Source organism: Denticeps clupeoides, chromosome 4 (assembly GCF_900700375.1).
Source record: "Denticeps clupeoides chromosome 4, fDenClu1.1, whole genome shotgun sequence".
Lineage (NCBI taxonomy): Eukaryota > Metazoa > Chordata > Actinopteri > Clupeiformes > Denticipitidae > Denticeps > Denticeps clupeoides.
In genome coordinates, this window is record NC_041710.1 from 11,706,617 (window position 1) to 12,233,830 (window position 527,214).

At 41.8% G+C, this 527,214-nt stretch overlaps 32 protein-coding genes, 1 long non-coding RNA gene, 1 other non-coding gene and 1 pseudogene across 78 annotated transcripts; 18 read left to right on the plus strand and 17 right to left on the minus strand.

Annotated features, from left to right (window-relative positions):
* The first annotated feature begins 912 nt into the window (after positions 1-912).
* Positions 913-3,740, plus strand: spmap2 (sperm microtubule associated protein 2). Of its 2 annotated transcripts, XM_028975242.1 has the most exons (8): positions 913-1,025; positions 1,339-1,429; positions 1,505-1,554; positions 1,636-1,702; positions 1,795-1,912; positions 1,997-2,141; positions 3,243-3,340; positions 3,476-3,740. In XM_028975242.1, the coding sequence occupies exons 2-8, from the start codon at positions 1,368-1,370 to the stop codon at positions 3,617-3,619; spliced, it is 684 nt and encodes a 227-aa protein (XP_028831075.1). In that variant the 5' UTR covers positions 913-1,025; positions 1,339-1,367; the 3' UTR covers positions 3,620-3,740. The 2 variants fall into 2 exon arrangements, with proteins under 2 accessions (XP_028831075.1, XP_028831074.1); XM_028975241.1 differs by lacking the exon at positions 913-1,025 and having other exon boundaries at positions 1,168-1,429.
* A 1,398-nt stretch (positions 3,741-5,138) lies between these two features.
* Positions 5,139-16,323, plus strand: LOC114787570 (interleukin-31 receptor subunit alpha). Of its 4 annotated transcripts, none has more exons than XM_028975218.1 (15): positions 5,139-5,315; positions 5,658-5,729; positions 5,853-5,970; positions 6,610-6,785; positions 7,070-7,230; positions 7,523-7,688; positions 7,919-8,001; positions 8,796-9,030; positions 9,747-9,941; positions 12,588-12,689; positions 13,355-13,501; positions 13,591-13,716; positions 13,785-13,881; positions 14,041-14,122; positions 14,600-16,323. In XM_028975218.1, the coding sequence occupies exons 1-15, from the start codon at positions 5,258-5,260 to the stop codon at positions 15,134-15,136; spliced, it is 2,355 nt and encodes a 784-aa protein (XP_028831051.1). In that variant the 5' UTR covers positions 5,139-5,257; the 3' UTR covers positions 15,137-16,323. The 4 variants fall into 4 exon arrangements, 3 of the variants coding, with proteins under 3 accessions (XP_028831051.1, XP_028831052.1, XP_028831054.1); XR_003749424.1 differs by having other exon boundaries at positions 5,253-5,315; positions 13,591-13,712; positions 14,600-14,651; XM_028975219.1 differs by having other exon boundaries at positions 5,253-5,315; positions 13,870-13,881; positions 14,600-14,735.
* Positions 16,324-17,859: 1,536 nt separating this feature from the next.
* Positions 17,860-35,968, plus strand: plpp2a (phospholipid phosphatase 2a). The gene is made up of 7 exons (XM_028975238.1): positions 17,860-18,116; positions 18,243-18,342; positions 30,748-30,899; positions 31,248-31,510; positions 31,625-31,682; positions 32,313-32,489; positions 33,570-35,968. Exons 2-7 carry the CDS (start codon positions 18,279-18,281, stop codon positions 33,717-33,719), a joined length of 864 nt encoding a protein of 287 aa, XP_028831071.1. The 5' UTR covers positions 17,860-18,116; positions 18,243-18,278; the 3' UTR covers positions 33,720-35,968.
* A 983-nt stretch (positions 35,969-36,951) lies between these two features.
* tle2c (TLE family member 2, transcriptional corepressor c) lies at positions 36,952-48,660 on the minus strand. 4 transcript variants are annotated; one of them, XM_028975235.1, is made up of 15 exons: positions 48,073-48,655; positions 46,120-46,232; positions 45,025-45,088; positions 43,518-43,562; positions 42,468-42,530; positions 42,124-42,198; positions 41,608-41,785; positions 41,504-41,520; positions 41,030-41,134; positions 40,783-40,824; positions 39,878-40,030; positions 38,077-38,199; positions 37,649-37,954; positions 37,248-37,367; positions 36,952-37,142 (listed from the first exon to the last, which is right to left on the minus strand). In XM_028975235.1, the coding sequence occupies exons 1-12, from the start codon at positions 48,094-48,096 to the stop codon at positions 38,077-38,079; spliced, it is 1,002 nt and encodes a 333-aa protein (XP_028831068.1). In that variant the 5' UTR covers positions 48,097-48,655; the 3' UTR covers positions 36,952-37,142; positions 37,248-37,367; positions 37,649-37,954. The 4 variants fall into 4 exon arrangements, with proteins under 4 accessions (XP_028831068.1, XP_028831069.1, XP_028831067.1 ...); XM_028975236.1 differs by having other exon boundaries at positions 37,248-37,954; positions 41,608-41,782; positions 48,073-48,660; XM_028975234.1 differs by having other exon boundaries at positions 37,248-37,954.
* A 1,495-nt stretch (positions 48,661-50,155) lies between these two features.
* Positions 50,156-63,298, minus strand: chico. 2 transcript variants are annotated; one of them, XM_028975244.1, is made up of 7 exons: positions 62,529-63,298; positions 57,013-57,110; positions 56,070-56,133; positions 54,857-54,901; positions 53,982-54,044; positions 53,784-53,858; positions 50,156-53,322 (listed from the first exon to the last, which is right to left on the minus strand). In XM_028975244.1, exons 1-7 carry the CDS (start codon positions 62,553-62,555, stop codon positions 53,098-53,100), a joined length of 597 nt encoding a protein of 198 aa, XP_028831077.1. In that variant the 5' UTR covers positions 62,556-63,298; the 3' UTR covers positions 50,156-53,097. The 2 variants fall into 2 exon arrangements, with proteins under 2 accessions (XP_028831077.1, XP_028831076.1); XM_028975243.1 differs by having other exon boundaries at positions 50,156-53,325; positions 62,529-63,294.
* Positions 63,299-71,463: 8,165 nt separating this feature from the next.
* Positions 71,464-98,992, minus strand: gna11b (guanine nucleotide binding protein (G protein), alpha 11b (Gq class)). Of its 3 annotated transcripts, none has more exons than XM_028975230.1 (7): positions 98,763-98,992; positions 81,259-81,443; positions 80,444-80,598; positions 76,827-76,955; positions 73,900-74,029; positions 73,289-73,442; positions 71,464-72,679 (listed from the first exon to the last, which is right to left on the minus strand). In XM_028975230.1, the coding sequence occupies exons 1-7, from the start codon at positions 98,896-98,898 to the stop codon at positions 72,489-72,491; spliced, it is 1,080 nt and encodes a 359-aa protein (XP_028831063.1). In that variant the 5' UTR covers positions 98,899-98,992; the 3' UTR covers positions 71,464-72,488. The 3 variants fall into 3 exon arrangements, with proteins under 3 accessions (XP_028831063.1, XP_028831064.1, XP_028831065.1); XM_028975231.1 differs by lacking the exon at positions 76,827-76,955 and adding an exon at positions 77,563-77,691; XM_028975232.1 differs by lacking the exon at positions 98,763-98,992 and adding an exon at positions 84,201-84,275.
* Positions 98,993-101,767: 2,775 nt separating this feature from the next.
* Positions 101,768-101,839, minus strand: trnad-guc (transfer RNA aspartic acid (anticodon GUC)). Its single transcript has one exon. It is a non-coding gene; the product is annotated as a tRNA-Asp (tRNA).
* A 57,972-nt stretch (positions 101,840-159,811) lies between these two features.
* LOC114787573 (C2 calcium-dependent domain-containing protein 4C) lies at positions 159,812-162,267 on the minus strand. Its single transcript, XM_028975228.1, has 3 exons — positions 162,208-162,267; positions 161,955-162,128; positions 159,812-161,150 (listed from the first exon to the last, which is right to left on the minus strand). The coding sequence occupies exon 3, from the start codon at positions 161,117-161,119 to the stop codon at positions 159,848-159,850; it is 1,272 nt and encodes a 423-aa protein (XP_028831061.1). The 5' UTR covers positions 161,120-161,150; positions 161,955-162,128; positions 162,208-162,267; the 3' UTR covers positions 159,812-159,847.
* A 4,451-nt stretch (positions 162,268-166,718) lies between these two features.
* LOC114787578 (ubiquitin-conjugating enzyme E2 R1-like) lies at positions 166,719-172,250 on the minus strand. Its single transcript, XM_028975240.1, has 5 exons — positions 171,500-172,250; positions 170,027-170,113; positions 169,333-169,430; positions 167,846-167,980; positions 166,719-167,340 (listed from the first exon to the last, which is right to left on the minus strand). Exons 1-5 carry the CDS (start codon positions 171,683-171,685, stop codon positions 167,118-167,120), a joined length of 729 nt encoding a protein of 242 aa, XP_028831073.1. The 5' UTR covers positions 171,686-172,250; the 3' UTR covers positions 166,719-167,117.
* Positions 172,251-172,498: 248 nt separating this feature from the next.
* Positions 172,499-183,527, minus strand: LOC114787569 (uncharacterized). Of its 8 annotated transcripts, none has more exons than XM_028975215.1 (10): positions 182,876-183,527; positions 182,594-182,652; positions 182,407-182,497; positions 182,224-182,286; positions 181,388-181,678; positions 177,041-177,241; positions 176,674-176,754; positions 174,859-175,905; positions 173,490-173,658; positions 172,499-173,262 (listed from the first exon to the last, which is right to left on the minus strand). In XM_028975215.1, exons 1-10 carry the CDS (start codon positions 183,150-183,152, stop codon positions 173,142-173,144), a joined length of 2,400 nt encoding a protein of 799 aa, XP_028831048.1. In that variant the 5' UTR covers positions 183,153-183,527; the 3' UTR covers positions 172,499-173,141. The 8 variants fall into 8 exon arrangements, with proteins under 8 accessions (XP_028831048.1, XP_028831047.1, XP_028831046.1 ...); XM_028975214.1 differs by having other exon boundaries at positions 182,855-183,527; XM_028975213.1 differs by having other exon boundaries at positions 181,388-181,675; positions 182,413-182,497; positions 182,843-183,527.
* Positions 183,528-183,626: 99 nt separating this feature from the next.
* LOC114789363 (uncharacterized) lies at positions 183,627-194,196 on the minus strand. 5 transcript variants are annotated; one of them, XM_028978718.1, is made up of 14 exons: positions 194,086-194,196; positions 192,926-193,232; positions 192,470-192,572; positions 192,217-192,361; positions 192,049-192,131; positions 191,823-191,930; positions 191,580-191,698; positions 190,850-191,015; positions 190,606-190,703; positions 189,580-189,645; positions 188,781-189,482; positions 188,381-188,544; positions 186,858-187,648; positions 183,627-185,392 (listed from the first exon to the last, which is right to left on the minus strand). In XM_028978718.1, exons 2-14 carry the CDS (start codon positions 193,011-193,013, stop codon positions 184,138-184,140), a joined length of 3,888 nt encoding a protein of 1,295 aa, XP_028834551.1. In that variant the 5' UTR covers positions 193,014-193,232; positions 194,086-194,196; the 3' UTR covers positions 183,627-184,137. The 5 variants fall into 5 exon arrangements, with proteins under 5 accessions (XP_028834551.1, XP_028834552.1, XP_028834548.1 ...); XM_028978719.1 differs by having other exon boundaries at positions 188,381-188,511; positions 190,850-191,024; XM_028978715.1 differs by having other exon boundaries at positions 190,850-191,024.
* Positions 194,197-195,485: 1,289 nt separating this feature from the next.
* Positions 195,486-198,909, plus strand: LOC114788442 (putative zinc finger and SCAN domain-containing protein 5C). 2 transcript variants are annotated; one of them, XM_028977021.1, is made up of 4 exons: positions 195,486-195,848; positions 195,935-196,068; positions 196,996-197,086; positions 197,390-198,909. In XM_028977021.1, exons 1-4 carry the CDS (start codon positions 195,632-195,634, stop codon positions 198,400-198,402), a joined length of 1,455 nt encoding a protein of 484 aa, XP_028832854.1. In that variant the 5' UTR covers positions 195,486-195,631; the 3' UTR covers positions 198,403-198,909. The 2 variants fall into 2 exon arrangements, with proteins under 2 accessions (XP_028832854.1, XP_028832855.1); XM_028977022.1 differs by having other exon boundaries at positions 195,486-195,845.
* Positions 196,509-196,662, plus strand: LOC114789400 (uncharacterized; annotated as a pseudogene).
* Positions 198,910-200,887: 1,978 nt separating the features above from the next.
* LOC114788435 (GTPase IMAP family member 8-like) lies at positions 200,888-206,861 on the minus strand. The gene is made up of 8 exons (XM_028977013.1): positions 206,782-206,861; positions 206,273-206,348; positions 205,209-205,898; positions 204,423-205,127; positions 203,441-204,139; positions 202,630-203,337; positions 201,714-202,412; positions 200,888-201,266 (listed from the first exon to the last, which is right to left on the minus strand). The coding sequence occupies exons 2-8, from the start codon at positions 206,307-206,309 to the stop codon at positions 201,139-201,141; spliced, it is 3,666 nt and encodes a 1,221-aa protein (XP_028832846.1). The 5' UTR covers positions 206,310-206,348; positions 206,782-206,861; the 3' UTR covers positions 200,888-201,138.
* Positions 206,862-207,569: 708 nt separating this feature from the next.
* LOC114788443 (zinc finger protein with KRAB and SCAN domains 4) lies at positions 207,570-209,582 on the plus strand. The gene is made up of 2 exons (XM_028977023.1): positions 207,570-208,335; positions 208,469-209,582. Exons 1-2 carry the CDS (start codon positions 208,062-208,064, stop codon positions 209,422-209,424), a joined length of 1,230 nt encoding a protein of 409 aa, XP_028832856.1. The 5' UTR covers positions 207,570-208,061; the 3' UTR covers positions 209,425-209,582.
* A 107-nt stretch (positions 209,583-209,689) lies between these two features.
* On the minus strand, positions 209,690-218,270 carry nectin4b (nectin cell adhesion molecule 4b). The gene is made up of 11 exons (XM_028977018.1): positions 217,887-218,270; positions 216,677-216,859; positions 216,331-216,498; positions 215,783-216,061; positions 215,391-215,505; positions 213,594-213,745; positions 212,249-212,414; positions 212,081-212,156; positions 211,915-211,977; positions 210,943-211,095; positions 209,690-210,828 (listed from the first exon to the last, which is right to left on the minus strand). The coding sequence occupies exons 1-11, from the start codon at positions 217,930-217,932 to the stop codon at positions 210,496-210,498; spliced, it is 1,734 nt and encodes a 577-aa protein (XP_028832851.1). The 5' UTR covers positions 217,933-218,270; the 3' UTR covers positions 209,690-210,495.
* Positions 218,271-219,819: 1,549 nt separating this feature from the next.
* Positions 219,820-222,057, minus strand: fcer1gl (Fc receptor, IgE, high affinity I, gamma polypeptide like). 2 transcript variants are annotated; one of them, XM_028977027.1, is made up of 6 exons: positions 221,847-222,057; positions 221,339-221,427; positions 221,214-221,240; positions 220,751-220,783; positions 220,587-220,650; positions 219,820-220,278 (listed from the first exon to the last, which is right to left on the minus strand). In XM_028977027.1, exons 1-5 carry the CDS (start codon positions 221,899-221,901, stop codon positions 220,597-220,599), a joined length of 258 nt encoding a protein of 85 aa, XP_028832860.1. In that variant the 5' UTR covers positions 221,902-222,057; the 3' UTR covers positions 219,820-220,278; positions 220,587-220,596. The 2 variants fall into 2 exon arrangements, with proteins under 2 accessions (XP_028832860.1, XP_028832859.1); XM_028977026.1 differs by having other exon boundaries at positions 219,820-220,650; positions 221,847-222,056.
* A 296-nt stretch (positions 222,058-222,353) lies between these two features.
* LOC114788441 (vang-like protein 2) lies at positions 222,354-230,517 on the minus strand. 2 transcript variants are annotated; one of them, XM_028977020.1, is made up of 9 exons: positions 230,370-230,517; positions 229,835-229,979; positions 227,440-227,562; positions 226,812-226,902; positions 224,867-225,492; positions 224,618-224,754; positions 224,355-224,490; positions 223,668-223,914; positions 222,354-223,146 (listed from the first exon to the last, which is right to left on the minus strand). In XM_028977020.1, the coding sequence occupies exons 3-9, from the start codon at positions 227,508-227,510 to the stop codon at positions 222,880-222,882; spliced, it is 1,575 nt and encodes a 524-aa protein (XP_028832853.1). In that variant the 5' UTR covers positions 227,511-227,562; positions 229,835-229,979; positions 230,370-230,517; the 3' UTR covers positions 222,354-222,879. The 2 variants fall into 2 exon arrangements, with proteins under 2 accessions (XP_028832853.1, XP_028832852.1); XM_028977019.1 differs by lacking the exon at positions 230,370-230,517 and having other exon boundaries at positions 229,835-230,205.
* Positions 230,518-231,678: 1,161 nt separating this feature from the next.
* ncstn (nicastrin) lies at positions 231,679-239,002 on the minus strand. The gene is made up of 17 exons (XM_028977014.1): positions 238,837-239,002; positions 237,701-237,802; positions 237,475-237,598; positions 236,695-236,813; positions 236,319-236,464; positions 235,996-236,146; positions 235,657-235,769; positions 235,403-235,555; positions 235,106-235,210; positions 234,884-234,961; positions 234,475-234,644; positions 234,200-234,302; positions 233,929-234,027; positions 233,688-233,775; positions 233,281-233,447; positions 232,953-233,168; positions 231,679-232,848 (listed from the first exon to the last, which is right to left on the minus strand). Exons 1-17 carry the CDS (start codon positions 238,892-238,894, stop codon positions 232,726-232,728), a joined length of 2,115 nt encoding a protein of 704 aa, XP_028832847.1. The 5' UTR covers positions 238,895-239,002; the 3' UTR covers positions 231,679-232,725.
* A 1,316-nt stretch (positions 239,003-240,318) lies between these two features.
* Positions 240,319-244,680, plus strand: LOC114788438 (zinc finger protein 883-like). The gene is made up of 3 exons (XM_028977015.1): positions 240,319-240,708; positions 241,551-242,234; positions 243,241-244,680. Exons 1-3 carry the CDS (start codon positions 240,432-240,434, stop codon positions 244,263-244,265), a joined length of 1,986 nt encoding a protein of 661 aa, XP_028832848.1. The 5' UTR covers positions 240,319-240,431; the 3' UTR covers positions 244,266-244,680.
* Positions 244,681-245,892: 1,212 nt separating this feature from the next.
* On the plus strand, positions 245,893-249,724 carry LOC114788439 (zinc finger protein 184-like). Its single transcript, XM_028977016.1, has 3 exons — positions 245,893-246,257; positions 247,119-247,826; positions 247,951-249,724. The coding sequence occupies exons 1-3, from the start codon at positions 246,008-246,010 to the stop codon at positions 248,886-248,888; spliced, it is 1,896 nt and encodes a 631-aa protein (XP_028832849.1). The 5' UTR covers positions 245,893-246,007; the 3' UTR covers positions 248,889-249,724.
* A 1,153-nt stretch (positions 249,725-250,877) lies between these two features.
* rab12 (RAB12, member RAS oncogene family) lies at positions 250,878-259,910 on the plus strand. Its single transcript, XM_028977024.1, has 6 exons — positions 250,878-251,355; positions 253,073-253,133; positions 256,832-256,970; positions 257,091-257,180; positions 257,381-257,485; positions 257,763-259,910. The coding sequence occupies exons 1-6, from the start codon at positions 251,133-251,135 to the stop codon at positions 257,868-257,870; spliced, it is 726 nt and encodes a 241-aa protein (XP_028832857.1). The 5' UTR covers positions 250,878-251,132; the 3' UTR covers positions 257,871-259,910.
* Positions 259,911-263,929: 4,019 nt separating this feature from the next.
* Positions 263,930-310,154, plus strand: mtcl1 (microtubule crosslinking factor 1). Of its 5 annotated transcripts, none has more exons than XM_028976423.1 (16): positions 263,930-265,139; positions 267,994-268,218; positions 268,608-268,766; positions 288,855-288,914; positions 289,377-290,864; positions 293,739-293,876; positions 294,806-294,931; positions 295,434-295,652; positions 297,110-297,265; positions 298,808-298,975; positions 299,532-299,780; positions 301,317-301,634; positions 302,188-302,264; positions 303,100-304,756; positions 306,856-306,914; positions 308,737-310,154. In XM_028976423.1, the coding sequence occupies exons 1-16, from the start codon at positions 264,339-264,341 to the stop codon at positions 308,969-308,971; spliced, it is 6,135 nt and encodes a 2,044-aa protein (XP_028832256.1). In that variant the 5' UTR covers positions 263,930-264,338; the 3' UTR covers positions 308,972-310,154. The 5 variants fall into 5 exon arrangements, with proteins under 5 accessions (XP_028832256.1, XP_028832259.1, XP_028832260.1 ...); XM_028976426.1 differs by lacking the exon at positions 306,856-306,914 and adding an exon at positions 306,359-306,418 and having other exon boundaries at positions 308,737-308,874; XM_028976427.1 differs by lacking the exon at positions 308,737-310,154 and adding an exon at positions 306,359-306,418.
* A 3,974-nt stretch (positions 310,155-314,128) lies between these two features.
* On the minus strand, positions 314,129-328,537 carry acss2l (acyl-CoA synthetase short chain family member 2 like). The gene is made up of 19 exons (XM_028976670.1): positions 328,373-328,537; positions 327,992-328,193; positions 326,003-326,094; positions 324,698-324,801; positions 323,688-323,760; positions 323,455-323,530; positions 322,846-322,930; positions 322,567-322,704; positions 322,226-322,396; positions 321,990-322,123; positions 321,320-321,452; positions 320,763-320,819; positions 320,506-320,586; positions 319,236-319,344; positions 317,156-317,224; positions 316,612-316,788; positions 316,372-316,446; positions 316,121-316,262; positions 314,129-316,014 (listed from the first exon to the last, which is right to left on the minus strand). The coding sequence occupies exons 1-18, from the start codon at positions 328,509-328,511 to the stop codon at positions 316,135-316,137; spliced, it is 2,043 nt and encodes a 680-aa protein (XP_028832503.1). The 5' UTR covers positions 328,512-328,537; the 3' UTR covers positions 314,129-316,014; positions 316,121-316,134.
* A 1,188-nt stretch (positions 328,538-329,725) lies between these two features.
* On the plus strand, positions 329,726-335,056 carry ndufv2 (NADH:ubiquinone oxidoreductase core subunit V2). Its single transcript, XM_028977096.1, has 8 exons — positions 329,726-329,858; positions 330,598-330,660; positions 331,057-331,119; positions 331,469-331,585; positions 331,830-331,998; positions 332,285-332,394; positions 334,586-334,662; positions 334,888-335,056. Exons 1-8 carry the CDS (start codon positions 329,817-329,819, stop codon positions 334,979-334,981), a joined length of 735 nt encoding a protein of 244 aa, XP_028832929.1. The 5' UTR covers positions 329,726-329,816; the 3' UTR covers positions 334,982-335,056.
* A 2,035-nt stretch (positions 335,057-337,091) lies between these two features.
* ankrd12 (ankyrin repeat domain 12) lies at positions 337,092-370,107 on the plus strand. Of its 2 annotated transcripts, XM_028975802.1 has the most exons (13): positions 337,092-337,526; positions 356,757-356,866; positions 357,055-357,205; positions 360,273-360,344; positions 360,909-361,055; positions 361,164-361,367; positions 362,513-362,655; positions 362,916-363,063; positions 363,185-367,746; positions 367,835-367,933; positions 368,068-368,211; positions 368,373-368,468; positions 368,622-370,107. In XM_028975802.1, the coding sequence occupies exons 2-13, from the start codon at positions 356,807-356,809 to the stop codon at positions 368,805-368,807; spliced, it is 6,012 nt and encodes a 2,003-aa protein (XP_028831635.1). In that variant the 5' UTR covers positions 337,092-337,526; positions 356,757-356,806; the 3' UTR covers positions 368,808-370,107. The 2 variants fall into 2 exon arrangements, with proteins under 2 accessions (XP_028831635.1, XP_028831636.1); XM_028975803.1 differs by lacking the exon at positions 360,273-360,344.
* Positions 370,108-370,801: 694 nt separating this feature from the next.
* On the plus strand, positions 370,802-378,787 carry twsg1a (twisted gastrulation BMP signaling modulator 1a). Its single transcript, XM_028975804.1, has 5 exons — positions 370,802-370,847; positions 371,064-371,206; positions 377,288-377,387; positions 378,045-378,305; positions 378,463-378,787. Exons 2-5 carry the CDS (start codon positions 371,078-371,080, stop codon positions 378,642-378,644), a joined length of 672 nt encoding a protein of 223 aa, XP_028831637.1. The 5' UTR covers positions 370,802-370,847; positions 371,064-371,077; the 3' UTR covers positions 378,645-378,787.
* Positions 378,788-380,294: 1,507 nt separating this feature from the next.
* On the plus strand, positions 380,295-388,502 carry ralbp1 (ralA binding protein 1). The gene is made up of 10 exons (XM_028977104.1): positions 380,295-380,389; positions 381,486-381,791; positions 382,596-383,033; positions 383,258-383,607; positions 383,797-383,958; positions 384,500-384,631; positions 384,823-384,933; positions 385,097-385,218; positions 385,401-385,521; positions 386,709-388,502. The coding sequence occupies exons 2-10, from the start codon at positions 381,545-381,547 to the stop codon at positions 387,069-387,071; spliced, it is 2,046 nt and encodes a 681-aa protein (XP_028832937.1). The 5' UTR covers positions 380,295-380,389; positions 381,486-381,544; the 3' UTR covers positions 387,072-388,502.
* A 582-nt stretch (positions 388,503-389,084) lies between these two features.
* rab31 (RAB31, member RAS oncogene family) lies at positions 389,085-395,353 on the plus strand. Its single transcript, XM_028977248.1, has 7 exons — positions 389,085-389,298; positions 389,854-389,933; positions 390,629-390,710; positions 392,145-392,216; positions 392,375-392,481; positions 393,310-393,419; positions 393,862-395,353. Exons 1-7 carry the CDS (start codon positions 389,263-389,265, stop codon positions 393,957-393,959), a joined length of 585 nt encoding a protein of 194 aa, XP_028833081.1. The 5' UTR covers positions 389,085-389,262; the 3' UTR covers positions 393,960-395,353.
* Positions 395,354-396,437: 1,084 nt separating this feature from the next.
* On the plus strand, positions 396,438-414,592 carry vapal (VAMP (vesicle-associated membrane protein)-associated protein A, like). 2 transcript variants are annotated; one of them, XM_028976918.1, is made up of 6 exons: positions 396,438-396,603; positions 407,791-407,943; positions 409,209-409,312; positions 409,921-410,001; positions 412,066-412,245; positions 413,501-414,592. In XM_028976918.1, exons 1-6 carry the CDS (start codon positions 396,546-396,548, stop codon positions 413,660-413,662), a joined length of 738 nt encoding a protein of 245 aa, XP_028832751.1. In that variant the 5' UTR covers positions 396,438-396,545; the 3' UTR covers positions 413,663-414,592. The 2 variants fall into 2 exon arrangements, with proteins under 2 accessions (XP_028832751.1, XP_028832752.1); XM_028976919.1 differs by lacking the exons at positions 396,438-396,603; positions 407,791-407,943 and adding an exon at positions 407,954-409,010.
* On the minus strand, positions 414,374-428,823 carry LOC114788384 (protein APCDD1). Its single transcript, XM_028976917.1, has 5 exons — positions 428,390-428,823; positions 424,407-424,590; positions 423,321-423,852; positions 416,660-416,981; positions 414,374-415,995 (listed from the first exon to the last, which is right to left on the minus strand). The coding sequence occupies exons 1-5, from the start codon at positions 428,565-428,567 to the stop codon at positions 415,532-415,534; spliced, it is 1,680 nt and encodes a 559-aa protein (XP_028832750.1). The 5' UTR covers positions 428,568-428,823; the 3' UTR covers positions 414,374-415,531.
* An 18,652-nt stretch (positions 428,824-447,475) lies between these two features.
* LOC114788883 (uncharacterized) lies at positions 447,476-453,244 on the plus strand. 3 transcript variants are annotated; one of them, XR_003749584.1, is made up of 8 exons: positions 447,476-448,771; positions 448,939-449,133; positions 450,022-450,193; positions 450,772-450,798; positions 450,895-451,239; positions 451,332-451,402; positions 451,569-451,737; positions 452,837-453,244. It is a non-coding gene; the product is annotated as an uncharacterized LOC114788883 (long non-coding RNA). The 3 variants fall into 3 exon arrangements; XR_003749583.1 differs by having other exon boundaries at positions 447,477-448,771; positions 449,009-449,133; XR_003749582.1 differs by having other exon boundaries at positions 447,901-449,133.
* A 4,477-nt stretch (positions 453,245-457,721) lies between these two features.
* On the minus strand, positions 457,722-485,586 carry epb41l3b (erythrocyte membrane protein band 4.1-like 3b). 12 transcript variants are annotated; one of them, XM_028975900.1, is made up of 24 exons: positions 485,434-485,586; positions 476,743-476,846; positions 475,654-475,818; positions 472,527-472,631; positions 472,410-472,452; positions 472,239-472,314; positions 471,840-472,058; positions 471,439-471,526; positions 470,366-470,410; positions 469,163-469,315; positions 468,978-469,075; positions 468,664-468,839; positions 468,292-468,470; positions 467,324-467,899; positions 466,558-466,611; positions 466,391-466,423; positions 465,820-465,885; positions 464,793-464,981; positions 464,153-464,221; positions 460,841-460,933; positions 460,508-460,606; positions 460,310-460,390; positions 459,648-459,763; positions 457,722-458,466 (listed from the first exon to the last, which is right to left on the minus strand). In XM_028975900.1, the coding sequence occupies exons 3-23, from the start codon at positions 475,705-475,707 to the stop codon at positions 459,653-459,655; spliced, it is 2,607 nt and encodes an 868-aa protein (XP_028831733.1). In that variant the 5' UTR covers positions 475,708-475,818; positions 476,743-476,846; positions 485,434-485,586; the 3' UTR covers positions 457,722-458,466; positions 459,648-459,652. The 12 variants fall into 12 exon arrangements, 10 of the variants coding, with proteins under 10 accessions (XP_028831733.1, XP_028831726.1, XP_028831729.1 ...); XM_028975893.1 differs by lacking the exon at positions 485,434-485,586 and adding an exon at positions 485,218-485,421 and having other exon boundaries at positions 476,743-476,879; XM_028975896.1 differs by lacking the exon at positions 485,434-485,586 and adding an exon at positions 481,701-481,833 and having other exon boundaries at positions 476,743-476,879.
* Positions 485,587-487,433: 1,847 nt separating this feature from the next.
* LOC114788839 (transmembrane protein 200C-like) lies at positions 487,434-492,523 on the minus strand. Of its 2 annotated transcripts, none has more exons than XM_028977764.1 (2): positions 492,301-492,523; positions 487,434-489,502 (listed from the first exon to the last, which is right to left on the minus strand). In XM_028977764.1, exon 2 carries the CDS (start codon positions 489,467-489,469, stop codon positions 487,964-487,966), a length of 1,506 nt encoding a protein of 501 aa, XP_028833597.1. In that variant the 5' UTR covers positions 489,470-489,502; positions 492,301-492,523; the 3' UTR covers positions 487,434-487,963. The 2 variants fall into 2 exon arrangements, with proteins under 2 accessions (XP_028833597.1, XP_028833596.1); XM_028977763.1 differs by having other exon boundaries at positions 492,189-492,522.
* A 27,474-nt stretch (positions 492,524-519,997) lies between these two features.
* LOC114787796 (leucine-rich repeat-containing protein 30-like) lies at positions 519,998-521,665 on the plus strand. Its single transcript, XM_028975673.1, has 2 exons — positions 519,998-520,381; positions 520,916-521,665. Exons 1-2 carry the CDS (start codon positions 519,998-520,000, stop codon positions 521,417-521,419), a joined length of 888 nt encoding a protein of 295 aa, XP_028831506.1. The 3' UTR covers positions 521,420-521,665.
* Positions 521,666-527,214: the final 5,549 nt, after the last annotated feature.

The following is a 527,214-nucleotide window of genomic DNA, read 5'->3' on the forward strand; positions in this document are numbered from 1 at the left end:
CATCTGGCACATTCAGTTTGTATTGGTTGTGTGTGGGTGTGGAGGGAATTTTTTTTCTCTCTCGATTATGTAGTCAAAATATCTACTTCCTGTCAGCCACCAATCATCCAGACCAAATGATGAGAGGTCATCATCCAGTATATGTTGACATGTCACAGTTTTCCATGGAAAGGTTTCTTTTACGCCAGGTACAGCTAGGAAGGGAAGCATTAAAAATCTGTGTTTGTACTCACTTTTGCCATCATTTATTCATGATCACTATTCTGCGCTACTTCGTAGAGCTGAGGCTTGTTCAGAAGTCCATTACATGAAGAAGGAAAAAAAGGGATCCAAACCCGGCAAGGCTTTTATTCTCCTCGTTTTTTGCTGAGTCTGACTTGGGGTTTGCTGAAAAGACTTGGGGTTTACTCCACTAAGTGAAGCCTCCTAGGCTGCATAACTTCATCTGGAAAGCAATTATTATCCCATAACAAGAATGGCTAAAAGCAACTCCTAATGGACAAAATGATCATAATTTTGTCTTAAATTACACTGTTAAAGTGAGTGTTCTTCGCCACAGTGCTCCTTTGGGCCTCTTGGTGCTCTACTATTTTTCTGAGGGTTAAAAGTTACATAAAGCAAATAAAATCAAACCCATTTTAATACAGGTCATCTGTGTGTTACAGAAACAAAATCTTTACTGTTTTATTAAGGGTGATCAATCAGGTTTTCCTCTTATGTTGTTTCTTAATTTGCGTAAAAATGCTTTACCAGTAGGGGTAAAAAGAGTGTCTCCCACTGGAACCAGGAAACAAATAAAAGGGTTTGGCAGTATGACCCCTGACCTTCACCTCTGACGCCCTTTTTGTTCATCATTGTTCCTCCTCGGCTATTCAGTGACGTGATGCTTTGTCTTTGTTTGGTTAACCGAGCTTTGACAGGGACCCATCTGCCACTCTTTCTCCTGTAATAATGGCCTATCGGACTGAAGCGCATCGATTTCCTGCTTTTGACACATTAAAAACCGAAGATTAACACCAATATTGGTAGGTCACGTATACACAAACCATATATCGCGCTGGTTAGCGGGATAGACGTTCCGCGAGGATAAAGAGTGGTTCCTTCAGAGAACTGCGTCAGGGTTGCTATGGTTGCACCGGTCCGAACACACTCTTATGTTACACAGAAGCTACAGCGCACCGGCCGGCCTACTCTTGCTGACCGAAGGAATCGTTTAATTTGAATAGTAATTAAAAAAAAAGGGTGGGTTAATGACTGTGTAAAATGCTTCCATAGAGGGCGAGCTTGGCTCTTTTTCTTTGTGCTTGTGTGCCGCTGTAAAAACTATTTCCAGCGTAGCCTACAGGCTGTCCTGCAGTTTTACCTCCATGGCGACACGCGTGGACCTGCTTGCTCAACCAAAGCCGAACCTGCTCAGATATCCTGACAGGTAGGGCCGGTTTCCATTTCCCGAAGCGGCATTTCCATCGTATTGGTGCTGACAGGTCTGCCTGTGCTTTGGCAGACGCTCCGTGTATTGGCTAGATCGACTGCCCACAACTGCCCACAGGTTTGGTAAGATGCACCATTTTTATACCTCACGTCTGTTTTCCTGCCAACACCACTTAAACGTTAAAAAGCTGCTGTTTTGTGCAGAACTGACCCCTCGCTGGTCCCAGCTGTCTGAGCCTAAACGCTTCCACCCCGGCCTGCAGGAGTCCAGGTAGCCCGCACACTGCACGCAGGCGTCGCCCGGAAAAGGCCATACGAGCTTCCGGCGGGTAAACGTGTCCTGTGCCCCCTCTTGCCCTTCAGGCGCCCCCCAGTGTGGGAGGTGAGCGCCGCGGCTCTGAGCGCCCGTCCCTCGCAGCGGGTGTGTCGACTCGCGTTGCCCCGCCCACCGGCTCAGGGTTGGGAGCCTCAGCGCCCCCTGGTGGCCACTCTTAGTTTTGTCATTCTTCTCTGCAACGAGTTTTCATTTGATGCACTGAACTAAATGGCTTTTGTGTTGACGTAGCTGAACGTGGTGGTGAAGACAGCGGTGGCCAGTCCCAGGATATGTCAGCTGGCGCAGCCGAAAAAAAAGCCCCAGGAAGAGTCCAGGATGCCAGCACCCACCATGCCGTCTGGCTCATCTTCCTCTCGAATCCGACAACTGGCCAGTGAGCAAAGCCTTTTCAGTTTATTAATGCGTGGTAATGGGGTTGACCTTCAGCTGTGATGAGCTGCCAGACATGCAGGGATCTCATTCACTGGGGATCTCACCTCTGTTACGTCCCCATCATGAGAAGATGACTGCACCGTCCTCAGTGACTGTATAACTTCTTTAAATTGTCTGTACATACGGATTTCTTCAACTTCCTTGAAACTGTTATGATGGTATAATTAAAAGGGAGTCGTGGTGTGAGTCTGGGTCACCAGACACTGCCAGCAGCCCTTTGTCTGCTACTCGTTACTGAAGAGCACCCCTGAAAACACAATTCTGTTTAAATGTAAAGGTTAATTATGTTGTACTTGCTGGCCTGTATGGATAAAGGTCATTTTGCAAACTTTTCAATTTTTCTTATTTTAAGAGCACATTTATTCTTAGTTTCTTAGACAGTCCATACAAACCAAAGATGATGTAATTAGTATAAAGGCAATAACCCTAATACAGTTAAACTGGATATGGGTAATAATGTATTGAATCAGGTAGTTAAATTAGCTAAAATGTCATTGTGTCCCACTAGTGTAGAAAGCCTCACTAGTGGGTGGTAATTTGTTCGTTTATTTTTTCGAAACGAGGCAATCGCTGCGTTTCTGCCTCATCGGCTTTTACTGCTTCTGGCTCACACCCTGTCTCTGCTGCATGCAGTGGAGAACCACCACAAGCCTCGGGTGGACCTTGGGCTCATAGTCGCAATGTTCCACCCCAGGCCTGGCCTGGTATACACTTTTTTGGGGCAGTGGTGGAGCAGCGGTTAAGGAAGGTTAAGGTTCGAATCCCGATCCGCCAAGGTGCCACTGAGGTGCCTGTCAAGGCTGCCCACTGCTCACACAGGGTGATGGGTTAAATGCAGAGCACAAATTTCTCTGTGTGCACCGTGTGTTGTGCTGCCGTGTATCACAAGTGACAATCACTTCACTTCACTTTCACTCGTGCCGTGCAGAACGGGATAGAAAGGGAGCTCACATGGGAGAACAAGCACACTCACTCATCGTGTTTGCTTAGACTGATGATTCTCGACAAACATCTGAACCCTTACAACCTATCTGTCCGTTAGGGCCCAAGCCCGACCACCCTGAGTACCGGACGAACAGGCCAGCAACACAGCCGGTGACAGCGGCCGCGCGGAATGCAGTGGCCAGTGAGCGTGTGCAGGTAGCTTCTAAACCGACGTGGAGCCACAGTGTTATCTTCACTTTTATAATTCTTCTCCGGACGGCACAGAAGAATGACAAACGCTGCATAGCTGGTACATTATGAGAGGGTTGGCATTTTCTCTTCTCACCGTAGGTTCTGGCTCAACACAGATTCCATCACGACGAGGTCAGAGGGAGCGACCCCTATGCCATAAGCCCGGCAGCACTGACCACCTCCGCCTCACCACGGGTTCTGGAGCTGTGTGTGCCACTGGCTCGGAAGTGCAGGAATCAATGATAAAGAGAAGGAAAGAGGAAGCAAAGTGTGAAACTCATCTTTTGTGGCTTGTGTTGCTGTTACCCAACACTCTTGTCTTCGCTGTAAAGAAAATAAAGATCAGACGAAACACTGCAAGGGAGTTACTGTGGAGAAGTATTGTTTTTTTTATAGTCACCACAATGAAAGTTCTTCTTCTGCAAGCGTTGCCGCAGCTCACCTAGGAGGTTCTCTCCACAACAACATTTATTTCTTATATAGCCCAAAATCACATACTGTATGTCTCAATGGGCTTTGACAGGCCATACAGATGACACCCCCCACACTTGACCCTTCTGCACACAAGGAAAAACTCCACACAAAGAGAGGGACCCCCTTCCAGGGTAGAGTGAGTCTGCAAGTGGTGTCAGTCCAGGGTTTGTGATGGTTTGTCCAATAAGAGAAAAGAATCCTACAGTGGTAGATGTGGAGATGTCCAAAGTGTAGTCCAGTTTCATGGTGTACATAACGCATCCATTATGATGCTACTGGTCCAAGCTTTAGTTGTTACGGTGGTGGTGGCTGTGCTGACCCTCTGCTTCGTTTCATGCTCGTTTAGCAGAATTTTTTTGCTTGTCTCTTCACTGGGTCTGTGTGCTTGATTCCGTGTCGGAGAGAATAAACAGAAGCAGCGGCAGGTGGTGGCATCGTACGACCGATACTGAAATGTGGTCATAGTGGTACATTGGTGCTACCAAGGTCAATTTAACACTGTCTGTGCTTAACAGGGTGAGTGTGGTAAAGTGGACCTAATAATTGACACTGTGTCAAACTTTAACAGAAGGCCCGAGAAAACAGATTTAGATTTAAACACTGAGACTGTGTCTGAGTCCCAAACGCTGACTGGCAAGCCATTCCACAACTGCAGAGCTCTATATGAGAAGGATCTGCTCCCAGCTGTGACCTTCTGTACTTTTGGTACCAGTAGTGACGTTGATCGAAGAAGGCGTGGCGGGTCATAAATACATTTAATTCAGGTACTGCGGGGCGAGACCATTTAGAGCTTTATAGGTGAAAAGTAGGATTTTGTAGTCAATCCTAAATTTGATGGGTAGCCAGTGCAGTGATTGTAAGACAACAACATTTATTTCTTATATAGCCCAAAATCACATACTGTATGGCTCAATGGACTTTGACAGGCCCTACAGATGACACCCCCACACTTGACCCTTCTGCACACAAGGAAAAACTCCACAAAAGTAAACTCTAGGAGAGAGAAAAAAGAAAGGAAGAAACCTTGGGAATGAGTGATACAGAGAGGGACTCCCTTCCAGGGTAGAGTGAGCCTGCAAATGGTGTCAGTCCAGGGTTGGGATGATGTGGTCAAATTTCCTAGTTCTAGTTAGTACTAGCTGGAGTTTACTCATGCACCTACCAGAGCATCCAGACAGTAATGCGTTGCAGTAATCTGGAAGAGCTTTTCTGCGAGAGAATAAATGGTGTAATAAAACAATGCACGCGTGCGTTGAGTAAGAGCCAGAACTGCGGGGCGAATTAAGGCAGAGGGAGTTCGAACACGACGCAAACTCGAAGGCTTATTTCTCCGGAGAAATTACCGCACGCCGCCCTCCCCACCCCGTCTCACACCGCCGCGGTAAAACGTCCGACAACCGGGCTGAGATGAACCAACTAGTCCGCTTCCTCATTCAGGCAGGACCAGAGAGGACCAGACGTGGCGGTGACTTTACTTTTTATCTTATCTTGTTATGTCCAATTCATTTTTTTCTTATTGTAACAGACTTATATTAGCACGATGGATATAAAAAAAAGTTCAATTACACACTAGTGGCGTTGCTGTGGGTGTGTGTGTGTGTGTGTGTGTATATATATATATATATATAGAGAGAGAGAGAGAGAGAGAGAGGTGCTTGTAGGTGTTTTTTTTTAAATATCATTACATACCTTTTCCCTTTATCTTATGAACGTGCCTGGTGGATACTGACATCTACATGAGAATGCAGGGTTATCTGTGGTAAACTTGAAATGAGCTACATTTGGTTTTCTTCATTTTCTGTTTCAGCGACGATGATGGGCTGGATAAGCACTGGACTTGTGCTGCTGGTCGTCAGACTGTTCCAAGCGTCAGATCCAGGTACGGGAGTTTACCTGCACTCGCGCAGAACACTTTTGATTGTCTCAACAACATGCTGTGCATTACATTTTTCACAAATCATATGCGATTGTTCATGTCCTTTCTTCATCATGGTCTTTGCAGAATTATGCAGACGACCCACTATCCAATACTGCGTTTTTCTGGAGCATGCAAATGTCACCTGTCACTGGGAGCCAGTAGGACAACCTTTTTCCACAACCTACACACTGCAAGTAAACATGTAAGATCATAGCAACAACCTGTGACTTTAAGTACCAGGTTTTATTCTGTGTGGATGGTTAAAAAGCCCTATGAATAAAAATGACAAGTTCAGGTCCCAGTGACGGTTGATGAGTTACGCCGTTCAACTGATGAGTCAAGCACTGAGGACCTCTGCAAGTCAACATGAACTTTTTAAATAACCCTATAAAATTATTCATCTTCCCTAATCTCTGCCTGTCTAGCCACCTCAAGGGTGTTTTTACTCAGTGTTTTGCCATGAACAAATGAGCATGTTTTTTAATATATACTAATGATTGGACTCATTTAGATGCTGTAAGACAAGCACCATAACTCAGCCAGTGCATTTTAATTTCACCAGTAGAGCTGTGAGGTCACATGTGGGCTTTCACTGTTGTGTGTGTGCGTGTTACACTATGAAGAAAATAATTTTAATGAATCCTGGAAGATTCACTGCACATTAACAAGTGACAGAAAATGATTTAGAAGCAGGGTTACTAGTAGTTGCATTTACAGTTATTAATTTTATCTTGTTGTAACTGTATGTTAGGGTGCTGTGGTGTTAACTAAGGATAAGACGTAACTCAGAAGAAAACACAAGCAGGATGTCATCATTGTGTCATCTCTGTGTTCTGCACAGAACCAGTAGTTTGGGAGGTCGCACCTTTAAAGCACTGGAACCTTGTGTCACAACAGAGACTCACTGCTCTGTGAATATAGAATCTGTGATTCATGAATATAGCATGGATGTTTTGGCACGTAATTCCCATGGTGTCAGCCGGTCACCCAGACATGATGTCTATGGCCTCAATGAAGGTACTACACCATTCACAATGATTTCAGTTTTTTTCAATGAAAATGGTTTTGCTTATCTCATGCACACAAAATATGTCTGAAGCTGTGATCACTATTATATTTTAAAGACTGCTGCTATAGACACAGCAATGGTCAACTGGCAGTGGCTGTAATCATTATAAAGATGACATTTTATGCTGTAATGCACACAAGGATTTTAGAACTATATCTAATATTCATCTAATGGGGACTTTGCTCCCTCTGTATCTCCTGCACTGTGTCGAGCTGACTCTCTTTCTTCCTAGTGAAGCTCTACCCGCCCACCTTCACCAACCTTGCTCGAGTTCCAGGGAAGCCCAAGTGCCTGGACCTGTCTTGGGGGAGGCCACAGTCGTTTGCCCTGTCTAAGCCGGAGGTTGAGAGAGGCTGCTTAATATTCCAGCTGGAATTTTATTCATCTGGAGAGGCATGCATATTTAATTTCTACTCATAATAGCATAACTAATGTAAAATCAATGCTAAAGCATGCTGAAGTGCTTAGTACCTGCTGTTTTTTTTTTATTCTGGTGCATAATTAGGCTGTGACCACTCTTAGGATTGATGGCTTTGCCATTTTGTTAAATCACATGGCAGATTTGGTTCATATCGGTTCATCTGTTTCTTTTTTTTTATCCTCAGAGCACTGATAAGACCTCCTCACTGTGCTCACTTGTGAACAGATACAGAACGTATGACTATATGTTTCTTCAATGTTGCAGAACCATTCTCAGGTCATCGAAAGAAACATATCCGGGTTTGACATCGAGCTATGCATATTCCGGCCTGGAACTGAATACAGAGTGCGGATGCGTTATCAATACATAAATGCCAACAGACACTGGAGTGACTGGACCACATACCAGAGCAGTTCCACAGATGAGGCCGGTGAGAATGTGTGTAAATTAAATACTTTTTCACACATTTAGGTAAAAAATGTTTTTTATATTAATCATAAATAACCTCCTATTTCAGAGGAGGGGGCATATTATTATTTAGCCATTGTAGCAATGTAAAATACTGTATTATTTATTCCTTGTTTGTTTTTGATGATATTTCTCTATGGCTGAGGTCTCCATCCCTCCATCTCTTATTTCTCCTCGCTTTCTTTCATCCAGCTCCCAGTGCAGCTCCTCAGGCATGGTGGCTGATTGGGTCAAGCGACGAGAGAGGATGGAGAGATTTCACACTGATGTGGAAGGTAAGATATCTCCCTCAATATCTTCCAGACTATCTGCCAAACAAACCATTGCATCATCAGTAGATCTGTGTGTTTCCTTGGTGTGCTGGCCTTCTAAGGGGTGTTTTTTTTCTATTTGAATCAGTAGCATCTTACCACTCACCTATCTCAAGTTTATTTCACAATTTTGCTTCAGGAAATGGGTGCTGTCACAGAAAGGCATGTGTAGAGTTTATTGCTCAACCTAAATATACTTTTAAGCTGTTCCCCTATGTACTGTTATATTAAAAGACCATTCAGGACACACTTGTTCTTTTATTCATCTGTCAACTGTCTTTTATTCATCTCAGGAGGAGATGAATTACACTCCTTACACTCCAAAAACTGGAACTAATACACACATGGTGCATAAATGTAAAAAGATATTATAATCTGAAAGGTATTATAGTCTGAAAACATAATTAGTCTAGGAAGAGTTGTAAATATTCTTGTCTGAGTAAAGGACTCCTGTAAATGTAATACCTTTATAATCATTATTTGTAGCAGATTGTTATTGCTTTAGTTCCTTAGTCCTGGTGGTTCTTTACAAACCTTTCTGCTGTAAACTGACATATATTGTGCCTGCAGGGGCACAATATTCTAGCCAAGCTCTGCTTAACGATAATGAGTTTCTTACCTGCACAATCATCTGGAGGACCTCTGTTGCACTGTATAAGCAGGGTTCTTATGGTCATTAAAAACCTGGAGATTTCATGTGGTTAACATCAAAAGAGTTACTACAACGCCAATGTGTTGATGTTTTTCTCCGTCCTCAGCCTCTTCCTGCATCAGTGGCTAATGGCTATGTACTATGGTACAAGGTGCAATGTTGGCAAGACCAGGACCAAGATGGGCATGATGTTGAAAACTGTGGCACTGTAAACCACTCCAGCTACTCCTGTAAGCTCTCTCTTCCACCGGAGTCATGCACTTGCTCCTTGACTGCCTCCAACTCAGCAGGAACCTCCCCAGAAGCCAACGTTCGGATCCCAGCCTCCATAGAATCCACAGGTGACAGAATATGGATTTCACAGATTTTGTCCATTGGCATATTAGCAGAGCAATTTAATCCTGTGCTCTCAAACCAGTCACTGACTTTTTAGAATTTACAGAGGTGCTTATTGCTTTGGGAACCCCTAGAATATTTAGTATTTCTGCATAAATAGGGCCTGAAACCCCACTTGATTGTCATACAAATGCATATCTCAAATTAAACAAATGAGACATACATTTTATACTTGATAATGCAAATCATATCTGTGGTTACAAAAGGTTACAACCAGACTCAACCAATTCTAACAGAAGCCAATTGAACACACCACCACGTGGACAAGTCAGTAGTATACTGGAAAAATGTTTTGTAGATAGATTTTTTTGTTTAGAGAAGGGAATATGCTGCAGTCCAGCATAAGAACCTGATCCCATCTGTGAAACATGATGCTGGTAGCTTTATGGTTTGGGCCTGTTTAGCTGCAACTTCCAGGATGGCAGGATGCCATCTTTGCTAAAAGTTACTAATTCATAGTACGGCTTAGTAAACATTCAAGCCGTTCTGAAAAAAAGTTGTGAAAAAATAGTCATACATTTGTCTCATTCGTTTAATTGGGTTGTTTTCAACAACTTATTAGGATGTTTTAGGTCACATTTAGGCCAAAATATAGAACATTCTAAGTGGTTTACATCATCTTTTTAAGAGAACTTCAGTTGTAACTATTGTCCCAATCTAGGCTCAACTATGTCCCTGTCTGGACTCCATGTCATACCACTGGACGACCACAGGATGGAAGTGACCTGGACAGTTTACGACACAAGAACTGATCAGACAGGCTTCATAATACAGTGGTTTCCTGTAAGCCAAGGCCAGATGGACAACTTGTACTGGGAATGGCAGAATCCTGCTGCCAGGGGCCTGGTGATCACAGGTTAGATCATTGTCTAGTGAGTGCATTTATCTGTTGTTGTATTATTCATTTGATGGTGATTCCATGTCTTGTAATTGGTATTACTTAACTGTAGGTTTTTTAATCATGTTAGTGTAACTGAAGTCGGACAGTGAGTTTGTCAATGCAATCGGCATATATATATTTATATATATATATACACACACACACATACACACACACACACACACACACACACACACACATATAGAGTTTACACACACATATATTCATATACAAATTTGTCCTGTATATATTGTGGTTTGTACAAGAAGCATTTCTGTCTTTAGAGTCTGTGTCACATATTGGAACCATGTGTTTTGTTGCCATTTGTCAAGACTGAATGTGTCTCAGTTGATGGATGGATTGATTACAGCTCTGTACATTCCAGAACATGTAGTATGGCTTGGTTATGAAGGAATAGTTGAAACCTTGAAAAATGATGTCCTAAGTCATTTAAAACAAGATGATCTGTGTCACACAACAATCCATAAAACAACTTATACTGGATAGATTTTTTATAGTCATACCTATATAATATAAAGTATTTGCAAATAGTGTTGTGAATACAATATGCTGTTATTCTTGTATGTCACTTTTTAAACCTAATGTATAGAGGCTTGCGTGACAGCAAGCAGCATGCCTCAGACAAGCATACCAATAACAAGAGACAGGAAATTGCATAACAGCACTCATATCAGCACACAATTTCAATGTCAATCTGGTTTCATCACACATAGTCTGGGTGATATATACAATATATTCAATTTATCTTGGATGTTCCACATGCAATGTAGTAAATTACTCATGAACTAAAATCCGAATGTTAAACAGACTGCATGTACTTTGCTTTTGAGGTTTGCTTCTCTGCTTCACCATTGGTGGTAGTAACCTAGTGGGTAACAGACTTGCCTATAAACAAGAAAACCCAGGTTCAAACCCCACTTACTACCACTGTGTCCCTGAGTCCCCTGAGGGGACTGTCCCTGTAACTACTGATTATAAGTCACTCTGGATAAGAGCATCTGATAAATGTTGTAAATGTTAACTGTAAAATGCCCCATCAAAGCTGACGGCCTTGCTCTTCTGCAAAACCAGACTTGCATTTTGAAATATTTTGAAATATTGTTCAGTTTCAGGAATTATCATAAACCTGTATATGGTAATGAGCTTTTTGTCCACTCAAAATTCTGAACTATTAGAAATAGTGCAACTCCTTACTCTCCAAAAACGTTTTTACTGTAAAATTCACCTTGGAACTTTGCCCGTGTGCACGTAGATTTGTGATGAATATGGACATTTTCATGTAAAAGGCTGACCAAGGCTGAATTTTAGAAAGAGACTTCAGATATAGTATTAGGGGACAAATAAGACCTATATAAATCCATGTCATGGGACCTTTAACAAGTGTCAGCCAGTTCTCCACAACTGCAGATCTGTGCAGTTGTTAAGCTTTGATTGAGATATTGCAATATCATTTATATGCCATATCGTCCAGCTCTACTTGTTTTTTCATTGGATGGAAGTGCTTGCAGTCGCTTATCCTACAGCAGGCGGTAACCAATATGGCCTTCAGCACGTCAGTTCATGGTGCAAGTTCTTCAGGCACAGAGGGCAAGATGATGAATGCATCAGCTTAGCACTTGATTTGATTATTTATTTCTTCATTCATTTTGATTCAGTGGTCCACGGTTGGCATCTCAGTTGTTTGCTGAGATGTATGTTGAGACTGCAAGAACTTCACTATGCTCTTCATTTGGTTCTTAGTGATGAAGTGCTGACAAAGTGTTTTATGTTTCTTTTCTCAGATTTATTTTCTTAGCTTTACAAAATATGGCTTTTGTGGCATTTATTACAGCACTAATATGAATCTTTTGGCAGCTCCAAACTGAAAAAGGATACATTTTGTTTATCAGCTTTCTGGTGGCACACTGTAGGAGAACACTACTCACTACATATGTGGTGCAAATGTACTGCAGTAGTCAGCTTAACTGCGAATAAGGAACTGAATCCTTGTATGCAATATGTGGGCGTGTAGTATTCTTAGCCATTTTAGTTATAGACTGGAAACAATAACAGCACATACCTTTTTTTTTTTTTTATCAAAAACATTGAGTAGAGTAACAATATATATGTTTTGAGCACTAAGCACTAAACAATAAATAGTTGTTCATTTTCCTGTTTTAATATTAAAACAGAACCCAACCCCAGATTTTTATGGTAAGTTATAGAAATTTAATATGAAAGAGAAGACAATAAAAATGACTGAATAAGTAAATAGATTAAAAAAAACAAAATTTCCTGTCACCTTTACCCCCCTCAAAGGGAGGGCAAAGTGCCACAGCCAGGGGTTCTACTGCCAAATCAAAAATAAGTGAACTCAAAGGATAGCCTTGGCATGGAGCCCTCAGTGGAGTTCAAAAAGTTGTAATTGTTAAAAGTTTGTAAGAATTGAGCCAGTGGGGCAGAAATAAAGCAGCCTAACCCATGCAAGAAAATGTGGTCCAAAATTGAATTTTTTAAGGGTCGCAAATAAATAGTTCCAATCTATTCAGTCAAACAGCTTTCCTGCATTCAGGCTAAGGACACATTCATACAGCATTTATTGTTTTCTACATGATGTTTCAGATGGGATACACCCTGAGGTGCCCTACGATGTGTCAGTCAGAGAACTACATGGAGCAACGGCTGGACTGCAGTTGTCAGTGGTTGTTTTCACTCGCCAAGGAGGTACAATCCTTTAAGAAACATAGAAATCTTGGTTCCTCTTTACATAATCCGAGTGTAAAGTATCACTTAGAGCAATCTTTACAAAGGAAAATGCCTCAGATTATTACATTGTACCTAAGGAAGCACACAAATGGGAGTTTTTGTTTTTGTCTGGTGCTGTACACATAAGAGATTGAAGTTTGGCGTTTCTGAATATTTTCACATTAAAACCTGCCAGAACATTTCCTTTCTTCATGTGTCACCAGCCATTCTGCAGCGTTTGCAGTATTTAGAAGATCGGGCCTCTTGGTTGGCAGCATGTGATGTTTCCTGGTGTTCAGTGAGGATAATGGGGATCATTATCATTTCAGAATTTTGATGAGTACAAGTGATTTCAGAGAACCGGAAATGGAAGAAACAGAGCGAAGGACAGATGTTTAAATGTAGAATGAATGTGCTGATGAATAATTCAATTTGCACCAGGCCATAGTTGAAATGGAAACTGTTCAACTTGTTTGGTCTGTTCCATGTTGCATACCCCTTCATTTGTAGAATTTTGATGTTTTTTCTAATGAGGAGTGATGTGCCCACTGCCCACTTGGGTTAAATGCAGAGGTGACATTTCATTTGTGAGCAAATAATCACAGTGATGTCCTGAAAGTGAAATTCTGTTCTGTGTTGTGCAGAGCCATCTGCTGGACCAGCACTGCAGGTTCAGGAGCTGGGAGAAGGCAGCGTGACGTTGCAGTGGCAACAATTGAAGATAGCAGAGCTTCGTGGCTTCCTTCGTAACTATACACTCACTTACATCAATGCTAACGGACAGGCCAAATGTAAGAGACATCAGGTCCTCATATGCTTTATTGTCGAGTGGACTAATTGATAAGAAGAATAATTAATGGCTGTTTCTTGTCTTCTTCAGATGTGACTTTGCCAGGGACGTTTACACAGTACACACTTAGAGGTCTGTCTGGGGAGTACAGAGTTTACATAACGGCCCACACTGATGCTGGAGCGTCACCAGGCCCCTCAGTCACTGTACTTGTAGGTGAGTTTGCAAGAAAGACACTGAATTGCATTGAATCAAAATTAATTAAATTAATTGAATTGACACAGATAAAGCTGGTTATCTGGCAGTGGCCATACTGTGGTGTACACTTACCCCTGTCTTTACCATTCTGATTGGCTACATGTGTCTAAGGCTCAACGTTAGGTAAGACAATTTATCAATTCTTCTAAAATTACCTCTTGAGAAACGTGAAACTGGACTGTTGATATTGAATATTAACCAATTACTTAGTCTTGCATCAGAGCTCACAATACATATTGAACTAAAGAGTTGACATGTCGTCTATGTATCTTATCACCCCAGAATTAAAAGGTTCCTGTGTTCAAAAGTTCCTGACCCATCAAAAAGCACTCTGTCTACCTGGATTCCAAACATCCCTCAGCAGGTACAGCAAATGATCACTGTCCACACAACTCAAAAATACATTCAGTCAATAATTTTCATAATTTGCATTATTCAGATTAATACCAGGGTGGTATTAGCCTAGTGTGTGCCTATTAACCAGAAGACCCAGGTTCAAATTCCACTTACTACCATTGTGACCCTGACAAGACACTTAACCTTAAGTGTCTGGATAAGGGCGTCTGATACATTTAAATAAATGTTAATATATTTAAATAAAATTAACACCTATTTTTCTCCATAGTGCATTCCATTTTTAACACTTGAAAGAACATTTAAAATAAATATTAAGTAAATATTTATTACCATATGGTCACTGTATTCATGTAAAATCATTTGGACAATTATTGAAATAGTCATGTAAAGTGCCTGATTTAAGCAAAATCCAAAATGTTCAGTTTAGAATAAAATTATAATTTATTATGTTGTCATGTTTAGTTGTTCTGTCCTTTTCCTTTAGGATGACCTGAAAAATGTCAATGGAACAGTGGACAGTGTCAGTCACATCAAACTTATCACATATATTAATACAGAACTGTGCTCTCAGGATGTCCTACAGCCTGTCAATACAGAAATTTGCTTTCATTCCATCCACCAATCACCAGTTGGTTCTGAACAAGGAGATCATATGATGCTCAGTTCATCGTTCAGTTCAAAGCATGGATCATGGACTATCCATCAACCATTACTTGGAGAAACACACCTCCACAGTCTACATCGACCATCAACCAAATGCTGCAGCTGCAAAGTGACCGGTCCTGCTTTTCACTACAACAACATCCCACACGCACACGTCACTGAGGTGGAGGAATCAATATCTTACAATACCAACACGCTGGATTACGCCCTAGATGGACCTATGCTCGCTTATGTGGAATCTTGCCACTGCATATACACTGAATATGTTTCATCTGCATTTCTACCCACAAAAAAGCAGCTAAACGCAGGCATTAAGGAGGAGGAATGGTCAGCATGTGAAGATTTCCCAAATGTTTAATATTTTTTCTGGTGCAAGAATATTAATATCAAAAATATGAATATTATAAAAATAATATGAATGTTGCATGTGTATTGTGCATTTAACTTAATGATGCTCAGATTAAAACATCCAGTGTAGTCCAGCTGGGCCTAAATGCACTAAGTGTGGGTTTTATTTGCTAGTGTAAGGTCATAGGTGTCCTCAGGTGTTTCATAAATGAATATATAAAACAAGAACTAGATACTATCTTTAAATATGTTTGTGAGAGCTGTCAGTCATCAGGCTCCTCCTATTTTGAAACTCTGTTAATAAAACATCAATAAAGTTCGTGTTCTGGGTAACAGAAATAATTACACTCTTCCTCGAGATTCAGACAACCACCAAACGGTTCTTTCTTGTTGTATCTATTTGCGGAAATCCCGAGGACACCTTAGCATTTACCAAGTCCCACACTGCATTAGCACCAGTTTCAAAACAGCTTCATAGTTTCTTGGAATTCTCTGACGAGCATCATGAGAATTAGTTGTGAAAGTGCATCATAGTCATCTTGGCTTCCATGCTGATACAGTTTTAATCAGGGTTGTTATGTTTACTCATAGTTCATGTGTGTGTAATGAAATGTGAAGGATTTGGTACATGAACGTTACCATTAGAGGCCAGTTACTCTTGTTTATATCATTCATGTCCTGTATGAAACTTGAAAATGTTTCCTTAAAATGTTCAGTGGTGGCAAAAAAAAAAATGTTAAATGCATTGTTGGTTTTAAACTGTGACGCATAGTACGCTGTAAAAGTTTTTTCAGTTATTTTATTTGATTAATCGAATCTTTTCTCATGTACAGATTTTCAGCATCCAAACTCATTTTAGCTTCTCTGTACACCTTTGCACAGTACTGTAAATTAAGTGTTCCATATTGTGAAGCCTTTTGGTTGTATTACAGGAAGCAATGATCAAAGACGTGCAGGGAATGTGACGGTGCCTGCTTGTCCAGTTTTTGTATTGTGATTAGCCCCATTTGTAAGTAGGCCTATTCAAAACACAGCTGACACAGCAGTCTTGCTAGCTGATTCGTGAAAAGGGGAAGAAAGAACAGCAGGTTAAAGCCCTCTCCTGACAGACTGATCCATTGGGCCAGGGCCGATGTGAGCTGGGTGAAGGGCCAAGGGCTCACCACCAGCTGGCCTGTCTTTCCTGTTGTTTACACGTCTTTTGTTTGAACAGACTGGCATGTTAACCCTGCTGCGGTGTCAGATAGGCCCTCTGCCCAGATCAGTCCCCTGTGCACGGCGCACCGCGCCGCCTGCAGCTGAAAGATACAGGTCTGTGGATGGACGAGTCCACCCCCTTCAGCACGTGTGTGACATAATTGTGAAACACCTAACGTTTTCAAGGTGAGGGGGCAACTAAAGAGAAATTAAATGTAGGCTCAGTTCATGCAGATGTCATCCAGATGATGCATGGAGCACAATAGGTGCACCCCCCCCCCCAAAGGGACGTTTGAATGTGCGCCCTCTTGTGGTAAGAAGTATTACTCACGCTCACTACAGGCAGCTAGACATTGGTGGAGCGGCTTTAAGCAAAATGTATAGATGGTATTGCATATGTGCACAGGAAATGCTTGAAATGTAAATGTTACTATAAATAAATATTAAAAGATATGTGAGGCAGTCTGTTAGTAGATCATTATAAACATCAGGTCTTGAATGAATCATCTAAAGCATTTGCTAAAATATAGATCAATATAACCTAGGCTGTCCTAGTTAAGCTATCAGAGTAACATGTCCTATATGTTTCCAGGCATTTGATCATAATAAGGAAGGGGCTTCGTTATCATAAGGTTGCAGGTTCAAGTCCCCATCCGATTGCACTGAGCAGAGCACCGTCCCCTGTCATGGCTGCCCACTGCTCACCAAGGGTGATGTGTTAAAAGCAGACATTTCGTTGTGTGCCCCGTGTGCTGTGCTGCAGTGTTCCACAATGACAATCACTTCATTTTCTCTGGAACCTACAGCCCCTGGTACCTCATGGCCCAGAAGATCACCAAAGCAACTGAAATCATCAGTGATGAAGCTAGAGGTATCAAGTTATCAATCTTAACACCCCAAAAAATAGACTAATATCTTAAATAAAACTATAAACCAACTGACTTCCACCCCCTGAATTACTCATGTCAAGTGAAAGGATTTGTGTTTTTTTTTTTTAGTGGTTCATCGTGATACACAGGATGGTACAGCATACGGCGCATGCAATGAAATGTGTCCTGTGCATTTAACCCATGAATGGTGCCCACAGTGCAGTGTTTTTGGGGCTGTACCTTGATGGTACGGAAACATCCTGGTTCTGTGTCCACTTCCTTAGCTGCTGGGCAGGCTAATTTGCAGTTTTTCCATGTGTTCTATATTTGGGGCTTTTCTTCTGTGAGAGTCTGTCTAAGCTCATCGAAACACACTATTTGTGATACTGAGCTGTACAACACACACACACATTTAAATTATTGTTGATTACAGAAACGTTTTATATTCCTTGCGCGATCACCACATATTGCTCGGGCAATGATATACAGTACAGGCTCCACATATGTACATAAGTACACATGTGTTCATTCATAGTTTTGATGCCTTCGGTGAGAATCTACCAACGTAAATGGTCATGAAAATAAAGAAATCACATAGAATAAGAAGGCGTGTCTAAACTTTTTTTTTTGGGGGGGGGGGGTCCTAAATTCTCTCTCGCTGGAGTTCTGGACGTGTGGATCAATTGTTGTCGGTTGTGCCAGAACTCTGCCTGCTGGTGACACGGTCGAATTTGGGAAGCTCTGCGCACACCCACACCCACACCCACACACCTCGGCGGCTTCCTCCGGCCACTCCACACCGCGGGGGGTTCCTGTCTCTCGGGCCGACGTCCAGCCTCACGATGCCCGCAGCACAGTAGGCTGGACGCACTGGGCGCCGCGCTCGTCGAGCCTGCTGGAAATTTCCACTCCCACCCGGCGCAGGTAGGGACGCCGAGGCGGAACAACTCGCGCGTCTGGTTCCGAGTAGCTGCGTGTGCTCGGCTCATGCGGCGTGTGTGTGTGTGTGTGTGTGTGTGTGTGTGTGTGTGCGCGCTGCTTGTTCTCTAGCTGTACGTCCTGGAGGCGACCGGCGAGGAGCGCGGCATGATGACGGGGCCGAGGAAGAAGAAGATGTACATCGCGGTGGACCTGCTGTGCGTTTTCGCGGGTGAGTGTAGCTCCGAGGTCGGCCGAACCGCTTCCCCGGCAGGTCTTTCTCCAGCCCCGCCGTACCTGTCGCGTCAGCTCCGCCGTGTAAACGGCGCGTAGCTTTCCAGGAGGTGGTTTTTTAAACTCCTTGTTTTTTTTTTTTTTTTAATAACTTCTTTAATACAGCGTTGCAACGTCGTGTTGGATGTTGTGCGTTTCTGACGAAAGAGAGCTTCTGCTCAGACGTTACGCAAGGTGTCTCCTGACCTCACCTGAGCGCCGAATTCATGCCATATCCGGGTATGGCGGACATATGTGACATTTCCCCGACATTCATGAGCGTTAATAAGCTGGAAATGGACGTTTCGGTCATAAAGTACAGATTGTTTTATGCTGCTCAACACTGAACTCGTTAGTCGGGGTGGATGAAACGTAATCTGTTAAACAATATACTGTTGTCGTGGCCCGTCGAAAATATAAAAAAGCTTTTGTTTTGTTGTCGTTGTTAAGATCGTGACATGTCTTTTGTGAAGAGTGTTGATTGTAAGTAAGTGTTTGCGTATCTTGTTGACCGCAGTGCAGCGTTTGGCCACTTGTTGATCACACAGAGCAGATGGTGTTTGGAATTTGTGTAAAAGTTACATTCTTTCCTTGCGTTTGAGAATTTTTCTAGTCCACAGAAAAAAAGGTCGCATGAACATCTAATTGTCTTGCGCAAAGCATGTCCTGTGTGGTGTTATCAGCCGAGGTTTGAGAATTTTCTCATTCAGAATTACTTAAAAGGATGAGTAACACATTAATGGCTGACAGTGTGTAAACTCTGTCTGCGTGTGTAGTAGTAGTAGTTTGAAACCTTGTGTGTGTAGTAGTAGTTTGAAACCGTGCGTGTGTGTAGTAGTAGTTTGAAACCGTGCCTGTGTGTAGTAGTAGTTTGAAACCGTGCCTGTGTGTAGCAGTAGCAGTAGTAGTAGTAGTAGTAGTAGTAGTAGTTAGAAACTGCGTGTGTGTAGCAGTAGTAGTAGTAGTAGTAGTAGTTAGAAACCGCGTGTGTGTAGTAGTAGTAGTAATAGTAGTAGTTAGAAACCGCGTGTGTGTAGTAGTAGTAGTAGTAATAGTAGTAGTTAGAAACCGTGTGTGTGTAGTAGTAGTAATAGTAGTAGTTAGAAACCGCGTGTGTGTAGTAGTAGTAGTAATAGTAGTAGTTAGAAACCGTGTGTGTAGTAGTAGTAGTTAGAAACCGCGTGTGTGTAGTAGTAGTAGTAGTAGTAGTTAGAAACCGCGTGTGTGTAGTAGTAGTAGTAGTAGTAGTAGTAGTAGTTAGAAACCGCGTGTGTGTAGTAGTAGTTAGAAACCGCGTGTGTGTAGTAGTAGTGGTAGTTAGAAACCGCGTGTGTGTAGTAGTAGTAGTAGTAGTTAGAAACCGCGTGTGTGTAGTAGTAGTAGTAGTTAGAAACCGCGTGTGTGTAGTAGTAGTAGTAGTTAGAAACCGCGTGTGTGTAGTAGTAGTAGTAGTTAGAAACCGCGCGTGTAGTAGTAGTAGTTAGAAACCGTGCGTGTAGTAGTAGTAGTAGTTAGAAACCATGTGTGTAGTAGTAGTAGTTAGAAACCACATGTGTAGTAGTAGTAGTTAGAAACCGCGCGTGTAGTAGTAGTAGTAGTAGTAGTTAGAAACCACATGTGTGTAGTAGTAGTAGTAGTTAGAAACCGCGCGTGTAGTAGTAGTAGTAGTAGTTAGAAACCGCGTGTGTAGTAGTAGTAGTAGTTAGAAACCGCGTGTGTGTTGTAGTAGTAGTAGTAGTAGTTAGAAACTGCGTGTGTGTTGTAGTAGTAGTAGTAGTAGTTAGAAACCGCGTGTGTGTTGTAGTAGTAGTAGTAGTAGTTAGAAACCGCGTGTGTGTAGTAGTAGTAGTAGTAGTTAGAAACCGCGTGTGTGTAGTAGTAGTAGTAGTTAGAAACCGCGTGTGTGTAGTAGTAGTAGTAGTTAGAAACCGCGCGTGTAGTAGTAGTAGTTAGAACCACGTGTGTAGTAGTAGTAGTTAGAAACCACGTGTGTAGTAGTAGTAGTTAGAAACCGTGCGTGTAGTAGTAGTAGTAGTAGTAGTTAGAAACCGCATGTGTGTAGTAGTAGTAGTAGTAGTTAGAAACTGCGTGTGTGTTGTAGTAGTAGTAGTAGTAGTAGTAGTTAGAAACTGCGTGTGTGTTGTAGTAGTAGTAGTAGTAGTTAGAAACTGCGTGTGTGTTGTAGTAGTAGTAGTAGTAGTTAGAAACCGCGTGTGTGTAGTTGTAGTAGTAGTAGTAGTTAGAAACCGCGTGTGTAGTAGTAGTAGTAGTTAGAAACCGCGTGTGTGTTGTAGTAGTAGTAGTAGTTAGAAACCGCGTGTGTGTAGTAGTAGTAGTAGTAGTTAGAAACCGCGTGTGTGTAGTAGTAGTAGTTAGAAACCGCGTGTGTGTAGTAGTAGTAGTTAGAAACCGCGTGTGTGTTGTAGTAGTAGTAGTAGTTAGAAACCGCGTGTGTGTAGTAGTAGTAGTAGTAGTTAGAAACCGCGTGTGTGTAGTAGTAGTAGTAGTAGTTAGAAACCGCGTGTGTAGTAGTAGTAGTAGTAGTAGTAGTTAGAAACCGCATATGTAGTAGTAGTAGTAGTAGTTAGAAACCGCGTGTGTGTAGTAGTAGTAGTTAGAAACCGCATGTGTGTAGTAGTAGTAGTAGTAGTTAGAAACCGCGTGTGTGTTGTAGTAGTAGTAGTAGTAGTAGTAGTTAGAAACCGCATGTGTGTAGTAGTAGTAGTTAGAAACCGCGTGTGTGTAGTAGTAGTAGTTAGAAACCGCGTGTGTGTAGTAGTAGTAGTAGTAGTTAGAAACCGCGTGTGTGTTGTAGTAGTAGTTAGAAACCGCGTGTGTGTAGTAGTAGTAGTTAGAAACCGCGTGTGTAGTAGTAGTAGTAGTAGTAGTAGTTAGAAACCGCATATGTAGTAGTAGTAGTAGTAGTTAGAAACCGCGTGTGTGTAGTAGTAGTTAGAAACCGCGTGTGTGTAGTAGTAGTAGTAGTAGTTAGAAACCGCGTGTGTGTAGTAGTAGTAGTTAGAAACCTCGTGTGTGTTGTAGTAGTAGTTAGAAACCGCGTGTGTGTAGTAGTAGTAGTAGTAGTTAGAAACCGCGTGTGTAGTAGTAGTAGTAGTAGTAGTAGTAGTAGTAGTAGTTAGAAACCGCGTGTGTAGTAGTAGTAGTAGTAGTAGTAGTTAGAAACCGCATATGTAGTAGTAGTAGTAGTAGTTAGAAACCGCATATGTAGTAGTAGTAGTTAGAAACCGCGTGTGTGTAGTAGTAGTAGTAGTAGTAGTTAGAAACCCTTTTCTGTCTGGCGGGTGGCTGTTGCATATTCCTGGTATGTTGGCTTTGTACGTGCTGTATGAACGTTTTGTGAGAGAAGAACCTGAGCTGGAGGGAACATGTTGCTTCTTGCTTTGTGCTCGCTGGTTCAGTGTTTGAGTTTTTTTTGTGAAGAAATAATGCCCCCATCTTCCGTTTCTTGCTTTTATTCTACGTCCCAGTTTTGTATCTCCAGCTGTCAGATCTTTTGGGGATCTGGTGTAGAAATGTAAAATAAGACACCCCCCCCCCCCCCCCCCCCCCTTCGAATGAATAAATACCTCATGACCCCCCAGGTCTGATCTACACAGCATAACAAAAGGCCCAACCTCAAACATATCAGGACAGAGGAACCACAGGAAGACAACTCTTCAAAAGTCGATTATTTTTTCTCCTGCTCTTAATCGGCTCTGACATGTCGGTCATTGTCTGCTTTTGAAAGGATTGTGAAATCACAGCAGGGCTGTGGGCTGCTTTGGCTCTTTTGTGTTGCTTGGCCACAATGACATTTTAACTCAGATTAAATGTCACTGTGAGCTCCACCCCTTCCTCGCGTGAGGCACTTTTAAGCAGACGGAGTCGCACGTATAGACTTCATATCTGTTTGAGAAATCATACCCTTATGATTGTGTTGAATCTTAGTAATTGTACACAGTGGCATTGTGTTTGTTTGAGCCTTGTGTTTCCCTACTTGTTCTATCTAAGTGTAGTTGAAATAGGTGTAGTTGCGATTAGTTCCAATTGGAAAAACCTCCCTACTAGCTGTCCCCTTGTGCAGAGCACCGTCCCCACACACTGCTCCCCGGGCGCCTGTCACGGCTGAGCACTGCTCACCAAGTGATGGGTTAAATCTTTTCATTGTGTGCACCACGTGCTGTGCTGTGACATTGACAAAAACCATCACTTTCACTTTATTCACTTTAAAATGAAAGCAATAAAAAAAAAAAAAAACACTGTAGTAAAATGTAGCGGTATATAACACATAACAAAAAACGAAATTATGACCAATACCAGTCCATCCACCACTTAGGCAGTAGACAAATATGTATATAGGGTTGGACTTCTGCATTAAAAGACACATTGAGTCCTTACAGTCACACCTTAAACAAGAGTTGTTGTTTTCCCATCATCCGACCATCCCACCCGACAGAAAAATGTGAGGAATTTCTCACATGGTGCCAGTGTGCAAATAAAATATTAAGATTGGGCAACATTTCACAGACTCACCCATGTGAGGGTTCGAGAATAGACCCCGGCCTTTCTGACACTCGCTTAGTCCCTTATTAACATTGCTGCTGTCGGCGAATCATGGCAGAACTGTGCCTACTGGGTAACACGCTCGCCCATAAGACAGAAGACCCGGGTTCGAACCCCACTTACTACCGCTGTGTCCCTGAGCAAGACACTTAACCCGGAGTGCCGCCAGGGGATCTGTCCCTGTAACTACTGATTGTAAGTCGCTCGGGATAAGGGCGTCTGATAAATGCCGTAAATGTAAGATGTATCACAAGGATTTCCCGACGGAATCCTAGAAACGTTATAGCGATTTCCGGTACAATCTGTGCTACTGTGTGCCATTTGACTTTTTAAGATTCTAATTGTTTGCAACCAGTCAGCGCATCTGCCATTGAACAGCTGAGGCGGGTGTGAACAGGAAGTGGGAAGAGGGAACATTCCTGCCCCACCCCTGTGCCGGTGCACTTTGGCGTGGCGGCGATTGGCAGGAGCGGTTAGTGACACGTGCTGTTTGAACAGGACATCTGTTGTCACGTCATTATCAGTGCGTCTGGCGGCTTTATTGTTCACGACATCTTCCGTTACTGAACCTGCTCTTCGTGTGTGTACTCTGTTTGGATTTGGACAATTTTCTATCTTTCTTTAGAACAATTTGCAGTCGTTTTTTGTGTCTATTTCTGTATGTCAGTATCTGATCGCTTTGGTGTCGTGAAAGGCCTTCTGGGTGTAATAGCGTGTTGTAGCCTTTCATTTAAATGCTGTGATTTACTAAATCATTCATCTTTGATCTCTTTTTTTTTTTTTTTTTTTTTTTTTGATCTCATTTTCTTGAACTTTTGCACCTCCACCCAGCTTATCACATTTAATTGCCGGGCCGAAGGTCATTAACACGGTAATCAAATGTTCCTGTGAACCCCCACTTCCTGTCATGCGTGTGCGTGCGTGTAAATAGAAGCAAGGGAAGAATGTGTGGGCTGAGATGTTTCATTGCCACCTTATCCTGCTCTAACGGTTGGTTCCCAGATCTGTGTGTGTGTGTGTGTGTGTGTGTGTGTGTGTGTGTACACGCCACATTCCTGTGAGCTCAGTCTGATGTCGGCTTAACCTCAGATCGCACTACACACTACTGAACACTCGCTATGCGTGAGAGAATGAGGTCTGCCTGGGGAGAGAGGGTCAGGGTGGTGGGAGGTGGCCATTGAGGTTAAGATGACTGATCTGAGACTGCGAGCAGACGAGTGGGTGGGGGGTAGTTTGTTCTCTCAGCACATACCTGCCGCCCCGCACTAGTGTGTCAGCTCACACCCAGATGCCACAAGTTACCACACAGACACTTGTTTTGCCACACAACCCGCCCCCACACACAAAGACCCCTTCTTGGATTAAAGAAATACACAATCATTTTCTTAGGAAAAAAACCCCAAACATTTCAAATACGTTCAAGTAAATGTAACTTACTGGTTTTGAAGCATAATGTAATAACGTTCACATGGGGGTTTTATGATGCTGCAAATCCACGCATCACACTTTAATTACTTCATACAAAATCTGCCCACGTTCATTTTGCACACTTGGCTTTTTATATATATTTGTCTTGTCTTGTTTAAAATATTCTGAATATAACTTTACCTGTAACAATTTTCTCCACACCCCATTTACTCAAGGAACAGCCACTTTGAAGCATTTTATGTTCCTTCGTTGTCCCTTGTTTACAGTGTAGTTATAGTTTTGATAGGTAATTTTGTTTAGTGTAATTTATCTTTGCATATGCATAATCTTCTTATTTATTTGTATCAATACAACCTGGAGGCATGTACGAAACACCATTTCGATACCCTGTATACTGTGTATCTTGCTGTATTGACAACAAACCTCTCTTGAATCTTGAAAATTAAACCCTTTGTAGCTGCATTTGTAAATATTACCTTCTTAAATAATACTTGTACATAATTGTACATAATTTCCTGTAGCTTTTTTCCAACATGATAATACAACATGTCGACATTGAAACGTCAATAATTACGAATCAACATTGTTTACTAATTGACTGCTTATTTCAGGCTAAATAAACATACACCCGATTATCCTGTTCCACAACTAGTTATTGCCTCTGTGTCTAAATAATGTGTTAAATACAGCAATCCATTGGCTGATGGAGAGAGAGAGAGCGATATATAAATTTTTAAAGGTTAAAATTAGGTGGACCCAAACCTCTGGCCTGTACTGTGTTTAAACATCGCTGGCATGCACCAACATGCACCAACTATCATGTTCATGTGGAGAGAAAGAGTCTATATAAAGACCATTGTGTGTGTGTGTGTGTGTGTGTGTGTGTGTGTGTGTGTGTGTGAGAGAGATTGAGAGAGAGAGAGACGTTAATGACGTAAATGTCCTTTGTGTCACTTCACTGTGTACTATTCAACAGAATGAGAGGGAGCGCATTGGGACAGTTTGTTTCTTTGCTGTGTTATTGATTTGAGAAACAGCGCTACCGTCTACTCCCTTTTTGCCCTGAAGGCAGAATGGTGTTGTGAGCAGAAAGTTCAGTGATCCAAGCACGTTCTGTCCACGCTGTCATGTCCAACATGTTGCAAAGCTGTGCTGGCCAAGCCGTGACCTGCTGGTCAAGTTTATTTCCTCCGAAATGTGCCGGCTGGATGCCTTTCAGCCTCTTCTCACTGCGGTTGAAGAGGAACGTTACTTCCCCTCTTTTCTATCCTCATTCAACCCTGAACTCTTGAGTCTTGCAATGAATAGCTATGATTGTATTTTACTTAAATGACACTCTGAAGTATATTTTAAAGATTATAAACATTCTCCTAACAGGATGTTGTGATATGGACTTTCTCAGAAACTGCAATAATCAAGCATGTTCCCACAGAAAAATTCACAAGATCACATTTTGGGTTAAATGGAGACATCATCATCTTCATCTAATCCATCAGTGTATAGTTTAGACAGAGTAGTTCCTGTTTCAAACCATGTAATTTAGGATTAATACAGAAGTATTATAGATGCATTTTGGTGTCCATGGCACATGGTTAACTTCCTTAAAGCCAAACCCTGATACCATTTGACCTTTGAACCCAGCTTTGTGGTGCCTTTCTTCTATGTTATTATGAAGGACATTCTGGTCACCCAGCATCTGTTGGTGGTGGTGGTAGTGGTGTGTGTTTGTGTGTGTGATTGTGTGTCTAGGACTGTGCTTTGTATTACATTGCGGTCCAGGTTCCTCAGATTCACAACAGTTCCAAAGTTCATTTGACAGCTCCGAGTTATCCCTGCTGACCCCTTCAATATTAGTCCGTCTTCAATAGTGATAGTACCAGCTTGGAATCATAGGCTTCCACATTTTGGCTCTTTTAACACAGGCCTTTCAGCAGTCCACCCCCTCACCTCCTCTGCACCTCATCGCTGGTATGTGTACAGGCATAGGGAAGAGTCTTGGGAAGAGGCTTATATTTTAAGAGGTATAAAAGTGAAGTGTGGAACAGAGAGTAAAACTGTGGAAAAGCAGCTGAGAGACTCGTGTTTCAAATAGCAGCATGGGCTGCAGTGAGTGTCCGCTTTCTTTCTTTCCCACACTTTCACTGTGCCAGTCATCTGAAAGGAAGATGGAAAGTCTTGCATCAGCTGCCTCGCAACTGGGAAAGATCCCATTCCTGTGAACTTATTTTCTGTTGATGATTTTTCTTCTTCGCTGACATGCAGCCCTAAGAGGCGTTACGGAGTACAGCGTCAATGACCTGTTATGTCAAAAGTAGATCCTCATGCATGGCGGGGCATGGGCTTTTACCATTGTCTACTGTTGTCATGCAGGTTGGCCAAATATGAAACAGGATGCATGTAATGATGATTTGCTGTGTTTTTATTATTAAATAATTTAAATTTACCTTTGTGTCCCCTGTGTTGGATGAGGTTGCCCAGATTTGTTAAAATCTGAATATGTACAAAAACACAAGTACTTTTGACAAAAAATCAATGGCATATGAATGGCAAACTATTCTCATTTATCTGCACATGAATAGTCAGGCAGATATATGCAGCGACTGAGGAGAAAGCAAGGAATAAAACAGCCAAAACACTTTTTTTGTGAGCAACATAGAGGGGATTAAAAATGAGCAACATAGAGGGGATTTCTTCTAGTGCCTTTATGGGGTTCTGCAGTTGGTCAGGTTGGAGGTCGGGCTAATATGTCAAAGTTTTCTCCAAAAAAGCCGCTTTGCTGTCCACACGGATATGCCGAAAAGAGAAATTTACTCTGGAACCCATTTTAGAAAATAACTGCTCTGATGAAACTGCCTATGTGTGGACACAAATCTAGATCAGATAGAAATTCTACCATTTTAGAGAAAGTTTTCTTTTGTGGACAAGGCCTAAATTCTCATTTTCCAAATAAATACTGTTCTCTAATTTAGTTTTTCATGATCAAGCAATTAAAAAAAATTTTCTTTATCAAAACAAGAGTTCATAAAGAGTTCAAAACTCTTGCAAATTGAAAAGTCATGTGACCAAACACGTCACATTCGACTGAAGTGAGACTTCAGTCAGCTCGCAAACTTTGAGAGAATGAGTGTTGCCGATTCAATCCATGTACTAATCATTTAAATCGCAGCTTTATGCATTCATGTAATCGCACAGACTGACATCGCGATTACGATTGGATTAGAATAATCGTGCAGCACTAGTCTAGAAAGTGTAAAGTTTTGTATTTAGGTTATCGGTTTGGCAGAAATTAGCCACAGTCTGCTTTACCAGTAAGAGTAAAAGTATATGTGCAGGAATACTGTATGTAGATTTCAGACTGTGTAGCCGCTACTACACCAGTACCAAATCTATGCATTTAAATGCTTGTTTATGTTTTATGTAAAGTAGTTTCTTCAGGCCCCTTTTTAAAAAATGCATTACTTCCACTGCTTTATTTATTATATTTCTTTCAGTGTTTGTTGCTCTTTGTTTCTTATCTTTTCTCTCCAAGGTATTCTTTGTAGTCAATTTCCTCCTTTTTAAGTGGCTCAACTTTCTTTGTCACCAGTACTGTAGTTTTGTTGCTTGCCTTGCCCCGAGCATTACTTTGGCTTTCTCTACACAAACTGCTATTCCTGACGAACCTTTATTTATTATGTCACTGTACAGATTAACCATTGGTGCTGACTCATGTTGTGCTCACGTCTTTTACACCAATTTTACTTAGTGTTTCTCTTCTCATCAGTTTTACCTAACATTAAAGTTTTTTTTATGTAGCCAAATACACTGATGAACCAGATAGTTATTTTCAGTTTTTCAGTTAAGTTTTTTTTTTTTTTCCCTAATAATCGTTATTGCTGATAAAGTTCCATTGTCTGCACGGGGTTTTGGTCAACTTGGCCAATGCAGTTGTTTTGAACAGTAGTTCAACACAGAAAACGTACCACAGCAAAAATGAAACTGATCAGATTTCAAGCAGTAAACGATCACCATTTTGGCAAGGGTCTAAGAGAAGTAAAACCGTTCCTGGCAGTGGGGGTGCTAGGGAAAATGCTGAGGGGCAGCCTGCCTGTTCAGTATTGGGTCCTTTAATGTTCTTCTGATGCTTTCTTAATATCGCAGTGATGACTACAACTGTGCACCTCCTGAAATATTCCAATAAGGCAACAATGCAATGGAAATATTCCACTGACAAACATATTTGCCTGTCCTGTGTTAGTGTGTTCATGATGAGCACTATTCACACTGTTAAATCTTTTTGACAGGAACTGTGTCTTTCAACAAGTTGCACACACCTCCCTCTCTGCTACTTATAACTAAATAAAACCTTCACTCCCTTCAAAGTTGGAACCAAAATATGGTCCATGCTCTTTATTATTGGACAGAGAAAATTCTTGTTTGACAGGCCAAAATTAAGAGACCTGCAGGAATGTGGTAGGATCTGGCCCAGTTTCTGTAGAAAGGGCTTTCTTCCAAATTTGGTCATTTAATGGTTTTTAGTTTCAGGAATATACTCGAATGGATTGTAAACTTCTTATTCATAACTTAGAATGCAAGATGAAACTGTATGTGGGTGCAAGGCCGTGATTTCACGGCAAATTGATTCAGACATTAAGCTGTGCTGGCAGGTGTAGAGCTGAGAGCTGAGCTCAGTCAGGCTGCTGACTGTTAGACCCTGTGGCTAATGAATTGCTTCATACTTTCTCTTTTGAGGAATACAGCTTTCTCATGTAATCAGTGTGACCTCGGAGCCTCTAACAACTCGTGTACGGCTGTCCCAGAGCAGATACATTTGCACCTGTGAAAAGGTGTGGTTTAACTTCACCGTGCCAAATCCCATGCCATACACTTGGGTAAGATTTGGTAGATATTGTTAGAAACCATGATAGGAGTGTTCTTTATGACATTAACTGACATTAAGAACCTGGAAATGTCAAGATACACTGTCATTTAAGTTAAGCTTTTCAGGGTTGACATGAATTTATTTTAACAATATTTTGGTAAATTTGTAACGTATGGTCATGAGTAATGGAGAAGTCATGGAGATTCTTTTGTAAAATTGTGTAAGAACCCTGAACTGAGAATTTTTTTACCTCATGTTTGCCTTTTCCTTTTGCATACTCCCACACTGTAACATATCTATTGTCATGTGATCCAGGTTCTGTAGGCGGAATATGAGGAACAGGGAGAGTGAATGCTGGTGCGATTGTATGTGTGTTGTGTATCACTGTTTATCTGGCCTCTAGTAACCCCAGACATTTTCCCTAAAGCCACCAAAATTCCTCCCCCTCCTCCCAAACCTACAGGAAACTCCGATTTCTTCCTCCTTGACATCTACTACATCCCGGGTGATAAGAGTTGATTGTGTTGACCTGAGATGATTTGTTAAAGGAAAGGATGAACGAGCAGGAAGACTGCACACTGTCATGCTCTGATAGTGCAGAGCGTCTCGGTAAGAGCTTGGCTGTCCCCTTGGATTGTGACGACTGTCTTCCTTATCTCTGTGGGAACTCAATAGTTTTGAGGTGTTCTCTGCCCTAGGGGTCCTGCCTTATCTATCCTGTCCCACAGTGAGAACTGACCAAAATGTGCGTTGCGTCAATCTGGACATTCTTTGTCAGAGACCGGAAGCGTAGCGGGTTGCTGCCTGTCAAGATGGTCATTGTTCCAGAGTGAATCCAGTGGGCACCAGAGGCTCTGTGAAAGGAACACACTCTCAGTTTTATGGCTTCCGGAACAGCAGATTCCCGAAAGCTCTTCATTGTTTTCCCATTTGTTTCAACAGACAGGCTTGCAGTTGAACAGAAATGCTGGTGCCATTTCTGGTACTATTGTTTGTCTTGGTTGAATGTCAGCCAAGTAACCTTCTCCCGAAGCATTTCTGTTTTATGACACAAAATGGAATTGTGTGCTTTTCCTTGGCCTAAAAAGAGCTTGAAGCTGCTTGTTGTACATGAACACGTGCATAGTTTCAAGTGACTCACGCTGCTTCTCTTCTGTGAACCCTCTCTTCTCATAAGGCTTTCATGTGATTCAGCTTGTGGTCTAAAGGTGCAAATTTAATCAGTTTAGGGTCATTTATTTAATGCCTAGTTTTGTGAAATCAATAAAAAAAAAGGATAGAATATCTGCCTAAATGAGAGAGACCCATAATCAGCAACAATTAGTCTTGAGTTCCTATGGAATTACATCCGGAACAACCAAATTTCAGAATGTTTGCTAGACAAAAAAATGAATGAAAGTATGGAACAAAGGCTTTCTGTATCTGCTTGTGGTGGCCCTAAGGGGGACTGAAGGGGTTTGTGTCTAGATTTTTCTGATAGTCTGATACCTTCTTTCTTCTACACATTTTCAGCTGCCATGCCGTTCATCATCATGACCATTGTCTTCCGGCCGTACCAGAGGGGCATTTACTGTGATGACGAGAGCATCCGATATCCCTACAAAGCAGACACCATTTCCCATGGCATGATGGCTGCTGTCACCATATCCTGCTCCATCATAATTGTGAGTTTAAGACACATTAATGATTGTTTACCCTTGACCAACCACATGAACATGTACATGGTCAGCACTGTTAACAGAGTATGTTGTAATAAAAGCCTATCTGAGGTATATTTGACTTTACCTTCCTGTCATGTAGTCTGGATAAGATCAGCTGGATTCATGTAACATTTTAAGTTGTATTTTTTTTTCCACTTTATGCTGCTCTGGCCATAGTCCACTGACTTCACATGTAAGTTGCAGGGTCTGGTCTATGCCTGTTCTTCACAGACCAGTGGAGGAGATGGTATTGTTTTAGTTACGGTAGATCCATGCCAGGTGATCTTCCACTGTGGTCTTCCTTCTTCATAGATAACATCAGGAGAGGCGTACTTGGTGTACAGAAAGAAGCTCCGCTCAAATTCCCAGTTCAACCAGTATGTGGCAGCCCTCTACAAGGTGGTGGGAACCTTTCTCTTTGGCGCCTGTGTCAGCCAGTCTCTCACGGACCTCGCCAAGTTCACTATTGGACGGCCACGGCCCAATTTCATGTCTGTGTGTGCCCCGAAGGTTTGCAATGGATACATGCTAGAGATCAACTGTACTGGAGCTCGACGTAATGTGACTGAATCCAGGTACTCGCCCGTGGGGTGATTTAATATCTTCCTGAACAACTTGCACGATGCATGTTCATTATAGTGCAGATTGAATGCTATTGATGTGAGAATTATACTATCTCTGTATTCCAGGTTATCGTTCTACTCTGGACATTCCTCATTTGGCATGTATGCCATGCTGTTCCTGGCGGTGAGTGTCTTTCTAGTTTAAACTAGATGGTGATACCAGTTCTGTGTCACTAAAAAGAGCTAGAAATATAATCTTGAACTAGCCGCTGTCCCGGCACAAAGGACCAGAGCGACTGCTATGCTCCACAGTAAGCACGTGTTGTTGTCATGGTGCTAAAAATATTTTAATATATTTGGAAGGGTCAAAACTTTCCATAAACATTAGAGCATACAGCATTTTCCCACATGCAGAGAGCTTGGTTGTTTTTGCTAAATTTAACAGGCCTGTGGATGCTTTTTTTCCCACTACGCCCCATATTCAAAATGTGGGAGTTGTCTGGCACACACCTCAACCTGCCAGGAATTCCTGCATCTCCTGTAAGCAAGCTCTAGACTCTGTGGCAACCTCTGTAGTTTTGTGGTTTTCCTCATTCTTCCATCATGTATTTGTGTTCATCTACTGTTCATCCAGGATACATCTGCCTTCTGTACGTTGCCTCAGATCGTGGCCATCAACAAAACCACATACAATACAAAGAAATATAGAATTCCGTTGTACACGTGTAACTTATAAAAGGTGACAACATGACAATCTGACACAACCATAATGCAAACATAACCCATGTGAAATTGTTTTTGTGTGTGTCTGCAGCTGTATGTCCAAGCACGTGTGGTGGGTAAGTGGGCTCGCCTCCTCAGACCCACCATCCAGTTCTTTTTGGTGGCATTTGCTGTCTACGTTGGCTACACTCGTGTGTCTGACTACAAACACCACTGGAGCGATGTTCTTGTGGGACTCTTGCAGGGGGCACTTATTGCTGTCCTCAATGTAAGTGTTCTAGTCTGTGAACCGATACAGACAGATTTAATTAATTATGTGGTCCTGATCATATCTAGGTAGGGTTAGCAGTTCAGTGGAACATGTGAGAACTGCAGAAGGGTCCAGTGTGTAGTCTACTACATGCATGGATTAAAGTTTCCATCGCTGGGACTGATTTCTGTCAACTGAGTGCACTAAATTCGTTCACATACCAAACGTGTCCAGTGTGGCGCTATGCTCCAGTTCTGAAAAAAGAACTGGATTGTGGGGCAGTGGTGGCCTAGCAGTTAAGGAGATGGCCCCGTAATCAGAAGGTTGTGGGTTCCGCCAAGGTGCCACTGAGGTGCCACTGAACAAAGCTCCGTCCCCACACACTGTCATGGCTGCCCGCTGCTCACTGAGGGTGATGGTTAAAAGCAGAGAAGCAATTTCCTTTGGGATTAATAAAGTTAATAATAATAATATAATAAATAAATAATTCCATTAAAGGGCAGCAGGCAGCACAGCCAGCTATGCTGCAAAGTGATGCTCCTCTGCAAACATATTTTAAAACAATATTATTGATTTTTGACCTCTACAAATTGTGACATTTTAACACAGAACCAATCGATGCATTTAATCCAAGATGAAGGAGAGGAGGTTTATAGCAGCGATTATAAATTTATTATAATGACAGAAAGAAAAATGTTGCTGTAGGTCTCAAGGTGTGTGTCCGTGAATGTTCTTTGTTGTTGGCAGTATAGAAATCGCATGTGTTACCTATAGACCTACTTTTAAATTTATTAACTGTGATACGGTATAGTCATAGAACCCATAATGTGGTAGGATCGTGAGGGTGGTGCTCTGTAATGGTGTTAACCATGCCTACGTTTCGAACATTTGGTTTTTAAAGAATGTGGTAATTTTTAAATAATTACAAAATGGCTTTAAAACACCCACACCCAAACCTTCACCATTTGAAGGCCTGACATCTCTGATATGTCCTGTAGGCAGAACTTTAAGGACCTGAGTTGACTAACCATAGCTGGTGCTAGTCTGTTGCTCTGAAATATAAGCTATATATTTTTTTTCTCTTTGAACACAATGCAGGTTTTCTACGTGTCCGACTTCTTCAAGAAGCGCCAGCCTTGCTGCCAGGACCAAGAGAACAATGAAAGCGATGAGCTAGAACGCAAACCCAGCATACAGGTTCCAGCAGATATGGAGCGCAGCAACCATTACTACCCAGGGAATGTGTGAGGAACTACAACACACCTTCTCAACCCTAACCCCTAAACCACTGGACTGTCTGATTTACCACCACCCAGACATGCGTGCATGACACACCAGCAGGGGTGCAGCTAGAACGATCACATGCCTCGTCACTCTGAAGTCATGCTCAGTACCCTTGTTATGTATTCCAGTGTGTGTTAATGAAAGGACTTGGCTGGCACACAATTTTAAATGTATATATATTTTTTAGCTAGTTTTTTTTTAAGAAAGCACCAATATGTGACTGCAGTGAACTTAGAAACTATCTCAGTTGTGTTTGCAAAATGAGCAGCTGATCATACCCCACATTTTTTTTCAATATTTTAGTCAATTGATTTACTAAAGTTACTGTGTGTTCAAGTTGCGGTGTGGGGTATGCGTGCAGCTGGCAGGCGATTGTCTTCACATTGCCGTAGAAAGGACTGAACACAAGATCTCAGCATTTCAAAAATATCGGTTTTACTTTAACCCAACATCAAAACGTGGAGATTTCACTGAAACGTGGTGTTTACTGCAGTTATACTCCATTTACATCACATGTGGACAAGTCACTCCTTTACCCTAACAAGCATGAAATATTAAGCATTAATCTGGTATCAGCATATCCACAATCAGAATCATATAAATACACACGTGTATCAAATCAATTTAACAGTGGCATCAAGAATTCTCATGTCTTCCAGACCTTTCACGTGAAATTTCCTTTGTCCCAGTCGAGGTTATTTTAGACCAACTCTGACTGTCTTCTGGTTTGTACTGTAGTCAGTAATCACTAGATTATCATAGCTGCTGTATGTGTACATACTCTGACTGTAGTTTGTGAAAATGTGAAAGCGTCTTCTTCAAAATTCTGCATAGATGCCTGAGATGCATTCATAGTAATTTAATCCACATTGCCCTTCTAGAAACTGCAATATGCTCAGAGAAACCTGAAACAATGGCGTGATGTGTGAAGGTGCTCTTAAGACTTCGAGGATGTTTGGCTGTACGTGTTAATACAAAAGAAGAACATGACCTTCAGACAAAAGTGAGAAGTGAAATCTGGGATGGGTTATGATCAACAGCCTACTGCTCCTGTAAATCTTTTCACTTTTTTTCAGGTTCTGTTTCTGACACTAAAGTGTGTTACAATGTTAATGTTTTTTTCTTTTTCATCTGTAATTTAGTCTTGTAGCAGATATTTTGGCAAGTTTGGACATTTTTGTTGTTGGACACTGTTATTGCTATTAACTTGCAAATCGTCTGACCATTTCTGCATGCGGGATGGTCTCAGTCAGAAAAAATTCTCTCCATTAACCCAGTAGGCCATGCCAGGAACCACTGTTAATAATTCGCTTCTTCATCAGGCCGATGGATTGAACACCCGTTAGAAGTGTAGACACCTAATATCTTCCCTGTGATGTCTCAAGTTGAAACAATGACATTATATATTGTATTAGACACTGTTGCATATTTATTCTAGCTCTTTCCTGCCTTATACAGAGACACTAGGTTTTGTATCTTTTTAACAGTGAGACACTTCTTTTTTTCATTCTAAGAAGCTGAGTTGTGCCTGAGAGTTCGTGCCGAATGTGCTCCTGTAACGCACTTCAGCTCAATACGGAGGACCTGCAGCTGCCCAGTCTTTATCTGTTGCTTTCTGGGATGCTGTATATAGCATTGACCTTCACTGTATTAGATATTAGATCAGATCTTTGTTCACATGACTGTGTATTGTAAGCTGTCAGCGTGTACCATATCATTAGTATATGTATTTTGTATATGAAGTTTGTGTTCTTGTTATTCTGGCTGCATAAACCTAAAAATGTACTCATTAACCTGGCTGCGTTGCCCTCAGGGTTGCAGTTACATATCCATTCACCTGTTCAATAGATATAATGTCAAAATCGCTTTTAAAAATCCACTTTTTCAATTAAATAATTTTTTAAAAAGCAATTTTTGGATCAGTGTTCCACATTTACCAGGGTCATGCAGGTTAAATGTTATGATTCCAGGGTGGTGCAGGACAATTTAATTTGAAAAAGCACACACTGGCCAAACAGCTTTGAACAACTGAGATAAAGTGAGAGCAATGGTTCTGATGTTCAGTGCTTTCTGAATGCTGAGCTGCAGTGCCCCTGTGTGACCGGTATTTTCCTTACAAGCCACTGGAACGCAACGCATCGTTACAAAGCAGCAATTGTAGCTGTAGTGCAAAGACGGGAAAATACTGTCATATTAAAAGTGAAATGATGGTTGTCAATTGCTATTTCATTTGAGTGATGGTGAGTGAAAAGGCCACAACTGACTCAGAGATCTCTCACTGCCTCCTAATTCTTAGAGAAACACTTTCATCCCTGCACAATATCAATCACATTGTATTAAATATATATATATATATATATATTTTTTTTTAAACTGAATTTAAGGACGCAAAAAAGAAGACACAATGCATTAAGAGGGTATTATAATATAATGACCTGCCCAAAAAGAAACATTTGCGGCTTCTATAAACACTTAGAATGAACACAATTGAGGTGTTAACTCACTTTTACAGACTAATAAAGATATTTTGTAAACCATATTCTGTTTTATTCCAACCCATCTAAATAAATATGCCCAAGTCGCATGTGAAGTTGCTCTAAGTAGCAAATACCTAGATTTTAACATTTTTGATTTATTATCTCTGTACTTTAAGTGCTGTATTATAAAGCTTGATAAAAAAAAAAAACATTTATTATAATCATTTTCAATAGGTCACACCTACACCACAGAAGGTGCTACAACATTTGTTACTTCCAGTCCGTCAGTCATATAAAAGTTACGCAATGACTAGGAGTGCAGACTTTTCATTAAAGCTTCAAAACATGCTCGCATGCAGCTCACCGGGAGGGAAATACAGGTGTAAAGGAGCCGCCCGTGTACTTTATTGCAAAATGGGGCTCTTCAAATCTGGCCCTTCGTTCAAAAAAAAAAAAAAAAACGTATCAGGTTTATTCACAGGTATAATTAAAGGCCAATGAGGGACTATTTAAAGAGCCCTGCTGTTATAAGTTGTATCTTGAGTGATTATAACTACAACAAACAAACTAGAATAATTATGACCTTTAGTCAAATATTACTTCAGTGTTACTTAACTGAATTATCCCAATTTGTGAATGAAGAGTGACATTTGAAACCATTGCTCATTGTATATACAGAAGCCGTGGGTAGAAAACGAAAGACTCAAAAAGCTGAAGGCATAAATATGGACACTGGCTGGTTGAGTTTTTTTTTTTTTTTTTTTTTGGACTTGATGGCCAGACAGCAGTTCTCAGGTGAACTGGGTAAACTGGTCCCACCACTGGGCGGGTGAACTGAGGGAGCCATGTGCATGTCCCTGGGATTCCCACGGTGCAACAGGTCCACCATTCGCAGTCCTGAAGGAGGATCCTTACAGTTCAATGAGATGAAAAGACACATTTTATTTACACCACTGTTCACACTGATTATGGTAAAAGAGAGAGCCTTAATATTAACACTGTTTATGAATCTTACCGGATCTGAACCTCTGCGCACAAGGTGGGAGGTGCACATGATGCTTGAGGAGAGCAAGCCTAATAGGTCCATTTGGAAAGTATTTCCATGAGTAGATTGCATTGTCATACATTTGATTGGCTGGAAAGAAAGGATGGGCGGGGCTGCACTTAAACATGGAACTATGAACAGACAAAAAAATGAGGCAAGCACCCTTAATATATATGACACTAGTGTCTGCTCTTTGTGTAATGGGCACAATTCATGAATTTTACAGTGTTTTGTCGATGGCATCCAGACATTTCAACCGGTAAACATGCTGCTAAAAGAATTCACTATGGTGCTACTGTATGCGTAGTGCAGCAATATCATTTTTTCTACTTTACATTTTGAATCCAAATAGCAGTATAAACCTGGTTTACCTTGCCAGCCAGGGCCATTATAAGCTGCAGCGTTTGCATTTGTCTCCTTTGCATGTTAATCTTTCAGCGTGCATGAGAGTGTGTATGTCTGTGTATTTGTGTGTATATATTTCTAGAGGAATCCATAAGAACGTCTGTAACAGAGAGCAGTATATAGACGCTGATGGTATTGCTGGATGGTGCTAGATTTGGGGTTGGCGTGAATGTAGCGTCTAGAGAAAGGCACCGAAGACTCCCCACACAGAGAGAGAGGGGGGGGGCATGTGAGGGGACAGACAGCGGCTCCTCCAGCCCTCCTCATTCACTCTAACAGCAGAAAGAGAGAGAGAGAGAGAGAGAAAAAAAAAAAACATAGTTGGACCACACGAACATAAAAAGACCCTCAGCAGATGGTCCTTCTTGCTTGTCACAGTCAAACATTCCCTCACCTAGAGGGAGGCAGGGGGAGGAGTGCGCTCGGGACGGGAGGACTGATGAGGAGGAGGCACTGGAGGAGGAGATCCTGGTGTGACAGACACACCACTGGAGGGAGAGGGAGACCGAGTTGTCACCTGAAAGAAAACAGTGATGGGAGCTAAAAAGTGGCTGTCCAGATCACAGACTCACCTACTTATACAGTCCCTGACAAAAGTCTTGTCGCTTATCTATTTTGTAGAAACACCTCCTATTAACCTGACTTTTAATTAATCAATTGGTGTTAGAAATAGCTCGTATCAAAAGCTAAAACCCTACTTAATGATGTTTAATGCATTGAAATGAATTAGTTTCACTGAAAGTCAAGACAGAAAGGTCCAATTTGTCGCCTGTACAGGAATTGAACAAATTTACCGCAAATATAAAAATGTGTCATCAAATTTAGTGGTGCTGTGAGATCCAAATTTAACATCTTGTATGACTTCCATGAGCTTGAAGGACTGCATCCCTGTGGTTTTTGCAAGGATTCATTCAATTTATTGATGAAGTCATCAGGAGTAGCAAAGAAAGCAGTCTTGCATGCGTCCCAGAGTTCATCAATATTCTTTGGTTTCGTCTTCCATGCTTCCTCTTTCATCCTACCCCACACATGCTCAATGATGTTCATGTCTGGTGCCTGGAGCATCTTTATCTTCTTCGCCTTGAGGAACTTTGATGTGGAGATGAAAAGGTATGTGATGGAGCACCATCCTGCTGCAGAATTTGGTTGGGAATATAAAAGGTAGCTATGATTTCTTGGTATTTCAGACTATTGATGTTGTCTTCCACCCTGCAGATCTCTCAACCCCCCCATACTGGATGTAACCCCAGACCATGATTTTTCTGCCTCCAAACTTCACTGTTTTCTGGGTGAATCTCAGGCTCCAGTAGGTCTCCTGCAATATTTGCGGTGACTGTGGTGTAATTAAACAAAAGATTCATCTGAAAAATCCACCTTCTGCCACTTTTCCAGCATCCATCCCTTTAGCAGGCTGTGGGCCTTGGCCACACATTTTTTTTTCAATTGTCTTTGGTTTAGTGCTGGAGGCCATTTCAAGACAGAATCCGACAAACTGTTGTGGTTGACACAGGGACTTCAGGTGACCAGGTGTCATGGAAAATAGGCTGGCCTTGGATTTCCGAGCCAACAAACGGTCCTCTCGAGCAGTTGTCTTACGGGGTCTGCCTGACCTGGGCTTGTCAAAAACGTCTCCAGTCTCTTCAAATCATTTTTTTATCCTCTGTACTTGACACTGAGACACATTGAAGGTGTCTGCCACATCAGCAGTGGTTCTGGTCTTCAGCCTCTTGATAATCAACACTTTAGTCTCTGGGTGAATCTTAGGCATGTTTTCAGAGGTCTAGATGCAGTTAATGTGAAGGTCTAGTGTACTGGGCTTCTTTTTATACCCACCTGAGACCTAATTCATCCCTTATTAGTCACAGGTGAAGCTCATATGACAAGTGACAACACTTATGTCTTTGCAAAACTTGACTCAATGGGCTTTACCAAGCTTTGAATATTAGAATACTTTTTTGACAGTTTTGTTTTGCGCTGAAACATTATTACAAAAGCTGTTGGGAATAAAATGAGCCATTTCTTGTAAAAAAAAATCTTGATTAGAAATATATTTCAGTAGCAGGTCAATTTGTACACAAGCGACAAGACTTTTGTCAGGGACTACATCATTTTACATAAAATGAACATACTGCTGCAAAAGGCTTAATGAATAGAAATGTATTAAGCCTTCTTCTCTTAAATCGCCCTGTGCATACCTGACGAAGATGTCTGCTACTGGCTGCTGTAGGTGATGGGGTGGAGGTGGAGGGCTCGCTCTGGCTATGCGGCTTCCTCCTGGAGGAGGGCGACCCATCCATACCATTGCCATTTGTTGGCGAAGGAGGGATGCCTGTCTGAAGCCTGGAACCCTGGGAAACCACACACACCAGGACAATCATGGCGTATGTGATTTTGACCCATCAATGATGTTACATAAAACATATGGCATAGGGCCATATACATATATGTCTTCTGGATTTATACACAATAAACAGACAAGAAGAAGATAACTAGCAAGCAGAGGAACAACTATCTACCCACCCAGCCTTCTTTTATAAATAGGGGAGGAGTCTACAGGCATGACTGACAGTTCTCACACACCCTACGAATGATTTCTAGTCATGGCCAAAAGAGAATGACAAAAATACTGGTTGTATTTTGCAGAGGGACTTTGCAATTCATCTGATCAATCTTCATAACATTCTGGAGTATATGCAAATTGCCATAATAATAAAGGAAGCAGCAATAGTTCTGTCATTCTCAAAACTTTTGGCCACGAATGTAGACAATGCATCACATCATCTCCAATTTCTCTGTTCTTTTTACTGCAATTGTCCTTGTGCACAGCAGTAGATTATAAGCACTTTAATTCTGATTTAATTGTTATATGTGACATTAGCAAACTGCACTATGCCTTATAAACCACCAGGAAAATGTGCCTCTTAGACACAAATGTGCATGCATATTTATATGGATTCCCATGCACAAAATATAGAATTTGATCTTATCACATGGCTTGCATTCTATGTATTCATGTTTGATGTAATCCAACTTTTCATGGATAATTACATACATTAAATATGTAGATTACAATCCGTGTACCCCACCCCTAGAAACTTACCTCTTTACTCAAGTCAGCATCAAGCTTATCCCTTTCAACATCCTGTGGAATAAAAAAAAAACCCAAAAAAAACAAGTCTTTATGATGCAAAGTAACTTTTTTTGAAGCATGAACCACTTGATGTTCTCCTCCTGTCTATAGTGATGAGAGTGTGTGTGTTGGTGTGTGTGTGTAATGTGAAATAATCTGCTACACAGGAAGTGAGTCATGGTACTGGGGAAATATGTTTAAAACAGGAGCATCTTACACTGCGTACTGGAGCGGAGGTTCTCTCATCACCTGCTGTCCTCCTCCGAGTGTCCCCTCTCTGTCTCTCTTCCACTGGACTGTGGAGTGGGGACGCTGACTTGCTCTGAAGTGAGAAACACCCCCATTGAAAGAAGAATGACAAGATCCAGTCCTTGTTCCAAAGGCTCACCTATCCTCACAAAACTGAGGCAGAAATCTATAGAATTCACAATCTACAACATTCATCAAAAGGGTAAGTGTTTTTGTAACGTATATTAATACAAAACTTCCTATCCATCCTCCAAAATTTCTACCATGTCAGAGTTGCATTGATACAGTATACATTTTACAGATCCTAGTCTGTTTTGATTTTACATTTTTATAGAATTTCTAATGAAAGAAAAAATAATTCAGATCCAAACTGGACCAATATTGTATGTTTGAAATGCCCAAGGACAGGCCTAAATAATAATAATAAAAAAAAGACACTAACCCTTGTAGATGTTCCATCTGAAACAAACAAATATATATTTGTCAGAAAAAGGATGAATAAAATTTGCAGCTGCTTGTAAACACGGTATCCAGGTATGCCTTCACCTCTCAGGTCCTCAGATGGGGGGTGTGAAAGGTCATCTTTTGCAACAAAGGGCCCTGAGAAGCCAAATGCTGTGGGAAGGGCAGCTAGACCTGGACTGGTCCCCAGAGCGAACCCTGTGGCATGAGGTGTTAGTGGGAGGCCAGGTGCATGATGGGACAGGTGCTGGAGTTGCTGCTGCTACAGCACAAAAAAGAAATAAATGTGTTAATGCTATACTCACCTAAACTTAACTCTTGTAGCTCTATACATACACACATACCCTAGAAGAACTTTACAAAACAGAATAACAGATGCCTTTGAATACTGATACACTTGATTTGTTGTGCTGCTTGAGATCTGTTTCCACTGAACTAGACAGTGGGTAAATAATCTACTTTTTCCACACAGATTCAAATATGATTCAAATAGACAGACTTCAGTACTGGACATTTCAGAAATATCTTAAACATATTGAATAAATCCAGTATGCATCATGCAGTAAGCACACACACACACACACACACACACACACTTACCCCAATGATGGCATTGAGTTCGGCCATGCTGACGTGCTTTGAGCGCTCCACTGCCTGAGCCACCTGATGCTGGTGCTGAAGAGAGGTACAGAGAGAGGAATACTTCCAGATATATTTACAATATGTCTTCATGTATCCAACATTCAGCAATCGCGAGGAAAATCTTCCTGCATCACACACAGTAGCAGTATGTGAGTGTGACCTTTTGTGTGTGTTATCTGGTTGACGGCAGATTATTGTGATTATTTATACTACTGCACAGAATATTAAATCTATAACGATTACTTCCACAATTTCTGGAAAAAGAAGAGTTTAGAATGGTGTTATACAGACAAATCACTCACCTCTTGGGAAAGGAAGGGTATGATCTGAGAGCATATGGCACTGAGTCGCTTCACTATCTCTGCCTGAGGACGAACACACACACACACACACACACACACACACACACACACACACCTTTAGCATTAAGTAAAAGATGAGTTTTTATGAACCAGTGCTTTCATTTACTTTCTCCTGCCACCCAGGGGCTTCTAGCTGCAACTGTAGTTGTAAGATAAAGACACAAACACACACGCGCACACACACACGCTCTCATTTATACTCACTCACATGACTTTCAGCTGTCTTTCCCCTGACCTACATAAACACTCAAATCCCACATATTTACAACAGATGGCCTGGAAATGGCCTGGATTATTGGTGTGTGTGTGTGTGTATGTGTGTGTGTGTGTGTGTGTGTGTGTGTGTGTGTGTGTAAATGTTGTGCATCCACGGGTGTGTCAGTGTGTTTGTAGACCCAATATGCTCACATCCAGGCACAAAATTAAAATCCTCTTAAGAACCAGAAAAGAGCATAAACACTGCAACAGAATCTTTGTATACGATCACACAAACACACACAGTAATAACCCCCCCCCCCCCCCCCCCCCACACACACACACACACACACACACACACACACACCAGGCCCTTTTGACAGTGCAGGAATAAATGGCCACATTTGCTGTGACAGATAACAGAGCCAGGTGGACCCAGGTGTCTGCTGGAAAGAGTCCGTCATTAAAAATGAATCCCAATAAATCAGATGACTGATCAAACTGGCATGTTTCAGGCCAGCCTTGAATTTCCACAGCCTGCTGCCGCCTGCCGCTACAGGCCCCACCTACTGACAGGCTGGGACAACTCCTCATATTTATAATGGGTAGAAACAAGGCGTAGGGAGGATTCATACGTATGTGTGGAAAAAAAGAATTTCATTTTGTTTATTCCAAAACCTATTACAGCAGCATGACCTTTTACGCGGCTCCAGATTCAATTTAAAATGTCAGACTTACTTTAATTTATTTCAAATTAATTAAAAATAAAAGTAGTAGGAGAAGGACTCCTCTTACCTGCTTTTGCATTTCAATGTTCAATCCATAAGACATCTCGTAGTACTGCAGAAAAAAAAAAAACAATATATATATATATATATATAATTATATTAATTATTCCTGGTTTAATCCTATAGATAATCTCTCTCTCTCACACATACACCTCATTGTTATTACAGGTTCCACAAACATGTAGTTGTCAGCGCAGAGCCCCCAACCCCAGAGGTTCTGAAATGAAACCCCAACGGAGGTCCACTGCATCGTATTTTTTGACCTCAGTCTGCACCGCACCGCTGGCTGCACTGCACTCCCGGTGGTCAAATTGCATCATGTTCAATAATTCGCCTGAATGTGTTTTAGATGGAATTGATTTTACATGCTTACCTACCCACAGGTTTAATAAATAATCCAAACATGAATTATGGGCTGACTGTAAACTGTTGTCAAGCATCAAAACATTTCACTGGTTGCATTAAAGAGTTGACATTTTCCAGCCACTGAGCTGCTACTGCTTTTAGCAAACAGGCCTGGCTGCACCCATCTAAATACACACACACACACACACACACCTACGCAAAAGATTAGTTGAAAGTAGTTTGGGGTTGTTTGCTTCAGAATTAATTCGAGTCCAATCATCTGTGTACCGGATGGTGTGGCATGATGGATAAGTATCTACCTGTACGCTGGAGCATTGAGGTCATTAACCTTGACCAAATCTTCAACTCTTTATTGTACCGCTCTCCAGGCCTTCACCAAGCAAACTGCCTTCTGATGCAGCCAAATATTTCAAATTTTGAGTCGTCAGTCCAGAGCACCGGCTGTCATTTTTCTGCACCGCAGTCCCTATGTTTTCGTGCATTTTTGAGTTTCTTGGCCTTCTTTCCATGTCAGAGGTACAGCTTTTTGGTTGCCACTTTTTCATGAAGACCACTTCTGGCCAGACATGGTGGAGATGGGTGTACAGATGGGTGTACCTGGGCCCCGTTGGTTCGTGCCAGTTCTGAGCTGATGGCAGTGCCATCTTCTGATCTGCTATTTCTCTCTGTTTCCTTGGCCGACCACTGTGTCTACAATTCTCAACTTTGCTTGAGGAGAACAAACCCCGGTCTGTTTTGAAATCTTTCTCTGGAAAAAACCCTGCTGGTGCAGTATAACCATCTGATCTGGCCACGGCATGTGATCTGTCTTCCCCAACCTCACCTTGGCTGTTCGGCTCTTTCCGTTTCGTGTTTAATGACTGTGTTTCAATCTACATGCAAAGCTGAAGGCAAAGGTCAGTAACATCTAATAATGAGTATGATAGAGGTATTCCTTTTGTTTGCATTTTGTAAATGGTTGAAATTTTTATTAGATATACGTTTACAGCATTTCCCCCCGCACACCTGCACAGTACTCTACATATACGTGCATTTGAAAATTCTGAAAGGCCATTTAATAATTTCATTGTTTTAATTATGGATTCAAATATAACTTAGAGGTAAATCCACATAACAATGTTTGTTAAGTGCTGGAAAAAGATCTGTACCATAACAGAGTGTCTCTGCATCTCAGTCTTCTCACTGGCCAGTTTCTCACACTCCATCTTCAGACTGAACACAGATAGAAACAAAACATATTGAAAAAGCACCGAAAATTCAACATTTGCCATAAGTAAGTGTACCAGGTCAAGGCATACAACTCTTTCTGCAGGCCTGCCTCATACCATACTCACTCCTACTGGGTGGAATAAATCACCCTGCATGGTAAGGAGCTGAAAGTTTGTCGTGCTAAAAAGCACTCAACTGAATTTGATCAGATTTTAAAGGTCACAATGAATGTTGCTGAGACGTGGGCTTTACTCCGTTATTTCCAACCTTTGTACACTGTGTTTGTGCAGCAGTTCAGACCAGGGTGAACATTGCTGTTCACAAGGCACTGGTCACCAAACTAGGGCCCGCCAGCCATGTCATTTTGCGTGATCTACTGCAATTCCACATGGGAGCCAAACTCCATTCAGTTGTGTCCAACTAAATTTCTCCCGGTCCGTGACTCTTACCAGTACACACGACCATGCAGGGACTGCAGAGTTCACGTGGTTCACGATTATAACCAGGAAGTGAAAGATCGGTTAATTCAATGCTTTTGGCATTTTAATTGGATTTTTTTCCAGTTTGAATGCTTAAAGTTTACATGTTTATTTAATTATACCTATTTCTTAATTAGGCTGCAATTTCTGTTGATAGCATGGCAGGATGATGCCAATATAATATAATATCAGACTGCAATAGGCCTTGACTAAATCATTAAATGTAATATTCAACAAGGTAGACCCGGCAAAGATCCAAGACATTTGAGGACCGTTGCACTATAGAGCGAATAAAATATGTTAACAGTAACACACAAAAAGTCATAGAATAATTTTCATCCTTAATGTCAAGAAATAAAGAATATAACAATAGTCTAATTACAATAGGACTTTGCATAATGTTGTAATTACTACCTGTATCAATTTTATTCAGCCATGCACTTATATTGATTCACAATGAATAATGTACTATAAGGTGGAATAATAGTGGAAAAGTCTGGATAGCAGCGCTGACGGGTTCTAGCAGATTCCCACAATGAAGCGATCAAGGCTGACCTTGCTCCATCGTACCTGTGGTACTGGGCCTGGAAGAGCTGGAACTCTTCTTTGATCCGATCGAGGGTCTCCAGGACCGTGAACTTCATGTGCTGACCAGGCAGCAGTGGAGCCTGGGGCGAGATAAACTTTGATCAACCGTTGCTCCGTCGTGATCGCGCCAACTTTCAGGTAAAATAAAAACTAGAAGAGTGTGGGACTTTTTTTTCTTTTTAAAGAGAGAGATGAAGAGAGTGAGCTTCTCCAGGTAAGTAACGGAGTAGTAAAATAACACGATCCACACAACCATTTCCTAAAGCCACTTATCCATGTCAGGATCTTTGTTAACTAGAATCTGTAAAATCACACACACACACACACACACACACACACACACACACACACACACAAGTCTGGCCGCAATAACTAAATTACATATATGTTATAAAGGAATAAAAAAAAAAAAAAGTCATAAACCTCATATTTTTCTCTATTTCATATTTCATGTCTAAAGAAGGACAGCAAAATAGGATCCCTTTTACTGAACAATCTGTTTGAAATAAGTGTACACACACACACACACACACACACACACACACACAGAGTGCATGTCAAACACACCAAATGTTTCCTCTTAAAGGACGAAAAAGAGAATGTCAAGTGGACGTTCCCTAATTCAGTGGTAATTACGTGCCGCGCCACAGCGGCAGCGCCGCAGACACGAGGCAGTGCAGGACCAGCGTGCCGTGAATAACCGTCTGCTGCTGAAATATTTAGCTCACAGTGCATGACTACACAAGCAGCGCGAGGGCAGGACGGTGCCAGCAGTCTCCCAGAAGGCGCGGATGGTGTGTGCATGCGTAGAAATCGGCATGTTTGTGTTTATATCAGGGTGTGTGTGTGTGTGTGTGTGTGTGTATTCTGGGAGTTCAGACACACACGCCCTCTACAGGACAGCTTACACGATACCGTGAGCGATGGCTGCTGACTGGGTGGTGAGGAAGCAGAGCGCAGACACGGCTGATTTAGTCTGAGTGACTAATCTCCCGGCATTGTGCACTACGGCCACACAATGGCCCCCCCCCTCGGCGAGATCAGGGGTGGGGGTGCTGTTATTTTTGTGCCGTTTTTTTAAAGCATTAAAGGATTTAATGTATGGATAGAGGATAAATGCCAGATGGCGAAGGATAACAGCACACACACACACACACACACCCCCTCTGAAGCCCATATGCCTTGTATAATCATAACACACCCAATAGAGGAGAATGAACACACACACACACACACAGACAGCAGTGATTAAGGTCCCCACTGCGCAGCTCTTAGTTTAAATGACCCACGAATGAATAAATAAGTAAACACACGCTCGTACAAAGCACCGCTTCATCATGGTGGCCGCTGAGACACAAAAGCACAACCCTGCGCTGCCACAGGGGCCTCGGCGGGACGCGGTGACAAACACCTGCCTCTCGCCGTGACACAGGGCCCTGCACTGGTCGACTCGGGAGGCGGCCCGGCGGAGCTGGAATCAGTGGATGCTGACTGAGGGACATCCTGTGCACCACTATATTCAGGGTGTGTGTGTGTGTGTGTGTGTGTGTGTGTGCCCACTGGTTTGATGCTCTGAGGCCTACTTATCAGAAGTAATTAAAGCGATTTTCTTTGCAGTTGGATGAAGGGATAAAGCATAATCGTATACGTGCCGGGGACACTGCAATACCTGCAATTAAGCATATTTTATGCCATTTTACTGGTCCAGTAATGATTGTAATTGTTGAAATATCCACAGCACGCATTTGTTTTTTTCCCCTCAAGTGAATTTAAATACTGCACCGGGGTGTCGTTTGCGTCAAACCATCGGCAATTACCGATCGAAACCATGACCCTGATTACCCCGCGGTAACTCTCACCTCCGCGTAACCCAAGACCCGGGCGTAACCTTACCAGCGGCGGCGGCCGAGCGACACTCACCTGCGCCCGCCCGTGGGGATACATGGTGTCAGGGCGCCGAAGTACCGGGACCCTCGGGACGCGGCGCGGGAGGAACTTCTGCTTCCTCCTTTTCCCTTTCGTGCGCTCGTCGGTGCAAAACAGCGTCGACGGCGGCGGCGGCGACGCGAAAGCCAAATAAATAAAACAAAAGACGGAGAATCACGGGCTGGTGTGGCGCGCGCGCCCGTGGCGGAGAAAGGCTGCGCAGCGCGCGCCCGCGTCCTCCTCCATCACCGGAACAACGTAAACACCGCACACGTCCGGCGACCGACCCCGCGTCTCACCGCTCGGCGGGGATCCGGCGGCCTTTTCCAGCGTCGGAGACCCCAGTGCGCGTTACGCCGAAGCCTCGGAGCCGCACATGAACCTGGCGGCGAGCTAACGCGCCGTTTAAGGTGGCGCGGCGGGGTTACGGCGGCTGGCGGCCGACGGAACGGGACAGGGTGCCCGAATCCCCGCTGGAGACGGGGTCGGAGCGCTTCCGCCTGAGCCGAATTACCCCGAGGTGCCGGCGACGTTGATTAAAGGCATTTTTCAGAAGGAAATAAAGAGGTTGGAGTGTTAATGGGTCGCGGAGACCTTAACGCATCTTTTTGGCTGAGGTCTCCAGATCACCTCTCATTCGATAAAAAGGGAAACGCGACGACCCAATGGGGAGGGCTAGGACCCACGTTGGGCGATGACGTAGGCAGGCCAGCGCGCCCAATCGCCTGCGCCGTGGACAGGACAACGGAATTCTGGTCCGTGTAGTTCTCTTCCGCCCTCGGAGGCGCAGTCCCGCGTCAACGGTTGGCGTGTCGGTCACCTCCCGTGCCGCAGCCCACCACAGACAGCGACACGACCACCGTTCAGCGGTTCAGACGAGCATCACAAATCTGCCAGGCTGCCATGTTGATATCCAAACTGTCGCATTTCCATCCTAATGGCTGCTGTGGGCAGAAGCAGGTTATGACATCACCCAGGCACGATCTTTCATTAAATCTGCGAGCAGGGCCTGACACATCTGATTGCTGGGCGATGCGGTTGTATTTAAATTTGTTTTACATGAGAACAAGTGGCAGTCACAGAGCGGCTCCGTGGGGATCACGAAGCAGGAAACACGAGGAAGTGAACTTGGATTTAATTTGATTTAACTAGGCTGCAGATTACTAGATGGGTAATCGTGGTTTAAAACAAAGACGATGCGTTTACAGATGTGGAGCGATTGCCATCTGCAAGCGTGGCTGAAGGTGACCACAACAAAGTCAGCGCGACTCAGAATAACAAGACTAGTCCACCCTCCTCGGGGATGAAAGTGGAATCCGCCACTTCCCCGACCGACGGGGAGCTCGGAAATCTAACAGATAGAAAAGGGAAATGAGAGAGAGAGAGAAGGGCCGACGCACAAGAGGAAGCAGGGAGGCCATCTTAGACGAGCCCTGCACAGAAGCTGTCACAGTCATCCACGGATAATGTCTCTATAATCTAACTATGACAAGAGATGGGAGGGGGGGGGGGGGGTGGGAGGAGAGGAGGAAGGAGGCATGAGAAGGAGGGAGTAACCAGTGTTGAGAGTTCTGAGGATCTGGATGTGCACTAGTGTATGTGCGGCCCTGGTGAGTGGTGACAGCGAGAGCGATGGCAGCACATACTGCAACCGCTACCACGTGGCAGTATTCATACTGTCGAATATTACATTATGTAAAACTGCACCAGTCGTCGGGTCGGCCCATTGTTCGTTATTTGGAGAAGATCTAGAAATAGAACGGGCCGCACATCCCCTCCTCTGATAAAAGGAAGGATCTGACTGTTCCTAATTTGGACAGACCCTTGCACTTGTCTCATTTTCGCCCTGCATGCCTGCAGCGGTAGGTGATTTGTAGAAACCAGACATTCATTTTAGAAAAAAAATAATAAAAAAAAAAGTTGGTAAGAGTTGATAATGAAGGTCTTTATACCATTCAAATGATTATTAAAACTAATACAGCAGGTTTATTGTAAAAGCTTCAGACTTGCTGTGGAAACAAATAACAGATGAAACGTGGAACAAAAGGAATGTGACGAAAAAGATCACAAACACAGATCAACATCCACTGAATCTTTTATTTGTAAGGCACCGTAAATAATTCCTTACTGCTGAATGTTCCATTTGTTTATACTAATTTTTTTGTACTTTAATTTTTTTCCACTTTTTGTAAATGAAGCTATAATATCAGGTTTCAGAACACAAACAACATACATTTTTGCCAAGTATACACTTAAGGTTTTACATACAACACAAAATTAGGATTTAAGAAATGACCTTTACAAAGCTCCAAAAGGCTGCAACGCTTCAACACCATCATCATCACTGGGGGCAGGAGAAGTGGGAGGATGAAGAAAAAGGAAAAAGAAAGTGGGGGAGGGTGGGAGAGAAGTCATTTATAGTGCTGCCCCCTTCAGGTAGCACACCGGTACTCAAAACACCACTACAGAAAAAGTCCTCCATGGAAAAAAAAAAAAAGAATAAAGAAAACCACACACACACACACACACACACACACTCACGCACCCACCCACATACGCTCATGCGCACACACAATAAAATGCAGTTTTTGTACATACAAAAATGTCTTTTAAAAAATTATATGTATATTGATATATTTATATATGTATAGAAATTGGCCCTCCACAGCTAAACAAAACACACGTCATCATTCATTAGTGCGCTTGTGTCTGATCTTTCCCTGTTCGCCCACAGATCTGTTTGGCCGCATACATATACATCTAGCGCAGCCTTGTAGACCAAACATTATGTATACATCAAACATCCATAAAGAGTGTGTTAACAGTACAGAACTGCTGTATCATGTTTGTGAAGAATTAGAAACAACGCAAACTCACAAGACTTTGCGTCATCAATAACTGCTCCGGTTCAGTAAGCCACTGGCAACTATATAGTTTATAATGCATTATAAACTCTTTATGTAGCTACAAACCAACTCAAACGAAACAGATCGTCTATGTATACTTTATATTAGTGTCACTAAATGCACAATATGACCTGTTGTGTATTATCGGCTAAAGAAGGTTGGTAAATCAAGTGCATTGATGAGAAGCAATAGAAAGCAAAAGTGATTTAAGAGAGACTGACAGAATCCCTGTGAAATGCTCAGGGGGCACAACTGTTCACCCCGCGACCCCAAACACACACGCCGCTTTTTAATGTAATGTATGTAATGTATGGCTACCTTCCTTTATCTATCTGCGCACCACGGCTTGGGGCAAATGCTTTTGAAGCGCTAACACCTCACATACACACACACACACACACACACACACACGGGAACCTGATGTGTTCACTGAGGCAGACATGAAAGTCAGGGGACTGAGAGCAACAGCAATTAAAGTGAACCAATTAATATATATACACAAACAATTCATCTCTACAGGGCTTGAAGGAATGACTCAATGACTGAATAAATGTTGGATTCAAGTACAAAAACTTGTCTGAAAAATTCCGCTGTACCTTCAGTAATCCCCCCCTCCAAAAAAAAGAAAGTGAAAAAACATTAATCTCAAGACTGTTATGGAAAGAGTAAGTCCCAGATATACACATTTGTGTGCGCACACACAGACACACACACTATAAACATCCCCATTTCTTTTTACACCGTCAGTGTCCACTGACAGATTAGAATTTCCTTTCTCTTATTTCAAGGGAAGGGGAGATCAAAAGGGAGAATGTTATGTGCTTTCTAAAGGCAAACACCGCTCTCTCTCCATACTGCCACCTACACCAGAAAGGACGCCGTTTCATATTCACACAACTACATTGTTCTTCATGCCTTTCAGATAAAAGCTCTCATCTCTTGTGAGCGTGTAAACTCCGTCTTCTCCGTCATTCTGATCATGGGTGAAGTGCTCTCTAACAGCTCAAAAAGGCAGCAGCGTTACTGGCGACATTTTACCATAAAGGCCTGGTTGATTCAATTGCGCTGTTCAACAGTTCAGGTCTGCCCTCTGCTGGGCAAAAAAACATGCATTTAAAAATAAAAAAATGTTGCAACCCAAAACGAACAGGCCCAGCAAAACCTTAAAGAAGGTTTGAGAATCTCCTTCAGCACTGCTGTAACGTATTCCGCATGATGCCCATTTATGGCATGTTAGATTCAAAATAAAACACCATATGATAATTTTAGGCTCAGATCCGAGGTGCTGCATACCCATCAACAGCAGGTCGAAGCAGAGCTGAATATTCATAATCCCTCACTCTTCACCGCTCAAGCTCACAGTATAGGAATTAAGGGGTCAAGCTGAGTAGTAAGAAATACAAAAAGGTGCTTTTTTTTTATTTTAGGACCTTATCTTCAGACATTTTCAAGCCTCCCTACTCACTTAAGAGGAGCAGCCTGGGTTTGTTTTTGGGTTCATTTTGTGCCTACAGGATGTCAGAACACTTTGTATCAGAGGCAACACGTGGCTCAAGAACAGACATCCCACAGTGATGATGGGTGCCATCTCCTGCTTGTTCAAACAAAAACAAAGGGAAAAAAATCTAACACTAATCCCTCTCAAATAAAATGTAGATCACCAATCAATCAAGTGTGTGTTAACATAAAATAGATGGGGGGTGTACACACACACACACACAATCCTTACAGAAATTACAAATAAAGGGATGGGAGAACCTTTGGGAATCAGAAGGAAATTTTGGAGAGAACCAAGAGTGTCTGTTACTAAACATGAGACAACTAAGAAAACGTTCAAATTTTTAAAAGTATGACCCCCCCCCTACACTCAAGCGCATGCACACACACACACACACACACACACACACACACACACACACACACACACACACACACACAAAAAGTGGCTGGAAGGTGCTAGAGCAGAAAAACATACACACGCACATACACTCCACCCCCAACAGAAACAAGTGCAGAGAAGAGGTTCACACACTTCTTCCTAACCACTCTCCCCCTCTTCCCCTCCTCCCTCCCTCCCTCCAGCCCAGCGGTCAGCCTCATCTTTGTGCCCGATTTAGTCGGACTTGTCTCCATCCTCGTCACGGTGGTTGTCGGGGGCGTCACGGGCGCTCTTCTCCTCCTTGGCCAGGTGGGCCTGTGAGGCCAAGATGCTGGAGAGGGAGAAGAGACCCCCACTGGAGGAGACGGCTGGCAGGGTAGGTGGGGTCAACCCCAGGGGCAAGGGGGTCATGGGCAGAGCCAATCCTTGCAGCTGGGAGAGCTGATGAGCCTGAAGCTGCTGCTGTGGACAACACACACACAGGTCAGAGTAAACAGGCAGCGCACACGCGCGCGCACATACACACACACACACACACACACACACAAAACATTAAACATCATAGCATGTGGTGACTCCTACCATTTTAAACATAAGTGTCTCAGAAATAACTTATAATAAAGCATACAGTCACACATATGCATGCACAACTGACAACCAGTTCAACGAAGGCAACAACAGATGACTAGTTGTCACAGCGCCCAGTGAAACGAGGCCTCTGCTTTTAAACCATTCCTCGAGGGAGCAGTGGGCAGCCGTTAAAGGTAAGCAGCGTGTGCGTACAGTTCAGAATTCTAACCCGCAACATTCCGATTACCGGTCAATTTCCTTAACCGCTAAACCAACCACTGCCCCCTTTTTAATGGTAAGCTTACACTCTTATACTGCCAAATATACACACACAGCAGACAATTAGCTACCCGAATGATGGAGTTCATCTCTGGAGGGGTGACCTGCTTAGCCCGCTCAATGGCTCCCAACACCTGCTGCTGATGCTGAGAAAGTGAAAGAAAAAAGGGAGCAGGCATATTACAGCAGACTGTGTGTGGCGCAGCACACTGCAGATAAAACGCGTGCAGCATCCCGATAAATCCCGCCCCTCCCGGAACAACCCTTACCTCTTGTGACAGATAGGGAAGCACCTGGGCACAGATCCCATTTAATCTCTTCACAATCTCGGCCTGAGGAAAGGCAGCAGCAGCATTGGTTAAGCTCGGAGGTTAAAAGTGCACAACATAAGCAGTGTAGGGTGGTAGTAGCCTAGCGGGTAACACACTAGGAACCAGAAGACCCAGGTTCAAATCCCACTTAATGCCATTGTGTCCCTGAGCAAGACACGTAACCCTAAGTTGTTCCAAGGAGACTGTCCCTGTAACTACTGATTGTAAGTCACTCTGGTGGGCATCTGATAAATGTGGTAAATGTCTCACGACACTTGGGTGATGCTTGTGTCTAAGAACCAACTCCAACGATGCCCACACCCAGTTGACAATGATTGTTTATCCCTATGGCAGCTGCCATTTATTTCTGTTCAATGATTTAAAGCAAAACCAATTTACACAAAAGTGCCATTCATCTAGATGACTAGTAGCCACCTGGACTACACTACCTACTCAATGGAATTGAGACTCAAGCATCATTTGCATTCATGACGATCCACTTTTATAAAACACTTGTGGGGTTGCACAGAATGCCCATTAGAGGTCAGTTCAAAATAAAAATAATTTCATTTGATTGCGAAATCTTTCAGATTCTCATTGTAGTCAGCACCTAATACCGCTTAGGTGTGGAGTTAGGGTTGAAACATAAACCTGTAAGATAGTAGACCATGAGGGACAGGGATGGGCACCCAGGCATGCCAAATTACATAGGAGGTTTGTTATAAAAGCCTCAATAAAACAATAGAATAGAAAAAGGCAGAAAGAAATATTTACAAGTCATGTACAAAGACAGAGCACACAGACACAAAAACGATGGCACGAGATGCCCTTACCTGTTTGTGCATTTCAATGTTGAGACCGTAGGACATTTCGTAGTACTGCAAAGAGAGAGCCGATATAAGATTACGCTGAGCAGCACCTTACAAATGACTGTACAAAGGCTGCCCATTCACTCAGCAGATGCTGCACGGTGATAGAGCTGGAGCCCAAAAGACACACAATAAAACACATCGTATTATTAACAGCCAGGCTTCTACACTCCTTATAGTCAAATGCAGGACTGGGCTCTTTTCAGGTGCAGCTGGGGGGAGGGGTGTAATTTATTACTGTGAGTAGGTGATAAACAGGTGATGTCAGCCTCGGGGGACCCCCCCCCCAGCCCCCACCAGACTCTTCCTGTCACAACATGGTTATAAAGCACAGGAGGGCTCATAATCGCGGCTCCGTTCACTGATGACACTGGCCGTAATCCCATTAGGGGGTAACAGTAGAGGGAGACGGCACTCTAGGCACAGGAGGAGGGGTGGGATGGAGAAGACTGGGACACGACTGCTATAGGTTTGTACATGATGTGTTAGCACACAATTTTCCGGTTTTACTTGTAGGGAAACGATTATTTTAGTCACTTTTCCAACATAACTACTGTAACTGTAGATGACCGTTGCATAGTTTCGCTTGGGCAACATGTGAGAAGCTCCACAGGACACGCAATGGCAAAAAAGAGTGAGTGGTATAATCAGTCTTTACCAAGTCAGAAAATCGATTTTTTTCTTTGGACACAAGAAGCAAGTCTTCAGTTCTCATTCATATAATCTTTTTCAATATCACAAAATATATGGCAAAATAACAAAATATCGCATTCTGTCCCCCCACCCACACATTATATGCAACCATAATCCATACAAGTGATTAATGCCTGTTTGAAAGAAGCAGGAATAGGCAACATAAAGGGACGAAAAATGGAGATAACAAGGAAGAGCTAGTGATCACAGACAAAGAACAAACTGATAGGCTAAAAAGGAAAAAAGCACAGAGGGGACAAATGGATTGTGGGTAATACAGGATTGAGAACCCAGCATTCAGGGCATGTTACAGAAAACACATCTCTCACACACTGCCATCTGGAACAGTGGGGGTCTCTCACTCGCTCACTTTTAACTTCCAGCTAACAAAGTTTGCAAGAGGTTTATCATGATGATACAAAGCAGAGGAAGACACTGGCAGATATACAATTACTGTATAAAAAAGGACTGTTTTGGGACTCACCATTATGTAATGTCGCTGCATCTCTGACTTCTCACTGGCCAGTTTATCACACTCCAGCTTCAAACTGGAAAAAAAGAGAAATATACAAACATAAAATTACTAATAATGAACAGTAATAGGTTTTGTCTTCATATGTTTCATTTGCTTCTAATCTCTGTGAAAGCACTTTGACATTTGTGTATGAAAATGGTCTATACAAATAAATGTGAAAAAGGCAAAACCAGTCTGGTTTTACATACAAATTACCATAGCAAATATTGCTATTAATTTGTCATTAGCTGATGTGTATTGAAGCTTTACCATACATGCTATTCAAACATAAATAAAACGTGAACACTACAGCAGTAGACGCCATGTAGCTGCAGCCATAAAAAAATGTGTATCTACTGTACCCCTCATGTGCACACACACATACACACACACAAATGGCTCAAATGCCTCCACTTCTGCTGTTCCTTATCTTTCATTTTCTTCCAAAAGAAAAAAAAAACAGGATCACTCTGTTGCCATGACAACCAGGTTCCACCCTCTGCAGTGGATGAAAGCGGTTGATGATTGGCTGTCTGGGATCTCGTCTAAACTGTGACTGGTAGAGGCAGGTCATGGGAATGGGAAAACGCCACACTGACATCTTAATGCAATGCATAACGCTGTGCTGTAAAGCCGAATGTTATGCTGATCTGTGTGGTCCTGGGCAGTATCGAATAAGAATAAGCTCTTTTTAAGAGGAAGCAAAAAAAGTGCCAGGCGTTGTGACATTCAAACATAAAAATATATAAAACTATTGAATAGTCTGTTCGGTTTGGAGTTACACAATATAACCACTGTTTTCTCAGATGTGATTTTAGTGCAGATAAACAACTGCGGTGACATGCTTAAAGCATTGTGGATATCTTCCGCAATCTGTGGCGCATTCTGCTGCATGGTGCAATTCATTTGTTACCTATGGTACTGTGCTTGGAGGAACTGGAACTCATCCTTGATGCGGTCACAGGAGTCTGAAGTGGTGAACTTCAGCGGTTGGGATGACTGAGATGAACCCTGAGGAAGAAAAATAAATTTACAACCAGAACAGACTGATCTCAGATTTTCATTCTTAAAAGAATATTGTGCTTGAAGTGCCTTCATTCCATTCAGCAGAAAATGAAAAGCTGTACTTTTACGCTGTAACCAATTTTGAACGGAACCAGTTTAAGTTTGAGTTTCATTCACAAGATCACATTTCCTTAACTACCACCCATAACCCCAAAACAGACGGTTTTGGATCACACCAATAAGAGGAAAACGACTGACTGCAGAGTGAACCGCACCGACAACACAAACGCCACACTCATCCTGTTGAAGGAAACTGATTTACTTTGCCAAGAGTTACACCAGAGGACCAGAAGGCTGCTAATCCAGTTTGGGAAGGGGGAGGGGTGGAATTTCAATTGAATTAGAATGTGACTTTGATTGTTATCGTCTGGAAGCGCAGCAGAGGCAAGCATTCAGTCGCACCACCCCCCCCTCAGCACTGGCAATGCCACGCAGAGCCACGCTGACCTCATTAAAGACACGTTAAAGGGAGATTATTCCACTCTGATCACTCCAAGTGAGGCCTGTGAGCGTACACACACAGACACACGTCTCCTTTTGTTTGAGCATGGAGAGATGAGCATAGTTTAGGGGGATGTTGAGATGAGGCAGTGTGTAGATGTATGTGTGTGTGTGTGATTAAAAAAAAAAACACATGGTCTACACTGAAATAATGTTATAAATGTAATGTGATAAAAGCATGTGCATTTGATGTACCCCTGGTGGTGTGTGTGTGTGTGTGTGTGTGTGTGTGTTTGCATTCTCAGACTGAGAAGGAATGCCATTGCTCATTGTGTGTGGCTTCACGCAGACAGACAGAAGCTGCAGGGCATCTACATCAGGTGCCCCCCCTGCCAGGCTGCGTTATTCTGACACACTGCGCCCCGAGGCATCTCTTTCCCTGTCTGTCTGTCGGTGTAGCAGAGTACAATATGGTCCAGGACTTCAACTTCTAGGGGGGTATCAGGCATACAGAGCAAGAATGACCCCTGAATGGTAAACACATAATCAGCGGTGGAGTTATAGTCATTATAGTGTATTTCGTTGTCACTCTAGTCTGTAAAAACAGTGTCTAAAACTATAAAAATCCACCAAAGGACAAAATATATAAACATACATATACATACACACACACACACATATATATATATATATACACATATAATATCTCTGCCCTTTTTAATGCTAGAATGTCATTTTCTCAGATACACCTTATCAGATCATGCTGAGAGAAACATCTCTGGTCCCTCTTTCTAACAGCACCAGCATCTTTTATTAAAGTGGAATGTTCGAACCCTCCTCCTCATCACATGAAAGCTAAACAAACAACATCTTCCTCCTCAAAAGGCCTGAAGGACCAGCGGAAGCAGGCGTGGACGTCTGTGGGCACTTCATCGCACCTTAAGCATCCCAGCTCACCAAGATCATGTTCACCAGAATTACAGGAATAAATTCTTAATGTTCCCCTGCTGTGAGCCAGTGTTTTTAATTGATTTTCCATGACTGGGATTTGGGTGGGGGTGGTTGGAAAGGGTGGGCGTGCTTTTCCAACACCGCTATGGATTTTGAACAGGACTCGTGCGTTTGAAAGAACCATATTGATTTTACATGGAGCTTCTTTTGTGTTGCAGCTTGGAGGATGGTTCACAGCCCACTTTATTATCTTAGCCCCCCCATACACACACACCCCTTCCCTTTGTGTGTGTAAAGGGCAGGGGTGTGTCAGAGTGTTTGAGTTATGGAATCACAACAGTAATTCAGTTCCCTCTTCCTCTATTAAAAATCAATTAGATCCCTGGGCACACAGATCTATACGGCCCGTGACCTGCGACCCTTGCACTCTGCGGAGGTCAGTGCTCAACATGGCTGAGGTTTTGTCATGATAATGAGTAGCATTGCACTGAGTGACCCAGACATCTGCTACAACACACACACACACAATATGTTGATCAGAAGCCCAAGGCTATGATTGTGTGTGTGTGTGTGTGTGTGTGTGAAATTTCTATTTATGTGAAAACAAATCTTTGTGCAGTTAACGTCTGTTAGATGTGAAGTATTTATCCTCAATTAGTGTGTTAATGTGTGTTCGTGGGAGGAAGGACTTAAACACACACCGGTTAACTAGTTTAAAAAAATGATAAAAAATAAAAAGTACAGTACAGCTCAGAGATTTACCTGCCGTGTGCAAGAGTGAGGTGAAACAGAAAATGTCTTTGTGGCCGCGATGTGTTGCGTGGGGTAAATTGTACAACACTGTTTGTATGAAAATGTTAGCAAGGGAAGGTGTGTGTCCTTCAAAACATGCAGATAAGGATGTGTGACTGATGGGAGTATTCTCAATTGCGTGTGAACCAGTGCCTGCGAGTACATGGTCTGTGCTGCTGGGGGAGGGAAACTGTTTGTTTAGTCAAGGGAGAGAGGTGGTGCCAGGGCTTGACCCTTGCACAGCAGGGAGCCAGGAGTTAATTCCGCCTTAATAACAATCACCAACCCTCTGTGTGTGTGTGTGTGTGTGTGTGTTTGTGTGTGTGTGTGTGTGTGTGTGTGTGTAGCTGGGGTGCGTTCCCTTACTGAGCACCAGGCAGCTGTACATTTTCAATCAGGACACTTTGCTGGTGAACACTGCTGATTTCTGATGGCATTTTAATGCAAAACTGTGCTCTTGATTGTGCCTCAGTGTTTTGCAATGCAGTGGTGGAAAAGAATGTATGGAGAGTGTGTGATGAGTGAATTCAGCTTTTTCCCCCCACCAGCAGACAGACAATGAGCAATTTCTAACACAGCTGGATGTTTCAGCTGGCAGGTCGGGAAGGAAGTGGAGATGTTCAGGATTCATCATCAGATGAAGTGAATAGATGAATTAGGTGTCGACCATAACTGGGACGCAGCGAGCATGATGGTTATGTTAAGATTGTAACATGTTGTCATAATTATGAGTTGAGCAGCCCCATTTTTTATGATGGAATGATAATGAGATCTCAATATTCCATCACTGGAATGATATTTGCAGAAAAGAAGCAAGTCACATAATGACAATTACTTCTTTATGTGAACAAAGAATTGATTCTGCACATTGATTTGCAGTGCAGTCCAAGGAGGCGTAGCAGTTCAACCAGTTCTACATCTCTCTATTGTGCTGAAAATAGCCCATCAAATGGGTTTTCAAAGCAGACCCCTGGAAATGAAGGGCCACAGGGCAGCAGGTGAGCTGTGGCAGCATGGTGAGCGAGGCAGGGGTTACTTCATATCAATAAAAAGAGCATATATAAACTGTTTGAAGAAAAAAAAAAAAAAAAAAAAAAAAAAAAAAGAGCAATAAACATACCATGCCAATTTCCAGATATTTATTCAGGCAAGATAATATGACAGCATGCACCTTCAAACAATGTAATTCAGTAATATTGCGATATTGCAACATAAATATAATCAGTTACATTACTTTAGCCCAAACACTTTGAGCAAAGCAAATTATGCACAATGTATGTAATTCCAACAAGGATTCATATTTTAATATTTCTGTATGCTATACCCTAAACTATTAGAAAGCATTTGTTCATTATCATAAACCAATTAACAAAAAGAGCTGCAGATACCAAGCACATTTTCATGACAGGTACAGTGATTTAAAGGAAGCTAAATCTGTCCAGAGCCTATTGCAAATTTGTTGATGGGAGACCCTGGCTTGTCAAATCGACACTATTCTGTCTGCTTAATTAACAGCATTGTAGTTCATCTCACATATTACTTATTAACTCCCATATTTCCATCTTAACTGCAAACATCAGATTATGATACAGCTCCATATTTGCCACCAGCTAATAGCTTTTTTGCTGGAATGTCTCCCAATAGCAATAGGGGGATGGATAATGGGCTCCACCAGAAATCAGCATGAGTCAAATATTTAAAATCTAATATGTAGTGATGACTAGACTAGAGCCATGATCAAAGTTTATAAAAGGACACATGGTCCAGTTAGATTAAAACATGGAGGCAGGAATAGAGAAGAGCTAAACTATCTACGCTACATCTTCTACAACGTCATCTTCTGATGAGCATGCAGACCATAGTTATATAATTATAACAGATTTGGAACTATGACTTGAATGCTCTTGGGTGCTAGAAAAGCTGACTATGAAGTTAATCACCTGACCATATATATATTGCTAAAGGGTTGCAGCACTGGGGGTAGAGATTTGTCTTTCGTGCAAAAAAAAAAAAAAAAAATCTTATGTTAATATCAAATTGAACCTTTGTGCCTCTAATACAACATTCAAGGCTCAATCTGGGACATTGGTTGCTAAACCCAGACTGAAGACACAGTTGAGGATGCTGGTCATTGATCAGTAGCTGTGCTGTCGGCATGTGCTTTTCATCTTTTTTTCCATTCTCCATCACAGAGCCATAAATGTGCAGGTACTTCTATTTCATATTGCAATCTGCTCAATTTGGCAGTGTTAGTCAATATGGTTGGTGTTTTTTTTTTTGACGAATTACGCAGAATACACTGCCTCAAAATAGCAATGAAAAGTGAACAAGTCCGGAGCCACTGGATAAAAAGTACTGGCGAATAATCTCAGATTAGCCTGATATCATAGCATTTGTATTGTTTGTATTATGTCCACCCTTCACCCCACACTAGTCCGTGAAGCCTTTTTTTTAACGTGTCTCCCACACTTCAGCCACCGTGTCAGTGGGTAAAATTGATCAACGGCCGGGGAATCGAAGTCCCAGGTCACCACCACCCACGGGCCCTGTTGTCCCCTGGTACCTGTGCCGGCACGTGACCGCGCACCACGTGACGTGCTGTTCCCTAAACAACCCTGATCACCTCTAATCGCGTGACGCCGGGCATTAACGCGGGTCGATTCGTTTGAGTGGAAGGTGTCGTGCCACTTTTACCCGGGCAACGGTGCCAGAACACGCACACGTACGCAAAACACACGCCTTCTCTGGCCAAACAAGTCGTTTCCTGCCGCCCTGCGCGTCACAAGACGAACTTTTCTGCGGGTTTCGCCGCAGCTCATTGTGGCCCACATGGCCCAGGTCACCCGGGCAGCCGGTAGGCCCACAGCCACAGGTAGCGTGATAGCAACGTGGTACAGGAACCTCAGTATCGTAACACAGCAGTAAAAACGCGGAATCCTTAAAGCGATCAACAACAACAAAAAAGTCGGCGTTTTATTAAGATTCAAAATAAGATTATTTTCCGCCTTTAAGCTCATCGCACCAAAGCAACGCCGCAAACGCTAAACGCACAAAAAAAAATGAACACGACGAGGGTCCAAACCAACAGTGGGGCAAGCGAGTCCGTGTACAAAAGGTGCAACAGCACACACAACACAGCACAGAAAAGCAACGAGGCTGATGCGGAGTCGAGTTACTCACCGAGTGTCTGGATTGTGGAAACATCATGTCAGGTTATTTTCAACAGTATGGCGACGGTTCGAAAGCGAATTACAGGATTTGCGCTCCTCCAACGCCGCCTTCCCCTTTTCGGGCCGAACGACAACGAGGGGGAATAACGCCGTGCTTCCTTCCACCGACGGGGAAACAAAAACGCCGATGCGCCCCAAAAAAATGGTGTTTAAAAAAATCCCGCTTGCCCCGTTGTCGGTAATCGCTCCGGTTAGCCGCGAAGCCTTGTGCTAGCCGGGTCGAAGCGCGACTGAAATGGCGTTCGGCGTCTGGATGCTGGGAGTCTTGTGACAACTAGCGCGCGTTAGCTGATGCTAAGCCCGTCGCCCACAGCATCCGCACGGTTTATGCGTGTGCGAGTGCCCCGTGTGTTTTACAGGCGGGCACCGAGCTGCATGGCTAAGGCTAACAGGCTGCTCCCAGTCGCCGATGTCTCCGCGCAGTCGGGCTGGGCTTCGTCCAAATAATAATAATTAAAAAAAAAAATCCCTCGTTCACCCTCGAAAAACACGACAGCCTCTCCGAACGTCGGGTTTGTCGACGGCTTTTCTTTTCTTGTTGTTTTTTGGGGTTTTTTTTTTTGCTCACGACACGACGCGCCGCTCGGCTATCCCCCCCTTTCCGCTCCTGCGGCTACAAAATGAACGGGACGTCGAGGAACGAGCGCCCCATGTGACGCGGGACTGAGGTGGCGCTCGCCAGGCCCATTTTAGATGTCAAACGTATGAAATTACAGTTTGCGGAAGTGTCGCCGTTTAATGTGCCCCCGGTGGAGAGTGTGCGGAACTGTGGCGGCGGGGATGGGGGTGACGAGGGGGCAGCAGCGGCAGGGACACAAAACAAAGGAGCTCCGGGCTGTGTTTTGTTGTATGTTGGTGCTACGCGAACGCCATTACAGTACTTTTTTTTTTTATTTTGCATGAATTTTTTCCTATTCATTGCAACAACAACGAAAATTATCCGCTTGTACTCGAATAACCTTGTTCATCTTTATGAAGTATATGGTGAAAACAATGCATTTCCCTTCAACCACCTTGTCACAGATGCCCATATCACCACAACACTAGCAGTTTACGTCAGAACGCATTATTGCCCCACTCGGTGTTTATATCGACATATTGGTTCACATGTAGAGATGCTACTAACATTTGAATTAAACAAGGGATGTTTATTCCTGTGGTGTGCAAGTCTGGGTACTTTTCGAATGTCCTTTTTGCAGCATGACGTCTAGCTGTGGCCCTTGTGATCTGCAGCAGATAATGCAGATCTTCTAGCCTTTCCTCCACCAGAGTGGAGGAAACGCTCCACTAGAGCGGTGGCAGTGGTGGCCTAGCGGTTAAGGAAGCGGCCCTGTAATCAGAATCCCGATCCGCCAAGGTGCCACTGAGCAAAGCACCGTCCCCCACACACTGCTCCTGTCATGGCTGCCCACTGCTCACCAAGGGTGATGGGTTAAATGCAGAGGACAAATTTCACTGTGTGCACCGAGTGCTGTGCTGCTGTGTATCACAATGACAATCACTTAACTTTATAGAGTCAGGTGTGAATCTTATGTGGTAATCAGAACCAGGAACTACCTGCTAGAACAAGGCTGGGATTGGAGTTGGAGGGCCAGGGTTGAAGACGATGGGCAAGGTCAGGGGGTTAAGGAAGCCAAATGTAAAACTATAATGACCTTTTTAAGGTCATAAGCTTTCATCAAAACAAAGACCCTGCATTTGGGCCATCAACTACATTTGTCCAAGGGCTAGAGGTTTCATTGGCACACACTGTGATAGACAGATGCTCTTCTAAAATACAATAATACAATTTTAGCCTTTGTCGCTAGATTCATACTGGATAAGAGAATCCAGAACAGCTGAGAAGGTGATTGGCTGTCCAGTCCTTTCCTTAGACTCTATTTCAAATTACTGCCTTCTGGGAAAAGGTTCAGATCCAATAGGTGTAAAACCAAGAACAGTCTCCCATACAGACGAGTCAATGTCCTAGTAAGAATACTCATTCTGGATATCTGAAATGGAATTCTGGATATCTGAAATGGAACGCCTAATAGACATAAATGGGAAATGTGACAGGAATTTTTCTAGGAACATTTTCCAGTTCTGGATATCTGAAAATTTGACTAGGCAGAATTAAATTATGGATATCTACAATACACATTTAGTTTAGATCTCAAAATCGCTGCTGTATTACAAGATGTCTTAAATGTAATTAGTTATTATTGCAATTGTGAATGTTTAAAATGCAATTAAAACTAGTCAGTGTGTCATTTTAGACCTTTCTTTTGGCATTCCGATGGGATGAGTCTTTTTTTTTGCTAAAATTGCATAATATCTATTTGTGATTAGATATCTAAAATATATTTGCGTATCCCTGCAATTGCTTTGTGCCTAGTTATAAGTGTAATTGATGGTTTTAAAAATATAATTTATACTTGTCATAATACAAATTGTGGATATGCTTAATGGTATTTTTAATAGTGACAATAGTGACAATGTATTGTTAAGAAAATTCATTATGGAATATCACTATATCAAAAATGTATATTGTATAAGTATAAACTGAATTGTAAATATCTCACATAAGCATTTGTCCCAGTAAAAATGTTACTGCAAATGGGTAGAATACTCATTCTGGATATCTAAAATGTAATTTTGAATATATAAAACAGACAGTCCAAAAGTCATGAATGGGAATGTGATGTCATTTCTCTGAGGAAGAATAATGTAGTGGATGTCTGAAAGGGAAATTGTGGATAGGTTCATTTCGTATTGAAACACATCTAGTCTAGTCTTCTGAAAAGTTCATTTTGACTAGAAAGAATTAAATTATAGATATGTGCAATACATATCCATTCTACCTATTAAATGTTAAAAGTGCTTGCCATATGTATGGTGTGGGTGTGGCTTTGAACAGTGAATGAAAATGGAATAATAAGAAGCAAGAGGTGTGGTGTTTGAATAAAATCCTGTGAAAAGTATTAAACCCCCTGCAATAATAAATTCTCCGTATTTATTTGGCTCACCAACTGCCATGGAAGAACAGGAGTTAGCCCCAGCATTTTATGTGTTGTATATATATTTATTAACATTGGGGGATGGGGGATGGGGGAAGGAAGCACAGAGACGGGACATTATTGAAACAATGATTTATTATAAAAGGAAGGTACGATGGCCAAAAAATAAAACACAAAGGAGGCATGTGGCCATTGCCAGGAACTGAACTCAAACACATCAGGCAAGTTTCAGGTTCCATGTTAATGCAGCAGCGTCTGTCTGCTGTCAAACAGTTCCTTTTAACAGGGCCCTAACCGTGGATGCCTAATCAGCGGCGCCTGTCCATGATTAGAGCCCTGCTGTCAGACTGAGTGGTGCAGGCTGTGGCCCCAGCTTCATTTATTTACAACATGCAAAACACTTTGACCAATCACTGAAACTAATTTCAGCAAATCATACAGAAAAGATAGACCGTAAATTTGAGTTTGCTGAGCGCTTACTTAGTTGGGTCGAGCTTGCGCACTAACACAATAGAAATTAATTTATAGCCCTGCCCTGTGTGCCCCGGCAACCATCTGGAACACAGATCGGGATTCAAACAAGCAATCTTCTGATTACAGGGCCGCTTCCTTAACCTCTAGGCCTCCAGACAGAAATGTGAATTGTTTAACTGTATAACTGTCTGTCATTTATTTGGATCTTTGTCAGACCTCTACCGTAAGACCTGTAAAACCTGGATGTTTCACTTGAAGGCTGAGCTTCTGCAGGTGCAGCTCTTAGAGCCACTGAGGCACGCAAACACCCTACAGAGCCAGCCTGTGGCATAGGCGATATTACCAAATGTTGAGAGCGCAATCCATCCAGGGGGTGCCATAAACGGAGGAAGAAAAAAAAAAAAAAAAAGAATAGTTGGTATAATGAGTCTTAAAGTGAAAAAACAAACCAACATGAATTTACCCGCTTAGCAAAGCCTATTAACTAGTAGTTGTAATAAGTGATAAGATTTTATGCATGGCACAGACAAATAAATGTATTCTTTCACAAGTCTGAGCAATTAAAAATAAATACTGAAACACTCTTATTCCATCTGACCCCTTATAATAGATGGGACTGGGTGGGGCGGGTGCACGGTGGTGGTGTGTTTAGTGGATTGTCATTAACTTTAGAGCCCTCCGTCTAAAAAGCTTTCAACAAGCTCAAGTTCTTACGTTTTTGCAGCTGGTTTAAATAAAGGAATGCATATGTCAAAGCTATTTTGTTTCTCGTGAGTATATCTAAACTAGCAGTAGAATTTATTGTGATGCAAGGGGGGACCAACTAAAATCTTGCCTAGGGCTCCAAATTTGTTAGTGCAAATCACTAACAAATGACATGCAAATCACTGTTATTTATAGTAAACTTAAGAAAACCTATTTATATTATTTGTCAGGCTAATAGCAATGAAAGCATTACCTGCGTTCAGAGTAGAGAGAAACAAGAACAAGACCATAAGCAAGTATAGGAACAAATTTATTTAAATTTAAAACAGATACTTTTATTACTTTTTTTTTATTTTTTAGAAGGCGGCTATGAAAATCATTTTCATGTTTGAATGAGGTTCAGGCAACAGTGGTTGAAATTAAACAATACAAAAAAGAAAGAAAGAAAAAAAAAAAAAAAGAAAAAAAGAAAAACACAATATGGCGAGAATGTTGTACATCAATAACCAATATATCCCTATTTTGGAGGGCTCTGTATCAATGTATTTTCTGAAACTGACCCTCCCACTCAGACAAAGAGCACATGCATTTTTAAAAAACACTTTTTACATAAAATTAAAAAAAAAGGAAAAAAGAAAAACAGCAGTTCCCGTCTTCAACTCTCAGACACAGAAAGAAGTTGTTGCTCACTTATTAGTGTTCTGCTTCTTAAAAAGGGGGCATCGTGAAATACATAAGTCCACTCGTGATCTGGACAACATTGGCACTTGTGTGGAGGGATAAACTCCACAAAAAAGTGGGGATTGGCACTCAGTATCATACATCATTTACATTTGGTATAATTACAAAATAAGAGGAGAAACAATTATTTAATACACCACTAAACATTTAAATTGTCCTGTTTCAAACAGAAAAAAAGTATAGAAGAAATAAAAATGAGTGGTCCTAAATGCAATAGTGTTCAGGTAATGTCATACAGGAAAACAAAGAAAATGTAAAAATAAAAAAAAGTCGTGAATTTTTGTTAAATCACGCCTCACCATGACTATTATAGATCTGCTCAGGACCAGCACACCTGCTGATTTGAAATGCAGACCTACAGGGAGAACAATCCCCTAAATCTGAAGACAGGCTGTATATCCCCTGATCTATACCAGACACTGAGGGCTCAGTTCAACCAGGTTGTTTTACCGCCAAACGAATCTGAACTCAATGGCCATTTGGCCAAACGACCAATTAAAGTGTGCTTTGTATTTTTAACCCCTGCTGTCAGTTGGGTATGGTTCAGTACTCCACCGAGCCTCATCCACCGCAAGCCCTCCCAAGACCTGAGACAGGACCCTCTTTTCACCAACCTCAGCATAAATTATGGACATTTTGAGCAACGAGACCTGCCTACATCAAACCACTTAAATCAAACCACCCTGCTCCTGCGTGGACCCACTGGCTCAGTGAAGAACTTCTCACCTCTATGTTATCTGATATTAGTTATGGTGCCATGACCGCCCTTGATGACAGATGACTAATAAAGCTGCTCTGTGGTTCAGTGTGAATTTAGAGTGTGCAAGTGTGGTTTAATGATGCTTCCTTCTCCCCTCAAGTCAACGCCTAAAGAGTCAACACTGTTGTGGGGAAAAAAAATGTCTACACTGTTAAGCCTCAACTGCTGCAATCGTGCCCAAATGAGTTAATAAAGTGCCTAACAAACCCCTAAGTTCTTGTATGCCATCCCTGGTTCATATAGCTGTTAAATACGGAGATTTAGCATTTTCAAGATAAGGATTCTCAAATCCATTTCCTAGACATGCACAGTGTATAGGGAATCATGTCTGGCATCAAGCAAAAATACATAAAATGTAGATTAAAACAGGAATTGTAGAAAGAGTTAATGTGGATATGTGTATGTGAAGGTCGGTGATAGGATGGTGATAAGATGACTAGGATCACTGCCTCTGCTTAGTCTGGTGTCATGTACAACATGTCAACTACACCAGTCAAAAGTCACTAGGTATCTCCAGGCAATCAAATGTTAAATAAAGTAATAAAAAAATACTAACATTTCTAGGACGTCATAGAAACAGCCTGACTATTTCACCCCCTAGTTGGTATGGAACACTGAGATGTTGCCCAGCCACTTTGCCTAGTGGAAGGAAGGCCTGACACTTAAGCCCTGTATTAATGATGGCCTAAAAAAAAAAAAAACACACACACACACTTGGCCTGCTCCCCTACTAAGCCAGACTGCCTCTCCCAACAGTCTCCATATTAATTATAGTATACCTGGGGCAGATTTTGGGCAAATATTAGAGCAGCATTTAAAGTCAATGACATGAATTTGGGAAGCCGTCTTTTAAACGAATAGCTTATAGCCAAAAACAAATAAAAATAATAATACAAAAAAAAACATCAGATTCAAAAAGACCCAACTGAGCAGTGGTCTTAACACTGTCATCAGAACAACATTAGCTAATTATTTAGTGAATACTTCAAAGGATGTTTGGCAATAAAGATGTATTTCTCCACCGACTACCAAGGTTTCATATCTGTTTGCCTAATGGGCAGAAAGTGCCATTTTACCAAATCTAAAAAATCTAAATAAAAAATGGATGAGTGTCTGGCAAAATTTCTTCCTAACCTTATTTTAAAGACAAATACAATACTTGGAAAAACAGCACCAACTCTTTTTTTCTCTCTCTCTCTCTCTCTCCCTCTCTCTCTCTCTCCATGTTCTGTCCAATAAAGCCCTAGTTTGATACCATGGCCATATACACCCCCACCCCCAGCGGACTAAATTGAAAAGCAGTAACCTGCCCCTGCCTCTCCCCCCTACAAGAAGGGCAGCTTATGGGTGTAGGCATTTAAAAAGTAAAGTGAAACTACCTTAATTAAAAAAAAAAAATCTAAATCAATTCAAATAATATACACAAGCAGAAAACCACACACTCGGGTCTCAAAATTTTGAACTCTAAACCTGTGGTACCATTGACTAACCTCCAAACACACCCCCCCCCAAAAAAAAAAAAAAAAAAAAAAAACCCAGGCATACAGTACATTGCCAATTTCCTTCAGTGCTTGTACCAACCCTACGTTCCACCCTTCTCCCCTGATGCCCTCTGCTGATAGCCCTTGATGAAAGATGAAATTATGAGGTCATCAGTATAAAAAGCTTAAAACAGCAAAACGCTAAGTGTTCTATCTGCACATCACTTACTTGCACAATGAAGAAAACAAGCCATGTTATTAGAAACATCAGAAAACAACAACTGCAGAAAATAAAAACACATGTAAGCAAGCATGGACCTTAGTAGGTCACTAATCACTGTTTAAAAAGCAGTCTATTTTTTCATACGGTACATTTCCTATGCTTGAATGAAGCGCTGCGTCAAAAACCCGTGAGGAAATCCATACTGATTAAAAATATATATATGTATATAGAGATATATAAGAGGGAAGTGTAAATACCATATGATAGGACATGGTAGGAAAATGGAAAATAGGAAAAGTTTATGGAGAAAATGTAAGTGGGGAAAGGGTAAAAATTGCAAAAATCCAAAGTTTTTACAGCAGTTTAGACTTAATTCTCCATCTCTTTTAGTGAGTGGGGAGTACTTCAATCATGAAAGAGGAAACAATAGCAGTCAAATCATCAACACCTTCAAATATGGTCCATAAATTACATAAATAAAAATTCTAAATTATTCTTAAAAAAAAAAAAAAAAAATTGTACTATATTGTGGAGAAAGAAAAAAAAATTGTCAAGAAAGTTTACCGTCCACCACTGTCAGCTGTACTCATTCTTCAAAACTTCTCCTTGTTTTGTTTTTTTTAACTGCATTCTTGCTGGGTCTGTTGCTCATTCACTACAGCCCACCTACACACAGCCCTTAAGTACAGTGACTTGTACATCAATCGAAACAATCATAGTGAACAAAACAAAGAGAATCACAGTATCAATAATATTGTAATTCATGAAAAGGGAGAAAAAAAACAAAACAAAAAAAACACAGTTACGAAAATGTTTTTTTTTTGCCAAAGATAGTGTACCACAGACTTTTTGTACATACGCATTTGTGTATACGTATTTACAAATATAAATATACACAATCGATTCACTTCTGCAGACTTCAGCGCAATTATGGCCCGCCCACATCTTCTCCAAGAACCCGACAACACCCCACCACCCTAAATCACCCTTCCTCTGCTTTCACTGTTTAAGCTTTTATCAAATAGATCATGTATCTTCTATATAATTAAAAATTAATCTACAAAAAAAAATAATAAACCATTAAACTATTGTGCATCTGGACCGTCCGATGCCCCTCTACTCCAGAATCCCTCAGGAGGGTAACTGGAACTGTTTAACCAACCAAATGTTAATTCACATTCTAATGCCACAGGCCCAGATTAAATATATATAACGCAACAGATGGGTGAGCTGACGCCGCGGGAGCAGAATGGAAGGAAAAATGGACAGGAAGTGCACCGGAAAGAGGGAAGGGAAGCAACGCAGCCATTCTTAAAACATACAGAAATATGAAACAAAAATTACACTGTCCTTTTTTTTCATTTACTTCAGATAATTTTTTATTTGCACTTTTAAATATAATTATCTTCATTTAGTTTCCTTACCCGTTAAATTGTATTTTTTTTTATCTCAATTGCCTTTTTAATTTTCTGATAGCAGTAGAAGTAGCAATAGTTACTATTATGAAAAGTTTTCTTTAAAACAATCTCAGCAATATACAGATTTTTTTTTTTTTTGAATTCTTTTTAAATGTTGCTCCCTCTCATGCGGCCTCCTCACATTTATAAATATATTATTTTTTTCAATTATCATTAGCCTTTTTCTTTTTCCTTGTACGTTTTTCTTAGTTTTTTTTTGCATTGTGATGCTCACACTTGTAGATACATTCATCAATGCAAGCTGAAGACCTTTCTTGAGTGCAGTGGATCCATGTGAGCACAGAGAAGACCACGCCGCATAGCTGATGAGACCCCAGGAACCCTTTTGGCCCAGTGACTTCTCCACACACACACACACACACACACACACACACGCAAGCCCTTTTGGGTGTCTGGCCTTTGTGTGTGTTCTCCTTTATTTATGTTTAGATTTTTTTAAGAGCCTTTTACGCTGAAACTCCCCCACAACTCAGGGCAGGATTGTTTACACGAGTCAGGCGCTGGACAGGTGGGTGCAGGGGGTGAGAGTACTGGTTAAAGGTACAATGATGGGGGAGGAAATAGGTTTTTTTCCAGTTTCCATGCCATCGTTTCCAGTCAGAGCACCTTGTAACCTAGGCCCAGAAGCACACGGTGACCATTCCAATATTCCAATATTCGAGGCCAGTCAGTGAGACCTCAAGGTCCGACACAAGCAGATGAAGCTCCAAAAGTTGGGGAGGACAACAGAGCGTGCGCTACCCCTGGTTGACTGACTGGGGGTGGGTGTAACTGTCAGCTGCCAGCAAGGAGGAGTGGAGTTGGCAAAAAAAGAAAAGAAAATTGGGGAAGTCACTGGACAGCTGAACACAAAGTTCCAAGAGGACCATAATGGTGGGGGGGTGGTGTGTGTGTCAGTGTGAGTGTGTGTTCTGTTTTTCTACATGTAGGTATAGTGTGTGCACATTGAAGCGGTCTGTGTGTCTGGTAAGTGTATGTGTGTGTGTGTGTGTGTGTGTGTGTGTGTGTAAATATATTTATTTATATAGGTATAAGCGGTGGACTTGTGCAGCTCACACTAGGTTGTACTCCTTTAGGTTGAGCTGCAGGATGGTATCTTTGACGGCAGCAAACACAAAACGGATGTTTTCTGTGTCGGTGGCGCAGGTGAAGTGTGAATAGATGATCTTGTCGCTGTCAGGATTCAAGTCCACAAACATCTTTAGGATGAACTCGCGTGCTGCCTGGGCATCTCGCTGTGGACCTGCAAAGCATGGTGGGGTATGATGTGAAAGCAAACATAACCTTATGCAAGAAATCATGACTTTCATCATCCGAAGTAAAACTATCTTTACATATTCAGAAATCAATCACATTCTCCATTTTTTTCTTAAAGAGTGTGAATGTAAAATAAATATTTTTCCATTTACATTACATTACAGCTGAGTTTAGCAGCTAAATTTAGCTGATTTTAGCAAAGTCATGCAAATAATTGTGATTAATGATTTTTTTTTTTCATTCTGTTCAATACACACACCTTGACTAAAATATAAACAATTTATAGAGAATAGATGTGCAAACATGATTATGGTGAGCTGAATATTGTAAAAATTAAGACAGGCCTAATCTAAATATTCCCCTTCCTCTAGTGGAAAGCACTGCATTGAACCTAAGACATGTATCAGAATGGAAAACTGAATACAAAATACATTTTAAAATGGCATAAATAGTTAACTAAATATAAATAACTAATTGAAGGTTGACTAAATAAAAAAAAAAAAAAAGAAAGAAAGAAAGAAAAAAAAAAAAGAACACAAGTGATACCCATACAATGCACAAGAGGGTGCTCCAGTCATTGTGTTCTCAAACTCACCATCAAACTCGGGGAAGTAGTCCACCAAGTGGGAGTAGGTGATCTTCTCCTCCAGCAGATCCTTCTTGTTGAGGAACAGAATAACGGAGGAGTTTTGGAACCACGGATATGTGATTATTGTCCTGAACAGAGCCTTACTCTCCTCCATACGATTCTGAGAGAGCAAAAAGAGAGAAATTACTGTGAAATAGAAGATTCCTTCTGTACAGTGCAGTCACAAACTTCATTCTTCCTATTTTGACCTGGGTGGTAGTTGTAATGCAGGTACACACTTGCCTATGAATCAGAAGACCGCAAAGTCACAGGTTCAAACGCCACTTACAACCAGAGCAAGGAACTTAACCCTGACTGTCTCCAGGTGGGACTGTCCCTGGTTGTAAAATGCTCTATATAAGGGCATCTGATAAATCCAATAAAAATGTCAAATGACAGGAATAATTTCACCCAATTCTACTGATACGTTCTGTTATTAGCACAAAAAGCACCATAGTTGGTGCAGATAAATTGTGCCATATTGTGATTCTAAATCCAGACAGTTTAATATAAAAAAGTATAATACAGTACAAATCAGTACAGTACAGTACGTTTTTTTCTGTTTTTGGTAAATGTACCTCATTGTCTGACTCCACCAGGACCTGGTCATACTCGCTCAGTGCCACCAGGAACATAATGGATGTGACATTCTCAAAACAGTGGATCCACTTCCTCCTTTCAGAACGCTGGCCTCCTACATCCACCATTCTGAGAGCGAAAGAGAGGTGGAAATGAAGAAAAAGCATAAAGGCAAACAGGGAGGAAAAATTGAGAGATGTAATGATGATACAGACAGAGTGTTAACTGCTACAGAGGAGTTGCACCATCGCAATACTTCCAATGAACTAAAACTGCATTTCATGGTTATCTGCTCAATTTCCTAGTCAAGTGTGATTTCCAGTTATATAAGTCAATAGGACAATTAAGAATAATATTAAGAAACTGCCATGAAAACTGCCTTTACAATGACTGTAAGATATATATGTATACAGCATAGTAGCAAAAAGAAGTTGAGGAACACCCAATAACCAGTTGTAATTGGAATGTTATGAATAAAAGGAGGACAAAATGCTAAACACAGCAAAGATTTTAATTCAAATAAACTGACAGACCAACCATGCACATAAATTATATATAAAATCTAACAAAACTGAGACATGTTTGAGAGTGGCATGTTTCCAGGTGTTATTACATCCATGGAATATTGGAACATGCTAAGAACTGAGAAGTCAGACATCTCATTGAAATTCTTCTTTAAATGTGCAAAGCAAACACTGCAAAAATGTGCAAAGCAGCAAATTCAAACTAACTTATTTTACACTAAGTGCAAAAAATGCACTTAGAACATACCAGAAATTAACATTGTTTTGTTACATACAACACGACTATTACTTAAGGGAAAAAAATTAATATAGTTGAATTAACAGTTTGTCCTCTTTTTAATGTGTGTGTGCATTTTGAAAGGAATATTTTCAAGTGTCTAAATTCCATCTACCCATCCCTCTATGAACTGGACTGACTGGGAGTGTTTCATGCCAGCACGTCCACACAGATCTGATTCAACATTGTCAGAGATGGCGTAGCTAAATCAGGTGTGTCTGTGCTGGGTGAAGAGCAAAAATTAAAATGGCAGCACATGCACTCCCTGAGGAACAGTTCAAGAAAAACTGTGTGCAAATGTCAAAAAGAGGCAGCTAAGTGCACACTAATGAATTCTACAAATAAAAATAAAAGGTGCCTGTGTATAACCTGTTTTAAAAAAAAACACCACAGCAAAAGAACACATGGATGAGAGTTTTTAATTTTTCATCACTGTTCTCTGCTCAGTGACTGCATGGTTCCTAATGCTTTAGTGAATTCAGATTCAGGTCTCCCTTGAATTTTGTGCCCAGTACAGAGGATAAACCAAGATCACAGTCCCAACCTCCCAAAACCATCACCACCAACCCCAGACTGGACCTTTTCCACCCCCAGGTTCCCGTCCAAGTGCAACAACACATGCCAAGCGGAAGAGTGAACAAGTGCAGTACTGAAGAGGTCCATTGGGGAGAGAAAGGAAAGTAAAATAAAGAGAGATGGTGCCTAGTTTCTTCAAAGACGACCGTGTGCAGCACAGTAAAGACAGCCATCATCACAGAGGCATAGTGACTCACACATACAGCGACAATCCTGTCATCGCTCGTTTTGGATTGATGAAGTGCCTTGAAATTGCCAGGAAGTGTCTACAAATGACGAGGGTCCAATTATGTATATAAAATAGGTTTTTGTCCAGAAAAGACTGCGATCTTCAATAATTCACTGAGGGACAAAGGAAAGAAATGTAGAGAACAGGACAGATGTGGAAACAAGGGAAAGAAAGGAGGGCAAAAGAAATAAAAGAGAAAAAAAAAAAAAGAGAAAAGAAAAGGCATCTGGGCCCTCTCCGATCGGCTCTACAGCAGAAGAAACCATTTATTTAAACTAAAGTATGCTCGGCAGCGCCCCCTGGTGGGCCCACGCAATCGGTGCTGCAGGCGCTGGCAGGCCCCAGCGGGGTTTTGACAAACGAGGCCCTGCAGGAACGGTGGCCCAAAATAAAGCTCCTTCACATGGATGACCTCAAAAAAAAAAAAAAAAAAAAAAACCTGTTGCCAGTCTTGCGTGCCCTACTTACAAACATGGCCGCAGTAATGTAGGACACACCAACAGACTCCAGCCTCACTCCCAACTTTAGTGTGGAGAAGAGACGGGGGGTGCAAAGGAAGAACTGCACATGCTCAGTGCGGCACCAGAGGGAGAAGAGTCTCATTCGAGGTCAGGCAAGAAGGAAATAAGAAGATGATGCTGTTGCTCATCTGAAACGCAAGTCCATGTTTCATTGTTTAAATGAGTACAGAGGAAATACACTCAAACACCTCTGGTTTCACGTTTTAAACAATTTCCACAAATGTGACCAACAAACATTGCCGGTCATGAGATTTCCGTATGTCACCAAACTCACATTCGGGCTCTGAAAATTCCGGTGTTATGGATCAGCTGGTGACCTAGTCTTGTAAATATTTGTTTTATTTTCTCTTTCTGCTGTTCGAGATCTGTGCAGTGTCAAAATAAGTTAATTCATGTAAGGCATGCTCTTCCAGTTTTTGAATGATGTAACATTTCCACAATGTGAAACTGACCAAATGTTTTCTTCCTAAAAAAGATCATCATAAGTCTGTTACACATTTTTTTCAAGCGAAATGGTAAGAGAACAGGAAAGTGCTTCTGGATCCTTAGGTTCTTTCACCTAATTCCTTTCGTTTCTGAAAACCCATGAGATGTACCTGATGAACCTGAGAAGTACCTCTGTGCTGCAACTAGTTTGCATTAAGCTGAAAATGAACTAGGATTACCTTGTAAGATAAGTAGGTTAATTTTGTAATAAATTAGAAAGCGAACTGGGAACAGAATTTTGTCCACACCCGCCAAACTCTCGTCTGACGCAAACACAAAGAGATAAAAATGTCTCCATTTTCTTTTTTTCTACCTGAAAATGATGCTTTGCAAGTCGAAAGGGTACTCAATGATGCCTGTGGTGGGGATGCGCACCCTGAGTACATCCTGTTGTGTGGGCAAGTAGGAAGAGTCGGCGATGCGATCCAGATCGCTTAAATAGCTAGAGAGAGAGAGAGAGAGAACGAGGGAGACAGGCACAGAGAGAGGGGAGGAGAGAGAGAGAGAGACCATATAGAAACAATGAAACCAGTTAGCCAGTGACGGGGGTCAGTGGACACCCGTCCTCCTGTCCCTTTGTAAGGGCAGGTGTGGTGGGTGAGTCTCAGTGCCGGAGGAGTTGGGAGGAAGGGCTAAGATATGCACCACCGCCACCAACACCACCTGACCTCCTCTCAACTCCAACCCTCTACCGGAGTCCCCACAACAGGCAGACAAAGATGGAGGGCGGGGTCTTGAGTACATCAGTATTTGACCTTCAGTTTCATCCATTTCCTGCTTCTGAAAGTTCAGGTGTTTCTGGACTTTGCAAATTGTTTATGTAGATTGAACCGGAAATAACCAGTGCCATATTAGTTTTCCTAAGTCACTTGCCACAATGAGTGACACACTGTGTGTGTTTCTGGGTGTGAATGTGTGTCTCCTGACCAGCCCTGCCCATCTTCACAGTGTTGTGGGGACTCTCTTTAGTGCTCACAGCAGCAGCAGCAGCAGCAGCAGCAACCGTGACCGAGGTGGCAGCAGCGTGGCCAGCTACTCGCTACCAGTACCTGAAGATCACATTCTCCAGGTCAAACGGGTACTCTATGATGCCTGTGGTGGGCACACGGACCCGCAGAACATCCTGCTGGGTGGGCACATACCCCGGGACACTCACACGTTCTATGTCAGTAAGGTAACTGTGGGATCAAGGGCAGGTTAAACAAATGTAGCACACACACTAAATACATACCAAATTAAATATGCAACATCATAATTTAACACGAATACACATACAAAAGACATCTCATGAATACATATACAGTGGCATAAAATAAACTTAAGCATCTTTGCTAAAAATGGCTATTACTATTAGTAGTTAAATTTAGCATGCCTTTTTTGATTTTTGGTATTTTGCACAAAATACAAATCTTACAAAATCAAATCTTGCTTAAACAGTGTAGTCTTGCTTAACTATTAGAAAATGAGTCATCTTTATATCTTTAGCTGATCAGTTCATCTTCTGCTCACAGTGACAGACATTTTAAGCAAAGGTGCTCACATTTTCCCGGACTGCATTATAATTTATAAGATCTTTTTTTCATTGTTATACAAATACCTCACCAATACAGTATGAGGATTCTGCTGCCAAAGCTTTTATTTGGGAAGAAACTGCACTTTCAATTGCTTCAGTGTCTAAGGTGACAATCAAATACCTGTACTTCTATGTTGGGTTCTAATGATTACTTAGCAATTAACTAAAATCAGAAAAATTAAACCAAATGATATTTACACAGATGGTTCATGTGATTGCTACTAACTTTATTTGGTCACTTTTCTTATAGTGCAATGGGGTTATGAGCTAAATGAGCTAAACTGGTTTCTGTTCCACATGTTTACAATTTCAGTTTCATTTCAGTAGAAATTCCCTTTACAAGGGAATTTACAGCAGCAAACATGATTAGACACGTGTTGGTCTAATCTTTCATCAATGCTGAAATTCTAATTATGCTATTAAACTTATTAAACAAACATTATTAAATTATCAATACAATTCTACCTTATTAACTCAAAATAAACATCTTACTCACATCTACTTCTTAAATTAAATTGAGCCATGAATCGATAATCACTAATACAGAAACGTAAGACGAAATTCCCAAGTTGTATATTGTATTTAACACTGAACTGCTTTTAGACTTAAGCAAATAATGTAAGTCTTCAATATACATACAATACAGGCCAAAAGCTTGGACACACCTCATATAAATGCGTTTTCTTTATTTTCATGACCATTTACATTGGTAGATTCTCAGTGAAAACTCCATGTGTTCATGCATGGTTATGTACACAGTCACCGGACCTGAACCCAATCGAGATGGTTTGGGGTGAGCTGGACTGCAGAGTGAAGGCAACGGGGCCAACAAGTGGTGGCAGTGGTGGCCTAGTGGTTAAGGAAGCGGCCCCGTAATCAGAAGGTTGCCGGTTCGAATCCCCATCTGCGAAGGTACCACTGAGGTGCCACTGAGCAAAGCACCGTCCCCACACACTGCTCCCCGGGCGCCTGTCATGGCTGCCCACTGCTCACTCAGGGTGATGGGTTAAATGCAGTGTGCACTGTGTGCTGTGCTGCTGTGTATCACGTGTGACAATCACTTCACTTTCACTTTCAAGTGCTAAACACCTCTGGGAACTGCTTCAAGACTGTTGGAAAACCATTTCAGGTGATGACCTCTTGAAGCTCATTGAGAGAATGCCAAGAGTGTGATCAGAGTAATCAGAGCAAAAGGTGGCTATTTTGAAGAAACTAGAATAGAAAACATGTTTGCAGTTATTTCACCTTTTTTTGTTAAGTACATAACTCCACGTGTTCATTCATAGTTTTGATGCCTTCAGTGAAAATCGACCAACGTAAATGGTCATGAAAATAAAAACACATTGAATGAGAAGATGTGTCCAAACTTTTGGCCTGTACTGTAGTTGAATCCAAGGCTTTAAAAACTGAGTCAACAGTAATGTGTTAATCCCTGCAGGGTCAACAGAGACCCCGTAAGAGCCATGACAGAGCTGTAGCCGGGCCACGTGTGTTCTTCAATAAAAGCACTGTTCGCAGAACATTTCAGATGAATGGATCCCCCTAATGAGGATTGCCACTCTGATCACTTCACATTATCCTTCCCTGGAAGAAGCAAATACATATTTATTAATGGGAGGGGGTGTGGTAGTGGCGCCACTGGATCATTACAAGCCCACAGACAGGGGGCGCCTCTTGGCACATTATAACAGACTGCAGCTTCAACGCTCCAGGCTACAGACAGAAGAGGCTCCCAAAACACCAGACTTAAGGTCTTTGTTTTTTTTCTTGTTAATCTTAATGTTGTCCATAGAAACACGGAAATTTCTAACTGTTCCTGGACCTGTAGCAGAATGTGACAAATTATTGTCTCAATGCAAAAATAAGATGTCCTTTTCCACGTTTCCTCAAAACTCTCTCATTTTTCACTTAATCAAGCTCAGGTAGGCTGAGATGTATGTGACAGTGAGAGTGATCTAGGCTAATGGTTCTCTTTAAACAGGAACAGGAAACTAGACTAAACTGATACCCAACATAAATATGACACCAGCGCCACTGCATTTGTAAACAGAGCACCTGATGTCTGTACGTGTGAGTCTGTAACTGAGGGATATGTGATAGTGTGTGTGTGTGTGTATTTGGAGGGGGTTAATTAAAATTTAATTAAAAAAATTACCACCAACATGCTCCAAAAGCCTTCTAATGTTAGTGGTGACAACTGAGAACAACTGATGACCTGAATCAAGGGCCAGCTTGCTGAAATGACTACTAGGTAAGTAATAAGCTTCCAGTCCATGTCAGGTTTAAACTAATGGAACTTTATTTGAGGAATGTGATATAGTAGCAGGACGTCCAGGAAACGCTACAGAAACACTTACTATTTGGTGGAGTCTGACAGCTGGTACTCGCGCCTGCGGTCATAGGCCTCCTGGATGCCGGGGTCAGCCCACAGCATCTTAATGGAATTGATATACGGCTGGTCGAATGACGACACCTTCTCAATGTCCACCTCCTTCACAATCATGGCATTGGACTGAAGCAATACACATATAAACACAGAAACATCACTTACTTACTGCACACTTATTGTGAAATCTAGAACATTTTTACAAGAACAGAAAAGGAAAGAAAGGTTTCTGCATGTCTAAGCATTAAAACCCACACAGTAGAGGAACACTCTACCAGCTCTACCAGTGAGCTCTGTATTTATCTAAAGGCATTGCTGATTAAGCCTAGTTCTAGTCTCAACAAGAAAGTGACCCAAAGTGTTCTGTTTAGGGAGCTCTCAGATGAAATTATATCAGGGTGGTAGTAGACTAGTTTGTAACACACTGGCCTATGAACCAGAAGACCCAGGTTCAAATCAAACTTACTACCATTGTGTCCCTGAACAAGACACTTAACCCTGAGTGTCTCCAGGGGGACGGTCCCTGTAACTACTGATTGTAAATCACTCTGGATAAGGGCGTCTGATAAATGCTGTAAAATGTAAAGCATCAGGAATATATTGGGAATTTGCTTTCTACAGAAACAAAAAGGAAAGGATGTGTCATAAGACTGTCACCACTCAAAATGTTTTAATGCAGCATATAAACCACAATACCATGACACAAATCCAAAGCTGCACATAATGTTTGTTTACACTTGCCCTTACAGTCAGGAAGCAGCACCAAGCTGAGCTGTTCCTCCTTACCTTGTTCTGCTCATATTTGTAGGGGATCTTGAGGGTCTCAGCGGCACGGATCATGGCCTGCATCGAGGTGAAGATGTTCTGGTAGACCAGTTTGGTGAAGCTGCGTTTGTCCTCATCTGTGTAGCCTGCACCATGGATGATGCGCATCTGTTTGATAAAGGTGCTCTTGCCACTCTCACCTGTGCCTGTATAACCAAGAAAAAAAAAAAACTGCATTACTGATGAAACTGCTTAACCACATTAAATTGCAATTGACTTTTAATGTTCAGAGGGCCCAGGTGCCATTTCTTTTTTTTTCTAACAGCAAAGACAATGGAACAGGAGAGCTACTGATTAGGAAAAGTGGTGTCTTGTGGTGTAATGTCCTATCAAAACAAGAAATTCGAGCTAAGATGGCACAGAACGGTGTTGCTATGGCCAGCGACGACTGAAGTTCAGTGACTGGAGCTCTGAGTTCATCACAACAGGCAAAAGAGGAAACCAATCATTCAGTCATGCAGTCAAATCGATTTGCTTCATCCCCCAACATCCCCAGGACTGAGACAGAACTGTGATATAGCAAGAAACAAAAGTGGCTGTACATCTGAGTCAGAGGTTGGGAACAGAACTTTACTTGGAGGCATTTAAACTGTTAGTGAAAAAATCTTGCTGATTATGTATTCCCTTGTACATTTGTTTTTAGAGTGTGATATAAAATAAGGATACAAGTGGTTAAAATCAGATAATCAGACCACAAAGAGCTGAACAGTAGGCAAAAGTGCATAGAGCAGGCCTCAGTTTCCCTGTAACTGCAGAATTCTCACACACGAATGCAAAACCAAAAGTCTGTAATGTGGTAGAGACCGAAACTACACTGTGGTAGGAATGCTGCTACGTTGGGTGGCTTTACCACGGTAACTGTCTCTCTCTCTCTCTCGCTCTCTATCTCTCTCTCTCTGACACACACAGACACAGATCAGTGTTAACTGCATCCAAAACGCGCACCAGACAGCAGAGAAAAAAAAACTTCCTGCTCTCTTCCGCCTCCCTCCCTCCCTCCTTCCATCACCACACTGCCTCTCATTTCCTTACATAATGTCCTTCTCTGGCCCAGCTGGACTGACTGTACCAGTTCAGCACTGAAGCAACAGCGCCCTTTTTTCCAGGTTGGACAGTCTCTCTATCTCTCACTCACTGCTCTTTTGTGGGTGATTGGGACTAAACTACTGTAAACACATCAGTGACAACAGCATGATTAGAGATGTTCTGCACCAAGGCGCCAAGCTTTCCAATTGAAGGCAAGATTAAAGAGGCTGGAGATGTTTGATCGGCTCAGTTCAGCAATGACAGGTGGGCAGGAAGCGCTTGGCTATACCACTGACAGGTCTGTGGTGAGAATGTGAACTCTTTTTGCCAGCACTCAGCAATTCTTTGCCAAAAATTGATCAAAAAAACATTTAGCTTTGTTGCAAGTGTCAATAAAAAAGGCTACTGTGTCTTTACACAATATTTTACATCCTTTAAAATTGATTTTGTTAATACGAAATGAATTGTATGCTAATAAGGAAAGGAATAAGGAAAAGGAAACAACAGTTAGAAGTTAAGTAGGTTGTGGTTTCACACGTCCAAGATCAGGAGTTCAAATTACTTTGTGTGGCATTTGCTTGTTGCCATTGGCCTCCTCCAGGTATACCGGCTTCCTCCCACAAACATAGTGACCAGGCCACTTTTTTTCCCAATTAAATTGAGTTCCTATGGAACTTAAACAATGGCAGTCATTTAATTTCAGGGGCTTAAGCTCCAGAGTTAATTAGATTGTTGTATTGTTGTGCTGTTGAACATGACATTTGTGAGTCGATTAACACAGTTCAATGTAACAATAATTTCATTACATTTCATTTGCCTCGTGCAAGTGCAGGCTACCAGGTAGCAATACATGCATCATTTCTAACATAGTTCCAACATTACCACCTTTTGCAGAGACTGTTATCGCAGGCGCTGTTTGCTCATGGCTATGCTATCTTAACCCTGCATGCCTATGAATTTTAGTTGCATAGGTCGTAAATTTTTTTTTTCATGGAAATATTTGAAAGTAAAAGTGAAGTAACTGTCATTGTGAAACACTGAAGCACAGCACACGGTGACACCATGAAATGTGTCCTCTGCTTTTCACCATCACCCTTGAGCAGTATGCAGCTATGGCAGGCGCCAGGGGAGCAGCGTGTGAGGAGGGTGCTTTGCTCAGTGCCACCACTGCCCCAGTGAAAAGTTCCCACATTTTTTTTATTCCCATGAAAATACTGCTTTCCCTAATCCTGTCCAATGTCTACGCAGGATGTATAAATAGTGAATCACATTGATTGTAAATGAACGAATACTTTACCTAACTAGGCTACACTGTTAGTGTGGTAATAACAGTTTGCCTGTAAGTCTCATGAATGATGCTTGATTACAATTTCTAGTGTGTGAGAACAGCCGGCTCTGCATGAATATGTGAATATGAATAAGAAGATTCAGCAGATTCTATGTATATGCCATATTCTAACTATTATTCAAACCAAGGATAAGCCTCAGAACTGGGATTATTGGTTCACTGTAAACATTCATGCACCAGAGCCTGGAACAGGAACCGTGCCCACAGGCAGCAGAGAAGGTGAGTGTTTGACCAATTAAAAAATTGTAATCTACAAAAAATATATATATATTTTACTGACAGCCCTAGTTACACGAGCGAGATAATAAGTAGATGCTCAATGTCTGTTTGTATGCATAGGGATTGATATATGACACATTTCAGGTAGCATACCATGAAAATTTTGATATCAAGGATCAGGGGTGTCAAACTCGTGGCCCGCAGGCCACATCCTGCAAGATCACCGAATATAGATCCGCGATTATGGCCTGGCAACAAAAACGCAGACAACACACAAACTACATATCCCATAATGCAGCGGTTACGTTACCTTGCCGAACGTGATCTTTAAACCACAGCTGAATCGTACAGGAGCAGTTCCCACGTCAACGGCAAATGGATTGTGAAGCAGCTTGAAATCCTTTTTTCGTGCTTCAAAGTCACCAAAACACTGCGTGAACTCAGTTTGTCAGCAAAGTGCGCACTGCATTTAGGGATCCGTGACCTGTGCGCCACCAGCGCATCATATTGCCAGGTCTGAACAACAGATCTATACAGATCTAGAAGTCAGACTGAAGTGCGTGTCTAACACAAACCAGGCCACGCCTCTACACAGTAGTCTGAAAAAAATTCCAATTCATAAATACCAAAGAGCTCAGCAAATTAAAAGGTTTGCAAAGCAGGGAAAAGTAAATCCGTGCTGTTCTAAGTAGCAATATTCCTGTTGCCATGGTGACATGTTCCCGATTTGTGTTACATCAGAGAGTAAACACAGAGTTGAATCTATGGCCTTCGTGTGACTGATACACCTTTATGTTTCACTGCCAACCTGGCACGACGGCAAGCATTTCCTCTCTCTCTCCCTCCCTCCCTCCGCCGTCGTCGCCGTTAAGAACTTTCGCTCTTGGCTTTACTTAATTATGAATGAAATGGTTTGTGTTAGAGGAGGCGAGCACAGGGACAATGGCATCCTTGTGCGGGGGATTCACAAAACTATAATTCTGGGGAGAAATAAATGAAATGAAATAAACCGATTACTACGAGCCGAGCATCAGGCTGAGCTGCATTCTGATGTTCAGACATGGTTGATGCAACTTAGCGATGCAGTCTCATCCTCAAGTTGTGTGCGAAGATGAAATAAACAGGGTGGTAGTAGCCTAGTGGGTAACACACTCGCCTATGAACCAGAAGACCCGGGTTCAAATCCCACTTACTACCAATTGTGTCCCTGAGCAAGACACTTAACCCTAAATTGCTCCTGGGAGACTGTCCCTGTAACTGCTGATTGTCTCTCTGGATAAGGGCGTCCGATAAATGCTGTAAATGTAAATGTAAAATGTAGATGAGAAATGGTGACAAATGAAAACAGATCAAAGCTATTCAGCCATAACAAACATGACATCTGAAACACTACAGGTCTGTCTCATTTATCTGAAGCTGTTGAAACTCTTTAGAGATGGTTTCTAAAATATTGTTCTCAGATGCATCCATTTTGCATTACTTTTAATATAACAAAAAGTCCAATCACACCTGATCACAGTCGACAGTAATTCAAAATTTCAAATTAAGGGCTAATCATCGGGATTAGCATACTTTTTCCAAAACATTCATTAAATATTTTTTCCATCAATTTTTAAAAAAATAAAATGTGATGTTTGTGGTGCTCTAAGTTATAGTACTGACAAAGTGGTCACATAAGTGAACTGAAGATTTTGAACAAAGACGCACATGCAGTGCTGGCCACGCCCTACCCTTTTGTAGAAATGTTTGATGCTATATTCAAATGTTTTTTTATGTGTCCTGACGAAATTAAATTGAAGCTAGTCTAAGTCACTGTTTTATGTATCTTTTGAGTATATTATGTATTATTTAAAATATGCATTTCAATTAATGTTGTATAATCTATAGTGATGGCACATTAGTTAAAAATTGGCCTGAGGCACCCTTTCGCAGACTCGATGCAGGTACACAGCCAGAGACGTCTGGGTGTCAAGCAGGGAGTTTCTCAGCCGTGCCCGTCCTGCTGCTGAGGGCTGGGGTGAGGAGCGGCAGTGCTGCCCGTCTACTCCGGACCACTTTAGTAAGGAATAGAATTATTCAAATCTCATTCATTTCGCGTGACCCTGTCACAAGATCTGCCACCCCCCATAACCCAACCCCCTCATGCACTCGCGCGCCCCTCCCCTCCCCTCTCCACCACTGCATGAGTGTAACAGCTTCCTGAAGTCAACTCCTCCGCATCAGACCTTAAATTGCTCCTCTGGTTTCTCCTTTCTGTCTTTTCATCCCTTTTCCCCCTCCTGTAATGACCCAGAAACAGAAGGGCAACTTTTTATAGTTTCTATTCAATTACGCTGACAGCTGCTTCCTTTCGGTTCCTAAAAACTTACAGAAGCAAAACACACATCAATCCGAACAATTTCAGATATTAATGCAAAGGCTTATAGCTAAATACTAAACACTCTCATTTTCACTCTGTTCAATATATTAACAATATATTAATGTCCTTAGCTTTCAGGGATAGGAGACCCTGAACTGGACGGGTGGTTATTTACAGAAAGGGATGTCCAACTATATTACTATAAAAAGCCACGCTCTGTTTATAAGGGATATAGAAGAACGCTGAGATTGTAAAGGACATTCAGCCTTTTCTTGTATTGTAATGAATCACCCAGTCACATAATCACAGCTCTGCTACGTATCAGCCTTATAAGAATAAAGGTGAAAGTCATTAAGAGCATCATTGGCAGGTGCAGGGTACAGTATGTTCAGAAACCAGTTTTCTGAAGGATGTCTCTGGACAACTCACACCCACCATTCCACCAGACCCCCCCCCCCCCCCTCCCTCCCTCCCTCCAAATATCCTCTTGCAAGCCGAGGGCTCTCACATACGGGAAGCGGCACTTGCACAGAATGTGGGTCTGGCAAGCTCCGTGTAAAGCACCGAGGGGGTACGGCAGCCTGGCCTCGATAAGGCAACTGCAGCTCCACCACCACCACCACCACCCAAGCATCGCGGCTCAGCCTGATTTAGATACTGTACCACCATCCCACAAGTCCCGGACAATTATCTGCCAATTACCACTCTGGGGTGGAATTATTAAATTAGGGAATGAAAAAAAAAGAAAAAAAGAAGTGGAATAAATCTACAGCCTTCAAGTCATTAGAGAGCCTCGCCACTGCGTGGCAACTGCAGAAAGAGCCCTTGTGTGTTCAAACAGCCTAATGCCTATGTGGCCTAAAGCCGTTCCCAACTGAAAGGTGAAACCTGAACTGTTCCAGTTCGGTGTTCCTTGTTCCTCACCAAGGAACATAGCAACTGCCTGGTAACCTCTGTTTGCTCTGCTCTACCTTTTCAAACTCAGCAACTCATGTCTGTAAACGTCTGCAACGGAGGGCATAAAGCTAACACCAACGTGTTTGCAGACGCTCGCCAATGAGCGCCTACAGGAGCGGGCGCAGCAGGGAGCCATCGCAGCGCCACAGAGATTGAGCCGGAGGGGGACTTTCACTCTCGCTCAAAATCTAGTTTTGGTTCTGTCTGACAAACAGCCAGCAAATACAGTTCCTTTTTCCTCTCTCCCTGATCTACACTCTGCCTGCGAGGAAAGGAGGCCAAGGAATGGCGGGCGCGCTCTCGCAGACACGAGATATCATGTGGGAGGTGGGATTTCAAATGTATGTTGTTGCCGTAGAGACCGACCTATTTAAGAAATATAAATAAATTAAACATAAAAATCCCTACTGCCACACACACATTTAAAGCCACAGCAAGTGGCAGGGAAAACAGGGTCAATATTCAGCAGCGAGAACAAAATCCTAAAAAAAAAGACCTTCATGAACATGAAGAGGGAAGTTGACACTCAATGCACCGGTTCACTGTTCTAGGCACAGTTTCCTGGGATTTCAGACTATTTGTACATGTCCACAAGTATGGGACTATGATTTCAATTAACCCCTTTTCCTATTCAGTACCAGCCACTCATCATATGCTTTCTGACGTTTTAAAAATTCACTGCAGTCCAATAACATCCCCACCGCCAACGGCAGGACAAATGCAGCAAAGTTAGGTCAATGCTTATAGTGCTTTTTGCATGGGTGCCTGCAGGATATGCATGTACCCTGATCCATAGGCGCTATCACCGGATCCATAAAATAGGTTAGTTCACCAAGTTCAAGGGCACATTGCTCTCATAACAGTGTACCTTCATGTGCTAAAATTATCTGGTGAGGAAGAATACCCATGAAAGGGGGTTAAACTGGCTGTAAAATATTTAAAAGACAGTTCACAGCCAGGTGTGATGGTGCCTCTCGTACATCTCAAAGAGAAACATGCATTTCACACAAGCCTAGTGTCACATAGCAGCATGCAAATCTTGAGGTGAACGTGAAACCCTTTGCAAACGGATGCGGTCACGAGTGAGGACGAAGTGACTTTCATTCATTTGCATTTTTATAGCTTGTCCAGTTGGGTCTTGGGATAATGGATGATACAATTCAAATTAAATGCAGTTCCTAAAAAGTGACTTTCCATGGATTTGCATTGGACAAATCACAACCATGCTGACATCCATGTTGTTGTATAACTGACTGAATCAATGCTAATATTGGTACTAATAGTAAAACAATATTAGGGATGTAACAGACTTACAAATTTAGGATATTCAGATGGAAGACTATTCAAAATAAAATGATTCAGGCCACCCAAACAGGCCAAAAATGGGCATCTGTGGTTGTTCTCTCATGCCTGATGTGAGGATACTGAGAAGTCTGTCAACTCATTCCTTATTTCTACATTTGTTGTTCACTAGCCAAGTTAAAGGGAAATGTCAACGTTCGGGAAGCACATGAGCATTTTGCTCATAGATAAGTTTCTGTTTGACTCACTCTAAAGAACGAAGGGTCTAATAATACATTAAAAAGTAGTGCTAATTATAAACAAATTAAATGATCATTTGTCCGTGCTAATAATGTGAGAAAAAACAAAGACAACACCAGTCAAAACTTGCTTTTGGTCCCTACAGCTAGATTTGTACTGAAATAGAAAGATATATTCATTTTTAAATGTGATGTTATAGCACTTTCAAATAATGGTGGTAATCCAGATTCCCATTTACTGGTAGTACAGGATATTTATACATCAGTCATCCGAACATACGTAAGTACAACCTGCCTAACCTGTTCAGCAGACGTTGGAGCCTTCAGAAGCAAGACTACTGAACCCTTGAACCCCACTTAAACACAAAACACACACATTTCAGCACTGCCAATTCAACGAAAGCCATACTGGAGTTTACTAACATACGTCTTTTCGAAAAATGAATAAACAGTTAATGTGCCAAGATGTACAAAAAGACACGTATCGACTGCAGCGGTTCAAGTCTTCGAATTTTCCTCAAAACGTTTATATATATTTATTCTCTTCTCAGCACAGGCTAAATTTACCCACAGCCAGGCAGTTTCACACAGCGGAAAGACAGCAGAGTTCACACAGAACCATTTAAAGAAAATCTTCCTTCTGTCTTTTCAAAGCACATCCATCTTGGAAGAGTTTTCAGCGCTCCCGGCTGTGGTGGTATGTAGGCAACTGGCTTGCATAAGAGTCCAGGGGACTGATGGAGATACTTAAGGATGAAGACAAACACACTTGTTTGCTTGCATGCGTGCAAAGCCAAGTTTAGTACAGAACATGCCACACCAGCTGACAACCTAGTGTGCACTCAAGTGCCCTACAACGCCCCCTGGTTCAATGATCAATGATGCAGCCCCACCCTCGGCTGGCACAGACCAAGTGTGGCCTGTGCCATGTAAAAGTCCCGATAGAAACACACTTCAGCAAAAAGAACCGGTGGCAAATGGAGACGCTGTGACTGTCAGCCGAAAGTGGTTAAGACAGCAGGGTTGATAAAGTCCTTCCTTTTCAACAAGTAGAACGGGGATGCCATTAATGAACTAACTAATCATTCATCAAATGTACTCAATCATCCAAATCTGGCTGGAGGTGAAGCACAAGCAAAACCTGATGCACCCAAGGGTCTCTGCCCAGAGATTTATATCCATTCAATATGTGCAAAATCATTCCCAATGTACAAACCAAACCCAAACACATCTATCAAAAGACAAGAGAACACTTCTGGACCAAATCAGGAGCAACAATGTTTCCCGCCTGATAAAAGCGATTTACAAACAAGGACACAAAAAAAGAAGAGAGACATAAAATTGTTACAAAGGAGGAGGGAAAAGAAATAAAGAATTAAATCTAAACAACACACTTTTACTCTCCAGCCATCTTAAAACTGTCTGTTATGTCCAAAAAGTTTCATATAAAGAAAAAAAAAAAACCCACCACACACACAGACATGAACACAGATTCTTATCACAGCAGGTGTAACAGGGCTAAGCACACTAACAGCTAAATAGTATAAATGAGTTGCATTATAACAGGACCCATGCCAGATGGGTGGCTCTAAGAGGGGGAAAGAAACACAAAAAGCTCTAGGAAATGAGTGCTGTGTACAGAGTCCCCTCCTGTTTGCTCAGAGAGCGCAAGATATGACAAGCGCAAAAACAAGGCGAGGTAGCAGCGCAGGAAGCAAATGGCAGGCCTGTCATAATTACATCACGTCACACGGCCTGTTTTACTGCCACCTCCAACCCTTAACCCCAAAATGGCATGATCGTCTGAATGATCTGGGATATCCTAAATGAGGAAGAGAATTGAGCAAAGTCTGCACTGCTGATTTATCAGTCAATTGTCTTTAAACCTGAGGATAATTTTTTTTTTTTTAGCAGGAGGTGGGAGGAAGAGGGTTAAGATTTTGCAGTGTTGGGATTCTGTTAGGGTCAGCAATTTATAGAGCTATATCATACTTCAGGTGTCTGAAATGCCACTTCAGCCTATTAACATTGTGACCAGTTGCCACAAACTAAGAGTGGAACAAAAACAAGAAAAAAAAATCAATACATTACAGGTCCTTAACTGTGTGTGTATTCGTACCGAACAGCCATGATACATGCAACCATACAGAGAATATGAGGTGAAGGTGCGAAGATTAATTAACGTAATTCAGAACCAAATTTGCACCCGAGACTTTCATGTTGAAGCATTAAAATGCACACTTTAACCACAGGCCAAACAGCAGGGGTGGAGATGATCTTTTCGAGATTCCAGCTGAGATGGCCCTGTACCATTGTAACGCATATTTAATATGCATATACCTTGTATTGAAAAATTATTGTGTGACTAAAATGCCCCGTGGTGCTGCTTCTCAAATCAATACACAGCACAGTGGTTTTATGTGCTAATATCATAACAATAATCACACTACATTTGTACTTCCTGATGCACAAGTGAATTAGGATTGCAGAAATGGCCATACTTTATTTCAGTAAATCACTGTTTAATAAGGGGGAAAAAATTGTTTGGTTTCGTTTACCCCCTGAAAACTGAAAAAATCCTTAAAGATATATAATAATGTATTTTGGTACATTGATATAGTAATACCAGTTTGAAGCCAGCAGCTGTGCATGAACAAGTTGGACACATAAAGTTCAGTTTAAGAAATATTTTATAGTAGAAAAACAAATCTGAATCTGAAGGCTATTTAGCCAGACAGTAGTTTATTCATTTATTCACTTTGTGTCTATGGATTCAAAAACACGCTGGGGAATTTCTGCTTTGCGAGATTTTCCATAACAATGATTTAGAGAACAGTCCTGCAATGTGTGAAGCATTGCATTATTGTGATATCGGGGGCAGTGGTTGGCCTAGTTGTTAAGGAAGAAGACCTGTAATCGGGAGGTTTCCGGTTCGAATCCCGAACCACCAAGGTGCCACAGCCTGTCCCCACACACTTTCACAATGACAATCACTTCACTTTCACTTAATTTTGAGCACATAAGGATATTTCATCGTATCGGTGATTATCTCTGCAATTACCAAACCTACAAGAAACCACTACTGGAATTACTGTTCATTTTATTTCACCGCAACCATTGTATGGCTAAAGAGACAACTGAACCCACAAACAGAGATTCAGTTCAAAAAAGGATATCTTGAAAAGGATATCTTTTGTTGGACTGCTAACTGCCACATTTGGAAAAGGAACAGAGAAATGGCTGCTCCAGAGGGCCGAAGAACCGGAAGAACAGGTCTCGCTCGCTGTCGCAGAGCAAACAGGAGACGCGGCTGCTTTGACTGGTTTCAGAACCGCTTTCAGCGGGTGAGCCTGAATCGAGAAGCGCCATATAACAAATCAGGCTGTGAAACTCCTGCAGGCTGCACAGGGTCCGCAGTCAGCCGCGCAGAGGGGTCAAGGGTCGCCTCCGCTCGGCAAAGCACTAACAAGCTTGAGCCCACTTCCTGCTTCATGTCCAACACAGGCCTACATATTTTTAATTCTGACCTGCCAATCACCTTTGCAGAGTTTGCAGGAGGGGCTGGGGGAAGAATTGCCAGGCCAGATGTCTGTCCATATTTGTAACGTCTACTGAGAATACCTCCTTAATGAGTTATGTCGTGTGCCTCGGCCAAATCTGGAAAGCAAGCGCCTCCCCACCCACCCCCCATTGATCTTGTCCAACAAGTGGCAAATTTATGACAGATTTGCAGTGAATAATTGGAGTAGGCAGCCAGCCTTCTCCAGCCAGCCTGCCACACGGCTGCCATGGCCACAGAAGACGAATGCTGTGGAAATGAACGTACAAGTACAGTCCTTCATAACAAATACCCAATGGCCTGTTCTCGGTCTAAGAAGATCCAGGATCAGCTAGAAGTGTGTGTAGCATTTCATTCATCTTAAGTTGGGAGGATGGTTAAAACACCACAACTGTTGTAAAACTGTGGTGACCTTTGCGCTCTTTATTATCTTTAGCTATATTTTATGCCCTGTGTATGCACAAGGGTGAACTTTGATTTTTCTGAGGCTGGTTCAGCCTACCTGTATGCTTGTATGTCATCTACAGGTCACTCTGGATAAGAATAAGAGCTAATGAACGCAATGCAAATACACACAGATCTGTGCTTTATGAACTTCAACTTCATACAGACATATCAATCACAGAGTAAAACAAAATCAGCAAGAAAAATCATATCCAGACCAGGTTCAGGCCATTGTGACACAAAGCTGCTGATGTGAGATCAGAGGTTTGTTTTTCGAAGACCTACACCGCAGCCATCACAGCAGGACACGTCTGATCCCAGATCAGTGAGGTCCCAGTGTGAACCCCACCCACAGCAGCCTATACATAATTCAGAGATTGGGGCCCAACGCAGCCTCTTATGAAAGCCTGGCACATCAGGTGTGTGTCATAGCGGCTCGGCGGAGAGGGGCTGCGAGTGGGCGTCCGCAAGAGCGCGAAATCAAACGCTGGAGCGGCACACTGCGGACTGTGCCATCCTCTCCGCTTCACTCAAAATGGAGCCTGCCTTCGCTTTCCACCCCTGTGCTATGACTGTGTGCGAGAGCAACAGAAGGGGAGAGAGCACAAAGCAATGCTCCGCAGTCAGCGCGCTCTTAGCACACTCTGGAGGACACGACTGATCCTGTAAATGTGTCAAGGATATTTTACAAGAGGGGAAAAAGGAGGCGAAGCTGCAAGACAGGGCATCTGAGGTGCACAGAGTAAAATTAGTAACAAAAAGCTGCGGCGCGGCACACAAAATTTAGATTCTTCGCCAATCGACTCGTGGGGCCTGAGGCTGAGGGTGACCTTTGGCCCCGAGCACCTGTTCCAGGTGAGCAACACACCTGTGCTTTAGAGGGACCGGCACCAACACACACTCCAGGTACCCATATCAAAAGGAATGGAGAAAGAAAAAAAAAAAAAAAAAAAGGAAAGAAGAGAGAGAGAGAGATCCATCTCTTTTGTAACAGCAGAGCAGCATCAGATCTATTTTTACTGCCACAAGGGGCGCCTCTGCTCAAGTCGGGTCATTTAGAAACCTTCAGGCACTCCATCAAGGAGGGCAAAAACTGTGAGATGAGGAGAGAGAAAAATGATAAGGAGAGAATGAGAAATGGAAAAGAGAGAGGGAGAGAGATACGACTCAGCGAACCGGCGATGGCAAGATAAGGGCCGTTATCAAGAGACCTCCTCTCCCCTCTGAGGCTCACATGCACGCAGTCTGAAGTCATATCACACAGCCTGTCCCCAAACTGTCACACTGAGACATTTAACCCCACCAGCACATGCTCGCACTGCCATGCCGGGGCACAAAAGGACACAAACCCTACTTCCACCTCTCCTGTAAAAACACGCATTTCATAAGATCAGCGAAGGGGAATAAGGGGGGGAAAAGGAAAAAATGACCTTCAAGAATACAGGTCACAGATCAGAGACAGATCTCAACTATTAGAACACCCTGTCACAATGAACCAAAGATATGTGTAGGGAATGTGACACTGCTGTTTCATGTACTAGTTAAATTTAAATGACAGATCCCATATCTGCATCCAGCTTCCCCAAAGCACTGCAATTTTATGACCAGGAGACACGCAGTTATGATAATCTGGCTCAGGGAACATCTGGAGAGATACCACATGAAATTGCATAGACTTTGGTTTCTCCCGTAGCTATTTCTTTAGCCCCTATTCCCAATCACACCTCTCCTGTGTTACTGTCTCCCAAACTCTACTGCTGTCTCGACCCCTTTTCTTCCTCTTTACCCAGTCACCTGTACCACCGCCCCACTACCTGACCTTGTTAGAAGCACGTGGGGACAGTTTTCCCTGCATACTTATGCAAGCGCCAACCCATGAGATGCAGTCAATTAGAAATCCGTCCCCATAGAGAGGTGGGGGCCTTGCGTATTAATAGAGCCTCTGTCGTTGAGAGGTCTGCGAACTTGCTGGACTCTCAGTGTCAGCAATTTATTTTCTGACAGAAAAGCGTCTGGAGAAATGCACCCTGGTGCATAGTTGACATGCACCACGGAGAGAGGAGAGTTCACTGAAATTGGTTAAATTGTCTGAAAGTGTCCAGTGCAATGGAAGTGTATGAAATGGAATGGGGTTTAACCATCATTTCATATAAAAACATTCCTGAATGGCTGTGACTAGAGATCACTTAAACGTTGGATTAAGCAGGACCTACAGCATTTCCACATTCAGAGGCCAACCTCATTCAGAATCCTGAAGACTCACGCTGATCCCAACAAAAATCCTTAGTGAAAAATAAGCAAATAAACTCATGCCACGTCACAACTTATTGAAACAGTGCCATGGTTCCTTAAAGAATGCTAAAGGTGTATGACAAAAAGTATTGATGACATCTGCCACTCCTCCAAAAAGAAAGAAAAAAAGAATGTGAAATGAACTCTAGAGGGTAAATTTAACTCTAAAGGTAAATTTAACAGAAAACAACTATATGCTGCATCACCAATCACAGACTCCACTGAAAAGTTAAGCATTCTAATGACAACCACTGAAAGAAGGAAAAATAAGCAGATCCTAGAGCAACAAATACTGACATCTTAAACCAACAACCATCTCCAGTCACTCCACCAATATCACCTTTTCCTCTTAAGAGTAAATCAATTCATGCAATAACAATAAGTGAAGTGGTTGGCATTATGATGCACAGCAAGCACAGTGCACCCAACGAAATGTCTCCTCTGCATTTAACCAGTCACCCGTAGTGAACAATGGAAGGCACCCGAGGAGCAGTGTCAGTGGCACCTTTGATTCACTTTCTTACCCGCTAGGCTAGCTATAATAAAATTGCAATAATTAAAATACTGTTTGAAATCATAGATATTTGATGTTGCCATCCCCTGTAACTGTAAAATTGGGGTGTGGGGGTGGAGAGAGGAGACAGTCCATTGTTTTATATTGAACCAGGAAGGCCCTTAAGAAAAAAAATGTAATGACTACTTTCATGAGTGAAGTTTAACTTAGCTTGTAGTTGACTGTTTTGATTGTAAATAGAATTCTGTGTATCAATAACCTGTTAATCAGGAAATCTTATATAGTCCTATTTACTTAAACAAAAAACTTCCAGCAGGTAAGGTGACATTAAAGACAGTCATAAATCTAAAAGCTCAAAATGCTCTGTTTTTACCTTATGTACTTTCAATTCTGTAATAAAGGTAATGTACTAGATCTAAACTGGCAAACTCCAGAAGGGAGCAGTGGTGAGCCCAGTGACATTTCTAGATCACTGGAAAAATGAGGTTCCTTCAGTGACCTTCCACCATTTGAATGTATTTTTATATAGGAAACTAGGAGAACTCCATTGTTTTGACCAATTACAGTCAATGGTGCAGGCTGTCTGGTGAGCCTCTGTGTGTTTGGCCTGATATGGCCTTTGGCCAAACTCCAGGGGCATCACCATGGCACCCTTGGGCCTCCTCATCCGTAGAGAAAGAAGGAGCCGTTTGGTAATCTGGAGAAGAGCAACGAAGCAAGCATAAGATGGACAGACACAGGAAGCAAGGTTTAGGCCAAAGCAAATATGCAAACCAGCATGACCTTATACAATTAGCCCTGATGGACATCAGTGCAAAACAGCAGCCGTGGTCATGGGTATCAGCCTACATCAAAATTATGCTACAACAAAACCCATAGAATTCCAGTTCTAACATTGTGACTACTCTCTTCCTGCTCCCATGGACAGCACATCTGCTGTTTTCTTCAAAAGCAGGAAATACATGAACCGAGAAGAGGTCAAGCCCAAGGCACAACTGTACGACCTGTGGGTTCCTTGTTGTTTGTCTGAATAACCTCAGGTGATATCAGTTGTAATGTGCTAAACTCAAACACCTTAAAACTAATTCCTATGTTCCAATAATGATACCTAGAATGCAAAATAAATAAATAAATAAATAAATAAATAAAAATAATCAGATTTCACAAAACCACCTCAGTACGGCAGAAAACACACACATAATGGGGGGGAATGATTTTCAATTATTATTAGCAATCTGCTCCACATCAGTTTCTGGTACACAGTAGGATCACTGAAAGTTCTGACCTCAAAACTCCTAGTGAACTCCTCACATTCCTTATAAGGATTCATGCTACACTCAAAATGAGTCACCCATCCCATACTGCCCCTTTAAATTACAAGTACAGAAATATGCCTAATACATCACCTTCTGATGGACAAATTTAACAGTCAGCGGCAGCTAAAAGTAATGCAAGAGTTGGCCTATCTGCGCTCACCACGGATCTTCATTAGAAGCGAACGCTCCTCCCACTGCTCAGATCGGTTCGGATGTACGTCTCTGAACAATAATCCCTATTATCACGTGGCTAATCCAGACTACCGGAGATTAACATGGTTTTTAACCAGAAACATTTAAATGGCTTTGCAGCAGGAGTTAACTCTTCAGTTTTAACAGATTAGATTCCTGCTGTAAAGGAATACTAATATGATTCTAACAAAAAAAAAAAAAAAAAAAACACACACATTGATCACATTAATTTTAGTCCTCTAATTGAAAAAGAAAACAAATTAATTGTGTGTGTGTGTGTGTGTGTGTGTGGATGCTGAATAACATACAACCAAATATCAATTTATGAAACTGAGGAAATGAGCAGTCTTTGAATTCACACCACACCACACAAGAGCATTTTCCCCTATTTCCAAGTAGCCCGTGCAAGTGGGTTTTATCACCAGGCCTCTGTGGCATACAAGGGGAGGGAGTTAATGACTAATAGGAAATGATTTGAGAGGCTGTCCAGGTCTGATATCAACGCTTCCAAACCCACTGAGTCATTTAAACGCATACATGCGAGCCACGCTCATAGGCCAACGTCAGTGGTTTGATAAAGCGTGGAGGCAGCCTCCTGTCTTTTGTGGATAAACAAAGAGCGTTCTGCAGCTATAAAAACCTATCTGGTTGCTTTTTTGATATGTGTGTGTGTGTGTGTGTATGTGTCTAATCCAAAACAGAGCAATTGAGCATCATAACCTACATTTAGCATTTGTTACACACAGAAATATAACTACCACCACAGAAATCCATTAAAATGTCAAAGGCTTCTTTGCGTAGGACAGTAGAGGTGCAAACTGGACTGAATATGACAAGTGACACTTCAGACTAAACAAACTTAACAACACTGGACGCGGAATGAGCTGCTCTAAAAGCAACACGTTCTTAAAGAAGAACAAAAAGAAGAAAGAAAGAAAGGTCATGGTTTATGGCCACACAATTTACAACCACCAGACTCTGCTCCTTCCAACCTTGTGGACATTAATGACATTAACTTAAAATGTGATATCGCATGCCGCTCTCAATTGAGCCATTAACGACAACTAACCATTTAATTAGCGACGTGCCATTAAGGAAGTGGTCGAATCCTTGTAATTGTGCGCGTTATCTCGCAAAATATAATCGAATATCCCACAAGCATGCTACATGGGAGAGGCGGCCGGTCTTCGTGGCCTAAGGGGGGGGTTTTAATCGTAGTCGTGAGATCATTGGGTCACGTTATCCTGGGTGATTTAAAAGCCGACTCAAGAACGGACTGGTCTAAACGGTGTCCCGGTCAGACGTTCAGTGCCCCCCCCAAAGAGCCACGCGTTCGGCTTCTGGTTCTTAAATCAGACAAGCCACCTTCAAATCTGTGTGGGTGTTTTTTTTTTTTTTTTTTAGGCCGAGGCCTTCCATTCCAGCCGAGACGGGGGTGGGGGAAAAAAGAGGCTAGCTAGCAGCTAGCCAGCGCTGTCACGGACTAGCTGGAGCCAGAGCCGCGGGCCAGCTGCTGGCGCTCCGCAGCTGCTCGGCTCCTTAGCACCCGCGCTAAGCTCCTAGCCAGCGCGACGACGTCCCTGCTGTTAGCTAGCCGGCCGCATTAACCACCCGAATCGGTCGCGGGCCCCGCCAACGCACACGGGCCACAAACGTTCGGAGAGAGAGAGAGAAAATTGTGGAGAAATGGCGCTGTACCGAGGAGGAGCAGCTTCAGTTCTCTCCGGGCGTCTCGCTTGTCTCGGCGTAGCTGCTTATCGATCTCGGCGTTGATTCGTTTCGACTCCTTCGCCTCTTCGCTCAGGCAGCAAGCCATCATAGACTCTAAAGTCATCGCCACTGGGTTTGGAGAGCCTGGCTTTGTCGGGACAAAACGGGAAAAATATCACACTCTGGCTTCGAATGGTCGTAGAAATTCCCCCAAAAAAATCGCCCGGGAAAGGAAAAAAAAAAAAAAAAAAAAAACCGAGGGTGAAAAAGAGCGAGTTAGAGGGGGAAAAAGAGGGGTTGAAAGGGGAGTGGGGGAGGGGGTCCGGGGGGGCCTCGCTCTCGAGTAGGTCTCCTTCGCCGAAATGCGTCCTGCTTCGCCCGCGTCCGAATCCCAGCAGAGCGCGGAGGGAGCGGGCGACGCTGCGCGGAGGTCTGAAGAGAGCAGAGCAGAGGGGAGGAGGGAGGGAGGAGGCCCTGTTCGCCCCGGCAGCCCTCTTTTCTCTCGCCGCGCACTGAAACCCGGGCCAGAGCGATCCTCTCGCTTCGCCTCGGCGACACTCCCCCCGGATCCGCGGCTCTCGTTCCTCGGCGCTCAGCAACGCGGGTCCCGGTGGCGGCGGGACGGACCGGACTGTCGCGACATCCGTGAGGCACCTTCGCGGCGCTGTCCACCTCCCTCCGCGCAGATCGCCCGACGCTCCTTATTAGCAACGAAGTGGGCAGAAAACGCCTGACTGCTGCCTCGGAGAGGGGGGGGGAAAGGGAGAAAACGGCTCTCTCATTTAACGCGTCGCCACAACTGGAGTGGCTTCACGTCCACGTTTGAGCAAAAAAAAAAAACAGATTTGCGCCAAAAACCAAAAAAAAAAATACACGTATAAAACAAGACTGCCGGGGAGGGGGGAAAAGATCCTGAAATGCCAAATTGGACTTGGTTGTAGAATGGTTTCTGCCACTTCCCCCCCTCTCTCGGATGACAGCGTCTCTTCCTCCAGTAGAAAACAGTGCAGCGCACTCTAGTCTGATGGGCACGGTGCTAGGCAACCGCGCTGACTGACAGGGGCGGGGGAACGGGTTTCGCTCCTAATGGGAGCGAAAGAGGCGGGAATTGCGGTGGGTCTGGAGGCGGATTCCAAGAACTGTCATGTTCGGTCGACGGCCCTGGCCACGGCGCTTCGGTCAAACTCCGCTTGTGAGCCTGGGCGTGTCGATAATGTTACCGCGGGGGAGTGATGTGGTCGAGATAGCTAATTATACCTGCACAGCACACCTACACTCGGGGCGCATGATAATAGCATGTTTGCGCGCGTTAAGAGGAGGGGGGGGGGGGCTGAATTTATCGAAATAAATATCGACTTTATTGTCTAATTTCGTCACAATGTATAATATAAAAACAACAGTAAATAATATTAGTGTTATATGTATTCGTTATTATTGCTGCTGAAGTTTCGAAGAATTTCGTCGAAAGCTGATTTCGTCTGTGCGTGAAAAATCTTGCTGAACGCATTTATGCGCTTTTGTGATGCTACACTCCCACCTGGTGGACAATAGCGGAACCGCAAACTCATCACCTGTCACTAAATGCGCCGGTTCTAAGTAAATTTTTGCCAGCAGTAAATGTAATTTAACTTTTGAATTCAGGCGATCCATAGACAATATCAAGTACGTAGACCTGCACTCTCTATTTGCAAGCATTTTGGAAACAATATGGGTTATTGCGAAGACCTCAGTGACATCAAGTGTGGTGCTGTAGAATGCCATCATTGCAGTAAGACAGTTTGTGTAATTTCACACCTACAGTCCACAGTCTACTCTAAGTGGTATTGGCAACTGGAAGCATCTCACAGCAACTGAGCCACAAAGCAGAAGACCTGCTAGGGTCCATGATGTATAAAAGTTACAGAACTCAAAACTTCAGCTGCCGTTGATATAAACCATCTCAGTGTGAGCAGTAATCTGCAATATCTTCACACAAGGTGAATTAGACTGTAAAAAATCAATTTAATGGATAGGTCTACATAGCTGAGGAGCTGCACACGGGCCTCAAATCACCTCAAGTCTAATGCAATGCGGCCTCCCATCTACAAGGTTGTGAGTTCGAATCCAGGCTCTGGTATTGTGTGTGCAGAGTTTGTTTGGTGTCTGAGAGAAAGAGTGGGTCTTGCCCATTCTTTCAGGTGAAGGGTCTTAAATGGTCAACGTTTTGGACAACACCATGCGTCCATCCTTGTGGGCATATTTGGGGAAGTCCTTATTTTATTCCAGCATGGCCATTAAGACCTGTAAGGATGAATTTTTGGTGTGGAAAAACTGACCCACACAGTGCCCTGAACAGACACTGCAAGTCAGTCCTTACTTACTTACTTACTCACTCACTCACTCACTCACTCACTCCTGAACTGCTTCGCCATCTTATTTTGGGCTGAAGCTGCCAGAGCCCATCCCAGAACACTGGGCATGGGGCAGGGACTCAACCAGGGAAGCCCACCACAGCCCACACTCACTCACCATTCATTCACACATTCACACCTACAGTCAATCTAGTGTGCCAGTCCACCAGGTGTACATGTCTTTGGAATAGAACTAGCAACGTTAGTTTACATGCTTTAAGATAAAATCTAGAATAAAATATATTGGTGAATGTAGTGAAAGGGATTGTGATACACAGCACAGCACATGATGACACAACGAAATGCGTCCTGCTTTTAACCATCACCCTTGGTGAGCATTGGGCAGCCATGACATATAAAGTATGTGATACACAGCAGCACAGCACACGGTGCACACAGTGAAATTTGTCCTCTGCATTTAACCCATCACCCTGAGTGAGCAGTGGGCAGCCATGACAGGCGGCCGGGGAGCAGTGTGTGGGGACGGTGCTTTGCTCAGTGGCACCTCAGTGGCACCTTGGCGGATCGGGATTCGAACCGGCAACCTTCTGATTACGGGGCCGCTTCCTTAACCACTAGGCCACCACTGCCCCAAAGTGTGACCTCCCCGTCGGGGAATCGAACCCCGGTCTCCCGCGTGACAGGCGGGGATACTCACCACTATACTAACGAGGAGTCACCTCGACAGGCGCCCAGGGAGCAGTGTGTGGGGACGGCGCTTTGCTCCGTGGCACCTTGGTGGATCAGGATTCAAACTGGCAACCTTCTGAATACAGGGCCACTTCCTTATCCGCTAGGCCACCACCGCCCCCTGCTGTGAAGCAGTGGTCACCTATCAGGCAGACTGTTGAAACTTGTCTTTTGATGCTGTTTTGGCTTTAGCTCTGCCAGACCTCTTCCTACCAGTTTCCACCAGTTTCTGAAAGCCTTTTGATGGTGAAGTATACTGTACTCACTGACACCTTGACATCCTCCACAACTCCTTTGTAAGAAAAACCTACACTTTTAAGTGCTATGATGGTCTTTTTGTTTAGTTTTAGGTAACCTTACCTTTTTAACCTCTGGCAGTTCACAACTTTGTACCTTTGTACCATTTAAAGCTATTAATTGGACTTGAACTGCTTGAATTTCAGTAAAAGCTCCTAAAATTGTGCTCTAAAACAATTAAGTGGTAGTGTATAAACAGTTTTTATCTATATCTCTCCATTTCTGTAATTATAGTATCATGAAATTTACATACAGTTTACACAAGCAAATTTACACAGCAGAATTTATTACCACAAGCATGTTGAACCAATCACTCATATTTGACATCTTTAAAATACATAGTAATTTCTAGTAAAACTAATACATTAATTAAATGAACAACAGTTATTGCCCTAGCGGTTAAGAAAATGCACCCGTAATTTGCTGCTTCGAATCCTGGCCATGCCACTGAGCAAAGTACCATCCCCACACACTGCCAACTTTCATGGCTGCCCACGGCTCATTATTTTGTTGTGTGTGCTGTGCTGCAGTGTTTCACAATGACAATCACTTCACTTTCATTTTCACCTGCCTGTCTAAACTTATATAAACGCATAAATAAACGTATTACATATCTAAACTTAGGAGCATGAAAGTAAGGAACATAAACTTAATATAGCATGTTATATCCAATCAGCACAATATCATGTTTAGACACATGATGGTGTTCTCATTGAATAGTTTCAGTTTCCTTCTAGGTATTGTACATTTGGCTTGTTTCTGAAGATCTGAGAATGTTGCAAAGGCTCAGTGTTTTTGCTTTAAGAAAGACTTTGGCAGTTCTACATCTCTTGTACAGATTCAGTATGGTTTCTGTATTTCAACTGTAGCTGGCTGGGCTTCTTCATTCTAAGCAGTGCTCACTCTTTCCCCCTTGTACTTCTGAAAAATGAATAGCGGCATCTGGTGCTACCAGCTCCACTGAAACTGGTTAGGTTCATTGGGGAGGCAGGAATCTGGCATTATGCAGCATTTAGACAGATGACTCCAATTATCTGTTCAGTTATTCTGCGTTAACAGGAAGTGACATTACGTCTGTTCACTTGGACACTCAGAGGGCCACAATTATACGTACAGGCTCAAATAAATACATACAGCCAAAATTGGGGTTATTTAGAAATGCCTTCAAGATACCTTTTGACTTCTGTTTTAGGGACTGTGCACGGAGCAGTGGGTAGTTATGAAAAGCACCCAGGGTGCAGGGTGTGGGATACTTTGCTCAGTGGCAACTCAGTGGTTCAGGATTTGAACCGGCAAGCTTCCAATTATGGGTCTTCTTCCTTACCCACTAGGCCACCACTGCCACTGATTCCTAGATAAAAGCAAAAAAAGCATTACAATAAAACCACTTTTGGAATTCAGACATACTCTCATTCAAACTGGCAATAGTCTCCAGTATACAGCATGGGTAACACTGGGTTACAAAAAAATTTTTTTATGATTTGTCTAATATATTTCTGCTGATTTAACATATTTCTGGCCCACAGAACACGAATATGGCATCAGTTTTTGTAGATCAGGTCAGGTATTTCAGCCAAGTTGATTTTATAATAGTAATGCATTTTGATGCTAATGTTGCATCCGAGGTTCCTGAAAGCAGTCAACATATTCGTGACAAGTTCCGCGTAGTTTGGGGCCTTATTGTTGTCCAGAAAGTTTTTCACAACCATAACAAAAGCCTCCACGCTTCCAGCTAGACTTCGTTCATTGACTTTTCGAACTGAGGATCTGTGATGAGCTGACGGATTTGAGGACCGTCAAAGATGCCAGCCTTTAACTTCTCAATGGTCAATCCTGGAAAAGCCTGGCACAAGTAAATGAAGCAGCCACCAGCTTTGTCCAATGCTTTGGTGAACTGCTTAATCAAACCAAGTTTGATATGCAGTGGTGGGAAGAGTATCTTATCTCTGTCCACCAGCGGGTTGTTGATGATGTTCTCTGCTCTGCAAGGCACCAATTCCTTCCAATCAGGCCAATCCTTCTGTTTGTAATGATGACTTCTGTCCCTACTGTCCCACATGCAAAGGAAGCAGGGCTACATGGTAAACCCCGACTGCTGTCCCAACAAAAAGTTCACCATTTTTAAGTCAACACAAATATACCAGTGATGCTGATCATAGCAAATGTTCTCCAAAACGTACTTCACTGCTTCATGCTTCTCCTTCAGTGTAGTCAAGTGTGCGAGGGGTACAGAGGCATAGAGGTTGCCATTGTGCAGCAAAACACATTTCAGTGATCGCTTGCTGCTGTCAATGAACAGTCTCCAATCTGTGGGTTCGTATTGTGGCACTCCAAGCTTGTGTAGAAGTTGTGCAATATCTGAACAGTACACCAAATCCTTCTCTTGAGAGAAATAACATAGGTAGTTTTTGTCCTTTAATCTGGATGCTAATAGTTCGGCAGATGATTTTGACTAGCTGAGATCACGAACTAAATCATTAAGCTCCATTTGAGAGAAAAGCTTTGGCGCACCGCTTTCATCAACCACATATTCTTCTTCATTTTCTTCAACACTGGAAGAGTCTTGGTCGCTAATTACAGGAAGTTATGGACAGACAGGTATTGGGATTTCATCGCAATGAGCTACAAGACGACGTGCTGATTCAAGATCAGGACATGTCAGGTTGTTCCGTTTTTTTCTGTTTATCCCAGTCACATCAATAGCACAAAAGTAGCAATCAGTGTCATGGTTTCTCGGCTCCCTCCAGACCATGGGTATTCCAAACTTCAGACAACTCTTATGACCCTTGGTCCACTGACGCAGATACTCAGTGCAGTTTTTGCATACCATGTGTGGTGCCCAAGCTTTGTCTTGGTCACCTAGTGCCATACTGAAATAAGCAAGGTATGCACGCTTTACGAAACTTGTGATTGGTTTCCCGTTATGAACAAGAGTGTATTCGGCTTATTTCTGCAAGATCTTCTTAATGATGCCATCTCATTAACTTTGAAACTCTAAATAACAATATTTGTAATATGCAGCAACAAAATTTTAAGTATAGGCCTATAAATGAGAAACACACACGCACGCACACAATGTAGTTTACGTAATGCTTTGCATGGCATCAGTTTATCTAATTTCGACAATAGATCAAAAAGTTGACCTGGTAGCGCAAAACCAATGTGATTTTTGGATTTAGTGCATTAAAATGATCCTAGATCAGCTATAAAAAGTTAGACCTTTTTTTCACTGTTGACCAGTGTAATCAAAGAGTTGTGGTTCAATACAAGAGTTGTGGTTCAATACAAAAAACCCACAATTATTGCTGATTCTGTAGTAGTTGTACAGGTCAGAAACTCATATATATGATAATATCTAAGGATATGGCAGATTTTCTGTTTGTCCCATCATAATACAGTATTTTACACATGAACAATAAAATCGCCAGTGATAACACTGTGGAGTGTTTATGTGGTCACAGTCGAGACTAGAGTTACATTTAACAATTTACAGAGTTCCGTTTGATAAACTGACACTATTGACTGTTAAAGCACAGTGACTCCGCCCCTCCCCAGGTAACAAGACCTTATGGGTGCTACACAGGCACCAGACAGGGGGTCCATATCAGCCACACTTTAATATGAATCCAAGAACTAATAGGAGGAGCAAGAGTCAACCCTGATTTACCCACCATCATGAAAAAGACCAACATGGACCTCGCTGACTTTCTGTTTTATATTAAAGTTCTTTCAGTCTGAAACAATAGTTAAAGTCCTTTATGAAAGAACTATTCAACCATACTTTCTTTCAATTGTAATCCTTAACTTGTTGAAACAGCCATTTCTTTGAAACAACTCTTTTGTTCTAAGTAGCACATCATAACCACCAATACCAACTAACAACTTTAATACCAAACTACCAAACTTTACTACCAAAAGTGATAGCATCGGTTTTACAGACTGAACTGTAAAATGTTAAAGTTAACTCTAGGATCATACAAACTCTCTGCAATGTTAATTGATATTGGTAAAACACTGCCAGTTTTTCTGTGTAAATACATCTCTTACTTAACATAAAAAATACAGGCAGTAAAATTATTGCAACCAGGAGCCACTGGTTGAACTGCGTTTTGCAAAGGATGCCTGAACTGGCCTGTTGATAACAGACTATGGGTCAGGAGGGCTATAAGCCCTCTTCAAGGTTATTAACAAATCAAATGCACATCAAATAACTATGAAATAAATAATAAATAAACAAACATGTTGTTTTATTCATTTTCTGAACCAGAATGGTTTAGTTATAACTAGGCTGTTATCTCTTTCGAAGACTCAGATGAAAAATGGAAGAAAAAACCTTCTGTCTGATTAAGGTAGTTGCTGAACTTGCCATGTTTTCACCATGGGTTTGTGTGTGAGTGTCTTAGGGACACTTTCACAATGGCTTTAAAAACAATAATACTGAAAAGGAAAGGAACATGAAAAAGTTTACAAATTGACAGAAGTCATTCCGTTCATTCAGACTCACTCAGTTCAAAGATGGATTCAAAAACAGATTAATTAGTTAAGGACATTGGATCTTTGCACATTGTCACCAGCAGATGGAACTACACCCCATATAAAGAGCACTGGAACATGGAGAACTCAATCCCAAGAACATTTTTATTTATTGCCAAAATTCACATGACAATTCAATTTCAATAAATACTCAGTAGCCATCATTTGTCACTTTCAAAAACCTTATTGGAGATCCTTTATTCATTTGAAGATCTGGAAAGTATTTTCTCATAAATCCTATTTTCGACTGTCATTCTTGTTCTTATCTTGTTCTTAAATATTTATACTCATTTTGCTAATCTATAGTGACAATACATGACTTTTCCCATTCATCTTAATATCCAAGGCTGCTGACCTTTGTTTCTCATTTCTTAGGAAAAACTAGCCAAAACAGGCCAACTAATGAATCATTACATTAATTAAAATAAAAGGTCTACTGAGAAGATGAATTCTGGCCAACACTGATCCTGCATTACAGGTCTGCATCTTCACACTGAGTATTTGGACTCAATTATTTTTTAATGAGGTAGTCAACATGTAATAAATTTCCAACTTGTTGCACCCATACTGCACCCGTGCTGGAACTGACAATAAATTATTTTCAATGCATTTTAATGATTGTGCACATTTATTGTACAAAATATACTGATTGTCTCTGTTATTAAACCTAAATATGGAGCTTAAATGATTGAAATTAGTAAAAATTAAATGTAGCATTTCTGTCTTATGCTTTTGATACTATTACTTAATCTTTTTTTCTTTATGTTCCTTATTTTATTCAGCATTATTATGAAATGTCAAGCTATAAAAAACTGTCTGCAGGCAGGGAAAAGGAAAGTCACCTTACTGTGTTTCTTGAGTCTGAAGTGCACACTGTGTCTATGAAAGTGATTAATTTACTTCATGACTTCTTAGTGTTAAGAAAATTGATCAAATTTATCTCATTGTTTTATTATTTGTCCTCAGAGTAATGAGGGAAAGCGGAAAAGTTAGACAACATCGGTGTAATTGCTGCATTGTATATTTGCAATAAAGGGGCTCATGAATCTGCATACCCTTTCAGAAATGCGTGGTCTTGGTATGCACTTTGTGTTTCCTAGTTCCCAGTGTCTTCTCCTTCAAGACGCTGTTGCACCTTGTGATTAATGGAGTTAATGTACAAATTGGGTTGAAACAGTGAATCCTCATCTCACCTCACCTGCCTCACAGCCTGTCTATTGGCATGCCATCGCTCTCCTCTGAGCCAAGATCTCCCAATGGAGAAATGAAGGTGGGCGTCATTGGTTAAAAGCCCACGTTGCCACAGCTTGGTAATGCTGCTTGTTTACCATTTTCACATGAAAGGACAAACAGACCATTTCCAATTAAGTACGCCTCTAGCAATTTAGATGCAAACTAAAACAAAAGCAAATATCATGCAAAAATATGAAAGAATTGATAATGATGTAATTGTGGTATTTTGATAATAAAGAAAATTGTTGTATGAAAACAGTAATATCTTTTCCCTTGTTTTTGTCATTCTAAATGTTATTCTAGATAGTTCACCAATAGAAACTATGTCTGACTAGGGACCTACTATTGCTTTCTATGCATATTAGTGGTAGGACTATCCTCTGTTGCCCATGGCAACCATATATACCCAGATTAGTACAGCGCTAGGCAGCCTCTGGAGAAAATGAGTGGAGTCGCTCCCACCATTTGACTGCACTGCTGGTGGCATACAGTAACACATGAATGGAGGTGTACACTTCAACACATCACAATACAACAAATCAACACAGACACACACACTTGCATGCAGTTTTACACACACCTACACATACACCCACACAAGCCTAATTCTCAAATATGTATGCACATATTATATAGGTATATGCACACAGCAATCTTCAATAACAACAACAAGTGCCTTGGGGTGTTTTCAGTAAAAGGATAAGGTGAAAGATGACAGGTTTTGTTTTGCACAAGTTGCCATGGTTTACAACAGCTTACATTATCTACAGAGAGCAAAGAAGACTACATAACACATGGCCAGAATAACACAGAACATCAAAATCTATTACAATCACAGTTAAGTTTTTTATTGATATCACATTGCACCATTATGTACTTCAAGCAAATTTTCTTAGAAAATTTTGATTTAGCTTCATGATGAAATTTTTCCATCTCAGACCAAGCTTCCATCTCTGAACAGCAGACAGCAGTTGGTCATGTTGCATTGCTGCTATAAACATTCCTTGAAGAAAACCTTGTGACCTTTGTCATTAAAGTTATGTCAATAAATATTTGGAGAGTGACACATTTGGGTGGAGGTAGCCTAGAGGGTTAGACACTCACCTATAAATCATTTTTTCTCATTTTGGATTAAGACTTTTGTCTTACTTACTTTACTTTACTTTACTTTATTTAGCAGACGCTTTTATCCAAAGCGACTTACAAGAGGAAGACACCAGCAATTCTCGTTCGATTTCTATAGAATTTTGAGTTTACAAAACTAAGAGCCCTGATAAGGCCTAACTTGTCAGCAAAGAGCATGCTCGGAGATTGTTAAGTTGGGTTAATGTTGGGTTGGGCAAAAATATTGTGGAAGAAGGTTAGGAACTGGAGTAAGTATTGATTTCTAAAACTTTGCACCTGAGATCAATTTTGAACTTCATGGCTGTTAATACTTATGTACATGTGCTTTCTGTTTTTTTCTCATTTTTAATAAAATTGCCAAAATTTGCCAACATTTTTTATTATGAGTTGTTGTGTGTACAATTCTGATGGATTTTTTAAATCCATTTGGAAATAAGGCTGTAACATAATGTGGAAAAAGTGAATACTTTCCAGACACAATATAAGAAACTAGAGTTGGACAGCAGGGTTTTTTCCTTCAACAGGCTGATCAGAGGAAGAAAAAACTTTTCTGACTGACATCCTACAAGCAGTACATTTATTAAAAAGGTTCCAAAGACCAAAGCCCCAGGCATGGATGGGATCCCGAACGAACTGATGAAATGCAAAAAGATGCCAGAAAAAAATCTGACTGACAGCATGGCAAAAGGTTGTCTCTCTCTACTCTTTAAAAAGAAAGAAAAAGAATTGGAATTGGAGACCATCAGCCTGTTAATAATTAAATTATTACATTTTATAAGTAATATATAAGTAATTAATTAGTAATAATTAAAAGGCTACAGGCAATAAGGGAGAGGTATTAAAGACATTCTTCTGTTAACCAGAGACATAACACAATATTCAGAGAAAAATAAAAAAACCCTCGGTATTATGACTTTAGACTATGAGAAAGCTTTTGATAAAGTGGACTGAGATTTAACATTAAAAAAACCAATCAACTTTGAAAATGCTTTTCTGAACTGTCTTAAAATGATATACAAGGACATTGGGAGAATGGTATTAATAACCGATTTCTTTTCAGATATGATTCTGTCACAACGGGCAGGAAGGATGCAAACACTTGCCTCAAGGGAAATAGACAAGGGTTTAATCATGCATGACACAGGTACAGAACTGGGTAATAAAGATCATGCATGAACATGGAACAGAAACACACAGAAACTTTATAACACACTACAGGTAATGACAATCAAGAAGATTAGGCAGACAACCATTAAGAGGCACCAGGAAAACCTGGCCTGGAGTGTCAGGTAAAGTTCAGATCATGACAGATTCCCGTAGAAGCTAGTCTAAGACAAGAATGCCCTCAGGTGGTAAAAATATCAATGTACATGGATGACATAACCCTTTTTCTGATAGATAATAGATTCAATACAAGAGGACTTACATACATGTAAACTTTTCACTGAAGTATCCGGCAGAAAGGTAAATGAGAAAAATTATATATAAGAATTAGACAGAACACAAAGAGCACCATAATCTAAAAGTCAAAGAATAGAAGATTAAGGTATTGGGTCTGAGGTTTGGAGAAGATGAAAAGAAAAAAATGGGAAGTTGAATCAATAAGACAGAAACTTTATTTGGAGAACAAGGAAACTGACAATGCTTGGAAAACATATGAACCAGATAATGTATGGAGCAAAGAAATTGGGAGGAAGAGCAGTTCCTGAAATTGGGAAAGTTCTGAAAGCCAAGTTTTTAAGCAGTGTACTAAAGGATGTGGCGGAATGGAAAAAAGGTACCATGTGGCCTTTTCTTGCATCCCTTTGGATAGGCTGATACCTCCCAGGAAGAAACACCTGCCTTCTACAGATGCCAGACCAGCCCTTTATGAGGTGGTAAAAAAATCCTGGTTGAACACAATGGTCAGGTATATGGATTTCAGCAAACAAAAAATACAGGAGATGTTGTTCGAGTTTTCCATCAGATCGACCAAAAATTGTTTTGAGAGAAGGATGTTCATATGGTGAAACTAGGGCTAGGGAGAATTATTGCAGATATTATTGCACAGTCTGTGGTGGTATAGTGGTAAGCAGCAGCCTTTTGAATCAAACCATTTACCTTTCTCTTAATCTTCCATTTTCACCATCTCCCTTTACCATTTATTTCTGTCCTCTATCTTCCAAACCCAAAAGGACTTTTCCCCCTGCTCCCTGGTTATCTGAGATGTTGTGAGGCAGTTGAAGGCAACTAAGAGCAGCGGAGAGGAAAAATATGAATTCACAGCTTGACTTGGACCTGCTGCATTATCAGAAACTCCTACGCAACTTCTCCACTAATCTCACCTCTGCTAAATCTACTTTCTACAAAGCAAAACTGGAAGCTTGAAAAACTTCACAACATATTCTCATCTCTAGTGAACCCTCCAACTCCCCATGCTCATCTTCCAAAACCGCTGAAGATTTGGCCAACTTCTGCACAGGGAAGATTGAACAAATCTGCCAGACATTCTCCACCACCACAACCCCTATTCTACCCTTATTCTAAGAATCATTGACATCAGATCAAATCATCCAGATCATATCCACAGGCAATCCAACCACCCTTCCACTGGATCCAATCAATCACCAAACAATCTCTCCTGACCTTATCCCCTTCATTGTTCATGTCATAAATGGTTCAATTATGTCTGGTCATGTACCATCTGTCTTTAAAACAGTCATGGTTCTTCCAATATAAAGAAACCCACCGCTGACCCTGCAGACATCAACAACTATAGACCAGTGTCTCTTCTCTCCTTGAATTCGGGACTCAGCATTGAAATGGTTTGCTTTGCACCTTGCCAAGTGACTTGAAAAGGATCAACATCTGCTTTACACAGCCTATCCAATGGTGTCACTCAGGGCTCAGTACTCGGTCCTCTCCTTTTCTCCCTCTACATGAGATCACTTGGTGAGGTCATTTCCTCATATATCCTACCACTGTTACGCTCACAACACACATCTCATCTTCTCTTTTCCTCCCTCAGATGGACATGCCGCTTCCAAAACTGTTGCATGTCTAACTGACATTTCATCTTGGATGGCAGTGCATCATATAGAACTCAATCCTGCCAAAACAGAACTAATATTAATTCCAGCAGATTCTGTACCTCATCAGAATCTTGAATCTTGCTATCTACCTGAACAACTCTCAGAGATCTTTCTACAACTAAAGCATCCTTGGAGTAACTGTAGACAACCAACTCTCCAACTCACATCACAAATGTTTCCCACTCATGTACATTCCTACAATTACATTTACAGCATTTATCAGATGGCCTTATCCAGAGCGACTTACAATCAGTAGTTACAGGGACAGTCCCCCCCTGGAGACACTCAGGGTTAAGTGCCTTGCTCAGAGACACAATTGTAGTAAGTGGGATTTGAACCTGGGTCTTCTGGTTCATAGACGAGTGTGTTACCCACTAGGCTACTACCACGCTACTTCCTTCTCTACAATATCAGATGGCTCCGCCCTTATCTATCAACACAGGCCACCCAGATACTTGTTCAGTCCCTAGTAATCTCACAACTGGATTACTGTAACTCCTTAGCAGGTCTACCTCTGAATGCCATCCAGCCTCTCCAACTAATGCAGAACATAGCAGCATGACTGGTTTTCAACCTTCCCAAATTCTCTCACACTAACTCTCACACAGAGAGGAGATAAGACGAGATCCATGACACGTGTAGAAATAGCCATTGACTGTGCCCTGCTGTGTTCCCACAGAATAAAAGAACTCTTGATTGCCAACTGATGTGTGAATGGTGACTGGATGCTGGTGTGCATCTGCTAGAAGCGCATGATGTTACCCACACTGGCCCTGCGCCTTCTCCCCAGTCTCAAGAGGTCTAATTTTCACAGTATTCTAATGCGCCCCTCAGTGGCTCGTCAGTGAAGTGCAACCTGTCCAAGTTATGTTATTATCATCATTGCTGGTTATGTCTCAGTGACCCCATGATTTTACTTATTTCAAGGGAGTTCATTATGGGAGCTCAGCTGCCAATGGCTCCCATTTAACTGGAAACCATCACCACATCATCAACAAACCTTGGAGAGTCAAAAATCCCTCTGGTAATTCAGGGCGAGTGACATGTAATTAGTAAACTAATTAGGGCACTTTTAATACATTTGGCAAATAAACAGTTATAAATATTATACATAAAATTAAGAGAAAATTTATCTAGAGAGACATCACAGGGACCTCTGCATTAGAGGTTAGACATCAAATTCTAGCAAGTTAGATATACAGGAAAAAAAGGTAAAATGCTGCATTTCAGATCAGGTAAAATAATGTCTTTTAATTTCATTCAAACAACACATACTATAATAGACTAACTTGACACCATCCCCTCTAGAACCCTATGCATAGTAATATTCAGGTCTTCCAGGCTGAATATGTCCAGGTCTGTAATACTGTAAATACACGCTTAATAAAAAATCTAGTTAAAAATTTATTTTTTTCCTTTGTCTTATTAAAAGGGCAAAGTATAAAAAATAAAATAAATAAAAAAGTCCAGCAGCATTCAGACTAGGTGAATTGGTTACTTTATAGGTCTGAGTGTGAAAATAATTTGTCCATATATATCAGTCAACCAAAGATAATTATGTCTTGATGATTTGCCTTTTTGCAGTAAGCTCCTGCTTTTTTTCCCAGTGCCACCAGAGTGCCACAGCAAGGAATTGATGAGATACCGTCAGACAGCAGAAAGCCCCTTTTACCAATCGCTCCATTCACCTGATCACTGTGCTAAAATTGCTTATCTTCCTATACGGAGCTTTCTGAAAATGTCCTAATATTATATAACAAAACAACAACTGGCCAGAATGTCCTCAACATCTGGTGCTCCCAAATAACATTTACAACAAAGTTTCATTTGCATTCACACACGGAATTGCCAGTGGGACAAGAAGACATATGTGCCACGCGAGTCCCTCAGCTCCGAAATGAACCTTCTGCTTCCCTTCCCCCCCTTTCTGTCCACAAGAAGCTAGTGCAATGCCCTGATTGCCTCGCTCTACAGGGTCTCACCATCACTACCACACACGCAAGTGTGAGAGTGAAATCATCTTCATCTTTATCTTTTCATCTTCAAAGCTTGCTGGCTAATTAAAACAGGTTTCTCCACCAGAGAAAAACTACCAGAACTCGTGCCATAATTAAGCCTCTTGGATCCAATTAAGGGCACAATAGAGGAGCTGGTTGGCGATTTCAATGGAAAGCAAGATTGCGAGACAGTGGCTGGGGCACTTAATGCTTGTCAGATACTTGCAGCGGCATCATTACAGTCTGTGCCATCGCACGCTGTTGTGCTGCAAACTGATCCTGGTGCACTTTCTAATCTGTGGCATTCTTGGCTTTGTACCCTTACTGCTAAACCCAGGCAGTGCGTCTCAAAGAAAAACTAATCAAAGAGTCTGCTAATGACTGCTACCATGTCTGCACCCACTGTTCTTCATCGTTCTTCCTCCAGCTCCCAAACAACATGGTTTACAAAGACACACTTTCAGCAATTTCTCAAATTATACTAAATAGTATAAGAAGATGCACCTCCATACAGTAGTGTATGATAAATAACTACCAATGCCAGAAATAGAATAGAAGAATTCCAGAGGAATATAGTTTTAGAAGTAAAAGGATGATCCTTTTTAAACATTAATGCATTTAATAAAATAAAACCTCTACAAGTACACACTGTCATTCACTACGCACTGCAGGTTGCCTGCATGTGCTGCTCATTAGGAAGTAAACACACATAGAGACATGTCGTGTCTGAGGCTAAATGAGAACGCTACAGAGGAGGGAAAAAAGCGTACTTGAAACATGCTGAAGTTGGTCACCACCACAGCCATCGCAATCCGGGTTAAATGATCCAGGACCCTAAAATAGACAGGCTTTTTAAACTGGAGCTAAACAAGCAGACAAAAAAGCAGGTAAGGCAATGTCTATATAGCAGATGTCACATAATTTTAAAGACTAGCAGAATACAAACATGTCTCATCAGTATGAAGATATCTTTTAATTTCTTTATTATTAGGTAAATGTTCATTACAGACTGAGGTTCAGAATAAAGCTGACATTTACCATTTTATTGATTCATTTGTGATTGCGGTTCAGCATGTGCACCAATCCGGCAGTCTTTTAACTTTAATGCTATGCTGGTTCTATTCAACTCCTTCGTTTATTGCCTCGTAGGTGAAGTTTCCCACCTCTGTGTCCTGCTAATAAATGCCACACAAGAGAACAACTGAGTGGTTTATAAAGGCAGCGGCTCTTCTTACAGTGTGTGTGTGTGTGTGTGTGTGTGTATGTGCATGTGCTTGCATGGGGGAACATCAGGTCCTTAAGGGGTTTTCAGTCAGTTCTCATCAGTTCCTGGGTCTGGTTACGTGTCAGCACTGAGCACATGATTCATCATCCTAGAAAACAAAAACACCTGCCAAAAATGACAAATTATTCAAACATTAATCTAAGATTTCATAAGTTTCATAATTATTCATAATTAGCAGACATAATTATACACTGCAAAACTGAGTAAGTCAAGATACAGTGGGTGTCAAGTTGATTTAACTCAAGATTTTTTATTACGTTTGCTGAATAAAAACCTTTACACTCATCTAACGGCACAAGAAGAATTTACCTAAGAATTGTGGCAACTGATTGCCTTGAAAAAAGGAGAAATCTATAATGAACTGTGGTGTATAATGAATTCATTTGTCTTAATTGCATTAAGGACTGTAAAGGTTATTTGAAGTTCAATACACTTACCTTCAATACACTTCAAGTTGAAAATAATCACTTCCTTTCCAAATTAGAAGGTTCAGTGAACTAAATTTCAATTCTCCAAATCTTTTTATTACAGGTAGTCTCCAGATTATAGTTACATGGTTTATGGTTAAATATTTTAAATTGTGTCCCTCTTTAATATGCACACTATTAAAGTAAATTAACACTGGCCAGCTTCACATTCTCATGTGTAGTTTTAATGGCAACACAAAATCTATGGATTGAGAGTTTTTTATAATTATTATATACATTATAGATGACCACTAGAAATTTGATAATGAAAAATGGTAAAACTATTTAATCAGTTATGTTTTAGAGAACTAAACAGATAAGATTTTTTGTTACCTTTTCTTTATTTTTAGGATTACTGATAAATAGTATAACATATCTTTTAAAGCCTTTGTAAAGTTCCTCTGGAGCATGACATTGGCAGCCAGTTCAGTCATTTTCATGATGGTAGGTACCAGTTTGGAACCTGGGGAAGTGTGGAATCATTGTGATTTAACTCTAAGTAGTATTAGTTTTACAGACACCATTTAACTTGTGCAAATGTACAGTTACCGCCTGAGGCATTTGCCTTTGTAATTATTTTAAATAATATTGCAAGCTTAGTCTTGAGACATAATCTCTATAAAATGTTTACGCGATTGACTGCCATAATAATAAATCATTAAGATTAATCAAAAGAGTGAAAACAAGATGACAATGAAACAGATAATTTAACCCTTTAATGCCTGAACCAATAAATAATGGACAGAGAATTCAGTTTTAATCTTTAGCTTTTATAAGGCCTTTTAACAAAATTTAAAAAAAAAAAAAAGTTTTTATTGTATTTGATACTTTGGGTAGTACATATTATATGGTAATGCAATGGTCTCAGAAATGAGTGTGTTAAATATTATATGCTTATTATATGCTTAAATATTATATCACGGTTGAACAGCTCATCGGCGCTGCAACATTTTTTGTGGACTGTGCAACTCATGTGTGTTGTTGTTTTCAGTTCTGGTAATCGCCACATGCCTGTGGGCAAGTTTGTGTTCTCCGCTTTGGTTCCCTCTGTTTTTGGCCCTAGTGTCTGGTTTGGTTTGTGTGTTAATAAAACACTGTATCCCACTATGTCCCGCCTCTGCAATTATTCCCCCATCAGCTCACGTCACACTGTCACACTCCCCCAAAACAAGCGCAGAGTGAAGAAGCAGAGTAGAACAAGGGCATTGGCTAAAGCAAGGAGGTGATGTGGGCATCGAGCGCAGAGGGTGCAATCCCCATGATCTTTGCCATGTTGGGCCAGGACCTCTGCGCTCTGCACAGACAACGATGGGTGCGAAGACGAGGTGAGTTGGTTGGAGGACGGTGCCGGGATGGCACCTCCCATCGCACCCTTCCCTGATTGTCGAGAGGTCTGTGTGGACCCATGTGACTTCAGGTGGTGTGATGACTGCAAAAGAGAGATGGACAGAGAGAAGGAAGACGGTGACACGACTGCCTCACTGGGAATCCGCCTCTCCAGCTCTGGTCGCGGACACGCCTACCCTCTTCCCGGATGTTCCCCAGCAGAATGGCAGCGCAGCACCAGTACCCCTGCCTGCTGCAGAGAACGTCCACCACCCTCCATGCCACACGCCTACCACCTTGTCCAGCGAAGCCCCCAGCCCCTTGTGGGGCGAGTTGCCCAGCCCATTCGCAGGAGCAGCAGGTACATGCCAGTCCTTCTTAAGATCTTGTGGTGTGTACTTTGCTGCTCTTCCCTTGCTCTCAGATGCAGAGAAGATCACCACCGTACTCTTGCCCTTATCCAGAGCGACTTACAATCAGTAGTTACAGGGACAGGAACAGCCGATTGGGGGTGCAACATTTTATGTGGACTCATGTGTATGGTTGTTTTCAGATCTGGCAATCGCCACACGCCTGCGGGCTAGTTTGTATTTGGTTTGGTTTGTGTGTTAATAAAACACCATGTCCCACCTCTTCATTCCCCCATCAGCTCGTGGATGTGACAGATGCATGGCATTAAAGGGTTAAATTTACATTTATTACTTTATATACTTGTTTAATAATTGCCTTTTTAAAGTGAAGTGGTATCTACAAGAAGAAAGGTCCAATACACAAATGCCCAATGTAATTTTAATCATGATATCAAGTAGCAGATAAAACTATTTATAGACATACACACACACCTATGAGACATAGAAAAGAGAAATAAATAGATCCGCAGTCCAAACACCAGGGCACTTTCATGGTTCGCTGAGGAAAGACGGGAAGTGTCTTTCTATCAAGGGTGCCGAGCAAATCGATCAAACACACAGCAGTTTTCAGAGGCCTTTGTCACCATAATTGACTTCGGTGTCAGTGGCGATACCTACCGCTTGCCAAGCAACCAACTGTCCTGGCATTCAGGGAAGGATTGGCTCCGGAACACTTTCCTTTTTCTCCCCACTGCTGCTCATTGATTACCCGGCCTGGCTTCGTTCAGATAGTTTAACTAATGCATTCTACTTTTGTTGCATGACATTTGAGCGGATTGATTACTCTGCCCGAGTGAACATGAACATGGGAGCTGTGATTAAGATGGTGTTTGAAAAGGGAGCCCCATGGGCTGGGAGGATTCATTATAAAGGATTTTCCAGGTAGAATGAAGGATCTCACATTCTGTCAAAGGTGCTCATTTCCAACCTATCACTCAAACACCTAGGAGTATGCAGAACAAGATTTTTTTTAAAGATGAATATCACATGATGAAAGGAAAAGCATGTGAAAACAGTGAATGGAATGCTTGGTAACAATGCATTTTTACATTTACAGTATTTATCAGACGCCCTTATCCAGAGCGACTTATAATCAGTAGTTACAGGGACAGCCCCCCCCCTGGAGACACTTATGGTTAAGTGTCTTGCTCAGGGACACAATGGTAGTAAGTGGGATTTGAACCTGGGTCTTCTGGTTCATAGGCGAGTATGTTACCCACTAGGCTACTACCAACCTATTTTTTCTCAATCCTGATTTCTAATCACAAACTAGCAGGAATAAGGAAGAGCACTTTAAGGTGTCCAATCTGTAAAGCTGACATGACACTATTGTGTTAAATATTTGTGTTAAATCACAGTGACTCCACCCTCTCCAGGTACAGCGGTACCAAACAGGTGGTCCATATAAGGACCATCTTTATATGAACCCAAGAACCCATAAGAGGAGCGACAGTTGCCCATGGTTTAACCACCTCAATGAAAAAGACTTGGACCAGCATGAAGCTCTCTGGCTTTTCTCTTAATATATTTAAATTGTGTTCTTAATGGCTCTGTTCTGCTTGTAAAAGTAACATATAATGTTTCTGTGAGGAGCTGAACCAGAGCTCAACCAAATTCTTTCCCCTTATTTCTACTTATAGTTTGGTTTAGACTCAGTGAGAGACAATTGGAGACTAAATTAAAATAATGTGTCCTCAGTGCAAAAAAGGCTGGAGTACTTGTATATTGGGCAATATGCTTCCACCTGTGTTTGATTCTCTGTGTCTCTTTTAGGTTGTTGTGGTGGGAGGAGCTTCATGCCTACCAGCTCGGCCTACAACAGCAACCTAAAAGAGACACACACACAGGATTGTGACACTGGGACATAACAATGAGACACTTATTATAGGTATCAAGCTGTTTAACTCCTGTTTGCAAATTTATTTCTCCACTGTAATGACACATGCTCCAAAGAATCAACATACACCTAAAAAGATGAATAGTTCATTGACACTGCTACCCATTTACTAACCACAATTCCAAAGTCCCAAACACAGAACGGGTAACAAGCTCTACCATTAAAAATATAAAAAATCTGCCTTTTTCGTGACAGTGGGTAAATCAGGGGTGACTCTAGTTCCTCATATCAATTCTTTGGTTAATATTAAGCTGGGAATGGTATGGATTTACAAAAATATTGGTATTTGTGTACCAACCATATGGGTTTGTTATCTTTGGGTAATCAAATTTTTACAAATTTTCTGTAAACCTATTTCCAATAGATGTATTTTGGGTAGTCATTTTTTATTATCACATGTATTTACCAATTTGTCTCTGTGCTGTGCAGACATAAACACTGCATGAATTATGAGCGCATGAATTGCAACCTGCAATTCGAAACTTACAAATAAACAGAGTGGCTGAAAAAAACTAAGACTTGTTATGTTTTTAATAGACTGTGTTTGTCTCATGATGCATGCCACATTCTTTTGGGAATTTGAAGACCAGATGTGACATAGGTGGTTGAAAAAGGTTGTCCCGATTTATATGGCTATAGTTTTAACCAACAATTCCAATTTCATGTCCTTCAAAGGATCCGACCACCAAATCAAGACATGCCAGTATATTGAAATTTATTTTCATGCAGCCTTTCACCACAGAAACAGATATATGTACAAAATACATTGCATATGCCAAAACACTGTTTAACTTCAGAATAACATTTGCAGAGAAGCAGCATAACAACATTAGCTTTTAGTAGAACTCATGGTCAGATCTGGTGGCTTAAGGGCCTAATCTAAAATGTAATCATCAAAGACTTTTGCTGCAGCCGGCTCCTTAATGTTGCAAACACAGAGAGATGCTGATGGCAAATGGTTCCGAAACATTCTTTACCACAGAGTTAACAATGTTTTGGGGAATCTTAACGATGCTTCCAGGAGACCTGGGAGCTTCTGCTGCTGCTGTCTGAGTGCCAAATGTTAGGCTTCATCCACCCTCTCATCCCCTCAAGACATCTGTTCCAGCAGGTGGTGACTGGTGAGATGCTGGTGTTGTTATTCTGATGAGTCGCAGAAGCGTTGGCATAGCAATGGATTGAAATGCAATATTGATGTATAATTCGCAACGAGGAGAACACTAGAGCCAAAACCGAACTGGTGTAGTGTACTTCGCATTTATGTCGAGTATATTCAAGACTTCAAGACAAAAGATGATTTCTGAATATGCAAACGTAATATTTCTGAAGATGTTCCTTTATTGAACAAGATTTCATTTTACAAAAAGAAAATAATTATGAATGATGAAATAAAATTCACGCCATCACAGGGATGAAATTCTTCTGTGCCAGTGCATCAGGTGGCATGCGCTGGCCATCCCTGGCCTCCCTAGTGTGAGAATTGGATGCCACAACGAGCGCTTTGATCCATTACTGCACAGAGCAGGACATCTTTTCTCCATTACAAGTGCAGACAGGGAGGTGTCAGGCAGGAGGAGTGGAACGCTGTGGGAAATGGTTGCCCTCCACCTGACATATCCAATCCACCACAAAATTCATCCAGAAACAGCTCAGGGCCATTTAGAGGCCCCCAATCACTGCACACCAACGCAGGCAAACTCGAAGGCATGTGAACTGTGAACTTTGGCAAGGTCCATAAACAGGCAGTACAGTGCACATCTTCCACATTCTTCCTCTTATGTGATATTTAATTTTCCATCTTGCTTTTTGTATGCATGCCTATGTGGTGACATTATTTATTTGCTCTTGGCCGCTCTCGTCACACGCAGATCTGGATTGGGAAATTTGATTTTGTGAGCATGTTTCAGACTGGACTTGATTAGCATTGAGAAATGCCACACACACAAACTGTTCCCAATTAAAGCCAGGATGAATCAGACCCCCCGTCGTGTCTCCATCACTCCACATGTGACCAGCTCCTCGCCAATGCTGTTGAGATTTAAAAAAATGAAGAAGAACAAGGAGATGAAAAAAAATTGGCTGAATCTCGTCAGCAGTTTTTACTTTTTGAAGAAATGCATCTATTCCATAAAGCCTGTGCTGAACCCCAGTGAACAGCAGACATGCCTTCAAAAAGCAATTAGGTCAATTAGGAGTTCATCATCATTTCAGTCATTTACATAGTACATAGTGAAACAAGAATAAATATGTACTGCATAGAGTGAAAAAACGGAAAAGCCTTCAAGTGTAGAAAAAGTCAGTCTCTGGCGCAGCCGACCGGGTGCCACAGAGCAAAGCACTGTCCCCACACACTGCTCCCCGGGCGCCTTTCATGGCTGCCCACTGCTGACCAAGGGTAATGGATTAAAAGCAGAAGACACATTTCATTGTGTGCACCATGTGCTGTGGTGTGTTTCACAATGACACTCACTTCACATTCACTTCACTTTCAAAAAAGATGTACAATGACTTACAAAAGAGAAAACATAGCAGCAGAATAAAAGATGACAGTATTAAAACAAAAAAAAGAAGCGATGTGATAGGGGCACTGTTCCGTGGTCTGTTTGTGTGGAGCTCAGTTGTCTTGATGACTTATGGGAGGAAACTGTTTTCTATCCTGGTGCAGGAGGCCTGTGTGCCTCGAAACCTTGTGACTAAAAGCAAGAACCCATTAAAAAAAAAATCCAAATCCTATTAACAGCTTGGAACCTCAGGTATCTGCATCGTTAAACCTTGGTGTCAACAGAGGGAGACATCTTCCTGGCATTTTGGGCTGAGAAGACAACAGTACAGCCCACTGTCTCTCACAGTCTTCATTAATTTTAAGTTCACAGAAACTGTGCAGTGTCACACTAACAGGGATGGTGAGAACTTTTCACTGCTGGCATCTTGGGAAAGCCTTGGCAGTGTGTTCAGAGGTCTAGTTTGCCTCTCACAAGCCCTTCATTTGTAAAATATAGTAAAATGCCTCACATTTTATACCAGCTATAGTCAGCTACCCTAATTATGCACAATAGCCTATTTAATCCTATGGCCAAGGTTATAATGTGTTTATTAGTCAAATATTTAACCCTTTTGTATATTCAATGCTAATTACACCAGTCTCAAACATTTAATTATGGTTGCATTAGACCAACATAATATCATCATGCTTAATGAATACTGATGCTGCGACCCTGGCTGGTTGAAGAACATCCAGAGCCATCTGGTAATTGTGCAGGATCAACATGCACGACAGTCATGGGAAAATTCCTTGTATATTGTATGATGCATATTGCATGAGTTTGTAATCATTGTCTTGTACAATACATTGTCATATTGAACTGTGTGTTTTTTTTTTTAATATATTTCATATTTTAGATAAATTAAACCCAAATTCTTATTTGCAAAGAACTATATGTATGTAGTAGGGCTATTAGTTGATTACGAAATGTAACTAATTAACTGCACATTTTCAGAAGTAAATCCTAACATTTTCTTGCTTTGTAATTTAGCTTTTTTCAGGCTTTTTTCTTATATTTCAGTGACCTTTCAGCAGCTACAGGCAAACTCAGTGTGAAAGGGGAGTTATGTGGCCACATCGGAAATAGAACTTGACATGAGACCATTAAACAGCATGAGTAGTTCATATGTGGAGAAGAACGCGTAATGAAAGACACCAATCAACACTCGAGTGCGATGGGGCAGAGAGTGCTCGCTTCCTAGTTCCATTTCTCATGTTTCACATGCAAAGGACCCGTCACCACTGACCGCACAGCCATTACCGTCTCCGGCGTGAGATGTCACGGTCTGAGCTCTAAAATTTAGAATGGGAATGCTTGACTTCTTTTCTATGAATGTGAATTGACATTTCATGAAGCTTTCTAATAAATTTATACAGGCACATGAAAAACTAAAAAAATAAAGGGATGATATGTCATGATGATCGGAATACCATGTGTGTGTTTTTCAATTGAGGACCAAGAAAATCGCTATGGAGACTGAGGGTATGAATGAGTGACTACTGAGGAATGAATAGAAGCCTCTGGCAACCTGGTAAGATGCAGCTTAAAACAGCGTCAGTGATCCGTGACTCAAAATGACGTGTTCCCACCACTGACCATTAAATGTGTTGAGCCTGTGGAAAATGGTGAAAATGTTTCTTTATTTTATATTTTACAACAGTATAAATGCAGTAAAATTTTCAGGCAACAAACAGCCCAAAGCCAATTTTACATTTTAACAAAAATATGAAACATTCTCGATTTGTTAGCAATTATTTAGTGTTTTAAAATAATTTACCGTACTTCGCCATTATTATGGGAATTTCATTTAATCCCAAAAAGCAAAATGCCAGAAATATTGTTCTTATTAGCCTGAATCAATTCCTAAGTTTAAAAAAACTCTGAAATCTTCATTTCAATCAAAGAATGGTGCATAAGTAATGCTTTGACCCTTTTCTTCGTGTTATATGCAGATCTCATTATGCCAAACCTTTGTGCTCTCTTTCTCTATCTTTTCATGGTGGCCTGCCACCACATGCGGGGCATTCTGGGCAAAGGGATTGTATTGAATAGGAGGTTGGTAAATCATGGATATAACTGCTGCAAAATTGTATTAATCTATCAAAAGCTAGGAATGAAAAGCTATGGGAGAAGCCCTGTGGATTGTTGTGCCACGACCACCTCTGACACAAGGCACTCAGTGCAGATTGCACACTGAGACACTTACTGTAAAATCGTCTGCGACTGAGAAATCTTGAAATTAACGAACACCAGACAAGGTGACAAGATTGGGAGGCCACAGCAGGGGTACAAGATTAATAATTTGAAATATTTTAAATGACAGTCTTTAGTGTTAAATTCCTTTTAAAAAGGTGAATAAATGGCAATGGGTAAGGCAAAACCTGTTATTTCAAGGTTGTCAGAAAGTTTCCTATCTAAAGTTGACGATAAAGGCAGTCTTTTAAGCCATCTGCCTGCCTTAAATCTTGTAATAAAAAAGGTACATTTTAGAGTTGGCTTGAAGGCAATATAATCTCAGAGCCCATTGTTGGGTGACAGATGGAAGAAGGACAGATATCAGGTTAATGTCAACATTGGTAAATGGACTGTATGACCATACGGTGCAATGTGCTAATTTCATGTACTGCTTACGAAAATTAGATACATATGAGAATAAAGGCACAGAAAATGTGTGTGTGTGTGTGTGTGTGTGTGTGTGTGTGTGTGTGTGTGTGTGTGTGAACAATATGTGTGATATTGTGTAGGTGGAACCCATCATCTTTGCCCTAGTACCTACAAGATCTATTTTTTTCCCCTCTGATTATCGGCATGACAACAAGTACATTACAGGCGAGTATCTTAGAAACCCCATCTGTCTGAGGCAACAACGCATCAAAAAATAGAACCAGTGCACAACAAAGGCGGATGACTGGGTAGTGTGATAGCAGAGGCAGAGAGAGGGATGCAGTGAGTTTAAATCATAGCTGAGCCGGTGCTGAGAACTCTGACCGCACACTTATTCATGTTTTCTTTACAGCCCAAAGCAGTATAACAAGGAAATTCCTCCTTCTAAATATGAAACCCCAATGAAAGGAGAAAGGAATGGAAAGAAGAAAGGAAACCTGGCCAATTAGAAGAAAAATTGGATATAATAAAGGGATATTTTTTAAAATGACCTATATGGATATAAACCTGCAGACGTAGAAAACAGAAAATGCACACATCCTCTCACAACCAAGGATGATCTGTTTTGATTAAGGTGCGGATGAATACTGCCTTTGCCCAGTGAAACCTCACAGACTAAGTAGGTTGATCAGAGACACCTCACAGCTATCTACACACACACACGCATATGCACACACACACACACACACCTTTAGAACAGATCACGCCCCCGTGGCCTTGTGTGTAAGGAAAGAGACCCATAATCAGAAGGTTACCGGTTCGAATCTCAAACTGCCAAGGTGCCACGGAACAGGGCACCATCTTCACCCACTGCTCCACGGGCACCTTTAGTGACTACCCACAGCTCACCAAGGGTGATGGGTTAAAAGCAGAGTACACATTTCAATGTGTGCACTTCACTGTCTTTCACTTCACTTTCACTTTCATATCTCTCTCCATTCCAAACACACACCAGAGCTGCCAGATCTCGTGCAATACACGCACCGGACTGTCTTCACATGCTCTCATGCCATACCTCTGATTTCTCATGCTGAAATATGTTCTGATCTAGGCTTGGGAGTTCCAGATCTGTGGATGGGGAAAGAGCCCCAAGTTCAGAACAATGCCTACTTAAATGTGTCCGGGCAACAAATCACTGCACAGGCGCTGGTGAAAATGTGACCGAAACAAGTTAACATAGGCGTGTCCCGAAAGAACATAACCAGCAGGTAAACGCTCAAATTATGTAGAATTTAGTTCCTTGTCATCCGGTCTGTGGCATAACGGACCCTGCTGCATTCTCTTTTTTTCACTGTAGGTTCATTGGCAGTCATGTATAGGTAGATGCATAATTAACCCCCAACATTGCACCCATCCACCCCCAACGCTGCACCTGTACTGTTGCTGCTCACCTCTCCCAAAACACCCCTTAAAATCTCACTCCAAGGTTTTTTGCAAAGTTGTCAGTCCTGACAAATGTGAACAATGTGAATATTGTCTAATATTTCTAGCATCGATGTAATGTAAATAAAACAATCATTTTGTTTTTATTTGGTGTTACCTGGTTAATTTACATTACGTCAATACTTAAATTTTAGTTGTGACAGATTACTGAAATTTTTTAAAGTTTAGCTTGTGTTCACTTTTTACAATGTACAGATGATGATACAAATATGTAGCCTCTCTTTCTAACAATAACAGACACACATACCTATCAAGTCAACACAGACCTATACAGTACACCACACATATACTGTATTTCATCACATATTCTGTCTCTTCCTCTCTCTCTTTCTCAATAACACACACACACACACACATGAACACAGACCTACAGACATCCAATTGATAACACTGTTAGACCGCTATACACATATGTAGTCTTTCTATCTATCAACAATAATCTCTAGCATGCACACACACACACACACACACACTCACACACACACACCCATGGCCAATGTCTCATGCAGCCTGCGGGGGTGTAGTTCTCTAATGGCTGTGGTAATAAGAATGTTTTTCACACTACCACAGCTCCCACTCTTCTCCAATTCAGCACCAAGCCCTGCCAGCCTGCACAGCCAGAGCACGATAACCCGCCAAACAGCGCAGCTTATCTTACGCACTCTGCTCGTGAGACAACACATGGCTATAAAGCCAACGGCTAATCCTGAAAGAAGAATTTCGAAGAAGAAGAAAAAGAAATAAACACAGGAACATTGGCGGCCTGGCAAGGTGGCACGTCCAGCTGAGGACTAAACAGGCAGCCCGCTGGGCATCCAGCCGCTGAGATCACAGGGTTTAAATCCCCAAATGTGCCTCCCATTGGCTGCCTCAACCTGGACACCACACTGAGCACATTTGGCCGCATGTCTGCGGGTGGGTGAGAAATAATTTACTGCAGTAAAAACATAGGCATTTAAATTAATCACAAAATAAATAAACAGCAGGCTGGGAAATGCTGGTTGTTTTGTCATTTTGAAAGTGCACTGCATGAACTAAGTGGATTGGATTCTCAAAAGGAACATTTTTCCTAAAAGACTTGAAAATGTTTAGTTGCAATGTGTTAGTGAATAGAATTGAGAAATAAACTAACCTTAGTTAGAATAAATAACTTAAGATATATATAAAAAAAGAACCCTGGTTTGGCATGGCTATAACCATGCATATGGGTTTTAAAATGTTGGGGGATAGCAAGTTGAGTGAAAAACAGAAAAATCAAATATTGCTGCGAGTTTGCCAGAAGGCATGTGTGAGACTCTGCAAGCAAGTGGAGTGGTCTGAGGGGAACGAAAATTGAGCTTTTGGCCTCAGTTTTAAGCGCTGCCTGGCACACTGCTCATCATCCAGAGAACATTATCCCCACTGTGAAGCATGAAGGCAATGGGCTAATGCCATGAGGGTGCTCCTCTGCTTCAGGGGCCAGAAAAAGCCCATAAAAATAGAAGGCAAAATGGATGGAACAATGTGTAGAGAACTGTTTAAGAACGGCTGCTCGAAAGCCTGGGATTTTATCTCCCAGCAGGACAATGTTAGAGTGGCTTATAAACAAAAAGTTCTTTGAATGCCACCCTTTCAGAGCCCAGCCCTCAATACTGCTGAGAATATGTGGCAAGATTTCAAAATAGCTGCTCCCCAGCAATCATCATTAACAACTTTGTACAGTGGTGTAAAATTGTAGTGACCAGATGGGGAGACTTGAAATATTGACTGGTGTTATATGAAGTGGGGTTTGGATGACTGACAGTAATGTTCTTTAAAGTGACAGAGGACACTCACATACACATTCATATTTTCTGAGCATTTGCTGGCAATAATGCCATACCCCTTTGCTACTTCACAGAATAAATCCATGGAATTAAATGTAATAAATGTAATTGCAACTATCCAAAGCCCTAACTGCTGTATCTTTTGCGCCCAAATTGAAAGGTCGTGCTCTGAAGTCTTATTCTATAGTTTAAAGTAATGCAGTCAGAATACAAATGAAATTGCCTGTATCTATATACTGTTGCACATGCATTTGTGAGGATTTCAGAAGGGGCAATGAAGATGTTAGCGAAGCGTGGTCTTTTAGCTTTTATGCAGACAGTTTGACAAAAATATTGTACAAACCATTGAGGAATTAGTCACCTTCATACATAGTCCCTATGAATTTTTTTCAGGCTCAGAAATAATTGAACTAGTGACTGACAAGCTATTTATTGCAAGCTGTGGGCTGTTCCCTCTTTTTTTATTAACAATGAATAAGGTCAAAGGAATAGATTTCATTCCAATCATGGAATTTGCATTTGAAAGTTCTTTGCTGTGAACACTTGATATGAGGTCCAAAGAGCTGTCACTGAATTGCCAGGTAAAGCAGGCCATCATTAAGCTGACACTCAAAAAAGGAAAATCAAAAGGAGAATAGTGACCAGCCCAACAACTATTGAAAATACAACAAAAACCCAGCTCAACATCACCTAGTCCTGGATCAGTAGATAAGACAATGATGGAGTAGGCATGAGCCCTTGGATGATGAACAAATGGCATAGAACTTATACTGTTCCACTTCGTTGGCTAGGTTGGGCAAGCAGTACATTCACTCAGTCAGCTCATGGGTCCCCTGGATACCAGAGGCAGGTGCTATACGGGTTCATTGAATTGGATTCAACAGGATGAGAGCCAAGATGCGGTCTGGTGGCAGGATAGGCTGATGGGCTTCCAAGATGACCTGTTCAGGTAAGTACATTCAAGACGATGTATTTGCTTTGAGGTTTTTGGAACCTGGATGATAAGAGATGGTAAAAGCATGGCTCAACTGCTGTAGTGGCAAGTGCAGGGAAGTCAATGTTGGCAATGAATGGCCCCAACTGGGGATATACACAATCAAGTTTACACAAATGAGTTTACAGAGAAACTGAAACCACCCATGTATGCTCCAATGATGACACAGCGTGGATATGAGGCATAAGGTACAAGGTGGAATAGGGGTAATCTTGCTTGGGTTAGACAAGTAGGGAGAAAGATGCAGTCTAGGAGGGATCCAGGACTAATCAACCCGGACCCCAAGACCAGTCTTTCAGGCCATAGCCCTCCCATCGTATTATGTAATGCACTCCAACAGGAAGCCCCAAATGGCAGGCTGATGGGATGTCGAACTCTGGTTCCTAAAAAATAATTAAACACCCTTTCTTATTGTAACAATTTGCATTGATCTTTTAAGGTACTTCACTCCAACTTCACTATTGTTGGGTAAATACCACAAGAGTTTGATTAACTCAATTACTTTAGTACAACATTATCATTATTTTTGTACCATTTAATGTCAACTTAATTTTCATGAAAAGGTGCTTGCAATTTTAAGTTGCTCAATTACTACATTAAAGATATTCTATCTTGTTTTATAGTCTTATTACTTTGATTGATATATTGATTGCATTATTACTCTTTTTGTGAGAATGGTGAGGGGCATATCAACTGTACTGTAGTCCTAAATGAAATGTCAATATAAATTAGCAGTTCCAGTTTTTTGGCCACACCCTATGGAGAGATGGTAAAGCCCAGGAATGTGATGGAGTGTTGAGGGAAAGCACATTTACAGTACAGTTGGTGGGTGAGCAGTCTCTTGAGCACTGCTGTCACATACTGGATGTGTGACTAGATTAGATGAATGAATAGATGAGACATTGTCTGGGTATTCATATGCCCACCATCCTAAAATGTACTGAAGAACATTATTGATAAATTGCTATAAGACCGCAGGTGCATTGCATAACCCCAATGGGTTTTGTAATGTCCAGTGGGGATGATGAATGAGATAATGTACAAGATCCAGGGCAATGGTTCTGTGGTCATCGGCTTCTACATGCATATTCGTACTAGTGAATGCTGTGTTCTGGCAGCGTTCAAACCCCAACCCATCCACACATGTGCAATCTTTGCGAACCCTCTTTTATCCTCTTTTGCTGTTCTACCAGACTGCTAATGCTAATGGACCTCTTCTGAGGAAGCAGAAAAAGGGGTGGCAAACACCTTATGCACACATCTAGGATATGTCTTAAGTGTCTTATGGAATGTACCAGAAAGATGTTCACATTAAGTCACTTATACCAGGAAGCAGAAAAAAAGGGTGGCAAACATACATGGGTGGTTTCAGTTTCTCTGTAAACTCATTTGTGTAAACTTGATTGTGTATATCCCCAGTTGGGGCCATTCATTGCCAACATTGACTTCCCTGCACTTGCCACGACAGAAGTTGAGCCATGCTTGATTTGGTTTTACCATCTCTTATCATCCAGGTTCCAAAAACCTCAAAGCAAATACATCGTCTTGAATGTACTTACCTGAACAGGTAATCTTGGAAGCCCATCAGCCTATCCTGCCACCAGACCGCATCTTGGCTCTCATCCTGTGGAATCCAATTCAATGAACCCGTATAGCACCTGCCTCTGGTATCCAGGAGACCCATGAGCTGACTGAGTGAAGGTACTGCTTGCCCAACCTAGCCAACGAAGTGGAACAGTATAAGTTCTATGCCATTTGTTCATCATCCAAGGGCTCATGCCTACTCCATCATTGTCTTATCTACTGATCCAGGACTAGGTGATGTTGAGCTGGGTTTTTGTTGTATTTTCAATAGTTGTTGGGCTGGTCACTACTAAGTTATTCTCCTTTTGATTTTCCTTTTTTGAGTGTCAGCTTAATGATGGCCTGCTTTACCTGGCAATTCAGTGACAGCTCTTTGGACCTCATATCAAGTGTTCACAGCAAAGAACTTTCAAATGCAAATTTCATGATTGGAATGAAACCAGACTGCTAATGCTTATGGACCTCTTCTAAGGAAGCAGAAAAAAGGGGTGGCAAACACCTTATGCACACATGTAGGATATGTCTTAAGTGTCTTATGGAATGTACCAGAAAGATGTTCACATTAAGTCACTTATACCAGGAAGCAGAAAAAAGGGGTGGCAAACACCTTATACACACATGTAGGATATGTCTTAAGTGTCTTATGGAATGTACCAGAAAGATGTTCACATTAAGTCACTTATACCAGGAAGCAGAAAAAAGGGGTGGCAAACACCTTATAAACACATGTAGGATATGTCTTAAGTGTCTTATGGAATGTACCAGAAAGATGTTCACATTAAGTCACTTATACCAGGAACAGATGCCTCTGGAAATGTACGGATAAGGCTATGTAATGATCTCTTGCTTTGAATTGAAGAAAATGGACATTTGGCTCTCAAATGTTCACTTACAGTCTTAAATACATTTTCTTCTAGCAAATTCGTCAAGTTAACATTAGTCAGACAATGCTGGTTCACTGATGTACAGTTAGTGACTTGAGCATTCACCACCTTTCCCTGCAGCCACCGATACCAGCTCCCTGCACATGCCCGCCAACCGTCAGTGGTTGGGAATGGGTCCTAGAGCAAAAGGGGCATGCAGTTGCAGGGGTTGCATGCATCCTGATATGGAAACCCTGCGGTATGGTAAGAGGTCACTGGCCGGTGACTGGGACAGATGTAGGAAGGGATACTGGGGACACAAACAGGCACGTGCAGAGGCAGGGCCTGCTGCCGCCATGCCGGACGATGTCAGGGGCAGTGAGGCAGGGAGGACCAGTGATGCCTGCAGTGTAGGAGCCTTGTAGTTTCCGACACTGACCCCCCCTTTTGTTTTTGGCCTTATGCCACACGCCTTCAGGTTACTTGAGTCTCACTTGAGATGCTGGAGCCAATTAAGCATGATTACTCAGGACTCCTTGAAAAGCATGTCGGCAGCACCTAGTAGGTGGACCTTACCTTAGCTGACATGCAAGTTTGTGATTTGCTAATGTCATGATACCACCCTGGGTAAAGCCCCATGTTGTTGTGCTCTGTAAAGCCAAAGTTGATTACTTTTTTGGACATTTCTTTGCTATGATGTGATGTTTATGATGTGTGTGTGTGGGCTGTGACACTCCGGCAGTGTGCACTGAGAAAATGTATGCAAACGGGTTGCAATTGAATTGAGGTGCGCGATAAATAATGATACTGTTCTGTAAGGATGAGCTGTTTTCTCTTTTTTTTCTTATCCCATTAAGACCGCTAAGTCCGAGACCAGGACAAGACCAAGACCTAACAGAGCCGAGACCAAGACGAAACCAAGAACACAAAAACTAAAACACTACCTCATCAACCAGCCAGCTTGTCAGTGTGGTGATCTTCTTGTTGTCAGCCTAGGAATTAAACTGGAAACATTCCCTGCAATGAAAGAGGTTGCACAGCCCACAGGGTCTCTGCTATATGGCTCTGGTATCAGCACATAGGAGTGGCTTGCTGCCATGGCCACAGCAGGTTGTGGAATTGAAGCCGGTGGCTCCACAGGTGGTGGAACGGCCAGCTGCCTTATGTGGGCGGTCAGATGATGTACCGCCTCCATAGTGTCAGCCACATTGCTCTGTAGGAGGATGATGGCAGTCTGTGTGGCCTGGTCTTTCATGTGCAGGGCAGTGGGATCAACGGCAACTCGTCAAATCATTGACTTGCTCAGGCTGTCAGATGGGTCCATAACCACAATCTAGAGCCCCAAGTGCAGAAGAGTTGGCAATCCATCAGACCAAAGAGTTAAACCCCAGACAGGCCAAATGAGCCCTCTTCTTAGAGCATTTCAGCTTCCACCTCTCCTAGTGCCTCGGTAGCCAAAACACCAGGGCCAACGCCCTCTCCTGCTCATCCGAAAAATCTCCCATACTCCCTCCAGACAATGTTGTGTGGCCCCTCTGGTGATCTCTGGAGAGTCGGATCTGGGAGACACATGTTGCTGGCCCTTCCACCATTCCCCCAGGGTGCCTGTACGTCCCCAAACCCTGCCATCTCCAACCACCCAGGATGCACCTTCATCCACCAGGAGTTGTGACACCCACTGCTTGTGTCCAAGGTAAGTTAGGCCCCCTAACCTTAATTTCTTCCTGCATACATACATTAAAAGAATAAAATTATTAATTACAAACTTTTATTTGTAAAAAATTACCTGAATTGTAAGTTTTTGTTCTTATCCTACTTGTTTTATATTGTAGAGTATATAGAGCCTATATTAGAGCTGTAATTGACTGCAAAAAGTTAGCCCCGACATGACTGTTATGAAGAGTTTGAGGCCATCATGGATGGCCTTGGAAAACCAGTCCAGTTTTTTAAATGCAAGCCGCCTCAAACTCCTCATCACCTCACCCTTGCACCTATCTGCTCCAGCTCTGCCACTGCCCGCAATCATCAACAAGGTGCCCAATTACATGGCTGAGCGCATCCTGGCATCACGCTGTTGGGGTTCATTACCTGGTCCACTGGGCCGGTTATTGCCCTGAAGAATGCTTCTGGGTGCAAAGCCGCTTCATCCTAGACCCATCCCTCCTTGCTGAGTACTGGTGGTGCTCCTCTGTTCTGGCCTTGGACAGGGGGTAGTGTCATGTGACAAAACCCAGAACTGGGTGACTCATTCCATATTTAATCAAGCACAAAACAGCTGTCCGCTGCTCAGTCATTGTTTGTCATCCCGACAGAGATTCGTCTTGTAAGAATGGACATCACAGGAGCATGCTTTTGTTTTGCGTAGAGACCGTCTGCGGGGGGATGTGTGACGTTCCTGTGTCGGTGGTTGTGCGTGAAGATTCAGCACCTCTGTTTTACATGCCTTTTGTCTGAGACATTCCTGTGTCAATAGTTGTGCGTGAAGATTCAACACCTCTGTTTTACATGCCTTTTGTCTGACGGCAACGTGTGAAGTGTCAGCCGTCAGGACCGCACACTCTCTTTGTCTTCCCCAAATGGGAGGCACCGGGGGTGTGACAACAGAAACAACAGGTTCTGATTGGTCAGTGACAACTTCCTGTAGGCCAGTGACAACTTCCTGTAGGCCAGGGGTATAAAGGTCTGCTCACATGGGGAAAAAGGGACTGAGCTTTCTTGCTCAGGGGTTTTTCCATCGGAAGCCGGAAGGCTTCTGTTCTCTCTCCCTCTCTCTCTCTCCCCCTTTACTCTTTCTTCTCATTTTTATTTTCTCTGTAACCTTGGTACCTTTTTACATTCAATATTCACATGTAACTACAATAATTATTTACTGGTGTTAATAAATTAGAAACTGTTCATTTTTAACCTCTATTGTGCCATGCCTCTTTCTGCCAGGTAACATCAAGTTGGAGTGGTTGAATACAGTGCTTTGTGTGGAGGGAGAAAGAGTTTTTCTACACTCTGGTCTCTCTCACCCCACATGGTCTTTTTTTTAGTCTCATCTCACCTCATCAAAGAAAAGTAATCCTGATCCATTTTAAATGCCTTCCTTTGTCCCTGAACCCTGTTATCCTGTTTGTTGCTTTGTTGTGTAAACGCGAACATGCTTGGGTGTTACAGCTGCAAGCTGGGACGCATTTGCCTCTTTGCACCGCAGCACAAGGGGGTTTCACGTCCCCTTCGACACACTTGCTCTCGTCTTGTCACCTTGCGCCATACCATTAATCTATCCTAATATGAAAAAAAACAATATAACAAGAATTTACCTGCTTAGAAAAGACTATAGTAGTAGTAGTAATAATAATCATAAAATGATATTTTCCTGAGGCCAACAGGGGTTCATTCATAGGTGTTCATTCATAGTTTTGATACCTTCAGTGAGACTCTACCAATGTAAATGGTCATGAAAATAAAGAAAACACATTGAATGAGAAGGTGTGTCCAATTATCTACAGCAATTCTCCAGAGAGTTGAAGAAACAACTTTTATCTGCTCGAAGTCTCTGAGCAGGGTGACTGTCGGACTGTCAACAGTGCATTTTAGTTGTGTTCACAACTGCTGGAAATACACTGAGACATATGATTTGTGATTTTCAATCCCTGGTTTCAAATTAAAAAGAGCACCCAATACACTAATTACAGAGCAAACAATTAGGTTTTTGCTGTCGTCCCCGGTTTTATTCTGTACTCTTTCTTGCACTGTCTGAGAAACAGGCAGTGAGGTGGAAAGTGCTGTCAGGTACTACTGATTGTCAGGGAGCTCCCTACTCTAAGGCCAATAGGGGATTCATTAAGGATAATGGGGAAAAAGGACAGAGGAAAGGGAAAATGAGTAAAGAAAGAAAATACTGTCAAAATGTATGCAAATCAGTTAATTTATCTCTAGAGCATAGTGTTACATGTTAACACTAGAGACACTGATTTACCAATATTTTGGGTGGAGGTAACAATCATTCGCATTATCTTTGAAGTGAAGTCATGCTTGATAATTCCAAAGTGTCCTCACAAAGGAGATGTCTTCTACACAACCTGTCATGATCCGGACCGGCAGGGGTTACTCCGGATCCGGAGTTCGGACAGGAGTTTCATGTTCATCTTGTGTAATGTTCCCTGATCGTGTTCACCTGGTGTATATTTATTAGAGGTGGGCATAGATTAATTTTCTTAATCTAGATTAATCTCACTATAATCTTGGAATTAATCTAGATTAATCTATAGCAATCTAAATTAATCTAGATTCATCTAGATTAATCTAGATTAATCTTAAAAATAAATTTTCCCTGAAGCAAACCCGGCGGCTTCATAGCTGCATCCATGTTTCCACGACATGTGATGTGGTCATATCTAGAGCTGTGCTATTCATGACCGGATCAGTTTAGTGAGTGACTCAGAGGGAGCCGAATCCTAAAAAGGATCCGAGTATTACAGCTCTAGTAATTTCACAGTTCGAAGACTCGTTCTCGCCCCCTACAGTGCAGGTATACATCCGCTAGGTATACATCCGCGCTAGGTATACATCCGCGCTAGGTATAAAAAATCAAAAATAAAGTTTTTTAGGAAATAAGAAACTAAAAGACACAAGAAAGAAGAAATATACTTATAAATCTAGTGTAACCATTTAACTCCGGCACAATAGCTTGCGTAGTATGGACCCAGCTCCGAACCCAACTTTGTGAATAGATTAACGGCGATATTTTTTTTATTGCCCGATAAGAGTCTCACGTTAACGCAGCATGTTTTTATCGCCCGATAAAGAGTCTCAAGTTAACGCAGCACGTTAACGCCGATAACGGCCCACCACTAATATTTATATAATTTTATAAAGCTATCCTGTTTGTGTCTGTTCGCCGTCGGGTCATTGTGCGTGTTCATGTTCTCTTGTCTCGTGTAGTTTGTATCAAACCCCTCCGGTAATCGCCAGTTCCCCGCCATGATCCACATCATGTTTTATCGGTTCCCCAAGTGTGACACTCTCTGCGGCCTACGAAAGCTACCGTGGGGCCGAGAGGATCTGTCACGCTGTCCATGTTCCCCCTGGCGATTCCAGAGGCGGGGAGTACCGACGAATCTGTGCGATGGGGTACCGTGGGGTCGAGGAGACCGGTTGCGCAGTTCAGGTGCTCCCCGCGTTAACCGAGACGAGGGAGGCGGCAAACTTTCCAGCGGGGCGTGCCGGAGACTGACCGGAGTGACGGTGCCTGCGGACAGCGGACAGGATGCCGGTCCCCCACGGACAAGCCGTGCTTTGGCCCGGGCCTGACGCCACCGGTGCAGGACAACCGCCACTCATCCTTATGGACTTCTCCCCCCTTTCATGGACCATTTTGTGGGGCACTCACAGAGGTAGTGCCTTTGAGGGAGGAGTACTGTCATGATCCGGACCGGCAGGGATGACTCCGGATCCAGAGTTCGGACCGGAGTTTCATGTTCGTCTCGTGTAATGTTCCCTGATCGTGTTCACCTGGTGTATATTTCTAGAATTGTATAAAGCTATCCTGTTCGTGTCTGTTCGCCATCGGATCATTGCGTGTTTATGTTCCCTTGTCTCGTGTAGTTCATATTAAACCCCTGTCATGTGAAATCGTACAAATGCATCCTCCTTCATCACCATGTCCAGCCCACCCGTGACACAACCAATATATATACACACACACACACATACATATATATATACACCAATATATACACACACACACACACACACACACAAGCGCATATATATATATATATATATATATATATATACATACATACATACATACATACACACACATATATATATATATATATGTATATATATGTGTGTGTGTGTGTGTGTGTGTGTGTATATATATATATATAGTATGTAAGTTTGCACTGTTAATGTAAAGTCTAATCCCTGAGTATTTGGGATGGAAGCAGGAAAATAGGGATCAGAGGGAACAGTTCCCAAAAAAAGTATTTTGTTTAAATAGATAGTGTCATGATCCTGTCCGGAATGGGTTAGTTTAATGTCTGTCCTGTTTAATGTGTCCCGTTCGTGTTCACCTGTGTCTGATCGTATAAAGCTGCTCTGTTCGTGTCTGTTCACCGTCGGGTCATTATTACAGGTTATGTGTTCACTGTTACTGGATGTCTCCCCTGTCCGTTCCAGAACACCTGCCTCGCCATGCCACACGGCCATGACAGATAGAAAGCAGAAGTAGTTTAGTGAGTCAAAAACTGATTTTGTTTTGTATTGATAAAAGCAGTGGAATCATAATAACATTTACTTTGCCTTTTATGATTTGTTAATCATTACAGGTTTATATCTTTCAACCAGGTACCTACAGTGGCTACAGAAAATATTCAGACCCCCTTAAATGTTTCACTGTTATATTGCAGACATTTACTAAAATCATTTAAGTTTATTTTTTTCCTATTAATGTACATACAGCACCCCATATTGACAGAAAAACACAGAATTGTTGACATTTTTGCAGATTTATTAACAAAGGAAAACTGAAATATCACATGGTCCTAAGTATTCAGACCCTTTAGATATATGCAGGATTTAGATCATTTGTATATAAAAAAAGAGAGAGAGAGCTATAAGCAATATATATATTAGAGGTGGACATAGATTAATTTTCCTAATCTAGAGTAATCTCACTGTAATCTTGGAATTAATCTAGAGTAAACAAAATTGATCTAGATTAATCCAGAGTAAACACATATAATCTAGATTAATCTAGGAAATAATCTACATTAATGTAGATTAATCTAGATTAAAATGGCTCATTTGAATTCTGCTGAAGGCATTCAGAATATGTGTGCTACCCAAAAAATGACTAAAAGTAAGTCTTTGAGAACGGGTTTCTCAAGCCAGGTGGCGCATTAGACCAGGGGCTCATCTCCTGTTTCCAAAATGCATCACAAACTGCTTGAGAAAGCTGTTCTACTATGATAATTGGTGATGAAAATAAATTATGTTCAATAAGATGTACTTGTGTTTACCAACTGTTTATTCAGTTAAATAGCTGCATCCATGTTACCGTTTGATGTGGTAATTTCACAGTTCGAAGACTCCTACAGTGCAATTCGGCTAGGTATACATCCGCGGTAAAATATCAAGGTGGAAGTCATCATAGTGTAGCGGGTTCTTCTTCTGCGTTGTGTATTTTTTAAATTTAGTTTCTTGAACCACAAATAATGAGCTGACATCCAAGAGATTTTCTGTGCAAAGTGTATTCTGTACAAAAAGCAAGGTCGCGTCAGAACATCGCGTCACACGCGTCTTTCTGCACCTCTCTCTACAATATACAGTATTAAAAGAACACAAAAAAAAAAATCACAAAATAACACACATGCAAAATATTCCTAATATGTACATAAATTAAAATGAAAGAAATAACTTTTTGCACACAAACCCCACGCACCTCTCACAACTCACGCCATGTGTCCAAGAGACCTGAACCGGGTCTCAAAAACAAAATAAAAGTCTTTAGGAAATAAGAAACTAAAAGACACAAGAAAGAACGCCCCATAAGAGTCTCACATTAACGCAGCACGTTAACGCCGATAACGGCCCACCACTATATATATATATATATAGAGAGAGAGAGAGAGAGAGAGAGAGAGAGAGAGAGAGAAAGAGAGAGAGAGAGAGAGAGAATGAACAACAATAGGATTAAAAAGGACATATTTGAGAGCAGCAAATAAGTAACAAAAAAAAAACATACTTTATGAAGCTTGTCAACCACATGCACAACAGCACAAACACCACACTCCACCCATCAGTACAATGAGACTCCAGCAGATTTACCTTGATGGAGGCTATAAATATCGCCAATCATCCATAAACACTTGTGTCCTGCAGCACTAACATGACTCATGTTGATCCGTAATAACAGCACTCTCACTCTGTGGCCTTCTCAAAGACAAGTCTTTGAGTTTCTGCAGTAGTGAATCCTGTGTGAATTTATGTTAGCACCACACCATTCAGATTTTAAACTCCCATGGTGCCACTTAGGTGCCACTAAGCAAAGCACCGTCCCCACACACTGCTCCCTGGGCACCTGTCATGGCTGCCCTCTGCTCACCAAGGGTGATGGTTAAAAGCAGAGGACACATTTTGCTGTGTGCACCGTGTGCTGTGCTGCAGTGTTTCACAATGACAATCACTTCACTAAAGACACTTATTCACAACTCTCTTGGCTCATTAGCCTTCTTTACCCATGGTTCTCCATGCTGCCTCGCTCCATTTACCCATGATTAACCTGCTTAATTTATTCTTATTAGTGCCGGGCTAGGAAGGAAACAAGATGTCAAAGATGATTAATTAAATATGGACACAAAAGGTCAACAAACTCCAGATTCTTGAACACATGCACACACATTTACAGCACTTGGCTCTTGTCCAGAGTGAATTACATACACACACATTCACACATAGAGTGAATTACACACAAAAACACAATTCATCTCCCCTTTAAAAAAAATTGTCACACATTTGATATATAATCTGATCATAGGAATAGAATTCTAGTACAGTTGTAGTATTACTGTAAAAAGTGAATCTGTAATATGGACAATAGTCCAAAATTGTCCACTTACAAACATTTGTAAAATAAAGTAAAGTTCGTAGTATAGAAGAGATCAAATTCAAATTTTATTTGTCACATACACAATCATACACGCTATGATGTGCAGTGAAATGTTTTTTGCGACTGCTACAGACCACAGTATTGCAAATGTTGCAAGTATACAATGACCCAATATGCAAATATTGCAAACATAACCAAATATTACACTTTTACGTCTTTAACATAAAATATGTGTAGCTGGTAGGGTGAAGGTGCGCAAATGAGTTACAGTTTTTTTTTATTTTTTACAATGTTTAAAGAAAAGAGAAAAAGAGCCATAAAAAAAAAAAAAAGCGCAGAGTAATTTTGTGCAAAGTGGTTTTGTGCAAAGTGATCAGTGTCTTCGATACTGTGACAGGAAGCCAATTTCACAACAAGACAGTCACTTAAATTAGTGGTAAGTGATTTTATTGTCACTTGATGGCATTTTTCAATTCCAGTGCACAAGGCAAGGTCCATTACAACATTGTTGGATGAGGGTGTTGTGGAAGTTCTCGACTGGCCTGCACCATGCCTTGATCTCAACCCCAATGAACACAGTGATTAGGAACCAGGCCTTCTTGTCCAACATTAGTGCTTGAACTCTTAAATACACCACACATACAACCTCACTCACATATGTGCACAGCGGTTATTACCACCAGGTCTGCAGGTTAAGGAAGCGGCCCCATAATCAGAAGGCTGCTGGTTCAAATCCCGATCTGCCGAGGTGCCACTGAGCAAAGCACCGCCCCCACACGCTGCTCCCCGGGCGCCTGTCATGGCTGCCCACTGCTCACTCAGGGTGATGGGTTAAATGCAGAGGACAAATTTCACTATGTGGACCGTGTGCTGTGCTGCTGGGTATCATAAGTGACAATCACTTCACTTTATCACTTATTTGCTACACTGTTTGCTTTAACATATTCATTTTTGATTGTAGTCTCAGAGGAAGTGGAATTAATGATTGTCTCTAGTTAGTCAAAGCTGGTCATCCTATTGCCCACAAATGATTATACGCAGACTTTCTCTCGTCTGCTGTCATGCTGTCTCCTGTATCTGTGTGTGAAAAAATAAACTCTTCTTGACAATGTTTGTTATGAAACTGTCAATATGCGAATTCATTCTGCTCCCCAGGCAACTACCTGGACTACTTGACATCCATTACTCCTCTAGCCAGAGACTTAAATATATCGAGTGGGGTGGCTCCTCCAGGCTGGGCAGGCCACAGTATGATAATGATGGGCCAGTGGGGAAGCAGAGTTACTGCAGGGTTCTCTGTCTCTTTGTCTCACACACACACTCATTCACACACACACACACACACACACACACACTGCAGTGTCCTCTCTCTTGCGTCTGTTTGTCTTGTTGCTCTCTGAGAGTTATTAAAGTCACTTGCTGTATGACAGTCTGCTGAGATAATAAGGAAGGGAGATTACAAACCCAATCACAATACGCACACACACAATGTACTGCCTTTGCTTAGCAGAGAGCTGAAAGAGATGTCAGAATGTGTGGGAGAAACTGACAGCTCTTCAGAGAACCATCAGCCATAAACAGTCAATCAAGGGTGACTGTTTTCCTTGATGAATTCATGTGAAAAGCGCGTCTGGCCCAATAGCCCCCCGTCTCCCCACCACAGGAAGATGTGGTGTACAAATGAACCTGGAAACTGTGGGCAATTATACTCAGGAGTAATTTAACCAAGAGATCATAGAGTAGACACCTCACTGTAAGGATGGTGGCAGAAATAGTACTCAATGGTATAGATATTACCTTAGTTTGAAAAATTATTTAAGAAAAAATTTTTGTTCTGTCCTTATTCTTTGGATCTATCATAACACAAGAATGTTAACTTCAGTTAATGTTCACAGACACACAGAGCCATTTGGAGCTGAGACAGGAACACAGATGTGTATTATATGTATTAATAGAAAGTCCTGAACACACAAAAATGGCTTCTTCTCAATAGCACCAAACAGACTGTTAAAAGCATTTAACTGTCCTGCTTGGTAAGTGTTTTAGTCTTTTTAGTGTTTTGTCAGAAAATCCAAACGTTACATTCAAATATTGCAAAACGTATTATCTTTTAAACTAACAGTCCGATTATTGTAAATGGTAATCAACAATACTATGAACCAAGGGCCTCTTTTCTGGTAATGTAAGTTGCATGCATTATTAAACAATATGAAAGTTACACACTTATGAAATGGCTCATTTAGGGTATAAGCACCATGATGCACCAGGCTTGGCTGTGTGTTTCACTACATTCTGTTGATGTAGAACTGTTAAACAAAATATTGTCCCTGACAAGTCAAATACAAATTGAATTAACTAAAACATGCCTTGCTTATGTTAAGGGCAATATGATATAGTATATTAGAGATGAATGCAGCTTGTTGTAATGAGACAGAATAAGGCAGGATCATTAGTCACAGTCCCCATTAAAAGGACAGTTCAAAAGCAGTGGGGCACATACCAAAAATAAAATCAGTCCCCAAACATGGATTTATCTAAAGACGAAAATCTCAAATGTGATTAAAAAATTAAGAACATTTCAATTTCTATATTAAATGCATTCAAATAAAAATATATTAAGACCAGTATATCAAAACACAATGTCAATAACAAATGAAACCAGATACAAAACTACACTGTAAAATCTAATGTTGAAAATAATTAACTGGATTGAGTGAAAGTGAAGTGATTGTCATTGTGAAACAATGACAATCCAGCACAGCACACAGTGCATACAAAGAAATGTGTCCTTTCATTTTAACATCACCCTTTGTGAGCAGTTGTTCAGCCAGGCGCCCGGGGGGCAGTGGGTCACCCCTGCTCAGTAGTTATAGTGTCCTAAATTAGCACTGCCACAAATGATTATTCTGATTATTATTTATGCGATTTGTTGACCTTAAAACATACAGCTTGTTGCACATCATACAGATGCCCTGGTATAACCATCACTAGCTTACAGCTTAAAGTGTTTAATGGATGTGCCAATTAAAACCAAAGACAAGATGATAGTTAGTAAACTTTGAATGAAATTTTAACCAACAAATAATTATTTAACTGTAGCATAAAGTGCAACATGTTCAAGTTGTACGATTGAGAGTAAATTTGCAATCAACATATTATTTGGACACATTTATATTATGTTGCTAGGTTTGTGCTAAAAACATTAATATGTAACACTTTGGAATCCATATATGTTAAGTCAATTCATTTCACGAAAATCTCAGACTCCAGAAGGTTAAAGTATTAAAGAGTACAAAATCACATGAGAAGAAATTATCAACAAATTTTTTTGTTTTTGTTACAAACGACAAGTCAACTATTAAATGAGTGGGCTGGGCATGGCGATGAGGGAGGACGCATACGCACGACAGGGGTTTAATACATAACACAAGACAGGGAAACATCAACACGCAATGACCCGACGGCGAACAGACACGAACAGGATAGTTTTATACAATCATATAAATATACAACAGGTGAACACGATCAGGGAACATTACACGAGACGAACATGAAACATTGCATATGTTAACCCCTGCCGGTCCGGATCATGACACCATGTGATAAATCCTATAAATGTAAATATGTAGAACAGCCCTTCAGTTAAAAGAAATTGGGGTCTATATTGGTCAGGCTCTTCTTTGTCACAGTGGGTAACATGGGCTTGTTTTTTTCCATTTTATAAACTTAAAAATAAGCTCAGATTTGGGTGTGGTCTCCTATAGACTCTGGCCAGTGTTGATCAAGTATAATTTTGTGCACATTAAATATGGACCAATATATTCAACCAAAATCAACTCAGCATTTAGTGTATCAGATTTTAAGACTTAGCTAAAAATTTTGACCCACTGTCAGGGGCGAAGACACACCCTTTATGTCTAATTGACCTCCCCACCTGACCACCCTCACCAGAGGTGTTAATCAGATTGTTCAATTAGAGTAGGGTAAGTAAACAGTTGTTTACAATATGACGTGTTTAATGATTTGCATATGTTGACAAGTTGTCAACATATGCACTAAGTTAGGGTGAACAGGTCCAGTGGTTTTTTTTAAGAGTTGTCTGGGTTCTAGAGGTGACTAAACATTTGTCACATCATGTGCTTCCTATACTCATATTCGTTCTAGAAATAAAATGGCATAAAAAGCAGTGTTCTGGCTACGTTCACCCTCCCTGGCCACCCCTTATATCATGTGGCCTTTCATCTTTAGCGCAGAGAGCCTTATTAGTATTGTATATCCTTACCTGTTGTTTTCTCTAGGAGTTTCAGCTCAATAATGAAATGGATAATAATGAGTAAATGATTATTGATTTGTTCCTTGTAGCTTTTGTGTTGATATCTGTGTTTATTATAGTTGATGATGCTTTTATACATTGATAATTACTGTCATTTGTCTTACATGCGACTGAAGAAAAATATTATTGTTATTAATAGGTTAATCTTTACAGTTCAATCCCAGTATAAATTCTTGATGCTCAGCAGGAAAAGAAAATAGAGCAAAGGCGTCAATCATAATCAGATAAGAGATTATGAAGCTTCCCTCAAGTACCAAGGTAATGGGGTGTGAAGATAAGTCAGTTTGGCCAGTTATCTAATGAACCAGGATACAAGGCCCCAGTACTGTCTGCCACCCCTGGAGCAAACACTGTTATCAAACAAGACACTGAGCCCCCCAAAAAAGATATGTGTATACATTTTGGGTACAATTTTCTAAATAAAATTACTTATTGAAATAACTGTGGAGAATGCTAGAACAGTTAATGCAATACAGACATACTGTATGTGATTTTGGGCTATATAAGAAATAAATGCACCAATAGGCATGCATGAGGCTGGTATGTAAATGCTGAAAGACTTTAAATCACATATCACATACTTCTTGATCAGAGATCAGCAACCGCAATTATTTTTGACATGTAAAATGAAGGTAACAATGCATATATTCATTTTACTTTTATGCTAGTACTTAGCTAGTGTGTTGCTTGTGAAATTTTATTTATGCAAAGAAAACTTGTGGGGGTGGGGGATTTGTGAAGGGGGTGGGGGGATTGTGTGGATTGTTTGGGGCAGTGGAAGGTTGGTGAATGTCACCACAATGTGTTTATTTAGCATGAATATGTGCACAGAAGTTAACTACAGGGCAAATGTTTAATCACCCAGACAAGTCGAAAGACCGGCTGGACATGTTCGGGGGAAAAGAGGAGATCTGATCTAACTTAGGTGAAATACTAACACTACACAACGTTAGTCAACATATAAAGTCAACATATGCAAATCATTAAACACTACATACAGTACAAGCCAAATGTTTGGACACACCTTCTCATTCACTGTGTTTTCTTAATTTTCATGACCATTTACATTGGTAGAGTCTCACTGAAGGCAGCAAAACTATGAATGAACACATGTGGAGTTATGTACTTAACAAAAAAAGGTGAAATAACTGAAAACATGTTTTATATTCTAGTTTCTTCAAAATAGCCACCCTTTGCTCTGATTACTGCTTTGCACACTCTTGGCATTCTCTCGATGGGATTCAAGAGGTCGTCACCTGAAATGATTTTCCAACAGTCTTGAAGGAGTTCCCAGAGGTGTTTAGCACTTGTTGGCCACTTTGCCTTCACTCTGCGGTCCAGCTCACCCCAAACCATCTCGATTGGGTTCAGGTCCGGTGACTGTGGAGGCCAGGTCTCCACTTTTTGTTAAGTACATAACTCCACATGTGTTCATTCGTAGTTTTGATGCCTTCAGTGAGAATCTACTAATGTAAACAGTATGGTAAACAGTGTAAACAGGATGGTAGTAGCCTAGTGAGTAACACAATTGCCTATGAACCAGAACATCATACATCTGTGAAGCATGACGCCTCAACCCCAGACAATGGGACGAAAGCACCCCCCGCCCCTCCCGGAAGCTCAGTGAATCTCCCGCATAGTGATAGTGGCTCCTTGATGCCCGCAGTATTATCCCGTTAAGACACTTGTTATAGGGGGGACTGTCCTGCCCCTGCTGGTTTTAAGTCGCTCTGGAAAAGGGTGTCTACTCAATGGCATAAATGTAACAGTGTATGCAAGTGAAGATGACACCTATACATTGTATTAGATTTTTTACATCAGGTATCTACATTCTTCTTATCTTTAGCACTGAGCATTTCTATTATTGGTTATCCTTGCCTGTTGCTTTCTCTTAACTATAGTTGATTATGCTTTTATACATTCTTGATTAATATTCATTTGTTTTAGATGAGACTAAAGACCAATCGCCCAGCTCAACAGTGTAGTTGTTTAGATGGGTGGTGACTGGTTCCAAATGAGTTGGTCAATAGCTTTGTGGAATGGCACTGATTACGATTTGGGTGTAATGCCTCTTGGATATTTTGTATGTCTGGTGCTGAAAAACAAAACTGCATTTGGGATGAATGTATGTATATGTAGCTTTGCTAAAGCCAAATTAGACCTCATACTGAAAATGAAATAAATATTTAGGCTCAAAATGAAAATTCTTGGGAAGATGAAAGGCTTCTCCATATGCAAAAGCAAATCATAAACAAATACAGGGAAATTGTTAAAAAACATATATAAAACAAGAAGCACCAGCTTAACAGCATAAAGCATAGTACTAATAAATGATTGTTGTAGCCCAGCATTTCTGCACAGCATTTCCCTGCCCGGGTAGCTAATTAGGACCCTTCCTGTCTCCACTTTGCCCCAGCATAGCCTAATGCATATTCAAAAGTGTTTGTTTTTGCAGGTTGCCATGGCCACCATGAGGACTCCTGCTTTGCCTCGCAGCTTTCAGGGTGGAATTTGATAAAAGATGGGTCTGTGATTGAGATTAGCTCTCAACTGTGTCATTTAAAACAAATTCTGATGCATAGCCACCCCAACCAGTAAAATCAGTTTCTGATCAAGAACTCATGGTAAAATAGAGAAACCGAAAACCCTTTGAACTGTGCCTCACAGCTCAGTGGAGAAAGGGATTTCAATTATCCAGAAGAAAGACAAAAGATAAATGAATAAAAATAACCAAAACCAAAAAATAATTTAAATGGAGCCACTGGCAACATTGTTGTAAGTTGCTACCAAAGGATTACGGGCCCAAAAAACGGACCCATAATCAGAGGGTTGCTGTTTCGAATCCCGATCCCACCGAGCAAAGTATCCACACACTGCTCCCTGGGTGCCTTCAATGGCTGCCCACCAATTTTGATGGGTTACACATTTCGTTGTGTGCACCGTGTGCTGTGTTTCACAATGTCAATCACTTCACATTCACAAGAAAGATGTGTAACACTGATGTAAATTGATTTAATTAAATTCATTTACATTACATTTACAGCATTTATCAGACGCCCTTATCCAGAGCGACTTACAATCAGTATTTACAGGGACAGTCTCCCTGGAGCAACTTAAGGTTAAGTGTCTTGCTCAGGGACACAATGGTAGTAAGTGGGATTTGAACCCGGGTCTTCTGGTTCACAGGCGAGTGTCTTACCCACTAGGCTACTACCACCAAATTCATGTAATTTATCATTTTTTTGCTGAACCTGATGGAACATTTGTGTCTACAAGGTTGGTAAAAAAATCCTGGTGAGGGGTTTTTCTCTTCAGACCTGGATTACCAAATTCTGGCAATCCAGGAACGAGTGTGTCCTCTCCAATCGGAGAGCAGTGGGCAGCCATGAAAAGCACCCAGGGAGCAGTGTGCGGGGACGGCTCAGTGGCACCTTTGTGGCTCAACATTCAAACCAGCAACCTTCCAATTACAGGTCTGCTTCCTTACCCACTAGGCCACCACATTTAAGGCTATCATTATTAATATATTTAACTATGTTTTATACAGTATTATATAAATTGCCCAGCCACTGGAAAAGCATGTGACAGTCTTTCTCAGTGCCAGTCCCAAGCCCAGGTAAATGGGGAGGGCTTTGTCATGAAGGGCATCTGGTGTAAAACGTTCACCAGGTCATTTGTGCAGATAACAGTAACATTTACTAGATCAGCTTTTTGAAAGCTTGCTCATTTTTAAAACCATTTACATGCTTGTTTCTTGCCAGACAGACCCGGCAGTGGCTCTGACACATTTCAGATGGCCGCACACAAACTGGGGCGGGCAGAGCAGTGATGAGGGGTTCAAGCGTGGATTTTCATGGCGGAGGTGCAAAGAGCAAGCATACGCAACAGGACTTACAGAAATGAATGGGAGAAAGAGTATTGAGTATTATTATCTTGGAGTAAAATTCTTGGCTACTCTACCTACCTCTGGCAGTATTATACATCTGTATTCACTTTTTGGATGCACCTGGCTACTTGTCTAAAGTAAGCCTTTTTAGCAGTGAAATAATTTGATTTCAGAAGGACCAGTGTGGTGTGAATCCAAGCCATTCAAGTCCTCCTTATGTCAGTACGTCACTCTATGTCAGTGTGTAAATTTGTTTAAATGTTACATGTAGCACCTGTGTAATATGTAACCTGTATATAGCTAATATTACAATAAAGCTCACTTGAACATTTAAAAAGTCTCCTCAAATAGGTTCCTTGAGCAGTGCCACTTTGTCCACCAAAAATGGCAACTGTGTGTGTTTAACATACCCAAATTGGAAAAAATTGCCTGAAACTGGTTTTTCATGTTGCCATGGTAGCGGCTCATAAGTGAAAAATGTTATTAGAGATTGTTGACTGACTGGCTGGCATCTTGAGAGCAGGACTTGATAAGGATGTTAAATATGTTACTTTTCACATAGCCTGTGTGCGCCGCTGCAGATTCTGTTCATTACAGCTGCACATTTGAGGGGGAACAACAGGAATCAGCACCCAATTAAGAAGAAAATAGAAAAATAAATATTATGAGAGTCTGAAATTTCTTCCTTTCATGTCTCATCATGAAGCATTGCTTATTTTGCCCTCGACAAACAATGCACCTCTCCTGGCGGGCAGGTAAAATATTGTTGATGTTGATTACACTATTTGTATATCGAAGCACTTTGTCTTTTATTCCATCCTCAGAACCTCCCAGATGCTCTTTCATCTCTGTGTTAACAAAAAACTACACGGGAAAACAAAACAAGCCCATGAGTCCCATGATGCACTGGTTGGGTTGGGTAAAGAGAGGTCGGCTCCTTTGTTCATCATTCAGATGAAAAAACTATCCCTTTCACCTTTCATGAGAGAGGCCATGCAATTTATACCATGCAAACGTATTACAGAGTCATTAGAATGTAGGTCCGTGTGTCAGATCAGAAGACCTGAAATTACACGTCACTTTACCATCTGCTCGCTTTTTTGCAGAGTTGCTGTTTTATTTGAGCATATTAAGAGCAAACCAAGATTTTATTTTAGAGATAAGTCTGTGACTAGATTCAAAGTCGAATGAAAGTGATCTGAATTCCAAAGGCAGCCTTGTTTAGGCAGAAAATAATGCAGCACACTGAGAATTTGGAACCCATCTTACTGACCAAAAAATATCGATTTGGCTCTATTATTGCCCTGAAAGTGAAACAATGAAATGTCACATCATTTGAAGCATGTAATCCTCTATGGTTGCTATAGTGACATTCCTCTGCTCAGATGGTGTTTCCAGGTCCTATGCTCTTTGATCCATGTCAGCGGGAAAAAAGGTGTGTTATTACAAATGTAGTGATGACAGTTTCTACCAGGAAACTCCTCTCTTTGCTATGCCTCAGTGGTTGCGTAAAATACAAGACTGTAAAGTACGGCCCTATCCCTCGATTGGCATGCAAACATTTCCAGCAGTTGATCAATTGGCCACTGACAGTGAGGTAATGAAGTATGGGAAAGAGCTAAATAGCTTCTCAGGAACATTCATGCACTTGCCTCACAACCATGGTAAGGAATCTTTATTTAATTTCATCTGTTGAAGCATCTCAGTCCATGCTGGAGCGAAGGTTGCTGGTTCGAGTCCCAAACTGCCCAGGTGCCACTGAGCAAAGCACCGTCCCCACACACTGCTCCCTGGGCGCCATTCATGGCTGCCGACTACTGGGTGATGGTTAAAAGCAGAAGACTCATTTTGTTGTGTTACCGTGTGCTGTGCTGTGTTTCACAAGGACAATCACTTCACTTTCAAATACCCAAAGTTTTGGTACTTTTCCTGTAACTTTTTTGGGGTCTCTCTGCATGTTGAGACTTGAAAATATCTTCCAAGTGTTATGTTGCTCTTTTTGTTTTGGCTTCCCATCAGCTTTAGAAACAATCTTCCAAAGATTGTTCCAAAGTCTAAGATAACCAAGCTTGTGAGAATGGGCAGGACACAATGAATTAAGCACCTTATTAGAGACTGGTAGTCTGATGTTAGAACATTGCTTACATTACTTCTATATACTTCTATATTGCAAACCATTTTCTTCCTTCATCCTGGTTAGAACTTACATTCCTCCACAGGCCAACGCGAGTGAAGCACTGCACACACTGGCTGACCAGATCATCACCCTGGAAAGAAAATTTCCAGATTCCCTTTATTTTCCTTGGGGATTTTAACAGAGCAAAACTAAACTACAAACTTCCTAAATACATACAGGATATATATCGACTGCCCCACCAGGGACAATATCACACTTGTCTGCTACTACAGAACTTTAAAAGACCCCTATTGCTCTGTTCCCTGGGCAGCTTTGGGACGTTCTGATCACTGCCTGGTCCATCTTATTCCAGTTTACAGTCAACAGCTTAAACCTGCTGTCCAGGGACTTATGCCAATCTCCTCTCCTCCAAACTTCCCCAGTTCAAGATGTCACCTGCTACTTGCCAGTGGATCACCAGCTTCTTGACAGACAGGAAGCAGCAAGTAAGGCTGGGTATACCACTTCTGAAATGCAGGCCCTCAGTACTGGTGCCCTCTACACCAATGACTGCAAGTCCACAACCTCAGCTGTTAAACTCATGACAGTTTTTAGACTCAATTCAGGATCGAGGCGAATCTGTCGACAGGAAGTTGAGTGGCTCGTACTCTGGTGCAATCAGCACAACTTGGAGCCGAACAAGCATGACTGTGGAGATGACAGTGGACTTCAGGTGACATCCTTCATCACTGCTCCTCCTCACTATATCAGTCATCCCAGTGTCTTCTGTGGAGATCTTCAAGTTCCCAGCATTCACCAGAACCTGAAGTGAGACTCATCTCACTCCATTCTCAAAAGGACCCAGCAGAGCATGTACAGTACAAGCCAAACGTTTTGACACACCTTCTCCTTCAATGTGTTTTCTTTATTTTCATGACCATTTACATTCTCACTGAAGGCATCAAAACTGTTAATGAACACATGTAGAGTTATGTACTTAACAAAAAGTACAGACTTGACCTCCACAGTCACCGGACCTTAACCCAATCGAGATGGTTTGGGATGAAAGGGTAGCTCTTTTTAAGAAACTAGAATATAAAACATGTTTTCAGTTATTTCACCTTTTTTTGTTAAGTACATAACTCCACATAGTACCGTATTTCCTTATGCAATTAAAGAAGTCCAGTCTTCCACTGACCCTGGACTTAGACCCTGCTGCCCTCTGTCAGACAATACAGAAGCCTGCAGACACAGGAACAGTTTCTTTCCGTTCGCCGTCACCCACCTCAACAACTGAACTGTTAAACATATCACAATTGCACTTTATGTATCCCTGTACTACCTCTGTAATCTGTAATCGTCGTATTTTGTGCATATAATATTTCATTATATTTTATATTGTCATTGTTTTATACTGTTGTGCTTGAGCGACACCATCAACCAGAATTAAATGTGTTCACTCACATACTTGGCCAATAAACGCAATTCTGATTCTCATATAAATTATCAAAATGTATTAATACTCTCATAACATAAAATATCATTTCATTGTCAGGAAAGGATTATAATATAATGAAAAAGAAAAAAGTGTAATTAATGTAGGTTGTTGCTGGTATGTGCCCATATTACAATTGACATGATTTCAATATCTAGTCAGATGTTGAGCCAGCAGGGACCATGGGAAAATGTGCTACTAAAGGGTAATTGCCACAGTGAGGGATTGGAATTTCATCTGCTCTTCTCATTTAAAACGAGGGAAAAGATGAACTAGTCTTAGCACCTCACAATGCAGGAAAAAACTATAATAACCATGGCATATTTTGCCCATAAAAGCCATAGTACTTTAATTGCTTTCATTGTTATGCAACAGTGGTGCTTTTGTTTCTAGAATAGATCGTTACTGCCAGCAGAGACATGTCTCTGAGAGACATCTTGAAACATATACATACAGCGCATCCAGAAAGTATTCGCAGCTCATCACTTTTTCCACATTTTGTTATGTTGCAGCCTTATTCCAAAAGGGATTAAATGCAATTTCCTTCAGAATTCTACCCACAACATGCCATTATGACATGAAACATGAAAAAGGTTTATGTGAGATTTGGCACATTTATTACAAATAAAAAACATGTACATAAGTATTCACAGCCTTTGCTCGATGCACCTTTGGCAGCAATAAGAGCCTCAAGACTTTTTCAATATAATGCCACAAGTTTGGCACACCTATCCTTGGCCAGTTTCGCATCAGTGCACTGTCATTTTAAGATTTCTCCAGAAATGTTCAATTGTATTCAAGATGATGCTGCCACCACCATGCTTCACTGTAGGGATGGTATTGGCCTGGTGATGAGCCTTAAAAAAAAAAAAAAGTGAAGTGATTGTCATCTGTGACAGCAGCACAGCACAGGAAGCACACAGTGAAATTTGTCCTCTGCATTTAACCCATCACCCTGATCGGATCAGGATTCGAACCAGCAACCTTCTGATTACGGTGCCGCTTCCTTAACCGCTTAACCGCCTTCCTCTTACAGATGATGGAAGGCACTGTGCTCATCAGGACTTTCAAAGAATCAGAATCAGAAAACTTTATTAATCCCAAAGGAAATTGCAAAGCATCAGAAATGATTTGTGCCTCGAGACAATTCCTTTGATTTCATGTTTGGTTTGTGCTCTGACATGAACTGTCAACTGTGGGACCTTATATAGAATGTGTGTGCCTTTCCAAATCAGGTCCAATCAACTGTTTTTTCCACAGGTCAACTCCAAATAAACTGCAAGGATGATCAGGGGAAACATCTGAGATTAATTTTGAGTTTCATTGCAAAGGCTGTGAATACTTATTTATTTCTCTCTTCTTTTTTTTTTTTATAAATTTGCTAAAACCTCAAGTAAACTTTTTTTTCACATTGTCATTATGGGGTGTTGTGTGTAGAATTCTAATCAAATTTGGAATAAAAGTGAAGTGAAGTGATTGTCACACGTGATACACAGCACACGGTGCACACAGTGAAATTTGTCCTCTGCATTTAACCCATCACCCTGAGTGAGCAGTGGGCAGCCATGACAGGCGCCCGGGGAGCAGTGTGTGGGGACGGTGCTTTGCTCAGTGGCACCTCAGTGGCACCTTGGCGGCTCGGGATTCGAACCGGCAACCTTCTGATTACGGGGCCGCTTCCTTAACCGCTAAGCCACCACTGCCCCTGGCAGTGCATAAGGCTGCAGTGCATAAGGCTGCAACAGTGATGTGTTATGAATACTTTCTTCATCCTCTGTACTAAAACAACTGTGCAGTGTGTGAACTGTTATGAATATGAATCTCTTTTATTAATCTGGGCCAAAGGTTCCATAAAAGGCAAATAATGATCATTTTCTCATATCTCGCTATGAAAGCTCATATTAAAACACGAGCCGCAACATCAGAGTTGTGTGACTGCTGATGTTCCAGTAACAGACAACTGGACACTGGTACTAGAAAGTTCAGTTGCAGAGAAGTATTGTTAAAATGGTCCTTAGGGCTCCGTTCCTTTTCTACCCATACACACACCTGGTGCAAGGCATAGTGTAAATATCATTGCTAGTTTGAACCCAAGCCAGTATTTGTCCTGTACAGCGTCAACATTGTTTTAATAGCAAACGTACTTAGGCCCATGACCATGCCATTTTAAAATTAAGTTGTTTTTTTATATATAATTTCCATACTTTAAGGGAGTATTTTGAAGATTTTTTGATATGTATAATACAGGTTGTAGAGAGGGTTCATGTGCAAAAACAGATGAAAAAGGAAAAGTCCATGGGAATGTGAATAGCTGTGGAACTATACACAATGAACAGGATCTCTGGGGGAACCAGTAGAGAAGGATGTGCTCTTTACCACCTCCTCTCATGTCCACTTCAGTTCAGGGAGCTTCACTGGAATGCTGCTGTTGCTTGTGGTTCATTTCACGCATGATGGACTACCTGGCAAATCTGATAATATCAGACTTCCAAGGTGCAAGCACACCTGGCTTTCAAAATTGAATGACAGATTAAACTCTGATATCACATCCCAAACACACTCACACTTAATTAAGAGTCTAATGCTGTCTTTGATTACAGGTTACTGATTTTATTCCAGTGGTTTGAATCGAACACTTTCAATAGCATCATAGAACTACAAATTCTATTGAGAACACACCTATTTTATGGAATCCACACACATGTCACTGTTTAATTTACAGTAAATGGTGTTTGTACAGTCAGGAAAAAAATATTTGATCCTCTGCACTTTGCCACTAAAAAATAAATGATTGGTCTATAATTTCAATGGTAGGTTTATTGGAACATAGAGAGGTAGAACAATAAAGAAAAAATCCAAAATTATGCATCAATCAGCAAGTTTTCTGGCTCCCAGTTGTATTTTCTACAGGTAAGGAGTTAGGATTATTGCCTAAATATGTGAGTGAACTAGCACAAGCTCTCAAGCACAACAGTATAAAACAATGATCAAGAGTTGGCCCAAATTAACCCTATCTTCATGAAAAAGACTGCCCAATATGGACCTAATGGATTTTTTATTTTCGTGTAATGCAATTTTCCACTCTATCCAAAACTAGAGTAAACAAGCTTTTTGGTTTTGAACACACTTTGAACATTTTGGTCCTGTCCGCAACCATTTAGTTAGAATCCTCTAACTAAATGTATGTTATTATAATGCTTGTTTTTGAAAAACATTTATCAATTTTATTTTAAATAGCATCTATTTATGAGGAAAGTACGGTTACTGACTGAGTAAATAGAGGACTGGACCTCAATTTAATGTCAACTCTGTAAAACAAATCCAATTTAGTAAGGAATTGAGGAATAAATCTCCACTAATTATTGGATATGTGTTGGTGTACTGGTGGATAATTTATTTTTTATCCATTCACACCCCTTTGAAATGTAATGGCATTTCTGGACTTTACTCCTAAGTAGCAGCAGTATTTCTTGAAGGCATATATCTCTTTCAGGAATATATTGTTTAATCTGGGGCACAAGGGGAACCCTCAGTATTTTTAATGGGTTAATACAAATCTGTTTTTTATATTGGTCTACTAATTAATCTGTTCAAAATGAATTGAATGACCAAAAATGGTTGGTTGGCTGGTTGGAAGATTGCGGAAATGCAGGTGAGTATTTGGGAAACAGTTTTGCAAATATGTTCTTAATGCTTTACTAATTACTTATTGATTGCTAATTTCACAATGCATTTTTACCAAACTGATTAATCCTAAATCTGTATTTGGGGTGGTAGTAGCCTAGTGGGTAACACACTCGCCTATGAACCAGAAGACCCAGGTTCAAATCCCACTTACTACCATTGTGTCCCTGAGGGGGACTGTCCCTGTAACTACTGATTGTAAGTCGCTCTGGATAAGGGCGTCTGATAAATGCTATAAATGTAAATGTAAAATTTATTTGCTGCTCCATTCTATTCTTTCTTGTGTAAAAATTCTGACCCTTGTCTTAAAACTGAACACCAGTCTTAAACAAGCTGGAGGATGAAAAGGTACTACGATTTTCATAGAAAGAAGTGAAACTATTCAGTCTAAAAAATGTGCATCACCCAGAAAGAGCAAAATATACAATGAGAGCTTCAAAGGGACTTTTGTCATAATAATAATAATGTAATTTTCCAAACCACTTCCACTCTGCACTTCACGAATATGATGATTTCTCAATTGCCCATTGACTTGTTGACCTGTAGCTTTGTGACTTTGTGACTGTCATCCATTCTCCTCCCAGCATTAGCCTGGAGCTTACCAGGGTGTTCTCATGCATTGGAATCCAGGACCCATGAGTAACAGATTCATAGTGATGATAAAATAGTTTTTTTCTGTAACAATTTAGGGCATGAAATTCACAGAAAGAATGTTTTTTGTTACACGTGGGTGTAGTCCCAGCAGGTCTTGCAGGGTGAATCTGGACAGTAGAGCACTGACACTGCCACCTACACTTGAAAAAGAATGAGGAGGGAACTGACAGCATGAACACCATATTTTATTGATTCAGGGACAAAGGCAGATTTAATACCGTTTCTGTGGGACAAGGAAGAGATAACGAAGAAGCCAAGCTTCAATGCAAGGTGGCAATTCCCAAATGAATAACATTTTACAAATAAGGCTATAAAGGTTCAACTTAAACATCATCACAGCAAAGCAATATGCTTAAAGTTGATTGAGTAATTTAATAAAGAGCACAATAAGCTCAGGCACTATTACACAACACGTCTAATTTCCAGATTCCCAAACAAACGTTTCTGGACAAACAAAAATATATATTTACATTAGAATTGTGATATGGATTGCCTGTCCATTTAAGGACAATCTAAGGAGAGAACTGGCATCAAGTAGTACACTGGATAGGCACTTCATTCTAATAACCTGCCTAAGATTTTCTGTGTAGACCCTCCAATCTCATTGGCTGCATTGTAGATGTTGAAATTAATATCATTCTGCCACCCCCATAGTGGGTCTTATACGTGGAAGCCATTTCCAGATTTAATTTAGGAGATTTCTGCCAATCAAAGCATTTATTTCCCATCCCGTACATAATTACAGGTCCATTCAGGCCAGAGATGATCAGAGAGAAGGGCTCTTTTCTCGCTCTGTTGAGCCAGCAGGGGCATTTAATACCTGCACTTTGTCTGGTATAAATGAAGGCTAAAAATACACCCAGAATGGCGGTAATCAATGCATCGAGGGGCACTGAAACAATAAGTAGGCGGCAGGGGAGATGCTCACAATGCAGTATTAGCACGTCTGATTAACTGTGTGTCAATGTAGTAATTTAGTTTTTTGATGGGGTGTAAAACCAAGAATTTTAATTGCAAACATGAACAAAGCTCTAGGGTCTAATGTGTAATATGAGAGGCCAGAAACAAAATGAAAGTTATTTTTCAACTTTGTGCTTTTATGCATTATATACGGCAGTTTTCCAATACCTTCAAAAATATTTGCCCAATATTTTAAAAACTCATTTAAGCCATAAGCCACACAGATCACCACTAGGCATTACATAACACTTACAGCAACCTGCCATATTGAGGAAGAATAATAAATTAATTAATTAATTCAATCAAGTTTCATTGTCATAGTCACTACATAGTCGTGCATTTTAGCCATTAACAGAATTCTCCATATAAAGCAAAGTCATCCTCCAAAAAACAAGTGCACCACAGAAAGAATGTGATGCTATAAAGCCGAAAATGTGAAATAAATGGAAAAATAAGGGTTCAGTTGGCATCACCAGTCCTTTCCATCAGAATACAGGCACAATACAGGAAAATCTCATCTGTTTTCTGCAAAGGTTTCCAAGCACCAGCTGGTGAGACTTTGGCTCAGTTGCCAACGGTATGACACTTGCTTTCAACCACAAAAATAGAAGAGTACAGCAGACAACAGGGCTGCAGAGGTATGTGCTGAGAGGCTGCCATATTGGGTAGGATTACCATAGTTACAGTGATTCAGTGATTCCACTGAAGTCCTCGGTTTACTTAACAACATCGGAGGAGGATTAAAGCACATTGGAACTGATCCCACCTGGAATGCCTTTGTCAAACTAATTGTACACTTGCTGTGTTTCATGAAAAGCAAGAGGGTTTGGTTTTAAACAAGTCAATTTTGGTTTTGATGCTGGCGCCATCTTTGCTCCACTGCTATTGCCTAGCAACAGGTAATGTCAATTTTCAAATAAATACCTGCGAAATGTCAGAGATAAAACATCACATCCAAGAACACCCAGAAATGTTGAGTTTTAGCAGCCTTCAACATTGGTATATTAAGAAATCTTTTTTTTTATTTGTTTACTGAGCTAAACAAGGTGGTGTAAGATTCAAAATTATGACAAACACCCATGAATGACTTGTTGGACATGCTCTAACATAAAAAACCACAGCATATTGTTACAGTGGGACCTGTCATGGGGACAGGATACATAAATCAGAAACAGAATATGTAGCAGTGCTGGAAGCAGGAACGTGGGCAAGTTTAATGACCAGAGAGACTTTGACGTAGTGATGCTAGACTAGAGGAGCAGATCCAGATCCCAACATGCAGTGGTGCCCATCATAGGGAGCCAACTGTAGGCCATTGATGATCAATGTAATTCATGAAAAATGGATATACCAGGCTAGTCCAACTATCAGAACACACAATGCAGAAGAGTTTAGCTGTAGACTGGTCTGTATGACCAGACTGAGCCCAGTCAAGTAGAACTGAAACACGGAGGGACGAAGGAGGTGGCCCGGTGGAATGAATCGTGTTTGCATTCCATGGTGCTTATGGCCTTTCAGCAGGATGGTGTGCCCTGCCGCACTGCAGAAATGATGTGTGGAACATGACAAAGATTTCCTGGTGTTGCCATGGTCTCGTGTGCTGGAAAAACAAGTCAGTGGAGGCCCCATCTTCCATCTTAAATGACTAACAGGATATGAATACAATAAGCTACTCAGCATGAGGCCTCGTCGGGGTATTATTCGGCAGGTAGGCTCCGCATTTTAGCTCCAGCGTAGAGAAATGACGGTGCTGCAGCTCACAGGCATGCTGGGTGGACAAACAACATTCTGAAAACTATTTATGTAACTGCTGACCATCAAACTAGTGCAGAGCTAACTAGAGTGTTTTTTGTACTATTAACAAGAAATCGACATTTTCAAATATATAATTCACCTTTTGTCACAATAATAATACTTGCATCTATTCCATAAGGCTTACATCTGTTCAAGAAGACGTTTCTTCAGTTTTCATTTTGCAGATGTGACACACCGAATAGTCAACAGACTACAGAACACTGAGCAAAATGTGACCGTGTTTTCGTACTATGCCAAGTAGTGAAGCCAAAGAACATCAATTGGCAGCAAAATCTGGCAACAAAGTGATACGGCTCTGTTGTCTTTTCTTTTTTTGAATTGCCACAAGTTTACAGTTAGTCTAAGGGATGCAAGAAAAAGCATGCATTCGCATCCAGAGTTTAGATCCAAAGGCTCTTTGTACATGAATGAAATGTTGAGAAAAAAAAAAAAAAAAAAACCTTAACATGCAGAACATCTGGGTGTTACTGAAGGAATTCCTTCAAAGAAATGTGGGTGAAAACCACGTGCACTAGCAAGAGGTGGCGAGGATGCAAAATGGGGGAGGGGGTGGCAATAAATAAATAAAAGCGAGCAATAATGAAAGTCAGGGATACAGAGTTATTACTCTGTCAGCTCCCATTCGAGCAAGCAGGAGAACCCTCTCCATTTGACGCTATTAGTGGCCAAACGGGCTGTCGTGTAATGCCGCTGACCCTCTCCTCACAGACTCAGACTGAATGCAGGTGATCGGCTAAGGCTGGGTCAGGCTGTTCTGTTCCTTCTAAGGTATCAGGGTTCAGATAAAAGCTTTAAAGAACAGAACAGCATCATTAAGCACAATTGTTAAAAAAAAAAAAGAAAAAAAGAAGCGAACCCCGAACCACAGACGCGACCAAATAAACCAAAAAAAAAACGCACCATCCCCGTGGCTAGAACCCAGAGAGCAGCTCCCTGAGTGGAACTTCTCTTTCCCCCAGGAGAATGTCTCTTTTCAGGCTGGTGCCTTTGTTCACCACTTTCATCTTGATGGCCAGGTTCTTCACCTGGACGGCGGGCAACGAGTCAAAGAAGAAGTCCTCGTTGAAGACGGGGTTGCGGCTGTTCTTGATGATGGTGCTCCGCTGCTTCTGCTGCTTACCTGGGTTCAGGTAAAGGGAAACGCAGCAGTTGATGCTCTTGATGTCAAACTGCTTGTCGTAGAGCTCCTCGGCCGCCAGCACGCGCACGTGGAGTCGCGCCGCTTCCGTGTCGTAGTCCGTGCACAGTTGCAGCGTGCCGCCCTTATGCAGGTTGACCGTGTGCTGCACCAGGCGGTCGGAGGCGGACGCGCCAGCCTTCCGGGCCCTGAACGCGGGTGAAGGGGGGTGGCGGAAGCGCCTCTGGACGTTCGGGCTGGTCTCCACTGAGCTGCATTCGTCCATGGACAGCGAGCTGTGGCAGGCAAAGGAGCGCTTGGCACGCACCATCTTGGCCTGCGTCTCCTGCGTGAACATCTTGAGCAGCGATGCCGAGCGCGAGAGCAGCGGCGAGTTGAAGGGCGAGGACTCTGCCGAGGAGCAGGTGTCGCTCTCGCCCCCGCTGAAGTACCGGTAGGGATTGTGGTGGGACGTGTTGCAGTCGCTGGGGTTGAGATGGGTGCCTTGTGTGGCAGTCTTGCGCTGGGTGTTGGGCGAGGTCAGGGGACTTGTCGGGTCACTGTGGAAGAGCGACTCCTTTCGGCGAGTGTGCGGGCTCTCCATTAGTGTGGCAAAGCCGTACGATGTCTGAGCTTTGGGCACATAGGGCAGCGACATCGCTGTTTGAGACTGGGGGTCGGCGTTGGTATTCAGGTTGCCCACGTCTGTCACTGAGAGGTCATCAGCGCTCTCAATCTGGATGATGTGACGGTTGGCAACCTTGAGAAGGTTCTTGTCCCCAGTCAGCTTGCTCATTAAACGTGGGCTGCGAGGGCTGCCCTTGGGAGTCTTGTTGCAGATGGCTTGTTCGGAGTTGGACGGCCGCAGACCACTCTTTGGCTGAACGTCTGGGGTCTCGGCCTCTGGCGGGCAGCACACCAGCTTGGGAGGGATGAAGAAGTCCGGGATCTTATCGGGGGTCAGGACATTGTAGGGGGCAGGGCCTTTGCTCTGCCGGTCTGAGCCCTCGCCCTGCCGCAAGGCACTGCCCTCCACCGAGCCGCGAATCTTCTCCAGGAGCCACATCGCCGCGGCTCGAGGGAATCAGAGTCCTGTCCTGCAGAAATGAGACAAAAAAGGAATCTCGGTCTGATAGAGAACTTGACTGATGAATGCCCCTCTAATGATGTACAGTTGATCGTCTTGTCGGTCTCCTTGGAGACATGCTGATTCAAGACTGGCACAGCCTTGTTTTAAGAACCATCTTTAAGTGACTTGCTTGCATTCCTCTTTGCAAGCTTGATTAACGAATTGGTAGATTTAATTAAGGAAACATCCAATTCAATGGGCAATCTCACAATTTCTGGTCCAAACCACTTTCCACATAACCGTACCGACCGAGCTGAAACAGTCAGGCTGCACTGGGATCACAAACTGGCTTCAAATAAAAAAAAAAAAGCTGACAAGGCGGCTTATTCAAAGCTCTAAATCACAGAGGGGATAATAGTGTCGGGTTTTCCTGACCTGCAGCCGACCGTGTGTTTGTTGCAGAATTATCATAATTGAAAAAAGAAAACCGCGCCTTTCCATTACAGCGATTTTTTTCATTTGTAAATGTTATTTGTGTAAGAGCTGAGTCGTGCCCAGTGCACAGATGACGGCGTTTGAATAAAACGACGTTTTTATTGCTCCGTTGGTAGTACGTGAAATGTTTGCTGGTTTCTGACTGTTAATTATTATGTTTGTCCAGTTCTGAATAATGATCAGTAACTACAACCCTAAATGATGTACTTTCGTTTCAGACCAACACGCACTTTCACTGGGACAACGAACGGAGACGATTCGATTCGATTCTTCGAGTCTAGTTCAGTTTTCGCGGCGCAGCCACCTGTTGAGCTCCGGGTGCGAACGTTCAACTCACCGCGCGTCTTCAAACCTCCGCGGGTCCGAGTGTCATGGGTGCGAGCCTGCACGCCTCTGCCGTGGAGTTGTCCGTGGAAGAATCCCGGCGTTAATATAGCGAGACTCCTCCGCGCACGCCGTGTGCCCGAGTCAGCCAATGGGAGCGGAGAACGCGGTCCACTACCTGCCGGTCCTTCTCGGTGCGACAGAAATAAAAAAATTTAAAAAAATAAAACCGAATAAAAAAAAAAAAAACTCCGCTCTCCACGCACCTCCAAACTTTTTACTCCGCGCCGGATTATTAAGTTGGAACCTTAACCGAGAGCCGCGGCAACTTTGCTGGACCCCGAAATGCCTGCAGGAGAAAACGGGGTGCTCGCGAATGCTCTCCTCCCGCCAGGTCGTCCCGTTTTATCACAAGCCCCCACCCGCCACAGACTCGCTCCCGGAGAGCCTCGGCTCCTCATTAAAACGCAATTAGTTAATTGCCTGGAGAAGAGCAGAGCGTTACTGCAGTTAGGGTGGCCTGGTGAGCACATCTATTCTAATTTCCCAGGCCGCCAAAGAGGGCTGGAGGGAACATTAAATGGAAGATGCAGCGCAGATCGTTTTCTTTTCTTTTTTTTTCTTTGGTCAGATATGCATTCAAATTGAAATATCGGGGTCCTTTCCCTTTGGCTGCCTCCACTGCTGGCTTTGGGTGATTTGAGTAAAGACAACAGGTCTCATCCGAGTCCAGGCGAGACGTGGGACTCCTGCTTAATTGCACTGTCACCGGGGTATTCGTCACTTGATCCAGGACAAATAAAAAGTTATTGCTTTCATGGAAATGTTGTCTGCGCCGACAACGCCAACCTTGATTCAGGGAGAAATTGAGAATAGTGACTCCATCGCATCATGCATAAGAAGGCATGCGTTGATATAGCCCAGCCTCACCGGTACCCACTGCTGACAACAGTAAAAAACCACCTACTTACTGGAGGCGCTTTTTTTACTGGGCAAAATATCGGCCAGAAATAGCCCGAAATGATTACTGCCCCAAGTCCCAGTCAATTCTATAGATGGTTATGGACAATGAAAGCAAGTCAGGTGGTTTCATGTTATGTCTGCAGCATCAAAAATATCCCTGCAACACAAAGAGGGACAAAAAGCGGAGTGTGCGAGGGAAACTGTTGGATTGGGCTCTGCAGATCTCGCCAGTCCCAGCCTCCCCACTGACTGCTTCGCTAAAATGGAAAACAGAGGGAAACTGTGAAGAAACAGACCAAAATATCCAGAAAAAAAAGAGAAAAGGAACAGAGGGAGAGATTTGGAGAAGGAGAAGATGATGGGGAAAAGCAAAGCGGCGAGCACAACCATGGTTGCTACAGCAACGCCGCTGCTACACTTTTTTTTTTTTCTGACATTTGGCAACAAGTTATTTTCTCCCTCCCTCCCTCCCTCTCTCCCTCCCTCTCTCCCTCCTGCTTCACACTCTTCATTCACTTGTGTCCTCTGGGGCACCCTAAGGATGAAATGGTGAGCATACAGGGTAAACATGAGATCCAACCGAAGAGGGCAGACTCCCCAACCATGCAGATAATTCCTCCTGGCCGAGACATGTCACACACACTCACGGATTCGAACACACACTCGCAAATAGCTCGGTAACCTCACAGAGCCGGCTTGGCCCAGAAGACGGGAAAGGAGATGGAGGCCAGGGGATGGGTTCAGAGCGGGAGATGAAAACGCAAATGAGCAGGGGGCTGAGTTCAGGCCGGCCTTCTTCAACACGGTATTCCCACGTAGGCAGCTGTCAATAAAGAGGGCGCATCAAAATATAAAAGGTGGGGCTGATCTGTCCGACCAGGAAGGATTCCAACTACCAAAGCAAGGATTCATTGCGTGTCATAAAAATCCTCGTTAGAGGACAAGATATATTGCTTTAATTAGCTAGTTGAACACTGGCACTGGAGGGTCTGATGGCAGGAGAATCCTTCACCTGGATTCAACACTACACTCCAACGCTAATTGTCTGTGTGAAAAGTAATTGACCTTTAAAGTTCCATTAAGAATTCAATTGGAAATTGCACTGTGACTGTCACATGGCAACGCATGGCGTGCATATTACATAGAAAACCACACACAAACTGAGAGGTTTTTTAGTTGTATGCATTGATCCTTCGTGTGGCTTCGTTTTTTTGTCGCGCTTCAGATTAACACCGTCTCAGACGACGTGAATGATCCGAGATTTGGTGCAATACTGCCCCCTGCTGGATCTTACGGAAACACCATTTTACTCTCACACTCTGCGTGTTGTAATGGAGCCTAAAGGCCTTGCCCCCCCCACCCCCTACTTCTTCTTCATTTGGCCGTCCCGAATTCTGGAGCAAACTGATTTTTAAAAAATAATCTGTGGCCCAATCTTTCTGCCATGCCACTGGATCCATGCCATTTAGTCATTTTTAAATTGTATTGGCCCATTACAACTGTGCCAATTAATGGGTCAGATTCATTGATATGGCTTCAGTGGTAAATCAAACCTAATACTGAAGATTTTTATTTCGCTTTACAGAGCCCCTTTGTGCTGCTGACCTGGCCAGACTGCATTTGGGCTGTAAAAATTTAGTTGGGCTACCTTCAGCTTCGATTTTCCCCACCCCTGCCCTAGAGAATCACAGTGTCTCCTCCAATGTATGTTCCCACAGTCAACCTTGATGCAATTTCTTTTCTAATTAAATGATGAGCACAGAGATACAGCCACTGAGGGCACTTCTGGTGGTGGACACTGGTACACAGGATGTACTTGAAAGTTATTAATGTAGTAATATCTTTCAGCCATTTGAATGACACTTCTTTGATAACTCTCATATTAGTGCACTTCAGGTGCCCATTAGCCAGTCACTGGTCCACTGGTCATTCTGCCTAAGACCATTTTTTGCAGGTATTGAACACCTAACCCATGGGTGGTGATTCCAGCTCCTACAGCGTTTAATGAAGTTGCTAACGTTAAAAACCTCATAGTTGGATCTTGGTTTTGGCTGACAGTAGCTGGACAGTACCAACTTTAGTTTGGTGCTGAAATCTCCACGGACCAGTCAGTGGAACAGAAGGTAATGCCACAGCTTCACACCTTTAAGATCTGGGTCTCTACCAGGTTCTGATTCCTCCTGCTCCTGATATGGTTGTGGTATGGTTTGGAACATGTGGAAAGAACTGTTATTTTAAAGATGCTCTGATGTTTAGCATCATAATTTAGTCTTAATCAGAGCTGTATGGATCTTTACTGTTGCCAGGCCACATCACTCCTGTTGTCACTCCTGTCTTGGGTCATTGTCGTGGAGGAAACCTTTAAACCTGAGGATCGCTCCGTAGTCAAATTAAGCAGTCTTTCCAGTTTATCAGTTTGCCACCAGCTCATTTCAGCCAGGGTATTTTCAAGACCACAAATGATGCCTAGTCTTCTAGTGACTGACATTCGGATGAAAGAATATGGTCTTTAGACCACTGAGTCGTTTCCTTTAAGTCCTGGAAGACATGGAGTTCTCCACAAAAACAAAAAAAAATGCAAAGTTGCAAGAAACCTCCAGCTGTATTAAAAACAGACCATCATAGGAATAAAATGTTAAAACATAATTAAACTGTTCATAATACAAGCATATACATGTGTGCAGTCTATGTGGTCTGTATAATTCAGGTGGAGACGAGCACTTTTCTAATAAAGATCTTTATTTTTCCTCATTTTAAATAGGCCAACAAACCGTTAAAAAAAATACAGGTCAGTTGCAAGCTCATCTGAACAGCTGTGTGCATATCAGAACCAGTAACTTTGTAAACTGTGTGGGATCCACAAGATAAACTGGTGGACTTGGTTGATTTGTCCGCAGCTAAAAGAAAACCTCAAGTTTTTTTTTTTTTTTTTGCAACGTTGTCTTCTCTCTTTTTTTTTTTTAGCCAGTTTTTGTCCTGAGATGAAAAAACAGTTTTCCAAATGTAGCATTAACAGCCAATGGTTCTGCTGACGACCAACACCAGTCTTGAGATGCAAGAAAGGGAGAAGGGAAAACAATTTCAAAGCCGACAACATTCTCAATTACTCTTACCATATGTGGTCACCCAGAAATTCACAATATATTAGACCCTTAAAGCGAAATAACTTTGCTGTATGGTAATCCAACACCCACCACTCTACAAACAAACCTATGCACAGATTAAATAAATTCTCCAGATTAAAAACACTTGAAGATAATGGAAGTCACTCATTTTGAACAAACCAAAACAAATTATTTAAAAAAAAAATCAATTTCCCCAAATATGATTGATTCACTCATAGCATTACAAGTGTGCATTTCTTCATTAAACGGGTGAATCCTTGCCAGTGAGTCACGATGTACATTTGAGCCACTGCTTGGCCAAGGTCAGAGTGTGTCAAATTTCAGCCACAGCATTACCAAGCAAGAGGCAATGGCGTGATTTTCAGAGACTGAAAGAAAGACAGCCGCCTCCTGCCAGTTCCACTCGTCTCAAGTCCTGCCCTCAACTCTGCAGCTTTGAGAGTCTTTATTCTGACAGCACATGCGACAGCAGCTTCCTTCATCAGGGAAATGGGATTTTGATCAAGGAGTCGTAGTTTGTACAATATGCAAACGTTTGACCTGCCCTTATGCAAGAACTAGAAACGTTTTATTGCTGAACTAGTCTATTTGATTCCGGCTCTCAATTCAGGGCTGCAGTGGAGAACGGTCTTCTTTTCTCAGATGAAGCGAACAACTCAAGAAAAAGCAGAGAATAATAAAAAAAAAAAAAAAAAAAAAGCAGGATCACACTGATGGGTCCAGCAAGGCCTCAATCACAACACCTTTTAGCCGTTTTAATTTCTTTATAAGCCAGTAGTCCCTGAAAACCAAAGTCTTTGCAGTAGAGAATGGGAAAAATGGAAAAGTAAAATAATAACATTAACGGACAGGACGTGTGCTTAAGGACCTATTGGTGGACACAGTGGCAACAGGGTGGGGAAAAACAAAGAAACAGGTGCAATTTTCATATTAAAAATGAAGAAATAAAAACTAAGATTGTTCTGTAGCCGGAACACAAGTGTGCTCAGACTAGGTATGCTGTGGGGGATGGGTTGCATGCTGTAGCTCGTGATAGAGGAATGGGAGGGAGTGGTATAGGGGAAAAGGGCATGAGGTATGGGGCTTTGTCATGACTCCTCGTTCCCAGAGTCATCTTCGGCATAGCAGCAGTCCTCCTCCTCATCATCGTCATCGTCCTCTAGCTCCTCTTCATCGTAGTAGTCATCATAGAAGAGGTCTGAACCCTCGTCAGGGGGTGGTGCCCGTGTACGCACACAGTACTCAGCCAGAGTGGTGGGCACCTTCACCCCATCTCGCTCAGCATCTGCTTTAGTGGCTAAAACCTGCTTCCTGCACAAATGAAGAAGAAGAACAGTTCAGCACATAGTGTCTTTAAGTCAAGACAAAATTTCTGGGAAACATTTGACTGCAAATGTACAGACAGACCAGGGGAAGAACTAGAATAATACCCAGAGGTCTGCAAAATTAACACAGGATGTGGAAAAGCACGGATTAAGTACAATAGCATGAATACTATGCCAGTCTTATTGGTAAAAGTTCATCCATCTGGACCAATAAACCATGGAGTACACATAACTACACAAATTTTCCACATTTGCAGAAAACCAGAAACAAGTTGAAATTAAATGGATCATTGTATAATACTGCAGTACCATGCCAAAAATAGACCAATCGCAGAGAATTCGATCCTTTAAGTGCAGATTCCTTAAAGTACAAAGTGTTTCTGCTTTAAATTAAACAGATCCAGCCACTCAAAATCGTACATAAGTAAATACATAAATTAAATGGATGATCTTGGGGAGCCATGGCTAGAGGATGTGTAAGGTAATTTGACCTGATTATCTCAGTGTACTCGCACTCCTTTCCTTTGCTGTCCCTCCACTTGCGGTACATGACGGAAGCATCGACGTTGGCTGGGGAGAAGGTGTTAGGCTCGTTCAGCAGGGAGATGACACTCAGCAAGATTGTTCTAGAAGAGAACAATTTAGGTTAACATGTTAAAAAAAAACAAGTGGCGACATGGGAGGTGTGTTTTAATGTGGCTAATGCAATTAAACAAAAGAATACCTTGGTCTCAACAAATCAACCAAAAGTGAACAGGACTGTGCAGCCAACATGAGCATTTCATAAACAAGACGTGTTTTTTTTTTTTACTTTAAATAAATCTGAAAAAATTCCAATTGCTGTATACTAATAATCACTTCAGAGTTTCTGCTTAACAAAAATGTTGACAGAGAAAGGCCACTTGATCGACTTGTCATGCTCCTTCAAAAATTCTAACTAAATCCCACTCACAGGACACAACAGGGGAAAAACAGTAAGCAGCCTTCAGCGCGCGCGTGTGTGTGTGTGTGTGTGTGTGTTCAACAGGCACAACCTGCCACATTCTTAGGTTGTACTGCAGGGCGTGCTCAAGAAAACTGATTACTAGAAACTAATCACATCTTAGTGTGGTGTTTTCATACCCTCTCCTGGAGCAGCCCCTTTTATTAAAATAACATTTTTTTTTTTTAATCTGATTTAATCAAACTGGTCCAGAAAGGGTCCGCATATATGTGTACAACTTGTAAATTCATATCTTTTTTGTAATGTCAAGTAACAATCATTATTCACAAAGAAAACATCTTCAAATATAATCACCATTAAAATAAATTAAGTACAAGGTGATGTGTGTTTATATAGTGGGTTATAAGAACCAAGGATATTCAACTTGGACAAAATGGTGAGAGCAACCGCACAGCTACATATTTAAGGTAGACTACAACTGTACAACTGGCAATGGCCTCTACAGCATGGTAAGAAAAACACTTTTCCTTGAGGCGCATTTGAAAAAAACGTAGTCTCATTATCATTATTGATTACTTGTCACCGTGAAACACCACAGTGCGGTACAGTCACGGACGCCACCTGGGGAACAGTTCCTCTGGAACACCTGGCTGGTTGACAGGTTCGAACCTGCAACCCTTTGGCACATATTTTAGAGCCATATCTGTAACAGCCAAGTGACCATTGCCACATTCTATGTGGGACAGTACTGTTAACCCGAAACGGACAAATGTAGAAATATTAACTAAATACTAAATTGACTCACTGAACTGAAGTTAAGCAAACCTATTTATGTATTTAATATAACTCGACACTTGAGCTCTAAACCAAACTGACACAGTTTAGACTCTTGGTTGAGGAACACCAAGAAATCTTTGACCTGCCCCACACATAAAAGCACTTACTACCTGGATTATAACTGGAGCTGTTGATTATTGGAAAAAAAACCCTGCAAACAGATATAAGCATTTGTGAGAACAGCACAGTAGACCATACCTGACATTCTGGGTCGGGTTCCACCTCTCTGACGGCAGCTCCCCACTCTGTGGATCATCCACTGGTGGGTGCAGAATAGATATGCACACGTCTCCATTCTATCAGAACATAAATTAATTTAAGTTAACTTGAAAACAAGGTATAGAATAAAACAGCCTTAAATGTAGACAATAGAATAAAAATGAGGCCAGACAGAGCAGTAGCACAGTCAAATGTAGTCATTTAGTTCATATGGTTGGGGGTGTAAAGTTATAGAAACGGCAAAAAGGAAAAAGTGGCCAACTAGTCCGACAAGACTGCTACTGTTACATCAAGGTTGGGCTTGTTCTCAAAATGTCCCCCAATCCATTTTAAAACTCAAAACAGGACTAAGCAGGTCCTCATTCTGCAAATACTGCCTGGGGTTCCTGAAGAACACTGTGAACTGTGAGGTGATTTTCAAAATGGGGCAAGAGAAAACAAGGACAGCCAGTCATGAAACGAAGCATTAGCCCAGGGGCTGCAGCTCAACAAACAAAGCCTAGTGTTACAGCCACCAGCCTATAGGGGTCTAACACACAATACTGGATATGATTATCGCCTCACGTATAGATTGCCCAAGTAACCCGTTTCAGTGCCAAATGTGGGGTAGAGGTTTATAAGCCAATTACACACAACAGGTCAAAGTTAATGGTGTGCAGGGAGCAGCTCTCACCTCATATATGTTTGGATGCCACATTTTGGTGAGGAAGCGGAAGGTCGGTGGGGAGTAAGGGTAATCAATGGGGAACTTGATGCGAGCCTGGAATAAAAAATAATAAATAAATTATAAAATCAAGTGGGGGAAAAAGAAAGGGACATGCAGCAAAACATGAGACAAGCAAGTCAAAACGACAAGAGAAAGAATGCTCAAGAACACTCCCACTAGCAGCCAAACGGGATCTTATCCTACCCCCACAGACACACATTCGAACCAATCACACCCACATCCTTAAGCAGCAGAAGTGATCCACCCCAGAATTAGGGAAATACGCCCGTGTCAACAGAAGCCAATCTCTGAACAGGGTGGAGAACTTGGTATTAACCTGTTTGATAAATTGATAATGTCAGCTGCTTGATATAAATTTGGCTTCATCATAACACACTCAATAAAAGGTTAAAACCAGGATGAGATAGGGACGTTTTTACTTACAGAGTTTCTCTCTAATGAAACGATGGTTTTAAGCTATATGGCCTGCCGTATCTTGGCAGGTCGAGCAGCAGCAGCCTTGTAACCCTGCACCGTGTAATCTTAGCCCGGCCACAAGGCGATCCGTTTCTTACCAATGGGACGACATGCACGTAAGAAGTCATGTTCCGGCTATATAAGAAAAAAAAAAAAACGTGCTTTCTCGGCAGCCAGGAGCCACCCAGGCCCGGACGAGGGCCCCATACCTGTAAAGTTTTGGGTGCAACGAAAGTAAACAAAGGCGATGGCCACGGCGACCTAGATTCCAGACGCATCGCTTTATTTTTTCCGACGTACACCCTCAAGGGAAAACAAAAAAAAAAAAAACTAAACGATTTGCCTGCAATCAAAATTCCCTACATCTGCCGGAATTTAAAAAAAAAAAAAATTCTGGCGAGACTACGACGCCAGGAATAGGCATTAGACGCCGGACACCATTTTTAGTTAGCAACGTGTAACTCGACGTTATGCCAGCGCTTCGCAAATAATAATAAAAAAAAAAACCGGCCCAGTTCACAGAAGCCTCGCAACTCCTTCCTGTGCACGAATGCCGAATCACTGAGCTAAGCTCTGGCTATTTAGGTTGACATTGTTGAGCTCGAAAGACTGGGAACAAAGGGACAAGACACCCAGCTAGCCGTTTCTTTTAGTCAGGGGAAACAACCAGCTCCATTTTACAGCGTGGCCTTTTCACTACACATTCTGCTGTTTTTTTTTGTTTTTTACGCGGTTTAATGGTCACGGAGTAGATTGCGGAATCTACTAAATGAACTGTTTGGCCAAAATGGAACAAAGCCAGCTGACTGTCGCCAAAGCCCGTCGACCAGAAACAAGTTGGGCCAGCAAACTACGACAGGCTGTTTCACAATAAGACACGGGGAAACGAACACAACACAACACACACTTGATCGAGCAAACAAAATATACATATGTGGATTTATTACGCGGAGTTGACTTTACCTTAAAATAACCCCCCTCATAGTGAGTGTTGGGGGGTCCGAAAATGGCTACTTCCCAGTTGTACAGGTCTGCCTCGTCCACCAGTGTTATTTTAAAGCCCTCGACTGGCTCTTCCTGCAGACTTTTCATTTCCAGCATCAGTGCTTTTTGCGAGCTGGCGACGTGAGAGCTGCCGTGTTGTGCCATTTTCGCGAGGCGTCAAGATGTTGCTCAAACGACGATATTGTCTCGCTAAAGCTGCTAGCAGGCTAGCTAGCCAGCCAGCTATCTCCGCTAGCTAGCCGCTGTAGGGGGAGAAAAATCCTTCTTTGTTTGTTTGGCCTCCTCTTTCGACTTAAAAAAAAAAAAAACAGCAGACGCGGCGCCTGGCTGCGGCCGACAGCGATTTGTCGCGTTTCAACAAGACGTTTGAGCGAAGTCAGAAAGTGTCACCCCAAGTTTTTGAATGAGCGCCAATCACTTGGCCCGATGTCCATGAAAACAACTCTGTCCACCAGCGACTAACGTTACAGTCTAATTCGGCGAACCCTGCGCTCCTGTCGAACACGACCTGCTCCCCAGCCGGACTGTCTTCCCGTGGAACCGCCGCGCAGATTTCCGAACGTCGGCGAAGTCGCTTGGTGCGATTTTGCTCAGCAAATTCGTACGTGGCTAATCTGACCGACTAGATAAAGTAACAAAATCCCAGGCTGTACTGGGTAATTAGCAACATCTGAGTCGACGCGAGTGTGTCGACTCCGTGTAATGTGTTTTCCTTTCTCCCACTGGCCAATAACACGCGCTTTGCATTCTGGGTAGTGAAGTTGGAAACTCCACCCCCTCCCCCACTTTCGCACGGCGAAGGGTCTGTCTGAGGCTACAGAACATCTCGCCGACAGTCGTCTGGTTTATTTGGATATAATAAATGCAGGTAGAGTGGGTATTTGCAGATGTGATGAGTTCTTTTTTTCTGGTGCACAAAGAAAAAAAAAAAAACAAATCATTGAAACAGACAATAGAGGGGATAAAAAGAAGAATTTACTCTCAAAAATGGTAACAAATCATACTTATCATTTTTTCCAAAAACATAAAGCAATGCTGCCGATTAAGAAAATACATTGTACAGACATAAATGATCAGCAATGTTAACGATACATCACCATGAGCCACTGTGAAAAGTATTGAATCTGTGACACCAGATAAAAAGACATTTACAGTGAAAGCATGTTTTCACTGTAAATTACTTGCTTTTAATGGTAATCTCCAGATTTAAAATACCTCTGTATTTAAAACGACAAGACTAGGTACTTGTTCTAAATAGGAATTAAAACTATACTTTTAAACTGTATGTAATCTGATAGCACTGTATAAAACACTTCTTATATGTAAGATATCTTATGTAAGCTACCAGTAGAAGGAAAAATGCAAAAAAAAATAAAAATGAGTGCAATTCAAAATAAGATAAAGTTCAGAATATCTTTTACAAAAGATATTTCAGAATATCTAAGAAGAAATGAGCAAATACAAAAAGCATAAGAGAATTAAATATCATGTATATTTTATTGTAGATAGTACAGTTTTTATTCTTTTTTTTTAAGCATGCTTCAAAATAAAGATGACTAAATGAATGAGGAGGACAGAAATGAAGCTCAGCTTGCTTCCATCATTCAAAGTCAGCAATGCTTGTCATGAGCGAGAGGACCTTTGGGTTCATAGCATACTGCTTTTTTGACTGTTTCTGGTCAACTTTGGCACCTTTGTCTGGGTTAATCTTGAATATGTACCTTTTGAGAGAGCAAAATGTAGTTAGTCTGCTACCTGGACAAAATAATAAAAAGATAGATACACTAATGCACAGTGATACATTCCTACATGAAGGCTTGTGAAGTTTGTGTAGAAAGAGATCTAAAGAAAACTTACATCCCATTCTCAGCAGCACACTACTGACCACAAGGCAATCTTGCTTAATCACAGTGAATTTATCATACTAAAACACATTTTAATGTCCTACCTCTGAAGAAAATCCAAAGTAGCACAGACTTCCACTGGATAGTTTATGTTCAGCATGTAATAACACGTAAACATCAGTACCAGGGCATCACCAAACGATGACAGAGCTTTGTTGACAATGATTTTGTCCACTGAGACCATGTACAGGTCGGCTGTCAGGGCATTACTTCCTGTATACAGAAAAGGAACCATTGAAAATAAGACTTTCATAATAACACTCAACACTGCCACTGGTATGCTGCACTTATAGAGCAGGACACCAGTGGCAACTGTATTATTACAATGATTCGACAGTGTAACCACTAATTTCTTTGAAACTGTTGCAACAATAAAAAAAACTTGAAATAACAAACCCTGAAGCATGAGATCTTTATTTGAAAAAAGGCACTTCTGATCAATGGTCAATTTAAAAAGCAATTTCCCACTTGTGGGACTAATAAAGGTTGATCTTATCTTAAAATAATACACTTGGACTAGAAAACTAAACCGGGCATTAGATCTCAGGAAGGCTGATGAACAGACCTCTGTATGTCCCATTAAAAATACAAAGCTCAATAAAATTAAGGGAACACAGAAATAAGACATCCTAGATCTGAATGTGCTGACAACCAAAGCACACAAAAACTAGATAATTTAGTCAACCCATAGAGGTCTGGCTTTGGAGTCACATTCAAAATTAAAGTGCAAAAACACACTACAGGTTGATCCAAATTTGATGTAATGTCCTTAAACCTCACCAGAAAGCATAGGAACTGAGACGTGGTCTGTGGTCACCACCTGCAGGACCACGCCTTTATTGGGGATGTCTTGCTCATTGCCTATAATTTCCACCTGTTGTCTATTCCATTTGCACAACAGCATGTGAAATTGATTGTCAATCAGTGTTGCTTCCTAAACAGACAGTTTGATTTCACAGAAGTGTGATTGACTTGGAGTTACGTTGTGTTGTTTAAGTGTTCCCTTTATTTTTTTGTGCAGTGTATATTTATAGATAGCTCTCCAGCTCAGGGACTGCATCTAATTTTTTTTGCTGGGACTGCATCTAATTTTTTTTGCTGGTGTCTTCCCATTGTAAGTCGCTTTGGATAAAAGCGTCTGCCAAATAAAGTAAAGTAAAGTAAAGTAATTTCTTTGTACTTGTTACAATGACACAGATATTCTGATCTGGGATCATTTGCACAATCGGTAGCTGCTGAAACTTATACGACAGTGTTATTCAACAGCATCATAATCATGTGGCTATATGAATGTAATCAATAGAATACAATGGAATGATATTTAAAGAGATGTAACAGTTACAACTGATTTTGTGGTTTTGCTCACTGGAATTCTCAGTTAACGATACAAAACACAGTACATAAGTTCATTACCGCAAAGCACAATGCAGGGAGTTGTTGGAAGCTGCTCACTTGTGACCTCACATGGAAGACAAGTGTCCTCCACTTTCACCATCAATTTTTCTTCATCTTCACTGAAGTAGACCAGAAGTATCTGTACACATGTTAGTATCGTGGCTTCCGTGCTTCTTTCATCGAAGTTGATGAGTATCTTTGAGATTTTTTCATTTTGGCCCTGTGGCAGTGACTGGAAATAATTCAATATTCTTCCACACTTACTGGACATTGCTGCATAAAAATTGGCATTCAAGCTGACTCCTGTAAGTTTGTGAAAATGTGCTTTAGAACCACACATTTCAAACAGATATGGCCACATCTTCGAAAGCTCATGTGTTCCAGTCCCTGTGACTATGTCTTTTCTTTGTGCGCGGAATGTTGAAATCATCAACTTCACAATCTTGTTGTGGTCTTTCACGCCATCTCTGTGCAAATTAAGCAGTTCCTCCTGTTTCTCCTTTTGTGTTTTTGTGGTTTCCTGTAATGGTAGACAACTTGGTTGCCAATTAATGCAACCATAGGAATCCAGTCTTGTTTTCTTGCTTCTGACATCTTGAGTTTCTGTCTTCAGTGTCTTTGTATGACGTCTTTTCAGCTGGAATCTCACATTCTCTCGCTTTAGGTTATCAACTCTGCACTGCAACTGCTTTGTTAATGAATCATACCCACTGCCAGTGGTTTGGTGGCCACTAATATCTTTGAAACTCTTAGGATATTTCAGCGCCATCTTCCGAGCTATCTCAGCCAAATGCTTCTTTCTTGGGTTTTGGCACACAGTCAGGACTTCATCTACAATTAGACGAACTATCTCCCTTCGTTCTCTACCAGATGGCCGCTCCTGCTTTTCAAACTTTGTTCTTACTGAGTGAGGAATTTTACTCCAAGGAACCACAAAATCATGGTGCCAGTCATGGTCTGTATACTGCTTTCTGGTTTGTGTGGACAAGAAACTTGAATCTGATGGAGTATCAGCACACGAAGAGCTCTCACTTCCACTGCAGACAGCTCGGAGGCTTGGAATGACTAAAACAAAATTAAAGTATAATTCAGAATATCTTCCAATGTACATCAACATTCTCAGTTTCTATCACAACCACATAACTTCCATTGCAGGACAAATTGGTCACACGTATCATAAAATCACAGGTGACAAAACAATTATGTGTCAGAAAAGGTACCTGGAAGTAAACTGTCAATTCTTGAACTTTATGTGTTGAATAAGTATATGGGTTCGAGTGATGCTAGTTAGTTAATGTAATTGTAATGCTATATGACTGGATCAGACCATGTCCAAAATGGCAAGGCTTTTGGCCGATTTTATGGCTGATCAGTTAATTTGCAATGGTTATTATTATTAGTGTGTAAAATGTTTTTCAAACTGTGGGGTGCTCTGGCCCCCAATGGTTGTGCAGACATTAAATAGCTTGTTTGTATGACTGGAAGCCCATTTCCACTGCTTGGTAGCTGGATTTATGATACCAGGAACTTTTTTTTTACATTTACATTTACAGCATTTACCCATATCCAGAGCGACTTACAATCAGTAGTCACAGGGACTTCCCCCCTGGAGCAATTTAGGGTTAAGTGTCTTGCTCAGGGACACAATGGTAGTAAGCGGGATTTGAACCTGGGTCTTCTGACTCATAGGCGAGTGTGTGACCCACTAGGCTACTACCACCATATCTTCATTTAGAAACGATGCATGAAATAGAGTAGATCTGAGTCAAGTTGTGCTGGTAACATGCTGTGAAAAAAGGTTATAATGTGTTGGCATAGCTGATAAAGACTCACATCTGACTAAACTTGGATTTGAAGTCCTATCATCAGTGCGCCTCACGGTGATCTCACTGTTGGAAGCTTCATTGTCCTGAACTTGTGTACAAAAAATACACTCACAAACAGGTACAGACATTAAATGTAAAAATATGACTTTGAACAACAATTAAAGAGCCAAGAACTATGTATACAATTTAAATTATTCTATAGTCCTGGACTATAAGACAGCAAATGCCTTTGTGATGCTGAATGGAAACCAATCCTGCCACAGACTCACACCCCTAAATAAAAACATGAGAGGAAACTCTCATGAATCACAGTGATTGGTCCACATTACAATCATGTATGTGGTACAAACAATAATTCACAAAAAAATGTATACCTTTCAATCGAGAAATCAGTTTTCTTGCTTCAATTGGCCTGAGGACATCAGACAGATCCGTGTCTTGAACATACTTCAGATCGTCAAGTGTTTCCACACCGAGACCTTTGAGTGCATTAATAAGTGACTGCTGGGATGTAAGGTTTGGCAAAATTGACTGCGTGAAGGCAGCTAGGGCATCATCTACATCCGCCACGGTCCCTAAATTAAAGGAGGAAAACATATCAAAAAGGTCATTTGCTACACAGTCTATACTATGCTTAAGTAAAATTACTATGGTTCCATATTTGCACAGGTCAGACAGTGTGAAGTAAACATGACTTAAAAAGTATTTTAGGCATTTCCTTCACTGACCCAACTTGTAAAGAATCCTGGTACAGGATGAGCTTTAGGGTTAAGTCTGAGCAATATTGCAAATATAACCAGGAACAGCATGTGGGACTATCATTCAATCTTTAAAAGAAATTCATCAAATAAAGGACATTCATATTATTTTTATATATGTCTGAAAAGGGCACATATTGGTTTTAAAACCAGTTGCAATGAGGCATTACTGTATTGTTTTCGCGTTAAACCTTTTTAAAAAACAGTGCTATTGGTTTTGCTAAATCTCATGAATAATATGTGACAGATGTAAGATGCCTATAGAATGCCTATAGTTCTTTTCTACATTAGTGCTAATGTCACCCAATACACCGTATAAAAAGACAATTTTTTTTCTCTTACTGTCTGATTTTAAATCAAACAAAACTTTCAGTTTTAGGCCCGTTTGGATTCCCAAAATAATTTCTATTTGCTAAATTTCAAAATAATGTGTGAGAGAATGTTTGAGATTTTCAAAGTCAAAAGTTTTACTTACATTTGCTCAGTATTTGGTAGAATTGCCTTTAAACTGAATGACTTGAGGCAAACTTTTTGGGTATCCTTCCACAAGCTTCTCACAACAGTTTAATGGAATTTTGGCCAATTCCTCCTGACAGAACTGGTGTAATTGAGTCAGGTTTGTAGGCCGCCTTGCTCTCACATGTCTTTTCAGCTGTCCTACAAATTTTCTATGGGATTGAGATCAGTGCTTTGTGATGGCCACTCCAAAACATTGACACTGTTGTTTTTAAGCCACTTTGTAACCAATTATGCAGTTTTCTTAGGGTCATTGTCCATTTGGAAGATGCATTTGTACCCAAGCTTTAACTTCCTGGCTGATGTCTTGAGATGCTGCATCAATATTTCAACATACTGTTCTTTCTTCATGATGACATGTATTTTGTGAAGTGCATCAGTCCCTCCTGCAACAAAACACCCCAACATGATGCTGCCACCTCCGTACTTCACAGTTGGGGTGGTGTTTCTCAGGCTTGAAGGCTTCCCCATTTTTCCTCCAAATATGACAATGGTCATTATGGCCAAACAGTTCAATTTTTGTTTTGTCAGACCACAGGACATGTCTCCAGAAATTAGGGTCTTTGTCCCTGTGTGTATTTGCAAAAAATCTGTCTTTTTATGTCACTTTTGGAGTAATGGCTTTTTCCTCTGTGAGTAGCCATTTAGCTCATGTCGGTACAGGACTCGTTTCATTGTGGATGATAATAATACACTCTTACCAGCTTCAGCCAGTATCTTCACGTGGTCTTTTGCTTTTGTTCTGGGATTGATACGCACATTCTGCACCAGAACACATCTCTCTTTCTGAGCAATATGATGGCGGGACATTCCCATGTTATTTATACTTGCGCATAACTGTTTGAACAGATGAACATGGCACCTTCAGGCATCTGGAACTTGCTCCCAAGGATGAAAAAGTCTTGTGGAGGTCCACAATTCTCTTCCAGATGTTTTGGCTGATTTCTTTTGACTTTCCCATGGTGTCACAAAATAAAGCAGCGTCTTGAGGTGTGCCTTTAAATACATCCACAGGTGTGCCACGGGTGTATGTAAACTTTTGACTTTGAAGAAAGTAATAAAAAAAAAAGAAAAAAAATTCTCTCACACATTGTTTAGATATTTAGTGAATAGAAATTATTTTGGGAACAGGCCTAAAACTGAACGTTTTGTATGATTTAATATCAGCCAGTAAGAAAAAAAAAAAAAAAAGTTATGTCTTTTTATACAGTGTATGTAAACTTTTGGTTTCAACTGTATCTAGTTATACCAAGTTTGCAGTATGATTGATTGGCTACAGCGTCTGTGGTATAACGTATAACTACGTATAACCACTTAGTTATACGTTGTGGCTGCTGGAGCCCATCCCAGGACACTGGGACCAGAGCACACACACTCAATTCAACTCAATACATACAAGGTTCAAGCTAGAATTCGAACAACCTTGGAGATGCCAGGCCACACTGCTGTGTGCCATGGCAGCTCCCAATTAAATTTAAATGGAAGTGCTTTGAATTGTACTGATCTGAGATCAGATCGTTTGAAACAAACACCAATTATTTTGTATTGATTGTTGCTGTTTGTTTTATGCAGGCTATGCATTGGATGCCTATTACCGTAGTCTAAGCAGCCACAATATTTACATTTTATAATTTGTTCGGTTCTGTGTATATTTTTTTTGCTAATAAGTATTCCACTCATAAAGCATCATCATCTTCACTACCTCTCAATTACTGAAAAACGAATGTGAAATCCACCAAAGGTAGGATTCTCCTGAGCCCTCTTCTTACTGCCTACAAAATTTCACCCCATGTAGCCATTACCTGATTAAATCCAGTTAAAGTTAAACCTTCAAGAACTTACCTGGATAAACCAAACCAACGGCACACACAAAACTCACTGCAAGTTAATATTGTGTTTTCCTTTCTAAAGCACTAGTCTAAATATATAACACATTGTGCCAATTAATAAAAGAGACAGACAGTCAAGTAAAATGTAAAAACTGATAACACATCTTTAAATAACTAATAATTCAATAATTAGTGAACTGAATATTCAACATAAGATACTATCTTTATTTGAATATACAGTATCAAACCATTTATAAAATTCACATGTTAGTGAAATAACCATAAGAACTAGTATTTTTATAAATTTACAGTCATTTTTAAAAAAATAAAAATTCAACTACAGGCTACTAACCATCCTTTCAAAAAACAGATATTATCAGTCACATTTTACTGTGTTTTGACTGAAAACCTTTTTTCTTGTATAGTGCACGACAGGCAACAGAACAGAAGATGCATGTACATGTCTTGAAACCTGTGACTACAGCTCAGTAGTAGGGGTGCAATGGTACAGGTATCCCACATACCTCAGTTTTTGGGCAACGGTTTCGGTTAATTCCAGAATCTCAGTGAGTGGTTTTCTTCCTCTCCACGTTCAACCTAAAATCGACTTCAAATCACCACACGGACCCTCACTGTTACAGGTTTTACCTTTTCGAGAAACTCATTGACGCTGCTCCAGTTACAACAGCATGAGAGGGGGTGAGTGGGTGGAGGCACAACAAGTTAACTTGGGACCATTGGTGTTTACAGCTTAACAGGCTCTGTTGAGGGCTTATGTCCAAATCACAGGACATATCTAGACCAATTTGAAAATGAATTGCAAAACAAATCCCCCAGGGCAGACCGAATGGTTCAATATTTTACCATTGCACCCCTAGAATAAGTACTATAGCACAATCAACCCAGTTAAATTATCAATACCAAAAGGACCTGTTTGAATATACAGTACGATTTAACAGTGTTGGATGTGCAGCAACACCAGGAAAACGTATGCATGTAAAATCTTATTAATAAAATGACCCAAGTACCCAAGGCCATGGCAGGCCACAGGGTTAATTCAGCTCAGGTGATGCTGAGCTGTTTATAGCAATATGTATAACATTTTACAGTTATAACTATATGTACAACAATTTTCAGTTACAATTACAGTCCTGGTTACCAAGCTAGTTAATGCTGCCCAGCTTTAGATTGCTAGAGATGATTGTGAATTTCATCAACTCATCTGCATAAGACTATGTGAGTAGTCACATAAGCTATATTCACTACTTTTCATTTTATTACAAACAATTGTCAAAACATGTTTTCCAGTGACTTTTCTTAAAATCCCTGGGTGCTGATCTACAGACTCGTCCACCAAAAAAGTTGGTCCCACAAGAGCATAAAAAAGGCAGGATGTAAACTAAGCACCAATTCTACTCAAGACATCATGTGTAGCCAAGGGCCACTTCTTCAGAGTGGCTGCGCTGGTGGAGTTTGAGTGAGTTGAGATGTGAATAGGCTTTTCCACACTCATCACAACTGTAGGGCTTCTCTCCGGTGTGACAGCGCTGATGGGAGATGAGGTGGGAGGTGCAGTAAAAGCGCTTGCCACAGAGCGAGCAGATGAAAGGTCTCTCACCTGTGTGAATGCGCTGATGGATCTTCAGGTAGAAGCGCGTGGTGAACGTCTTCCCACACTGACCGCAGCGCGATCGCTTCTCGCAGTTGTCGGAGGTCTCTGCGGCATCACTTGCTATGTGCTCCTGCTCCTGGACAACGTGGCTGCCACCATCAGCAGGATGCTGCTGTGGGTACCTGTTCTCTTGATGAAGCCCACGCTGCGACCGGACAGGGTCCTCTGCTGTGCAGTGCTCCCAAACGCTGCACTGTTTACCATCAATAGACGCGTTTTGCTGTGTGCCCTCCCCTGCTGAACACAGCGAGAAGACATGGGCATCAGCTGAATATCCAGCTCAAAAGAAATGGCTCATTTTAACAATATACTGATCAAATTTCAGAGATTAAGGCCAGTCATGCTAATGTGGGGCTATACAGTGTACTGTTCCACACATCATCTGCTCAATTTACCACTTTCTGTTGTATCATGTCTTATGCTATATTGTTTGATGGCACCCAAGCTCAGTGTGTATTCCATAAAGGATCAGCGGATTAGCTAAACTATTGAAATCGTGAAGTCCAGCACTTAATAGAAGCTTAATAGAAGATTAGCTAAACTATTGAAATCGTGAAGTCCAGCACTTAATAGAAGTGCTGTGTACCTAATCTCATACTGGCACGACTTGACATTTCACTTCAATTATCCAGCTTACTGGAAATTCCCCGGTGATAAACTCTCTAAGTCTGTTGGGCACCTGAACTAAACAGGCTAGATGGTAGCGCTGAAAATAACAGGTGGTTACAAGCAGAAGCAACACGTTCAAGTCATTACTCGTGGAGTGGACTACTGTCCTCTACCTTCAGCTGGTGTGCTGGACGTGTCCTCTTCCCAGCCATCTGCTTCGCCTTTAACATTTGTACCTTGGAGAAATTCTTAAATTAACCACAAACCAATAACTTCAGAATTAATAAAAATATTAAATATTATAAATTATAAATGTTTATACGTATATGAACGAAATGGGTATGTTTCAGTCATACTCATACAGTGTGAGTTGGTCCAGGGCTCTTCCTCAGTCTTCTCCTCTTTGACTTGAGGAGACTCAGATTGTTCCTTGTCAACATTTACAGCCTGAAATGAAGCAAAAAATATAAATAAAAACATGACAATTGCACCAGGAAAACCAGAGAATAGGGAATAAACGTGGCAGACCGGTCCATTACTAACCTGTAGTGTGAATGAGTGAATAGACGAATCTTTCCAGTCTGTGTCAGTCCAGGAGGAAACTGTGGTAAACAGAAAAAAAAAAAAAAAAAACTCAAACAAGTGTTGCGAATCAGTGTCAAACATGAAGTGTGTGTGAAGACTTCAGGTTTTGTGAATTAAGCTTACGATTGAGGGATTACATATATGCATTTTATATTTCTCGAGTCACATTTACGCACACCACTTTGAGATCGATTAAAAGCGCTTTACAAGCCAATAAACCTGCCGACGTCGCTTGATCACCTCGCCCGGCCGCCGCCGCGTTGTCAACTTGGACGCCCACGGACCGCGAGCTGGTGGCGGCTCTCAGCGCCTCTGCGCGCCTCGCCGCCTTCGCCTCGTTCTCCGCCAGCTGCAGCCTGCGCCACAAGAGCCCGATCTCCCGCTCCTGGCGTGAAATCGCCAGGCGCAGGACGGCCGAGTCGTTCTCCACGACTTTGCACATTTCCGCCAGCGCGGACTTGGCGAACACTTCCATGATAGAAGTCAACTGTGACTGGACGTCGGAGGAGCTCGACATGCTGTCCGACACGGTCGACTCGCTCGATATTTTTTTTAAAGGTATTTGCTTATTTGACGGCTTAACTTATGTACGTAGCCTCGGTGAAGCGGTAAGCTAGCCAGCTATTTCCAAGGCAGCGGGCTAGTCGCCTCGACAAGCCGACGAACTTAGAAAACAGTACATTGGTGCGAGAGAAAGTTCCAGTCAAACACAAAAGGCAGGTGGCGGTTTACAGAAACGTGCCCGGCCCACTGAAGTGTGCAGTACACACTTCTATACTCCAAACCAATTTTTAAAAAAGCCGCACACAGCTCCGTGATCGGCTGCTTTCGTCACGTCCCTGCAGGCAGCCATTGCTTGCGCGTGTGTCGTGAACGCAGTGCAGCGCGTGCGCCTCCTGGCGACCAATGAAAAACGTCGAGGTGGCAGAATTACCGTAAACCATCGTAAACCACCGCAAATTACCGTAAAGACATCGGCACCCATGACCAATGCGAGTTGAAAATTGGGTTTTATTGTTAACGGAAGACACCCTTTGCAAATACGAAATATGCAATGATTATAAAAATTGTATGACACATTACAGACACGTTACAGATTACACGAGACATATTCTTTCCACAGGTAGCCCAAACATCACTTACCATCCATGTATACAGCAGGATGCACACTTTACGTTGAGAATTTTGGAATTTGTACAAATATTTGTAATGAATTAATGTACCTACATACATTGACATCTGAAACCCTCTTCCTTACATCATTCAACCATCAACACCATAACAAGTCAAAATGCAAACATGGCAATACATAGAAAATGACAAAATGAAAAAATTCTAATAATACTGTATATACCAATATTCAAACATTCAACTAAGCCATGTTCTGTTAATCACTCTTTTTCCACTGTTTGTCAATTGGCAAGCATGTTTAACCTTTTTCACAATGTCAGTCATCCACATCCTCTCTTCACCAGTCCTTCATGGTTGTGTATCCCCTACATTTATTCTTCTTGACATTCTGGTACTCTCTCCCTCTCCTTGTCTCTCTCGACTTTTTCCTTCTCCTTCTCTCGCTCTCTTGTTGCTCTGGCCACAGCCTCGTCAAAACAAATACTGACTCCACTGTTCCTCTTTGCCTCGTCTCTTCGCCTGTCTTTCTCTGCATCCCATGGGCCCAGGCTGTCCCTCTTTCCGTCCCTATCTCCATTCTTCTCTCCCTCCCTCCCTGGTTTGTCCTGTCTTTTCTGGGTCCCATTCTCTTTTTCACCGACTTGATCTGCTCTGCCCTCCACCTTTTCCGCACCTCTGTTTTCAGTGTTGGGAGGATCTCTGTGCCGCTGTTTCTCTGCGCGTCTTGCATCCTGGTGAATCTGAGGGTCTCTCTGCTCACGCTGCTGGACGTCCCTGACATCCGGGTGCTGTGCCTGCATGTCCCTCTGCTGGAGCTGTTGCCTCAGGTTGAGCGCAGTGAGACGGGAGTGCTGGGGTTTGGGGGGCACTATGGGGACAGCCTTCGCGTGGTGCGTTTTGGGTGCCCAGTGTTTCGACACAACCAGTGTTCGCCCCACCCCTGGCCCAAGGTCCTCACTACTCTCCCTCTTCTGGTTTTCTTTCCCAACATTCTCTCCCCCTCTGCTGTCCCCTCCACAACATGAGCCCTTGTTTTTTTCCTCCACTGCTTCATCTCTCCTTTCAGCCTCCATTGCGTCTTTCTTTTGTGAGATGTCTTCTTCTTTGTCTTCCTCTTCCTCCTGTGTACCCTCATTACTATAGTTTTCTGGTTTGTCTTTAGAAGGTTCTTGACTGTTATCTACTCCAACCCACTCTTCTTCTGTCTCTCCTTTGCTGTCTCCCTTTCCCTCCTCTCCTTCTTTCTTTTCACTTGTGTTTCCACCAACACTCTCACACACTTGGTCATTTTTCTCACTTTCAGTTGACTTTTGTCTCTCTGACCACCCCCCTGTTCTTTTGGTGTCTAGTTCCAGCAGAAACGCCCCAGAGGCTTCGTTCATCTCTGGAGATGCTGAACTCGTCACGGCTGCGCTTGCAGAGGGTGCAGCAGCAGTGCTGGAAGAACCAGATTCCTCAGTCTCACTCACAGCGTCATCACAGCATGTTTCAGTATCATCTACTAGAAAATCTCTTTGAACATGAATGGGAGGGTGGTGTTCTTCTATGTGCACATCCTGTGGCAGAAGAACATCATCTTCCTCAGCATTTGTGCCAGTGTTAGTAACTTCATCTTCAGATTCAGTCCTGTTTGTGAGAGAGAAGAGTGCTGAAAGTTTGTGGAAGATATTATGGTATTGTATATATTGTTATTATTATTATCAATAGGTAGACACAGTTGAGGTCAAAATTATTAGTCACCCAGGAATTATAGAACATTTTCCTAAACTGCTTCCCAACGTTTGCAGCATTGGTGAAACCTGATATATTTAAACATTTGCTCGTGTGTTTTGTAATATAAAAGACATTTTTAGGCTTGCTTTTTATGAAATATAGTAAAAAATATGCTGACATATTTGGGCCATCGTCACAGAAGAACCCCTTTACGCAGAGTGGCACATCAGAACCTAACTGAGTTTTGCACGTGAACATTTGAAAGGTAAAGATGATTTGTCATTTTGAGGAAGAATAAGCAAAAATACAAAAACCAAGATCCTGGATTGGACCATGCAGAACCCAGACCTCAATCCTATTGAGAATCTGTGGTGGGGGCTAAAAGTGAATGTCCATGCTTGGAAACCATGCAATTTGGACCAGCTCGAACAAGAAATCCCTGTGCAAACCTAGTAAAGAACTACTCTAAGAGACTAGTGTCATTTGTGGCTCAGAATGACTACAGTACTTTTCATTTTTGCCATTTCTTGTTTTTCTTGTATCAATAAAATATCCAAATTAAACTTAGTGGACATTGTTATTTGTAGAGTATCCAAAATAACAGACACTTTTTCATGGAGAAATCAAGAGTGTTGTCTAATTTCATAAGGGTGGATAATAATTTTGGCATCGACTGGACATCAGTCAGAAATAACATTATGAGCACTGACAGGTGAAGTGACTACCCTTTATTATCATTGATATTCAGTGACTTATCAAGTGCCCATGGCAGTGGGTTGGGTTTATTAGGTAGCGAGTGAATATATTGCCCTTAAAGTTGATGTGTTGAGAAATTTAAATTAGCAAGTGTAAGAACTTGAGCAATTCCATCAAGGGCCAAGACAGCTAGAAGGCTGGGTCAAGGTATCTCCAAAACTGTAGCTCTTGTGTGATGTTCTTGGTCAACAGTAGTCAGGGATTCCCAAAAATGAAGAAATGAAACCTAGTGCAATGGCAGCAGAGCAGCCAAGCCTCATTCATGCATGTGGGGAATACGGAATAGCCCGCATTGCCAGATCCAATAGAAAAGTTACTGTAGCCCAAATTCTATAGATCTCAGTCTAGTGTAGCATCTGTGGGATGTGCTGTAAAAACGTTAGGTTACTTAACACAATGTTCGTTTCTGAGGTGACATGAGTGAGGGAATGTTTGAATGATAAAAATATGATCCATGGAGACATCGCCCTGCAACTAACAAGAATACAAGAGTAGCCTCAGAGGCCTAGGACTAGAATTAGGTGAGCGGTCGTAATGTTATGGGTGGTAGGGCATCCAAAAGTGTGGCCATATGCATTTGTTTACTTGTGGATACTGTGTGTGTTCTGTGTAAGGTACTTACATCTGCCTGTCGATCATATATTCAGAGATTGTAGCAGGTTGTAGGCCTGCCCCTGCTCCTGAGATATCTTCTGTTTTCGCATTCCTGCCATTTGACTCTGAATTATCAGCATGATTTATCATCTCTGACTCTGGGTTGTTTGACTGGTCAATAGAATGAGTGTCCCAGTCAGCGCTGGGTATGTGAGTTCCGTCTGTCTCAGGCTGGCCGGGTGATTCGATGCCTTGAGTTTTCTCACAACCAACAGCACCTTGTCCATGGCTTTCAAGGTCTGAGACATTTGAATGGTTAACACATAAGTCATTGGAATTGTGTGGTTCATCTGAGTCTATTAACTGGCTAACAGCACATGAGGTCACAACTGTTTGGTCAGATTCCTGTAATTTGCTTACAACACATATGTCTGTGTTCTCGCTGCTCACTGCACCAGTCCAGCTGGTGCCATGGAACAACAGATCAGCTGGCAGACTTTGGTAGAACATGTCATCCTTGTCTTCATCATCTTCATCATAATCACTTGGCTCAGATGTGTCCACATCTTCTTCGTCAGAAGGAGAGGTGATTGTTACACTGCTAAACAAGGGTGTTGAATTGTATGGAAGGCTCTGGGACTTGCTGGACATTCGTCTGTGCATGCTGGGTGGAATCCGCGTCTGTGTCGTTAAGTCTGTCTCTGGCGTGTGCTGCAATGTTGTTTCTTTCTGGGCTTCTGATGCATAGTACAGCAGATGTTGCTCTTCCTCGTACTCATCTTCATCACAACACGGAGGCTCCACTGAGAACTCATTTTGCTGATAGAAAGAAAAAGAAGAGATTGACATAGAGAATGAGACAAAAAAAGGAAAGAATGACTTATTCCAATTTAGATTAAAAAACATCGGATTTATTTTAGGTTAAACGTTTTAGAAAGCTTCAGTTTTTGGTCCAGGGGATTAAATCTCCTGCTTGGTCCTTTTAGACATGTATTGTTTTACTTTTGTTCAGGGGGAAAACCAAACTGTGGTACCTGAGATTAGAATTATTATTGTAATTATTGTTAATACAAATTAATAATTTTAGTACCTTACAGTATTAGTAAGGCAGTAAAAATAACTATTGTTATGCAATTGTTAAATGTAGAGAAACAAAAATAAAAAAAAATAAGATCTAAAAATATCAATATAATAGTCAGAGAATTACAATTGTATAAAGAAAGAACATGAACATGCTGCACTTTCTCTTCAAATATGTGTATATTGCTTACTATTCCATTATACCATTGATGTAACCCCTCCAAGGCAGGAGTATGTATATAGTACATGTTCTGCACGTCTGATTAAATGCAAACTGCATTCTGTACCTGTACATGGCACAATGGCAATGCCTTTGAATCTAATCTAATTAAATTTCATCTGTATTGTTAGACGGTGGTGAAGGAGAGGACTACTAATAGTGGATGGAATTTAAGGGACAACACATATTTTAAAAAATTAACAATGAATTATCAAATTCTCTCAAGTCCCCTCACTCATACACAAACAAACCTGGTACGAAGTCCCACTGTCAATCAAGTCCAAGAATCCAAATGTGTCTTGCAAATCCAGAGGTAGATCCAGGTCCTGGGAGTCTTGCTGTACAAGGTGGGGGAGGTCACTTGGCACTTCTGGGCCATCTACTATTTCAGATATGGTTAGACAGGATTTCATGTCTTAAAGAAAGTCAGAGATCAAAACACAATTAGATTTTATTGTGACTGTCAGGATTAGAAAACAAGAGCAGAGAAAATAAATGCATGCTTATCTCAATTCTTTTCAGTTGGAATCATAAACAAGTTATTAGTTTGAGTCCAAATTAGTCAATATGAGTCTATATTATATATGATCATATATGATGTGAACTAAATATTATGTATCCAGGTAACATCTTCAAATAAAACACGCTTACCCATATAATCCCCTTCTGGCTCCACCATCTCTTCTTCACTGTTCAGGTCTCCATTTATACTTGTTCCTGGCTCTTCTCCTGAGGAAAGCTGCTCCTCTGTCAATTTTTCATCACTTATGTCTCTCTCTAGTCTTTCTCCTTTTGCTCCACCTTCGCATTCAGTGCTTCTATCAATCTCCTCCTCCTCCACACTCTTTGCTTTTTCAATTGCAGCCTCACTCTGCACTTTTTTCTCATCTGACAACTCTCTACTTTTCTCCCTTCTATCTGTTTCCTTCTCCTTCACCTGGGTTTCTCCTTCATCTTCAGTAGATGTGTTGGGTTCATCGTCCTCCTTGTCCCTGTGCAAGACTCCCAGAGCAAGTCCAGAGGTGATGTGGAGAGGTACAGTCACGGAGAATGGCCCTGAGATATGCATCCCTGCCCGTCGCTCAGCCCTGCTTGCAACCGCCGGCGACTTGGTCACACTTTGTGTCAGTGCTGATTGGCCATCTGTTCCCAACGGCCCTTCTCCAGTGTCCAAACGGTTATAGGTTCCCGGCGTGCCAGTTACCCCACTGACTGCAATCACACAGGCCCCACCCTTTGGCCTGAACTTCACTGCATAACCACTGGAAACGGCTCCACCAATGCCTGGAGCACCACCCTCCACACCAGTTGAAGTAGTCAAGAGCTGAGTGGGAGGGGCCCGCTGATGGTTTCCTGGAAAAAGGGAAAAGGTCTCATTCGACTTTACAAAACTGATTAAATTTGTTTAACGAATGATCACAAGAAGTCACAGGAAATATAAGAAATGTACCGTCGAAAGGCCCAGGACTCAGAGAATCCATGCTTTTAGCCGGCCTCAGACTCTGCTTTTCTTTTTCTGTTAGAAGGAACAGAAGATTTAACTGTCAGAAATCATCATGAAATATTTCATAGGTCCCGCCTTTGCTGCTAAAACAACCCTGAACAACCATGATGAATTCCAGTAGACCTCTGAAGGTATGCTGTGGTATCTGGCTCCAAGACTTCAGTAATAGATGCTTTAAGTCCAGTAAATTCGAAGGTGCATTTGACTGGTTTTGACCAGCACATCTCACTGATGCTCAGTTGGATTAAGATTTGGAGAATTTAAAATAAACATCTCAAAATGATCTTGATCCATTTTTGCCTGCTTCTATGGGATATTCAGCACTCTTTGAAGTTGAAGTTGACTTTATTGTCATTTCAGCTACATACATATTTAAGGCTATGAAGAGTCAAATGTATATGCAAGAATGTGTAAGATAATCATTAAGTTGTTGTGACACGTAACCACATTGGTTGAGCAAGGAAAAAATTGCAGACACCATGTACAGCTTGGAAAATATATTGGAACACAGAAATAAGTGTGCTTAAAATAAGGAATGGGTCTTGGCTCTTGTGCTTAATGAGTCCACAACTGGACCCATAAAATTTGCTCATTATAATTTTCTGCTGTAAGTTTGCATATTAGAAATAAATGACATCACATTCTCCACGTCACTCCTCACAGTGAATCTAGTGGTAAGTGATGCACATGCACCCGGCCATCCACATGACATAAAAGGAAACGCAATTCATCAGAACAGAATACCTTGTTCAATTGGTTTTGGAGATGCTATGACCCATACATCACAATATTACAATTTGCCTCTGGTCAATGTCCAGTTTTGTCCCATTTTGCCTGAATCCTATATATGTACTTCAAGGAGAAAATGTTACTCATTTCTCCAGGCAGTAGTCATAATGGTGTGGCTGATGTACATACACTGTTCTCAGTGTTGAACGTTGACTATGTTTATGTTGTAAATCTGCTTTGTACCTTTGGTCGATCCTTTGTTCTTCTTGCGTGGGTCAGGAAGCCTCCCACCCAAATTAAAGATGGATTTCCACTTGCGGCCCTTCAGGGACCCTTTCCTCCTGTAAGGTTTAGAGGAGAATGTCATGTGTCAAAGTGTCCACACAGCAACAAATGAAATGTTAATGATTACACATACATTTTTATCATTTTATTCCTTCTGTGGTATTGTCAGGAATGAAAAATTAAAGACAGGATATGCTCTTACTTGTCTGTTGGCTCAATAATAGCATGGTAGGGCCGCATGGGAGGAGGCCCATCACCTGGACTCATATTGCCAGGAAACTGGAAGGGAATTGCCTTGAAGAAGCTATCATCCTGATTGGTCAGCAGATTTGGTGATGGGAGGGATTTTCTGCGTTCTGTGGTCACTTCTACAGACGCTAAAACAATCATGTGAATCAAAAAATTGAGAAATGGCAAAAATAATAAAAATAATAATAAAAAATAGGCTTTCCAAGCCAAAACAACCTATACGCAAAAAAATATATTTCTCAATATATTTTGTGTGTATTCATCTATCGTGAATTGTGATATAGTATTATATGTTGATATATTCTGTAATAACAGATTTTATATGTAAGAAATATATATACATGAAATAGGATATATGACAATATATGAAAATATTGAAATTATTGCCATTATTATACTATTTAATATATTATTATATACGCTGAAAAATGTCCTACATTAAATGAGATTATATATTGAATAATGCATTGCAAATATAAAAGTTTCTCATATATTGAAATATATTTACCAATGTATTACAATATAAATTGTGGTATATGGCAATATACGTTTGTTTCATAAGGGAAAGAACCCGAATAAAAAAAGCAGAATCAAAATTTACAGAACTTTGAAATTATACCAGATGTTTCTTTCATTTTTAAGAATGCAAGTTAATTAAGGCGTTTTATAATTCAAATGCACACCTGTTTCAGGGAATAGCTGTGGAACATGCGTCAGGATAAACTCCACCACAATGGACTGAACCCGAACCTCCATGAAGGCAGCAGTTCCATTGAATCCTGATGCCTCAATGTCCTTTGACCTGCACAGTGATTGGTTTAGTGAGCTTGTTGGTATAGTTGTTTTTGTTGCCAGAATGGGCAATGTCCACTAGACTGAAGTCTTCATTGGCTGCATTCATCCCTAAATCATGGCTGTGGGCTTACCTGAGAAGGTTTGGTGCCCAGACTATGGCCAGGTTTCTGGCATGCATGTTGGTCTGAGAAGAGAAATTGGCCATTTTCACAAGGTGGCGCATGAGATATTCCAGTGTCCTGGATCAATTAAGAGAAAAGCTCAATTACACACTGAGTAATTGTTTCTATTTGTGTGCTCTTCATTTAACAGTTGTTTATCCTGGTTGAATTTCTGACCAAATCGTCTGTGTTGTACCTGAGGTGTAAAGGGTTCAGATCTTTCAACACCTCCTTTATCTTCACCAACCGTTCCTCTTCCAGCTGCACTGCCACTGCCTCCTGATGGTGAAGTTAATATTATAGTTGAGGTTAATCCCAGTTTCATCAAAGTGATCACATTTGATTGTGTTCTTTTCAAACTCACCGCGAATCGGTCATAGAGCTGATATGTGAGCAGAGGATTGGGCAGCTCCCTGAAGTAGGCCTTACAGAGTGAGCTCACACAGTGTATGTCCTGCAGGTACACTTCCTTTTTGAGGTCCGGCAGACCCTCGCTTTCAAACTCAGCCCTGCAGAGACACAAATCAGTCACTTTGTCCCCCCACTACATGCCCCTACCAACATTGTCACTAGTCTGTGAAAAGATATTATAGTTATCATTACACACACACACACACCGTAATTTCTGTGTGTTGGACGACACCCCAGACAGGCGGTAGATCCCATCAACGATCCCATTTTCCTCTATGAACTCGCTGCAGGAGCGCAGCACCACAGGAACTAGGTGAGAGGAAAGACGTGGTAACAGGGCACTATGCTTAATGTAATTCATTTAGGCACGACAACCTGCATACACTCACTTTAACTAATTGAATCAATCTAGTTAACTAAAGTGAGCAGATATGTCACTCGTGACTGAGCTAGGACAGGATTTAGAAGCCAGCACCTCACTTCCACCGCTGTGTGCTGGTGAGTCAGTTTCATATTATCATGGTATATTAAAGTGAAACTGCTGAATGGATCTATCGCAGCGGTTCAGGCACAGGAAGACCGGCAGTATGTAAGCTAAGCACAGCACCTTTCAGGTTAAATGATCACCAATCGATGGATATCGCTTCATCAGAGGAACTCACTGTCTTGGCAGGAGACGCTGATATGTTCAGCTAGGTCACAGCCAAACACCTTCTCCTTGTTCCCTCCTTTCCTTCGGACTTTCTTCATCGCTCTTCTCACATTCAAACTTCTGTGTGTCTCTGTGTGTTGACTGTTTTATTTGGTATAATTTGATTGTTGTATATCGTGTCTTTTAATTTACTGCACTTTGCTCAAAAAAACATACAAAATAATACATGATGTGTTTTGTAATACAGTAAATCTGCACACATGACACACTGTCGTAGAATCTGTTTTTTAGGACAATGGAGGACAGAGGCTTAGTTCCTGTTACAAAAAAACAGTAGGAAACAAAAAGAGCATTTTTAAATCACAGAACTTGCATTGTGCTTTCTATTTTGGATTCTGCCGTTTATATGCAAAGCTGGACACGGTGAAGGTGCATGCAACCCACTCCAATCCACACTGCCGCACACATCCTAAAACCATGAAGCAGACATTCAACACAAACTCAAACGCAATCTGTACGATATTACCTACAGGAACACGCCATTCTGTCCTCACGGCCGCAACGCAAATCAATACAAAGTAGTACAAACGCAAGTTTTTCTCTCACTCTCTTCACTTCCTCCTGATTGCTCTATGAAAATTTTAAGCAACAACATGGCCACACCCTCACCTTCCCTTTGTCGGTTTCTGTCTCTTTCTATCCTTTAAAGATAGAAATGAGACACTTTCCAGGGGAGAGTTGCCTACTAGAGATCGCATAGCTAAAGGACGTAGTGGTGTGCCTCATTTGGTAGAGATGGAAGCCCCCACACGTCAAAGTGCCACTGTGGAGTAAGTGTGGATATCGCTCAACTCCCTCTGTTGACTTCTCTGTCCTACTCTAATTAGACCATCTTTTGCTTCCACAGGCTTCTCTCTGTCTCTCTCTCTTTGTGCGGAAGTGAGAGGTCTGTGCTCTGAAAAGCAGGCCTCCCCAGTCACTTCACACCAGGGCCCAACTGTCTGAAAACCCAACCTTTCTCTCTTCATCCAAGACTTTACAAATGTTCAAGCACAACACACAATCGCGTACTTGGAGTTTGCTATAGACACATGGCGTGAGGCTTTGGCCTGATGGCTTTACCAGAAATATATAAACATTTGTGTAACAAGAACATACGTCCGCCCTTACCTTAACTCTGCACCGGAGCTAGCTGCAGCAACAGCGATGGTGACGCAAGAAACCACTAAACTTCCCCTTGGTGACTTCCTGAGTCTCTGCGTTCTATGTATGCTGCTTTCTGTCTCCCTCGTTCGCTCTGTCTCTATCCATCTCTCTATCTATGTAATGTACCAACAAGGATGTTGTCGTTTAGTTGTTCTGTGAATTAGAGAATAAATGGGAACAGTGAGATACAATGAAAGCTAAATTAAATGAATAACTATCATTGGTGGTTATGTCCTGTGAATGTGACATAATGTGAAAACGACACATCTGTTTTCAGTGTGACTTGAGGCATCTCTTTTCAAATTGTTGTCTTTTGCAGGCCATGGGGACCTCTTGTGGTTGGATTAACAATAGCAGTAAAAACCTTGAAACCAAAATTCCTGGGCAATTTTTTTTTATTTTATCATTTGTTTGCAACACCAGCCGTTCATAATAAAGAGGCCGAAAGACAAGGCAGTCATGATAAAGTAGCAGAAGGAGCAGGTGGTCCGAATAATGTGGCTGAAGGAGCAGGCGTTCTTAATAAAGTTTCTGAAGGAGCAGGCGGTCTTAATAAAGTTGCTGAGGGAGCCGCCCTTTGCTCTGATTACTGCTTTGCACACTCTTGGCATTCTCTCGATGAGCTTCAAGACGTAGTCACCTGAAATGGTTTTCCAACAGTCTTGAAGGAGTTCCCAGAGGTGTTTAGCACTTGTTGGCCCCTTTGCCTTCACTCTGCGGTCCAGCTCACCCCAAACCAATATTAAAGTTTTTTGTTCCTATTCACAACCTTTTTTCTTCTACATTGTGTTTCTGTCACATCGGGTGTGTGCTCTTAACTGTGTCAGTGTAAATGGCAAAAGAACTGGGATCAGTTGGATCATTTAATCGATTGGATATTTAATCATTTGATATTTAAGTGTCAAACGTTATTTTGTACATGCTTTAAGATGATGGGAAGTGTACACTTAAATAAGACAAAAACGTTCCAGTTTAGAATGAGAACAAAAGTCACATGGATCTTTACAAGGACAAGCTGTTAAAACTCGAAGGTGTAAAGTAGGGAGCAACAACCAAAAGCAGTATGTCTGATGCTGTACCAGAAAAAAAAATCTATAAATATAAAGTATTTGTGAAAATAAATAAAAAAGTTCTCTTGCAGCACCGCAAGACTTAAATGTCTTTGTCTTTTTTTCTTTATTCATTCATCCAGGATTATAAAACTATAGATCACTGATTAACTACACAATTGATTAGAACGAATGACGTCAACGAGCTGACTCGTTCGGGAACCGATTCTTTAAGGTAGAGTGAGTCAAAAGATTTGCCGCTGACACGCTAACCTTGTACAACATTTACGGTAACGCGTACGTCACTACGTAAGCGGAAGTGGTTACGGTACAGCAAGACGCTGCTGTTCAACAAGCCTGCCGCAGTAGCCGTTCAAAAGCGCGGACAGAGGAAAGTTTAATAACGCGTGGAGAGCAAATCCAAGGAGTTACTGCTTTGGCGCTGAACCGCTCTCGGCAACATGTCCAACTGCACTTTTCAGGCGCAGTTGGTGTCCGTCGTGGAGATCCTGGCGACGGCGGCCGTGGCCGAGATGAACCGGCGAGTGGACGACGGCTGCGCCATCATCCGCCTGGAGCTGAGCCGCAGCCGGCGGGACATCGACGCGCTGAAACGCAAGTGCCAGCTCATGGAAAACGAGCTGAGGAGGACGCGCGGACGCGCCAAGAAGCGAGGTGGTGCGTTCGCGTCCCCGCGGGGCGTCGCTTCTCGCCGTTTTAGTTCACGGAGTGGACTTGATCCCTTCTCTTTCCGCTCGTTCCAGGCTGTTTTTACGGGGTCTCGGAGCGCTACAGCCTGGCTGTGAAGGGTGTGTGTGTCAGAGACAGGAGCAGCAACGAGAATACGGTCACTGCACCAGAAGACGCACAGTTACAGCCTTCACACACCACATATCAGGCAGGTTATAGCAGCGCACACACACACTCACCACCATCATGCTCAATGCTTCCATACATCCATCACGTTACTTGGAAGATGAATGGATGAATTGATTATTGTCCTTGAGGCATTTCTGGATTCTGTACTCATCGATCTGCCTTATTTTCCTTAAAAAAAAAAAAAAGTGAAGTGATTGTCACACGTGATACACAGCACACGGTGCACACAGTGAAATTTGTCCTCTGCATTTAACCCATCACCCTGAGTGAGCAGTGGGCAGCCATGACAAGCGCCCGGGGAGCAGTGTGTGGGGACGGTGCTTTGCTCAGTGGCACCTTTGCGGCTCGGGATTCGAACCGGCAACCTTCTGATTACGGGGCCGCTTCCTTAACCGCTAGGCCACCACTGCCCTTCCTTGGTTTATTAGTGTAAAATTACCACAATCACCTCCCAAAATGATACTTACCTGGCAGGGGAGATACCGCGATCAAGAAGGCGCTTCACCCAGGGCGAGCCTCAGCCCTTGCATTTTAGCTGTGGTGACCCCTGCGATTTCCTCAAATGTGGGAATCGCGAATGCATAATTTCTGGTAGTGGGACAGTGGCTGCCTAGCGGTTAAGGAAGCGGCCCCGTAATCAAAAGGTTGCTGGATCAAATCCCAATCCACCGAGGTGCCACTGAGCAAAGCACCGTCCCCACACACTGCTCCCCGGGTGCCTGTCATGGCTGCCCACTGCTCACTAAGGGTGATGGTTAAAAGCAGAGGACACATTTTGTTGTGTCACCATGTGCTGTTCTGTGTATCACAATGACAATCACTTCACTTTGTTGACTGCTGAAGGAATTGTGTTGTAGATTTTGAGTGTCTGCTTTAAGAAAAATAAAATAATAAATATCACTGCCCCTAATGAACTGCTCCCAATGAACGTGTCACACTTGTGCAGCAAACCCTTGACCTGGGCACAGCCACCGAGAGCCTTCTGATCAAAAAAGAGGGAACAGAGGAGGAGCAGGAGGTGTGGAGTAGAGGGCAAGGTGAGGGCTGTGGCCTGTTCTCTACACGTTAGCACAGTCCACGAACATGCATGGGCTGTTTACATGTTACTTACACGACTACATACTACCTCACATGAACTATACTGTATATGTTCATTTCCTGTCAGGTTACAGGTTAGTAGTACACTTCATTATAATTTAATAGGCAGTAGACCCGAACTGAGGAAAATAATTTACGGAGATGATTAAACACAATATGGTCCCTTGTCAGCGATCTGAATTGACATAAGGATCTCCGAAGTCAAACATGCTCTGAAAGTGTTTTTATTTATTCTTTTACAGACAGATCGCCATTTCACCCCAGAGAGATAAATCTAATCAACCCAGCCGTCACAGACACAAAGCCTCACAGGTCTGGTGAGCAGACAGATTTAATAGATTCAGGCCTCTCACATACAAACCACTCGCAGCTCCACCAGGATCTCCACAAGCAGGAGCAGGCAGATCATGATCGTCCGGAAGTTCCGATAAAACAAGAGAAAGAGGAGACGACAGGAGGTGATGAAGGGGATAGAAGGACCCTGGATGTTCATGTGGACGAACAGGATGCCCCCATGTTTTCCAGCACTGTGGGGCCTGGTGACTATGTCACTGGCGGTCACACACATTCGCTGCCAGTCCTTCCTCCCCCTGCAAATGCAAGGACCTCTTGGAAAACCCAGGGCGCACTAAGCAGCACCGGGTACATGAGGGACAAATCTGCCGTGCAGCTGGGGGTGGGGACCGAAGACGGTGGCGGTGAGTCGAGCCACGTGACTCGATGTGCAGACCCTGTTCAGGCATGCACCGGGCTTACGGTTGATGTAGGTAGGAGATCTCATCCCCACCTGACCCACCCTGTTATCATGGTGGAAGCAAGCAGCCGACGGCAGAAGGGGCTCCGCCTCTGGCGCGCAGGCGGGGCACCTTCCACTGTGACCAAGGCCACTGTAGGCAAGCAGCACATGTACAGTTGCTCCTTCTGCCAGAAGAGTTTTGTGCGTCTCAGCCAGCTGAAGGAGCATCTGCGCAGCCACACGGGGGAGAAGCCCTTCAGCTGCATGCAGTGCGGCCGCCGCTTCACCAAGCACTGCAACCTCATCCGCCATGCTGTCGTTCACAGCGGGGAGAAACCCTACCGGTGCGTGCAGTGCGGCAAGTGCTTCACCCAGAGCTCCAGTCTGAAGTCCCACCAGAGGACACACATGGTTGAGAGGGGGCTGGCGGGCCTACCGTGTGGTGTAGGCTTGGAACTTCATGATCCAGAACACCTGAGAAGCCATGGACGAAAACATGCAGAAAGTCCTGGTAGTTAGTGAAGGTAAACGGAGCAGTGGTGGCCTAAGGAAGTGGACTCATGACCAAAAGCTTGCTGGTTCAAATCCCAAACCACCAAGTGTTCCCATACACTGCTCCCTGGGTGCCTTTCATGGCTGCCCACTGCTTACATAGTGATGGGTTAGATGCAGGGGGCAAATTTAACTGTGTGCACTGTGTCCTGTGCTTGCTGTGTATTACAATCATTCACTTCACTAAACACAGAAAACTAATTCTTACCTACACCATGCCCAAACACAACCTTTACATTACTTCAACAAGAACATTGTCTGCCTTTAACATGTATTTATGTTTCCATGTTCGGATCATGTTTGACTTTTCAATTAAAATGTTCTGTACAAGTGTGCTGAGAAGCAGTTGTCATAACTTGAGACTGAAAATTCCCTCTTCATGGGGTCTCCGATGCCAATTGACTCTGTTCTCCTTTGTTGTCCCCTGGCTGGTGGAACAACTTGCCCTGCTCCATTCGACTAGCCGAGACTACCACCACCTTTAAGAAGCTGTATAAAAATGATTTCAAACAAGTCTTAACACTAACACACACACTGCACAAAATAAAACAGCACTTAACAATTCCCGAGCATGTTCTATTCCTGACAAGTTAGGCCTTATCAGGGCTCTTAGTTTTGTAACTCAAAATCTATAGAAACCGAACAAGAATTGCGGGTGACTTCCTCTTGTAAGTCGCTTTGGATAAAGGCGTCTGCCAAGTAAAGTAAAGTAACTAGAAGGTCTGAGGCACAAGGGTTATAACTAGGGCTGCAACAACGAATCGATTAAATCGATAAAAATCGATTACTAAAAGAGTTGCCAACGAATTTCCTAATCGATTCGTTGTGTCACGCGACACGGAGACAGTCTCTCTCTCGCGCACAGATGCTAGCAGAGTTTTGCGCCTCATAGACAGCGTGGAGCAAAAATAAAAAAAAAAAACGAGCCGAGGTAGAGGACAGATACATGGCGGAGGCAGAGAAGTCTGCGCGACCCAAGTCATCCAAGGTGGGGGAGCATTTCACACTAAATAAACAGAAAAAATGTGTTAACTGCAAAATATGCAAAAGCGACATGGCACGGCACGGGAGCACCGCGGAGTGTTTGATGAGGAGGAAGGGAGTTCAGCAGCAGGGTACTGTTGTCACTACAGAATCCTACTCTTGTTCCGTTTTGAAGTGAGGAACGTAATGTCCCTGATGCTGGTGTTTACTCGTCATCCAGCTTGACAGGCATGACAAGTTAGCATTAGCGCGTTAATAACAGTAGTATAGCAGGGGTGCTATAATTTCTTTGCATTAAAAGACTAAAGACATGTTTTTATTCACTAGCCTTTTTTGGACCATTCATTTTTCTATCTGTTGTCATGTATAGCTACACTGCAAAAAAAGCTTTTCTTACCTAGTAATTTTGTCTCGTTTCCAGTCCAAATATCTAAAAAACAAGAAAAATGGCATGAGAAAATTAAGTGATGCTTAAAACTTCTGTTTGAGATTATATCTCATTAAAATTAGTTTTCTTACCCCATTGGCAGATAATTTTACTTGTTTTAAGCAAACAATCACTTAATTTTGAGGCGTTTTTTCAGAAAACAAGACATAATTTCTTATGCTATTTCATGTGTAGTAAATGTATCTTGATTTAAGATATGTTTAAATGTGGTGTATAAATGAACCTTGCACTTACTACATTGATGGTAATAATTTAATGAACAAGCTTCAAGTGAGCTTGAGAGAGAGAGAGAGTGTGTGTGTGTGTCTGTGTGTATGTGTGTCAGTGTGAGAGTTTGTGAGTGTGAGTGTGTGCGTCTGCGAGTGTGTGCAGTGTAGTGTAGAGAACAAGTTCTGACATTCAAACAAATCCTGTTAAATTTTCTGATTTGTATTGTTCTTTATTTTTTTATAAATTATTTATCGTTCTGGCAGCTCAGATGACACTTTATTTTTTAAAAAATGTCTATATATTTGGCAGATGTAAAGCATACATGTGTATTTTTGTGTTAGTCCATTTTTATTTTATTTTATTATTATAACAGCTCAAGGAGCAACATGTTTGTACACATTCTAAAGATTTTTGTTCTGTTTTTGAATAAAGGGTTGGAAATGAATGCTTTTCTTGTTTTTTTATCTGATTCTACGATTAATCAAAAAAATAATCAACAGATTAATTGGTTGTTAAAATAATCGTTAGTTGCAGCCCTAGTTATAACCCAGTTGTCCTCACCTCCCAGCTTGTTGTATCTGTGTGTCAAAATGCAGTCAGCCCTTGGCAACTTCTGGTGTGGTTTTTTGTTGTTGTTGTTTTTCATTAGAAAAACAGGTTGACAAAAACAATGTAGAATAATTGACAGTTATGCATTTTAAACGAGAAAAATATGGCAACTGGGTGAAATGAAAATGCAACTACACACACCATATACACACTGTGCTTCACACTTATTTACAGCAGAAATGGTTCTCGTTCAGTTTCTCCTTCACTTACACCAAAGTTTTTTATTTACTATTAAAGAATATAGAAAGCATAAAGTTTACACTGTTACTTTCTTAAATAGGTCCACTATACATCAAGAGTGAACAATGTATAAATAAGGTTATAATAATATCGTTAATTTCTACATGCAACTTTTGTACTGAAAAATAAAGTAATTGCATTATGAAACTACTGTGTTGTTATTTATTGCATTTAAACAGTGTGTAGCGATATGATGTCAACACACAAGACCTTTATAAACCTGAGTCAGCACTGTAAATACTTCTCCGTGGTGAAAATGAGGCTGAAGGAACAGACGCAAATTCTTTTGTTCTGTATCCTGAGGAGTCCTCTTGACCCACTGATCTGTCCTCTTTGCCCACTGAAAAAGAAACGGTTGTGAAATGCTGACATTTTGGACATTTCAATTACTATGGAAACCGCTTCTCTAAATTGTGAAACTGATAACTATTAAAATACATCTTTACTTTTATTTCTCTATTCCTATATTTATGTTATGATAATGAAACAGATGGCTGTATTCACAGAATGTTATTGACAGCCGATTCAGTCCACATGATGAGGGAATATTAAACCACAAGTGCTGAGCACATTCCTCAACAGCTAGTTTCTCTTTGTTTGAGCAGATGACACAAGGCAGCTCTAGGAACAGCAGGTTCATCTGCTGCATGGGATAATATTTGTATAGGACTGCTCATTATCCCACTATCTTTATGTGTATAAGCTGTTTAAATGTGGTTTCCACTGTACTTTAACTGTTCTTTACTTATCGATGGTATAAATAAGCTGCTTTTCACATTATACTCACTATTTGGAGGAGTTTGACAGCTCTTGGCATTTGCCTCACTTGTCCCTGTGCTTTTTTGGCTCCAATCAGGCATAAAATCAGGAATTGTTTGATTATCGTCTAGTTCACCGTAATAGCCACTGCCTCCAGCCACCATCACTTCAATCTTCTCCAGCAGCTCTTTGACCTGGGACCCATCCCCCCTGTTCTTAGTGTTGAAAACATGATAGCGGTTCCTACATTTCTCAATAAGCCACTGGAGGGACTTCCCTTCACTCTCAATGTGTTGCTCAATGGTTTTCTCTCCCAGCCAGTCACCATAGGTGAACAGAACGATGGTGTGGTTCCAGACTCTCACACCTAGACATTCCAGGTGTTCCTGGGCGGTGCTTCGTTTTTCTTCATTGACAGACTGGTCCACACGGATCACCAGTATGAAGGCATGAGGTCCTGGACGACACTGAGACACACTCTGCAAAATCTCATTTTTACTTCCAGCGGTTAGTTTAAGGTAGTCCTCCTGATGGATACTGGCAGACCAGCCTTCAGTGATGACAACAGTGACATCACATCCTGAAACTTGTCTTCTCTCACGCAAAGTGCCTCTCCCAACAGATTCAAACTCCTCTCTCCCCAGGATGGTGTTTCCAGCAGAACTCTTACCAGCTCCTTTTAACCCAAGAAGCACGATCCTTAGCTCTGGTAGGTGGAAAGATTTACCTGAAGTGAAAAAAGCACAGAGTCAATCCATAATAAAGGAGTATCTGCTGTGCAACAAGGATCTCATTACATTGCATCATTATGTAGACAGAAATGTGCTGATCAGTGAAAACACATATCCCTGCTTTCTCATCTCATTCACCATGGAAGCAATTCATCTGGATCTTGAAACAAGAGCAGTGGCTACAAATCTGACATTTTCAAAAGCTGAACTGACCTATGACGAATGTGAAAGTGGATTTCTGCTTGTAGACTCTCATCTGTCGTTCATCCACTTTCTCTTCCTCCGCTTTCATCTTTATTTCCATTTGTTGCATGACCTCGCTGTCTACCTCAAAGTGATGTCCACTGTTGTCTGCCACCATCTCATCTATCTTCTCCAGCAGCTCTGTGACTTGTGTCGCATCACCTCTGTTCTTATTGTTGAATACATGATACCTGTTACAACACTTGTCAATCAGCCCCCTGAGAGCCTCCCCTTCACTCTCTATGTACTGCTCAACTGTTGCTTTGCCCAGGCAGTCACCACTGGTGAACAGCACTATAATGTGTTTCCACACGTCTTCGCTGAGAAGCTGTAAGTGCTGCTCTGCTGCTCTTCTGTGATTCTCAGTGAAGGACTGGTCTACGTCTATGACCAGAATGAATGCATGAGGCCCTGGAGGACACATGGATGCACTCAGCACAACTTCCCTTTTAGTTAATGCAGGAGAACAGTCCAAAGTGTGACAAGGCAGCCAGCCTGTGGTATCAACCACAGTGACGTGCCTTCCTGCTACTTCTGCTTGTTTCATCTCACACTGAGCAGCTCTCTGTTCAGTGTCAAACTCTTCTCTGCCCAGGATGGTGTTTCCCGAGGAACTCTTCCCTGCTGGTCTATACCCCAACATAACCATCCTTAATGGTCTCGGATGATCAGATTTTCCTGTAGTTAATAAAATTAATACTGTTATTGACAGTATATATTTCTGTACATCCATGAAGAAACTGAGTAAAACTACAAAATGAATCAAAAGCAATGAACTCACCCATCAGCGATTTGCTGTTTTTTCTCTTGTTTTGCACACTCCTCATCCTCTCACATGCTTTTTTCCCCTCCTCCTCCCTCTTCTGGTTCATGACTTCTAACCTATCTTTGTCTGCTGTATAGACCCTGCCATTGTTTTTTGCCACCATGTCCTCTATCTTTTCCAGTAGTTCTGTGACATTTCGCCTGTTCTTGTGTTTGAAAACATGATACCTGTTCCCACATTTCTCAACAAGAGTCTGCAGAGGCTTTCCTTCACTCTCAATGAATTCCTCAATAGTTGTATCTCCTAGATACTCACCATAGGTGAACAGAACAATAGTATGGTCCCAGGCTCCTTCATTAAGTAGCTCTACATATTCTTCTATTGTTTTTTTGCGTTTTTCTGTGACAGAATTTTCCACACGTACAACCAAGAGCAGAGCATGAGGTCCTGGTGGACACAGAGACATGCCAAGCAAAATCTCTCTCTTCGTACGCTCAGGAGCGTTTTCTATGGTGACATCACATCCCCAGCCAGGAGTGTCGACCACAGTGACCTGCCTTCCTGATATTTCTTCTTCTCTTTTCTCACACTGAGCTGTTCTACCAACTGGATCAAACTGTTCTCTGCCAATAATGATATTTCCTGATGAGCTCTTTCCAGATCCTCTGTATCCCAGCAACACAATCCTCACCTGGGATAGATGAGGTGAATCTCCTGGAACATTTGAAGAATTTGTACAATTATTCCAATGATTCGTTTTCTTAAACCTTGCAAATACATTTCAATATATTGACGGATGTAGTGTGGTTTTACATATATATAGTATGCAGTTTGTTTTAGCATTTATTCTCTGTCCCTTGACTTTATATGTCTCTACTCTCTACAGAATTGCTTTATATAACTATTCTAAAACTATATGAAAGAACATGTTGCAGTGTATAAACGTTTACAACATGATGTATTGGTATTTATTAAAGACAAATAAGTTTTATCTTACTCCTGTTTGACATGAGGGTCTCATTTTCTCTCAGCACAATCTTCCTTCTCTTTGCTGCTCTTTCTTCCAGTTCTGTTTTTAGCTTTTCCATATCTGCTGCTCTTTTTTTGTCAATCTTATAATGACTGCTGCTGTTTCCTGACACCATCTTCTGTATCTTCTCCAGCAATTCTTTGACTTGAGTGCCATCACCCCAGTCTTTATTGTTGAGAGCATGATACCTGTTGCCACAATTCCCAACAATCCACCGGAGGGCCTTTCCTTCACTTTCAATGTGATGCTCAATAGTCGAGTCTCCCAGACTGAGGCTACAGGAGAACAACACAATAGTGTGATTCCAGACTTTCTCACTCAGAAGCTCCAAGTGTTCCTGGACCGCTCTCCTATGTCTCTCTTTAAAAGACTTGTCAACATCTATGACCAGAAGAATCACATGGGGTTCTGGAGCACAGAGAGTTATGCTGCGCTCAAGCTCTCTTTTAATCAGAAGTGGTGATCTTTCCAAGGCAATATTTGCTTTCCAACCTGGAGCTTCAACCAGGGTGACGTGGATTCCTGACGTTTTCCCTCTTCTTGTCACACATTTAATAGCTTGTTTAGAACCAAACTCAGCTCGGCCGAAGATTGTATTTCCAACTGAACTCTTTCCTGCATTTCTATAACCAACCAGTACAATCCTCAGCTCTGAAACATCCATTGGTGCTCCTGAAAAACAAAGCATTGCATTTTACTGACATAATCTGTGTACAAAAAACAAAGATTTCAAAAGCATAATCTGTATATTACCTGTGTTGGATTTCATCATCTCCATTGCTTTCTCCATCCTCTTTTTTGCCATTTCGTCTTCCACCCTTCTTTTTTCTTCCACCTCACATATTCTCTGTCTGTCTGTCTTATAATGGCAATCATTGCTTCCAGCCACCATCTTCTCTATCTTCTCTAAAAGTTTGTTAACCTGTGTACTGGTATCTCGGTTTCTGTTCTTGAAAACATGATACCGATGGCCACATTTCTCAACAAGCCACTCTAGGACCTTCCCTTCACTCTCAATGTGCTTCTCAATTGTTTTTCCTGCCAGTTTATCACCCTGAGTGAAAAGCACAAGAGTGTGATTCCAAATTCTCTCACCCAGAAGCATCAGGTGTTCCACAACACTTCTCTTGTGCCTATCTGTAAAAGACTTGTCTATAGGTAACACCACGATGAAAGCATGGGGTCCAGGAGAACAAGCTGAAACACTGGACACAATGGCTCTTTTGGTCATTTCAGGGGTGTCCTCAAGTCCCAGATGGGCCCACCAGCTTGGAGTGTCAACCACAGAGACCTTCCTCCCTGCTACCATTGCCTCGTCACACTGAACATGTCTATCAGCTTTAAATGCATTTTTGGCCAAAATGGTGTTTCCTGTTGAAGTCTTCCCTGCATGTCGGTACCCCAGCAGTACAATTCGCACATGCGAGAGTCTGTGAGATTGTCCTGTCAAATAAAAAACATGGTTACTGTTTAGTGATTTAATTAATTACTCTCAGTTAGGTTTTGGGTAACAAACATCGCTTATTATTACTTCATGTTCTAATAATATCAATGTCATAACCTCAACCTCCCAACCAGCAAAAATACAGAGCACCTAGCACCAAATAAAACTCAATTTCGTTCAGCTTCAGCACCAGCCTGACGATTAATTATAAAAATGTGGGAGTAACATATCTCGCATGACACAACAATGCTTGTTTTACTCATCTTTTTTAATCTTAGCATATATGACTATTCAGTTGATAACAACATTATTTCTGTACAACGTGTTTAAAACAAACAATGCAGTGTCCCTGAGGGGTAAATAAGCAACCTACCGGATTTGGGAGTGTCTTTGTCTTCTCCAGTGTCCATGTTTTCTTACTCTGTTTTATCATACAATTGAAGATTTACCTAACAATAAAATACTCAGATTAATATATTAATACCTGATATAAACATATACACAGCTGTGTTTTTTCTACTTTTATTTAATTCCTGCTCAGCATTTCATCCCTGTTTCAAGTTCGTAACCCATTATGGTCTTAAAGTGTTAAGACTATGACCTCTCTATTCTCTGTCCCTTGTTCTTCATGAAATAATATTTTTTGAACGCATTATGTCCAGATCATCACCACATCCTTTTTTACTGCATAAATACAGGAACAATGCACTGTATAATTTAAGTTGCTTTCGGTTTCACTTTTTCTGCGTCATCTTGAATTCCGAAGAAAGGCGGCCGAGTTTTCATTCGTTTTTTTGCTTAAAGTGACGCCTTCTGACGCTTCTGAGAAATCCTACGACGGAAACATTTATTTTGACCTGCAAGTCCGATTTCTCGACTCACCGCGCAGGAACGCTGGAGCCAACGCGCAGCGCCAGACCAGCCGGGCGTCGGTGGGCGTGTCCTATTTCGTGACGTGGCGCTAGGTGGCGCCGGAGCTCCCGAGGAGCCATTTCACACAAAGTACATCAATGCGCTTTGACACCCATATTCGTGCTAGCAAAAACGTGCAATCTTCACGGCCCACAAGTATTTTCTTTGCATAAATGACATTTATCAAGCAACTCAGTGGTCTAGTGTGTTGTAGTGTGATAATCGTGGAGTAAGTGGGGTCTGAGCGTGGTGTTACCCACTAGGCCACTACCACGTCTACAGCAAGTCATTTGAAACACGGTGACTAGTAATATTGTCACTTACACGGCATATTCCTGGGGTCATCGTTTTTATAATCAAAAATAAATCGGTATTCTGGTACAGTACTGGGGCAAAGGTTGGCCTATCGGGTAAGGAAACAGACAAGTAATCAGAAGGTTGCCCACTGCTCACCAAGGGTGATGGGTTAAAAGCAGAGGACACATTTCGTTGTGTCACAGTGTGCTGTGCTGCAGTGTTTCAAAATGACAATCACTTTCAAAAGTATTAAAAAGTATTCAGAATCTATTGCTGCTTTCGGATTCTGAAATAAACAATGTGGGACCTATGGAGATATGCAGGAAACTCATTGGAAATTCATTGTCAGGGAATTGTCAATAATCAGTAAGCAGCGAGCTACTAAATACTTCAAATAATTGTTAGTGGTCACGATGTATGAGATTCAATTATTAAAGACTAAAGTATGTCACGTGGCCCGCAGCCTGTACTGGCAGCTTGGCCTGTTAATCGGTGGGCCAGAAAATGCGAATAAGAAGCCAACTTGGGTCTCGGACCACAGCCCGGGAGCTTTCTTCACGTCAACACAGAAGCTGGGCGCGTTGTTGTTGTTTTACTGGTTGCGCAGCACAGGCGGGGTGGGCACGTTCGCGTTGTGCGTCGCGCATCTTTTCACATGCGAAGTGACGCCGAGCGACGCGGTTCTCGATCCCAGTGAAAACGCGCTTTTGCAGGAACCGGGGGAACCTTCTGCACAAGCGCCGCCGTTTTGCCCGACTTATCCGACGCCGGCGGCTGCGGAGCGTGGCGCGTCGCCGGTCAGCGTGAACATGCCCCCGTCCACCCGGAAACGGCTCGCATGGTAATAATCCTCCGCCGGGCTGCGGGCGGTTCTGCTACAAGCCGACACAGCGGCGTTTAGCGGCGCATTCGAGGGACGTGGACTCGGTTCAGACCGCGCCGACGGAGTTACGATGTTATCCGAGGACAACGCGCCCGACTCCGTTTCGGTCGGGTCCAAACTGGCGACAATCATGGACGTGCTGTCCAAAACAGCGGTTGCGGAGATGAGCAAGGTGTTCGACGACGGACTTGTCGTCTTGCGCCTGGAGGTGTGTCGGAAGGAGGGCGAAATAGAGGCGCTGAAAAAGAAGTTGGCTTCGGTGGAAAGCGAGCTGCGGTCGGCACGGAGCCTCCGACCTCTCTGCTCCGACGACGCTGGAGGCTGTGAGCGGAAAGTCGAGGAAGGTGAACGAATGTCCACACAGCATTCAATCAAAAGCACTTCATTTCTGAACGTGGTTTTACTCTCTTTTGCCTAAGTTCGTAGAGGAGGTCGTGGGTGGGAGATTTTAGGTCTTAAATCGATTAACTTTTTCAGGAGTGCCAGAGTGCAATGGAGGAGCGAGCCGGGAATCCTCACCAGACACCGGTGAAGGCTTCTGTGCCTCGCCAGCGGTGGAGCAGGAGTGCCTGGACACCCCTGCGCTGCAGCCGGCGGAATGCCAGGCTCAGGACCACAACATGGCTGCGCCGTGTGACACGCGCCCAACACACGACGTCGGGGTTCAGCCTGGCTGCAGTACGGAGGAGGTGGCCAGCCTGAAGTTGGAGCTGAAGGCGGATGACGTGGAAGGCTGCCGGTCTCGGAAGGCAAGTCGGCAGAAGCGAGGGGGCGCGGGGCGTCGGATGGACCAGGGAGACGTCTTGACGTGGGACCCGGAAACCTTAGATTACGACTCTTACTGTGCACCCGAGCGAGGGTCTGGCTCCGACACCCAGCGCTTCCCCACTTCCGTTCAGTGCTTTGGCGGGGGAGCGGCTCCAGCCATGATGGCCAGCAGGGTTCAGGCAGTGGCCAGTGACTCAATTAGAGTGACCGGCTGGACTAATGCTGGCACAGGGGATGTCACACCGACACACCAAGAGCCACCAGCTGTCCTTCCGCATGCGGAGGAAGAAGTGGAATCGCAGGCCACCCTCAGAACCCGCGAGACACCAGTTTACACATCACGCCAGTTAAACAGCAACGTTAGAAACAACAGTTTACTACACAGGGGCGGCTATGGATTCAGTGGTTCCAGCTGGACCCACAGGAGCGCCACCGTGAGGGAGAAGTGGTTCATCTGTTCGTTCTGTGGCAAAAGCTTTGACCGTTTCAGCCACCTGCAGATGCACCAGCGCATTCACACGGGCGAGAAGCCCTACAGCTGCTCCATCTGCGGAAAGAGCTTCACACAGCAGAGCAACCTGCGGACACACCAAAGAGTCCACAGGAACGCCGGGGTGCCGATGATGCACAGGCCACACACACACACTCCCAAAAATGCATACTGACTGGCGGACATTCTCTTCCCTCAATCACCAGGACTACAGAACCGGAAAGCAGTTCCATGATCCTCTCCCAGGAGCGTATCGTCTTCGCTTGCGAAGCCGTTTGGACATTGGAGTATAATTTCCAATATAATAAAGTTGATTAATGGAATAACTACGTACGCACTGGGTTATCTGAGTGGTGTGTTGACTAGACATTTCAGCCTTCATAGTGGTTGTGGGAATGTTACACTTCATTGGATAATGTGATTGTTTTAGACCAGTCCCATTTGGAAAAGAATACTTTATTTGATTAGGATTAAACCAATTCAATTAAAACAGCTAACTAATCAGTAACAAAAGAATCTATTACAAATGCTTTATGCACAAAAATAAAAGTCTTTCTTATAGAGGGAAATCAATGCATAATTCAGGTAACTGAGCAGGTAACAATTCATTATAATTAGGCCAGCTTCATGGTTTAACAACAGTACTAGACTGACCTAGAGTTTAGTTTTTACATAATTTTATGTTTTTGGAAATAGCCCAAAAAATTCCATAGGTGCAATTAACAAAAAAGATTTCCAGCCAATTTGCTGGGGCAACATAAGAAAATACAGTTTACTTCACAGCTATGGGTGGTCGTTGCCTATTGTGTAAGAAAATCGCCTACGATCATAAAGACCACAAAGTCACAGGTTCAAACCCCCACTTACCACTTGTGTCCCTGAGCAAGACCGTTAACCCTGAGTGTCTCCAGGGGGGACTGTCCCTGTAACTACTGATTGTCGGTCGCTATGGATAAGGGTATCTGGAAGATGCCGTAAATGTTAATGAGCTATAGGTTAAGATGCTGTCAAACGTGGCCCATTCAGGGTTAAAATACAACATTAAGATGAAACGAGCTGTGATTTAAAAATAGAATCATAAAACACAATACTGGATTATAAAAAAACAAAAAAAAAAAACAGTAAAAGTATGTAAAATATACAGTGCTGCAGAGTTGGGAGTTGGTCACCCTTGACTGGGGTTATTGCTGAGATGTTGAGTGATGCACTCAAATCCTCACAGCAGTGATCCTCCTGGGGGGTAGAGTTACGTCACGGGGTTCAGCAGCATGGCGTTTGAGTGCGACTTGGGTCTCAGACAGCCGTTGCTGTAGTAAAAGTGATTAGCCATGGCCTCTGAGATCTGGCAAGTGTCTGAGACACGGTCAACGTCCTTTCCTTCAGCTGGTTCAGTTAGTGACCATCCGTCTGCTTCTTCTTCTTCTTCTTCTCCTGTTTCTTCTCTTGTCCTCCATGGCTCCAGCTCTCCCTCTGTCACCCCTTGTAGCTCTCGGCTCTGTCTTGCGCGCTGGTCTTTTAAACCCAGAACAGCAGTGTCCGAGCCAGCATTGGGCACCAGTGAGGAGTGCAGACCAGAATCCTGGGGAATGAGATGAAGGATGTTACTAGAAAATTCTGTAATGAGGGTGGGAATATGTTAAATGTTATAAGAGGTCAGCATGAATGCAAAAAACTTTAGTTAAAATATGTATACCAGAGACATGTTGCTGCTCTTCAAGTATGCTTCCACCTTCTGCCTAGGCTCTACACAGTCTCTTTCCAGCTCTCTCCGCTTGCTGCTCCCTCGTTCTGAGCGGCTGAGCTTGTAAATGGCAGGTCGGCCCAGGCTGTCCATCTCCACACACTCCTGAATTCAATTTTTAAAAACAGCAATATAAAGTCTATTTTCAATGTGTTAAAACATAGATGATGACATTTTAGTCATTAAAAGAGTGTGAAGAAAGCTCCACTGCTACAAAATTAACAGTGGATTAAAAAACTTTGAACTGGTTTTGGAGTATTGTTCCACCCCTGGTGAAAAAGGTAGGTGTAATGCTTTGAAGTAACAAAAATTATTATATTCATAATTATTATATCATTATATTAATAATAATAATGTATTATATTAATATTGCCCAGCAACCTAAGGGCCCATGCAAGTCACTAGTCATTCCCAGGGTGACCTCTGCTTTGTTCATGTTGTTTAATGGAAACGTGATTATCATTGTGAAGCAAAGCACACACAACAAAATTTGTCCTCTGCATTTAACCCATCACCCTTAGTGAGCAGTGGACGGTGCTTTGCTCAGTGGCACCTTGGCAGTTCAGGATTCGAACTGGAAATCTTCCGATTATGGGTCTGTTTCCTTACCCGCTAGACCAGTTTAGTCGGGCTCGGTCAGCAAACAAAAATGATCAGCAAACAATACATATCCTTTCCATATGATTCACTGCTAGTAAGTTTGTTTTGGTGATTGGTAAAAATGTTTCTTATATTATAAATTTGATTTATTATTTTTTATTAATTGTTCATTTGATTTGCAATTCTGTGTGTGGAAAGGAATTAGGGGGGGTGAACACAGCCAGGGGAGTTTCAGGGAAAAAAGGTTAGGAACCACTGTTTATAATATTATGTATTATATTATTTAATTTTTGTATTAAATACTACTTTAATAAACGAACTCACCCCCAATGACAAATAGCTGTTTTTCATCACACTGTCAGCCCGTGAAAGCATCCTCTCTTCACTCTGAGATGTAGAAAAGAAACCAAAAGGACAATTGATATAAGAAAATAACTTTGGTTCTGATGTGGCCTTATAACGGAATACATTCAAGACAAGGTGTTTGTACCTGAGCTCTTAGGTCTGTGCTGAAAGAATTTAGTCTTCTCATTGATGTCTGCCTGGATATATTGTTAATCTGTTCCCTTTTAAGACAAAACCAAGCACCAAGATCACATTATAAAATAACATTTTATACAATACAGTTTTGTATTGAGGTCAACAGTCACACACTCACATGGTTTCACTAAGAACTTTCTTCAACTTTCTGTTTTTGCGTCTATGGTGATGGGTTACAACAACTATGACAACCACCATGATGATAATTATGGCCATTGCAACAGCACCTATTACTATGATCATATGGAAGCTGTCGATGTTGTCTCTTTTGGACTTCTGTTTCTCTGAAAGAGACAAGACTTATGGTTCACAGAAACACAAATGCATATACATTCCAAATCCATCTAGACCAAGGTATAAACAAGAAAAAATTGCTTGGTAGTTATCTGTAAAGCTTACTACTATTTTGTTGAAGTGTAATTTTTCTGTAACCCAGAACACAATCTTTTATTATGTGTATAACCAGATTTTAAAAGGAGCCTAATAATTGACAGTGCTCACACATGCTACTTCCTCATTATAGATTATTTAAACTAATGTTAATTTCAATTTAAACTAAAAATCGATTCTCGGATTCTCAATTAGCACTGGTATTGATACTTAGATTTCATGGAAATTTGTGGCAGACTAGACCAATCCTCTCCATGGGCTACCTGGAGGATGGTAGAGGCAGCCAGCAAAAGCAGCTCCAGTGGTATTTCTACAGCACCAAGCTTGCTAGAAAATGTCAAATGCAAGAGCACTGTCTGGAAGTATTTTGGATATCAGCAAGAAGAACGGGGAAAACTAAAAAATTTGTGGACAAGCCGTCTCTATCAAATCAAGCAGCAGATCAAATTTAGCAAAGCATTTGAAACAACATCACTCCAAGATTATACACAGAGCTTCGAGAGGGGAGTAAAGTTGATCAAACGTAATGTGAATAATTTAATTGCCACTGTCAAGTAATACTGTTGAAGAAAGTTAACTATAAGAATAGCTGTGTCTTCGCTCTCTCCACATTTTATAATTATGTAATTGCACAACGTGCCTATTTTTCACTTATGTGGCATGAGAAGCAAGGAGTGCTTTTTTAAGTTTGGTTCAAAAATGTTAAAATACATTTAATTCATTTATTTTTGCATTTTTAAAAATATATTTATCTTCTTTATTTATAATATCAAATTAGAAATTATTACGACAAGCCTCATTTAAACTCGCGCCTGTCAATACATCATGTGCACAAAAATCATTAAAGACTGTGTTTCTTTCTTGTTTTATCTGTTTATGTAAATCCTCTAACCTGAACCCTGACGATTAATGCATGGTGCCAAACACTGAATCAAAAATAAAATGATCAACCAGAAATTCTTCAGAGGGCTTTGCAAAACACTGTTGAGCAATGATTTCCTGAGTAGGAAACCCTTAACTCAATATAAAGAAACTGTTGAGGCATATTTTGTAGACAGAGACAACATCCATACCTGCCACTTGCGCATCAACTTTTGCTTTCTCTGCCCCCACATAGTTCCTTGCCTCACACTGATATACTCCTGCATCAGTTAAGAGCAAGGGACGACCAAATATCAGCTTCTCTCCTCTGACAGTCACATTCTGAGGTAAACTGCCACTCTCCCTACAAAAAAGGAACAGAAGATACTAAAGCAAACCATGAAGACAATCTCAAATATAACGCAAAATAATAAAATACAAGATATACGTTTTTCCTGGTGTAAGCAACACAAATGACCAAGAACACTGGGTTTCTGTGGCAACACTATGCAGTCAATCAAATGGTTAATAATTTCACCACCTCTCATTGGTAGCGGTAGTAGCCTAGTAGGTAACACACTCACGTACGAACCAGAAGACCACAAAGTTCAATCACCTCTTACTTCCATTGTGTCCCTGACCAAGACATTTATCCCTGAGTTGCTCCAGAGGGACTGTCCCTGAAACTATTGATTGTACGTCGCTCTAGATAAGGTCATCTGGCATAAAAGTAAATGTAGTCCATAAGGCCTCAATTATAGTCAATAAACAACACTATACTTTTAAGGTCACACTAGCAACATCAGTTCCAATTTCTTCAACATATTAACAAATCCACAGGCCTGTCTTCACAACAGTAAATGGACAGACAGCTGTTTACTATTGAATCCATGCTCCAAATAGTGCAGGTAGCGATAGTACAATAGTACAGGTAGGCCAAAATGAAGAATAATCATGCTCTTGTTGGCTTGGAGGAACCATACTGCATAATTAAACCTCAAACCTGGTATTTCTTGCTTGGATAAATTGTTACTTTAAAGTCAGGAATAGTAATTAGAGGCTTAACATGTGTCTCGCTTTCTTCCTCATCTCTTCTCTTTGTTCTTCTGCCTTCCATTGTCTCCCCATCTCTCTACATTGGGTCTTTGTCTTTATTTCTCTCTCGCGCGATTTCCCCTCTCTGTCCCCTTTTCTCTGTCATGTGAACGTTTCAGCTCTCTTTTGGTGGCGGGTAACCGGCCGCAATGTGACACTACAGCCTTTATTTGACCCACAAAAGAGCTTGGGGAATAAGAGCCCCCCCAAACTCACCCTCTCTTTAACCAAGCAAGAGAGTGTGAAGGCGTGCATGCATGTGTGTGTGGGTGTACCTGTCTAACAGTCTGTGTAGTCCTGTTTAATCCTTTCACGAACATGCCCCACTATAAAACTATACAGTTATCCATTAGCAATTGCTAATGGATAAAAGCTGAAGAAAAGCTAACATGAATCAAAATGTAGAACAATTGCTACATATATCAGATGACCCTACATGTTACTTCTGAAACTTTAAATATTAAATGGAATATTATGGGAAGAAGCTATGTTAGCAACAGTGGGATACATTAAATCCATTAAAATCATCAACATGGCAGCCTCCACTGTCTCAAACATTTGATGAAATAATAAATATCTAAACATATCGAAACTACAGACAAAAAAAGTTTCAGTAAGAATTTGGACACTAATGCTTTAAAACATCAGATACACATGATGAAATGTATTTACTGAATAATACCTAAATGGTGTTATTAATCTGTGGTTTATATGTTAAAAGACGCAGTGGAAATGTCTTTCCAAAAAATTGTATATCTCCTTTTTTTGCCATGCACCTTTGTAATTGAATAAAAAGCATTTCAAAATAAATGCGCCACATTGCAAACAAATAGGGCCCATTGTCTCAATGCTGTAAATGTTAAATGAGACAGACCAAGGCAAAGGCAGAGTGATTTGCTACAAAAAGGCATTACCTGGTCCAGGTGATGTCTGCTTTGGGGTTTCCTCCCACATCACATCTCAGCTCTGCTCCTTCCAAGCCAATGAACCAGTTACTGTCATAACCCTTAATTTCTGCACTTGGCGGAACTGTTATATGCAGAAACATACACAAAGTCAACAAAAACAGGAAGCTTCTTAAGCAGTCATTCTGTACTGTTTTTACTGCTGTAAAGGAGTTGAACTCAACTGACCCTCACACTCCACAGCATTGCAAAGAAATAGACCTATGTGACATTTTGTAAATAGTTTAGGTCATTGAGGTTCAGCTCAACAAATGCACCATGCTCAATCATCATAGCTTTAAACCATTTTCTGGAATTTTGTTTCTCCCTGGGACAATTACACATGAATGTGGTATACTTACAGTGCACCACCAGTGTGTTGCTTATCCTTTGAGGAGTCTCCAGAACTGGATGGCTGACCAGGCAGTCGAGGCGGCGGCCATTCATGCTTCGAAAAGGATGCAGGAAGAACTGGGTAGAAACAGTCCTGCTATCTAATGTTCTGTTCTGTGATTGGCCTGGTAGGTCTGTATCCCAGGAGAGAGTGGGAGGAGGGTGACCGACAGAGCGACAGTGGGCAGCGACCCCATAAGTCTGACCCTCCATCATAATCACAGGTTCCACCGAAGATATCGGCTTTGCTGAGGGGATGGTAAAAAGATGTGATCACACATGCAAGAACCATATCTGTGTGTAGTCTGAGTGTTGGTAAATTTCACATCAATTTCTTCCATCTAAGAAAATATGAATATGAAATATACAAATGAAAAGTGCTTTTCCATTGAACATTAAACTAGAGGAATACTCCAGGTCTAGTGGTAGATCTTAATAGGCACAACATTAAAACAATATTGTATAGGTGACACCTACGCAGACTTATTGAGGATACTGTACACAAACATGGTCTTACTCAGGACAATGAGTTTGATCTGTCTCTTGAAGACACCAGCAGGGAAGGTGGTGAGGTGGCAAATGTAATTCCCTTCATCTGATTGTTCAGTGTTGGAAATGAGAAGAGATGAATCCTGTAGGGGACTTTCACTCACAAAGCGCATGCGCGTTGCCAGATGTCCCATCACTAAAACACACGTAAAAACACACATTTGTACTTACAATCTAATTAGCACCTTCATGCAATTGAATACATCAACCACTAAACCATTAAAAATACAAATGTTTTAGCTAATATTTACATTTATAAAAAAACAGATGTAATATGTGTGTCTTAAGCATTTTATATTTGTATGCTTGTGTACCTGTGCCTTCAGTGTAGTGTGCGGTTATGATCAGCTCTTGAGTTCCCTTTGCATTCTCTTTGAACCAGTCCACCTGCACAACCTGGGTCCCAGGATCAGTGAGACGACACGTCAACCTCGTCTCCGACTCGGCAACAGCGCGCAGAGTGGAGGAGAATGGGGCCAAATTCCCATAAACACACGCTGTAAGAGCCAAGTTCACATATGACTGGACATGTTTCTGCTTAAAACATAAAAATAGATATAATATCTGTCACAATACAACCATAGAAGAACCATGCGTGTTTATTTTTATATTTATATCCCTGTGAGGACCAAATGTTCAAAGCCACGACAACATGACATTTTGTAAAAGTGGGACTCTGATTGTATTATATGCTACATATTTATTACTCTTTGTCCTCTCGAGCATGAAACACACTGTCAAAAATATATCAGAATGCTGGAATTGTAAAGTGCAATTACTTTTGTTGTTATTGATTTCCTTTATAGTCTGAGAGAGATAAACTGGCGGAGGATATCAGTGAAGGAATCGTGGGAACAAAATTAGGTGATTGAACAAAATCATTAATGATTAGCCCTTCAGGCCTGAAGGCATGTGAAATCTCTGCGGACACAAGGACACAGACAAACAAGTGCACACAAGGGACACCTGAAACGCCATTCTGTGGCAACATGCACCCAACGCAAAACAATGGCCTGTTCGCCCACGTTTGAGAATGATGGGTGGGGGACAGTAAAGGGAGACTCGGCCAGTTTCTCTCTTACAGACCCACTCAATATCATCCACACCCATAAAAAAAACGTGGATTTAAAAAAAAAACATGGCATTTACGAATGTTTTATGATTACAGAAAAGCTCTCCCACCCCACCAAACATTGAAAAGCCACTTTTTTTTTTGTTGTAACCTGAGAGGCGTTGAGCACACATTGAGGGGTTTTAGGGAAGCATTCACTGGGTGCTTTAGTCACACACTCTTACAAACACAAAACGGGTTAAGTCCCAAGAAAGAATGTGGCTCTTCTGCATAACTGCAACCCTGCGTGATAAAAGGATAAAGCACCACTCCCCTACTTAACACGAACACACGTTCTACATAAATACATTTCTGTTTTTTTTTTTTTTTTAATACATTTTTAATCACATTTTCATTCACAAATGAAGCTTAAATATGTAAAAACCTCGGATGGAGTTTAATATAAATCTTACCTAGTGCTTTCATTAGCAGAAAAAGCCCTACAGTGTAGTACGGCATTCTCACAGTCACACCAACGCTTCAGCTTCAGACTTTTTATAAAGTCTAATTAGTTCAGAAGAGTCGGTGTCGGTGCGTCCGCGTCTCCTGTGCACAACACAGTCCGGTATGAGGACTGGAGGACACGGATTGTCCACGCGTCCTTCCCGCTGCTGCGGCTCCGCTCCTCGTCCCCCACGCTGGAGCGTCAGGTGCAGACTGGCAGTCGGTCAGAAGACCCTCTCCAGTACCAAACAGTTCTTCACAGCCCGCATGGCAAATGCATGCGGACAGGCGGGACGAGGTCGACGTGTCGCATGAGAATCACAGGGTGACGAGCGGCATCAACACGCTGAACGGTCACGGTCCGACTGGGACGGTTCTCGCAGACAAGGTGCGCGCCAAGGGGCTGTGTTGCCAGATCATCAGAAACGCCCCACTCGCGTTAACATGGCATTAACAAGGAACATTTTATTATATGTAGGCAATTAAATACAAATACAGCAAACATAACCGATTTGTGTTGAGTGAAGACCAAAAAAAAAAGAGTGTCACTGAAGACAAGAAGAATAAACCCGCCTATAATACGCGGACATGGCAACACGGGACTATTTGTCTTCGCGCGCTTGAATGCGCCTTTCTGGCGCTGAACGTTGAAGGCCGGCGTGCGCTGTGCAGACTGCATTACACGACCTTTAATCAGACCGGCCAAAGTCCTGGTCCGACTCCCCGACTTATATCCACGCTTCCCGGCGGCATGTCCTTCTTGTCACTGACTGCGAGGACTAAATGTCAAGAGGCGTCACCGAACCAGGCTAACGAGTTTGAAGCTAAGTAAACAGACCACAAAATAATCATCAGAAGAAGTCAAAACGTGGCAGGATGCAAAATGCAGCAACAGCCAGAATACACACAAGATATCAGCATAAATTCACACTCATTACACAGTTATGATCTAAAACGACACAGTGCGACCGTTTTAGTGGCCCTGGTGGGCCATTGGGAACTAGAGTTAAATATCATAGTTTAGAACACAGCAGTGGCTGATAAAAAATATGTCTGCACGTCAATAGTTGTCCACAAGCAATCAACAAAATTGAAGTGTGGAGCTGCCAAAACAGCACTAAATTGGACTGTGGTATGATTATCCCCATTTAACTCTTTAGTTAAAGTGAAGTGATTGTCATTGTGAAACACTGCAGCACAGCACATGGTGACACAACGAAATGTGTGCAGTGGGCAGCCATGACAGGCACCCGGGGAACAGTGTGTGGGGACGGTGCTTTGCTCAGTTCGAACCCACAACCTTTTGATTACGGATCCACTTCCTTACCCGCTGGGCCACCAAATTTATTCTTTCATCAATGTGTTATGACACATTTGGCTCAGATGCCTGGATTTACTGGATTTGAAGAGTCCCTTGTTAGAGATATGTACAGACATGAGTAGGGTGCACAGACGATGTGCAGATGATATACCAAGAATGACAATGGCCAACATTTATGATCCTTAACTTGTTTACATCATATGCAATCGTTCTGATGATATCTCATGCAAATATATGTCTGTTTCAGTGTAAATCCTAAATCCACAATGTGTCCTCAGCATTAAATCCTCAGCATTTAAACCATGAGCAATGGGCAGCCATGAAAGGTGACTGGGAAGCAGCTCAAAGGGACTTAAGTAGCATCTTTACAGTTCGGGATTTGAACTGTAAGCGAAACTGTATATAGCAAAAGCTATATAGAAGCCTTTGTATAAGCTGAGGAAACAAATCAAAATAAAGTCTAGTTTTTATTTAATGTTCTTATTGGGCTTTCAAAAACAATCAGACTTACATATGTGATGAGTTTTTTGGTCTTTTTCAGTTATTATATTTCACTGTGTTAATGATTGATAACAACAGAGTGGTCAGCAGAATGATATTTACTGTGCTATAACAAATGACAGCAAGTCTGCACAATATAACAAAATCCACCCTCTTATAACAGTATTATAAACATGATTTTAAGTAACATTTAATTAAAGGAAGAAATACGTAGTTATGAATAAGGATATTATTAAAAGGGATGCTCTGAGCATGAGACAGTGTATAGCTATTTGTTATTTGTCAATATCTCTTTGATTGTCAATAATTACAGCTACTTTAGTAAAAAGAAGCCCACTCATTAACACCAGTGTAGAGGCCCTCAATTCGAACTGTTCTTTTATGCCCCTTTTACGTGCATGCAGGATTTTAAATTGTCTGAAGAGGTTGTGAAAAAAAACTCTTTACTTTAAACTTCCACATGCAGCCAGTAGGAGGCAGGGTTTCGTGTCATTTCCACAGAGTGAACACTGTGTTATGGGAAGGCAGTGGAGCCCACACTGGAAAAAAAAAGAAAACACTTTGAAGTAGTCTGTCACATATTTTAGAATTGCCGTAATGTGAACAAAACCAAACTGACAGCACAATTTTTTGTTTTGGTTTATTCATATTACGGCAATACTAAAATATTCTGTGTGACAGATTTCTTCTTTTTTTTTAAAAGTGAGGCCAGTGCTTTCTTGTGCAACCACTGATCCTTATTACATGAATAACACCGACTTTGCCATGCACATGACACCTTGTTAGTATGTTTAGGTGAATGGTTTTGTAAAAAATGAACTTGGAAACTTGGAAAGATGTAGAGTACCACCACAGCATTATTTCTTTGGCTGCAGGATGTCATATGTGTCGTTTGTAGGGCGATTTAATTCCTAAGAAGATGACAGAGAGAGACAGACAAAGATTAAGATCCACAAGTTACACGTTAAGGTACAGTAAATGCATTAAAACCAGACTTGATAAACGTTTTACTTTATAGATGCCTTCTTCTTTCTGGTCTGAACTCTGAAAGATGATAAACAGCAACACAAATCAGACAACTGAAAACCAGATCTGCAGTTACTGACAATGACCACAGGCAGCCTGACTTTCCACACATTTCCTCTATAAACAGTAGTAAATATGAAAATAACGTTTTAGTTTAAGGATGTGCACAGGTTATTGGTCACATTAAAGATGGGAAATGTTTATTTATTCAAGGTTGAAATGATTCATTGCGGTCAGATTTGAACAAAATGTATGTGAGTGTGCACGGTATGTATGTGCATGCTTGTGGGTGCTTATTTTAGAGAGCAGAGAACACTGTGGCTGTGCACAATAATAGTTCGATGGTCACTTCAAACAAACAGGAAACAGCTAGACTAAACTAGAACATGAGATATATATTACTTCATCAGTCTTTCTAGCCTTGTGACATTTCCAAACACTCGCTTACCGGTTTTTTTCCTCCACTGCTTTGCATCTGTGTTGGACACATTTTGAACATTGATGTTGAACATACACATTTTTACCGACAAACAAACACATACATGCAGTAATATGGTGTATAGCGTAGTTTACCCTCAGCCTGCAGTAAAGTACAGTCAGCACAATTCCATAGAGGACCAAAATTCCATCCAGGATGTAACACAGGCCACTATCGGGCAGAGCTAAAAAGCACAAAACAGATTTCTGTAATAGAAGCAGTCATGGCCTCACATTCTAACTTTGGAACTAGAAACACATTTACAATTTGTGACTAATTCAGAAATATATATATATTTTTTTGGTTTAAAAAATTCTGCCGGTGGATGAGCAATCAACTGGTTTTCATGATTTCATGAAACCAGTTGAATTATCTCTTTGGAATTAGATCAACTCTAAATTACACCTTGACGCAATGTCCGAAACTTTTTAGATTTTAGACAGATTAATTCAGAATAAAGTACAATTTTGCAATTTATTTAAGGAAACAAATAAATGTCAGACCATTTCTTTATATTTTAACAATGCCGTCACCAGAAAAATGCCGTCACTGATCACCAGAAAACAGAACATCTCTTTTTTAAGTCAGATGAAGCATTCTTACCAGAAACACCAGCAGACTGGAGAAAAAGTATCATTATAACCTTGAATACCCTCATTGCTCTCAGACAAATGTTTTACAAATGCAGCTTTTGAAATGATAAATGATTAAAATTCGATGAGTAAAGTTCCCCTTTGTCTGAGACTTCAGGAAGTTGTGGGCAATGAGAGACTATCCGGTCAGTGTCACTATGAACACCTCCCCAGACCACATGCACAAGCAAACAACAGGAACATTTAGCAACATGCAGATATGTGAACAGACTCACACGCTCATTTCCTTTTAAAGCGAGATCCATATCGCTCATAGATGCACACTCTTTTAAGAAGGAACGGTGCAGAAAAACAGATGATAAGGCAAGAGACAATCAAGGAAAAAGGAGAATCTTTTTTAATGTCATTTAATTTCATTAACCCAGGTGAATGTACAAAAAGCACAGCTCAAATTATACAAAATGCATCATTATGAGTATTAAATACCACATATAGATGAAATTAAAACATAACCTGGAGTACAAATTTGGCCACATATATATATATGATATAAACACATGAATCATATATAAAATAGTAAAATATTTGGTACCAAATCCTGAGTGTTTTTTCCTTTCATTCACTACTTGGAAAGCAGTTATTCACAACACACACACACTCAAAACACACTTTAAAAAGATACCTGCTCCTTAGAAAACATTCTTCAGACACATTGCATATTGCAATTTTTATTTAGCTTCAGAATTACATTAATCGTGAGTTTTTTTTCTGAACCTTAGAAAACCTTTGGTGATGTGTAGCTCCTACTACAACTTTACAAACAGTCCTTTATCTGTATGGATCTTTATCCCTACCCTTTTCTTAAAATGGTTGGCTCTTCACTTTGACCTGAAGACAAGCAGGGCTTTAGACTTATTGCCTGGAGCAACATCTAAACCTGAGTTGTTGAGCAGTGGCCCTGCAAAGGTTTCCATAGCTTCTGTATTCATGAGGAAGAAGAAAAGTTCAGGATTTTCTTCAGAGGAATGACATGAACATGATCTCTAAACAGATGTCTCCGACTGCAGCTTCAGCTCAAACTTGTGGCTCTTTGGGTCAATATACTCCTCCCCCAGCTGCAGGAAGGGCAGAGGCACGACTGAGACCACCAGAGAAAAGTGTGGGCGGCGCAGGGAGAAGACCACACCCCCACGCAGGACGGTAGTGACGGGCAGCTCGCTGACAAGAGTCCACTCACACTCACGCACTCTATTGGCTTCTCCCTGATACTGCAGAGTGGGGCCAGCGGACAGGTAGTGCTCCAGAAAAGCCTGAAAGAGACCATTTTCAAATATGTGATACCAGAGGGTAAATTATAACAAAGATAGAAATGAGAACAACAAATTATTGTAAATTTGCCCTTTTACCCATCTGATCAAAAGCAGCTACATTATGTTTTATTCAATAAAAAGAACATGATATCATAGACGTGTGGTGAAAAAAATGGTCTTTATGCTATTACAGTAGGTTTGAGTCATTCGTTTAATTATGATTTGTGGTTAATTTCTAGCTAGAAATAGGGAGGGTGGTAGAAATATAAAAGATAACTTGCCTTTGAAATGACAAAAAAAAAACGTTACAACCGTACTACCATTTTCAGTGCTATCCCAATAACAAGTGAAAGTAAGTCACTCTTGTTACGAGCATCAGCTATAAAATGGGCTTGTCTGTATGGCAACTTGGATAAGAGTGTCTAATTGTAATTTAATTAAATGCAAGGCCTTGATCATTTGATTTCCTACATTCCATGCATGGAATCATATTAACTGATTGGTTGGTGCACCGCTCTCACCTGTGGGCTCATGTTGTGTGTGAGGCAGAACTGTAGGTGTGTGAGGATGTTCTCCATGCTGTGACACTGCTGCTGTTTAGTGGTGCGCAGGTACTTTTGCAGCGCGCGCGCCATCGGAGCAAAAATAGCCTGGGCTGCTTCACGGGGATCCAGAATCCCCTGCTTCCGTTTGGGACTTGGGACTACAGCCTCCCCCTCCTCCAGGCGCTTTACCTGTGCAAAGGCTTCTTCTACTGCCATCACCAATCTAAAGGGAGAGATTGCAGTACAATCAAAATGTTATTATAGTAACACTAATATCAATTATAATTATGATATCAATTACAAATAATATTAATACTAAAGTGAACAATGTCTGTTCCACTATGACATGTAGATTTAGAGCTTAACCCAAGTCAAAGATCCACAGGGTGGCCACTTATATGGATACACCTTAATAAAATGGGAATGGTTGGTGACATTGAACACATTTTATAAGTGGTCAGAAACTTTTAAATAACTCATGAATAACTCACGTTAAAACCAAGCACACCATTGTTTTTCTTGTGAAATTACCAATAAATTTGATGTGTCACACCAACCATTCCCATTTTATTAAGGGGTATCCATATAAATGGCCCACCCTGTACATGCTCAGACTTTACTCTGCTTTACTGATTAAATCTACTCTGTCAACACAAACTCTACCTGGCCTTCCGCTTGCGGACACGGCGCTCATAGTCTGCTTGCTCATAGTAAAGCTCACTGTGGCAATTCCGCCGTCTTGCCACGGCCGCAGCCATCACCGCCTGAGGAGGCCCGGTGCAGTTACTGGTGCTGTTTTCTGCAGGAGAAATATTGAACTTAGCTTGTCAGTTACACGCTACAGGCCAGAGTTTTGGACCCAAGCATGAAAAGTGTATGTTCAACAACTATCAATTTGAGTCTTTGTGGGGGCACGTTCTACTCACCCTCCTCAAGTGAGTACAGCTTGAAGCCAGTCATTTTTCGCGCAAGGATGGATTTGGCCAGGTTGGGCAGGTTGGAGTTGTGGATGGGGAAATCCCTGTAGTAGTGACTGAGCACCCACACCGCTGCTCTCTGAATGCTACAATGCAACACAACCACATCATCAAAACCGGTGGGAGCCACATACTGTTTTTCTATTCGCACACAACAACGAACTATTGAAGAACTGAATCCAAAACACACACACACACCTAAGGCGTCCCATGTTATAGAAATGACTGACTCCGTCTGTGCTGCGTGTCACCTTGACGCAGAAGGCGGTCTGCAAGTGCACCACCTCCAGCAGCAGCAGGCTCAGGTACTGCACAAACATCAGTGTGTCCACGCACGACACCGCATATCCCACAATGCCTCTGTACTCCGGCTCCCGCTGCCACAGCACTCGCACCCCATACACCAGCCAGTAGCAGGCCACGCAGAGAAACACCAGTGTCTGTACCAGGCAGCGCAGCAGGAAGAGGCGCGGCAGCAAAGCTCGCCGCGCCGGCTGGAAGAAGAGCGCCCACGATGACAGCGCCAGAAGCAGAAGCTTCAGGGCCAAGGAAAGATAGAGCCCCTCGCAGAGCTCCGCACAGGGGGCCAGGGCCTCATGCCACAGCAGGCGTGGCAGCAGCAGGAAGGCCAGGGGTGAGAGCAAAGCAAGGAGGCCCAGCACGCAGCTCAACGTGACGGCCCACGCGCGCTGGCAGCGGCGGCAGAGGCGCGGCTGCACGGGGGAGGGCCGCAGCTCTTCACATGTGCGCCACACGTCATCATGGGAGATGCTGCGCTCGGACGTGCCTGTGATTGCTGTCGTGTTATCACCCCAGTTGTCATCCTGTGAAATGTAAGGGGTTAAAGGATTGCAAGGAAAGAAACAGTTTTGTCAAATGTGGAACCAGAATGAGGTGATAAGAGGAAGAGAAACAGAGTGGGGGACAAAACAGAAAGATAAAAAAGAAAGAAGTAGTGAGCATTGGCATGGTCACAGTAACTCAAAAACGTCATTGTCTATTTCTTTCTTATATGTGAGCATTCTTGAAATGAGGATAAAATGACAGCAATTCACACCAACATGGATTATACAGAAAATTCCAACAATTTTGAAAATTATAAAATGGTTTCATATAAGGTTCGGTTTATGTACAGGTACTCAGTTATTTATTATTATTATTATGTCTTGCATATGTATACATATGCTAAATATGTAAATAAGCTGTCATAGTGGGGTGGTAGTAGCCTAGTGAACCAGAAGACCCAGGTTCAAACCCCACTTACTACCATTGTGTCCCTGAGCAAGACACTGAGCAAGAGAGTCTCCAGGGGGACTGTCCCTGTAACTACTGATTGTAAGTCTGATAAATGTCGTAAATGTAAATGTATCATTATTATTGATGTTTTTGTATTGTGCATATACAGTACAGGCCAAAAGTTTGGACACACCTTCCCTTTCAATGTGTTTTCTTTATTTTCATGACCATTTACGTTGGTAGATTCTCTCTGAAGGCATCAAAACTATGAATGAACACATGTGGAGTTATGTACTTAACAAAAAGTGGAGACCTGGCCTCCACAGTCACCGGACTTGAACCCAATTGAGATGATTTTGGGTGAACTTCACTGCCTGTACAGAGTGAAGGCAAAGGGGCCAACGAGTGCTAAAAACCTCTGGGAACTCCTTCAAGACTGTTGGAAAACCATTTAAGGGGATATTTTGAAAAAAAAATAGAATATAAAAAATGTTTTCAGTTATTTCACTTTTTTTGTTAAGTACATAACTCTACATGTGTTCATTCATAGTTTTGATGGTAGTGGTAGTAGATGGTAGAGTGGTAGTAGCCTAGTGGGTAACATACTCGCCTATGAACCAGAAGACCCAGGTTCGAATCCCACTTACTACCATTGTGTCCCTGACACTTAACCCTAAGTTGCTCCAGGGGGGGACTGTCCCTGTAACTACTAGATTGTAAGTCACTCTGGATAAGGGCGTCTGATAAATGCCGTATATGTAAATGTAAATGATGCCTTCTGTGAGAATCTAGCAACGTAAATGGTCATGAAAATAAAGAAAACACAATGAATGAGAAGGTGTGTCCAAACTTTTGGCCTGTATGTGTTGGCTACCTGTTTCATATTTAACAAATCTGTGTATTTTACCAGCAAAGGAGCTCCTTGACCTTGTGCATTTCCTGCTTTTTGAGTTCTGCTGCTCTCTCTGCTCTTTGATCGATGTTTGTCTCTTCGATCCCTAAACACACACAAGATGCATTCATATCGGAAATGTGGGTACTTTTGTCTTTTTGCATTACTTCTGTTAACAATGGCAGACAGAAGGAAACTTGAATTCAATGAAAGAGGAGTAAAGACATTCTGGTTCTGATGGTGCATAAAACGTGCATGTCCAATTTTTTAACCATTATCAAATTTATAGCTTAGCATACAAATTTCAGGGGAAGCAGGGCTGAAATTCATCTGATCACTCTTCAAAGCAATTTGCCATAATTAAAACAAAAGCAACAAGAAACCATCTCTTCACAACGCTGAGTGATTGTGAAGTATATCTGGGTTATATCATGGATTCCAGCAAAAATGTATTTAGGTGTTTTTATCTCTTACACATAAAACAGATTCTGAATGTGAAAAGGGATTTTGTGGACGGACAAGAGTTCAGTCTTTTCTTGTGTAAGGTCTCGGTTAGAGCTTAAGCCGATTCACAGATCATGCACAGAAGGACCCCGTTCGAGACACTAGTTAATTGCCCTTTGAATGTGTGTGTGTATAATACCTGTGTTTCCTGGAGCTGTGTGAATGAGATGACCTGTAGGAGTAGCCGGAGTATTGTGATTCGTTGTCCATGTCTTCGGTGGCTTTTGTTCTACATGTTCCTCATCCTTTGCTGCTCTGCCCCCTTCATGTTAAATAGGAGAAAACAAGACCATTTACATTTGGGTGAGTGACATGTACAATGCCTGTTAAAGCGAAGATTTACATGAAAGAGAGAAAAAGGCTTGAATGAGAGAAAGAGCTCAGAGCACAAAGACGCAAAGTCCTGGGCCGGCTTGTGTGTGTGGTGGTGGGGGTTTGCAAAATAAACTTTCGTCTAAAATGTTCTTAACTAAACATAAGACTTATTGATTTCCATATTTAACATGCGACTGACCTTCCTTCTACCATTTATATATACAGCATATTGTTGTTATGTTGCAGCCTTATTCCCTCAGAATTCTACACATAACACCCCCCCATAGTGGAAAAAAAAAAAGTTTACTCAATGTTTTGCCAAATTTATAAAAAAAAATAAAATAATAATAATAATAAAATAAATTGAAAAAATCTCATGTACATAAAAATTGACAGCCTTTGCTCAGTACTTTGTCGATGTACCTTTTGTAGCAATTACAGCCTCAAGTCTTTCTGAATATGATGCCACAAGCTTGGCACACCTATCCATGGCCAGTTTTGTCCATTTCTCTTTGCAGCACCTCTTAAGCCATTATAAGATCTCTCCAGAGATGTTCAACCAGATTCAAGTCTGGTGTTTGGCTTGGAGAGCAGCTTGGACACTCGGGGCAGGGATGGCCTAGCGGTTAAGGAAGTGTCCCTGTAATCAGAAGGTTGCCGGTTCGAATCCCGATCCACCAAGGTGAGCGAAGCACCGTCCCCTGTCATGGCTGCCCACTGCTCACTCAGGGTGATGGGTTAAATGCAGAGGACAAATTTCACTGTGTGCACCGTGTGCTGTGCTGCTGTGTATCACAATCAGTTCACTTTACATTCCAAGTTATCCTGAAGCCGCTCCTTTGATATCTTAGCCTTCCTCATATTTGTGCCTCAAGACATCATGTCTCTGAGGTCTAAAGCTTGGTTTGTGCTCTGACATGGACTGTGAACTGTGGGACCTTATATAGAAGGCGCGTACCTTTCCAAATCAGGTCCAATAAACTGTTTTTTCCACAGGTCAACTCCAATTAAACTGCAGGAACATCTCAAGGATGATCAGGGGAAACAGGAGGCACCTCAGCTCGGTTTTGAGCTACACAGCAAAGGCTGTGAATACTTATGTACATTTGATTTCTCAGTTTGTTTTTTTTTTTTTTATAAATTTGCAAAAACCTCAAGTAAAGTTTTTTTTTGTTCACATTGTCATTATGAGGTGTTGTGTGTAGAATTATGAGGGGGAAAAGGAATTTAATCAATTTTGGAATAAGGCTGCAACATAACAAAATGTGGAAAAAGTGTTGAGCTGTGAATACTGTACGTATGAATATATTTTTTAAAGGACCGATTTGGTTTTCTTTCATTGGGAATGTGATAGGAAATAGTGTGCAGACTTGAACGAGTTAATAATAATAATGATCGGACAGTCCGGGTTGAGAGCAGGTTGGATTTGATATCTGAGCCTTCACCAGGCGGAAACAAAGGCCTGGTAACCGGAGAGGGAAACGAAGTCAGGCCCGGAGACGGAGCAGGTACGTTCTACAGACACAACCCACGCCGTGTGCAGAGGAAAGGAGAGAAGATGGCGGACACGCCCACGGCCGTGTGGGGTTCTGTCTTCTGTCGCGGATAATGCAGAGTTTCGGGGGAAACGCTCGGCTGCGCGGTGTCGAGTTTCCCCATTCAGCTGAAACGCGGCCCACCCCGAAACCCGGGGACTCCACGCCGCGCGTGAAGTGTCCCGCGTCCCGCGTCCCCCACCCCCCGTGTTTACTCGGCTTAACGACCCTCAACAGCTGGTCCAATACTGCAGGGACCCGGGGACGAACGTGTGGGGATAATGTCGGGACAGTGCGAAACCAGAGAGGGAACAGCTGTCAAAATACTCTGTACTGCGGACAGAGACTCACGTGTCATACACACACACACACACACACACACATATATGTGCATATATATATGTGTGTGTGTGTGTATATGTATATATATATACACACACACACACACACACATACAGATGCGCGAATTGTAAACCAAAAGCAAAAGCAAACTGAAACCTTTTTAATAACCAAAAACAGACACACGCGTGACTGAAACGTTTGTGACAAACTTTTTGGAAGCGGCCAAGTTACCGCGACTACGGTTTAAAAACAACACGTCTGCGTAAAGCGACTACTCGCCCGTGGAAAGTCCGAGCGGCGTTTACTGCTCTGCTCACAAAGAGATGGAGAAGCAGATATTACCTCGCCGCAGCTCCTTAAAGCCCAGGGTCCGGATGCATCGGGGTGAAGGTAGCAGCCCTGGAGAAAGTTTGGGGGGGGTTTCTTCCCGGCCCCTCGGGGCTGATCCACGGATCCAGCGGAAGGGAGGCGTCGTGGTAACAAAAGGCTGCGGTACAGTAATGTGTCGCGGTTTAAAAAAAACAAAAAAACAAAAGTACAGTATCCACCGGGCTGAGAGGCGAATCCAGCCCGGTCCTGCGCACACCAGACGAAGGACTTCCTCCAAACCACTCCGCAGCAGAGCCTTCCCGCCGCGAACGTTTATTTCGTCATTTTACGATCTAATTAAGGATTCGTAACTTTTGCCCCGCACTCCAAGGAAGAAAAAAGACCCCTCTCAGCGCCCCAAAGACCCGCCTCTGGAGACCCATCCCCCATTCATTCTTCTCCCGGCCTGGGAGGACACAGGTAGAACTCGGGATCGCCCGGGGGACAAAAAAATGATGGATTATTATAATAAAAAAAAAAAAAAAAACACACAGTAACAAGGTCCTACCGTGTTGGATCCTCCTTGAAAAGCTTTCCTGTTCGGCTGCGCCCCCAACGCCGATCGACGCGGTTTTTATTTATTGAGTGAAACGCATGTACCTTTCAGCCACGGAATCCTTTCATCTACAGGATCTTTTGAATTACGTTCATTTTAAGAAGTGATATTACTTGGCATAATAAGCGGGGATTCGAACCTGCTACTTTCACCCTACCAAACACATGTGCGGTAACACTTTTTTTTTGTTGTCTGTGATGCATGGATCTCATGTTAGCTAGCACATAATTATTAGATTTGAACACTCCCCTACTATATTTACATTTACATTTAAGCGACTTACCTGCGATTTACGTGCTTTCACGTTACCATCGATGAAGTGATCAGTTCTGGTTCATTAGGACCCCCAACCATGAATACAATCATTCTATTCACTCTTGTTGTGTACAGCATCTTCAAGTTAGACAATAAGAAGGTTATAAGTTAATCTAAATATTCTTTAAAGAGGAAGGTCTTGAGCTGTCATTTGAAAGTATTCAGTGAGTGAGCTGTTCTGACCTCGAGGGAAAGTTCATTCCACCACCGAGGGGCCAAGACAGAGAAGAGTCTAGATGAGTGTCTTACTTTTACCTTCAGAGATGGAGGGACCAGGCGAGCAGTACTGGAGGCTCGGAGTAGACGAGGTGCAGTGCGGGGTATAATAAGGGCTGTGAGGTAGGATGGTGCTACTCCATGTTTGGCTTTGTAGGCCAGCATCAGTATTTTGAACCTGATGCATGCAGCTACTGGGAGCCAGTGGAGGGAACGTAGCAGAGGGGCGGTGTGGGAGAATTTGGGAAGGTTGAAGATTAGTCGTGCTGCTGCATTTTGTAGTAGTTGTAGAGGTCGGATGGTACTTAGAGGTAGACCAGCTAGAAGGGAGTTACAGTAATCCAGTCGTGAGGTTATTAAGGACTGAACCAGTATCTGGGTGGCCTGTGTTGACAGATAAGGGCGGATTCGTCTGATATTGTAGAGAAGGAATCTACATGAGCAGGAAAGATTGCTGTTGTGAGTCAAGAAGGAGTAAGCAACCAGTAAGCATTAGGACAGGTGCTCCGTATGACTTACAGATCAGTTGAACTGATTTAAGAGTTAAATTGATCACTTTATTCATTTCACTGGAGTGTCAAAATACTCTGTATTGCAGAAACTCACGTGTCTCACACACATCAAACACAACAGGAAACATAAGTGGATGGCGGACTTCTTAATGTGGTGACATTTACTAATGATACTAATGATACTTGAACTGGTGTCTTTGTCACTAAAAGAAACATAATGAAACAGGAAATTAAGCTTTTATTTGATATTACCAAGGCAAAAATCCCCAGTCTCTTCATTTCACAAATTCGGCACCGATCCCCCACCCCAAACAGCCTTAATGGCTGTTAAAAAATGCATTACAAATTTCCACCCTGTCCAACATCAAACGACAAAAAAAAAAAAAACAGTCAGCCCTTATTTACAGCTTTCTACTGATCAAACATAAAATGCAGTTATGTTAACATTCTCTAGAATTGGAATTGAACTAAACTGTGTTGTAGTGGTCATTGGCTGCTTCAAGTCATTGCCCCTCATCTTGCCCTTCACAGGCAATTTAAAGCATAACACAGAAATATACACTGAGATGTAAAGCAAGGTGCACTTCTCAGGCAAAAGATAGCAACAAACATAACAAATGTCTGCTACAGGTCCAGATCCAAAACCACACCATACTTGGGGATGCAAAATCTAGATGCAACTGTAGTAGGTACTCCAAACCTCCCCAAAAAGAAGTATACAGCCAGTGCATAATTGAGGAAAATATCATTATGAGCGTTAATGAAACCCTTTACTGTGAATGAAGACATACACACACAGAAAAAAAAAATAAACAAATGCACAAACTGAGCTATTGCACATACTCAGAGTATGCACACTGTCACCAGCATTCTCACACACACACACACACACACACACACACTCATACCTCTGTACATACACAGTACACAGTGATGTTCACACACTCCAATGCTTAATGATCTTAATTATTAAAATAATCATCCCCAGGTCTGTGCATGGAAAGTAAACAGAAATATAATCCTGCTTTAAAAAGAACCAATAACTAAAAAAAATGTACATCTCTCCATCTTTTAACATCTTATCAATAGACTTCCGTAATTTAAAATGGACATGTCCACTTCACAGGTTTGACCACATCCATCAGCAGTCTCTGTGAGTCACAATAAGTGTATGCAAAAGTATGAGTGACATTTATAAGCTCTTCTTCTTGAACATTAATGGATGAGAAAGGTGTGTATGTGGTCTTCAGTCAGTCTTTAAGCTGTCAGTAGGTGGTGCCTGAAGGTTCACGGGTGGAGCTAAACAAAAGCTCTGCCTTAGAGCTGATGAAGTACGTCACCAAGAGGGACACCAACAGAACAGCAATTCCAACACCCAGTGTCAGCATCTAGTGACACAAAGAGTTTTTCTGTATGATTTTCACAACATCACTGAAACGGATCAAATTAATTCAAGCCATTATGTGGGATTAAACTGTTGTCAGTATGTTACCTCCAACTCTTTGCTGGCCACAAGGAAGATCCGAGCCTTGATGGATGATTTCCAGCGTGACTCAGTCCACGTGGAATACACTTTGGATTCGTACTCACGCAGTTCAAATGCTGGAGAGATAGCTAGAGTAGAGCGCACGGTCGAGCGTACACAATACGGATCCCTGTTTGTACTGTTAGCAGACTGCGGCCCTCTGACCCAGAGATAGGAGTACAGCTGAAAAGCAAAGAAAAGTTAGGTAGATCCAGCCAAAACACCTCTAACACTTAAATAAGGTCCGACACAGTCTAGCTGTGCTGATCATTCCCAGGTTCTGACAAACACAAACCTCCTTGCTCTCATTGCGCTGACTGGAGGGGTCCTGACAAGTGGTCTGGTTGAGTGCGGTGACTGTCCCAGTGAGGTTAGCCAGCAAGTACTGGACTAGTCGGGTCATAGGACTTGGCCTGGTCATGCTCACTGACACACCAACATAGTACTGAGGAGTCTGAGAACCTAAAGGACACATATTCACAAACACACACATGTACATGGGTGCATTGATGTTGGGTGTTATAAATAAATGTCATTAAATCTACGTATGAAGCTTGGTGTTTGTCTGCATAGGAGAGAACAAGGATGTACAAAAACCACAGATCTGCTCATTATGTATATTTACTTTACATTTAAAACAGTGTTTGTACATATTTCACAATGGGTGAGTGTGTGTGCGCGTGTTTCACTGTGCTCACTCACCAACTACACCAACATCCTCAGCACTGATCATGCTCCTGAACCAGCTGTTATTGGTCCTTATCAGAAATCCATACAGCATCTGGGTAACCTGAAATCCAGAGAAGGAAAACGGTTGCTATCCGAAAAAAGACGACTCGTAGTGTTAAAAGGAAATTAATGCATTCTGTTGTTGTAGAAAATGGCATACACAGGACTGTGATATAGTCATGTGATGAGTCATGTGAGGGTCATGTGCTCTTACTATTTTAGCATCAGCAGTAATATTGTCCACGAGGTCCTTGTTTCCATCAGCTTGTCTGTATAGAGTGCGTGCCACCAGGGTTGCCACCTGTGCCAAGGCCTGTAAGAATGACGGGTGGAAAAAGGACAACAGAGAGCAAGTGTGAAAATTTTATGTTCCAGAAAAAAAAAAAAAAAAAAAAAGATAATGCAAGCTGTATTGTAACTCTAACTTGCTACTACAAAGACTGACAGTCATTTGTAATTAAATGTGAAAAAATGTGAAACCATACTTTGGCAGTGTCTGTAATATACTCCAGCTGTTCTTCTGGGCTCAGGTCAGAGGGGTACGTAACGTTCAGGTATGCAGCGTTATCGTAAATGCTCTCGTAGTATCTATGGAAAATTAGTACATTATTATGGAATCATCAGTAGTTACAGTGACAGACCGAGACACAATGGTAGTAAGTGTGGTTTGAACCTCTGACTGGTATTCTGTTTCATAGGCGTGTGTTGCCTACTAGGTTACAACCACCCTACATACGCCTGACAACTGCTGCATGCTTACTTGTTGACGAAAGATGACTGGTGATCAGCAAGAACGACCCCAGGGAAAGGCCGGGCTCTCAGAAAACGCTGAAATGAGGAGGGTGGGAGGGGCTGACTGACTGTGGGCTCAGCGAGGTTGATGCCAAGTCCCGTGACGGAGTCCTTGAGGTTGGCGACTAGATTACGAACCTGCGACACAGTGACAGCAGGTTGAAGGAGTAGGAGATAAACGGTTAACCACACCATTTCTCAAGTCTTTAGAAGATATCCACCCCATCTACTTGTAGAAGGTCAGTAAATGATACATCCAACTTCCAGCTTCAGGACCATCAGGTTCCACAAATTTAGCTTTGAGGTCCAATTCAGTGTGCAACATCCACTGTCCCACTTCTCCACCACCAACCCCCTGCCCCAACTGCCACTCATACCTGTTCGTCCACACTGGCGTTTGTTCGGGATACAGGGTCTGTGTGCATCCAGAGGTTTGTTCCTTCCCTTAACCCAACCTATATACACACACACACACACACACGCACACACACACACACACACACAAACACACAGAAAAACTGTCTTTTTGCCAGGCCTGGTATGTAGCTTTATCTGGAATATCTTTCTTTGTTTCGAAGTGTGCTGGTATATGTGTCTACCTGTCCTATTTCCAAAACTGAGTGGACATTATCCAAGTCAATCACAAACTTCTTTTTCTCCATGTCATACACCATCCGGGAACTACCGATGTAGTCAAATGTTTCCTGGGAGACACACACCAGAGTTTTTAACGTATTTAAAGAGACGGGAAAGGAAAATTACAGAACAGATATAAAGGTAATCACACAACTTTTGTTTTGATTTATGTTTTCTGTTGTAATACAGAGAATACTACTGATGCATAACTGGACTGATTTGGACAGGCGTGAAAGTCAGACTGACAATGGAACACTTACTCCTTGGAAGAAAGTAAAGAGAATGTTGCGAGAAGGTGGAGCTTGCTCAGTTACAGATCTTAACGCATGGGCAGCGGCAAGAAGAGTGACAAATCCTGTGACAGTCCCCTCTGCTGCTGTGGCAACATCCCAGAAAAATGAACGTCCATCAAGCTAATCGTTCAAGAAAAGAGGGGAAGGAAATTGAAGAACAAGATTAAGATGTTTTTGTCACTCCTTGTAATAGTGATTTCCATGTCATAAATCCATTTTACCCGTGTTGCAGCAATGACTACGCTTTCGTTCGCCTTGTGCCCCTTTGAAGTAACATTGAGGGGAAGTAGCGGTGCCCAAACATTAAAATCTCCCAGTGGATCACACACAGATTCTGAAAAGAGTTACGTTATTATACACAAGGAAAAATATATACAAGAGGACAAAAATAAAACTACATAATTATGACACAATGTAATAAATAATACTGGGCATTCAACAACTGTGAAAATACACGTAAATGTCTGTGTATTTGTATTGTTGTGTTCATAACACACTATACAGCAAACGTATTGCTCATTTTTACTGTGAAAGTTAGTGTTTGGTGCATGTGTACATACCGGGGTTCAAGCTGTAATGCTCCTGGATGTAGTTGCGCCTCATGCAGGTAGCGGTGCTCGTGACCGCATGCATGTGAGAGAACATCTGCATGGCACACAGTGGATAGGCCGGGGCACTGCCGTTGTTACCTACATTGTGATCTGAAATACACTGAACAAAGCATAGATACAGCTATTAGCAGAAAAAACTAAAACGTGTAAATTATGTCCAACACAAATGGACATATGTGTACTCATACATGTTACAGATTGCGTTGATGTTTCATAATGAGCAACTTAACTGCTGACAAATTGTAAAAATCTGTTATTTATAAAAACCTTACCTTGCGGATAGCCTCTGTCTGGTTGTCATCCTTCAGGGAGAATATTGGAAACTTGAAGTCTTCAAAGGACAAGCCATTGCCCAGAGGGTTCCACACCGTTACATTACAGTCAGCAAGCCCGGGACCATAGCTGTCTGAATATACACCTGAAAACAAGGAATAAATTAAACATAGTAACTCCAACCTATTCCTACAAGGTATCAGTATATCAGGACTGTCCCAGACATATAAAATAATGCAGGTCCGTCCAATATTTAATGCCAAGAGATCTACACTGAAGGAGCTCAGCCAGGTGGCAACAATATAGTTAAACAGAGTTGAAATTTTAATAATAAAAACACATATAAAAAATTTCCCCAAGCAAAGTCAAACTCACCTGTGTGCTGGTTGGGACATTTATTATGTGGGGAAAATCCTTGTGGTGGGCCAGTACTGGGGATCACTACTGCAACCCCTGTTACTCGTGTAGAGTTTTTCAGCTGCATCATAACAGTACTTAGAACAGGAAAAAAAGAAGTTATGACTTGGAGCAAGAGCAATTTCTTTAGACAGTGTATTAATAATAACTTCAATAGGACCATGATAACAACACAAAAGGAGACTGCTTGAATCAGAACAGTCGAAAAAAAATTGTACTTCAAAGTTTAGATAAAGCAGAATAAATTATATTTAGTCCTGTTTTTTTTTTTTTTTTTTAAAACACGCATATTATTAAGTATTCTTCTAAACCACAGCATTCTGCAATCTACTTGAATCAAACAAAACCAGAATGTGCCTACATGTAAGGAAGCACAATTTAGCCACCTTCAAATTTGTCATCAAACATTTTGAAGAATCTCTCCAATCAATCACATTTTTGGAACAAAAAAAAAAATAATAATAAATTTACATGAGGTCTTGGAACAAAAAAAATGTAAATACAAGGCACAGATCGGGAATTAAATCAAAAGCAGGAGGTAATACAACATTCATGCAATGTAACTGTGTTCATGACTGTGTTTATGACACTTTATTTGAAAGGCAAAGAAAGTAGATTAGATGCAATCTTGGTGAAATCTGAGATTTGATGAATGATTTGGTTCATCATATCAGTAATGAACTTCTCTACCTTTGTTGTGTGTGCGTGGTGTATATGTGTGCATGTGAGAGTCACTACCTATTAAAGTATGAGGCATCCATTAAGACCATGTAAGGTGGGTGGGGGCCACTCTTCAGGACCCAGTCCAGGTCTGCTTCCGTCTCCAACACATGCAGCACCCCAGTGTTGCCTGATATGGAGGCTGAGAGACAACATACACTGTGTTTCAGTCAATTATCTATACATGCTAGTAAGCACAGCAAAAGCATGTGTGTACACACACATTCTGCACGAGATCACTCACACTGGCAGCCCATCTGATGTGTGCCGTTGAGTAGTCGCACGCAGGGAATAGTGTTGTTCAGGTCAACGTAGATCTTCTGTTCCACCGAGTTACAACCTGCGCCTAGAAGAGTTAAAAAAAAAAAAAAAGTGAAGTGATTGTCACATGTGATACACAGCAGCACAGCACACAGTGAAATTTGTCCTCTGTATTTATCCCATCACCCTGAGTGAGCAGTGGGCAGCCATGACCGGCGCCCGGGGAGCAGTGCGTGGGGACGGTGCTTTGCTCAGTGGCACCTCACTGGTACCTTGGCAGGTCGGGACTCGAACTGGCAACCTTCTGATAACGAGGCCACTTCCTTAACCTCTAGGCCACCACTTCCCCCAAAAAAACACCAGACGACACCTCGTGCCCACAGACTGCGAGACCGGTGATATTACCCCTGAGCTACCTGGCGTCAGTAAACAGCCTCTTAATTATGTTAAAGACTTTATCACGTTAGAGGAGAGCCCTATAGACATCTTCTATAGGGGCAGTGGTGGCCTAGTGGTTAAGGAAGCTGCGCAGTAATCAGAAGGTTGCCGGTTCAAATCCTGAACCGCCAAGGTGCCACTGAGCAAAGCACTGTCCCCAAACACTACTCCCCGGGCGCCTGTCATGGCTGCTCACCAAGGGTGATGGTTAAAAGCAGAGGACACATTAGGTTGAGTCACTGTGTGCTGTGCTGTGTATCACAATGACAATCACTTTCTTTCTTCTTGGCTTTTCTGTTTAAGAGCACAAAAGTCACTAGATCACATGATCCTTTCCCCATGATTGAGTTCAGCTCCAGCCCCCACGGTGTTCTTAAATCCCGCTCATTTCAGTATGTCCACGACCTGTTCTTACTAAGAAATGGCCCAGATCACGTGAACATCGTACTAGGGTTTTAATCACGAGACTCACAGAGAAAGAGATTGAGAGACTGACATCGAAAGGAAGTCACTTTTACCATAATATGATAAACCTGACAGATATAGGTCCTCCTCGCTACGAGCTGAACTCGTGAGTTAAGGATGATATGAGGGTCCTGGTACATAATCCGCATCAAACTATTTCATACGAATAGTTCTTCCCTCAAACGGCGTCAAATTAACAAGGCAGCGCAGACTTACTTCGGAAAAGCGCACAAAGCGCGACCGACAAAACCCACTTCACAGATCCCGCACCCATCTTCCCGCAGCGAAAACACAACGGAGATAAAAACACAGGAAGCTCGAAGGGTTTTTTTTCCGGTTCTGCGGATCTCCTCCTCCGCCACACCGGTTCTTCTTCTCCTGCTCGGCGTCGCCCCGGAACACGGGCTCATGTTCGCCCTCTGGAGGACAACGGCGGTATGACGAGGAATGAAGGGTTGAACCAACGCAACAGGATGTGTAAAAATATCAACTAATACCTTCCTGGCCCAAAACATTTTTCACTGTAAAATTGACCTGGGACAATTCGAATAAGGAGCTGTGAATGATGAGGTAACTGCAGCATCGCTGTGTACTCTCTGTGTAATTCTACCACACCGCAGTGTGCGCCCACGTGCTGCTGCTGAACTGATGTCTCACATCTGTCACATCTGGTGATTCCAAAGAAAGCACATTTTATTAATTCATAATATTGTCAATCCGAGTTCACTATATAACAATTAATATTTCCTGGTTTGTGCGAAATCACAGAAAAAAATACAAACAGAATTTGCGCACTGAAGTTTCTATTCGTTTACATTGGGGTGATAATCAGGTTGGAGGATGGGTGTTCATACTGGAGTGCAAAATTAACACCAAATGGAAGATGGACAAGAAAAGGTCAAAGCCTTGTATATGTTTATCTGGTTAAATGTCTGTGAAGATTCTCAGTCATCCAGGTGAAATTGTCTGAAAGTTGAGTCATGGCAACTGGACTTTCTTTAATGTTTCATTCTGCATCCACAGAACTTTGTCAATCTGAGGGAAGTTGGCATGTGAACACAAATGTATCCTCCAGGTTGGTTCACCTCACTCCTGCCTTGAATAGGATCGTTAAGTGAAACAAAAGAAGGGAAAAGCACCCTGGCAGCTCCTCCTGCCCCCGTTAAGTGGTGGACGTGTGAATTGGGTCTGGTTTTCCTGGGGCTGGATGAAAGGTTTTATAATGTTGGAGATAAGATGTGTCTGAGGCCTCCACCTCTGTTGAGTGAGGGTTTGTTGATTTGCACATGCAAACCACCTATCTTCTCTGTCCAATATTTGAACATTTATCTGGTTAAATTCATTGACTAAAACTAGACTAAAATGGTCATGGATAATTCTGACTAATTCTGGCAGTCTGTTTGCAGACATTGCATATTTTTGTTATTTGGGGCTATCCTTTTTTGGGGTAATGTTTTTTCTTCTCATACATTATTAGCAATATCAAGGGGAACTTTTACTTATTTTATTAAAATAGCTGATAGGGAAAAACACCCATGTAAACAACAATATCCATAACTCATTGTGAGTAGTGCATCTAACCGTGACAAATAACTCTTTGAATCCCTTTTCAAGCAAAATAATTTACAAAAAAACTGCTCGCCTTGTCTAGAGTTTACGGTTCAAGTGATCATCACTTCCGGTCCACGCGACGAAGCAAACCGGAAAGAACTTTATGTTTACAGAACACAAGTCGTTTAGCCCCCGAAACGGAAGACATCGCCGAACGAGAGCGAAAGGAGCCGCGTCTCCTGCGCTGTTATGCGACACCGATGGAGACCATGTCTACCCCCGCGCCACTTCAGAGCCAAATAGCCTCGGTGATGGACGTGCTCGCCAAAGCGGCGGTGGCGGAGATCAGCAAGATCGTGGACGACGGCTTCGTGGTCGTACACCTGCAAATGCGCCAGCGGCAGAGCGAGATCGAGGCCCTGAAGAGGAACCTGGAGGTCGTGACCAACGAGCTGCACGCCACACGCCGCGCCTTTGCGCGGGGCTGCGTCGCGGGCCGCGCCGATGAAGTTCTGGACGCTTCCGAGACGCGCCGAGGTCAGTCGCGCCACCACAGACACCCTTGGGCAGAGCGACTCACAACCAACAGTTACACGGACACAGTATTAAGAGGGGCTTGAACCTGTGACTTCCTGATCTTGCCGCCTTTTCTATTCTCAGACCACGCCCCCTTGTAAACTGAGACACGCCCCTTTTATAGTCTCTTTTTACACCCATAACGTATTTTCGCGCGATATAACATGCAACTTTTGAGTTATGATGAAAGTGAACTGATTGTCATTGTGATACACAGCAGCACACGGTGCACACAGTGAAATTTGTCCTCTGCATTTAACCCATCACCCTGAGTGAGCAGTGGGCAGCCATGACAGGCGCCCGGGGAGCAGGAACCGGCTTCCTTAACCGCTAGGCCACCACTGGCCCACTGATGATGTCTCTACTCTCGCTTGTCCGGCCGGGCTTGGGCTTGTTTTTTTGGGGGGCGCTGTGTAAATAAGTAAGGACCGCCTGCTAGTTATCTGTATATTGGAGAGGAAGAACTAACTGGCCAGCCCTTTTGTTTGAGTGTTGTGATTTTCTGACACCCAGAAGATGCACTTGGGTGCAGACTTTATGATCAGAAGGTCACTGGTTCGAATCCACCGGCAAGGTGCCAGCGAGGTACCCAAGGTACCTTCCCCACTCACTGCCTCACTTCGCTACTTCCCCATGGTGGCTTGTTTAAGCTCACCGGGAACATGTTGCAAGTGTAGTACAAGGTCCATCCCCTCCCTTCCGGTTCTCTCCGTTCTCGGTCCTCGCTACATTATGAATGTGCGTGAATATCTTTATTTGTCTGATATTGAACCATATTTTTTTGTGTCCTAATTCCATTGCAGGTGCTGAAATTGTTAACAGAGAGGAGAGTAAAAGGGACTCTTGCGACCTGGTGAAAGTGGAGGGAGGGGTGCAGAATGAAAGTCGGGTGAGCGCTCCTGATGCCAACGCGTCCATACGTGACAAAGCGCGCTGTGCGTGGCTGTCAGACAGCGACGTGGACCCTGTGGAGTGCTACATCTCTTCAGTACAACCACCCGGGCCCGTTAACACCACGCTCTCTCCTCCCGTATCCTCGGAAACTAGTGACGTGGAGTCACCTCACAAACGCCACACTCCCAGCTTTGAGTCTGGACCCGAGGGACAGTGGCGTGCGGACGGCAGCGAGTCGGTGGAGGAATGCGGCGAGCCGACCCAGAAGCGGAGTAGGTCCTTGCGGCCTGCGAAGGTGAAGAAGAGGGTTTGTGAAATGGCGCTCGCACACCCCCGGGCACATCTTCCGAATGGATGTGGCGTCCTGAACGCAGACGGCCGCAGCCCAGTGACGAGGAGCCAGACGCTGGACGGCGGACACCTGCGCAGGCAGAGCTTCCTGTGCACGTTCTGCGGGAAGAGCTTCGACCGGTTCAGCCACCTGGAGAGACATCAGCGCATTCACACCGGGGAGAAGCCCTACAGCTGCTCCATCTGTGGCAGGCGCTTCACCCAGAAGAGCAGCCTCAAGGGCCACCTGAAGACCCACAGAGGTGAGTCCTGGGGTCACAGCGGGTTTGCTGTTATCCATCCCAGAGCTGACGTGAGAGGGGACGGATAGAATACGTCACTAATTTCCTGCACAGGCACGGACTGTCCAGGCACCCTAGATGCCCACGGTCCCAGTGTAACGACGACGAGTCAATTAGAAAGTGAAGTGAATGTCACATGTGATACACAGCAGCACAGCACACGGTGCACACAGTGAAATTTGTCCTCTGCATTTATCCCATCACCCTGAGTGAGCAGAGGGCAGCCATGACAGGCGCCCGGGGAGCAGCGTGTGGGGACGGTGCTTTGCTCAGTGGCACCTCAGTGGCACCTTGGCGGGTCGGGATTCGAACCTTCTGATTACGAGGCCGCTTCCTTAACCGCTAGGCCATCACTGCCCCAGTGACATGTAATTAGACATGTAATGTGGGACTGTGGGCACGCCAAAGCAATGTGGCATCTGGTTGGCAGCCTGTGCAGAAAGTGGGGCAGTGGCGGCATAGCAGTTAAGGAAGTGGCCCCATAATCAGAAGGTTGCCGGTTCGAATCCCGACCTGCCGAGATGCCACTGAGGTGCCACTGAGCAAAGCACCGTCCCCACACACTGCTCCCCGGGTGCCTGTCATGGCTGCCCACTGCTCACTCAGGGTGATGGGTTAAATGCAGAGGACAAATTTCGCTGTGTGCACCGTGTGCTGTGCATCACAAGTGACAATCACGTCACTTTACATCAGTATCTCAAACAACGGTGCTGTCTATTCTGAGATAATCAATAAATGACATTACATATGTCTGCGACACACTGAGTTTTTTTTTTTTTTCGATCATTTGCTAAGGTAATACTATAGGGTCAAATTATTGAAAAGTTGCTTAAATTTTAAACTTTAATATACCAATATACCAGTGTATTGATAAGTTATCAGTAAAGCAAATAGCTGGATGTTTTGCTCACCAAGTCATAAAACTACTCAGACCCCAACCAAAATACGGATTCTTTCCTCGTTTTAGGGTTCCATTTAGATGCCTCAAGCAATGAAGCACATTGTGACCATCTTATTGGGGAGGGCTCAGATGCCCAACACCTTTACACCGTCGACCAGGACCCTGCACACAATGAGGACGTCTCCGACCTCACCGCCACTCAGCCTTATCCACGGTATATTAACAGCCAGGGTCTGAACTCGCACCTCCACCTCATGGAGACAGATGGACCTCAGGCACACCAGGTTGAGGAGGGGACCCACTTCTCTCCGGAGCAGACCGGCCACGCTTGGGAAGAGAAGGACTTGAAGAGGGAATATGGCAGGCACAACGGGCCACGGGTGGACTTTGAAAGTGGGATGGACCAAAGAGACCCCGAGCACTGGGACACAGACTGCAGGTATGTAGCAGATCCGAGCTCGGAGACCATCAGGAGGAACAATAGTGAGCAGGAGTCTCCTGCGTCACGAGTCCACCCGTCCTGGTCCAGTCCCAGGTTGGACAGGTCTGTTGCGGAGATGAGCCACATTCCTGACAACTTCACTTCTTTGCCAATTAAGGAAGAGGAGGAGGCGATTGCCATTAGTGAGGAGCCCACGGTATCCCAGGGGGTCCCGGCTTTTGGGAGGGGTCGGGACATGGTGTCTCTTCACGGACAGGCTTCCACAGGCCATGTGTTCGACGTGAGAGACTTTGCAGGAGACTCCGAGGGGCTGACCAACAGCCCAAGCCCTCGTCCGGGCGTGGCGCTCGCAGACAGAGCGGCGGGCCGGGAGAAGCGCTTCCTCTGCCAGCTGTGCGGGAAGAGCTTCGACCGTCTCAGCCACCTGGAGCGGCACCGCCGCACCCACACCGGCGAGAAGCCCTACGGCTGCTCCACCTGCGGCCGCAGGTTCACGCAGAACAGCAGCCTGAAGGGCCACCTCCGGCTTCACACGGGGGAGAGGCCCTACGTCTGCTCGCAGTGCGGCCAGGGATTCACCACCTCCAGCGCCCGCAAGAGGCACCAGTGCGACGCCCTACAGGCTGTGAGGATTTATTTTTACGAGTGAACTGAAGCTGGTTGAAACTAGTTCACGTGTCTTTCTCGTGGTGTTGTTGATATTTGTGGAAGTCGCTCCTTTCTAAGTAGGCTACGAGGAAGCGATGTCTCGGAACTCCATGGATTCAAGTCCATCTAGAAATGTGTCTGTCCACCCATTTGTCCATTTTCTCCTGAAACAGCATGATGTCCCCACCACTTTGAAATCTCTTATGTGGCAGCTATTGTGTCCACTCAATAGAAATAAGACATTGTCTATTGTCAACAATGACAACGATCAGCGTCAGAGAATCGCAGTCGACCTGAATTTTATCATGAGCAGTAAATCAAATTGTACAGGGTGGGCCATTTATATGGATACACCTTAATAAAATGGGAATGGTTGGTGATATTAACGTCCTGTTTGTGGCACATTAGTATATGTGAGGGGGCAAATTTTTCAAGATGGGTGGTGACCATAGTGGCCATTTTGAAGTCGGTCATCTTGGATCCAACATTTGTTTTTTTCAAAAGGAATAGGGTCATGTGACACATCAAACTTATAGGTAATTTCACAAGAAAAATTCTTTCATGAGTTATTTACAAGTTTCTGACCACTTTGAACATATTTTATATGTCACCAACCATTCCCATTTTATTAAGGTGTATCCAAATAAATGGCCCACCCTGTATAATCGCCCAGCAGAGACACACAGCGACAAACATAGCCAGCTGTCAATGGAAAATGTGTTCAAATCTGCATCATTTATGACATGTTAATAGTTTAAAACCAGTTATCAATGAGCAGAGAATTAAACATGTGAGCTGTTCTTTTTTTTACAATGTACATGCCATATATTTATGAAAGTGCCTTCATGCACTAAAGAGCGGTGGCTATTAACTGCTTTAAACAGGTTTTATTTGTCCCATAATATAACACTACTGTTTTATGAATGATATTCGGGTTTTACTGTATTTGTTCTGCTAGGTTCGTTGGTAAATATTCCTAATATTTAATAGTAAGTGACCAGTAAAATTCAATTAATTGGTTTTGTTTTACACAATGTGCACTTATTTTTGTATATGATTTTTTGTTCTCTGCAAATGACCCATTTAGAAAGAGTGTTTTCAGTTTCAGTAATAAACTGGAAATAAAGATCTACTGTATGGAGAGAAAAAAAATATACTCCACAGTTTTTATTCTGATGTGATGTGGAAGATTGTCACTTGTTGTCATGTCATTTTGGGCCGGAGCGGACTGGAAGTATTTTTCCTCATTCAACAGTTAGTTCTTTCTCAATTCCTGAGCTGGGGAATAAGGGAATAAGCTCGGTATAAATGACTATGTCATTGTTTGTCCTTGTACCGACCAGTATTGTCACAATCTGGTCATTTTTTCAATATTTTTTTGCACTTTTTTGTGTCTACGTAAAAGCTCCATGCATATTCTTAAATCAAAAAGCTTAAAAGAGGAAATTAACATAGCGTAACAAACGTGAATTATAATGCAACCACTTGTTTAAGCACGGCTTTGACACCAATTATAATATTTTCCTTTTATTCTGAAAGGGCAGAAGTTTGAGAGTGCGCAGTATTTAGGGTATTTACGGTAAGTGACCTTCCGAACGCCCCGCCCCCGTTCATATCGACGCGGAAGCGTATTTGCAGCGTCGGCCTGGAACGACGTTACCGAACGTCGGTAATTACGGTGTAATTACGTCCCTGGCGTCCGATACACGGTTTAACCTCGAAAGGGCGAATAACGGCGAGAAGATGCCGACCGCGGAGGCTCTGGAGTCACAGGTCGCGTCGGTGATGGAGATCTTGGCCAAAGCGGCCGTGGCGGAGATCTGCAGAGTCGTGGAGAAGGGACGCGTGGAGCTGCGCGGGGAGATGTGTCGGAGGCTGGACGAGATCGAAGCCCTGCGGAAGAAGGTCCGTGTTCTGAAGAGCGAGCGGAGACGTGCGCTGGAGACTCGTGTGCCGCGCTGCTCGGTTGGTGTCCAGGCTGGACGCGAGCGAAGTAGGTGACATCCAGTCCCCCCCCTGGAGACACTCAGGGTTAAGTGTCTTGCTCAGGGACACAATGGTATTAAGTGGGATTTGAACCTGGGTCTTCTGGTTCTTAGGCGAGTGTGTTTCAGACCCCTGTTCTCCATGTTCTCTTTTTTCCCCTTGCCATCGTCTTAGAATTAGCACTCAGGGTTTACATGAACAGATAAGACCATTTTTTATGATATTGGAGTGCAATCCCTAGAAGCCTAGAACACTTTTTTTACAAGGTCAGGTTACAAGATGTATGTATTCACAACCTGCTTCTCAGGCCTCTCCCTGAAGAATTGTAGAACTTCAGCACTGACCTGCAACGGGGACCTTTTTCAGAATCTAAATAGCATCCAGGTGAACAAGGTTGTTTCAAGCACCACCATACCATTACACTTCCACTCACCTTTTCTACGTCTCACACAGATATGGCGGGTGGGATCAAACAGCTTTGGACTAGTCAGAGGACGGGACAGATTGGTCAAGCATTGGTCAAGCATCCATTCGTTGTTTTTTAATATATATTCTATTCTATTATATATACAATATAATAAAGAAGGCAAGAAATGAACTCTTGACAAGGCACACGTGTTCACTGAATTCCAGGCGACGACCTTATGAGGCTGGTTGAGAAGTCCAAGAGTGTGCAAAGCTGCCATCAAAGCAAAGGGTGGCTACTTTGAAGAATCTAAACCTTTTTTGTATATACACATATGAAATTAATCCTGTTTTTTTTTGTAAGTGGTCATTGTGTTTACAAATTTGAAATAATTAATGAATTGCCACAAAACCACAATAAATGTCACCTGCACACCAGTATAAATATTCTCTTTTCTCGTAGATGTTGCAGTGATTGAAGGAACGATGAACCAGCCTGTGAGCGAAGCTGATCCACAATTAGTCGTTAAGGTCGAGCAAAAGGAGGACCACAGATCTCAGACCACCAGTCAGATTGCAGTAAAGGAGCTCACTATTGATGAAGATTTTTTCGTGTCAGCGGCAGACTTTCCACTGTGGGCATCTGAACCTCTCAATGAGAGAAACACAGACTGTAAATGGTCTCGGTGCTGTTTCGATGCACCTCTGGTGGCACCCGCTGTTACACACGATACAGAACTGGATTCCAGGAGCAGGTTTGTGGACAGGTCCCATGCGCCGCAGATGGCTGGGGATGAGCCAGACGTTCCCTCGGCCGTTTCTAATTCGGTCAAACTGGAGTGTGAGGCCGCGTGTGAGCGTGGCAGGGACAGAATGCCGAGCCATCGGGCAGGAAGAGCTGTGAGACGCTCAACCGAGAACCCTGGACACCAAAAAGAGCTGCCCTGGGGCGGGGACGGGTCTGTGGAGATGTCAAGGGTTCAAAGTGAGCGCGAGGTTGGACGGAGGGTTTCCACTTGCCCCGCCTGTGGACAGGTCTTCCCCTGCTTTAGGCAACTGCAGGCGCATAGGCGGAGTCACAACGGAGAAAGCTACCAGTGCAACCCGGCAACATCCACCGATTCAGTCCAACAAGGGACGAAGGCTGCAGAGGACGTCCAAGGGGCCAGAGGTGAGCGATCTAGTCCTTCTGAGTCCTTCTTTGTCTAATACTAATGGTTTCTTATTGTCTGCCAAGCTAAAAGCATTGCAGTTAATGATCAGACTATGGTTTATTACTGCATTATTACTTACAGCAGACTGGATATCGGGGCGTGAAGAAATTCCCCGGCTAGAACTGAATCCTTTGGAAGAATCGCTTTTCACCCGGATCACTGAGCAACTGGAGGAAGCTGCAAAGTTACAGGTGCTCAGCCAACACGACGAGGACGTGAGCAGGCTGCAGTTCGAGGTGAAGGACGAAGGCCACGCGCCTCACGGCGCCAGTCAGGTGGAGGGTGGGTACAGGTCAGGGACCCGGAGGGAAATGCACGCCCTGCGTGAGGGCGGGACGGAGCAGAGAGGCTCCCGGCTGTGGGACGGTGATTCCGAAGCCGCCGACTCCAACTGTGTTTCCCAGCTCACCCAGGCAGAAGGACCTGGGAATGGACCGTCTGTGGGGCTGAGACGTCCGCACCGGATAAACACTTCCGGGTGGCAGTCTGTTTGGGGTCATGGCGCAGAAGTTGGCTGCAGTCATTTACAAGAGCGAAAACGGAGAGAGAGCAACGGGAATATCAGTTCTTCCCAGAGCCGTGCACACGTGCGAGAAATAACACCTGCCAGGTCAGGCCCGGGCACAGTGTCCCTCTCTGCCGGCCACCGCCTCCTTGCCAAGGCCCAGAGACTGTTCCACTGCCCCACGTGCCCCAAGAGCTTCGGACGGGCCACGGACCTGGAGCGCCACGAGCGGATCCACACGGGCGAGAAGCCCTTCGGCTGCGGCGCGTGCGGCAAGCGCTTCAGCCTGCGCTGCAACCTCATCACGCACGAGCGCGTCCACAGCGGCAGCAAGCCCTACTCCTGCCGCCACTGCGGCAAGGGCTTCGCTCAGGGCTCCAACCTCAAGGCGCACCAGCGCATCCACACGGGGGAGAGGCCGTTCCCCTGCCCGTTCTGCGGGAAGCGCTTCACGCAGCTCAGCAGCCTCAGGACTCACCAGAGGCTGCACGACAGGAGCGGACCATTTTCATGACCGATTTTATTATGTGTGCGTGGACTTAAACGCCCTTTAGGTGATGCCAGGAGGTTTTCCAGGAAGAGTCCCAGGCTGTTAGATCATTACATCTACATTTACAGCATTAACCAGACGCCCTTATCCAGAACGACTTACAATCCTCAGTTACATGGACAGTCCCCCCCGGAGCAATTTAGGGTTAAGTGTCTTGCTCAGGGACACAATGGTAGTAAGTGGGATTTGAACCTGGGTCTTCTGGTTCATAGTTGAGTGTGTTACCCACTAGGCTACTACCACCCTTATATTGCCTTGTCATGTTGTTAATTTCTGGTTTCATTTTGGCTGTCACCGTTAATGGAGTAGCTGCCTCTGGTTGTCTATAAAGTTTTATCTAAAGATACTCGAATCATATTTTATAAGCTGAATACATTTATTGAAATGGCCTGTGTCTCTTGTGTTCGTATTCATTGTATTCATTTAAAATCAGTCTTATTTTGATACCATTTTTATTGGTGTTTGTGATACATAAATGAATAAGAAGGTTGTTTGCACTTTGTGGACACTGCATCAGAACGGCAGACTGGCCGAGTGGCATAATGTGGGTGAAACAGTAACAGGTCCTGCATTATTTATTATCCTATTTTTGGTCGGTTTCCCTTTCATGGATTACGCCAAGTCCTAGTTCACCGAGTATTCCCTGTGCAGTGGACTGCGCGGGAATTCAGCAATGATACACGGCAGGGGGCAAAGAGGTTCAAAGGGAACCACGGACTGTATCAACAAAATTACCCATGAGGCATTGCGAGTTGTTGGAGGGCCAAAGAGAACATTTGATAAAAGCTTGCAAACATGTAACCATATTGGAGTAATTTTTTTATTATTTCACTAGTAAAATGCTGCAGGTGACCTAAGTGTTTACATTGCATGCATTACAAACTGAGAAGTTAATGACGGCACTGATTACAACGTGTATTTCTTATTTAGCCCCAACTCCCATATAGAATGTCTCTGTAGGCTTTGACAGGCCCTTAGAGTTGACATGCCCCGAATTTACACCCTTACTGAGCACAAGGACATTCTCCCATGGAGCACTGACTCCCTACCAAGGTAGAGTGAGTGTGCAATAGGGTTGGAAATGAAAAGGGTTCCTATCAAATAGTCCAAAATTGTGCCTTGATGACTCCGTTTGTCCATGTTTGAAAATACTGAATAGGGCAGCGTAGTTTTCAACTAGTCCAGTGTAATGGTCCACATTGAATGTCCACTACGGTGATAATGTGGTAAAATGCCTGGATGCATGTCGAGTGCAACAATTGCCCTGTAGGAGAGCCTAAATGAGATTGCATATGACTTTTGTAAGATGAGATGATCCTTTATTAGTCCCACAAGTGGAACATTTACATTGTCACGGCAGGAAGTGGACAGTACAAGATAAGAGCAGCAAAAGACAATAGCACAGACACTATTTCGACTGTATAATATAAATGTTCACTGTACAAATAAGCAAATAAACAAAAAAGGATGTTTGGCAGGATTTTACAAGTAATTAGTACAGGGTGTTTCCAAGCAGGCAATTTTATTGAGGAAGGGTCCTTTAGCTGACATTCCGAGACTAGAGAGTATAGAATAGGAACAACCCGCCACATACATAATTGAGGTGTTCCTGATCACCTGATTCTACAGGAAGCGGCCCCGTAATCAGAAGGTTGCCGGTTCGATTCCCGATCCGCCAAGGTGCCACTGAGCAAAGCACCGTCCCCACACGCTGCTCCCCGGGCACCTGTCATGGCTGCCCACTGCTTACTCAGGGTGATGGGTTAAATGCAGAGGACAAATTTCACTGTCTGCACCGTGTGCTGTGCTGCTGTGTATCACAAGTGACAATCACTTCACTTTAGAATTTAGAATTAGAATTAATTAAGCAATGGTTGAAATTCGAACTTCTGCGCCTTATGCTGTTGTTAAATTACAATATAATTCAACAACAGCTTAATTTATGAAACTAATATGAGCGTTGTATGGTTTGCATGTATGATTTATTCGTGGACGAGACAGGTAGGGCCACTTTATTTTTCAGGCCACTTGTGTCCCCCAGTGGAATGCGCCGGAGGCGGAAGTGACGCAACGAGGAGTCACCGTTCCCAACCGAGGACAACAGTCGTGGGGAAAAGAAAACTGACCCCGCAAAAGTTACCAAAAGTGTCCAGTCGCCGTTCTCGGGTGGTTTAACGCGGACCCGCTGACTCAGATGCGGGATTTCTGATGGATCCGCGACACGAGATCCCGCGGAGGGCCGCCGGCTTCAGCGGGGGTTCCGTCGCGGAGTCCCCCGCGGCCGCGCAGTCCCGGCGCCGTAAAGCGCCCCCACGGCCGGCGGACTACAAGCTCCAGGTGATCATCATCGGCTCCCGCGGCGTGGGTAAAACCAGTCTGATGGAGCGCTTCACGGACGACACGTTCTGCGAAGCCTGCAAGTCAACCGTGGGTAAGAGGCGGCTCTTCTCCCACTGCGGTCGAGTTCAGGTTCTGTCCGAGTCGGTTCCACACAAGAAGGCCTGAAACGTCCGATGTGTCGGGTTATTTTTAACCAGGTCTGAACCAGGTGACGTCACGACTTTATTTAGCAGCAGCAACAACACGTTCCTGCTCCTCCCTTTTCCCTTCGGTCTTCAACTACTAAGATCGGCCTTGTTTTTTTTTTTTTTTTTTTTCCTGTTGGTCGTGGTACGTAAATTGTAAATGTCTCTTATGGCCGGCTGGCGGACCCCCTCCCTCTATAAGAGCTTGTTCCCCAAATAGTCGGTCTCTGTGTCACACAGTCATTCTGGTGAAACAGCTGGTCATAAACGCCCTAGATCATGTGATCGCACCTAATGAAAGTTCCACGGTGCTTTTTGTTTTGTTGGTGTAAAGATGCTTTGCCTTCGGATGCACTTGGATAGTGAGGTGAAGTGATTGTCATTGTGAAACACTGCAGCACGGCACATGGTGACACAACGAAATGTGTCCTCTGCATTTAACCCATCACCCTTGGTGAGCAGTAGGCAGCCATGACAGGCGCCCGGGGAGCAGTGTGTGGGGATGGTGCTTTGCTCAGTGGCACCTTGGCAGATCGGTATTCGAACCGGCAACCTTCCGATCACGGGGCCGATTCCTTGTCCAAGGTCCTATTTAAACAAAATATATAAACCGTAATCAATGGGTCCAATGTATCCTCCTGCTCATTGAACAAGTTTGTCAGTATGTTTATTTATTAAAAAAATGTATTTATTTATTGTCACAAACCAAAGAGTAAGGCGTAGCCGTACGCTTTTTTTTTTTGTGCTTTAATTACTAAAACTCAAACACGTTTCATTAGAATACGGTGGGTTTTATTAAACTGGTACATTGGATTTTGACGGAAGTAAGCCAGTTTCAGACCAGTTTGCCCAAACGGTAAAATCATACATTTAGTGAACGCGCCTGTTCAGCGCAGAACTTGGGTGGTTAACGCCATTTCTGAGCACCACCCACATAATGCATTTTATAACTGTACCTGATTATTTCATTAAAGAAACTGAAATGTATGCCTGTAGGTCGTGGTAAGATGACACGGTTGATTTTATTTGCTATATCTAACCTCTCCTCTATCTTGGTTAAACGCCTGCTTTGATGCTCCATTTTCATTGGTTGTTCGTTAATGTGTCACAGCTTTCAGTCTTGTTAAATTTCGTGGTCTGATTTCTTACTTTTTTCCATGTTGGTCACATTTTAAATGTTCGGGGGAAAAAAAATCCAAAATCAAGATTTTCTGACAAGTTTTTCCCCAGTTAGGTCTGAAGTTCTTTAGATGTTCTTGTGGGGTCTTTTGTGAGCCTTGAATGAGTCGTCCTTGCGCTCTTGCAGTAATTTAAGTCAGTCAGCCAATCCTGGGAAGGTTCACCACTGTTCCATGTTGTCATCATTTGTGGAGAATGGCTCTCAGTGTGATTCGCAGGAATCCCAAAGTTTAGAAATGGCTTTACGTCCAGACTTTACGTTCAATTCCTTTAAATTCAACACCGCCAAACAGTATTTTATTTGTTCTATAGTCCTTATCTGCATATGGATAATTCACTGTCCTGATATTTGCATAGTTGCATAGTTAGATGCATGACCTGATGACTTTTCTCATGCTTTTTGCTGTTCATCACTTCATCTCTCCCATCCATTGTCTTCTGAAGGAGTCGACTTTAAGATAAAAACAGTGGAGCTGAGAGGGAAAAAGATCCGACTTCAGATATGGTAAGTGAGGAGCCTCATTCCTCAACGATTTTGTCAGGGCATGTGCGTGGCTCTGGCTTGTCCTGTCATTATCAACAGTGTCAAGACCTCATAACCTCAAATAGCAAAATTAATTGTGGCCCTGTGACTTAAACATTTTTTTTTTATTGTAGGTTGAAATTTGTAGATTATTGTGATCTTGTAACATTAAAATGCAATGAGTTTAATTTTTTCTCGCTCAAAATATACAGGGTGGGCCATTTATATGGATGCACCTTAATAAAATGGGAATGGTTGGTGACATTGAACACATTTTATAAGTGGTCAAAAACTTGTAAATAACTCATGAAAGAATAAAGTTATGTTAAAACCAAGCACACCATTGTATTTCTTGTGAAATTACCAATAAATTTGATGATACGTGACCCTCTTCCTATTGAAAAAAAACAAAAGTTGGATCCAAGATGACCGACTTCAAAATGGCCACTATGGTCACCACCCATCTTGAAAAGTTTGCCCCCCTCACATATACTAATGTGCCACAAACAGGACGTTAATATCACCAACCATTCCCATTTTATTAAGGTGTATCCATATAAATGGCCCACCCTGTACATCATAAATGCTGTGTATCCATATATGCTCGCCACACCACCCTAGCCAACATTAGAGCAGCATTTCGAAATCCAAAGCCTCTTGGGGTGAGTAAACACTTGTGTGTAGTGATTGTGTAGTTATGTAGAGTTCGTAATACTGCGCTAAGTTAGGGTGACGACAAACAAATCCAGAGTTTATGGATTTTGATGTGATTACGTCATGGGATTCTACACGTATACAGGGAGTGCAGAATTATTAGGCAAGTTGTATTTTTGAGGAATAATTTTATGAACAACCATGTTCTCAATATACCCAAAAAACTCATTAATATAAGTAATAAGCTGAATGTTTGGAAGTAGTTTTTAGTTTGTTTTTATTTTTAGCTATTTTAGGGGGATATCTGTGTGCGCAGGTGACTATTACTGTGCATAATTATTAGGCAACTTAACAAAAAACAAATATATACCCATTTCAATTATTTATTTTTACCAGTGAAACCAATATAACATCTCCACATTCACAAATATACATTTCTGACATTCAAAAACAAAACAAAAACAAATCAGCGACCAATATAGCCACCTTTCTTTGCAAGGACACTCAAAAGCCTGCCTTCCATGAATTCTGTCAGTGTTTTGATCTGTTCACCATCAACATTGTGTGCAGCAGCAACCACAGCCTCCCAGACACTGTTCAGAGAGGTGTACTGTAAATCTCACATTTGATGATGGACCACAGGTTCTCAATGGGGTTCAGATCAGGTGAACAAGGAGGCCATGTCATTAGTTTTTCTTCTTTTATACCCTTTCTTGCCAGCCACGCTGTGGAGTACTTGGACGCGTGTGATGGAGCATTGTCCTCATGAAAATCATGTTTTTCTTAAAGGATGCAGACTTCTTCCTGTACCACTGCTTGAAGAAGGTGTCTTCCAGAAACTGCCAGTAGGTCTGGGAGTTGAGCTTGACTCCATCCTCAACCCGAAAAGGCCCCACGAGCTCATCTTTGATGATGCCAGCCCAAACCAGTACTCCACCTCCACCTCGCTGGCGTCTGAGTTGGACTGGCGCTCTCTGCCCTTTACCAATCCAGCCACGGGCCCATCAAGACTCACTCTCATTTCATCAGTCCATAAAACCTTAGAAAAATCATTCTTGAGATATTTATTGGCCCAGTCTTGACGTTTCAGCTTGTGTGTCTTGTTCAGTGGTGGTCGTCTTTCAGCCTTTCTTACCTTGGCCATGTCTCTGAGTATTGCACACCTTGTGCTTTTGGGCACTCCAGTGATGTTGCAGCTCTGAAATATGGCCAAACTGGTGGCAAGTGGCATCTTGGCAGCTGCACGCTTGACTTTTCTCAGTTCATGGGCAGTTATTTTGCGCCTTGGTTTTTCCACACGCTTCTTGCGACCCTGTTGACTATTTTGAATGAAACGCTTGATTGTTCGATGATCACGCTTCAGAAGCTTTGCAATTTTAAGAGTGCTGCATCCCTCTGCAAGATATCTCACTATTTTTGACTTTTCTGAGCCTGTCAAGTCCTTCTTTTGACCCATTTTGCTAAAGGAAAGGAAGTTGCCTAATAATTATGCACACATGATATAGGGTGTTGATGTCATTAGACCACACCCCTTCTCATTACAGAGATGCACATCACCTAATATGCTTAATTGGTAGTAGGCTTTCAAGCCTATACAGCTTGGAGTAAGACAACATGCATGAAGAGGATGATGTGGACAAAATACTTATTTGCCTAATTATTCTGCACTCCCTGTATTTGTGCTAGTAAAAAAAAAAAAAAAAAAAAAACTAGGTCCAAATGGCTCTTTGTGTGTTAAAGGTTGCCGACTCCTGCACTAACATCTCATATTATCTTTCCCAGTCATGTTCATCTCCTGCATTTTCTTTCAATTCACAGTAGTCCTGCCCCACAGTCTTACTCCAATCTAAGGGTGCTTTCACAGGCTTTAGTGCGCTTCAATCGAACTCAACTTCGTTTGATTGATGCACGCCACCTTCTGTGCTGTCTTGTTATTCAACTTCTGCAACTCCAGTGCATCAACATGTAACTGCGCTAAATTTCAATTTTACATTTACGTTTTGCCTAAAGTGGTAAATCCATGTAATATAATATATATATCACCAGGGCAACAGCCAACCTGCATAAATTTTCTTCCATTATGTCAGTCCAATTGCACTCAGGCACAGTCCACACAGCAAATCTGCTTCCTGTGTTTGCTTTCGTTGTTGCCGTAGCGATACACCCGACAATCAGCAGATTGCCCAGTCGGTGTTTGCGTTACAGTGTCACAAACTCACCAACTGATTTCGACTAAAGTTGTGAAAGCTCCCTAATTCAACCATTTTTTTTGTGTGCTTTTTGTCAGGTCAATAAAAGTAAAATTCACCCTGGATGGCTTTTGTTGTTTGCTGGAAACCACCAGTGAATGAATGAATGAATGAATGTCTGTCTTAACTGTGCTCCTGCCATTATCTCCACTGTCCTTGTTCACCTTCTTTCCCCCTAGCCTATTATTCTCCTACTGTCCATTTCTGTTCACCTAATCCACCTCATGTGTGTCATGTGTGTCTCACATGTCCATTCACATTCAACTTGTCAACAGTCTTGGCTCCATCACTCGCCGCCCTTACTGCTCATTGCCACGTGATGTTTCACCATTCGTCTGTGACCTCACATCCTGTGGGAATATGTAGGGGGGGAAAGGTACAGTACAAGTGGACGGAGGATCAGCCTGCTGAGCAATGACTCACTGCTCACCAAATCATATTTAATCAACAGCCAACAAATTCACCCGTTGACACAAGGGTCTAGTGGTTCTTAATGCATGAGACATTTTTTCAAAATTTCACTGGTATTAATGGAACTGTGAGAGTTCTCACAAGGTTATGATGTAGATAAGAAACCAGTGACTGTGCCCGAATGACCATGGCGCTTTCGTTAGTCTGGTTATTATTTATGATCGTTCACTTTTGATCATTCCATGACTGATAATTGAGATGCTCATTTGATTTGTAAATTTGTTGATTGATGTATGGATTGCTGATTGGTTGGTCAGTACTTTAGTGCTATGATGCTAAATGCTGTGTGTCTGTGTGTGTGTTCAGGGACACGGCCGGACAGGAACGTTTTAACAGCATCACTTCGGCATACTACCGGGGAGCCAAGGGCATCGTGATAGTTTATGATATCACCAAGCAGGAGACGTTCGAGGACCTGCCCAAGTGGATGAAAATGATTGACAAGGTACCAGTGCAAATCAGATTAAAGATGGGTATGTGGTCTAGCTTAATAAATATCTAATTTAATCAGATGGCCAGATGTGACTGAATTACAGCTACATAAACACGATCTCGTTTTGGCCAGTATGCCTCTGAGGATGCGGAGCTGCTTCTGGTCGGGAACAAGCTGGATTGTGAGACTGACCGCATCATCTCTCGGCAGCAGGCTGAGAGGGTGAGCGCAGACTTTTACATTTTTAATAATAATAATAACACTTAACTAAGAAGAAATGAGTCCTCTTTAACTCGATTGCCTGGTGGTGTTTGTTTTCTGGTCACTTCACTGTTCATAGTTTATTGATGTGTGGCTCGGCCTTTTAATTTGCTATGATTAACTGTTGCTTCCTTCCCCGTGTTTTTGTTTTTATGGGACAGTTTGCTTCACGTATATCAGGAATGCGCTTTTGTGAAGCAAGTGCAAAGGACAACTTTAATGTTGATGAGATCTTCCTGAAACTCGTTGATGATATTTTAAGCAAGGTGAGTTTTCTGGTTGTACTGAGAGCAGAACGTGTTTCTGAATTCTGGCTTTACATTGAGAATGAGTCCGAAAACCAGTCAGTGTGTTTGAAAGTATGTCATTAACATCATTTTTTATGAATAATGAAATATTCTAGAAATTGTAGCCAAAACTATTGTAAGAGCATTAGCAATAATATTATTCAGCACTTCCCTTATATGGCCTTTTGCTCCTTGCTGTTTTGATTAATATTTTTTTTGTCTCTTAACGTTGTGGTTTTCTGTCTCTTCTCAACAGATGCCTCTGGAGGTTACAAACAAGGACCTCTCCAACAGTATTCTTTCCCTGCAGCCAGAACCTGAAGTGCCCCCTGAACTGCCCCCACCTCGTTTGCGTTGCTGCTGACAAACCAATAAGGTCCCATGTCCCTTAAAGCCACTTCCATCCCCCCCCCCCACTTTTGCAGTAAGCCCTTCAGGGGAGCAATGAGCGCAGCAAATCATTTATTTTTCCCCACAAGGCCTCGACTGCTGAAAGCGCTGCTGTGCGTTCTTCACTGTATGCACTGAAAGTGTTCAAGGTAACAGACAGTTTCTCCCCCCCAGCTACCTCATATCCAGCATGTACTGGCGGCGTGTGGAGTATAGGTTCCTTCCGTACATCCACATACAAACACGCACATCTGTTAAGTGCCACAAGTTAGCTTCTCACACATGATGAAGTAGTTGAAGCGGGAGAGATGAGGAACTCTGCTACCAATCAATTTTTGCTAAGTAAATTCTCAGCAACCCACTAGCACTATGGCGCAGGACCTCCTGTCAACCGGATGCCAGACAATATAAATGTTTAGATCAAAATATTAATATTGGTCATATATTATTATCAAAGCTATGTTTCATGGACTATAATGAAAAAAAACACGACACACCTGTTTTGAAATTTTTATTTATTTTTTTTGCTGTTGACTTTTAGTCCTCACGTTGATAGCCTTTTCCTTCCTAATAATTTCTGTATAGTAGTTTCTGAGTGTTTTGTGTGTTTCAGTTCCCATTTGTACTAATTTGCCAGAGATTCAGTTGCCTTACTTATTTGATCAGTACTGTGTTTTTTGACATTGACTTCCAGTATTATCTTTAACAGTCGCTGTTTTGCACTACAGTCATTTTGTAGCTAGATTAATGAATATTGCAGCACTAATAATAGTTTAAAATTTAAAATTTTGCACCAAGGCTGATGCAGCATAGGAACAAAGAACATGCCCTTCATCTTAGAAACTAGGTATGAGTTTAAAGTTGTATTGATTTGTATTGTCTTTGTGACATTGAGTTTTATTGTCAAAAGTCAAAATTCACACCAAGAATAAGAGTATTTATTGGAAGAGAACCAAAATACTGCTTATTGTTTGTGTTTCCTTTCAACATTGAGCATTGAGAATCACTGGCATAGTGGCCATCGGAAGATTGGTTGTTAAAAAAAAAACATATATATGCGTGCGCAATGAGTATTCGGCGTGCTAAATTGTTTCGATTTTTATTGTCAAATGAGAGATATATTGTATTGGGACATTAACCACTTTGGTTAGTACAAAGTACAAAATTCAAATTAATTGTCTTTTATTGACCTACATTGCCCTCTACTTAGGCTGTATTATACTTCCCAGCTTAAAGTTTACTATTAATGAGTGCTGATTAGTGAGGAGGTTTATGTATTATCATGAAGTGTACTTCAGGATTCCCTGTTGTGCAATATTGTTTGAATTTGATGAAATATGACTCAGCTGTTTTAGGTTTAGGTAACTTACATCTGATTCTTGCCACATTACAACATATGTAATTACCTAAACAAACCAGTTCAGTGTGTTTACCTGAAGTATTAGTTCTCTTTTTCTTTTCATTATTCTAATACTACATTATGTTTTATCATTGCTGTAACCAAGTATTTTGGTACATTATACAAAAAAAAAAAAAAAACACCAAGTGCTTTTTACTTTGGGCTACTGTGCAAAATTACGGTGACTGCCATTCTGTTTATTCAAGTCTATCTGGCCTCCCTGTGGTGAGTTTACAGACAGGCAGTCATGTTAGGGTGTCACTTTAAGGTGAATTTCATGGCAGGTTTTCCTGAATCATTTGGAAAGTTGTGCCAAGAAAAAATATAGATAAAAATATAAAATATAGACCTCTTCAATCACCTTCAGCAATAACTGTGGTGATAACAGATATGCCTTTTCCTTGCCCATTTCAAAAATATATTATTCTTTATTCTACATGTGAATTGTCATGAATGACATGAAGACTGAACTTTGTATTAAATAAAAAAAATTAAATGATTATTAGGCATCTCAGATAGGTGGCATTTTGCCATTTTTATAATGTTGTGGTATTCTTTAACTAATGAAGTGCAAATAAAGAATATATCTATATATATTTATTACTTAGCCTTTTACCTTTTGTATGGGGTGTGTTTGTGTGAAATACACATACACACACACAGTTCTTCAGTTGAATCAACAAGGCATGTGGACCTGTTCCACTTTGGAAAAACCATATAACTTCAATCAACTTGTTTATCCATTACATTTACTGGAAAAAAAATATTCCTTTGAATTTACTTGATTTGAATATGTACATTGGTCAGACATTATCCTCTTATTAGCCCTATTATTTCTGCAAATATTATTCTTCATTCTCTGAACCTTTAGGTCCTATGCACGAAAACCCAGACCCGGGTGTGGCCAGGGGGCTCAACAGTGACACCTATCTTGTTACCTGTTTTGGTGCGCACACATCTAATTATTGCCATCAATTTTAATATGCATGTGCAACTCATTAAGACAAACCTATGACACAACAGGAAGGAAGGTGAACAGAAGAGGACCACACTGTCATGTCTATACCTACAGCCAGCAGAGAATTTGTGCCTGTGTAGTTTTTGTTTAGGTTTCACCGAAGTTGTGTTTTTTTTTGTTTAATATATAATAAAATCTATAAAACGCTCTTTTGTCTTTGCCGTGTCTCCTCTCCATTTTGTTGCATCTCCTAGACCCTGGGAAGTAACAGTGCTGGAGAGAGGCAGGGGGGATGCAGATGAATCAGATGGCTGACATAATGACAAGAATAATCAAAGAATAATGGTATTTGGTAAAAAAATATCTGCATGCATCCATTGTTGTACGAGAATATCACAGTGTGTTGCACCAGGTGTGCGAGGGCCCGTTCATTGCTGCTTGTGGGTATATTTTATATTTTTGTCCTTCGAGTGTTTTGTTTCATTAATTTCATTAATTGAGTGTGCTAATTTTAAAAAAAAATAAATAAAAGTGAAATGATTGTCATTGTGAAACACTGCAGCACAGCACACGGTGACACAACAAAATGTGTCCTCTGCTTTTACCCATCACCCTTGGTGAGCAGTGGGCAGCCGTGACAGGCACCCGGGGAGCAGTGTGTGGGGACGGTGCTTTGCTCAGTGGCACCTCGGCCTGATCCGGATTCGAACCGGCAACCTTCTGATTACAGGGCCGCTTCCTTAACCGCTAGGTCACCACTGCACATAAACGAGGGGCCACCCTCCGTGACATCACCTTTTTGTCTGCTGTCCTGCACTTTAACTGTCATGGTTAAAGACCATAATAAAAGTTTTCAGATATGCTATGTGCCCAAATGTCAGCTTTTTTATCTGGAATATAACAGAATATGTCTAATCACTGATAATTCTCCATGGAAATGAATATGTGTATACCTTGTAAATGTTGATGTTTCTGCCGTTTTTATGAAGTGCAAGTAAAGAGTAATAAAAATAAAAGGAACACTTAAACAACACAATGTAACTCCCAAGTCAATCACATTTCTGTGAAATCCAAGTGTCCACTTATGAAGCAACACCGACAATCAATTTTACATGATGATGTGAAAATGGAATAGACAACAGGTGGTGCAATTAGCAAGACATCCCCAATAAAGGCGTGGTTCTGCTCTGCGGGTGGTGACCACAGACCACTCCTCAGTTCCTATGCTTTCTCGCTGATGTTTTGGTCACTTTTGAAGGCTGGTGGCGCTTTCACTCTAGTGGTATCAGGAGATGAAGTCTACAACCCACACAAGTGGCTCAGGTAGTGCAGCTCATGGCACATCAAGACAACAACCAAGCTGCTGGACTGCAACCTCCGCTTTTGTGTAAGGAGGAACAGGAGGAGCACTGCCAGAGCCCTGCAAAATTACCCCCTGCAGGCCACAGATGTGTAACGGTCAGAAACAGACTCCATGACGGTGGTATGAGGGTCCTATGTCCACAGGTGGGGGTTGTGCTTACAGCCCAACGCCATGCAGCATGTTTGGCATTTGCCAGAGAACACCAAGATTGGCAAATTCACCACTTGCGCCCTGTGCTCTTCATAGATGAAAGCAGGTTCACACTGAGCACGTGTGACAGATGTGACAGTTCTGTTCTCTCCTCCAGCATGACAATTATGGCAGTGGGTCAGTAATGGTGTGGGGTGGCATTTCTTTAAGCCCTCCAAGTGCTCCCCAGAGGTAGCCTGACTGCCATTAGGTACCGAGATGAGACTATATATGCTGGTGCGGTTGTCCTGAGTTCCTCCTAATGCAAGACAATGCTAGACCTCATGTGGCTGGAGTGTGTCAGCAGTTCCTGCAAGACAAAAGCATTGATGCTACGGACTGGCCCGTCCGTTCCCCAGACCTGAATACAATTGAACACATCTGGGACATCATGTCTCGCTCCATCCATCAACCCCAAAGGCTGACCACTAGTTGGCGGATGCTTTAGTCCAGGTCTGGGAGGAGATCCCGCAGTAGACCATCCGCCACCTCATTTGCCCAGGTGCCCAGACATTGAAGGGAGGTCATCCAGGCACGTGTAGGCCCCACATACTACTGTACCTCATTTTGACTTGTTTTAAGGACATTACATCAGCTTGTAGTGTGTTTTTGAGTGTGACTCCAAATCCAGGTCACCAGGGCAGTGGTGGCCTAGCAGGTAAGGAAATGGACCCGTAATGAGAAGGTTGGAGGTTCGAGTCCTGAACTCCATGGCAGCCCACTGCTCAAAAGGGGTGATGGTTAAAAGCAGCGGACACATTTAGTAGTGTGCACTGTGCTGTGTTATTATTATTTTTTTTTGAGAAGTGTGTGATATACCAGGCAATAAACACACACATATATATACACATATATATATATACACACACACACACACACACACACACACACACATATATATATATATATATATTTTTTTTTTTGAGAAGTGTGTGTTTATCGCCTGGTATATCACAATTTTGTTAAATATGTTAAATATGTACGCAGTGCTTCATTTACACCAATAGGAGGCGGTAATTCGTTTTTTAAAAAGATGCATTGCGACAGTGGTTGTGTTCAAGGTTTGGGGAAAACCGCCTTCATTTGTTTAGCAGATTTGCCTGGTCCTGGTGTTATATTAAGATGGGGACAGATAATGATAAATTAATGTTTAGCGCAATAAATAAACGAAAACATTACTACTACTAAATAATACATTTACACACACCAACAACATTATTCTAACTGTAGGTTTTTTATACCTCTAGGGGGCATAACAAATCGGGGGTAGATTTTTTTATTTTTTTTTATTACTTCTACCCGGACCCATTATTTTGACCTGCCTTCATATTAATTTCATGTGTCACCGTATCTGGACAGTCTAGCCTGACGCCTTTGACACCTGCAGAGCGGACATGTCACAGAGACACTTTTAGGTACTTCAGATACGTTTCGTGTACTTTACAAACTAAAAAGTGCTCATTTGTTTGGCGAATCGGTTCATTTCAGTTTAGTGCTGGTAAGTGTCCTTCATTGTGTCAACTCTTTCTGTCACCGCGGCTTGGTGGACAGACGTCCCAAACAGGGGCTTTAATACACGGAACCCGCACCGACACAGGACGTGGTACAACAAGCAAACACGCACGACACAAAACCAGGGTCCGAATCGGGGAGTCGGTTCCTGACACATTCACGTCAAGGTCAGCGGCACATGCAGGAATATCGAACTCCTGCCCCGTGTCCCGGTGTCCAGTCTGACAGGGACGGTCTGTCGTGTTTGTGTGAGTGAGAGAGTGTGGGTGTATGAGTGTTAGTGTGTGTATGTGAATGTGTTTGTGTGAGTGAGAGTGTGTGTGAGAGAGAGTGTGTGTGTATGTGAATGTGTTTGTGTGTGTGAGAGAGAGTGTGGGTATATGAGTGTTGGTGTTTGTGTGTGTTTGTGTGAATGTGTGTGTGTGTGTGAGAGAGAGTGTGTGTGTGAGAGAGAGAGAGAGAGCGTGTGTGTATGTGAATATGTGTGTGTGAGAGAGCGTGCGTGAGAGAGAGAGAGCGTGTGTGTATGTGAATGTGTGTGTGTGTGTGTGTGTGTGTGAGAGAGAGAGAGCGTGTGTGTATGTGAATGTGTGTGTGTGTGTGTGTGTGTGTGTGTGTGTGTGTGTGCGTGTGACGCCAGGGCTGTGTTACGGCGCTTGTGAGGACACGGAGCGCATGCGCCGCACCATGCGTCCACGTCTCGCCTGTCAGAGTCCCGACGCCGATGCGCAGGAGTGGGAGGCGGGTGGACGCCGGCCGGCCGCACGGGGAGATGATTGATTTATAGGACCGCCAGCCCCCCGCTCGGTTCGTCTGTTGCCGCGTTTCTCCGAAGGGGTTTTAGTGACGGTCTGGTGACGACGGGACACCGCGGCTGAGCGCAGGAGCGCATGTGTGCGCGTGTATGTGTGTTTTTTTCCCGTGTGGATTTATGGACGGTCTATTCAGGAGTGATGAGAGGACGAACCGAGGCGGAGGACCGTGCTGCTGGTGTCGCCTGTCAGGGTGAGCGCATCCGAATATGATGGAGAGCCCCAATGGCTCCGGCAGCGACGTCAAAGCGCCAAGCCACCAGCAGGAGAAGAAACGGCTGAACCGGGCTCCGTCCCCGGCCAGACCTCTCCTCAAGGATGTCCACTCCCGGACGCCGAAGCCGCCGGCGACCGTCCCCAGGTCGCCCAAACTCAACAAGCAGCAGCAACCGCCGCCAACTGCCGCGCAGAGCCGCCTGTCCAGGCGCACCCTCGCCGGGGCCAAGGAGAAGCCCGCTCCCGTCAGGAGCACCGCCCGCCCCGCCGCGGCCAAAAAGGCCGTAAAGGTCACGCAGCACGCGGCGTCCGCGGAGCAGAGACCCGCCGGCAAGGCGCCGGAGGGCAGCCCGCACCACGCCCGAAGCAAAAAGGCCAAACTGGCCCCCCTCGCCCTCGGAGCCCCGGGCCACGGCTCCCCCGTTCGCGTCCCCGGCGCCGCCCCCGCCGCCAGGGTCAGTCAGACGGACAGCAGCTCCGACCTCTCCGACTGCCCCTCCGAGCCGCTGTCCGACGAGCAGAGGCTCGCTCAGGCGGCCAACAGCGACGCCGAATCCGGAGCCGGTTCCGGGTCCAGCGAGCGCGGTCACCCCCCGCAGGCGGCGCCACTGCCGGCGGCGGCGGCCGCTCGCAGCCCGCGCAGCGTGGAGGCCGCCGAGGCCGCTCCGCTCCCCGCAGCGAAGGGGATGTCGCCCGGTACCGGGAGCGGGAGAGTAGAAGGCGGCAAGGAGTTGATCCAGGAGGATCTGCTGAGGGAAATTGAGGAGCTTCACTCCGAAAACGACTACCTCAAGGTAAAAACAAGGAGGTTGCTGCTCTCAGCTTAACATTTACAGCATTTACCAGACGCCCTTATCCAGAGCGACTTACAATCAGTAGTTACAGGGACAGTCCCCCCCTGGAGACACTCAGGGTTAAGTGTCTTGCTCAGGGACACAATGGTAGTAAGTGGGATTTGAACCTGGGTCGATAGGCGAGTGTGTTACCCACTAGGCTACTACCACCCTACGCCAGGGCTTTATATCCTTTCAGCGAACTGGAAAGTAACCCCGAGATGGAGATGTATTCTGATTTATATCCACGGACTACTTTGTTTAATGTCATTTATCTCTCTGTGATTATTATCATCACTATTATTCCTTCATGACACCATGCAGGACGTCTGCTCCTTCGCTGCTCCGTCACTACTCTCCACACACAGGTGGAGTGAGTTTCAAGACAGAGATTAGTGGGACCCCCATCCACCCCCTATTCATACTCTATGGGTTTATAGGCTGCCCGTACTTATCTATACTCAGAAAAGCATTAGATGACGTTTTTATATGCAGCTCGAGCCACGGTGTTGGTAAATGTCTTTCTGTTTTGTTCTGTTACGGTTTTTCAGCGGTTTGCACTACCCCCTTCCTATGCAAAATTACACAGGCTGAATCATCCAGTTAACGGGATTAAAGATGCACGCACACATGGCAGTGAATAGTTAATGATATCAAGGTGCTATATTTCCCTCATTTGTCATATCGACACATGAGCCTACAGACGATAATGCAGAGACGCTTGCGATGTCGGAATGAGTTGGGAGTCCTATCAGCAACAGTATTGTCATAACTTTGTCTCCACAATCTGGTGAGGAGCGCGAAGACAAGCTTATTGTTAATCGGCTTTAGCGGTGGCACTCATAACGCCGTGGTCCCTTGGCAAATCACGTTTATTTCTGCGCTCCCTCGGGACAAGTGTGGGTGTGTTGGGGGACAGGGGTGGAGTGAAGGGGTGTTCTGGCAGCTCCTGCCTCCCACTCTACCTCCTTTCATCTCTGTCTCTCTCTCTCAGGGCATGCAAAAGATCTTCTTTTTTTTTTTTTAATCTTCTTATTTCACTTTAGGCCACTTGCTGAAGTGGGACAGCCTGCACGGTGTCCCCAGAAACACATACTGTTCACACACCGGTGACTTTTAATGACCGCTCTCCAAATACATGCTGAACATTGCAGATTTGCCGGCACAATTAGATAGATAGAATATTCAGAACACTCATCATATGTGCAGGGATGTCTGTCTTTTTACATTTACATTTACAGCATTTATCAGACGCCCTTATCCAGAGCGACTTACAATCAGTAGTTACAGGGACAGTCCCTCCTGGAGCAATTTAGGGTTAACTGTCTTGCTCAGGGACATAATGGTAGAAAGTGGGATTTGAACCTGGGTCTTCTGGTTCATAGGCGACTGTGTTACCCACTAGGCTACTACCACCCTTTTCTTTTTCAACAAAAGCAAACAAATATTTGCATCAATGGACATGTATAAGGAATTACTCACTATAAAAGAATTTCGGTGTAAAATCGAGTCATAAATGGCATATAAAACTCATTTGCTTCTTGTGCCTTTTGGTCTCCAAAATATAAATACTGTTGGCACAGTCTGTGGCTACTCTCGGTTTGTCTTTTCTCCTGACTCAGCTGGTAGAAGCACTCTTACTATGCAGTACGTGATATATGAAAATGAGGAATGCACACATGACATGCTGGTCATGCACAATTCGGATCACACTAATATTTTTATTCAGCCTGTGTTGTTGCAATGAAATCTCTCAACCCCTTTGTCCTGTTAGGACTCTACAATTCTCATATTTGGATAATTTATTTTAGATTCGAGCCTCAGATTGAGTGGAAATGTGGGCTGACTATTGCTGGTTCCCAAATGGCGGAGCACCAGCACCAGTGCAGTAAAAAAGGGGCACTAGATCACAGGGAGACCAATTTAAGTGAAACATTTGAAAGAACCGCTTATATTTATCCATATATGGTTATTAATATAGTAAATAAATAAAGTGGGGTCACGTGGGGGTGCGACAGTTAGCGACCTGGCCTCAAACCCTCAAGGTTGTATGTTTATATCCTGGCTCGGACATTGTGTGTGTCAAGTTTACATGCTCTCCTTGTGTTGCCGTGGGTTTCCTCTTGCTCCTCCGGTTTCTTCCCACCATCCAAAGGTCTGTACACTAGGTGGATTGGTGACTCTAAATTGACTGTGTGTGTGATTGAAGGGTGTGTGTGCCCTGTGGTGGGCTGGTGCCCTGCCCTGGGTAAGTCCCCGCCCTGTGTCCATTGTCCCAGGATTGGCTCCGGCAGCCGCGACCCTGAGTACAGGAGTAAGCGGTTAAGAATATTTAGTGAGTGACAAATACAGAATAAATTAGGTCTTTAAAAAAAAAACACACATTTTCTTAACTTCTGCCCTTTCGGAATAGTTAGAAAAGCACGTTGTAAGTCGCTCTGGATAAGGGCGTCTGCCAAATGCCGTAAATGTAAATGTAAATGTAGAAAAGTTTGATCATGAAAAGATGATCAAACTATTACATTGTGTTACATGTGTTTTTAGCTTTTTATAGGTTTCTCCTTTTTTTTTCACAGTAGAATCTAATTAGTCATACATTTGGTGACAAAATGTGTTAGCACATTAAAAAGTTAAATAAAACACTTAGAAACACTGTTGCATTTCATTTCTATGTATCCAATCTAGTGCACTGGCATGTTTAGATGGGTATGTAAATAAATCTGTAAGAAAGATGTCATAAGTAACCTTCGTGTTCTATATACCGGTAGAGTATTTCGAGTCATCTCAATGCGTTGGAAATACAACGTGTGTCCAGGATGAACTGGACGAGCTGCGTGCTGAGATGGAGGAGGTGCGGGACAGCTACCTGGAGGAGGAGATGTACCAGCTGCAGGAGCTGCGGCGCGATCTGGACCGCTCCAACAAGAACTGCCGCATCCTGCAGTACCGCTTGCGCAAGGCCGAGCAGAGGGGCCTGCGGGCTGCACAAACCGGACATGTTGATGGGGAGCTGCTCCGTGGTCTGGAGCAGGACCTGAAGGTCTGTGTTTCACAAACCGTATGTCAGGGACTAGTACAAGAGTGTGTAGGTGTTTCCAGGAGCTCCTGAAATAGATACAACAAGATGGGACCACTTATCTGTATTTTAAAGATGAGAAATTAACAACCCTTTTGTTGGTGTGTAATTATTTTTTTCACCCTGATGTTTTAATAAATAGCTTAAAATGGGAGGATCCGGATAATTAACAACTCCGGATGATTAAACCCATGCATGTCAATGTGTCATATGCGCAAACATCATTAAAGATTGTGTTTCTGAGGAACTTAACCTTACGCTAGTGAGCAATTCAAAAATATGTGTGGTTTATTATTATGTGTTTTTATGACGTGTATTTCACATGTAAACTATGAGGGCTCTCTCTACAAAAGGTGGCCAAAGATGTGTCAGTGCGTCTCCACAACGAGTTGGAGAGTGTTGAGGACAAACGCACCCGGGCTGAGGATGAGAACGAGATGCTACGACAGAAGATCATCGAGGTGGAGGTCTCCAAAGAGGCCCTGCACAATGAGCTGGAGAAAGCCAAAGAGGTAGGAGAACTGAGTAAAGGAGAGGATCTGGTCTAATGGGTCTTCAGTGTCTAAAACGCTTTTCCTCATACTTTGCGAAGGATGGAATACAGCACAATTTAAAGGATACACAACTGATTAAGAACTCTTGATATTGTGCTGTTGTCCGTGTTTTTCTTTCTGTTTGCTAAGCTGTAGACAACTTTTTCTAATATCACACTAAGTACAACTGAAGCCCAGAACTTGCACTCAGTTTGATCAAAGTCTAGCATGCCGTTCTCTGTGATAATAATGAGAACTGTTTGCTTTTCCCATTGCGTTTGGCCTATTGGCCTTCAGTGAACATTATGTAGGACCAGAGTACAATTGACTCAAATTGTAGCAGTAATTTTCTTATCTAGTAGGTAACTCAGGCAAATAGCTCCTTGTAATACGAAGGCCTTCTCATGAATGGTGAGCGTTCTCGGATTAGGTGAGATGATGGTTCAGTGCTATTTGTGGGTCAGATTACGGTAATTAGGAATGACAGCGTTGTTGGTAGGAGTCAGAAAGTCCTTGATGACCAGAATTACCTGTTCAATTTCAGACAGCATTGCTGAGTTGGGCTGTTTAAACAGAGCCAGGAAACCATCTTAAGGGTGTTAGGGTTCATTCCTTACCTCTGGTGTAAAAGTGCTAAATTTTTCTTGCAACTGTAGGTGTTCTGTGGTGCTGTTGTGCATTTTTCTGAGTGTGTGCAGTCTGCCCAGTCCACATCCCACAAATTAAAATGGAGCACAGACACCTAGCCAGGGGCCATGACACTTGTACAGACCGACCACTGGTTAGAGAACCTGGTGTTTAAATACTGGTTTGGCCAGTAGTAGGAAATAACAAACAGGCGGACTGTTTCATTTGCAATTCTCTAGCTGTAAATCCAGAATGCCTGGATGCGCAGTGCAGTTATCAGTGCTGTCCTGCGACAGCAGATCTCTGTGTGATTGTAGACACCACACCACCACTGCATGTGGAGGTTTGAATTAGCCACAATCTTCAAAAAACTGCTTGTTGATAGCATTCATATTGACATGACGAGATCGGCAATCAGTCATTAAAGATATCAATGTTCGATATTTGGAGGTTGACAATTTTTTTTGGGATATCAGTGGGCTGATGACATTAAGGTTATTTTATATTCTTCTTGTTGATATAGTTGACGCCCTCAGTAGGAGGCATAAAGAAAAAGTTTGTAATTGAAGCAAAATCCATATAATTAAGGCACTTGCATTGAGACTGTATTGATCACAGGTTGACTGGCTATATTGGCATCATCAACTTTTTTTTTAAACCTTTATTTTTAAGTTTCTAAATCTATTCTGTTGACATACACATTGCCTAATTACATTTTATTGTACAAGCCAAGAGCAGATATATTCAACTGTATGAAATATCGGCTTCATCATTTGCTTGCACAATTGTATACAGACATCCGAAGGGCAACATGGATTTTATTTTAGAATTTGTAACTTCCTTCATCTCAATTTATGATAAATGTCTGATTGTTGAGGAATATATGTTAACACTTATCTTTGCTGCTCAGGCAAGACTCTGGTTAATGAATTCCTTGTTCTCATTGATTCATTTGATTTTCCGTAGGTAGTAAATGCTCCCACACATGAACAGGGACATACTCTGGACCTCGTATTACTTCATGGCATTGATTTTTGTAAAATAGAGATTCTGGAAATCTAATTTTGTCCACTATGTGTTTTTATGTGTTTCTAGCCCCCATGCCTCACTGGCCTGCCCTGGTTTTCAGCAGTGTTGCACTAGAGTTATTAATGATGAGGTTGTAAATAATTTTGCATCTCCCTTTGGCAGGCTGAGTGTAAATGGAAGAAGGACGGCTATTTAGATCAACCTTATCATCTTTCGAGAAATTGCCTTAGGTACTAAAAGGAACAGGTTTTTTTACACATGGTGTTGTCTATCAATCATCATATTCTAAGGGCATCATTCAGTGAACCCTTTGAACCCCTTTCTTCTCTACTGTCTTGACTTGTGATGTACCCTGGTGCCCTGATTTTAACGCTGTGCTGGATCAGTTTAATCTAGTTTTCTTCTATTATAGATATTTATGGTCTTAAGCCACTCTCTGCCATACAGACAGTATTCCACCACTGTTACTAAGATGATCTTTAAACACAACAGGCGTTTTTTAAATATGACCTTACTACGGACTCGTACAGCAGGGGTTATCATGCCTAGGCTATTTTAATACCAACATTTATAGAATTAGGTCAGCATTGTCAACCCTATCTTTTAGTCCAGTCTTAAAACACACTTGTTTTTCACTGTATATGAGCAACTCATTACTTTTATTATATGTTGGCCTATTGTACAGCACATTGGTATGACATGTTTTTTTTTTTTTTTTTATTGTGCTTCATAAATAAATTGTTTCAATTTTGCTCTTTGCTTTAAAAAATATTGAGAATTAGTGTTACATTTAATGTCAGTATTTATTTATATACCCTGATAAATGTTGTAGAGTGAATTTTTTAGTTGGGACTGTATTTGCCCACTGCTCACAGTTGTATGACCTCATGATGATATGTGGTTTTAATTATAATTTTGTAATTTTTGGAGGGAAAGGGCCGCCTGCAAGTGGTTTAGAGCAGGTTGACGCTAGCAGGTCTCTAGACTGCTCACCAATTGATCTTTAACCACACAGTTTTGCATGACCTTTTATAATCGTCTAATTCTCTGTGTGAATATGTTTTGTCTTGTGTGTTTGTGAGATGCCTCCACAATAGAAGAAGCCCACAGGTGACAAAAGAAAAAGAGGGTGCTCAGTTCATTACACAGTTGTAGGCCTTCATACGGAGTCTGAATAATAACATGTAATCACAGTCCAGACCTGAATGACCAATAATGTTTTTCCACCACCTATATACCTCAATTTATACAGTTAAGAAGCTGACAAAGCACTTTTACTCTCTGAATAAAGGACAGCATTTTAAAAAAGAAATACTTTTTCCCTTATCAGGCCTTGTGATTAGATTTAATAATTGAAGGTGTGTGAACAGGGTTACTAGCCAAAACCAAATGTATATTTATCTCTGAATGTGACAATCAAGGCCTTTGTAGCCAATCAAATATCACAATTTTCACCGCTGTGGGAGGTAAACTGAAAACCAGACTTCCCTAAATTACAGCACATACACTATTAGCTATGGGGCGGCAGGAAAAAAACCAAAAACAGGACAAACACATTGGTTAAAAGCAGTCTAAGACGTGCTGAACCTGCAGTAATGGTAACTGCAGCTGTGTGTATGGCTGTTGGTCTGTGTGTGTGTTTGTTCATGTGCAGATATTTTTGGTTTATGATATTTCCTTGGGAAAATTATGTAGGCTCGACTTTTGAGCATTGGTCACATGAAATTTATTGTACAAAAACAAAAGGCTAATAAGGTTAATTTGACTACTTGAAATTGTATGTGAGGTATGGCAATAATGTTATAATGTTAACGTTGTGAATTGTCACCCCTATAAGATTTCCTTAAATATGTTAATATGCTATTGCTAAATCTGCATGATCATGATAAAATTGATATTGTGGTCAATGCATCGTGGGTAATTCTGCAAGCCTTTGTGTGAGCTCCGATTGTTTTCTACTGTGTGTGTTGTTCCAGATGTATGCATGTCAGAATTTATTGTGTGTGTGTGTGGTGGTGGTAGATTTTGTTGTGTGATGTGGCTCAGATTTTGGCATGCTGAGTACAGATCTGGCAGAACTGACTGTTTTCTGCACAGTTCGCTTGAGTGGAGTTTTGTTGCAGAACAAAAACACCAGTTCTAGACTTTCACTGGGGGGGGGTATGTTGTATGATATCATCCTTGTGTCTTCAACACCCTCGCCCCCTCCTTCTGAATCTCTCTCCCCCTCTCTCTCACATACACACATACATAACATACACACAAAGTGGTATCTCCCTTGAATTGTTTCCACCCTAGATTCAGAAATGTTCATTAAAACAACACATATGAGTGTACACAACTGCAGTGTATAGAACTCAACAGGCAATATTAGTGGAAAAAAGTTAATTATTTTCACTTTTTAGTGAAGCCTAAATGTTATTGAAACATTTTGAGGACTAAAAGTGGCAAAAGCTCAAATGGAAAAGCACATATGAAAACACACCTTCTCTGTGACTCTCACACACACACACACACACACACACAAACTATTTTTCTGCAACTTTCTCATGGTATAGCTAGACTTGCAGGAATGCAGCTTAGCTGGGCAATCTGGATGTCCTTTTTTAATTCCTCAGTCAGGTTTGGGAATGAGGAAACAGATCCTTCACACACAGAGTAACAAGTATCTACCGACATTTTTACAGTGCAGTTTAAGTAAAAGAGTTAGAGGGTAAATGGGTCTGGGTAATAGGTCTGGAATAGAGACCAAGTTGCCTGGAGGCCATGTTGGGTGTTGGCATTGTTGTTATGGTGGGTGTTTCTGTAAATGTGATGTTTGTGGGAAATATAGTGCATCCGTTTCACACTGAACACAAATGACTGCTGGATCAGGTCATGGGCACCCGGAAGTCCATTAGACATTATGTCTGATGAGTCTTTTATGTGGTTGTATCTCCTAAACTGCTCAGCACCTCGCGTCAATAGTGTAATTTGATCTTTGCTCTGTTGTACTTCTTCAGGCTTTTAACTGCTTCATGCTAAGAGGAAACTTCCATCTGCATTATCTCAGCTTTTTAGTAGACTATTGAAAGTGTATAGGTAGTACTGTGCAACATTTATTATGTTAAAATAATGTCTTTATAATGATATCAATATAATTTTGCTGAAAAAATAACAATTGCAAATTCAGAGGCAGTTATTCAGCAATGTTATTCTAAATATAACAGTAATCTGTAAGTCTTATCATTTATGAAATCAGGTGAATGGTCATATTCTGGTCAAACTCAGACTCAAACACATAAGATTGCATTCAAGTGAGCTGTTCATCAAGACCAATTCAAGCTTTTGCATTACATGGATACCCCAAATTTACAACTGATGATTATGTGTTCCTATGGTGAAGCGTAAATTCTCTCTTATTGTTTATATGTTGTCTGTAATACGTGGCTGTGTTCAATTTGTTACTGTGCTGAGCTTGTGCTTGGTCTCTGTGCTCCAATGAGCTGCCTACTGCACTTTATGCCAATGAGATCTGTGTTATCAGCCACTGCCCTGGAACGACTTGCTGTAGGATTTGGTGCCCAGGCCAGAATTAATCCAGCTCTGAAGCCTGTTATGAAACTACTTGGCAGGAAAAGAGAGACAAATGAAGACAGAGGGGAGGAGAAGGGACAGAGCGAGACCCTTTGATGGATAGAGTGTTGGGTTTATTCTCAGTCCGCCTGTGATATGGCCACAATAAACCGTTTAGGAGTGTCCTTCTGTCTGTAGCATTTTGGCATATTGCAGCTGGTGAGCCCATGTGTTTGTACAGCCATGATGCATCATGTGGGGGCATTTTCAAGCTCTGCCTGTCTTTCTTCTCCCTTGTCACATCTAGAGACATCACCCCAGGGCAAGAGAGATGGCTTGTAAACTAGTGTAGCTTATACTTCTCCGAAAGCTCTTTTGGAGCACAGTGATCAGTCATGTTTTTTACATTTATTCATTTATCAGCACTGTTCTGGTAGTAGCCTAGTGGGTAACACACTCGCCTATGATCCAGAAGACCCGGGTTCGGATCCCGCTTACTACCATTGTGTCCCTGAGCAAGACACTTAACCCTAAGTTGCTCCAGGGAGACTGTCCCTGTAACTACTGATTGTAAGTCGCTCTGGATAAGGGCGTTGCACTTTTTGTACCTGATCCGGACTTGTTGTACACACTTGTTGTATGTGTTGTACATATCTCTGTTCTTGACCAGGTCTTACTGAGTGGTACATTTGCAACTCATCAAGTGCTTGAGATATGGTTCCACAAAGCTTGTATCTGATGTTGATAACATGAGCTTTGAGAACAAACCCAAGTGTGACTCTTTCAAATGGAAAACAAATAACCATTGGAGGTGACACAGTATTTCTGTGTTTTTGGATGGTTTGTTTCAGTGCCATGTACAATTAATCCCTGTTCTGGAGGACAGTCAGTAACTGCAGACAGGTGATAACTGTTTAAGGCCATAATATGTCTTATGATCGGTGAGATTTAAATCCTCACCGAGACACCCATACAGACACACACACTCTTACACAGTCTCTTTTACAGTGATTACTAGAGGGAGAGGGAAGGTAATGGAGGAATTTCATTGACCTAGTTAACGTCTTCTCAGTGTCTCCTCCAATGGAGAGGAGCAGAGTAAATGGGAGAAGGGGGGCAGTGGAGGGAGCAATATACCGCAGTGGCATACATCTAGCGCATGTCCCTGCTGTTTTCATCGATGAAAACCTTTTCTCTCAACCTCTAACACTCACACTGCAGCGCCACATGCTTTCAGCCTCCTCCAGAGTGACAGATGAATCTTGTCCCCAGTGTACTCCGACATTCCACCTTCAGCGGCAGAGGCACGGTGCTTTTACCGAAGGCAGAGAGGCTGCTTTGTTAAGCGTTTATAAGTGCCAGAGATCATCGGAGGAGGAAAAACTGGCTTCCCGGACACAGCACCGCAGAGTGGATAAAAAACAAAGGACAACTGAAGGGTAGATACAGAGGACAGGAGAAGGAGAGGCGGATTTGAGGAGGAACCTGTCTAGGGCTTAAGTGTACAGTCTGGCTGGATGAATGAAAGGATGGTTTCTCCTTCTTGTGTAATAAATATGGCTAAAACACAAACTCTTGGTTTTAGCCCCTGGATAATAAGCTTGCGTGAAAAAAACACTTAAACATGGCTGCCTGGCTTCCCCCGTGCCTCTATCTGTGTTTATATTTCAGAATGAAATAAACCTCCGTCATCCCACAGATTATCCAGTGGCTTTGCAGAGAGGTGAAAAAAAAACAATCCTGTGTGAATAGATTATTGGCACGCGTGATGGCGTAATCCCAGCCCCCAACCCCCTTTCATCAAAAAAAGTAGAATACGCTCATATCAAGCACGTTTTCCAGTGAAATCCTGCATCTGTCAGCATGTTATTGAATAAATGCACTATGATGGCCAGATTCTGTGTTGTAGCTCCTGAATTAATTTGTTCACTTTTGTGCTTACACTCTTTTAATTTCACACATATGTGGTGTCTGAATGGTTTTTAATGTAAAAATTGCAGATTTTTGGATATAATGTACAATTTATATTAAATACAGCCCCCTCTGAATCTTAATTAAATGTCACTTAAATCTCAAACAAATGGCTGTGCAATTAATGAGAGTCAAATGTTTACAATATGGATTGAATTATGTTTTGGGCCTGAGCCTCTCTTCCACTTTTCCCATGAAGTCAGATGCAGCTATATTCAGCAGGTGAGACAGGTCCCTGGCTGAGGGAGGTAGGCGTGTGAATCTCTCTCTGCTCTCTGCTTCCCCTGCCCATTCACATTAAGGGATGAGGAGAGGTGCCACAGGCAGCACAGGCAAATGGCCTTTCACTGGTTAAATAGCTCAACAAAGCATATTGCCTATCCCTCATATTGAAAGTGAAGTGATTGTCATTGTGAAACACAGCACAACACATGGAATGTGTCCTCTGCTTTTAACCCATCACCGTTGGTGAGCAGTGGGCAGCCATGACAGGCTTTGCTCAGTGGCACCTCAATAGTGGATGGGGATTTGAACCGGCAAACTTTTGATTACGGGGCCGCTTCCTTAACTGGTCGGCCACCACTGCTGGCCTCGAACCCGCAGCCTTCCGCTTACAAGTCCGTCGCGTTAACCATTATGTTAACCATTGTGTTGGCTGGATAATGGGAAAACGTGTCATGCTGATAAATCCATGGGAATCTATGGAAAATTATTTGATCAGAGATTGAGAACATTTGAATTACTTTTGACTTGGGGGGTGTCTCAGTGCAGATCCAGACATTCTCTGACTGAATTGTTCAGAACAGAGTGTACTCTGGTGTCTGAGCCAGAAAAAGGTTGTGGATAAATGACTGCACTGGGAACAATGTAATCACCATGACATGACAGGGGCAGTGGTGGCCTAGCGGTTAAGGAAGCGACCCTGTAATCAGAAGGTTGCCGGTTCGAATCCCGATCTGCTAAATTTCACTGTGTGCACCGTGTGCTGTCACTTCACTTCACTTTGACTTTGAAAATCTAGAAAATGACGTTTTGCCCATTGGTTAAAGAGCAACCATGTTTGACTTATTTTAGAAAGTAAAGAAGACCAAGGTAGACTAATCCAAAGAGACTTTCACAGATATGTCCAGAACACTGAGGATATTTGTCTTGGTTTCATTGCATTCTCGGCACTCATCTTACAAACAGAAGAGTGAAACTCTTTTGTGTTTGCTTACTAGCATTAGCAGCTAGTGTGCTAATGCTAAATTAGCTCATGTTATCATAACCAATTTAATGTGTTTTTCAAGACCATCACACCTCCATTTGACATTTGTGTCAAAAAATTCTGAAAGCAATGTATTTGAAAAAGGTGAAAGTGAAGTGATTGTCATTGTGAAACACTGCAGCACAGCACATGGTGACACAACAAAATGTCATGACAGACGCCCGGGGAGCAGTGTGTGAGGACGGTACGTTACTCAGTTGGCACCTCAATAGCACCTTGGTGGTTTAGGGACTCAAACCGGTAACCTTCTGATTACAGGTCCGTTTCTTTACCCGCTAGGCCACCACTGCTTGCTCACAGTTTCTAACTGGAATTAGTATATTGTCATTTGACTGACAAAGGTTTGTGGAAATGCTAAGCCATCCAAGTCATTACTTGCTAGTCTTCTTGGTGCTGAAATTCAAAATTAAGAGGTTTTTCAAAGAAAGAAACAATAAGCAGAATGTGGAGATAATGCCATTGTCATATGCTAAGCACTCACTTTAATACTGTCAAACTAGTTTACTGATGTCATCATAAAGCCAGCACAGTGCCACTTTCAATTAGTCACCTAGTAGTTAGTAGTTAAAGAAAAAAGTCTGAATTACTACAGTGTGCAGTGTTATTATTAGATGTGTGAACTACAAATCCACTCACAAATCTAACACAATGAGGCACATTTACATCCTTCTGACCTGTAAGCAACTGCACTGACTTCATCCATCTGCAGGTGGCATGGCCGTATTCAGAGGGTGGCGAGGGTTGAGTAGGAAATAAGAGGGGGAGGTGCGGTGCCATGACCATCTGTCCTTCTTTCGTACGCCTCCTGTCACACACACAAGGGGGAGAAGCACCCTAATTACGGGGTCCCACGTGTCTCTGGGAGCACCCTAGTGTCCCTCTTGTGTCTGCTTAAACCATGTTGTTTCCCAGTGTTGGGTAATTGGGCCACCTTATGGGTAAAAGTACAGCAAAGCATGTGCCATGTGCCATTGGGCTGGACCTTAATGCCTGATTAGTACATGTGGTAGAGCAGACAGTGCAGGAAACTAACATGTAATATGCAGCTAGTTTTATGAGTATAAATATGGTAGTTACCTCATATGCAAGCTATTTTGAAAGTAAATAGGGTAGACATTTGTCCATGTTATTCAGTAAAAAAAATAGGCTTCTGTATAACAAAAATGGCTTTTGTAATGAAGGACAATGTTAAAGTTGAAAAACTGCACTGAATATGTTAGATATTTAGAGATGACAAGCTGTCTTTTCTGCCAGCTGTCCAGTCCCCCTTTCCAACCACACACCCATCCCATCTAAATACTCTCGGGAGCTCACTGACCCACAGACAAGGGTTTTACTGAGGGGTGTCTATGTGATCATTTGCATAAGTGTGCTTATGTGTAGGAGGGGTGTGACCATTTACCAGCTGGGTGAGCCCCATTGCACCAAGCTGCCTCCACCACATGTCAAGGGGGAGGCTGGAGCTCCCAGAATTCCCCACTGAGACACTAAAAAAGGTCCATTGTGATGGTCATTTTGAAGATGGTCTTCATTCTAAATGCAAATCAGACTTTGCTCTATCAACTTTGAACTATGAAGATACAAAATCCAATATCAGCCACAGCTCACTAGATCATTCATATTATTAATTTGGCAGAGTGTATTCACACATTTACATTTACATTTACATTTACGGCATTTGGCAGACGCCCTTATCCAGAGCGACTTATAACGTGCTTAAGTTACCATCGATGAAGAGATCAATTCCGGTTCACTAGGACCCCAACTATGAATACATCTATTTTATTCACTCTGTTGTAGATTCTGTACACAAGTTCGACAACAAGAAAATTACAATTTAATCTAAATATTCTTTAAAGAGGAAGGTCTTGAGCTGTCGTTTGAATGCTTAATTGCTTAATTAACATGAATAAGTGCTAAATATGTGCTGAAATTGCTCATATTTTTTATATTATGTTTTGAATACCCACTTCATTACCTTTTACTCCATGTCAGTATTTTTGCATCAGTGGTATAGGACATATTGATATATATTGATATCAGTCAAAATGTTCATGTCAGAACATTGCTAACATTATAATTTATTTGCACTGTTGTGAAGAGCTGGTCTTGTCATAAAAAAGACACAGAGATTGTGGCTTTGCTGTTAATTTGCAGTATTTAAGTCTAATTTGATAGTGCTAATAGCCCGCTGGACATTGGGTAATTATTGCACATTAGTTCATGTGCAATGTTCACCCCCCAGCCTATGATTTCTGTGTTGTTGGAGAACCAACCAAAATGCATACAACACATCTTATTTTTTGCTTGTCTTGTTTATTTGTGTACAGAATATTTGCCATGGAGCAATGGTGAAGTCGTTAGTCTGCAGATTGGAGGCTGTTTAGTCTGTTGGAGCATCTGCTCCCTTGAAAGCAGACGTTAACAATAAAAAAGGAAACACTTCCTAGTGTTTCAGGTATTGCGCAATGAGGCAAGGCTGCATGGGCAGCTCTGTGGAGCTGGGTGGAGGCAGAAGCGGACGGATTGTATGCGACTGATGTATGTGTGTGCTGGGCGGGTACAGGGATGCTCCGGTGGTTTCTCTGCTTGGTGGAAGCTGGAGATCATGCCTAACTTCTGCTGGCCTGACATCTCTATGTTTGGTGATGCAGTGGAAGCCATGTCCAACTTTCTGTCTTTCAGTTTACTTACCATTGGTTCAATGTGCCTTTGTTGCACCCAAAGGCTGCTGAGATAAGCCCTGGATGTGTGGCTTTAGAAATTGCTATGGATATTAAGATGTATATTGAATATTGATCGTTGCCATATCTGCAGGTCATAGATCACAGCCCACACTCCTGATTTCATTTCAGGATGTTCCATCCTCAGGATTTCTTGTGCAAAATTGACAACACAGTCTACTAACATCATTAATTATCTGTCACCCCAAACATGACCTGAGATCATGGCTGCTACATTGTTTATTGAGGAAGCAGTCTGTCTGTCGCACTGAAGAATAAGCAAGGCCAAAGGCCATACCAAGTAATCAATGAAATGTGTCTCTGTCATCCCCAGTAGTGCTCAGGTGCTGTCTCCAGTCCTGGCTGAATGTGTAGGCTCTCTAGTCTTTAATGGCCTCATTAAACCGTGAAGATCTCTCCAATTGGAACAGATTTGTAAATTATTCAGTTTAAACCAGATACAGTCTTGTAAAATATTGTGCAGTTGATGTGAACAAATTTCGTCAGCTCACCCCCTTTAGCTATCACTTAGAACCAAATAGCTCCACATTTAATTCTACATTTCCCCAATTTTAAGTATAAAACACCTCCCTACAGTTACTCTTTTGGGGAAAGACAGTTTTTTACACAATGGGATAGGTAGTAGCCTAGTGGGTAAGTACACTCGCCTATGAACCTGAAGACCCGGGTTCGAATCCCCCTTACTACCATTGTGTCCCTGAGCAAGACACTGATTGTAAGTCGCTCTGGATAAGGGCGTCTGATAAATGCTGTAAATGTAAATAAATGCTGTAAATGTTGAAAAATAGATACAGTTTGAAAGCTTTTATCTGCATATATGCACAGCATCTGTGTATTTTATTGTCATTTAGGACATAGCATTAAATTTTGGACAAGATCTGATCCAGGACTATTTCTGGAATTACCAGAGCCACTCATAAACCGCTTACCAGGCATGCCTCAGTGGCTAATTATCCCTAATTCATGATGTATTAGCTTCTGTTTAGCAGAGTATTAGGCACTACTGGGGATTAGTCTATCTTTTTACTAAGATAGACTATATTTTATAGTCTCTCTTGGTGTTTGTATATTAACAGTTTATTTTATGAATGGCGATCTTCTAAAAATATAACATGTTTCAAAATAACAAACAAAATTTACTGAATTGAAATGAATTGATCAAGTTTGTTTACCAGATGCTGCCAAATGTACTCCAGCTGGTTTCCATGCAATGTCAGTTGAGACAGTTGGGGAAAAAGACAGGTGGGATTGGGGCCGAGAGACGGAGACTGAGTGGAAAGGGGATTGTGTCCAGACACAGGGTGGGTGAAGGAGGTGGGGGCCTTGACTGTGTGAAAGGAGGCTGCTATGCACGTAAAGCCTCTTTTGTGCATGCCCATTATAGAAGATGAGGCCTGGGCCAGGATAGCACATGGCCCTCACTTGCTTTGGTGCATAAATCTTAAATACTACATACTGCAAAAAATGTATATTGTTTAAAAGGGCATTTTTTTCTATTTAACTGCTACAATGACACCCCAATGTCAATGTCCAAAGGGTCTTCATTCGTGCAATCAGTCTTTGTTTGGGAATGAAGGGTTTCAGCTAAACATTTTTTAATTAAATAACGAAAACAATTGACCAATTTCACTAAACTCCAATTTGAGATTTACTGGTAATATTCTTTGTAAATGACTGTACGACTGCTACCATCTGCTATCTTGTCCCTCTTTAATCATACAGTGCTTAACCAGAAACCCTTGTTTCAATGTCCAAGTTAAAGAATCTGTTTAAGCAACGCAAACTCTTTAAAAAATATTTGTCGTCACATGAATGTCTTTCACCATTTTGCAGGTTGCCTTGACAAACTGCAGCACATTGGTGTTGCCGTGAAGCTGTCTGTTGTTGTTGCCAGCGTACAGTAGCATGAATATATATGGCATGAGGTTGTATTATTTCATTGTCATGGAGACATGCAAGGCCTGCAAAGGCTCTTCTATAAATCCTCGGCGAGCCCAGGGCGCAGTTAAATCTATTCAACCTCCACAAACAACAGTGTCCAGCTCCAGAGTGCAGTGAGAAGACTGAATTGGAGCCCTTATGGATAAACCTGTGTGGAAAAACCAGAGCATTCTCAACCTTGTATAACTTTTATAATGTCTGTTTTTATTAAATTATTTACACACAATAAATGTTAGATTCAGATTAGTTTCATCTCTTCAGTCAGTAGTCACTAGGTAACAGATGGTTTGTATGCCTGTATGTAAGATGTCTCAGCCAATTAGGAACATTTGTGCTTTATCAAATTCACAGACAATTAACTAGATAAATACAATCATGAATACAAGCAGTCAAATAGAATTAGATTTAGAAATATTTGCATAGACAGATGGATTCGGTACTTCAGAAATACTATTGAGGCAAAAATGATAATCCCCCCTTATGAAATTAGACAACACTTTTGATTTCTCTATGAAAATGACCATTAACAACAAGTGATTGTTATTTTGGAAACAAATACTCAATACATATCATTGTCCACTAAGTTTAATTAGGATATTTTATTGATCCACCGATTCAAAACAAGAAAGGCCCAAAATGAGACAAAATTACTATCCCCTGGCCATTAATAGTCAATAGTGTACCCTTTCAGAGCCACAACTGACACCAATCTCTTAGAGATGTACTTTACTAGGTTGGAACAGGTCTCCTGAGGGATTTTGGCTCATTCTTCCATTGCAAATTGTTCTAGCTGGTCCAAATTGCCTGGTTTCTCAGTATGGACATTCACTTCGATCACCCACCTCAGATTCGTAATAGGATTAAGGTCTGGGTTCTGTGTGGGCCACTACAGGATCTTGGTTTTGTTATCCTTGATGAACTGCTGGACTAATTGTGATTTATGTTTTGGGTCATTGTCTTGTTGGGAGACCCAATTTTCAATCTAAACCTGGATTAGGATTAGATTCTCCCTCAAAATGTCAACATCCTTTTCTTTTTCGAACAAGGGTCCCTGTGCCTGAGGCTACAAAAAGTTATTGAAATCTTGCCTTTACGACGACAGCCAGGTTTGTTTTTTACAGAATTTGTTCTGCGACGTACAACAGTTCTATTCACAGGGAGTCGCTTGGGGATGACAGTGTAGCCTTCCTCCCTAGCATGAGCCTGTACTATCTTCTTTCCGAGCTCCAGACTGATTTCCTTAATCTTTAGCATGGTGAGTAACAGTAGTCCCTCTCATGTGTTCAAGTACTTTGTTCTTTGGAGTCTTTTTATGCTCATTAAAAAATGGTAGGAAGCCTACACCGGTGTAGTTTCAAAGCTGATTGGTTAATAACTGTTAACTGTTTTTAAAAGCAAACATTTACATTTACATTTATGGCATTTATCAGACGCCCTTATCCAGAGCGACTTACAATCAGTAGTTACAGGGACAGTCCCCCCTGGAGCAACTTAGGGTTAAGCGTTGCTCAGGGACACAATGGTAGTAAGCGGGATTTGAACCTGGGTCTTCTGGTTCACAGGCGAGTGTGTTACCCACTAGGCTACTACTACCCTACATTCATACAGGGCTAATATTTTTGACCACCCCTTTATTTACTATATTTGAAACTAAAGCAAGCCTAAACATAATAAACAATACTAAACAATAATATTACTAAATATTACTAAATGTGGTAAAAGCTACTAAATAGCACTGGTGCAGCATTCATCAATGCTGCAAAATTGTTCCATAATTCCTGCGGGGCTAATAAATGTTGGCCTCAGCTGTAAGGGAGTGAAACCCAAATTCTCTCTTTCTGTTCTTGTTTACTAAATCACACAGAGAAATTGAATTCTCCAGCATCTACTTTCACTTCAGACTTTCCTGATGTTTTTAATGCAACATCAGGCCTCTGTTCGTCTGACTGGAGCTTTGGAACAAGTCCTCTGCCCCCCCGTTTGGAGATTTGTGACCGTTTCTTTTGTGCTTGCGATCATTCCTCTTAAGCTCTGTCACAGTCAGTCTAAGCCCCTACGGTAATCATATTAGCAGAAGCAGCCCGGATCATATTCATCTCTCTCAATACAATTGCCCAGAAGAAATGGGTCAAGCCTTTCTGCAATGAGAGCAAATCAACACATGTAATAAAGGTGTGTGTGTGTATGTATTGTTCGGCTAAGATTCTGCATGAGCCAAAATTTACATTTACATTCACAGCATTTATCAGACGCCCTTATCTAGAGCGACTTACAATCAGTAGTTACAGGGACAGTCCCCCCCCTGGAGCAATTTAGGGTTAAGTGTCTTGCTCAGGGACACAATGGTAGTAAGTGGGATTTGAACCTGGGTCTTCTGGTTCATAGGCAAGTGTGTTAACCACTAGGCTACTACCACCCCTACAATGGCTCAGCTCGTCAGTTGCACTTTTGCCGCTGCATGATGTGGTCAAGCCCCTGGACTTAGCATTCTAGAATTTTAAACAATCCCACCATAGAGGTTTCCACCCCTTGTCTCATTCAATTGATGTGTTGGCCACACAAACTTAAGTATCGAAAAGAGATTTTACAGACAAGTGCTTTGGGGAACTCTGATTGCTGCAACAAAGGTATAGGAGATCCCATTGTCAAGCCACATAGTCTGTCACCAAATTAATGAGATCACAGAGAGGGCAAAAGCATGTGAATGGTTTGGACTGGTTTGGTTCAGTTAGAAGAAATCACTGCCATTCTTAACCTTGCTTCTGGTGATCAAATATGGTCACAAGGGCCAGTTTCATGGGGAATTCTTGTTCTGTAAGGAGAAATATTTGGTGTGCTTGATGGACAGATCACTAGGTGTGGGTCGCTCTGGAGGCATTGTTGAGACCACTGGTTTAAAGTTTTTGTCTGCTTTCTCTTTCTGAATTTAGGTTGTCATTGTTGGTGACTAGGCCTTTAATTTTATTTAGGTGAAAGGTCACTTCTCTCACATGCATCCTCCAGTTTGTGTAATTAGTATAATTAGTTACCATCGGGCCGTGGGTGTACGTTTTCAGGTCCTGTATGTCTTGTACAATATTTTGCAGTGTGTTATTTTCAAACAACAACAGGCCTCCTTCAAAAAGTGAGAAAATATGCTACAGACAATAATAATAACATCTCTTATGACAAGGTCATCTTATCTTACCATCTTACCTCTGTGGACGTCTGTTCAGTTTCTGTGTGGTTAGTACTTGGAGAGAGTACAGGTTGGATTTTCTGAAATCATGTTTACTAGGTAAATGTTATCCCTGTGATGGACTGGTCTCCTGTTCTTGCCTAGTGGCTAAAGGGTCCTTGTATAGGTTATTTTGTTTACAAAACATGTAATTAATTATTAACACTTCCCCCAACAAATTGTTATTAATAATATAGGTACAACTTACTGCGGAACCATATTATTGGTCTTTCTCTCTGGTTCTGCTGTCTTCATACCACCTGTCCAGCAGGTTTACACCATGTTGTCGTCTCACATTAACACTCAGTTTGTCAGCTTCACCATGGGAGAATGCACGTGTGTGCCCGTGTGCGTGTGTGTTCATATTCTTGGCATCGCTGAGATGCCACACGCCTTCTATCTGATCTAAATGTTGGATCAGTAATCCTCTACACTGCTGCAAAGATTTACTCTGCCATCATGACCTGCGCACAAACACACACACAGACACACATATCAGCACTCAGCTGAGCTTACCATTGTTTTTCAGTGATTCTAAAGTACAGTGAAACTGCTATATTTAGTGATTGTGTGCTGCTCTTTGCTTTCTTTTGCTCAAAACAAACAGAAAGAAACAAATATTTTTTCTGCATATTCTTTTCTGAATGATTAGATTAGTTTTAATGTGTGTCTTCGCTAACTCCATTTTGCTCATTTAGGTTTTTATCAGTCTTGAGACTGATAAAATGTAAAACAGAGACTATTTATACTTTCTTTTATAACAAGACGTGTTTGAGAAATTAAAAGTATTTCAAGGGGCTGCAAAACAATCTTTAGCCTACAGGAACATCTGTAGCAACCAAGTCCGGTGCAACCAAGTCATCTCCGGGATGTGTTTATGGACCATCAACCTAAACTTGCCTTTGTTGGAGTGTGTCCCAGCTGGGGTGACATAGTACAGTAGTGAAAAGAGAGGAGCTCACATCTGAGCATTGTGATACAGTTCTGTGTCCATGTGGGCTGGGGTAAGGTTACGATTAAGTGTGTGTGTTTGCAATAAAGATGAGTCAGTGCTAAAGAGGTCACTCAGTCTTTCCACTCGTCTGGCCATAAATGATTCACACTCTGCAGCATGTACTCTTTCGGTGTGTGTAGTGAGCTTCAGTCCCTTTATTCTGTCTGGTGCACAGATATTCTGTCACCTCAAAGCTTTCATTTTGTATTGTCACCTTTCATGGTTCTACCCTTGTTTAATGTATGTGTATGTTTCATTACATTCATGGGCAGCACCCCAAAAAGTGTTAGGGCACATCTTGAGTTCTTCTGGGTTTTTACATGGCAGTGTTCCGGGAAAAAAAAACAAGACAATGCAAACAGTGAGAGGATAAAATACATGCTGGTCTTCAATAATAAAGTATTTTTAAAGATGAACAAAACCAACAATGAACATTTATTGATTCACACATGCATGCATGGAATACATGTTGACTGTCCCACTGCTTACACAGCTTGTAGCAGAAATCAAAGACCTGCACACTTCCAGGAAAAGCATAATAAGAGAGGTTAAGCCTCTGCTCGCGTGCGGTCAGGCTGCATTTTCATCCTAGCTTTGCATGCAGGGGTCAGCCAATCACAGCCCTCACACATTCTCTCTGAAATGCACATGCACCCGGCAAGCCAAGCATCCTAAATTTGCATTTTACAAAAAGAGTCAGTAATTTGTGCTCTCTAACTCATTCAAGAGACCAGGTTCAATCTACTTTTCTGGCAGGCGTGCCCCTTCCTCAGTATAATTCAATTGCAATTTGCCTTAGTTTATTTTATTATGAAGATTCAGGATATACCTGGATTTGCACTGTGGTCCACACATATGTGTGCATGTCCCACACCTATGTTTTTGTATATTTGTCCTCTACCCTAAAGTGAAAATAGGTTAATTTATTTTCTCTTTTTTCTGCTAATCCTGCAGGTCATGTGATCTGCATTACTGTACAGCCTGACTCACAGTTTCCAGTCCTTACCTGACAAATGCAGCATTACACAACAATCTATTCCAGCTTAACATTTGCTACGAATCAAACAAGGTCTTTATCTAACATCCTATACTAAATACTCATGTGCATGTGCAGTGTTTATTTAATTTAATTTAATATGAAAAACATATATCTGTCATGGCAACGTGGTGGAGAGAGGGTCACATTTGCAAGGGTCTGATACATCAAACATGAGCACACACCAATACGTGACATACATTTTAAGGACCCGACAAAAGGCAAACATTTATACATACGAAACAGCTGCACAATATCAGGATAAATGGGTCCACAGACAATACAAACTCTGGTCCAAATCGTAGTTCCTGACAATATCGCATATGTCATCACAAGTATTTTCTAAGTACAGAGCATGCACCAGCAATTCAAATTCATTCAAATCCCATGCAAGTATACAGCCTCTTAAGCTCAGAAAGGCTTAAACAATGGTCTAGCATGATTTCCATTCCTCTCTAAATGTTTCTACATGTTTATATGCGATTGAGTACATTTAGTTTTAGTCCCCTGGTGCAACTGAGGGTTAAGGGTTTTGCTTAGGGAGCAATAACTCCCTAACAACCTAGTATTACCCATTAGGCTGCTACACACCATCGGGTGATTGTGGCATCTTGCTCCACCCTCTTGGCCCTATAAGCACCAGGTAATGGTTCTGCCTTAGATAAGAGCTCTGCTTTGATTAGTTTCATCTTCATGTCAAGGGAGGTGAATGCAACAGGGCTGAAGGGTTTGAGAGTCTCTAACCTCAGGCACAGCACCAGACTATTTCCATAGAGAGGGCACCCTCTACTGGGAAAATTACATTAGAAATATGTAATAAAAGATTGGACCTATTTGCTCTGAACACACTTTCAGCAGATGACAGCTAATATGACCTGTTCTTACATACCATAGTACTATATTTAAATGAGTAGTATATAGAGGTAAATACATACTGTATACAGTTGAAGCCAAAGTTATTAGCCCATCAAGAGTTATGGAACATTTTCCTAAACATTTTAACCAGCAAATGAGGTATTGATGAAACTTGATATAATCAAACATGTTTGCTTTCAAACCACACATGTGCTGTCAATTGGCATCTCAACAATCAGCATAAAAAGACTCCAAGGAACAGGGCACTTCGGTCCATGCTTAAGTTATCACTGGGTCTTCCAACAAGACAATGATCCATGGCATACATCGAAATTAGTACAACAGTCCATCAAGGATACCAAAGCCAAGATTCTGGTCTGGCCCACATAGAACCCAGACTTCAATCCTATTACGAATCTGTGGTGGGTGATCAAAGTGAATGTCCATGCTGGGAAACAATGCAATTTGGACCAGCTAGAACAATTTGCAATGGAAGAATGTGTCAAACTCCCTCTGGAGACCTGTGCCAACCTAGTAAAGAACAACTCTAAATGATTGGTGTCAGAAATAATACACTATTGACTATTAATCGCCAGGGGGATAATAATTTTGAATGTCTCATTTTTGCCCTTTAACTTTAATAAAATACCCAAATGAAATCCAGTATTAAAATGTGTATTAGGTATTACAATATACATTTAATATGTATGTAACAAAATGAATGTTTACCTTTTTGAGGAGGTTGGGAGATTAGGTAGTGAAGGGCCTTGATGACAGCACAACTTATTGCTTCCTTTACATTCTCATATTCAGTTTCATTTTCTTGCACAGACAGCAATCAGGAGGAGGGGAAGTCGGGAGAGCTTTAAAGACAAGAAGTCTTTAACCCAGGTAAGCGCTATGTGGGTGCATTCAACAGGAAATGCGTTTTAATTTCTTGCTCTTTCTCTGTCTCTTGCTCTTGATCTGTGACCTTGTGTTAGTCTAAATACACCGACACCTATTAATTGGCTGTTACAAAACAGCCACCAGGCACATACAGCAGCAACTGCTGGAAGGTGTATAGTCTGATATTGTAGAGACAATAATAAACACCTGATGACATCACAAAAGAGCCTAGTTGTCAAATAATCAATCAGACAGGGATTTCCAATTTACCCTTCATAAATAATAATCTGTCATGGACCATCCTGATCAAATTTGCTCTTCTAGACTCTCTCAATACTGTCTTGACACTGTCTTGGTTTTATTTGATGGATCGAATAATTCTTAATAAAGTTTTGAGATATGATGTTAATAAACATGGAATGTGGCTGGAGGAATTGTGAATGTGACTGGTTTTCTGTCTCTCAGGAGGACAGTGCCGACCTGCGCTGCCAGCTGCAGTTTGCTAAAGAGGAGTCTACTCTGATGCGTAAAAAAATGGCCAAACTGGGTCGTGAGAAGGACGAGCTGGAGCAGGAGCTGCAGAAGTATAAATCCGTGTATGGGGACATAGACAGCCCACTGCCTATGGCTGAAGTTGTTGGTGGAGGTCCCCACAGCACCAGGGAGGCTGAACTCCGCCTGAGGCTCAAGCTGGTGGAGGAGGAGGCCAACATACTGGGCCGCAAGATTGTGGAGCTGGAAGTGGAAAACCGGGGCCTAAGAGCTGAAAACGAAGACCTACGTTGCCAATATGAACGTGACTGTTTTGGTCGTGAGCCATTCTCCAGCGTGCCAACATCTCCATATGGTGCTGATGCACTGGAGTCAGCCAGCGAGTTGCGCCGCCACCTACAGTTTGTGGAGGAAGAAGCCGAGCTGTTGCGACGCTCCATCTCTGAAATCGAAGACCACAACAAGCAGTTGACGTCTGAACTCAACCGCTTCAAGTTTGGCCCCAGCCACGGAGATGGTGAGGAGGCAGCCAGGGTCGAAGGAGGGGGGAATGGGGGTGGTGCCTCAGCTCCTCAAAGACCCATGAGTGGGAACGGAAATGGTGTAGGAGTTGGTAGCAGTGGGGCTTCTGTAGGGGGTCTACTTCAGGAGGAGCTCAAAGCAGCACGTCTCCAGATCAATGAGCTGTCAGGGAAGGTGATGAAGCTCCAGTATGAGAATCGGGTCCTGATCTCGAATATGCAGCGCTGCGATCTTGCCTTGCACCTCGGAGTTCGCACAGGTAGCCCGCGTGATACTGACTCTGATGCGGATGCAGGCAGACGTCTGGAAACTGCAACTGCCGAAGAAGAAGAAGAGGAGGAAGCCAGGCGGGCGCTGCTCCTCCAGCACAAGCGTGAGGGCCCAGTTGGCGGGGAAAGTGACTCAGAGGACTTGTTTGAGAAGACAGCGACCTCTGGCTTTGGCAGTGGTAAGCCTTCAGAGATGGCTGAGTCTATGTCGGTAGAGCTGGCTGCACAGCGAAGGAGGGTGGAGGATCGTGAGATGCTGAACAACATGAAACGTGAGGCTGAGCGGCTGGGGAAGATGGTGGATCGCCTAATTCTTGACACTGACAGCCTAATCTATGAAGGCCGGCTGCTGGTCACTGGTGCTGAAGCTGTCATCACGGAAGGTGCCGGAGCGCTCAGAGACGAAGACAGCAGCCACTTCTCTGTAGATGCCAAGCCTGACTCCAAGGTGCTCGATGCCATTAACACAAGGATGAAGGCTTTCCGCTCAGAGCTGCACATTTTCATGGAAAAAGTGGACCACCTTGGAGATGGTCTCCGTGAACGAGGCGATGACCTCTCTCCACTGCCAAATCTCACAGAGTCCAGCAGCTTCCTATCCACCATCACCTCCATGTCACGCGACTCGCCTATCGGCACCCTTGGAAGGGATCTCATCACAGATTTCCAGGTAAGTGCTGCCTCTTTTTTTGTCCATCTGAGAACCCCACCTACTGTATGCTGCCTCCTGCTGCATCCGAAACATTAAGAAACCCACCGCTTCTTGTTGCTGCTCTTCCTGTGTCCTCTTCTGATCATGCTTGCCATTGTGGCAGAAACCCTGAGGGCAAAGAATGTTGTTGCATCTTCCCTTTTCCATCAACCTCTGGTTCTTTTTTATGTTCAATAACGGTTGCTCACTGTAAACAGGTAATTAGCATAGTACCCTAATCTGACAATCTAATTTAAGAACCATCTAAATAAAAGGTAAGGTAATATTTTTGATTTTGTGTTTATGTTTCGATTTTGGACAATTTTTAGGCAAGTGCTAAGCTAATATTGATTCTCTGTACATTTTGTACTCCATTATGCCACATTATTTGAACCTTTTGTCATTTCATTTCTGTAGAGTGAAACAATTTACGATGGCAAATTATAAGGGCTTTGTATGTAATGTGCAAATAATGTAGCACATGGTGATGGAAAGGTGAAGGTTCTTGAGGGGTTTTGGGATATGAATTAAAAGTCCAGTATTTTGAACCCAGGTATTGATGATACACTAGTGGTGTATCGTTTTTTGTTCATAATTTGTTTCACCTCATCATTTTGTGCATCATGCTAATGAATGCATTTGCATGAAACCTGATTTTGTCTATGTTGACGCAGCCTTAGGCCATGAAATTAGAAGTCATGTCGTACACTTTTATTAATCAGAATAATAGGTGAAATTTGATTGCATTTGTATCATTTAAATATTTAATTTATTTAATTAATTTTGTATTAGATTTTACAGTTTGAGCCAATTCAGTCAGTTCCAGCTGTTCTGAAATCACAGAATCCTGCTATAAAGAAAGCAGGTGAGGATTAAAGAAATCGAGAGCAAGAGAGGGGGTAGAGGAGGAGGGAGATTCGGAGAGATTTTTAGCAGAGAGGTGCTGTTTACCTTCACATGGGAGATTAAAAAAAAAATTTAGGCACTGCTGCATCAGCGCGCAAACCTAGCACAACTTACTACACAGCTCAGCGTAAATGGATGCCCACCACCTCCCAAAACCTCTTCCCTCAACTGTCCTTCACCTTGTCACACCATGGCAACCATAGCCCTACCCACACCCAACCCAATCCTCCCCCATTGCCCCTTCCTGCAGTCACCTTTGCCTGTTTAATCTGCAATGCTTGATTGGCTGGGTGGATATACCTGGGCTTCTCCTGGGTTCTGGCAGGTTTTTCTGCATGGCTCCATGTGTCCAAGGATGCTATCTAGATATATGTCACCATCTCAGTGTAGCAACACCCATGCTACGGTAACATGGACGTGGTTGTCTTCTGCTCCTGTCACAGCCATCCATGACATGCCAGCTTTGGTTTTGTTGTGTAAGTAATGGAATTTTATATTGTCTTCTCTGCTAAGAGTTGCTCCTACTATGAGCCTCTTTTTATACTATTTGTATTTGCTGCATATTCTTAATATCATTTATGGCAGGTTTTCAAGAATCAACCTTTAGAACATCTGTTTTGAATATTTCGTAATATGGAATTTGACTAGATGCCCATATCTGTGTGAAAACACAATTTCTCATCCATTTTGCATTTCTGTTCACCACTTTAAATCTAAGTAGACAACGTTCTAATATAATTGTGCCCTTATAATGGAATAGCACTGATGACTTATTGATTGATTCTGTTTTTGAGCCAAACACTGTTGAAGAATTGTTGTGGTTCCTCTCACTAACTCAGAGTTGTTGACTGCATTTGAAGAAACCTGCCATCTGCCCACTCACTCCCATAGTGCTCTGCTTCTCAATGGTGCTTGAAGAAAACATGAGTCAACACACTTCATTCCCTATCAGGAATTTACTAATTAAACCCAACAAAAAATCTTTTAAGCCATCTCAAAATACTCTGCTGATGGGGCCATTCGGGAAAATATGAAAAAAAAAACTGCAAAATGCCTTCAGTGGTGATGGAAGTGTTCTTGCCATGATGTTTTTCATTTGGCTGGGTAGCTTGGCAATTAAAAAAAAAAAAATGTTTTACATGTGCTGCCAAGCTCAAGCATGGACACCTCAGCGTGTTCAATTGTTGCACCTTGCTTTATGTCAAAGTTATGGCATCAGGGCATGATCACATGCAACCTGGTTCAGCCCTGTAATGTGCATGGCTGCGTTACACATAGGCGTATGTATGTTACGGTGCTCATGCACCGTCTCGCACGGTCTCCGTTAGCTGCCAGTAGGTTTTTTGACTCATGTATCCCTCATTGCATGCGCTTCATAACCAGTGTTTTGCATTCTTTTCTCCTCTCCCCGATCCCTCTCTCTTTTCCTCCTCTTTGTGTTCACCCCCAACCCCCTCCCGGCCCACCATCTCCCCTGGCACTCCTTCAGATGTTTCAGCCCATCATTCTGTTCATCCTCGTCCTTGTGCTCTTCTCGTCTCTCTCGTACACCATCATCTTTAAGTTGGTCTTCCTCTTCGCGCTGTTCTTTGTCCTGTAGTCCTTCAGGCGCTCTCTGTTGTGTTGGGTTTTTTTCTGTTTCATTCATATGCCCAGTTTTTTTGTTTCTCTAGCCATGTTTGTATATGTTTTTGTCTATGCACATATGTGCTTGCTTGTTGTGAGTGTGACTTTGTGTGTTTCTGTTTGTGTGTGTGTGTGTGCATGTGTGTGATTCACATCCACCTTGTCCTCTCCTGCCCCTTCCGTGTACGTCGTTGGCATTTGTTCACCATTGATTCGATCCCATGCATTTCTCTCCTCCTTGCCCCTCTCCTACACCCCCCGTCCCCCTCACCTCCACTTCTGACACCCTCCCAAATCCCTTAACCCCCACCCCACTCACAGTCTGGGCAGAGAGAGGAGCCGCAGTGGTGCCTAGGCCAGGAGGGGGGCTGGAGGGAGTCTGGAGCTCCAGGCCCGCTCTCACGCAGGGCATCCCCGGGACACGCTAGAGGCGGCAGGCCACAGGGTTTGAGAGTGGAGGTCAGTAGAGCTTCATTCACCCCGATGTCTTCTCTGAAGATAAAGCTGGGCTATAGGTGTTGAGGCAGAGGGCAGATCTACTTCTGACTGCTGATTTTATTGTTTACATTAATTCAAGATGCAAGATTTTTATCTGTCATATGCATGGTTATACCAGTACAACATGCAGTGAAATGCGCCCTGAACCTTTTATATAGTTTTTGCAATTCAGAAAAGTATGCGCTGGCTGAAAATGTGTTATGAGCTCAAAGCCTGACATGAGTCAACAAAGAGGACCGAATCACACCATCCTCACATTCTGTTGTGTTTCAGAACATGTTTCACTTCCCCACTCCCACTCCATTAATTTATAAAAAGCCTTTTTCATTGTTCTGGTATCAGTACCATGCTCAGTCAGGATTAGAATTAGAATTCTGCAGTCACTGATGGAGAAACACTGAAGTAAAATTTGTTCTTTTAACTATTTTTGCTGATTGGTTTGATTCTGTAGAGACCCTTGAGGCTTGAGAGAACAATATATATTATTTAATTGGTAGATATTAAATTAAATGAGAAGGAAGAGCTGTTTCATGTTGTCTGGTTTCAGCAACGTGTGACACAGGGATTGGTTCAGACAGAGTCTTTGATACCTTGTTGAGCAAGGTCTGTGAACTGTGATATGTAGTTAGCATTTTACCTCTTCAGACATTAATTTATTACATATATGCATATTTCAGTTAATAACAATTATTAATAACATACATAATATAATAATGAAAAACATTATTATACCTCTTAAACCTCAGCACCATAGACAGCTCTTGTCTAATAAAAAAGATGCGATAAATGTATTAGAGTAAAGGGGTCCTAGAGATCTTCAGCTGTTAAAGAAAGACCAGAAAGGTGGTTTAGTACTAATAGTAACGCTGTTGTGTTGTTATCTGGGCCAGACCCGGGATCCATCTGTGTCTGAGGTCAGCACCCCAGCCAGGGAAGTCCAGTTCCGGTTGGACCATGAGAGGCGATTGCGTTCTGGTCAGGAGGATCGTGAGGGCTTTCAAGGATCAGTTGCTCAGGTAACAAAAACACAAATAGTTACAATTTGAGTTTATGCTTTCAGAATTTCTATTATATTTGTAATAGGCAGTTAAATTTATTTTACGTTTATTTTAAATTGAGCAAAGCACTACAAATATTAAAAACAACAAACAGGACCACTCTCTAGCTGCATCTGCTGTGGCCTGGTCTGAAAGCGATGGTTCACTGTCAGCAGCATGAAACTGTTGTCACTGACAACTGAAAGTTGTTCATCCATAATAATGAATGAATGAATTTCCTCTCTGCCCCCTTACTGTCGCTCTCACATTAATTTGTTTATGCTCATTCGTGATGTTTCTGCTCTCCTCTTTCTCTTCTCGTTGCCATTCCCCATGTTTTATGTCCTTCTCTTCACTGTTGCATGTTTTGTTCATTTTACATCGATTCAACCTATTCTATTGCTCCTCTGTGTCGTTTGCTTCTGTTTTTCTGTCCATGTTGGCTGTCTGTTTTTGGCCTCCACTGTCACTAATCCAACAGGAGGAGGAACAGCGGCGATTAGAAGCTCGCCGTGGCCTTGAGCTGCAGGGCCTTCAGCCGCTTGATGCCCCGTGGCCACAGGAGAGAGCACTTATGCAGCAGGAGCTCCGCCTCTTCCGCCACAACACCATCATCCTCTACATGAAACTGCGCTGGATCCTCATGCACTGGAGGCTTGGCCGCAGGATGGAGTCTGGTGAGGAGGGGGCCCATGACGAGGTGAGTGTGAAGAGGACCTTGTGGCTATATATAGACATATCCCTCAATTTGCTGCCACATTATTCCTCTCCATCCTACTTCTCCCTCACTCCAGAAGTGGGTCAGTGTGAGTGTGGTGGAGGAATGGGGATAAACTACTATAACAGACCAGCCAACAGAGCCAACAAAGCCACAACAAGTGCTCACTTGAAAGTTTATGAAACTGTAAAGAACAGTGAAGAGACTAATGAATATCGTTCATTGAGGTTTCTGCTTTATGTACCTTAACATCCATAAAATGAGAACATGATGATGTACTTAAGCTATGGTTGATTCCATTCAGTACTAGGGACTTTTACACTGTTAAAAATTGTCAAGTTACGGTATAAAACTGGCATCAGTGGGTGCCAAAATTCCAAGATCAGGAAAGTAATTGCTTAAAAGTCTTCCATATTTTAAACAGCCGCTCTGGTATGTAGAACTTTACTGTCAAATATATATGGTGAGAAGGTGTTAGTGATTAGTATACATACCGTTTATTTCAGTCTATATCTGTTATAAATGCAGAATAATCTTCTGTAATCTTTCTGTAGAGTTATTATAAAGTTTGCATGTAATAATGGTTAAACATAAATATATAACTGTGGTATTTACAGTTTTATTCTGTAAACTTAACACCACAATATACAGTATTGATGTTAGACTCTTTACTGCCCTTATGTATCAAGCTTTCGCGCACCAGGTAGAGTTCATGCATGGCAAACATTCCGGTTGGGAGGTCTGTGGAGTCAGCAGACATACACAGTAAGTCGGACCCACTCTGACTTAAGGTCTGGCAAGATGGTGGTGATCTGCCCACCTATCTGCCCACCTAAACTGTGTTTAACGCCATCTAACACATCTCAATATGTAACACACTGCTCAACGTGCAACGTTCAACTACTAATATCCAACCCGCTAATCCTCCCTGCAAATGTACTTTCCCTCGTAGTCTAGCACTTGTAGTGCATGCAAAGCATGCTGCTACTATTATTGAAAAAAAAATCAAAAATATTAAATCACTGTTAAATCAACAAAAACTGTTTGTAAACTACCATAAATAGTACTACCATAAACTACCATAAATAGTCATTTGTAAATATAGTAATTGCAGTATTTTAATGCATAGTATGCATGAATTATATTTTATATTTACAAAAAAAGTCATTTTAATAGTAATACACAATACTTTACACGGTGCAAAACTGTTTACTAAATTAAAGTTTTTTAGAGTAATTTATACAATATAATACATGTAAATCATTTAAGGTTTTGTACTGTAGATTGTTTTATATTCAATTACTGCACGTGTAACAGGCCCACCAACACATCTTAAATGACCAGTGTTCTTGTTTTATTACTCTCAATTTACCACTCAGTGTTAAGCATATTCTAGTGGGTGCATATAGACTGACAACATTGCGTTCCTGTGTTTACAGTGTGAACGTCTGGAGAGCGTCCCTGAGCTGGGTGTGGTGACAGAGCAGGTGGAAGGAAAGGTGGAGGACACACCGGTTCTCCACGTCACAGAGGGAGACATCACAGATGCTGGCGCCATGCTGCCTTCACCTGATTGTTTCCACCAGCAGAAGCAGGTAACTGGATGTTCTCTCAGGAAACAAAAAAAAACAGACAATGTTTTCATGTTTATGCCAAGCAATACATGCCCAGTCTCTCTATATAAGTTACCAACTTTAAGTGCACCGATTTGTCCGCTGTTTTGATTTTCATGAATTTTACAAAAATGAATTGTGGAAACTGCCAAGGTTCTCCATTATCCTCTAAAACACCACATTTCCTATTCCTTAAAGTGACACATAACCAGGGGCTTAACCTAACCATTTGAGATGTTGTGGAGCTCAACGGACCCGTGCTGACAATGCATTCTCAACACACTTCATCCATTTTTAATCCCTACTGCTCTGACATTGTAGCCCTGTGTTTTTCTTTTCTGATGGTGTTTGTACATAACACCAATTCAGAAAGACCTGGATCTGAGCTTTCAATGATCTAAGGTAGGCCACACTGTCCTATTTATAGTGGTGTTAATGCAGGCTTTTCTTATTATTATACTCAAGACAGTACACGTCTAGGTGCACATGCTTCCTAAGCAAGTCCCCATGAACACATGACCAAACATTTCTTTGGTCATGTTATGTTTCATAGTCTACATTTTTACTCATTCAGTGTATAATATTTTCTTTTTATCTGTGTAGTCTAATGTTGTCAGACAGCAACACTGACAGAGTCACAGAAGCACTATAATTTTGCTAGTTTATGGCCATTCACAGATGGAGTCATATGATGATTCCATCTGATAATCATTTCCTAGAACTCTGAAATATTACCTTGGCACTACATAATACATAACTGGACTACAGTAATCTATATATGCTGGATATATTTTACTGAACAACTCAGGGTAATCCATTGCTGTCTAGAGGAGTGTGTGTTCCCCATGCTGAGCCTTGGTTTTTTTTTTTCTGTGAGTTTCCTTGCCAATGTTGCCTTTGGCTTGCTCACTAGGGGCCTTGAGCAATTTGCTAGTGTTCATTGTATAAATATTAATTGATTGATTGATACAGGTTTGTCCTATTTCAGAAGATCAATTCATTGAAGTGCAGCCTAGTTACAGCATGGGTTGCCATTCCCACTCCTGGCAGAAGGTTTTCAAACTTATCAATCACCTAATCCTAATTAAGATGGGAATGAAAACTGTCATTGGGGATTTAGGATCAGGATTTGGAACCTCTCAATTAGGAGATCTAGTGTACAGAAATTTTGCACACTTTCATCACCATCACGCTTTCACATTTTTACATTTCTGTAAAAGACCCATTTCCAGGCTGTATTTCATAGAGCCTTCAAATTGGGATCCTCTCCATGTATTTATAGCCATTATTTATCGATCTGAACCCCAATTTGTTTTCTTAAACATGTGTGGAAGAGAAGTAGCACATAGTGTACGTGCTGTTAAAGATGGTTGATATGGCACTTTTTCCAGTCACGTTGGGCCAAATGTTCATGTTCTTTTCTGGTAATGATCTAATACACAAAAACAAACATCTGCACAAACATATAAATGCCTCATTTGGTCCTCTTGTATGGTCCTCATATTTTTTGTTCCCCTGCAATAGCTGGGGGACAACCGTCATGTGTTGCAGGCGTTGCGTTCCCTCCTGAAGGAGTTTGCATGTGAACTGCGGGAGGAGGAGCAGAGGAGGTGTCAGCTGCAGCAGGCCTATGCCAGTGAACGTGCCACCTGGGAGGTGCAACGCAGCGAGATGAGACGCCGCATTGCACAGGTGATGCACCTGCTGGACCAGAATGGAACCCAGCATGTCTCTGGAGTTTATTTCCTGACTGGAGGATAATTTACTTCTTAATATTTTTTATATTGCTACGTAGATATGATTTACTAAGAATGCATATTAACATACAAAGGACCGAACATCAAACAAAAGTCAAAAGACTATGGGCATACATTCTTATAGATATTGATTAGACCTACACATAAGCATTTAATAATTTACCCAGAGTGACTTGCAGTTTGAGTAATTTTCAAACTGATGAGTGATTGATGACAAATTTAAGTTCAGTGTTGAACGTTGATGTAATACTGTGTTATTAGTCTATTTTGAACTTTAATGGTCTGTTGAAATGAACTGTGATGTGGTCATGGGGGAACTTGCATTCACAGTGTACTAGTGCTCTAAATAACTCTCTATTTCTGAGATGGGACATCTCAGCTCGACACCTAATCACACTCTCAGGCTATTAAAAGTGTGTGTGTGTCAGAGAAAGAGTTTTGTGATTTATCATTGTGTGTGTCTGTGGCATATGTTGTCTTTGTGGTATCAGCTGGAGGAGGTGCGGGGAGAGGCTGCCGGGTCGGCAGATATGGCGGAGATTGACCTGTTTGGGCAGGAGCGTGAAGAGCAGCGAAGGCTTCTGGAGGAGAGCCATAGCACAGCCCTGGAGCTGCGGTGGAAACTCCACCATGGTGAAAAGAGGTGGAGCCGAGAAAGAGCAGAGCTGCTGGAGAGACTCAACCGAGAGAGGCAAGAGTGGGACTGGGGCATGAGGGAGATGCAACGCAAGATGGAGAGAGTGAGTGATGCACACACACTCACACACACACACACATTCTCAAAAGATTTTGAACCTGTGACTTTGTGGCCTTCTGGTTCATAGACGTGTGTGTTATTCACTAGACTACTACCAACTGTCTACTAATGACACTACGAGTGCAATGGTTCAACATTCCAGTGGTTTGGTTCTCATTGTTTTTTTTATCTTGGTTTGTTTCCTTTGGTCTTCTACTCTAAGGTTCTTCTGCAACAGATATGTTTGTCTGGTTTTTACCATATGGTGTTTCTGTAATCTGCTATGCTAGTCATTATATCTGGCTAATACTACAACTATTTAAATAGTCTAATTTGATTTGGATGAAAATGTTTTTTAAATGTGGTTCCAAGTGTTTATACTTCTTCCTAAAGTTTTGAAACCAACTCGAAAATTTGACTGTTCAGAACTGTTTCAGTTATAGTGCCCATTGTTCATTCATGTCTTTTGCTTAATACACTTTGCTGAAAACTGTGCTTCTAATGTGGGTTTTTTTTTATGTGGAATAGCAAAGTGAACACAAACACGACTATATCAAGATTTAGTACATTCTGTATTTGTTCTTTACCAGAAACGGTCAGTTTGTCAGTTTAGTCATTAGAAGTGGCTTCTTTGCAAGAAAATCACAGGGGTGTGAAAGACATTTCAGCAAAAAAAATAGTACAAAACCGTGAGCTTGATCTGATGACTTTGTCCACTGATATTAATATCTAAATCAGTGACTCTCAAAGTGTGGGGTGCAGAGTCATGACAAGTGTGGCACAAGTGACCTGGAGTCATACTGCATTAATGTTTAACGTTATTGTTAGACATAGAAGTTATCATCATGGAAAAACTAAGACTTCACATCAGTTACAGTAGCAACCTGCCCATTCACTGCAGGCATTTGAAGAGCAGTGTGGCAACAAATCATTGTTTCTCGCTCTTGACGATATATTGGCTGGCATTTGTAAGTGATTGGCCAAAGGACTCACATGGAATCATATTTTGTTTGGCTGATGCTTGCGCCATGATAGAAATGTAAATGTGCAATATTTTTAATGTAAAGTGACCCATAATTCAGTTTGCAGCACATGATGTCACCCATTCCAAGTGGGGTATGAAAATATTGACAAGGGTGGAATAATAGAACAAGTTTGAGAACCACTGATCTTGATCTGAGTTTTTCGTTTGATGTCTTGATTCTCCCATCCTTGGTGTTTGTGTTTTGACTGATTATCCTGATTGTGTTCAGTTTTATATAACCCTGTGTGTGTGTATGTATGCAGGTACAGTGTGGGAAATAATTATTGCTTTAATTTAATGCTTTAATTTGAAAAACATTAATGTCGCTTAATCATCAACAGGAGAACTTGTTAGCATTAGGCTAATCCATTTATGCCGGAGATTATCTATATACAAGTAACTTTGATATGAATGTATATCAATGATGTAGAATGAGTGGCCCATTGTATCCCAGTTCTGTATGTGGGAAGATGTGACCGATTGTAACACCTTGCATTCACTGCTGTCCTTCTTCAGATGCAGAGGGAGCTGGATGGGAAAGATTGTGGAGTTCGAAGGGTTTTCTCCCCCCAGGACAGCCCAGGAAAAGCGCCGCGATCTCCTCGCTCATTACGTTCCTCCTGTCCAGCTCCTGTTCTCCCAGCCCGTTCCCATTCAGACTCTGAGGCCACACTGGAGGAGAGGGGAGCATTGAGCAGGCTGAAGCCCAACGAGGGGCTTGGGCCTGGAGAGAGCCTCTTCATAGATGCCCTGTCTCTGGATCCACTGAGTGAAGCTGAGGTTCCTCCTCCTTCTAAACTTGAGACTGAAAAGAGATTCCCTTGTCTGAAGGAGGTATGTGTGTCTGTGTGTATATGTACATACATACACACATGTTTAATCCCTGAGACCCAGGGTTAGTAGGACATCATAAATAAATAAATAAATAAAGTCTTTATGTATCAATACTATTACTAAAAAGGATCCTATGCCATTGAAAACTACAGACACATTTACAGACACATAATTACCTGGTCTGGTTTTGTTTATGGAGGCACTATAGAAGAATGCAGCTGATATTGCCACCATATTTACATTTACATTTACATTCATGGCATTTATCAGACGCCCTTATCCAGGGCGACTTACAATCAGTAGGTACAGGTGACAGTCCCCCCCTGGAGACACTCAGGGTTAAGTGTCTTGCTCAGGGACACAATGGTAGTAAGCGGGATTTGAACCTGGGTCTTCTGGTTCATAGGCGAGTGTGTTACCCACTAGGCTACTACCACCCTTCTTTATTTTTTGTGCATAGTGCTTCTCTGACCACTAGAGGTCAAAGCAAATGTCCCATTTTTTTTTTTGAATGTATGTGTTCATGCATGTGTTTTATGCTTTATATCTGCAGGCTCTGGACGAGATCTCAGAGAGGGCAGAGACAGCTCTTTATCCAGAGGAGGAGATGACCAGTGGTAGCCTGCTAAGGTACATTTACACTTTTTTATGCATTTAGCTTTGGAATAAAAATGCAATATAAATTTGGCCAACAGGAGAGATTTAGATTTTACCAGCCTACCACACAAATATCCGCTCCTCGTGAAAATGACAAAGCCGCATCACCTGTATGAAACCACACCTACTTGCAGCACGAGGCAGTAGTTTTGGGCGAGAGCACAGAGCACATGGCAGGGTTTCCGTGGAACCCATAAAAAGTCCAACATTTGACTTTCCCAAAAATAAGGCCTTAAATATAATTACAAATGATCAGTAATGCTTACATCTAAAGTTTAAAGATCTGAAAATACTGCAGACCCAATGAATAAAATAAAACACACCTTTCTATCTGTCAGTAATCCGTGGCCACTGCGCACTTCCAGGTGCCCTGTGTAAAAAGGTTTTTATAATTTGGAATACTGGTGGGAACCCCTGGAGGGATATGAACAAGCATAGTGTTATTTAAATATTTTCTGACTATATTTTTAATGTAAACTCTACAGGTGAATACAAAACATTGTTGAATTTTATATAATCACTTGCGTCATACAAATATCTGGTATGTCACTGGCCTTATTGGTGTGACAGAAAGTTCACTTTCAGTAGAATTGGCCAGATATTGGTTTATCTGATATACGGTTATGCTATATGTTGATGTATAGCTTCCTGCTGCAGTGCTGTTGCTATGGACACATGTTACCCTTTCAAAAACAGTTACATTTAAATTTAATATATACCACCTACATCTATGGTTTAATTCATATCGCAATGTACATTTTATGCCATATCGCACACCTCTAAACTAATATTCATTATCTGTGCACAGGGCCAAATCTGTTTGCTCCATGAGTGACTTCCAGCGTTTGATGGACAGCTCCCCATTTCTCCCCGACAAAGGCCGACCAAGCGAACGAGGGCGGGACACCGATGTGACACCACCCTTGTCCCCGGATGACCTGAAGTACATAGAAGAGTTTAACAGCAAGGGCTGGGAGTTTGCAAATGCCCTGAGCGCCTCCTGCCCCATTCCAGGACCCTTCTCTCTCCCAGGCCAGACCACCCAGCATCTCCCTCCACCTCCGACTGAACCCATGGAGGCCTGGGGTGAGAGGCTGGAGGCACGACGAGTCGATCCCTCCACAGAAGCATTCCAGGCATCCTCGTGGTACTTAACCACCAGCGCCACAATTACCACCAATACCCTCAGCAGCCCTAACCACTGCCAACATCTGACACAGAGGAGCCCTGGTCAGAGTCCAGGGCCTTCCCATGTGCCCCCTGAACACTTTGGGATCCACGTCCTGCACAGCCCAACTCGAGGACCAGATAAACTGGCCAGTGGCCCAGGAGCCTCTGAGCAGCCGGAGTACCAATTCTCAAAGGGGGGAAAGATTGGAGGAGAAGGAGGGGCAGGTGACATGTTTGGGGGTGGAAGGTGGCCGTGTACATCTGGACCCCCAATCCTGCGGCCTGGAGAGTGTGCAAGCGTGTGTTCAGCAGTGGGCTACACCTCCTCACTGGAGCTAAACTTGAGTGATGATATGAAGGAGGTTGCTTTCTCAGTGCGTAATGCCATTCGACACTCACCAGGCCCTCCTGAACGTGCCCAGTTACGTGACATGGCCTGCCAAACCAATGGCTTCACCACCCGTGGCACTCAAACCACCCAGACCATCAGCGTTGGGCTTCAGACAGAGGGCCTACGTACCCTGACCAGCAGCCCTCACCGCTGCCTCACGCCAAAGGGTGGGGGTTCCACACCCATCTCATCCCCATCCCGGAGCCTCCGCAAGATGCAGTACTCACCTGTGGTACAGACTAAGTTTGAGCGGCCATGTTGCTCCCCAAAATATGGTTCCCCCAAGCTCCAGCGAAAGCTCTCCAATGCTGGGAAGGCTGATGTTGCCCCTGGTGGCGCTGGAGCTGGAGGTACAGGTGGCCCCAGCAGGATCCCCACACCAACCTCCACACCCCAGAAAGGCAACAATGAATCCGCATGGGCACGTTCGACGACCACACGTGACAGCCCTGTCCACACTACCATCAACGATGGACTCTCCAGCCTTTTCAACATTATCGACCACACACCACTGGCCTATGATGCCATACCGAAATACAACAGGTCACCCATCCGGTCACGATCCAACCAGGTCACAGAAGCAGGGACAGACCCCAAATCTCCAGCCCACCCAGGGACCATGCAGGAACTTCTTAGAGGGAACAATCGTGGGCGTTCCCCAAGTCCAGTGCAGCTGATTGTGGAGACACAGGGGGAAAAGAGCTCAGAAGTCATCAGCATTCGGCAAGACCTGTCAGCCCCTCCTGGCTACACGCTGGCAGAGAACACAGCACGCATCCTCAACAAGAAGCTGCTTGAACAGGGTCTCAGGGATGACAGGAGGTACCAGAGCACCACACCAATACAAGCGCCCTACAGCAAGGATGGGAGATCTACAGAAGGGGAGAAGTCTGGATGTATGGAGGTGAGGTTCTTAGCCATTTCACAACATCTGAACAGTCATACAAGAATGCCCAAGCCTCCTTCCAATGAATCTGTGAATTTGTTGGTTGCTGCATGCCGGCTCCAATGGCATGACATGGGAAAATGATTACTTAAAAGATCTGTAAAATTTTGCTTAATGGAAATGCCCTTTTTTGTTGGTCTTTTTTTGTGTGCTTTCATTGCGTTGCTTTGCTTAACTCTGATTCTGTAGATCTTCTCTGCAGTGTGCCATGCTCCATTAGGAAGATTCATGCATAAGGGTTCATGTCAACCATACAGCCAATGAGTTTTAAAATAGTTGATTATAAGGCATCCACACGATATGTACACCATTAATTTAACAAATTACCAAAAAAAAACACAAATCATGCGTATATGATAGTTTGGTGCCTCTAGTGATTGCTGCTGGATTATGACATTGGAATAAGGTGTAAATTGTTTTCAGTTTGGCCAGTATTCCAAAAGCAAATTCCAAAATTCAATAAAAATCCAATAAATTGACAAATGCTCTTTCTAGTGCATGATTCTTCTATATGGAATGAAGATATGAAGATATATATCTACATATCTTTAATTAAGATATACAGAGCTTTTTCCCTTATTGTTAAGTTCCAGAATGAAGAGGATGGGTGTTTTACAGATCAACAGATGAACCAGGACTGTGTGTGTGTGTGTGTGTGTGTGTGCGTGTTAGGGCAGAACAATATGATATTTGTACCATTTATAAACACTTTGAAGGTCCATAGGAAAATGTCCCTACATTTTTTCTATATACAGTACAGGCCCAATGTTTGGATACACCTTCTCATTCAATGTGTTTTCTTTATTTTCATGACCATTTACATTGGTAGATTCTCACTGAAGGCATCAAAACTATGAATGAACACATGTGGAGTTATGTACTTAACAAAAAAAGGTGAAATAACTGAAAACATGTTTTATATTCTAGTTTCTTCAAAATAGCCGCCCTTTGCTCTGATTACTGCTTTGCACACTCTTGGCATTCTCTCGATGAGCTTCAAGAGGTCGTCACCTGAAATGGTTTTCCAACAGTCTTGAAGGAGTTCCCAGAGGTGTTTAGCAGTTGTTGGCCCCTTTGCCTTCACTCTGATGTCCAACTCACCCCAAACCATCTCGATTGGGTTCAGGTCCAGTGACTGTGGAGGCCGGGTCTCCACCTTTTGTTAAGTAAATAACTCCACATGTGTTCATTCATAGTTTTGATGCCTTCAGTGAGAATGTAAACCAATGTAAATAGTCATGAAAATAATAAAAACACATTGAATGAGAAGGTGTGTCCAAACGTTTTAGGCCTGTACTGTATGTGTGTGTGTGTACATATTTATGTATATTCAGGGAATACTATTTAAATGCTATTTTATATTTTATATTCATGATTTTTGGTTAGTTAGTAACAGTTAGTCCAGAATACATTACAATCATAATGAAACTCGTGTGTGTGTGTGTGTGTGTGTGTGTGTGTGTGTGTGTGCGCGTTCGTGGGTATGTGCACTATCCTATTGGTCCATAACCATTGCCTCTTCCTCCTCCTTCTCTACCAATACGTGGCGCTGTGTTCCAGAACCACACTGTCTTACTAACCACCCCCTGGGGCCTGTAGCGCAGCCCACTCACCTCTCCTGTAAGTTCCCATAATGCTCCTCCATGACCTTTGACTGAGCACTAGCCCCTATAAGCTCTTCCTCAGATTAGTTTCCAGACACTACATTAAACACAGGGCATGCTTTACACTTCATGGATGTTTTGTGGGCTGGATGTTGTGCGTTCTGTGTTCTGCTTAAAGTTTTGGTGTTCTTGTCATGCTTGTGATTTTGACAATGGGTAAACAGAAAGTCACCCAAAAGCCCACCACTTTGAACTCATACTATTATTTTTGGTTAAGTCAAACATCTGGAACATTTGGGAAACCTGGCCACCTGAACAAGCGAATGGTGGACTTTTGGACACTTTTGCAAGTTTCAGTAAAATCACATGATCACACAAGGGTTCGACTGGTTGGTGTGATTGTGTAGCATCTGTTGTGTGGTTCTCTCACAATCTCTTTGTCACTAACATCAGTCTCCTCAGCTTGTTAATGAAGACGTACTACACCGTGATGCTCTGCTGATGAATTTTTGGTTAGTCACGATCACGCTGCAATTTTGATGTATGTGTGTGTCACATGGTATACACTAACCAAATGTTTACATTTTACACCTGATGAATGTCACTGCATGCTAACATGTCCTTGGTGGAATAAACTGTCATCCTGTGCACTGTGTTTGGATTATAGGCTTCCTAAGACCTGTTTTCCACCTTCGCTTGCTTGTTTCACACTGACATCATTGTTTACCATGGCATAGCTATTTTGCTTTTCCAGTCTACTGTCCACAATCAACACATGGGGCTGTGGAGATTTCTGTTCTGGTCCTATAATAATAATAATAATCATTGTGGCTTCTTTTGAATATATTTCAGAATAAGATGAGAAAGTTGAAGAACTATTCAACTATTAAGTGGTACAAGAGACAAAAATTATGGCAATGAAGCAGCTGTGCTCCCAAGTGAAATCTATCATTTCTCTCAGCTGTGAAATGTATTCAAAAGAATTTATCATATTTGCATAAAGGGCAATGGGAGAAAAGGCCATAAGAATCAATGGTTAAGATCTCATGTAGATCTGCATCAAACTGCTTTTTAACCCTCTGAGCCTTTATGCATTTAAATAGATTTTATCTCAAAGCACATGTAACACTCAACATACACTTGTCAGTAATGCCACATCCAGAGGGGAAATAGATATTTCACAGGCTCTCCCAAACCTTAATCATGCTACAGTCTACATGGAGTTCATGAGATTTTTGTAGGTTAGTAGACAGAAACGGTTGGTAAAGCCTGTGGCTTTGGCTGGGGGATCTGGGTTTTACTTCACAGCATTTACATTATGAAAGTAAAAGAGAACTCGAGAGGGAACAACCGCCATGGCGATAGTAATAATGGTTCTGCTAAATTATACAGTCATGCATAAAATCTTGTCGCCTATGCCGCCACCCCGACACAGTCAGAATATACAAGCGTTTGAGAGGGAGGTTGTTATTGAATGAAATGCATGAGCTATGTCATTGGTCATCTATGATGAAGGTGCTAGCTAATTGCTGTACACTTTATCTTTGTTAACAAGGCGTACGGGCTGGATTGGTAGGCCGTCCACCTTCCATCTCTCTAATGTGGTGGCAACGGGAGTATTTTTAGCAGAATTACATTACATCTCTTCCTGTATTAGATTTTGCTGTACCTTCTGAAGGAGCCAGACACTTCCAGAAACAAACTAATTATAACTCTGAGAGCCAGGGCAGGAGTGAAGGGCGGTGTGATCACCCAGCCTGACTCCCATGCTTTCATGGATGTGATAGATTTCACAGTGAAGTCCAAATCAAGCAGTGCTTCAATTCAATGCAAACTTTAGTGTAGTCCATGCGATGCAGATCATAGTCTTTAGTTATCCGTGATGAAGAGGTTTGGGAAGCCGGTTCATAAATACACTGTTATTAACCCGTTAACATTTTTTGGACCCATTGGCAGGTTGAGATTCCCATTCTATTGCTTTGTCCCTAGTAGTTGCATTATTATCAGAATATAATTATTGATATCTGGGTTTTAAGGGGTTAAACACATGCGAGCACCACACATATATTCTTACATCTTTTCAATGTACTAAAACACACACATGTTATATGTACAGCAATAGTTTGAGCCTTTGTGGCTAAAAGTGCAAAATACAGACTGTCTAATATTAAAGAGCATTCATGTGCATTTGTTTTAAGTATTTGTAATTCATTTTTATCATATTGCTGAAAAAGCAGCATAATTTTTTTTATATCTTGCCTATAGTGTAAGTTAACAGTACAACACAATCATTTTTACATTTATTGACATGATTGCATTTTCTTCTGGGAAAAGGACCTGCCTCGATTTCCTGTGGCTCCACCCCTGGAGGCGTGTTTCCAGCGGCCCGCCCGTCCTGCGAACCGCCGCCCTCCCTCCCGGTGGGCAGCCCACTCCCCGTCCTCCTCCCCCACCTGGAAAGAGTCGGGTGGACTGCGGTTTCGCTTTCCCTCACCCATCCGACCCACTCAAACAATCCCCGAGCTTGAGGAGCCAATCCTGGACCACCAGCTGGCATGATGAAGACTAAGGGGGGGTGGCCTTCATCAGCCATATCTGTTCTTCATCTTTGTCCCCTCTTCCTCTCTCACCTGTCTACCTCCCCTCGCCTTCTACCTGTAACCAGCCTCTCCTCTTGGTCAGTGCCGTGCTGGGCTCGCGCTGGCAGCCTGCCATCCTCAACCTGTACCCTCCAAATACTGAGCCCTCCGAGAGCGCCACAAGCACCAGCCAACCAATAAAGAGAGGGATCAAGCGCTTTCTACGACAAAAAAATGAAGGACTTGAAATGTACCGCGGCAAGCTAAGGGGGAAAAATCTTTTACATGAGGTGCCTGTTCATACTTGAGTTCTCTGTCGCCCTATGAATATATGTGTGTGTGTGTGTGTGTGTGTGTTTATATATATATGCGCACGCACACACACACTTAGTGCATTTACTGACATTAAAAACAAGATTACCTTAACAGTAATAACATTTGTCTGTTACTGCAAGTTTACACATGCGCTCTTCAGTTTTTCTGTTAATTTTGCATACATATAATTTATTCATATTACATGACATGGATATACGTGTAATAAAACTATTTTCATATTTTGAAGCGTACACCTTAAAAGTACCATTTCTCCTCATACACTATAAAGCTTGAATGAATAATAAGGAAGAACAAAACCTTTTTATAGGAAATGTAATGCAACAAAGAACATTCTGGTCTGTTTTGCGGTGAAGCAGACAAACATGATGTCAACACAACGATGTAAACTCTAATGTACACCTGAATGTTGAGTAGAAACAGACAGTGGAATTGAACTGATCAATCTTATGCATATTTGGAAGGCAGTTGTGCAGAATGTTGCTGTCCTAAATGAAATGCATGCCTTTTGAATACTAGCACTTTAGTGCATGTACACAGAAAAGCTACTGTACGTGGTGAACACTCATTATCTGAACATAAGCCTACGCCACTGTACGCTGTTGGCGGGTAACTTATTGTATGTTAAGCCTTTTTTTCCCTGTCACGAAAATTTGATTTGACACAAAACACACTTTTAAATTAAAATTATTATTGTATCTATAATTGCCCTGTCTTTGTATAGTTGTTATTATGTAATTTAATTTTAAGAATAAAACAAGATTGTAAATCTGAATGTTTTAAAATGTCTATGTCAAAATGTCTGTTAATTGGTAATAAAATGAATGTCTATTTACAGAACATGGATCTTTTTTTGTCCAATTTGACATATTGGTGTATATTGAGGTGTAGAGCAGAATTAGTGTGAAGGTGTCTCTGTGTGATGCATGTTGATCTGTGTGTGTGTATTGTGTGTGTGTGTGTGTGTGTGTGTGTGTTTGTAAATGTAACTGGACCCATAGTGACGCAGCAGTGTATACTGTCCAGAGGAGCACTGGGTAAATAATGGATGAGATGGAGCTGTAGAGACACTGATGGCCTCTGAAGGATAAAGTCAGAAAAGGCAGCACTCTCAGTTACGCCACTGGACCAGGAGAAGGTGAATAATTCACTCGGAGGGAGGGAGCAGGAAAGATTTGCAGGGACTGCAAGAGGAAGATGGAGTGAGGGAAAAAGGATTTAACATAAAACAAATAGAAGGGAAATAAATCCCACAACATGGGGAATAGGCTCCCCTCATGCTTGCTGATTTCAGAAGCATGAAAGGGGATTTGAAAGCCTTCAAAAGTCTTCAAAAAGACTTCTGAGAACTGACTGGACTGACTCTTCTACCTTTTTCTCTTCTTAATTAAAATTGTGTGGACAGAAATAAAATACATGCAATTTCTTTCTGTACTTTTTTTGTGTATCTGTATTTCTCTTAAATTGTACATCATTTAAAAGATAACTATGCACATTTTGTCATTATATGAGGACAAATTCTCCACTGGTTCTTTTTTCATCTGAAATGCGTTGAGTAAGCATATAAAAATTACATTAGAGCCACAATAAATCACCACAGTTTTACTTAATTACATTTGAAGACATGTACGTTTTGGAGATTGAGATGACTTTGTTACATTTGTCTACTTTTATATCTATTTCTTCTTGAGCTCACTTCTTCTCTCAGAACTGGGAAGCTAACCCAGCTGTGCACTTCTGAGGAAGTTTGTGGAGATGTTGGAATGACGGCTCATTGGGTTATTGACTTGCTGGAGCAGCGCTGAGCACAAATACCACTTGGGCATCTATTGGTTAGTCCAACACTTAACAATTACAAACCATTTGGCGTGTCACTGCAGAGTGTGTGTAACACCGGAAACACACCCTGACACACGTTTCTCCAAACCGATAGAATATGGATAAGAATACAGTGTTTAGGAATACTTGCTACATGCATGCATGTCATCATCCAAGAGCAATAACAGCCGGGATTACAAGTCATTTTACAGTAAGTGTCCAATAAATCTATCACTGATTAGGGGAGTTAATTTAGGATCAAACAATTAGTCCTTGACTGTTTTCTCCAGCAGTCAATGACAGTCCCAAGGCAGAAGGTTCAGGTCTGTGTGTAGAGAGGCAAATTTATTCAGTTTAATCAAGTAAATGGTCATTAATAAACTATAGACAGATGATCCATATTCTGGCCAATTATGGCCACTGTAAAAATGAGATATTAAAGGGATTCAGGTGTATTTTGTTTGTAAATCAGAATCAGAAAACTTTATTAATCCCAAAGGTAATTGCATGTGCTACAACTGCACAGAGGGAAAAACAGGTACACGACATACAACAAGTGCACAGAGAGACAGACATACAGTTATGAGTATAAATAAAAATAAAGTAAAAATAAGCACTAAAATAAGTAGTAATGGCTCAAGAAGCATTACACATTGTGTAAGAGATAAAAGTTAAGAGTCAATAAGTGAGTTATTGCACAGAAGAACAGCAGCAGAAGAATCATTTTGCACAACATATTGTAGAATCCCAGTGGAGATAAATATATGTCTGTTTCTATTTGTCATGACACAGTGGGTGTATTAAAAGGGACATCCCCTGTGAACCTACTGAAAACCACATTTTCAGGGCAAAAATAAAGAGCACTTGGATTGGTAAGAAAGCTTGATAAATTATAGACACTGACTGTAATCTTGTAAAAGGGCCCATTATAGGCAGCTTGGTTTTTGTGGACATGAGGAATCTCTCCCAGAGGAAATGTCAAACATTCAGTGGCATCAGCAGGAACATGACACTCCAGATACTGTAAAATTCAGGTTATCACAATTTCTATAGAATTCTCATTCTCTTTAATTGTGATTTTAGGGAGAGCACTTTATCTCACACATGCAAACATTTATTTTTACATATATTGATACCTAGAGTATAAATCTATTTTATTGTACATTATATTTAATTATATTATAATTAAGTAGCTACTCTTTGTAATGGTACATTTTTGTTTCAACCTAACCTGGACCCTTAGTTAACATATCATCTTTTTATTATTTCTTTGGTCATTGTTGTTGTTCTGATAAACTTTTTATCAAAATCTTTACATATGAACATGAGCCAAGTGCTCTAGCCTCTATTGTGTTCAGTACATTTGTTCTAATTCCGATTAAGGAAAAGTAAAATGTCATGTTGTGAGGACGTATGTGCCCCGCATTCTTGTACACTCCTAACCCATTCCATCACGCACACTTGTGCTTGAAGTACATTGAACTGATGTACCTCCTGTTGCTTCATCTCTTCTTTCACTCTCTCTGTTGAAACCATCCCAGGTACTGAATTCTTATCTCTGGTGCAGAATCAAAACACTGAACTGAAATGCTGACAATCTGTCTGCATGCATGGTGCATTACCTTGATGTCAACCCGAGCGTGACTGATTCCTTCTTTGGTTTCCTCAGTGATTTTGTAGGAGTGTCTTCTGTGCATTGTTTCTTTTAGGTTTGAACAACTTGTGTGTTGTTCGTATTGTTGTGTTCATATATTTGCAATTGAATTAAGTCAGACTGGATTTATCTGTGTATTTTAAGGTGGAAGCAGCATCATCGCATCTTAATGAGGTTTCCCGTCATCTTAATTGGAGACATTTGTGAAGCCACGGCTTTAACGGATGCATTCTTCTGAAAGGGCTTTTGTGCAGTGAAACAAAAGCCTGTAACGCCGACAATTTTTTGAAAGTCACACACAAACCCAGGCCAGTGTTAAAAATACAGCTGTATGCAAAGACCGTCTGAGCGGCTCCCTTCCACTGAGCGGCACAATACAGCAGCACTAACGCGACCGAAAAGTTGAATGTTGTCATGCCAACACCCAGAAAAAGCCCTGATTCCTCTCCACAGAGCCAAAGACAGTGTGCTGCACCCCCTCCTACAACCCCACCCCTCCCCCAAAAATGCCAGGTCTGTGTTTTCTCTCAATAGACGGATCACACTGCACTCCATCTGCTCAGAAAAGAAAATGAATGGTCAGTTAAGTCTGATGTGGCTAAAAACACTATGAGGATTCTAACACCACTGTGAAGAAATCTGGTGGTAGTGCCCTGATGACTCGAAATTTTCCGTTTTTCTTCTGTAAAGACAGTTTTGTTCAGCCACAGACAGTGGCATTGTGTCAAAGCCATGAACTAAACCTTTGTTCGCAGCAGGGTGTCTCTTTCCCTTATGTTAGTCAAGAGCCTAAAATCAAAGCAGAGTCACCATCAGATGGCTTGTGTTTGCCAGCAGATGTGATGACAAAATGCAAACACAGGTGACATTTCAATTATAACCAAAGGCAATAAAAATAATAATTCATTTTATTAATTTATTCATCACGTACACCTTTTCTGTTTATAAGAAACTTAACAATAAAACAATAAAAACTAAACGGCTGATGAGGGCTTAAACTGATATCATTGGTCAGTGTCTGGATCTGGGGCCGTATGGGGCTGGTGCAGAATCACAATTACAATCAGAAACATCACATGAAATCATCATAACATTGCAAAATAACAATCTAAAATACTGATATAACATTATGAAAAGATGTTGTCAAGAATTAAATAATGCAAAATGTAAAAAAATTATTTGTTAGATATAATGTGCAAAGAAAAACAATTTCAGAATATTACAAACAATCAGAATAAAACATGATCTTTTTCATCTACCTTTTTTTAATTTTATAAAATATACACAGCTGCTTTATATATTCAGTCTGTGACTATTTGAAAAACAACATAATCCCATTAAATAAATGAATAAATCTGTTTTAAAAAGCCAATTACATAGTCCTGTTGGTTTGAATTCTTAACAGGGTGAATTTTAAGTGGTCAGAAGTGCACTATCAAAAATTCCTCAGAGATGAATAAGACCTCTTCAGAACATGAAGGCTGACCCCAATTTCTCTCTCTGTTCTTTTAACTTACCTCCAGAAATAAATCACATTTACAAACCCACACACACACAAATCCTATTGAGAAGCATAATCCATTTTCTTTCAGATGTGACTAAGTTTGCATTTTTTAAGACAATGTTTAATTGGATAATGTGGAGTCAGATTTCCCTGACTTCTGAATTTGGGGGACAGTTTACCCTGAGCACTGAGGTTAAGTTCTGCTGACAGCATCTGAGTCGGATGTCCTCTAGGCTGATGGTGAAATGGAGAATGTCATACTTGCAGGTCCCTTGTAACCTGTGTTTGATTTAACTGGTCTAGTTTAGTGTTCATCTGAAACTGATTGCATTTGTCATAAAATTTTAATTTGTTCATTCAATATAAAAACCATACTTAAAAATATCTTGTGGCTGTCTGTCAGGAGGAAATGATGCTTAATCCCCATGGAAACCAGGGTCATCGTCTGAGAGGAAAATTCACTATGATGGTGTTTTACATGGTTGTCATGGTAACAGCACCAGACATCATCATCTAGTTTATTGTGTTCATTTATTAAACATTTCAGGACTGTCTGTAATGCCATAGTGGGAGGTGAGAGAGGCACAGATGCTCAATATAGTGAAGCAAATCGTGTTTAATAAATGAAAAGTTTAAACACAAAATATGGCCAAAAAAACAAACACCACTCCCTTCTCTGGCACAAGTAAGAAACAACTCAAGACAGAGGCATTTTTATGCATGTTCACTTGTATGGGGTCCTGATTGGCTGAGCCTAATAGCCATCATCTGTGTGTGATCAGGACCAGCACCCAATGTGAAATTGGTGGCAATGCACATCACAGTGCTGCATCCAGGGTGTGTTCCTTCATGCATTTGTCCTCAGCAATCAGCACCAAAGAAAGAAACTTAATAACTATTAAGTTATTAATAACTAACTAACATTGAATGGGTGTTATAGAAGGGTTATGAAGTTCCCCTGACGCTATTTAGTCTGAGACGTTTTATTGAATTTATGTGATGTTCATATATAACAGTGTTTGTGTTTATGCATACACCAATCTGATGTAGGTTTATGAAGAATGGCCTGATGTACAGTTTGATGTGTTGACTTGCTGTTGCCTCCAGATTCTCCAGAAATTATTCCAATCATGCATCAGTCTAAATGAAGACACTACCTCACGACTTATAGGAATAAAGGATCTGCAACTGATGGCTGATGTGGTTGATCAGTGTTTTACACACACACTGTAAAACTTCACATTAAGCCATGCTATTATCAATGTAAACTTTGCTTTAAAAATCAACATAAAAACCAAGCTCTTATATAAATGCACTTTATTTTGACATACAACATACAAAAATATGTTGTAGTAAAATTACTAAGCAAAATACTAAAAATGATTGTACACCACAGATTCTATTGCATAAGGTTAACATACTTGCCATATCAGAAACAGACTTCAACCCAACAGTGCTGTACAGCAGAGCACAGTGCCATAAGTAACAGGGTGGACTACACCAAAATCAAACCAGCTCTGACGTTTATCCCAGCAAAATTAGAAGATCTGCTCCATCCTCTCAGAGCAAATTCATTACAACTGAGCACCTGGGGCTGGGTTATTGATTAGTCATAGATTTCCCACAGATTAAAAGAAATAATCCATGTTCCTTTTCCTTAGAAAGAGGAACTCAGTTGAGAGCCACCCCACCCCCTTCTGGCCAGTCATCCATCTGCAGGTCACCTGCCATCAAAATTAATAAGAAAACCTGTCAGGCCAACAGCATCCATTCAAGGGTGGGTAAGAGGAAGTGGGGATTGAATTGGTCTAAACCAATGGGAAAACAGACCTGGCTCCATCCACTCAGGCTGCGGCTTCACACCTCTGGCTAAACAGAATCTCAACGACCTTAGGGTCAGCTAAGGTCGAAAGGTCACCCAGGTCCTTTTCATTGCGTGCGATCTGTCTGAGAATACGGCGCATGATTTTACCTGCAGCAGAGGGGAAATACCACTATGTCTTAATTCGACATTCACAACATTCATGCTTATATTTATCTCTAGTGCTGTCTGCAACATGGTAAAAAGCCAAAGCACTAACCAGAGCGTGTTTTGGGAAGTCCTGGTGCATTCTGAATGAAGTCTGGGGTGGCAATTGGCCCAATTTTCTCCCTCACTGAACAGATACACACACATATTGTACCATAGCATGCAGTCAAATCTAAATGTAAAATTCATAACATGCTTCATGTATCTGACGGTGGCAGTAGCCTAGTGTATAACACACTCACTTATGTGTGTGTGTGTGTGTGTGTCCTTTATCTGTGTTTGTGGTCCTAACCTTGTTTCTTGAGCTCGTCCAACACTGCGTGCGTAAACTCCCTGCAGTCCTTGAGCGTGACAAAGCAGTACAGACACTCCCCCTTTACCACGTGTGGTCGACTGACAACTGCTGCCTCAGCAACCGCTGGGTGTTCTGTCAGTGCAGCCTCTATCTCTGCAGTACTCAGCAGGTGACCTTAAGGAGGCAGAATGACTGTTATGTAGCAACCCATTAGGAGCAATGTGTGCTGAAAAATGTGGGTATGGGTGTTGCCTGCCTGTCTATTTACTGTCAATTGCATGGTAATGAGCAAGGTAACTAGTACTAGTGTACTAGTGCCACAAAATGTCAGCACGGTGGACAGCAGAGCTCATTACATAAGCCATTAGTAAACATAGTAATTCGGCATGAACACTGGTTCCTAGAAACAGTTTGCATCTGACCATGCATGTATACGCCTTGTCTGCCCTTGAGACGTAAAAATAGCAGCACGGTGCTGCAACTGTGGAACCACTGCCACTAGAGGGAGACCCGAGTCTGAGGGTCCAGCAGAAGATCTTACCAGAAACATTTAGCATGTCATCTATCCGTCCAGTGATCCAATAATATCCATCCTTATCGCGCCGACAACCTGAAGGAGGTAGCAAGATTGGCTCAGCACAGCGGCCAAGAACAGCACAACATCTATAAACGGTCTGGCTGCCCTCATTAAAGCACAGCTAAATTAAGTAGCAGAGCACCAGACATATCAGATGCCCAAGGTCAGTTCTGACAGCTTTTAAAGCCTGTGAGTTTCATGGATGAAGGTTTGATATTAACATGATTAAAAAATCAAAGCGGTGTGTTTTTGGGGAATATGATATGTGCGTAGCACGATTTGCTCATCAAATGAGGCAGTTTTCAAATAACAGCACAGAAATATCAATATTGCAGTTGAATTAAAGGTCCCCTATTATGACAATTTCTCTTTGTGAGATTATTGAACATTAATACGACTTCCCCTAGACTGTCTATGGTCCTGCAGTTGTGAGAAATGGCGATGTATAAAAAGTGCTTTGGCCATTCTGATTTGTTATCTGAGCGTCATGGCTTCTAGATATGCAAAACATTGCAGTTGCTCTGTGATTGGATGTGAAAATTTAAATTTAAATAAAAACGGCAACATGACCAACACGACACAAACATTGTGGTTGGTGAATGGTGTTGATGATGTAATTTCCACTTGTACAGGCCGCTCTTCTTAAAGCTACAGACACCAAAATGGCACGTCCTGGGAAATCTCATTGTGGGACTGGATCAAAGTGGCTGTAACAGCTAGGCAGTGGTGGCCTAGTGGTTAAGGATGTGGCCCCATAATCAGAAGGTTGTGGGTTCGAATCCCAATCTGCCAAGGTGCCACTGAGGTCCCACTGAGCAAAGCACCATCCCCACACACTGCTCCCTGGGCTGCCCACTGCTCACCAAGGGTGATGGGTTAAAAGTAGTGGTGGGCCGTTATCGGCGTTAACGTGCTACGTTAACGTGAGACTCTTATCGGGCGATAAAAAAAAAAAAGCTGTTAATCTATTCCCAGAGTTGGGTTGGGAGCTGGGTCTATACTACGCAAGCTATTGTTAAATGGTTACACTAGATTTATAAGTAAATTTCTTCTTTCTTGTGTCTTTTATTTTCTTATTTTCTAAAGACTTTTATTTTGTTTTTGAGACCCGGTTCAGGTCTCTTGGACACATGGCGTGAGCTGTGAGAGGTGCGTGGGGTTTGTGTGCAAAAAGTTATTTCTTTCATTTTAATTTATGTACATATTAGGAATATTTTGCATGTGTGTTATTTTGTGAATATTTTTTGTTCTTTTAATACTGTATATTGTAGAGAGAGGTGCAGAAAGACGCGATGTGTGACGCGATGTTCTGACGCGACCTTGCTTTTTGTACAGAATACACTTTGCACAGAAAATCTTTTGGATGTCAGCTCATCATTTGTGGTTCAAGAAACGAAATCGAAAAGTTACACAATGCAGAAGAAGAACCGCTACACTATGATGACTTTCACCTTGATATTTTAGCGCGGATGTATACCTAGCCGAATTGCACTGTAGGGGGTGAGAACGAGTCTTCGAACTGTGAAATTACCACATCAAACATGACGTGGTAACATGGATGCAGCTATTTAACTGAATAAACAGTTGGTAAACACAAGTACATATTATTGAACATAATTTATTTTCATCACCAATTATCATAGTAGAACAGCTTTCTCAAGCAGTTTGTGATGCATTTTGGAAACAGGAGATGAGCCCCTGGTCTAATGCGCCACCTGGCTTGAGAAACCCGTTCTCAAAGACTTACTTTTAGTCATTATTTGGGTAGCACACATATTCTGAATGCCTTCGGCAGAATTCAAATGAGCCATTTTAATATAGAGTAATCGAGATTAATATAGATTAGTATAGATTAAGAAAATTAATCTATGCCCACCTCTAGTTAAAAGCAGAGGTTTCATCACAATGACAATCACTTCACTTTCAATTCTGTACCACGTCTGAATTTCGGAAGTAGACCTATATAAAAGCAAATTCATAATAGGGGACCTTTAACCCTGTGTTTGGCCTGATTGAAATCAAATGAAATCAATTCTCACCCTACCGTCTCCAGTTACGTAGAACCCAGGAAATTTTTTGAAGTAGGTGGTTTCAAAGCGCTCCTGATTCCCATACACATTTCTCATGATCCCCGGCCAAGGACTCCTAAAAACCTGAGTAAAGAAAAAACATATTTTCTGTTCCCTTTTTAGTCTCTGTGAAAGTGAGATGATGGGATTGAAGGGGCAACACATTTCAAAACCAAACCGTTAGTACAGAGAGGTGACACACTAAAAAACTGATAAAACCTCTCTGTAAGGTGTTGAGCCATGAGCACAATTGTCCTTCTTACATTTACATTTACGCCATTTATCAGACGCCCTTATCCATAGCGACTTACAATCAGTAGTTACAGGGGACAGTCCCACTGGAGCAACTTAGGGTTAAGTGTCTTGCTCAGGGACACAATGGTTGTAAGCAGGATTTGAACCTGGGTCTTCTGGTTCATTGGCGAGTGTGTTACCCACTAGGCTACTACTACCACACCTCCTTCTTTTGTAGCATTGTTCTTTCAAAAGATATTCCTTCACTGGGTTTTGATGATGTCGGAGAAGATGCTGTCTAAGATCACAGGTGTTCACTTGGTCATATAAAATACAGGATAATCATACACATCAACCACCCAGTTATATACACGGTGGCATTATCCAGGAATAATTCTCCCATTACGACAGAAATATAATTGTCATAGAATAAACACTACCGGTCAAAAGTTTGGACCCACCTACTCATTTATGGGTCTTTTATTATTTTTACATTGTAGAACAAACTGAAGGCACAGGACTATGAAATAGCACATGCGAGGGTATGTAACAAACAACAAAAAAAGTTTACAATTTGAGTCTTTCCAAAGAATGAGAGACTCTTACTGTGATGTCAGCATTTCACACTTTTGAATTCTCTCCGCCACTTTAAGTTTTCACTAAGTTTTCAACAGTCCTGAAGATTTATGCTGATCACTTTCTTATCAATCACTCACTATGACAATAGTGAACAAAACATTCATGAATGTGCAAAGAAGGGAATGTTTCTTGCATTGGATTCTCACCATAACATTGGGTTGATATGCAACGACGCTTCTCCCTTAAGGAACCTCTTAAGACAGTATAACGTCCCAGGAACTACACTTTTTTTTTTTTTTTACTTTGTCAATTTTTATACAAAAAGCCATGTATCATTGCTCCCCAGGAGTGTGGTGATAAGCCACACAGAAAGTTTTTTTTCCAGAGGTTAAAGTGGCAGAGTGGCATGTAAATGTGAGGGTCATCTCTCACCAGGTAGCCCTCTGCTTCCCCCTCCAATTCTTCACCATGTTCATTCAGGATGGTCGGCTGCACACCAAAGAATGGCAGGGTCTGTATCACACAGACACACACACACACACACACACACACACACACACATACAGTAAAGGTTCAGTGTTGATCTATACATACCTGCAAGACTGGAACTCACACATAGAATAGATTAAAACAACCACACTAGAATAGAATAGATTAGAAAAAAATAGATAAGATAGAATATATCTCACTGCTGAACCAGGCTTCAAAGGAGTAGCAGCAGGTAGTGGAGTGAGAACATGGCCACCCTGTAAAGATACAATTTATGGACATGAATTTCAGTTTTTCAGACATAGGATTCAAAGTTTGATCTCCTTAATCACTCACTCTATTTCCACACCCACTTAGTCCTACTCAGGGTCATGGCTACGTAACTGGAGACGGAACTGATTTCAGTCAGGCCAAGCACAGCGTTATGGCCTTTAAATTCATTCCTGGACACAGGGCGTAGGGTGGGGACTCACCCAGGGCAGGCAACAGGGTGCAACAAACACACCATTCACTCATACACTCACACCTGCAGACAATTAACTTAGTGTGCATGCCAAATGACAGTGGGGGGAAACTGGGGAACCCAGAGGAAACCTGTGCCAACATGGGAAGACCATGAAAACAGCACTCATAAGGTCTGTAATCCCAACTCACAGCCTTGGAGGTGTGAAGCCACATGGCTAACTGTGGTGCCACCCCGTGGCCTGTCCATAATCACATATTTGTAAGGGATATATGTAGGGGATGCGTCTGTTACCGTTTCCGTCTGCCAGAAAGTGTCCACTACAGGGCATCTCCCCTGACCCACAGTTTCATGGTACCAAATCCATGCCTCAGGGTTGATTGGCTCTCCAACTGTTCCAAGGATTTGCAGGCTTGAGAGGTCATATCTGTCAGAATGAGGAAACAAAGTCAGCATTTGAAATCACCTAATGGCTCTTAATAATGTCTCTTTCATGTGGAGTTTTTTTCTTACTTAATCTGAAGCTTTTTAATGTTATCTAAAAGGCCAGCAGATGGAGCTTGTGTCAGTATCATTATGCAATAGAACACTGATTCCCCACCTTCTTTCCCTGAAACCCCCTGCATGGACCCCCCAAGGACAAGGACCCCCCAACCCCTATTTCTTCCCACATACACGCATTACAAGAATAAAGTGATTCATTTCGAACTTTTATTTTATATTCATTTCGAACTTTTAAATATACATCAGTTGTCGGTTTTTGTTTTTCATCTCCTTGTGGAATTTAATGAAAAATATTTCTAATTTGGATTATACAGAGTTTTGATTAGCCTGTTGGGTGTGTTATTGGGATTGTATATATATAATAGATGAGCCTTATATACAATAGATGAGCCTTTTTGTTTCGAATGGTGTGTTAGCCAGTCACAGCGGCTGTTGCATTCAGCAAGAGAGGTGCACTCACTTTTGCAGAGGCTTCTTCCCGTACTTCATCAGCAGTCTAATGGCTGTGGGTGCTGTGTAGAACTTGGTCACTCTGTACTTCTCAATGATTTCCCAAAACCGGCCAACATGTGGGTAGACTGGAATTCCCTCAAACTACAGAAGTCATGTGTACATGAATAGCGAAAAAAGTTTAAAATCTTTGCCAATTTGTTAAAATTCTATTATTAAGCTCAATGGACTGAGAGTCATTCTCACCAACACACTGGTCGCCCCATTGGCTAGTGGGCCATAAGTGATGTAGGAGTGGCCAGTAATCCAGCCAATGTCTGCTGTGCACCAGTACACATCGTGAAAGTGGTGGTCAAAGACGTACTTGAAGGTGAGAGCAGTGTAGAGCATGTACCCAGCTGTAGTGTGCAGCACTCCCTGCAGAGGGCAGCAGCATTACAAAGTGACATTTCCAACATTGATTTCAAAAAGATCAAATCTGGCACTTATTTTAGATTAGCAAACGTAATGGATTGGTTGGAGACATGTTATAAAAATGTTAGTGAGGGGCTGTATGTATTAAGAGATCATGTGTCTGCCCCTCTTGCCTTGGGTTTGCCAGTAGAGCCACTGGTGAAGAGGATGAAGAGAGGATCTTCAGCGTCCATCCATTCTGGCTCACACTCATCACACATACCCTCCAGCGCATCATCCCACCAAATGTCATGCTGTGCATCCCAAGGAGTCTTAGACAAAAAAAGCACAAAAGTAAGGTAATATGCATGATTCTTGAGCAGACAGAAGAACGCTGCTGTCAAAACGACATATCCTATGGCGAGAATTATCTAACAGCATCTCTCTCTCTCTTTCAACAATATATATCATACCTGCAGCTTTTTGGAGGCTTCACTGCTGTTTGTTCTCAGCTGGTTGTGCCTCACCACCACACACTTCTGCACAGAGCAGGGAGTCCTGAAAGGGAAAGTTAAATCTTAGAAAACTTGAAATTGGAGAGGCAAGAGCACAGAAAATTACAATGTGTGTCTGACAGGACTGCACTGTGAACCCCAATGAACAATAAATAAACGTATAAATATGGACATATTCTGGACTGAGCAAAGGCAAAGACTCACCTCAGTGTTAAATAGGACGCAGGGTATAGATGCCCTACTCTGTGTCTGATTCATCAGCTGGTAGTTGCTGTTCAGAAATGCGGGACCAGTGCGCTCACGTGTTCTCACTCATTCCCAATACACATATGTTGCACATCACACATTGCCATGGTGACAAACAGATGGGGCTTTGGAGCTAAGTGGGACTGGCTGGTGTTGCCAGGCAACCGGGAGCTGCAGCCGGAGCTGCAGCCGCTGGGGACCTCTGAGTGGTTGTCGATATGAGGAGATAGCGCTGTGTTTGTCTGCCTTGGTATCTTAAGGGCAGTCAGTGGCTTCATGGCTCATTAGAGAGGGCTTTGGGTAAACACGGTTCACACATACCTGTCCCGACAGCGCTCCAGTGCCTCATCCGCTATCAGCTTCAAGTTTATCAGCTTCTCTCCTCTGTACACACCATCTGTGTGGGACAGAGGGAGTATCAGTGGACAGCGGTCATTTGAAAAACATAATCCTTCTTTTCCTGAATTGCTCAACGTCAACTGGCCTGCATCATTCACTAAGATCAGTTTCTATCAGCTAATGTTGAATTGTTGTGCAGCCTGTACCACTGTTACCTGCAGTCACCAGGATGCTGCACTGGGCATCCAGGATCCGCTCACACAGCGCTTCAGAGGAGAAGCCTGCAAACTGACACACAGAAAGCAGCCTATCAGCGCATGGGATGTGAGTCACTGAGGGCAGAAAAAGCTGGTGGAGCAAATGGAGCCAATGAGAGAACGCTAAGGCAGTAGCGTGAAAATAAATAGGCCATGCAACATACTGTATTTGGCAACCCTGTATCTGGAAAATGAGGAAAACATGTTTGGCTTTGGATTTCTGGTTAGGCTAGAAGTACGTGTCTTCCAAATGGCTTCCACTTGCTGTTCTTGTTGTTTTGTCTTGCTAGTCTTGGTTGACGTTTGTCCTCACATTTGTTTCTGGGTATTCAAGTTTTCCCATTGTCCTTGTCTGTTAAGTTGGTGTGAAACTTGGTTTAGTTGTGAATTTTATGTGGATTCTGTATTTTTTATTCATTTCTTGGGTTGTTTTGCACTTTTACACTTGCACTTGATTCATTTATCAAGAAAACTTTTGGAGTGAATCTTTTGGACATTTTCAAGTGCACCTTTGAAAACAGAGTATGCAACCAAAAATACACATCAAGTAAAGTAATCAGCTTGTACTGGAGTAATAGTATACTGGCAATTGTTTTAAGGGAATAAGGTCACTTCTTAAATGGCACATGAAACCATCACTGCTTGTATTTTTAACCACGGTCCTAATCTTTATTTGGCACCTTCTTTTGCAACAGAGGTAGAGGTGGCAATAAATAGGTGCTGGCAACTCAAGTAGCAGTACAGCCAGGGTCATGATGACATTGAATCTTCTACATAAACCTCCTGCCACAGTAAAACCAGTCCTATGCACAGATTAAAACAGGGTCAAAGGAACCATAAATGCAAGGAAACTTCCAGGACTTTAAAACTGAATAGTAAAAAATTACCAAAAAATTACCAAAAATAGGGGAATGGTTCATTTGCCGGAGATATAAATGATAGCACACAGTTAGTGCTGTGATTCTTACTACAATAGAGTGGACTGCACCTATCCGTGCACAGGCCAGCATGGCATACACCAACTCAGGAATCATGGGAAGATATATGGCCACTCGATCACCCTTCCTCACACCTGAAACAAAGAATTACATCAATAAAAAAAGCAATTGTCATTCTATATTTTATTAACATAACTACAGCATTTATCAGACGCCCTTACCCAGAGCAACAGGGACAGTCCCCCCCGGAGCAATTTAGGGGTAAGTGTCTTGCTCAGGGACACAATTGTAGTTAGCGGGATTCAAACCTGGGTCTTCCGGTTCACAGGCAAGTGTGCTACCCACTAGGCTACTACCACACTCTAATTTTCATCATAGGTACACATAGCTACACAACTGTGAGAGACAGAAATCCAGGAATCCAGAACTCGTTATCTGTATAAAGGACACCAGTCCACACCTTCATAAAGTCACACTCCAACCTCCACCATGGCCAAGACCAGAGAGCTGTTTAAAGACACCAGGGACAGGATTATACACCTGCACAAGACTGGGATGAGCCCATCTACAATAGGCAAGCAGCTTGGTGAGAAGAGACCAATGGTTGGAGCAATTATTAGAAAATGGATTCAGTGAAAATCTTCCTCGACCTGGGGCTCCATGCAAGATCTCACATTGTGGGATACAAATGACCTTGAGAAAGGTGTAGAAACAGCCCAGAACCACAAACGGGGAACTGGTCAATGATCTAAAGAGTGCTGGGGCCACATTAACAAATCAAAAGTAACACACCACGTCATCATGGATTAAAGTCCTGCAGCACTCATTCCGAGCGAAATGTTCCTCCGCTCAAGCCAGCACATGTCCAGTCCAGGCCCGTCCAAAGTTTGAGTCCATCTGGATGATCCAGATGAGGATTGGGAGAATGTCATGTGGTCAAATGAGACCAAAACAGAACTCATGTTTGCAGGGAGAAAAAGAGAATCTGTGCCGAGCGACAGCCCCAAAACATCACAGCTCTTGAGAAGATCTGCATGGAAGAATGGGCCAAAATACCAGCTGCAGTGTGTGCAAACCTGGTGAAGACCTACAAGGTTGAACTCTGTCATTGCCACAAAAATCATACAATGTGATTTCCTGGATTTGTTTTCATTCAGTGTCTCATAGTTGAAGTGTACCTATTATGAAAATTACAGACCTCCTCACCTTTTTATGTGGGACATCTTGCACATTTGCCCCACAGTATGTGACATAGTACAACCACAATGTAGCAATCTGTGCAGTATAGCTCTGTGCAGTAATGTTAATGGGAATCATGGTTTGTGAAGCTCGTACCCATTTGCCTGAATGCGTTGGCACATCTGCACACCTGCTTCAGCAGCTGGCTGTAGGTGATCTCCATGTGCTGATCTGGCGAGTTCCCTTCCCTGTGAATAAATGTTTAAAGAACAAATACATTTAAATACCTGACATTTGCAGTGCATGAGCAAATTCAAAAGGTTTTATGCATGGAATAAGGCAGTGGTGGCCTTGCAGTTAAGGAAGCAGCCCCGTAATCAGAAGGTTGCTTGTTCGAATCCCGATCTGCCAAGGTGCCACTGAGCAAAGCACCGTCCCCACACACTGCTCCCCGGGCGCCTGTCACAGCTGCCCACTGTTCACTCAGGGTGATGGGTTAAATGCAGAGGACAAATTTCACTGTGTGCACCGTGTGCTGTACTGCCGTGTATCACATGTGACAATCACTTCACTTTTTTTTTTTTGGAATTACAGTTTAAATCACAGTAAAAGCTGTGTATTCAACCACAGTTCTGTTCATTCAAGAAAAGTGATAACATGTTCCCTTGTTTCATCTCAGTGTTAGTCTTGGATGTCTGTCAACAATTTGATTTGGCAAGTGATGCCTGACTACGGACAACTTGGTGCACCCTCAATCATGGTGGTGCAACTTGGTGCCCCCCCCATGCAATGTAAAAATATAAACCAATGCCTGTCATACAAGATGTTCTGAGAACAGTGGTGTTCCCAGTGCCTATTTCAATGTAATGCCCAGATAAATGACAGATAAGAACGTGTAAATGCCTGGCATGTGGCCATTCATTACATTGTCCCTGTTGTGAAAATCATGCGTAGGACATCGATGTTATAACTACTGGAATCAAGAGCTTTGAGAAATGCCAATGCTCTGTCACAAGGTTGGCAAGAGACCAAGGACTTACTGGAAGAGACCTGAATGTTTATGGACAATGTGACTCTAAACAACCCTGCCTCTGTCTGCCCCAGTCTGATGTTCCATACAGCTATATGTCCCTGGAGTTAATATCTAACCAGCTAAAGTCTGGCCTGTTCACAGCTTGCATGCTTAGAGGTTTTGGCACAGGGAGCAAGTAGAACCTGGTCTGGCTGCCAAACCTTTCCTACCCCCCCACGTCCAAAGAGAGACAGAACTGAAGCAGCAGGCCTTGTGAAATTACAGTGAATTTGAGATTTCAAAGCTATTGTCTCAAGGTAGCCAAGGTTCTAAAAAAATAAAATAAAATAAAATATATATATATATATATATACACACACACACACACACACACACACATATATATATGTGTATGATAGAATTCTGGCACCAGTTGGTTTCATTATATTCCATTAGGCCATTGGAATTGCTGATTCAATTGCTACATGCCCACACAAGGTCACATTAAAACGCTTGGCTCAATCATCTGTCATCAACTGTCGTACCAAAGTGCTTCACGATAAAGGACTGAATATGTTTTGCAAGAGCCTTTTCAAACAACTGCAAAAAGAATTGTGCTGAAGGTCAGTGAAAGTTTCACTGTCAATGTGACCTTCATGATATCCAATCCCTTTTTAAAAGTAAAAGTAAATATCACAGATTTATTGTACGGTATGTAAAATATGTCTGCATTAGCGTTGTTTTAGAACGTATTGTTTGCTCTTGGTATTTCTTTCTCTATAAAATTGTCTGCAGTCCTCTGGTTGCTATATGTGGACCACATTGTCTCCAGGATATCTGGTTGCATAACATCTACACCCCTTTTAGCAGGAGTGAGAAGGCATGCATTTTACTTCACTCTTCTGTAGGGTAAAAGACCACTGACTGTGTTCCTTCAAAATGCATTTATCCTCAAACATTTCTCAGCTTGGCACTGTGGCATCTAGAACCGAACATGCTTTTGTTGGACTGTTTGTCTGATTTATGGACAGACAGAACGTAGTTTCCAGGGTTTTGTTGCTGCACATTATGCAGTTAACACACACACACCACTTGTTGCAAGACTGACATTCATGTGTTCCATAGAGCCTCACCAGTAATATGCCACTCTGTCCCCAAAGCTCCTTTCCAAGACATTCCGATCCAGGACATTATAGCATACATTGGTTTTGGCTCCCTCCATGAACTTGATGTAAATGTTGCCTTTAGTTACATCAAAGTTGTACTGCATGATGGGCCGGTCTTCAGACGGGCGACTCTTCCAATAAAACTCTTCTGCCACATTTCCCCAGAATTCTGCAGTGCATTGTGAGAATCACAGAGGGACAGCACACACCGAAGTGAACTTCGTGATCAGCACCACGTAAACTGAGTGACACATTTAGAACAAAGTAGTGACGCAATAATTAAACTGGCACAGCAGCAGCTACATGCAGAAACCTAAAATCGTTGAAATGTTATATTAGGAGACACACCTTCTGGCTCATCTACAGACTTTCTATAGAGATTAAGGTAGGAGCTGAAATCAGGAACGTGCGCGTCCACTTTCAAGTCCTGTGGCGGATGGAACACCGGGTGGTCCTCCTCTACCTGGTCAGGTCCAGAAACAACCATGGCTGCCGCAGACAAGCGTCCTCGCCGTGATGTGGCAGCCGGTCACTTTATGTCGCTCACGCGAGTAAAGCCCGGCCCTCGTTGCTCCGGTCTGCTCAGCCAATCAGACGGCCGGATTCGGCACTCCTACTTTTTCATTGGTCGGCCGGGACGTGGGCCGCTGTTCCGAGGCGGGCACGCGTCCGACGGGTGGCCGGGAGGCTGAGCTCGCCGTGGGCAGTGAGCGTTCCCGAGGGAAGGGGGGGATGGGGGAAAAAAAAGAAAAAAAAGAAAAACTCTTTCAGCTGCGCCCGGTTGTTCGCCCCGCCGACTCGCGTTTCTAGGGAGGAAGCCAGGGGCCGGGCCCGTTTCCCGCTTGGTGAACACGGTTCACTATTCATCGACTGACGGTATCTCGTGGACATGTCTTTCCGAAATAATTCAGTTTTTACTCAAGATTCAAGATTGGTTTATTGTCAGTACAACAGTGCACACAGTTCACCATGTATTGAAATCATGTTTCACACAGACTACATTTCAGGTGACGACCTCTTGAAGCTCATCGAGAGAATGCCAAGAGTGTGCAAAGCAGTAATCAGAATAAAGGGTGGCTTTTTTTTTTAAGAAACTAGAATATAAAACATGTTTTCAGTTATTTCACCTTTTTTTGTTAAGTACATAAGTCCACATGTGTTCATTCATAGTTTTGCTGACTTCAGTGAGAATCTACCAATGTAAATGGTCATGAAAATAAAGAAAACACATTGAATGAGAAAGTGTCCAAACTTTTGGCCGTTTCTGTATATATACATGTATATACACACTAAACTATACTAACTAAAACTAAAACTCAAGTAAGAGATCTGTACAACAACTCAAGCAACTTTCTCAGTAGATACAATAAACAGGTCTAAAAGGTGATCAATTGAAACAATAATTACATGCGCTACACGTTTACCAAGAAGCAACCTTTACCTGGCTGCTACATTTTGTATACATCTATAGAAATTGTATTTAGATTTTTGCATTTGTGTTTGTACTATATTTTACTGTACATTTTATTCATAAAGTACTTCCGTTATAACAAACGTCATATAAATACACATTTAATTGTAACGTGGAAATGTATATATTTCTTACAGGGAATACTATGCACGGGGAAAACACTCACTCGCAAATAACGAACAAGTTCATGATCTGTTTTAGATTATTCAGTCTGAACAACGTGAACAGACCCGGTTAATCAATCGCCGCATCGCATCGCTCGGTTCATTTCCGCCATTCTGCTTGAACCTGACTGGGGACATCTAAAGCACGCAAAAAAAAATGTTTTTGTCCAGAACAGCTCGGGCCGCGTTGTCATGTACGGTATGTGCTTTCCCTCCTTTATAATAGACAATAACAAATAAACTACTTCCATATACCAATAGGAAGACCCGTGGAAAAGTGCCGCGTTCGTGACACCTTGCAAGGACAAGCTAAACTTAGCTAGCTAGCCTCCTGGCTAGCCGGTTCGTCGCGTTTAAAATAACCTTGTAAGGGCGCCGGCTACATCGCTGTTGGGTACTTCGTCCAGTCGTCAATATGCAGTTTAATTGCTACTGAAGTGCTTTTCCTCTTGGACGGTGATTTAACTTTGCGTTCAAGTGCATGGACTTCGGAAATAGAAATTACGATTCGTCGTAAATTTGCTCAAATGAGAAAGTATTGTTTTTAATAGAATAGACGACAAAAGGCTTCTGTGGCTAATGAGTAAAAAATTAGTAGCAAAGCGGTCCAAAGAGACACCACAAATTGAAGTCATTAGTCATTTAGTGTACTATTATTTGTAAAGATGACATTTTGTAAAGATGACATAAATGTACTTGACAACCATGTGAGACTGTAAACATAGACTGATGCTTTCCTTGCACCATATTTCTACATTGTAACTGACTTTCCCAAGTCGTGTCAGAACTGGCAATTAAGATATATCATATAGCACTTAAATCAGCATATCTGTACCTTTATAGAATATGCATGTTGCTGCACTTGCTGTTTTAGTCATACGTAAGTGCATGGTGAAAATTTACAGACCCTTTATTCTCTTTAACCTGATGGTCCATAGGCCCAGCAGGTCCGCAGCCTCCACCAGTCAGCAGTATGTGCAGGCGCTGGAGGTATCTTTGTTGTAAGTATGAGTAGATAATTTAAGTGTACAGCATTTCTACTACCACATTTGTACATTGTGTAATATGTTAAAGATGCAAGATTGCATGTATATTTAATGTTTCTTAAAAGTGGTTGCTGCATTTTTTTATCTGCTGAATCTGGGTTATGAACTAAATAATCAGTGATCACACCCTAAGCATAAACACTTTTAAGGGAGCAGCACCCCCACACATTTCACCACTTTTCTCATTGCTAAAATAATCACTTATTTAATTAAATTTTTATGCCTATGTTGTATGTTTAATGTGAATACTGATTTTCTTCTGGTGATATTTAAAGCTGCCTATGGTGCTAAGGAATTATAACAAGAGTTCTATGAAAGGTGTCTTAACACTCAGTCCTTATATTTAAACAGCACAGAGATACACCTGACAACAACCCAGATACTCCTTTCGAGTTCACCCCTGAGAATTTAAAGGTAATACTGATTAGTTTAAGTTCATTTAGAGTGCTTGTTTACAGCCATTTATAGAATAGTTATATTGTGTATATATAGCTGTGTGTGTGTGTAAGACATGTCTCTTAGAAAAAAAATAAATGAATTGCGCAGTCATTATATGAGTATAATGGCCTGTTGATCTTGTCATTGTTTTCTTATTCTCCTGCTGAAATGTCAGTTTAGCCAAGCACATGGCATGTTTCTTTGTCCTGATAGTTAAATGTGAGTGGGTAAGCAAAGGTTAAAAAGAAAAGGGGTAGGAAGAAAAAGTGGTACCCTAGTGCTAGGCTGTGAGTGTATATGACTTTGTGTTTGCCTCACCTCCCAGAGGGTTGAAGCCATTATTAACAACTATCCGGTGGGCCATAAGGCAGGGGCCACAATCCCAGTCTTGGACGTGGCACAGAGACAGCATGGCTGGCTCCCAATCTCTGCAATGAACAAGGTACATCATTTTCAGGTGTATTGTAGTTTTGTATTTCTGTTCTGCACTCTACAAAAGTTAACTGTTTTGAATGGTTAAATGTTCTTTACATGGTGTAACTGTAATGGTGTGATAACCTGTATTCCAGCTATTACACATTGTGTAATTGACAAATTTAACAGGTTGAGGGTTTTAATTGTTTGTTGGGATTGTGGGAGAAAATAATTACACTATAATAAAACATCAACTGGTGCATGTCCTGTAGGTTGCAGAAGTTTTGGAGATCCCACCCATGAGGGTGTATGAAGTGGCAACGTTCTATACTATGTTCATGCGCAAGCCTGTTGGGAAATACCACATCCAGATCTGCACAACAACACCTTGCATGCTCTGTGACTCGGACAGTATTTTGGAGGCCATTCAGAAAAAACTGGGTGAGAGAGCTTGAAAATACAGCCGAAGTTAGTCATGTACAGTTAGTCATGGATTATGCTGTGCGTCCACTGGAGTAGGGCCTTTAATTGCCAGATCCACCAACTCCATATTAAAACAGGAAGCTAGTGTATATTGAGTGATCTCTTTATTAGCTGCCACACAGCAAATTTATTTATAAATTTAATTATGAATTGTGTCTTATTAAATAAAACCCTATAATTGAACTTTTTTTCTAGTGTTAATGATTACCATTTTCACTGACTAATTAACAATGATTTATGTTAGGCATCAAAGTTGGTGAGAGCACCCCAGACAAGTTATTTACGCTGTCAGAAGTTGAATGTCTTGGTGCATGTGTGAATGCCCCGATGGTGCAGATCAATGACAACTACTATGTGAGTATTATATATTATATTTGTTTTTAATTTTTATTGTTTAATTTTAAACCCTGTGCTGAGATCTTTCAGATTACGTATATTAAGAATATTTGCACCATACATTAAATGGTATAGGACTGTTTAGAGACACGTGACCACATTGTCTGGCAGCTCAGAATACAAGTGTGAAAGGCCGGTGCTTCTCATCTGAAATATGGATAAAGGCAAAGGAACAACAACATTTATTTCTTATATAGCCCAAAATCACATATTGTATGTCTCAATGGACTTTGACAAGCCCTACAGATGACACCCCCCACACTTGACCCTTCTGCACACAAGGGAAAAACTCCACACAAAAAAAAACTCTAGGAGAGAGAAAAAAGAAAGGAAGAAACCTTGGGAAGGAGTGATACAGAGAGGGACCCACTTCCAGGGTAGGGTGAGCCGGCAATTGGTGTCAGTGCAGGGTTTGTGATGGTTTATCCAATATGGTTGCTGTGGTGACCCTCTGGTTTGTTTCATGCTGAGTCATCGTTTAGGATTTATCTGCTGGTCTCTTTACTGGAGTCTGCTGGTTGTCTGTGTGCTTGATTCCGTGTCTTGGAGAAAACAAACAGAAGCAGCGGCAGACGGTGGCACTGTACGACCGATACTGAAATATGTGGTAATAGTACCACATATTTCAGTATCGGTCGTACAGTGCCACCATTTGGTGCTACAGTGACCCTGTACCCTAACTAGTACAGCCTAACTAGGGTGAATTTAACACTGTCTGTGTGATAAACTTGACTTTATAATTGACACTGTGTCAAAGTGAAGTGAAATGAGTGTCTGGGACTTTAACAGAAGGCCAGAGAAAACAGATAGGTTTTCAGATTGGATTTAAACACTGTTCTTTTGGTACCAGTAGTGACCCCGCACCCATTGATCGAAGGGGGTCGATTCCCAGGAAGCCTGGGGAATATCCAAGCCAGCTCTTATGTGTGCAGAATCACCTTAGGGCCTCCTGAAATCTGACGCCTTATGGTTCACATTACTGAAAATTACTGTATACCGATATGCCATAGAGCACATCTCTATGTCCAAAAATATTGATAAGCTGGAGAGTCCAGTTCTGGAGAAATCTGGGAAAAGGAACTCGTCAAATCTGAGAAACCTGGAGTAGGTGACAAAGAAAGACATTCCAGTAGAGGGATGTAAAAGACAGAGTTATCAGAAAGGGGTTAAAACTGGTTATTTCTTCTAAAGGGATACCAAGTATTAACCTGAGGGTGGCAATCATTTTGTCCAAGCCCGTTTTGTTTCCACATTTTATTTCTCTGATTTATTTTTTCAGCTTTGTTTTCTTCCAGAGCCAACAAAAGAAATAAACATCAATATTAAAGCATTTGTAATTGCACCTATTTCCTAAGAGGATTGTATCTTTTCAGTATTTTTGGTAATGGTGGTTGCAGCAATATCTTTTTGAATTTAGAAAAAGAAATCACAATATATGGCTATATCTATCTATGTTTCTACAGTTTGAGCATAATTGTAACATTGACTAATCAGCTACAGGAAATCTGCTTTGCTAATCAAAGCTTAGATGCACTTTAAATTCATCTTTCTATTTGATTTATTTAGGTGGCCTTTATTGTGGACCTGACTTGCATTGGCTGATGTAGACAAACAGTTGTATATGCTTTGGCATAGACAGAGAATTAGTTAGAATTAGGTGATATTTCAATACCTAATGTATGCCTAATGTATGCTTTCCAATTCATTCACTTTAATTTTGTGAATATATGGGGACAACTGGTATAAAATCTATTGGCCTTGTATGCAATTTTCATCTACTAATATCCCAAAAGGTTAGCTTAAAATAAGCTCACATTCGTTCATAGCATGGTTCATGGTTTCTGTAGGGTTGCACACAGTGGAAGCTGGGATTTGAGGATTGGGCAGGCTGTAGTAATGCCATTACCCCTGACTTTGCAGGTCAGGTGGAATTCTGTAGGTTACTGTGACACTGTGGCTTAAAAAGGGTTAGTGGCCTTCTCTAGAGCTCATGAACAGTGGCTAGTGATACTGTGTGTTTCAGGCATTTGTACATGCACATTTGGTTGGGTACTGTGTCTGCAGTTACTGCATCATCCCCACTGTGGAGACCAGTTTCATTACAAGTGCTATGTTTGAAATCTGTGGTAATTGTGCTCTGGTTTTGTAGGAGGACCTTCTTCCTGCTGATATTGAGCAAATTATTGATGAGCTCAAAGCTGGTAAAGTTCCACCACCTGGCCCCAGGTAATGTACACTTCTAGAAAAATCTTTCCTTTACCATTTCTGCTTGTAAGGTATTACATGACTGAGGTGCTGTGGTGTCCTTATAAAGTAGCTGTAGTGGCCTGTACCTGCATAATGTCTTATGTAGTACATTTGCTGTAATATTAGCTACTAGTCTTGTCTAATAAGCCCAGTGTCATGGATGCGGTACTCTGTAACTTTTTTTTTTTTTTTTTTTTAATGAAGGAATGGCCGTTTCTCATGTGAACCTAAAGGGGAATTGACCTCGCTGACAGAGCCTCCCCCCGGACCAGGATTTGGAGTGAGACCTGACCTTTAGGATGCTTCGTCCTCTTGCCCTAAATACTAAATTAAAACTTATATTGTATATAAATAAACTGTTCGTGTAACTATCGTCTCAGCTTTTTTTTTTTTTTTTTGTTGTCTAATGCTGTAATCTGTATTAAGAAAAACATTGAAACAGAAGTCTTACTGCCTTTATATAGTGATATATTAGGTTGGTCAGAACTAACTGATTTTCATGTAGCTGTAAGCCTTGAACATAATTTTTTTTTTTTATATAAAGTGAAGTGATTGTCACACGTGATACACAGTGAAATTTGTCCTCTGCATTTAACCCATCACCCTGAGTGAGCAGTGGGCAGCCATGACAGGCGCCCGGGGAGCAGTGTGTGGGGACGGTGCTTTGCTCAGTGGCACCTTGGCGGATCGGGATTCGAACCGGCAACCTTCTGATTACGGGGCCGCTTCCTTAACCGCTAGGCCACCACTGCCCCTCGCTAGGCCACCACTGCCCACCAAAGCCATTACATTTATATTTACATTTACAGCATTTATCAGACGCCCTTATCCAGAGCGACTTACGGTCAGTAGTTACAGGGACAGTCCCCCCTGGAGCAACTTAAGGTTAAGTGTCTTGCTCAGGGACACAATGGTAGTAAGTGGGATTTGAACCTGGGTCTTCTGGCAGCATTAAATAATGCTGCTCAGCTCAATATTCAAAATTGAGACCAGTGATCTAAACTTCAGGAGCATGTTTATGTTGGTGGCACTAATGCACTTCTAAGACATTATACATCACTTAGCTTTGATGCCACCTAATCCTTCCTGCATAAATGCATCATTATTTCTAAGTAGGTAACATGGTACAGTAAGACAACACTTGTACACTGGATTTGAACAAAATCATTTATTGTAATTTAACATGCCAAACAGTTATACCTGACAAAAACCTAGTAAATATATGCACTTAAGAACTCATTTTTGTTCAAAGGCTGTCCAAGCATGTAGCTTCTGATGCTTAGAACCAAAATTGATGCCAATACCGTGTAAATGTACAATTAACATGATAGATTTTGGGGGGATATCGGCATGTTTTAATTTGCATCTTACAAACATAAAAAATGTAAATAACCTTAAACTTTATGTAATAGCAAATATGTACATTTGTGAAATTGTGACATCAATTCTTTTTACACTCGGGTGTGTGGTCATGATTTGAAGGTCAGAAGCATAGACGGTTCTACACCTGGGAAAGGGGAGCATTGCCTCGAATCGCTGAGAATCACCCAGAACCAATACTTGTTGCCTGCACATGTGTACCAAGCCCAGGCCGCTTGGTGTCTAATGTTTAGGATCTTGTGTGTCTACACAATATTTTTATATCAATTGTCCAAAGGATATAAATGATACACAAGAGTTATATATATATATATATATATATATATATATATATATACATACATACACTACACACACACACACACACATACACATACACACACACACTTGGGAAACAATCACACAAATGGCATAAAAAAGCTTTGAGCTAAGATTTTTGCCATTATGTACAGAAAGTCCATGGATACACGCCATAAACTGTGCCAAGCTGCAAATGCAATTGCTTCAATTATATGATTTCAAATGTTAACAATTTAATGCAACTGGTTTCGCAGTTTTAGCGCTACAGGCCGAACTGCTGTCCTGTTGCCACGTACAACGTACCCAGCAGACATGTTGCAGTCTGCGGTGTCCATTGTGCAACAGCCACCGCTCCCGTCTCCAGCATTCGTTCCGTGCAAGTCGCCTGCGACGTCTAGCCACCGCCCCTCCCCCACTCCCACCTCCCACCGTGTGTACCATGTCGGCTGCTCTGCAACGTAATACCGGAGGGCGCGCATGCGCGGTACCTTCCAGATAACGCAAATGTCTCTGCGCCACGACACAACGTTGTCCGGTCACAAACTCCAGGCCACGGTGTCACCCGCGAGAACTCGGCCGCCAGCGACCAACACACACAACACGCGTTCCAGCATCCGCGCGGCGCCTCCTCGCTTCCCCCCCCGACACGTTCGAGAAAGTTCCTCGGTCGCCGCAGAGCCGAACGGAAAAGATGACGTCAAGCGCCTCGCACCGCCCGCTCCTGTCCAGGACGTCGAGTTACGCGCGCCGTCGCGCCCGCCCCGTTAGCGACAAACGCGACAATAAGCGCGGAGCGACGAGCGGGCCTCGCCGCGTCAGTAATCACTCGCCGCGCGTTTTTTCGCCCATTGCGCGGAGGCACTGGCCATGTCCCCGTCGCCGCAGACCTTTTAAGCTCGGCGGAGCTCGGCTCGTCACGTGGCTCGCCGCCGACCAATGGGCGCGACGCCTGCGTGTTTTGCTGGGCTTTTCTTAGAGACGACGGGCGAACTGGGGATGTTTTCAAACCAGCAGTAAGCTGGAAGAGGGACGTCACACGCTCGCTGCTCACTCTCGATTTCCCCCACGCTATTTTGCGAAAGGCGCCCTTTCCTCCGTTCACCCGGGCGGCTGTCTGTCCCCAGACGCGCATGAACAAGTGGACTTTGAAAAGGTTTGCTACGGTAAGCAGAAATTGCTCATTTTTCCCCTCACTGCACGCAACCGTAGGGTAAAAAAACCCTCTCTGCTAACTCTTTAGCGTGCTAGCACCGCTGCTAACCCTAACATTAAGGGCTGTATCCATTATTTCCCACACTTTCTTGACCTCGGGGATTTATTCCCGACACAAGCGCTGACGTATTTAACTCGAATATGTCAATTTCTTGTCGCAACAGTAGGAAGAGTGTATTTTTTATGTTTAGCATCAGTTTGTAGCGTGTAGGTACGGTAGGCTCTGGCTAAAGTGCGCCGCTTCGTGACGACGGCACCGAGCCCGTGACATGGAGGCTTGGGTCCGGGTTGTCGAGCCAGGTGGCTAATGCTAGTCCGCTTCTCGCACGGGGGACGCGCAGTTCGGGGAGGCTCGCCTCCAGTGGGCTACTGCGGGGCTATTGTCTCCTTGTGCTGGTGGGGGTGGCGCAGTCTGCATCATTTCTGTGTACCTGGGAACGATGGGCACCATATTCGTCCCGCATGTGCTCTGTAACGTAAATAAAAGGCGTGTCCTTGCGTCCGTTATTCTTGATATTTGCCGCGCGCTTAATAACATTTTATTCAGCATCACGTTTTGTGCAAATGGTTTTAAATAGTCTTGCATTGCAAAAATACCTGTAAATTATTTTTTCCATTAAAATAATTAAAATTCAGCGTAGCGTTAGAGGGTATGTGACCACAAAGCTTTATTTGGTGGCCGTGCTTTTGTTGGAATAGGACGCGTCAAGGCGTCTTCAGTGGCACGTCGAAATGCGCGTCTCGATGTGGATATATGCCCCCCATTCATGTCCTTTAACAACGACAGGACCCGTCCCCCGTGGTGTTTACTACGGTCACGTATTAAATGAAACGCTTCGGGCGTCCACGGCGTGATGGCCACTGCGCAGCTACAGACGCCGTGCCTGTGCCGTCGTGAGATGTTCTTAGTCATATTCGCAGTAAGCAAGCAGAAAACGCACACCGTGACGTTCGTGACGTTTCTCGCCCTCTCCGTGTGCGCGCGTCTGTGCCTGTTCAGCACCTATATAGAACATGTGTTTGTGATACAGAAATCTGTGTGCGACGCTGGCTGTATTGGCATGCACGGAGATTTGGATTTTGCGGTGAGTCTAGATGTGGTCAGTCGTAAGGAACGCGTTTTCTGTACGATAACCATTCAAATGCTGGTTCTCATATATATATAAATATATCCGTATTGTGCTTTATTGCAATGCTCAAATCGGTTTTCATAATTTCTATTGATTAGAATTTCTCAATATAATGAATATCAATCAAAAACCCTTGTCTAATCATTTTCTGCATTTTGATTTTTTTTTCAATATTTCCATGTCTTATTCCTACTTTTTTGTTGGATGCAGGACACTTATTAGGGATTATTTTAAGATCCTGACCCCCTCCCCCCCATTGCTGGGCTTAGCGCCAATGAGAGCTTGTGGTTTCCGTTTTCCACTGGACCTTTTTTCTTTTACTTTAAACGTCTAATAGGCCCCTGATGCTGCATCTCATGCTTCAGGCCATGCTTTAGTAGATGGTTGCTTTTGCTTATTATTGGGGAAGATAGGGATTATTCTACATGGTCAGTTCTAACATACACGAAACATTAACATTTATGTTTTTCAGAAGATAATTGAAAGCCGCAGTGTCTTTGGTTTTGTAAGGTGCCTGTATTTTAAATTGATTGGACCTGTAACACAATAAAAGATTTTTTTTTAATGAGAAATGAAAGATTGATGTTAAATGGTAATACATTTATATCTGCAACCATATGCAGTTATTGCACAGCAGCCTTTTATGTAAAATGTAGAATTTTTTCCACTGATTTGTCATGTGACCTTGGAGTACCTCCATTATTCCAGTTGCAATTTCTATTTACTTTTTGTCTGTAGAGAATTTTGTCCGTTTAGCGGTCATTCATTTTATACCTTCAAGGGAGACCAGTGAGTCCGTTTAGAATGTGTAAAGTTCATTTAATTCCATGGACAATTTGTTAATGTTATAGTGAATTAACACTGTAAACATGTAAATTGTCTAGTTTCTGCTATTGTTATTTGCTTTGTGTTCAAATACTAGGGAATTTCACTACTTTGTGTAAACATCCTTACATATGTAGACAGATAGGGGCAGTGGTGGCCTAGCGGGTAAACAGACCCGTAATTGAAAGGTTGCTGGTTCCAATCCTGATCCGCCAAGGTGCTGCTGAAGTGCCACTAAGCAAAGCACTGTCCCCACACACTGCTCCCTAGGCGCCTGTCATGCCCACTGCTCACTAAGGGTGATTTAACTCACGTTAAATCAAAATGGCATAGCACCAGAAAATATGATGAAAGTAATCTGAAAAAAGAGGACCGTTAAGGGGAAGAAACTGAATATTTGACTCGCCCTATGTGGTCCAGCACTCATTTTTATTGTTTGATTGATCTTAGGCATGTGAAGAGTGATTTCAAAACTTGATCATTTTTTAGGGCCTAAGTAATTGTGCTTGGCATGTTTTTTTTAATCATTGGTTAGCCTGCTAACCTAGTAAGTTAGCCCTTGGCGAGTGTCAAATATATGTCTGTCTCTATATAGTAATGTAAGTTGATTTTAAATTTTGCAAGTGGATGCTTGACTTGGGCAATCTGACAGCATTTGGATATCATTGTTATTACTAAATGTAAAATATTTTAAAACATATTGCAATTATTAGTAATCACTATACTAATCACTATTCTTTTAAGAGAGATGTAGTGTAAATGAATGCAGTAAAATGTTGTAATTGACACTGACATCAATTGTATCATCTTTGTGATGTGAAGCATACCATATTGTATGTCATATTGTTGACAGGTGCCAAATCCTATAGTGAGGCTAAAGAGTCTGAATGTCTACATTTAGCTGACTGGCTTTTCTTTAAAGTAGCTTATGATAGCTGTTCTATAGGTTATCTACAGGGTTATCTATTTGGAATTGGATTCCCTATGCTCTTCTTCACAGCACCTGTAAATATGCTAAGTAATAGATTTAAACCTTTCTATCACACAACTTGTCTAATTAATTTTGATGTATGTCCTCAATCACCTATTTTCTTTTTCATAGTTGCAAGAACTACAGATATTATCTTATTTATTTTTTTGGACAAGCAGCTGTTTAATAGAAGAATTCCTCCAATGTCCTTTCTAGGCTCAGTCTGGTCCACTTACTGACTACCCCCTGATCATTACAGTGTAATGATCAACCCCTGACTCGTACTCTTTACATTAATTTTCTTTTCATCAAAAAACGACAATAGTCAATCCATAGTAATGTTGTCCGAAAAATTGATTCTCAGATACTAATCGATACTAAAATGCCAGTTCACGAAAATCGCTGGCAGACCACAACAATTTTCGACAGGCAGTACAGTGGGCAGCCCCAGCGATCTGGAGGACCCAATGTTTACATGAGTGAATATCTTTAAACATTATTCTGCAGCACAAAGCTTGCTATAAAATGTTAAAAGGAAGAGCACTGTCTGGAGGTACACTTCTCAATAAACAAATAAAGGGAACACCTAAAGAACACATTGCCAGAGAAAACCAAGTGTGGCAAATGAAAGATCATATGAAAACAGGTTCACACTGAGCACGCGTGACAGACTGGAGCTCCGTGGAGAACGTTCTGCTGCCTGCAACATCCTCCGGTTTGGCAGTTGGTCAGTAAGGGGGTGGCATTTCTTTGGGTGGCCTCACAGCCCTTCGTGTGTACCCCAGAGGTCGTTTGACTACCATTAGGTACCAAGATGAGATCCTCAGACCCCTTGTGAAATCATATGCTGGTGTGATTAGTCCTGAGTTCCTGCTAATGCAAGACAACATATGGGACGTCTCGCTCCATCCACCAACACCACGTTGCACCACAGACTGTCCAGGAGTTTGGTGGTAGTAGCCTAGGGGGTAACACACTCGCCTATGAGCCAGAAGACCCAGGTTCAAATCCCACGTACTACCATTGTGTCCCTGAGCAAGACACTTAACCCTAAGCTGCTCCAGGGGGACTGTCCCTGTATTTACTGATTATAAGTCGCTCTGGCTAAGGGCGGCTGATAAAGGCCTTAAATGTAATGCAATGTGTTGGCAGATGTTTTAGTCCATGTCTTGGAGGAGGTCCCTCAGTAGACCATCCACCACCTCATCAGGAGCATGTCCTAATGGAGGCTACACACTACTGAACCTCATTTTGACTTGTTTTAAGGACATTACATCAATGTTTGATCAGCCTGTAGTGTGTTTTTTCCACTTAAATCTTTACTGTGACACCAGAGACCTCCATGGGTTGATAAACTTGATTTCTGTTGTCCGCACATTCAACTATGTTAAGAACAAGTTATTTAATAAGAATCTTGAGCAGTGTACTTTGGATATTAACCAAATGAATGGGAAATGCCAAAAGATGTGGATAAGCCCATTTTCAAGTGATTTAAAATTGTCTGAATGTGAGCAGCACAACTAATTTAGATAAATATTGTACATTTCATTTAAAATTGTATGCAGAGTTTTGAGATGGGAGTAAAGTTCAAACATAATATAAATATTTTAATTGCCAGTCAAGCAATACTTTTGAAATATTGCAACCATTCTTATAGTTATCTTTTCACTCTTCTCTCTACATTTTATAATTATCTAATTACACTATGCACATAAATGTTTCAATTCTGTGACACAAGTCACAAAAACATTAAAAAACATTTCATTTATTCATTGGGTTTTGCATTTATGTATCTTTATTCATTTCTTTGTGTGTGTGTGTGTGTGTGTGTATAATATATATATCACACACACAATTTATGTCTGGTGTTTAGACTATTATAAACATTATAAATGTTTAATTCTTTATTTATTTAAGGGTTACAGTGATTTCCACCCTTTAGTACCATTTAAGTATCAAGTTTGAAATTTCAGTATCTTGACAAGCCTGATCCACAGTACATAGTGTAGCAGGCTTGGAATAAGAATTTACCTTTTCTTCTGACATTCAGCAGTCTGCACATTGGTTAACACTTAATAGTAAGGATGTGCTGTGTCAAAACGATAATCTAATGTTGTGATCACAATGAAATAGCATCACTGCATTTACAGTCACATGTGCACACAATGACCCAAACATGCCCCATGTCAGAGCAAGAGCAGCATCTCAGACTCTTAATTGCAATTCAGAATCTGATAGATCCCAGGATTGCCATGGAATTCCTGTATTCACTATTACAGGAGTAAGATAATACTGCATTCAGTAATTTCACAACTGCATTCATGAAAGATGGGGTATGTACTGAAAATCACAACCAGGACAAGGCTAGGCGCTGCTGAACGTAAACAAATTACCTTATTGCAATAGATGTGCAGTTGGCATGAAAGAATAACCTTCATTTTACACTATTGAATGCTGACGTTTGAAGGTTGCAGTCTCTGGTTGGCCACTGTTCACTTTTTCTGTCTGGTCATGAATCACAAATTATAATTTTGAGGCTTATCAGGAGACCTTCCAAATCAGACCGTCTGAGCTGCCACCCTCTGAACAGTGAAGCAGAATGGCCAAAGCATGCTTTATACATATCTCCATTTATAGCTACTGCAGGACCATAGCCAGTCTAGGGGAAATTTACAACCATTGGGGTGTGTATGCAAATACTTTGCAGAATTTCATATGTTGGTCAGTTTGATTTATTGAATTCATGGTTGTATCACAACGGTTGCATGATACTGACAGCACAAGCTGCTGGATGAATGGATTTGTAAGCAAAGCAGCAGGATTTTATCATCTGGGCTGACACCGATTTAGGAGGAGGAATTAGCCTCAATGCAGCTTGTGAGGTCATCAGCATTGACCGTCTTTATGACTTGTGAAAGTGTCCTACAAGGATTCACCACTGCAATGCTCCAGAGTGGTTTTGTGACAAACAAGTTTTCAAAACGAAAATTAAGATAGTCCCAGAAACAAAAAATGTTGAACTGTCACTGACTGATCTGCAGAATACAGAATTTAGAAAGGTTAAGGAAATGTAGTGTATGCTGGGCAATATTTATGAGAAACCAACCATACAATGTCACTTTAGTAAAAAAAAGTTCAGAAAACATAGAGCTACTATATTTTTTGTTCAAGACCAGTTGCTTGAATTCTTTTGTATTATTTAAGTAGGGCCCTATGAAATCTGTTTACTAATAGATCATTTTCAATAAGGTAATGTTATTGGCTGTGTACAATAAATGGTTTATTCTGTATTCTGCTGGACGTTTGGATCTTCATAAACGGGCTGAATGTTTTAGGCTGGAATTTTAGTTCCTCTAACTAAATATGCAGTGGTGCCTTAGCAGGTAAGGCGGTGGACTCATAATCGAAGCTTTGTGTGTTCAATCTGAACAAGGGGTCACCGATGTCCCCTTGAGTAAGGTACCGTCCCCACAGACTGCTCTTCAGTTACCTTTCACACCTACCCACTGCTCACTAAGGGTGATTGGTTAAATGTCAGGACACATTTCATTGTGTGCGCCATGTGCTGTGCATCACAATGACTCAATTCATTTTCACTTATGCTTTATGCATTAATTCTTGTTTTCTGTTGATTGACAGAGATTGTATTTTCATATGTTAAAAGTGTACCCCTTTATAAACATTACGGATTTTTTCTGCATCCAGATTTTTACATTTATTTTTTTTATATATTTGTAAATTATCTTTTTTCTAGTGTGGACTGGGGGCAGTAAGTTATCTTCATAATGTAAATATAGCCCATTAAGACATATCTGTCCATATATATATTTTTTTCAGGCCTTTTTATAATTGAGGATCACATGCATTTAATTGTCTGATCTTTATTCTTCCTTGAGGGTCTGGTTTAAGGGTCTGTGATCAATGTGATGTGAGTAATAAGTTGCGAGTTCTTGGGAAATTCTTGGTTCAGCATAAACTAATAAGTCATTGGTTGAGTCCCTCCTATCAGTCTGTAAAATCTCTTAGTAATCCCTTGTCTCACTTAGTAATCTCAATAGTTTTTTTGTTTTTCTGGTGTGGCTGTTGAGCATTATTGTGGACGTATCTGACTACCTAAGACTTCTGTCAGGATCGTCTCTGGATGGACTGTGTACCTTTTATCTGGTAGAAATAAAAATGTTCTCTAATGAAAAGAGGTTAATCGGGACATGAGGTTTTCTGTTTGTCCTTGGCTTTTTTTTATATTTTTTTTTATTTAATAAAAACATTTAAAGGTTAATGTTTAGGCTGTGTTTGGATATCTGAAGGGAAGTTGTTTTGAGTCGTGATGTTTCAGGCAGGATATGAAAGTTTGTTCTTACTGTGCTCTGCATGTGTGTGTTGTGCGTGCATCTGCTCTTATGGAGGGTGGCGCTTGCTGATTGCACAACATACATGTTCTTGACGTGCAAGTACAGTGTATATGGTGCAGTGCTCGCTCTCTACATCTGTCACAGTTCGTCATTTGCAGCAGTGTTCATCAGTTCCATGTACTAAACTACGGCTCTATGAAATCAGTTTTATTTTTTCCTCAATTGGGACAAAATAACGTGCAAAATGACAAATCAGGTGCTTGGAAATTTACTGTTTGCTTATGTAAACCATTTACATGTAAATAATTTGCATGTCATGCAAAGAACTATTTCACAATATTTCACATTCTTCCTTTTGTAATTTTTAGTTATACAATTAATAAAAAAAAAAAAATTCAGACAAAAACATTAAACATCTTTCTCATTTTCTTAAATTCTTTTAAGAAAGAATTTTTATACCCTGCATCATCTTTAGTCTTTTTGTAAGCATTGAAGGACCTACATGAGAATAATGGCCTTTGCTCCAACATGCTCCTCCCTCTGTCTCTTTCTGTCTCTTTCTCTTGCTGTCCCTCCCCCTCTGTGTAGTAAATGGTGCATTGTTCTCTGTTGTTCTTGGCCATATAGCTGGTCATTAACCTACATTGGGAGCAGTGGGCTATATGCTTTTTTTTTTTTTTAATCCCTCATTTCCTGTGCTCGTTTCATGTTTAGGTCCATGTAGCCTTATTTCTACTTGTCTACTCCTCCGCTCTTTGTGTGTGCTGCTTTTGTTTACGCTAGGTTGAGCCCATCCGGGTTGGTCTTGAGTGCAGTGTGTGTTTTTAAACTTGCCGCCCTGTTATTTAGGGGCTCCGCTAATCTATGTAGGCTGGTAGCTTATGAAGCTCCGTAGCCTTGTGGCGGGTGTGCCTGCACGTGTCTATATTAAGTGAGTTTGTTCGCTTTCTTAGCTCTGACAAATGATTCCTTGAATTATTCAAATATATAGATTTTTTTTAAATGATTGAGGAACTTCTTTCTAGAATCAAGGCTTCTTTTACTTTACCCATCCTGCCTCCCTCAACGACTACCGCCCTGTAGCCCTCACCTCAGTAGTGATGAAGATCTTTGAACGGCTGGTCAGAGACTTCTTCATTTCTTCATTAATGGACACACTCGACCCACTACAGTTTGCTTACCGTCCCAACCGATCCACAGACGATGCCATCTCATATCTCCTCCACACAGCACTCACCCACCTGGACACTCAGAAGGGAAATTGTTAAAATGCTTTTCATTGACTACAGTTCAGCATTTAACACAATAATCCCTTCCACACTCACCACCAAGCTGGAGCACCTGGGACTCAGCTCATCTCTGTCAGTGGATCTCCAACATCCTAACCGGGAGACCACAGGCAGTAAGGATGGGTGGACGTGTCTCAGCCTCCATCACTCTCAGCACTGGAACCCCCCAGGGCTGTGTTTTGAGCCCCCTGCTGTACTCCCTGTACACATACGACTGTACGACCACTACTAACTCCACCACCACCATCAAGTTTGCTGACGACACCATTGTGGTGGGCCTGATCTCTGACAACGACGAGACAGCCTACCTGGAGGAGGTTGGAAATCTGGTGAACTGGTGCCAGAGGAACAATCTCCACCTGAACGTCAGCAAGACAAAGGAGTTAATAGTGGACTTCGGTACCAAGCAGGAGAGGAACTACCCAGACCCCTTTCATAAACTGGAGCCCAGTGGAGAGAGTGGACAGCTTCAGATACCTCGGTGTTCACATCAAGCAGGATCTGTCATGGTCCTGGCACATCAACACCGTGGTGAAAAAGGCCGGCAGCGTCTCTACCACCTCAGACGCCTGAGAGACTTCAGACTGCCCTCCAAGGTGCTCAGGAACTTCTACTCCTGCACCATAGAGAGCATCCTGACAGGAGACATCTCAACCTGGTTCGGGAACAGCACCATGCAGGACAGGCAAGCCTTACAGAGGGCGGTTCGATCAGCCGGACGCATCATCCGTACCAAGCTCCCTGACCTTCAATCCATCTAAAGCAAACTGTGCTGTACCAGGACCAGGAAGATAGTGAAGGACCTCAGCCCCCCAACAATGGACTCTTCTCTCTGCTGCGATCAGGGAGGCGCTTCCACTCCCTGAAGTCCAAAACAGAGAGAATGAGGAGGAGCTTCTTCCCGCAGGCTATCCAAGCCCTCAACAACCACAGTACATAGAACTCCAATACACTCCAGCACTTTCACTTTCAATCACTCTGGACTCTTTGCACAAAATCACTTTGCACAAAATCTTTGCGCTTTTTTCTCTTTGAACAATCTCAGCTCTTTTTACTCTTTTAAAAACAAATTTTATCTTATACATTTGTCGTTCACTCATTTGCACACTTTCACCCTACCTGTTACACAAATTTTATGTTAAAGACGTAAAAGTGTAATATTTGGTTATGTTTGCAATATTTGTGGTCTTCATTGTATACTTGCAACATTTGCAATACTGTGGTCTGTAGCAGTCGCAAAAAGCATTTCACTGCATATCATACCGTGTATGACTACGTATGGGACAAATAAAAGTTGATTTTGAATTTTATATAACTGTTATAGACCTAATTGATATGCAGTCAAAGGTGTATAGTCTACCAAACCAAAAAAAGAACGGTGCTTTTTTTTTTTTTTTTTTTTTAATAAACTGCAGAAAATGTCTAAAATGTATGAATTAACGTTTTCCAGTGCTGTGACTGATTTCAGGCAGCTAAAGGCCTGCAGAGACTGAACACTAAGCTCTGAATCCCATTGTTTTCAATGGGTTGTGCACCTGAAAAGTTTAAATTTGTTTCTCTTTGACACGTAAACCACGCATACTTTTTGAGCTACAGGAGTAGTGTGTCAGTGTACTTCACAAGGCTTGAGGTAGAATTAAAATGGCAGCATATGCCGATTTTGCACAAAAATGAGCTGTTGGTCAATGTGTGAGTGTTTTAATATAAGAAATGATCTTCCAACAATTTAACATGCTAATATAATGTAATATAATGTGTGTTGTATGCAACATCCTGATATGGATGTGGAATTCCTCTTTGATTAATCTTGTGGGTCTATGACCCTGGAACACCATAAATGGCTACAGAAGACGTTTCAGTAACGTTCCTGACTGCCCAACAGACGGCAGCCTTGGACACGTGTTCAGCACCACCAATATTAATAAGAAAGCTCCTGTTAGCAAAAAAAACAGTATAACACACATAATCTGTACAGAACATAGCACGTCTTTGATGTTATTCAAATAAATTATAGATTGTCAACAAAAAAGGTAATGTTTAAACACAAAATCAGGAAATGATTAAATGTCAAAATGTATTCTAACCAGTTCTCTTTTGTTCTCCGGAGAATTCGGCCTTCAATGTCTACTAGCTCTTTAAGGAAGGAGCAAGCCATGTCTGACTATTCCTACAGTCATGTTTCTCACAAAGAGGCAGAGAAAGTCTGTGTTCGTTGACATAAACCTGCTGGCAGCTTCACGGACTGTTGTTATAGTAACTCACACAGAATTAATCTAAACTGGTTTAACTAGTTAACTCAGACTATACTTACTGAGTTCTCACTAAACCCACTTTCTGAAACAGGGCCCAGTTCAGAGCCTCTGCAAGGTAACATAACATTTGATGCTAGCTGATTTAAGAATGCTAACTAATTTAAACCCAAAATGATTGGTCCCCTACGTTATGATGTTATGTGATTGCAATGACTAAGCAAGCCTTTGTTATGATCATATTGATATGGACATTTTTACACTGTAACAATCACTTGCTTTCATAAATATGCGTTTCACACAAATGCACTAAGGCAAACTCTCTCTCACACACAAACACACATACTATGTACCTGCTAGGGGTGTTCGAAAATGTCGATACAGCAATATATCCCAATATTGTTACAGGGACCTCCAACGTTGAGCTTTTTCTTCACAGTGAGATCAGCAGGCCTCACTAAAAGAGTGGTAGTAACCTAATGGGTGGCACACTGTCCTATGAACCAGAAGACTCAGGTTGAAATCCAACTAACTACCTTTTGTGCCCTAAACGTAGAAGAGATGATATATCCCAGTATTGTTACAGGGACCTCCAACGTTGAGCTTTTTCTTCACAGTGAGATCAGCAGGCCTCACTAAAAGAGTGGTAGTAACCTAATGGGTGGCACACTGTCCTATGAACCAGAAGACTCAGGTTGAAATCCAACTAACTACCTTTTGTGCCCTAAACGTAGAAGAGATGATATATCCCAGTATTGTTACAGGGACCTCCAACGTTGAGCTTTTTCTTCACAGTGAGATCAGCAGGCCTCACTAAAAGAGTGGTAGTAACCTAATGGGTGGCACACTGTCCTATGAACCAGAAGACTCAGGTTGAAATCCAACTAACTACCTTTTGTGCCCTAAACGTAGAAGAGATGAGAATCTGCGTAAGACTAAAACCTCTGCTGGGTACTTTTAATTATTGCTTGGCATCTCAGGCAGAGTGAAATTGCACACCATGACAGATCGATCACAACATCTTGTATGTCTGGTATTTTTTCACATTTGTGAAAGTGAAGTTATTGTCATTGTGAAGCACAGCACACGGTGTTCTCTCTCGCTGTATGCATGGTGCATACGGCAAAATGTGTCTGCATTTAACCTATCACCCTTGATAGGGCAGTGGGCAGGCATGAAAGGCACCCAGGGAGCAGTGTGTGGGGACGGTCTTTGCTCAGTGGCACTTTGGCGGCTCTGGTATTCGAACTGACAACCTTCAGATTATGGGTCTGCTTCTTTACTTGCTAGGCCACCACTGGCCTGTTATTTTTTAGTGAACTTTTAGAACATTGCCCAATGTACAGTTTCAAAATATTTTGTGATATAATCGTATTGTGATATCCTTGCCAATGCACACCCCTAGTACCTGCCTCACCTGATTTGTCTAACTTAAGGACAAATATTCTTTGTGAAGTTGATTTGTTTCATACATATTTCACAATAAGTTTGTTACTGTGTGTGTTTATTTAAGTCACAGTGATCAGTATTGTTTAAAACCCAAGAAAGTACATTTTATCCGATTACTAGTAATCAATGAATAAATCAACAGAATACTCAATTCCAAAAATATTTCATAGTTGCAGCCCTTGCTCTGACACACACTACATGGTTGCATACACATTATCTAACAGTTGTGAAGCATTTTTATAAAACATATGCTTTACTTCTAATTGAAAAAAGTAATTCTGGTGGGCTCCTCCTTGAACAGTCACCTTATTGTGGTGGAGGAGTTTGAGAGCCCTAATGAACCTAGGAGCTATGCGTCTGAGGCACCTGGTGCCCCTGGTAGGGTTTCCCATGACAAATCGGTCTTAGGTAGAGAGTGAGACAAAGAACTGTTCAGGAGATCTTTCATGGAAGGAACAACAAAGAGTCAGAGTATCTGGCCTGGAGTGTTACCGGGGTCTCACCCTGGAGCCAGGCCAGGGGTTTGGGCCCATGAGCGAGCACCTGGTGGCTGGGCTTTCACCCATGGGGCCCAGCTGGGCCCAGCCCGAACCAGATACATGGGCTCATCCAACTGTGGACCCAGCACCCACAGGAAGGGTCCGGTGCAATGTGGATCGGGTGGCAGAGCTTTGGCGAAGGGTTCCCTATTTGGGATGCTGCCCCTGCGACCTGGATAAGCGGAGGAAGACGGCGAATTCTGGTGGGGGGAAATGATCTAGTGCTGTGAGCTACACGTTTTAAAAGGCCACCATGGCTCAGTAGGAAGTTGGGTAGAATCTATTTGTGCTAACAAATCATTTGAAGCGGTCATGCTGGACACTACCAAGACATGCAGAATTTACTTGCACAGTTCAGCACAGTTGACTTGATGCAGGCAAAACAGATCAGACCTATTTTATGATCAATTATGTTTAATTTTGAAATTTGACTTGTAATTATTCAAACAACTTTTGCCTGCCATTTAAATCCTAAAACTACTACTTTTTCCCCTCTCCCCACAGCTCTATTATGAGTCTATGAGAAGGTGGGTTGTGCAGTGTACATGGCATTTGTTGTGGGAGGGATGCTTCAATGATTTCCCCAGCCATCTTCACTATCCACTGAAGAGATTTGTGACTAGAATGATGTAAGAACAATATTGACAAATATTGCGATTGCCATTTATTTTGCCAATTTTGCTATGTCTGTTTAGTATTCACTATACTATGTTAAAAACTGTAGCAAACATTATTGTTAAAAGTAGTGCCGGTAGGAGTGTGGCTGCCTGATCTGTGTACAGTATCACTCCGTTTTTTGAGTTTTGTGCTGCACAGCGCTCCACATGGTGACCTTGTGTCTGTGCTGTGGTCAAAGTTAAAATTTGTTGAACACTGTGTGTCGTGGTGCATTTTCAAGCTCCCAATGCAATCGAAGTGGGCTTGTCTGTCAGTCTTAGACTTCAAAACACACACACAAAGCGGGAATTGGGGGAATGCTGATTTTCAGTCTCTTGAGTGTCCAGACTAATTTGTTGTTTACTGGGAGTTTAGAAAACCATGTCTATTTTTGTGTTGAACCCCACAGGGAGTGCAGTGCATGCCGCGTTTGGTGTGAAAGCAGCTTTAGGTTGGCTCCAATGAGCCATTCAGTCCATGCTCACCTGACACCACGGACGTTTGAACCATATCAATGAGTAATGATTCATTTAATCGACGGGGAAGTAGAATTGTTCTAGTCTTGTTATGGTGCCTGGTTAGGTTTGAGAGAGTGTCATGTTTATGCATATTACTTAACTTACATATGAAGTCCATAGAGCCTTGGCTTTTTTTTTTTCTTAAGTAGAGGCCCAGTGTTCTTGTAGAGTATATGTATGGGTCCTGCATCTTCTGTGGACTATTAGGCAGACTGCTGTGCTCACCTGGGTGATTGTGCTGTTGGGAGGGAACCTTTGTTCTAAGCAGACACTGGTCTTTGTAGTAAAATTGTGGTCTTGTTGGGATTATGTTCACTTAAACGTGTTTTCCGGTTGATCTAAGCATTCACAAATAACAATGTGTTCTTTTATTTAGTTGTAAACAACCTACATTTTGTAAGACTACAGTCATTTTGTGTGCAAATTACCCACCTCTATCTCCTACACTGTCTGGACCCACAGTCTGAGTGTGACATTTGTTCTGCATTTTCATTCGCATTTTAATCAGTTTTTTGGCACTAAAAGAGAATGAAGAGAATTGAGCAGAGCAGAGGTCTGTCATCTGTGGTTTAAGTGCATAGGCGAACCCATGTGACACGCATCACTCTCTCACACACACATACACTCATCAGTGACAGTGTTTGCGTTAGGCAGTAAACTACATTTACACTGTAGTTGCTTATTTGCCTAGACCTTTTTTAATATCAAAATATCGATAATCAAAATAAGGGGTGTGAGGAAATATTGATATGTCAATATTATAGGTAGCAATATTTTACGTGGTGAGACATCAAATATCAGGAACTATAAGTTCCACTCCTGTAAATGGTGCTGTACAGCTGGGTAATTTGAATTACTGCAACCAATTTATGAGTTCATCTCAGCAGGAACCCTCCATAAACAGTGCAGCAAGAACTGAAGCGAGGTGATAGTAGCCTAGTGGGTAACACACTCGCTAGTGCTGCACGATTAATCTAATCGCAATCGTAATCGCGATGTCAGTCTGTGCGATTACATGAACGCAAAAAGCTGCAATTTAAATGATTAGTACATGGATTGGATCGGCGACATATCCGATCCATTCTCTCAAAGTTTGCGAGCAGACTGAAGTTTCACTTCAGTCGGATGTGACGTTTGGTCACATGACTTTCAATTCGGAGACATATGGTTAGACGCCGCATGACGCTGCATCATACGTCAACGTCGTACGTCAACGTCGCCGGCATATTGCGATAGGCTCTGCTGTGGCGTGAAGCATATACATGTCTATGGAGAGAGGTGCATAAAAAAGCCTCACTCTTGTGCTGCTTGGGGCTGTACAAACCGCTGTACGCTCCAAACCAGATCCCGGGGGATTACATTTCATAGGTAAGGCAGGACAATTGTTTTGAATATATTTGGCCCTTATAAAATCTCATTTTTATTTAAGCTAGGCTAAGATAGCGAAGCTATGCATTCCTGTGTTCAAGTCAACCTCCAAACAACGTTTTGGCTAAACGTAGGCATTAACTATTTAGGCTGTTCTTAGCTGTTTAGTTAACTTTCTCAAACTCTGAAGGTTTCCTAAAGAAATTCACCTCAGTTTACAAATCTTAACCTTAGCTATGTTAGCAAAGCTATGCATCCCTGTGTTCAAGTCAGCCTCCAAACAATGTTTTGGTTCAATGTAAGAACTATAATACGGGATTTTATAATGGCCAAATATAATCACAACAGTTGTTTAGCCTTACCAGGGTTTGTCGTTCGACAGTAATGTAAAGAGTTTTTTGTGATTTATTTAATTTGGTAGAATATTGTATTTTGAACTGGGCATTTTAGGTTGTTATAAGTAGTTTGTATGTTTCACTTTGAAATGAAACATTTCACTATTAGTATGTGACTTTTCATTGATATACAAGCAAGTGTCCTTTATCATATCGCAATCGCATATCGCAATATTGATCTCAATAATCGCAATATGTCTTTTTCCCCCAAATCGTGCAGCCCTAACACTCGCCTATGAACCAGAAGACCCAGTTTAAAATCCCACTTACTACCATTGTGTCTCTGAGCAAGACACTTCAAATTCAAATTTTATTTGTCACATACACAGTCATACACGGTATGATGTGCAGTGAAATGCTTTCTGCAACTGCTACAGACCACAGTATTGCAAATGTTGCAAGTAAACAATGAACCAATATGCAAATATTGCCAACATAACCAAGTATTACACTTTTACGTCTTTAACGGGCAGTGGTGGCCTAGCGGTTAAGGAAGAGGCCCCGTAATCAGAAGGTTGCCGGTTCGAATCCCGATCCGCCAAGGTACCACTGAGGTGCCACTGAGCAAAGCACCGTCCCCACACACTGCTCCCCGGGCGCTGGTCATGGCTGCCCACTGCTCACTCAGGGTGATGGGTTAAATGCAGAGGACAAATTTCACTGTGTGCACTGTGTGCTGTGCTGCTGTGTATCACATGTGACAATCACTTCACTTTAACATAAAATATGTGTAACTGGTAGGGTGAAGGTGTGCAAATGAGTTACAGTTTTTACAATGTTTAAAGAAAGAAGAAAGAGCCATAAAAGAAAGAGCAGTAAGGACCTAAAAAGCGCAGAGTCATTTTGTGCAAAGTGGTTTTGTGCAAAAGAGTCCGGAGTGATTGGAGGTGAAAGTGCATGAGTTCTAATAAATGAAGGCACCACTGGGACTTAACCCTGAGTGTCTTCAGGGGGGGACTGTCCCTGTAACTACTGATTGTAAGTTGCTCTGGATAAGGGCGTCTGATAAATTCTGTAAATGTAAAAAATAAAGCCTGTTGACAAAATAACAAAATACAGACACTCTTGTGCATTTATTAGTCAGGGTTTGTGCCTCTACAGTGTTGTTGAAAACAATGGCCATGTTTGACTTGTTGCTTAAGTTTAAATGCTTTACTCACAAGTTAGCTTTACAGTGTGCGCTAAAGCTACTGCAGGTGCCCGATTGCCAGGTAGGGTTAGAAGAACCCTCTTTCAAATGCTGCAGTACAGCCAGCCACTGCTTAAAAAAAAAAAAGTTGCTGAACTTGCAACACTAATTGCCACACCCCCCTAAATCTGATTTATTGTGGTCTTTCTTTTGACTACATTAATTCCCACACTTCAAGTAAATGAAGAAAGCAAGTAACTGAAGGTAGTTTTTACTACACAGAAGTTTTTAAAATATTAATACAATATATTTGTCTTGTATTTTAACAATATTGTCATTATATTTCTTCTAGTTTATCTCTGCTATGTTGGATGTTCACTTATTTGCATTTAGTTCATTTGATGTTTGCCCATACCTGAGGATGTCTAGATCTGGAGTGCTCTGTATCACTACCAACATTGCTGTTGAACCCATACATCCCTCTAGTAAACATCCCAAGCAGCACCGATGGGTGATGGACTGAAAATACATATGTTTTTTTTTTAACTGAAAAATTATTGCAAATATGGCAAATTTTCTTAAATTGGAATGCATGGTATTTGCTTAAATTATCTTTGTTTATGTTCCTTCAAAGTTATAATAATATTACTAAATTAAAGGGTGTGTGTGTGTGTGTGTGTGTGTGTGTGTGTGTGTGTGTGTGTGTGTGTGTGTCAGCCCATTGTGGGACTGGTCCTGGTGGTTTTCAGATTGAGTGACTGGCTCCCTGCTTGTTTCAGCATCCCACTCACTCTGGCTGTGTGTCATCTTACCACCACTCACATCAAAGCCTGTGTTCTGGTTAAAGAGGAAACCCTGCAGTGTCACTGTGATGTCATTCACTGACTGTCTGGTCTGCTGGGATGGCCCCCTGTCACTCTCTGAAAGACTCACAAAGGGTGTAAGTCTTTGCCAAAGCCCTGAGTCATTCTGAATTCCCCCCTATTAAACAGTTGTTTGTAGTAGAGTGGTGTTACACGTAGGTGTGATCTTTGTATTTTTGGTCCTGTGTTTGGTTCTGGTGGAGCATGCACTGGAGTTGAACCAGGTAGTGATGTAGAACAGCTTGACTGCTATTTCTCCAGACATCTTCTCAAATCTGTTTTAAAGATCCCCTGACCCAGTCATATCATATCACAAAATCTGTTTTACTAGTCACATAGTTGCTTTTTTTGCTTCTGTATCTGAAATACAATATAAAACCTAGGGCTGTGTGGTATAAATGTTGTGTGATATAAAATTGAGAAATTCGAAATTTCATTATACCGCCTTAACACAGATGTGTGCGTCACATGCCCTGAATATTAATTTGATACCTACTACTAGCACATAATAAATATTTACTTAATTTGTTCTCTGTACTGTTGGGACTATGCTACATATTTATTCCCATAGATTTTAGTAGAACTAATCCTATCCCCTGACTCTTGTTTGTAAATTTCTAATCTATTGAGGGATTTTCTCTGTATTGGGCTTGTCTTGTTTTTGAGGCTGTTTGGAACAGTTCTCTGTTGGGAGTTTTTTAGAGTCCCTCTATCTGATAAGACCATGCATCAGGGCCCCTGGGCAAGGCCCTGAGCTTCAGATCATTTTTGGGGGCTTTCCTCTGCAGCATTTCTCTCCATTTGTGTGTCTGTGGTCTGTTATGGAGAATTTGTACTTGTGCCAACGTTTTCAGTACCCGTAACACGCATGAAATTTATAATGAGCCAATTTAATGCATAAAGGTGTATAATTTCCCAGATTGAACATTTTATGTTCTCTGTTCTGTTTGTGAAGACAATGTAATGTAATGTTAGCAAGTTATTTTAGGATTAACTGCAGGTTTTATGGCATGGTATTACATGGCTCCTGGTTATTGTTTGCAAACACTTACAACATTTCTGTCCATGTTCCATATTTCTATATACACACATTCAGTGGAACAATGCTAGTATGTCTTTATAGTGATGCCTCCATATTTCACCATAAATTAACTTTTATCATGTTCAAGTATGGGTGGTTGTAGCCTAGTGGGTAACACACTCGCCTATGAACCAGAAGACCCAGGTTCAAATCCCACTTTACCATTGTGTCCCTGAGCAAGACACTTAACCCTAAGTTGCTCCAGGGGGGGACTGTCCCTGTAACTACTGATTGTAAGTCGCTCGGAAAAGGGCATCTGATAAATGCAGTAAAATGTAAAACAAAAAGTATGTTCCTTTTGTAGCTAGTTTTGTGTAGTATAGTATAATGTAGAGTTTAACGGTGTGAATGATCATTTGTGCTGCAGGTTCATGATGAGCCCTGTGGGCACTAGCTGCTACAGCTAGTAACTGTACCATGGCCAAACCAGGCTCAGACCGAGATGGAGCCATGGTGGAGAAGCAAGCGGGGAAGAAGGTAATGACACTGAATTCAGCTGTAATATTCAAATACAATTCATAAATATCCAGTTTTAATCTTCATGGTTTGCAGAGGTTTGCAAGACAATTTGTCTTACGGTGTCTGCGTTGATTTTTAATAGTCTTATTATATCAATGAGAGTTTTGGTTCTTTTGTGTGCTTATTTTGTTTATTCAACTTCTCAGAGCAAAGATAAAATTTCCCCTTACCCCAAAACTCCGAAGCTGGACCGGAGTGAGTTCTTGGGGAAGGAGGGGAAGCCCAAGTCTTCCATGAAACGCAAGCTCTCCTTCACAGTCAGCCCACCACGGAATGAGGAGAGAGACTATGACACAGGTCAGTTCATTAGTGCCCCCCTTGGCCGTTTCTACATGATATGTTGTCAAATGTTGCTTGCTTTTCGTGTGTGGCCCAGTACTGTGGTTTGCATTGCCGTATCAGTGCAGCTTATTGAAAAACAGCAAATGATAGGGAACTCCAGTTATGCTCTTCACCAACTGATAAGTACCTAAATACTTTCAAGTCTTTTAAAAACATTCTGTGTACTGCATATTTTACACTTCATGTCTTGCATATGAAAAATTATAAATATTAGAAGTTTAGGTCACTTAAATATTAGAAATAATTAACCAAATTTAACTGATATGTTCCGTGACTAGATCTCTCATAATTATATTAAACAGTGATCACAATTCTAGTCAGGTATGATGCTGCCTTGCGAAGCAGCATCCAGCATCAGTCGCCATGACGTCTGACATAAAAGTGCTGAGGGCATCTTGTATGTTTAAGTCTATTTGGCTACCTAATAATAGAAATAATAAAAAAATTGTCAACAACGATGTCATCTCTGTAGGCTTTAATTCCAGCTTTTTAAGCTTTATTTTCCAGTACTGAAATTTCTAACTCGATACAGATATTAAGGATGGTACTTGATACTACTTCCGATACTACAGGGGGATAAAAAAAACAAACACAATAATTTTGTAATAAATAGATATTAAGAAGTCAAAACACATACACAAATATATACACTACAAAAAGAAATTAATAAATTGATAAATAGCATAAACAAATAAATTAACTATTATTTGAAAGAAATGTAAAGGTATAAAAAGAAAAGCACTCCTTGCTTCTCATGCCGCAGAAGAAGACAGAATCAAATAGTGCAAATGTTCTTCTAAAATTACAAATACATACACATATTATATCCATATCAATGTGCTTTTTTTTTTTTTTTTTTTTTTAAACTAATATGTTTGTAAAGCCACAGTTGAGCATGAGCATGTGGCCAGCATGTAGTTTATTTATGTTTCTCACCGATAGCTGGCCATTTAAATGCTAGTCTAGGTGCACGTGGATAGGTGCAGACAATCTTATCCATGCTAACTAATTTTCCAGAATAAAGGCTAGGTGTATAATTACAAATAAATAATTTTCACACAAGCACTTGCGTCCTGGACAGACTCTCATTGCTCAAATACAGTGTGTATATCATAATCCATATTGCAACACTTCCCAGATAGCATAGCCGTACACGCTGGAGCCAGAATTTCTGCTGAAGAAATGCAAAAATTCCTTCACATGTATGATTGGCGGAGAGAATTTTCAATCATGTGAGTCTTGCAGCACGCAACAAGAATATATAAACATGTATGAACATAAGTACAGGTATGAATTACCGAGACAATATTATAAAGCAAAATTAACCTACATAAACTATAGGGATCTGCAATACGGATGCAGATCCCAGCTTCATCCTGGCACTTCATTGGGCATGCCATGTCATTTTAAACCTTAGAGAGTGTAGAATAGGCTGAGAGAGAGGTCAGTTTGATTAACTTGTTTTTGAGCAAAAAATTTTTTTTTTGTTTTTTGGAGCAAGCCAAAATGACGTCAGCAGGAGCATGTGATTATTCTGACGTAAACCATGTTTCAAGTAATTGCTGAATAAAATTATCCACGGAATCTTATAGAGGACATCTGTGGCGTCGGGAAACTAGGAGTTAGGAAAAAAAACGTACTTTGTCCTCCATATGAATGTGAGAAATGTATTTTTGTATGGCTGAGAAAAATTGTGGAAACCATAGTATTTTGTGAGCAACCTTTTAAATTTCTTTTTCATATTCTCGGCCTTTCAGTGGATGCAAATTGTTGTTTGGACCCTTTCAGATTTTTTGATGGCCAAAAAGAAAAATCTGAGTGATAGCAATTGGATTTTGCAATTTGTAAATATGTTTGAATGACCTCTATTGCTGACTAGCTGAAAGAAAAGTACATGAATCTGAGGATGAGATTAATTCCTGGATTTCTCTGCAGTCACTGCATAAATCTGCTTGAAATTTCTTGTGCAGGCAGTGATAATAGTTCTTTGAAGTTTGGTGTGTTTTGGGAAATACATGTATACATCATGATTAGACCAACTGACTACGGTTTTGGCACCGCCGCCTATCACCAGGGGGTATTGTACAAAGGAGGTAACATTTTAATAAAACCAATCACCGAATACCAATTCACAAATATCAAGCCATATGAAAGTATAGGTACCCAAGATTTTTTTTGCAGGAACAATTAGCCCAAAACCTGACCTGAAATACTTCCAGACAGTGCTGCTAAAGTGTCTCTCATTTAAACATTGGTGAAAGTGTTTGTCATTGTGAAACACTGCAGCGCACCACACGGTGACACAACAAAATGTATCCTCTGCTTTTACCCATCACCCTTGGTGAGCAGTGGGCAGCCATGACAGGCACCCGGGGGGGGGGGGCAGTGTGTGGGACGGTGCTTTGCTCAGTGGAAAACTTCTGATTATGGGTCCATTTCCTTACCTGCTAGGCCAGCACTGACCCAGGTGGGAGTAGTCCTGTAGTAGTCTGCCGGCAATTTCCATGAACCGCCAGATACAAAACTAATTTAAGTTTAGATACCAGATATGTCATATTCTCATGATCCAAAGTTTTTTGTATGATAAGACTTTGTTTAGCCACAAAGTCTCAAACTATTGGTTGTCCGGCAAGACACTCAAGGTGTGTCTTCAGTATGTTCCAAAAATTGCTGGAAAGGATCCAGTGAATCTGTAACACTGCTGTGATGGAGGCAAGATGTGTGTTTTTTTTTTTTGTCCTTGTACAATTTTACAGTGGTCATGTTTACTTTTAATATTTAAAACAAAAGAGGAGGGTACAAAATTCTTTATTTGCTTTTGCATTATATTTTAATCTAATATAATCTGTATAGTTTGAGGTCAGTCCTTTGCTGCCCTCTGGCGTTGGTGACGTGCCCCATATGTGACTGTTTTTGAGGAGGAGAGGCAGGTGGTGTGTGTGGGAGTGTAATGCCATGCTTTCCTCTGCCTCCCTGCTCTCCTTCTCCCCCTCCTTCTTTCCTTTCTGCTCCAATGCTGTAGATGACTCTGACCCTGGCCAGTCGAGCGAAGCCTGGGGGGAGAATTTAACCACTCCCTGCAGGATTCACACAGGTAAAAACAGGAGGGAAAACGGATGCTTCAGCTTCAAAATTATTTACCAGTCTGTTCGGTCAGGTCTTTAGCATGGGGCTTATTTTTTATTTTATTTCGATTTCAATTTAAAGCACTGCTTCATGTGTGAGGTCTTTCAGAATCTCCAACCGTCTTTCTTTTTAAAATCAGCAATTGCATCACCTTGAAAGATAAGGTGGCACAGTTTCCATGACAATGCTCGTAATGGTTTTACCATGCTAGCTGTTTTCTGCTTCCAGGTGTGCATGCACCCACATTCACATGTGTGTACACACACACACACACACACACACACACACACCTAATTAGTATTTTGTGTGCATGCCCTATCCAAAAGGAAGACCAGTGGTAACAGATCTGGCATATATCTGCATGTGCTTGCCTGCCTGGTGCTTAACATGTATTTTTGGTTTTGTTAAAATATCACTTGCTTCAGTTCAAGCTTGAAGACAGGAAGAAAGTGTTAACACTTACTAACAGAGTAAGATTGACTGCTGTGGACAAACTATGAACCCTTGCTTGGTTTCTTTCTCTCTGATTCAGATAAAGATGGGCCAGACAAAAAGAAAGTGAAAAAAGAATCAGGTGGGAAGAAGTCGACCCCTGTTAACATTCTTTTTGGCTACCCGCTGTCAGAGCGCAAGCAGATGGCCCTTCTCATGCAGATGACCGCGAGGGATAACAGCCCAGGTACTAAACTGCCGTGACCTTTTTTTTTTTTTATTAATTTTTTTATTTAGTCAATTTTACGGTTATCTGTGTTTTTAGACCATATTGCCACTTTCTTGCTCCTCCCAGACTCTACACCGAGCCACCCATCTCAGACACCAACTGTACAGAAAAAGATTGCTAGCAGTTCATCATCACGGCAGAAAGATAAAGTGAACAAGAGGAATGAACGTGGGGAGACACCACTACACATGGCCGCAATCCGTGGAGATGTGAAGCAGGTCAAAGAGCTCATTGGCCTGGGTGCTGATGTCAATGTTAAAGATTTTGCAGGTAAAGGCTTAACGTTGTACAAGCTACATGATTAGATGTGTGTTCACTGCTTAAAACATCTACTGAGGATGCTTCTTGGGGCTTTTGGCCAGAAGTATCTGGCTTTTACTGGATGTAGAAATAATAATGATAATTAATCAGTTTTATAGACTGCAATGTACTGTACCTACACACTAGGGCTGCACGATTATGACCAAAGGACACTTATCAATATTAATCATGATTATTCATTATTTTAGATAAAACACATTTCATTGCACTCTGATTTAAAGAAACAAGTGAACAAGGCTTAGAGTTCAATATTCTCATGAATAACACATTTAAAATTTAAAGGGCTAACAAAAAATAAACCGCAATTGTAGAGTACAATGATAACGTGCAAACAGATGCAAATGTACAAAAATCCTATGCAGAAAAGGCACATACTACAAGGAACAGAACCACCAGCCTGTCAACATGTTCTGGCTTAAGAAATACATTCAGCAAGTCACTATGAAAATACATATTTAATATGAAAGGTGAACATCCATTTACCTGCTTATTTGAAAAAAATGCAATCATGCACAGAAGCATTTTGCATAGACAAACTATAGACAATGAAATAATAAAAAAACCTTACTTATGTAACATTTATGCATTGATTCTTTGTTTGCTCATTATTACAGCTGTATGCAGCACAATGTTAGTTAGTGTATTTATCTATGTTGTCACCTACTGCTCCCAGCATTACATCTCACTCTTTCTCAATTTTGAGATTGCCGCTCATACGGTCTATGCTTTCATTCGCCCCCTGGTGGTTGGCTGACTAGATTTGATGTGCAGCAGAGCTATTTAAATGTAAATTTCTGCAAGGAAATATCATCTTAATATAATCATGGCAGCCAAAATCGTGATCATAATTAAAATTTGAGCCCTACTACACACATTTTAAGCTATACTGACACATACAGAATGTTTCCAGTATTGGAAGAATATTTTTTTTTGTTTGTTTTTTGTTTTGTTTTTTTGGATGTTTGGTACTATGTAAGTTTAAAATTTTGTCTCACTAAGAAATTTGGGATCATGGTACAGTGTGTTGAAATAATTTTTTCTTAGAGTGAATGTTATGTAGTTATCATGTTAATATGTTCTGTTTTTCTTTATAGGCTGGACACCACTTCATGAAGCCTGTAACCTTGGTTACTATGACGTAGCAAAGGTTTTGATTAGTGCAGGAGCAGAGGTCAACACACAGGGTTTGGATGACGACACTCCCCTACATGACGCATCAAGCAGTGGTCACAAAGATGTCAGTTGACCCCTCTTTTCACCCTGTTCATATCTCTAATTGCTTGCTTTGCTGTCTGTTTGGGTCTGTGCTTTGCTCTAATTTTATGTAAGGTGTTTCAATTATTATGGTAGTTATAGGTGAATAATGTGGAATGATTCCTCTGTTAAAACATGGTATAACTATTTCACACTTTATTACCCTTTATATTCCAGAGAGCAGTGACAAAAGGTGTTTCATCTTTGCTCAACTTTGACCTAGGATAATTTATTTTCTGGCAGATTGTGAAACTGCTGCTGCGTCATGGAGGCAATGCCTTCCAGGCCAACAAGCGTGGTGAGCGTCCAGTGGATGTGGCAGATTCTCCAGAGCTGGAACAAGTGCTGAAGGGAGAGGTGCCGCTGTCAGATGCTGAAGATACTTCCTCAGGTACACACTGCTCAGCAAGCAAGACATTTCCACTAATCATTTAAGTTATTAGTTTACATTATTGTATTTTAGTGTTCCTATATTACATGACTTACCCCCCCACCACAATCTGAAATTTCAGAATCTGAAGATCCTCCATCAGTCAATCCGTCCAGTGTAGATGACAACATGGAGTACTCAGATGGTGAAAAGGAAACTGATAACAAACAAGCCCCTGTGAAGGCTTCATCATCGATGTCAGGCCTTGATGAGTATGAATTCAAGGACGAGGAAGAGGAGGAGGACTTGAGCAAAGCTCTGAACGATAGACACATCCTCAGGAGGGAGCAGAAGCTGAAGGAAAAAGAAGACAAAGAAAGAAATAATCACACACCTAGCAAGCAGGCCAATAAGATTGATCAGACAAACTCACTGTGCAAGTCCAAAAAGATGAAAGCTTCTCGCATCATCTACTGCACTTCAGACAGTTCTAGTGATGAAGCAGATTTGCCCTCAGAAAAGAAAATGTCTCCAACACATTCTGCTGGAACAGATGGGCACAAATCAGAAAGCAGAACAAAGAAAGAAAACCAAGGGCTCTCTGGAACAGATCAGAAAGACAAGGTCAAGGTGAAAAAGAAGTACAAGAGCCAGAGCAAAAACAAGGAAAACCAAGAGTTGCGGGAGGATGGCAAGGAGAACAGCAAAGCCATCTTATATACCCCAGCAACAGTTTCTGAAAACGCAGACAAAGGAGTGAGAGAGGAGGACTCTTTCAAGATGTCCTTCAGCCCTAAGGACGATTCTTCTGTACACCTCTTCCATCTGTCAGCAGTGAAGTCTCCCAAGCTCAACCACAGTTTGTCTGACAAACAGTCCACTACCCCGCTCAAACAAGAGAACGCTAAAACAATAGGTGATGGTTCTTGTCCAGTCGATGGTGTCAAATATAACCACTATACAGATAGCAGTTATGAGAGCTCCAGCAGCAAGGGCTGCAAGCACAAAGAGAAGAGCAAGCATCACCAGAAGGAGCTCAGCCTAGATGGTGATGATGGCAGCTTAAGCCCCTTCAAAGATGGTAACCTCGGGAACAGCGCAGATGGATGCAGTGATGGTGCTTTAAGGAAAACTGACAAAGATGGCAAGGTAGTGAAAAAACATAAACTAAAACACAAAGAGAAGGATAAGTACCGGAAGGAGTACGAGTCTGAAAAAAATCGGCACCGACAGAAGGAGGGGAGAAAAGACAGCAACAGAAACATGGAGTTTGACCGGGAGTTCTGGAAGGAGAACTTTTTCAAAAGTGATGACAATGATGATCTCGCACCAGCAGGGAAGAATGATACCGCAGGAGGCGGTTCACCACAGAAAATATCTGATTCATTACTTGTTAAAGAAGAGAAGGTAACAAAAGACAAGCACTCAAGTAGTAGTAGCAACAGCAGCAAGGACAAAAAATCAAAAGAAGAGCGAGAGAAAGATAAGGCATTGAAAAAAGAGCGAAAGGAGATATTCTCCAAAGAAGAAAGGGTGAAAGAGTGCAGGAACATTGAAAACGAAGACTGGGTCACAGATTGCCTGGGCCCCGGACGAGTCCTTGAAGAATCACATCACGGTGTGAAGGAGGAGACAGAGGACAAGCCTGTCACTGGGATATCAACTGATCAAGAATACCAGGAGCCCTCAGAAAAAAGCACTCGGGAGAAAACAGACAAGAAACTGTCATCAAAAGACAGAGAGGCTGAGAAGGCAGATAAAAAACACACAGATAAAGAAAAGAAATTCAAAACGGAGCACTTCCCTGATAGGTCTGAACTTCAAAACTGCACAGATCGATGGAAAGAGAGGGAACGGACGAATGCATCCCATTCACCGTGTGACAAGAACAAGGAGAGTGAAAAGCTCAGACTGATGTCCACATCCAAGAAGCATGAAGAAAATAAGAAAAATAAGGATAGACCTGAGAGGAAAAGTGAAAGGGACCGACCGGAAAAGGACCCTTCTGTTGGAGAACATCGAGATAAGACTGGTTCAGATAGGAAAGGAAAAGTCTCTGAGAGAACTGCAGAACACAACAAAGTGGAACGAACAAAGGAAAAAGAATGTGACAGGGACACTGAGAGAAAGAAAAAAGAGAAGTCTAAGGAGAGTTCATCTTCTGGTTTGAATTTGAAACTGCTTCTAGAAGACAAAAAAATCTATACATCTGAAAGCAGTAAGGTGATTTCAAAGCTTAAGGAAGATGTAAAAACACCAGAAAAAGAACGGGATAGACGGGACAGGGAGAGAGATTCAGACCGGCATAAAGAGAGGGACCGGGAACGACACAAAGATAAAGAGAAAGAACGGTGGCAGCAGAGTAAAGTCTGCAAAGCAAAGGCCAATGACCTAGAGTCTGATCGGACCAAATCCAAAGCGTCCCCAGCCTCCAGGGATGCCCGGCCCAAAGAGAAGAGGCTTGTTAATGACGACCTTATGCAGACCAGCTTTGAGCGTATGCTAAGCCTTAAGGATCAGGAAATCGAGCAGTGGCACAGAAAGCACCTGGAGAAGATAAAGCAGAAGGAACGCGAGAGGATGAAACAACGACCCGTTCTGGATCTTGGGAAGCAAAAAAGCAAAGAGAAATCAAAGATTGGTTCCTCCTCTTCGAGTGAGCCCTGCCTAGGTAAAGAGCTGATTCGCTCCAAGAGCTCTGAGGCATCTGAATCCCATATTCGTGACAAACCACCTAAAGATGCTACAAGTGGGAGAACTCTTTCTTTAGATGCTAAAAGTATGCCCTCCTCTGGGAAGATGGGTGCAGTCTTGGAGAACAGCCTTAGTCGATCCCCACGACCAGAAAGTGAGAGATCTGGTATTATGTCTCGATCCGTGTCCATGATCTCAGTAGCCAGTTCAGAAGATTCCTGCCAAGCTACATTGCTGACACCAAGACCTACAGAGTATGATTCAGACTTTAACCTGGAAGCATCAGATTCCCAGCCAGCATTTCTACAGTCTTCCCTTACTCTGCAGTCGTCCAGATCCCCAGTCATCCATGAGAGAGATAGCGGCAGTCTTCCTGAAGTGGTACAGTCCAAGACCTCATTGTTGAGCCGACATGCATCTCCTTACTTAAGAGCCATCTTGGATGAGGACGCTGAATCTGCACCCACTGAGGGGAAACAATCAGAAGACTCTCAGAAGACAAGAACATTGTCGCACCCAGTTGAGGAGCATTGTAAGGTCCAGCTTCTAGAAACTAGTCTGGTGCAAGTGCAGGATGGTCAGAGTACAACAGTAGTGGCTCCTCAAAGCTCTGTGCCTGATGCTGAAATTCTTACCAGTGCAGAAAGTGAGCTGACATCAAGTGGCGGCAACGTTACATCACCAACTTACTCCAGAGACCTTTATACTAAGGAATCAGCTGCTCCACTGACAGCCCTCACACAAGGGACTGCTACTTCTTCAGTACCTGAACCACAGCCCAAGAGTGAGCCACAATCTCCACATCAGGACCATTCATCTGGTACAGAATCTGTCGAAGCTTCCAGCAATGACTCAAAGGAGCCTTCTCCTGTGGTCTCATCCTCTGCTGCACCGTCCCAACCCCAGCATTTGTCCAACACCAAAGCATCTTCTCATTTGGGTAGCCAACAGTGGGATTCCAACTCAGATCCCAGCATTGAGCCTGCTCATAGAACATATTCCACTTTGACCGAACATAAAGAACATTTGTCCATAGAGGGGCCTGATGATCGATCAAGTGAGAAGATTTCTGAGCTTATGTTTGTCACTGGTAGCATGGATTTAATGAGCATTCTGGTTCCTACAAGTGCACCCAAACCCAGTAATGAGGAGCCTGTGGTAAATTCCATCAAAGCCAGCCCAGAGACAAAAGATTTGCAGCAAACATTGGACAACAGTGATGTCCCTACAGGGCCCCAAACAGAATCATTGGGCAGTGATGGTCTTTCAGAGCAGATAGAATGTGGTCTCTCATCATTACCAGTAACAGAGTCTCTCTGCAACAGTCCTGAAAATAAACTGGTGGAGCCAATGGAGGTTATGGAAGGCTCTGATATGAATAGTGCCAATGAAATGGTGTCAGACGAAATGAGTGCAGCATCTGAGACAGGTCTGAGTATTCCAGAGACACAAGTAGGACAGGGGACTGGACAGGAAATTGTCCAGACTGCTGAGGACAAACCAACACTGGAATCAAAAACAGACTCTATAGCAGACGTTCTTGAGCAGAGTCAAACCAACAGTGGCATAGACAAGGAACAAGTAGTTTCAGGAAATCTGTCTCCCTTGAATGCTGTGGACCAGGACTCCGATCATACCAGAGGAAAGGCAAAAGTCCTAACATCTGATGAGGATGTGGATATCCATGTGCACCACCCAAGGAAGCGAAAGATGCCCAAAATTTCCACTCCGCCTCATGCAACTTTGACCGCACAGCAAGTGAAAGAGAGGACTCAGCAATCTTTGGCTGCCATCGTGGATTCCTTGAAGCTTGAGGAAATCCAGCCCTACCAGACCGAGCGAGCCAATCCATACTACGAATTCCTGCACATTCGCAAAAAGATTGAAGAAAAGCGCAAGGTTCTGTGCAGTGTTATTCCACAGGCACCGCAGTACTATGATGAGTATGTCACCTTCAACGGCTCCTACTTACTGGATGGGAATCCACTCAGCAAACTCTGTATTCCAACAGTATGCAGCTTTTCCTTCTACTTTTTTGCTCATAGATTCAGTGGAATCTTATGTATGAATGTTGTCTTTTATTTATTTTTTTTAACAGATAACACCACCTCCTTCTCTACCTGAACCACTGAAAGAAATGTTTAAACAACAGGAGGTTGTGCGTATGAAGTTGCGATTGCAGCACAGCATTGAACGGGTATGTAAACATTTTTTTTTTTTTTTTTTTTTTTTTTAAATATATATTAAACTGTTCCAATTTTTATGGTGATTTTTCTTATTATATATAGTAAAATTAGTTCTAAAGGTTGTCTATTTTGCTCTCCACTTCAGGAAAAGCTGATTGTTTCCAATGAGCAGGAAGTCTTGCGCGTTCACTACCGTGCAGCAAGAACACTAGCAAATCAGGCACTTCCCTTCAGTGCCTGCACAGTTTTATTGGATGCTGAGGTATACAACATGCCCCAGGATGTACAGGTCAGTTTCACAGAGCTCCACTTTTTCATTGAGATTTCAGGTCCAGTGTTTGCTAAATTTGCATGGAACCACTTTCTTCTCTTTTATACCTGTACATTATTTTATTTATTTACAAGTTGTTTACATATTCTGTTTTTTTTTTTGTTTTTTTTTTAATTAAGGGGGATGATGGAAAAACATCTGTCAGGGACCGGTTCAATGCCAGGCAGTTCATGTCTTGGTTGCAGGATGTTGATGACAAATTTGACAAGCTTAAAGTAAGTTGAAGGGAAAGCATTCCTCAACTGGCAAACATTTTTGTCATTCTTAATCAACCTCATGTTGAGTCAGTACAGAAAGCTAATAGGAGAGCACATCACTGTATGCATCACTGAAAATCTTATAACTTTCTATTATCTTGTCATTTTCAGACATGTCTGTTGATGCGGCAGCAGCATGAGGCAGCAGCTTTGAATGCTGTGCAGCGCCTGGAGTGGCAATTGAAGCTGCAGGAGCTTGAGCCCGCCACATACAAGTCCACCAGCATCTTTGAGATCCCAGAGTTTTACATCCCTTTGGTTGAGGTCAATGATGATTTTGACCTCACCCCCATATGACGCCTTGCATATGAATGCTGACCGATAGCTACACAGTGGTGACCACTGGAAAATGGTGAACACAAAGCACTTATTTGGAAGAGTGTGTATGGGCATGAGTGTGTGTCTGTGTGTTTGGCGAGTGTGTGTCTTTTAATACGCACAGTAATGCATCACCATATGACCAGTCACTCTGGAGCTCTTGCATTCATAACCAACTAGTTAATGATTGCATAAAACCCCTCCCTTTCCAGCTTCAAGCGGCGTGTTGGATGGCCCAATTCCAGGCCTAGGACAGTAGGTCCATGCAGTTTTCTGCAGGACTGGTATGGTATGGCCATATTTCCCCTAGGTCCAGATGCACTTATCAGTACTAGTTCAGTACTAGTTCCGAACCCTTGCATAGGCATGGTTCTTCCGTGGTGTGATAGAATCTAAATAGACCCAAGCACTTTGCTGTGCACTTAACGCTCTAGAGCGTGAGATTAGGGCAAGAAAAAAAAGCAGTTGTCAGTGGTGGTTTCAGGGGGAAACCGAGAGAGGGGGAAAGGAAGAATAAGAAAGCGAGGGAGAGAGGGCGATCCATACTGCACTCCTTTCTCTCCTCGAAGTTTTGTTTATTTTTATTTGTACAGATTGTGCTCTTCATTTTTTAACTTATTTTATACATACTGATTGTGCATTTGTAAATAGCCATGTAATTATGTTTTTCAACTTGTAAAAAATAAAGAAAAAAGGAAAATTTAACGGAAGCAAGTAATAGATATTTTGATTGAAAACTTTTGTTTTGTCTAATGTTTAATGGACCAAAGTAGTTTCATTTTTTTTTGTATTGATTGTCCTCTGATCTTTTTTTGCTTACTCTTAAGCATGTGATTTGTTTTTATTTCAAGTTTCTTTTCTTCTTTTTTTTTTTTTTGTTGCATTCTTCCTGGTGTCCATCACAGCAGGTGTGTTAGACTTGTGGTTTCAATGCTGTGCATGCATTCGTACTTCTTTTTGGAAAAGCTGTACAGTGGATTTTTAAATTTTTTTGGTGAGGTTTACTGCAGTGGCCCTGTTTTTCTTCCATCGTTGTTGTTAGTAAAGCTCACCTCTTCTGTGTTGTCTGTGTCTTGCGGACATTGGAAAAATGAAAAATGTGTGGCTTCTCTAGAAGAATAAACGTTTTACAATTTCAATGTGATATCACAACAAAAACTATTTTTACATAATGCCTTTTGAACGATGGTTCTAAAAATGTCTATTTTAATATTGTTACATGATATGTAAATAGTTGTAATATATAATTGAATAAATTTTATTGGTTGTGAAATTCAAATTGTGTTTTTATTGCATATCCACATTCTTTTATGAGCTTAAATGAATTGTAATTATTTGTCAGTAAATGTTTTGAATAACAATAATTGCACATACATTCCTTGAACTAATACACATATTCATGATTAGTCTGATAATGAAAACAAACTTTCCCTTTAGAAAGCAGATTTTTAAAATATTTTTTTAAATAATGTGATTTCCTGTTTGTATTATATATTTTTTTTTATATAAAATAATGCAGTACACAAACATGTCATGTAAACATTATAAATTACTTAAAGGTGACTTTTTGTATAATTACAAAATGTCTTACTTCATCTCTCACCCTTCCTGACAGTAGATGTTAGATTGGATCGCATCTATTCTGCTGCTGCTGCTTTTCCCCAACTCTCGATTACAGTGTTCGAGTCTGTGTTACGTACACAGTCATGCACAATGAAAAAGCCTAGTGGTCAGGGGTGACCATGACTGCAACTTTAATTGCTTTAACAACTGTAGTGCTTCTATTTGGCAATAATAGATTATACATTATTTCCAAACACATGTCTCTCACAGTTGTTCGGGTACAAGTTGACAAAGTGTAAGCAGCAGAAGAGGTTTTGGGAGTTGTTAGTCTGCAGATGAAAATTGGTCAGTGTGTCTTTAAGACGCTGCACTCTTCTGGCCGGGACACAGAGACGCCTTGGGGTCTGAGACTGAAGCAGAGTCTCAAGACTGAACTTTTCGCCTTGTGTCTGAGAGGTAAGCGTATTTTTGGATTATTTATTTATTTATTTATTTATTTTTAATATATCCCATTTTATACAGAAACTGAGTGCATATTTCCGTTATATATATATTCTTTTTAATTTTAACATGTCGGTTATTAGTTTTTTTTTTTATCTATGTGTGTGGTTATTTGTTGTGGTTAGATAAATGCTAGATATACTCGCCCTGAACCACCTTTCGCTCTGATAGGTTCTGACTTCAGGATGAGTGGGACAGGTATTTTCCTCTCTGTAGCATCTGCCACGGTCCTCTTCCTCCTCATCTGTGCTTCATCATGCTGGGCTTGCAACAAAGCCCTGTGTGCCAGTGACGTCAGTAAATGCCTGATTCAGGTGAGAGCTGGATCATTCTTTTGGTTTTAACATGATAAACAAAACTATGGCTGTTTCAGTGGCATTTTTAACTATTGTAAGAAAGGGACTTTTCTGTTTTCGTGTATGAAATTTTTCTCTTTGTTCCAGATGTTTATTTCTTGTAATTGTTTCACTGTAACTATAATTAGTAATGGGCAGAATATGAATACCTTAGATTCTTTTTAAACATTTGTCTTCTGTCCAGTATAACTGGCATTAAGGCTTAGGAATATATTTTCCAGTCCTAACACAGAGGACCTCTGTTGTCGATGTGGAAAACTGGGCGTGTGTCCACACACACTATACTGGGTTACATTTTCCCTGGACCCAAAAAAAAAAAAACTAGACTTTTTTCCTTTTCTTTCTATTTCTAATTTCGAACTAAATTTAATATCTAGAGCTGTACTGCGGCATGATTGTTCGCAATGTGGCCTACAAGGTTTGAATGGACACTTGCATGGTCCCATTGTTGGTTTTCTCCAGGTCTTGTGGTTTGCGTGTGTAAGTGAATTGTGTGTGTGCTCACTTGGTGGGCTGGCTCTGCCAGCCGCATCGCTGAGTATAGGACCAAAGGATTGTGGAGTGACTGAGTGAGTGTAATAAACTAATGAAATTGTTAGATTGACCCCCGCCAAAAAATATATTGACACCCAAAATGACAAATTTGTTCATATAAAACAACACAAATGAACAACATATATCTTCATGTTGGCGAGGTTACAAGAAATATTTTGTCACTTTCACCCTTCTGTTCAGTTCATTGGATCTCAAATTGTTTTACGCAATGGTACTTTTTCTAGTGTTACCACAGGGGTCTCTAAGATTAATGTGAATGCCCTTATTACTCTCAATCTAGTTGTTAATATCTTCAAAAGTGACAGTGAATGACAGTTTATAATAAATAATATTCATTTTCAGAATAACATTGCCTCCGGTGTAAACTAGTTCAATATGTCTGCGACAGCATTTTAATATGGCATCAACTTTATACTTTGCAAATCCACAGTTGTTGGCTATTCATTGTCTATTCAGACAAAACATTTCCCCGCTTATCGGACTCTTGTGGGATCATATCTTAAATTCCAATATGTGATCATTTCCCGTTACAAGGGTAATTGTAAGTAATTTCAAGTAACAAAAAAACCTTAGTAGGTGCTTGTTTTGGTTCAAATTTCACTTCCATTTCTATTAAAAAGCTTTGGTTTTATAAGTAAATCTGTTTAGTACAACCTTCCTGATTAATGTATTTAATTTTTTTTTTTTTTTTTTTTTTTTTTTTTTTTTTCTTTGACATGTTTATTCAGTATTTACAGATAGATGTACAATCACTTTAAGGTATTGTGACTTGAATTTCACTTCAAAAATACAGAAACAACTTAAGCAATAAAAACAAGTCTATAAACAAAAAGAATACACAAAATAAGAATTTAAATAATACCATAATAGAAACATGTCATTTATAACACACATATATACACACGAAAAAACCCAACAGAACCAAGACCATTCTTTATTATTATTATATATATATATTTTTTTATATAGATATAAAAATATAACCATCGCAAAACCCTAATTGACACACAAAACCATTTCTCTCACATTTGGAGATAAGTGATCTAAAAAGGGAGACCATACATTCTGAAAGCTATTTATATTATCCCTAAGCACAGCCGCCAGCCTCTCATGAGGCAGGACTGCAAAAATCTCTCTATACCATTGTGTGACAGAGGGGGGAGTATTTTTTATCCATCTAATAAGAATACACTTTCTTGCCACAAGTAGTAATTTGTCTAATAATCTATAACTTTTGGCATCAAGTTTCAGTGAAGTTGCTTGTCTTTTAGACGGGAGCCCCAAAAGAAAAAGGCCAGGATCCGCTTTCAGTTTTATCTTAAGGATGGTACTGATTTCATGAGCAACAAAATTCCAAAATCTTGAGATGAGCCTACACCCCCAAAAACAGTGAAAGTATGTCCCCAGCTCTGTGTGGCATTTAACACAGAGAGCTGGCACAGAGGAATCAATCTTATTCATTAATACTGGCGTTATATGTAACCTGTGTAAAATCTTATATTGAGTCTCTCTAAGCCGGTTACAAACAAAAGTGTATCGGACACTTTTCATAGCCTCCTGCCAGTCATCGTCTATATAAACATTACCCAGATCTTCCTCCCATTTCCGGGCCACCGTGCTCACCAGTCCAGAGTCATTAGCATATAAAAAGGAATAAAATTTAGAAATGAAATGAGCAGCATTGGTTGTATTGAGAAATAAACTCTCCAGCCTGCTAGGTGCTATGGGATCCGGTACCTGCTTTTGCTTTGAGATACCATAGTGCCGAATTTGCAGATATCCAAAGTGATGTTGATTTGGAAGATCAAACTTCTGTTGTAACTGTTGGAAGGACATTAAAGAGCCATCCTGAAATAAGTCCCCTAGTACACGAATCCCCTTCATATACCATGTTTTAAAGAGAGGTGAGCCCACGCCAGGAGCAAAATCCCGATTAGCATATATTGGATTCAGCATAAGTGTAGACCCATCTCTCCCAAAGAATCCGGACATCTGTCGCCAAACTTTTATGGAATTGTAGAGTATTGGATTTTTCCTCACTGAATCATCATATTTATGGGGACAGGCAAACAAGCTCCAGACAGATAATGGGGAGCAGGACCAGGAATCTATAGTAGGACACAGATCATAATAAGACCTAAACCATTCCCAAATGAATCTGGAGTGGCAAGCCCAGTTATAGTATAAAATATTTGGCATAGCTAATCCACCCAATTCCACTGGCATTTGCAAAGACCTGATTTTTTGTCTAGGCTTTTTTCCATTCCATATAAATCTAGAAAAGGCGCTTTCCAGTTGAGTACAGATTTTCCTGCTTAACCATAAGGGTAACATCTGAAGAGGGTACAGTAGTCGAGGGAGAATATTCATCTTGATTAAACTTATTCTACCAAGCAGTGAAAGAGGGAGTGCTTGCCAGCGACTTAGATCACTTTTAATGGTATGAATAATCGGAGCATAATTAAGTTTCCATAATTTGTTTAAATCAACTGGTACATTAATCCCAAGATAAACAAATCCAGATTTTGACCATTTAAAGGGGAAGTTAGTTATAGATTCAGTATCAAAAAGACCTAAAGGTAATGCCTCTGATTTGCTGAAGTTAATTTTATACCCTGAGAATAAACTGAATTCATCAAATAATGATAATGCTGCTGGTATAGATAATTCAGGTAATGATAGAAACAATAGGATGTCATCTGCATATAGTGCAATTTTGTGCTCATTGCCACTTATCGATATACCCTTTATATCTGTGTTCTGTCTGATAGCCTCTGCCAGGGGTTCCAGAGCCAGCGCAAACAAGAGAGGGCTCAGCGGGCATCCCTGTCTGGTGCCCCTGGCAAGTGGGAAAGGACCAGACCTTAGGCCATTAGTAATAACACAAGACATAGGAGAATGGTAGATAGTTTGAATCCATCTTAGAAAATCTCCCTCTATACCGAATCTCTGCAAAGTCCCAAACAGGTAACCCCATTCAACTCTGTCAAAAGCCTTCTCTGCATCCAGAGATACAGAAATTGCCTCACAGTTTTGTTGACTAGTATATTGTATGACATTCAAGAGTCTCCTTATATTTGTGATAGAAAAACGTTTCTGTATAAATCCCGTCTGGTCTGGGTTTATAAGGTTAGGAAGAACCACCTCAAGTCTTTTAGCCAGCAACTTAGAAAGTATCTTAGCATCAACCCCAATTAGGCTAATAGGTCTATAAGAACTGCATGAGTCAGGTGGTTTATTCTTTTTAAGAATTAAAGAAATATTTGCCAAGTTCAAAGTGGGTGGAAGCCGACCATTTTTCAATGAGTCTACAAACATTTCAGTAAGTGATCCTGCTATTTCTTTATCCATTTTTTTATAAAATTCTGGACAATACCCATCCGGCCCAGGGGCCTTTCCACCTCTAAGAGACTTTATAGAATGAAGAACTTCTTCTTTTGTAATTGGCCTACAGAGGTCTGCTTGCTCTTCAGCTGTGAGAGAGGGCAGTCCAATTTTATTAAAAAAAAAATCCATTCTTTGCTCTGTCGAGTGGCATTCTGACGAGTAAAGATTCTGGTAATATTGTTTCATAATTTGGTTAATGTATTTGTTTTCAAACCTATGAGTCCCAGAAGTATCTTTTAAGGATGAGATTGCATTAGCCTCCGTCCTCCCTCTAGCCAAACGTGCAAGAAGTCGACCAGGTTTATTCCCTGACTCATAGAGTCTATGCCTGGCAAAGAAGAGAGATGATTCAACCTTCTTGGTTAATAGCTGATCTAAAGCCAGACGGGCTGCAGTAAGCTGCTGGGACACACCTTTGGAAGGTGACAGTTTGAAATCTCCCTCCAGAATCATAATTTTTTTTTCAAGTTCTACTATATTTTTCATTGCCGCTTTCTTTTTGGCTGAGGTGTAAGATATAATTACACCTCTTAAGTAAGCTTTTGCCGACTCCCATAAGACTGACGGAGTGACTTCAGGAGATTTATTAATTTCAATAAAGAAATTCCATTGTTGTTTGAGAAGCTGCAGAAACTTAGGACAGCTCAATAATGAGGGGTTAAGTCGCCACTGTCTACAATATGGATCTCTATATGGAGGACAGACAGTCACTGCAATTGGAGAGTGGTCAGACAGAGTCCTAATCCCGATGGAGCAATCCCCTGTTCTATCCAATAACTCTTGCGATATTAGGAATAAGTCGATGCGTGAGAATGTTTGATGGGGCTGAGAATAAAAAGTATAATCTTTTTCACTCATATGAGTTAACCTCCAAACATCAAACAATTCCAGATCCTTGCAAAATTCTGAGAGCCTAAGACTTTTCCTTTGCCTAACTCCTTTTGGAGGGGAAAGATCTATGGATGGTTCTAGAACGCAGTTAAAATCACCTCCCAAGAGTATACGAGAGCATGAGAATGAGGAAATGTCAGCCAATAATTTAGAAAAAAATTGAGGTTCATATACCGTGGGAGCATAGATACAGCCAATCACAACATGCTCCCCATATAAAATGCCTGAGAGCAATACATAACGACCTTCATTATCTGTAATAGATTTTTCAAATTTAAATGACAGATTTTTATGGAGAAGAATTGCAACTCCCCTACTATTAGACCTATAAGAGGAAAAAAAAACCTGGCCAACCCAGTTTCTCCGTAGCTTCATATGCTCTGTATCAGAGAGGTGAGTTTCTTGCAACAATGCAATTTGACATTTTTCCTTCTGGAAGAAAGAAAGAAGTTTTTGCCTTTTAATAACATGGTTAATACCTTTTACATTAAGGCTTATACATTTAAGGTCACTCATATTCAGAATGTACCACTATATTGAAATAGACTTTATAATATAGAAGTCCAAGCATGAAAGGGTTTTGTGTTGTTGGAACAGCAGAGAATGGTTAATGTATTTAATTTAATCAACATTTAATCACATCTGAACCATATTTTCTTAGCTCCAGATCTTATTATGGCCGTCTACTGGTCTGTTTACACAAACCCAATGGGTGTGTATTTCTCAGCTACTAGACTTAAAAAAGAAACACTGAAGCACACACATCAACATCAGTGAAGCTGTGTGTGTGTGTGTGTGTGCATGTGTGTCAGCCTGGTAATGATGCATGGTGACTCAGGGAGTTTAATGGTGGCCCTCTGTTTATGATGGGGATGTTTTAGTCTCTGTAGGGGCATAGATAGAGCAGGAGAGATAGAAAGAGACTGAAGCCAAAAGCACAAACAAAATAAAGAATACAATAAAAGAGACTAGAATTTATCTAGAGAAAGACTCGTTGATCTACACAGCAACTATTATATTTTCCTTCCAACTGAACACCCCTGTTCTGTAACCTTGATCATCTGGTTATTACTTCATTCTTTACCAAATGAAGAACATAAACAAATGTAGATGTTCTCTTTTCTGTCAGGTCAGGAGCTTCTATTGAGCTTTTTACTCTTGTTCATGTGGTTGTGTTTTCCTGTGTGCTTGTGTTTGTTTCTGCAGAAGCTATGCACATGCCGGCCTGTGGAAGGGAACTGTTCCTGTTGTAAAGAATGCATGATGTGCCTCGGCTCCCTGTGGGAGGAATGCTGTGACTGCGTGGGTAAATTAGTTGATAGTAAATTAATCACTTAATTCACCAGTTGCTCAGCCTGTTATAGCATTTGTTTCACTGGTGAGTGCCTTACTTTCCCATTCCCTCCATTACCACTGATTATTAGGAGATTTCAGAGAAACTGAGGTGTGAGGTGCTTTATGATTGGTTCATTGCACCACTGACAGGAAGTGGGTGTGAGGTGAAAGGAAACAGCAGCAGAGAAATAGCGGGCCTCAGAGTAATTGTTTTTCCCTTAGGAAGGAGTGGGAGTAGAGACAGGCATGGATGAGCTTTTAATCTGCAGCCTTAAGACATCTTAAAGATGTAGTTTTGGCAGGACATCACATCATTTTTCAAAATTCATTGTAAATATATACCCATTAGTGCAGTAAATTCTAGAATCTGTCATGAAATGTGGAGTCAAATAATGCAACTGAAGAAAGATTTTATTCAAAGAATATAAAGAATAAAGTCCACAGACTTTATAATTATTATATAGATGCAGTTAGCTCACAAAATTCCAATACTTTCATGCACCATTATCCAATATAGTGTTAGCTATAAGCCTAGATACAGCTTAATCAGTGTCATGATGGTAGCCCTGTTATTGCAATGCTTGCATGATGTGCATTATGTTGTGTGTGATCATGTGTTGCACTGAAGGCATGTGTAACCCCAAGGACTACAGTGAGTCCCCAGCTACATCTAAGAGCACCGTAGAGGAACTTAATCAGCCAATCCCCTCACTCTTCCGAGCACTGACTGAGGGTGATGCACCCCTCAACATGATGGTGGTCTCCTTTCCTGTGGCTGAGGAGCTCTCTCGCCACGAGAACCTTGTGTCCTTCTTGGAGACACTAGAGGACAGGCACAAGAACGTTTCATTTCCTGGCAAACGTATCCATGCCAACAATGACAACAAAGGTACTATTGAATTAAGACACTTCTGTCTTTTGTCACCTGTTTCCCCTCTTCAAAACGTGACATTAAAATAACAAGGTTCCTGCTGTCTGGACTGTAATTCTTCATCTAAATGTTCCACTGAACCCCTCTCTCCCCTCCCACCATTTTTTCATAACAGATAGCATGTGCACGGTGGTCTACTTCGATGACTGCGTGTCCATCCGTCAGTGTAAAAAATACTGTCAGTCCATGGGAGGTTCCAAGTACCGCTGGTTCCACAATGCCTGCTGCGAGTGCATTGGGTCTGAGTGTGTGGACTATGGCAGCAAAGTGGTCAAGTGTATGAACTGTATGTTCTGAAATGACTGTGGGTGTGAATATTCAGTCTTGGCTCTTTTCATTTAAATCACTCTTATTTCTAGATCAACCATGAAATATGTAATCGAACATCCATATATAAAAGGTTTTATATATAAAAAGATTTTAAACAGGAGACACATTTGGAGGAGCTGTAATGCAGTATAATTACAATACAATACGAAATGATATGTATTCAAATGTTTGTAAAATGTTTATAACCCTTGTATTTTATTCATTGGATATGTATAATGCCTTGTGTTTTTTTGTTTTGGCTTTCTTTCGTAGTAAACATACATCAAATTATTAAATTAAAAAACAAAACTGAAAAATTACATGTACTACAAATCGTGTGTGCAGTCCAGGTAGTTCCATATAGTGGCAAAACAAAGATGAATCTGTTCAAGTTCAAGATGCTTTATTGCCATTTCAGCTACAAACATGTTAACTTAAACAAAGTTACATACAAACATAAAGTGCATGTGTACATCGACAAACCAGGCTAAAAAGTGCAGGGCAAGATCAACCTTTAACACAAACAAAAAACATGTATACAACAAAGAAGACAGTCAGCACTAAACCAGTGAAATGAATAGTGCAAATGCTGCTGTAATAGTGCAAAAACTCTCACGCAATGGCCGTGAGACACACGCATCTTCACACACTCTCATGCCAGACCTCCGATTTCTATTTTATCTCGCTGATATGGCTGGCCAACACCACTTCGATCAATGATTCCTGAAAAAGCAGAAAGGTCTTCCCTCCTGTGCACATTCCTCTATGGTAGGTGGCACATCTAGTGGAGCTTTCTGTTGAGAGCTGTGAAACGTTACTAGGCATGCCCAGTTATACTGCCGTAGCATGGAAGAAAACCTGTTCCATCTGACTTTGTAGTCTTATTAACCTTTAAATATCCTTTTTTTTGCATTGAAACAATTTTCCTGTATATTATTTCAAATAATTTCAGTAAGTACAAATAATATTATTCAGTGTGCTCAAATTCATCTCATGAAATTCAGGGTCATCCGGCAAACTAAGCATAAAAATTGATGCAGCTGGTCAGAATGCTCTCAAAAGTTCCTCTACAGAAGTGGGTGAGGATGGGTGGTGGGAGACCTCAGCCTTCGCAGGAATTAAAGAAGCTGCTGGGACAGTAACTCCTCTAGATGAACACAGAGGTTCTTCTTGACTTCAGTGGAGAGGATTCTCTTCTAAAGTCAATAATCATCATGTCACTGACACATTTGTGTGTACTATTGCAGTGTTAAGAGAAATTAACATTTTGCTCAGCTGGTTATCTAGAAGCTTTACCATCTGGTGGAATAAATGATTTTGCCACAATTCCACACCAGCCTCACAACAACTCATTTGTTAAGGAGAAACATTTGCCATGTCAAAGAAGCTGAGTGAGAAATAGTACATAAGGCTGGCAATTTTGTAATGTAGGTCCATATAGAACATTGTTTAATAATTAATATTGTGCTTGTGATAATAATGCCGGAATATTTTAAGACTAATTTGCGTCTACATTTTGCACTCCAAAAAGCTACCTAGTCGTTCAACCAATCATTCGCGGGCCGAGGAGTTGATAATATGGAAGTTGTAGTTTTTATTTACGTGGATCTAAGCATTAGGCAGACTCAGGGAACTACCGTTCCCGACATGCATCTGCCTAGCGTCGCTCGCCCCAGAGTTCACCTCCACACGTAAACAGGCAACAGGAAGCTTCGCTTGAATTGCCCGAGCAGGTCCGTGTCTTGGTTTATTTGACTGATTTATGTTTTTACAAGAAAAAATTGAACTCGGCCATGTATTTTGTGACTTCAAGTACACTTTGAACGACATGCTAATGTTAGTGGCTAATCGCCAGTTCGATAGTGGACTCCAGAGTCGACTAGCTGTCGTGCTAGTCGTAAGAAGTTGTTTTCAGACAAATTCCCAATTATCACACAGTAATGTCCGCTTGTGTTAGCTGTTGCGGTAATCGCGTAACGTAATTCGTTGTCCCGTGTGTATTGTGTTGTGTACTAATTGTTTTGACGAACAGCACATTTGCTCTGAAAAAATTAAATGTTCACGTTAGCTGGCTAGCGAATCTTTTGTGAAGAGCTGATCTACCACTACAAAATGTGATCTCATTGTTTATAGGATCGATTTCTGTCGTCTCTCTTCTTCTAACATTTATTTTGAGGTCATGTGCAGTTTATTCATTCCCTTTGGCAGTCTTTACCATAGTGACAGGCGTTTAGTTCTACGTCCCTCTATGGAAATAATAAATGTATATTATAATTAGATTAGAAATTAAGTATCTATTTGACAGACAGACTCTTAGATCTGATAAAAGTCTTCTTCATGGTTCTGAGATGAGAACAAACGGAGGTCTCTCTGATGACAATAATGGCCACTCCCATTTTTGCAATCGTTACAATAAATTCTTACTAATTGCAATAATCTTCCTCAAACGTGTGGATTCTACACACTTAGAGCGCAGTAGCTTTCATCTCAAAGCTGTCAACATCTTGGTTAAGGCAGTTCTCCTGTCTTCATTATTTAGTCAGTCTTATATGTATAAATGATAACGTTTAGACATGCCTTCCAATGACAAACTAGCCAACTGTCACTTTTTTCTCTGTGCCATGTACGAAGTGAACAAAAATATATATGTAAGTATGGACTTCAGTTTTTTATTTGAGAATTGGCGCAGGATGGCAACTTTACAAATCTTTAGTATTAAATCCTTTTCTGTAGGTCTGGAGATCTTACATTGGAAGTATTGTTTTTGTGTGTGTTCAACTTGGCAATATTCTGTTGGAGTTTCTGACCCTGTGCGTGTATGTTCTCTAGCTGCTATGATGATGTGGTACACATTCGCCTGAGCTGACTGAAAGGAGGGCAGCGCAGAGATGACTGAGTGCTTCCTGCCACCCAGCAGCAGCCCTGCTGAGCAACGGAGATCGGAGCACCCTGGCGGCGTCGCCCGCACTCCCAGCTCTGAAGAAATCAGCCCCACCAAGTTCCCTGGCCTTTATCGTACCGGGGAGCCCTCACCCCCCCACGATGGTCTCCACCATGAGCCGCCTGATGTCGCCTCTGATGACGACAAGGAGCACAACAAGAAAAAGAACAAGTTCAAAAAGAAGGAGAAACGTAGTAAGGCCTCTTTCCTAATGCAGTTTTTAACTTGTTTCTCAGTTCCAGAAATAGACAAAGCATGCTGTAATTTCTATAAATTCACCATTTCATGTCTTTGCTTTGAAAATTTGAGAAGGAATTTGCATTAAACCTGCATTGAAATTAGTGACTTTTTAAAATGTGATTTAGTGATTTTTAAAATGTACCATTTAATCATTTTCATTAGATATCTCTGTATCCTGTATAGCTACTGTACCCCAGCATGTTTTGTACTCTTCTTGTGGGGAAAAAAAAAAGTTTTCCCTTCCAAATGCTTCCTGCTGTATCAGTTGGTTTCCATGACTATATTTAGCTGCCACTGTGCAGCCAATAGCATTGGGAGGAAATAACACGTTTTGTGGGCACACCCAGTCCATCCCTGCTAGTAAAGGTGCCTTTGCCTGTGGATCCTAACAAAAGCTGTTGATCGCTTTGGTCCACACTTCTTCTCCACGTATGCATTTGAAGGTTAGTTTTTAATTCATTCATTGTTCTTGTGACATTTTTCTGGCCGTGGAGAGTTGGTTGGTCTCTAAAAAAAGGATTCGGTACAAAAGGTGCTCTGGGAATAGCTCTACATTGAAAGCTGACCTCTTTTTCTCTCTCACTTCCCCTCTTTCTGGCGTTCTCTGATTTTCTCTTTCTTGCGTGTCCTATAATGCTGTTTTACTTTTCTCCTGACTTTGTCAGGTTTAGATGGAGAGACAGTGTAGAGGGCAGGGTCTTTCCATTTGGACTATTTAAGAAGATATGAATGTGAATATAGACTGATCTCTTCTTCAGCTGAGGGCTACGCAGCCTTCCAGGAGGACAGCTCAGCAGACGAGGCGGAGAGCCCTTCCAAGATGAAGCGCTCCAAAGGCATCCATGTGTTCAAGAAGCCCAGCTTCTCCAAGAAGAAGGAGAAGGATTTCAAGGTGAAGGAGAAAGTGCCCAAGGAGGAGAAGGGTAAGGACAAGAAGTCCAAAGACCTGACTGCGGCTGACGTGGTCAAGCAGTGGAAGGAGAAAAAGAAAAAGAAGAAGACACCCAGTGCTGAGCCGGAGGTGGTTCCCACAGAGATGCCCGCAACACTCCGGCCAATATTTGGAGCGCCACTGATGGAGGCTGTGAGGCGCACTGCCCTGTATGATGGCATCCAGCTTCCGGCCATCTTCCGCGAGTGTGTGGACTACATCGAGAGCTATGGGATGAAGTGTGAGGGCATCTACCGTGTGTCTGGTAAGCTCTACACATTTTTTAAAACCTGTGCATCAACATTTTCCTAAACATGATGATTATCTAGATTTTAATGAACGTATTAGACATAAATAGTTTAAGATATTTAAGATGTATAGTTGCCAAGGGTTCTATCTTAAAAGCCATTTTTTAAATAAAGCCTGTTTCCAGTCATTATATAAAATGTCTCTGAACATGATGTTCTGACCTTCTGGCTTCCCCATCAGGTATGAAGTCGAAGGTAGACGAGTTGAAGGCGGCTTATGACCGTGAGGAGTGTCCATGCCTGGAGGAGTATGACCCGCATACAGTGGCCAGTCTGCTGAAGCAGTACCTGCGCGAGCTGCCAGAAAACCTCCTGGGCCGCGACATGGCACCTCGCTTCGAGGACGCATGTGGCCGACCTACTGAGGCAGAGAAGGTGCAGGAGATCCAGAGGCTTCTGAGTGAGGTGCCTGAGGACGGCAAACTCCTGCTGGCCTGGCTCATCACACATATGGACCACGTCATTGCACGAGAGGCCGACACCAAAATGAACATACAGAATATATCCATTGTTCTGAACCCAACTGTTCAGGTGAAGATTTTTTTTGTGCATGTTATTATGTTAGAAAGTAAGATCCTCATTTCCAAAGCTTCGGCCCACTTACTTTTAGAGAATAGGGTTCCCACAGGAGGCGGGGCTTGACTTCTGCTCTACATACTGCCTGTATATAGAGCAGCTCTGTGTTGAACTGCACGAATGCCTTCTCTTGCTGCACTGTAGATTGGGAACCGTCTGCTATATGTGTTCTTCACACACGTGCGGGAGTTGTTTGGTGAGGTGGTGCTGAAACCGGTTGTCCGGCCCCTGCGCTGGTCCAATATGGCCACCATGCCTGCCTTGCCTGAGACCCAGGAGAGTATAAAGGAGGAGATCAGACGACAGGTTGGTAGCAGCTCTGTATATTCACAGCAGACTCCGAGCTGTGCACTCAAAATACACACAATCGAAATCCAAGTCCGACAAACACAACACTGGTTAATACAGTACAGGCCAAAGGTTTGGACACACCTTGTTATTTAATGGGTTGTCTTTATTTTCATGACCATTTACATTGGTAGATTCTCACTGAAGGCAGCAAAACTATGAATGAACACATGTGGAGTTATGTACTCCACATGTGTTATGTGAGGTGAAATAACTGAAAACATGTTATATATTCTAGTTTCTTCAAAATAGCCACCCTTTGCTCTGATTACTGCTTTGCACACTCTTGGTTCAAGAGGTCATCATTGCTCCGTGTCCTGAAGTATGCAAATATTATCTCTTTTAAAACAAGTTCGGTATGCAAATGCATCTATTCTTGCTCAACATGAGTACAGGTTGAAATTAATATTCAAATGCAGCTTCAAGGAAAATGGAATATGAAATATCTGGTATAAAATGAAATGATGTGTATTTGTGTGTTTTTCATTTTTGTGTTCAGGAGTTCTTGTTGAATCGCTTGCACAGGGACCTGCAGGCAGGCGTGAAGGATCTGTCTAAAGAGGAGCGCCTGTGGGAGGTGCAGAGGATCCTGACTGCACTCAAACGCAAGCTGCGCGAGGCCAAGAGACAGGCATGGGCCTGCACAAACACACACACACACACACACTTTTAACTGTCAGTTGTGTTAGTTATGTAACATCAGCACATTGAAGATTTTTCATAAATGACAAATATAATCATATAAATAAAACTACAACACAGCATTATATAACAGAACATTCTTTGTTCAGAAAATGAAAATAAAACTTCTCTGAACAACAGGAGTGTGAGACAAAGATAGCTCAGGAGATTGCCAGTCTTTCCAAAGAAGATGTTTCGAAAGAAGCGATGACTGAGAATGAAGAGGAGGTGGTCAACATTTTACTAGCCCAGGTGAGGACTGGCTGGTGGAAGATTCACTCTTTCTGCCTGGATAACTACCCATTAGACTGTGCCAGTCTGGGTCATGCATTAATTCATATTAAATATATCTCTCTTTTTCCTGTTCTTATTAGTGGATATGTGTTAATTATGCCTTCTCACATGTTCTATGCAGGAGAATGAGCTTCTGACAGAGCAGGAAGAGTTGATTGCTCTTGAGCAGGTTCTGCGCAGGCAGATTGCCACAGAGAAGGAAGAGATAGAGAGACTGCGTGCTGAGATTGCTGACATCCAGAGGTCAGATGTCACATAGTTCACTTTTCACTGGTAGATGCTTTATGTTTTCGTAATATCACTTTCTAGAATTCTGTTTGGTATCACGCTGCTCTTGTTTTAGTCTGCTGTGTGCAGAGATGTTTTTTTTTTTTTATTGCATTAGTGTTCACTTTTTCTCCGTTGTTGGATCATGTTGTGTGCAGCCGGCAGCAGGGCCGCAGTGAGACAGAAGAATACTCATCAGATAGTGAGAGCGAGAGTGAAGATGAAGAGGAGCTGCAGCTTATCCTGGAAGACTTACAAAAACAGAATGAGGAGCTGGAGGTAGGGCTGAATAAAAGAAGTACTGAAGGAAATTATTCACATTAATAATAATGTAAATAAGATAATAACTGGAGATTGTGAATTAACTTTATTCAGAATTAAATTGCAACCTTGTTTATTGATCCTTATACTCTAGTTGCAACTAGCCATTTTGATTGGATGAAAGAAATCTTGGTAGTGACAATGTCTCATGAGATTGACTCTGATGAATCTCTCTAAATATCATTCTGCTAGAGTTACACTGCCTGTCCAAAAATGTCGCACACTCTAATATTTAATTTGATTGCCTTTATCCTTGATTTCTGGAGGCCTTCGCTGTTTCGCTGTAAATTTTCCACCAAGAACAGTTGGACCACTGTGCAAATTCTTTTCAAGCACATCCCAAAGATTGTCAGTAGGGCTTATGGTCTGGAGAATGATGTCTCATTCTCCCTGAACCACCCTTTAACTATTTGAGCCTGATGACTGCTGGCTTTGGCAACTTGGAATATGTCCGTGCAATCAGGGCAGAAGAAATTCACCGATTGAATAACCTGCTCATTCAGTATGTTCAGGTAGTCATCTGCAACTGCGCCATCTGCACCCACTCCAGACCATAGCGCTGCTGCCATCAACTCTCTTCTTTGCTCCTTTTACTCTGGAACAGACCACATGGCCTTCTTCCATTGCTCCAGAGTCCAATCTTTATACTCCCTGAATAAGTGTGTTTTTTTCCTGATTAGCCCACTGATCAGTGCTTGACCTAAACAGGCTACACCACTGTTTAGTCGCAGCCCTTTGAGGTCGCCAATCACCATCAGTGATGATAGGTTCCCACTATGTGAGGGAAGATCTTCCCACTGTGTCTTCCAAGAAGATACTCACTGCATCAGTTTGGGTTAAATAATTTGAAATGTAATAATCCATGCATTTATAATCCAATGGGAGGCTCTTACTTATTTGCTTTTTTTTTCTGGACAGGCAGTGTATATAGGCTAGCAGCAATTTAATGTGATAGCGATTAGGAACACCTGGATTAGAGATGAGACTATTTGTCAGTCCAACCATGAATAAATACCATTTTATTTTCAGAAATCAGAAACTCAAGTCTTTTCACTTCTTCAGATGTGAAATTCTTCTCAAAGTGACTAGGCATTACAATATTATCTTTTCTGATTATGGACCTCTGGTTCCTTGTCTCCACTCAGAATAAGAACACTCATCTGAATCAAGCTATCCATGAGGAACAGGAGGCCATTCTGGAGCTGCGTGTACAACTCCGCCTTCTACAGAGCCACAAGCTGCAACAGGAGCTAGTCGCCCCGCCCACAACCTCTGAGCAGGCTGCTCCAATCCAGCCGAGTCCTGAAGAGAGAGCAGTGCGTCTGGGTGATGACCAGACTAGCAAACGTGGAGGTGGAGTTAGTGCTCCCCCAATCACTATGACAACCCCTGGTGCCGCCGCAGCACCAGCACCACTACCACTAGCAGCAGACACCGTTTCTGTGGTCAATGGGAAGCCAACAAAGGATGCTCTGAAGCCCTCCCCAAGTAAAGACAGGAGGGAGTGAAGGTGCCTGAAGCCTCAGCTGCCCCCCTTCTCTTTTGCATGACCATTCCTGTTCTCCTGCAGTCATATGCCACTGTGTCCATCTTGTCATTTGTCAATAGTCAACAACAACAACAGCAAAAAAAAAAAAGATTGACCCGTGGTGCTTGTGCTTTTAGATTGCGAGTGTGAGTCTGGGTTGGGGGCAGGTTTGCAATCCAGACTTTATATGGACGAGTGAAGAGCCCCAGTAGTGTCATTAATTTTCTCCCATTCATTTCAGCACTGACATTCAACCCCCATCCCCTTCTCATCATGGCTAGATCTGGGTATAATAAGCATTTTTTAAATGTTCTGTCTGATCCCAGGTCTGACCAGGATTGTAAACCATTGTGCCATAAAAATAAGAAAGGGTGAGAGGTAGGGATGATAAAATAATACAAAAAAAGTGATGCAGAAGTGCCCTGTGACAATGAAGAGGTCATTATCTAGCTATATTGTTATATAATTACTCAGAGCAGTCTAAACTAATCACATTTTGAAGTATTTGTATTAAACAATTTAATAGTAATATATATGGTAAATATTTTAGTGCATTCCTGGAAGTGCAGAGACACAAATGAAAACAAAAATGTCCGTAATAACACGACTGAAAATGAATAACCTTAATCTTCTAGGCAACATTGTACATCAGGTATCCATACATTGGTAAACGATTAATAATGTGTCTTAAGTATAATGTTATTATTTGGAGATGTGTTTCTGATTGGCAGGTTGCCGCACACGCATGATGAACTGATGCACGGGCTGAATGTGGCAACTCTGAAGTGAAGTGCTGGCGGTAGTAAATTTCAACTCTACGGGCTGGTTTCCCAAAGTTATACTAATCTTTACATGAAATGTATTTGCAATGAAGGTTCTGCTTTTTAAAAGCACAATATAGCCCAGCACTAGGCTACACTCTGTATGAGAAACCGGCCGTTTTAACATGATTCACGTATAGGGATGAGACATCAGAATGTGTCCATAGTTCAGTTGTTATTTTATTATTATTACTATTTTTTTATGTTCTTTTTGGGAGTGGTGATAGGGGTGTATGTACATCCACCTTTCCTGTGAAATGATGAGCTTTGGATAATTGTCTGTCTGGATCTTTCTGTGTTGGGTTTGAAGAATTTGTTCGTCGTTCGTGCTTCTTTGTCCTTAATTAGTTGAACTGTAACTTAAACCTATACGATCAAACCAGACACAAGGATGGCTGATCGTCACCATGATGCCACATTCTGAATCCTTTCTGACTGATTCTGGCCTGTTGCTAATGAATTTACTTATACTGTACCTGGTTCCAGATTCTCAAATTATTTTTCATATTGTAATTCAGATTTTATAGCTTGTCTGTCTTTGCTGGCAGAATTATGCTGTGAAGAATAAAGTGTCAATCTGTGGAAAATAATTTATGTTTGGTCTGACTGGCTTTCATAATTATATGGTTTATTTAGCAATAAAAAAAGTCCCTCTGCTGGAATGACAGTCCATGCTTACGACTTGCGACCAGATTACTTAAGGAAGATATGGGGAAGATCTCATATGTACCTTCTTGCATTCTCCTGTCAACTCCATCCTGTCAACTCCAGCAGACTGGGATTGTCTCCACATCCCCGTGAGATGAACAACGCGCTGCTTCCACCCAGGCAAGGTGTGTGGAAGTGGAAAAGATGACATGCAGAATAAAAAAATAACAAAAAAACATCTGCATTCCACTTCTCCGCCGAGCTTCGAGCTGAGTCTTCAAACCCGGACCCACTGACCCACTCCAGCACTGGGAAATCCTCTCTCCCACTCTCTCTCTCTCTCTCCCACTCTCTCTCCCTCTCTCTCTCTCTCCCCTCCCTCTCTCTCTCTCCCCCACTCCCTCTCTCTCCCTCCCTCTCTTTCCATCTCTCTCTCTCTCCCTCTCTCTCCCACTCCCTCTCTCTCCCCTCTCTCTCTCCCCCCCTCCCTCTCTCTCCCACTCCCTCTCTCTCGGGAGAGGGGAGGCTGGCGGGTCACGTGACGGACACTGCTTCTGGTTTCCGTTAGATTTGTTAAAGATGGTCAGACTCGCCCTGCGCTTTAATAAAGAAGCGGCTTTCCACTCATGCTGGAATTAACAGACTGTACGGCTGGGCGAAGAATGCGAGACTCGTCGTGAAAAAAAAGTAAAAGAGTCCAAAATGGCTATAAGGGAACTGAAAGTTTGTCTTCTAGGGGTGAGTGGAGAAAAAAAAACCAGAAAGGTCTTCAGCTGGATTCCTTTAGTCTGCGGTTCCGGAAGGGAACAGAAACGAGTCCCGGCGCGGGTTTTGCTCCTAAACGAATGCTTTCCAGACGAGTTTCGTCGTGTTCTTTCTAACAACGAAGCGGTAACAGTCATCTTGGACTTGGAAACGTCATCGTCGGTTAAAATAGCTTCGTCTTTTCGGCTCCCGTCTTTTTACCCATTTCGTACATAAAATAAATCCCCGCTTTGTGGTGGATTATGGTTGCCGGGGTTGGGGTTCATTCATGAGAAAGTTTCTGTAGTTTGCAGGTTTATGCCAATGAAACATCAGCAGGCATTACGTCACATCTGCCGGAGCTCATTTCATGATCATAATGCAAACAGGACTAGAATTGTTCCTTAAAAGCCACCATCACAGTCGTAACAAGCGCCCGCGTTTTATGACGGATGTGTAGTATTTGCCAGAGCTGCGTTTCCAGTGAGCGCCTGGCGAGACTGTTGTTATCCAGCGGAATTCCTAGAACTGCGTGTTTTTGTCCTCTAGGACACTGGAGTCGGGAAGTCCAGCATCGTGTGTCGCTTTGTACAAGATCACTTCGATCACAACATCAGCCCGACTATTGGGTAAGAACCGCGCAGGACAATCAGTGCACCAGTTGTGGAAAATCCATGTGATTGTTTTACATTTGGAGTTGCTACGTTATTGGTGTATGTTTTTTTTTACGAGGAGGTTAAGGAATGCGTAGCTTCAAAGACCCCAAAACCTCCTGATGTTTTATCCTGTTTTATGAGCCCAGGTCTCACAGGCCACTGACCCGAAAGCCAAGCGCCTTAAGCTGCGATGTAGCGCGCATGCGCAAACCGCCGCGCTATAACGCCTCAGCGCAGGAAGGACCTGCAAAGGCTTTTATGTCAATTAGAAGAGGAGCACAATTAACATGCTCAATTAGCCTTGAGGAGTTCCCTGGCTATGGAAATTAGTTCCTTTGTTAGAAAAAAACTGAAACCTGTAGAATTACTCTGTTTTATGTGGTATTACCTTTATAATTAATACAATGAGAAGAAAAGTGCTTGATTTATAAGAATATATTAGAAATGTATTAGAAGGTTTTGGTCCTGGTTTCCACTAAAATCCATTAGACCATATCACCATATTTACATATTTACACCACAGTCTTTTTTGAGAATATCACTTTGGGGCATGAATGAAATGAATATAGTGACAGATCACACTGTTTCACCTCTGTCTGCCTGTGCTTGCAGCAACTAATCAAAGGATCTGTCTGTCTTCTGCTTTAAATGTCATGCCTGACCTCCAGTGCATCATTTTTAACCAAGACTGTTCCATGTGGTAATGAACTCCACAAGTTCCTGATCTGGGACACAGCGGGACAAGAGAGGGTGGGTATTTATTGATCTATTTAGCATAATGAAGTCAAAGAATATGTTATATGTAAAATATCATTTATACCATTATACCCATCAGAATGCTACCATGCAGTAGTATTTTGTGCGAAACACGTGTAAATCTTCCTCAAACCTCTACAATACCTCAGGCCTCACACTACACTTCTCCGTCACTCACTTGTTAACCTTCCAGCTAACAGCACTGTGTGATCCTGTGTCGTTCAGAGCTGCTGTGAATTGCTGTGTGCAGTGGAAGGAAGCTGCTGACATCAGCGACTCTGGAACAGCTGTAGAGCAGGGTTATGTGAGGTGGACCGCTGAGCTGGTGTAGGTGGTATATCAGCTGTACTGTTTGTGTGTTGGTGGGAGGTTGCTCACTCAGTGTGTGTGTGCCATGAACCCTTCCTTGCCTCCACCCAGGAAAAAGTTGCTCACCACAGCTTGTGGGTCAGAGTTTTTATGCTGTGTTGCTTTGTTCATATCCTGTCTCTGGTATAAAAACTGAGCTATAGTTCATATAAAACAATAATAGCATAGGTCAGCTGATTTACTGAAGCTGCTGTCTACCAATAGTTCCAATATTTCATGATAAAGCATCCCTAATCATATGTGTTTTCCTCAGTCAATCCTTGCCATCCTTTGTCAAACAAAACATACTGGAAACTTACACCATAGTGTGTCTGAGCAAGACACTTAACACGTAGTTGCTTCAGTAGGGACTGTCCCTGCAACTACTGATCTGCTAAATGGCATCAATGTAAAAATGTGATTATTTTAAGGCCCAAGGATTGTCCCTAGGGCCTACTTTCGTTAGTATTGGTGTAAAATGAAATGTGACATGCAAACTCATAATCATTCGCACATCGTTCATTGCTGGCACAGAGTAGCTTAAACCATAGAGTAATTATGGTAAAATGTCAGAACATTATTGTGATGGTCACTCGCTCGCTCACATTCCATAACTGCTTAGTCCTGTTTCTCAGGGTTGGAGATGCCAAGCCCAACCCGGGACACTGGCCGCAGGCCAGGGACTCACCCAGGGTGGGGCGCCAGCTCCCCGCAGTGCACACACACACCTTGAAACACCATTCATACATTCACACCTAAAAACAAGTCATGATCACTTAGTATGCATGCCGTTGGATGGTGGGAGTAAACCAGAGAACCTGGAGGAAACCTACACCAAACGTGGGGAGAACATGCAAACTCCATACACAGAGGCGAGCCAGGATTTGAACACCAACCTTGGAGTTTTGAGGCCATGTCACTAATAGTCACACCACCATGTTGGCCTCCCCATAATCATATTTATACATTGCTTATGGTTTAAATATGTGTTATATTGAAAAGATAAGGAATTATATTATTATATTAGGTGAAAGTATTGACAAAACCCATTGATTAATTAAATGATGTGATTGATTTCAGTTTCACTCCTTGGCGCCCATGTACTACAGAGGATCTGCGGCAGCAGTCGTTGTTTATGACATCACCAAGCTGGTAACTTATATATATTACTAGCGCATGCATTTCTCTCTATTAAAAAAGCAGCCAACTCTTACAGTCGATACTTTATTTAATGTATTATGTCATGGGATTATTGGTGAATAATGAGGAAGTGGAATTTTTCAAAAGTGTGAGTGCCTGTGTGTGTGTAGGACTCTTTCCAAACACTGAAGAAGTGGGTGAAGGAGTTAAAGGAGCACGGCCCAGAGGATATTGTTGTGGCTATAGCAGGAAATAAGAATGACCTGAGTGACATCAGGTAACAACATTCATGAGCTCAATACTGTATTGTTCTCAGTGAAACAGTGCTTAATGTCTTTCCTTTCAGATTTTTGGTGTAGTTAAGATGCAGAATATGTGAGGAGCACAGATTAAATCTGACTCATGCAATTATATCTGCTTTTTCAGCAGAAAGAACTGTTATTGCATGTTTTTTATTTAAAGGTCCCATGACCATACCGTATTTATTTATAAAGCACTTTAACACAACCAAGGAGCTGACCAAAGTGCTGTACATTAAAAAAAAAACAATGATGATGAGATTTGGCCAGGATGCACCTTTTCTGTGTGTGTAGTGTGTAGAGAGAGCAGCCTATAGAAGTTGAGAAGGCATTCGTGGAATAACGTCATCAACATCATTCACCAACCACAATGTTTGGTGCAGACAGGAAGTCGTGTCGGCATTTTTCAGAAAAAAAAAAATTCAATGAAAGCAGAGTCTCACATGACAGAACTAAGAAAAATACATTTGTGCTCATTTTACATCCAAACACTTTGGAAGCCATGACGGATGGAGGAGATAATGTTTTAGGGGAGGGGTGAGACAAAGCATAAGAAACAAGAGGTAACCTTTCCCCTTATGACTGCATAAGTGGACAAATTCCAGATCCGTCTGTCTTGTATTAATATTAAATAATCTCACAAAATGAAATTTTTATGTCATGTGACCTTTAAGGAATAATAGTTAGACTACATTTAAATACCCTGGCATACCACTAGGTGGTGTCTGCGCCACAGTTTCAGAACCAGGAGTCTGTATTGTTGTGTTTGTTACTTCAGCACTAATTCAACACTGTTTTTGACACAGGGAAGTTCCCACGAAAGAGGCCAAGGACTTTGCTGAATCGATCGCAGCTATATTCATCGAAACCAGTGCAAGAAATGCAGTCAACGTGGAAGAACTGTTCCAGAAAATCAGTCAGTATCTGTTTATATTTACATCATATTTTACAGAAGGCCTTTGGTGTCTATGAAATTAAAAAAAATATATATTTTTTTCATAGAAATTTACAGGAATATGTTCTGTGAAATTATACACGATAATTGAGTAGATGAGTGGCTATTCAACAAAATAATAAAATCAATCTGTAAAAGCAATAATAAAGGCAGATAAACCACAAATTGTCCTGACCTGAGAAGAATCTTGAGAGTGACATAATGTTTGGCAACATTGGTTCTCTGGTGCATTGCTTTAAATTTTCTGACTTGTTTGCAGTGCAGTGTCACGTGACCAGTGCAAAAATGCATGAGTGCATCTATAGCACAACCTCAAATTCAAATGTCAAGAAATGTAGAAATGTTCTTTTAATGCAGCTTATATCTTCTAAACTGCAGTTTACCCATTCCTGTGCCTTATTAGGTCAGCAGATCCCACCACTGGAGAACCCGGAAGTGGATAGCAATGAGTCCTTCAAACTCACCCGCCAGCCTCCACCATCCAACCGACGTTGCTGTTAGAGACCGGCAGCCATAGGTGCACGTCCAACAAGCCTGTACCCTGTTGCCACTGAACAGGCGGCAGCAGATGACTCTTCCATCTCACTACACGCAGTTTCATCTGCAGCACCTCCACCTGACCACACCCCACAGCCACCAAGAAGGAGGGACCCCCCATCTCACAGACTGGTTGCAACAGGAAGAACCCGGGTGCCTTTAACAGCATTACATTTTGGAAGGAAAGGGTCACATCGAGCAGGGCCTACTGATGCAGTTTGGGTTCTGGCATCAATAATAGATTCAAGATAAACTTTCTGAGGATGTTTATCCATTAGAGCATTTTACAGGAACATGCTGTATTGTTGTAATGCAGACTCAGTACTGAGAGCCCTTTAGAGCCTGAAAGACCTTTAAAAGAATGAATGTAGCATTGGTGAGTGTCATTGTCATATGCTTTTGCTAAATTTAGTCAGAAGAGTTTACAGTTTCCTGCAGTTTAAGCACAACAGTACCTTCCAGTTCCTGATTGATATTGTATGTGTATGTTTGGTGTTACTGGTAAAGCGAGATTTTTCCCTGCCTTCCCAGTGCCTTAAAGTGACATTAGTGAACATGTAATAATAATAATTTGTGTTCATTATCAGATGAGTGGCATAAATTAATGTGTTTTTTTGTTTTTTTAAATGATGTATTGTTTATTTCATGTGAAAAATAGTGGGTGAAATAAGCACCCCTTAATGTACTCTATATTAGTTGTTAGTATATCATCAAGTGCCTTAAATTCTTGACGACGTGAATAATTTGTGTCATTAGCTGTTTCAAAGCCATGAATAACTGAATCTCCATCTTCATTTCAAATGTTTTAAACCCATGTTAAATGAACAAAAATTGGAGATCAATTTCCATTATACTTGCATTTATTGATTAATATAAATATTTTACATGTGTCAATACCGCTTTTACATTACACTTATGTTAATTGTGAAAAAAACCACACTTTTCCAAAAAGTTGTTTGAAACAAGATATAAGATATAAAAAAAGAAAATTAATGCGATCAGTGAAGACTCAATTTAACTCAGACCTAACTCTGATAGAAAACCCATATGAGTTTAACTACTGTTTAAATTGTAGTTACATTAGTTCATTCCAAGTACAGTTCATGGGCAGCTCATATTCTGTTTTTCTTTTGTAATTTCTGACTACAATGTTCCAAAATGTTGTATTTGGGTTAATTGTCTCCATTAAGCAAATGACTGACAGCACAATTAACAGATTACAGTTACACCAGACGAAAACTCAAACTAAAACACAAAATACACAGCAACACGTAGTGTCAAGTTTACTTATGCCTTTTTCTCAAATATTTGACCTATGCAGGTAATAAATTGTTAATAAAGTCATAATATTTCCGCTCTGTTTCGTCTATTGAGATTTCCTTATAATGAAGATCTCCTAATGGCATTTTTTCATAATGAACTGGTACCAGATCAGAATACTTGAATTCAGATTCAAATTGCCAGGTTTGAAATGATCATTTTAGTCACAAGGGACCACATATTTAGTCCTTCTCAGCTCTAGAGGTGGTGAGTCAAATCATGTAAGACAATTCCACGAGTAAAACGGTACTCTGGTGTCACCTTCAGATGTGTCTGCATGATTGAAATTAAGAGTCTTTGATCACTTTAACATGCTCCTATGAGGTTCATTCTCCAGTGCAGCAACATTCAACATGGAAAAAATCTAAAGTAAAAGTGAAAGACTATCCCTTCAAAATTCTGATTTCTGTTTTAGTACCATTTATCTCTTAAGAGGTTTGCAGCTCTACTCCTGGATCTCTTGATGTTCACACTGACGGATTCATTTTTGGATCATAGTGTACACTTGTAGCTCAAGTGGCACCTAAAGTAGTGCAGTAGTCTAAACTTGAAAATATATAAAAGGTGGAACAGTGCCGGTGACAAATTCTTTAAGTGACCCCCATAATTCATGGGTGAAATAAGTGGGTGTTGATGCACCATGCCATATTTTCTCACGTCTTCGGTCATTGCTTGTATTGTGCAGTCATCAAAATGTCATTCTTGTACTTCAGACTTTTTGACTTTGATCTACATTTATTTACTAATCTAAAACATCATCTGCAAGTTTTCCCCTGTTTCATCCTCTGGGACATTTTCACATGTAAGAATTGGTACATTATTTAGCTGAACAGAATAGAACACTTTTTAGTGCCAGGCGGTTGATTTCATGCTCACTGGTCCTGATATAATCAGACTCAGAGGAGCATTAATGAATGAAAACTTTTGCCAGGGGTCTTCCTGGACCACAGCGTTCGAGTCACTTGTCCTGATGACGCTCGTCTGTAGTGACGTCAGCGTTTTCCTCGCGATTACAGTCTAGCTGGGATTTAAACGGACTTTTCACGCCGGTAATTGTACCGCTCCACCCAGTAAAAAAAAAAAAAAAAAAAAAAAAAAAAAACACGAGCACGGTTAGTGGTCAGGTGCGCGCACCGCGGCTGCGCGTTCGAGCGTCAGGCAGCGGCGCCGCGCAGCGCGCCCCCGACGCGGGATCTGTCCGCGTCTCCGCCAGTAGCAGCAGCAGCAGGCATGTCCAAGTTGGAGCAGATCCTCGTCCTCGATCCGCCGGCCGACCTCCGGTTTAAAGGTAGGCGAACCCCGCTCCTGTGCCCTGTGCCCGCCGGCCCGCCGCGGCCCGACGTCCCGGCCACCGAGTGCGCGGAGCCCGCCCATCCCTCGCCGAGTTGGCCGACTGCTCCCAGTACAGGCCGCGGCCATTTTGATCGCGCTGCGCGAGTGGGGATGTGCGTGTGGGCCGTGACGTTGTCGGGCCGCGATGTGAGTTTCGGGGTGAGCCGGGGCACCCCTCCCTCCCCGAGGAAAAAAAAAGAAGCTAAATTCGCCTCAGGGACACGGACCGTGAACCGGCCCGCTTCAGCTGACAGGCGGCCGCACCTCCTCCTCCTCCTCCTCCGCCGCGGAGACCGGTGGCGCCGGGCGGGCAGGCGGCCTCGGTAACACGAGAGGCCCCGTTAAAAAATTCACGAGTCCACGAACTTCTCCCGTTTATTGGCTTCCATGTGGGACGTTTTACTGCGCGGACGCGGCGCCGCTGCTGCCGCCAGGTGCCGTTTGGCGCTACGTGCGACGTGTCACGCATCGTCCGCGTTCGTGTTTCGCAGAGCCCGCCGCGAATAAACCGCACATGTGGCCAAATACGTCCGGCGTCCCGCTGTCGCCGGATTTTCTGTACTTGCAGATGAGCGTAAATCTGCGCATCGATTCAGCCGTCGGCGTCACGTGATTCGTTATCGATCTGTCGAGCACAGAGACCCTACTTGTGCAGCTGCAGCCGGAGGGGAAGTGATGTTATTCTGATTTACTGTGCATGGTGACAACCGTCGACCTGCTGGACACGCGAGAACTCGCGTAAATGCACTCGACCTATTTATTATTTATTGTTTGCCGCTTGCATTTCACGTGACCCCGTGGAAGTGGGGCTCCAGCAGTGCCGTGTCTGATGAGATGGGGTTTGCAGTCGGCGTGGGTCTCTGCCTTCTGCTGACTATCAGGTTCTTCTTGAACTGCCAAAGAGGTCTGGTCTGTTTGCAGTTTTTGAATATTTTACGACTGAAGACACAGAGGTGTGTCCGGCCCTCCGCGTGAGACTCGTCGTCATCCGGTCAAACAAGAGTGTTTTTTGGCAAAGTATGTTCGCAAACACATGCACACGCCTCTCAAGCACAATATTTTCTATCTGGTCAACATACAGCGTACTCCTGGTGGTTACAGTACAGCCTCATCGGGAGCCTCTCCGTCACGGGTTACACGCCACACAGAGTGCATAATGGAGCAGTAGTAAGCTCGGCAATTTAATACGCTGCCAATGAGGAGTACAGTTGTTTAAATCGGCTTCTGTGTGTGTATGTATGTGTGTGTGTGTATATGTATATATATATATATATTGTTTTGGAGTACAGAAGAACCTGAACAATCTTTTTCACCAAGTCTTGAGGAGAACCACAAGAAGGTTCCGGATTCTGTGTGCCACGCTTCTACATCCCACCTCTCCCCTCGTTTGTGTCAGTCAGTGAAGGTGCTGACAAGGAAAACTGGTTTATTTAAAACCGCTGGGACGCTGCTGTCTCCTGGCCTAATAAAGCCCCTTCTGCTGGGGAGGGACAGCCTCCCAGGTCCCACATAGAGTGATCTAAATCCGGCTACGAGGGTTCGGCAGCCAGGATCTGCTCTGGATTCAGGCCCTGCTGGGAATCACTTCTGAGGCGGAGTGGGGCAGCCCTCCTTTCTCAGCCATTCTTCTCTCTCTCTCTCTCTCTCTCTCTCTCTCTCTCTCTCTGTGTGTACTGTTATTTATAGACCTTGGTGGGCTGCAGCTCTCCTAACAGGTCACTGTTTTGAGCTGTATAGGCTGTTTGGTTGGAGCAACATTGTCTGTGTTGCTGCATGGTGCAGGACCTCCTGCACAGGCATCAAAACTAGAGAGATGAGATGCGTTTGTGACTAAAAAGCTTCTTGGACATTAGATACAGTCTATATATGTATGTATGTATGTGTTTGTTATATATATGTATGTATATAAAATGACAGCTATAAATAACTGCACTATTAACTATGCATAATAATATTTATGATACTACTGGGGTTCAAGAAACAGACAGGAACTTTTAAATAACTTTTTAAATTAGTAATAAAATATATGCACAGGGCTGGCAAAATTGACAAAAAATTGCGAGATTTTGGGTTGTTTGTGTGGCAGGTACAAGTGCAGGGGGTGGGGCGCAAAGACACAGCCATTCTTATAGTTAAGTTACTTCAGCATTATTGCTTGAGGGTGGCAATTAAAATATTCATATTACGTTTGATCAACAACTTTACTCCCCTCTCGAAACTCTGCGTATAATTCTGAGTGACGTTGTTTCAAATGCTTTGCTAAATACATTGTTAAATGTATTGTTCTGCTCTCATGTACAGCAGAACATTGGGGTCCTCAAGGTAGGAACTCTGATTGCGGCTGCCCGTTGCAATCCCTGTTCAAAATTGTTGTAGTCTGCGAAACTGATTTTAAGTATCAATACTAGTGCCAATTGATATCAATATTTTGACAACATTATTATACATACAGAATTGTGATGCATTTATTGTAAGGCAATATCTAATGCTATTTTTAAATAATAGAAAAACTATGATTGTTTATAGAAGACACCTCCATGTGCATACAGATTTAAGGAAATGTGAAGATTACTGTAGTCTATATTTGGGCCCTATGAAATCCATTTAATTTAAAACAATTCTTTCCCATTTTATTGTTCTGAATTCTGGCTTTTTGGAATTCATTCACCTAAAAACTGTTATTATGGAGTGGATGGGGGGGAGAGAACAAAATGCAATATGACAAATGACATTTAATCACTGTTGGCATTATGCTTGGGCATTTACTGCTTGATTTAAACAACAAAAACACTTTTTTTCATGCAAAGAACTATTTCACAGTATTTCACATTCTTCTATTTGTGAAACAAAAGTGCTTCACATTTAAATCAAACATAAAAACTGTAACAAATAAATAAACCTATTGAAGACCTGGAATATATAAATAAATTGTGCCCACTTGCATAATGAATTGGAACCATGTTAATAAAACAACGTTGTGCATCAGCTTATTTAATTGCATGACCAAGTGTTTGAAACATTGTGTGCTGGGAAACTTTTTTAAAAGAGTTGTTCGTCTGATACATAAAATCATTTGGGTATTGTTCAGCTCTAAACTTCGAAATAAGAGTTGAATTCCTTAATTTTTGATGACAGTGGGTTCCAGCCAACCCTTTCACCATAGCTGACCGCATGTTTACATTGCATTGTGTGCGGGGGTCCTGCCTCAACAGGAAAAATGTACAGAAGGCTGCAGCAAATTATACGCTATTCCGCGTTTTACATTTAATTTTATTTGCTGGAATTCGTGATTCACACAATCGTGGAGGGCCTTACTATATAGTCTAGATCTTATTAAACCAGGTAACCATTAGTTAAGAATCATTATTTTGACATTGAAAGTTGAAACGCTACTGCCAAATCCAATGCTTTGGAGACGCCACTCATTTTTTCTTGTTCCAGAGCTCTCAGAAACATTAACCTTGATAGTTGTGTCTGTAAACCACATCTCCAAAGATCATGAAAAAGTGGCCTTACAGAATTATGAAAACCTTATCTCGTCTGTTCTAGCCTTTTTCCTTGGGTAGGGACGGTGATGGGTTAATTATTTGCCGCCTTCCAGTGCGTTCTCTCAGATTATGGATGCTGTACAGAGCGTAAAAAAGCTGCTCTTGGCAGAGTGAATTCCTGCACTAAGTCCATACTGTCTGCATGCAAAGTGTGCTGGCTGGGTATCGACTGATATTCTGCAAAATGCAGGTAGGGGTTGCAACGAATAACACTTAAACCATGAGACTATTGCCACATTCGGCTAATGGCTCGAGGAATGTTTAGAAATTGCTCAAATTCCTCCATCGAAAGCACAAACGTGGCCCTTTTGCACACTGAAAGTGACGAGCAAGCGACTGTGTTACATCCGTGTCCCCTTTGAAGCAGATTGCCTGGCGAGGGCACAACTCTGCCAATAAATCATTCAAGGGGGTTTGTTCTGTGCCCACATTGCATTAAATATTAACATGTCTGTCCTGGGCACACGAAGAAATTTTTTTCCCACCCCTCAGTGCATTATGGGTCATGTGGCAGCAGGACAATGATATCAACATGCACTTTGTCCCAACTGGGGCGTGTTCAGGAGCTGTGAAGTGTTTCAGGAACATTTAAATGCTTAACTCCTTCTTCATTCCTGTCCATTTAAAAAGTATTTTTGTGTGAGGACTCATATTTATTTATTTATTAATATGAAAAAGTTAAACCTAAATAAGAATATATTAGAGATGGGCAGTTATTGCATATTTGCAGTGTCCATGTATCTTATAATTGTGTAATCAAGAGCCAAATCAGTGAATTTCAACCGAAAGAAATTGTAATGATTAATATGTAGGTGTGTGTATGCCAGCAGTCCTTTTTTCAGATGCTGTTTGTGCCTTTGGTTTATCGTAGGTGTGCCAGGCAGCAGGTTAAATGCTCTTGAGCGCTATTGTTACATCAGACATGATGTGAAGTATAGTATATGAGAGTGTGTGCGCGCTTGCACACTTTGTGGCTCCCTGATTAGTCATGTGTTGTATCCATGGAGATTTTATTTATCAGAGATACAGATATAGTCTGTAAGTAAGTGTTTGATATGATCAGTATCAAGATTGGCATTCTCACATTTTCTTTTTGTGGTGGTGATCTTTTCATGAAGATACTAAAGACTGGTATGACCATCTGAGGCAGGCCCGACTGTGATGTCTACAATCACAAGGCATTACAGGTCCCATAATTTTAATTCTTTTTACTTTTATATTGGTCTTGGTGATCCCCTAATTCTGGCTCTGAAATCTCTTTCAAAAATTCAGCAGTGGTGCAGAATTACAGCCACTTTGAATGATAATGAGGAGGAGAGAGGCAGGACAAGGTGGAGACTGGCCTATAGATGTGAGGTGGAAATTACGTAATCAACACCATTCACCAACCACAATGTTTCTTGCAACCAGGAAGTTGTTTCAGCATTTTCTCCAGTGACTGAACTAAAAAAACTGCTCATTTTTACATCCAATCACTAAGCAGTTGCAAAGCTTTGCACATTTGGAAGCCATAATGGAGGGTGAAGTTACTGGTGGAGAAAAAGCATGAGAAAGGGGAGGTAACATTTCCCCTTATGATGACAATCCAGATCCGACCACCTGAGCTGCCATTCTCTGTACACATCGCCATTTCTATCCACTGGAGGACCATAGACAGGCTAGGGGAACTTTGCATTCATGTTAAATAATCTCACAAAGTGAAATTCGTAAGAAAGAAATGTGCAAAGCGTAAGAATAACTATTCCGCTATTTCAACATCTTTATTTCCAAAGCAGTTTTACCAAAACCCACCACACACTAAACTCTGTGAACCCCGCTGTATTACCCATGTGTGGCTCTGGTCCTATGTTTTACCGTTGGCTTCACATACATAGTTAGGCCTTTTGTCTACTTGTATAAAGCATGAAACTGTTTCCAAAGCAGCTTTACCAAAACCCACCACATACTGAAGCTTACATCATACCCCACTGTATTACCCATGTGTGGCTCTGGTCATATATTTCACTGCCGGCTTGACACTTTAGCATAGCATACCTATGCTGCTGTAATATTTTTAATATTCAAGTCAAAACTGACAATGATTGCTGTAATGCTGTAATATGTTTTGTTTGGCAACAGAATATTTTACTGCCCTTTTACTCACACAAAAAGGTCCCACACTGGGACTTTACAGTGGTCAAAGAGCAGGTTCCCAGTGTTCTGTGATGTTTGCAAATTTAATAATGCGATGAAAATTTCTCATTTGATATGTGTAGTGTGCCCTGTCTGAAAATGAGGCTAACAGCAACCCAACACTCATTGTGATCTTCAGGACGGAACTTCTGGATCAAATGGCAACAGATCATTTGGGCCTGTCAGTATGACCACTTACTTCTGTGCTGGGAGCACGTTTTTGGTTCCCTGCGTGTCGCAGCCAAAGCTAGCAACCTGGGAGTCGAGGCGAGGCCAAAGAGAATCGCGATCCAACATATTGGTTGTATCTATGCCACCAACGGGGGTTGGAAAAATCCTGAAAAAACAGGAACATTCTAACGTAAGCATGCTAATTATCTAAAATGGCCCTTGTTATACATCACATAGTGAAACGAAACAACGTTTCTCCAGAACCTGGTGCTACATGTAACATTTAAACCAAGTTAGACACTGACATAAATGATGCGTGTGCGACATCAACAAACTGGGCACATAAGAGCAAACATGAGACACTGGCAGTTCAAGAACAGCATTTAAGGCAAACAAAACATGCTAATAACAAGAACACAGACAGTGGTAAATAAGCGAAATGAATTATGAAGCTGAGCATCTTCCAGGGATGTTGTCTGGTTCGGCAGCCTTTTGTGAGTTAACTCTGCGAAGATCACTGGGAGCAGGATTGGATTTCCTCGCAGTCACGTGGTTCTGTGTGTCAAATCATTCAGCACATCCAGTAGGGTGGACTCACTGTCACAGGCAGAGGTTTTAGTCCTGTAGTTTGTGACGTCCTGGCTGTCCTGGAAGTGTCTGTGGATTTTCTGCCTGTCTGCACGCTTTGCTGCTCTAATTGCTTGAGACAGTTTGGCCCTCGCTGTTAGGGCCACTGCCTCTGGTTGGATCTTGTGGTGATGGACTTGAAGACTGTGATTTCATCAGTTCAGTTTGCTGATGTAGCGGTTTTGTGTGTCTGATGAGCAGTCTGTATTAGGGGTGTTAGAAAATTTCAATACCGCAATGTTTTACGTGGTGATATTGTATCAATGCAGGGACATCAAATATCACTATTTTCGTATACAAATTGTCCACCAGGTGGTGCTGTTTATCATTTTCTTTAGTGAGGTAAGCTGAGATGAGCTGCGACTACATCCTCCACTCATGTAGATGGCGCTGTACAGCCGAGTACTTTGATTTACTGCCTGGCATTTCCATTTTTCCAAGTTTGTTTATGGGCATTTCAGTTTTTACCACCTTCTTGCTGATGGTCTTGCGATAACACTGGATGCATCTGGAAGCCTCTAGTTTGCCAAGTCAAAGAAATACTCAGATAATATGACAGATTTGTGCGTACATGTCAAGACACCATAGCAACATACAGTCAAGTGCTAATTTTAGAATAAAACAAGGTGATTCTGCTCAACAGACAATTGAAGAAGTTAACTTTTTTTTTTTCAGTAGTTTTTATTTGCAAAGACATGAGTCCTCTGTGTGTTATTGAGAATAAATGATTTTGTAGTATGATTAAAACTGGAGCTTAAAGAGCAAGGGTTTTTGTGTCCACTAGTGAAATGTATTCATCTATTTTGATTGATATAGCTCATGTCAAGCATTTAAGTTTGTAGGAAAACTCACAGTAAATATCATCTGGCTTTTAGTATCACAAAATAAAAAGTATGGTGACCCATCTTTTGGATTGTGAGACTTTTGCCAATACACACTTCTTGTCTGTTCGCTGGAATTACACAAACATTAGCATGCTAGCGTGCCAACAATATCAATGTCTGCGACCAAGGCCAGGACAGGCCCATTGAAATTACTTCTAGAATTTTGGTTTCAAGGTTCCTAATTGTTGTTTCCTGTCTTGGTAGTGTGAATCTGTAAACTGTTAAGATGGATTTTTGTACCGTATAGCTTTTTTCATTTTGATTGCTGTACAATAATTTGTCTCTGTATTTTTTAATACTTGCTAAGGTCTTTGAATAGTTCTTATCTTAATGTCCCTCCTCAGTGTCAGTAGGGCTGGGTGATATGGCAAAAATATTGAACACGATATGCTTGATATGCTAGATGTATTCGATTTGGATTTTTATCACAATTTTTCCTGATTTTGCCAGATGGCACTCCAAGACACCAGACGTAATAAAAACTTCTTTATTATACAGAACTATGACTATCGCTGACCTCCAGCTCCATTTTCAGCCATTTCCTTGCTAGCTTTATACTGTGAACCATGTCACATGGTGCGTTACTTCCGTATTCCAGTATACTCTGGTGGTGGTGGCAGCGGTGGCTACAGAGACAGCAGTAGGAATCAGGGAGGATATGACCGTTCTGGCGGTTCCTACAGGGACAACTATGACAGTTATGCTACACACGAGTAAAAAAAACTTCCTGATTGCAAGATCCTTCCTTCGCTGGCTGTATTTAAAAGATGTGCTGTTCGAAGACTTTGGTTTTTCTTTTCTTTTCAGCCCGGACATCCCAACCTGCAAAAACTTGCAAATCCTGTAGTCTTTTTTTTTTTCATGATGCTCCACTGAACTGATAACAGTTCAGTTTTCATAAAGTGTTCCATGTTAGCATATCTTCGGTCTTCGAGAAGTTAAATAAAAGCCTGCCCTGAAATCTGATTGTGCACACACAGTGATCACCCATACTCATGTTCTCTCTCGTCTCGTTGTGTTCGTGCTCCTCTCAAGTGTGCGATGTACATGCTACAGTCTTGCATTGCAGGCTCTTCTTTTTCTGGGATATTTCATTCAACATGCAAGCATCAGAGAGCCACTATCAATATGCGGGAGGCTCTTGGAACGTCTGGGGGAATGGGATATCTGGCTGTCTTATCCATTTAAAATCACAAGGACAGAATATGCTTTTTATCGTTCTTGTTAAAAATGCTCAAGGTTGATCACCTAGGTGATCTTCCTGATTGAGTTACTTTCACTTGCTGACCCCTTTTTGTCCTAAATGTGAGTATGAAATGCCATAAAATGTCAAGTTTTTGCACTGCCTGAACAGGACTGTTCAAGAATAGAAACAAATAATCTTTCATTCTTGAGACAAGATTACAAAGACATCTCTTTGAAATGGCCTGGATGTGGCCTACATGTCCTCTTTTGTCACACAGCTGTTTTTTGTGATGTTTGAGACATAAAATTTCTTGCCCTTATTACACCTCGAACTGCACCTCGTATACTCCGAACCTCCAGTACTGCTCGCCTGGTCCCTCCATCTCTGAAGGTAAAAGGAAAACGTTCATCTAGACTCTTCTCCATCTTGGCCCCTCGGTGGTGGAATGAACTTCCCCTCGAGGTCAGAACAGCTCAGTCACTGAGCACCTTCAAACGACAGCTCAAGACCTTCCTCTTTAAAGAATATTTAGATTAACTTGTAACTTTTCTTGTTGTCGAACTTGTGTACAGAATCTACAACAGAGTGAATAAAATAGATGTATTCATAGTTGGGGTCCTAGTGAACCAGAATTGATCTCTTCATCGATGGTAACTTAAAAGCACGTTGTAAGTCGCTCTGGATAAGGGCGTCTGCCAAATGCCATAAATGTAAATGTAAATGTACTCAATCCCCCCAGAATCCTTGCACAAACTTTTTTACTCTTCCCCTTTTTTTTTTTTTTACTACACACTATGACTTCACTCATTTGCACACCGTCACCCTACCTGTTACATATATTTTATGTGAAAGACATATAAAAGTGTAATATTTGGTTATGTTTGCAATATTTGCCTATTGTTTCATTGTATATTTGCAATACTGTGGTCTGTAGCAGTCGCTAAAGCATTTCACTCCATATCATACCGTGTATGACTATGTATGTGACACATAAAATTTGAATTTGGAATATAAATTTCCAGAATAAGATGTGTAGCATGGGGTTCACATCCACCACCACCAAAAACTCATTGTGATCTGACCACATGTTCATCTTATCAGAACACTATGATCTGGTTTGCATTTGAGTTGAAAGAATTGAAAGTGAAGTGTTTTGTCATTCTGAAGCACAGCAAGCATGGCACAGAAGGCACACATCACTTTGCTCAGTGGCACCTTGGCGACTTGGGGTTCGAACCAGCGACCTTCTGATTATGAGTCCGCTTTACATTGACACGGTCCATCCAAAGCATTCTCACCTCACTCCCCATTACTGAGACTTTAATGTCAAGAGACAGAGTTGGGATAGTTTTGAGAATACAAGTTACTTACAAGTATCTCTGTAACTAGAGGTCAGAATGATGAACAAGCGTGACATGTATGTAGTACTTGACGTGCCTTACTACTGTTGACTTCAATATGAACTTATGACAAAAAACATACAAGCAGTTTGAAAACTAGACTAACTTGTTCTGTGAACTCCGAAAGCATTCAGACAAAACAGTTGCACCAAATATTTCAATGTGTAATGGGTGTTAAAACTGTGCAACACCTTCAATAAAATAATGTTTATGCAATACCAATACATGCAACTAAAACGGCCAAGATGGTGTGATGCACAGGACAACAATGTCACTGGTCTAAAAGCTACACAAGTGCCGTTAAGTTTACATTTGCTAGCCAGTACTAAGAGTTCAAATGAGGTGCATTGTATGAATATTTTAATTAAGCCTGAATGCACGATTCAATATAACATATTTAAACTGAACTTTGAATTTCTGGGTTATGATAATAATTTGCCTTGAATTTTTTTGGAATTATTAAAAATTTTACATCACAAGATTTAAACCTCTAACTGTTTTTCAAATGTCTGAAAACCTTCAGTTTTTTTAAATGAATTGAAATGGGACGTTGTTCCACATTATCTGAGTACCCACCTTAAATATTAGGACAAGAAAATGTGCAGAATATTACAGAATTTATTTTGAGGATTTAAGTTTCATTTCCCAGAGAATCACCTACATGCATTAAGAAATCTTGGAGATCTTAAATACTTTGATTACTTTTGTGTCTGTTGCAAACCATCTTTTTGTTTATATCGTGGACCATCTTCTCTATAAATTTACAGTGACTGAAGGAGTAAAAGGAGCGTTTTGACCACCACAACCCATAATTCTGATCCTAAGCCACTGTGGATAAAATGCCTCCTGTTGCCTCTTTGTGGGTTGCTTAAAAGTACTAGATAAGTTGCTGTGTAGATTTACCCCTACAGCCAAACCCTGCTCACCATGGTGAATAAATAATTGTTCGGAATAATTGTTCAGAAGGCACCATTATCTTCTTTAGCAGGATCAAAACATTAGCAAATACTTCCCACACACTATGTCTTATATTAAATCTTATATTGTATCTCCAAGATATTGCCCTGTATGTTGAACTTTCAGATTCTCCTTATAAACATGGTTGTGGGACACTGTTAGAGGCTTGTAATGTCTTATAATCTGTCTCTTCTCCAGGACCCTTCAGAGATGTTGTCACCACAAACTTGCGATTGAAGAACCCAACAGACAGACGAGTATGCTTCAAAGTAAAGACGACAGCGCCGCGCAGGTACTGCGTACGACCCAACAGCGGTACAATCGACCCGGGAGCCACAGTCACCGTCTCAGGTCTCACCCAAATGTTCACCGTCCTACACTCTGATCATGACCTCCATTCTGTAGCAGGGCCTTGCTTATTCAACAAGGAAATGAGGATCCAAATAGTAACGGCTGGAACAGCCATTAACGGCGTGGCCCCGTGTGACATGGGGAATTTGTGTTGCAAAATAAAGTGATATATGGACATTGTTAATCGAATTTATCTGGGTTCAACGGTCACTGGATTGCTTAAAGTACCAATATGAGCTGTAACATCTTTACATCAATAACATTGTTATTACTCAAATTGCCTCGTTTTTGTACCATGTTGTCCATAAACATTGAAACCTGATTGTATTGATGATTTAAAGAGGATAACAGGACTCTTGATTCCATAGTTGTTCAGATGCACACCCATGTCAAACAGGTGCTTTGACACATTTTCATCCAAACGTGGAGAGCATCAATGCACGTTGTTGTGTTCAATAATTATAGAAATTTGTAAGCCCAATTGTAGATCCAGTGCAGACTGCACAGTTAGTGTTGATCATTAACTGAACACTATCTGCAGTGAATGTTAAACTACACTGATAAGATATTATATTATGGGTCTCTTTAACTCTGAATCAGATATTGTAGAGGAGAGCGGGCCGATAAATAGGTGTGGAAAGGATGGTAGTATGAAAGATTACTGCAGAGTCTTAGAAGAATGGTCGCTCCTTCAACAAAACTGTGGTCCCGATAGTAAATGAATATACACCGTGTTGGAGTGGTGATCTCCGTTGGAATTGCCGAAGCAGTATATTTTAAGCAAGTTGAATTCTGTCAACACATTTATGAAATTTGCTATTTTTGAATCTGCTGAGTTTTTGAATTTGGAGAAGAATGATGGAGGCTTCATTATTTCATTTGTACAGCAATTGACTGAATTCATCATGTTGCTCTGACCTTCAGAATTATGAACAGAGCCACTGATAATATCCAGACTGGTGTAATCATGCACATGTGGGTGGCTCAATTACCCCGTGTATTTGGTAAAAGTGCTGTTTCATGTCATTTTTGGCAGGGTGCACAACTCTCCTCAGCTCATGCCAAAGGTAGTAGTATGAAAATATCATCTTATTAATACGTTTTCATATGTCAAGCTGGAGTGTGAATTAGGTTCTCAATTGGATTGTTTTGCCAGTTTTTAAAGCATTTTACCAGTCAGTAATGTCGGGGGATCAGCACTTTTCAATTCATTTTAAAAACACAGATTTTAACAAATTGTCTCACATCTCCATTCTCCTCCTTAGTGATGCTTCAGCCGTTTGACTATGACCCCAACGAGAAAAGCAAACACAAATTCATGGTGCAAACTCTCTTTGCTCCATCCAACGTTGCAGACATGGAGGCGATGGTAAGATTTCTCATCCCTTCACTGCACTCTTTTTCCACACTCAACAGTCATTGAAAGAGGAGAGGCTATACTGCCCCCTGCAGGAAGTAGCAGCCTTGTCTACAGTTACATCTTTTATTTTTATTTGTTGCTATTAATTAGCAATGCCATTTCCTTTTAATGTATTAATGAAATCATCTGTATTGGAATAAATACATTTCAATTTCTACCCAGCTTGGAATTGGTCTGCATCTAATTTCTGTCAGAGGAACTGTGGCCTCCCAATCACAGGACTCATCTTAACCCAGAATGAGCTTCTGTGTCTGCGCTGCCCATCTTCTCAATTAATTGAACCCTGTTCATAAAGATGTTTCCTTTTTTTTTTTTTGGTCACAAATTTGGTCAAAGTTCAGCTATCAGTATTTTGTTGTTCAGTCTTCATGCAACCACTAGAGGGCAGCAGGAGCCCATGGTGTTAATGCTAAAGCTAACTGGCTTGCTTTACCTGCTGTGTGTCTGTAAAGTACACACCAACTAAATGATTAGGTTTTGGATTACATTTTTAATGGGACTGTTCACCTGTGTGGAAATCATTAGCTGATGAAGCTTATGTCGTTTGTATGTTGCAGTGGAAAGATGCAAGACCAGAAGACCTCATGGACTCCAAACTGAGATGCATCTTTGAGCTGCCTTCAGAAAATGATAAAATGGTAGGAGCTGTGTGTGGGATGTCAACTGTATGTGACTATGGGCTATATAAGAAATAAATGTAGTTGTCGTATTTGGTAACAGTTTATTTAAACCGACTGACTTGGGTCAAATGTTCTGGGTGTCCTTCCACAAGTTTCTCACAATAGTTTGCAGGAATTTTGGCCCAATCCTCCTGGTCTAACTGGCTCTGGCGGCCTTGCTTGCCCATGCCTTTTCAGCTCTTCCTACAAACTTGTCTATGGGATTGAGATCAGGGCTTGTGATGGCCACTCCAAAACATAGCTTTTTTTTTTTTTTTTTTTTTTTTTTGTCCTTCAGCCACTTTGTGACTTATTTGCCAATATGCTTTGGGTCATTATCTATTTGGAAGACCCATTTGTGGCCAAGCTAACTTCCTGGCTGATGCTTTCTTACTTCAATTTCCACATAATGGTCTTTACTCATGATGCCATCTATTTTGTGAAGTGCACTAGACCCTCCTGCAGCAAAACCACCATGATGTTGCCACCCCCGCACTCCAAAGTTAGGATGGTGTTCTCAGGCTTTTTCCTCCAAATGATTGTCATTATGGTTAAACAGTTCAATTTTAGTCTCAGGACCACAGAACATGTCTCCAAAGATTTAGGTGCCCCTGTGTCTATTAGCAAAACTTAAGCCAGCATCTTCACAAAGTCTTTTGGTTTTGTACTGGGGTTGATGTGCACATTTCACACCAAAACAATTTCATCTCTGGGCCACAGAACCGGTCTCCTTCCTGACCATTCCAATAGCTGGACAATCCCATGGTGTTTTAATTGCGTATAAATGCCCGAACAGATTAACACGGCACCTTCAGGCATCAGGAAAAAGTACCCAAGGATGAACCAGACTTGTAGAGGTCAGCAATTCTCTTCAACTAGCCAACCTCCAACTCTCTTAAGTGGTGTCAATTTCAGAAGCTTCCAAAGCCATGACGTTGTTATCTGGACTTTCCCAAATTGCTTAAGAGTATTTTGTAATTTATAAAACTGAAATGATTTTGGTAATCCTTACTAATACATGAGATGGTTTGACAAATTTAATGTCAGGCAGTAATGTGTTGATATGTGTGCTGCAGGTTGTTACCATAGAGGGCTAATTTTTACTTTTCAAAGCAGCAATCTAGGAAGGCTGAGTTCAGATTTGAGGGATTTCTGCCAAGCCAGCACTCTCAATCACCCTAAACTTTTTATACTATGGCATTTATGATTTATCCTGCACAATTTCCATTTTGGTTTATTTATGATTCTGTTAAAGAGTGCTTTTTCTTTTTTTTTTTTTTTTTAATCTTGCCTGAAAAGTCACTTAGATTTTAGGATTTTGTATAAAAATGCTTTTATATCTTTTCACTTCACTTGCTCAGATTGCTGTCGGTAGGCCTTATGTTTGTTTCTATTTCATTGTTCATGGTTCAGACTGTGTGATTTTTTTAAAACACCAGAATTCCCAATTACTATGTTTGAACATTGTCAAAGGTACTCTGCCTCTGCAACCAGATAGATTATATTCCACAAAACAGACATACTCATGGCTGCAGGAGAACAAAGGTCAAGGGTGAGCCCCTAGCAGGCAGAGCAGTTGCCCAAACCAAAATCACATTTTTGATTGTGTTTCAACAGCTTCTCTTTCCTTTTTTCAATTTCTAGAGGACCTATGCTTGAACCCCTCTAGAGGCAGCCTAGGTTCAAGATAATTCCGAGAGAACCTCATAGGTTTGAGTAAATTGTCCCTCAGTCCCCGATTTCCCCCTGACCATTCTGAGGAACTGAAGCCAAATAGTTTCTTCAGCCCCTCTCCCAGGCTCCTGCAGCCACGGTGACCAGTGTCTGGTGGGAGACCACAGGCAGTGAGTCCGAGCCAGTTGGACCACAGAGCTGCCCAGTCCCAGCAGGCACTGGATCCTGTGTCAAGGGGCAACACTTGCCTCTTTGTGCTTCTCTCCCACTATATTCGCACAGCAGTGGGGTTTCTTTCTTCCTTTTTTGAAGATGTTCTAAAGTGTGTGTGTGTCTGTGTGTGTTTGTGCATGTGTGTCAAATTTGCAGAATGATGTGGATGTTGCCAAAGCCGCCCCTGTACTGAACTCCTCGAAAGTAGACGGCCCCATGGCGCCCAAGCCCACCAGTGTTGCCCTGGACGATACGGAGATGAGGAAACTTCTGGAAGAGTGCAAGCGGCTGCAGGCTGAGATGAGCAAACTGGCTGAGGAGAACCGACAACTGAAGGTGGGGAAAGAACGTGGGAATATGCAGCTTTAAATGCTGCTTTTTTCCACTATATTTTAATTAAGCACAAATCATTCAGAAAAGAAGAGGTCAGCACACAACACCAAAGATTTTGTAGGTGAAAGGACTAATTCAGATTGCTTCACACACACTCGAGTAGTGGTGTGAGGGTTAAAATAAAATTCAGTATGTTCAGATCAAAAATTATAGTTAATTAATAATTTGCTGACTTACTAATCAGTATTCTATATATATATATATATATATATGTGTGTGTGTGTGTGTGTGTGTGTGTGTGTGTGTGTGTCTTCTTGCATATAGACATTAAAAGAATAAAATGATTAATTACAAACTTTTATTTGCAAAAAATAAAGTGCAGTTGTAGCTTTTTGTTCTTATTCCCCTTGTTTTATGCTCCAGGATATATAGAGTCTACATTAGAGCTGTAATTGGCCCTAAAAATTCAGTTCAGCTGAATCTCGACCCGAGTTGACTGTTACGCTGTGTGGTGACTTAACTAAAACAGAATTGAGAATATATCATAATTCCTCTCGTATCAGATTCCTGCCAGTACACAGCCCTATTCCCTGTATTGATAGAGGGGATGGTGGGGTCTCTCAGTAGGGGGGGAAATAATGTGGAAAAACGACTAATGTGTTGGGACCCTTGATAGTGAAAGTGAAGTGAATGTCATTGTGAAACACTGCAGCACAGCACACGGTGACTCAACGACATGTCCTCTGCTTTTAACCTATCACCCTTGGTGAGCAGTGGGCAGCCATGACAGGCGCCAGGGGAGCACTGTGTGACGACTGTGCTTTGCTCAGTGTCACCTCAGTCGTACCTTCCTTAATCGCTAGGCAACCACTGCCCCAAAACTCTGAGTTCATCTTGTTCAGATTGCGTTTGTTAATCCAGGTACAACAATTTCGTAATTTTGAATCTGTTGTAATTATTTACAGACCAAATGGAACTGTTCTAGTTAAGTGTGTAGTAGAATATGAAATGAGCAAATTATTTTCTTAATTATTATTATTTTTTTTTATATATATAGAACCAAATCTTATTTAAACATACATCATGTATGAGTTTATCAGACCCGCAGTGTGAAATGAGGGTGTTTTCCTGAGGATCTGCACCTTTCCTGTGTGTTGTCTGTTACTTAGTCTGCTTTACCCTGGTGTCTGTGTGCAGAAGGGCCCCTCATAACTGTTTGAGCTCAGTCCTGGTTGCCTCTTCATCCTTCTATTTCCAGAATGATGGGGTGAGGATGAGGAAGCATGTGTGGTCGGAGCACGGATCTTCAAACACCAGTAGTCTGATGGGTCGAGAGTCGGTCGTCAGTTCCCTGCCTTCCCTTCTCGTCGTCATAGCAGCCATCTTCATCGGATTCTTCCTGGGGAAGTTTGTTCTGTAAAGGGAGGCGATCTGTCTGTCCTCAGTCGGTTTGTCGATCACTCTGTCTGTCTATCGACGGGGTGGGGGGGGGATTCACAGGGCCAGGGTTGGAGGAATGTTTTTTGTTGACTTCACCATATCATTGGTGGTGTGGCCCAGACGAGTGTGTTTGTACAGTAACACATGTGCAGCATAAACACACTCACACACACACACACTACACTGCACTACACTACACTACACTGCACTATTAAACACACACTACACACATCTCACACACCTGTGGACCCAGCCTCTTCCATTCACGCGGTTATCATCTGAGGCTTCCTGCTGTTTTCTGCTCTGGTTTCATTCTGGGGGATGGGTTGACTGATAGACAGAAGGATGGATAAGTTGAGTGTTCCCGGAGGAGGTGAAGAGGCAAGGAACTTAAAGTGGCATGCTGTCATCAAAAAAAAAAAAAAAAAAAAAGGAGGTGGAGAAGGCAGGGTGTAAGAACCGAGCTCATGAAAAGATCATGAGCGTTTTAATTTTTCTCCCTCTCTCTCTGTTCCTCCTCATTTTATCAGGAGTTTAACGGAATGTTAAGTGTCTTGTTCAATGTCATTTTAATCCTTTTAAGGAAACGAAAGAACTTCCATTAAATACAAAAAAGCAAGAAAATGACCTTATTCCTGGACAGTTCTTTGTTCAGTTTAACCATTTCTATGTCTGTCTGTCTGTCTGTCTGTCTTTTTTTTTTTTTTTTTTTTTTTGCTTTCTTGGGAAATGCCACCAGTCCAGCTAGGACTGGGTTGCCTCCTATCTTTGTACATTTTTCTCTTCTTCCGGTCATTAATGACACCGATGCAGACTATTTTATTATAATTATTAATATTATTAATGTTCTTTTTTTCTCAAAACAAATGATATATCCCTACTGAGATAATAAATGATGACTGAAAATGAAGTCTCTGTTCTTCCAGTTTTGTTCCATGGTATTCAACATTTAAATAATAATAAAACAAAATGTGGGAAAATGATGGTTGCCTCATTCTTCAGGAATGTTCCAGGTCGGGGAATGAAAGACTCTGTTCTGAGTCAGAATCCCAGTATAAAATGTTTAATTTTGTACACTTCTCTCTCCCCCCCCCATTCATTTTCATTCACCGCTAAACTGAGATGAATGGATTACACTTCAGTTAGTTCAGTTGTGTGTGTGTGTGTGTGTGTGTGTGTGTGTGTCTGCGTTCATCATATGGAGACCACTCCCTAAATCGTTTTCCACACCCAGTACTGGCACGATGACTGGGAAGTAAATCACTTCCCTTCTGGATTGTGCACCAAATTTGGACCGTCTGGAGAGTAATCTGATTTGGAATTATAGTTTCAACCAAAAGGCCAGTCTGTGTGGGTGTGGTGATACGATATTCTTTACATTGACATCCTTGTTTCCAATGGTTCCCATCAAACGGGTGGAAATGTAGGCAGATTTTGTAAATTAATGTGGAGGTTCAAAGAATCCCTGTCAGTGGATAAGTGCCTGCCGAGAATTTGCTCTCTAATATCAGAATGATGCATATAAAACTGTTACATGTTATTTACAGTATTTAAGTAATCGGTGATCTACACATAAAAAAAAAAAAAAGTCCCTTTCACATATAACAACATGCAGTCCACAGCATCCCAACTGCTGTGGGGTCCGAGGTGTGTCCACGGTTCTGTTCTGCTGACCGGTTTCGGAGGGTCATGATTCTGAACCCTCCTGTCCGGGTCCGCTCTGGTAAAGTGCAGTCACTGTGTACAGCAGTCACAGTTTTAGATGCTGACACTGGAGGTACAGTGCCACCCATCCTCTCCATGTAAATTAATAATAAAGGATCATCTTGTCTTATCCTTGTTTTGAGTCTTATCTGAAGAAAGCTGTAGCAAAGAACTGTGCCACAACCGTGACTACAAAAGCCACTGTCACACTTCCACGCTGACATGGCCCGCCGTTGTGGAGCCGCAGAGGTCGGTCGTCACGGTGATGGTCTCTGTGGTGACCCTCTGCACCAGGACTGCTGGGGCTGCACTGGATGAGGGGCGTCTGGTAGGAGGTGGCTCGCTTGTGTGGCTGGTCCGGGCTGGAGCCGTCACTGGGCCTCTGGCCGTTGTACAGCAGGTAGCGTCCGTGGGCGTCCTGCTCCATGCGGAAGAGCTCGTACTCGGTGTGGGGCAGCCGGATGCCCAGCGCCACGCAGCCGTTGGTCGGCGTCACGTCCTGTTCCACCCCAACCTGCCAGGAGCCCTCAACGCCACACTCGTTACCCCTGAAGACGTTCAGCAGGGAGGTCGTGGCCTGGTCCAGCGGAGTCACGCTCATGTGGTTCACTAATGAGTAGGCAGAGGGGAAAACATTCAGTTACCCTGCAAAAAACATGATGATAACCAAATCTGCCCCTTTTTGGATTGAAAATGTCTCCATCTAGTGTTTAAAACCATTTTGGGTATATTTACTGTAGGATATATTTACAATTAAATTGACAAAAAAAGATGTTTTATCTGAGGTGAATGACTGGACGTCTGACATGACGTGGAGTCACACACCCTCTCTCAAACCCCCGGCTCAGTAGGATTATTACGTGGGTGAAAATGGCGAGGGAGTGGGGTATACAAGCCTACAAAGCAGGAATTCTCCGCTGGAATGGATTCAATGATCTACTAACTGAACAGTAGAGGTCTACACAAAAAACGTACTTTAAGACAGATCATCCCAGTCAGAAGCTCCTGAACATCACTCTCCTGAAAGTTTCTGATGATGGTTTCTCCTACAGGTGTTCAGTTGGGTTGATATCTTTATCATAAATGTAAATGCCAAAGTCTCTTTGACCACAGCTTCTGATAAAACATCAGCTAGATGAGAATCTTTGTACAAATTCGAGGACTCTGATAAAAGACGAGTAGGGCTTAATCATGCAGTCCTTTCTTTTATGTGACAACACTGCTGTTAAACAACGATCAGACATGTAAAGTCCAGTATGAAGAAGTGGTTCACCTTTGAAAACAAATTCAGTTCCACCCATGATGCGAGTGGAGTGGACCCCACGACTGTAGCGCCCCCTGGCGTAGATGCTGAAGGTGGGGTGCTTGCACATGGGATCAGAGTAGTGGTAGTAGTGGCCTTCCCATGTGTTGTTGTTGTCATGGAAGACGAAGTGCCGCGTGAGAAAGAGAACCTCCGGTCGAACCTCGCAGCGCTGTGACACCCAGTGACCGTGTAGTGCGACCGTCAGGTCGGCCCGCGGGGGCAGGATGGGCGGGTGGAACTCGTCGGAGCGGCCGATGATGCGGCAGGCAATGCAGCTCTGGTCATGATTCTGTGGTTCAGACATGAAAACATAAGAAGAGTTGGTTATTATGGTTGCTTTTCATCTTCTGAAGAGAATTACATAAATTTCTGGAGGTAAAAAATCTTCACCATGGATTCCTCAAAACCCCAAGAAAAACATATTTTCAAACTGGCAAACTAGTGTTTACTAGTGTAAGATCAAAGATGTCCTCATAACTGATATAAATTAATAGGCAAAACACATCATGATATTTGTGCATATGATGCATTAATTGAAATCATACTTGAGAGCTGCTAATCATCAGGCTTATTAAGAATAAGATCAGGCCTTGTACCAAGAAGATCTTTCTTGTTAAATATACTTATAAATTCAGAGGATTCAAATTCAAAGTAACTGTGTAACGCTGTGCTTGGTTCCAGTGTGAAAATAGGGCCCAAAATGTTCAGGTTCAGAATGATCTTCCAAGAATTTATTCTGAACAACTGGGGCTAGCATTGTTTTCATACCAGCATAATCTGCATAAGTTTCATGTAATATGTGATACCTCAGGCCATCTTTAGAACATTTTTGTATTAAGAAAAGCACCAGACCCAAACAATCTCTTTAGTTTTCAGGAATTTAGACTTGGACTCCAGACAGATTTCCAGTCCTACCTCAAACCCTCCACATAATTATAGCAAAGGAGAACAAAAGTGGATCATCTTGAAAGTTAAAAACAACACGTACCCTATTTTATGGGCAAATTGGGGGAATTGAATAGATAATTCTTAAAATACAGAAAGAGATATAAACAATTAAATCAGAAAGAGGGCTTTTGCCAGGGACAGGAACCCCTAACAATATATTTTATTTATAAAGCACCCTTCACAGACAAACGCTCAAAAAAAGGTTTAACCGTGACAAAAAAAGAAAAAAACATTACTTTTTTTTATTAGGTTAAAATTAAATTGAAGTAAATATTAATTTTATTTTATTTAAATCCAGCAGGGATTTAATCTGACCACCCGAATGAAAAAATGCCACTCAGGGGTCCCGTCCAAGAAGACATGTGTGGCCAATATGTTGCACGTCTCCCCCCTTCTTCTCCGATCATCCCCTTCTGCCCCCTCCCCTGCTGGTGGGTGGAGATGAAAGTTTCTCAAACACAAACTTCCTGACTGACCCATAGCAGTGTAAAAAAGACCACACATGAAGACCATGTGGTGTGGAGAAGAGAATAGAGTGTGTAGAAAAAACTCTTTCTCCCTCCACACAGAGCACTGTATTTAACCACTCCAATTTGATGTTACCTGGCAGAAAGAGGCATGGCACAACAGAGGTTAGAAATGAACAGTTTCTAATTTATTAACACCGGTAAATAATTATTGTAGTTACATGTGAATATTGAATGTAAAAAGGTACCAAGGTTACAGAGAAAGTAAACATGAGAAGAAAGAGTAAAGAGGGAGAAGAGAAAGAGAAGGGAAAGAGAGGGAAACCCCCCTGAGCAAGATAGCTCAGAGCTCCCTTTTCCACATGTGTGCAGACATTTATACCCCTGGCCTACAGGAAGTTGTCACTGGCCTACAGGAAGTTGTCACTGACCAATCAGAACCTGTTGTTTCTGATGTCACGCCCCCGGTGCCTCCCATTTGGTGAAGACAAAGAGGGTGGGCGGTCCTGACAGCTGATACTTCGCACGTTGACGTCGGACAAAAGACATGTAAAAACCGGGGTGTCGAATCTTCACCCACAACCGTTGACACAGGAATGTTACACTTCCCCCTGCAGACATCTGTTATGCAAGACAAAGCAGGCTCCCGCGATGTCCATTCTTACAGACGGCCGGTTGATCCCCTGGGGCACTCGAGTATTCAGGGTCCATGGGGATCACAATTGGGTCATGATTGTGTATCTGCTTGCTTCCTGGTCAGTCGGGAATTCAAATGTAGCCGATAGTTGTGGTTCTGTGTCCTTTGTGATCCTCAGGCGTCTGAGGTCACCCTTGTAGGGAAACCTGTCTTCTTGGCATAGATCAAACACAGCAGCATACATAGAATATTCAACTGGATCCAGGGCTTTTCACACTTGGTTGGGTTCTTTGTCTGGAGTGTGATGAGGTTTGCATACAGATTGTGCATGTAGAAAAACAGTGTTCATCGTACATTAAAACCAAACCAGAAAAACAAATGACAACAATGATCAGATACTGTAATGCAAAAAACATGTAAATATAGTGGGAGGCTTAAAATGATATCAGGGAATTCATAACTCCGCAGATTTGCACTGGCTTATCAAGTCTAATCAACAACAGTGGCCGGAAAAATAAATACAAATAAATAAATAAAAAAGTCCCGCTTGTTGCCATGTGATTGGAGAATTACACCTTTATTAGGGAATTCATAACTCTGCGGATTTGCACCGGCTAACGAAGTTCAATCAACAACAGTGGCCGGAAAAATAAACACAAATAAATAAATAAAAAAAGTCCCGCTTGTTGCCATGTGATTGGAGAATTACACCTTTATTAGGGAATTCATAACTCTGCGAATTTGCATCGGCTTAACGAAGTTCAATCAACAACAGTGGCCGGAAAAATAAACACAAATAAAATCCCGCTTGTTGCCATGTGATTAGAGAATTACACCTTTATCACTAAAAGCTATTATTTGAGATGATGGCATTGTTGAGGTGTTCAGAGAGAGAAACAGTTTCACATAAATTTAAATTCTGATCCTAAACATGTTGATCATACTGAACATGAATTTAAAATAAAAACATTTAAGTTTAACAGTGCAATTTCCAATCCCTGATCAGTTATTATCAAATTGTTCACCGTGGGACATGGTTTATGATGTTCAATGTAATACCAGTAATCTAAAATGTCACAAATCCTGGTTATTACTGGTTACAGTTTGGTTTGTGGGTTCATCTATTGTGCCAGCCATATCTACATGCCACATTGTAAGTGATACAGTAATTAGTCAATGTTCATTTTATACCTTGTCGGACTGGATCTGGATTTAGAAATGCCTCGGTTTCTACGGTCCCGGCTTTTTAGGATATGTAGATCCTTTTTATTTAAATTAAAGCACATAGATTCTATTCCTCCCTATGCAGTAAAATTCAGATAAAAGAGACTTACGGTCACAGATCCACATCCGAGCAAAGGTATCACGTCGGGGTCACCATTTGTAAAAAAGACCACACATGAAGACCATGTGGTGTGGAGAAGAGAATAGAGTGTGTAGAAAAAACTCTTTCTCCCTCCACACAGAGCACTGTATTTAACCACTCCAATTTGATGTTACCTGGCAGAAAGAGGCATGGCACAACAGAGGTTAGAAATGAACAGTTTCTAATTTATTAACACCGGTAAATAATTATTGTAGTTACATGTGAATATTGAATGTAAAAAGGTACCAAGGTTACAGAGAAAGTAAACATGAGAAGAAAGAGTAAAGAGGGAGAAGAGAAAGAGAAGGGAAAGAGAGGGAAACCCCCCTGAGCAAGATAGCTCAGAGCTCCCTTTTCCACATGTGTGCAGACATTTATACCCCTGGCCTACAGGAAGTTGTCACTGGCCTACAGGAAGTTGTCACTGACCAATCAGAACCTGTTGTTTCTGATGTCACGCCCCCGGTGCCTCCCATTTGGTGAAGACAAAGAGGGTGGGCGGTCCTGACAGCTGATACTTCGCACGTTGACGTCGGACAAAAGACATGTAAAAACCGGGGTGTCGAATCTTCACCCACAACCATCGACACAGGAATGTTACACTTCCCCCTGCAGACATCTGTTATGCAAGACAAAGCAGGCTCCCGCGATGTCCATTCTTACAGCAGGAAGGCTTTGGGATGAAACACATCCAGCACCCCATCAGTCTCCACATGTCCTCCCCTCCCCCATGCAGGGATCTCCACCGCTTTCTCCTCCCAAGGCCTCCATCTGTCCAAACTGAGCTGGGCCATGACAGCATTAGCTTGTACTATAATTTAACCCAGGCTGCACAACTGTTTTAATTCACAACATTTCATTTGCTGTCAATCTTGATTTTTTTTCTTGGTTGGTCCCCAACTTGCTGCCTTTGTGAGGAAAAGTTGTTGCTAAGTAGATTGTTTCCTGTAACAATCATGCAGTACACACTCTTCCCCGTTTCCTTCCTTCCTTCACTCAGTCTTTCCTGGCAAGGCAACCACGGATTAGAGCCTTTAACAGCCGGAATGCCTCACATCAACAACGGCCGCTTGGACTGTAATATGTCGAAGAGGAAAAGACCCCGCCATCCCTTTGATCATTTGATTAGGAATGGGCAGGGTTGCTATGGAAAAGGCAGGGAGCGGTGAGGCAGGACACGGACCACCGTGGCTGGGGCTGCTTTTTGGGAAAAGTAACCATTAACCACAAACGAACCATTGGCCACTGCTTTGTCCGTCAGTGGGCACACTGGGGCTATTTACTGGCTTGTGTATGGAATTGCCATCAATAAGACCTAAAAATAGCGATCAGGGCTTAGCTCACCACGCCACTTCGTTTGTTCATTAGCTCATTTTTTCTTTATTATGGGAGTATGTCAACGTTGTGGCTTCGGTGTGTTTTTTTTGTGAGACTGAGTAATGATGGGTAAAAAAAAACAGGCCTTTGGGTTCTTCATAGTCCTCTGAAAAAGCTGGTTTGTTCAATATGGTTTGTTCATTATCACATGAAAAAGTGTAATGAAATAAGAATAAATATTCATGTTCTTCCCCCACCAGAAAGGCAATTTTCTCCTCTGGCAAGGGCTGCGGCACCATTAAATTTCCATTCATGGGGGTTTTCTTAAATTAAACACTTGCAGCTTCATTCGTCTGCAACTGTCCTGAATTAGAAGTGATGCGTGCAGCCTCTCTTTTTAAAAGTCAACTAGCCAATAACTAAAGCAAAGACTCAAAGGCTGTGTGGTTTCGTGTCATGGGCGCGAAGATCCAAATAACAAAGGACCTCATTTATAGGCCTGGCGTTCAAAGAGAGAGAAAGAAAGAAAGAAAGTGGACAGTGACAAACACAGAGCTGCAGAAAACGGGGCACAAAGACAAATGAACGAAGACAAAAGGGCGAGAGAGAGAACCAGATAATGAAAAAGAATATCGGCTTTAGTGAACTTCCACTCGTGGCCTCAGGTATGCATGAAATCAGCGCTGGAATGCGCCTCCCGCTCCGGAATAATTCATAAGGCTGCGTGATTCCAAAATTCTAGGAATACCACACTAGCAGAGCGTTTTCGTCTCAGCAGGCCACCAGCGGCAATCGGGACAATCGGGGAGAGTGCGTGCGATTGACCTTTTCTGGCTCCATGCAGTATTTACGTGAAGATCAGCAACACCCAGGCCTTGTCTCCGTGTTTATTTGCTCAGACGATTAGGGCCGGATCCACTGCCACGTCGCAGGCCCCTCAAACCGCACTATAACGTTTCACAGAAATGAGACGACCGCTGCGCAGGAAATGTAAACACTTGCAGATCCCATCCTGTGTACGTATGGCGCACGCTGCTCACGTGGGACCCGGGAACGTTCACACACGCGGGCCGAGAGCTGCAACGTTCCCAGATGGCAGGCTATGCTTCCAGTGCGTACACAGGCTCATGCACATCTACCCCGCCCCAACACTACAGCTCCAAGGACGTCCCTTTGCTTTACTCAGCCCTGGACTCCTAATCTGTAATTACTTCGCCGTTTAGAGCTTGTAATCTGAAAGGGATTTTGACTCTGTGATAAAGAGGATTAATTAGAGGTTACGCCACAGCCACACCAACCCCTTCCATTGAAAAAAACTGCAGCTCTGCACATATACTCTGTAATTCCAGACAAGTACAGTGTAACGATGACGTTCTGATCTCACACACACACACACACACACACACACACACAGACACTTGCCAGGCAAATACTCATGCAGCTCAATTGTGGAGTAGACAAAAACACTATCATATCAACCAATCAATCAATCAATCCGTCAAGTCTGTGCTAACGTGCAAACAATTATTTTATTTTACAGGACAGAGGCGGACCCGTAATAGGAAGGTTGCCGGTTCAAATCCCGAAGGTCCCCTTAAACCAGGTACTGTCCCCACACACTGCTCTCTGAGCGCCTGTCAAGGTGCACACTATTTTGTTCACTTTCACTTCACGTCTAGGGTGACCATTGCCATCTGTATATTTACTACTACTTTTAATCCAAACGTAATTATTTTTACTTTTACTTTTGAGATATTATAGATGTTCTAAATGCATTTTTCTCTTTAAATACTTCTTTAGTTTTGCATTTGAAAAATCCATATATCTGGATAAATGTGTATGTGGACATGTAGCTTTGTTTGGTTGGATCAGTGTGTTGCTTGTCTCACAGACCTTGGCGTTCTGCAGTGCTGCCTGGTAGCTGGCGGGTCGGTGGTACATCCTCTGGCTGGACTCGGTGTGGATGTCCCCCAGGAAGAGCTCTTCCACCAGGTGGTCTAGGTCCTGGTCCAGGTACTGTTTCTCCACACGTAGCAGCTGCAGCTCGTGCATGGCGAAGTTGAGGCCCTGCGAACAGTCGCACAGCCCGTCCTCGCTCCACAGCTCGTAGCTCACGTTGGGCTCCCAGCGGCCCCAGCGTGGCAGTGTCCTCCGGCAGCTGCAGTCGAGCCGCTGGCTCAGCTCTTTCGCCACAGCGGCACTGTGGAACACCAGCTGGGTGCTGTTGAGCTGGTATTCAGCTTCGGTGCCACCGCGAATAATCCACGAGGCCTGGCGAAGGCGCAGGCGGCCCCGGACCACCACTGTGTAGGTGGGTGTGGTGCAGTGGTTGTCTCCATAATAGAACTGGTAGGCCAGGAAGCTGAGGTTGTGGTAGAAGCGGTAGGACCGTGTGATAAACTCTGGACCTGGTCGCACCTCACAGCTGCCATTGAGATAAATAAACAAGGACAACAGAACAATGAACTTTGTGAAGAAGAGGAAGAGAAGAAGAGAGAATCAGGTCATTTTTAAGGTGAAAAGGGAGGAGGATGTACATTAATTAGTTAAGTTGAGGAAACTACTTAGTAGTATTGATGGTTGATTAATGAATACATATTTATTGATAATGTATTCTGTTCTAGTACATAAAAAGTAATTCAGAATACTTCATATTAAAAATAATTCATATAAAATACATTTTTGACATGCATATTTCTTCTACTTTACTTCACTGAATGGTGAATAATTAATTTCTTATTGCAAGACAAGAATAAATGAAAACAGATCCCGAAATTTTGTATCATGAATATGTATCACTATTAAATCCCAAGCCTGGGAATATGCTATCTGTGTCTGTTCTCCAACATTTTATGATGTCCTCATCATGCAATACTATCCTGATATCAGAATTGTCAGAAGCTGTGATTTCATCTGTAAAATGATCCGCTACACCCAGAGCACCGATTATTAAAAACTATCAACTATTTAAAGCAGCACCTGGTGGAGACCCAGTGTCCCTCAATGTTGGGGGGCATCTGGACAGTGACACGGGCTCCATTATGGAGATGCTTCAGCATGTGGTGGCACTGCATGCCCCTGGATGGCCAGATGGAGTTCTTCTCCAGAGAGAGACGAGGGGAGTGTCCCTCGGAGGGGTGCAGAGAGGACGCCTCCACCCAGCCTTCAGAAACAGACACAGAGAGAGAGAGATATATACATTTGTGAATGTATGAAGGAGGATTAGACAAAATCTTGCTGTCAAAACAAATAAATACTATTTCATGTTATGAATTTCTATACAAATGAACTTATGGTACTTTTAAGATGGCTCCGATCTACAGCAAGATGACTTATAATCTGTTTCTTGCAGAATAGCAGAGTGTAAATAACTCTGGCCTCTGAGTAGCGCAAGGTCACCAAATGAAGAAAAACGGAATATGAAAGAGGTGGAATTTAGCGGCTGGGTTGTAGGAAATGAAAGAATGCAGGGTCTGCAGGAGCGGAGGGTCGGACTTCTTCAGCAGAGGGCCTATGAAACAGTGCTGAAGAATTTCTGAAGGATCAGTGACAGCAGCCGCCTGGAATAAGCTCCTGTTAGGAGATGGGTTTTCTATTTCCCTAAATTCCTGAACGCTGTTCATCATGTCTTCTCCAGGAGTATCCTCATCCATTCAAAATGTGCCGAGATGCCAGTATAGAATCTTTTTCCCTATTACTTCTCCAAGGCAAGAGAAATAATGCGTGGCATAAACAAGAATATAAGATGAATGAGTTAAAAAAAAAAATCATCAGGCTTAAAGTTCAGGCCAAAAGGGGAAAAAACATCTAAGTGTCTTTGTTCAGGCCAGACAGAACAATCACAGTCACTCTTGTATTTGTCCTTTTATCTTGTGTCTGCCTTTTATCTTTTAAAGCCGTTTTCAAGCAGCCTCCGACTGGAAAGCGTGTGGCGCTCGTAATCCCCAGCTTCAGATGGCAGCCTATCATTAGTAACAGTGCAAACCTGATTGGCTCATATCAAAGACCCACGAATCGCGGCGGCTGCACTCACACCTGCGCCAGGCTTCGCTCTGAAAGGGAACACTTGAGAGGCTGCCAGGGGAGCTGGGGGTGCTATGGAGGACATGGTCCCGTACACTGGGTCAGAATGTTGATAAAAGCGGCCATGCCCATTCTGATTAAATTGGGTTTGTGGCCAGTACTTAGTCAAATGGTTTATTCACATATCTGACAGTATGAATGAATGATTTATATTCATACACTCATTCCCTTGGAATTGTCTTCCATATGAAAAGCAACATCTGTGCGTAAAGCTGTGAAGATAAAACATGTGCAGCCACGCATGGAACAAAGAAGACCCGGCCAGAAAGTCCTCACCGCAGCAGCTGTGCAAAGCCCTCGAGGTCATATAATATAATATAGACTAGGTCATATGACCTGCCACATGCAACAAAAAAAAAATCACAGATTTAGGGTTCAACATGGGGTTACTCTACCATTAAACAGACTTGTGCCTCACTAACAAACACTGGAACACTAACAACTCATTCATTGTAAATAGAGTATTTTAAAAATATCATAACGCACAATCAACTATAACATATAATAATATAACTAAGTTGTTATTTAAATTGGGATTATTGAGTCTATTTTGAAACTAAGTATAAGAATATTATCTAGGATCATTCAAAACTATGCAGACATGTCCAGTCAATACTTTGCCGAAGGTTTGAAGGTTTTTCTTTTTAAATTAAATTACAAATGACCCTATCACATGAGATCCACATTTAAGATGCTATTGAGTACAGTTAATGGTTACAGTAACAAACTGTGAAGTGGTTAGGAACTCTACTTTGGTTTATTTTCTGTGCAGTGACACTACACTAATCTACATGAAGTTAGACCATACTTCACTTAAATTTGATTATCATATTATGCAGACATGTGTCACAACTCCTTGGGTCAGAAGCTGGATAGAGTTCATCTGATTCATCTACAGTTCGCAGACGTAGACCGCAATGGTCCCTGCTGACCACTTACACCACCACAACGCAAAACCTGACACCGGACCATCCCAACGCTCTCTGTGTCTCGTCCCCCATAACAAAATCTCTCCTGTGATTCTACAGATGGAGGGCCTGAGAGCACAGGCCGCGACTAAAATTCCCAAGCCTTCCCTCCTCTATCCAAATCAAAGCACCCGCACGATTCCCCGAGCCCTAATCGGCGCGAACATTTCCAGCTGGCTGCGCCCCATCGCTTAGCTAACGCTTCTGGGAAGCGTACAAACTCCAGAATAGTCCTGGACACGAAGGGAAATCGGGCTGCTGACGACAGCGACACTCTTCCAAGATCCAGTCTAAGAGTTTTACCATGCGTCCAGTTCTCATCCGGCGGCCAGACTGCTTTTATTGTTCTTCACGCACAATTTCAAAAGCAATTATGATTCCGGTGTTTTTGATTATATGAAAAGGCTTCAGGACATTTCGCCTCTCAAAGGCATATTAAATAGCTTTTCACTTTTCATAAGGACCATTTTTCTGCCAGGCTGACCCAATTATAAGATTTTCCTCCATTAAAAAGGTTCTGTTTTACACCAGGTGTCCGATGGGGCACAGCCACCCCAGATGCGGTACCACGGTCCCATTATCTGCCATGCCAGCTTCTACTTGCAAATATTTATGGATCAAATGGATACCGGGAGAGAAAAAGAATGGATTCTCCCACACATGCAACCACATGCAATAACACTTTTCTGCAATGTGGAACTAGTTATTTGGCTCTGGTGTTGTGGGCTGCCAGCTGAAATCTTTTATCAGGTCCGGGACAATGGCTGTATTGTGAGAACACGTTCTGATCGGTGTCCCCATGTGTTAAAGTGTGTTGTGTGTGGTTGCAGGCTCGTTCTGCTGAAAAACCGTTGCAGTGTGAGAGTACCGTAATAAGATATGTATGTTTCTGGCTCAGGCCGTACTGAACTGGTGGTGCTGTGTGTGTGTGTGAGAAGTTTAAAAAAACTCAGCCCCACGTGAGACCAAGCCGCCCTTAACCGGCTGTGTGGCTTCGCCGTCGACCTCATCCTGACGTCTCCACGCGCAGATTTATTGCAGAGCCTGATGCAGCCTGACGTGGGCTTCCCGCAGCGCCAGGGAAGTCTGCAATAACGCGAAGCTTAATTGAACGTTAGATTCACTTAAACACACTTAAGAGTGAGTGGATTTCAGAAGATCTTTTTTATCTGTGGGGCCACTTGAAGTGAGGGCCAAGCGCTGGCTGCCCCCGGCCTTCCCATGCAGCAGATGGAAGCGGTCAGCGGCAGTATGGGTAATATTTCTGTCCGCCCCCACACTAGCACAGTCTGGATGAAAGTTTTAGTGGGTCTTTTAGTCGCACTTTTTTTTTTTTATTGCTCTCTCTTTCCCTTGAATTGTAAATAATTCCCAACACCAAACTACACAATTCCATAGCAACAGAAAAGAATGGGGCTTTGTGTACTGATACTGGGCAATAAAGCTATTAAGAACGATATGGAACCTGGTTTTATGTATTTTTTGTAATGAGTGTTTTTTACACTGAAAAGGATCCTGCACAGCGTTATTATTTTGAATTCATACTAATTGTATTGTGACACATTAATTATGTGGACGCCAGTCCATTTGGAATCAGACCCAGCACTGTAACCAGAAGAATTCAACTAAATTCACTAGCATATTGGTTGATGCTGATTGATTAGTCTTAATAAAAAAAATGCTTTTCTGTAGTCCAGAACACACACACACATACACATATATACACAGATACACAAAAACTGTATTATGCATCATTATGTACAAATGACAAATAAAGTATGCAAACAAAACTTTCCTTTTTTTGTTTGTTGTACTTCATGCATATTGCCTTTTCTTGTTTATTGACTGTATATTGTATATAATGTATAAGGATATTGACTTATTTGTACATTATTCCGTGGATCTACTCACCGAAACCCGCCAGCAGCAGCAGCAGCAGCAGCAGCAGAACCGGGACCGTCCGGGACCGGGACTCGGTGCGCGTCACCGGCTTCAGGTGCGCCATGCTCGGCCTGCAGATTCCGAGATCGCATCGCCGGAGCGACCCGACGGACGGGCGACCCAGCCGAGGTTCGAGTGCAGCTCGCATTCCGGGCTCAGCGGCTCGCCGGGCGGCTCATGTCGCCGGACGCGCGGCGCGCAAACCTCACTGCGTCCTGGCGACTTGGCGACGACGCGCGGTTACTTTGTGGGACGATTCATTGTTCGCAGATGGCGCAGATCTGACGAGTGGGGTGGTGAGGAGGGGTGACGGGGTGTGTCTCTCTCTCTCTCTCTCTCTCTCTCTCCGAGCTGCAGTTCCCCCTGGAATCTGACACCAACTTTTGGGAGAACTGTTTTAATGTAAAAGAATTTTTACAGGAAACTGGTGGGGGGATCACAGGTGACGCAGGGTGTTGTGTATGGGGTCGAGTAGCTGCACTGCAAACAGGGTGCCCATGCTGACCCGAGTCAGCAGTGGAGGAAGGTGTCCTGGTCTGATGAATCACATGTCCGTTTATTGCTTTTCATCGTATGCTTACCTGAGGAAGACGAGGCACCACGGTGCCCTGTGAGAAGGTGGACTGGACACCTCGGATCCAGCATTCATGCGGATGTTACTTTGACACATTCCACCATCGTGGGAATGGTGTTCCCTCTGTCACAAGGATAATGTGCCTGTCACATTGCAATAAACAGTTCAAGAACAATCCTGTGAAATTTCTGAGTGATGTGCTGGAAAAGCAGGTCTGACCCCCTTTTTTTTGCATTTGCCTGATCCTTAGAGGCACCACAGATACGACTGTACACCTTACGAGGTCTAGTGGAGTCCATGCCTGGTTCAGGGCTGTTTCGGTGGCCACTTAATTTTAGGCTGATTGTTGTGTGTATTGCAGTGCATGATGAAAGCCTGGCTGAGATGCTCACTCATTCCCACTGTTGTTTATTAGACGAGTGGACGGGTCGATCTTGGCAGTGAGATGAAAGGATGAGTGTTGATGTGGACACAAACAGGAGGGACTCCACTGAGAGGCTCTGTTTCCTGACCTTAGTCTGACGTCGGCAGAGCTGGGGAGAGGAACTTGGATGAAGCTTCAGAAGAACTGGTGACTTAAAGAACCATTTCCTTTGTGCATTTTTTTTTTTTGAACCCGTTATTGTTCTATCTGAGAGATTTCCTTAAAAAACAAAGAAAAACAAAACAATGGTTTCAACATAGGGGTCCACACCACAGGAAACGCATGTGTATCTAAGCATCAGAACATTAAAACGAGGCATGTGCTTTTAAATGGAATCAGCACGAAAAAATGCTCACACAGAACCAACTTTGAAATAGCGCATGTATTATTTTTTAAGCCTTAAATCCATTTATTCTGAGAAAGATTAGTGAGTTTATTCAAAGAAAGAGGGGGTGAGGGAAGGAGACGGAGACACCCTACTGCTTCTCCACCACTGATCTCTTCGACCTCTGACTCTAACCCTGTGTGTGGCATTTGGATCTCTCACACTTTGCAGATTTATGCCCTGACATTCTTACAGTGATCCCGTTAACCCTCAAAAGTGTGCTGTAGCTCTCCCCCCCCCCCCCAATCGCCAACACACACACACACACACAACCTCACACACAGGTCTTAAGTCTGCACTTGCACCATACCCCATTGTAGGAGTCAAACAATTAGCTGACACCCAAGCACATGTCATGGTACGCTGGAGTCTCGCCAACTGCATTCACCGGACCCGATAGATCTGGGATGAGACCGGCTCAGCTGCAGGGCTGCTCAAATTAGTTTCATTGTTAGAGAAATCCTCCCTTCCTGCTCTGTTACCATGGCAGCCATTGTGGCATTTCCCCCTTTAAGGGGATTCGAAATGTGCAGGCCATGGTCTGTGAGTTCTGGGTGTTCCCCATCACAGATTTACTATTTGCTGCTTTCCCTAGATTTCACATGGATGAAGAAGCGGCATCCGGATCAACACACACGATAACACGTGGGATTTTATGGGGTGAGCAGGTTTTTCAGAGGCTCAGGGGTCAAGGGGTCAGACCTGAGATAGAGGACGTCCTGTCTCTTCCCACTGAGCCATTTCAGAGGTGTAAAAATAATAAGACCATTAATTCAGCTGTGTTTGAACTGGTCCAGCAAGTGATATGACAGTTCTTTAAATCTGCAATATATACAACGTTTAGTCCTTAATACATACAAATAAATTATTAGAGTGTAAAAACACACAAAGATACAAAGCATGGCCAGTAAGAACCCATACTCTGTAGTAATGCCTCTGTCTACCTTGTTCACCGTGCCACCATTATTAACAGTTAGACAGTTAACGAAGCAAAAACCCCACATGGGACTTCCATTGTCACTTATTTTCACTGTGACTCTGTCCCCAAAAAGCCACCGTCAGGCTCTGAACTCTTGACCCTCTGTACCCATTCACACACACACACACACACACACACACACCAAATAACCCCTGCCTCTGACCTCACATTACCCACAACGTCACTTTAAAAACCAGTCACACTCATGGGAAGGAGATATTTACTTACTGTAAAGACTGTAAAATCTTTCTTTCACCCTGTTATTTGAACTGATTGTACTTATCATTATGGGAAATATTTCATGCAGGTGGCATTTTGCCAGGTGGGGGAAGCTGAGAAAGGATGCCAGATAGATTGGGAAATTTAGCAAAGATCCTAATTCTTCACTGCACATCTTTTAAACTGCCTGACACTCAGGGAAGGGCAGAAATTGGCACTGGATGAGTATATGCTGGATGTATATACAGTGAAAAGTATGATCTTATAAACATGGCACTATTTCTATTTCACCTGTCACCAGGCCAAACTAAATATTTAGTCTTGAGCTGCTCACCTGGCACCCAATCTGTCTACCAGCATTTTAGTTTAACCTTCTGCCATGAGTGAAGAGTTAAAGTGCATAAAGTATGTAAATGATGTATACATTTCAAGGTTATTAAATAATTGGTTAATATATACATTATTAAATAATTAACTTCAAATTGAATACAGTTTGTGTAAACTACAGAATTGATTTGACATCAAGTCTGCTTTTTTTATTTGCCTGCACTATTATAGATCATTTGAAACCAACCCCAAGTTGAATTAGATGATATGCTGCGAATGTTAATATTACTTGAACCTGCTTGTTTTGGCTGCATTTTAAAAAAGATCGTCAAAGCCGTCACAGGCACTGTGATCATATACTGAAGTATTTGTGTGTTTGAGTGTTTCTGTTGAAAATGTATTGGGTTGGAAACCAACAACTGTATCTGGCAACACAGACAATTCGTTTGAACAAATCATAAACAGTTTTTTTTTACGCAGATCCTTTGAATGGGTTTCACTAATGAAGAGTATATTAAATAGAACATCCCCAGGCTGTACACATGTCAGATGTGAAAGCTCTGGATGTTTCTCTCCCAAACGTCTAGACAAGCAGCCACCTCCACATCATCAGTAGAAGAATCCAAAGGGCTTTTAATTACATTGTGAAGTGTTTTGATTGCCATGATGAGATGATTCCTTGTATATTTGTTTTCATTAGCCCCTTGGCTGCATGTCCCTTTTCTAACCATCCTTAACTGGAGGAAAAAAGAACAAAAGATGATACAAATAATCATTTGAGACAAGCAAAAGCTGACCATGTGGCTGTTAATAAAACAAAGAACCTGCTGCTGATGTCAAAAAGATCCGGCCACTCGTCATAACTTTATATCAGACAAATCAGAGATGTCTGTCTGTCTGCAAGGCCATGTGTGGGCCATCAGCCTGACACTGGGCTGCGATCAGTTCCCCCTCACACCTCTACCCACAGACTCCACACCTCCACAGCCACTCAATGAGCACGCTTACTGGAGTAATACACTCGTTTCCAGTTGGTAATCTGTTGGTTCATCAAATACGCTGCAACAAGACGTCTGAGGCAATATTCTAATGAAACTCTTTTGTTAGAGTTTGAAGATTATTTGAGAAAAGCATGTAAATGAAATGATAAAGCTTGGTGTTAAGATAAAAATGTCAAATGCCACACATACCTGGCCAAAGAGAAAAGAAGGGTTATAGTGGACAGAGGTAAGATTTTGAAACTTCATTCAACCAGGCAACTCTAATGTATGTGTGGTATCTGCCAAATGCCATAAATGTAAATGTAGAAAGAGAGTGAAGAAAGGAGGATGAAGAGCAGAAAGGACAGGCTGCAGCACAAGGCAACAGGGACAAAGTTTAATTCCAGTGTTTGTGCCAGCAGAGCTCTTCAGCATGACCAGCATCTGGTGGGGAGACAAGTGTGAACATTATCTAAACAAAGGCAGACTTGGAGGACTGTGCAGAAGGAAGAGAGACAGAAGTGAGACTGAAGGAAGGGAGAAAGAGAATCAGGGTGAGGCTGGGAGGGAGGAGGAATATATTTTATATATTTGATATATTATATATTTTTTATGTAATTTATTTTATATATTTTATCATATAGTTTGTAAAAAAAAAGTCAGATTAATAGTCTCTGGTGAAGAATTTATTGTGCACATACATGCATGAACACACTCTTTTTTTTATCTTTGTGAGAATATAGTTTAAAACTTAATGCAACATCTTTGAAAAAATGTTTTGAAATGGAATGGAATCTTTAGTTTTTTTGTTCATTTTTCCTCATTTCCAGATGAATTTTTGAACTTTTCATTACACACACACCACGCCCACAGGACCGTATCACTGAGGATATAAGCCTACAGTGCACCCTAACACTAATCACAGAAATAGATTTCCTTAGTACAAATAAAAAACAAACACATACACCACAGTGGAGGCTGAATAGACAATGAGAAAACACACACACACACACACACACACACACACACACACACACACATGCACAGTCAGTGGAGAACTGGCTGACACCCAGTGGGACCGGATGCGGTTGGTGTTGGGAAGTCTGGCCTTTCATCCTCCTGCCAAAAACACTTTTCCTGTGCAAAGTGGCCCCAGTCCCACAATGCCTCTCTGTGGCCACTGTCTCTGACCCCATTCAGGATCCAGGACCAGCTTGTCATATTGTTTCATGGTGGCTCAGATTAGACTATGGGGCCAGGCAGCAGGTCCTGGATCAGAGTTGTTGGCCACAGTTGTTGGCTGCACTGAATGGATGCTGGTGTTTTTTTCCCTCGCCTCATTCCTTTGAAGTCCGGGTTTGACCAGACCTCATTCTGTGGTGTCTGTGTGGAGGGAGTGAAACAACATCAATGTCTGTTAGAGTTCTCAGAGAGAGTACAGTTCAGCCCACTGTCTGCATCCTTTGCACACACACACACACACACACACACACACACACACACACACACACACACACACACACACACACACACACACACACACACACAGTCTTTTATTACAAAATTTGCAATGTCCTACCACTGACCCTGACCAGAGAACTCACTGAGCATTCATAACTACAAAGCCTCATCCCAGATTTTAACCCTAGTAACCAAAAATACAATTTAGTCCTTTAATTTAATGCATACTGGCTTTCATAAGACTTTTAACATAACACGTTTAGCCCCAAGTGTACCTGCAATATACCCTCAACAAACTTTGTCTGGTGGGTCCCCACAAGTATGGCAATATAAACACCACCACACACAGATATGTGATCTCACACACATTGTTGTTGGTTATTAACTTTGATGGGGGCAGCATCACATGAGCATTGAATGTGGACCTTATGTAATAAAACAATAATTAAACATGCTTTTAAAAGTACACTTACTGCCTGTCACACTGAATAAGACATTTTCAATTTTGATTAAGATTACCTCAAGATGTGGTCCTGAATCGTACACAAATAATTATAATATTAATTGTACCAGCCAATTATTGGCTAATTCAAAGGGGCAACATTCTAAGGACAATTTCAAGAGAATACATAATTATTGTATTTGTGTGTGATTTAGGTGTGAACACTTGTTAATATCATTGATATATTTTCTTTTTTAGCTTCTGGTAGACAGTAACACGTCACTTGTAATTAGCGGAACTGAAGCTAGAGACATTGGAAGCAACAGAGTTAAAGGTGCCAGTAAAGTAAAGTTTTTAAAAAAAGATCAGGACTCCCTCACATAGCTTCAAAAGGTAGCACAGAAGAATGAAACCAAGGACCGCTACAACAATAATGAACAAAAAGATGGATTTGTGAATAAATCTGAATTGAGTACTTAAGATGTGACATTGGGCAACCTGATCAATGTCTCCACACTCCCATCCAATGCAGACTCATAGTGTTGTTGTGAGATTTAAAGTTGCAAGTCACAACATTTGATTCAAGCTGTTATAGACACACACACAAACCTGCTCTGTATCAGAGAAAAAGAAACAGAGCACGACACTCAATCATGGTCATGTCTGACTGAAAAGGCCTGATCCAAAATCAGTAGACTTTCTATGAGAAACCACACAAGTTTGGGCCTTGGCCAGGTTCTCTTTGTGTTCTCTGATGTACAGCAGGGCTTTTCCATGTGTGTGAGGCCAGACACTCAGGAAATGAAGATATTTGATGATGCAGGGGGTCTTAAGGGATCTGGAACCTTCTACAGTTGTGTTAGATCAACATGAGTCATGATTTTCATGACTTAATCAGAAAACTAAATTAAATTTCAGTTGTGGTGTGATATGTGATTTGCATATAATATTTAAAAAATATTAACATTGAATTAAATATTGTAATATTAATAATTGTATGTAGTGGTACAGTGGATATAAAATGTGTACACATCCCTGTTAAATGGTAGATTTTGTGGTCTGGATAATGAGACAATAATTTCAATAAACCATTCCTACATTTTATGTGACATAAACATAACCTTCAAACAAAATGGGAAAACAGAAAAAAAGTAAAAATGTACAATAAAAAAGGACAATAAACTGGTTGCATAAGTGTCACACCCTTAAACTACTACTTTGTTGATTTAATTACAGCATTTCGTCTTATTGAGTAGGAGGCAATGCCAGCCAGCTCCTCCTCACAAAAAATCTGCCAGATTGTGCACCCCACAGATTTTGAATTTGGGTGGATTTGGATGTATGCTTAGTGTCAACCCCAAAGTATGATCCTGCCACCACCATGCTTCACTGTGGGTGTGGTGTTATTGGTAATGTGTTGCATTAGTGTTGCCAAATGCAGCTTTTGGAATTGTGGCCTAAACGTTCAATCTTGTTCTTTTCAGACCATAAAATATTTCCCCACATGCTTTTTGGAGACTTGCTGTATTTTTTTGCCATGTCTGGATGTTTCTGGAGAACACAGGAGATTTTTGTCACATGTAGTACAGTACATGATATGGCTCTTGCTGTAGCAGTCAACTTCATAAATGTCAAGAAAATCTAACTAGGACCTTTGGGATTAATCTCATTAATTGATGTCTTCACAATAAGTGTGAACCCAAGAAGACTGAATGCTGAGAGCACATTAAAAGCTGTTTAAAGAAAGTTTTAGTTCAAAAGGTATGGCATCAGCATAATGTGCATTTAATTTTTTTTCATTTCTTTGTTTCTTTGTACATTTTTACCAAATCTCGAGTGACACAAGAGATGAATGTTCTGTTTCATGGACCATATTCAACAATTTGAAAAAGGAAAATCAGCACTACTGATTGTTGCATAACCTCATACTCCTGACTGCCTCATGCGAGCTTCCATGCAAGCTTCAGTGTAACATAACAAGAACTGTATTTGTCATTGTGTTGCAGATCAAGTCCAGACTTGATCTCCTTTCACATTTTTACTTGAACTAGAACAGAAAGACAGAATTTTAAAAGGAGACCTTAAGACCAAATACTCATTTAGAAGATGAAATTATTGTTTTTCGTGACATTAAATGAAATGCATCTATAGGCAATATTTTCTTCCACACTTATTTGTTTTAACTCAAGGTCAGGGGCAGGAACTAGACCATCATGTTGGGGTGTCATCCCCGTGACTGGTTTATATATTCATGCTACGAGTTACTAAAATCTTGGTATAATTGGTAAATTATTTTGCCGACTTTTCACAGCGTTTTATGTGCACCAGTGAAAAATACACTGTTTACATGAAGGCATAAACTTGTCTGCTTAATTTTCTACTGCTTTATTGCCAGCTTTAGAATTTGCTTTGTTCTAGTGTATCTTGTGTAGTGCAAAAAAAGGCAACAACTCAGCAGGATTATTATTATTATTATTATTATTCATTTTACCAGGCAGGCCATGGTTGGGTGTTTTATCTGCTAGGGTGAGGTGTTTCGAGCCGCCAGTGCCCTGTGGACTGTAACCAATCCGAAGATGTGACAGCAGGCGGGGGTAAACAGAAGGGTCAACAAGTCCAGACGGATCAGGGCAGCCATTTCTCCAGCACTCCTGCCTCATGGCTGGAGGGACTATTTTCTGGGTGTGGGTGTGTGGGAGGGGGGTTAATTACTGTTTTAACTTCTCCAGGTCCCAGAAGCCGAGCGGGCGGGGCAGGGCGGTGTGGGTTGGTTTTGTTGTGGTTTACCTGTTTGATGGGGGCTGGAGGAGTGGCGCTCGTATTTCACAACACATGATCGGATCGCGTTTCCTGCCCCCACCCTGCGCGTTTGATCTGATGCTCACGAGACGTGGAAACTGTTCACCCAGCTTGTGGACAGCTGCAGCACTCCCAACGCACATACATACACAAACTCCATTATAAAAGAACAATTTGTGAGATTTTTCTCAGAGAAGAGGGGGATTTTCAAACACGTGACCCGCCTCCAAAGCGTCTCTTGTGTTACACTCTTTTACTCCCAATTATCATGTCTGAATGGGTCAGATTACAAAAGATACAACTTTTACCATTTGAGCTGCCGCTGACTGGAATTGTGAAGCATTAATGTCGAGATGTCCTGCGGTGGAGGAGATCCGGAGCGCCGTGGTATCCACGTGTGGAAGTCTGTTCTTTTTAAAGGTTCCTCTGTGTGCGGCTCTGCAGGATTTATCGATTCTCAATGTGGCCCAAATGATGTGCAGCCCAATTATTTCCAGAAGTGAGGTCACCCTGCGGTTCTGCGAGCGAACTGGAATTCCTCCCAGATTTCTCCCTCCTTCCATCTCCCGCCCTGTCTCTCTCTCCCCTCTCTGGGGCTTTGATGTGACACTGCGGCAGCGGCAGTGGTGGTGCAGCGACCACAGCCCAAGAAGAACCAGATGGTCGTGTCCTTCCCGGCATTTCTAAATAAAAAACAGCGCTGGGGAATGACCTCCACATCAGCAGTTCACTTTCAGACCTCCCCATCACATAAAAGTGACATAAACGATCCGAACACCCAATCTGCTCACAGTTTTGCAGAAATGTAAAAATTTAATTTTTTTTCAATTGTAAAGATATTAATTAAAACAGAAATTTCACAAACAGTACGGCTGATGAGAACCAGTGGTGCGGATTTCACAGCCACATGCATCTTCAAGTCTGCAAGGATTGGGGAGACTCATTACTGCTTGATTGATGGGCCTCACATGACACCGTGGAGTTTGTCCTGTGCCAGGAAGCCATAGATCACAGCCTGCGGCTCTGCCTCGCCAGAGCAGAGCTTTCCTTCGGCACAGAAACGCACACCCCACAGTCAGGTTAGGGCTTTGGAGGAGCAGGGATGCCTGGGCCTCTGCCTGTCGGCGATCGGGAAAAGTCAGTCTGTGGGAATGTGGAACAGTGGGATTTCTGGCCGTTATTCCGTCCTTTTCCATTTCCTACATGAAGTGGGTGTTTTGAGCAGACTGCTGACTGACGTTGTTTGTATCGTACAGCCAATCTGGACTATCCAGATAAATGCTGCCTGTCTGAAGTCAGTGGGATTTTGCCAAATTCAGGTTCTAAATAAAGTGACAGAAAGATGCTGAGCATTATACAGGCCAAAGACAAATCAGTGCAAATTCATTTGTTTGATGCCAAAATCCACAACTGTATAGCGCTCCAGCAGGGCCTTTTCTCCAGAGGCTCAGGGACCGTTGTCACTCTCCAGAAAACGTTTCATGATGAATGAGAACAATATGCTCTCAGGACCCCAGGCCCTTTGTAGTGGAGAGGAATGCGGGGATCTGTGATGTGTTAAGAAGTAGCTCTAAACTCATCCTGACACTGAAGAGCTTATTAAATCTCCCAATCTGCTGCATGAGATTTATGGACAGACCTGCCAACTGGAACTTTTTTATTTTACAGTTCTGTGTGCCACGTTTCTTCAGTTTCATTTTTATGTTAAATGATTTGTGCAGTGGTACTTTTGTTTTGCACGGTGCTGCACACTTGGTCTCCATAACCCTATTGATTTAAGACCATAAGCCCACTTGGTGTAAATCTTGCATTGTTTGATTATTAGCTGTTATAAAAGAGTGCTGCAGTCCAGGGTTCCCCACAGATGCTTCTGCAAGTTCTTGTGTTTTGTTCATGGCAGCGGTAGTAAAAACCTAAATAATGAATTTCAAAATCACATTCTCAGAAATGCATCTGAAACATCTTTCAAGTACCTTTTGTGTCATGCTTAAGTAATTAAAATTGTGTTCTCACATGAAACTCCAGAGAAGAACTCACAACACATCCTAATGATGCCATGAGAGCTTAAAGGAGATTTCATTTTTTTGGAAAATTGTGCATGTTTGTGTGTTGTAGGCAGTCTTTTTTTGAATGGGTACCATCTATGAGTCAGAAGCGAGATTAGGAGAAACTTTTGCTCAGATGCACTCTGAATGCACGCCAAGTCTGACCTCTTTATCTCACTTTTATCTGGACCTTTTACTTGGGTCCATCACTCCAGGCAACATGTGAATTCCCTTTGGACTGTACTGTGCATTTTATGAGATCAATGCCAATCCCTCCAGTTTATGGTATGGTATGTTATGGTAAGATGAAATTTGACAAATTGTCACCTGCAGCACATTAAATGTAAATTTGTTAATATCCCTGCATGGCTGCATCACTACAGGCTAACTGCACGTGACTGTAGAACGTTTTTTCAGATTTCTTTATCACTGGTGTAACCTGTACCACTAGTTTACCCCAGTTAATAATGAACTGAACCTCCAGTGTTCGTCACTGTTATTAATTGTTTTAATATGTGTGTGTGGAATGTGACAGCTAGTGCAGCATGATGTATGAATGATGCCTGGCTGTCTACTACACTTCAAACTGAGATAATTAGTCACATACCACACATGGGCTAAATTATTATAATGCAGTACAGATACACATATCAACATTATCATATTCAATCATTGCATTTAATGAGGAGTCTGTGTGCATAAATGAATAAAACGAATAAATCGATCTTGCCTTTTTTACGCGATATAAAGTGTGAGTAACTCTAAGGGACGACGGGTGCTTTCATCTGAAGGCCTCAGGTCTGGACATGGCAGTGTCTCCGCTGATCTCATGATCCTGACAGCGTTTCTCCTGAAATTACAGAGCAAACATGAAAGCTCTTTCAGTGATAGATGGTGTGCGATCTCCAGGACTGTTAAATCTCCCGAGACAGGCTTTCATGTGCGCCCTCCCTCCAGTGCTCCTCTCTCCTCTGCTGCGTCAAACACTTCATTACTGACGGCCTGTGAAAGTACAGAATCCCTTTGTCCCCTTTTTGGTTCTCTTGGTACTCTTATTCCAGTGTTCTTCGTAGCATGTTGAAAGCAGGTGTTTATCCGTGTGTTTTTGCATTTCTGGAACATTTTTGCTCTCGAAACCGACGAGAACCTCCCTCTTGTTCTCCTGAGAATGCTTGTCCTTTGGCCTAATTTGTATGACCTACTGTGGGTAATTGTGACCAGCAGACCTTAACTGAATCATCTTTCTTATAGCTCCAGACAAGTCCTACACCAGCTGTTTTATGAGTTTCTATTCAAGCTTTCTACATGAAAGTGCCTGCAGCACTTTTTTCAGCATAGGCGGGCAGAAACTCCCAGGCAGAGAGTCCTCAGAACTTTTAATGCAATTTAATGAGAAGGTTTAATGTGCAATTAACAGCTTTCATGTGGGCCCATCTTCAGTGGTGTGAGTAGACAAACAAGAGAGCTGCTCTGAGTGGAGGAATATAACTTGCATAGGGAGGTTGGAAAATAAAGCAATGAAAGATGAGGCCTTTTGTCTCACTGTACCCTACGTGTTTTAGTGTTTTTAGTGACAGGAAAGCAAAGCAAAGCAAAGCAAAGATCTCAGTTTGAGATAATTAACAGTGCTTTCAAGAGGAATTAAGTATGTTGCCCCTTTGTCAGGGAATTGCTCAAAAGCATCACACTGCCTTTGGTGGTCTGCCATCTTCCCATTATCCAACCAGGCCACCATCTTCCATTGTTCAGTCGTCTAAGTTGGTGCTACTGCCCTTGCCAACTTGTTTATCATTTGTCATATTTGGTCATATTGATCATGCTTCTAATGCCTTGTAGTGCAATTCTGGGGGTTAAGGTCAGTTATTCTGCACCAGCACCACAACTGCTGGTGATTTTCTTTCCCAAAATATTAATAATCCACTTATTCCCAAAATGAACACTTAATAATCCAAAGACTGCATAAAAATATACATGCCTACATAAGCAGTTAATTCAGTGGCTGCACAATGAATGTATTATACTTGCATATTACAGCGAATACAGATTAAAGAAAAAGTAATCATTTTATTTTAAGCAGGAAAAAATATAAAATATTTTATTGAGCCAGTTGCTGGGGATATTTGGAAAATGTTAACCCAGGAATTGAATGAAAACACATGCACACGTTAAAATGTCATTATTTCTAATTGAAGCGGCATGATGTCACATCAGCCTCACACTGATCTGAAGACCTTTAGCTCAGTCCACATTCGGTCGGTTGTGTTCAAGTACAGCCTCAAATTCACGTCTAATTTGTATTCTGGTGCACAGAAATGTTTTTAATAAGGCCACAAAACTGACTCATCCTAAATAACCACCCTCTGACACCACGCTATAAAAATGTGTTAGAAATAGCTTTGTGGAGAGTTATGAAGACACTTGACGTTGCAGTGTGGTGACGGTCGGACGGTGTGCGATTAGCATCGCAGAACGCTGTCTGGAACCGCAGGGCCGCAGGGTCCCCCAGCAGCAGGAGGATCAGACGCGTCCCCACGTCCCTGAGCTGTATGTCAGCAGAGGAGGGGAGAGTGATGGAGTTAGCGCATCACGCCAGAAGCACACCCTGCGCCGGGCACACCCAGGAAAAATGCGCTGTGAGATCCCCAGCCCTGCATGGTGGAAATCAAATAAAAGAGGCGTGTGCGCGGCTGCACGCCGAGTTTTAGAGTTTAATAGTGTTTAATTATGCATACTAATATTTTGTTACCCCGCAGTGCACAGTGCGTTTGAGAATGTGGAATGTGTGTGTTTGTGTGAGTGTGTGTGTGTGTCAGGTGGCTGTTCCACATACAAATGGCCCATTGTTTACTGGGACAACAGAGCACCCTGTACTTGGAGCTCCAGGCCGGTGACCCTACTTGGTGAGAGAGATACGGCAAGAGAGAGGAGGGAGGGAAAGATAAAAAAAAGAGAGAGAGACTTTTTACTCTGTACCTCCATTCATCCGCAGCAAGAGGTCACTACACAAAAAAGGCAGGATATCAGACAAATGTCTGGTGAAAATGTCTAGTATGTGAAAAAGAGGCCTTTTTTTGACCTACTGGTGTATCTCATCGCTGCATGTTAATATAATAATATAACATTATATCTGAATAATATAGTAATTGCTTACTAGTAGCAATGTATGTTTATAACGCATTGATAGATCTGATATTGAAATATTTCTTACACAGCGAGTGTACCTGTGTTGAATAAAAGCTGCTAGTGTTTCATTTAATCAGTGTGTAAAATGAGTTATTATTATGCAGTTTAAAAATCACATAGACTCCACCCCTCCACAGGTAATTATGTAAGTAGCTGATTTAGTATATATAATATACTTAAAGTTGCGTACTTAAATCATTACATCAAGTATATTTTAAGTATAACATGTCACAAATAATTATGCTTCACATTCTTCACCTATTAACTAATTAGCTAAAACTCTGTCTGAAATGGTTGATATTTGACTAGTTAGTGAGTAATGTATGTTTAATTAAAGTCTCAGTGATGAAGAAAGTGTGCTCCAGGCTATTCGCTCGTTTATCAGATCACCCTATGACAGCGGCACTGCCGAGCGAGCTTCAGGGCAGCCGTCCAGAATTCCTCCCACCGGACAGACCACCCAGCACAGTGCAACCCTCCCCACAACCAGCCCCCACCCTACGGTCTCGGGTTACAGGGCATCAATGGACACTTAAAAGTAAATGTCACACACAAAAAAAAAGGCCGGAACTTGAACTTCAAAAGCTCCTAAAGCTGGAGCAGCCGAGTTAATCGTGTACATCTGTGTCAGACATTTTTGACCAAACACAGACCAATCAGATCAGGACACAAACTCATGAAAAGCACAGATCGTGACATTAAGGACAGATGACTGACACAGTACATGCAGTGTAAACTCAGGATTAAACCACATGTTAATTATAATAATAACTGTAACCTACAAATAAAGTATATAGCTAAGACATATAGGTATATAAAATAAATAATATTTATAAATGTATTATAAAATAAATACATCACAAATGTATTTAATTGTTATTTTGTGACATTGTAACGTCACTATTCGTATTGTGTTGCAGTGAGATTTGGGACAAACAAATTTACTGATAATTACTTTTATCTCTTCTTAGCAAAATAATTGGATCTTTTCTGTAAATTGAAATGTGTTCATTTGGCCCCTGTCTGCTTTGGCTCATCCTTTTACATAAAAGTAAGTGAAGTAAGAAGAAAAATGATCACAGTCCGTTTATGGATGAACAAATTTACTCTTTATTTAAGAGTGTCTTCAGTAGGTCAGCGAATGTTTACAGGATTCATGATTCTGGAGAGTTTGAGCATAAATAATGTTTTTTATCAGATGTTCTCTCTAAGCAGAATACATAAGGTGTGCCTTTTTAAAAAGGACTGGCTTAAAAATACTCGACTCTTAAAAGTACAATTGACAGCAACTGTGTGGTAAAATGGTGGAAGCTACTGGAAATTAGCTTCGTGCTTCAGGACAGCGTGTGATCAGAGAGACACTGGAGATGAACGCATCTACATGTTTTACTGCAGTTACTTTACTGCATTGGCCTGGCAGGCTGTGGTCTGGTGTCTGAGTGGGCGCTCACATCTGAGCCATAAAAGTGTATGAATATAAAACTACAACACAGATTTCACTGTCTGATTTGTTCATTAAATCCTTTATCCTCCACCTCTGATTCTCCATGTTTGTGGAGCTGCCGTATTACAGACCAGCAGGTGTACATGACCAGCACCCAAACACACCTCAGAGGCATGTCCAGAATGGGAGTGTAAATGTGTGTGTGTTTATGTGTGTGAGCCAGTTGGTCAGGGGAATGAGTAAAAGAAAAAACGTGTGTTTTAAAAGAAAGCTCATCAAAAATAATTAGCTGTTTAAATCGTGTTCTCATACAAATGTTTTTTTAATAACTACATGGTTAATAAGGTTAATATATGCTGTATATTCATTTAGGCTACTCCCACCCCACTCAATGTGTCTCTTGCAAATATACATATATATAATCTATTATTTATTATTAAATGCTCCCTGATTACAATTTTAAGCTCTCAGCGATTGGTCTGTTGGGACAAAGAACACACACACACACAACCGCACACACACACACACACACACACACACACACACACAGCACATTCCTGTGGGCTGTGGGGTTTGTTTGAAGATAAGGTGGGCCTATTGAGGAGGATGTGGAGCGTGTGTTTAATGTTAATATATGACCAGTCTCACAGACAGCTTTACACTGCGCTCTGATGGATCACCCACAAACAGAACAGAGAAAATATTAGTTTTGGCCACATGCACCCAATCTGAATTTTCCCACCTCCCCTCTCCAGTCAATCCCTCTCTCACACACATCAGTTGTGTGTGCACACACATTAAAGCACGTACAAACGCACGCACACACCCACACGCCCACACTCGCAACACACCTTCATATGAAAACACGCCTGTGATCTCAAGTGTTTCCTGCCTTCCTGTCATCAACCAAACTGTGATTTATCACTGACCCTCAAAAACCTCTCAGCACCTAGATAGCAGCTCAAACGCAACCTTGTCTGTGTGCGAGTGTACTTTCCACTCAGGAAGTGCCTGATCTGAAAGAGATATCGCCCGACACCCTCCCCGTTTAGAACATGAGATTGGGGCTATTTCACCTACACAGTGGTACACGCATCTGAACTCACCGTGAGTCAGGAAGAATCAGTGGACCCGACATTGCCGTGCCATGCGGGCATCCCACAAGCATTCAGTAACCTCTCAGTCAGCAAAACCAACACAGCGCCTTCTTTACCTTTACCTTGTTAGAGATTACTTTATTGTTAAAGGGGCAGTCAGAAGGCCTGAATATGAGGTTCTGACGGTTCTTCCGTTGCCATCAAAATTTGTGCTTAATTCAGACATTGTGTGGGGATTTCTGAACAGGGCTGACGTGATCTCTGCCTTGCTGCCACACCAGTGCTGTGCTTGGGATTGCAACGCTTCATTAATACGGGGCGGGATTGGTAAGAGCCTGATTGCTGTTAACGTGAAGCAGATGTTTGAATAAAGAGTCGTTGAGTCCCAGATGCCAGTGTCAGAAGTGTATCTGCATGAAACCACACAGCGGCAGGTAAATGACAGGCGCCGTCCACCCATCATGTCACCTACCCTGGCTGGGGTGGCTCACAGAAGCGTTAAAGGGACGTACGGAACAAAAGTACCTCATATGTGGCTTTCCAGGAGGCACATGAATCGAACTGAACATAGCTGACAACAATGAGTGTCATCTGTCATCTACGAAACACGGTGCAGGCTCTGAGACAGCTTGGGTGTTGGGGATCAGTTTAAAACTGGTAGAAAGTAGAGTCAGATTCTGATCCAGCTTGCAATAATGACTCTAAAGCCCATTAGAACTATACAAAGGCTCTTTTGTGTTCAATTTTTGCATGTATGTTTGCATGTTGAAATAGATCACTGCACCTGCTGTCTAATGTTTCTTGTAAAATAGAAAGAAATGAGGTGTGGCTCAAGGCTTTTGTACTCTAATGTATATGAGTAAGGAGGGAACAGGGCGGCAGTTTGCATATTCATTGGGTAATAATATGTGTGCGTTACATGTAATGCCACCAATATTCTCCTGTATGTCCTTGTGTGCTTGATGTGTCTGATAATTTATCCAAGGTACAATGCCCCTGCATGTATTTATGTTTAGGGTCCATATATGTACCTTAAGGCCCTCAAATAGCCACAGGTGATACACTGATAGCCATAGGGGTCCCCTAAGGAATCAACTTGGGGGACCCCTATTTCTGCATCCTTACAACTGGGCACAATTTAGGAACAAGATCGCATGTTACCACACACACACACGCACCTTTTACACAGATGAATTTAATAAATGTATTATTACACAGTTGTGTAACAATCTTGACTCTGCTGCCCTAAACTTTACTGCAGTAAAGTTTATTAACCAGACAAAACGATTCAGACAAAAAGAAATCTGTAATATTAATTTTACTTTGAGTAAAATTTTGACCTTTTATTTTCTGACAGCCAACATGGTTCTTTAAATTAGTTATGTTTACATTTATGGCATTTAGCATATGCCCTTATGCAGAGTGACTTTAGAACCAGCAGTCACAGGGACAGTCTCCCTGGAGACACTTCTGGTTCATAGGTGGGTGTCTTACCCACTAGGCTACTGTCTAACTACTGATAGTACTGTAGTACTACTGAAGTCGCTCAGCTAAATGCCAACATTTTTTTACTATCAATATCAATAATTCATAATCGAAATCTTCTGTGGCCTTAAAAAAAATCTAATGTTGATGTCTGAGAGCAATAAAACCCTCTCCAGCATTTCACTGTTCTTTAGAATGTGGGCTTCTTTTACGTTGAAACTGTACCCCTCATTACTTTTGTTGTGCCAGGGCAGGCTGCTGCAGACCTCAGCGGACGCTCTTCACCGAGACTCGGACAACTACTGGCTGCAGAGCAGATCCAGGATTAAGCTTAGTATTGAGACACTCCCAGAATTAAAAAGCATCATAATTGATATTTGGACACAGGTTGGGGTGCAGGAAGTTGCAACATGAGATTCAGACAGTCAGGATGAAGCGCAGTCTTGATGGTTTCAGAAGGAAAGTCGCACACAGAGAGATGGGATGAGAAGGAAAAATAAAACATGGAGCATCAGAGTGGTCATTGTTCACCTTGTTCAGTCTGCACGTGGTTCGAACGCTCACCTGTTTTCCCAATTTCCCTGTGGGCAGAATCTTCCACGAGGAGCTTGTGTTCCTTGCCAGCGGGGCTCTTCGCCGTTTTCGTTGTGCATGTTTGAGTGTGAGAAACATCATGAATTTGTATTCAGGGAGGATGGACACTGCAGGAATCACCACAAGAGAGTAAAAAAAAAAGTACAGAAGAGCATCAGGGGAGGAGAGGAGCGAGCAGCAAGCAGCAGAGCGGGAGGCTGGAAGGGGGAGGTGGCGTGATGGGATCAGTGAGTCTGGAGACGATTACACAGAATAATGTGACGGTGAGAAGCGGGGACCTCACTTAGCAGTAATGGCTCTTGGGGGCCCTCTGACAGAGTGGGTGCAGCTTCAAAGGTACGGGGTGCACAATGGGGAGCCGGGGAGCATTGTTACAATCACCATCCTTTACCCGGAGTTAGTGTGTCCCCTGTGCATCTCTGTTGTCACACAGTGCTCCTTAGGTGACTTTGCCATAGTACACTGTAAAAAATGTCCGTAAATTTAACAGTAAAATACCGTATAAATGCTACAGGATACAACCGTATTCCTGAAAACATGGGATAACCGTAGAATTTACAGTGCAAAACCGTAATCAGTTTTACAGAGTAAGACCTTACATTTAACAGTTAAAAACATACGAAAATACGGTTTATTGCAGGAAAATTAACAATATACTGTATTATCCATTACAGAAAAGACATGAATTTCATGTTTTTTACATGTGCAAAAATGTGTTTTTGGAACATTCTTGTGTGAAACCCATGGCATCACATGTGAAAACCCATGAGATAACATGATGTTATTAAACCTGCTTGTGTTGATTTCAGTCAATGCTCTCTAAAAAATGTCATATTCATGCCTTGAGTTTTTTGTAATCTGTACACATTGGAAATGTATAAGTAGTTACTTTACTTTACTTTACTTTATTTAGCAGACGCTTTTATCCAAAGCGACTTACAAGAGGAAGACACCAGCAATTCTCGTTCGATTTCAATAGATTTCTATAGTAGTTGTTATCATAAAATATTGTATTGTAGTGTTTTAAAGAACCACTCCTCTGGACTGGAAACGTTCTTAGGGTGTACTCACACTAGGCACGGTTGCCGAGTACGAGTCTGGCCTGCACTCACATATGCTTTCAGCACGCTTACGTCATTATGGTGGGCGGGGTTTCAGGAGAAACAGGAAGAGCGGCGCTCTCGCTGATCGCATTCGGTTGGCTAGATGGTTTGATGCCGTCGACAGCGTAATACCATTGGAATTTATCTTTTTCATCTGCAGAGCTGCCAGATTTAAGGTGCATCCCACACCTTTAAATACTGTGCCTGCAGTTTTTTAACCTTGTCTCGGCACTGCTCGGTGGTTCTTTGGTATCCCCGATGAAGAAGATAATCCCGTATTTTGCAAAACATATCGGAGTTTTTATGCGTTTTGTCCACCTGTTGTTGTATGCTCTAATCTGCCCAAATTTCCAACAAACATTGCACCTTTCCCTTTCCCCGCCATGTTGGTTTTGGAACGTCGCAAAAACGTGACATCACGCGTACTGTTCCGTTGTGTTTTGTGTGGTACTGTAAATTGTGTGTTTTGATAGGTATGTCCTGTCTGTGTCCAGTGTATTGTTTTGCTGTAATTAGCAGTGGTTTTACTTTTTAAGGGTGTGTGAAACGAAATCTGAAATTCTACGCTCTGTTTTGTCTCTGCTCTCAGGAATTAGTTGAAAGTATTTGAAAGATAACCGTTAAGCATCGTCCAATCATGATAAAATTGCGCCTTGGCCAAAGAATTTGATTGGCTGAGCTCTCATTGGCGCGGAGCGTTTGCGTTTCAGCACGTCGGCAGTGGACAAGTGGCGAACGATTATTGCTTTGACTGAGCAGAACTACAAACTGGTGGGAATGTGAAGTAATATAAATGTGTCTGGGCAAATTGGTAAGTTGAATTAAATCGTTTGAAGAAGTGTGTGGTTTTAAACACGAGTAGCATGTACCCTGTTTGTGGCGCATGAATATATCTTCGCAGCGCATGTAAAATTTGCAAGCACGATGTGAAACAGCATTTAGGTTGTTAAGTTAAAGGGACTCTTTTGTGCATTGCAGGGGACAATTTGGGGTCTCATAATATCGGTGGATTCACAGAAAATTTCAGTTTTTCTGAATATTTCTGCAGGTATTGCCGGATAACACGAACAGATTTTCAAACAGATCCAAATGCATGTGGACCTCAGCGCACTCCTGAAAACTCCAAATCTGCAGTAGACATTTTACAGTCTGAAGAACAACAAAACGTTGAAGGTATAATATCTGACTCAATTTTTAATTCATTAAATTACTTCAATGTTTGTGTGCCTGGCCTGCCACCTTGTTTAGGCCATGACATTTTTGAGGGTATCCTTTCCTATGATTTAGGCCTTTACCTGAAGTACTTCATAAAGTAGAAAAAGTGGTTCACTTATTCAATTCTGAATAGACTCATTAAGAAATTTAAGTACAGTGGCTCTGATGCGTTGAGTAAGCTATGTGCAGTAAACTCCAATGGAGTAAAGCTTTCTGGTCAGGCTATTCAGAACTGGAATTTTCTAAGACTTCTTCCTGTGATCATGTGTGACAAGGTGAAAGAGCCCACAGATGATGTTTGGCAGTTGACCCTTCAGCTAAAAGACATTGTGGAGCTCATTTGTGCACAGAAAATTTCATTGCCAGAGGTTGCGTACCTTGACGTTCTTATCCAAGAATATCTTGCTTGTAGATTTTCTTTCTTTCCAGGACATAGGTTAAAGCCTAAGCATCACTACTTGCGACATTACCCTGCACTGATTTTAAAGTTTGGTCCTTTGATCAGGTTGTGGACAATGCGCTTTGAAAGTAAGCACAGTTACTTTAAAAGATGTGCTAGGAACTTAAAGAATTTCAAAAACCTGTGCTCCACTCTCTCTGAAAGGCATCAAATGTACCAGGCCTATCTGTCAGAAGGGTCAACGTGTGATCTAAGTTTGAGGGAAAAAAACAGCACTGCATTTTACCCAGAGCTGTATGGTGATTCTGTTAAAGATGCAGTAAGGCAGTTTGGATTTACAGAGAATACCAACGTCCCAGCAGAAGTAATGTACTGGGGTATGTTATACAAAACATTTTTTGGTTAATTTATAATTTATGTGAATTATTATTTTGGTTGTCTTTCAGAAATGGGTGATTCAGAGCTAAACACTTTAAACATCAGCAATGCCATTGATGCTGTATTACCTGAACTCTCAATCGCAACTAAAAAATCTCTTGAGGACACCTTAAAGTCACTTGGAGTGGAGTCCCCAGAAGATTCAAGCCAGGAAATTTATTTCTGTTCTAAAGGAGACCAGTAAGTCCAAGTATTTGTTTCCATTACAAAAAAGGGATGGTTTAATATTAAAATGAAAATTCTGATTGTTCCAAAATGTGTATACATTTCTTTGTTCTGCTAAACACAAAGGAAGATATTTGGAAGAATGTCAGTAACCAAGCAGATCTCATTCCCATTTACTGCCTGTTTGGTTACTGGCTTTCTTACAAATATCTTCCTTTGTGTTTAGCAGAACAAATAAATGCATACATGTTTGGAACAATCTGGGAGTGAGAAAGGATGACAGAATTTTCATTTTTGGGTGAACTATCCCTGTAATGGTCAGACATAATTATTACTTTTGTTACCTAAAAGTAGCAGTTTTGTTTTTTTGTTGTTATTTTTGGTTATTTGTTCTGTTTAATACATTTTATTTTAACAGTGAGGCAAAATATTAGTATGTCCGTTAAAGTAACTGTACAACTGTAAAAAGTTTGTCTGTAATTTACTTACTATCTTGTCATTCTAAATGAACACCTGGTTTTGAATAACAATAGGGCAACAAACTATTCCTGGTCCAACTAAGTACGTACCTATGTCTTTTTTTTTTTTTACAGCACAAATTTCTGAAAGAGGAAGTGAAGGTTCTCATGAAATCTACATACTACAGTCAACGAAAAGATATCAACAAAGGAACAGACATGAAAACCCTTACTAAAGAGTGTCCATTTTTGTTTCAGGAAAGTGGAATGGAAGTGCACTTTAAAGACCTCACAGGGATATCACTTAAAGAGATCTTCCTAAACAGCATTGACACAAAGGGAAACAGGCTGTTGAACTTCATGAGGAATGTTTGTGCAACCAGGAACAAGCGTGTCTTACGGGCTGTCACAAAACTTCAAGTTTTGAGAGGACAGACAAATGGTTGATTCTTCTACTTCTCAAAATTCTTGACTTGATTCTTCTACTTCTCTCCTATTTTGATGAGAAAGAGGCGCTCCTTCTTCATTATGTAGAAGAGACAAGCCTTGAAAAGGATGAAGAGTTGGGAAACTTGCCTGTGACCCCTTGCATCATTGTCTGTGGTAAGTTTAAGTTTTATTCATATACAGTAACACCCTCAAAGCTTTAATGATTAAATGTTTATCTATAAAGTTGAGTTTATATATTTTACCAGTGGTGGTCTGTGCCTCCTCTTCTGGAAAGACACCTGCTTAACCCTCAACTCTGATTTCACAATAATATTAAGTGAGTATCTAGCAAACACAAGTGTCAATTTTATCATGAACCCTATGTGAAATAGTTTTTCAGTGCAGTACAAAATAAACTGCAATTTGTCTAACAGTCATATTTGCAAATACTCTATTACCTTGCTACATGTACATAACTTCATTGCATTGAAATGTATCCACAGGACCCTCCTGATATGCTGCTGATCGATTCATGCTCAGTGTGGACCGCAAGATTGTGAATGATGACATCACTACATTCATCGCTGCTGTTAGCCTAATGTTCGGCAGTTATTACTGTTTCAACATTCACTACCCTACTGAATTGGCATCAGTGCTTGAATTTTTGCAAAGGTATGTAGAGACACCTAGGAGGGTAGGTTCACTTTATAGTACCTCACAAAAGTGAGTACATTCCTTACATTTCATTATTTTATCTTCTTAAGGGACAATACTGTAGAAATAAAATATGGGTATATTTTAGAGTAGTCAGTGTGGTGTTTGTATTGCAGTATATATGTTCGGTCCACTGAAAATAACTTTACATACATACATTAATATCAAAATAGCTGGCAACAAAAGTGAGTACACCTTATGTTTTACCAGATTTATGTTGTTTAACCATGCAAAGCCACATGTCCTCTTTATCATGTTCATGTTTTTGTCTGCTTGACAGGACCATACAAGTTTGTGTATCTTGTTTTGGAGCAGTTAAAATTTGGTGCTTTTAGTACGATTTTCTCATACCATTGAATGTTCAACATGGCACCTTATAGCAAAGAACTCTCTGAGGATTTGAGAATTAAAATTGTTGTTCTCCACAAAGATGGCCTAGGCTGTGAGATTATTTTCAGGCTTCCGAGTGTAACCCACCTTGCAAAACCTCTGTATGACCCTGACAACTGTACTGTAAATCGGTGTCAGATTGTTACCAATATTATAGCCTATAGCCTTGCTCATCTTTGTGGAGAGCAACAATTGTAATTCTCAAATCATCAAAGAGTTCTTTGCTCTAAGGTGCCATGTTTAACATCCAGTGGTTGGTATGAGATAATTGGACTCAAATAACCAAATTTTAACTGCTCTAATACAAGATACACAAATTTGTATGGTCCTGTCAAGCAGGCAAAGACATGACGAATAGGACATGTGGCTTTGCATGGTTAAACAACATACATCTGGTAAAACATAAGGTGTACTCACTTTTGTTGCCAGCTATTTTGACAATAATGGCTGTATGTTAAGTTATTTTCAGAGGGCAGGAAATCTATACTGCTATACAAACAGCACATTGACCGCTCTAAAAATATATCCATATTTCATTTCTATAGTATTGTCCCTTAAGAAAATATACTAAAATAATTGCTGAAATGTGAGGGGTGTACTCACTTTTGTGAGACTGTGTATGTGGCTCCATTTACAGAGGTTTTCAATGTTGTTTTTTCTTTTCAAGGTGTTTTTTCATCATCAATCCTGAAAAGGGCACAAAGGTGGTGGAAAAGAAGAACAAAAAACAACTCCCAGTGAACCCAAGAGTCTTCACCTTAATCTCTGACCTTTCGGATTACAAGTGGCGAGAGACATTGTAAATGGCCTGCAAAGGTGCCCAGCAACTTGTGTTGTTCCTTGTTCTGCTTTAGTAGTTATTAATGTAAATGTTCAACTTAAACTTTACCTATCTAACTAAAGTGTCAGTTAGATAGCGGAATCTAAATTTTAAATGCATAGTCTTGACCGATTTCTTGTCTGATTTTAAGACTGATCTTAAGCCATTGTATACTTATGATAAAACACAAGAACAGAAAAAAAACACTAATGTTTAAATGCCTGCCAGTCTTTATTAAAAATACTTGGGACCACACTGATGTGTAAGTTTTTATTAGATTTTGATGGGTTTTGATGATTTGACTTACAAGTTACATTGCTATTTTACCTTTATCTCTTCTTGCTCCCAGCTAATGTGATAAAATGGTGCTTTCATAGAATTGCTGAATGAATTCACTTATGTTCAGTTTATTTATATTAAAAATAATTCAACAGCATTTACATATTTAATGTTTTTTCCTTAGTTTAAATAGTTTTCTGTCTGCTTTGTGAAATAATTATAGGTTTTAACGTATTTATTACAACATAAACCTATAATTTAGACAGTTCTGAGCTGTAAAAAATATGGTAACAAGCCGTAATTATTACAACAAAAACCTTTAAATTAGACAGTTCTGAACTGTAAAAAACATGGCCATGAACCGTAAATATTACAATGTAAACCCTGGAATTTGACGGGTCTAATTTTTTTTTATAGCAAAATAAATGTTAATTAGACGGTTATAAACCGTAAAAAAAACAATTAAAATCCGTAAAATATACAGTACAGTTAGTGCAATCCTGTAAAACCAATAACGTTGCTACCGTATTTTTCACGGTAAAGTTCTGGCAACCACAGCTGCCGGTTTTTTACCGTAAAATTTACGGTTTATTTTTTACAGTGTAGTGACATTATTTACATCCGAATTGAATGAGAGACCTGCATCAATGATGACACCTAGATCCTTTACTTCAATACTTGGTGAAGTATTTAACCAGATTAATGTAAAAATAAATATAGCATTCTTTCACCTTAGAAATATTGCGAAAACAAGAAATATCATTTCAATGCATGATGCAGAAAAGTTGGTCCATGCATTTATTACATCAAGGTTAGATTACTGCAATGCATTACTGCCTGGATGCTCAGTAGGTGCATGAGTAAACTCCAGCTAGTACAGAATGCTGCAGCCAGAGTTCTAACTAGAACTAGGAAATTTGACCACATCACATCAGTCTTACAATCACTGCACTGGTTACCCATCAAATTTAGGATTGACTACAAAATCCTACTTTTGACCTATAAAGCTCTAAATGGTCTCACCCCGCAGTACCTGAGTGAACTTTAGTTCTTTAAGAACCGCCACATCCCTGCTGCTTCTGTTTGTTTTCTCCGAGACACGGAATCAAGCACCCAGACTACTGGCAGACCCCAGTGAAGAGATAAATCCTGGTTCCTAACAACTGCTAAACGATAACTCAGCACGAAACGAACCAGAGGGTCACCACAGCCACCACCACCGTTACAACTACAGCTTCAGGGATCTTCAAGTGGACCAGTAACATCATTATGGACACATAATCTAGACCATGACACTGGACTACATTCTGGACTTCTCCAACCCTACAACTGTAGGACTTATTATTATATCATCCCCAACCCTGCACTGACACCATTTGCAGACTCACTCTACCCTGGAAGGGGGTCCCTCTCTGTATCATTCCTTCCCAAGGTTTCTTCCTTTCTTTTTTCTCTCTCCTAGAGTTTTTTTGTGTGGAGTTTTTCCTTGTGTGCAGAAGGGTCAAGTGTGGGGGTGTCAACTGTTGGGCCTGTCAAAGCCCATTGAGACATACTGTATGTGATTTTGGGCTATATAAGAAATAAATGTTGTTGTTGTTGTTGTAAAGGATCAATCAAACTGAAACAATACCATTTCACTTCTCCCTCTCCGAGCATGATATGAATGAATGAGGCTTTAACTGCTTAACTGCTGTCTGGATGAGACCCGAACCTGATCTCAGGCCTGTATGGACTGTTCTCACCTTTGTGCTTCCCTCACACACATTTTTGTGTGTTTTTAATTTTAATCTTTACTTTCATCTTGTTTCTTTCGGTTGTTTCTCATTCTCCTGGCCCTGTGTTCTTCTCGTTATAATAATCTCTTGTAGTTGGGGCTAGAATCAGCTTGACAGAATTCTGCTGCTGTTTTCATTCTTTTATACCTACCGTTTCTGGATTACGTCTCAGATGTGTATTGAAGGTAGTGTAATGCGGTAATGAGATGCGGCGTGCGTGTGTGTGTGTCTGTGCGTGTGTGTGGGGAGGAGGGGGTCTGGGCAGGGTGGAGTGAACTGGAGACGGGAGGTTTGTGGTCTGGCGCTCATTAAGGCCTGAGTCTGGTAATGGAAACCGTATGTTTCAGAGTCTCACACACACAGACACACACACATCAGAATGCAGTGATATGCACACACAGCAAACACTCACTGGTACACAACACACACACACACACACACACAAGCCCTTGTCCCTTACAGGAGCGTTTAAAAGCCGATCTATTTTGAAGCTATAGGCAGACGCCATATTAAAGGGTAATCGGAGCATGATGCAGATCGCAGAGCCGGTGGTGTGTGGAGGGTAAATGCAGAAAACAGGCCCCGCGCTCGGGTACACGTGCAGGAAGCGTGCGTCATTTTCCTCACACGTCACCCACTCCAAAAACCATTACAGGCGATCGTTGCGATGCACAGCAAGCACAGCATACGGTGCGCACAACGAAACCTTGGTGAGCAGTGGGCAGCCGTGACAGGCGCCCAGGGAGCAGTGTGGGCCACTTTGCCGCCTCAGTGGCACCTTGGCGGTGCCTTCTGGGATCTGAAGGGAAAAGGCAATCAGCAATATTCCAAGGAAAGATTCCATAGATGTGGTGTCTGTGAGCTGGATTGCGGGGTGCGGAGTTGGAAGGTGTCGCTGACGATCGGGACGCTTCTGCGGCGCCATCTGGCGGCTGCGACGCAGAATCACGCAGGTCAGCAGTGAGATGAAAGCTGTTGAACTAAACAACAAAAAAAATACAACGAAAAATACAATATGTGTAAAAATATGTAAACATGTAATGTCGACGGTTATACAATTAAAGGCCAAAACTGGTTTTCGAATAAACTACATCTGGAAAGTATTCACAATGCATCACTTTCCCAATTTTTTTGATATGTTATTATTTCAAAATTGATTGAATGCGTTCACCTGAGGTTTTGGGAAACTTATTAAAAATAAAAAATCTGAGAAATCCCATGCACATCACATGTATTCACAGCCTTTGCCATGAAGTTCAAAACTGAGCTGAGGTGCCTCCTGTTTCCCCTGATCATCCTTGAGATGTTTCTGCAGCTTAATTGGAGTTGACCTGTGGAAAAAACAGTTGATTGGACCTGTTTTTGAAAGGTACACGCCTTCTATATAATGTTCCACATTTCAGAGCACAAACCAAGCATGAGTTCAAAGGAATTATCTGTAGACCTCAGAGACAGGATTGATACAGAAGGTTACAGAACAATTTCTGCCATTTTGAAGGTCCCAATAAGCACAGTGGTCTCCATTATCCATTAGTGGAAGAAGTTCAAAACCACCAAGACTCTTCCTAGAGCTGGTCGACCAGCTTAGTCTGGGAGGTGACCAAGACCCTGATGGTCCTCTGTGGACAGAGGAGAACCTTCTAGTGGGACAACCATCTCTGCAGCAATCCACCAGTCAGGCCTGTATGGTAGAATGGCGGAAGCCACTCCTTAGTACAAGGAACAAGACAGCCCGCCTGGAGTTTGCCAAAAGGCACCTGAAGGAGTGAACTCCTCGGTGCGAATGCCAGCAATAGAAAACAGTTTTTTCCCGTTCTCATTATGGGGTGTTGTATGTAGAATTCTGAGGGGGAAATGCATTTGATCAATTTTGGAATAAGGATGCAATATAACAATGTAGAAAAAGCGATGTGACTACTTTCCATATGCACTGTATATGTGGATGCCATGAGAGGTCACTTCAATGTTTAATTAATGAACCAAAATTCTGTAATTTGATATTCCTGAATGGACAAAATTAAATTTTAGGCCAAGTTTCATGCAATGATTCAATCACCAGTGATCTCATCAGTTCTGTGAGTGATGTCACCCTCCCTGCACTCCACTGCTCCAGCCAGCATTAACGTTGTGGGTGAAAGTCACAGCTCAGGCAGTCCAACTCTGCTTTGTGAACACTAGTGTCATCATGCACTGGATAGGAGTGAATCTCCAAAAAAATTTAAACTTTAAAAGTCTATAGAAGTGCACATATTTGAAAACGTAGTAGAAGACAAATTCGCAGATATGGTTTTACAGAGAAGGGCCAAAAACATTTGTAAAATAAATAGAACACACTTTCAAAAGGGATCAACTGAGCAAATAAAAAATCCCTGGGGCAAGAGCCTATACTTTCTTAAAACTCCTAAATCTAATGAAAGGGAAAGGGACTTGTTTATCGGTCCAGTTGTTTTAGTGCGTCTAGTGATCAGAATATGCTTTTTGTTAGCATTTCGCATGGAGAAAACTGGAATTTGGCCACTTTGCAACAGATCTGCTGAACATGTGCTTTCAGCCCAAAACTGCACCGGAACGGTGAACTGAGGGAAGCGGTCAGGACGAACTAACCCCACAGTGTGTATGAGAGACCTGCATCATGAACACTGTTACAGAACTAAAGCAGACATTCTTTTGCTAACAGCAGTCTTTAAAAGAGCTTTATTTCATTTTATTGTCTGTTCACAGTCCCACGTACGTTAAATAACTTTGAGGGGGAGAAAAAATAAAAGTTGATCACAAAATATATATTTTTGTTGTCAAAATAATATTTTCTGTAGAGATTTGTGCAGCTGACACACACAAAACCTGTTTATGTAGACATGCCAATCACATTCAGACTTTGTGCCAGGTCACATGACACAGACGATGAACACAGGAGTGTATAGAGAACAATGCCACAAGTGAATTCTGTTGGCATGGCAACTGGCTTTCTTGTGTATTGTGTCCAGACAGCACACGGAAGCTCTGCTCATGAGTGCTGAGATATAAATAGATTAAAACAAGAATGATTTCAATAAAGTTTAATAATTAGTTTTTTTTTAAACTTTTTTTTAAAAAAGAAATGATAAGGCAGAGGACGAACTTTACTCCTTGGTTGTCAGATGGATCTCTAGCTGCTCAATCATTAAGTCTGACTGCTTTATTATAGTGTCTAATTGCTCGGTGGTCATGTAGAACGCGCCATCAGGCATTGGTTGAGCTGAGCTGCGATGGTTGGCCAGCTGGGCGGCGGCTCAGATGAACGTTGCTTGGTTCTCATGCCTGTGCAGAGCAGTGGAACTCTGCTGCTGCGATAATTGAGGTGGAGGGAAGAGTTTGGACATTGTGGCCCTTTGTTCGGTGGAGGGTGATTATCAACACTGCCATCTTAGAACCAGAATCCTAGTCCTGAAGGAGAGTGAGAAAAAGAGAGACGTAAGTGCTACAAATAAACCGCAAACAAAAAAAACAAAACACAAAAGTGTTTGACAACTGTCACTCAGATTGCTCATATCCCTCATCCATTTAGTGCCAGCAAGAGTAAGGCTATGGATATAAATTTGATTTCACAACATGGTGAAGCTTGATTTATTTAACACAAGGAACTCAAAATGATATATGCAATTTCATAGTCTATTAGTCTCTTCACCACCGAGCACAGCAGGAAGTAAAAGAAACAAACTCCGAGCTTCAGGTGGCCCCATATTGAACCGGGAGGGAAAACATCTCCTCAAGACCAAAACTGAACAAATATAAATAACTGCAGGCAAAGTGGTTGTGATATGAGCAACACTATCAAAGAGACCCATCGGGAGACCAGCAAGCAGACATTCCTGGAAGCATTGCACACCCACACACCACCACTGGGGGTGAGGAGATGGGGCTAAGGAACTTATTAAAGCAAACAAGACCAATGAATACATGAAAAAGCAGAGAACAGACAGACACCCTCACACACATAGATAAAAGACATATGAGGGAAAAAAAAAAGGTTAAAAGAAGCATAAGATCAGAGAACGTTTACAGTTTTTAAATCCCGTATTGACAGTGGTGTAGAACCATGCCACAGTCCAACATACACTGGGTGACATGGATGTTATATTATGAACTTAATTACCAAATTAGGTCACATTTACATGAAACCAGACTAGAAGAAAATCACGGCAGTTTCAAAAAACACAATTGAACAAAATTTTCATTCCACACTGTAAACAATGGAGGAAACTGTTCCCACTACCTTTGTCATTTACAACATTCACAATGTCAATGTTTTGATCAATCTGATATTTTAATGGACAAAACATTTTTCTGCAAAAACAGGAACCATAATTGACAACTTTTAAATGATAGTGTACAGAGAAAATGGCTAATATGATGAAATCAGTACACAGCCACAGTTATGCCAACAGACAAGCAGGTAGAGAGGAGTCGGCGTAGACAGTATACAGGCGCTTCTAATGTTAGTAATGGAAAAGCAGCAGTTCTGTGCTGAAGACTGCAGATGTCTCAGGAGCCAGGTTGAGCGAGCACACACATTCTGCAGACCATCAGATAACTGCTAGAGGGCCGCAGACTTGGTCATACCTTACCTGGGTCAATGGCCACCCTCCTCGGTCATGATCTCGGACTCTTTGTGCACCACTACTTTAGTCACAGACATGTCTGGGTGCTGCTCCTTTGCTTCTTTAATGGCCTGAGCCAGCGCCTAACCCAGGACAATACCACACCACACCACCAGGGGGCAAGAGAGCAAGAGGGAAGGATGGGCGAGAGTGCATGAAGGCAGAAAGTCCAATAAACGATGAAAAGCATGAATTAGGAAGTTGAATTAAATGAGATGATAGATGAGAGAAGGATCAGTAAGAAAGAGGAGAAAAAGGACATGAACGAGAAAAAAGAAGGGGGCAGAGAAGGGTAGAGAAAGAGGGAGGAGTGATCAGTCATTACTGTTTTAATATGATGCTGACATGGGGGCAGTTCTTTATGCCTTCATAAATTCAACATTTAGGCAAACTGAGAAATGCACAAATACACTAAAGAGTTGGTTTTCATGGCCACTGAAATGTTCGTTAACTCCGTTCCAGGCCAGTCTGCATCCACTAAACAAATGTGGTCCATTACGACAATAAAGAAGCCAATATGGATCTAAAATGCACGGCATTACAAAAAAGGAGGAAAAAAATTAAATAACTGCAAGCATTATCCTTTCATTATGCCCCCTCAATGGAAAAAATGGGAGAAGGAACAATACCTGGTCATGATCAATATCAGAATCTCCTGTGAAGACAATCCGTTTTTCAATTCGTGTTTCCGAAATTCCACCCTTCACAGTCTGGAGGAATACAGGTAGAAAAGTGTTTTAATATTTACCATGTGCTGAGGTTGTTTTGGAGGAAACATACAAAATACAGTAAAATGTGGAAGAATGTGGCATTTTGGGTTAACTGACCTTTGTGATATGTGTGGTCATCGTTGTGCTGGTGGTTTCAGATGTAATGGTCTGGGCACTCATAAGAATGCCAGGGTCTGAGTCACCATTAGTGTCTACCTATAGAAGACCAATACATTAAACACGTAAGTAATGCATTAAAATTAGGCACAATTCAAATAACTTTTCCTAATATTTTTCCACACCAAATCATTAACACAAACGAGCCAAATCATTCATAAAATGATCACATTTTACTTTTGGTTTAACTAATTAACTTCCAATTACATCCACCTACATCAGATGTGAATGTGCATGGCATATTTCAGGTTTGTGGTTCAGCATGCTGCTTACTTCTGAGGACTCATAAGTGATTGTCTTTGTCTCTGTGTGGACTACTGGAACCTCGTTGCTTGCTGGCTCTTCTCTTCCTTGGTCTTCTGTTTTCTGTACATTGGAACAAGGTCAGAGCAATGAGCAAACTGTTTGTCTTGTTAAGCAGCATGGGAATAATATGAACTGATCAGACAAAAAAATCAGACTGATAAGATTTATTCTAGATATGAAGCGGCTTCTGTATAGATGTATGTGGACATTCTGTCAAAGAGTACAACAAAAGTGTCAGATGCAACCCCAAGCAACAGAGCACCTCCTCAGAGAGAATAAGTTTAAATGTGACTGTGAAAAAAAAATAAATAAAAAGGAAGAAGTGACCATAACATTTGCAGTCATACCTGGTGTACATGCATAGTGCAGGGAAAAGGAGCAAAAAAACCAAACAGTGATTTCACAAGATCATATGGCCTTCGGTTCACAAACAGATATTCCTCGTTGAGTCCTGTGTTAGTGTCAGAGGCTGGTGCCAAACATGAAGAAATCTGGGTGATGTTATTTTTGCTTCGCATAACCCCCAGGGTAGGGTTACCTCCAAATAAGGTTCTTTTCCCTGTTTGTCCTCTTCCTCTAGGAGCTGATGACCAGCAGGGTTAGGAGCACTGATCACTGCTTCAGCTACCAGTTCCTTCAAAATCACATTCTCTTTTGCTGGAGTCTGGATCGAGGATTCATCTTCTTCGCAGTCCACATCTTTCTGGTACTTCAAGTTATCCTCCCATTCATTCTGCCATGGGAATTCCACTGATTCACCTACATCTGCAGCGGATGTCTCCTCTACTGGACTGAAATCTATTGAAAGACTTGCAGCTCCAGCATCAAAGTTCTCAGATGGTGCAGTGCCCACATAGCCATCCAGCCTTTTCTCAGCTCCTCCGGTCATATCGTCTGAGTCTTCCTCACTGACAGACGCAATGATTGCACCAATATCTTCAGCTTGCACAAGCACTTCTGCTGCTGCTTCCTCCTCCTGTGTTACATCGTCCATATCATTGTAATCCAATCCTCTAATGAATAACATGGTGACATCTTTACTGTGTTGAACACTTGCACAATCATCTTCAATGCAACATTCATGCAGAAAATCATGGCAGGCTTCAGTTGACACAGATGCAACTGGATCAAGAGCTTGGACTGGTAACCACTTTTCTTGCTTTTGCCCAGTCTCCTCCGACCCTCTAATTTCACTATATTGTTGGGACGACTCCATCTCTGCGTTGGTCTCAAAAAGAGAGTTCTGTTCATCTTTAATCAAGTCCTCAGATTCACTCCACGGGTTTGCTATCTTATTAGTTGCCACAGAAATGATGCCAGCCACATCTTGAATGGACATCTCATTCACTGTTTCTCTTTCATCTTCTAGCGTCTCTTCTTTCATGATGTCCTCTGTATCCTCTATGGTTGTTTGTACTTCATCATCGGAGGAGATTAGATAATGGTTTGGGGGAACTGTTTGCAAAGACCCCACAATGGTCTCATGTTGGGCCAGTGTATTCACCACTTGCTCCTGAAGGCATCCTGCACTCTGAGAGATAAATATGCTTGCATGTTACTCTTAAACTCTGTTAGTGGTACTCTGAGTTTTGCTAATTAATATATTGAAATGTCATTCATTCAGATGATGCACAGCTATCAAAAGACATTTATTAGTCACTTTAAAAAAGATGGAAGGAACAGACTTTCTGCTTCTGTTAATAAAGTTTTTCCAAGCACTATATCATGACTAGATAAAAAAAAAAACAAAAAAAGTTCTAACTGCAGTGCATTCACACATTAAATAATACACTAAACAGCAATGTCACATTGCAAATCAACAACCTGTGGAAGTTCTTCAAAAAAAAAAAAAAAACATTAATGAGATTATCACATTTGCATATATGTCTTGTTCACCAAAAAAGGGAAAGTGTTACATACAAACATACGAAGAGGGGGGAAGAGACTGTTTTGATTAGTTCATTTTGGGGGAACTCATTCATTCAGAATGTGGGTGAGATTTTGGTGAAGCAACAACTGGAGACGAGCCTGACCTGCAGGTCACTCTGATGGGCTTCCAGATTAACATCATCTTCAGGTAGAATGTTCTCAGTCTCTCCCCCAGATATGAAGGTATCACTCGTCCCATAAACCTCTAAAATGGAAGGTGACTGATGGGTAGTTGGGTAGTCAAGCTTCTCCCAGACCATGTTACTGTTTTCTTGAACGGCCATAAAACTGCTCATTGACCAGACAGTCTCCTCCACAGACCATCTTTGTTCTTCATCACCAGAAAAAGAAAATGTTTCTAACTCCATAAATGTAGGATTGATTGGATAAATTCTCTCTTCGTTATTAGTCCCCATAACATCACAGCTATTTTTCATGAATCCAGTTTCTCCCATCATGCTAGTCCTCAGAGAGTAAGCTTCTGCATTTCCAGATAAGAGCCCATTCTGCTCATCTAAAGTCTCTAACCTGTTACCAGAATCAAGACGTCTGCTTACATAATCATCATCGCCACTGAATTCTGACTCATCTGAACTGGAGGTGGTATAGAGGTATCTTGCAGACTCTGTTTCTTCTTTGCGCATCCTGGAAGAAGCATCTCTTTCTAAGTCACTGTTATCGACTAGTGAAATGTTAAGGATGTCATTTTCACTGTCTGGCTTTGCAGACAACGTCCAAGACTCCATGCTGGCATCCATTCCTTCTGCTGTGTGTCTCTTTAATAGAACTCTGTTATAGTGAGCAGCCTCATTGGTAAACACATTTAGTCTTTGCCTTGTTGTCTCGGCCCTGCTCTGTACATGTTCATTAATTTCTGAAGTCCCCTCTTTAACAATCTCTGAGGGACCCTGTGAGTTGCAGATATGAAGACGTTTAATTTCCTGCAACAGTACAGCATGATGATCACAGACTTCAGCTTCACCCCTGTGAGTTTCTATGGAAACTGCTTCATTTGGCACCTGTTTGGCAGTCTCCAGTGCCAGGCATTTCAGACAGTCCTTTTCTGCCTTAAGCCCATCATTTTCCTGTTCTTCTTTAAATCTGGTTACACTACAGTCAATCCGGGAGGGTGTCTCTGAATACGCTGTGTTGTCAGGTTCCACAGAGCTGTAAACATCCTCTCCATCTGTGGGAACCTTTTTAACACACATGCAGCTCCTCAAGTTATACACAGCATATAGTTCAGAGTTACTTTATTACCAGTCCATGTTCATATTAGGGTTGCTGTACGAGAATGTATGAAAAATGTAACATTTTAAAGCAGAATACCACAAGAAATGATTTCATTACCTCAGAAACGTTTTCTTCCCGTTTCACATCTGAAGTGTCTTCAGGGCTGACTTTAGCATCTTCTGCAGTCTAGAAAGAGAGGGGAAAAAAAAAAAAAAAAAAAAAAGACATCATACATTAAAATTGCTAATACAACATTGAGGGAAGGGCAGTTGCATCAAGGTTTACGGACATGCTGTTGATGGGTTTGTTGCACCACACAAAAAGGTCAATGTTGAAAGTAACATAAAGGAAACATGCACATGTTCATCAAAAATAAAATACAAACTTGATTGTCTGAATGCATGATTAATAATAATTTCCCACACCTTTTAGTTTATTTCTTAATGTCGACTTATCTTCCAGATTTTGGCATTGGTGGAAAGTTATGTTTCATATGACCTGTCTATTAAACATTTGAGTTAGTAATTTCACCACTGAACTTAAAACTTTTAACCAGGCAACAAGAACAGAACACACAGCTGTGCTTTAGGGGAAAAACAGAACAAGGTCACTTAATTCTGTCATTAGAACTGAACATGTTAGATAAAATGCCATGCTATTCAAACTGCATGAGTTGTGTGGAACTCAGGTTGTGATTAAGGAAGGATCAAACCACAAACTGCCACACAGGTTGCCAGGTATGCCTGGACTGGCTTACTTCCTGTAGAGGCAGTAGACATTGAACTGAAGAGGCCTTGCTGTGGTGATGGACATGGACAAGGGAAGAGGACATCCGCCGGTCCCACTCATTCAGGCTGGAGTAATATGGAGAAGTTTCCAGAAAAGACTGTTTCAACTTGCTAAGGTTGGTCTGGTGTTTCATGAGCTCCTGCGGTGCATCTGACTCCTGACCAGTCAATTAGTAAAGAGTAGATTCAAACACTTGGCCTTTGACAGACTACCAAAAGCACAAATATTTAAAAAAAAAAAAAAAAATTAAAAAAATACTTCATGCTAATTCTGAGCAACATTCCTGCTTCATGTGAGACATGTCCTGTTACTGATTCCTTATGGAGTTATTTCACATACAAAACCCATGTTAAGATGAGTCCAACTAACCCAGGATACGTGATAAAGTTTAAAAGAAGATGTCACAACACCTCAAATTACCATAATCAGTTTTAGTCACATTTTTACAGACAGACTTGTTAATAGCCAGCGTTCGGCAAGTTACACAGGAAGAATAATGTGTATAGAAAGGTTGAAAATGCTTGAATTGGAAACAAAAACCAGATATAATTAGCAATCCAATTACATGAAAAAAACAACACTACTTTTGAGGCCCCTCAAAAGTAACTTCAAGAGTAATCTAACAAATTTCTTAATATTTACTATCAATGATTTCTATACTGAGCATTGAGCAAAAGTAAAGTAACAATATTACTGGGTGGTAGTGGCCTAGTTGGTAACATACTTGTCTATAAACCCAGAAGACCACATTCACAGGTTCAAACACCACTTATTGTGTCCCTGAGCAAGACACTTAACCCTCAGTGTCTCCAGGGAGACTGTCCCTGTAACTATTGATTGTAACTCTGGATAAGGGTGTCTGCTAAATTCCATAAATGTAAATACATTACTCTTAGCAACAAGTAACTCCTGCGTAACTTGTCCAACACTTAACTCAAACGCAGCTCATTTTAGAGTGTGAGTTAGATGTTTGCATTTGTAAAGTCAAATATTACCTCCAACATGAGATTACTGTGCTTCACAAAGACATTCTCCCCTTTAATCCTTCTGATAAAACTATACTGGAGAGAGACATGAAAGACAGGATTACAGCTGACTCTGGAAGAAGCTGGGATTGTTGCCCTGAACTGCAGGAGGAGTGCAGTTTTAAAAAAAAAAAAAAAAAAAAAGATGAGCCGAGCAAGTGGGGAATATTAAAACATAAGGAAGGTTTTTTTTCCCCAACTGGCCACAGAAACGGAGAGAAAATCTACAATGTAAAGACTGTATTGACAAAATTAATGTCCCCCAGTTATCATCATAGGTCTGCATGCAATGAAAGTAGAGGGTTGAAGAGTGCCCCACGTACTTGGTGACTGAAGACAAGCCCAGAGCATGATGGGACACATAACACACCACAGTGTGATAATGGACACATTCCATCGTCATGGCATCATTATTTTTCCTCTGGTGTCACAGAAAATAATCATGAAGGGATTGAAGTTTGGATCAGTGAAATGATACATGGACATGATGGTGGACACAGGAAGATGGGGTGGATTTGGTACTGAAAAGGTCCACAAGTACCTGAGTCCTGAAATCAGGCTCCTCCTGATCCGACTGAGGTCAGCACAAAAGAAAGCGCCAGTTGATTTAAGATCAATAAAACAAAAAGTCCAAATATATCAGCATGCTTATTCAAGGGTTTGTGTAGTGCCAATGTTTGGACGATGGTGGCTGATCCATGTACAAACCTCAGTGGCTGTTGTTTCACCATCATAGCCGTAATCCGTCTGCTCACTGTCTGTCTGTTTTAGTTCAAACCAGGCAACACATTCCACAAATTCCCATCGGAAAACAGCAGAAAGAAGGAAAAGCCTGAGCACACAAGGATCTGGACAAACCCAGTCTTACCACAATTTAACATTGCACAGCAAAAATGTCAGGGTTCAATTATAAAAGCACAAAGAGCAGAAGCCCTGTGTTTGAGGGGATTTTTCCATAATGGTAGGGTCTATATAAAGTGTGAGATCATACAGATATATCAATGTGGGCTTTAACACGAGAGAAAAATGGTAAAATGAGGTTTACTGCTGCTTTGAAATGAAATGACAAGAGAATGGACCGTGTCAGAATTACACTAGAAGCCCTGATCACTCGGGTAACACAGTACCAGCCAACAGTTTTGGAGACTTTTCTTTTCTGTAACAGTTTCACCTATTTAAAGCAATGAAATGATTGACAGAATTCTGCCAAATAATGGATCGGAACTATGGTCAATTTTACAAATGTTGTATTCAGACCTTACACGGACTATGCAGGCTCTATGAAAGTCTCACTGCAAAATGACTGGTACTGTACAGAACCATATGCATGGAGTCATTTCTTAATAATTAGTTCAACATGGTGGATACACAATGTGCAAAGCCGAACATATAATTCTAAAACCTCATGATGATGACAGGATACGTCACAAATCCTAATTCTGCTGTGCAGGGACACACACACACACACACACACCTCTTCCTCTGAACTGTCATTGAAGCTCGGTGCCAGCGAAGCACTAAGAGAGGCTGCCTTCGGCTCCAGGTAGCACAGGCAGAGCGCCAGCGGGAAAGAAAGGGTGAGCGCGTATGGAACCGAAAAAGAGGTGGAGAGGAGGAAAAAGAAGATAAAGAGGAAGCAGGGAATAAGGGACGGGGACTTGATAGGCATGAAATGCTGCAGGCTCTCAGGGAGGATGTTCAGCTCAGACAGGTCAGGGAAGGTGAGGTAGCCATCATCATCCAGCAGGGCGGAGAGGTCCGGGAGGTGCAGGGAGAAGGAAAACAGGGTGCCGCCTTTGTGGCCACCCTGGTCCAGGCGCTGCTTACGGGCAGACAGCAGCTGTGCCTGCTCCTCCAGCAGGGCAGCCTTGCGATCTGCTCGGGCCTGGCGGCGACGGCAGCTGGCCGTGGTTTTGGCTGGACTGACCGAAGCGGCACGCTTGCGGGTGTTCTCCCTGCGCCTCCGCCGAACCTTGGTGGATGAGACTGGGGAAGAGGGTAGCGACAGCTCGGAGCGCAGAGGGTCGGTGGAAAACACAGATGGTGAAGACTTTGGGAATTTAGGCATAAAAACAAAGAAAACGTACAGCGTACAGTGTTTAAAGTGTTACAATTAAGAAAATAATGAGGAGAAACAAAAAAAATATATGAAAATTAATTGGACAAACAAAAGACCCAAGAAGCAGTGACAAAAAAAAAATTGGGAGAAGTCAAAGGAGGAAATGATATGACAGGAAACAACATAATTAATGAAGAGAGAACAATCAGAAAATTAATTTATTAGATAGTAGAACCGAACCTTCTTGACATTTTCTCAAAAACACAGCAGACAACAGACATCTTAAAGCAGGAATCTGGCATGTTTCTTCACTTTGACTCAAACTATTAGTCATAGTATATATATATTTTTTAAAATTAAGCAGGAAAGGAGGGGGGAGTTACCTTGGTGACAGGAGTAGATGGAGCTGGTGCAGTTTCTTCAGTGATTCCATTTTTCTCTTCCTCTGCTGGTTTCTCTGGTGTTGTGGTGATGGCATCAGTAACTGGGGCAACTTTACCATTAGTGTCTGGGGCTGGTGTGGGTTCCTTCATGAGGTTGTCATGATTTGTTGCTATAGGGGCTAAAACCATAAAAACAACGTGGTCCCAATGTTACATACACCTACAAAAAATAAAAAAATAGACCTTGGCCTAAATTAATCTATTGTGATTGATTGCACATTTGGATTAAAAACATGCAAAAATAATCAAACATATATAGTCATCTGCTGAAAGAGCAGTAAATCAGGTGCAGGTGTAAATTATGGTTCTCACCCCCATCCAGGCTGCGGGACATGGTGTAGCGCTTGCTGGAAGATCGTTCGATGAATGGTGCTGGCCGCTGGATCTGGGAGCTGGCTCGTCGCGTCTGGGTATGAGTCCGTCCACTGTAGCGGAACTTGGAACCCAGAGATAGGAAGCGCTTAGGTGGCGCCTCAGGGGACACCAGTCTGAGGAAAATCAAGTCAGAATGAATCTGATTACAATGCACTCATGAATACCTTCATGTACATTTTAACATACAATCTTCCATAGAAATGTTCATTTGTCTAATTTCCTTCTTTTCAGCTTTGGTCTTTGCCTCTCACCTAAAAAATGTGTGGTGCTCCACACAAACCTTCCAGAGTCTCTTAGCTGCACGATGATTGGGGAGTTTGAAGCCGATAGTACTCTCAAACTGCTCAAGCTGGAGGAGGAATGGCAAAGAAAAAATTATTTCTCAACATTCACACAAGTGCAATTATTTAGTATTATTAACAAGTCAGTAATTTACCTCTCCAGGCCGGATCTTGATGTAGAAGTTGTTCCTCTTGTAAGAGATTTTGAGGATCTTGGGCCAGGCAAAACGGTTGATGCGCAGCCGATCTCTGTAGATGAGGAGACCACTGGCACACACGCCCAACATGATCTCCACTCCCTCAGAGTCCTACAGCACAGAGATAATACAGTGCTCAGGAAAAGATGAATAACCAACATAAATAGTCTCTGGGAATAAAAAAACTAGTGCTATAGGCAATGATCTTGACTAAACAGAAGGCCAAATATCAATTCATACCGTATTTATGAATATTATGTTCAAGATGTATAATAATATGCATGCATAAATTAATCTTGAACATATACAATGGTCAGTCATAACATTATGACCGGTGGATTTAATGATTTCATTACAATGGTACCTGGCAGAGGGTGGGAAAATGGGTGAGTGTCAGAACTGATGTATTTTGACAAGAACCAAATTGTGATGGTGAAAATTCTGAGTCTAGAGCTCCCAAAACTGTAGCTCTTGTGGGATAATCCCATCCTGCAGTGCTCCGGACAACCTCATAGCTTAAAGGATCTACTAAGGATAGCTTAGTGTTAAATACCAAAGAGCTGTTTTGAAAGAAAATAAATATCATATATTATATGTATACGATTATCTCAATCGAAACAACATGATACTAATATATATTGTTGAGCCCAATGTTTGAAATACTATGTGTTGATTCAGAATTCCACTTGTGTTTGACAAAAGAAAAGCCATGGCATTTAACTGTAAAACCACCACTCTCTGAACTGGGAGGCCACAGACTCTCTTATTGTTTGGGATCAGAGAAAATGTAAAAATTTTCTCCTGTCAGAAAGTCTCCAAAATAGCCTGTTCCCACTAGCACGCTGATATTCAGGGCAGTTCCGCGTGACCTCAGTTTCACAGTTCAGCCAAAGTAGACAGGAGAGGTTTTTACAATTTTGGGTTCATACAGTGAACCCAACAGACAGTGAGGAGACTGTTCTAGAGGGGATAAAGATCATCTCTATTCTGTCAGCAGGGCTTCATAGCAGGGGAGGAATAAACCACAGGCATGATTTTCAGACAGGCACATGAACAAACAGCACTGGCGCGCAACAGTTTATACAGAATAGAGCCATAAAGCAAACTAACACACATACACACACATCAAAAAACACTCACACATGAAATTTAGTATCTTACCTCCTCCTTAGCTGGAGCCAAACACTCAAAAAGGCTTCCTACCAGCTAGGACAAGAGATGTGGCAAAGAAGGAAAACAAGAGAGAGTTGTGCAGGTCTGACAGAGCCATAGCGAATGTGGGATACCATTAAGACTTCAAGGTACATCTTAAAAGGTCCCCTATTATAAAAATTTCCCTTTGTGAGAATATTTAACATGTTCCCCTAGCGTGTATAGTCCTGCAATGGCTAGAAATGGCGATATGTATAAAGTGTGCTTTGGCCATTCTGTTTCATGTCGTCATAAGGGGAAAGGTTACCTCCTGTTTCTCACGCTTTGTTCCGCCCAGAGAATTTCCCACCCCTCCCCTAAAAGAGTAACTCCATAAACCGCGGAGTTACAGCTCCCAAATGTGGGAAGCACTGCAGTTGGTTAGTAATCGGATGTAAAAATGAGCACAAATGTGCTTTTTTAATTCAGTCATGCGAGACTCTGCGGAAAAAAAAAGGTTAATGTATTTTTTCTGATTTCCGCAAATGCCCGCTCACCCCCTTTAAGCCGCTCTTCTCCTAATTATCACTTATCAAGCTACAGACACAGAAATGGCGCGTCCTGGGGATCTCATTGTGGGACTGGCTAAATTCTGCACCACAGCTGAATTTCGGGAAAAGACTTCAGATATAGTATTAGGGGACCACTAAGACCTATATAAAAGCAAAAAAATATTTTTATAATAGGGGACCTTTAAGGGTGTCAGATTTACCCCTGGGATGCAACAGCCCTAACACTATTTAGAGAACCTTTTCAGCTCATTAACCCCAGACTAAAGAGGGCAGGGCCAGTTATGAACAAGGCCTGGCACCCATAATCTTCACATTCTAAGAATGTGTTAAATCCAGTAAATCGGCTCCTCTGGGGAATCACACTGGAGGATTGCGACTTCCAGCTATCAACCAGAAAAGCGCATGTGATAAGTGAAAAGAAATTCAAGTGGCAGAGCAAAGCCAGCTGAAGCCAAGCAGTGAGCAAGTGGATCACCAGCATTGCAGTGTAGACATCATGGTGCATAGGATTCATGAAACACATGTACATACCTTAGCGTGATGCAGATCCACTCCGTACATTGACAATTTCTTAGCATTCTCCAGGAAGAGCATCTCTGCTTCAGCTGGAGTCAGTCCCCTGTAGAACAGAGGGAGAGATGGTAGTGTTCATAGAAAATGAACACTAAAATATACAACATTGTAGGCCTCAGTGGTACAGTCTGAATAGCTATTATTTCAACCCTGAAATAATTTTTAATCTTCCACACAAGTTATGTTCAAGGTATAAAATTCAACTTCCCAACACCATCTAGTCCAGTTTCCAGCCTAGCAGTATCAAAAAAGAAGGGGAAGAAATACATACAAGAACCATTGCACAGGGCCCAATGACTTGCATCAAACAGTAAAAAGTCCCTTTCAAGAAGTGTGGACGTGTGTGGAGCAATTCTTACTTATGGGTTTGATGTAGGTCCATGACCTTCTCCTCAAGCTCTTTAGTCTGATTGGGAGCGATGCGCAGCTCATTCAAGTATTCCTTGCCCAACTCGTCTGGGTCATAGTCCCCCAGCTCTGCCTGAGCAGTGTAGGAGCCCAGCAATGAATGTGTCGCAAAGGAGCAGGGCAGCCGACCAGATACCACATCATCCCTTAGCTGGAGACACAGGTAATACCTGAACGACAGACAGAAACCCAAAGACCTTTGGTTACCGATGTAGAGTTTAAAGGAAAAAGCTTCAAGGATAGGGTTTAGGCTCAAGACAGGTGAAATTAAGGTAGTTACATATTAAATTGTATGTAAAATGTACTAAATGTAAGTAATGTAAGATTTAGCACATGTTCATAACCCTCACCTTGTGATGTCCTCTGATAGCTGTGCTGGGTCAGGAGGATAAAACTTCACATTAAATGAAAAGTTCCATGGTCCATCTGAAACAAGTGTAAGGTCACAGAGATCAATCACATTTAAACTTCAAAAAAAGTAAAATTGTATTTGAATGTGAACACGTAGGGGACATCCTTACTCCTTATTTGTTTTTTCAGTTCCTTGGAAGGATCCAACCAGTACTGTGATGGAAGGACAAGTTATTTAACTTCAACACACACGAATGGCACTGACTGAAAATGGCCCAGAATCTCACCTTCTGGTTCTCAACATCCCGATACGTTAGACCAAAGTAGTCCTTTTCTAGTAGGTTGAGATGATCACACACTTTGTCAAACAATACTTGGCCCTTGGACCTTTTCTGGGAGGGAGAAAAAAAAAAAAAAAAAAAAGATCATCGTGAAAGCTGTACAACAACAGGCTCTATGACACTCATAGGAGCACAATACATTTCTGTGTATGGGCCCTCCAAATATTATTTATTTAGAGCGATCATACTTGAGTGCAAGGACCAAAAATAATGAATGTTTTCTGTGCTTCTCTTCATAAGACTGTGCTATGTGTGCTTGTGAATTCCACTGCAAAGCAAACAGAGAGATTTGTTCCCTTGCTTAAGGGGACTGCTGGGAATCAAACCATATTTCACACACTGGATCTAGGCTACAGAGTCACTAGGCTGTCTCTTGTTATTTTTAAGTCTGTTCCTCCAAGCCCCCTGTTCAACAGCACAAAATCCCCATGACCACATCCTGCTTTACATTCAACACATAAAGACAGAACATTTGCTCCCATGCAGGCTTATCACAATGTTTAATTATGGGGAACGACTGAAGTGCTCTCAGCACAATGGCACAAAACAATGCATATAACAAACATTTCACAGGAGATGCAAATAATCTAAACTACTCAAATCTATTTTTGGAAATATATTTGGTATTGGAATGTAGTAAAATATGGAACTTTAGCTAGTAACACACAAACATGTCTTTCTGGAATGTATTGACATTTACATTTACTGCATTTATCAGACTCCCTTATCCAGAACGACTTACAATCAGTAGTTACAGGGACAATCAGGACAATTAAGTGTCTTCCTCAGGGACACAATTGCAGTTAGTGGGGTTTGAACCTGTGACTTTGCAGTCATCTAGTTCAGAGGTGATTGTGTTACTAGGCTACTATCACCGCTCGACTCAACCTGCTCTTTCAATACTGAACTGCTGAAGAATCTCGAACACCCTGGGACTTATGCTGGTTATAATCACAGTGCTGGCAGGGAGAAGAGGACCAGATTAATCTAGATGAACATCTAAAGTCCACAAATACACACAAAAAAGTTAAACTAAATAGGTCATTCCAGTCTCAGACAAGACACATAAATAAAACCAGAACCACCGTACACAGAATACTGAATCAGGACGTCTCGGCAACTAAAACCATTTTGTCTGGCATATTGAGGCCTGGAACTAAGTTCCATGTTCAAGGAACTGTGACATGGTTCGATCATAAAATGACATGTCTAGACACTTCCTCCCCTCAAGAGGGGTGGTAGTAGCCTATTGGGTAACACGCTCGCCTATGAACCAGAAGACCTGGGTTCAAATCCCACTTACTACCATTGTGTCCCTGAGCAAGACACTTAACCCTGAGTGTCTCCAGGGGGACTGTCCCTGTAACTACTGATTGTAATTCGCTCTGGATAAGGGAGTCTGATAAATGCCGTAAATGTAGATTAAAACCAAATCATAAGCACCCAGTGCACACATGTGATCTCTGCTTTTAACCCATCCAGAGGGAGCAGTGGGCAGCCATAACAGGTGCCCGGGGAGCAGTGTGTGGCTCAGTGGCACCTCAGCAATTCAGGATTTAAACTGGCAACCTTCCGATTACAGGCCACCACTGCCCCAAAAATATCGTTGTGGCGGGCCCCGAAACCCAGCGTCGTCTGCACCGGAGTCCTGTGAGTTTAGTAAATTACATGAATTACATGGATAAGTTGTTTCAGAGTTGTTACATAGCTTAGATATTTTATTCCTTATATGGCAGAACTATTCACATCAGCTGACTATGAGACACTTTTTATATCTCTGTAGATAAAACTGACTAAGCATTATTTGGTTATGTTTGAAGACAAAAAAAAAAAAAAAAAACTACTTCTAGAGAGCCTAGCCAAGAGTGACCAATATGTGAAACTTAAAATATTGGATTTTGAACACCAAATCAAATTTTATTGCACTTATTGTGTTGATCCTCATATAAGAATAAGTTCAACTTATTGTGGTGATATTTTTAGAATATCAAAAATAGAAGATATTATCCTCAGCTCAACAGGATTGCTTCTCCAACAAGTTAAGGAGTAACTCCTGCCTCTGTTTATCCGCCTAAACAGAATAATCTGCCCCCATGGTTACAGCCTCAATCCGCACATGAAAGCTATCAGCACCCAGAGCTCGGAAGGTTTTTAAGTGCAGGCAGAAGCAGAACTATCAAAAGCAGAGTTGTTTCATCAAATGTCCACACTTCCGATTGCCAGAAAAACACACCACTAATCTTCTCTGCTGATCCCAGTGGGGGTTAAGTAGATTGTCTCTTTAATACTCAACAGCACATCCATCTGACGCTTTTCAAACGCACACACACTTTTATCATAGTGGCACACACTGTGTGCAGGATGGTTGGCAGAAATGAAAAGAAGGCGTTTGGATTAAAAGACGGCTCTGAATGTGACAGTCACAAACCTGCCTCGCTGCGTGACTAAAGCCATAAATCTAAGTGGACACAAAGCTCCTCAATCACCGATTACGCAGTGCAGTAGCCTGCATTAGACTGTGATTACTTTCAAAACCCCAGTCCAGGGGGGAACCAGCTTGGACTCTGAGGACCATTTGCTGTACATCCATTTTCTTCTAAAGCGCCATGGAGGTTAAAGTGCCATTCAACCTCTGCAAAGTCAGCAAAGTTTTTGCTATTGTTTAACATTAAGTGTTTACCCTCTAGAAACCTGAGTAGGTCAGTTTATCTCCTACAAGCTATTTATCTCCATGAGCCTCAATAACCTTGTGACTCATAGGTGCAAAATTGACCTGGTGTCAGTTCTCCATTCTCATTGATCATGTCTGGGGTTGGTGTTAGAACTGTTCCACTCCAGTTTACCTACAACACATCCGTGGCTTCAGATCAACAGTGGAAAGAGAGTTGATTAGTATAAAAGTTCAGTTCAGCACTGTGGAGAAGTGCAAGGCAGAATGCTAGGGCTGAGACAATGGAATCAGTATTTATCAAGCTTATCTATGACCACTGAATTAATGAATTTCCTGATAATCATTCTGATAGAATGATTTTCCAAGGTTTTGCGTCTGAGTGGCCCTATGCCCTGGTCTCACCTCCACAGTGCAGGCGTAGTCGGATCCGTCCAGCAGGGTGATCTTGCACTGCATGTTCTTTGGCTTACGGGAGCTCCTCAGGGGGGAGAGCTTGCTGCTGCTGGATGAACTGCTTGACGACTGATCTGCGTCTGACCTGAAGCTTGCTGAACACTCCTCTGTGATCTTTGTGAATGGCAGGATATTAGACGGACAAAGAAAGAGAAATTTCCTCAAACAATGGGACATTTTTCATAAATTCATGTATTCAAAGGCTGCAAGTTGCATTCATTTTTTGTCAGTTCCTCAACCAGGATTAAGATATTGAACACAACAGAGAAATATTCAGTTACCTCCCCTTTTTGCTTTAATAAAACACAACAGGAAAATCAACAACGTGTACTGAAGCTCAGATCACACTTTTCTAAATTTAGGGAAACTACAGCGTCATGTACCAGTGCTGCAGGACAGAGGTGGTTGTGATAGCAGCTCTGTGACCCACCCAACAAGCACTGCCCTTCCAAAAAGCATTTATCACTGAGCACTTCTCTCAGGTTCATTTGAATAACATCTCTACAGTGCTTGACATGCCAAGCTCTAGCACCAGACCAGATACCAGTCAGCACAGGGCTGCATTTAGTTTATACTTTGCCACAGTAAATCAGGGTCAGTGTTGTGGTACCTGGCAAAACAGGTGGATAAGATGTGGATTCATATTTTCCACAGATGATGCAAAGAGTTCATTGTTAAAGATTTATTCTAGGTGGTCATTTCACAAATGGAAAACAGTATTAATCACATGGAACTATATGCAAGTAATACATAGTAGCAAATGTTTTCTGAAACCTGTGTTGTCATTATTTCTGCAGTTCAGTTCTGTATTTGCATTGGAGTTGTGTTTTCTCTTATTTCACACAAAAAAAAAAAAAAAAAAAAAAAAAAAAAAAAAAAAATGGGGTATATGTGATATCTCAGTGCATACATTGTATATTTTCTCCAGACTACAATGTTCGTTTAGCACTTCCTGTCCAGTAACATTTGATTATCAGACCTCGGCGTGGTTTTGCTGACGCGTTCTCTGCGAGCGCTGACTACCGTGGTTTTGTTTACCTGCTCTCTGGCTGGAGTGCTGTGTCCGGCGGCGGACGGAAAATTCTCTTTTTGGGATGGCTGATCAGGGAGCGCTGTCTCCTTCTCTTTCTGAAGGGCCAAGGCTGATTCAGATTCCACAGTCATGGTAATGAAGGCTGATGAGAAGATAGAAAGAGATCTTGTCAATGTTCACAAAAAAACTTAACGTGAGTGTCTATTAACTGTATACTCTTTGATTTGTCAATTTCAATCTTTTCAGTCATCTTGTGAAAAGCTTTCATCATCTTATAACAGAAACTAGTCTTGCCACAATAACGTAAGAGTCATGGATCTGTCCATTAACTGCAAAATGATCCATTCACTGGGCTGTAATAATCTTTTCAGCAAATCATGACAAACATTTACTACCAAACTAGTCTTCAGCTACACCACAGAATCTTGCAATCCCAGCGGTCAGAATGACATGTGCTGCCATAAACACAGAGAACATAGGACACTGTAAAAGACTGTTTTTCTTGCTTCATTGAAGTCTATGTTTCAAACCATGTATTGAGACATTTCACAGCATTATCATAATTACTGAAATGTTATTAGTCTGTCATTACCTGCTCCGTTGATATAGGATGCATTATAATATTTACCTGCATCATACAAGCAAAACGTATAGTAGATCTCTGTAGATAAAACTAACTCAAATTCATTAAGCATCTATTGGATGTGTGAACTCAATTAACCAAAAAGACTTCTATAGAGCCTAGTTTTAGAGAACAATAGGTTCAAATGAAGGTGTGAGTGAACATCACAGCCTTAGTCCCTGAAGGAAAAAGTGACATGAACTGAAAAACAGCTCTGAATAGGCTGGGGCAAAAAGCAAGACTAGACAATACAGGGTAACTATAGAATTGTAAATATAGAATTGAAACAGTTGTCGGTAAACCAGTTGACCGTATAAATTCTGCCTAAATAATTGCTGGTTGCAGTTGTGCTCTTCACAGCACAATTCCAGTCACAATTGGATAAACTAATAAGGGAAACTACAAACACTCCGAGCATAAAGCGTACAAGAGTGGAGGCTGGCATCTGGACCGTGTCCTAAAGAAGAGGCTGTCATAACGGTCCGTGGCTATGCTTGCATGCACACTGCTTCGCACACACAAACAAATCTATTTTAGGCGTGTGTTTACTTTCTAGTACACCGAGCCAAGCACCAGAGCTTCTGGGGCAGAAATGAATTCCAGAAATGCATCCAGCATGCCGGCAGGATCAGTTCCGAAGCCATGTGTCGGCGGGAACGAAGGAACGCACGCGCATAGCGCAGGAAACCCTGCTATACCAGCTGTTTCCCCATATCAGCATCTCTCTCGCGAAAGGAGGTTCGGAGACTTGACGGACTACATTTCATGGGATGAAGGAGCTGCCAGGGGTTTTCAGCCCATGCTGCACGCTCACCATCTTTTAACTGCAGCAAGAGCTGATTAGAGGGTACTTGGAGGTCAGCAGGCCAAATTTCTGATCGCTCAGTACCGCTGAACTTCCACTGGGAAAGAGAATTGTGTCTGAGAAGATAACAGTTTACTGCTGTGAAAAATTCCATCAGAATTGACTTATTTGTATGAGGGCGTGCCAAACACGCACTTTTGACGCACATGTCCAACCACGAATATACAATGCTGACATGGATAATTACTACTGGCACAATTGCAGCCTTGAAGGAGGATGATTGCAGTGGAACATAAGACGGTGAAGAACAGAGGGGAAAAAATGCCCGAGGAGAAGCGTTGTGTCAAAGCCCTCCACGCTCCTAATCAAATCAGGCTTAAAAGTAGGTCACGCCAAACTGCAGGATCTGTACAGGAAAAACACTGGAATATACATCAAGCGGGAAACAGACACACACATTCAACTCATCCAAAGAAGGGTTACAACTTAAAAACCACCTGCCTAATATTGATGATGCTTGTTTGCCAAAACGGTCCTGATTCATGAGGTCATGCAGCATCCAGTACCAAGGCACGAGCAGCAGATTTTCCAGAATATCCCAGAGATACTCAATCTTGGTGATATACGGAAAACTGGAAGGCTACGCAAAAACAATGAACTTGTGCACTGCCACAAAGGGCCACTGCCATCATGAATAAAGGATCCATTAAGAATAGTCCACACCGTCTGCAACAATCTTCAAGAATCTTTATTCTGGTACATCCACAATCCCATTTTTAACACTAAACATGCACCCAGTGAATCCTGACATGAAATGGACTGGGAAATACATGAAATGCAGTGTATGCCCTTATGGCTCTGCTGGCCCAGCCTGGTGATCTCCGATCAGTTTGTGCACTGGTGATCAGTTTGTGATGCAACAAATGTTTGATTCTCAGATACTAAACAATACCAAGGTATTTTGATTTTGCCAGTACACTGAAATAGACAGAGCTTTCTACAGGCATTACAGCAGGCGGCCTATACCCCGGCTATCTGGAGAGACTCACTTTAAACATATCAAAGCAAGAGGCACAACAAATTTGAAAGGCATTCACTCCAAATTATACGTGGACTTTCAAGTGTGCACCGTGTGCTGTGCTGCTGTGTATCACAAGTGACAATCACTTCACTTTAGAAGAGGGGAGTAAAGTTGTCAAAACGTAATATGAATATTTTAATTGCCACTGTCAAGCAATAGTGTTGAAGCAAGTTAACTATAAGAATGGCTGTGTCTTCGCTTCGCTCTCTGTGTTTGCGCTTATGTGTTTCACTTCTGCGGTATGACAAGAGGAGTGCTTTTTTGGTTTGGCTCAAAAACAATCAAAATACATTTATTTGTTGATTTATTTATTTGTTAATTTATTTCCCATTTGTTAATGTATTTATTTCTGTAGTGTGTATATAATGGTGTTCTGACTATTAAATATATTCTATTTTTTCAAGTTCCTGTGTTTGTCCCCCCCCATTACTTTCAAAAATAGCATCGAGTAACATCCTTAGTATCGGTATCGAGTTTGAGATTTCAGTATCATGACAATCCTAGATGCCAGCCAACCCATACAGAGCTGTAGAGAGAGTATCCCATCTGTTTTTCCCCCAGAATCCTCAGGGTAAGAGGAAAAAAAATGAGCGGCAGCTGACCCACGCACCGCCCCCTTGGGGATTTGTGGGGGTGACGCAGAGGTTAGATAGATGCCACTCTTGACACATTTGGTTACACGTGATACACCTCTGGCCCCAGGAAGCACAGCTGCCATATTCCGATGACCATCATGCCACCCTGCTGCTTCTGCACGGAGACAGAATGCTCTCTTACACTCAATTAAGCACAGGTCATTTTAAAACAATGGTCTTTGTAGATCTAGTGTAAGGTTGAGTACAACATCCACCTCGGGCTGCTGCCTGTGAACAAATCACAGCGGTGATGTTCTGGGGTCGTAACATGCTCCCTGCTGAGCAGTGTTACTTCAGCGACGAGCGATACAGGTCGTCCAGCAGGGTCTCACACCACTGTTAAACACCGGCTGGAGGGCACCCAGCTGTTCTCGAGCACACACAAGCATCACTCCCATAGAACATGATTGTGGGAACGTCCCCCTTTTAGCTACTGAAATGATATTTAAATACTAACAAATAGAACATTAAAAAATAAAATGCACACTGGGATGCAGAGTCGATGACACTACACGAGGTAATCGAAAAAAATTAAAATACTAGTTACAAATACTAGTCAGCTTGGTGTTTCATTAAAGCCCCGAGACATTGGAGACTCTCTACAGGGATCAAGGCGCTGAGGAAAACACCAGACATCCAGAAACAGATCTACATAAACAAAACATCACGTGGGTTCACGTGGTGCAGCTATAGTGACCTGGGTAGCTTGGCCCCCTGTGGCACACGTCCTTTCATCTTGGCTGAGGCGTCTGGGTTTGCAGCAGCAGTTTGCTGCACTAGTCACAGATAAGCTGCTGACATGGCAATGGCAGAGCCTGAGAGGTGGGAATTAATAGTGTACGGGTGGTTTAAATCATCTTACTGGCTCAAGGAAAGACTGATCGCAAAATCAGTTGTGACTCAATTCTCCTATATGTCGGCTCCAAGGAAACAGCATGCCTGTCAGTGACCTGACGTCTTGACCATTCCATTTAATTCTAACTGTATAAAAGGAAGGTTTACATGTTACATTTCACACACAAAAGGAAGAGTGACCCCTCAATATTGCCTATGAAAAAAGCCCCTCACAATTTCATTATACAGATTATTCATTATAAAGATGATGAAGGCAAACAAGAAAATAAAGACATCTAGGTAGTCATTATAACGGTATAAATCAAGTCAAGATTAATGTGGACATCTCAGCACATTATCCTGGCATATGAAATATGATCGTCCTCCCATATGCCAATGCTGTCCCTTTAGAGGACTGAGGAGACGCTGTAATCCATGCATTTGTGTCGTCATTAAGAGCATGGGCAGAATAAAATGTGCTTGGACAAGGACACGCTGGTGAGGCTGCAGCGGCTCCAGGATCAGGCGCATTCGAGATGGACGTCACGAGGAAGCCATGGAGGAGGTCGGCGTCTCCTGACCGTACACCGCACCGCATGATTATTAATATAAAAAAAAAAAAAAGACCTCGCAGACCCGTTCGTGACCAGCTGGAGTACCGAGGAGGAACTAAGGGACACGTGACGTAAATCGAAAACGCTTCATTCGCAGATTAACTGGAACTGGGTGCAAACGCATCGGAAAAAAACCCTGACAGGAAAAATAAAGAATAAAAAAAGGCGGCTATACCGCCATGTTCTCTTTAAAAACGCGTGTTAAATCACAGCCGCGGAAAGGCGGTCCGACCGCAGCGGCATTCTGCGGTTCTGCTCGCACGACACAGCGACACTTCGACGTACACAGAGTCATGCCAAATGTCGCCTCCTCCTGAAAAGGAAGGGAGGATTCACACCGCCGCGTCGCCGGGAAAACGTAGCTCGCGTTACCGAACACGGCACTCCACGTCCTCTTCGTTTGAGGAGGCGACCGCTGCTGCTGCTGCTGACGGCGGAGGAGCAGCTCCGGTTCGAGACCCCTAGCTCGCTCTCTCTCTCTCTCTCTCTCTCTCTCACCCGAGCGGTCAGGCTGCGAGCGCGCACGGCATTCTGGGACTGTAGTACAAGCCGCTGGAGTAAAGACTGTAGTAAAATCCACATCTGGATACACATTTGTCTGCAGTAAGTGTGTATTGGAATAACAAACAAGGCACGAAAAAATACACGCAGAAACCAATTCCCCCTGTCAGGCTCAAATACAGTGTTATCGTATTTAATTGCCGTTCATTTGTGCGCGTGTGTGTGTGTGTGTGTGTGTGTGTAATGAGTGTGACATAAAAGCATCTAAAAGCAGTCCATTACATGTCTGTCCATAGCCAGGGACTGTTGCCAGGGCAATTCAGATGAGGCAGACACTTAGCCTGACCCAAACACAAGAGGTCAAGAGCTTTTGGCACTCGACCGAACTGATAGTCAGGAAATCCATACAGTCCATGTAAAGAAAATAATGTGTGCATTTTTAAAGAATGCTAATGCAAAAAAAGGTCCAACTGTAGGAAGACGGAGAGGTGTGCAGAACCCTTTGGCCAATCTTTGGTTTAACCTCAGTGACACACACATGTTACTTATTAAGGTGCATGAACCCTTTCTCTGCAGGGAACTGTGGGCTGTGACTCTCTCCCCAGTATCATTGGACTCAGCCTCATCCATCCTAATGGCCGTCACCATGGAGTTGTAGGATTGAAGAGAGGGAGTATGAGAGAAAAAGCAAATATAGCCCTCTAATGAGAGACCAGGCGATTTGGCTTTCCTTTTATATGCCTTCTGCTGGGTTTTCCATATGGCAAGCTGCACAAACAGCGTAGGATGCCCATGGTGGATGTTTACGTATTTAAATGCATGAAATATTAAACAATTATACCAAATCAAAGATTAATTCATTAATGGGTCTGCTGAATTCATTGATAAATGAATGACAAGCATTTGCTTTAGTTTGATTCAGTTCTATAAACTAAATATCTCATTTGAAAAGGTATTTTAGCCTGTCTATTCATGCAAGAACAGTATGAATTGTCATAGGAGGCACAATCAACCATGAGCTTTTAAATCCGTGCTAAGAATAATTATCAGCCCCTCATACTAGGTTAGAAAGTGTCACAAAGCAGCATGGGTAATCTGAGTGAGGCTATGAAAACAAACCAATTTATCCTTTATACATCGATTTCAATGTATGTGTGCCTGTGAATATTATCTGGACTATACAAGACAGAACATTTCAGTCTAAGATATTAATAACATTTTATGTTTTGTTGTAAATATGTGTAATTAAAAAACATTAAAAGGTGAGCTCTCAGACTTGTAACAATACCAAACTGTTCCCTTCGGTCAATAATCAAATATACCAATGTACTGCAATGCAGCTGTTCTCTATGGCATTATCATTTTCACGTGCACAGAAACCTAATTTTACAGAGGGGCCTCTCCATATCTTGTGACACTGCCCTGCATGCCAATAAAAGAAGTGATAGGAGGAAGGTGCCTGGTGTTTCTGTTCCCTCCCACATGCCTTAGATGCGTGCGCTATCTTTACTACCGCCGTCCTTGCCTAATATGACATTTTTATACATAATGTGATTGTTCCCAGAATCTTAAAAGCCTAATGGTGTGTTTTGTTTGTCTAAAGTGAGAGAAAGCTGGCATAGATAGATACTCATGGAGTATGGTTAATGGAGAGTGCATATAGTTATGGTATAATTACTAATTAAGGATGCACAGATTAAAAAAAAAAAAAAAGTTATTTTAATGAAAATTAAGAGATAATTAATGTGTAAATAACACCTTCTGGCAACAGGAGTTGTAAAAACAATCATGCACATGTATACAGAGTGTTAAACTACATAATATTACATATAAAACAAATTTTATTGGATTAGGATTAACCAACCACTTTACTTAATTATTGGGGCAGTTTTAGTTTCTTGATAACAGTTTTTAGGGGCAAATCCAAGATTTATTGGGCCATTTTTGCCCTTTGTCCTTGTTGATGTCTGACACTCAGTTCTGGTTTATTGTCCCAACATAAATTGCAAACCACTGATACAGCAGACATGATCTTGACACCACCCTCTTATCAGGTTCATGTGAAATCTTGGTGAACTTTATTATGCAAATGCCAGCACACACTAAATGTTAAGAGTTAGAGTTTCTCTCACTGCAACCTTGAGGTAGACGCCACAAAGTTTACAGCTGGAGGTATAACCCACAACCAACACACAATACACAACCAAACTGTGGAACCCATCACACAAGGCCCTGCTACCACTATAAATACTCCATATTTGATAAGCAGAACACCATTGCTTTATAAGGTAAATGCAGTCACATCACCCAGAGAAAGCCCACAGAGATACTCCCGGCCTCTGCCAGGCTGCTTATCACCAGCAAGGTGGCGCAACAGAGCTCAGCCCCTTATCTCTGTGCCTCTGATGGTGTATGCTTGAAGCCACTCACATGTTTCCATCACCCCCGCCACCTCGTGCAGGGCAGGAAGGAAAAAACGCACAGCCAGCAACCAGGTCCACTCAAGATGGCCAAAGTCTGAAGCTTGATGAAGCAAGCTTCTGCCAAGTCAGCAAAGTAAAAGCCCCTATTCAAGTCTCAAGAACACCAGACCACTCCCCCCGACGACCTTGCTTGACATCTGACTTCAGAAGTGAAACATCACCACTCTTGAACCTTTGATCACATTATCACAACTCTCCTGATAAAGGCTTAAATGCCCTGACATTTCATCTGGACAACCTTTCCTCCAGGAGACTACTAAGGATTCTCAGAAGCACGCCCCGAAGGCCACTTCAACGTGATGTCACCTGGCCTTATAGGCTGCGGTTTGTCTGGTCTGTTTCCCAAATATGGTGGTCAGCCAACGTGACTGATGTAGTACTGGGCAATAAAAATAATCTAAACTTCTATGAGAGATGAGTCGTTAACTTGATCTTGGCCTTGTATTTGATTCTTTGACTTTCCAAAAGCACAGCCGGTTATCTGGAAATGAATAACTCAACAGGATCATCAATCGCTGCTTCAATGTCACTTATATGGCAGTGACGCTTCATTTTCTCAAATACCCACAAGCTCCTCTATTCTAGTTCCAAAAACAGGGAAATGAAACAGTCTGACAAGCAAGATGTGTTCACTTTCCACGGACCGTCTGTACTTGGAATCAGCATTTCTGCTCATGTGAGCGATATAAAATTCTAGACTGCGGAATAATTCTCTGTTCCACAGCACTCCACGTTATGGTGGATGTTTTCCTACCCAACCCCTATAGAGAAGTAGTTTTCCACGCAGCATTACCATTTATAGCACTTTACAGACTCTCTTATCCAGAGCACCCAAAACCCGGAACCGCAAAACCACGCAGGGCAGTAAAAGCACAGAGATGCTAAACGCGAAAACAGGCGCTTACCATGGAGGACAGCAGGAAAGCCAGATTTCACCGTGTTGAAGGGAATCACGTTGAGCCACGGCATGCGGGGGGGAAACAAAGTTTAACAAGTCACTTTTTGCTACCATGTTGTGGTACAGCACAAACCAAACAGATGAACAAAACGCTTTCGCTCTCAGTCGCTTTCATTTTTCGCTTCCTGTTACGACCGGCGCCTGGCTCTCGGCCATACTTCACCTGAAGCCCGGTCGTCGGTCGTATGGGACCCGCCGATGACGCCTCACGGCAGGCCGGTCCGCCGCCACTCCACCCTGCGTCGCGACTGAACGAGTCTGGCGGCGCCGCGCCGCAGCTTTCATCCAGCGTGCGGCAGCAGAGGGGCGCAACGTGCGCGCCACCGCGCCCGGCCCGGCTCCGCCCCCGGCTCCGCCCCCCTGGTCCGCTGATTGGCTGCGGGCACAAATGTAGGCGCGTAGTCCGACAACTCTGTCGCGAAGATTATTGGGTGGCAACGTCTATCGCTGTAATGAACTCCGCAAGAGAACATTTTTATATACAGCCCCTTTTCTTTAGATTCTAGCGTCGATATTGTCACAGAGCGCATATGTATTCTCTCTCTCCCTCTCTAAAGAGAGAGCGACGGAGACAGCTAACTTCTGTTTAGACATTTACATTTAAGGCAACGACTTACAACGTGCTTTCATGTTACCATCAATGAAGTGATCAATTCTGGTTCACTAGGACCACCAACCACGAATACAACCAGAGGATGCTTCAACCAGAGGATTTTACATTTTAATCAATTATCCAAACATTCGATGCAGGGTAAACATAATATTTATTGTCATAAACTGTACAAAAATATTAGTTTTTCAATTCATGGAAAAATGCGCCCGTAAATGAATTCGAAAACTCCTTGACTGTACCGCCATCTAGTGAGGGTAATGTATACAGACAGGGATGAGATTCAAGACGGTAGTGTTCATTTTGGTCCTCATTTGATCTTCTCAGCGTTTAATACCGGACAGTGGATAAAAAAAAATTCTCTTTTAATAATTAACAATGAAAAGCGGTGGCAGAATCTTCCCAGCGAGCGTGCTTTTTAATGGACTGAGGTGGAATGACAGCCTACCACTGGGGGTCAGTGTGCCACTTACTTCTTCTTACTCTAGTTCTATTGTAGATAGGGGAGCAACCCCCTTCCCCCCTTAAACTGACAATGGCTACTATATGGGGTACACCTTGCTTGTACCTGGTTGCATACAGAACTGGCTGAGATGGACCAGAGATGGTCCATGTCAGTAGATCAGAAGCTTCTGAAATATGCAAACCAGCCGGTCTTGCACTGCCTGCCACAGCATGTTGAAAGTCACTTAAATCCCCCTTTTACCCATTCTGATGCTTGGGTCGAACTTCATATCTTTCTGACTAAATGCATTGATTTGCTACGATGTTACTGCTGATTATTTCTGTTAAATTGGTGTACCTAACAAAATGACCAGAGTGCATATGGCTGTATTTCTGCAATTGCAATCTACACTCATAATACTCTGAATAATACAATAATAACACGAATCTTGCTTCCCGATACCTCTTTGGGGGTCTTTGTCCATGAAAGAATAATAAAAATAGAATGTGTGAAAATGCAGAGGCGCTGCAATTATAATTATCTAGGCTTCTTGGAAATATGTACGTGATGTCATTTTTTGTGATTTCAATTGTTTGACCCTTGAGTGTGTTTATATGGCTTATATAATTAACATAAATTAAATAATTAGTATTGTGCAACAACAGTAACAAGGCTCCTTGATTCTCGAGTCCTAGACAAAAGAACACTGGATATGTTATTCATATGATAACCTGAACACATATTTGAGGCCTGGTTTCTTGTAATTCAGTATTTCTCCTTTAGATGTCATATGATTCATCAAGATTTTTCATTATCTTGGTACAAATGCATTCCATTTGATTTACCATTGACTTTACCATTTGATTTACCATTGAAATTGGCACAATGGAATTTTAGGAATATTTTACAAATGCTGTAAATAATGTGGCATAATGAGAATTTCACTTTACTTCTGCAGCTAATTTACTGGGTTTTTTTTTCAGCAAACATTTACTCCATTTGATAATAGCATGTGTGTGTTATAGTTTAAGAGACATATCCCTTTTGTGTGACCCTGTGTGATAGACAATGTTTTTACTTATAAAGTTGTGTAACACCACCCATAATATTGCATAATCATCTATTATTTTAATGTGCAGACAAAAAAATTAATTACATGTTACACACAATCTGTTTTGACATAAATTGCTCATTATTTGCTTTTAATATTTCCACTTTTATCTCTTAAAAGGTTTGTTTATTATGTAAATCACACATATACTCATTAAATATGATGCAATATGTTGTACAGTCAATTGTAATTCTGTATTTCTGAGAGATGTAATAGCTTTTTGTGCCATAACCATATAAACTGAATTACCAGATGTTTATGTAAAATAGCATTTGGTGACTATCAGAGTAATGACATGGAAGAGCATTGTGTAATTTTTGCGCACTTAAAATCAATTCAGATTTCACATTCTTCGGAAAGACCGGGATCTAACACCTGTACAGTGGAGGACAAAGCTAGACTACTTATTTTGAATCAGTGAACCTATGACAGACCATCAGGAAGGGATCAGGTGAACTCTGCTTGTTATACATGAACTATGCAAACAATCCTCTATAATCTATTATCAGAAAACCACTTTAGTGCATTTAGTGATTTCCATCTATGCTGGATCTTCTTGGTGAGGGACTGGTGACTGTGTGCGTACCAAACAGTGTCTGTGCAAAAGAGTCTTCAGGAAGTGAAAGTTCCTGAGATGCTGCTGACCTTCTGGTTACTTCTTCAGAAGGAGACAGTCCATCTGTGGCCTCGAATGAGTCTCCCCCAAGGTCGGCCAATTTGATGTAGCCCTTGATACATGACCGGTCCAGTCGGGGACAGCTGAAGCGGCGGGTTCTGTCATCGTGGCTGCCGCTGGTTCCTGGCCGGCTGCCCCCAAGGTCTGAAAGGGCATTGAGTGACAAGTGTGACCCCGTGGTCTTACGTCCGGACAGAGGAATCAACAGATGCTGTTGCTGTGGTGCAACGTTAGATGATGATAACCATAGTGATGACCCCTGACCCCTCTCCGTATGTGATGATCCCTGTGAGACAACAATCTCAACTCTGGAGATCTCCGCTTTGGTTTCCATTGCGGCAGGAGGAGTTCTTTCCTTTGGACAAAATACAATCTCTGTATTGTTCTCCTCATTTCCAACCACATTGGAAATTCTCTCTTTCTCATCTTTTATTTCAACTGGATGCCCCTCCTGCATCTCCCGGTTGTTCAGTTTGATGACAGGAAGTGTGAATGTGTTCACAGAGGATGTAACAATGGACCGTGTTTCCCACGGCCGAGGTTCTGGTGCTCTCTCCTGGTCCTGGTAGACACTATATACTGTATCGATGAACGTCAGTCTGTCTCGAGACCTGCTGCACTTTCTACCAAAAGACTGGCGTCTGAACTGGCTACTGGAGAACGTTGATGGCCAAGAACCCCTGGCTGACTTGTCAGTTTTAGTGTCTCGACCCTGGACATAGCCAACCAGGCCATTGAGGGGTGAACGGTCTTTGGTGCGAAGGTTGTGCATGTCGATGACGGTGGAGTAGATATCACGCAGATTGATGATCTTTGTCTTCTTGTCACGGTTCTCGTGGAGGACAGCATTGGCACAGATGAAGAGGAAGATGCCGATGCCCATGACCAGAGGGCCAAACACCTTCAACCTGTCTGAGTTAAGATAGCGGGCCAAAAGATTGCTAAAGAAGCCCATACTCTGCGAAGAGGGCTTTGCAGTTGTGCAATTTACAGACTGGTTCTTCTGAGAAACATTATTGCTTGTCAATCCCAATGCATTCAGAGGACCACTTATCCTCAAATGACCCCCCCTGGTGTTTTGGTGGACACCTGTTAGATCAATCTCTGGATATACTGGGTTGTCCTTAGGCCAGTATCCCACCATAGCCATGGCTACGCCGACCAGTAAAATCAGTATTCCCACCGCCGCCACCAGTCCAGAAGGAGAGCAGAGGTTTAACTTCCCCTTCACCACTACTACATCGTTCTTCCTTTTCTTCTGTCTGGCTTTCCTCTTTTTCTTGTTCTCCGCCCGGTTCTTGGATCGCAGAGAATCCTGGCGCCTGGAGATGCGCAGAAGCCCGCCTGTCGCAATCATCACTGCTCTCAGGCGATGAGACTGTCAGTCATCCTATAGATGAGGTGGAAGTGAAGGCAGAAAGGGAGGAGACAAAAAATGAATAGGGAGCAAATAAGAGTAGATGTAATATAGGACTGGTTTCAAAATGTGGTCTTATTTAAAATGAGTCAACCATGTCAAATGCAGTCCAGATCCAAAAGCTACAATGAAAAAGGGCAGTAGTTGACTAAAAAATTTAGTACAACATATCTGTAAATAATTTCAAGTCTCAGTTCCCGGTGTGTGAACACAGAAAATGTCACGTGTGAGCTCTATATTCATCAGAATTACATTAATGTGTCATGACAGCAGTCACCAGAAGCAATGCCACACTTCTCTGTCTCTTTCTCTTCTCTTCATTTCTCGATGCTGGCACAGTTATAAAAGAAAGACCTCCAAATCCCGGATCTACTGGCTATTCCTGTCCCTCCAGTATCTCCAGATGGGGTTTAAAAACATATGAGCAATCATTTAAATTTTCCTTTTTATTCAAGTCCATAATCTGAGGTAGAGCATGACAAGCCTTTTTTAATCATTTTAATGTTTTAATGTACTATATGCTCTTGCTCTTATTTACAGAGTAAGCTTGGTACTTTTTTCCGCTTAAGGCACATATATTTAATCTACACTATGGTTGACCATCTGTGCAGAGGGACATACTGTATATTTCTCCATTTAGAGTGTCTGGGTATTTAATGCATTTATTTTTGATGAAAAGCTCGGTTACATAGGGGCAGGGGTTAATTTGGTATTCATAGCCAGCCTCTGTTCTCTGCTGGTGCATGTCCTGCTTTTTTAGACTTTAGTGGATTTAAGTAATCTGTTCATGTATTATTTTAACTGACATGCGCAAAGGATCCAGATGTAATTAAAAATAATGTAGTTTGTGTGGATGACTATGGCAGTACTATGTACCCCGAGGAGCATTCTAGATTGTTCTCTACTGCTTTGAAGGAAAAAGTTCTGATAATTATTTGAATTATTAATAATTGTTACTAATAAGAGTTAGTGTCCCCGGAATACAAAGATGAACAAATGGCCTGGCCCTTGCCTTCAATGCAGGAACCTAATTTTAAGATACTGAAGCGCAACTGGGAGCGCATTGTTCATGACATTTATGCGCTTAAATCTGAAACATGATTGCATTTATGAGCAGAGAAGAAAGGGGTTGGCCTGTGCCATGGAAAGGGAGCATATGTAAGTAAATGTAAAAATGTATGTAAATCTTTATCGAACAGCAATGACCACTCGTGAGTTCGCCTGTCATTCCAATGCTCTAGTGGTTTTTCTACAGGTGCTCTATTTCCCTGCCACACTCCAGTGACATGCATGTTAGAGTGATGGAATGGCACCCTACCCGGGGACTGTTTCAGTCCCTGAGTCACAGAAAACAGCTGGGACAGATTACAGAGCAGGTTTAAATAAATGGATGGGTGGATCAATTATGTAGAGCAAACAGCAAAAAAATAATATTGAGGATAAGTAGGGTTTTAGCATTGAGAGTATTTACATTGGCTGTTTTTCCTTTGCCCATGTGTCTATGCATAAATCGTGGTTTGCAGTACTGAATATTTTAGCTCACAATTTAAAAACAGAGTGAAATGAACTGAGTCTGTTCTGATGTCAACAATTAAAACTGTTACTGTCTGAGAAGGTAGCCTAAGGTAGCCTGGATTTTTCTGTTTACCACATAACCAACAACCCTATTCACAGACCTCTTAGAACCATGAGATGCATGTGGGAGGAAAGACAATGGCCTTCACACACACACGCACCCTCCACACTCAAAGCTCCTCGCAGCTGGATACAGAGATATCGTATGGCCATAGAGAACATACACATGAGTCAGACTCGCCTCACTACAGGCATCCTCTGAAGTGCGTCCACCTGCTCTTCAGTGCATGCCAGAAGTGGGTGAGCAGTCAAAATAGTCTAAATCCCCCCCAGCAAATTGACACAAGCCATTTAGCGTCTGATTACGCAATGTGGAGGAACCAGGATACTGGTGCTGACCCGGTGCATCACATCAGTATCAAAGCACTGAATCAGGATGCGTTACATAAATCATTCATGTGCTTTGGTGTGTCAAAACCTCTGATCTTTTGATGAGAGAACCATGGAAAGGTTGTCACTGCAATAGATCAGGGGACACGTCACACGGGGAAAGAATCATGGCAGAAATGAACTGTTCCATGCTGTACAAGGAAGAAAACACTATACATTCCTCATAGGTCAGAGGTAACAAACATTGAGCACAATGTGTTTGACCTGGCTCTCTAACAGTAAAATGTGTGCATAAAGACACACACACACACACACACACACATACATAGATACATACAGACAGACACATCGATGGAAAGACATTAAACCAGCATTTTATTGCTAGGCCTTAACATCCATCATTATAATTAAAAAGCAGTGCATAAAATCCTGGTCTGCTCTACATTTTAGAAAATGCTCGCCAAACAGATTTTACCAAACGGAGGTGACTAGTTCAGGGTGAATTTGTATTTCTTGCTACTCATCAGTCCCGAGGAACCCCAGTCAGTTGTGGCTGCGCTCCGCGTGCGCATGCGAGCCATGTGGTTCCACTCAACTCTGAACACAAAGACCGTGCACACGGGTAACAGCCATATACAGATATATATATAAATATAAAGCTTTAAACGCACGAGTCGTGTCCGAATCGACTTACTCCAAGCCCGCCAGACGACACGAACTGGCTGTCCCCAGACCGGTCGCGCTCCAGATGTGACCGCTGATAGCGCGTCGGCGTGATCGTGTCGGAATACGGCGCCAGTGCTTACCGCAGAGTGGTGGTCGCCGCTATTTGGAGCCCTGAACTCGCGTCGCGCAGGAGAGGAGAACCCGCGGACGCGTCTCTATATCGAGGAGGGGAGGGGCTCCTGCGCGCACTTACTGCGAGGAATTTGACAGGCAGCCGGGCTGGCGTTCCTGCAACAACGATTAGCCTCCATCGACATCGTAGAAGGATCAGCTAATCCATCTCGTTGCTTGATCACACAGTAAAGACAATGTAAAGCCGTAAAGACGTGTTCCGAGTTTATTACACCCTAAATGTGCCAAGTATGTAATGTGAGGTTTGAAAATGAAACCCTGGGGGCGTGTCCGCCGAAACCACGCCCACTGTCCAAGAATAAGTTACAAAAACAATAGGTTTCCCGCAGCTTCTCTGCTTGGACGCCTAATAATAGCCGAACAATGTATGCTCCATTCTCAGGGCTGCCAACTTCAAAAACCTTGGAGTTCTCCATTCCATTATCCATTCCTTCTTCATTCACGGCATTTTCACACCACAGAACAGAAAAGGTTAGCGGAACATTCACATAATCAGCAAACAAATCAACAAATAAAGTGCTTAAACAATAAACAGATGTGCTGACTCAAGAAACTTCATTAAAAAAAGTACAGTCTTCGAATCTGAATTTGTTTGGCCAGATGCAATGGGCGACCGAGATCAGATACATGAAATACATTTTCAGATGCGTGTGTTTCACACTCATTTCATGAGAGTTGGCAGGCCTGCATTCGCCAGCATTATTGGGCCAGTACAGCTTTCCAGTGAAAGTTAGTGTAAGGGTTAAAGCAGGGGTGGGCTAACTTTTTAGCTCGAGGTCCACATAGACTCAATTTTTGTAATACATAGACTCAGTTTTTGTAGCCATTTGCTAAAATCATTTAAGTTTATTTTTCTTCATTAATGTACACACAGCACCCCATATTGACAAAAAAAAACCCCACAGATTTGTCGACATTTCTGCAGATTTGTTAACCAAAAAAAATGAAATATTGCATAATAAGTATTCAGATCCTTTGCTCGGTGTTTAGTAGAAGCACCATTTTGATCTAATACAGCCATGAGTCTTTTTGGGAAAGGTGCAACAGGTTTTTCACACCTAGATTTGGGGATCCTCTGCCATTCCTCATTGCAGATCCTCTACAGTTCTGGCAGGTTGGATGGCAAACGTTGGTGGACAACCATTTTTAGGTCTCTCCAGAGATGCTCAGTTGGGTTTAATGTCTTGTTGGAAGGTAAACCTTCGGCCAAATCTGAGGTCCTGAGCACTCTGGAGAAGGTTTTCATCCAGGATATCCCTATACTTGGCCACATTCATCTTTCCCTCAATTGCAACTAGTCATCCTGTACCTGCAGCTGCAAAACACCCCAACAGCAGGATGCTGCCACAACTATGCTGTACTGTTGGGACTGTATTGGACAGAGCCTAAATAGAGCCTGGTTTTCTCCACACATACTGCTTATAATTAAGGTGAAAAAGTTCTATCATGGTCTCATCAGACCAGAGAATCTTATTTCTCACCATCTTGAAGTCCTTTGGATGGGTTTTGGCAATCTCCATGTGAGGAGAGGCTTCTGTCTGCCAATAAACCCAAACTGGTGAAGGGCTGCAAAGATGGTTGGCATTCTACAACTTTCTCCCATCTCCTGACTGCATCTTTGGGTTCGTCTTTACCTCACTCACCAAGGCTCTTCTCCACCGATAGCTCAGAGCTGTCCGCACGGCCAGCTCCAGTAAGGGTTCTGGTCCATGTAAGGACTATGGAGGCCACTCTGTGCTTAGAAACCTTAAGTGCAGCAGAAACCCTGGCCAGATCTGTGCCTTGCCTTCAGGCAGTTCCTTTGACCTGGTGTAGAACCATCTCATGGATGATCAGAAGATATTGGACGGCACCTGAGTTAAATAGATGAGTGTCACAGCAAAGTTTTTCTCTGTTAATAAATCTGCAAAAATGTCAACAATTTTGTGTTTTCTGTCAATATGGGGTGCTGTGTGAACATTACTTTTTGGGATTTTAGCAAATGGCTGAAATATAACAAAGAATGAAAAATTTAAGGCTTTCTGTACCCACTGTACATGTCAGACAAAAACATAAAAAGGCATTACACTGTTTATATTTACACAGTTAATTAATTAATGGAATGAAATGTTTGAGATTTGTACATTTTGTGTATTTGAAGTGTGTATTTATAATGATTTGATCTATCTCTTTATATCTAGCCGTACTTAGGAATGAAAATGCATGTATGAAATACAGCCTCTTTCCATCATAAGTATGCCAAAGGTTTTAAGTGCTAAAACGATAAGCTGACCATGATATTGACTAATTGTTGGATTGTTAAGGAGAATAAAACAAATGTATCCCTTTGTTAAGGTAACCACTTTAAAAACTGGAGTATAGTAGCAGCTGGGTGCATCATCGGCAGCGTAGGAGATCTGTACTTGACTGGTGTGTTACTGACTGAGTCCTGACAGTTCAACTTTATTTGTTGTGAAGCACACAGGACTGAGATCTATAGAGTACTGCGTTTTTATGGCATACTGGGTGATCCTTTGTAAATTGAAATAAGCACCAACACAGATAAACAACTGTTGCAAGTGCGGTGAACCCAACCCAAAAATGCAATGAAAAAGTAGAACATTTGTGAACCCTTTCTTGGAATGTCTTTATTGCACAAATAATCTAACCATAACCCTTTATTAGCGCTTCCTGTAACTGGAGATCAAACCTGCACATTGTGCCCATTCATCCTGACAGAACTTTCTCAACTCTTCAACATTGTCTGGTTGTCTTCTGTACATGGTTCTCTTTAAGCCATTCCACAGCATTTTAACAGGAATGCTTTGGCTGGATCACTCGGAAAGGCAAATTCTGTTCTTCTAAAGCCATTGCGCTGTGGATTTGCTGCGATGTTTGGGATTCTATTAACAGACAGAAACCATCACATTTTCCTCAAGAATTAATATGTTTATAAATGTGGGAATCGCACTAAATGATGAAAAAGCAGGTGCAGATCATGATTTCCCCTCCAGCATACTTTAGGGATGGTGTTTGCACACTTCAGGGTTGCAGCAATGTTGTGTAAAAGTAATGTGTAAAAGTAAGTCAAGACATAATTCAGGGTTTACATTTTCAGTTGTACAGTTGAACATTTTGATATATTCAAAGTGATAAATAATTTTCTAAAGATCTGTGTATCTTTAGATGATCAGAGACTGCATTTGATCATTATTGTAACTTACATGAAGATGAGTACTGGAAGATGGATAATTCTATTGTGCTTATATACTGTTTGCTTTGCTTGTATAAAAAAAAACATATATCTACATTTCCTACACACAGACTTTGATCAAACTAATTGGTCCTTTTCACTTTAAGATTATTTTAGTTTAATATTGAACATCTGAAGCATTTGATCTGAAAATAAAAATCCTGATCCCAGGCATCTGCCCAAACTGGACAAATCCATTTTACCCCATAAAAGCAGATGGAATTCAATGCTTCAATGTGCTGTGTCTGTTTTTCTTAAGGTTTAGATTATAAAAGCTATTGCACAATGGTCATATATCATTTTCTCATCATCTTTTAGACAGAGAGGAGACTTTGACGCAAAACAGAATACATTTCTATGTTGTTGTGAACTGATTTGTGTGTGTTTAAGTAAAAGATTATTTTTGCCTGTATATCATGAGCTGGACAGAATACAAGGAATGTCTGATGGAGACCTGGCTGCAACTCAAGTTCCCCGAAGTGCAGATAGCTCTGGTGGTGTGGTTTTCATCACTGTGAATAAGTTCAAACACTGGGCTCAAATGTTTCTCTCAATGTTCAATCTCAAATGTTTAAACAATGGGATTAAGAGATCAGGAAATATACACCAGTACACAACTCCAGAACACTGAAGACCAGATGATACGTGAGAATTACTTCTGGGTGTTATGCATGATAAAATCATAATGCACTAATGGTAACAACAGATCTGTCTATGCTCAACAGTCTAACATAAGATAAGGTAACATATGCATGTCATACTCTGGTTTACCAATAGGTTTGCATGTATCACTGTGTGTTCTCTAGGTTTTAGGTGTTCATGAACTTTCGTGCTTATTTCATGCATAAGTTTTCTTTTAAGTGAGCACAGGATGGTGCACACATAAACTCACAGCAGTGGAACAGTTCGTACATATCTGTATAAAAAATATCACCTGCAATATGTCATTCATGGATATTAATCATAATTAGATGCAACACCTCTGTATGTATTTATAATCATATTTAAGGGCAAGCCTGCATGGAATTCATTCTCTCTATGAGTCCTCCTGGCTCATTTTCTAATTCAAACAGAGTTTGGCTTCCTCCCCGCCTCTCTGAAAATGACTTGTGGGACTGAAGCGCTGCTCCCCGACGTCCTGGAGCTGGCATTTGTAAATGCGCTTTGTGGCGAAGTCTACTGCACACCTGTTCCACTTAATTAAGTCGATATATATCGAAGGCGGGGAGGAGTTGAAATTCATTATTCCTCGCATATCTGGGGCGACAGAGGAATCACCTGGTGATCCTGTGGCACACTGGAACAGCTAGTGGTTCATACTTCAGAAACAGGTCACAGACATCCACACACAATACACCAGCGTCCTGTATGAATTCTAATGAGAAACATAATATTACAGAAAGGTATATTGGAAATTGTTTAAATGTTATTCAGTAAAGACAAGGGAGTTGGTATGTCTGATACTGCATATAGTATCCACTTGCATGAGGGAATGCACATTAAGAACATTATTTACACATTATGTAAAATATATATTTTAAATCATTTTAAATGTGCATTGGAATCTGTAATACTTCTAATTTAATAATGAAGTAGCTATATATGATTTGTTGATAATGACACATTAAATCTGAACTTATATTGGTGATAGCCATCTAGGGCTAAACCTTGCTGAGAGTCTGTCTGCTGGAGGTCAATGGAACTGTCCTCATCATCAATTACCCCACAGATCCATCATGTGTTATCTACACAGGCACATGTGCCTGGAGATAAGGAACACCCACAGCTCATATGATGGATGGTTTTGCTCCTCTTTTCAGAATCTGCGGATTAAGAGGAAGTTGGTTCATGGGGAGTCATTGTCCTACAGAGACTACTTGGAACCAAATAAGAGTCCTCACTATGTTGTAATCTGAAGCACATGCTGCAAAAGGGTATTTGGTTTTTAATACATTATGCAGGTCCAAAGATATAATTTGACAAAGTTTTTTATAAAAAAAAAACATTGGGTATATTTTAATAAAAGTAACATAAATAACAGCATGATTAACGGTAGTGGAATCTGATTAAATTAATTCCAAGACATTCCAGCAACATGATTGAAACTCAAATGTGTAGACCAAATTGAATCTGTATATCAAAAGGCAATCCATGCTTGAAGAGCAAATCAGAAACATCATTATTAGAAGTGAGGACACTATTGAGAACCAACAACCAGAAGAATTTCACCTTTTAACCTCAAGCAAAAATCTATTTTCAGTTATGATGATCATAATTTCATTTTTTTGTATGAAAAAAGCAGGAGTAACGGGAGCAACCTTCTCTTGGTGCACCTATAGCAGAAAATATAGTACCAATTTAGTGGGAAAAAAACCTAATGGCTGCTTTTCAGGTGGAAAAATGGTCTAAGGTGCCTTAGTGGAGAAAACATATAGGTTGCCCTTCCACACATCAAGATTAAAATGATTTATTTTAAGAAGCAGTTAGGATAAATAAAAATACTTCCCAAATAATGATATAATTAAGTTTAAAATATTGTTCCCTTATCTCCTGTTTTTCCCCATGTACTTAATGCATTAATAAAATGTTTTACTGAATAACCATGAGGAGCTGTCTGTGGTGCTGATTCATCTCTCCCAACATTTCCTTTTATTTGCAATATTTGCAGTGTCTACACTGTAAAAAAAATTTCAACTTTATAGTATAAAGTATAGTTGTGGGTGCCAGAAATTCACCACAGATCTACTGCCAAAAATGTAATTGCTTAATGGGGCACCCTATTTAAAACCTGTTAAATTTACAGTATAAAACTGGCAGCTGCGGTATGAGGAACCTTACTGTAAAATATGCCCTGCCTGCCTGACAAAGTGATGTAGACCAAATGATTTACAAAAGCTAGACATTATGCCAAAGAAATTCAGGAAAAAAAGTAAAGTAAATTGAGATCTATCAGTCTGGACAAGGTTATAAAGCCATTTCTTGGGACTCCAGAAAACCACAGTAGGTGGCTGGCCAATTCCATACATTTTACAGTATTTTTGTTTTCTAAACATGTTTTGCAGTGTATGAATGGCTTCATAAAAACTAGGAACAGTGAAATGTGTATGTATTTTTACGACCCTAAAGTGATGAAGAACTTGAAATGTCCATGAAAAATTGTTCCAAAGTTGTTATTTGGAGGTTAATGTATGCTGCACCTACATAATCAAAAGAGAATAATGAGTGGAATTCTTTCCTTTTCATGATTTCAAGATTTGTTTCTTTACTGCAGGAGCCTACAAACTCTCTCTAACATGGCCTTGTTTCCAAGCTAGAGCACACCTGTTAGAACAGTAAACAGGAGCATCAATACTCTCTAATGAGAGTCTATGAAACATCAACAGCTCTTTATTTATTATGAAATTATTTATAATGCCTAAATATGTGCCACTCCAGTGGAGAATCCACAAGATTACAATGTTGTGCAGTGACACATCGGATGTTTTTAAAAGCCAACATTTAATATTTTCCTCAATTTATTAATTTATTGTCTTGGTGATTGAAAAGATTGTGATGACATCTACATCTTAGGACCAAAAAAAGACAAGAAAGAAAAAAACAGAACAGCATTCCCTGGAGAGGAAATGTAAATTTGCCTTTTCCTGTCAGAGTCTGAGTACACTGGGTTTCAGAGGTTTTCAGAGGACCTGACAACAAACGCCAGACAGCAGAAGAGTGCATGTTGAAAGCGTGTCTTACCAGAATGTCAGGATGTGATTGAAAGTTTGCAAAATGGACTCATCATTTGAATTCATCCTTTAAACCTGCAAATTAATGTATTATTTCTTGCCAATTATCATACGTCACATAAGTGACAGCATTTAGAATCTCCACATATGCACATATTGACTGAAACCAACCCACATTCTAACAAATGCACATATTTTAAACACTCAAATCTGTGCATCGCCAATGATCCAGTTTCTTCCAGTTTACTTAAATACACACTAAAGAAACACTCATACATCATACATACAGCCTTGTCAAATGTCCTGCCCTTCCATGAATAAACAAATGACTCAAAATGGGAACCATTTGCAGCAGCACAACAATAAGTGGGACACAGAAGAGACACCAGTGAATTACAAATAACTGAGATGCAGAGGGGTTTTTTTTCATTTATTTGGTTTATTGAATTCATTATTCTTGAGACACTGACTTCATCAAGCACCAATTCTCCTGACTGATAGTGAAATGTGAAAAGTGACAATGGCAGCAGGTCAGATGAGATGTATGGATGAACAGATGCCACTTCCCTCCACCCCAGCCCCACTTCCTCAACCATGCACCACAACACACACATGCAGTCACACATACCATGCCTCCATATGCGCATACACACATAAATATCTCCAGTGCATATCTCCACTCACCTCAATAAATCTCCTGATACAGAGTATCTCAACTGGAGCACAAAGACATGATGTAACTGATGTATAGAGAACATTGTGTGTATGTGTGTGTGTGTGTGTGTGTGTGTGTGATAGATTGGGGTAATCAGGGACAAAGATGCATCAGGTTGTTCTGGGTCAGAGTTGGGGGTGTGGAATACTTCAGGATATGTGCTGCTGCACGTTTTATAACCATGCGAATACAGCCAGTGTTCTGGGTCACAAGTGGGTTTTGTGTGTGTGTGTGTGTGTCTTTCCCTCTTGTTGGAGATAGCAAGCAAACACTTGTAGGTCAAGGAATGTACTTGACTTTCAGACTTTTCCATTTCCAAGCAGGAAATGAACAGGGTCATCAATACTCTATGATACCACAGCATGGTGCACTGCATTGAGAGTCAATGAAGCATTAACTCTATTTATATGTTTGCAAGGCAAGTAGGGGGATTTGGCCCTGTATGCTGGTTTCACACTGTATGTACAGCTTGCAAATCTTGTTATAGTGAACTTATGAAGAATGGAACACCAAACACTTACTGTATGTAATAATACTTTGCACCAAAGGTTAGTTCACATGGTATTAACATTTATTACAATTAACTAGCCATGATTTAAATTCCATTTTTCACTTCAAAGCAGCCTTTTGAGGGGTGGACTCCTTTGAAAATATGATGTGGCACAATCTGCTGTCAATAGCAGATGCTTTAATCCTGAATGTTGTGAGGTCCATGTTTTTTTCCAGAACATTCCACAGATCTGGAGTCCAGATCCAGACCTGGAGTCCAAGACAACAACTCAATGTCACTGTTGTGTTTTTTAAATTATTCATCAGCGAAACACCTTTTCCCATTGCTCTAGTTCACAAGAAACTGTGATTTTTTCCCCTTAGAGCAACTGGCAATTTTCTTAGTTACATTTGCTATTCTATTGTACTGGACAACATGGCTCCCCATACGCTGAATCAAATACTTACACTAAGCTTCAATGACATGAAAGTGAAAGTGAAGTGAGAGTAATTGTGAAACACAGCACCCCGTGCAGCACAACAAAATTCAACCTCTGCATTTAGCCATGAAAGGTGCCCGGGGAGCAGTGTGTGGGGACGGTGCTTTGCTCAGTGGCACCTCAGGTGCGGCTCGGGATTCAAAACGACAACTTTCCACTAACGGGTCTGCTTCCTTACCCGCTAGGCCACCACTGCCCCTAACATAATAATTACACTGTAATTATATAATCAATGATATTCACTTCACCTGGTCATAAGGTTGTGGCTAATTGGTTTAGATACAAAGCAATATTACTGAAATGTTGATTATTGTTGTTGAAATGTCATAAAACTAGATACATTATGCACAATATCAGATATGAAAGTTGCCTTGAAGTCATTCTGAAACGCATCTCTCTCCTTCTGTCTCTGTGTCTGTATTTCATATTTAACATATAGTGACATAAAAAATAGGGCTTTATTTATTATTATAGCCAGATTTGAGAGTAATTACAGTTGTCATGTGAGACGTTCTGATGCTTGTCCATCAGGAAGCTGCTTGCAGGGTGCGTGTTCCATCTGCACTGCACGATGGGTGTGCTTGTGTGAGGGAGTCCCAACCTTGATCCAAACAGACTTGGTAATTTAGGTCAACCCTGTCTAGAGCAACACAGTGTGTGTGTGTGTGTGTGTGTGTGTGCGTGTGTGTGTGTGTGTGTGTGTGTGTGTGTGTGTATGTGTGTGTTTCAAGTGAATGGAGAAAACATTGAAAAACGCAAATAATGTTTGGCTTGGTGACCTGGATCTGCTCAGTGGGAGAATAATCAACTTACATGCTATTGTTAAAGTAGGTACATCCAGGTTTCTGAGGCTTCCTGTTATAAGAAACAGAGCATTGAGGACACCGCTCTGTGATGTGAAATATCGAGCTTGTCATTTCACATTTTTCTGCTTATGCATACTGTCTGATGAGACAGCGGTGTAACCATGGCAACGGTTTCTAATGCGTTGAGTAAAACACCTTCAAACAGGTTTGAACATTTTGGCTGTGCGTGTGTGCACGCGCACAGAGGCTATTTTCTTTCTATATCACTGTAATTGTAATTATGTATGAGATATGACAGGACACAAGAAAAGTCAATGCTGTCCTCATTGAGTGTGTGTGTGTGTGTGTGTGTGTGTGTGTAGATACCCATTTGTGAGTCGTCATACAATTATAAGGACACTTAAATGATTTATGCTTCCTTCAATTACCTGAACAATTTGAAGTGGTGTCTTATTAAACATTTATAGACCTATTTAGTTGCATTGATTCTGTAGTTACTCTAATTGAGGAATCAATACAGCTTGCGGAGAGCAGGTTAGTGATTTATCACTCGGCGCTATGGCTGAGTGTTGGCCTTTCTACAAAAGCGTTTGGTGATGTTTTTATTGTGCATAATTCTTTATTCAATAATGCCCCCAGAGAGGAGACCTCATGTTTTTTAGGAATCCACAGGGAATGACAACTCTGCCATTACGGTCTAAAGTTTGCTACAGTATTTCCATTTGCAGCATTTATCAGACGCCCTTATCCAGAACGACTCGCAATCAGTAGTTACAGGGACAGTCCCCATACCAGAATGATGTCTCTCTAGGGTTCTTTTGTAATGGTAGCCTTATTACACAGCAATGCAAGAAAATTTGCGACAATAAAACTTGAAACCTGATATTGAACAGTACCATGGACTTTAAATGCCTTGAACATTTGGTGTGGCCTAAAGCACACAGTTGTGGGTTTGAAACCCTGCTGTTCTTCTCTTGGGCCAGATGCCCAAGAGAACAAGATGGTTTGGGTAAATGCCCTTTCATTGCCATAGCAACTCTTGCTGCCAATAGGGAGGATTATGTGAAGATGAACAAATCTTCAAGTCTTCAGAAAAGAGGCAATCTGTAGACACCAGTGAAAGAAAAATATAATATTTTTAAAAGACACACATAAACAAAGACTCTTACCTGGATAAGTGGATGGGAAACTGAACTGAATATAAATTCATTACAAAGATCTAAAAGTGTAAACTTTTTATCCCCTAAAAGTGAAAACCAAGGAATGATAGACATCTGGAAAGCTTAGGGTTACCATTGAAAAATTATTGCCATTATTGTATTATATTGTATTGCCATTTAAAGAGTAAACTGTGAACAAACAATCAATACAAGGTTAAAGGGTGGCCTAATTGGAATAACTCACACTGTGATGGCCATCCATGCATTCTAATCAGCCAGCCACCTACAGGGAAGGAGCCATCACCATGGCAGCAGTCACCCAGTATTACCTGTGCAGGTAAGCCATGCATGCAAATTGATGCGCTTCCCGCTGCAACCTGCAGGATACCATTACAGTGACAGAAGTCACATAGATTCATTTGGCACTGTGCCCTTGAAAAAGACACATGGCTTAAAAAAGTGCAAAGACAATGAAGCAAAAATCTGTAATGTACGTGTATGCTTATACAAAAAAAACTAAAACCTTTAAGCCTTTTTTGCATTATAAACCTGAGACATAAACAAAATATCAGGATTTTCATTTCCGATGGCAAGCTATCTGGAAATGGAAAGCAGAACCCCAGAAAACGTCGCTTAAATTTTAATGGTTTAGAGGCATTTATATATTGTGTTATTATTAAATGTGATATAAATAATTCTCTAAAATTAAAAATACCATTGTATCGGCACAACCTTTTTGTCAGGTCATATCTTTATGGACAGGCTTCATCGAAACTGTCATAAAAAATGGGTCTTTTCATATGTAAATGTATTCATCAGCAATTCCAAATGAATAGGGCTCTGAGCTCCTGAACTCATTTTCCTTATCAGCACCCGCTGATAAATAAATTAACCTTCCATGGTTTAAGGACGACCATCGCTCTACTGGCTCATTTTCTTCGTGTTTCAACACAATCTCTATTTGCATCCACCTGTTTTCCATTTGTGCTATATTATAATATGCTTATTTTTGTGCCCTCAACAGAGTGCACATTATAACATTAGCAAGCCTTATATTTATAATATTATATTTATATTACAGCAAGGGATGCTGGTCTAGAAAGTAGGTTATTTTCTGTATATTTTAGAATGTGATTTATATTTAGATTAGTCTTACCAGTTTGTTTTGCTAGAGAAGCCACAATTAGTATTTTTTCTTCCCTATTGTTCAGTCAGAATGTTTCCAAGAGGTCACACTGCGTGTGTATTGTCTATTCTTCCTACCAGTGGTTCCCCTAGCGACTGTTTCCGTGACAACAGATAACACATAAAGACATCAAACATGCATACGGCCCGATTGGGCACTCCAGCATGGGTCTGGACTTGTGCCATACATCTTTGTTTTCATGACACACCTGACCTGAGTGCCACCTACAGTAGATGCCTATGACTCTGGCTGACCTCCAGTCTGACCAACCACCCTGTTGTGCTTACTCAGGAGGTCTGGACAAACACTTTTAAAGAGGAGGCAGGAGGCAATGAATATGATTAATAATCTTTTGGTTGTCATTAAATGCACCCAGAACAGGTGAACTTCTAGAAGATCCCTAAATAATCACAGCATTCAGTGATTATTTACTTAACAAACCCATTAGCTCCATCTGAAGTCCTCCTATTTGAACAGCAGAATTATCTTTTTTTAAACTCTGTGTTTAGAGAAGGCATCAAGACAACTGTCCAAGTAAACCTTGGGAGGAGATGAGGCAAGAGCATTAAGCTGCTTTCCTATGTCAATGAATATGGAAATGCAATCAAAGTGAGCATCACTCCACATTTTGCAATGCCTCAATTACAATAATCACTGCAGACACAAATACATTTGGATTTGGTCCACTCACCTTAACCCTCCCAGAAATGTGCATAATAAAATCAGTTAACATCGCAGTTCATCAATTCAAAATGCCACATGTCAAGTGACTGCCTTGTTTCCGGTTGTGGAGATGCATGGGGATGATGGGGATCAGTTGGTAACAATTTAATTTACATATCAGATGGTAACAGAATAACTGTTTTTACACATTTTTATTGTTCAAGTGAGCTAAGAAGCAATCTGTATGTTTCAAAGGCAAATAATGTTTTGTTGAACTGTGCAATACGACTCACTAATTTAAATGTCAGGGTAATATGAAAATAAACAGGCATGTACAAGTGGGGTCACAACCACACAAATCAAAATGAGACATTTAGAATTCTGGTCTTAATCATCTGAACTATGGACTGACTAAATGAAGATGCTACCACATAAGGACTACATCTAATGTGTGTTTACCTGCTGTTTATATTCTATAAGGGCATGTCTGTGTTAACATCCTGGCCTTGGCCACAAGTCACCATCTGTATAAATGGGCAGTTTAAAAAAAAGGTAAAATATTGCAAAATACATTTGGAAAAGTTGACATGAAATTAGGCCTTTTAGGCTTGTGAAGTGAACGATGGACTGACAACATAATGTGATTAAATTAATCCTTTACCACTGTCCTTTACTACCATCAGCACCACAGACAGCTCCATGTTATCATTCAATGACAGTAATAAAGATGGGGAATTTATTTCTGGGTGGGTCCTATTCATATGGAACCAGCATCTGATCAGTTCTAACACCACGGTTATATGTGAAAAATTACAAAGGAGCTGTACTTGAGATTTAAAATGGTTCTGAGAGGCTGTTGGAAGATTCCTTGTTGTTACAATGATGCTTACTCTACATACATCCATCTTCAGTGCTGCCAGCCCAACTGCCTGGAAATTGCTAGATGTGGATTAAGATATCAATATAATTCAGACTGAAATGCATTTATAATACAAATGATTACTTGCAGAATATTACAGATTACAAATAAAAAAATGTAAATAGCAGTCAGTCTACAGAGCCTACTGAAATCTTACCAGAAATATAGTAAATTCCTCTGATTTTGCCCTTTTAGTAGCATCAGAAGTAGTAGAAATAATATGGTGTTGTAAGACCAGGAGGTTGGCATCCAGTGCAAATTCCTTCAGACACTTGTCAGATTAATCAACCTGCAGTAATTTGCTCAGTTGCCCTAGAGCTCTTTTGGTACCCTGTTCACAATGCAAGTCGCTTTCTCCAATGGCAGAGAGTATACTCTAGCCACCAGCCAATCTCATTCCTTGATATGCTTGGTCAGACCAGTGAACCCAGCTGTGAGAGGCAGAGATGCATCAAAGCCAATGTTGATGCGTCTCCCTGCCGCACCAGAATCAGAAAAGTGTCATTCAATGATGTTACCATGAAACTAAAAACATTGAGGCTCTCCATCCAATTTGCACAACTTGTATGTTTTTGTGCAATAAGCACGTGCCTGACAAGGTTGGAATATCGCTCTCCCCCTCTCCACAGCTGAGTGGCAGCGAAGCGCCTGTGGCTGCCATGGCAACAGACACATGACTTGTGAAAAGGATTGTTGCTGCCACAGCAACCTGAGGCCAGGACATCACCCAAGTCTTTGTTAATCAAATTCTCTGTGAATTTTCACAGGAACCCAGATGTTTGTCTGCTGTTCAGAAAGTGAGAGAATGGTCAAAAACACACACACCATACACCTACATTACCTTCAATAGACAGAATAAATCCATGACCTCAGTGTGATAAACAACTGAGTATGACCTTGACAAAGTGCCGGCTTTGCAGACTAACTACAGAGAGCAGGCAGACATCAGACATGCCTGAAAAAGAGGCATACTGAAAAGTATAGTGATGCTGCAGCAAATACTAAACTAAAAAACCTGTATACTCCACACAGACTTGATTCATGCCACGTATATCCCATATAGTAACACTATATACAGGTTGAGTGGCATATTTTTGACAATGGATCCTGTAAATGGTTTGTGGAATGGGACAAAGAGTCATGTCCCAGATCTTAACCTGACTAAGCATCTCAGGGATGATGGAATGGGATTTGATCCATTGACGCCATATCAGATCTGTGTACCAGAGCCCACAGGACACCTCCAGAGGTTTTGTAGAGACAGTACTTCAACAGGTCACACCTGTCTTGATGGCACAAGTTAGGACAAAACAACATTAGGCAGATGATAATTGGGCTTGTTATTTAATATTATTGTGTTCTGTATTGCAGTTGCAGGTGCTGGTGTGGAAATGGAGGACAGAATTGCTTAATGCCAGTCCATGACAATAAATAAAACTAAAGTTTTATGGATTTAGTTCATTCATTTTTATTACCATGCAGTTTCTCATGGCATCTTCCAAAAATATTAGTGGATGTCACTGATAATATAATTCTATAATTCATTATACATTCACAAAATCACTTTGCACAAAATCACTCTGTGCTTTTTACCTTACTGCTCTTTTTTTTTTCTTTAAACATTGTCTGTAACTCATTTGCACACCTTCACCCTACCAGTTACACATATTTTATGTTATAGACGTAAAAGTGTAATATTTGGTTATGTTTGCAATATTTGCATATTGGTTCATTGTTTACTGTGGTCTGTAGCAGTCGCAAAAAGCATTTCACTGCACATCATACCGTGTATGACTGTGTATGTGACAAATAAAATTTGAATTTGAAGTGAACTGAGTTCTAGGGCAGATCTAAAATATTCTTCTCAGATGCTAATTATGCATCTTCTGCTTCATTAAAACAAGACTCATTCAAAACACCCACTCATAATGAGAGAGCGCAGAGTTGCAATATAATAAGAGATGCAAGAAACACACCACAATATAGACCTGGGGCTTGATCTGTTACTGCCTAATTAGGCAAAAGACTGCTCTTTGTGTCTTCATTAATAACAATTAAAAACTGCATTAATAACAATACGAACTGAACGGGATATTGTCTCACACGGCCAAGATGACATAGTGTATGGGGAGAATACTGTAAAATCACATCATTTTTCTTGATTGACAGAAAAAACAGTGCTGATATCTGACACACAGAAGCTTAAACGAACATACCCAATTTTCCCATTTTCTCCTCCTGTCAATCCTTTGTTCCCCTCCATTCTCCATGGTCCTTATACCACCAGCAGATATCAGAAACATAATTTCTGTTATCCACCATGCAGATATCATCATTTACATTTACAGCATTTATCAGATGCCCTTATCCAGAGTGACAATCAGTAGTTACAGGGACAGTCCCCCCCGGAGCAACTTAGGGTTAAGTGTCTAGCTCAGGGACACAATGGTATTAAGTGGGATTTGAACCTGGGTCTTCTGGTTCATATGCGAGTGTGTTACCCACTAGGCTACGACCAACCTCATCAGCCCTTAAATTCATCTACTGAATGAGAGATTTAACAAACACTCCTGGTTGTTAAATGCTGGTTGATTATCTCTGATTCAACTCATAGTTCTAATGAATTTAATAAATCAAAAGGTGATTCGCATTACAGAAGCACAGCTTCTGAAAGGTATGTTCCTTAAAAAAGGTTGTACTTGGATCATTCTTTCTCTTTCTTCACCCCACCACACACCTCCAGGTGTAGCGGGTGGATCAATCTAATTAGTCCACTCAGCACGACACCCTTCTCGCTCTCCATCAAAGGCTGTTCTACTACCTAAACACCAGTTCAGATGAGAGGTGTACTCTGTTCTTCCTGGGATCATGTGAGCCATTTGTATTTTAATCTGTCCCATTCCAGGTAAATCCCTGGCAGCACCATGTGGTTGGGGCTTGTACAACCACATGTTTTTGCCCATCACTATGAATCATCTAATTAATTTTAATCCCCCAAATGTGGAAAAAAAAGAAACAAACAGTAATGCAGGAATGATAAATGAAAAATTGATTCATGCAATAAGATGGAGAGAGGTTTAGTGTGCCTGTCAGGGATTTCGACTGATTGATTCCTGCCTCCCTCAGTGCATGGTCTGGCTTTCATCCAAGTCCACAACCGAGACAATAAGGGGCAAAACACATGAACCATATATAGGGTGGTCGGCTATGCTCTCTGGCACGTGAAGGCCATTTCTACAGTCTAAAATGGACAAGCGATGCTGAAAGTACACTACCATTTTAACATAACAGGCTGATATATAAAGCCTGACTGAGAGCACATAAATAAATTGTGTTTTCTTATTACAGTGGTATCTGGCAGTGGGTGGGATGTATTAGACAGCGAGTGAAGATTTGAATTGAAAAATGGCCAATGGTAAGGCACTGGGCAACATTTGACCAAATATGTAATGACTAGATGTCACAGCATCTCCAAAAACTCCCAGCTTCCCAGTTTGTGCTATTTTGACATGTAACACCAACCTCAGCAGTGTTGCTGACCACCTACACCCCGTCATGGAACCAATATTCTCTGATGGCGGTGCCCTCTTTCAGTAGGATGATGCTCCCACTGCAAAAATAGTTCAAGAATTTGTGGAGGAATATAGCAACGAGTTTGAGGTGTTGACTTGGCCTCCAAATTCTCCAAATCTTTCTATTTGAACAGCTGTAGGATGTGCTTTTAGGACTTAAAGGTTCTGCTATTGACATCTTGGTACTAGATATCACAGCAGACCTTCAGAGGCCTGGTGGAATACATGCCTCAACTGGTTGGGGTTATTATGGTAGCAAAAGGGGGTGGAGATCTATTAATCAATTGATGGTGGAGATCTATTAATCCATTTTTTAAAATATGGTAGTTACAATTATTTCTCATAATTTCATGGCATTTGTCATTGGAAAGTCATATGATGTAAACCTCTAACTCCTTAATACTCTTCACATATTGCCTCTATATTGAGTTACTAGAATATTGTTATTGCCACAGAGCAGTGAATTTCAAGGTTATAGGTTCAAATCTGAGGCTATGGATTTGGAGTACACCTTGTAGAGTACACCCTGCACATGTGACCAAGATGTGGAATAGCTAGAGAGTGAGTAGATTATATTCATACAGTAACTACCTGGAATGTACATATATATACTAAGTTTCTAGGCCCTGATGCTTTCTGGGCATTATATGAGTAAATAATCCCTGTTTTCATGATGTTAAGTTTTTTAGACTGTCATTTCCTCTATAAATGAGATCTTGCACTGCCACCTAGTGTTAGCAGTGCTACACAAAATGAATGAAAATTCACAAAAAAAGTGATTGGGGTCATTGGTGGATGGCCAAATGAATCCTAATTATCTCATTTGAATGTAGTTTACATAGTGTAGGAGGACATAATGAGAGAGAGAGTCTATTAATGAAAGAGTCTATTAATGAAATTCACTTGTCCATATCGTCCAGAGCATTTATAAAACAATGCAGAGAAGGATGCAAAGGGTGCAAAGAAATGTAGTGCAGAGAGCATCTGGATGTTAGCCCACTAAACATCTGCTGCACCAAGCCCCCCACCTGCGCACCTACCCTCCATCCGCCCCCACCCCTCCTGTCGCCATCCTTCATTCTTGCCCAGGCTTGTCCAAACGTGTGAAATAATCATTTGATGAGCACAGATGAATAATGAAAACATCCATGGGGCCTGCAGGTTCTGACCAGCTGGAAGCAACTGGAAGCCAGGCAGCTACCTGAGGCTGGGCAGAGGAGTCTTCCAGAAGCTCTGGAGACAGCAGCAGAGGAATGATGAGTATGAAGAGTGCCACAGATTCCGCTGAGGTCTTTTATGGAATAAAGAAGTGCGAAAGTTGGTGTGTAAAAGTGAGAATTGCATTGTGTGTGTGAGTGTATGTGTGCGAGTGTGTGCGCATGTGTATGTGTGATAGAGTGAGGGAGTCTGAGCCCAGTGGTGAAAATTACAATGAAACATCCTCAGTCCCTCAGTCAATAACACAGACATCAGCATATTAAATAGAGGTGATAATTTGTCTATATGGTGATATTTGGTGCATGTTTTAACACACACACACACACACATTGATTTTTTTTCCATGAAAAATATATTATTACAACCATTCTGATTAAATTCAATAAGTGGGAACGAAATAGGGCACAACAAATATACACATTTAAACTGCTGATTTTTGCTTTGTAATTCACAGTAAGAACCGAGATTTAATAAGGCTGAAAAAAATCCATCCCATCTCACAAAGACGTGCAGTAGGGGGCGCAAGAGCTCAACTCAAGAACACCTTTGGACCACTGGACCTGTGAAGTTCAAAGGTTCATACAAATATAGCCAATGATCTTCAAAGTTGATATCTGATTCCTCTCTAGTGATTAAATTTTGCTTTAACTACTGATGCACATTATGCACAAATCAGTTCAATATTTTAAAAGCATTACATTGCATGAAACATAGAGTATGAACCTAAACATTAGTTTTTACTAACAAATATATTTTTTATTATTAAGATTTTAAATTATTAATTTAAATTTTAAATTAATTAAGATTTTAAATGAAAGAGAGGGGTTTGTATGTTGTAATGAACACAAGAAAGCAAGACCTTGTAAATTTAGGGTGCTGATTGAAATCAGCTCTCTGCAAAGTAAAGCAAAAGTGAGACTTGATGATTATCGCCTGATATCTCCCCCAGGAGTGTGTGGTAAATGTCACCAACTTTTCAATTAATTTCAATTAATCACCCAGGGGACTAACGAGTATCAGGAGCACACGGAGGTTGGATAGAGGGAGTGGGAGTAATTAATTAAAGGAATCACAAGACTATCTGGCCTGCGCCGATGAAATGCCAAAGAGAGTGTGATCCATTGTTCGGGAAGACAAAAGGAAGAAGGCAGGTCAACGCTAAACCTCTGATGTCTGCTCAGATTCTGAGCTCTGTAAATTACAACAAAAATCAAAATGGAAGCACTGCAAACTGCCCTTTTGTTCAGAGTTGAGTCTCAACTGGTAGTGTTTGAAAGTCATGTTGCATGGAATAGAATGCATAGTGTGGTTTTCAGACTTTATATTAGATTTTATAACAGTTAATTTGAGAATGATCTCAAGATCCTGTGATGCTGTTCCATACCTCTATCTAATCTGACCAGTATCAGCAGGTACCAAAATGATGCCTTCATTCCTTGATGAAGAGCAATATGGGAACATCAGATCATCCCTGATGCTGATACCAAATGATTCAGGTGAAAAATGGAAAGAGCCAGAAAGCCTCTGGTTTTCCAATGTCTGCCTGATAAATGCCGTTCCACAGCAGGATCCAGCAGCATCTCAATGTCTCTGGTGGCTGATTGTGGCAATAACATTCCTGCTTTCTGTGGCCGCTATAGTTCCTCAGAGAGGAAAGAAATCCAACACCACAAAAGCAAATAACTACATTACAACTATGTCCTTGGGCACAGTTTGAAACACTTATGCATTATTGCCTGCCTTTTAGTTCTCATCTTCTTAGCTTTTTTTTTCTGGTTCAGATCCAGTCCTGTTTCATAATTAGTTAGGAATTATAGCCGGGCCTTTTTTTCATTTTTGTTTGCAGTTTCATGATTTCAAACCCACCTGGGCCAGCTGCAGCAGTCTAATAACCGTCTACAGCACTCTAACTCTCCTCAAGGATCCTCTTGTCTCATGTTTGGCCCCTTTTTGTTAACTCAGGAAAAAAAGTTTCCGTATCTGCCCAACAGAAATTGTATATTTATTCAGTTATTAATTAAATGGGTTATACTTTATTTCAAGAATCCCTGAACTGGGAGTAATTAACATGATCAGGTAAGGTGGTATTCTGACATCTGTGATCGTCACGATCCAGTCTGGAAATGGATACTTTGGGTCTGGGGTTTTGTGCTGGAGTTTAATGTTTGTCCTGTCTTTTCTTGATTCTTGAATGTTTTCGCCTGTGTATGTATGTTTAAAGCTGCCCTATTTGTGTACTAAAACCCCTGTCTCATGAGTCATGTGGTTATGTCCTCCTTCCTCACCATGTCCAGCCACCATGACAGTTATGTAAGAGACACTAAAGGACTAATAGACCTGTTATGAACTCTATGGAAGCATTGTAAGGACCATGATAATAATTACATCCCAAACGTATATAAATAAGTTACTAGCAATGTGTAATAACCCTTCTGTGCCATAACCAAACCTGACCCCTTAAACTCAACTAGTAAACTCAAACTCAAACAGTAATACAAATGGTTTTTGGCTTTGTAAGGATATGTTACGTTCACTGAGACATGAATATACACAAGGGGGTTCAAATCCCGATCCGCCAAGGTGCCACTGAGGTACCACTGAGCTCCCGTCCCCACACACTGCTCCCTAGGCACCTTTCATGGCTGCCCACTACTCAATAAGGGTGATGGTTAAAAGCAGAGGACACATTTTGTTGTGTCACTGTGTGCTGTGCTGCAGTGTATCACAATGACTATCAATTCACTTTTCACTTTTTCACTTTTAAAACACACACACACACACACACACACACACAGAGGGAGAGAGTGAAATTAATTCACTGAACCTGTAGCAGGACATGCCACACATGCATATCTTATTATACAAAGACTCACAACAGACTACATTCAGACTGGGTGGGTGATGATGCCCATGATGCTCAGTCTTCCTGTCGCTATTCCAACCCCACCCCCAGCTCTACATTCTCAGGTTGGCGTTCAGCTTCATTATGCTTCTCTGTGCCCACTCCGGTGTCTAGTGCTGGTTAGTTGATCCTGAGGTGGTTTGGCATCAGCCATTGCCTCTCAGAGGCTGGGAGTGAAAGCCACACTGGCGCGTGCCCACACGCCTGCATGTGTGCCAACCACAGCCAGAGGCGCCCGCTGCTCACTGCCTCCAGCTGAGCTTCCGCAACAGATGGGAACCTGGGCACCGTTGGCACCAGACAATCATACATAGATACACACTTACACATGTACCTTGAAGCAGTCACACACTTCACACACACATATAAGTGTACCCACACGTGCTTGTGCATATTCACACAAACTTCAAATGAAACTTCTGGGGTCATTCGAATAAGGTGGGATTCTTCTATCAGATCAGATTTCAATCTGTCTATCCTGTCCCTGCAAAGTATGTGCCAGACCTCCTGCTAGCCTCCCCTGCTTAATTTAACACTGCTTCAGTTAAAAGTCCAGCCTCACACAGTCAGCCCCAAGGGAAGCACACAAAGCACACCTACGCACCATGCGTTCGCCTCCTCTGACAGCCCACTGATGCCCCATCACCTTTAGAGTGTAAACACTAACTCTTCCTCATTTTAACAGGCCAAGACAGAGCTTTTGCGTATTGTGCTGCTCGATGATAGATGGCCTATGGCACAGGTCGGCTGTTTGTATGTGCCGCTACTCGGCCGGGCTGTCCCATGGGGGAGATCCACGGAGGCCAGGAGGAGGTGCTCCATCACTGCAGCTCAGACTGTCGCTGGCACAATTGGTCGGTGTTCAGTAGTGCTGCCTCAGCATGCCATGGACCAGATTCTACAGGCTGATGGACTTTTTCTTTCTTTCTTTCTTTCTTTCCTGCTCTCAGTTTGATTACGGATGATGGCTTTACATGAGGTGTTAACCTGGATTGGGGTGCCTCCTGGGCCGACTTAAACTCCATTAATCATGTTGCTCCACTTTAGCTCAAGATTTATTTGTCTCTTTACAGTAGCTTTAGCATCAGGCACTGCCCCGTCTCCTGTTGCTGGTGTCCTAAGATTACTGGCCACTGTAAAGGTCAGACAAAAAAGTGCACCAGCTGTCTTTTAAACACACTTGGAAAAGTGAACTGAAAAGTGGAGGCAATTAAAATGGCTCTTAGACTTATGATATAACATTATGTTGAGCAGTGGTGGAGGAAGTATTGAAGCTTATTACTTAAGTAAAAGTACAGGTAACCTGCAAAATATGTACTCAAGTAAAAGTGCTACATCAACTATTTTACTTAAGTAAAAGTCCTAAGTACTTACTTTTAAATTTACTTTAAAGTATTTTTTAATTAAAAGTACTCACACAATGGTTTGTCTCAACATCTGGGGTGTGCCATTTTGTAAAAGCATAGTACATATACTGACTTATGCCTGTACTGATGTCATAGCTCGTAATAATTACAAGAAATTATACAGTATATGTGTATTGGAAAGTTTGGTGTGCTTATTGTGTGTGCACTCTGCAATACTGTGTGTACCTTAGAATTATGTGGATGACAAGTTATCTACTAGGTATTACCCACTAATATACCATTAAGATAAACCAATCAGGACATGATATATCTTTAAATCATTTATGTACTTGCAAAACTATTCAACATTTCTGTTAAGAGCAGTAAAAGGGAAACACAACAGTAACCAAACACCAGTGGTAACAAAGTAACTAGCACAATCAAGTATATTATTAGACCTATTTACTGTGTTAAACTATGTATATAAACCTTATCATTACGAGAGATTGCATTTAAGTGAATACAAAACCAAATTGGAGGGGGTCCTGAAATATGTGAGAAACCCAGGAAATACACGAGTGTTGGTCTATTGTGATCACAGTGATGACTGTGAAACAGGCGGAAAGCACCACTTCCAGCCAAGCTGGACCAGTGTTGTGCATGAACGCATTCAATGAATGGCGTTCATTAAACGCATTCCTATTTTTCGTGAACGCTGAACTGAACAAATCAGTTTACAAATTATGAACGTGAACGTGAGTGATGTTCACTCTGGTGAGACTGAACGCCGCTCACGTTTTAAAGCTTGCTGATTACAGGCTAGCATGACTGGTGCTTCGAGTCCAAAAAATAAGAATAAAGAACGAACGTGAACTAGTTCATTTTTTGAGCTACTGATCGAGGGTGAATTCACACACAAACCCCCTGGGCCATTTTACTGTTTCTTGTTCCATTCTGGAACCCGGAGATCATGTACAGGACCCAGACTCCATGCAGAGAGGCTGGGACCCAAACACCATCTCTCAGCACTAGACTGGCACATTAGCAAAGAAACAAGCAGGAAAATACTGTGGAATAAAGGGTCAGATTACACAATTTAAATACAATCAGCCGAGAAATCCAATATTTCTGTGTGTTATTGAGCTAAAAGCTGCAACAGTGTGTGAAAAAACACATTAGACAGAGATAACAAAAAAAATGGCCAAATGCTAACGCACAATGGCATAAAACAGAATTACATGTTCATCATGATCTCCAGAAGCTCTTGCTGGTGATGAAGATGGTTGTCTGGAAAAAAAATAGAGAAGATAATCTGCAAGGAATACAAGGCAATAGTGGTGAAATGTAAACAATCACTCTGATTAAAGAAATGATCAAATCCCCAACACACAAACCAACAGAAGCGAATATGCTGTGGAACAATGATTCACTTGATTGACCCACTTCCTCTGTCAGTAGACTGTGGTACCTCTTGAGAACAAGATCATTTAATGTTCATGTGAATACCCCCCCCCCCTTATTAAGGATATGAAAACGCAACAACTTTCTTAGTTTCTAAACTAAACTTTTTAAACGTTCTCAGTGTCATTTGTAAGTAGCATATTTTGAACTGAGACATTGTCCCTCCTACACCACGACACAAAATGATTAAAAAACAATGTTACGTGAGGTTCAGCATAGAGTGGGGTATTGCCATGCTCAGTGTGGAGTCAATGGTACCAATCCTGACCGAGATCTAACATTCAGGAATTCGAGGATCCAGTTTCAGAGGAAGGTGGTCATGTCCAGCTGGCTCTATGAACAGTGACTTATATATGTATGAGCATACTAAATACTAAATAACATCAAGGCATAGAGGACATAACTGTATTTAGCCTTTGGAAGAATGTGAGTGGCTCAGACGAATAAACGTGTGACTGACATGACAAGAATGACAAGAAGATGAGAATAAGGGATCTTTGCTCTTGGAGGATCTCCAGAGCCTTCTGCTTTGCATTGCCCAGAGGTTGTTTTTCTGTCTCACTTCAAACTTTGCAAAATGTTGGCTCAATCTATGACATGTGTCAAACCTTATGACACACTACCAACCAAGGCATTTCCACCCTTGTACTAAAAAATGCAAATTCTATTAGCTTATGAAAAGGTTGTAAAATAACAGGATAAATGCAATCAATAGAGCAGAGACTGCTTGCATTAAACTGCTGTGTCTTTGTAATTGCTTATATGAAGGACCAAGAGCAACATTTTGAAAATGCTCACTATATTGACTTTCCCAGCAGTAAAATGATTTTTCTCTTGTGGCTACAATCAAAGAGTTCATGTTACCTGGTGTAAATGTTACCATATGGTGCACACAGGTCCACAATGACGTCAAGCCCATAAAACACACCCATTTTGAACTACATCTGGAACATTTAAATGAAATGCCTATTAAAGCACACCTTCAATCGTCTTGCTAATTTGGCAAATGCAAAACATTTTTTATGCATTTCAATTGCAAATTTTTAAAACATTTTACTCACAATAATTTTTTTGGTCACATGCAAAAAAAAGTGTCAGTACAACACACATTTCATCAAGGCATACAACTTTGAATTTAAAAATCTTTATCAAATAACTTAATGCTTAATGTTATTAATGTTTAATGTACTCTGCATATTAAAGCTTAATGTACTCTGGTATAAGAGAAGGGATCATAAATCGAATCCATATGTACCAGAATCACTGTTGTCCAAATGCTATTCATGAGATTAACAATATTTTTAACTTTCCATTAAATGGCATCATTAGAAGTACTAAGACAGCAAATCTTTGGAGGCTGCCATTTAACAAATAGCTTGAGTGCAAACAAGACTCACTGTAACTTGAGTTTGAAGTGTGCTTAAACAACCCAAATGTGTACTGTTTGTTTGTAATGGAAATGTAGCATTAGGATGTGTCATGACTCTGGGTTCAAGGGGAAAGGAAGTGCAGGAGCAGGACATCTTGGGATCAAAAAATTATTTATTGAACATTAAGAAACCGGGACATGGGCCAAAAAACAGGGAAAACAAAAAAGGAACTCAAAACAACAAAATGATGTGGGACTTTTATGTCAGGTGAAAACAATGCAAGGATGGGGCAGTGGCGGCCTAGCGGTTAAGGAAGCCGCCCTGTAATGAAAAGGTTGCCGGTTTGAATCCCGATCCGCCAAGGTGCCACTGAGGTGCCACTGAGCAAAGAACAGTCCCCACACACTGCTCCCCGGGCGCCTGTCATGGCTGCCCACTGCTTACTCAGGGTGATGGGTTAAATGCAGAGGACAAATTTCACTGTGCGCACCGAGTGCTGTGCTGCTGTGTATCACATGTGACAATCACTTCACTTTTATGGAAGGTAAAGTCTCGTGCATGCAGCGGACCATCAAAAGAAGCGCAGAAGCCAAAATAAGGACCTGTTGAGCATGCCCAACATCGGGCAGCCACTGAATGCCAGCTTCTCGCACCCGCCTCCCACCATCTTCAGACGTGCAGGGGGAGCTGACTGCTACTGTCACCACACACCTGCACACGCCCCACACCGCACAGGGCCAGCCCCCAGCAGGTCATGACAAGAGTGCCTGTCAGGTGCCAGCCTCCCACACCAGCACAGAGAAGCCGCCCTCCACAATGCCAGCTGGTGGTGGGAGGGTCCTCAGAGAGGCGAGAGCTAGAGCCAGACTGTTTTGTTGTCTGTGTATGCGTGTGTTAGGTGTCCGTATGTTGCCCATGTTACCCCCCTATTCTCCCACCAGGTGGCGCTGCCACCGTTGAGCAGAACCCCAAGAAAGAGGTCCCTGACCTGCATATGGACAGGCAGTCCAGGCCATGGTGGCTTGGCCACAGGAGGCCCCTGAGTCCAGCCAGGAGTGGGCGCTGAAAGTACCGCCCCATGGTATGGGTTCCAGTCCCTAGGCAGTTGGGGAACACCTCACTGCGCACATCAAGGAGGAATGCAGGAGCATCCAGAAGAGACATGCAGGGGCAAGGCCTGCATATGCTCAAATGGCACCTCCCTGAGGTCAGGTAAGCACTCTCCGGAGGTCCGGGACTGCTTACGTTGGGGTGGCAAGGAGGACGTGCAGTATCAGGCTGCACGTGCCCAGATGGCACAGCCCTGTCTCTTGTGTGCAGGAGCCCTGAGGAGCTGCCTGCATGGCAGGGGAAAGGAAGGGAAGCCACCTGAGGGTCCGGGTCCTCAGGTGCCAGGGAGGTCCACCAGCGACCGCAGAGCCGGAGCCCTGTGGTTGCTGCTGCCGTCTTCCCCTACGCCAGTGATGGAGTTTGGGTGTCTCGATGCGGCCATTGGAGGATCACAGCCAGTGCCGAGGCATTTAATTATGAAGTCCTAAGTAATCTCAGCGGATGTCATTTAGGCATGATTACTCAGGAAAGCAGTTCAGCAACACCCACTGGGTGACATTAATTTGGATTTGCTTACCTTGAGTTCGTTTGGTTCCTGACTACGTCACACGCCTTCAGACCGGTTTACGTCTATTATTTTCCTTTTCAGCCATCGAGCCTGGTTTGATCTCTGATTATAATAAATATCCTTTGTCAGAGCATGCCTCGCTTCTGTTCTTCCCCTCCCTTCTGGCCCAAAGTCGTGACAGGTTGTTAATTAACTGTAAATTTGCTCCAAATGAATTGAGGAAACCTGGTTCAAGTCCATTTTACAACAAAAATCTATTTTTCATGAAAGCTTTTAAATTAACTTCCTGTTCATAAATTCAATTTCTTCTATTTATCAAAATGGGAGAATAGAATTAGAGTGCATGTGTGAATTTATGAAAATGTGAGCGTTCCTTCATTTGTCTTTATGTAGCCATGCTTGTCCTATGACTGTTACGATACTAGTCTCCCCTTCTCTTGCTCACTGTCTCTCCTTCTCTCTATTAAGTGACAGAGGCAGGTGGACACTAAAACTCTGTAAGACCTCTGAATGCAGCCCTCTCCATTCAGCTTGACTGTTCAGGGAGGTGCAAAGCAGATCTGGATGTTTCCACTGACAGACATACACAAGGACTCATGCTCCAACATCTGTTTTGCTGGGGAATATTTGTATATGAAAGAGGTTCCTGAGGATATCTCCAACAGTCACTGGGTGCAACCTCTAAAGCTTCATTTTTCCAGCATTTCTCCAAGTTCTTTGATGTTTTGTCCATGGAACTCAGCAAGTGATTTTTAGAGCAATGGGAGGAAGGCAGTCCAGACACTTCACTGACAAAGGACCGAAGGAGAATCAGGCCAGGAGAAATAGTGGTGTTTCCAGAGCGGAGAGCCAGTCGTCAGCTGATCGTATCCGTAAGCGTGCTACTAAGCACCTGGGCTATTGCACCCTTAGTCTTGCCAGGTGGGGCCTTGAAGAGATCCCAGAAGAGCTCTGGGAGCTGAGGGAGCTGCAGAAACTCAACATGTCCCTTAACTTCCTATGTGAGGTGCCCTCCAGTCTGGGTGCCCTGCAGAACCTGGTGGTGCTCAACCTGTGGGGCAACCAGCTGTCCAGCCTGCCACCTGAAATCGGTCTGCTCAGGAACCTGCGGGTGCTATTTGCCTACCGCAACCGGTTGACTGAGGTAAGCTTAGATAACTTTGCAAGTGAATGAAAATGCTCGTCCATTCAATAAGACCAACATTTCCCTGCCACCTACCAAACTGATGCATTTTAATGGAGTTAGAACTGCGTTAGAACTGACCTGGTTGGAATGCATATCTTCAGGACACGTTTTGTTGACCACTGAACTAAAATAGCTAATGAGGGACTGCTTCATAACAGCTGCTGCAGTTTTCCAATGAGTTCTTACCCTCTCCAAACATATTAATCTAAAATCAATTAGAGTATAATAAAACTGTATGCAGGCACCTTGCCTTGAGCTATATTTATGTGAATAATTAATTTGGATGACATCACTGTGAGAAGCAGTTTGACCTTTAGATGTATTATTTCACAGATCTGTTGAGAATAATTGAATCATTGCAGCGGGTTATGGAATAAAACCAGAAAGGGTCAGCACATGTCAAACAGATATATATCACTTCCCACATTTGTGGGTGTTTGTGATATGAATGACAAATTCATATCTATGTGCTGTATTCTTGTTTCACCCAAGGTTCCCGATGAACTTGGCTCCTGCACAAAGCTTGAGGTGCTGACCCTGGCCAACAACCAGATCAGCACCCTCCCAACAAACCTGTCTTCCCTGCGCAGACTAACTAAGCTCAACTTGAGTCACAATCATTTTGTCCACATCCCCACCTGTGTCTACACCATGAGGAGTCTTGTGTTTCTACACTTGGCTGGCAACCGCCTGGAGAATATAGCCAACCAGATCCAGGACCTGGTGAACCTGAAGATTTTGATCATGGAAGGGAACCACCTACACTCTTTACCAAATACTTTATGTTCCCTCAACCATTTGGAGCTGCTAAACGTGGATTTCAATGAGCTCCATAGCCTCCCAGCGGAGCTGTACCTGCTCCAGAGACTGGAGAAGCTGGCCTGTCACCCCATGGACAAAGGCCTCCACATTGTACACAATCCCCTTCTGAAACCCATACAAGACGTTATGCAGGGTGGTTTTGTTGCACTATGCAACTACCTCAAACCAGGATGAATCTGAACAAGACCTCACAGAGGTTAAGTGATGTTGTGGTGGTCAGAGAAATGGTGCACAGACGAATTTTCATGAAATAATTGAATTTTGAACTGAACAATTTATCTGGAAGCTACGAGGCTTTTAAAAAAAGTCTTCTATTTTTGAGTAAGATAATTATTAATTTATCAAGTAATCTTCTATAAGTCATCATTTTAGACTATGTCAGTGTTCTAGGATTCCAGTGCATTAGACTGCTCCACGTAAACCCCCTACATGGCCAGTTCCGCAACCACGGAATCTCTATTTCAGTCACTCATAATCTTGAAGCTTAGTTTTGCTGGGTTCTCGTCTGAAGCTATGCGCTTGACTCCTGTCCACTTGACCTTGCCTGCCACTGCCATGGAGAAAGTGGGGGAGGGGTGAAGGTATGTGTGTGTTTTCAGATATATATTTAAGTTTGTGTGTGCGTGGGTGTGTGCGTGTGTACCTCCACTACCCCTTACAAACCAGGTCATGGGGATCAGAAATGAACTACGAGGATGGAAACTGTGAGCTGGAGGGCTTACTCTAGATCCTGGGAGAATGAAAACATTTTCTAAATTGCATTTGCATTGTGCTCATCCCATAAGACAGGCCAAGAGTTGTGATGTTATTTCATAAATAAAAACACAAATAATGTTCTAGCAATGAATTAAGACTCTTTCTATATTTTTTTTATTTTATATATAGATATATAATATGTTTTGCAGTTTATCACTAAAATTCATTTTCAGTCATACTCAATTTAACTAATTATAACTAATATTATGCTGCATTTGAACACTATCATAAATCCTGTTTGTTAACCTAATATACATTTTCTGTAATCACAATATCTATAGTTTGTTGTATCACTGTTTTAATACTAAATTAATTAATAGCAAAGGTCTTGATATTAACTGATTTTGTACACAAGTTAATAACTGGAATAAAACTTCATTGGATGAACATTGAACCCGTGCAGCATGTGTCTAAATTTTCAGGTGTTTTGAAGAATAGGTTAGAGGCCAAAGCGTCAATTCTAGACGGCGGGCTCAGAAATTCTTCCAGTGCGACTTAATGCTTTTAAATGATGAGCTCTGCTGCAGCCATACAAAAGTAAACATGACATTTGATATTCTTTTCTCACACACAAAACTGCTCATTTAAAATAGCTTCTAAAGCCTCTAAGTTATGGTTAATAATGGACAATCTTTGAGATGGAAAGGGTGAGTGTACTCAAGGGTTGTTACTCAATAGATTCAGCAGGAGACACCAGAAGACATTTGAGCTTTATGTGCTTAGTATTCAAAACCATGGATGGAAATGTATTTTCTGGAGATGTTGGCATATCGCTTATTTAATTGATTCTAATTTCAATTTTAATTTGATTACAGCCTGACAAACATGACCTACATGTTTATGTTAAAAACTGTTCTTTGATATGCAATAAAACTCTTTTTCAGATGTGTACAACATCATATAATCAAACTCTACAGCTTCACTCATTATATTGGCAATTGAATACTTGAGCACAGTTTATTTCATCAAGATGCTAAGTAGGTAATGAATAAACTGTCTCCTGTGGGTTTACAATAACCTATCACTTCACTGCAGGGTGTTGATGAAAGATTAATTATTACTTAATTAGCTGCCAACAGGGAGTTAAGTACTTAGGAATAAAAAAAAAATTTTTGAGAAATGTCATGGGATATTTATTTAAACTTAATATTTCAAATTCTACTTTTTTCATTAACTTCACCTAAATTATTTACTTGGAATATTGGAAGAGAAGCATTCCATTAGATCTCTTTCAGAGGAGCAGTCCTGTGTTCAAGAATGAGGTGACCTTGATGTCCTATTAAAACCATGGTCGATTCAATATCCTTTCATTCATACCTTTACCAGTTTTTCACACAAAAAACGCTGGATGTACAGCCTCGCATGCACCAGAAGCTCACAATTAAAAACAAAACAAAGCAAAAAACAAATTATGGATGGGAAAGACACTGGAGTTGGGCCATCAGAATTTAAATGACAGACACAATAGCGACCTCTATTGACAATACGAGGTCTCGTTGCTCTTCAGTAAATTGCAGCTTCAGGAAGGACACACACAAACATACACAGGTACATGCATGCTGTTACACCATTCTGTATGTCTCCTTCATTTGACACAAGCGAGTGGTGCACAGCACAAAAGTTCCACCCTGGGGGTCAATGCCATGCATTAATTAGATATCACCCCAAAAACAGACACCCGTGCCTTGTTTGCTGCGGCAATCAGATGATGATGCTAAGACCTTTGATGCTAAGTCTCTCGCTTACTGTCTCTTTCTCACACACTCAGGACGTAGGGCAAAGAAAGCTAATTAAAAGGATTCCTTTCAAGTGCACAATCAACTTAATGTATGGCGCGCTCAGCCGAAAAGAGGAGCGGAGGATGTGTATGTAACTTGGACACAAGGTGAATCTTAAATGCGCTCATTGCCACCACCCAACTACCCCACCCCCCAACCAACCCCCTCCTTGTTTTGCCCCCCCTCTTTCTCAATGAAATTGAGCTTTTGTTTTCCCATCAAGCCTCTCACCATAGCCTACAATCGTTGAAATCTCTGTAAAAATTACACCCAGGGGCAATACTTCTACAGGAAAAGCAGAAAACTTTGTGAATTATGTCATTATAGACATAATCTTATTCATATAGCCTGTTGTACAATTTTTGGGTAATGAGGGGAATAGAATATAAACAGGAATATTGCACATCCCAAATGCAGTCACTGTGAGAAATGTCTGAATGAAATCCTTCATAAAAATAAGCCCTTTAGCATATATTAATGGGGTTAGTCAAGACAGCAAATGCCACTAAGGTGCCAAAATGAAATTTTGTAATTAAACACAGACCATTTGGATTGGACAAGGAACACTTAAGTATATACATTTAACTGCAATTCTTTTTTAAGATATCAATAGAATAATGGTCTGATATAATTTCACCTCTGTAGTGCTCTGTACTGAGAAAACAATATTGGCCCCTTGCAAAGAACTCAGGTTGGTTTTGGACCATTTCTCTTTTGGTTTCTCTTCCTTTCATTATCTCATACTCCCCATTACTTCCTAATATTCCATCACCCAATTCCTTGTTTTCCTACTCACCTGATTTGCAGCATGTTGCAGTGAGAGTTTTTGTTGCTGGTCCATTGGGTATGCTCATAATTAGTCAAATTTTGGGTTGTGTTTTACTGCTTTTAGCGCACCAGGGGATGATATGTGCTTGGCACTTTTGATGTCTTGCGCACATTACGTTAAATGTTTCAGCTTACATACTTATAACATTATAATAACATAAATAATTTATTTTACAATGACGAGTTCCTAAATCAGGTGGATATTCAGTTTAAATGCATCATTATTCAGTGTGAAAACAGGTTTTAAGACCAGACACCCACAACGTTCCTGCTGTTTCGTGTCTTTTATGACTGGCAGTTTAGTTTGCACCACATCCGGAGCCAAACGCACCACCTGCTTTTAACCCCCCCACACTGCATGCCCATTGTTGGAAATCAATCAATTACATATATTACATTTACATCTAAATAAAGGACTAACATTTAATGTTTACTTGAGGCAGAAACATTGAATTTTTAATAAGCTAGTGGGAATGCTATACAGCAGCAATTGTCTAATTCTTCTGTTGAAAATGTCACATTCACTTTTTAAAATTTGCTGGGATTTAAAGAGGTTTGGAAAAATCTGAACTGAAAAGATAAAATACATTCATTTATCCCACATAAGGAAAAAATACACACATTAAATGGCAAAAAAAAAAATTGAATGAGGTTCATTGAAGCTTTTGTTCAAAAAAGAATAAAATTCCAGGGATTCAGTTCAGTTAATTTCATTTTATTTTCTGCATCATTGTCATCTCAAAAAGGATAAAAACAAGCACATATTCTGGGCCCTTAGAGAAAGCCTGGGGGGACAGTAACTCCCCAGTCTCTTGATGATGGGAAGACACAGTGAGCACAACCAGGCTCAGGGGTTGAACTGATCTGCCTCTGGCTGCCACCTCGCAGTTCAATCATTGCTGCCAACTGGGAGTCCTTAAGTCGTTCAGGTAGCAAAGCAAGCTGTAGCAACAACACGTGGGTGCCACAATAAAGATCCTGCAGTTAAATCAAGTTTCAAGCAGATTAATATATAATATATTGAGACATGTGATTGAATTAAAGAAACCCTGCAGAGAATTATGAATGCCAAAATATTCTGCCCCATATGGGGAAATAGTCTACTCCTGTGTTTTCATAAACTCACTTTTAATTTGGTCAAAATGTGGCCTGCTGTTCTTACTGTGTTAGAAATTTGATTAAACATCTTCAGGCATTCCTTTTAATTCTTGCTGCATCATTTGGAGAAAAGCATAAATCCATGAAGTGAACTCACATTCATATTGCATAGGCATAATCTACACAGGCAATCTATATGTTTGGTGTTAACATTGTGTATCCTCAAGTGGCTACTATAGAAATACATGTGTTGATCTCGTTTTGTAACAGCATAGGATAATAAATGTGCAGCATATGCATTATAAAGTTATAACTACCTCTCAGTCAATGATTTACTCTTAAACAATTGGTGCTGACATGTCCTCAACTCTTCCTGAAACCACAACTCTTCCTCCCACTGGCTTGTCCAGTGTCCATTTTACACCCAGATATATTCTTTGGTATGCTGGATTATGTACTTGTGTTCCATCTCCTGTATAACTTCTGCTCATGTGTGAGATTTTTCTATCTCAAAATGATGTGTTAAGTAATGGCAAATACAATTAGTTTAATAACTCAGTACCCCCCACATGCCCCTTGTCACGTTCCTGTCTAGGGGTCAGGAAACGCAACAACAAACGAGGGGAATATGTGCAGTGGGAAGACACAGATACCAAACCCAAGTGAAATATTGTGCTTTTATTTACAGTGAGCAGTGAACAACGAACCAAACCAAAAGTGCTATATACAACAACTACACAATTCACAGGAGGACAACACACCATGAAAGGAGAGACAAAACAACTACACAACAAAGCCACAACTAACCACACTAATCACTAACACAACAACAACTGTTATCCAACTCTAACACAATCTAAAACTCCAACTCTAAAATCCAAAACTCTCCTCGCTTCCTCCTCCTCCGGCTACACAACAATGAGCCCTGAATGGTGGCTGGAATGGTCCTTATGTAGTTCTCTGTCCTGTGCGTTTATTGGCTGCCAGTTGACAAGGGAATTGGTGGGTGGAGCTGTAATCCAAATCTCATCCCCCCCAGCAGACAGCCTAAAAGAGAACACGCTCAAAACAGAGCACCACAAGCCATTCTACGGCCTAAAGGACGTAACACCCTTCTTTAAATCTTTTGTGACGTAGCTGTTTGAAAATTAGGTAAATGTTCATTCCACCTCGTCATTGCCAAGACAGGGAAGAGTCTAGATGAATGCTTTGCTAGTACCCTGGGAGATGGTGATATCAGTCAAACAGTGCTGGAGTTAGGGTTAGTGTTAGTGTACATTGTACTGTGATGAAATACTTTTTATCACTGTATGTGTGTGCATGTGAATATCGGATCTGGCAGAAAGAATGGATCAGGTACTGTATGTCCACAGAGCAGATCAAGCACATGGTTTGCAAGTTAATTTAACGTGGTGTGTGGCCTGTCATTTTCAGTTATCTTAAATAAATAAAGTTGCATGCTGTTAAGCAACTCTGTATCTGCGTCTGGTGTTCTACTGCACTTGATCG

What these genes read in the sequence shown, in the direction of transcription:
- spmap2 (XM_028975242.1), top strand. Translation starts at nt 1,368, where the DNA reads ATGGCGACACGCGTGGACCTGCTTGCTCAACCAAAGCCGAACCTGCTC. An exon ending in CTGCTCAGATATCCTGACAG is followed by an intron (nt 1,430 to 1,504) that starts GTAGGGCCGGTT and finishes GTGCTTTGGCAG; the next exon opens with ACGCTCCGTGTATTGGCTAG. An exon ending in GGGAGCCTCAGCGCCCCCTG is followed by an intron (nt 1,913 to 1,996) that starts GTGGCCACTCTT and finishes GTGTTGACGTAG; the next exon opens with CTGAACGTGGTGGTGAAGAC.
- LOC114787570 (XM_028975218.1), top strand. Translation starts at nt 5,258, where the DNA reads ATGAACCAACTAGTCCGCTTCCTCATTCAGGCAGGACCAGAGAGGACC. An exon ending in CAGTTCCACAGATGAGGCCG is followed by an intron (nt 7,689 to 7,918) that starts GTGAGAATGTGT and finishes TCTTTCATCCAG; the next exon opens with CTCCCAGTGCAGCTCCTCAG. An exon ending in CTCAGTCACTGTACTTGTAG is followed by an intron (nt 13,717 to 13,784) that starts GTGAGTTTGCAA and finishes GAATTGACACAG; the next exon opens with ATAAAGCTGGTTATCTGGCA.
- plpp2a (XM_028975238.1), top strand. Translation starts at nt 18,279, where the DNA reads ATGATGACGGGGCCGAGGAAGAAGAAGATGTACATCGCGGTGGACCTG. An exon ending in CGTAATGTGACTGAATCCAG is followed by an intron (nt 31,511 to 31,624) that starts GTACTCGCCCGT and finishes TCTGTATTCCAG; the next exon opens with GTTATCGTTCTACTCTGGAC. An exon ending in CACTTATTGCTGTCCTCAAT is followed by an intron (nt 32,490 to 33,569) that starts GTAAGTGTTCTA and finishes AACACAATGCAG; the next exon opens with GTTTTCTACGTGTCCGACTT.
- tle2c (XM_028975235.1), bottom strand. Translation starts at nt 48,096, where the DNA reads ATGTATCCCCACGGGCGGGCGCAG. An exon ending in TACCCTTCCTTTCCCAAGAG is followed by an intron (nt 42,199 to 42,467) that starts GTGAGTGATTTG and finishes ACCTCTCTTCAG; the next exon opens with CACCAGCATCAGGTGGCTCA. An exon ending in ATGCTGACTTGAGTAAAGAG is followed by an intron (nt 40,031 to 40,782) that starts GTAAGTTTCTAG and finishes GTGGTTTCCCAG; the next exon opens with GGTTCCAGGCTTCAGACAGG.
- chico (XM_028975243.1), bottom strand. Translation starts at nt 62,555, where the DNA reads ATGATGTTTCCACAATCCAGACACTCG. An exon ending in TTCCACAATCCAGACACTCG is followed by an intron (nt 57,111 to 62,528) that starts GTGAGTAACTCG and finishes TTTCTTCCTCAG; the next exon opens with GGTTCATCTCAGTCATCCCA. An exon ending in ACATTGAAATGCACAAACAG is followed by an intron (nt 54,045 to 54,856) that starts GTAAGGGCATCT and finishes GCCTTTCCTCAG; the next exon opens with GCCGAGATTGTGAAGAGATT.
- gna11b (XM_028975230.1), bottom strand. Translation starts at nt 98,898, where the DNA reads ATGACTTTAGAGTCTATGATGGCTTGCTGCCTGAGCGAAGAGGCGAAG. An exon ending in CTGTCAGACTCCACCAAATA is followed by an intron (nt 76,956 to 80,443) that starts GTAAGTGTTTCT and finishes CTCTCTCTCTAG; the next exon opens with CTATTTAAGCGATCTGGATC. An exon ending in TGGTGGAGTCAGACAATGAG is followed by an intron (nt 73,443 to 73,899) that starts GTACATTTACCA and finishes TTGCTCTCTCAG; the next exon opens with AATCGTATGGAGGAGAGTAA.
- LOC114787573 (XM_028975228.1), bottom strand. Translation starts at nt 161,119, where the DNA reads ATGTGGCTCCTGGAGAAGATTCGCGGCTCGGTGGAGGGCAGTGCCTTG.
- LOC114787578 (XM_028975240.1), bottom strand. Translation starts at nt 171,685, where the DNA reads ATGGCACAACACGGCAGCTCTCACGTCGCCAGCTCGCAAAAAGCACTG. An exon ending in AACCCGACCCAGAATGTCAG is followed by an intron (nt 167,981 to 169,332) that starts GTATGGTCTACT and finishes GTTCTCTTCTAG; the next exon opens with AACAATCTTGCTGAGTGTCA. An exon ending in GAGTACACTGAGATAATCAG is followed by an intron (nt 167,341 to 167,845) that starts GTCAAATTACCT and finishes TCATTTGTGCAG; the next exon opens with GAAGCAGGTTTTAGCCACTA.
- LOC114787569 (XM_028975209.1), bottom strand. Translation starts at nt 183,152, where the DNA reads ATGTCGAGCTCCTCCGACGTCCAGTCACAGTTGACTTCTATCATGGAA. An exon ending in GTCGGCAGGTTTATTGGCTT is followed by an intron (nt 182,653 to 182,842) that starts GTAAAGCGCTTT and finishes TGTTTACCACAG; the next exon opens with TTTCCTCCTGGACTGACACA. An exon ending in TTCACTCATTCACACTACAG is followed by an intron (nt 182,498 to 182,593) that starts GTTAGTAATGGA and finishes GCTTCATTTCAG; the next exon opens with GCTGTAAATGTTGACAAGGA.
- LOC114789363 (XM_028978715.1), bottom strand. Translation starts at nt 193,013, where the DNA reads ATGAAGAAAGTCCGAAGGAAAGGAGGGAACAAGGAGAAGGTGTTTGGC. An exon ending in TGGGCACCAAACCTTCTCAG is followed by an intron (nt 191,699 to 191,822) that starts GTAAGCCCACAG and finishes ATCACTGTGCAG; the next exon opens with GTCAAAGGACATTGAGGCAT. An exon ending in GCCAGAAGGGGATTATATGG is followed by an intron (nt 188,545 to 188,780) that starts GTAAGCGTGTTT and finishes ACTTTCTTTAAG; the next exon opens with ACATGAAATCCTGTCTAACC.
- LOC114788442 (XM_028977021.1), top strand. Translation starts at nt 195,632, where the DNA reads ATGTCCAACTGCACTTTTCAGGCGCAGTTGGTGTCCGTCGTGGAGATC. An exon ending in CTTCACACACCACATATCAG is followed by an intron (nt 196,069 to 196,995) that starts GCAGGTTATAGC and finishes ACACTTGTGCAG; the next exon opens with CAAACCCTTGACCTGGGCAC. An exon ending in GGTGTGGAGTAGAGGGCAAG is followed by an intron (nt 197,087 to 197,389) that starts GTGAGGGCTGTG and finishes ATTCTTTTACAG; the next exon opens with ACAGATCGCCATTTCACCCC.
- LOC114788435 (XM_028977013.1), bottom strand. Translation starts at nt 206,309, where the DNA reads ATGGACACTGGAGAAGACAAAGACACTCCCAAATCCG. An exon ending in GATGATGAAATCCAACACAG is followed by an intron (nt 205,128 to 205,208) that starts GTAATATACAGA and finishes TTTGTTTTTCAG; the next exon opens with GAGCACCAATGGATGTTTCA. An exon ending in CACTTTCACATTCGTCATAG is followed by an intron (nt 202,413 to 202,629) that starts GTCAGTTCAGCT and finishes TTTTCACTTCAG; the next exon opens with GTAAATCTTTCCACCTACCA.
- LOC114788443 (XM_028977023.1), top strand. Translation starts at nt 208,062, where the DNA reads ATGTTATCCGAGGACAACGCGCCCGACTCCGTTTCGGTCGGGTCCAAA. An exon ending in TGAGCGGAAAGTCGAGGAAG is followed by an intron (nt 208,336 to 208,468) that starts GTGAACGAATGT and finishes TAACTTTTTCAG; the next exon opens with GAGTGCCAGAGTGCAATGGA.
- nectin4b (XM_028977018.1), bottom strand. Translation starts at nt 217,932, where the DNA reads ATGCCGTACTACACTGTAGGGCTTTTTCTGCTAATGAAAGCACTAG. An exon ending in TCTGCTAATGAAAGCACTAG is followed by an intron (nt 216,860 to 217,886) that starts GTAAGATTTATA and finishes TGGCTCTTACAG; the next exon opens with CGTGTGTTTATGGGAATTTG. An exon ending in ACAGCTATTTGTCATTGGGG is followed by an intron (nt 211,096 to 211,914) that starts GTGAGTTCGTTT and finishes AATTGAATTCAG; the next exon opens with GAGTGTGTGGAGATGGACAG.
- fcer1gl (XM_028977027.1), bottom strand. Translation starts at nt 221,901, where the DNA reads ATGAGGGTATTCAAGGTTATAATGATACTTTTTCTCCAGTCTGCTGGT. An exon ending in CCAGTCTGCTGGTGTTTCTG is followed by an intron (nt 221,428 to 221,846) that starts GTAAGAATGCTT and finishes TGTGCTTTTTAG; the next exon opens with CTCTGCCCGATAGTGGCCTG. An exon ending in GCAGTGGAGGAAAAAAACCG is followed by an intron (nt 220,784 to 221,213) that starts GTAAGCGAGTGT and finishes ATCATCTTTCAG; the next exon opens with AGTTCAGACCAGAAAGAAGA.
- LOC114788441 (XM_028977020.1), bottom strand. Translation starts at nt 227,510, where the DNA reads ATGGACAACGAATCACAATACTCCGGCTACTCCTACAGGTCATCTCAT. An exon ending in CACAGCTCCAGGAAACACAG is followed by an intron (nt 226,903 to 227,439) that starts GTATTATACACA and finishes GTGTGTGTTTAG; the next exon opens with GGATCGAAGAGACAAACATC. An exon ending in GTCCGCAAGCGGAAGGCCAG is followed by an intron (nt 223,915 to 224,354) that starts GTAGAGTTTGTG and finishes CTCTCCCTTTAG; the next exon opens with ATTGGTGATGGCAGTAGAAG.
- ncstn (XM_028977014.1), bottom strand. Translation starts at nt 238,894, where the DNA reads ATGGGTGCGGGATCTGTGAAGTGGGTTTTGTCGGTCGCGCTTTGTGCG. An exon ending in TAGTCATTGCTGCAACACGG is followed by an intron (nt 235,556 to 235,656) that starts GTAAAATGGATT and finishes TTGAACGATTAG; the next exon opens with CTTGATGGACGTTCATTTTT. An exon ending in CAGTTTTGGAAATAGGACAG is followed by an intron (nt 234,962 to 235,105) that starts GTAGACACATAT and finishes GTGTGTATATAG; the next exon opens with GTTGGGTTAAGGGAAGGAAC.
- LOC114788438 (XM_028977015.1), top strand. Translation starts at nt 240,432, where the DNA reads ATGGAGACCATGTCTACCCCCGCGCCACTTCAGAGCCAAATAGCCTCG. An exon ending in CGCTTCCGAGACGCGCCGAG is followed by an intron (nt 240,709 to 241,550) that starts GTCAGTCGCGCC and finishes ATTCCATTGCAG; the next exon opens with GTGCTGAAATTGTTAACAGA. An exon ending in CCACCTGAAGACCCACAGAG is followed by an intron (nt 242,235 to 243,240) that starts GTGAGTCCTGGG and finishes TCCTCGTTTTAG; the next exon opens with GGTTCCATTTAGATGCCTCA.
- LOC114788439 (XM_028977016.1), top strand. Translation starts at nt 246,008, where the DNA reads ATGCCGACCGCGGAGGCTCTGGAGTCACAGGTCGCGTCGGTGATGGAG. An exon ending in CCAGGCTGGACGCGAGCGAA is followed by an intron (nt 246,258 to 247,118) that starts GTAGGTGACATC and finishes CTTTTCTCGTAG; the next exon opens with ATGTTGCAGTGATTGAAGGA. An exon ending in GGACGTCCAAGGGGCCAGAG is followed by an intron (nt 247,827 to 247,950) that starts GTGAGCGATCTA and finishes TATTACTTACAG; the next exon opens with CAGACTGGATATCGGGGCGT.
- rab12 (XM_028977024.1), top strand. Translation starts at nt 251,133, where the DNA reads ATGGATCCGCGACACGAGATCCCGCGGAGGGCCGCCGGCTTCAGCGGG. An exon ending in CTCGGCAGCAGGCTGAGAGG is followed by an intron (nt 257,181 to 257,380) that starts GTGAGCGCAGAC and finishes TTTATGGGACAG; the next exon opens with TTTGCTTCACGTATATCAGG. An exon ending in TTGATGATATTTTAAGCAAG is followed by an intron (nt 257,486 to 257,762) that starts GTGAGTTTTCTG and finishes TCTTCTCAACAG; the next exon opens with ATGCCTCTGGAGGTTACAAA.
- mtcl1 (XM_028976423.1), top strand. Translation starts at nt 264,339, where the DNA reads ATGATGGAGAGCCCCAATGGCTCCGGCAGCGACGTCAAAGCGCCAAGC. An exon ending in ATCTCATCACAGATTTCCAG is followed by an intron (nt 290,865 to 293,738) that starts GTAAGTGCTGCC and finishes CCCCACTCACAG; the next exon opens with TCTGGGCAGAGAGAGGAGCC. An exon ending in GCTCTGCTGATGAATTTTTG is followed by an intron (nt 306,915 to 308,736) that starts GTTAGTCACGAT and finishes TTCTGGGAAAAG; the next exon opens with GACCTGCCTCGATTTCCTGT.
- acss2l (XM_028976670.1), bottom strand. Translation starts at nt 328,511, where the DNA reads ATGGTTGTTTCTGGACCTGACCAGGTAGAGGAGGACCACCCGGTGTTC. An exon ending in GCTCTACTGGCAAACCCAAG is followed by an intron (nt 322,397 to 322,566) that starts GCAAGAGGGGCA and finishes TGCCCTCTGCAG; the next exon opens with GGAGTGCTGCACACTACAGC. An exon ending in TGACATGCTAAATGTTTCTG is followed by an intron (nt 316,789 to 317,155) that starts GTAAGATCTTCT and finishes TGCCTCCTTAAG; the next exon opens with GTCACCTGCTGAGTACTGCA.
- ndufv2 (XM_028977096.1), top strand. Translation starts at nt 329,817, where the DNA reads ATGTTTTTGTCCAGAACAGCTCGGGCCGCGTTGTCATGTACG. An exon ending in GGGCCGCGTTGTCATGTACG is followed by an intron (nt 329,859 to 330,597) that starts GTATGTGCTTTC and finishes GATGGTCCATAG; the next exon opens with GCCCAGCAGGTCCGCAGCCT. An exon ending in TCACCCCTGAGAATTTAAAG is followed by an intron (nt 331,120 to 331,468) that starts GTAATACTGATT and finishes CTCACCTCCCAG; the next exon opens with AGGGTTGAAGCCATTATTAA.
- ankrd12 (XM_028975802.1), top strand. Translation starts at nt 356,807, where the DNA reads ATGGCCAAACCAGGCTCAGACCGAGATGGAGCCATGGTGGAGAAGCAA. An exon ending in TCCCTGCAGGATTCACACAG is followed by an intron (nt 360,345 to 360,908) that starts GTAAAAACAGGA and finishes TCTCTGATTCAG; the next exon opens with ATAAAGATGGGCCAGACAAA. An exon ending in CAATGTTAAAGATTTTGCAG is followed by an intron (nt 361,368 to 362,512) that starts GTAAAGGCTTAA and finishes TTTTCTTTATAG; the next exon opens with GCTGGACACCACTTCATGAA.
- twsg1a (XM_028975804.1), top strand. Translation starts at nt 371,078, where the DNA reads ATGAGTGGGACAGGTATTTTCCTCTCTGTAGCATCTGCCACGGTCCTC. An exon ending in TCAGTAAATGCCTGATTCAG is followed by an intron (nt 371,207 to 377,287) that starts GTGAGAGCTGGA and finishes TTGTTTCTGCAG; the next exon opens with AAGCTATGCACATGCCGGCC. An exon ending in TGCCAACAATGACAACAAAG is followed by an intron (nt 378,306 to 378,462) that starts GTACTATTGAAT and finishes TTTTCATAACAG; the next exon opens with ATAGCATGTGCACGGTGGTC.
- ralbp1 (XM_028977104.1), top strand. Translation starts at nt 381,545, where the DNA reads ATGACTGAGTGCTTCCTGCCACCCAGCAGCAGCCCTGCTGAGCAACGG. An exon ending in CAAAAAGAAGGAGAAACGTA is followed by an intron (nt 381,792 to 382,595) that starts GTAAGGCCTCTT and finishes TCTCTTCTTCAG; the next exon opens with CTGAGGGCTACGCAGCCTTC. An exon ending in GGGCATCTACCGTGTGTCTG is followed by an intron (nt 383,034 to 383,257) that starts GTAAGCTCTACA and finishes CTTCCCCATCAG; the next exon opens with GTATGAAGTCGAAGGTAGAC.
- rab31 (XM_028977248.1), top strand. Translation starts at nt 389,263, where the DNA reads ATGGCTATAAGGGAACTGAAAGTTTGTCTTCTAGGG. An exon ending in TGAAAGTTTGTCTTCTAGGG is followed by an intron (nt 389,299 to 389,853) that starts GTGAGTGGAGAA and finishes TTTGTCCTCTAG; the next exon opens with GACACTGGAGTCGGGAAGTC. An exon ending in ACACAGCGGGACAAGAGAGG is followed by an intron (nt 390,711 to 392,144) that starts GTGGGTATTTAT and finishes GATTGATTTCAG; the next exon opens with TTTCACTCCTTGGCGCCCAT.
- vapal (XM_028976918.1), top strand. Translation starts at nt 396,546, where the DNA reads ATGTCCAAGTTGGAGCAGATCCTCGTCCTCGATCCGCCGGCCGACCTC. An exon ending in GGCCGACCTCCGGTTTAAAG is followed by an intron (nt 396,604 to 407,790) that starts GTAGGCGAACCC and finishes TCTCTTCTCCAG; the next exon opens with GACCCTTCAGAGATGTTGTC. An exon ending in AGGAGAACCGACAACTGAAG is followed by an intron (nt 412,246 to 413,500) that starts GTGGGGAAAGAA and finishes TTCTATTTCCAG; the next exon opens with AATGATGGGGTGAGGATGAG.
- LOC114788384 (XM_028976917.1), bottom strand. Translation starts at nt 428,567, where the DNA reads ATGCGAGCTGCACTCGAACCTCGGCTGGGTCGCCCGTCCGTCGGGTCG. An exon ending in GGACACTGGGTCTCCACCAG is followed by an intron (nt 423,853 to 424,406) that starts GTGCTGCTTTAA and finishes TCTCAATGGCAG; the next exon opens with CTGTGAGGTGCGACCAGGTC. An exon ending in AACTGAATTTGTTTTCAAAG is followed by an intron (nt 415,996 to 416,659) that starts GTGAACCACTTC and finishes CCTACTCATTAG; the next exon opens with TGAACCACATGAGCGTGACT.
- epb41l3b (XM_028975893.1), bottom strand. Translation starts at nt 485,281, where the DNA reads ATGCCGTGGCTCAACGTGATTCCCTTCAACACGGTGAAATCTGGCTTT. An exon ending in GGGATGTTGAGAACCAGAAG is followed by an intron (nt 472,453 to 472,526) that starts GTGAGATTCTGG and finishes CTTCCATCACAG; the next exon opens with TACTGGTTGGATCCTTCCAA. An exon ending in ATGACAGTTCAGAGGAAGAG is followed by an intron (nt 466,612 to 467,323) that starts GTGTGTGTGTGT and finishes GAACTAAAACAG; the next exon opens with ACAGACAGTGAGCAGACGGA.
- LOC114788839 (XM_028977764.1), bottom strand. Translation starts at nt 489,469, where the DNA reads ATGATTGCGACAGGCGGGCTTCTGCGCATCTCCAGGCGCCAGGATTCT.
- LOC114787796 (XM_028975673.1), top strand. Translation starts at nt 519,998, where the DNA reads ATGGGAGGAAGGCAGTCCAGACACTTCACTGACAAAGGACCGAAGGAG. An exon ending in ACCGCAACCGGTTGACTGAG is followed by an intron (nt 520,382 to 520,915) that starts GTAAGCTTAGAT and finishes GTTTCACCCAAG; the next exon opens with GTTCCCGATGAACTTGGCTC.